This window comes from Mobula hypostoma, chromosome 14, assembly GCF_963921235.1.
Source record: "Mobula hypostoma chromosome 14, sMobHyp1.1, whole genome shotgun sequence".
NCBI classification, from domain to species: Eukaryota; Metazoa; Chordata; class Chondrichthyes; order Myliobatiformes; family Myliobatidae; genus Mobula; species Mobula hypostoma.
Window position 1 is genome coordinate 24,444,334 of NC_086110.1, and position 576,716 is coordinate 25,021,049.

At 41.4% G+C, this 576,716-nt stretch overlaps 6 protein-coding genes and 1 long non-coding RNA gene across 15 annotated transcripts; 4 read left to right on the forward strand and 3 right to left on the reverse strand.

Annotated features, from left to right (window-relative positions):
* Window positions 1-6,501: 6,501 nt before the first annotated feature.
* dus2 (dihydrouridine synthase 2) lies at window positions 6,502-157,640 on the reverse strand. Of its 8 annotated transcripts, XM_063066824.1 has the most exons (18): window positions 157,543-157,613; window positions 147,712-147,806; window positions 133,458-133,512; window positions 131,382-131,529; window positions 126,710-126,755; window positions 122,967-123,058; window positions 118,219-118,262; window positions 116,290-116,350; window positions 107,279-107,326; window positions 58,363-58,428; window positions 56,129-56,199; window positions 50,877-50,963; window positions 46,967-47,135; window positions 42,865-42,986; window positions 26,680-26,832; window positions 23,639-23,726; window positions 22,595-22,668; window positions 6,502-6,863 (listed from the first exon to the last, which is right to left on the reverse strand). In XM_063066824.1, the coding sequence occupies exons 4-18, from the start codon at window positions 131,508-131,510 to the stop codon at window positions 6,662-6,664; spliced, it is 1,452 nt and encodes a 483-aa protein (XP_062922894.1). In that variant the 5' UTR covers window positions 131,511-131,529; window positions 133,458-133,512; window positions 147,712-147,806; window positions 157,543-157,613; the 3' UTR covers window positions 6,502-6,661. The 8 variants fall into 8 exon arrangements, with proteins under 8 accessions (XP_062922894.1, XP_062922890.1, XP_062922895.1 ...); XM_063066820.1 differs by lacking the exon at window positions 147,712-147,806 and having other exon boundaries at window positions 157,543-157,640; XM_063066825.1 differs by lacking the exon at window positions 133,458-133,512.
* Window positions 157,634-160,983, forward strand: ddx28 (DEAD (Asp-Glu-Ala-Asp) box polypeptide 28). Its single transcript, XM_063066818.1, has one exon. It carries the CDS (start codon window positions 157,734-157,736, stop codon window positions 159,372-159,374), a length of 1,641 nt encoding a protein of 546 aa, XP_062922888.1. The 5' UTR covers window positions 157,634-157,733; the 3' UTR covers window positions 159,375-160,983.
* An 8,919-nt stretch (window positions 160,984-169,902) lies between these two features.
* galr1b (galanin receptor 1b) lies at window positions 169,903-199,882 on the reverse strand. Its single transcript, XM_063066828.1, has 3 exons — window positions 198,573-199,882; window positions 197,695-197,760; window positions 169,903-170,638 (listed from the first exon to the last, which is right to left on the reverse strand). Exons 1-3 carry the CDS (start codon window positions 199,230-199,232, stop codon window positions 170,321-170,323), a joined length of 1,044 nt encoding a protein of 347 aa, XP_062922898.1. The 5' UTR covers window positions 199,233-199,882; the 3' UTR covers window positions 169,903-170,320.
* A 42,550-nt stretch (window positions 199,883-242,432) lies between these two features.
* Window positions 242,433-253,855, forward strand: LOC134356159 (myosin-16-like). The gene is made up of 2 exons (XM_063066833.1): window positions 242,433-243,125; window positions 253,570-253,855. The coding sequence occupies exons 1-2, from the start codon at window positions 242,455-242,457 to the stop codon at window positions 253,787-253,789; spliced, it is 891 nt and encodes a 296-aa protein (XP_062922903.1). The 5' UTR covers window positions 242,433-242,454; the 3' UTR covers window positions 253,790-253,855.
* dpep2 (dipeptidase 2) lies at window positions 252,548-358,004 on the forward strand. Of its 2 annotated transcripts, none has more exons than XM_063066832.1 (14): window positions 252,548-252,622; window positions 287,325-287,498; window positions 297,602-297,864; window positions 304,746-305,046; window positions 306,132-306,335; window positions 311,769-311,895; window positions 316,653-316,782; window positions 316,892-317,033; window positions 322,465-322,534; window positions 340,639-340,815; window positions 346,294-346,378; window positions 347,779-347,854; window positions 347,934-348,069; window positions 353,938-358,004. In XM_063066832.1, the coding sequence occupies exons 5-14, from the start codon at window positions 306,202-306,204 to the stop codon at window positions 354,121-354,123; spliced, it is 1,263 nt and encodes a 420-aa protein (XP_062922902.1). In that variant the 5' UTR covers window positions 252,548-252,622; window positions 287,325-287,498; window positions 297,602-297,864; window positions 304,746-305,046; window positions 306,132-306,201; the 3' UTR covers window positions 354,124-358,004. The 2 variants fall into 2 exon arrangements, with proteins under 2 accessions (XP_062922902.1, XP_062922901.1); XM_063066831.1 differs by lacking the exon at window positions 252,548-252,622 and adding an exon at window positions 275,192-275,286.
* A 14,633-nt stretch (window positions 358,005-372,637) lies between these two features.
* Window positions 372,638-457,076, reverse strand: slc12a4 (solute carrier family 12 member 4). Its single transcript, XM_063066834.1, has 24 exons — window positions 456,862-457,076; window positions 437,031-437,125; window positions 432,928-433,059; window positions 428,419-428,565; window positions 425,331-425,385; window positions 424,516-424,646; window positions 422,628-422,869; window positions 420,746-420,954; window positions 417,914-418,078; window positions 404,743-404,841; window positions 403,334-403,391; window positions 400,315-400,489; window positions 398,415-398,533; window positions 396,684-396,782; window positions 396,202-396,321; window positions 394,334-394,438; window positions 393,183-393,351; window positions 391,244-391,439; window positions 389,752-389,921; window positions 387,901-388,032; window positions 387,703-387,810; window positions 385,207-385,394; window positions 382,690-382,823; window positions 372,638-373,713 (listed from the first exon to the last, which is right to left on the reverse strand). The coding sequence occupies exons 1-24, from the start codon at window positions 456,995-456,997 to the stop codon at window positions 373,622-373,624; spliced, it is 3,276 nt and encodes a 1,091-aa protein (XP_062922904.1). The 5' UTR covers window positions 456,998-457,076; the 3' UTR covers window positions 372,638-373,621.
* LOC134356162 (uncharacterized) lies at window positions 435,104-481,617 on the forward strand. The gene is made up of 3 exons (XR_010020290.1): window positions 435,104-435,130; window positions 470,176-470,322; window positions 481,156-481,617. It is a non-coding gene; the product is annotated as an uncharacterized LOC134356162 (long non-coding RNA).
* The last annotated feature ends 95,099 nt before the right edge of the window (window positions 481,618-576,716 follow it).

The following is a 576,716-nucleotide window of genomic DNA, read 5'->3' on the forward strand; positions in this document are numbered from 1 at the left end:
ATACACTGTGCCTCAGTGATTCTCAATGTGGCATTTTAGCATGATCACAGTAACACTTTACACAACAGAAATTGAACTCAGTTTTCACAAAGACTGCATTGTAGTTCCTTAAGGTTAAATAAATAGCTGCCTTGTGTTTGTCTCTGCTGCATATATTAGAGGCTAGTCTGGCGTTTATGCTCAGGACTGGACATTAAAGCTCTCTCGCACAGAATTCATTCTGCATCCATGACTCTGTCAGTGCTCCTCCCATATGAAGTTCAAAGTGGAAAAGTCCTGTGGAAAATGAATGGTGGGTAGCCATCAGCATTATTTCCTTGGTTTAAATGGAATTGAAGGTGTTACTTATACATAGACCTTACTCACGATGGGACAGATCTATGGAAATTTAGTGCCCCATATTCTCACACCTTTCCTCTGTCTCAGATGCTTATAGACAAGGTAGTTTCAAGTGTTTTGAGTGTACAAAGTGAGCCCAGGATGAAGGGGTGAAGATTTTCACCATCCAAGCTGAAAAGCTGTCAAACAATTCAATTAGTGCAGTCTTATCTAATTTTTTGGTAAATTAGCCTTGATTGAAAATTTCACAGAAAGAAATGAAGATCACGACAGATGTCTGTGATACAACATGGGTGACCACTGATGGGATTTATGTAATACAAGAAACCTTTCTAGCTAATGATAGAGAACACTTGGTGACTAAAATGTAGACTGTCCGATCACCAGCATTGATAATCCTTTCCTAAATGTCTTTGTATAGCATGTAGTTGGAGGAGAAATTAAGCATTGCATTTCATGCTGGTTGTATTTCATAGGTCCTCTTATATAAAAAAAGGCAACACCCTCTCCTCACCTCCCTATACCTCTGTCACATTCGTAGGATCTGTATCCTGGAATTTTGAGCTCCCTGGTCTTGTTCTTCTCTCAGCTGTGGTTCTGCTATGCCTTTCACATCTCAGACATCAGAGCCAAATCCATGGTCTGAATTCATCCACCTTACCTGTTAAGAGTGTGCACTGAAATAAATGTAGTTTAATTGGATACTCCTTTCTCTGACTTTACTGTGTCCCTGGTTATCCTGATTACCAGACTTGCTCTCACTGGATATTGCCTTATCCCATGACTTGCTCCTACTCAAAAGTCCCTAACCCTCTGAAGTAGAACTAGCAAATTTCCCTGCAAAGATATTGATCTCACTCTGCTTCAAGTGTAACTTGTCCACCTTATACAGGATGCTTGCACCCCAGAATTAATCTGGCCCATCATTCCATTTCTAATTCACTAGCATATGGCACTGGGAACAATTCAGAAATCCTCACCCAAGATTCTGCTTCCTGACTTTTACCCAACTCCCCACATTTGTTCTCAAGAGCCTCATGGTTTGTTCTACCTGAAACAAGAGAAAATCTGCAGATGCTGGAAATCCGAGCAACACACACAAAGTGCTGGAGGAACTCAGCGGGCCAGGCAGCATCTATCAAAAAAAGTGCAGTTGATGTTTTGGCCAAAACCCTTCTGCAGGACTGGAGAAAAAAGGCTGAGGAGTAGATTTGAGAGGTGTGGGGAGGGGAGGTGAAACTTGGAGGGGGAGGGATGATGCAAAGAGCTAGGAAGTTGATTGGTGAAGAAGACAGAAGACCATGGAAAAAAAAGGGGGTGGGGTTGGGGGAGGGGCACCAGAGGGAGGCAATGGGTGGGCAGGGAGACAACATGAGAGAGGGGCAAGGGGATGGGAAATGGTGGGGGGAGGGTGGAGGCATTACTGGAAATTTGAGAAAACGATGTTCATGCCATCAGGTTGGAGGTTGCCCAAATGGAATATAAGATGTTGTTCCTCCAACTTAAGTGTGGTCTTATCCCTATGGTGGAGGAGGCAATGTGTCATTTGTATCAACATGTACAACAACTCCTAGCAGTCCACCTTCACTCTTGAGAATTTTCTGCAACTACTTAGATCCATCCTTGACCCTGGCACTTGAGTGGCAACACACATCTTAGCATTTCTTCTGCGGTCACAGAATCTCCTGATGTCCATCTTAAAGGATGACAAATTCACCTTCTCCAGTCCAGATGCACAAATGTTCATCTGTGGGATTCTATTGAAAAACCTCTTCAATACCTATTCAAAATTGTCACATCTTTCTTAACATGTATTGAATCAAACTAATGTTTTAGGGTGATGTATGTTCTTCCTGCAGTTTGTATGATTTAATTTCTAAAGGCAAAGATATATTCTATTAAATGAACTGTTTTAACATAGCCCACCATCTTCAAAAAGTTTGTATCCACACTCCCTTTCAAACCATGGGATTAAAATTTTATTTACAAGATAATGTCATATAAATGTTCCAATTTTACTGGCATTTTGGAAGGTACATGGAACTGATGGATAAAGTAAAATTATTAAGTGGCTGTTATAAGACCATTAGAAAGTAACTTCTTAGGTTTAAGAGGGCCAACAAAAACAAAATCTGAGAATCCAAGTAGCCAGGCGACCTTAAAGATCTATTAAAAGGGTGCAGAGGTGAAAGTGCACCCGAAATAAAAAGTTGAACCACTTTTCAACATTTAATGAAGCCAGCACATTCTTCCTTGTTTTGCTAAACATTCACTTCTAAGATCCAAGTAGATTTTGTAATATACAAAAATAAACGTAATACTGACAACCACAAAACGAATGTCTAAAGTTTTAGATTATAAACATATCATCTTTTATCAAGATTAGCTTTTGTAAACAGGTAGTAATATCTCATGCAACATTTAAGAAATATGAAAACCGTAAGATCTGTGTAGCATAAAGATACACCTTTAAAATAGTGCATTCATTTTAACAGAATGCACTGCACAGCCCAGATCTGAGAGAATCACGAAAAAGCACTACTGGACCCACGATGGAAGGCAAAATTCTGAGGGCCATGATGTGATGCTGCAGGTAAACCTAGAACCTTGTTTGGTTTGGACGACTTTGAGGTGAATTTTCACAATGCATATTACACATGCACAACATCTCTTTACCCAATTAATCTGATCGTTTAAGTTTGTTCCTATCTCCATCACTGTATACCCCTTTCTGCCTGAGAGCAACTCCCAAGAGCAGGCTAAGTCTTTTGCTCCAATCAGCTCACCAGATCCTGGCTGTGTATACGGCCTCAGACTGCTTTCCGTGTCTTCTTGTCCTCTATACCTATATCCTTGTTGAGAGGTTGCCAGCGATCGACAGGTGTTCTTTATGGGTTAGGCTCACTATTGATGCACTATATTGGTGTTAATGATTGGAGCCTGCAAGTGGACGCCATCATGTGCTTTGAGGATTTTCGCAGGCTCCTTAGAAGCCTTTACAGCCTGTGCAAAGTGTGACTCTCACCCCTAGTCTGCTGCAGTACAAGACTATGGATTGCCCCTAATATTGGTATGAAAACATTGAGGTTAAGAGACTGAGTTCACAACAGAAAATTCTCAAAACTGACAAATTCCTGATGGAAACGGCATTAACATGGTTCAGACCAAGAAACAAGCAATGGGGCTTCACTCAATTAACAACCATTTAAATTCTAAACTTTGTCGGCTTTGATTTGATTCATATAATATTACATTGGTCATTCAAGTTAGCTGGCAGGTTGAATTGAATTGACTTTATTATTTACATCCTTCATATACATGAGGAGTAAAAATCTTTATGTTTTGTCTGTCTAAATGTGCAATTTATAGTAATTTATAATAAATAGTATGTGCAACAGGATAGTCAATATAACATAGAAATACAGTTGTCAGCATGAGTTAAGCAGTCTGTTGGTCCTGGCTTTTATACTGCGGTACTGTTTCCCAGATGGTAGCAGCTGGAACAGTTTGTGGTTGGGGTGACTCGGTACCCCAATGATCCTTCGGGCCCTTTTTACACACCTGTCTTTGTAAATGTTCTGGATAGTGGGAAGTTCACATCTACAGATGCCCTGGGCTATCCGCACCACTCTCTGCAGAGTCCTGCAATTGAGGGAAGTACAGTTCCCATACCAGGCAGTGATGCAGCCAGTCAGGATGCTCTCAATTGTGCCCTGTAAAAAGTTCTTAGGACTTAGGGGCCTACACCAAACTTCTTCAACCGTCTGAGGTGAAAGAGGCGCTGTTGTGCCTTTTTCACCACACAGCTGGTACGTACAGACCATGTGAAATCCTCGGTGATATTTTTGCCAAGGAACTTAAAGCTGTTCACCCTCTCAGCCCCAGATCCATTGATGTCAATAGGGGTTAGCCTGTCTCCATTCCTCCTGTAGTCCACAACCAGCTCCTCTGTTTTTGTGGCATTGAAGGAGAGGTTGTTTTCTTGACACCACTTATTTGAGATTACTCAGAGAGTGGTAGCTGTGTGGAACGAGCTTCCAGCAAGAGTGGTTGAGGCAGGTTCGATGTTGACGTTTAAAGTTAAATTGGACAGCTATATGGACAGGAAAGGAATGGAGGGTTATGGGCTGAGTGCAGGTCGGTGCGACTAGGTGAGAGTAAGAGTTTGGCATGGACTAGAAGGGCCGAGATGGCCTGTTTCTGTGCTGTAATTGTTATATTAGGCCAATCAGTGTAGTATCATCAGCAAACTTAATTAGTAGATTGGAGCTGTGGGTGGCAACACAGTCATGGGCATACAGAGAGTAAAGGAGGAGGCTTAGTACACAGTCCTGAGTTAACGGTCAGAGGGGCAGACTCTTACCACCTGCTGGTGATCTGACAGGAAGTCTGGGATCCAGCTGCACAAGGCAGGGTGAAGACTGAGGTCTCTGAGCTTCTTGTCGAGTCTGGAGGGAATTATGATGTTGAATGTTGAATGTTGAACTGTAGTCCAAGAACAGCATTCTCACGTAAGCATCCTTCCTCTCCAGAAGTGTAAGAATGGAGGTTCAGGGTCATGAGATGAGTTTGCAACTTAGTGCTGGAGTTGGGAGAGGTTGAGGTAATGACTGGCAGTAACTTTGTGGGGTTTGGAAGATTGGCACAGCATTTCTTTGATATCCCTGCATCTAAAATGAGCTTGTAGTACAGATTTCTTCTGTCACTCAAATGTATGGAAAAATGATATTTGTCAAGGTACTGGACTGCTGAACCTGAAGTGAAGCTGTATTCATCCCAATTCTGCTGAGTTCAGCTGTTAGAATTGACCCTTCCATGTGAACACAAACTCACAGCACTCACAAACCAGCCGGTTTAAAGATACGATGCTCTCAGCATACTTTAAATATGAAAAGCCGCTGATCTTTTTTTCCAACTCAAAATAGATGAATGCAAATTCAAAATTCTTGAGATGATGGTGGGGAGCTCCAGTTCACAGATTTTGCAGTTGGAGACCTATTCTTACAATATCACTGAGCCACAGTTCCTGTAGGTGTAGATAATAAGCTCATGGATTCCAGAAGAAAAAAAAATCAACTGAGCTGGAGAGAGTGATGTGGTGAATTATGAAAGCTCTCAAAGTACTACCTCTTATACCAAATGCCCTGTTAAGTTCTAAACTTAAAACTTAGAAGCTGACCTCTAGTTTGAGCATTGTCTCACAGACAGCACTGGAGTCCCACTGGAAAAAAAACATGACAAAAAGCACTTCCAGTTCATTCACGGACACCAACTGCTGAAATTCCAACAGGGCATCGCACACTTGCTATGAATTGAACAAATGCACTTTGTTCAATTTATAGCAAGTACCTAAATAATAAATTAACAACTGGATGAAGTAGCTCTCACTGCAGATGGGAGTCTGAATTAAATATGGCAAATCCATGCCATGAGATTAATGGAATTATTTGAAATGCACAGTGGCTTTATAGAGACGTGTATACTAGGGGTTACGAGAGAGAAGGAAGGGAGAGCATATGTGTATCAGAGGGAGAAAAAAAGAATAAAAATATATTAAAAAAATAAACAAAGAGAAGAAAAGGTAGAATTAGAAATGAAAAATGTCAATGAGATGGAAAAGCCAAATAAAATATACCTGGGATTTGACACACTGGGATAATGGTAGAACAGAAATATGCAAAGCATTCTCAGGAAAAGGTTCGCTTCTATACTTTTTTGGTAGACTCACTTTTTATTTATACAGAAATTTAGCGAAGAGGTTACTGAAATAGATATAAAGAAAATATACTTTAGAGAGCAGATAGAGTGATTTACATAAGAAGTGTTATTGATAATTCAGCTAATGGTAAAATTAAATGTTAAATAAATATTTCCAGGTCATAAGTGAAGCCATTGAATGACTGGTCCAGGCAGAACTAATGCCAATTAAACTGTGCACTCTGGCAGGGTTAGTGGTTTGGAAACACTATGCAGGTATTTGTGTAAGGCATAATCAAGTAGGAAAGAAAACAAACACTTTAGCCCTTGCAAAAAGCTCCTCTAACACACCAGAGTCCCTGTTGCTTTCGAGGCATGTGGCCACCATATTAAAATAACATTTCAGCAACTGTGGAGTTCATGGAGAATGATCACAAGAAAAATCAAGGCAGGAACACTGGCTGGTTAAACATGTATATATTTATATAATATGTACCCTTTAATGTATATAAATATAAATATATATGTACAACTTAAAAGTTATTTTATTAATGCATAAAACAACTTTTTAATTGCCATTCCACTTCAGAGAATTCCATCTTATCCAGTACAGCTGGAATGTCCGTTATAGCAAAGGGCTGCTTCTTTTATTGGTGTCAAGGGAGGAAGTGTCAGTCATTTCTGTGCAATTGGCAACTTCTACTTCATCTCTTTTTCGTTTGTTTTTGAGAGGGTTTTCCCCCTCACACAGTTTTCCTTCTGAGATCCCAAGAGATTGTAGGCACACAATAGCTGCTGATTGCTCCACTACCTTCTTTGTTTTATCCCTGAGAAACAAAAGAAGAGAAAGAACGAGTTTAATTGCAAGTTAAGAAATAGGAGCTTGAGTAGGTCACTCAGCACCTGAAAGTTTGTTCTGCCATCAGATAAGATTGTAGCTAATCTGAAAAAAGCAAATCCATTAACAGGTCTCACTGCAGACAAGTTAGGGAGATGGCTACCAGACATATTCCCTTAATTAACTCATGCTACTGGCTTCAAGGATAATTTTTATTTTGCATGGTGTTGCATGTTTGACAGGGAATACATCAATCTTTGAACACACATGGACTCAAGAACGGCATAAATATTATCCATAAGCTATCTGTTGGTCCATACTCCCCAGAAACACGTATGCAAGGAAGTCAGACACAGGTGAAATCAACATGAGTGACTCTTCCGGGTGAAGGATTTCTGGTCTGAAATGTTGACTGTGTCTCTTTTACATAGATACAGCCTGACTTGCTGAACGTGTCAAGCATTTTGTTTTTATTTTAAGTTTAATGTCAAATTCAGAAGATCTCACAATGGTGAAGAGATATTTTGTGGAAGTTCTGATACGGAAATCAATAGAGAAAGATAAAATGACAGCATTTCTTTTAAACATCATATAATTGGTCTGAAATCGATTCCAACTCAACTAAAAGCAGCTCATTTCTGAATATTTGACCATTTTTCTTAATAAAGTCCCTAATGACTGACAAAGTCAACATTTACACGACGGAAATTTAAATTCCAACATCAAGGAGCACAAATCTGTCTTTGTCACTGATGCTAAACTCTGTTTGGAGAGCTTTGGCTGTTGTTTGTATTTGGCTCACAACAGCTGGTTTCCATAAAGTTAATGCAACTGAATGCAGGGAAGTTGGTATAACTGCACATATATATCTGTTTTGCACTGGTGACTAATCCTAGGAAAAACTTGCATTGAAATGATGATCTTAACCTATTGTTAAATTAAATGCCATGGAATAAAAATATACCATAAGAAGGAAGTTTCCACGCAGACTGTTTGATTGCTTATACTTGATCAGTTGAACCCAATAAAAACCAACATAATCCCCTCATTAAAGTATGAAGAATAAATTAATTTATTGAGGGGCTATATTTACATAGAACTAAAGGGATCCGAAGTCATTAATAATCGAATGGTAATAAACAGTGACCTTGCAAAGCTTTCAAAATTAATCACACCTCTTAATAATCTATGGCAGAACCTGGATGAACAGGAGGACAGCATTTATGTTTGAGTTTTTAAAAATAATTATCTTCTGAAATTGAATGATAAATATTCACTTTCCCCTTGTAGCAGACAATAAAGGCAGAGAAAGTAAGCCAGAGTAAGTGAAAGCCCAGTTGTCTGTTGAAAGTGAATTTGTACCAAAGCCAGGAATAGAAACATAAGAAAACCTACAGCACAATACAGGCCCTAAGGCCCACAAAGTTGTGCCGAACATGTCCCTACCTTAGAAATTACTTGTGTTACCCATAGCCCTCTATTTTTCTAAGCTCCATGTACCTATCCAAAAGTCTCTTAAAAGACCCTATAGTATTCGCCTCCACCACCATTGCCAGCAGCCCATTCCACGCACTCACCACTCTCTGCGTAAAAAAACTTAACCCCCGACATTTCCTCTGTACCTACTCCCCAGCACCTTAAACTTGTGTCCTCTCGTGGCAACCATTTCAGCCCTGGGAAAAAGCCTCTTGACTATCCATACCATCAAAGCCTTATACACCTCTATCAGGTCACCTCTCATCCTCCGTCGCTCCAAGGAGAAAAGGCCATAACGCATGCTCCCCAGTCCAGGCAACATCCTTGTAAATCTCCTCTGCACCCTTTCTATAGCTTCCACATCCTTTGTGGAGTGAGGTGACCAGAACTGAGCACAGTACTCCAAATGGGGTCTGATCAGGGTCCTATATAGCTGCAACATTACCTCTCGGCTCCTAAATTTAATTCCACGATTGATGAAGGCCAATGCACAGTATGCCTTCTTATCCACAGAGTCAACCTGCTTTGAGCATCCTATGGACTCGGACCCCAAGATCCCTCTGATCCTCCACACTGCCAAGAGTCTTACCATTAATACTATATTCTGCCATCATATTTGACCTACCAAAATGAACCACTTTACACTTATCTGGGTTGAACTCCATCTACCACTTCTCAGCCCAGTTTTGCATCCTTTCAATGTCCCGCTGTAACTTCTGACAGCCCTCCACACTATCCACAACACCTCCAACCTTTGTGTCATCAGCAAACTTACTAACCCATCCCTCCACTTCCTCATCCAGGTCATTTATAAAAATCACGAAGAGTAAGGGTCCCAGGACAGATCCCTGAGGCACACCACTGGCCACCGACCTCCACGCAGAATATGACCCGTCTACATCCAATGTTTGCCTTTTGTGGGCAAGCCAATTCTGGATCCACAAAGCAATGTCCCCTTGGATCCCATGCCTCCTTACTTTCTCAATAAGCCTTGCATGGGGTACCTTATCAAATGCCTTGCTGAAATCCATATACACTACATCTACTGCTCTGCCTTCATCAATGTGTTTAGTCACATCCTCAAAAAATTCAATCACGCTCATAAGGCATGACCTGCCCTTGACAAAGCCATACTGACTATTCCTAATCATATTATACCTCTCCAAACATTCATAAATCCTGCTTCTCAGAATCTTCTCCATCAATTTACTAACTACTGAAGTAAGACTCACAGGTCTATAATCTCCTGTGCTATCTCTACTCCCTTTCTTGAATAAAGGAACAACATCCACAACCCTCCAATCGTCTGGAACCTCTCCTGTCCCCATTGATGATTCAAAGATCATCGCCAGAGGCTCAGCAATCTCCTGCCTCGCCTGCCACAGTAGCCTGGGGTACATCCCATCTGGTCCTGGCGACTTATCCAATTTGATGCTTTCCAAAAGATCCAGCACATCCTCTTTCATAATACTGTATCTACATGCTCAAGCTTTTCAGTCTGCTGCAAGATCCTTTTCCATAGTGAATACTGAAGTAAAGTATTCATTACCTCTGATATTTTCTCCAGTTCCATACACACTCTCTCACTGTCACATTTGATAGGTCCTATTCTTTCAGGTCTTATCCTCTTGCTCTTCACATACTTGTAGAATGCCCTTGGGGTTTTCCGTAATCCTGCCCACCAAGGCCTTCTCATGGCCTCTTCTGGCTCTCCTAATTTCCTTTCTTAGCTCCTTCCTGTTAGCCTTATAATGATTAATGGGTCAGAAAGAGATTAGAGAGATTTGAATGACAGGTCATTGCCTAGAAAATTAACATTTTAATCTTCTTGAATTTATATTTATTTTGCTTCACCAACTCCATTGCAGTTTTATTCCTTAAATTTTACGTAACTTTTACTGGAGAGATTCTTAGCCAACTAATTATTGCTACTATGTACTTAATTGCTGGGATGTGCCCACGTCACCACCCAGCAGAGGGCACAAAGGTTATGATCAATTAGTTAGGAGTATGCTATAAACCTGTGCTATACTTCTCTTGTTCATGATTGGTGACTGTTGAACTGTGAAACAAAATTACAGAATTACAGATACGTTTTAACAACACTAAAACAGATAAGTATAGAAAATTGCAGGAAAATTCAGCAGGTTAGGCAGCATTTGTGCAAAGAGATGCAGTTAATATCACTGGCATATATAATGAGATTTATTGTCTTGCAGCAGTACTATAAATTACAGTAAAATAATATAAAAACAAAATAAACAATAAGTGCAAACAATAGTGAGGTAGTGTATACGGGTTCATTGTCCATTCAAAAATATGATGGCAGAGGGAAAGAAACTATTCCTGAAAGGTTGACTGTTTGTTCAGGCCTCAGTACCTCCTCCTTGATGGTAGCAATGAGAAGAGGGCATGTCCTGGGTGCAGGAGGTCCTCAACGATGGATGGTGTCGCTATGAAGCATTGCCTTTTGAAGGTGTCCTCAATACTGAGGACTTTAGTGTCCATAATGAAGATGGCTGAGTTTACAACTTTCTGCAGCTTTTTTTGATCCTGTGCACTGGTCCCTCCATACCAGACGGTAATATAATCAGTTGGAATATTCTCCACTGTACATCTGCAGAAATTTGCCTGATATGACGAGTGTTTTCACCACTGTCTATTTTTATTTCTGATTTCTGGCATCTGTATTTCAATCTCAGATCAAGTTCCAGTTTAATTGTCATTCAACTTTAGATGAATACAACCAAATGAAACAATGTTATTCCAGGGCCAAGATACTAACAGTCAGATACAGCACAAGGCACATACAAGAAGGCAATAAAAATAGTCACACACAAAAAAATTTTAAAAAATGCATAATATAGTCCAAGACCCTGAGTGTCAGGTCCTGTAGATTGATAGTACATGGATGTTGTCAGCAAGAACAAGCTCGCAGCAGTCTGCACATGAATGTCATCGAGCTTGTTTTTCAGTCAGCGAACACTGGAAGGCAGCACCGATGCGAGGGTCCACACCCTAGCCCAGCATGGACTCCAGCACACCTGCTGCGCCTCTGCCACAGTCTCCTCCCCGGCTGGCTGCAACAGGCGGCCCTGTGGCACGTGAACCAGTATTCTACATTAACAATGTTCACCAGGGTCTTTGGATCACAAGAAAATCGCCTAACTCAATCACTCATTCCGGTCGTTAAGACTGCACAGTGTCTTCGTGTAGCAGGCGGCAACATGGTCTGCACCAAGTTCATCTCCTTCGCTATCGAGCAGCAGCTCGCCAGTGAGGCAGACCTGCAGTACTTGATGTTTTTAATAGCCAGCAGTGTCTTGTGATTGTAAAAAAAAAAGGCACAAAGGATGAACAATTGTACCTTCGGTTGGACCCGATGTGGCTGCTGCGACTAAGCGCACCGCCATCATCTTAGAAAAGATATGCTGGCATTGGAGACGGTCCAGAAGAGGTTCACAAGGATGATTCCAGGAACGTAAGGGTTATCATATGAGGAACGTTCTATGGCTCTGTGTCTGTACTTGCTGGAATTCAGAAGGATGAGGGGGATCTCATTGAAACCTTTTGAACATTGAAAGGCCTAGACAGAGTAGATGTGGAAAGGATGTTTCCCATGGTGGGAGAGTTTAGGACACAAGGGCACAGCGTCAGGACAGGGGGGAGCGCCCTTTCAAAACAGAGATGCAGAGAAATTTCTTTAGCCAAAGGGTGTTGTCACATGCAGCTGTGGAGGACAGGTCGTTGGGTGTATTTAAGGCAGAGATAGGTTCTTGATTGGACATGGCATCAAAGGTTATGGGGAGAAGGCCGGGAACTGGAGTTGAGGAGGAGAAGAAAAAAGGATCAGCCATGATTGAATGGCGGAGCAGACTCGATAGGCCAGATGGCCTAATTCTGTTCCTATGGTCTATATGGGAAGACAATAGATAAGAACCGAGAACCAAGAATACCAAAAATTTTGACAAAACCTACAATTAATCTGCATGCTAGAATCTATAGAAACACATTTCTCTACCCATATGAAAAATGGCCCAGCTTTATTTAAAAATATTTTCATGCTAATAGCTTTGGGCCGTATCCTTCTGAAAATAATCACATCCAGAATCATGGCAGCTTACAGCACTACAAGAGTTGAGCTGATGTCACACTGTTTCACACTCTTGCTGATATATGAGAGAAATGCCAGTCTTTGCTGGGAACTAGAGATAAGATCATTGGCTATGAACTTGGTTTGACTTCTAAAGAGACCTTTGTGCCCAGTGGCCATGGAAGGCCAACAGCAAAGATCTAGGCTGTGAAATCTCAGTACTATTACATCTGTCAGTTAGGGTAAAGATAGTGATTCCAGAACTTCTTCAAGGAAAAGGGTTTCCCTTCCTCCAACACTGATGTTGCTCTCACCTGCCAACTCCTCCATTTCCCAGATATCTGGCCTCACCCCATCTTCCGTCGCCTTAACAGAGATGGAGCTCCTCTTGTCCTTATTTACCACCGCAGGAGCTCCACATCCAGAACATCATTCTTCACAACTTCCACCATCTTCACCATAATCCTCCCCTCAAACACACCTTGACCTCCCTCCCACTCTTCACTTTCCGAAAGAATCGCTCTCACTGTGATTCTCTTGTCCATTCATCAATCCCCACTGATCTCCCTCCTGGCACTTAATCTCTGCAAGCGGAAGAAATGCCACACCTGCGCATTCACCTCACTCACCGCCATTCCAGGTCCCAAGCAGTTCTTCCAGGTGAGGCAACACTTGGCCTGCAAATCAGTTTGAGCTGTTTACTGTATCTGGTGCTCCAGTTGTGGTCTCTTCTGCATTGGTGAGATCCGATGTAGCTTAGGGGACCACTTTGTTGAGCACCTTCACTCCACCCACAACAAGCAGGATTTCCTTGTAGCCAACCACTTTAATTCCAATTGCCATTCTGAGATGTCTTTCCATGGTCTCCTTCACTGGCACGATGAGGTCACTTTCAGGTTGGAGGAGCGACACCTCATATTCCGCCTGGGTAGCCTCTAACTTGATGGTATGAGTATCGATTTCTCTAACTTACAGCAACTCTTCTTCCATTCCCCACTCTGGTTCCCCTCTTATCATTTCTCTTCTCATCTGCCTTTCATTTCACACTGGTGCCTGTCTTCATTCCCTTTCTCCCATAGTCAATTCTCCTCTCCTATCAGAGTCCTTCTTCAGCCCTTTGTCTTTTTCAGCTATCAACTCCCTCCTCCACCCATGCAGCTCCCTCACCTGGCTTCACTAATCACCTAGCTTTTACACCTTCCCCTTCCCCACCTTTTTATTCTGGATTCCTCCCCCTTCCTTTCCAGTCCTGATGAAGGATCTTGGGCTGAAACATCGACTGTTTATTCCTTTCCATAAATGCAGTCTAATCTGCTGAGTTCCTCCAGAATTTTGTACATGTTAGTCTGGATTTGCAGTATGCATAGGATCTTGTGTTTTTGAAAATCTTACCCATTTTCCAAAAGAAGATATGAAAATATCAAAGGGAACAAGACAATTTTTTTGTTAGTGCTTCAAGGTCTGTCTGCAGGCTGAATATTCCACTGTTTCATTCTGGAGCAATACCATATGCCCACATCCATTTCTTTCAATTCCAGCAGCTTCATCTTATTCTCCAAAAAAAAACTAGATGTGTCTTTCTACTAATCCTCTAACATTTGCTGCTTCCTAAATCCACATCCTCCTCTCAGGCATTTACTAATTTGACTAGTTAGCCAATTCCAGAATTATCTCAACCTACAATACAGGGCCAAACTCTCTTTTCTAATGGCCACAGACGCTGTGCATTTTCCTTCTCTCACTGACTGCAGCTGTAGACATGTTGACCCCACGATCTCTTGCTGTCTAAATTGATGAAGCCTCCAAACTGCCTCTCTTCCCAGTTTGAAAATTTCACTATGTGAGTCAGTTGAGGTTCTGCGTTCAGTACTTCCTCCACCTCCATTCTACATGGGTCCTAGTGGTACAACAGACAATAACTTTTACACTGATGACACTCAGTTCCATTTCTCCATCATGCTCATGGCTCTACGCTGTAAATGTTGTGTATACCATATTGAGGTTTAAACGGGCCACAGTTTTCTCCATTGTCATAAGCAGTACACCCTTGCCATGGATTTTATTTGTCTGTCCAGAAATGATCTCAAACTGTATTAGATCTTGCTATCTCGCTTGAACCTATGTTTTGGTTCCAATTTCATAATGTCAACATTTGAAAATACACTACTGTTATAACAGACAGTAAATCTAACTCACTTATGCCTCTTGTGCTCACTCATTTCAATTCTCTAACACCCCAAGTATGAAATCTTCATCTTCATTTAAACTTTTAGTGTTGATCATCCCTATCCGTAACCTACTCCAAAAGTACAAACCCTGTGCTGTAAATTCCATGCTTCTGTAGACTAGACCCAGTTTTTGTCTCAATTAGTCCATTCTCTTCTGATCACGATCCTTCTCACAAGAAGCTGGCACTCCATCAACAACATGTCAGGACCGCTCCTCAAGACTCTCTGGTTTGTAGCCTGTTTCATCAGCTAGAAGATCATCTGCCCCTCTCTCTGTTATTCCACTTCTGTCATGTCAGTATTTTTGTTATTGCACTGCAATCTTTGCCTTATTTAGCTGTTCTGATGCTATTTGTTGTATTTATTGTTGTACTTATTATTATCAAGTACCGGTGTCCCCCGCTTTTCGAACGTTCGCTTTACGAAACCTCACTGTTATGAAAGACCTACATTAGTTCCCTGTTTTTGCTAACAGAAGGTGTTTTCACTGTTACGAAAAAAGGCAGCGCGCCCCGAGCAGCAGCTCCTCCCCCAAATTCGAAACTGCATTCTAGCCGGCATTGCTTAAACACACATGCCTGTGAGCAGTCGTTTGCAAGATGAGTTCTAAGGTACTGTATCAGAAAAGCCTGAAACAGCTTGTAAGGATGTTACACTTAGCATAAAACTAGACATAATTAAGCATTTCGATTGTAGTGAACGAAGTACGGACAAAGTGAGTTTGGCTTGTGGAAGTTGATGAAGATTATGTTGAAGAGGTTTTGACATCCGATGACCAAGAACTGATAGATGAAGAGCTGATGCAATTGGAAGAGGAAAGGATAACAATCAAAACCAAATGTAGTAGCGAACAGACCGAAAGTGAAGTTGTCCAGGAACTGAACGTGAAGCAAATGCATGAGATTTTCGCTGCAATGATAAAGTACGACTTTAATTTTGAAAGGGTACGTCAGTTTAGGGCACATTTGCAGGATGGTTTGAGTGCTTACAAAGAACTGTATGATCTAAAAATGCGTGAGGCTAAGCAGTCAAGAAAGCCTTCCACATCAGCCACAGCAGACGACGAACCTCGACCTTCGACATCAAGGCAGGCAGTCATAGGAGAAGATGACCTGCCTGCCCTGATGGAAACAGACGACACCCCAGTGTCCCACCACCCCAACCCCCAGGCCGCGGACAGATACCGATTTGCGGAGAATGCAGTGGTAGCCGGGACGCACCCAGCACATCTTTAAGAAAAACAGCCAAAATAAACAAGCTAATTAATTAGGTGCTGCATGGCACGTAACCGTCGGCCCAGATCAGAGGCGATTACCGATTGCGTTGCCTCCTCTGATCTGGGCTGACATTTAAGTGCCGGGCCGCACCGAATTAATTAGCTTGTTTATTTTGGCTTTTTTAAAACAAAGATGTGCTGAGTGCGTTCCAGCTACTGCTGTACCGCTGCGTGCTTCGCAGATCGGTATCGGGTCGCTGCCCGGAGGGTGGGGGCGACTGCACCACCCCAGCCTCCGACGACTCAGCCTAACACACCATCATCAGTGTGCTCAATGTCTTCTTGATTCCCGTAAGTAATACTACACTGTACATACGTTATTTCTACTTTATATCGGCTGTGTATTTTTACGTGTTATTTGGTATGATTTGGCAGCTTCATAGCTTAAAGGTTACTGGAGAGCACCTGCGCCGTGCTTTTGCCGATGGCGCTTGTGTGAGACTTTCGCTACAGAGAACAGTGCGGCAATGATTATGGAAAAGTATTTCTACTTTATATAGGTTGTGTATTCATCATATCATTCCTGCTTTTACTATATGTTACTGTCATTTTAGGTTTTGTGGGTTATTTGGCATGATTTGGTAGGTTATTTTTGGGTCTGCGAACGCTCACAAATTTTTCCCATATAAATTAATGGTAATTGCTTCTTCGCTTTACGACATTCCGGCTTACGAACCGTTTCATAGGAACGCTCTACCTTTGGATGGCGGGGGAAACCTGTGTAATTACTCTGTGAATCTCATGCAAACAGCAAAGTTGTTTGCACCCAGGTATCTATGACAATAACAAACTAATCTCAGTTAACTAATTAATCTAAAACCAACATTTGTTTACCACTTCTGTTTAATGCTCTTCTTTTTGTAAAACAGACTTGGGTGCTTTACTTGATGCAATTTTCTATAAAATGGGAAGTGTTGTCTGTTTGATTAGGAGGCCCCCAAATCTGCAAACTGCAGAAAAATAATACTTCAGCTAATAGTTGATGCACATTTATCATTAGTTTTGTATTTCACACCCCATTAGTAAAACCATTTGTGTGCAACAGCACTCTTTTCATTTGTGTTGATGGAATCAGTTTCATGACATTTAATCAGTTAATGAAAATATGCCCTCACGAGTAAGCAGTGACGTCTTTAATTGTACATTTCAGGACAGCTTGTTCCTTAGCTATTAAACTCCTAAATGCCTCTGAGAATCCTTGGCATGTCTTCCCCTTCTCAGATATGGGAGATGATGAGAATTTGTGAGTGAAGTTGCTTTTAATCATGTTTTGGAACGTCTGGTAGAGTTTGCTCTAATGAATACCAGTCTGCTCCTATAAAGGACTTATTATCCTTAGAAAGAGGGAATATAGGATCGGAGGATGTAGAATCTTTGTGGGTTGAGCTAAGAAATTGTAAGACCCTGACGTGAGTTATATACAGGCCTCCAAAGAGTAGCCAGGATATGGGATATCAATTTCAAGAGGAAATAGAAAAGGCATGTGACTTTGCCCTTATTACAATAGACATCGGGGATCTCAATATGCAGGTAGATTGGGAAAATCAAGATTGGTGCTGAATCCTAAGAGAGAGAATTTGTAGAATGCCTACAAGATGGCTTTTTAGAACAGCTTGTGGGGAAAAGCAATCCTGGATTGCATGCTGTGCAATGAACTAGATTTGATAGGGAGCTTAAAGTAAAGAAACCCTTGGAAGGCAGTGATTATAATATGATAGAATTCACCTGCAGTTCAAATATTTCCATATTATAGTCATGTACAGGGAATTCAAAGTTCAAAGTAAATTTATTATCAAACTACATACATGTCACCATATACAAGGCCGAGATTCATTTTCTTGCAGGCATACTCAATAAATCGATGAAAGAATCAATGAAATATTGCACCAACTTGGGTGTTCAACCAGTGTGCAAAAGACACACACTGTGCAAATACAAAAATAAATAATAATACATAAGCAATAAATATTGAGAAACTGAGATGAAAAGTTCCAGAAAGTGAGTCCATAGGTTGTGGGAACATTCCAAAGATGGGGCTAAAGAGGTTCAGTGAAGTTATCCCCTTTGATTCAAGAGCTCAATGGTTGAGGGGTAATAACTGTTCCTGAAGCTGGTGATGTGAGACCTGAGGCCCCTGTACCTTCTTCCTGATGACAGCAGCAAGAAGAGAACATATCCTGGGTGGTGTGAGGTCCCTGACAATGAATATGGCTTTCATGAGACAACGTTTCATATTGACGTGCTCCATGGTGGGGAGGGCTTTACCTCTGATGGACTGCACCGTATCCATTACTCTTTGTAGGAATTTCCGTTCAGGGCATTGATCTGTCCATACCAGGCTGTGATGCAGCCAATCAATATACTCTCCACTACACATTTGTAGAAGTTTGTCAAAGTTTTAGATAACATGCTGAATCTTCACAAACTCCAAAGGAAGTAGAGGCACTGTCGTGCTTTCTTTGTAATTGCACTTATGGCTGGGCTCAAGACAGATCCTCCAAAATGATAACACTGAGGAATTTAAAGCTGCTGACCCTCTCCACCTCTGATCCTCTGATGAGGACTGGCTCACGGAGCTCTGGTTCCTCCTCCTGAATTCAATAATCAGCTCCTTGATCTTGCTGATCTTAAGTGAGAGGTTGTTGCTATGGCACCACTCAGCCAGATTTTCAGTCTCCCTCTTACATGCTGATTCGTCACCACCTTTGACTCGGCCTACTACAGTGGTGCTGTCCGCAAACTTGAATATGGCATTGGAGCTGTAAGTGTTGAAGCCTGCTTGAAGCAGGTGGGTGCCTCTGACTGTTGAAGCGAGTGGGAAAGATATCGGTGAACACTCCAGCCAGTTATCAGCACAGGTCTTCAGTATTTGGCCAGGTACCCTATCTGGGTCAGATGATTTCTGTGGGTTCACCCTCCTGCAGGATGCTCTCATGTCAGCCTCAGAGGCTGAATCCACAGGGTCGGGGCTGTGGGAGTTTGTGAAAGTGCCTCCAATACTTAGATGGTCAAAGTGAGAATAAAAGGCATTGGCAGGTAGTGATGGGGTAAAATTGCCATCAGTGCGATGAGTTGGCGTAATATTGGGTGCAAAATCAAAAAGTGTGATGAATACAGGACTGAAGGTGTTATATTTGAATGCACACAGTATAAGGAATAAGGCAGATGATCTTGTAGCGCAGTTAGAAATTGCCAGGTATGACACTGAGGGTATCACTGAATTGCGGCTGGAAGAAGATCACAGTTGGGATCTTAACATCCAAGGCTACACATTATATCGAAAGGACAGGCAGGTAGGCAGAGGAGTGGGGTGGCTCTGTTGATTAAAACTGAAATCAAATCCTTAGAAAGTGGTGACATAGGACTGGAAGAGTAGAGTTAAGAAACTGCAAGGGTAAAAAAAATCCCTGAAGTGAGTTATATACAGGCCTCTAAACAGTAGCTAGGATGTGAGATACAACTTTCAATGGGAGAATGAAATGGCATGTAAAAAGGGCAATTTACAATAGTCATGGGGGATTTTGATATGTAGGTAGATTGGGAAAATCAGATTGGTGCTGGACCCCAAAAGAGGGAATTTATAGAATGCCTACAAGATGGCTTTTTCGAGCAGCTTATGGTTGAGCCCACTAGGGAAAAGGCAATTCTAGATTGGGTGATGTGTAATGAACCAGATTTGGTGAGGGAGCTTAATGTAAAGGAACCCACAGAAGATGTGATATGATAGAATTCACCCTGCAGTTTGAGGAGAAAATAAGATCAGATATATCAGTATTATAGTGGAATAAAGGGAATTACAGAGGCATGAGAGAGGAGCTGGCCAAAGTTAATTGGAAAGGGATATTAGCAGGGATGACAGCAGAAAAGCAATGGTTAGTTTTCAGAAGGTGCAGGATAGATGTAACCGAAAAATGAAATAGTATTCTAAAGGGAGGAGGCTGACAAGGGAAGTCAAATACAGCATAAAAACAAAAGAAAGGGAAAAAAAACAATGGGAAGTTAGAGGATTGGGAAGTTTTAAGAAACCAGCAGAGGGCAACTAAAATAATGATAAGAGGAGAAAAGATAAAATATGAAGGTAAGCTAGCCAATAATATAAAAGAGGATACCAAAAGTATTTTCCAGATATATAAAAAGTAAAAGAGAGGCAAGAGTGGATATTGGACCACTCTTGTTGGAGAGGTAGTATTGGGTGAATCAGAGAAATAGGGGACGGATTTAATAAATATTTTGCATCAGTTTTCACTGTGGAAGACACTAGCTATATGCCAGAAACTCAAGAATGTTGTGGGGGAGGGCAGAAGTGAGTGTAGTTGCTATTACTAAGAAGAAGATGTTATGGCAGCTGCAAGCTCTGAAGGTAGATAAGTCACCTGGACCAGATGGACTAGACCCCAGGGATCAGAAAGAGTGGCTGAAAAGATTGTGGTGGCATTAGTAATGAACATTCAGGAATCACTAAATTCTGGAATGGTTCTGGAGGAATGGAAAAGTGCAAATGCCAATCCACTCTTTAAGAAGGGAGGGAGGGAGAAAAAAGAACATTATAGGCCAGTTAGCCTGACCTTAGTGGTTGAGAAGATGTTGTAGTCCATTCTAAGAAAATATAAGTACTGTCATGCCTCCTTTGTGATGATATTTATGTGCCGGTCCTCTGAAATGTTAACACCAAGGAACTTAAAGCTACTGATCCTCTCCACCTCTGATTTCTTAACTGACTCATGGACCCCCGGCTTTTCCTCCTTTCGTAGTAGATAATCAGCTCCTTGGTTTTACAGGCACTGAGTCAGAAGTTGTCGTTGTGGCACCGCTCAACCAGTGTTTGAATCTCCCTCCAGTATGCCGAATTGTCACTATCTTTTACTTGGCCATCAACACTGGTGTAGTCAGCAAATGTAAATATGGTATTGGAGTTATACTTAGCCACATGATCATAAGTATGAAACAAGAGGAGCAGAGGGCTCAGCACACAGCCCTTTGTCAGTGCTTAGGTCTGTCAGCGAAGAAATTGTGGATGAAATTTCACAGGGAGGTATTACGGCCAGGTCTTGCAGCTTAGTGATGAGTTAAGGAGATGATAGTGTTGAATGCTGAGCTGTAGTCAATGTAGAGCATCATGATGTATGAATCTTCATTATCCAGGTATTCCAGAGCTGAGTTAAGAGTCAAAGAAGCAGCATCTGCTGTTGATCTATTGTGAAAGGAGTCAAACTGAAGTAGATCTAAGTCGTTCCTTAGGCAGGAGTTAATATTCTTCATGACCAACCTTCACAAGCACCCTTCAGATGTAAGTGCAACTGAATGATAGTCATTGGGGCAGATTAACATGCTCTTCTTGGGCACTGTTACAATTGAAGCCTGCTTGAAGCAGGTGGATACCTCAGACTGCCGAAGTGAGAGGCTGATTAGGTCAGTAAACACTCCAGCCAGTTGATTAGCACAGGTCTTCCGTACTCATCCAGGTACACTGTCTGGGCCAGACGCTTTCTGTGGATTCACCCTCTTGAAGAATGGTCGCATATTGGCCTCAGAGACTGAAACCACAGAGTCATCAGGCGCTGTAGTTATCTCCATGTTCTGTCGGTCAAAGTGAACATAAGCAAAACTTTGTTGCCATTATGTTGCTTGGTTTTGCTTTGTAGGAAGTGATGGCATTCAGGCCCTACCACAGATTCAAGCATCTCACTCTGATTCAAGTTGAGGTCAGAATTGTTAAGATTTCACACATTAGATGGCCTTCTGGAGGTCATATTTCGACCTCTTGTATTTTCCTGGATTGCCAGACCTAAACGCCATTGACCTAGCCCTCAGCAGACTGTGAATCTCTTGTTTCATCTAGAGCTTTGTGTTGGGGAAGACTCTGAATGATTTTGAAGGGATACACACATCCATGTGTGTCTTTATAAAGTCTCTAACAACTGTTGAGTATGCATTCAGGTCTCCTGATGAATCCTTGAACATGGTCCAGTCTGCTGTCTTGAAGCAGTCCCGTAGTAGCTTCCCTGCTCCCTTTCTCTGTTGCCGTGCTCTTTAGCTTCTGTCAATATGCAGGTAGGAGGAGGACAACCAGGTATTCAGATTTCCTGAAATGCAAGTCTTTGGGTCCTATATTAGTGTCAATGGCCACTTTGGAACCAATGGAACCAAAACGGAAGCACATTCCTTCGTTTCTGAGGAACTTCCTCCAGGAGGCCATCTCCAAGCTGCCCTCTTTGGTGCTTTTAAAGCAAAACTTTTGTGATCGTTAGTTAACATGAATGGAAGAATAATTTCCAATTGCTTGCCATTGGGAGGTGCCTTGTAAAATATGTGGCTGAAGAATCAGATCTTACGAAGTATGCAGCTGAAATGGAATCTGTGCATTGTGAATGAAACGTTTCTGGAAAAAAAGCCTAGAACACTAAATAATTCTTACTCACAAGCAAATGACAGCTCTTTCCTGGCTCATCTTTTACATAATATACTAACTCAAGCTTCTACAAGATTTGTTTTTTTTTTATTCATAATCAGATAGTGTAATAAATCAAGATTTGACACATCTCACAAGTGGAGAACTCAAACTTGAATATACTTAGTTTAAGTTTAGTGCAGGAGAGTGAAAATTCAGTAAGACAGAGGATGTCTGATGTAAGACTGATGTCACTTACCAACAGGAGGATCTATACTTTTGGTCTGCCACTGTCACGACTGAATTAAATAATCTATCTGAAGCTCTTTGCACCTAGCACAGAGCAAAACATTGTTATATAATCTGCCCTAAATACTTTGAAAGTAGCACAAATTAAAACATCTTGTTTATCAAAAAAATCAAAACGCTGGGTTGCTTGTGTTCAAGTCCCACCATCTATGGTATTTTACTTTTGTTTCCAGTTAGATAGGCAGTGAGGGTGTTGGCACTAGTCACTAAACAAGGAATTTGGCTAAAAATTATCAAAGTGCTGAACACTCTCATGTCATCAAGCACTTCTGTGAAAAGGTTATGGATAATTTTTAAATTCACAGCCATGGAAAAATGACAGGAAAGGTCACTCCCACTAATTTTGAAGAAATATCTTGAGACTGAAATGTTAACTGTATCTTTCTCCATATGTTCTGCCATATTAAGTGTTTGTGGGTTTTTCTTTGTTTATATTTCAGATTTCCAGAATCTGCAGTACTTTGCTTTTAAATCAGTTTAGCTCTGTATTCTACCACTGAACTTTACACATCCGAAGAAATTTTACTTTTGTAAAAGGTATGGGATCTGACTTGGTATCCCAGTAAATATTGTGTAGTCGAGCAACCTACAAGCTATCCCACTGTAAACTATATGGTCTATTTGTGATTTGAGGCATCTTACTTAAAAAGAAACACTAATGGTCCAAATTTTGTGCGTGGTTGTGCTGTTTCTCATTGCAAAATACTCATTTTAGTATTTTTTTCAGCTTTTAAAGGACTTTTAAAAGGACTGCTAACTTTTAAAGGACTCACAACTTTTGTACCCAAGAGAAGTGTGGAACATATATCTACGGAAAAGTGGATGTGAAAAGTTAATCAACCATGAATAAACACAGCTATGTACAATATTCCAGATTTAGAAGAAGGGAATTAGTGTTTAAGAAAGCAGCATTCTTTTATTATATCAACACTAAAAGCATCTCTGTTTGTGTGAGAAAACATATTACAGTGTAAATTAATGGTTTAAAACTTACTGTCTCATACACTGGTTGGGGAAGCTTCTGTTTTCGACACCATTCAAGTAATATCATCTTGGGTGTGATTTGTGGTGGGTACTCTCGTCTGTAGGAAGAACACAAATTCAGCAGATGCTTCAAATGTAAATGAACAATTATTTTAATTTTAACTTATGATAAATTGCTGGGCTGATTTTAAAAAAGGTCCAAATATTTTTATTAACATACTCACTGAACAGGACAATTCATGGACATTAGATTTTGAAAACAGTGTAAAATGGATATCTGCACCAGTTTCTGGATAGTTTGCAATTACCTAATTTTGCATTCTTTGGCAAACTATTATAGCTACAATTCCCGTTACACTGGCTTTCAATCTGCCAAAGAGCTCCTGCTGCCAGTTGGAAAACACGAAGACTGGTGGAAAAATGGTTTGTGGATGACTGCCTCTGGCTGCAATTACTCCAACATTCCAGCAGCTAATTCACACTTATTTGTTTTGTATCATGTTCACTCAGGCTTTTCCTTCACAAACCTAACTATGCTAATTAATTTGATAAATACTTAATTCAAAAAGAAAGTAGTGCAACCTGCATTCAATGCAATACGATGGAATGACACTATAATCCATGCTGGATACAGCAGACAGTGGAAAAGATACCCCATTACCAGGACACAGAAGTGTGTGTATATTTCCCATTTTCACAGCTAATTAAGTCAGTACCTTTGACTCAGCCTTAAACCACACAGCATATGCACTTGGTTGGTGCCTCAGCAAGGAAACACAGTTCATTGCACAAATTCCGGAAACTACACTAACTTTGATGAGGAATCTATGTCTAAGGCTAAGTATTCCTTTGGCATTCTGCATTGATGCAGTTCATGGACTCTTTTGGATGAGAATAACATCCCCAGGATGTTGTCTTTTTATACCAATTCTTTCCAGTAGTTGTGGATTGGGACAAGGCACCCAGCATTATTTGAATTTAAGTGCTTCCTCGGCTGAAACACAGAGAGTCAGCGAAACAGGCTACACGTCTGTTTGCATGCTGCTATTCACAGGTGTAAATCTTTGTGTAAATTAATTGTTTGCCTGCGTGTTTGAGTTTTATGTGACTGTCTATTACTGTGTGTGTGTGTGTGCATTTATCCATATGTGTAGGAGAAAATTAGCTGCTAGGGAGTAATGTGGGAGTTTTTAGCTAAAATTAGTCAGGACATTTGTATAACAACTCATACACTACCAAGTAATCTGTGACACTGTGGGAGAACCTTTGTTAAATTAAATTTTTCATTCTAAACAAATATAACCATGAGTAGGCCTTCTCTATTAAAAAAAACTTGAAAGCAATTTATTTTCCTTTATCCTTTTTCCACCTGATTTATTCTTTCCATTATGGATGACAATTATAAAAGTAATTTTAAAATACTGCATTTCAAAAGTAAAAGACAGAAGGCTAACCAGCAACTTAAACGTCTTCTTCTCTTAACCGTGCCCAATGTGTAATCCCAGCATAAGTATATAAATATTTGGAAAAAAATGAAGAGGAAGTTAACAAAAGTAATCTAAATAATCTCAATTTACAGTATTCTGGGATTCAATGGTTCAAATCCAATAAGCACTTTCTTATGAGTCTTTTACAGGATTGGAACTGATCATCAGTATTTGCTTGTTCATGGATACAGTAGGTATGGAATATTCACCAGGTCAAAGAATTACATTATTTCACATATATCTGAAATATGATGTAAAATGTCTTTTTTTTATTCATCAGAAAGCCCTGATATTTGATAGCCAAGTGATGTTGTCTACTTGGATTTTCAGAAGGCTTTTTGACAAAGTGCTGCATGAGGCTGCTAAACAAGATAGGAACCCATGGTATTACAGGAAAGGTACTTGCATGGAAACAAGACTGCTGACAGGCAGAAGGCAAAGAGTGGCAATAAAGGGGAGGCTTTTCTGGCTGGCTGCCAGTGACTAATGTGTTTCCCAGCCATCGTATTGGGTGTGCTACTTTTCATGCTATATGTTAATGATCTGGATGACAGAACTGATGGCTTTGTAAGTGGAGGGGCAGTAGTACTGAGGAAGCAGATTTTGCAGAGTGACTTGAACAGGTGGGAGAGTGGGTAAGGAAGTGGCAGATGGAATAGCATATAGGGAAATGTATGGTCATAACACTTTGGGAAAAAGGAATAAAGACACAGATTGTTTTATAAATGGGAACATATCAGAGGTGCAGAGGGATGAGGGAGTCATACTGCAGGATTCCCTAAAGGTTAATCTGCAGGTTGTTTCAGTAGAAAGGAAGACACATGCAAGGTTAGTATTCACTTTGAGAGGATTAGAATATAAGAGCAAGAGCATAAAGCTGGGACTTCATAAGAATTTGCGGTATCATGAGCAGTTCCAGGCAGATATCTAAAGGTGAATGTGCTGATGTTGGAGAGGGTCCAGTGGAGGTTGATGAGAATGATCCCTGGGATGAAAGGGTTAACATATAAAAACCATTTCATGGCTCTGGGCCTGTACTCAATGGAGTTTAAAAGGATGGGCGGGGGGCACAGTAACCTACTGGATATTGAAAGATTAGACACAGTGGACATGGAGAGGATGTTTCCCACAGGGGAGAGTCCAGGACCAAAGGGCATCTCTTTAGAAGAGAGATGAGGAGGACAGATGGCTGTGGAGGCCAAGTCATTGGGTATGTTTAAAGTGGCATTTCATAGGTTGTCAAATGTTACAAAGAATAAAACTGGGCGGAATAATAAATCAGCCAGGATCGAACGATGGAGTAGACTTGATGGGCCAAATGGCCTAATTTTGATCCAATGTCTTATGGTCTTATAGACCCTTCAGTAAAGTAGGTTCACTTCTCTGACATCAGATTTTATATCACATTTGACTGGCACAGGAAATGCACTTCTTAAGTCACTAATGAAATTGCATTTTGAAAGTAAATGCAAAAATACCTTTTCTGAAAGTAAATGTACTTATATAAGATTCTTCAAAAAAATTACTATCACATTGTAATAAATGAAATATTTTGCAAGCTTACTTGTTGAACCTGACAGCCATCTGTATGGTGTCAGTGTATTCCATATCCTCGGGATGTTCCAAATTCCCTTCATCTCTTGACTTCAGCCGATCCCTCTTTGTCTCCAAGTCAGCCATAACTTCTTTGTAATAGTCAATCATTTCAAAAGCCTCACTGTATTAGAAATCATTCATAATCAGTGAATGGTGTTCAATATTAGTTACAAAAACCAGTTTCAACAAATTACACCACCAATATTCAATATGTTTTTCATTTTTATATGAATATGCTGTGAGAAGTACAGGGAAATCACATTTAAGCCAATGATCTGGAAGCTGCCCCACATCACACCAAAGATAAATTGCTGAGAATTTGAAGGCTTAACCAGACAGAAGTAATTTTGTGGCCATAACATGATTTCTTAATACCAGGTGTGCAATTCAATCCTTCATGTGTGGTGGGAAGCTCATTAGCAGAAGAAAAATGTGCTGGTGTGAAACTACCCCAAATAACATGAATAAAGTGCAACAACAGAAAGCAGACACCAGCATAGTGTTCAATTGTGTCAGTATGAAAAGCAACAGTTCTAATTTGTAGTTTAGGTATTACCCCTCTAACAACTAGCTTTTAAAGGGCTAACATTTCAGCAGCATTCTTTGTTAACACTGCTTACTTAACAGTCTGTTCAAACAAACACTGAACATCATTTGCAGCTTGAATCATTAACTCTTCTGCAATCAAAAAATGACCTCCCACGGGGATTTGAATACACTGAGCACTCCTTTTGCTGAATGGCACATAAAGGAATCATAGTGGGAGCAGGGAGGGAGGTGGCTAGTAGAGGATACAATAAAGTACTTTCTAAAATCTTGTCGAGTCAGAGTTTCCAGGGATTCATGCTCAGATCCACACTGCTCTGAAAAACTACGCATAGACAGGCTATGTTTCACCAAGACACTTCTTGGGTTCTGTGAGCTTTCGCAACCTCAAAGACAAACACAGGCACAGGCCTGGATCTTGTCCATGGTCACTCTTAGCTTCCTAACATCAGGATAATTCCAGGCTGTTGTTACTGATTTAAGTCACATTGCACTGTTGTTGCTTTAGGATAATCACCTAAAGGACATTTCATCTACTTTTCACACCGGTGGGCACTAAGATTTGCAAGAATTGTTAACCTCCCCAAAGAGCAGTAATTTATAAACAAAACACAAATTTCTTATGGAATTTTCAGACACCCTCCTGCCGAGAGTCCAGTCGTGGCTCCCTTCCACACAGACATTGCCTCCTGCGAGTATTGCTCTCCAGGGCAAAGTCTTGTCCAGGACCCTCTGACCCCATGGGAACATGGCTTGGCAGGAGAAGTGCAGGTGGACAAGTATGTGAAATTAAACAGGTTATAGAGAAATGTGGTGGAATGAGACTGATGGGAATGCTCTAACTCAGTTGACTGAATGGCCCACTGTGTTATAAGGAGACACGACAAGTTATCTGACTGACACTGGAATGTAAACTCAGATGAGTCATTTCTCAGATGTAACATAAAATCAAAGCCCACCTCCCAGTTTAGATTGCTGGTTAACTTGTATATTAAGGAACATTATCACCTCCAAAACAGACCACTGGGTCATGTGCGATTGCTATGCACAAACTGGCTACAAACTTTGTAATGATGCTGGATTTATAAGATCCAAAAACTGTAATGTGATACAGCTCATAATCATGTGTAAAGTTCAGAATTTTGATGTTTATTCAAGTTTTGGTCACTGGCAGGACAATTGGAAAGTTGTTTTAGTGCTGGCAATAAATGGAATGGAAATTAAAAAATGAGCAAATACAACTTGTTTTCAAGCAAAACTGAAACATAACACATTTGGGAAAGTGATTTACACATTTTTTTCAAAAATACTTAAAAGACTGGTGAACATCTTTTCCTCTTTTATGACATATCTAGTATACAAATATTGCTGTGTGTAAAATTCACACTTTCTTTGTGACATATTTAATAACAGCTTCCCCATCAGTGTGATATTCAATATTATTCCCTTGACATAAATGTGTTTGAATAGTATAACCAAACATCTTGTTCACATTTCCACTTTCTCTTTTGTAATTTTTTGGATATATTTTTAAGCCAGCATTTAATAGTGAAAAATATCTAAATATCTCAGATGGAAAGTCTGAATATAACATTGAAGTAAAAAGTGACTGCAGATAGTGACCAGTCAAGATCATGGCCTACAAATCTTGAGTCCAAGTTCCTAACTTCCTGAAAGTAGTCATGCAAGTAGATAAGAGTAGCAAAAAAAGGCATATGATATGCTTGCCTTTATTGGCTGGGGCGGTAAGCATAAGTATCAGCAAATTGCATTGCAGTTATACAAACTTTGGTTAGTCCACACTTTGACTATCGTGTATAGTTCTTATCACCTCATTACAGGAAGAATGTGGAGCCTTTGGAAAGGGAACAGAAGTGGCGTACCACAATGCTGCCTGGATGAGAGGGTATGAGCTTAAAAGGAGAAGTTGAACAGGATGGGTTGTTTTCCCTGGAGTTTTGCCGGATGAGAGAAGACCAGATAGAAGTTTATAATATTATGAGTGGCAGAGTCAGCCAGAATCTTTTTCCCCAGGGTAGAAATGTCAAATACTGGAGGACATGTATTTAAGGTGAGAGGGAGAAGATGTGTGGTGCACTTAAAAAAAAATTAAACAGGGTAATATGTGCCTGGATTAGATTGCCACAGCAATGGTGGAAGCAGATACAAAAGAGGTTTAGCAGAATTTGGCATTGTGTGCAGCCCAGACATCATAGGCCAAAAGGCCAGTTCCTGTGCTGTATTGTTTTGTGTTCTAATTGCCCCGTATGAGCTGCTTTTTTTGTATTCTCAGAGAGCATAGATTATATTGAGCTAGCTATAAGACGGAGATGAATTCCAAGCTCCGGAAGTGCTGGACTGACGTTGGATGGGTGGGATAGTCTGATAATATGCAGGAAATCTGCAAGTAAGTGCAGTTGACCTGTGAACAACTTCTATTAGTAGCTGGTTAACCAAGTCACTATATCAATGTACAGTGGTATGCAAAAGTTTGGGCACCCCGGTCAAAATTTCTGTTACTGTGAAGAGTTAAGTGAGTAGAAGATGAACTGATCTCCAAAAGTCATAAAGTTAAGGATGAAACATTCTTTTCAACATTTTAAGCAAGATAAGTGTATTATTTTTGTTTTGTATAATTTTAGAGTGATTAAAAGGAAAGGAGCACCATGCAAAAGTTTGGGCACCCCAAGAGATTTGAGCTCTCAGGTAACTTTTACCAAGGTGTCAGACCTTAATTAGCTTGTTAGGGTTATGGCTTGTTCACAGTCATCATTAGGAAAGGCCAGGTGATGCAAATTTCAAAGCTTTATAAATATCCTGACTCCTCAAACCTTGTCCCAACAATCAGCAGCCATGGGCTCCTCTAAGCAGCTGCCTAGCACTCTGAAAATTAAAATAAATGATGCCCACAATGCAGGAGAAGGCTATAAGAAGATAGCAAAGCGTTTTCAGGTAGCCATTTCCTCAGTTCGTAATGTAATTAAGAAATGGCAGTTAACAGGAACGGTGGAGGGCAAGTTGAGGTCTGGAAGACCAAGAAAACTTTCTGAGAGAACTGTTCGTAGGATTGCTAGAAAGGCAAATCAAAACCCCCGTTTGACGGCAAAAGACCTTCAGGAAGATTTAGCAGACTCTGGAGTGGTGGTGCACTGTTCTACTGTGCAGCGACACCTGCACAAATATGACCTTCATGGAAAACCTTTCTTGCATCCCCACCACAAAATTCAGCATCAGAAGTTTGCAAAGGAACATCTAAACAAGCCTGATGCATTTTGGAATCAAGTGTGGACTGATGAAGTTAAAATACAACTTTTTGGCCGCAATGAGCAAAGGTATGTTTGGAGAAAAAGAGGGTGCAGAATTTCATGAAAAGAACACCTCTCCAACTGTTAAGCACAGGGGTGGATCGATCATGCTTTGGGCTTGTGTTGCAGCCAGTGGCACCGGGAACATTTCACTGGTAGAGGGAAGAATGAATTCAATTAAATACCAGCAAATTCTGGAAGCAAACATCACACCGTCTGTAAATAAGCTAAAGATGAAAAGAGGATCACTTCTACAACAGGATAATGATCCTAAACACACCTCAAAATCCACAATGGACTATCTCAAGAGGTGCAAGCTGAAGGTTTTGCCATGGCCCTCACAGTCCCCCCACCTAAACATCATCGAAAAACTGTGGATAGACCTCAAAAGAGCAGTGCATGCAAGATGGTCCAAGAATCTCACAGAACTAGAAGCCTTTTGCAAGGGAGAATGTGTGAAAATCCCCCGAACAAGAACTGAAAGACTCTTAGCTGGCTACAGAAAACATTTACAAGCTGTGATACTTGCCAAAGGGAGTGTTACTAATGTGACAAGAATACACATACATAAGATGTTAGCTGTCCTGTGTGATCAGCAGTTGGTCTGCCACCTGTCTTCAAGAGAGAGATAAGGAACACAATGAAACAGCATCTGGAGATGTGTAATGAAGGGATGGGAGAGAGAGAGCTGTCTGGAGCGGCTCCCCCTTTGAACCCTGAACTGTTTGAAGTGATGGACAGGCGATACCCCAGCAGGGGGATAAAAAGGGACAGGTTCGCTAAGGCAGCACACACACGACACCCGAGGTAACGAGACCCTGGAAGTGGTGCGCCTCTCACGAGTCGGTGGGAAGTACCGGACCTTAAACGCACAGGGTGGAAAGGTACGATCAGCGGGAACCCGGGGTGTGTCCACCCTCGCTTGGGTGCCGGGTTCACTGCAGAGGATCGACCGCATCTGGAGGAGGGGTCACAGTCGGTGACCTTAGGTGACATCACCAAGGACCTGCCCGAAAGCTGCTTGTGAGCAATATCGCCGGTCTGTGAGTGGAAGCCGTGTCTGAATGATCAGTCGTTCCCGTTCTCTCTCTCCCTCCCCCCACGTTGTCCATCGCCATGGCAACGATTACTGCGAACTGAACTAAATTGCACTGAACTTTTGTGTCACTTTGAAATTTGGTCATTTACCCCTAGACAACGATAGAGCTTGATTGATGCTGTTATCTTAATTCTGTGCACATGTGTGTTTATCATTGCTGAACTGTTGCATTTATTCTCCTTTCGATTACTGTGTTGCTTGTTTCTTTAATAAAACTTTCTTAGTTCTAGTAATCCAGACTCCAACTGAGTGATCCATTTCTGCTGGTTTGGCAACCCAGTTACGGGGTACGTAACACTAAGTACTGACCATGCAGGGTGCCCAACTTTTGCTTCGGGCCCTTTTCCTTTTTTGTTATTTTGAAACTGTAAAAGGTGGAAATAAAAAAGTAATCTTGCGTAAAATATTAAAGAAATGTGTCATCTTTAACTTTATGCCTTTGGGAAATCAGGTAATCTTTTACTCACTTAGCTATTCACAGTAACAGAAATTTTGACCAGGGGTGCCCAAACATTTGCATGCCACTGTAATACATCCCAATTCCACTAAAAACAATAAATAGGAGCAGGAGCAGGCCACTTGGCCCTTAACCTATGCCTGCTATTCTAAGATCATGGCTGAACTTTCACTTCAGCGCTACTTTCCTATACTAACCTTCTCTCAGTTTATTCTGTCAACTGCAACTTGATGGTCATACTGGATAAAACCTCACTGCAAACCTCACTAAAACTGGGCTCTCTGGAAACCATGGCTGTCTGTTACTGACAAACACTCCAACATCTGTTAAGGTTTCCAGTGCACGTCATCAGCAAGTCAATGGCTTCCTCTATAAAATGTCTGGTTTTTGGATGTCCTGGGCCCCATTGACTATGTTCCTTACAGTATCATCAGCCACAATTTAACTAGGTCTCTCTCATCTCTAAACAGCCACCAGCTTGTGGGAATCTTGTGTCCATTCACATAAATATCTCACTGTGGTAACAGAGGAGCTTGCACATTGGTAGACCCAATGGCAAATATTACTGGGACTCTGTGGCTGTGGGAAACTGGGGAGGGTGCAAAGCAAAGCACTCATTGTTCTGTTAGGCATTATTGCTTACCCTCACCAACAGACCTAATTGATTAGGTGTATGGCTGTCAAGGCAGAACCTTGAAGGATCCTGAGGCAAAGACATCATCAACAATGGTAATTGACAGCACTGGTAAACCCTAGACAAATGGCTCCTTTTGCAGATCCTGTACCAGCTGCAAACTTCTGCCACTGTCTGATGCACCACCCTGAGATTTCTGAAGCATTACCGACCCAATATATGAAGAAACTTATCCCCTTTGGATGTGGCTTCCTGGCAGCTGCATCTCTATGATGATCCCCTTTTTCCTGCGGCACCGTACACTGGTGTGGATGATCAGCCAAGTTTCAAAGCCGCACAGTATCAGTAGCTCAGATCTCCCCAGTGTACACCACTTCCAGTTATTTGCAAAGTTTTCGAATGAGTCTCCAAAGTTTACAATGTTATCTCTCCTCAGGAGTTCTGTGTAGAAAGTCTTTCACAGAAGCAGTCAGTAAAGCTCCTGGTCATCAGCTTTCCATCAGACCAGTACTGTGCTCTCAACTTCTCACCTCAGGGGGTTTTAGGTAAACCACGATACTCACAGAGCTGCAACTTATGTCAATATCACTCTACTTGATATACTAACTTGATATACACACACACACACCCTAACCTAGTGTGGGGGTTGAGGCTGGCTTCTCAGCATTTCGATGCTCACTAACTTTAACCTATTCCCAAACTCACATAGTCCTGCCTCACAAATTGCAGCTCATAAGAGCTACTCCAACAGGATTAAGAACAAGACCTTTACTATACAGAAACATAGAAAACCTACAGCACAATACAGGCCCCTCGGCCTACAAAGTTGTGCTGAACATGTCCCTACCTTAGAAATTAGTAGGCTTACCCATAGCCCTCTATTTTACTAAGCTCCATGTACCTATACAAAAGTATCTTAAAAGACCCTATCGTATCCACCTCCATCACCATTGCTGGCAGCCCATTCCACGCACTCACCACTCTCTGAGTAAAAAACTTACCCCTGACATCTTCTCTGTACCTACTCCCCAGCACCTTAAACCTGTGTCCTCTTGTGGCAACCATTTCAGCCCTGGGAAAAAGCCTCTGACTATCCACACGATCAATGCCTCTCACCATCTTATACAACTCTATCAGGTCACCTCTCATCCTCCATCGCTCCAAGGAGAAAAGGCCGAGTTCACTCAACCTGTTTTCATAAGGAATGCTCCCCAATCCAGGCAACATCCTTGTAAATCTCCTCTGCACCCTTTCTATGGCTTCCACATCCTTCCTGGAGTGAGACGACCAGAACTGAGCACAGTACTCCAAGTGGGGTCTGACCAGGGTCCTATATAGTTGCAACATTACCTCTCGGCTCCTAAATTCAATTCCATGATTAATGAAGGCCAACATGTACACCGTATGGCTTCTTAACCACAGAATCAACCTGCGCAGCTGCTTTGAGCGTCCTATGGACTTGGACCCCCAGGGTCCCTCCGATCCTCTACACTGCCAAGAGTCTTACCATTAATACTATATTCTGCCATCATATTTGACCTACCAAAATGAACCACTTCACACTTATCTGGGTTGAACTCCATCTGCCACCTCCCAGCCCAGTTTTGCATCCTATCAATGTCCTGCTGTAACCTCTGACAGTCCTCCACACTATCCACAACACCTCCAACCTTTGTGTCATCAGCAAACTTACTAACCCATCACTCCACTTCCTCATCCAGGTCACTTATAAAAATCACGAAGAGTATGGGTCCCAGCATAGATCCCTGAGGCATACCACTGGTCACCGACCTCCTTGCAGAATATGACCCGTCTACAACCACTCTTTGCCTTCTGTGGGCAAGCCAGTTCTGGATCCACAAAGCAATGTCCCCTTGGATCCCATGCCTCCTTACTTTCTCAATAAGCCTTGCGTGGGGTACCTTATCAAATGCCTTGTTAAAATCCATATACACTATATCTACTGCTCTTCCTTCATCTTACCAAACACTGAAGTAAGACTCACTGGTCTATAATTTCCTGGGCTAACTCTACTCCCTTTCTTGAATAAGGGAACAACATCCGCAACCCTCCAATCCTCTGGAACCTCTCCCGTCCCCATTGATGATGCAAAGGTCATCGCCAGAGGCTCATCAATCTCCTCCCTCGCCTCTCACAGTAGCCTGCAGTACCTCTCATCTGGTCCCAGCAACTTACCTAACTTGATGCTTTCCAAAAGCTCCAGCACATCCTCTTTCTTAATATCTACATGCTTGAGCTTTTCAGTCTGCTGCAAGTCATCACTACAATCACCAAGATCCTTTCCCATAGTGAATACTGAAGTAAAGTATTCATAAGTACCTCTGCTATTTCCTCCGGTTCCATACACACTTTCCCACTGTCACACTTGATAGGTTCTATCCTTTCACATCTTATCCTCTTGCTCTTCATATACTTGTAGAATGCCTTGGGGTTTTCCTTAATCCTGCCCGCCAAGGCCTTCTCATGACCCCTTCTGGCTCTCCTAATTTCCTTCGTAAACTCCTTCCTGTTAGCCTTATAATCTTCTAATCCCTAACATTACCAAGCTCTCTGAACCTTTTGTAAGCTTTTCTTTTCTTCTTGACTAGATTTATTTCAGTCTTTGTACACCACGGTTCCTGTACCCTACCATAACTTCTCTGTCTCATTTGAACGTACCTATGCAGAACTCCACACAAATACCCTCAGACATTTGCCACATTTCTTCCGTGCTTTTCCCTGAGAACACCTGTTCCCAATTTAAGCTTCCAATTTGCTGCCTGATAGCCTCATAATTCCCCTTACTCCAATTAAAAGCTTTTCTAACTTGTCTGTTCCTATCTCTGTCCAATGGTATTGTAAAGGAGATAGAATTATGATCACTATCTCCAAAATGCTCTCCCATTGAGAGATCTGACACCTGACCAGGTTCATTTCCCAAGACCAAATCAAGTACAGTCTCTCCTCTTGTAGGCTTATCTACATATTTTGTCAAGAAACCTTCCTGAACACACCTAACAAACTCCACCCATCTAAACCCCTTGCTCTAGGGAGATGCTAATTGATAGTTGGGAAATTAAAATCTCCCATCACGACAACTCTGTTATTCTTACACCATTCTAGGATCTGCTCCTCGATATCCCTGTTACTATTGGGTGGTGTATAAAAAAACCCAGTAGAGTTATTGACCCCCTTCCTGTTCCTAACCTCCACCTACAGAGACTCCATAGACAATCCCTCCATGACATCCGCCTTTTCTGCAGCCGTGACACTATCTCAGATCAATAGTGCCACGTCCCCACCTCTTTTGCCTCCCTCCCTGTCCTTTCTGAAACATCTAAAACCTGGCACTTGAAATAACCATTCCTGTCCCTGAGCCTTTGAAGTCTCTGTAATAGCTACCACATCCTAGCTCCAAGTACTGATCCACGCTCTAAGCTCATCCGCTTTGTTCACAACACTCCTTGCGTTAAAATAGACACATCTCAAACCGTCGGTCTGAGCACGTCCCTTCTCTATCACCTGCCTCCCATCCTCCCTCACACACTGTCGCCAAGCTTTCTCTATTTGTGAGCCAACCGCCCTTTCCCCAGTCTCTTCAGTTTGGTTCCAACCTCCCATTAATTCTAGTTTAAACTCTCCCCAGTAGCCTTAGCAAACCTCCCCGCCAGGATATTGGTCCCCCTGGGATTCAAGTGCAACCCGTCCTTTCTGCACAGGTCACACTTGCCCCAAAAGCGGTCCCCAAGATCCAGAAATCTGAATCCCTGCCCCCTGCTCCAAACCCTCAGCCACACATTTATCCTCCACCTCATTCTATTCCTATTCTCACTGTCGCGTGGCACAGGCAGTAATCCCAAGATTACTACCTTTGCGGTCCTGCTTCTCAACTTCCTTCCTAATTCCCTGTAGTCTGTTTTCAGGACCTCTTCCTTTTCCTACCTATGTCATTGGTACCAACAGGTACCAGACCTCTGGCTGTTCTCCCTCCCACTGCAGGATATCTTGGACGCGATCTGAAACATCCCGGACCCTGGCACCTGGGAGGCAAACAACCATCTGAGTTTCTTTCCTGCGACCACTGAATTGCCTGCCTGACCCCCTAACTATAGAGTCCCCTATCACTACCACCTTTCTCTTCCTTCTCCTACCCTTCTGAGCCACAGGGCTGGACTCTGTGCCAGAGGCATGGCCACTGTTGCTTCCCCCAGGGAGGCTGTCCCCCGCCAACAGTACTCAAACAGGAGTACTTATTGTCAAGTGGTACAGCCACAGGGGTGCTCTCTAGTACCTGACTCTTCCCCTTCCCCCTCCTGACTGTGACCCACTTGTCTGTCTCCCGTGATCCCGGTGTGACCACTTGCCTATAACTCCTTTCTATCACCTCCTCTCTCTCCCTGACCAGACGAAGGTCATCAAGTTGCATCTCCAGTTCCCTAACGCAGTCCCTTAAGAGCTGCAACTCGACACACCGGGTGCAGATATGGCCATCCAGGAGGCTGGGAGATTCTAGGACACCCCACATCTGACACCGAGCACAGAAAACCAGCCTTACACACACACTACTTCCTATCCACAATTAACACAGGTAGTCCTACCCCGCCTCATTACCACCTAAGCCTGTTGAGCCAAAGCCCTATCACTCTGCTGCCACTCACTCTGTTGCCCGCTGGATATGTGATCATTAGTTTCTAGTCTCCACATTAAGTGCTGTGGCACCCACAGATTTACTTGTTTAAAAACAAATAATATCAACATGATAATCACAATAAAATGTACTGCATATTTTAAAATGTTCTGTTTTCCTCACAGCAGCAGTGCTGATTTTGAGGGTGTCTGCAATTGCACTAGAAAGTCACAGTTCTTCAAATAATACAAAGTTAGAAATTGTTTGAAAGTTTGTACATATATAAAAAAATTCTCATAAAGATTAAATCCAAATAAGATTTTTAAATAGCTAATAGGTAGTTATAGTAAACAAAATAAAATTAAGGCCATGAAATTGACAGTGGGATAGTGTGAGTTATGATAAAGCAAAGAGCAAGATTGCTTTGCAAGCTGACCAAGCTGACTTGTAATTTGCTGTCTGCACCATTAGATGGCAAGTGTGGTTCATCAACGTCAAAGATAAGCAGTTAGTACTCATTGCACAATTCTCTTGTTCACCCCCTCAACTGTGTTCTCCCATTCTCTCCCAGCTCTTCACTCTTACTGCAATGCCCACCACCCCCACAATACCAGCCTGGGTTCTGTTAGGTTTTACATGAGATCCTGAACTTATTGGGTGTGTTTCCACAGCCATTTTTTTCTGCTCCGCTTGGCCCAGAGGTGGGGGCAGGAACTTGTTGAGGTTGCCAGCTCTTCATTATGTTGTCACATGGAGATACAGCATAGAAATGGGTCCTTTGGTCCATAACTACTCCTACGTTAATCCCATTTTGGTTTATTCCCCTCAAATACTCAACTCCCACCCGCCCCTTATCAACACACTAGGGACAACTTACAGTAGCCAGTTACCCTACCTACTAACCTGCATGCCATTGCAATGTGAGGGGAATCTGGAGCACTTGGATTAATCCCATGCAAGTAGAGAAATCATGCAAATTGCACACAGGCAGATGCTGAATCTGAGTCTCAGGTACTGTGAGGAAGCACCTCCCTCAAATGCTCCACCTGCTGCCAATTATCTTGGGAAATCTGCTCTTAGATCCTGTGTTAAGTTAGTCCTGATATGGGATCTGCAAGTTAGTTCACTAGAATAAGGGTTGTGGAACTACAAGAAGAAAAATAAAAGGTAATTTTGAAAAAGGTCCTAGTCCCTCCCTGTCGTATATAATGAATAAACTCTTCTCGGGCCTCAGGCCAGATACAGGTATCGATTATAACCGATAGTTCCATGATACACTCTGCCATCTACTTTAGGGTGGTGCGTGGACATATCTAGACTGGTGGCATTTATACACCTGTATTCTGTGCCTCCTGATTGGTTAGTCCTCATTCAATCAGGTTTCCGCTTTCCCACCTTCCTTACAATTGAATTCCAGTTTTTACTTTGAGTGAGACCTCTGTCTTTGTTAAAATTCTTTTCCTATAGTTTTATTTTAATGGCTTCCTTTACCAGGCAGTCCCAAAAGCCATTGGCGTGGCATAGTAGTTTTGTGCCGTTGAAGTCAATCCTACGGCCACTGCGAATGCAATATTCTGCCACTGCCGATTTCTCCGAGTGACCCAAATGGATACACCTTCTGGGCTCCTTGATGCGGGTTTCCAGTGTGCATCCCATCTGGGCGATATATGCTACTCCACATTCACAGGGAATCCTGTAAACGTCAGCCGACTGGAGGCCCAGGTCATCTTTGACCTGCATAAGCCGTGTTTTGAGCTTCCTTATGAGTTTGTGGACGGTATTAATCCAGTATTTCTTCAGAATCCTGGTGATCCTTCCACAAACCAGGAAATATAGGGAAGACAGATGGTAGCAACTGCTTCCTCCTTGTTGTTAAGTTTCCTGGTTTTTCTGTCAGACCTTTTAAGGACCCGACTGATTTCCTTCACTTTGTAGTTATTCAACAGGAACATCATGCATAATTATCTGATTTCCTCGGGAAGACTCTCCGGGTCTCAAATCGTTTTTGCATTGCTAATCGAAGTAGAAAGAACCAGTCTACGTTGGAAGGTGTGATGGTGGCTGTTATTGTTGAGGTACAAGTCCGTGTGAGTGAGTTTCCGATAGACCCCATGTCCAAGGCTATCATGGTATTAGAATATCCAGGAACAGGAAGCAACCGTTCTTCTCCATCTCCATCGTAAATTGAATGTTTGGATGTATACTGTTCAGATGGTCGTGGAACTGTTGGAGTGTCTGGAGTCCATGAGGCCCCACTGCAAAGGTATCTGAAGAAGCATTTGAAGCCTAAGGGCAATGAAATCGGAATCCTCTCCTCAAAGTTTCACCTGCAGAGTTCTACAGTGTGATCCCATGGATTCGATTGTCAGGGTAACCTTCACTTTACTAAAGAAACCCGGTCTGCAAGCAGACATATGCAAGACATTTCTACCTCAGGCACTGGTACCACCAAGACTTTATGGGCTCCCTAAAATACACAAGGAGGGTCCCCCCTGAGGCCTTTCATCAGTGGAATAGCTTCTCTGACTCACTACCTCGCTAAGGATTTAACAACCATGCTGTCTCCCTTAATTGGTAATTCATGGCCAAGTACCAGAACAGAATCAGAACGGTTAAAGTTTGTTAGACACATTCGAGAATCACGAGCACAGACAATTCAGCTTCAAATTATCGCAAAGGCAAAAATTTACAAAAATAAAAATCAGATTGATAATGATGACAATGCATCTGAAATAAAGATTTTCATGGACAAAATCCTGCAGACAATTGTTTTAAGCTAGAATCTAGCTGTCTCGCAATGTCAAGAGGGAAGTCATGCAAAAAAGCAGTGAGGTTGGACAAGTATGAGGAAGGATCTTGCAACAGAATATCAACTTGTCATTTCTTTGAAAAAAGTTGACAGGTTTTTGGTTCTGCTCTTTCTATTTTATATTAGATTTCCAACATGTATCGTTGTTGTTTCCTTTTGCAAGTTCAGGCCTGTTTTCTGGCTGGACCTATTGATCGTGCTAACTGATCTACAGCACAATTAGCTGACTAAAAAAATGGCACAAGTAACATTGCAAGTTGCTGTTCTACTGTATCCAGCTGAAGATCAATGGGAGCAACTCCCTGCAGAGTTTGAGTTCGAATGAAAACTGGGTCTATTATTCGCCAAATGATGTGTAGTGATGGTGAGGGAAGTAAAATCCTGATATGGGGAAACCCAATTCTCCTCCTCCACATTCAATACTGATACTAGAACACTTCAGCATTAACTTCAGTTCATTTACAGATCAGTTTATTTAGACCAGTAAAAACAATTTGAATCTACAGACAATAACATCAAGACTAACAAAATTACCAATAAATATTATTTTTATTCATTAATTAGTTAACTATTTATCTGTTTCAGCATGATAACAGGACCTTTTGGCACCACCCAATTATACCAATACGACCAATTAACCCATGAACCCATATGTCTTTTTTGGGAATGTGGGAAGAAACCAGAGCACCCGGAGGAAACCCATGGGGCCATGGAGAGAACATAGAAACTCTTTACAGACAATTGCAGGAAATGAACTCGGATTGCTGGTGATGTAGTGGTGTTATTCTAATCACAATGCGACCATGCCACTGGCCAAATACAGCATCTGGATCAGAAGAATCAAAATCAGGTTTAATATCACCGGCATATGATGTGAAATTTGTTAACTTAGTGGCAGCAGTTCAATGCCATACAGGACAAATAGAGAAAAAAAATAAACAAATGAATTACAGTAAGTATATATATGTACAAACGTTTGTACATTAGTTAAATTTAAAAATAGTTGTGCCAGAACAGAAAACAATAATTATAAAAAAAAAGTGAAGTAGTGTTCATGGGTTTAATGTACATTCAGTAGTCGATGGCAGAGGGGAAGAAGTTGTTCCTGAATCGCTGTGTGTGTGCCTTCAGGCTTCTGTACCTCCTCCTTGATGGTAACGAGAAAAAGGTATGTCCTTGGTGATGGGAGTCCTTAATAATAGCTGCCACCTTTCTGAGGCACCGCTCCTTTTGATGTCTTGGGTACTACAGATGCGAGGACCCATGATGAAGCTCACTAATTTTATAACTTCCTGCACTTTCAACTGATAGCCTTATTACAAATGTAGAAGTTAATCATAATAAGTTAATTTGTATTTTACCTAGTTCAGCAAACTGGTGAATCTGATTACATGATCTTAGCTCAACTGTAAATGATTATGGTATCAGGAGAAATTTGAAGCACTATTAGCACATGTAATATAGGTTGATTTGGTGAGATGTCAGCATGCAACAGGAACTGACTAGCCAATTAACAAATGGTGTAAATGTTAACTCATTTGGATTTAATTTCCCAGTCAATTCCCATCTTAATGAACGGAAGGCCAACTAAACTATAGCTCTCAGTGTATGTTTTGTTACATATGGTAGCAGTTGAACGTGTCAGCTTTGAAAGATTGTGTTGGTTTCCCTATCAGATTGGTTACTTTCATAATAAGACTTTCAATCAAGGGCTTGATTTACTGCACATTAGATTTAAACAAGAACTAACTGTGTTTTAATGAAACCAAAGATTCTGTAACAGAACAAGCTACTTCTCAAAGAAAAAAAACGAGAAGTATAATGGAGTCAAAGCACATACAACATTCATGTTTCTCCTGTACATTCAAGTAGTGAGGGAAGAAATTCACAGCAGCCCATGGATCAAAAATAATTTAGAAGCAGAAGAAGAAATCATTTTAGAAGTAGAACTGTAGCACTCAAGAATGAAGGAAGGATGCATTTGTTTACACAAAAGGTAGGTGAGTTTGTGATTTGTGATTGACTGGACTTTTCAAAAATGAGGTCTAAAATCTTTTAGGTATAGGAATGGAGGGATGCTGAGTGATGACAAGTGTAAGTGATCAGCGTGGACTAAACAGCGACACTCATGCTTTGATGGTGAGGCCTCATTCTGGTGGCATTAATGTTGACCAGGAACTTAAATGGACCAGTGACATAAGAAATGTAGATTCTGTTAAAAGTCAAAGGGGAAGTATCTTGATTCACTTCCTGACACCCCAAGAACCCTTCCCTGATCCATGAGGCACGAATCAGGATTGTGATGGAATGCTGTCCAGCTGCATGGATAAAGATACCTCCAATAACCCTCAAGAAGCTTGCACCTTTTAGCAAAAAGCAGTCCACATGATCAGCACCCCATTTGTTACTCTGAAGTTCAGTCGCTGAGCCACCAGTGCATAATAGCCATATCAAACATCATCTTAAAAAAGTGTACTGCAATTGCTTGCCCAGGCTAATCTAACCGGACAAGTCCTCCCAAACTTCTACCCATGATTTTAAGTGCCATTTAATCCAAAGCAAATTAAGTCATTTTTTGGAGATCCATAACCTTCCTTTCACACATGCATAAACCATTCTTGGTTATCATAGATGTAGCATTTCCTCAATAGACTACAAGATGAATAATGTACTTACCAAATCTCTTCACTTGATTGTGCAGCATGCAACTTTTTTCCTTGAGCTGATTCTAATTTATCTCTCAACATTTGACAAAGACAGTATTTAGTATTTGAGTAATGGCTGTCATATCTAATTGCCTGCAGAATGGGAATAAATGGAAAAAAATCAGTGATTAAACCCATACTTCCTCAAAGGAATAAAAAGTGTAAATTTCCTCATAAATAAACCTTATCAATTGTTTCAAGTTGGTTCAAAATGTTGTAAAACTATATGTAACGTAGTGGTGCTAGAAAGTTTGTGAATCGTGTAAAATTTCCTCTATTTCTGCATAAATATGACTAGAATGTGATCAGACCATCATTTAAGTCCTAAAACTAGATAAAGAAAACCCAATTAAATAAATAACACAAAAAACATTATGGGAATGGCCACCAGGAGACCCCTCTTTTTCTGGCATACGGTTAAATCTTGGTTTCCAGACTCAGGGGATTCACACCTCTAGGGCACCGGAGATGCCAAGAAACTTGTGGCTGAAATTAACTTCTACCCCATTCAACATTATTCAGAATGGATGTCTTAAAACAGGAGAGGGTTCAAAGGAGATTCACAAAAATGATTCTAGGATTGAATGGCTTGTCATATGAAGAGTGTTTGATGGCTCTGGGCCTGTATTCATTAGATTTCAGAAGAATGAGGGGTGACTTGATTGAAACCTATCGAATGGTGAAAGACCTTGCTAGAGTGGATGTGGAGAGGATGTTTCCTATGGTGGGAGAGTCTAAGACCAGAGGACACAGCCTCAGAATAGAGAGGCGTCCTTTTAGAATAGAAACTAGGAGGAATTTCTTTAGCCAGAGTGGTGAACCTTTGGAATTCCTGTGGAGGCCAAGTCTTTATGTATATTTAAGGCAGAGGTCGACAGATTCTTGATTGGTCAGGCATAAGGGGATATGAGAAGAAGGCAGGATATTGGGGCTGAAAGGAAAATTGGATCAGCTATGATGAAATTGCAGAGCAGACTCGATGGACCAAATGGCCTAAATCTGCTCCTCTATTTTATGGTCTTACCCTACTCTGCTAATCGGCTATAAATAATGGATATTTAAACCTAGTGTAGAGAACAAGATGATTATAGTAAAGACTGCATGGTCAGCAATTGTTGGCAGAATACATGAATACATATATTTAACATAAAAAATAGCACAGAACTATACTGGGGTCAACACCGGAACAGGGTCTTTGGCCATTTAAACTAATCCCATCTAACTTCATCTGGTCTAAATCTCATCAATCACCTTAAATATCTATTTCCACCACCTCCCTTGGGAGCACATTCCTGGCATCCATCACTCTGTGCAAAAAAATAAAGTTGCCTCCTAAATCTTTTCTAAACCTTCCCTCTCTCACCATAAAGCTACGCCCTCTGGTACTAGACATTTACACTGTGGGGAAAAAAGACTGACCATCTATGCTATCCATAGCTCCGATCATTTCACATACTTCTAACAGGTCGCTCTTATAGAACAGTACAGCACAGTATAGGTCCTTCGACCCACAATGTTGTGTCGACCCTCAAACCCTGCCTCCCATATAATCCCCCACCTTAAATTCCTCCATATACCTTGTCTTAAATTTCACTAGTGTATCTGCCTCCACCACTGACTCAGGCAGTGCATTCCACGCACCAACCACTCTCTGAGTAAAAAACCTTCCTCTAATATCCCCCTTGAACTTCCCACCCCTTACCTTAAAGCCATGTCCTCTTGTATTGAGCAGTGGTGCCCTGGGGAAGAGGTGCTGGCTGACAACTCTATCTATTCCTCTTAATATCTTGTATACCTCTATCATGTCTCCCCTCATCCTCCTTCTCTCCAAAGAGGAAAGCCCCAGCTCCCTTAATCTCTGATCATAATGCATACTCTCTAAACCAGGCAGCATCCTGGTAAATTCTCCTCTGTACCCTTTCCAATGCTTCCACATCCTCCCTATAGTAAGGCGACCAGAACTGGACACAGTACTCCAAGTGTGGCCTAACCAAAGTTTTATAGAGCTGCATCATTACCTTGCGACTCTTAAACTCTATCCCTCGACTTATAAAAGCTAACACCCCACAAGCTTTCTTAACTACCCTATCTACCTGTGAGGCAACTTTCAGGGATCTCTGGACATGCATCCCCAGATCCCTCCGCTCCTCCACACTACCAAATATCCTGCCATTTACTTTGTACTCTGCCTTGGAGTTTGTCCTTCCAAAGTGTACCACCTCACACTTCTCCAGGTTGAACTCCATCTACCACTTCTCAGCCCACTTCTGCATCCTATCAATGTCTCTCAGCAATCTTCGACAACCCTCTACACTATCTACCACTAACCTTTGTGTCATCTGCAAACTTGCCAACCCACCCTTCTACCCCCACATCCAGGTCATTAATAAAAATCATGAAAAGTAGAGGTCCCAGAACCGATCCTTGTGGGACACCACTAGTCACAACCCTCCAATCCGAATGTACTCCCTCCACCACCATCCTCTTCCTTCTGCAGGCAAGCCAATTCTGAATCCACTTGGCCAAACTTCCCTGGATCCCATGCCTTCAAACTCTGAAACTCCTTATAAAACCCTCACACTGCCAAGGGTGGTAGTAGAGGCAGATACATTAGGGGTATTTAAGAAACTCTTGGATAGGCACTTGGATAAATGGAAGTCTTTGTGAGAAGGAACGGTTAGATTGATCTTAAGAGTAGTTTAAAAAAGCACAGCACTGTGGGTTGAAGGGCCTGTAATGTTCTGCAATGTTTTATATTCATTGTAATTGTCCGACATTTCCTTATAGCTAATACTCTGCAGGCACATACCTCCCTGTGTAAAAAGAAAGATTTCTTACAGATCTCCTTTAAATTTCCTTTCCTCATCTTAAATGTACGGCTTCTTACACTGGGCATTTCCACCTTGGAAAAGCTCTACCTACCCCATTTTTACAAACAAATTTTCTATCTTGGAAAATACTTCCAGAACATTTGATGATATATATTTGACAAGAGGCATAGAATGTCTGATGTGGAAATTATACATTGAACATTTCTTATATATGTCTGTCTGTTCAAATTAAACTATAAAGACTCTGAGTGGCAACGGATAAGTATTTGTGAAACACCAGGAGGGTGATATAATGTACCCTTTCCATGAGGATTTGTAGAACAGGAAATGCTGGAAATATTCAGATCAGGCCATATCAGTGGGAAGGGAAACAATTAATTTTCAGGTGGGCAATCCTTCATCTGAACTGGAAAGTAGACAAGAAGCTGCAGGCAAAGTGGGAGTGGGGATATGTCTATAGGGTAAAACTGGGGGGAACATGGGGATAGGATGTAATGGTTATCTGGTCAATGAGTGAAAAAGGAGCTGGTAGATGTTAATGTGTAGGGAGGGTTTGAAAGGATATGAGCTACACGCAGGCAAGTAACATCAGGAAGGAACGTTGACTGGCATGGATGTATTGGGCCAAAGGGCTTGCTTGTTTGCTGTTTAACTCCTATGATTCCAGAGGAGAGAACATAGACGAAAGAACATAAGCAAAAGAATGAGGAAGTTGCAAAATGGAAAGCTGGAGGACATGCCCAGCAGGTCATATCCTCTACTCTCAGACAGGAGACAAAGGAGGAGGAAATGAAAACAAGCTGAATTAATACTAAAGATGGATGACTGAAGGGTCTCCGAACTTAAATGTTGATTGTTGTCACAGAAGTGGCCTGCCCTGCTGTGTATTTCCAGCATTTTCTATTTTTGTTTTATATTTCCAGCATCTGCAGTTCTTCTTCTTTTAACCAAACGGATTTGGTATTGGTTTTATGACTACCTTCAAATTTACATTTCAAGAAAGACAAACTTAAAAAAAATCAAAGTATAATGAAGGGACAAGCTTATCATTGATCTTATTGTTCTTTTAAGATTTTGGGAATTGTTCTGTTTACTATTTGTATGTGGAATCACATATAGAGTACATTAAATTATTAATACATGCAATTGGTCCAGTTAAGAAGAAAATTACAAGCTCTGAGACTTTATTCCTTTCTTTCTACAGTTAACAACAGGCATATTACATTGCACCTAAATACTCACATATGTCAGATACTCTTTTAACACCTTTTCTGCTGGTAACAGTCCTTCTTTTCTGAATATGGAGGGATTCCACATGGCTGCCCGGGCTATCATCACTGAAGAGGCATTTGTAGCCCAGCGGAATGCTTCAATGCCTTCATAATCTTTGATAATCTCCTGAGATCCTCCACTGATAGGAAATGGAAAGTAATTTTAATATGGATGAAGTTAGATAAAAACTGTGCTTTTCTGACAAGACATACAATACTACAGAATAAATGGTTTTACTAATGTTTAAATGAGTTTAAAATTTTACTGTTTCCAGTGTTTCCGATGTGGCCTCCTCTACGTTGGTGAGATCTGATGTAGATCGAGGGACAGCTTTGTCGAGCACCTCTCATTCTTTTTGAAAAAGCGGAATTTCCCAGTGGTCAACCATTTTAATGTCAATTTCCATTCCCATTCCAACATCTCTGCCCATGGCTTCCTCGACTGCCATGATGAGGCCACTCTCAGGTTGCAGGAGCAACACCTCATATTCTGTCTGGGAAGCCTCCAACCTGATGGCATGAACATCAATTTCTCCAAATTCTGGCAACTTCTCCTCCTCCCCTCTCCAAAATCCCTCTTACCTCTTCTCTATTCACCTCTGCCTATCACCTCCCCTTGGTGCTCCTCCTCCTTCCCTTTCTCCCATGGTCCACCTTCCTCTCCTATCAAGATTCCTTCTCCATTTGGAACCTATGCTGAAGAACGCAGTGGAAGCCCAGTCTTGTTATTAACCAATCAGATTATAGATTCAGTAGAGTATTAATTACCAGGACATGAGGCTTGGCCAGTCACGGAGCAAGTGCTTTTGGAGATATGCCGTGAAGTATGGTAAATTACATAAGTGAAAAAGGCAATACATACCACAGTCATCTAAATCAGTACGTAGAGCTGAAATGCTTGTATGAGGCTATTTGGATGAAAAGTATATGAGTTGAAGAACTGACAGGATATTCTCATTTTGTTGACAGCTGAGATCCTGCACATCTTTTGGTGAAAACATTTACAGATGTGGAAAGATGTAACTATTGGAAACATTTCCTCGGCGACTGATTAAACACTAGTTCTGCACATCAATGATAGTAGGAGATAGGAGCTAAAATTAGATTGGTGCTGTCTTATAACAAGTCCTTGTAAGTTGCAAGGCATGTACTTGCTATGTTATAGTTTGGTTGGATGTCCTGTAAACTTTAGCTAAGTGGTGGCTGGCATCCATCTGTCTCGAAGGACAATGGGAGATGATCTTCATCATCACAAGCCGGGGTGGAAGGTTTTGGAGATCCTGAGACGCACAGTCATCAAGATCTCCCTCTCGGCCTCACAGTGTAGTCCAAAGGAAAGCTTACGTTTGGCACCAACTTGGCTGCAGGAGCTGCCAGAAGGTTGTTCAATGACGCGCTGTCACCTTAGGGGCTCTACTCCAGATTTTCCATCTGGGTTTACTCCCATAGCCTTCAACTCTCCTGAAGCTGCCCACAAGACGGTGGGGCTACTTGCTCATAGCTGGGGATCTGGTTAACGAACACGAAGGTGTGTCCACACATCAGTGGGCCTGCGTGCTACGTCTGCAGGGGCCAGGCCTCCACCCTGTCCTCTGTATTTCAGCCTGAGTCTGAAAGGATTTCAGTTTGTGTGTGTTGCCAGCGAGGAGGCACGACACAACCAATGATCTCACTTTAATGACTCTTCATCTTGTTATTTCATGTGCTTTCATTTCATGTTTATTTCTATTAGCATTTGTAGTTTGTTGTTCATTGATCCTGTTTACAGTTACTAATCTATAGATTTGCTAAGTATGCCCGCAGGAAAAAGAATCTTAGGGTTGTATGTAGTGATACGTATTGTATGTACTCTGATAATAAATTTTGCTTTGAAACTCTGAACTTTGAAATCCCATTCACTTCCATTTTCACTGTTCAAAACATGCTACCTTACATATTAAACAACACAAAAGATACAGTGTGTAATCACTTAAAAGATATTTTCATAGCATTTACTATTGTTTCAAATGGATAAAGGAATGAAATTTAACATATGTGATCTAAAGCAACACACAGAAAATGCTGGAGGAATTCAGCTGGTCAAACAGCAATTATAGAGAGGAATAAACGGTCAATGTTTTGGGTGATCTAAAGACTACTCTTTCAGCAGAGGAACTGGAGAAGCTTGTGGTTATTCACGTGGATGGAATTTTACTAGCATCTGGCTTTATGCAACCAAACTGTTAATAACGCCAAACACATGAATGCAGTAGAGTGGGATAAAACTCGTAGGACCGGGCCACTTTGTTACTCCCACTGTGAGTTAAGGACTTTTCCTGTATCCTCCAGTTGGACAATATTCTGGAATTGAAACTTATAATGGAGATTTGGGATCTGTGAATGAAAATAACAGATGGGAAGAAGTGAAAAAAATTAAATTAGATGTATAGAGAAATAGGGAAAAGGGGAAAAAAGAGCAGATTATGAGAGAGGAAGTGATGAAAGGAAGGTGAGAAAGAAAAATAACATTTCTTTGTCACATTAGAATTTACTGCATGCAGAAATTAAACAGTTTGAACTATTCATTCTCAGCACCAAAGATTAGAATTGTGTTAACAATTGCCATATCATTCAAGGTTTAGCTGAGTTGCTCAAAGTTTTTGTAAAATTAGCAGGGATGAGCCATCTTTTGTACAAGGGAAGTAACTAAGCAGCATAAAAATTTTCTGACATATTGCAGAAAATTGCAACTCACAGCATGCCTTCTCACCTAGCTGGCTAACATTAAGGAATATTTTGTGCCATGACATGGTCAGTGCTTTTCGCAGTATGATAGCCCAATTCTACTTGGTGCATCTTGTAGAGAGGCTGTGTAAATATAATTTTCGGAGAAAATTTGTCAAAATTAATTCCTTGAAAGGTTTGGAAAAAGTACAAAAATAAAACTGTGTTGTAATTTTACAGGAGAGCAAAAGTGTAAAATAAATTCACAGATTAAATTATAGAGCACAATACAACAAAGTCTCTGAAGAGGAACAGATTATTTTTAATAGACAAAGGAAGATAATTAAGTGCACCGTAAGATTAATGAGTCTCTCCTGACAGTAAAAGAATTTGAGGCCTGTCTTTTGCCTAGTTTTGAAGATAATACTGAAAATCATTCTAGACTACAAATAGCTTGGCAATTAGTTTCTGAAACAGTTACTCAAAATGGCTAATCTCAAATAGTCACCCCCAGTTTGATTTACATTTTCATAAGGGATGGGTTACATTAGGCAGGTTGCTTTCCTTAACAAATAGCTACCATCTGATTTGCGGGTATTGGCCTTTATGTCTCTTATGGCCAGGGGGGTGATCTTGCTCAAGTGGAAGGAGGCCACCCCGCCCACTCATGTTCAATGGCTATCTGATGTTATGTTGTGTCTTGATCTAGAGGAGATTCGTTGTTCGATTTCTGATTCTAAACATGATTCTCTAATGTTATGGGGACCCTTTCTGAATTATTTTCACAATCTTTGAACTGTTATTAAAGTACGGATCTGAGCCATTATTATTATATCATATGATAAGGTATTTTTCTTTCTCCTTGTTTTTTTACCAACCAGCTCATTTTGGTAGTGGGGGTAGATTTTTTTAATAATAAAATACAATTATTTTATGCTATTTCATTCCATAATTCAATTTTTTTTATACATGATTGATTTGGAATATAGGATACTGTGATCATATTACTGTGATTTAAATGTAATTCGTATTATTTACCTGTATCCTTATGAATTGTGTATTTGTATTCATGTAATTTATATAATATCAATAAAAATATTGAAAAGAAGAACAAATAGCTCTTGCTACACCCATGGAGTTAACTCTATATGCTTGGCTGGAAGATTTACCGTACTTACTTCGCTATTACTGGGATTGACACAGCTTCCGAGAGTGCTTTAATTACGTCACAGTGAACAGGATGCTGTGGCCTTTCCTCTTTCCTTCTGTTGAAAAGACAGATTAAGTGTTGCAACGTGTTTACAGAAGAAAGGCACAACACCTTTACGTACATTTCTCTTGGACCATTAACAATCAATGTCTCAGTTTCCTCCTGTGTAACTCCCACCTCCCCCGCATTTGTCTAGTTCTGGCTTCTTGCACATCCTTGATTTTTGGCATTGCAGCCACGCCTTTAAGCTTTCTTGTTCCCAGGCTCTGCCACTCCAACTTTAAAGTGCTCCACTGCCCTTCAAAACCCTATTAAAACTTCCCTTAGAGATTACCCAGCTTAAAATGTAATTCACTGTCAAATTCCATTTCATAATATTGTGTACCACTTTAGAATGAAAATCAAAGAATAAACTTGAATTTGAACTTGAGGATGTAGGAAACAAAAAATGCTGCAAACATTCAGCACATCTAGCAGTATCTGAGTAGAGAGAAATTTTTCAGCTGCAAGTCTCCTTATCACCACATTAGAATATTACTTCACCATAAAGGTACAATAAAAATGTAAATTGTTGCTGTCAAGAACACAGAGTCATTCTGGTATTTCTAGCTTATAAATTCAATAATAGGTCCATTTTACCTATACAGCATTTTACTAACCTGTTTGCAGCTTTCAAATACTAGTTAGCATTTCAAATTGATCAAGCTGGTATTTCCAAGAAGCTGGCAAGGTGGGAAAGTATAACAATGACAGGAGACCTGACATACCACACGTGCAACCATCAAACATCATCACTCTCCAAGTCACAGACCACGTGGAGTTGTTACCACTAGCTCATGAAACATCATCACCATAAACAGTCAAATGACGATAAGACCTCGGCCCTTCTCAGTGCAACCAGCAATGGCCAATAAATGTGGCCAGAGCAGGGTCATTCAAGCCCAAGACAATTTTTCTTTGGAGTACAGAGATGATTTATTAATGGGTTTTCAATTCTGATGTGTTTATGGTTGAATAAATAGGGAATGCTTTATTTGACTGTGAAGTGACTAACATATTACAGGTGTCCCCTGCTTTTTGAACGTTCGCTTTACGAAACCTCACTGTTACGAAAGACCTACATTAGTACTCTGTTTTTGCTTTCAGAAGGTTTTTTCACTGTTACGAAAAAAAATTCAGCGCGTGATAAAAGGCAGCGCGCGTCCCGAGCAGCTGCTCTCCCCTGGATTCGGAACGGCATTGCTTAAACACGAGCCTATGAGCAGCCGTTTGCAAGATGAGTTCTATGGTATCGGAAAAGCCTGAAAGAGCTTGTAAGGGTGTTACACTTACGGTAAAACTAGACATAATTAAGCGTTTTGATTGTGGTGAACGAAGTAGACAACGTGAGTTTGGCTTGTGGAAGCTGACGAAGATGATGTTGAAGAGGTTTTGGCATCCCATGACCAAGAACTGACAGATGAAGAGCTGATGCAATTGGAAGAAAAAAGAATAACAATCGAAACCGAATGAGTAACGATAAAGTACGACTTTAATTTTGAAAGGGTACGTCGGTTTAGGAGATATTTGTAGGATGGTTTGAGTCCTTAATAAAGAACTGTGTGATAGAAAAATGCGCGAGGCTCAGCAGTCAAACAAGCCTTCCACATCAGCCACAGCAGATGACGAACCTCGACCTTCGACATCGAGGCGGGCAGAGATAGGAGAAGCTGAGCTGCCTACCCTCATGGAAACAGACGACGAGATGACACCCCAGTGTCCCACCACCCCAACACCCAGGCCACGGACAGATACCAATTCGCGGAAAATGCAACGGTAGCTGGGACGCACACAGCACATCTTTAAGAAAAAAGCCGAAATAAACAAGCTAATTAATTAGGTGCCGCCGACACGTAATTGTCGGCCCAAATCAGTGCCGATGCACTGTAAAATGCGATTGTTTGCTTTGGCCATGCCCCACTGGAATCAATGACTTCTGTAGGGAAACTCAGAACAGAAAACTAAACTTGTTGTGCCTTTGAACATTTAGGATTGGATTATGCCATTGCATAAAAAGCAGACAGAAAGTCTGTAATAAACAATTATGATGATCCGGAGCTTTGTTATACTGCAATCTAGCAAAAACTGCAATACAGGTAAGGCAGAGACATTAGTGTCCCTTAAGTCTTTTGCATATGTTGATTCCTGCCCGAGCTACACTGACATTAATGGGGCAGCAGTGTGTTGTTGTGGCTAGTGCCTTTGCTTCACAACTCCACCTGTCTGGATTTGATCCTGACATTGAGTGCTGATGTGTGGAGGCGGCATTATGTTCCCTTCGACTGCCCAGTTTCCCCTAGGCAATACAGTTTCATTTCACACCCCAAAGAGTTGCTAATCATAGTTACTATGATTTACCCATGTCGTAGTTAAGTAAATGGGCATGAGGAAGAATGTTGAAGGACAACAGGAAATAAGACTTGGAGGGTGGGAGGGGAGGTTTGCTCTGTTGGGAACAGGCATGGATCTCATGAACCAAATTACTTCTGCATTGGATAAACTACAGAAGTTAATGAAGCTGTAAAAGTTAACAATTATTACAGCATTTTAAAAATAGTTTAAAAGAAACAAAATCTTATAACTAAAAAACTTAATTAAAACATTAATTAACTACTATTTTGCTTCTGCCCTTCACAGCTACTCTCCTTCACCAAAATAAGTTGGAAAACCGTCTAACCACACTTAGTCTGTGAATGCTGTACCATCCACTTAGTGGCTACTTTATGAGGTACCTCCTGTACTTAATAAAGTGGCCACTAAGTGTAATGTTCGTGGTTTTCTGCTGAGGCAGCACATCTACTTCAAGGTTCAGTGAGCTGTGTATTCAGAGATGCTCTTCTGCGCACCACTGTTGCAACACGTGGTTACTTATGTTACTGTCTCCATTCTGTCAGCTTGAACAAGCCTGCCAATTCTCTTCTGACCTCTTTCGCAAACAAGGTGTTTTCGCCCACAGAACTACTGCTCACTGGATGTTTTTTTTTCGTTTTTCACACCATTCTCTGTAAACTCTAGAGATAGTTGTGGGTGAAAATTCCAGGAGGTCAGCCGTTTCTGAGATACACAATCAGGCATCAACAAACATTCTAAGGTCAAAAGTCACTTAGATCACATTTCTTCCTCATTCTGATGTTTAGTCTGAATAACAACTGAACCTCTTGACCATGTTTGCATGCTTTATGAATTGAGTTGCGGCCACGTGATTGGCTATTTAGATATTTGCATTACAAGCAGGTGTAAAAGTGCCAGTGACAGTGGTGGAGGTGGATACGATAGGGTCTTTTAAGAGACTCCTGGATAGGTACATGGAGCTTAGAAAAATAGAGGGCTATGGGTAACCCTAGATAATTTCTAAGGTAAGGATATGTCTGGCACAGCTTTGCGGGCTGAAGGGCCTGTATTGTGCTGTAGGTTTTCTATGTTTCTATAATAAATTAGCCACTGAGTGTAATTCCTGTGTTGGACCATGAGACTTCCAGCTCATTTGCCTTACTTGTTACCAAAAATAACTTGTTTTTTGGTTATCCATTTTCTAACAATGGACATCTCTAATAAGAAACCTGCTCTTCTGTGTACCCTTCAGCTACTGTCATCATATTGTATCCCATTACTAAGCTGAAATGATTATAATTATGGAAAGTTTTGCTCAGCCAGAAAAAACCCCTTTGCATTTATCTTTGAATTCGTAACAAGGTGGGCATTAAATTGAGATTGCTATCAACTGGGGAAGATAAGGATTTTAAACTTCCTATTGTCCAACTAGGACAAACTAAGGAAACATAATTTTAGAAGCAAATTTAAGGAGGAGGAAACAAGGAAAAACAGGATTTGATACAACAGTCCCGACTGCAGAAAGTCAAGCAGGGACCAGGTTGAAGCAGTACTTATCTTGGTGTCAATACGTTAAATTGTGCTGCCAAGGTCCCCAGAATAGAGTGAAGGGATTAAAGTACAAAGTTTCTTTATGGGATCTAAAACCAAGATCCCCAGCTCAGAGCAGAAAAGGTGTGTACTCTTTTTGACTTGACTTAATCAACATTTTCAATTTACACAGCATAAAAATATTTCAGTTTTCCAGGAGAAGAAAATAGTAAGGAATAAATAAAAATTGGTATTGAGTATTTTAAAGTAGAAATGTTAATTAGGCTAGTGAGATCTCACTGAGCAGCCAGATGGGGCTTCAGATTGAAGTCTTAACCAGAAGGAAACACCTTGAAGGCTGCAGCCCTTCAACAGGATTAAACTGAAGTGGCAGTCGAGAGGATGTACTCAAATTCTACAGTGGAACTTGAACTTGCAACTTACTGATTCAGAGGGGCCATTACGACACTGAGATACCCTTCTCAAGTGTCAGAAGGAGCAGCTCCATGGTGAGCTCATGACCTCTATTTCCAGATTCCAGTTTATTTATCATGTTTACATCAAAACACACACTGAAATTTACAAGGACTTGAGAACCTGAGTTATAGGTTAGGACTTTATTCCCTAGAGAGTAGAAGAATGAGGGGAGATTCAGTAGAGGTACTGTATACAAAACTATGAAGGGTATAGATTAGGTAAATACGAGCACGCCTTTTCCACTGAGGTTGGGCAAGACTAGAACTAAAGGTGAAAAGTGAACTGTTTAAGGGGAACATGTAGGGGAATTGCTTCACTCAGAAGGTGATGACACTGTGGAATGAACTGCCAGAGGAAGTAGTGGATTCGGGTTCGATTTAAGAGAAATTTGGATAGGTACATGGATAGCGGGGGTATGGGAGTCTATGGTCCAGGTGCAGGTCAACGGGACTAAGCAGATTAATAGTTCAACATGGACTAGATGGCCTGAAGAGCCTGCTTCTGTGCTGTAGTGTTCCACGACTTCTTTGACTCTAAATGTGTTCTTTGTATTAACAACCAACAAGCCCAGGGTGAGCTGGGGGCAGCCCACAAGTGTTGCCACACATTCCGGCGCCAGTATACCACGTCCACAATGTTCGGCAGAACAATATAAAACATAGCAAAACTGAACACAAGTGACAATCCATCAATCGCAAACAATCTGCTTTCCTTCAGATCAACAATCTTTAAAGGTTCATCTTCAAGGGCTCAGGTGATGCCCTTCCCCTGAGCTACTCACATATCTCCTGCAACCCACTGTTAGCTGTCAAACAGAAGAGAGTGCCCAGACTTCAGCTTTACCTTCCATGGACCGCCACTGCTGCAACTCCTGTCCTTTCGATACGTTTTACAAGGTTAATGGTGTCTTCTAGCTAGAATTAAAAGCACACATTTAAACAAATCACAAGGTCAAGAGGGGAGCCCAAGTTTTACACTGATAATTCAGAGAGCAATCTCTTAACCAGAGAATGTCACCGTGAACAAGAAAAATTATTAGGGTAAAAGTTTGGTCATTTGGATGTAACGAAGTGTGCAGATTCATTGGATAGGAAGGACCTAATACAATGCTGTAATTTCCAAATAAATAATAAAACCTTCAGAAATAGGAACAGGAGGTTATCTGGCCCTTTGAGTTTGCTCCATTCATTAAGATCATGGCTGAGTTCCATTTTTCTTCATCATCCCCATACTCCTCATTTCCTTAATATCCAGGAATCTGTTACTCTCTGTTAAGAATAAACTCAAACACTGAGTCTCCACAGCCTCCAGGATAGAGAATTTCAAAACCTCACCACTTGCTGAGTGAAGGAACTTATTCTCGCCTTCATCCTAAACAGCCTGCATCTTCCTCAGCCGGGGAAGCCACCTCCTGTATGTGAAGAGCGAGCTGGGAAGAGTTTCTTTCAGAATGAACGAATGCAACTTGACTTCCCAGTGTGTTATGCAATGCCAATTACAGAGGGAAAAAAAGTTTCAGCTGGTAGGATATTGCTTTATTTGGCCAAATATTGTTTAAAAAAATAGCACCTGGTTTCCTTGGGTCCTGGGTGTGATTAAAATCTGAAATCTTGGATCTACAACCAAAACATGTGCAACACACGACAACCACTTTGAACATCTGGACCAGCAACCATTTACAATTTCAGTGCCTCTGCAGTTGCAAGAAAAAAGTGTGATTCAAGGCTCGCTATGAAACATTTGACTGTTCAGTGCCAACAGCACAGGGGGAGCAGTCATCTGAAAGCAGTTCTTAGATTTTCAACAAAAATAGTATGCAGAACTAGCTTGGAAGGTCCCAGAATAGCTAATTATTTATAACATCATGCAACTGGTGTAAAACTTCAAGGTTTTACCTTATTCCAAGGTGTCCTGAAGATGGTAAACAGATTCAAGGGCATATGGAATGAGGTTAAAGAGGAGAGGCCATATACTTCATAGAAAAGAGACACAAGAGACTGTAGATGCTGGAAACTGGAGCAAGGAACAATCTGCTGGAGGAACTCAGTGGGTTGAGCAGCATCTGTGGGGTGGAGAGAGAACCTCTTCTCTCCACTCTCAAGAGTTTCGACCCAAAACATCGACAATTTCTTTTCCTTAATAAATGCTACTCAGTCTGCTGAGTTCATTCATCAGGTTGTTTGCTACTCAGTAGAAAAGATCAACTCAAGGATTTTGTAATAAGAAACCATGCTCATATGTGCCAACTCTGCTACAGCAATTGATGATTGATCCCATTTTCTGTGCCCCTGTCACAACCTGATACATTTTCTGTATCTCATACTTATTTGGGTTTGATATGCCACACCAACATCTAGGAGAAAATTCTGTATGGTCTATCAACCTGCTTTAAGAGAAAAAAATCCTCGAGGCTCTCTGCTTACACACTATTGACAAATTTAAATTGATGAGGTTTGTCAAAATCCCATCAACCAATGCAGATAAACAACATTAAAATGTAAGTTTAGATGAAAAGGTGCCCCCACCCATTACCATTTTATGATTTTCCACAATGTGAAGCTGCATTATCAAGAAATGTGAGTTGAAAAAAAATTACTTTTTTCTCTCACATAAATTCCGTGATCATGAATTTTATTCCATATATTAAATTTTCAGGCAGTGAGCTGAGAATTCTAGAAGGGTGAATTTCATTTACCTGAACTACAGGGATCACATGTAATTGACTGAGTTGCTATATCACTTCAGAAGGCAGATAAAGGACCATAGGAATGAGATAGAAATCACACATGGCCAGATCTGGTGAGTTTGCAGGTTTTATAAATATTAATAATACAAATACAATTTGATACCAATGTGATAGCTTAACAGTCACTTTTAGTGGATCACATATTTGCAGATTTTAAAAAATGTTGAATTTAAGTTTGCATACACTGTATTGTCAGTACAAGTCTCTGGATTATGAATCCAGTTGTGATGAACCTATCAGTAACAATTTCTACCTATACAGAAACAGTAAAGAAGCTGTGACAATGAAAGTTATGAAGATCTAGAACATGAACAAATACTTGTACACTTACAGATGGTAAAATACGGATCTTGCATGTCACTGGTTTTGAGATTCCTTTAACTAAAGTGGAAAGGATCTAAAATGATGGGAGTAAAAAGTATGAAATTAGTATTCTTAGAAATGTTATTAAAAGCATCATCTCTGGATAACTTTAACAATAACGACCCTTAATTTTTGTTTACCTCCCCCACCTCCACCCCATCAAAGGCTTAAGTGCAGCCAGATGCATTGAACGTTTTTTTATAACATAAAGGAAAATCTTGTTTAAGGAGTCCATAAACCTCTGAGAATATTAAAAGTAACCTCTCACTAGGCATGACCTTCTGACTGTCCAAAAGCGGCTGCTTCTTACATTGAAGGAATCTCAGTAATTCAAACCTTGTGATTCTTCATAGCTCAAAAAAAATCACAGCACCAACCAAATTTAAGACAAAGAAAAACAAAACCAGAGCCTTCTCCACAGATTCATTACATCTCTTTAAATGTTATCAGTGACACTAACTGCAAAACACCAGTTAGGCTGCACTGGGAGGGTTTGGTTCCACACTGTATGAAGGATGTGGTTGTGCTCGAGAGAGTGTAGAGGATACTCACTAGGATGTTGCCTAGATTGGAAACGTTTAGTTATAGTGAGAAGTTGGAATGGCTGGGGTTGTTTTTCCGAGAGAGAAGGTTGAGGGGTGACCCAATAGAAATAAGTAAGATTAGGAGAGGCATAGAAAGGATAGATATTCAAGTTCTTTCTCCCCATGGTCAGGATATGAAACTCAAGATTATGTACGTTTAAGAGCAAAGTTTTAAATGGGATCTGAGGAGTAAGTTTTTTTTTACCCAGAGGGCAAGTGATCTGGAACCCTCACTGCCAGAGCAGATGGAAGAGTCAGACACAATCACTATGTTTAAGAGGCATTTAGATCTGCAAGGCATGGCAGGACACAGCTTAGACGTGGCGGGGTAAAAGGCCAGATTCTGTGTTCTACAACTCGATGACACTGCATTGTACATGTTAAGTATAAAGGAATTCTACAAGTCACAAACCATTGCACAGTAACTAGATTCAAGCCGAAAAATGAGTCAAGGTTTTTGTTACTATATTCTTGCTGAATTTCAGTCAGTAAGCTTTACCTGCAATAGCACACACCCTAATCTTATCACTAATCTTTTTATAAGGGTCTTTATCAAAAGTTTTCCGAAAACTAAAAAAAATTAAGTACTCAAAATTCATTGGATTTCCTTTAATTACTTAACCAACTGTTTCTTCAAAAATGGGTAAGTCAAGCAAGTCTGCTTTACAGATCTAGTAAGTTTGTAAAACAGGATTCCACTTCTGGAAGTACATAGCAATTTTATCTAATCCATTTAGTATTTTCTTATAATTAATATTTTAATAATAAGCATCCCATTACTTCATCTTTTATAACAGCATCGAGTACTTCCCCCAGTCCTGACATTAGGTTAACTAGTCTTTCTGTTTTCTTTCTCTCTCATTTCTAAAAAAATTAGGTTACAATTGTGATTATAACACCACTCCCATTCCAACATGTCCGACCAGGGCCTCCTCTTGCAGGGTGGAGGAACAACATCTCATATTTCATCTAGGTAGCCTCCAAGGTGATGGCATGAACATCGATTTCTCCTTCCTGTAATTTAAAAAAAAATCCCTCTTCCTTCCCTCTTCTATTCTCCATTCTGGCCTCTTACCTCTTCTTCTCCTGCCTACCACCTCCCCCTGATGCCCCTCCTTCTTACCTATCTCCCCAGGTCCACTCTCCTCTCCTATCAAATTACTTTTGCTCTAGCCCTTTACCTTTACCACTCACCTGGCTTCACCGATCACCCTCTAGCTAGTCCTCCTTTCCTTCCCCTCACTTTTTCTATTCTGGCATATTCCCTCTTCCCTCCCAGTCCTGAAGAAAGGGTCCCAGCTCAAAACATTGGCTGTTTATTCATTTTCATAGATGCTGCCTGACCTGCTGAGTTCCTCCAGCATTTCGTGTTACAATGATCATTCTCCAATAATGAAACTATTCCTTAAGTACAGATAAAGGAAAATGATAACCAATACATCCGCAATTTCCAAAGCTATCTCTGTTCTTACTCTGGGATGCAAATTATCAGCTTTCAATTTAATTAATTTCTACAACACTATTTTCTTACTTATACTAATTTCCTTTAGCTTCTCAACTTTATTAGTTTCTTGGTTCCCCACAGTGACTTATATTTCCTCTTCAATGAAAACAGAACAAATACATTTACTGTTCTGCAATTTCTTAATCCCTATTATGAATTCTCTTGTAATCTTTGATTTTTAAATATTTATCGAAGTTTTTACATTCCTCTCAGGGTTATCCCATACTGGATTTTTGCCTCTTAATCAATTTCTTTGTCCTTCTTTGCTGAAATCTAAACTGACCCAAATCTTCATGTTTGCTGCTTATAGGACTCATTTCTGTAGAAAATATTTTCCTGTATTTATTTTTATTGGCCTGATTCCTTATGTATTTTTATGCTAGGCTGGATGGTAAAGCTGTTGTAGCTCCTGGTGTGATCCTAAAGTGTTAGGCACTGCCTGTTCTGTTATTACCATTGCTAACGCATCTATTACTTGGCACGGGACCAAATCTGAGACTCTAACCTCTGACTGCATCACACAATGAACATGCTGTGCAGCTGACAGCCAGCTGGTTTGATCAGCCACACTACCAAGGGCTGTGGCTCCAGTCATCCTGATCTACTGACTGTGATCCTTGTGCATAACAGTTAAAGTCTGTGCAACAGTATGTATATTACAAACTGTAATCTCAAACTGAACGAGTGAGAAAACTCGTTGCTTTTCTGGCCTGAACCTCTTCTAAGGGCAACAGGGTATTAAATCCAGGCTGACAATTCACTGCACATCTGAGAGGGGAACGCAAAGTCAATATTAATTCTAATATCAACATTAGTTAAAAAGAAAATTATTTTTTCAACGTCAGATGCCCCAGAGTATAATAATTCAAATGAACTCCATGCTTGGACAGTGACTTCAGTGCCGGAGCAAAGTGGGAAGATCAGATTCAGGCCGAATCACGGCAGTGGAGTCCGGGCTCCAGAGCATACTGAGGCAATTGAACCCAATGCTGGATGTCGACTTAGGGACTAGGCCAGATTGAAAACGTCAGGATGTCAGGGCCTGAGGTGAGGGATGGGCCGGCCTCAGATTGCCACTCCACGACGTTTAGTTGGCTCTGCACTGAATTATGGGACTCTCTTGCCAACCAGTTCAGAACGCTATTTGCCTGCGGGTTTTTTTTTCTCTGCACATTTGACTGTCTTCCTTTTTTTTATATGGGTTCTTTTTTTTATGGATTCTTTTTTATTACAGGCATGATGTGGTATTTTTTCTCTCTGCACATTGGGTATTCGATGGTCTTTTTTAATATATGGCTTTTTTTTGGGTTTCTTTGTTTTGTGGCTGCTTGTTTAGGAGAAGAATCTCAGTAGGCTATGCAGTAGGGAAAATCTAGGCAGCTTCTAGAGTAGGTCATATGGTTGGCACAACACTGTGGGCCGAAGGGCCTGTAATGTGCTGTAAATTTCTATGTTGTATAATGTATATATACTTCGATAGTAAATGTACTTTGAACTTTGTCTCATTGCTGTTTGATTTGATTTGCTATGCACTGATACAGCTCTTACTCGGGCAACAACACATAGGAGGAGCATGGTTGCAGAGTCATATAGCAATGCAGGACTAATACAAGCCCTGCAGCTCAACATGGTGTCCAGTTAAGTAATGTTTATTTTTTTTCAGAATAAGAACATCGATCATCCCCAGGTATATTATTGGCATAAGCTCCCTTTCCCCCGAATAGTGACATGTACTGAGCCATGGGAACGCTCATGCTCAGGGCTCTGTAACCTTAAGCACACCATCTCAACCACAGTCTATTAAAGTCTCACTAGTGAAATTTTTCATTTGATCCAGCTTCAATAACATGGTTGAGCTCTAACCTTAAGAGCTTTGTTCTGGATTTTCAACAGAGGAAATTATTTCTCTCCATTATACTTAATTTGATCATACTTACCACCTTAATTAGAGACACTTTAATATTTTGGCCTGTGAGGACTGGTACTCAAATCTATGCAATATCCATATAATTAAACACTTTCTCCCAGAACCACCCATTGTAAGTTGAAGAACACAACTGTCTTTACATAAAGGTGGTCTTTTTTTTAAATACTTTATTTTCAAAATTTTCAAAAAAAAAACAATGAGATCAACAAAAACATACCAGCTCAGACATGTATAAAAAAGAAATAAGCAAAAAAAAAGACATAACATTAGAGGGATGCCTATTGTACAAAGTGTTCTAAAATACTAAACATTAAATCTCAAATGAGGGCCGTGAGATATCAGCTGGGGGGAAATTGCTCATCTGCCCCCGGCCTCGTCCAGGTAGGCAAGAAATGCCTACCTGGTCTTAATGCCAGGTTTTATCATTAATTGATGTTCATCATTATTTTCAACAGTAGGTGATGGTAAAGAGAGATTGGTGTAGAGCAGTACTTCTGAGGAAAGTAGAAACCACTGATTGGGAGCGGGACGTTCTTCTCATCCTCTCAGGAGCTCTGTGCTGTTCAGGTTATCTCCAGCTGCCATGCCCATCTACACTTTTCTTCCAATAAGCTTCTGGACACTTTGCCAGTTTCACTCATTTCATTCAGCCATCACAAGTTATCTCTTCTTAAATCCTCAAGTGCTTAAAGGCAATTTTCTCAATCAAAGGGTTTCAGAGATCTCTGTTACTTCTGCCTTGATTTGTCTATTATCCCCATCTCTTACTTCTTTCTTTCAACGTCTTCCTCAAAAACTGCCAATTTGAACCAGGCTCTTCATTATCTTCATAACTCTTCATTATCAACATTTAGCTTTCCTTCTTTCAGGTATTTGCTTTTATGTTCCCCCTCTAAAGTGCTCTAAAGTACCTTGTTTGGACCCCAAATCCCAAATGGTTCAGGCCCCAAAACTCCAAAGCCCAGAGCACTCTAAGTTCCATTACTCTTCCTTTCTGCAACCACCCAGCTCCATAAAGTCTCCAATTAGCCCAGGCTCCAACCTCCTAATTACCCTAGACCCTGGTGCCTCCAGTCAGCCCAGAGATAACCTCTTTTGCTCCTGACCGCCTGATTCACCATACCCATGATGGAGGACCCAGTCTCTATCAGTCCATCCCTACACCCAACTGTTTGCATAATTACAGAGGTTCTGATCGCACTTACAACTGCTGAAATTCCACCCCTGCTCCCAATCACTGATCCTCCTGAACCTGGCCTTGTCTCAGGTGCTACTTATTCATTTATGAACAAGAGTAAGTCTTCAGACATCACACTGAAATGGTCTTTAGCCTGCTGCTCCCTCAATCATCTAACACACCAATTAATGAACATTAGAGTTTCTACACCATGAGTCTTCAGCCTACGTTCCCTTTTACTAGCTTGGCATCTTTAACGGCTCTGATAAACTAATCATCATTCACAGCCAAGAAAAGAATAAACAGAATCGAAATCCTGTCAAACTGCGGCCCCTTTCAGTGAAGTCATTGCACACTTGTAAGTTTCAATTTACTCTATTTAAGCACAGATTAAAACATTCCACAGGTGTTTGGAAGTAAGCACCTTGGGCAGAAATATCCTTCAAGAACAGCAGGGCTCTTTTTCAAACCTTACCATACGTACATCATTGCATACCTGTCAGTTATCACCCAAGGAATTCAAACATCTGTAAAAACAGTCTGAGGGAAAAGCTTTCAGCTCCTCAGACAAAATGAAGTAAAGAGAAACTGGCAGGAGCTGAATCCTGCAAACACAATCAGCAAGTAAACAGAAGTTAGCACCAATGACTGCCATTAAGCAATGTTTCTTCTACGTGTATTTATTTATTCCACATGGTTATTCCTCCAGAATAAACTCCATTGCTGGGTGCTTGTGGCCCAACTTGTTTCCTCTCCTAGCACTGATTTTATTTCCAAGTATTTAACTTTAATATTAAAACTGTGCTGTTAAGGAGTTACAGTATAAGCCTTGAATAAATCCATGTTACTGATGGGATTCTGCTGAACATGATTGATAATACTTAATAGTAAGTAGCAGAAAAGATATCTATTGAAAGTCACAGTTATAATGCTCCTTGTTTTCTTCTGCTTTGCACTGTTCAGTTCATCTTTTGTATTCAATTGCGAAGTGCGTCAACAAGGATTCCTGAGACAACCTGTGGATCGAGAGGCCATACTGGATCCAGCACAAGTAAACGAACCTGGTCAGGTGACTAATCTCTTGATGGGTGAGCATCTCGGAGGCAGTGATCACGACTCCCTGACCTTTCGCATGGCCCTGGACAAGGATGGGAATAGATGATATAGGAAAGTATTTAATTGGGGCAGGGCTAATTATGACGGTATTAGGCAGAAACCCGAGGACATACATTGGGAACAGATGTTCTCAGGGAAGCGTACAGCAGAAATGTGGAAGTTGTTTAGGGAGGATTTCCATGGGGTTGTGGATAGGATTGTCCAAATGAGACAGGGAAAGGATGGTAGGGTGATACGGCTCACAAGAGAGGTAGAATATTTAGTTAAGAGGAAGAAGGAAGCATACTTAAGGTTAGGAAATGAAAATTAGACTGGATTTACAAGATAGCAAGCAAGGAACTTAAGAAGGGACTTAAAAATGTGCCAGAAGGGGACATGAGAAGGCCTTGGCAAGTAGGATTAAGGTAAACTCTAAGGTGTCTAGGAGGATGACTAAATTGAAGGTAGATCAGGGATAAAAGAGGAAATAGGTGTCTGGAGTTGGAGGAAGTAGGGGAGGTTCTCAATGAATATTTCTTTCAGGGGGCAGAGGGACAGGTGAATGTGGGGTCAGTGTAAAAGAGATTATTGTTCTGGACCATGTCAAGGTCGAGAAAGTGGCAGCCTTGGAGCTTCTGAAAAACATTAGATAAGTCCCCGGGGCCAAAAAGATGACCCGGGAGTTGACGGAAGTGATTGCTAGGTTGTTGACAATGATCTCTGCGTCCTCCCTGGACGCACTGGAGGATGGGAAATGTTATTCTATTGTTCATGAAAAGTAATAGGGATTATCCTAGGAGTTATAGACCACTGGGTCTTATGATAGTGGTTGGCCAACTAATGGAGAGGATTCTTAAGAGACAGGCTTTACGAGAAGCATTGTCTTATTAGGGATAGTCAGCATGGCTTTGTAAGGGGCAGGTTTTCAAAAAGGTGACAAAACAAATTGATGAAGTTAGAGCTGTGGATGTGGTGTATATGCATTTTAGTAAGGCATTTGACAGGATTCTCCATGGTAGGCTCACCAGTACATCATGAGGCATGGGATCCTGGGAAACTTGGCTGCATGGATTTAGAATTAGCTTGCCCACAGAAGGCACAGGGTGGTAGTAAATGGAATGCACTATGTCTGAAAGTTGGTGACTAGTGGCATTCTGCCAGGATACATTCTGGTACTCCTATTCTTTGTGATTTTTTTTTTATAAATGACTAGACTCAGGAAATGGTAAGGTGGGTTAGTAAGTTTGCAGATAATATGGAAGTTTATTGTGTTGTGGATATTGTAGAAGGTTGTTGTAGGTTATAACGAGATGTAGACAGCAAGCAGAGCTGGACAGATAAATGGCAGGTGGATTTCAATCTGGAAAAGTGTAAAGTGATACACTTTGGGAGATCTAACTTGAAGGCAGAGTACTAGGTTAACGGCAGGATTCTTAGCAGTGTGAAAGAACATAGGGACCTTGGGTGGTCCAAGTAAATGGATTGCTCAAAGTTGCTGTGCGTTGATAAAGTGGTTGAGAACGTGTTGGCCTTCGTTAGTTAGGTCCTTGAGTTCAAGAGCAATGAGGAAGCTTTTGAGAAGGTGTAGAGGAGATTTACCATGATTACAGAACACGTCTTTGGGGAAAAGGGTGAGCAAGCTCAGGATTTTCTCTTTGGAGTGAAGGAGAATGAGAGATTACTTGATATGAAAGGCATAGACAGAGTGGATGGATAACGCCTTTTTCTGAAGGCAGCAATGAGCCATATCAGAGGACATTTGTTTCAGGCGAGTGGAAGAAAATTTAGGGGGAGATGTCTTAGGTAGGTTGTTTTTCCAGAGTGGTAGGTGCCTGGAACACACTGCTGGCGGCGTGGTGCAAGTTGTGGATAGGGACATTTAAGAAACTCTTAGATAGGCACAGGGATGTAAGAAAATGGTGGGTTTTGGGTTGTGTCTGAGGGAAGGGTTAAACTGATCATGGAGTAGGTTTATATAGGTCAACACAACATCATGGGCCAAAAGACCCGTACAGTGCTGTTCTAAAAGTGTGCCTTGTTTTTTAACAGGATGATCAAGAATTTTTATAAATCAAAGGAAACAATTACCAAATGAACAAAGTGTTTTCTTTGATATTTTCAATGCCAACTGAAGGGCACAACACCAAGCAAATATGACTGACTTAACTTAAAGAACTAACTGAAGTTATTTTTGCTTTGTTTTACTTTTACCTACTTAATACAATATAGAAAGGGGCCATTTAGTCCATTGAGTCCATATCAGTTCTGGCTAAGCATTCAACAGTCCGCTTCATGCTCTCATTTCCCAAAACCCTTGTATCTTATTCTCTGTCACTTACCAATTCCTGTTTGATTCTTTTGCTGTTTGCCTACATTAAGAAGTAATTTTAGGGTTGCCAATTAACCTGCTGTTATATCATTGGGGCATTGGAGGAAACTAGAACAATTGACAGAAGCCCACATGGTCACAGGGAGAATGTACCAACTCCACAAATGGTGCAGCTGAAGTCACTCCCAGTCCCTGGAGGTTTCAGGCGGGCGTGCTAACTGTTGCATCACCCATACAAAAACAAGTTATAAATTTAGTAAAGCTATATATAGGCTTTTTCAACTTACTGCCTCCCACACATCATCAGGGATTCTCAACTTCAGAGAGATGGAACAATGAGCTAATAAAACTCTATGGCTCCAGTAATAAAACACTCTTGTAACAACACATTGCACAAATGGACAAAAACTCTCATAGTCCCATTTTGTGATCTTCTTTCTCTCTTGCCCTCCTCCAGCATATTCTTTTCATTTTCTCTGCCACCCTTCGGGTAGTTCCTCTCTATCTCTTCCCCCACTTTGAACTTATTGAATACGTATTCCTGTCATTGGGGAAATCCAGGACTAGGGACATTGCTTCTGCATAAGGAGTCATTCTTTTAGGGCAGAGGAAAGGAGGAATTTCTCCTCTCAGAAGGATACCAGACTCTGGAATTCTGTATACTAGAGAGCTGTGGAGGTAGAATAACATATTTAAGGCAGAGGTGGACAGACCTTTATTCTATGGCGGTAGCTAGGTTTATGAGGAAAGCTCAAAAAAGTGAAACCGAGGCCAAGTACTGATTAACTACAAACTTAATCGGTGACATTAGGCACCTTGGGCCTATGGCTAACTCCTGCTTCTACTTTCTTTTAATGTGTGATTTTTTTTCTAATGCTTGTTTGTGTGGCCCTCTCTCAACATCTGGCACTGTGTTTGACTGTCTGTCTGTCTATCTCTCCTACTGCTGGTTTTCCCCTTGCACAAGTACTTAACTGAGTGGAAACCCCAGACAATCAGACCAACACAGTGTAGATGTGTTAACTAAATGGAAGAAGGGGAGTACGAAACAATTTAAATCTCTTATTCTCATGTCTCTTTTTCCCTTTTCAAAGTGGCTGGGGTCCTGTTGGAGTCCATGATCTACAGCTATGTTCTTGTTCAAACTATGTTCTTCATTGGCGGTGGGTTCTCGCTTTCCGAATTTGCCAAGCAACCTGCATTGAGATCTCCAGCAGTGGCTTAGAAAACATGCACTTTTGGGGTGCAGTCCTGAGCACAACCCGATTCCTCGCCAATGTTGCCGATTCAAGGCCGCAGCTGTCAGAGGCCTCTGCACTCGAGTGATCTTCCTCTCCCTCTCCCCTCTCTTGTGAGAGTCTGTTGCCTGCAGATTGTAACATTGGAACAGTGAGGTGCTAGCCTCCTCTTTCACAGTGGTAGGAGCGAGATTTCTCTTTCCCTCGCTAGTGAGAGAAAGGGTCTGTTGAGGTGTTGAAATGTTGGAATTGGCAGTAGCTTTTGATGGGCACTAGGTCACGATCTCTGGATGCTTGCTACTGCTTGCATGATGGCTGGTGGGAAGTTGATGCTTTTGATGGAGCAAGATGGGAGGGAGAGAGGGGAGGGTCGACACTTCTGCTGCTGCTTGTGTCGGGGAGGGGGAGTTCGGGGTTCTGGGTCTTTCTGTCATTCATTCTTTGGGTATTTTTTCCCTCTCTGTTTCGTGGCATAAGGATTTCAGGTTGTATACTGTATACACTCTGATATTAAATTAGGGTTAGCCACAGAGTACAGGTGAACTAACGGAACGGAAACCCCGAGGTAATGAGGCACTACCTCAGCAAGACACCACGGGACGTGAAGAATCACTGTGTACTGCATGGAAGTTTCTCCCAGGTTGCAGGAGTGTTGCTTGGGATACCACAGGTTCCTCTTAAAAATAAGAGGAATAGAAATTATAATTCTGTTCTCGGTGCAGATTTACAAAAATAACAAATTTTCTCCTCTCATGACATCAAGACCTCCCCGTGAAGTACCTCTGAAGTTTAGTCAGTCTTGTAGGAAAATGAGGCAATGCATAAACATACGGTGAGGAAAGAATGATTTTCAGTCACACTATAACAAGACAGTAAGGCTCAAGGGAGTCCTTCACTGCCACGAAAACAACCTTTTGACATGTATGCCAAGCCCGCTGTTATGTATGCAATGCAAATCTAACCTTGCTAATGCGTTCCATTTCTCCTACCTACTTTCCACAGATTACTCAAGTGTGGTTAAAATGGCCAATGAACACATCATTTTATATGGAGGTCCCACCGGGAGACATACTTCTGAGTTGCTGATGGAAGCCAGCTCCTGCTTGTAAAAATACTTTACAAAAATCCCAACAGAAATAGCAACTCAACTGGTGATGACCTCCCTATGTTTGATTGTTAGTGATTAAATACACATCTCACAGGGTTACAGAGCACAGATGTATCTTAACTGCCTATTCATGTAATACACACAAAATGCTGGTGAACGCAGCAGGCCAGACAGCATCCATAGGAAGAAGCACAGTTCACGTTTCGGGCTGAGACCCTTTGTCAGGACTAACTAAAAGAAGAGATAATAAGTGATTTGAAAGTGTGAGGGGGAGGGGGAGATCTGAAATGATAGGAGAGGACAGGAGGGGGAGGGATGGAGCCAAGAGCTGGAAAGTTGATTGGCAAAAGGGATACAAGGCTAGAGAAGGGAGAGGATCATGGGACAGGAGGCCTAGGGGGAAAGAAAGGGAGAGGGAGTGCCAGAGGAAGATGGAGAGCAGGCAAGGAGTGATTGTGAGAGGGACAGAGAGAGAAAAGAGAGAGAGAGAAAAAAGGGAAAAAATAATAAATAAATAAGGGATGGGGTAAGAACGGGAGGAGGGACATTAACGGAAGTTAGAGAAGTCAATGTTCATGTCATCAAGTTGGAGGCTACCCAGACAGAATACAAGGTGTTGTTCCTATTCATGTACCAGTTACAGTTTGGTTCAGAGATAATAATGACCTAATTTTCAAGTAATACTGTGGCTCAGCAAGGATTTTTTTTCATCTTAATTAATCTCTTAATGTAGCACTTCAAGGATAACAATAATTCTAACCAGAATAATGAAGTCTAGTAACAAAAAATTTCAACCAAAAACACCATACAAAAGGATCACTCTGCCCTCTTGTGATAGCTCAGTGAATTGAAGGAGGAGTCAAGCGTTACAACCCAGACAAGTATGCTTATGCTCTCAGTTACATAACCATTGAAACCATTGATGAATGTGGGTGATTGTGTGATTCCTACCCTCCAATATGCTTCCAAGGTCCAAGCAAAATACTGAAAAGAGAAAACTAATGCTGCCTTTGGAAAACCTTCTAAATTCACTGAAAGGATTCACCACCTCGAGTTGGACTGTACCCGACCTCCTTTTAGATAATATCCTACATTCTGTTAATTCAGCTGGTCCAGCAGCTTATAGTTGCTCACAACAACCTTCTGCAATGTTTAGCAAGAGCATCCCCTTTAAGGAATGCCCCCTCAGAGATAAGAACTCTGAGGAACGTTAAGCCAATCAGAATAAAACTACTTTATTCTGTAGGTAAAAGTATCAAATTTTATAAAGCAAAAGTACATCCTAAAGTCCTGAGCACCAAAGACAAACAGCCTGTATTCTAATACTCAAAATATGTGTGGAGTTCACAACAAAGTCCAGCTATTTAAATGAATCTATAGTTTAAAATGCAAATTAAACAGGTATGATTTGGGGAAAAATATAAACACAGAGCTCTAGATAAAGAATTATGAATAAGCTATATGATACTGCGCTCCTAATACTTTCCTGGGGAAATTACCACATTATGTTCCCTGTAGATATCTGCAAATTAGGAGGATATCAACATTATATTATTATGCAATAAAAGAATATAATTTAATAGAAGCAGGCAAGTAGACAAGAAATTTCTAAGTGTAAATAGTGCAACGGACTTACCTGTTGACCATGAAGAATGCTACATATGATAAGAATGATATTTGAACACTAGTTAAGGAAGACTATTGTTGAACTAATGCAAGAGTTCCTACTATACAACCATAGCCCTGTCTCATACTTCTAGTAAGGATCAACTTATGTGAAGGCAAATAATTTGAACTTCATTCACTTCAGGAATATTACAGTTTCCTTTAAAATAATGATTCCTTCCTTCCTTCCTTGCACCCTTAACTCCTGGTGGAGTTGTTGGGGCACCGTCGTGACAAGCTTTGCACCAGTCTGTTCCATCTGTCGCGGTTATGTACCAGAGCCTGGGTCACCGCAAATGTTTTCCCTATCCATTCTTTAGCGTTGTCCATCCACCATTTCCTCTGTCTACCTCTCCTTCTTTTCTCCTCCACAGTTCCTTGTAGAACGGTCTTTGCAAGGCCACTGGATCTTGTTATGTGATCGTACCATCTCAGCTTTCTTTTCTTCACCGTTGTGAGAAGGTCTTCATGGGGGCCAATGTGGTGCTGGATGGTCTTGCGGACCTGCTGGTTTGTGATGTGGTCCAAGTATGAGATGCCCAAAATGTCGCGATAGCATCTCATTTCTAGTGCCTGTATCTTCCTCTGTAGCTCTGCTGTGAGGGTCCATGTCTCACATGCGTACAGGAAGATGGAGAATAACAATGCATGCAGGAGTCTGATCTTGTACTTCATAGTGATGTTGCTGTCCCTCCATATTGTCTTGAGTTTGGATAGTGCAGTCATTGTCTGTGCTGTTCTTGCCAGGACCTCTGGTCTTGATCCTTCATCACTGATGATTGCCCTCGGGTACTTGAACTGCTGCACTGTCTCAAGTTTATGACCATGGACTGAGATGTCTGTTGTGATGGCACCGTTGGCATTTCCCATGAGCTTGGTTTTCTTGGCACTTATTTCCATTCCAAACTTTGTGGAGGCTCTGTCAAGATGGCTGACCAGGTTGGCCAGTTTGTCCTCTTTTCCTGCAAGTCCATCAATGTCGTCAGCAAATCTTAGGTTTGTGATGTTCCTCCCTCCGATGTTGACTGTGCCTACATGATCTTCAAGGGCAAAAACCATGATTCTTTCCAGGAAGACACTGAAGAGAGTGGGGGAGAGGAGGCAGCCCTGACGGACTCCTACAGAGGTATGGAACCACTCCCCGATGGTGCCCTGAGCGAGTACTGCACTGGTTGCCTTGGTGTAAAGCTGATGGATTATATGAATCAGCTTCTGCCCCATGTTGAATTTCTTCATGGCGGTCCATAAGGCATCATGCCAGACTCTGTCAAACTCCTTCTTGAAGTCTATGAAGATGTGGTAAAACTCTCTCTGGTGCTGAAGGTGTTTCTTACAAAGGGTGCAGAGGTTGAAAATCTGCTCAGTAGTGCTTCTGCCCTTACAGAAGCCTGCTTGGTCCTCGGCAGTGATGTCTTCTGCCTGAGGTTTCAGTCTGCTCAAGATGATTCTGAGCATTACGTTGCTTACATGACTGATCAAACTGATGGTATGGTAATTCTGGCAAAGTTGGAGATTGCCTTTCTTGGGAAGCACAGTGATCAGCGACTGAGTCCAAGGTGTTGGCCATTCACCTGTCTGCCAGATCTTATTACAGATAGTGGTAAGTATGTCTATCGTGGCCTCTCCTCCATGCTTCAGCAGTTCAGCAGGGATGTTGTCAACTCCTGCTGACTTCCCGCACTTCAGTGATCGTATTGCAGCTTCAACGTCTTCACGCATGATTGGATAGTCATTCTCATTGGAAGATTCCTGCACATAGAGCACACTTGGATCCCCTTTGCTCTGGTAGTTGTACAGTTCTGAACAGTACTCTGTCCACCTTTCCATTATTTTCTTTCCTTCTGTGAGACTTTTGCCATTTTTGTCTTGGATGGTGTTCACTTTGGCTTGTTTTTCTTTGGTAAGATCTTTCACCAGTTGGAATGCCTTCTTTGTGTTGTTGTTGGAGAGGCTGTCTTCAATGTCTGCACATTGTTCAGCTATCCATCTTTGCTTTGCTTCCTTCATTTCCATCCTGACTTCCTTGTTGATTTTCCTGTATTCTGTTCTTCCCTCTGCTGTGTTTTTCATCTTTTTTAATTTCCTTCTTGCGTCACACATATCCAGTATCTTGTTAGTGACCCATGGTTTAGACTTGCAATGGCTTTGCCCCAGGATCTTGCTTGCTGTTTCTGTCATCACTGTGTTAATGTTATTTGTGGTGGTCTCCAGGTCTTCATCAAAGAGGAGTATTGATGCAAACTTCCCCCAACTGCTGCCTGAAATTCTTCAGAAGAATCGAAACAGGAGATCCGTGGCAGAGAGAACATCACAATCGCCACATGGAATGTAAGAACGCTGAACCAAGCAGGGAAACTCAAGGAACTCATGCATGCAATGGAAAGATACAAATGGCACCTCCTCAGGCTCTGTGAAGCCAGATGGAAGAATGCTGGAGAAGTGCAAACTGAAGAAGGACATGTACTCTATTATAGCGGAGAAGAGAATAGACATGAAAATGGCGTAGGGTTCCTAGTCAACAAATCCATCAAGAATGCAGTCCTAGAATGCCAACCAGTGTCAAGCAGGCTCATGACCATCCACCTGCGAGTAAAGCCATTCAACATCACAGTGGCACAAGTCCACGCCCCAACAACAGAATACGACGATGAACACATTGAAGAATTCTATAAGAAACTACAAGATGTCATCGACAAGGTGGACAAAAAAGATATTTTGATCATTCAGGGTGACTGGAATGCCAAGGTGGGCAGAGACACACAAGATGAGTGGGGGGATCTCACCGGCCCCTCATGCAATGCCACCTCCAAAGAGGGGGACTACGCCTGCTGGAATTTGCCAGTTATAACAACACGGTGCTGTCGAACACACTTGGAGAGCACAAAGCATCTCGAAGATGGACCTGGCATGCCCCCAGTGGTCAACATCACCAGATTAGCTACATCCTGGTGCAAAGACAGCATAAATCTGGTGTGAACAGATCGAAGACCAGAACATTCCTAGTACCAGACGTGGGTAGTGACCATAACCTTATCATGATGAACATCAGAGTGCGCTTGAGGAGAATCAACAAGCCAAAAAACAGCCAGCAGAGATTTGACCTTGAAAAACTGAAAATAATGATGAGGCCATTAAAATACAGTGCCTATAAAAAGTATTCACCCCCCCCCCCGGAAGTTTTCATGATTTATTGTTTTTACAGTAGATTTAATTTGGCTTTTTTGACACTGATCAACAGAAAAAGAATTTTTCCAAGTCAAAGCAAAAACAGATCTCTACAAAGTGATCTAAATTAATTACAAATATATTAAAAAGATAGCATAAGTATTCATCCCCTATAAGTATTCATTTTCTTTAATACAACATGCCAAATCATCACTGGTGCAGCCAGCTGGTTTTAGAAGTCATATAATTAGTCAAAAGGAGATCACTTGTGTGCAGTCAAGGTGTTTCAATTGACTGTAGTAAAAATACACCCGTATCTGGAAGGTCCAACTGCTGGTGAGTCAGTATCCTGGCAAAAACTTCACCAATAAGATAAAAGAACACCCCAAGTAACTCAGTGAAAAGGTTATTGAAAAGCACAAGTTAGGCAATGGATACAAGAAACTTTTCAAGTCACTGAATATCCCTTGGAGTACAGTTAAGTCAATCATCAAGAAATGGAAAGAATATGGCACAGCTGTAAACCTGCCTAGAGCAGGTTATCCTCAAAAACTGAGTGACAGTGCAAGAAGGGGACTGGTGTGGAAGTTGTCCTGTCCAAGACCGGAAGAAGCTGCAGAAGATCGTGAACATAGCCCAGCATATCACACAAACCAATCTTCCATCCTTGGACTCACTTTACACAGCACACTGTCGGAGCAGTGCTGCCAGGATAATCAAGGGCACGACCCACCCAGCGAACACACTGTTTGTCCCTCTTCCCTCTGAGAGAAGGCTCAGGAGCTTGAAGACTCGTATGGCCAGATTTGGGAACAGCTTCTTTCCAACTGTGATAAGACTGCTGAATGGATCCTGACCTGGATCTGGGCCATACCCTCCAAATATCCGGACCTGCCTCTCAGTTTTTTTGCACTACCTTACTTTCCCTTTTCTATTTTCTATTTATGATTTATAATTTAAAGTTTTACTATTTACTATCGATTTGTAATCCAGGGAGTGCAAAGCGCAGAATCAAATATCGCTGTGATGATTGTACGCTCTAGTATTAATTGTTTGGTGACAATAAAGTATAAAGTAGTGAGGGAGGCAACCAAGAGACCTATAACAACTCTGGAGGAGTTAGAAGCTTCATTGGCTGAGATGGGAGAGACTGTGCATACAACATCTGCTGCCCGGGTACTTCACCAGTTGCAGTTTTATGGGAGAGTAGCAAAAAGAAAGCCACTATTGAAAAAAGTCACATGTCTTGGGGTTAATTAAGAGGAGAAGATGGCGGCGCAATGGCAGCGCGCGCGGCCTTTCCAGTGATGAATATCTGTTATCTGTCAAGTAGGGGACCGTGCACAATTCTGATTTGACGGACAGACGTGAGAGTACAGAGGAACATCTGGAAAACTTCTGAAATGCCCGCTTTGCTGCCACTGCTATTGTGTGGTAACCGGAATCTCCGGAGCAGGAGGTCCCGAAATCCTCGGCTTTGATTGTTTCAGCGGCCGAGGCTAGGTCAAAGGCACTCAGCAGAAGATGGCGCTCGGGAGGCTGGTCAGAGGCTTGAAGTTTTTGGACGGATGGACTCAGTGTCGGCTGCTTCCAAGGCATCGACAAGTTGACGGTGCCTGGAGGTTTATGGCAGGGAGTTTCTCCCTTTTACCGCCTGCTATCGGGGACTCAGGAGTCGATCGACTCGGGGACTTTTGAGACTTTTTTTTACCGAGCCCATGGTTTGTTCTTCATCAAATTATGGTATTGTTTTGCACTGCTGTAACTATATGTTATAATTATGTGGTTCTGTCAGTGTTAGTCTTTGGTTTGTCTAGTTTTCTGTGATATCACTCCGGAAAAACATTGTATCATTTCTTAATGCATGTATGCATTTCTACATGACAATAAAAGAGGACTGAGTGTTCTCAGAATCTAGAAATATTGGCTAGAGTTTGCCATAAAGCATGTGGTAGACTCTGAAGTCTGCTGGAAGAAGGTTCTATGGTCTGATGAAACCAAAATTTAGCTTTTTGGCCATTAGATTAAATGTTATATTTGGTGTAAGCTGAACACTGCACATCATCAAAAACACAACATCCCTATTGTGATGCATGGTGGTGGCTGCATCATGCTGTGAGGATGCTTCACTGCAGCAGGCCCTGGAAGGCTTGTGAAGGTAGAGGGTAAAATGAATGCAGCAATGTACAGGGGTATCCTAGTGAAAACCTGATACAGTCTGCAAGAGAGCTGCGACTTGGGAGAAGATTTGTTTTCTAGCAAACCAATGACCCCAAGCATAAAGCCAAAGCTACACAGGAATGGCTTAAAAGCAACAAAGTTCATGCCCTGGAGTGGCCAAGTCAGAGTCCAGACCTCAATCCAATGAGAATTTGTGGCTGTTCACTCACGATCCCCATGCAACTTGACAGAGCTTGAGCAGTTTTATAAAAATGGAAAAATTGCAGTGTCCAGATATGCAAAGCTGATAAGAGGCCTATCCGCACAGACTCAAGGTTGCAATTGCTACCAAAGACATCTACTAAATACTGATTTGAAAGGGGTGAGTAATTATGCAATCAATTATTTTGTGTTTAATAATTGTAATAAATTTATACTAATTTGTAGAAATTTGTTTTCATTTTTGACACAAGTCTTTTTCTGTTGATCAGTGTCAAAAAAGCCAAATAAAATCCACTGTGATTCAATGTTGTAAAACAATAAAACATGAAAACTTCTGGGGGCCGGGGGATCAGTGAATACTTTTTTATAGGCACTGCATGTAGCTTGTGAACTATTGATTGATAATATGTAACCTTGGCCTTGGTTTGTGCAGTGACTTCAGAAGTCTAATCACTAAGTAACATTTACTATTGCTCTTTAAATAATTCATGGTCTTCATGTGATGTGCAGTAAGGTACACCATCTTCTGGAGACCACCAAGTGTGATTTGAGTGAAACTTTATCCACTTTGACTGAGCAAGTTCAATAATCCAATGAGATATCCGCCAAGTCAAATTAGACTGTAGTCTAAATTGCAGAATGATCATAAATCATGCTGATCTTCTCTGCTTTCTAGTTAAGCAGGAGGAGATTCATGTGTAGCCTGGACACATACAAGATATTGGCAATGCTTTGAAAAGCATGGGACAAGACACTGTCTACACCATAACGGGGCCAGATGCCAACAAAGCAGCATGGTAGTGTAACTCTGTTACATGCTCCAGCGACCCGGGTTCAATTCCACTGCTGTCTACACGGACTTTATGTGTTCTCCTTGTGGCTGCCTGCGTTTCTTCTGGGAGCTCCGGTTTCCAGAACATAGACTAGTACCACACAGGAACAGGCCCTTCGGCCCTCCAGGCTGTGCCAACCAACTAAAAAGCAAATCAAAACACCCAAACACTAATTCCCCCCTTCCGACACTATGTCCATATCCCTCCAGCTTCCTTGCATCTACGTGCCTATCCAAACGTCTCTTAAAACCTCCAGTGTATTTGCCTCTACTGCCATACCAGGCAGCGCATTTTAGGCACCCATGACTTTCTGAGTTTAAAAACCTACTCCCTTTCACCTTCAATGTATGCGCTCTGCTATTAGACATTTCAACCATGGGAAACAGATACACTCCATCCACTTATGCCTCTCGAAATCATATAAACCTCCATCAGATCTCCCCTCAGCCTCTGGCACTCCACAGAAAACAACCCAAGTTTACCCTGCCTCTTGTGATAACACATGCCCTCTAAACCAGGCAGCATCCTGGTAAATCTCTTCTGCTCTCTCTCCATAGCCTCAACATCCTTCCTATATTGGGGCAAACAGAACTGTATGCAAAACTCGAGATGTGGCCTAACCAGAGTTTTATAAAATTGCAACATAACCTCATAACTTTTCAACTCAATGATTCGACTAATAAAAGCACGCATTTCATGAAACTTCTTAATCACCTTATTGACCCGTGTAGCTATGTGCATGCAGCTATGAACTTGGATCCCAAGATCTCCCTGCTCAGCAACACTGTTAAGGATCTTGACGTTAACAGCAGACAGTCTCCTTGAATTTGCCCGCCAAGGTGCAAACCTCACATTTATCTGGGTTAAATTCCATTTGCCATTTCTCTGTCCATATTTGCAACTGAGCTATATTATGCTGTATTCTTTGTTTGTCTTCTACACTATCCACAACTCCACCAGTTCGTATCATCTGCAAACTTACTAACCCACCCATCTACATTTTCATCCAGGTTATTTATATATATCACAAACAGCAGAAGTTCCAGCACAGATTCCTGCGAAACACCACTAATTACAGACTTCCAGCTTGAATAAGTCCCTTCAACCATTACCCCGTCTTCTATGTGCAAGTCATTTCTGAATCCAAACAGCCAGTTTGCCACAGACTCCATGCACCTTAATTTTCTGTATTAGCCTCCCACGAGGGACTTTATCAAACGCTTTACTAAAATCCATGCAGTCAACATCCACTGCCTTACCCTCATCACTCTCTCTCATCACCTTGTCAAAAAATTCAATCAAATTGGTAAGGCATGACGTTCCATGCACAAAGCAATGCTTGCTCTCCCTAATTAGGCCATGGGTTTCCAAATGCTCATATCCTCACACATTCAAAAGACATATGGGTTAGAAGGTAAATTGGTCACGAGTATAAGTAGGCAGCACCGGCTCACTAGGCTGGAAGAGCTTCTTACCATGCTGTATCTCTCTAAATAAATATGCCATTTCAAATATCTGTCAGTTTGTTTACATAGAAAACCTACAGCACAATACAGGCCCTTCAGCCCACAATGTTGCGTCGAACATGCACTTATGTTAGAAATTACTTAGGGTTACCCATAGTTCTCTATCTTTCTAAGCTCCATGTATTTACCCAGGAGCCTCTTAAAAGACCCCATCGTATCTGCCTCCACCAACGTCATCGGCAGCCCATTCCACACACTCACCACACTCTAATTAATAAACTTACCCGTCATCTCCTCTGTACCTACTTCCAAGCACCTTAAAACCGTGCCCTCTGGTGTTAGCTATTTCAGCCCTGGGGAAAAGCCTCTGACTATCTACACGATCAATGCCTCTCATCATCTTGTACTCTGTCAGGTTACCTCTCATTCTACTTTGCTCCATGGAGAAAAGGCCAAGTTCACTCAACCTATTCTCATAAGGCATGCTCCCCAATCCAGGCAACATCCTTGTAAATCTCCTCTGCACTTTTTCTATGGTTTCCACATCCTTCCTGTAGTGAGGCGACCAAAATTGAGCAGAGTACTTCAAGTGGGGTCTGACCAGAGTCTTATATAGCTGCAACATTACCTTTCAGCTGTTAAACTCAATCCCATGGTTGATGAAGGCCAATGCACCATATGCCTTCTTAACCACAGTGTCAACCTGCGTAGCAGCTTTGAGTGTCCTATGGACTCGGACCCCAAGATCCCTCTGATCCTCCACACTGCCAAGAGTCTGGCCATTAAGCTATATTCTGCCATCATATTTGACCTACCAAAAGGAACTACCTTACACTTATCTGGATTGAACGCCATTTGTCACTTCTGAGCCCAGTTTTGCATTCTATCAATGTCCCGCTGTAACCTTTAACAGCCCTCCACACTATCCACAACATCCCCAACCTTTGTGTCATCAGCAAATTTACTAACCCATCGCTCCACTTCCTCATCCAGGACATTTATAAAAATCACAAAGAGTAGGGGTCCCAGAACCGATCCCTGAGGCACACCACTGGTCACCAGCCTTCATGCAGAATATGACCTGTCTACAACCACTCTTTGTCTTCTGTGGGCAAGCCAGTTCTGGATCCACAAAGCAATGTCCCCTTGGATCCCATGCCTCCTTACTTTCTCAATAAGCCTTGTATGGGGTACCTTATCAAATGCCTTGCTGAAATCCATATACACTACATCTACTGCTCTACCTTCATCAATGTGTTTAGTCACATCCTCAAAAAGTTCCATCAGGCTCGTAAGACATGACCTGCCTTTGACAAAGCCATGCTGACTATTCCTAACCATATTATGCCTCTCAAAATGTTCATAAATCCTGCCTCTCAGGATCTTCTCCATCAACTTACCAACCACTGAAGTAAGACTTACTGGTCTATAATTTCCTGTGCTATCTCTACTCCCTTTCTTGAATAAGGGAACAACATCCACAATTCTCCAATCCTCTGGAACCTCTCCCATCCTCATTGATGATGCAAAGATCATCGCCAGAATCTCAGCAATCTCCTCCCTCGCTTCCCACAGTAGCATGGGGTACATCTCATCCGGTCCCCGTGATTTAGCCAACTATCCAACTTGATGCTTTCCAAAAGCTCCCACATCCTCTTTCTTAATGTCTATATGCTCAAGCTTTTCAGTCTGCTGTAAGTCATCCCTACAATCGCCAAGGTCCTTTTCCGTAGTGAATACTGGAGCGAAGTATTCATTAAGTACCTCCTCTACCTCCTCCAGTTCCAGACACACTTTTCCACTGTCACAATTGATTGGTTCTATTCTCTCATGTTTTATCCTTTTGCTCTTCACATACTTGTAGAATGGGGTTTTCCTTAATCCTGCTCACCAAGGCCTTCTAATGGCCCCTTCTGGCTCTCCTAATTTCATTCTCAAGCTCCTTCCTGCTAGCCTTATAATTTTCTAGATCACTATCATTACCTAGTATTTTTGAACCATTTGTAAGCTTTTCTTTACCTCACTAGATTTTTCAACTGTCTTTGTACATCACGGTTCCTGTACCCTACCATCCTTTCCATCTCATTGGAATGTACCTTGCAGAATACCACACAAATATCACCTAAACATTTACCACATTTCTGCTGTACATTTCCCTGAGAACACCTGTTCCCAATTTATGCTTCCAAGTTCCTGCCTGATAGCTTCATATTTCCCCTTACTCCAATTAAATGCTTTCCAAACTGGTCTGATCCTATCCCTCTCCAATGCTATGGTAAAGGAGATAGAATTATGATCACTATCTCCAAAATGCTCTCCCACTGGGAGACCTGACACCTGACCAGGTTCATTTCCCAATACTAGATAAAGTACAGCCTCTCCTCTTGTAGGCTTATCTACATATTGTGTCAGGAAATCTTCCTGAACACACCTAACAAACTCCACCCCATCTAAACCCCTCACTCTAAGGAGATGTCAATCAATATTGGGGAAATTAAAATCCCCCAGCACGCCAACCCTGTTATTACTGCACTGTTCCAGAATCTGTCTCCCTATCTGCTCCTCGTTGTCCCTGTTACTACTGGGTGGTCTTTAAAAAAAACACCCAGTAGAGTTATTGACCTCTTTCTGTTTCTAACTTCCACCCACAGAGACTTAGTGGACAATCCCTCCATGACTTCCTCCTTTTCTGCAGCCGTGACACCATCTCTGATCAGCAGTGCCATGCCCCCATCTTTTTTGCCACCCTCCCTGTTCTTGCTGAAACATCTAAAGCCTGGCAGTCTAAGTAGCCATTCCTGCCCCTGAGCCATATAAGTCTCTGTAATGGCCACAACATCATAGCTCCAAGTACTGATCCACGCTCTAAGCTCATCTGCTTTGTTCATGATGCTTCTTGCATTAAAATAGACACATCTCAAGCACATCCCTTCTCTATCACCTGCCTATCCCCCCTTTCACACACCCTACAAGCTTTCTCTATTTGTAAGCCAACCACCCCTTCCTCCATCTCTTCAGGCAGCTCCCAACCCCCAGCAATTCTAATTTAAACTCTTCCCCAATAGCCTTAGCAAACTTCCCCGCCAGGATTTTGGTCCCCTTGGGATTCAAGTGCAACCTGTCCTTTTTGTACAGGTCATGCCTACCCCAAAAGAGGTCCCAATGATCCAGAAATTTGAATCCTTGCCCCCTGCTCCAATCTCTCAGCCACGCATTTATCCTCCACCTCACTCTATTCCTAAACTCACTGTCATGCGGCACAGGCAGTAATCCTGAGATTACTACCTTTGAGGTCCTGCTTCTCAGTTTCTTTCCAAGCTCCCCGTAGTCAGGACCTCCTCCCTCTTCCTACCTGTGTTGTTGGTACCAATATGTACCACGATCTCCGGCTGTTCACCTTCCCATCTGTGTTTCTTTCCTGCATCCACAGAATCGCCTGTCTGACCCCCGAACTATAGAATCCCCTCTCACTGCTGCTATCCTCTTCCATTTCCTACCCTACTCTGTGCCAGAGGTATGACCACTGTTGCTTCCCCCAGGTAGGCCCCCCCACCCCCAACAGTACTCAAATAGGAGTACTTATTCTTAAGGGGGACAGCCACTGGGGTACTCTCTAGTATCTGACACTTGCCCTTCCCTCGCTTGACTGTTACCCACTTATCTGTCTCCCGAGGCCCCGGTGTGAGTACTTGCCTTTAGCTCCTCTCTATCACCTCCTCACTTTCCCTGACCAGCCAAAGGTCATGGAGCTGCAGCTCCAGTTCCCTAATGCGGTCCCTAAGGAGCTGTAGCTTGATGCACCTGGTGCAGATATGGCCGTCTGGGAGGCTGGGGGTCTCCGGACATCCCACATCTGACACCCAATACGGAACACCAGCCTCACAGACATACTAACTATTCCCATTCTTCACAAGAAACTTATCTCGCCTTGACCCATTATCGCCGAAGCCCCTCTGCTCTGACTCCCTCTACTCTATCATCCGCTCCTCTGCGCCCGCTCTATAAAGCTGTCTTCTTTTTAAATCCTTCCCACCAGTCTAACTCGCTGACGTCCATGCGCTTGTGCAGTCGTGCCTCGATCAAACTGCTGAAGAAAAAACCTCTTCCAAAGATTGGTAGATTATTGGTAAACTATTCAGTATTATATTAAGTTTATTACAAAATTAGTCAAAACCCAATCCAAGACTTGGCATTCAGTATTTCTGCAGTTACTGTCTGCTTCTAAAGAGAAAACAAGTCAAGTTCAATTTCAAATTCAGTTATCAAGTGTGACAGTGGAAAAGTGTGTATGGAACCGGAGAAGATGACAGAGGTACTTAATGAATACTTTGATCCAGTGTTTACTATGGAAAATGATCTTGGCGATTGTAGGGATGACTTGCAGCGGACTGATATTAAGGAAAAAGATGTGCTGGAGCTTTTGGAAAGCATCAAGTTAGATAAGTCACTGGGACCGGACAGGATGTACCCCAGGCTACTGTGCGGAGCGAGGGAGGAGATTGCTGAGCCTCTGGCAATGATCTTTGCATCATCCACGAGGATGGGAAATTATAGACCAGTGAGTCTTACTTCAGTGGTTGGTAAGTTGATGAAGAAGATCCTGAGAGGCAGGATCTATGAACATCTGGACAGGCATAATATGATTAGGAAGTCAGCATGGAATACTAGCATGGGTTTGTCAAAGGCAGGTTGTGCCTTACGAGCCTGACTGAAATTTTTTGAGGATGTGACGAAACACATTGATGAAGGTACAGCAGTAGATGTAGTGTGTATAGATTTTAGCAAGGCAGTTGATAAGGTACCCCATGCAAGGGTTATTGAGAAAGTAAGGAGGCATGGGATCCAAGGGGACATTGCTTTGTGCATCCAGAACTGGCTTGCCCACAGAAGGCAAAGAATGGTTGTAGACGGGTCATATTCTGCATGGAGGCCGGTGACCAGTGGTGTGCCTCAGGGATCTGTCCTGGGACCTTTACTCTTTGTGATTTTTATAAATGTCCTGGATGAGGAAGTGGAGGGATGGGTTAGTAAATTTGCTGATGACACAAAGGTTGGGGATGTTGTGGATAGTGTGGAGGGCTGTCAGAGGTTACAGTGGGACATTGATAGGATGCAAAACTGGGCTGAGAAGTCACAGATGGCGTTCAACCCAGATAAGTATGAGGTGCAACACACATCAAAGTTGCTGGTGAATGCAGCAGGCCAGGCAGCATCTCTAGGAAGAGGTACAGTCGACGTTTCAGGCCGAGACCCTTCCTCAGGACTAACTGAAGGAAGAGCTAGTAAGAGATTTGAAAGTGGGAGGGGGAGGGGGAGATCCAAAATGATAGGAGAAGACAGGAGGGGGAGGGATGGAGCCAAGAGCTGGACAGGTGATTGGCAAAAGGGATGTGAGAGGATCATGGGACAGGAAGCCTAGGGAGAAGGAAAAGTGGGGGGGGGGGAAACCCAGAGGATGGGCAAGGGGTATAGTCAGAGGGACAGAGGGAGAAAAAGGAGATTGAGGGAAAGAATGTGTGTACATAAATAACGGATGGGGTACGAGGGAGAGGTGGGGCATTAGCAGAAGTTAGAGAAGTCAATGTTCATGCCATCAGGTTGGAGGCTACCCAGACGGAATATAAGGTGTTGTTCCTTCAACCTGAGTGTGGTACATTCTTTCACACATTCTTTCTCACACTCTCCTTTTTCTCCCTCTGTCCCTCTGACTATACCCCTTGCCCATCCTCTGGGTTTCCCACCCCCCCACTTTTCCTTCTCCCTGGGCCTCCTGTCCCATGATCCTCTCATATCCCTTTTCCCAATCACCTGTCCAGCTCTTGGTTCCATCCCTCCCCCTCCTGTCTTCTATCATTTTGGATCTCCTCCTCTCCCTTCCACTTTCAAATCTCTTACTAGCTATTCCTTCAGTTAGTCCTGACGAAGGGTCTCGGCCTGAAACGTCGACTGTACCTCTTCCTAGAGATGCTGCCTGGCCTGCTGCGTTCACCAGCAACTTTGATGTGTGTTGCTTGAATTTCCAGCATCTGCAGAATTCCTTGTGTTTAAGTATGAGGTGGTTCACTTTGGTAGGTCAAATATAATGGCACAGTATAGTATTAATGGTAAGACTCTTGGCAGTGTGGAGGATCAGAGGGAACTTGGGGTCCGAGTCCATAGGATACTCAAAGCTGCTGCGCAGGTTGACTGTGTGGTTAAGAAAGCATACAGTGTATTGGCCTTCATCAAGAGCCGAGAGGTAATGTTACAACTATACAAGACCCTGGTCAGACCTCAGTTGGAGTACTGTGCTCAGTTCTGGTCACCTCACTACAGGAAGGATGTGGAAACTATAGAAAGGGTGCAGAGGAGATTTACAAGGTTGTTGCCTGGATTCGTGAGCATGCCTTATGAGAATAGGTTGAGTGAACTTGGCCTTTTCTCCTTGGAGTGACGTAGAATGAGAGGTAACCTGATAGATGTATACAAGATTGTGAGAGGCATTGATCGTGTGGATAGTCAGAGGCTTTTTCCCAGGGCTGAAATAGCTAACACGAGAGGACACAGTTCTAAGGTGCTTGGAAGTAGGTACAGTGGAGATGTCAGGGGCAAGTTTTTTTTTTACGCAGAGAATGGTGAGTGCGTAGAATTGGCTGCTGGCGACGGTGGTGGAGGCAGAAATGATAGGGTCTTTTTAGAGGCTCCTGGATGGATACATGGAGTTTAGAGAAATAGAGTGCTATGGGTAAGCCTAAGTAGTTCTAAGGTAAGGGGATGTGCGGCACAGTTTTGTGGGCCAAGAGGCCTGTATTGTGCTGTAGGTTTTCTATGTTTCTATCTTTCATCCATACATCAATACAGCCAAACAAAACAACGTTACTCTGGGGCCAAATCACATTGCCAACAGCAAATAGCACACAACACATTGCCAACAGCAAAGAATACACTGCATATAGCACATAATGCAAATGCCATTTAGGGTTATGATTTCAGAAGAACATACAGTTAGAAAGTAAAAAATATATAGCCCAAATCACTGTGTGTTCTTCTACTGAGCAAACAGCAGAGGGCTGCACTGACGGAAAGGGCCAACCCCCAACCCAGAGTGGATTCAGCGTGGCAACACAGGCCTCTCCCATACCACTTCAGCGTCTCCTCCCCGGGCGACTGCAACAGGCAACCCTGTGATCTAGGCCTAGTCCTCACCACAGCGCAGGTAACACAGCTCCCCCCTCTGTTGGTCTCACCAATGAAGCAGTGAACTGGACTTATGGTGTTCTATGTTATCAATGTCCAACACGGTCTTGCAGTCCTGACAGAAACATCCAAGACAATCACTAACACCTTTTATTTTTGCATTGTTCACCATCCAACGGTACACATCCAGCCAAAGACATAACAGTACGCAATAAATCCAGCTCCATCTCTGCTGAGCAACTTGCTGATATAGTAGTCCTGGAGTACTTGGTATTCTTGATATCCAACAGGAACTTGCCATCATAAAAAAGTTGAGTAAATATGCCCCTGCTTGGACCCGAAGTAGCTGCTGCATCCTAGTGTGTTGCCATCTCACTGGAGGATTTCCATAGAGCATTATTGATGAGGCTAAATGCCAATTAATTGTGTTCACAGTACAAGAGCAAATGATAAAGTTGGGAAGGCAAGAAGTTTAAAAGTTGTAATAACGTTGTGCAGTTTTAAAATTATGAATCCCATAGTTTCCCATGGAAACAGGTGGCTGATGGCTTGCAAATGAAACCACAGTCATGGCAACAAAGCAAGTAGCAGACAGGCAAATTGTGTTCACTGGTACGCATAATCAAATTGCACAGTAAATTCATTCAAAGATGTTTATGTATTTAAATATAAAAGCTAAAAAAATCTTGGGTACCCAAATTTACCTAACATAAATAATTGCTTTTATTTATTCCTTTTTCCTCTTCTCTTAATGCAATTTTTCTGTCCCTCTCTTTTAAGATGCTTTCTGAACATGATTTAAACTCACTGTTATATGGTCTGCGGTCCCTCTAATTTCCCTGTTATCAGAAGCAGAGCCCAGTGGACAAAGAGCCTCCCTAGACTTGTGCGTTGATCCTAGGGATCTAGCCACTAATTATCCATTTCCTAAAACCCCTTAAATTCCTGTTTATGGAAAGTAAACGGGAAATAATTGACTTATTGCAGTGGTTCTGGGTGAATGCACAAAAGGAATCTGTCAGAGTCCTTTAAATCCTGGAGCCACTGTCTGTGTGTGTCTGTATGGGAAAAAATAAATGTATGTTTTATCCCTGATGATTTAGATGTGCTATACTTAGCACCAGTCTTTTCGTCGTCTTCTCCAAATGAAGATTGCTATTATTTGTGGTCTGGCATGGCGAAGCTGTCCATGGTCATTGAGACAGAATTTTTTTTTGTATGAGAAACAAAGTTGAAGAGAGAAACTAAATTGAAGTTCTAGGTAAATTGGCTGTCATTGGAAGAAATAAGGAAGCTTTAAGTTTCAGGAAAGTGGAGAAGGGGAGGCAAAAGGTAAGATTAGTGAGAAGGTGCAAATCAGAAAATACTGAATGACACAAGTGGTCGCAGAGTCCACTGTTACATGGAGAAGCAGTTTCATTGAAGCAGAAATAGTGGGCAGACCAGTTTCTGTGCTGCATATTCAGTGAATTCTAATGCTCTGTGTTACCTGAACCCGTATCTTTCTGATTTATAGGTGAACCTGTATTTGTACAGGTATCGTGATGGTACCTGAACCTGTACCTTTCTGATTTATAGGTACCTGTGCCACCAACTCAGTCACAATTGAAATCAAACCAACCAGCAGTAATTTGACTAGGGGAGGAAGGGGTATAGAGTTACAATTTCTCTATTTTTTCAGATTTCTAACCGTTCCAGCAGTAGAACACTGGAGCATCAGTGTGAATTTATGCTAAAAGGAACCTACAGCTTCTGTCCTGCATGTTCAGCAAGGTCTTGAATGACCTGTGTAAGATTCCTGTCATTATAAACTTCAAAGTAAATTTATTATCAAAGTACGTATATGTCACCACATACTACTGAGCAACACACATGAAAGTTGCTGGTGAACGCAGCAGGCCAGGCAGCATCTCTAGGAAGAGGTGCAGTTGACGTTTCAGGCCGGGACCCTTCGCCAGGACTAACTGAAGGAAGAGTGAGTAAGAGATTTGAAAGTTGGAGGGGGAAATCTCTTACTCACTCCTCCTTCAGTTAGTCCTGACGAAGGGTCTCGGCCTGAAACGTCGACTGCACCTCTTCCTAGAGATGCTGCCTGGCCTGCTGCATTCACCAGCAACTTTCATGTGTGTTGCTTGAATTTCCAGCATCTGCAGAATTCCTGTTGTTTACATACTACTGAGCTTCATTTTCTTGCAGGCATTGACAGTAGAACAAGGAAATATAGCAAAATCATTGAAAACTACGCACAAAGACTGACAAACATTATGCAAAAGACAAACTCTGCAAAAACTGAAAAAATTAATAAATACATAAATAACACTGAGAACACAGGTTGTAGAGTCCTTGAAAGTGAGTCCATTGATTGTGGAATCAGTTTAGTGCTGTGGTGAGTGACATTATTTATGTTGGTTCAGGAGCCTGATGGTTAATAACCATTTCTGAATCTGGTGGCATGGGACCTGACTCGTATAACTCCTCCTTGATGGCAGCAGTGAGAAGACAGCATGACCTAGATGGTGGAGGTCCTTGATGACGGATGCTGTTTTCTTGTGGCAGCGCTCCTTGTAGATTTGCTCAATGGTAAGGAGGGCTTTTTCTGTAATGGACTGGGCCGTATCTGCTATTTATTACTTTTCCTCTAACTCATAGCAATAAGTTGTTTGCTGCTTACATCCACAATCAAATTCTAATTTTCCCAGCAATTTTACTATAATTTCCTTGAAGTTTACTAAGGTTCAACATAATGCAAGTCATCACAGAACCTTTAGATCAGTCAAAGAAACATTAGTGAAATGTCTGGTTCAAATTCATTTTAATAAGAACTCAAGATAAAAATGTTCTTCTTAATGCCGGCACCATCATCTTCATTTCAACAGACAAAACAGTAATTGCTGTCAGCTTTAGTTAGGATATGGCAAGCGTTACATCAAAGCAACATTTATGTTCCTTTATCTTCAAAGTAGAGGATAGAAAGAAAATATTAGAAGCTAATCTTACTCTACATGATGATCAACACTATTTCATAGCCCAAAAATGGGAATATCAACTCTGACATAAAGAATGTGTGTCTATGAAATCTAAAATGTGAAAACACAGTGTTGTGTACAAGAACCTGGAGAAGCAGGTTATGCTTTGCAATTTTTAATTCTATGTTTCTGCACATTATTTGATTTTCCACTTCTGAATTCTTGAAACACCCTAATCTTAATCGTTTTGCCACTGATGTACCAACAATGCTAACATCCTCCTAAACACTAAAGTTCCCTCTCTACAGCTTTGTTTCTTCACTAATTTTCCCCCTTTAAGATCCTTCTTAAAGGATGCTAATCTGCCCTAAAACCTCCATAACATTCACGCTCCTATGAAAGCCTGGAGCTTTCTTGCTACACCAAGGCTACAAGTTTTGTTATCATCTTTTCTTAAGTACACTTAAACAATCCTGAATCCGTCATCCATTCCATCAGATTATAAAGAGATTCTTCTTTGCTTCCCTCATCATCTTACCAGGACAATTTACTTTCTTTTGTGTGTTCTATAATCTGAAACATATCAAGATTCCCATACATGGTGTACTGTTTGGTTGTTATAATTACTTGTTATTATTTACAATTTTCCATTTGAGTTCTGCTGGTGAAATCTCTTGCTTGCTGGTAATGGAACGTCAGTCTTTATTATGACAGACTGGAGCAGGTCATTTGATGTGCCCTCCTCCTTGCGAGTCAAAGGTCCAATTTCACCACAGCATTCTTCATGCAAGTGTTAAGTCTTCCCTATTCCTCATGTGTTCTCTTATACTTTGCTTGGCTAATTTTTCCTCACTACTTTTGCAATTTTTTCTCACCTCTTTTGCAAGCTAATTCTAAGTAGTACAAGTAAAAGCAAAACATTTTCTTTGGCTGAGTTACAATTCAATACAGTCATTACTATCATTTAGTTGAAGGAAGCAGCATATTAGATTAATATAGTGACTGAATGACACATTATCTCATTTTAATTGGGACAGTGACAAGAACACTTGGAGAAATCATTGCTGCTCTTTAAAGTGCAGCTACTTTTTTTTAACCACTGTAGCTGTTTAACATGTCAAGAAGCACCATAGTCAGTACTGCAATAAAGGGCCACTTGAATAACATTCAATTCACAGTGGGGGCAGATCCTCCAATAACCACTGAGCTGCCAGTTGCCAAACATAAAATTACATTGTTTCTTCCAGCAGGGCCCCAGGAAGTTTACTGCTGGGAGGCCAGATCCTAGCTCTTTGGTCTAGGCAAACAGTAGTGTAGAGTAGCTCCTCCATTGGTGCAGAAACTGGCTGTGCTTCCAGTAAAGCCTTGATGGGCAGTGATGTCAACCGTTGTTCACACCGAATATCTGAGTATTTCTTCAAGCTAGGAAACACGAGGGAGTATGCACTGCATCACTGGACTCATGAGGGCTACCTACCACTACAGCTGTAGAATCCACCATCTTATTTTTGGAAGTTCTGAGCTTCCCATCATTTGTGCTTAAAAGAACACGGACTTGAGTATTTTACTGTCTTAAGTAGATGATGGATTATTCTACTGGGTTGGTAACTTTATGACAAAAGCAAATCAGATTAGTAAATTGTGTTGGATAAATAAGGCAGGTTGAAATGAAGTTGATACTGCTAGCATATCCAGGCAAGAAAGGAACTTCCAGATGTAAAGACAGAAGCACAGGATGCCTATGTACAACATTAGCCATGAGTTCAAAACGTGCAACCTGTCACATCAACATCCATTTCTCCACTTGACATTGCAGGAGCCACTGACTGGATTGACTACAACAAACAATCTGCTGGAAGGGGACTGAGCAGCATCTGCGGGATGGAAAGGAGTTATCAATGGTTCAGTTGAAACCCTGCATCAGGACCTGATGTCAGTCTAAAACATCAGCAGTTCCTTTCCTCCCACTGGTTCTGCTTGACCAACAGTTCTTCCAGCTGACCGACTGTTACTCTAAATTCCAGCATCTGAAGTCTCTATGCCTTGACTGAACTGACAGATTAGATATCAAAGTGGTAGCTTGTGCAAGCCACTGAAAGAGCCAGAGGAATTCTGCTAGCCAAAGCATGGCATAATGTTCATGGGACTTTCTTTTCAGATTTTGTTTCAGCTTTTCAAAGTTGGATATAGAAAGCATGTTAGGGGGAATGGAATACTAAATAACCGTACGTAGATGTCATTGGTAATTGGCTCACTGAGGCTCTTTTCTGTAATAATTAAATAATAACATCAAATATCTAATGAGAAAAATGAGCCGATGAAAACATGGTAAAGTTACTCTGCATATTAACTAGCGTTCAGAACCTACATCTTTTATAAAACCCAAGATAAGGAGACTTGCACCTACATAGTGCCTCACAAACCTCAGAACATCCTAAGAGGCTTTGCAGCCACCTTAGTACTTATACTGAAGCACAGTCTGTTATAATAGATCAACCCATTTATGCATAAACAGCAATATAATAATGACCTGATGATCTGTTATTTAATTGATACACAACTGGAGCTGAACATTATACAGGTAAACTCCCCTGCTTCTAATTGAAAAGGTGCCATGGCATTTATTGCTAGAGCAGTGGTTCTCAAACTTTATTGGGTTACTGCCCCTTGGATTCCAGACCACGGTCCCAGTGCCCCCTCTCCCTTTTCACCTATTATATAAAAACTATAAAGCTACTACGATTTACAATGCAGAGTGAAAGAAAATAGGGAACTGCAAATTCAAAGCAATGACAAAAAATTGCAAAAATTATTCAAATCTATTTAAAGTTACAAATAAAATTATTTAATTACAGTAAAAACAATTTTCATCAACAATTTCGGAACATACATTAGTAGTTCAGCTATTCACTATTTTGCTTTTTCACCCTTCATGAGATGGATGAACTTAGTACCGTGATATCAGCTCCTCAACATTGGGCTACACCATGTCACTTAGACTGAAATTACTGAACGTGGGGATCTAAAACTCCTCCTGTTTCACTGCTTTGAAAGAAGTTAGCCGACTGCGCTGAAACCATGATCCACTAAATATGATGTTGGAAAGGTAATGAGGAACCTCTTGAGCTTTTGCCACAGTACACAATAGCATTCAGAGACTTCTTTCTGCAACCAGAAGTTTTGATATGTTTTTTCTAAACCTCAGCTTCAACTCAAAGTAATTTCATAGTGAAGTTAGTTCTTCCTCTATCCTTCCTGTTGTTTTGCATTCCAAGTGTTCAGGAATGGATTTATTACCTAATCTGGAATTTGGATGCTGGTGATAATAAACCTGATTCTGAGAAGATCCAGACATGTGCTTTATGCAGCTCACCCAGGTGGGCACAGTATACTTGAAGATCATCATCAGGTATTTTCTTTCTTTCTCTTCCAACTCAGACGGGCTTGGAAGCTGGAAAAGATCATGATAGCCAATGTTGCACCACCATCACCCAGGACAGGCCCTCTTCTCATTGCTACCATCAAGAAGGTGATACAGAAGCCTGAAGGCACACACTCAGCGATTCAGGAACAGCTTCTTCCTCTCTGCCGATTTCTGAATGAACACTGAACCCATGAATACTACCCTCACTACTTTTTATTAACTTTTGCACTATTTATTTCACATATATACAAATGTTTGTGTATATATATATATATTCTATAATTTGGTCTTTTTTCTATTATTGTTATTGCATTGTACTGGTGCCACAAAGTTCACAAATTTCATTGCATATGCCGGTGGTATTAAACTTGATTCTGAATCTGAAACATGATTAACTTGGGCAGAAATCTGGAGAGGACTGTGTTGACTTTGATAAGATTCACATCATATCCTTGCAAATGAAGACTGATTTCATTAAACTTCGTTACTAATTCTGACAAATATGCAATACCATGCCTAATATTCTTGAGTTGATTACTGAATCAAGCATTTGAGATTTCAAAGAATTTTATTAGTTTCAAAAAGCCCATGTGTCCCAGTTTCCTTTTGAGAGCTACCTAATTTCTGTGTGCAACAGCAAGTGTTCAAACTGTTCACCAATCTCATTACAAAGCTCTTGAAATAGTCAAGAATTGAGAACATGGGACTTGATTTTCTTTACAGCGATAACAGTATTGAGTGATCTATGCAGTGGATCACTTACTGTAAGTGTCTCATGATAAGATGTTGTCTGTGAATGTTGAGTGGCATCAGTGGGAGTGGTGACGGTTCCTGATGTTTACTGGGGTCACTGGGAGTGGTAACAGTTCCTGATGTTTACTGGGGTCAGTGGGAGTGGTGACAGTTCCTGATGTTTACTGGGGTCAGTGGGAGTGGTGACGGGTCCTGATGTTTACTAGGGTCAGTGGGAGTGGTGACGGGTCCTGATGTTTACTAGGGTCAGTGGGAGTGGTGACAGTTCCTGATGTTTACTGGGGTCAGTGGGAGTGGTGACGGGTCCCGATGTTTACTGGGGTCACTGGGAGTGGTGACGGGTCCTGATGTTTACTGGGGTCAGTGGGAGTGGTGACGGGTCCTGATGTTTACTGGGGTCACTGGGAGTGGTAACAGTTCCTGATGTTTACTGGGGTCACTGGGAGTGGTGACGGGTCCTGATGTTTACTAGGGTCAGTGGGAGTGCTGACAGTTCCTGATGTTTACTGGGGTCACTGGGAGTGGTAACAGTTCCTGATGTTTACTGGGGTCACTGGGAGTGGTAACAGTTCCTGATGTTTACTAGGGTCAGTGGGAGTGCCGACAGTTCCTGATGTTTACTGGGGTCACTGGGAGTGGTAACAGTTCCTGATGTTTACTGGGGTCACTGGGAGTGGTAACAGTTCCTGATGTTTACTAGGGTCAGTGGGAGTGCTGACAGTTCCTGATGTTTACTGGGGTCACTGGGAGTGGTAACAGTTCCTGATGTTTACTGGGGTCACTGGGAGTGGTAACAGTTCCTGATGTTTACTGGGGTCAGTGGGAGTGCTGACAGTTCCTGATGTTTACTGGGGTCACTGGGAGTGGTAACAGTTCCTGATGTTTACTGGGGTCACTGGGAGTGGTAACAGTTCCTGATGTTTACTGGGGTCACTGGGAGTGGTAACAGTTCCTGATGTTTACTAGGGTCAGTGGGAGTGCTGACAGTTCCTGATGTTTACTGGGGTCAGTGGGAGTGCTGACAGTTCCTGATGTTTACTAGGGTCAGTGGGAGTGGTGACGGGTCCTGATGTTTACTAGGGTCAGTGGGAGTGCTGACAGTTCCTGATGTTTACTGGGGTCAGTGGGAGTGGTGACGGGTCCTGATGTTTACTAGGGTCAGTGGGAGTGCTGACAGTTCCTGATGTTTACTAGGGTCAGTGGGAGTGCTGACAGTTCCTGATGTTTACTGGGGTCACTGGGAGTGGTGACAGTTCCTGATGTTTACTGGGGTCACTGGGAGTGGTAACAGTTCCTGATGTTTACTGGGGTCACTGGGAGTGGTGACGGGTCCTGATGTTTACTGGGGTCAGTGGGAGTGGTGACAGGTCCTGATGTTTACTGGGGTCAGTGGGAGTGGTGACAGGTCCTGATGTTTACTGGGGTCACTGGGAGTGGTAACAGTTCCTGATGTTTACTGGGGTCACTGGGAGTGGTGACGGGTCCTGATGTTTACTAGGGTCAGTGGGAGTGCTGACAGTTCCTGATGTTTACTGGGGTCACTGGGAGTGGTAACAGTTCCTGATGTTTTTCTGGAGGCATTACTCATCTTTCTGGAACCATTCCAGAATCTAGTGATTCCTGAGGACTAGAAAGTTGCAAATGTCACTCTTCTTTTCAAGAAGGAAGAGAAGAAGAAGAAAGGAAATTATAGACCAGTTAGCCTGATCTCAGTGTTCGGGAAAATGTTGGAGTCCATTATTAAGCATGAAGTTTTGGTGTATTTGGAGGCACATGATAAAATAGGCCAAAGTCAGTATGGTTTCTTTAAGGAAAAAATCTTGCCTGACAAATGCGTTGGAATTCTTTCAGGAAATAGGCCAGATAGACAAGAGTCAGTGGGTGATGTTTATTTGGATTTTCAGCCGGCCTTTGACAAGGTACTTGCACATGAGGCTGCTTAACAAGGTAAGAGTTTATGGTATTACCGGAAAGATACTAGCATGGATAGAAGATTAGTTGCCTGGCAGGTGGCAAAGAGTGGCAAAGGAAGCCCTGTCTGGGTTTGCTGCTAGTGATTAGTGGTGTTCCGCAGGGGTCAGTGTTGGGACCACTTTTTTCATGTTATATGTCATTGATTTGAAAGACGGAATTGATGGCTTTGGCCAAGTTTGTAGATGATATGAAGATAGTTGGAGGGACAGGTCATGTTGAGGAAGCAGGGAATTTGCAGAAGGACTTAGACTGATTAGGGAAATGGGCAAAAAAGTGGCGGAAGGAATACAGTGTTGGGAAATGTACAATAATGCATTTTGGTAAAAGGAGCAATAGTACATACAATGATCTAAATGGGGAGAAGGTTCAAATGTCAGAGGTGCAGAGGGACTTAGAGTCATCATGTAGGACTCCCAGAAGGTTTAATTTACAGGTTGAGTCCGTGGTAAAGAAGGCAAATGCAATTTATTGGCATTTATTTCAAGGGGAATAGAATATAAAAGCAAGGAGATAATACTGGCACTCGTCAAGCCACACTTGCAGTATGTCAGTGGTCTTGAGCCCCATATCTCAAAAAGAACATGTTGTCATTGGAGAGAGTCCAGAGGAGGTTCATGAGGATGATTCCGGGAATGAAGGGGTTAACCTATAAGGAGCATGCAGTTTTGGGCCTGTACTCACTGGAATTTAGAAAAATGCAGGTGGACCTCATTGAAACCTACCAAATGTTGAAAAGACTAGATAGGGTGGGTGTGGAGAGGATGTTTCCTATGATGGGGGTATCCAGAACCAGAGGGCACAGCCTCAAAATTATGGGGTGAACTTTTAGAACAGAAGTAAGGAGGCAGAGTTTTTTTTTTAGCCAGAGAGTAGTGAATCTGTAGAATGCTCTGCCACAGGCTGTGGTGGGGGCCAAGTCCGTGAGTACATTTAAGGCAGAAGTAGATAGTTCCCTGATCATCAGAGTATCAAGGGATATGTTGAGAAGGCAGGTGTATGGTGTTGAGTGGGATCTGGGATCAGCCATGATGGAATGGCACAGCAGACTTGATGGGCTGAATGGCCTAATTCTGCTCCTATGTCTTATGATCTTATGAACACAGTGAATGGTAAATATGTTTGGTACAGCTTTTTTCAAGAAAGCAATAAGCACACAGTGACATCCTGTCATTGATGGTGCCCCATCTGTTACACATCCAAGAATGTTGGTGAGCAGAATCTCCCCTCCCCCCACCTTCTAACTCTGACTCATCTTTTTTCTCCAGTCCTGCTGAAGTGTCTCAGACCGAAACGTTGACCGTACTCTTTTTTTTTCATAGATGCTGCCTGGCCTGCTGAGTTCCTGCAGCATTCTGTGTGTGCTTAGGTTTCCAGCATCTGCAGATTTTCTCGTTTGTGAGCAGAATGCCCTTCTCCTTAGAAAAATTTCTTAACAAACCGAAATATTGACTTCCCCCTTCATATCTGTTTCTAGTCCCCTTGCAAATAACAACTCTTGAGCTATGCTTTCATCTTTTAAGAAGCAAACATAACTGAAAAACAAAGCTTCATTGCCTGGCAAAGTTGACTCATCCAGCTGCAGAGTAAATTCTGCTGTTGCACAATGTGTCTTCCACATTCTCAGACATTTCATCTATTCATCTACGAACAGAGTTGTCACTGCACGGAATTGCTTTAATTATTTGTTCTGGTGACTTATACAAAATCATCTTAGAACCTCCCTTATTGCTGGAAGAATCTGTTCTTCTCCAATTATTAGGTTTTCCAGGTTTCGCAATGGGGAATGAAATGTTTGAAGCATTTGAAGACCATCACTGTTTTGTTGTGAAGTACTAGCAAACATATTTTGAAGTACTTTCCGTTTCTGAAGGTTTTCAAAAAGCGACAAAATAAGCCAAGTTCTTGTTTGTTTTATCTAAGTGTATTCTCTTAAATGTTCAAGGACAGCTTCATTGTTTCATTCCACACAATGGACACATGGGCCTGCTGTTGACTGCTTGGTGCTGGTATAAATCCATATTTCAGATATTCCACACTACACTGCCTCTATTTCTTTTTCCATTTGGTCTGCTTCTGCCATTTTTGTTATAGATTAAGGAGCACAGACAGTCACCTATTGTTGAAGTCCAACCTCAAGTGCTGTGATCAATAAAGGAGAAAGTTATGACATCATCATCATCATCATCATCGTTCAGACTCTTTACCTGAAGGTACATAAAGTGGGACAGTAAAATCTTGGTTGGGTCATGGGCTACAGAAATGCAGTCAAGAACATTCAAAAAGACAGATTCTGAACTTTACCCCATTGACTCCATACCCTAATTCACAGGAATTGTGTCACTGCGTAATTAAGAGTATGGGAATCATACTAACACTGTCCTATAGTAGTGAATGGCGATAATACGCAGGCCGGGCCTGGAAATAACACGATTTCTTCAGTCCAGATTTTTCATGATATGCCAAATACAGAAGGGTGCCTCATTGCTATTCAACAACTATGATGCGCTTCCAGCAAAGAGAATGGTGAGTTAGCAAGAGATGAGGTGATTACGTGATCATTGTAATCAATTATGAGGTACTGGGGATAAAATGCTGAAGTAATTCATTTCTTAAATTAACCTGTAATCTCTCAGCTGCCCCCACTGCCTCCTTTGGGAACTACTGCTCCTTTTAATGCCTCACCCTACAGTCGCCCGCTTACACAGCTGTTATCTCTTGCAGTTTGCAGGCACGAAACTAAACTTGTTCACTGGGTGAATAAGGGACAAAGTTGGCAATAAAGGAGGAGTGAAAATGGAAACTAGCCTCCAGCCATCGTTCTTCAATGGCACAGATTAGAATTATAACAGATACGTTTTAGCAGGGATAATACTAATTTGTATTCATTCTTTTCAGAAGATAATGAAATTAACTATTTTTGTGACAAAAAGGATTTGCAACAATTGTACTTTCTGAAAAATTCATTGTACCCCAATGTGTTCTGCAGCTGCTGTTTCTATTTAAAATTATATGTTTAATTTCAATAACCAAGTACAATCTCAAATGTAACTAAATCTCCCTAGGCAAAGGGCAATATTCTTTACTCAAGAATATATTTTCTTTTGATGCTTCATATATCTTAGTTGAAATTCAGCATTAGAAGTTAAAAAGAAACCTGAAATAACAATCAAGCTTGAACACAATATACTCTGTCAAGGTGTTATATCCACTTGCACAATAATTAAATACTTTCAAGGAATTAATCAGTGACTTAACTGTGGGTATTAAAACAACAATGCACTGCCACATTGGATTGGACCTAAAGCTGCTACTTTGTAATGTCACAAATAGCACAGTGGCCATTTTATTAGCTACAGGAGAGGAACCTTGTGTGGTTTTCTTTTGCTGCTGCCCAGGCACTTCCAGGTTCAATGTGTTGCACATTTGGAGGTACTCTCTGCATATCGTTGTTGTAACGTGGTTACTTGAGTTACTGTCACCTTCCTGTCAGCTTGAACCAGTCTAACCATTCTACTATAACCTCTCTCATTAACAAGGCATTTTCGCCCACAGAACTGCTCCACATTGGACATCTTTTGTTGTTTTTTTTAAAAAACACCATCCTCTGTAAACTCCAGAGACCGTTGTGCATGCAGATCCCAGAAGATCATGCAGTTTCTGAGATACTCAAACTACCCTGTCAGGCACCAACAATCATTCCATGGTCAAAATCACTTAAATCACATTTCTTCCCAATTCTGTTGTTGGGTCTGACAAACAACTGAACCTCTTGACCACATCTGCACACTTTTCTGCATTAAGACTTTTATGATAAAACCCAAAATACTATTAAAATAAGTAATGGAGAAAATGGCAGAAAGGTTTTAAAAATGTAGTTAAAGTTGCCCAGAAATCAAATGATACTGATAAAACAAGGCTGAATTAACAGTGCTTGTTGAGCCAATGATTATTTGTTCAAGTGTATCCACCACAAAATACAGACACACCCAAAGCTCAAGGTGGCACCGTAAAGGTCTGACATTTTCAAAGGCTTTCCCTTAGATACATTCAGGCAGAATGGAACAGAGGTCAGTGGGTGGAGAGGAGAGAACAGATGCTCAAAAATCTAGTGATGAAAAAGTCAGGAATCAAAAGCCAGGAAGAGGGACAATGGATGGAGGGAGTTCGGGATCAGAAGGTCTATCGATAGAAAATTGGGAAGAAGAGGAGAACAGCCTTTGAACTTTCGACATTTTCGTGCAATAGTGGAGGTTCGTGAGCTTGCAGATGGCGCTGAGAACAAGAGGAGCACTGTAAAACAGCTATCACATGATGAGCGCTTAACAGCTCCATAAGATGCGGGTTCTCAATGACAGATTCCACAGGCTGGGTGGGACTCCTGTGATAACATCGGAAATATTCAGCAAGTCAAGCAGAATCTGTGGGGAGACTGAATTAACTATCCATCAACTTGTATAGTCAAGATCACCAGTCTAAAATATTAACTCTTTTTCTCTCCCCGCAGATGCTGCCTGATCCACAGAGCATTTAGATCATAAGACATACATTCAGTCCACCTAGTCTGCTCTGCCATTCTACCAAGGCTGAATTTGTATTCCTCTCAACCCCATTCTCCTGTATTCTTCCCATAACTTGACACTCTTACTAAATAAAAACCTATCAACCTCTGCTTTAAATATACCCAATGACATGGCCTCCAAGTTTACAGAACTAGACTGTATACAGGGATTCATCCTTGGATCTGAATGAAAATGCCACAGCCATCACCAACTTGATCAAAATCCGCATGGGTGAAAGTGTCTTCAAGAAAATTCCGAGTGTTCCCAAGCCAAAAGTCCTGGATGAACTAAGAGATTCACAGTTCGTTGGGGGCTAGATCTATGGTGTTCAAGACCAGTAATCCACAATCCTACAAGAAATCCTGGCACAATCTATGGAAAGGCATTGTGAGAGCAAAAATGAAATCCTGTATGAAGTCAGAGATGCAATCGAATGTACAACGATTGCGGCAGGGTTTGCATGGCATTATTTCCTGTAAGGCAAAACCTAATGGCATAAATGGTAGTGATGTTTCATCCCCCTGATAAGTTCGACGGCTTTTATGCACGCTTTGAAAGGGAGAATAAAACTACAATTGTACAAATCCCCACAGCATCCGGTGACCCTGTGATCTCTGTCTTAGAGGCCAACAACAGAACATCCTTCATGAGGGTGAATACACACGAGGCATCAAACTCCGACGCTGTACTTGGCCAAGTATTGAAAATGTGTTGATCAACTGCCTGGAATTTTCAACCTCTCAGAGTTGCAGCCTGTGGGAATTCCACTTTCCATTCCAAAATCTCAATCCATGGCGTCCTCTACTGTCGTGATGAGGCCACACTCAGGTTGGAGGACCACCACCTTATATTCCATTTGGGTAGCCTCCAACCTGATGCCTGGAACATCAATTTCTCAAACTTCCAGTAATGCCCCCCAACCCACCCCCCCTCACCATTCCTCATCCCCCTTTCCCTCTCACTTTATCTCCTTGCTCGCCCATCGCCTTCCTCTGGTGCTCCTCCCCACTTTTCTTACTTCCACAGCATTCTGTCCTCTCCTATCAGACTCCCCCTTCTCCAGTCCTGTATCTCTTTCACCAATCAACCTCCCAAGTTCACTTACCACCTTGTGTTTCTCTCTCTCCCCCCCCATCTTTTAAATCTGCTCCTCATCTTTTTCTCTCCAGCCCTGCTGAAGGGTTTCGGCCCGAAACACTGACTGATGTACATTTTTTCCATAGATGCAGCCTGGTCTGCTGAGTTACATACACAGAACATAGAATAGTACAGGCCCTTCAGCCCACAGTGTTGTACTGACCCTCAAACCCTGCCTCTCATATTACCCCCCACCTTAAATTCCTCCATGTAACTATCTAGTAGTCTCTTAGACTTCACTAGTGTGTCTGCCTCCACCACTGACTCAGCCACTGCATTCCACGCACCAACCACTGTCTGAGCAAAAAACCTTCCTCTAATATCCCCCTGGAACTTCCCACCCCTTACCTCAAAGCCATGTCCTCTTGTATTGAGCAGTGGTGCCCTGGGGAAGAGGCGCTGGCTATCCACTCTATCTATTCCTCTTATTATCTGTACACCTCTATCATGTCTCCTCTCATCCTCCTTCTCTCCAAAGAGTAAAGCCCTAGCTCCCTTAATCTCTGATCATAATGCATACTCTCTAAACCAGGATCCTGGTAAATCTCCTCTGTACCCTTTCCAATGCTTCCACATCCTTCCTATAGTGAGGCAACCAGAACGGGACACAGTACTCCAAGTGTGGCCAAACCAGATTTTTATAGAGCTGCATCATTACATCGCGACTCTTAAACTCTGTCCCTCGACTTATGAAAGCTAACACCCCATAAGCTTTCTTAACTACCCTATCCACCTGTGAGGCAACTTTCGGGGATCTGCGGACATGTAACCCCAGATCCCTCTGCTCCTCCACACTACCAAGTATCCTGCCATTTACTTTGTACTCTGCCTTGGAGTTTGTCCTTCCAAAGTGTACCACCTCACACTTCTCCGGGTTGAACTCCATCTGCCACTTCTCAGCCCACTTCTGCATCCTATCAATGTCTCTCTGCAATCTTCAACAATCTTCTACACTATCTACAACACCACCAACCTTTGTGTCATCTGCAAACTTGCCAACCCACCCTTCTACCCCCACATCCAGGTCGTTAATAAAAATCACGAAAAGTAGAGGTCCCAGAACAGATCCTTGTGGGACACCACTAGTCACAATCCTCCAATCTGAATGTACTCCCTCCACCACGACCCTCTGCCTTCTGCAGGCAAGCCAATTCTGAATCCACCTGGCCAAACTTCCCTGGATCCCATGCCTTCTCACTTTCTGAATAAGCCTACTGTGTGGAACCCTGTCAAATGCCTTACTAAAGTCCATGTAGATCACATCCACTGCACTACCCTCATCTATATGCCTGGTCACCTCCTCAGAGAACTCTATCAGGCTTGTTAGACACGATCTTCACAAAGCCATGCTGACTGTCCCTGATCAGACCATGATTCTCTAAATGCCCAGAAATCCTATCTCTAAGAATCTTTTCCAACAGCTTTCCCAGCACAGACGTAAGGCTCACTGGTCTATAATTACCTGGACTATCCCTACTATCTTTTTTGAACAAGGGGACAACATTCGCCTCCCTCCAATCCTCCGCTACCATTCCTGTGGACAACAAGGACATAAAGATCTTAGCCAGAGGCTCAGCAATCTCTTCCCTCGCCTCGTGGAGCAGCCTGGGGAATATCCCGTCAGGCCCCGGGGACTTAGCCGTCCTAATGTATTTTAACAACTCCAACACCTCCTCTCCCTTAATATCAACATGCTTCAGAACATCAACCTCACTCATATTGTCCTCACCATCGTCAAGTTCCCTCCCATTGGTGAATACCGAAGAGAAGTATTCATGGAAGACCTCGCTCACTTCCACAGCCTCCAGGCACATCTTCCCACCTTTATCTCTAATCGGTCCTACCTTCACTCCTGTCATCCTTTTTTTCTTCACATAATTGAAGAATGCCTTGGGGTTTTCTTTTACCCTACTTGCCAAGGCCTTCTCAAGCCCCCTTCTTGCTCTTCTCAGCCCCTTCTTAAGCTCCTTTCTTGCTTTCCTATATTCTTCAATAGACCCATCTGATCCTTGCTTCCTAAACCTCATGTATGCTGCCTTCTTCCGCCTGACTAGATTTTCCACCTCACTTGTCACCCATGGTTCCTTCACCCTACCATTCTTTATCTTCCTCACTGGGACAAATTTATCCCTAACATCCTGCAAGAGATCTCTAAACATCGACCACATGTCCATAGTACATTTCTCTGCAAAAACATCATCCCAATTCACAACCGCAAGCTCTAGCCTTATAGCCTCATAAATTTGCCCTTCCCCAATTAAAAATTTTCCTGTCCTCTCTGATTCTATCCTTTTCCATGATAATGCTAAAGGCCAGGGAGCGGTGGTCACTGTCCCCCAGATGCTCACCCACTGAGAGATCTGTGACCTGACCCAGTTCATTACCTAGTACTAGATCTAGTATGGCATTCCCCCTAGTCGGCCTGTCCACATACTGTGACAGGAATCCGTCCTGGACACACTTAACAAACTCTGTCCCATCTAAACTCTTGGAACTAATCAGGTGCCAATCAATATTAGGGAAGTTGAAGTCATCCATGATAACAAACCTGTTATTTTTGCACCTTCCCAAAATCTGCTTCCCAATCTGCTCCTCTGTATCTCTGCTGCTACCAGGGGGCGTATAGAATACCCCTAATAAAGTAACTGCTCCTTTCCTGTTCCTGACTTCCACCCATACTGACTCAAAAGAGGATCCTGCTACATTACCCAACCTTTCTGCCGCTGTAATAGTATCCCTGACCAGTAATGCCACCCCTCCTCCCCTTTTTCCGCACTCTCTATCCCTTTTAAAGCACTGAAATCCAGGAATATTGAGAATCCATTCCTGCCCTGGTGCCAGCCAAGTCTCTGTAAAGGCCACCACCTCATAATTCCATGTATGTATCCAAGCTCTCCGTTCATCACCTTTGTTCCTGATGCTTCTTGCATTGAGGTACACACATTTCAGCCCTTCTACCTTACTACCTTTACACCATTTATTCTGCTTCTCTTTCCTCAAAGCCTCTCTGTATATTAGATCTGGCCGGCCTACTCCATGCACTTCTTTCACTGCTCTATCGGTCCGGGTCCCATCCCCATTGCAAATTAGTTTAAACCCTCCCGTACCATGCCAGCGAACCTACCTGCAAGGATATTGCTCCCCCTCGATTTCAGGTGCAACCCATCCAATCTGTACAGGTCCCACCTTCCCCAGAAGAGATCCCAATTATCCAAAAATCTAAAACCCTGCTCCCTGCACCAACTCCTCAGCCACGCATTCAACTGCCATCTCCTCCAATTGTTACCATCACTGTCACGTAGCACTGGCAGCAATCCTGAGAACGCCACCTTTGAGGTCCTGTTCTTCAGCCTTCTGTCTAGTTCCCGAAACTCACACTTCAGGACCTCATCCCTCTTCCTGCCTATGTCGTTGGTTCCTACATGTGTCACGACTTCTGGTTGCTTTCCCTCTCGTACCAGGATGTTGTGCACCCGGTCAGAGACATCCCGGACCCTGGCACCCAGGAGGCAACAAACCATGCGGGTGTCCTTCTCATGTCCACAAAATCTCCTGTCTGCTCCCCTGACTATAGAGTCTCCAATGACGACAGCTCTCCTCTTCTCCGTCCCACCCTTCTGCACCACCGGGTCAGACTCAGTGCCTCCAGCATTTTGTGTGTGTTGCTTGGACTTCCAGCATCTGCAGATTTTCCCTTGCCTGTGGTTTCCCACCTGCTTCAAAAGGGCAGTAAGCATACCAGTGCCCAAGCTGCCTCAATGCCTACTGCCTGGTAGCACTCTCATCTACTGTGATGAAGTGCTTTGAGAGATTGGCTATGGCTAATATTAACTCCTGCCTGAGCACAGACCTGGACCTGCTGCAGTTCACCTACGGTAACAAGTCTACAGCAGGTGCAATCTCACTGGCACTCTGGTCTGCTTTGGAGCACCTGACAATAGCAAAACATAAATTGAGCTGCTGTTTATCAATTATAATTCAACATTCAGCATCATCCCCTCAGTATAAACCAAAAGCTTCAAAACCTGCAGCTCTGTAATTGGACCCTCAACTTCATTATCACGAGACCAGTCAAAGCAGATCAGTGATAACATCTCCTCCTCGTTAACAGTCAAACCAGGCATACCTGAAGGACATGTGCTTAACCCATTGCTCCGATTTCTCTACACTTATGACTGTGTGACTAGGCAAAGCTCAGACTCCATTTTTAAATTCGCTTGTGACACCACTGTTGTTGGCAGCATCTCAGATGGCAGCGAGGGAGCATGCAGGAGAGAGGATGGCTGGTTGAATGGAGTCACAACAACAACCTCACAGTCAATGTCAGCAAGAACAAGGAATTAATTGTGGACTTCAGGAAGGGGAAATCAGAACACACACTAGATTTCATTGAGAGGCCAGCGGTGGAAAGGGTGAGCAGCTTCTGGTTATCACAATCTCAGAGTATCTATCTTGGGCCCAACATATTGATACAAGTACAAAGAAGGCAGGCCAACAACTCTACTTCTTAGGAGTTTGAAGAGCTTTGGTATGTCACCAAAGACTCTTTGCAAATGTCTATAGATGTATGGTGGACAGCATTTTGGCTGGTTGCACCAGCCTGGTACGAGGGTTCCAAATCACAGGATCGCAAGAGTAGGCAGAGGGTTGTAAACTCAGCCAGCTCGATCACAGGTACAACCCTCCTCACCCTCGGGAACACCTTTAGGAGGCTGTGCTTCAAGAAGGCAGATTCCATCACTGAGGACTCTCACGAACTACAGCAAGCTCCCTTCTCATTACTGCCATCAGGGAGTAAGTACAAGAGCTCGAAGATCCACCTTCAGAGATTTAGAAACAGTTTATCCCCTTTGCCAACAGATTTCTGAGCCGTCCATGAACCCATGGACCCTACTTCATTATCCCTTTCTTTGCATGACTTATTCTGCAATTTACAGCAATTTAATTTCTTTCTGCTTATACTGCTGCTGTAAGACAACAAATTTCACAACTTATGATAATAAACCAGATTCTGATCTTGCCAAGATTTTCTATGTTTGTTTAAGTGATTTTTTCAGGTTTGGCTAGCAGCTTAATCTAGGGGAAGACAGCCTCCGGCCCAGCCAAACTTGAGAAATCTTGTTTGGGTGGATGCTGCATGATGTGTTCCCCGTTACAAATCAGTACCACGAAATAACAAACAATACACAATATGCAATTAAATGATTGAGCTTTATAATTCTTAATTTGACTATGTGGTTTGTAAAGAAGCAAAAAAGGAATAGGGCCCATTCTCATGAAACAGTCTAATGTGCAACGTTGGAGCTCACTGTTCCATCCATTTGTTCCCCTCAACCTCCTCCAAGCGTCACCGACCCTCGGCCCCTCGTTCCAAGTCCACTCCGCCTGGCGGTCTACCAACTCTCCCCACTCGCGTCTTCTCTCTTCATCTCTCGCCGATGAAAGATCGCGAATCCCTTCCCTCAGACCCACAAGAAAGAACCAACATGCCTCTCATTGGATGGCACACATTCCAACCCCCCGTTATCTCTAGTCATAACCCAAACATTGCTGCTGCAGAGAAACCATTACATTAGCAGTGAAACATTACAGAGAGGCCATTACATTAACGGTGAAACCTTACAGAATCAGGTTTATTATCACCGGCGAGTGATGTGAAATTTGTTAACTTACAGCAGCAGTTCAATGAAATACGTAATCTAGCAGAGACAGAAAAAATAATAATAATTAAAATAAAACGTAATAATAAATAAAGTAAATCAATTATGTATATTGAATAATTATTCAAAAATGTGCAAAAACAGAAATACTGTATACTAAAAAAGTGAGGTAGTATCCAAAGCTTCAAAGTCCACTTAGGAATCGGATGGCAGAGGGGAAGAAGCTGTTCCTGAATTGCTCAGTGTGTGCCTTTAGGCTTCTGTATCTCCTACCTGATGGTAACAGTGAGAAAAGTGCATGCCCTGGGTGCTGGAGGTTTTTAATACAGCTCAATACGTAAGATTTCCAATAACTGTTATATTTTATTTTTGAATTTCTTTTTTAAATTAACCCTGAAGTAGGATTGGCCAGTTTTGTGTTGGCCTACTTGTCTCTGAACAAACCTTCCCTGCACAGGTATGCACATACAACTGAAAAGAACTAGATGCCACAGCACATATCGACACCTTTCTTTGCAGTATTATAAGTGGCGCTTGAAGGACCTTGTTGTCCACTTCATACAATACCAAGTCCCAATTCTGCTGTAGCATTGACTTTTCACAGATAATGTACCACTTGCTACAAAATAGCACAGTCAACATGGTCCAATTTCAAGGCATAGATTTCCTCGCTAAACTATAATAGTATTTATTAAATCATTTCAGTATTTGTTTCCAGATCAACAGTAAGCAATTTGTGGATAATTCATTGCATCTACTTACAGCTTCAATTTTGTCTGGATTGGATAACAGTGCCACTCCCATGCCACCCTGAATAAATACAAAGTAAGACAAGAAGATTAGTTGATGTTCAATTAAAAAAACTGCATCATATCATAAGCAAAGCATAGTAATATTCTTATTTCAAACCATAAAGTCTAGGTGCCCCAGCATGACCTTCTAAAGAAGCATTCCACTCCATTGATGTTCTTCCAGCATTTTCTGTGTGTTATTCTAAAGAAGTAGTTTGTGTTCCAGGAAATGGCCATAAAACAGAGAGAGTGCTTGAGTTTTGAGAATCAGATTATGAAGACTGAAAACTCCAATTCATTCTCTCCTGCACCATTGCTCCATTTTCTTAGTTATGCCATTATACACAAACTGTTCCTCCAGCTAGGAAGGTGTGCCGTCGATAACAGAAGCCTGATGATAAACCCTTACCATTCAACCAGTGTGTGGCCAGAAACTGGATATGCTCAATACCTTACCAGGGAAATCAGGAGCTCAGCAAAAGAGCAGGTCAAATCTGATTTTATGCTCCTACCACAGTGATATGTAGGGTTCACCAGCAATTCAGCCACAATTCTGCACAACACAGATCAAGATTATGATGTTCAGTAGTCACTTATTCTGTCTGCATTAGCTGCGTAATATAAATGAGCCGACTTCTCAATCATCCTGAGAAGTACACATAAGGTAGGGCTTGGAGCAGGGGGTTTGGGCTAAAGGTGACGAATTGAGGGTCAGAATTTTTACACTCAGCTCTATCGTGAAGTTGCATTCAACGTGCACTTAGCATTATACTGGTTATATCAAAGTTTAAAGTTCTGCTAAAATTCATTTGGTTGTCAATACCAAATTTTTCATCAACCAGCTCAATTCTTAATAGGCAGCAATGTAGAATACAATGTTTTGATATGCTCTTCATCAAAAATGTATTCCTTAAGGGACTTAATGGTTGTAAACTCTATTAGTTTGATTAAAAACGGGCATGCCACCAAAGAATCAGCTTTAGAGATAGGATCACCAAGATCTCTATCTTTCAATATCATTGTTCAAGATTACTGATAATGTATCATTGAATTGATTTCAAATTGTATTCTGAAGTCCTCCATAAAGTCACAGAGTACTACAGTACAGAAACATGTCCTTCTGCTTATCTAGTCAATGCCAACCTAGTTCCATCTACTGCACACAGACCATATCCCTCCCATCTATGTATCTATCCAATCTTCTCTTAAATGTTACCATCGAACTTGGATCTACCACTACCTCTGGCAGCTTGTTCCACATTCACACTACCCTCTGAGTGAGGAAGCCTCAGCTGAGTCGGAATCTCTCATTGTAGAGGCTGGTGAATCTCTGCATCTCTCAATCCCACAAGGTTGTGGTACACAGATTATTGTAGGTATTTAAAGAGGACATGGATACATGTTGAAGTACCAGGATCCTAACGGCTCTGGGAACTGGCACAAAGGGAGAGATGGGGCCAGTGACAGATCAGATGGGCTAGGCTTCAAGGGCTGAGTGGCCTACTCCTGCTCCTACGTAGCACCACCACATCCTTTCATGGAGTAATTCTGAAGCATATACATTGTAAAGATGTAAAAGCAATCACACACAGCAAGGCTCCACAGACACGAAAATGAAAACACACAATCAATCTATGTTTTAATTGTGGAGACCAGATCTGATTCAAGGCTTCAACCCAAAACACTGACAATTCCTTTCCCCCCAACAGATGCAACTCAACCCTCCTGAGCTCCCCTAGCAGAATCATGTTTATTATCACAGACATACAGTTACAAGAAAAAGCTTGTGAACCCTTTGCAATTACCTGGTTTTCCGCATTAATTACTCATAAAATGACCTGGTCTGATCTTCATCCAAGTCATAATTATAGACAAACACAATCTGCCTAAACTAATAATACACAAACAATAGTACTTTCCATGACTTTATTGAACACATTGTTTAATCATTCACAGTCCAGGCTGAAAAAAAACATGGGAGCCCTTGTATTTAATAACTGATAAAATCTCCTTTAGCAGCAATAACCTCCGCCAAACATTTCCTGTAGCTGCTGATCAGACTTGCACAAGAGCAGGGAGGATATTTTAGACCATTCCTCCATCCAAAACTGTTTCAGTTCATCAATATTTCAGGGATACTTTACATGAACAGCTCTCTTCGGGTCATGCCACAGCGTCTTAATTGGATTAAGGTCTAGACTCTGACTTGGCCATTCCAAAACATGAATTTTCTTCTTTTTAAGCCATTCTGTTGTTAATGTACTTGTGTTTCAGATTATTGTCTTGTTGCAACATCCAACTTCTATTAAGCTCCAGGTGGTGGACTACTACCCTGACATTCTCCTGTAAAATGTTTTGATACAACTTTGAATTCATTGTTCCCTCAATGACTGCAAGCTGTCCAGGCCCTGAGGTAGCACAGCAGCCCCAAACCATGATGCTCCTTCCACCATGCTTCACAGTGTCCTTTTTCCTCCAATGATAGTGGTGCACATTTCTGCCAAAAAGTTCAACTTCTGTTTCATCTGTCCACAGAACGTCGTCCCAGAAGCACTGTGGAATATCCAGGTGGTCTTTTGCAAACTTGAGACGTGCAGCGATGCTTTTTTTTGGAGAGCAGTGGGTTTATCCGTGAACATCATTCTTGTTCAGAGCTTTTCTTATAGTGGACACACGAACAGAGACCTGAACAAGTTCTAGAGATTTCTGCAGGTCTTTGCTGTTACCCTTGGGTTCTTTTTCACCTGCTTCAGCATTGCACCTTGTGTTCTTGATGTGATCACTCCAAGGGAGAGTAGCAACAGTACTAAATTTCCTCCATTTGAAGACAATTTCTCTTACTATGGACTGATGAACACTCAGGTCTTTAGAAATGCTTTTGTAGCCTTTTCCGGCTTCATGAATTTCTTCAATTCTTCTTCTACGGTCCTCTGATTGAGGACTGAGGCAAGGTGCACACAAACAGATCTTCCTTACTCTGTCAGTAACCTGACTTTGTATTTCTTAAAGGGCAGAGCACCTCTACAGCCCACAACTCCAATCTCATCTCATTGATTGGCACACCTGACTCCAAAGAGCTTTTGTGGAAGGCATTACCCCAGAGGTTCACAAATTGTTCAAATGATGTACTCAGCATTGACAAGAAGTACAATTGTTTATGTGTTATTAGTTTAGGCAGATTGTGTTTGTCTATTATTGTGACTTAGATGAAGATCAGACCACATTTCATCAGTAATTAATGCAGAAAGCCAGGTAACTGCCAAGGTCTCACAAACTTATTCTTGCAAATGTACGTTTGTACATCGTGAACTCTGCTGTCCAGTAGCAGCAGTACAGTGCGAGACACACAAGCCATCACAAGTTGCAATCAATCAACAAATAAATAAATAAATAGACGTATACTAACCAATTGCAGAGTAAATTATTGATAATTATTGATCTCGAAAATCTTTAAAACGTATCCACTAGCACCTGCCTTTTAAGTAAAAGAGAACAACTTCAGACCCTTCCTGAACAGTACAACTGGCAGAAATTTTAACCTGGGTTAGGACCTGAATCCGACTCATTGAATCTTGAGTAGCATTAAAGAATTGCAAAAACTACAAATGTGATTTTGTGTGTGAATCAGTTCCTCTTCAAATTTCCTAGTGTTACACAATCAGCTGAATCTGCTGAGATACCATCTTAAACAAATTGAAGCTTCAAACCAAGTTCTCCAGCGGGACATTCAAGTCACTGATATTTTTCTGTACAGTCAAAACAGAGTGAAGTTGTCATCTAGATTCACAGATTATTAGTGGATAATCCAGTGCAGAAGATTAAAGAAATTCAGAAGGTTACTGAACCAAACTCAGCAAGAATCATTGCAGTGAAACAGAAACTTCGAGCAGTATAACAAGGAGATAGTTCTAAATACTGTGTAAAGCTCAGACTTTGCTAATTCACTGTTCTTGATTAAAGGTTATACTAAAGTCACTGTAGTATAACATTTTCTCTTTTCCCTCATTTTTTACTACTGTGCACAAAAACTGTTAATTATTATTTAGCTTTGGTACTATTGCCTCAGTGGGTTTCAGACATACTAATAACACATTTCAGTCTGACTACTACAACCTGATGGGCTGGTTGATATGCAGAATCTCTTTCTGAAGGTCTTCAGAAAGTCTGCAAAGATGTAACTACAATTAACAGTACACGTGTTTTCTTCAGTCTGAGTCGTTATTAAAACAATCCTGATTTTATACAGTGGTAACCATTGTAGCAGAAGTGTTTGAATTACTTCACTCAAACCTAAAGTTCAAGTTTACTTGGACTTTTGATTGTCAGTTAATACACTTGACCCAATATAACAAATCAATTGGTAAATCTCTAACCTTACTGAAGGGATCAGGATGGAATGTAAACTTTTAAGAAAATTATATTTGCTACCAAAAGCACCAATATTCACAACATTTTGCAAAGAAAAATGCAGAAAGACTGCAAGCAAATGCGTCAATACTAAAATTTTTGTTGGATTAATGTAATACGCATTTTTCTGGTACAATGGCCTTTTATTTACCCTGACTTACACTTGCAAAAAGCAACATAATAACAGAATAAGTGACCTCCAATCGCAGTATATAATCATTTATAATCCAAGGAATACGGGTGTAAAATATAAAATTGTACAATACTTGAATTATAGAGAGTAGAATTAAAGTAGTGAATGTGATTTATAATGATTTACAACAGAATAATAATGAAGCCTTATTAGCACTGAATAAATTATATTAAAATTATAATTATCAAAAACAATGTGTATTTACAATCACTTTCAATCAACTTAGTCTTTAAGCTTACTTCAAATTTATAATTGTCTAATTGCATATTTTTAATTTTTTAGAACTGATTTTTTATTCTAATCACATTGTAAATGGGAGTAGCGATGGAACATTGAACGCACCTAGATTTAATTACCTGTCCTCCCCTTTGAAATAGTCATTTTTGTATCTCATGCATCTCAAGGCCAGTATTTATTGATTCATCAGCTGAGGGACAATGAGAGCTGGCAATCAGGAGGAGGGTTCTTTTTCCATGTTGACATGACATCAGGAGAGATCACTAGATCTGGAGTCAATGTTGATGACTCCAAGCAATACTTCCTCCTTCCAGTATACTATTGGGCCATCACTTCTGGTGAATCTGTTACACTGATGGGATAAGACATATTAAAGGATTGTGATGGACATTTTCTATCATGTATGATTCCATTAGTACAACTATGTCAAGCTGTTGGACAACTCTCCCAATTCAGATAATTTCCCCCAGATGTCTGAGAGGAGAATTTTGGACAGTTATCTAGGCTAGGAGCAAATTTTTCATGTCTTAATTTAGCACCTTTGTAATTGGCATGTGGTCTGTCTAGCTTTATACATTCTCTATTTAAACATAGCAGTAATGGTATAACTGTGGGCATTTAAGAACCAACCCCACTGGCTGGATCAAGAATCGTTCATAGGCCAGATTGGTTATGAAAGGCAGACTTGTTCCCCTGAACAATATTAATCAGCCAAACAGTTTTTGAGGACAACACTTGTCACTAATTCAAAGCTGTACATTTGCACCCTAAACATTTCATTTCCTCTTCTGAAAGATGAACCTAGAGGAGAGGAGGTCATTACTGAAATGTCAAGAGAAAAGATATATAAAGATTCTGACCAGTGCGTAAGATCATGTTTTTTTGCCATTACAGTGGAAAAATACACAGCTATTGATCACACAGAGGGGACCTGGTGCTTCCAACAACATTAATTACCAAGCTACCTACCAAAAATGACTCTATTGGAGGCAACTAAGTAAGATGGATCTGTCACAACAATCTGACAAGTATTTGATTGGCCAGGATTATAAAACATTGTTTGGACATTTATTTTGATGTACCTTCAATTTTATCAGCTCACCCTGAAGTTAGAATTAGATTTAGAATCAGATTTAATATCATGACATATGTCGTGAAATTTGTTGCTTTGTGGCAGCAGTAAAAAACTATAAATTACAATAAAAAGTATATATAAAAATAATTGAAATAAGTAGCGCTAAAAGAGAGGGAAAATATTGAGGAAGTATTCATGGTTGTTTTTGTCCATTCAGAAATTTGATGGAGGGGAAGAAACTGTTCCTGAAATGTTGAGTGTGTGTCTTCAGGCTCTTGTACCACCTCCTTGATGGTAGCAATGAGAAGAGGGCCTGTCCTAGGTGATGCTGGTCCTAAATGATAGATGCAGCCTTTTTGAGGCATCACCTGTTAAAGGTGTCTTGGATGCTGGGGAGGTTAGTGTCCACAATGGAGCTGCCTGAGTTTACAATTTTCTGCAGCTTGTTTCAATCCTGTGCAGTGGCTCCTCCATACCAGATGGTGATACAATCAGTTAGGATGCTCTCCATGGTACATCTGTGAAAATTTGTGACCGTCTTTGCTGACATTAATGAATTATAGCTGCTGTTCTGCGTTCTTTGTAATTGTATCAATATGTTGGACCCAGGATAGATCCTCAGGAGATGTTGACACCCATGAAGCTAAAACTGCTCATCTTTTCCACTTCCAATCCCTCTATGAGGACTGGTGTATGTTCCCTCAACTTACCCTTCCTGACGCCCACAATCAATTCCTTGGTCTTAGTGACGTTAAGTGCAAAGTTGTTGCTACAACCCACTCAACTAGCTGATCTCACTTTGATTGCCTCTTCATCACCATCTGAAATTCTGGCAACAACAGAGGTGGTGTTGGCAATTTTAGATGCCACTTGAACTGTGCCTAGCCACACGGTTGTGGATGTAGAGAGAGTAGAGCAGTAGGTTAAGCATGCATCCTTGAGGTGTGCCAGTGTTGACAGTCAGTGAGAAGTATATGTTATGGTCTCCCGGTGAGTAAGTCAAGGATCCAATTGCAGAAGAAGGTACAGAGGCTCAGGTTTTGGAGTTTTTTTGATTAAAACTGAGGGTATGATTGTGTTGAACACTGAGCTGTAGTCATTAAACAGCAGTCAGACATACTGTAAGTATTACTATTGTCCAGGTGATTCAAGGCCACGTGGACAGCCAGTGAAATAGGCAGGAGGAGAGATGGCAGCGCGACACAGCTCGCAGCAGCCCCTCCGATGGTGATATGTGTTATTTGTCAAGTAATTTGCCAACCCGACGTTGGCGTGTAACATCATTTACACCATTGGGCACAGGAGTACATTCAGCCAGAGACTCATTCCACTGGGATGTAGCACTGAGCATCATGGGAAGTCATTCCTGCCTGTGGCCATCATACTTTGCAGCTCCTCCCTTGGAGGGTTGGACACGCTGGGCCAATGGGCTGGTCCTGGACTTATTTTCGTCTGGCATGGTTTACATATTATTTGATTGTTTGTGGTTTTGTATTGCTATGTTTGTACTCTGTTCTTGGTTGGTGCAGCTGTAACGAAACTCAATTTCCCTCGGGATCAATAAAGTGTGTCTATCTATCCATCTAAGTAGGGTGCCGTGCACAATCCTGATTTGATGGGGACAGACGTGAGAGCACGGAGGAACATCTGGTGAAACTTTTGAAATGCCTGCTTCGCTGCTGTTGCTACTGTGTGATCCAGAATCTCCGGAGGGGAAGGCCCTGAGTCCTCGGCTCTGCTTGCTGCTCGGCGGCCGGGGAGGTGTTGAAGCGCTCGGCAGAGGATGGTGCTCAGTGCTCGGTGTCGGAGGGCTGGTCGGAGGCTCAAAGTTTTCGGACGGACTCAGAGTCCGCTGCGGTCCAGTGCTTCCAATGGTGCAGCATCGGCAAGTTTGTGGCACTTGGAGGTTCATGGCAGGGAGAGTTTCTCCCTTCTACCGTCTGCGTGAGATGATGAGGCTATCGGAACTTTGAGACTTTTTTTTACCGTGCCCATGGTCTGCTCTTTATCAAATTACGGTATTGCTTTGCACTGTTGTAACTATATGTTATAATTATGTGGTTTTGTCAGTTTTAGTCTTGGTTTGTCTTGTGTTTTTTGTGATATAATTCTGGAGGAACATTGTATCATTTTTTTAATATATGTATTTCTAAATGACAATAAACGAGGACTGAGTGTCCTCATAATCTAAAAAAATTGCCTAGATCTACACCGGATGCAATAAGCAAATTGCAATGGGTCCAGGTCCTCACTTAGACAGGAGTTGATTCTAGCCATGACCAATCTCTCAAAGCGCTTCATCACAGTGCCAATGAGCAATAGTTGTTGAGGCAGCTCATCCTGCACTCCTTGGGCACTGGTATGATTGTCATCCTTTTGAAGGAGGTGGGAACCTCTGACTGCAGCAGTTGAGAGATAGACCATCAGGGCCTGATGACTTGCGAGGGTTCACCCTCTTGAAAGATATTTTGATGTCAGTCTCCAAGACAGAGATCACAGGGTCACAGGATGCTGCAGGGATTTGCATAGATGTAGTTTTATTCTCCCTTCCAAAGCGTGAATAAAAGGTGTTAAGCTCATTTGGGAGTGAAGCATCACGGCCATTCATAACGTTAAGTTTTGCTTTGCAGGAAGTAATGGCCTTCAAACCCTGCCAGAATGTGTGCAACTGATTCCATCTCTAACCTCAAGTGGAATTGTGTTTTCACTCTTAAGATAGCTTTCTGAAAACTTAAGAAGTTTCTGACAACTAGAGAAATGAAGGGCGTGATCCAGCAAACACACCTGAGCTGCAGACCAATCTATGAAAATAACCTGGAATACACCCAAAATTATTCTCATTAGCAGTGAAGTAGGTATAATTTGTAGCTAATGCTGCCACCTTGGTTTCTTGTAGAAAATTAAATTGACAAACAATTTTAAAAAAAGGAACACATACTCAATTTGTTATGAAAATTGTTTCAGCATCTAGGGTACAAACTCAGATTCATATATTCCATTACATACAAGAGTTTTTTTTAAATCACAGAAAAATATTAATTATAATGGATGAAAGTAAAAGGCTAATTACCTTGGTTGAATACTCTTTAGGACAGCCCATATTTACATCAATACCAGCTACATCATTTTCCCTGTATGGAAGGTTAAAAACACATTTACAAAAATGAAAATCTGTGCAAAATACTCTGACAAATTTTGTAATTTCATTATTTTTATGTTCCTAACAATTTTTGATTACTTGTGATTGCAATGTGCAATGATTAACATGCGATTAAGTGCACACTAGACATAAGAATTCTGTTACAAGGCCAGCAGTTCACCAATGGATTGCAAATTATGAGGAAAAGGATATATTGATTTACCATAAGGCTATTTCCTACAACAGGTATTATATTGAAATATGTATTTTTTTAACCTTGGAAATTTTGAGAGCACGTAAGATATTTAACCCAAGATGTTGCTCAGAAGATTTGTAAAATACACATACCACAAACTCATTCACCGTTATATTGGCAAATGCATTGATCCTACTTACATTAACTATAAACCCACTGTCTCCCATTATCCTTCATTGTCTACCCCTCCCCATTACTTTCTTTGGGACCAAACTCACCCCAACGCCCTGGTTTGTTCATCCTCAATCACAGACCCCTTCCAGTGCCTTGACACTCTCTGCTGCAACTAAGATGTGCAATACTTGTCCCTACATCTCATCACCACCATCTAGGAATCTAAACAGCCTCTTCTAGGTCAGGCAAAGATTCACATACACATCCTCCACTGCATTCGCTGTTACAAAGCCAATAAACCACCATTTTTCTTTCATTCATGTGCCTATCTAGGAGCCTTTTATCTGTCCCTAATGTATCAGCCTCTACAACCACCCTGAAAGTGAATTCTAGGCATTTACCGTTCTCTGTTTAAAAAAAAACTATACCTCTGACATCTCCCTTAAACTTCCCTGCATTCACCTTAAAAGGATGTTTTCTGGTTGTGATCTCCTATGTCCTTCCCTATACTGATGAGTCCAAATGTAGACCAGGGTGGCTATTTTGTTGAATACTCATTCTTTGTCTGCAATAAACATCCTGACCACCTGATTTCATGCCATTCAACTCCCCTTCACATCCTCACACCAACCTGTCTGGCCATGGGTCTCTGAACCATCAAGGTGACACCAAACACAAATTAGATGAACAACATCTCATATTTCATCTTGGTACTCTACAAAATTGAATTTTCCAGTTTCAGATAGACCATATTTCCAGTTCCTTTCTTCCTCTTTTTGATACACCTATCTCGCCTAGTTCCCGTACCTCACCTGCTTCTACCTGCCTATCACCAACTCACGATACTTACTGAGTCTCTACTTCTGCACCCTTCTTCCCCCCCCCCCGCCCCCCCAACTCATTGATTCCACCTGCCCAGCATCTTTCCCTTATCTGGCTCCCTGTCACCTTCTGCTTTGGACTCCATGGGCCAATCATTTTTCTCTTCACTTAGTTCCACCAATCACCTGCCAGCCCCTTGCTTTTCTTCTTTACGCTGGCTATCTTCCCTCTACACTTTCAGTTCTGATACAGGATACCAACCCAAAAGATCCTCCACAGACAATGACTGACCAACTGAGTTCCTCCATCTGCTCTTTCTTATTGCTTTGTATGATACATAAAATTTACAACAATGGTAAGAATATCAATATATGTAGGAGTTTACTTCTTTACTTCTGCAGCTTTGACTCCATTTAATTTTATTCTGAAGTCATTGAAATGCATTAAAAATTAACCGCTTCATCAAAATATTCATGAGGAAACAGGACCATTTGTAGTTACCAAAAATAGTATTACCCTCTTCACCAATTACATGTTACATTTCTGATTTATTACACTAATCTTTCCAGCCCTCATAGTTTAATTCTTCCATGCCCACGATCATGCAACTGTTTTCTAAAAACCTTCTTAGAGCAAGATCATTAAGTACTGGTGGCTTCAAGACTTACACAAGCTGTGCAACTGTCAGTGCTCTCTGAGCATCAGCTGTCCCCTGCAATACAAAAATTGAAAATATAATTGCAAATATATTTGAAAGCTTTAGAGACATCAATGAGCTTTTATATAAATGTCCCAACTTTGCAAAAAGAGACAGCCATTGACCATGATGCCATCATATTTTTAGAAATACCGTTTCTAAGTTGTAAGCCCACCATTGAGAACATCTACCATAAACGCTGCCTAGGCAGGGCGAAAAGCATTATTAAAGATGCATCTCACCCAAACCATGGACTTTTCACTCTCCTCCCATCCAGTAGGCGCTACAGGAGCCTCCGCTCCCGCACCAGCAGGCACAGGAAGAGCTTCTTCCCTGAGGCTGTGACCCTGCTGAACCTCACATCACAGTGCTAAGCAGTATTGCACCCATATTGTACTGTCTCAGTACTTTCATATTTGTGTGCTGTAGCACTTACCTTATATTTGCAGTTATTTTGTAAATAACGTTATTGTTTGCATTTCTGCACAGATGCTAACTGCATTTCATTGGCTTTGTATCTGTACTCGGCACAATGACAATAAAGTTGAATCTAATCTAATCTAATCTAAACTGATAATAAATTTTGCAGAATTCATTTGATTAATTACTCACAATAGGACACATCCTATTTAAGCATTTAAAACCAATATGCTTTTGAGCAGCAGAGACTTCCAAAAAGTACTCTTGCCATTAAACAAAAATATTCTACAGCATGATGTTTATAGGTGACCAATGCTTCTCTCTTTACCTATATCTAAAGAAGTTACCAGCAGATTACTATTTCTGCAAGCTTTCCACACAAAAGTTAGCAGCTAAATTTCCTCAATTATACAGTAACTATACCTCCAAAAAGGATACTAAATAGACATCAAGGTCATAGGATACAACAGAATAAACAAAATATACATTTTGTGGCCACTTCATGATGTACACCAGCCAATTATATGGCAGCAACTGAATGTATAAAACCATGGAGACATAGTCAACAGGATCAGTTGTTGTTCAGACCAAACATCAGAATGGGGAAGAAATATAATCTAAGTGACTTTGACCATAGGACGACTGTTGGTGTCTGATGTAGTGGTTTGCGTATCTCAAACAATGCTGATCTCCTGGGATTTTTATGCTCAATAATCACTAGAGTTTACAGAAATTGGTGTGAAAAACAAAAAAAAATCCAGTGAGTGGTAGATCTGTTGGTGAAAATGCCTTGTTAATGAGAGGTCAGAGCTAATTAGTTTGACTGGTTCAAGTTGACAGGGAAGTGACAGTAACTCAAATAGCAATACAATACAACAGCAATGTGCAGAACAGCACCTCTGAATGCACAACACCTTGAATCTTGAAGTGGATGGGCTACAGCAGCAGAAGAACGCATTGGGTTCTACACCTGAAGCCAATGAAGTGGTCACTGAGTGTAAGCAGGTCTGCACACCTAAATTGGCTGTGCAATAAGATCAGGGTCGTCTTTTTACTAAAAAAAATAAATATTGTTTCCTCCATAAGGCATTCTACATTAAAAAACAAACAGTAAAGATGCATATATCAGGAATATCTTTATTGACTGCAGCTCGCCATTCAATACTATGATCCCCTCAAAACTAATCAGTAAGTTTCAAGACCTAGGTGTCAATACCTCCTTGTGCAATTGGATCTTTGATTTCCTCACTTGCAGACCAGTCAGCTTGGATTGGCAACAACATCTACTCCACAATCTCCATCAGCACAGGTACAACCCAAAGCTGTGTGCTTAGCTCCCTACTTCACACACTTTATACTTATGACTGTGTGGCTAAGCATAGCTTCAAAGACAAATTTAGGTTTGCTAAAGGCACAACTGTCATTGACAAAATCTAAGGTGGTGATGAATCAGCATATAGGAGGGAGACTGAAAGTCTGGCTGAGTGGTGCCACAACAACAAAGTCTCACTCAATGTCAGCAAGACCAAGGAGCTGATTATTAACTTCAGAAGGAGGAAACCAGAGGTCCATGAGCCAGTGCTTATCAGTTGATTAGAGGTGGAAAGGGTCAGGAACTTAAAATTCCTCAGTGTTATCATTTCAGAGGACCTGTCCTGGGTTGAGCACACAACTGCCAATACAAAGAAAGCATGGCAACACCTCTACTTTCTTAGAAGTTTGCAAAGATTCAGCATAACTTCTAAAACTTTAACAAACTTCTATAGATGTGTAGTGGAGAGTATATTGACTAGTTGCATCTTGGCATAGTATGGAAGCACCAATGCCCTTGAATGGAAAAGCCTACAAAAAGTAGTGGATACAGCCATCACAATAAAGTCCTTCCAACCATTCAACACAGTGCTGTTACCATCATTAAGAACCACCCCCCGCAACCCCAACCCCCACCCACATCCAGGCCATGCTCTCTTCTTGCTGCGGCTATCAGGAAGGAGGTACAGGAGCTGCAGGACCCATAGCACCAGGGTCAGGAACAGTCATTACCCCATAATCATCAGCCTCTTGAACTGGAGGGGATAATTTCACTCAACTCCATTCACCCCATCACTGAACTGTTCTCACAGCCTACAGACTCACTTTCAAGTACTCTTTTTCTCGTGTTCTTGATTATGCATTGCTTGTTTTTTTATTATTTCCTTCTTTTTGTATTTACACAATTTGTTGTCTTTTGCACATTAGTTGTTTGTTCATCCTGTTGGGTGTGGTCTTTTATTGATTCTATTGTGCTTCTTGTATTTACTGCAAATGCTCATAAGAAAATGAATCTCAGGGTTATACGTTGTTATATGTGTACTCTAATAATAAATTTACTTTGCACAAATTCAGCTGCTACGTACAACATGTTTTTGATCAGGAGTGCCACCTCTGCATTTCAACCTATTATATTATTTCTAAAATAGTCCTTGTAGAACTGTCACTTGAGATTTTATAGAGCTCTGCCCTTAATGAAAGTCACAGAGACAGATGTCCAATAACTGCGTTCATTCATTACTGGATGGTCTATTCATCTGTACAGGAATTGCACTGTAGACCAGGCTATCCAAACCAACTTCAAATGGACCCAAATATATGTGCCCTGGTTGCATATCAAAAAAAATAGTCTACAGGCTCATATGGACCAAAGCTGTGGAAGGTTATTCCGTGGGACACCAACCAAATAAACTCAGCAATCAGTCTTTTCTAGTGAGGATAACATAAGCATGGGAAAAAAAATGGGAGAAAAAGAATCATTCAATGATATCTACAGTACTGTGCAAAAGTCTTAAGCATGTAAAAAAATCCAATAAACCAAAGAAGCTTTCAAAAATAATTAAATAGGAAGTTTCTAAATATCAAAAAAAGTTACTATAAAGAGCCATAAACAGTGGAAAAGAAAGGTAACTACATCAAATCAATACTTACTGTGACCACCCTTTGCCTTTAAAACTGCATTAACTCTCTTGGGGACACTGTTGTGCAGTTTTATAACAAAATTGGCTGGTTGGTTGTTCCAAGCATCTTGAAGAACTTGCCACAGTTCTTCTGCAGACTTTAGCTGTCTTGCTCTCCAGGTAATCCCAGACAGCCTTGATGATGTTGAGATAAGGGCTCTGTGGAGGCCATACTACCTGTTGCAGAGCTCCCTGTTCTATTTTTTTGCTGAAGATTGTCCTCCATGACCTTGGCCATGTGGTTGGCATCACTGTCATGCCGAAGAATAAAGTTAGGACTAATCAGACCCCTCCCTAAAGGTATTGACTGATGGATGAGAATCTGTTTATACTTCTCAGCATTGAGGATTCCATTAATTCTGACATCACCAACTCAATTTGCAGATTTGTAGCCCCAAATCTGCAGGGAACATCTGTTGTGCTTCACTGTTAGCTGCAGACACTCAAACATATAGTTTCAGGGTTGCAAAATATATGCACGTTTGAAAGTGATGCTCCTAGGAACACCGCACATTCCCATTTTCTCCTTCCTCTTAGTTTTGTTATTAGCCTTCTGTTGTTGTTAGATTCTTCTGGGTTCCACGTGAAGCTCATGGCAGTTCTCCAAATAAACAACTGCAGTTTTCAGGGGTCCAAAATAAGTGCTCTATTGGAACCTTCCAAGGTTGGCCTGGTAGCCTTGCTACAGAGCCCACAAACTCGTTCAGATGAACAGAGATTATACAATAGACCAAGGGTACCCAATCCACGCCTGACAGGGGATAGCTGTACACATCAACTTTATTCAAAATTTATAATCCCATACTCAGATATGGCATGGCTCAGTAAGGTTTGAGTTTGGTTTCCTTTTGACACTCAAAGACCTCAATTATGAGTCTGTCAAAGTGAAAGGTAAGTTGCATTTTTAAAAAAATTGCATTTGCTGAAATGTTTTAAATTATTTAAAATGTTTTTGTGCCTTATGCAAATTCACTCCTAAGAAGTGTTTCGTAATCTGAACGCTTTTCCAAAATACTTGTTTTCATTTTTAATAGCTTTTAAATATTTCTGGTGGGTTAGGGACTCTGCAGTCTGTCAAAAGAACCCAGAGGAGTTTCATGAGTCCTAGCTTACCCAGATCACTGCTCAAGCCATCATCTCTCAACTCTAAGGCCATACAAGCTTGCAGAATCTCCTTCAGGGATCTGGATCAGGCAGATCCAGGGAAATGAGTGCGCATACAGGGAATGCCAGCAAAATTTATGCTATCAAATGAAAAGGTTCATTTTCTGGATGATGGTATTATTAAATAGGCAATTCATTCATTTACCATTTGGAAGACAACATGATTCTTTTCCCTTTCACAGGTCCGAAAAACAACTCTGTCGTCTGTTGCAACATAATCTATTGTGTCCAGGGCCTCTGAGAAACGCAAATAGAAAGAATGGTTTAGAAACAGGGATGCATGACAATCTGAAAATGTCTACGATTAGTAATATGTGGAAAAGAAAACAATAAACTGGCAACTTTGCAAATCAATTCAATCAGTATTTATTACAATTTAGACTTATTACAAGCTTGTAAAAAAGATCTTTAAAAATGTACCATAGAACTTGCATGGAGTCAGACTTCCATATAGCAGATGCTTTATTTTATTAGATGTCAAGATACTGAGACCACATTTCTACTATTAATTAGCACTCTGCACAAAAATGGCCAAATTTTAAACAGTGTAAAGTTAACATCCAAAATTACCCACACCTATATTTCTAATGTCTTACGTTAATTCAACTTGCAATGTATTTGCATCAGGTTCCAATCGTGGATCCAGTTTGAAGCTGTGAGATTCTACTGATTGTATTGGGTTTGCAAGTCTCCTTAAATTGTAAGCAACAGGAATTCTGCAGATGCTGGAAATTCGAGCAACACACATCAAAGTTGCTGGTGAACGCAGCAGGCCAGGCAGCATCTCTAGGAAGAGGCACAGTCGACGTTTCAGGCCAAGACCCTTCGTCAGGACTAACTGAAGGAAGAGTTAGTAAGAAATTTGAAAGTGGGAGGGGGAGGGGGAGATCCAAAATGATAGGAGAAGACAGGAGGGGGAGGGATGGAGCCAAGAGCTGGACAGGTGATTGGCAAAGGGGATATGAGAGGATCAAGGGACAGGAGGCCCAGGGAGAAAGACGGGGGGGGAGTGTGGTGGGGAGGAACCCAGAGGATGGGCAAGGGGTATAGTCAGAGGGACAGAGAGAGAAAAAGGAGAGTGAGAAAAAGAATGTGTGTATAAAAATAAATAACAGATGGGGTACGAGGGGGAGGTGGAGCATTAGTGGAAGTTAGAGAAGTCAATGTTCACGCCATCAGGTTGGAGGCTACCCAGATGGAATATAAGGTGTTGTTCCTTCAACCTGAGTGTGGCTTCATCTTTACAGTAGAGGAGGCCGTGGATAGACATGTCAGAATGGGAATGGGATGTGGAGTTAAAATGTGTGGCCACTGGGAGATCCTGCTTTCTCTGGCGGACAGAGCGTAACTCTCCCCCATTTCATGCACATCTGCTCTCACTCCATCCTCCCGCCACCCCACTAGGAATAGGGTTCCCCGGTCCTCACCTACCACACCTCCAGCCTCCGTGTCCAACATACTATTCTCCGTAACTTCCGCCACCTCCAACGGGATCCCACCACTAAGCACATCTTTCGCTCCCCCACTCTCTCTGCTTTCCGCAGGGATCGCTCCCTACGCGACTCCCTTGTCCATTCGTCCCCACCATCCCTCCCCACTGATCTCCCTCCTGGCACTTATCTGTGTAAGCGGAACAAGTGCTACGCATGCCCTTACACTTCCTCCCTTACCACCATTCAGGACCCCAGACAGTCCTTCCAGGTGAGGCGACACTTCACCTGAGTCGGTTGGGGTGATATACTGTATCCGATGCTCACGATGTGGCCTTCTACATATTGGCGAGACCCGACACAGACTGGGAGACCGCTTTGCTGAACACCTACACTCTGTCCGCCAGAGAAAGCAGGATCTCCCAGTGGCCACACATTTTAATTCCACATCCCATTCCCATTCTGACATGTCTATCCACGGCCTTCTCTACTGTAAAGATGAAGCCACACTCAGGTTGGAGGAGCAACACCTTATATTCCGCCTGGGTAGCCTCCAACCTGATGGCATGAACATTGACTTCTCTAACTTCCGCTATGCCCCACCTCCCCCTCGTACCCCATCCGTTATTTATTTTTATACACACATTCTTTCTCTCACTCTCCTTTTTCTCCCTCTGTACCTCTGACTATACCCCTTGCCCATCCTCTGGGTCCCCCCCACCCTGTCTTTCTCCCTGGGCCTCCTGTCCCTTGATCCTCTCATATCCCCTTTGCCAATCACCTGTCCAGCTCTTGGCTCCATCCCTCCCTCTCCTGTCTTCTCCTATCATTTTGGATCTTCCCCTCCCCCTCCCACTTTCAAATCTCTTACTAACTCTTCCTTCAGTTAGTCCTGACAAAGGGTCTCGGCCTGAAACGTCGACTGTACCTCTTCCTAGAGATGCTGCCTGGCCTGCTGCGTTCACCAGCAACTTTGATGTGTGCTCCTTAAATTGTACTCAGTTTCTAACGTGTATGCACAGGCATGCATTAAAACTTTGAATAGATAGAAGAGAACCGTCTTAAACCAGTCAATATTTTAAGTTAACAGTAATTTTAATCATTAAGTTTTTAAGTTTTAGTTTAAATTTGGGTAAATATATGAAATTTTTATTGCTGATAAATACATTGTCAGTTTTATTAATAAATGCCCCAGGTATCACTTAATTGCCTGAAATCTTTTATAGTGTCCATTTATACTGCATGATGAAGGTTTCATGTTTCAATAAAGCCAAAGCTTGTTACCTGAAGTTTCTCACCGCTAAAGAAATTTGGCCTGTCCCCTAAAACCCTCACTAATTTTTATAGATGCACCGTAGAAAGCATTCTTCTAGGGTGCATCACAACCTGGTATGGAAGTTGTCCTGTCCAAGACCGGAAGAAACTGCAGAAGATCGTGAACACAGCCCAGCACATCACACAAACTAATCTTCCGTCCTTGGACTCACTTTACACCGCACACAGTCAGAGCAGCGCTGCCAGGATAATCAAGGACACGACCCACCCAGCCAACACACTTTTCGTCCCTCTTCCCTCCGGGAGAAGGCTCAGGAGCTTGAAGACTTGTACAGCCAGATTTGGGAACAGCTTCTTTCCAATTATGATAAAACTGCTGAACGGATCCTGACCCGGATCTGGGCCGTACCCTCCAAATATCCAGACCTGCCTCTCGGTTTTTTTGCACTACCTTACTTTCCCTTTTCTATTTTCTATTTATGATTTATAATTTAAATTTTTAATATTTACTATTGATTTGTACTCCAGGGAGCGCGAAGCGCAGAATCAAATATCGCTGTGATGATTGTACGTTCTAGTATCAATTGTTTGGCGACAAAGTATAAAGTATTACAAGTGCTTTATCAGAGCTTGAAAAGCAAACTAATTAGCACAACTTAAACTGCCTCTGTAGACAAGTTCTCAGTTGAGGCACCTTACTTGCATCTTATTTTGAAAGCTGCCTTATTTTGGATAAAACCAAGTCCTCTTCAAAACCTGCTCAATTACAATATTTTTCCTGCTATTCAATGTCGAGGCTAATCGCTTTCAAACCTCTCAACGTGATGCGCTTTACCTTTAGCTCCTTATCCTATTCCATAGTTAAACTATATCTTATGATACTATGATCACAGTTTCCTTAATAATCACCCACTGACACTTGCTTCACCTGACTCCCAGAACCAGATTCAGTCGTGCCTCCCTGCCTTGCTGGGCTATAAACATTCTGATAAAATTTCCCTAGACACACATCAGAACAAATTTCCCTTCTGTGCCCTTCATATTATCCCAATCTATGCAGAATAGCTGATTATTATCACAGCTTGCTCAACTTTTTTTATTGCTCTCTTATTAAAATATCCATTTCTAAGAAAGGTGGAGGAAACAGAAGACATATCAAGGAAAAATTAGCTTGCCAACTCACCATTGACAACTCTCCTACACTGAATCATTTTCAAATCAATCAATTCCTATTTAAAAGTGGGGAAAAAGTGATTAAATTCAGTCTTGCTGCTATATTAATCATCGCCAAATTAGTTAATCAATTGAATAACAAAGCATATCAAAGGCACAGTTCAACCTTATTATTTTGCAAAATGTTACCATGATTTATATAAAGAGATTGAGCTGTCCGGTATTCTTTTTATGCGACAGTGCCAAACTGCAATTTTGCATCCCAATAGTTTTGCAAGCTGATTGTTCCAAATTTTAATCACCTTTCAAAAAGATTTTTAATGTTTTCCATTACAATGCAGCATTGAAAGCCACTATGAAAAGGTTTATTGTTGACTGTAGCCTTTTATAGACTTTGTTAACATCAGAACTGTGTTTAAAAGTAAAAACAGCAGGGCAAATATACTAGATTAACTACTGGTGGATAGAATCCTCATTCTATCCCAAAATCAATTTTCTCTTAAATAGAAGAGGAAAGCAATATTTGAAGAATAAATTCAAGGTACTGTCGATGCTGTAAATCTGAAATAAAGAAAATAAATACAATATGGACACATTTCAGAAGGTTTAACGTTTTATGTACTTTAAATATACTTTTAAATGAAATGTTTTAGAATCACAGAATTGTAGATTCAAAATTATATTTCTCTCCCAAGTTAATTAAGCCAAAATTTTGCATTATGAATGGGTTGCTGAAAGAATTCCCACCTTTCTTCAATATATGGTTATATTGTTATTGCAAAATAAATACATTGTGAATTTAGGTCTTTACAACAGCTTTAGGAACCCAGATTTGACCTTGACTTTGGGTGCTTCAGTTTCCTCCCACATATCAAAGACATTGGTTGGTTAATTTGTAAGCTTAAGTTACTGCTTGGTATCGGTAGGTGTCAAAAGAATCAACAGGGAGCTGATGATCATGTAAAATAAAGCAAGTTAAAGGATATATGTAACCAAGGAGGGGGATGGGTTACTTTTTCAGTGTCATAATAAGTAAGGTAGTCTGAACTTTGACTAGGTGCTTGAAGGTATATGACGATAGTTAATGTTCCAGCACAATACCACTTGTAAAATAAGCATTACATGTAACTGAACTGTGAATGACATTTAATAGACTATCTTACTTCATACACAAAAAATCCTGTCAACAAATATATTTTTCTTGTGGTCGTGATATTTTTCTTAGTGGCCTGAATAATGTGTGCTGGCTGTTTTGAACATTGGCTTATTTATAAAAGGTCAATAAGACTTCAATAATAAATAGGCATCATTCATATATCTGTGGAAAATTTTAACAATTACAAATTAATGGATTAAAATCAATGAGGGGCCAGCCCATTTGAATCGCTTCACTGTATCCTCTGCCTAACTCACTGAGATCCAGTATCATAGAAAGCGGTTAACATTACTAAACCGAAAGACTCCTGATTTGATTACCATAACAGAATTATTGAACATAATGTGCTCAGTTAAAAGTATAGTAATTTTTTTTGTGAGCAACCTACAGAAAGCCAGAGGAACTCAGTGGGTCAGGCAGTAGTCATAGAAGGAAACAGACAAGTGAACATTTTGGGTCAAGACCTTTCATTAGCATTAGGATTCATTTAGTGAGTATTGTAATGCAGCAAGAAATAATTTTTGCTCATGAAATTATTGCCAATAAAAAAGCAGAAAATGATCTAAATATTCAGCAGATCAGGCAGCACCTATGGAAGAGAGAAACGGAATTTCTGGTTGATTAATGGGGAGAAGTTTGAAATAAATGTGTAAAGATATAAAGAAAAGGGAAGTCCAAAGACCTGGAAGTTGAAAACATACAAACTTTACTTGCTTGACATGAAAACCATGGACTCCTTCACCTATTATATACCAAGCCCTTAGTGAACATATTCCAATATGAAGCACTAATATGAAAGTTCTGTATTTCCTCTGACTAAGAGGACTATTTGGACATTCAAATTTGTTCCAGCTCACAGAACAATGCCATTTCCCCGCCCTGTTTTCCCAGAGTATATTTTCCCCACACTCCCGTCAACTTGTCCCAGATTCAATCACTCAGCTACACACCAGCAACAATTTACAGCTTTACAGCAGCCAATTAACCTACTATGTGGGAAGAAACTGGAGTACCGAGGGAGATCTCCAGTGGAAATCATCTCTTTATGCAGGGCTCTTTCCCCTGTACATTGGGGATCCAGAATGGAAGGTGTTGCATAGGGCAGTACTGTGCAATCAGTTTTTAAGCAGGTTCGGACACCCCATCCACTTGTCTCTTCTGTGGCCGGGAGGAGTCAGTACCACTCTTATGTGGAGGGTGAGAGGTCGCAGCCACTCTATGAGTATCTGAAGGGGCTGCTGCTTAGGTTCTGGTTGCACTTCAGCCCTGCATCCCTTGTATAAGGGCACCCAGTACGGAAGGGGGTGGTGTCACAAGGACGACCTACTGGTGGGCTTGTTCCTGGGCCTGGCTAAGATGGCCATTTGTGTGTCTAGGTGGTGGAAAGTAGAGGGCTGTGCCAGGGGCAACTGCCTGCCCCTTTTCTGAGGATACGTTCGTGCTCAGCTGTCCTTGGAGAGGGAGCATATGGTCACAGTGGGTACAGTGGCTGATCTCTGGGAGTGGTTGGTTCCCCAGGGAATTTTCTGTTTTATAGACGGTAGTAATCATATTGTAATTTGAATTATTCACTGTCTTGTTAATACTTAATGTTTGTACTTTGTGTATTTATGTCAGTAAGCTATTATGTTTTTGTAAAAAAGTTCAAATTCCACTCAGCTCCCATGAACTGGGTTCAATCCTGACCCCAGGTACTGTCTGTGAGGTAGAAAATCCACTGACAGCACCGTTGTGGACAAAATCTACAATTTTTGCCTGTTCAAGTGTACAATCAGAGCATTTCTTCTGTTACACAATCAATAGCATTTTTTTGTCCCTTTAGGAAAATCTTGACCTTGCATTTAATCCATTCTTCTCATGCCCTGATTTATGCCCCAGTACCATAAATGCTTTGATATTTTTATCTAATCATTCACTCAGCTGCTCCCTTGAGTGAAAAGGAAAATATTTCTCCAACCAAACTTAACTTAATTCCTGGCTTCAAATACTTGAAGGCATATTTCTATGCTAGTCAGCTTATTTCTAATTTGAATTTGTAATTACATTCTCAAGTTTCTGCCTGAACCAAAATCCACAAAACAGAGACATAAGACATACCTTCCAACAAGGCTGCCAGAGACAACTAGGAAGAGGGAGAAACAAAACTGATTCAAGATGACTGAAATGGCATGGCTAAGTCAAAAAAAGTATCCAATTTGACCCATCACCTCTCCTATTTTCACTTCCATGAAAGATGGGAAAGTTAACAGAGTTGAAAGGGGATAAAATAAGGAGAAAGACAGAGAGATCAAGTGAGAGGAGGAGAATAAATAAAAAGGTGAGTGAAAGTGTGCAAGAAAGAGAAAAGGAAAGCAAGAGTAACCAACAATAAGGAAGTGTATAAATGGCTGAGGAAGAAGAAAATATATAAGAAATAACATGTTTATTAAATCAAAATAAATACATGGAGGGAAATAACTAATCAGTCAGCATCTGAAGGAAAAGATAATTCAGTTATCAATGTGGAACACATCAGTGCTAATGGAAGCAACTGCAGGGCTGCTGGTGGGAATAGCCTGAAGTTGCAAAAGCAAATGTTAAGTAAGACTAGTCACAACTCAACGCACATGGGAGTCATCACACTCTTTGTAAAAATCTCTTCCGGTTTAAATCTGTGTAAATCTCTTCTGGCTTAAGACATAGCAAGTCTGTTCCAGCAAGTCATAGATTTTGTTCTCCAAATGTGCCCAATTCAGTATGCACCAAAATGTAACGGTCAAAGTAAGTCTAGTACATTAGTTCCATGCTAATGGAGTATATTGTTCCATATCAAATCTGTAGTTTTTATATTTTGCGCCAGGACAGGAAGATTGGTGTTTTGTTTTAAAAGAAATCCCTGTGGCCAAAGCTTCATGAATCTAGTTTACTGTGCTGATTATAGCTTCCAAGGCTGTATTTTGCTCTCCTTAGAGGGTTTCTAATCAAATGTTCAGAAAAATCTATTCAATTAGACTAACTCACTGATCCAGACTTTTAGGCTAAGTTTTTTGATAGGGAATTTTGACAATGTTGTCAACATAAAGGCAAAGAAAGAAGATTAAAATCTGAAAACAGATCACTAGTAGAAATATATCCCGGCTCAAGCACCAGAACAGACAAGCCACAATCCTTCATGTGTTTCTGATGTAAATGTGGACTAAAGACCAAATGTCACAATCTTGCTTTTCCTTTGTAGAAGCTGGTCCGTTTTGCTTTTGCAGCATTTTTATAGTTTATTCTGTAAATGGCCAAGTGACATAAGGTCTTTGACAAGGAATATTCTCAGACTTTTCTACTGGTTTAGCATTTAACACAGACCCAAAACCACTCATCCATGGTTGTAAGTCACAGCTAAAATAACAACAGAGCGGAAAAAAGCATGACAAATATTTTTTGGAGGAATTTATACTATAAGCACATGACAAGTGCCACTGCTGTAAATACCCCCATATTACATTGCCAAACATACTTCCCCATTTCCAGGATTAATACAGGAGCTTTTCCTTACCTCACAGTAGACGATATCTGCTCCATAGTCGAGTGCCAGTAATCTCATTGGTAACGTGCCCACACGCACCATGGGGGCCAGAATCACCTTGTTTCTGTAGCAAAGCCTGCCAGCAGCTTGGTTAACCATTTTTCGTCCAATGGGCTGACTGGTGTGATGGGTGGGGGAAAGAACAGAAATAATTTTTTTTCCCCCTGAATGTGCCCCTGCAAGTCTACAAATTTTCAGCAACTACGAAAACCAGCATTCATGTGTCTCCTTTAAGGGAGGAGAAAGGTTAGGGAGGTGAGATCAGAGAGAGATGAAAAATGAGCCAAAGTTAATAGTGGGAGTAGGAGGAGGGTTAATAAAAATAGAGGATATTCAGAAAGGTCAGAATGCAGGAAGGAAATTCCAGAACTTAGCTGACAAGATTATAACAGTGGGATGAAGTGGGAGCCAGACATAAGTCAGGACAAACCTAAAGATTCTCAGACCAGAGGAAGTTACAGGAAATACAATGCCTTGTAAAACCTTAGAGATTGGAACAAGGAGCTTGTTCGGTCAACATGCAATGACATAACACCCTGAGATTTCTCTTAATGTCGAACTAATCACCAAAAGTGCCACATCCTTTCTTTTCCCAGCTCCAGCAAGTGTGATGGGGTATCAGAAACAAGATGGTTGGATGACTTATCTGTAAACAAGACAGATTTGTGCCTTGCTTCTAAGTTCATCCAAAAAGGGGGTTCCATTCTGTCAACAGAAAAGTTGGAGAACTGAGACAGTCAATAACCAATACAGATTACATCGGGCCACCTGTTGTTACACTCTTAGCTTGTCCTAATGTAAAATACCTTAACACAAGATGCTCTAACCTCTAAAGAAAAACAGTACCACAACATCCAGCCACAGACCTGAAAGCTGGAAGGATCTTATACTTTTTGCCTTACCTCATCTTGATCTCAAGAAATTAGTGGCAAATTAGAAAGCCACCTGAGTCACAAAAGACCAGAGAGTGGGGATTAAGAGCCAGCATACAAACTGACAACACAGAACTCAAGTTATATTCAGTAGTATTTAGTGGTGGACTGCAAGTACTGTTGTTCAGGTGACAACTAATTTCCATTTTCTCAAATATCTTAAAATTAGGGGACAGAAAATACAAGCAGTAAATTACAAAAACAGTCATCAGTTAGGTTGTTGTTTAAAATAATAAATTGGAAGATTTTAAAAAAAGTGCTTAATTGTGGAATCAAAAAAAAATCTCCTGATACTTGGGTAAGTCTAAAGCAGATTAATGAGGGAGGTATTTTGCACAGCAGTAGTGCCTGAAACACTCAACAGAAAGCACTTTATATTTAATTCCCTTAACAAATTATAAAATCTTACCATTGTGTTCAAAGTACTTCATGGACCTACTCCATCTCTAGCATCTTACAAACCTCAAGTTAATGTATTCTTCCAGTTCCAGACTCATGTATATACCCCGTTTGCTTTGTCGCTGTTGTGATGACCATTGGTTCATTACCCAAAAAAATTAGTTGCCCTTACTCTTACATAGTTTTAGGCACCCTAGATTTTTTTTAATATAAATTTTGTGTCAGATGCGTTTTTTTTAAATCTTTTGCATTAGTGTTAGTAGAAAAGAGCAAATTTTAGATTTCCAAATATGCATTTTCTAAAAAAAATAAATGTTACTGAGGTTTTTGTATTTCATTAAAGAAAGTAATATATTAAGTAACAGCAACACACACGAAATGCTGTTGGAACTCAGCAGGCCAGGCAGCATTTATGGCAAAATAGTACAGTCAACATCTAGGGCTGAGACCCTTTGCCAGGACGAAGGTTCTAGGCCCGAAATGTTAACTGTACTTTTTTCCATAGATGCTGCTTGCCCTGCTGAGTTCCTCTAACATTTTGTGTGTGTTGCTTGGATTTCCAGCATCTGCAGATTTTCTCATTTGTGATATTAAGTAATAGACCACTTTTCAAACTTGATTATACAGCCCAATGCTTAATCAGTTCTTACACCATGGCAAGAGTGAACATAGCAACAAGATACAAGGTGGCCATTCTACATCAGCAATGTCTCACCCAAGCAGAAGTTTCGCGGCCAACAGGAGTTTCAAGATGTGCTGTCCAAGTTCTTCTGAAGAAACACAAAGAAACAGGCAAGGTTGATGACCAGAAACTGGGTGCAGCAGTCAAGAGATACATCAAACTGACGTCCCTTCGAAATTGGAAGAAGTCCAGCACTACTGTCAGCTCTGAACTCTTAGAAACCATTGGAACTCAAATCCAACCCTCTACAGTCCAGACAGGTCTTGTCTGAAGTAGTCTTCATGGAAGAGCTGCTGCTAAGAAGCCATTCCTCCAAAGTGGAAACAAATCTGAGAGACTTGCTTATGCACAAAAATAGTAGGGCTGGGGCGCTGAACAATGGTAGCAAGTGGTCTGGACTGAAGTGTCAAAATTAAAAATTTTTGGCTCAAACAAGAGGCAGTTTGCCATTTGAAGAGCTGGACAGCGCTACATGGATGGGTGTCTGCAGCCAACAGTGAAGCTCAGTGGAGATTCCCTGCAGGTTTGGGCTGCATTTCTGCAAATTGATTTGGTGATCTGGTCAGAATTAATGGAATCCTCAATGCCGAGAACAACAAGCAGATTCTCATCCATCATGCAAGCACCTGATTGGTTCTAACTTCAATCTGCAGCAGGACAAGAACCCCAAACACACGGCCAAGGTCATAAACAACTATCTTCAGCGAAAACAAGAACAAGGAGTTCTGTAACAGATGGTACGACCTCCAGAGCCCTGATCTCAACATCATTGAGGCTGTCTGGGATTACCTGGAAAGAGAGAAGCAAGTAAGACAGCCAAAGCCTGCAGAAGAACTGTGGTAAGTTCTGCAAGATGCTTGGAATAACCTCCCAGACTACAGGTTTCCCCCGCCATCTGAAGGTAAAGCGTTCCAGTGAAACGGTTCGTAAGCCGAAATGTCGTAAAGTGAAGAAGCAATTACCATTTATTAATATGGGAAAAATTTTTGAGCATTTCCAGACCCAAAAAATAACCTACCAAATCATGCCAAATAACACATAAAATGTAAAATAACAGTAACATATAGTAAAAGCAGGAATGATATGATAAATACACAGCCTATATAAAGTAGAAATACTTTTTGCAATCATTGAAGTACTGTCTAGCGCAGCGAAAATCTCACGCATGTGCTCTCGGCAGAAGCACTGTCAGCGGAAGCACTCTCTCCAGTAACCTTTAAGCTATGAGGCTGCCAAATTGTACCAAATAACAAATCATACTAAATAACACAAAAATACACAGCCCATATAAAGTAGAAATATTTTTTGCAATCACTGAAGCACAGTCTAACACAGCGAAAATCTCACTCATGCACTTCCGGCGGAAGCACTCTCTCCAGTAGCCTTTAAGCTATGAGGCTGCCAAATCATACCAAATAACAAATCATACTAAATAACACAAAAATACACAACCTATATAAAGTAGAAATAATGTATGTACAGTGTAGTTTCACTTACCGGAATCAGGATGGTGTGTTACACTGAGTCGTCGGAAATTGGGGTGGTGGGAGGTATAGGAGACTGGGGTGTCATCTCATCATAGTCTATTTCCAATAGCGCGGCCAGGTCATCATCTTCTATGTCTGCCTGCCTCGATGTCGAAGGTCGAGGTTCGTCATCTGCTGTGGCTGATGTGCATTTTTGGATCATACAGTTCTTTGTAAGCACTCAAAACATCCTGCAAACCTGCCCTAATCCTACGTGCCCTTTCAGAATTAAAGTCATACTTTTCTGCAATCATTGCAGCGCTGTCAATCGCAGTGAAAATCTCACGCAACTACTTCGCGTTCAGTCCCTGGACGACTTCATTTTTGCTACTACGTTCAGTTTCGATTGTCATCCTTTCCTCTTGCAATTGCATCAGCTCTTCATCTGTCAATTCTTGGTCATGGGATGCCAAAACCTCTTCAACATCATCTTCCTCAACTTCCAGAAACCCATCCTCCTTAGCCAAGCTCACTATTGTCGTGTTTATTGTTGATGGTTCGAAGCCTTCAAAATCGTTCACTGCTTCGGGACATAGTTTCCTCCAAACTCCATTTCTCATCGAGACTGTTGGTGATTGCCAGTTTTATATTGTAGTCTTTCCAGATCTCTTGCAAAGATGCTTCGGAGTTACCCTCTCTGTCAATAGCACTTACAATAAAATGCATCACCTTTTGCGTATAGTAAGCCTTAATTGTGGCTATTAGGCCTTGGCCACACGGCTGCAGCAACAAAGTCATATTCGGCGGTAAGAACGCAACATGAGTGTTACTGCCATACGGTAATGGCACGTGGATCGAGGTTATTTTCTCTACAGTATTTTTCAACAAAAGGACTAAAGTATCTGCTCATGTACTCAGAAAAAAAGCACTTGGGTGTTCCAACTGCTTGGATGTGAACGGAACACAACGGGAAGTGTTTTCTTATCAACGCCTTTAAGTGCCCTCAGCTTTTCTGAATGGTACACTAGTAGAGGCTTAGTGGCGTTAATAATAGGCATTAGGGTAAACCTGTCCTTCGATGCCTTGTGTCCCTTAGCCTGCTTTTCTTCTTTCGAAATAAATGTCTTACACGGCAATTTTTTTGCACGCCGCCATTTTTCACGCGTTGGTTTTTTCGTAACAGTGAGGTTTTGTAAAGCGAACGTTCGAAAAGCGGGGGACACCTGTATTTTCTTATAAATCTGCACCACAGTACAGGTGTACCCCGCTTTTCAAACGTTCGCTTTACGAAACCTCACTGTTACGAAAGACCTACATTAGTACCCTGTTTTCGCTTTCAGAAGGTGTTTTCACTGTTACGGAAAAAAAATCAGCATGCGATAAAAAATCAGCGTGCGATAAAAGGCAGCGCGCACCCCGAGCAGCCGCTCTCCCTGGATTCAGAACGGCATTGCTTAAACACGAGCCTGTGAGCAGCCGTTTGCAAGTTGAGTTCTAGGGTATCAGAAAAGCCTGAAAGAGCTCGTAAGGGTGTTACACTTAGCGTAAAACTAGACATAATTAAGCGTTTTGATCGTGGTGAATGAAGTCAGGACAACGTGAGTTTGGCTTGTGGAAGTTGACGAACATGATGTTGAAGAGGTTTTGGCATCCCATGACCAAGAACTGACAGATGAAGAGCTGATACAGTTGGAAGAAAAAAGGATAACAATCGAAACCGAATGAGTAATGATAAAGTATGACTTTAATTTTGAAAGGGTACGTTGGTTTAGGGGATATTTGCAGGATGGTTTGAGTCCTTACAAAGAACTGCGTGATAGAAAAATGCGCGAGGCTCAGCAGTCAAGCAAGCCTTCCACATCAGCCACAGCAGACGACGAACCTCAACCTTCAAGGCGGGCAGAGATAGAAGAAGATGAGCTGCCTGTTCTAATGGAAACAGACGATGACAAGATGACACCCCAGTGTCCCACCACCCCAACCCCCAGGCCACAGACAGATACCGATTCGCGGAGAATGCAACAGTAGCCAGGAGGCACACAGCACATCTTTAAGAAAAAAGCCAAAATAAACATGCTAATTAATTAGGTGCCACCAACACGTAATTGTCGGCCCAGATCAAAGGCGATACAATCGGCAATCGCCTCTGATCTGGGCCGACAATTATGTGCCGGGCAGCACCTAATTAATTAGCTTGTTTATTTCGGCTTTTTTCTTAAAGAAGTGCTGTGAGCATCCCGGCTACTGCTGGACTTCTGCATGCTTCGTGGCAATGTATCGCTCAGCGGCCTGGAGGGTGGGGGCCACTGCACCAGCCAACCTGCGACGACTCAGTCTAACACACCATCATCAGTGTGCTCTGCACTGTCTTCCCAATTCCGGTAAGTGATACTACACTGTATGTACATTATTTCTACTTTATATAGGCTGTGTATTTTTACGTGTTATTTGGTATGATTTGGCAGCTTCATAGCTTAAAGGTTACTGGAGAGAGTGTTCTTGCCAACAGCGCGTGCGTGAGATTTTCTGCCAACGGCGCTCGCGTGAGATTTTCACTACGGAGAACAGTTCAGTAATGATTGTGGAAAAGTATTTCTACTTTATGTAGGCTGTGTATTTATCATATCATTCCTGCTTTTACTATATGTTACTGTTATTTTAGGTTTTATGTGTTATTTGGCATGATTTGGTAGGTTATTTTTGGGTTTGCGAACGCTCACAAAATTTTCCCATATAAATAAATGGTAATTGCTTCTTCGCTTTACGACATTTCGGCTTACGAACAGTTTCATAGGAACGCTCTACCTTCGGATGGCGGGGGAAACCCGTGTACCGAAAAGAATTGATGCAGATTTAAAGGCAAAGGATCTAAATACTGGTTTGATTTAGTTTTTTATTGTTTTCTGCTCTTTATAGTAATTTTTTTTTGATATTTAGAAATTTTTCATTTCATTATTTGTGAAAGCATCTTCACTTTACTGATTTTTTTTACAAATGCAAAAGACTTTTTCAGAGTGCTGTAAATTTGCAAGCAAGTTTTTATTTTCTGTGTAAGATACTGATGACTATATAGCCATACTGTTCCACAAAAGTGAGTGGCAAAAGTTCCTTCGGGTTAGCAGCCACTTGGCAAATGCCAATAAAAAGAAGTGAGCTTTAAGCACAGTAGCAATTGTGGGAGCAGCAATTGTTGGAGTGGGCCAGAGTTAAGAGTTGGGAGCTGAGGTTTTGGCACATGAGGCTGCAGTGAGGGGAGGTGGAGGCTTGGTTGAGTTTTCTTGTCACGTTTCTTTTTCTTTCTTTATTGGTGTCCAGCTAGAGTAGTGAGAATGGATCCCAAGTCAGCGGTGTGTTCCTCATGGAAGATGTGGGAGATCTGGGAGACCACCAATCTCTACATCTGCAAGAAATACATTTGGGTGCAGTTACCTACCAACCATGAACCAGAGCTGCAGCTGGATGATGTTTGGTTCATTTGGAAGAATGAGGAGGTGATAGATAAGAGCTACAGGGAAGTAGTCACACTTAAGTTGCAGGAGGCAAGTAGCTGGGTGACTGTCAGGAGAGGGAAAGGTAATGGGCAGATAGCACAGAGAACCCCTGTGGACATTCCTCTCAAGAACAAATATACTGCCTTGGATACTGTTGGGCAGGACAACCGAGCAGATGAAACCCACAGCAGTTAGGTCTCTTGCACTGAATCTAGCCCCGTGACTGCAAAGGAAGGGGGAAAAAGAGACAAGCAGCATTGGTTAGGAAAACAGGCAGCAAGATCTGTGGACAAAAATGGCACTCCCAGATGGTATGTTGCCTCCAAGGTGCCAGGGTTAGGGACAAATTAAAGTCCAAGCACTTTTAAGGGGAAGGGTGAGTAGCCAGAGGTTCTGGTCCACGTCAGTACCAATGGCTTAGTCAAGAAGGATGATGGGGTCCTGCAAAGTGAGTTCAGGGAGTTTGGTGCTAAGTTAAAGGATCTCCAGGGTAGTGATCTCAGGATTGCTACCCATGCCATTAGTTTGGCAAGAAATAGGAAGATAATGCCTAAAGAGATTGTGAAGAAAGGAGGGCTTCAGGTTTTTGGACCATTGGGTTCTCTTCCAGGGAAGATGGGACCTGTACAAATGGATGCCTTGCATGTGAACTGGAGACATATCAATACTCTTACGGGAAGGTTTGCTAGCACTGGGGCCTTGCGGGGTTTAAACTAGAGTTGCAGGGGATGAGAACCAGAGTGCTAGGGCAGTGGAGTGATTGTGGAGAAAGTAGATGTTAAGCCTACAAGCAAAAACAGGAACCGGAAGGTTGAGCATGGTGGGCCTGATGTTCTGAGTTAATGCACGGAGAATTGCAGGAGGGATAGATGAACTTAAAGCATGGATGAGCACGAGGGATTATGAAGTTGTAGCCATTAGCGAGACTTAGTTGTAAGAGGGCACAAATATCAGCTCAATGTTCCTGGGTTCTTTACTTTAGACATGATAGAGGGGAGGCATTAAAGGGGAGGGTGGCACTACTCATCAGGGGAAATATCACAACAGTGCTCAGAGAGGACATACTGGAGGGCTAGACTGCTGAGGCAATTTGGGCAAACCTGACAAACGTTAAAGGGATGACCATATTTGTGGAACTATATTATAGACCTCCCAATAGTCAATGGGATTCAGAGGGGCAAATTTGTAGAGATAGCAGCCAGTTGCAGGAAATATAAGGTTGTGATCGTTGTTAAATTATAAGTTGTCACATATTCACTGAGACGTCATACTGAATGAGATAAATGTGTTCAGGAAAGTTTCCTTCATAAATACTGCATATAGAAGTCCCAACTAGAGAGAGTGCAATATTGGATCTCTTCTTAGGAAATGAGATAGGACAGGTGACTGAAGTGTGTAAGGTAACTCTTTGGATCTAGTGATCATAATTTCATTTGTTTAAAAATAATTATGCAGAAGGGTCTTTTGGTTGATATTTAAAATTGAGAAATGTCAATTTTGACAACATCAGAAAGGATCTGGCAGGTGTAGATTGTAATAGGTTGCCTTCTGGTAAAATGTTGCCTGATAAGAGGGAGGCCTTCAGAAGTGAAGAATTTTTTTTTTCTTTTTTTTTAAAATAAAAACATTTTAACTTTCTATTCCGCCCCCCCCCCGTCTTTCTCCCTCAGAATTAAGAGTACAAAATTACTCCTGTTCATATTCCTGTTAGAATAACAGGTAAGACCCGTAGGTTTAAGGAATCTTGGTTTTTGGGGGATAGTGAGGATATGGTTAAGGCAGGAAAGGCAGCAAGGAACAAATGAAGTACTTGACGAGTATAAGAAATGCAAGGGAATACTTAAGAGGGAAAACAAGAGGGCTAAAAGAAGGCATGAGGTTGCTCTGGCGGACAAGGTGATGGAAAATCTTATTCTATAAATATATTATGAGCAAAAGGGACAGCAAGGGATAAAATGCATGCACTTGAAAATTAGCATGATCATCTATACATGGAGCCAAAAAAGATAGGGGAGACCTAAAATAGATATTTTGCATCTATATTTACTTAGGAGACAGATACCAAGTTGAATGAACTTGGGCAAAACAGTAGTGCACTCATGGACTGTAGACCGATTACAGAAAAGTAGGTGTTTGCTGCTTGAAGCAAATTAGGGTGGATAACTGCTCAGGGTCTTACAAGGTTTCCCTTGTACCCTGAGGGAGGCTAGTGCATAAATTGCACGGGCCCTGACAGAGGTATTTAAAATGTCCTCAGCCACAGGTGAGGTGGCAGAGCAGCAGAGGATAGCTAATGTTGTTCTGTTGTTCAAGAAAGGCTCTAAAAATAAGCTGGGAAAATATAGGCTGGTGAGCCTGATATCAATAGTAGGTAAATTATTGGAAAGCATTCTAAGGGACAGGATATATAACTATTTTGATAAACAAGCCCTGATTAGGGATAGTCAACATGGCTTTTGTGTGCGGTGGGCCATGTCTAAACAATCTTAGTGTTTTTGAGGAGGTTACCAGGAAAGATAATGAAGAAAAGGCAATGAATGTTGTCTACATGGTCATTAGCAAGGCCTTTGACAAGGCCCTGCATGGGAGGCTGGTCCATAAGGTTCAGTCACATGGCATTCAGGAAGTAGTAGTAGATTGGAATTGACATTGAAAGTAGGGGAATAGGAGCAAGAAAATCTTACTCCTTAAGTAGGAGAAGCCAGAGTGGTAGTAAATAGTTGCCTAACTGGAGGCCTGTAATTAGTGACGTGCCGCAAGGATCAGTGATAGGTCCAGTTTTGTTTGTCGTTCATATCAATGATGGGTATGATAACTTAATAAAAACTGGATCAGCACATTTGCAGTTGACACCAAGACTGAGGATATTGTGGACAGCAAAGAAGGTTATTAAAGCCTGTGGTGGGCTCTGGACCAGCTGGCAAAAAGGGCTGAAGAACAGCACATAGAATTTAATTCAGACAAGCGTGTCCGTCCTTCTGCAGCCTCTCTTCCTCAAAATTACCTGCCCCTTCCCCTATCTTCATATAGGCTGCAAATTTTGCAATGAAGTCATGAATTCCATCATTTAAATCTTTGACATATAACGTAAGAAAATCAGTCCCATCACAGACAACTGTGGAACACCACTAGTCACCAGCAGCCAAACAGAAAAGGCTCCCTTTATTCCCATTCTTTGCCTCCTGCCAATCAGCCACTGCTTTATCCATGCTAGAATCTTTCCTGTAATACCATGGGCTCGTAGCTTATTAAGCAGCCTCAACTGTGGCACCTTGTCAAGCGCCTTCTGAAAATCCAAGTACACAACATCAACTGACTCTCCCTTGTCTGTCCTGCTTGTTATTCTTTCAAAGAATTCCAACAGCTTTATCAGGCAAGGTCTTCCCTCGAGGAAACCATGCTGACTACGGCCTATTTTATCATGTGCCTCCAACTACCTTGAGACCTCATCCTTAATAATAGATTCCAACATCTTCACAACCACTGGCCTATAGTTTTCTTTCTTCTGCCTCTCTCCCTCCTTGAAGAGTGGAGTGATATTTGCAATTTTCCAGTCTTCCAGAACCATTCCAGAATCTAGTGATTCTTGAAAAATCATTACTAACGCCTCCACAGTCTCTTCAGCCATCTCTTTCAGAAACCTGGGGTATACACCATCTGGTCCAGATGACTGATCTAGCCTCAGACTTTTGTTTCCCAAAAACCTTCTCTCTTGTTATGGTAACTTCACACACTTCATGACCCCGACACCTGGAACTTCCACCATACTGCTCGTGTCTTCCACCATGAAGACTGATGCAAAATACTTTGTCCGCCATTTCCTTGTCACCGATTATTACTTCTCCAGCATCTTTTTCCAGCAGCCCAATATCCACTCTCGCCTCTCTTTTACACTTTATGTATCTGAAGAAACTTTTGGTATCCTTTCATATGCCATCTTTATCTTAATAACTTTTTACTTGCCTTCTGTTGTAATCTGAAAGCTTCCTAATGCTCTAACTTCCCACAAATATTTGCTCTATCATATGCCCTCTCTTTGGCTGTTCTGTTGGCTTTGACTTCTCTTGTTGTGTCATCTTCCCTTTGGAATGCTTCTTTCTCTTTGAGATGTATATATCCTGGGCTTTCCCATTGCTTCCAGAAATTCCAGCCATTGCTGCTCTGCCATCATCCCTGCCAGTGTTCTTTTCCAATCAATTCTGGCCAACTCCTCTCTCATGCCTCTGTAATTTTCTTTACTCCACTGTAATACTGATACATCTGACTTTAGCTTTTCCTTCTCAAATTTCAGGATGAATTTAATTATATTATGATCACTTGCCCCTAAAGGTTCTTTTACCTTAAGCTCTCTGATCAATTCTGGCTCACTGCACAACACCCAATCCAGAATTGCTGATCCCCTTGTGGGCTAAACCACGAGCTGCTCTAACAAGCCATCTCATAGGCACTCTAGAATTTCCCCTCCTGGAATCCAGCACCAATCTGATTCTGCCAATCTGCCTGCATATTAAAATTCCCCATGACTATTGCAACATTTTCTTTTTGGCATACATTTTCTATCTCCTGTTGTAATTTGTAGATCACATCTTTACCACAGTTTGGAGGTCTGTATATAACTCCCATCAGGATATATTGAGCCTTGTCATTTCCTAGCTCTATCCACAATGATTCAGCACCTTCCTGCTCTATGTCACCTCTTTCTAATGATCCGATTTCTCTTTTTACTCACAGAACAATGCCACCCCCTCTGCTTCCTGCCTGTTTTATTTGGTACTATGTGTATCCTTGGACATTAAGCTCCCAGCTGTAATCTTTCAGCCATGATTCAGTGATGCCTACAACATCGTACATGCTAATCTGTAACTGTGCTACAAGTTCATCTACTGTATTCCCTATACTGCGCGCATTCAAATATTACACCTCCAGTCCAGAATTCACCCTTTTCAATTTTGTCCACCTTTCATGTTGCAACTCATGTTTCACCAATGAGAGGGAACTTGATGATGGTGAGGACAATATGAGTGAGGTTGATGTTCTGCAGCATGCTGATATTAGGGGAGAGGAGGTGTTGGAGTTGTTAAAATACATTAGGACAGATAAGTCCCCAGGGCCTGACGGAATATTCCCCAGGCTGCTCCACGAGGTGAGAGAAGAGATTGCTGAGCCTCTGGCTAGGATCTTTATGTCCTCGTTGTCCACGGGAATGGTACTGGAGGATTGGAGGGAGGCAAATGTTGTTCCCTTGTTCAAAAAAGGTAGTAGGGATAGTCCGGGTAGTTATAGACCAGTGAGCCTTACGTCTGTGGTGGGAAAGCTGTTGGAAAAGATTCTTAGAGATAGGATCTATAGGCATTTACAGAATCATGGTCTGATCAGGGACAGTCAGCATGGCTTTGTGAAGGGCTGATCGTGTCTAACAAGCCTGTGGTTGGTGCGTGCAATACACTGCCTGAGTCAGATACACTAGTGAAGTTTAAGAGTCTACTAGACAGGTATATGGAGGAATCTAAGGTGGGGGCTTATATGGGAGGCAGGGTTTGAGGGTCGGCACAACATTGTGGGCTGAAGGGCCTGTACTGTGCTGTACTATTCTATGTTCTATGTTCATCCTGAGGAGAAGGTTAAGAGAAGTTTGGATAAGTACAAGGTTGGGGGGTGGGAATCAAATTAAAGCGGCTAGGTGTGAGGAGGTTAGTTCACAACAGAGGGATGGGAACCAGTGCAGAGAGACAGAGGGGTGTAAAGTGAGCGTAGAAGCAAAAAGTACAAAGGGGAAAAGTAAAAGTAAAAGTGGCAGGCCGACAAATCCAGGGCAAGCATTAAAAAGGGCTAAGAGAGTTGTAAAAGAGCGCCTGAAGGCTTTATGTGTCAATGCAAGGAGCATTCGTAATAAGGTGGATGAATTGAAAGTGCAGATTGTTATTAATGATTATGATATAGTTGGGATCACAGAGACATGGCTCCAGGGTGACCAGGGATGGGAGCTCAACGTTCAGGGATATTCAATATTCAGGAGGGATAGACATGAAGGAAGGGGAGGTGGGGTGGCGTTGCTGGTTAAAAAAGAGATTAACGCAATAGAAAGGAAGGACATAAGCCGGGAAGATGTGGAATCGATATGGGTAGAGCTGCGTAACACTAAGGGGCAGAAGACGCTGCTGGGAGTTGTGTACAGGCCACCTAACAGTAGTAGTGAGGTCGGAGATGGTATTAAACAGAAAATTAGAAATGTGTGCAATAAAGGAACAGCAGTTATAATGGGTGACTTCAATCTACATGTAGACTGGGTGAACCAAATTGGTAAAGGTGCTGAGGAAGAGGATTTCTTGGAATGTATGCGGGATGGTTTTTTGAACCAACATGTCGAGGAACCGACTAGAGAGCAGGCTATTCTGGACTGGGTTTTGAGCAATGAGGAAGGGTTAATTAGCGATCTTGTCGTGAGAGGCCCCTTGGGTAAGAGTGACCATAATATGGTGGAATTCTTCATTAACATGGAGAGTGACGTAGTTAATTCAGAAACAAAGGTTCTGAACTTAAAGAGGGGTAACTTTGAAGGTATGAGACATGAATTAGCTAAGATAGACTGGCAAATGACACTTCAAGGATTGACGGTGGATATGCAATGGCAGGCATTTAAAGGTTGCATGGATGAACTACAACAATTGTTCATCCCAGTTTGGCAAAAGAATAAATCAAGGAAGGTAGTGCACCCGTGGCTGACAAGAGAAATTAGGGATAGTATCAATTCCAAAGAAGTAGCATACAAATTAGCCAGAGAAAGTGGCTCACCTGAGGACTGGGAGAAATTCAGAGTTCAGCAGAGGAGGACAAAGGGCTTAATTAGGAAGGGGAAAAAAGATTATGAGAGAAAACTGGCAGAGAACATAAAAACGGACTGTAAAAGCTTTTATAGATATGTAAAAAGGAAAAGACTGATAAAGACAAATGTAGGTCCCCTGCAAACAGAAACAGGTGAATTGATTATGGGGAGCAAGGACATGGCAGACCAATTGAATAATTACTTTGGTTCTGTCTTCACTAAGGAGGACATAAATAATCTTCCAGAAATAGTAAGGGACAGAGGGTCCAGTGAGATGGAGGAACTGAGCGAAATACATGTTAGTAGGGAAGTGGTGTTAGGTAAATTGAAGGGATTGAAGGCAGATAAATCCCCAGGGCCAGATGGTCTGCATCCCAGAGTGCTTAAGGAAGTGGCCCAAGAAATAGTGGATGCATTAGTGATAATTTTTCAAAACTCGTTAGATTCTGGACTAGTTCCTGAGGATTGGAGGGTGGCTAATGTAACCCCACTTTTTAAAAAAGGAGGGAGAGAGAAACCGGGGAATTATAGGCCGGTTAGCCTAACGTCGGTGGTGGGGAAACTGCTGGAGTCAGTTATCAAGGATGTGATAACAGCACATTTGGAAAGCGGTGAAATGATCGGACAAAGTCAGCATGGATTTGTGAAAGGAAAATCATGTCTGACGAATCTCATAGAATTTTTTGAGGATGTAACTAGTAGAGTGGATAGGGGAGAACCAGTGGATGTGGTATATTTGGATTTTCAAAAGGCTTTTGACAAGGTCCCACACAGGAGATTAGTGTGCAAACTTAAAGCACATGGTATTGGGGGTAAGGTATTGGTGTGGGTGGAGAATTGGTTAGCAGACAGGAAGCAAAGAGTGGGAATAAACGGGACCTTTTCAGAATGGCAGGCGGTGACTAGTGGGGTACCGCAAGGCTCAGTGCTGGGACCCCAGTTGTTTACAATATATATTAATGACTTGGATGAGGGAATTAAATGCAGCATCTCCAAGTTTGCGGATGACACGAAGCTGGGTGGCAGTGTTAGCAGTGAGGAGGATGCTAAGAGGATGCAGGGTGACTTGGATAGGTTGGGTGAGTGGGCAAACTCATGGCAGATGCAATTTAATGTGGATAAATGTGAAGTTATCCACTTTGGTGGCAAAAATAGGAAAACAGATTATTATCTGAATGGTGGCCGATTAGGAAAAGGGGAGGTGCAACGAGACCTGGGTGTCATTATACACCAGTCATTGAAAGTGGGCATGCAGGTACAGCAGGCGGTGAAAAAGGCGAACGGTATGCTGGCATTTATAGCGAGAGGATTCGAGTACAGGAGCAGGGAGGTACTACTGCAGTTGTACAAGGCCTTGGTGAGACCACACCTGGAGTATTGTGTGCAGTTTTGGTCCCCTAATCTGAGGAAAGACATCCTTGCCATAGAGGGAGTACAAAGAAGGTTCACCAGATTGATTCCTGGGATGGCAGGTCTTTCATATGAAGAAAGACTGGATGAACTGGGCTTGTACTCGTTGGAATTTAGAAGATTGAGGGGGGATCTGATTGAAACGTATAAGATCCTAAAGGGATTGGACAGGCTAGATGCGGGAAGATTGTTCCCGATGTTGGGGAGGTCTAGAACGAGGGGTCACAGTTTGAGGATAGAGGGGAAGCCTTTTAGGACCGAGGTTAGGAAAAACTTCTTCACACAGAGAGTGGTGAATCTGTGGAATTCTCTGCCACAGCAAACTGTTGAGGCCAGTTCATTAGCTATGTTTAAAAGGAAGTTAGATATGGCCCTTGTGGCTACAGGGGTCACGGGGTATGGAGGGAAGGCTGGGTTCTGAGTTGGATGATCAGCCATGATCATAATAAATGGCGGTGCAGGCTCGAAGGGCCGAATGGCCTACTCCTGCACCTATTTTCTATGTTTCTATGTTTCTATGTTACATGGATGGGACGGAGGGGCATGGAAATTTATGGTTCAGGTGCAGGTCGATGGGACTGGGCAGAATAACAGTTTGGTGTGGACTAAATGGGCTGAAGGTCCTTTTCTGTGGGTGGTGCTCCATGACTCTATGCACTTTGATTTGACAGATAATCCAGGCAGGGCTATGTTGCCAAAAATTTTGCTGTAGTTTTACAGTATGACTCATCAACAAACAACGATAAAGATTATAAACTAAAGACTAAAATTCAATGCTGTCACTTTAAACCTAAATTTTCTGCATTAGGAAAAATAATTCTGAAGAGCTGAGATCGATGATTTCTGAAGTTGGCACCAGCTACCCCTCCTTGGTTACATTCTGCATCACTCATAGACTGCAGTAATATAACCCAAGGTGGAACTCTGTGCAGCATATCAACTACAAGCTGTCGGGAGCATCCAGTGCTATTTGTTTGCAAACTTGGCCTTTTAACTTCAGACTGATTATTGCTTGCAAGTTACATTAAGAAATGAAGACTGGCTCCCATTTATGGCCAGATGTTGTACAAAAAATATTGGTTTGAAATTTAACTTACTCAAAAACGGCTTGGATCTCTAGAGGTATCAGCTGCTATGTTAGAAAGGTGGGCTTGGCAAAAAGATCCCCTGGCCCTGGACAGTGAATATGATCCTAAAAAGGCAATAACCCAAAATGATAATATTTGCCAAACTTTGGATCAGAATGATCATAAAAATTATAATTCAAATATTAAATGTTGATGTTAATCATGTGATTATAAAAAGACAGACTGCAAACAAACTTCAGCATAAAAACACTAACTCCAGCACTAATACCATCAAAGCTGCAAATTTGAAACAGAACATAGAACAGGAGGATGTCCTTCAGCCCATGATGTCTGCACTGAACAGAATGCCAAATTAAACTAAATGTCTTCTGCCTGTACACCATCCATATTCCTCCATTACCTACATATTCATGTACCTGTCTAAAAGCCTCTTAAACACCACTGTCATATCTGCTTCTACTACTATTCCTGGAAGCCCATTCCAGGCACCTGCCACCCTCTATAAAAAGAATATGTTACAGCTGGGGACTTTATCCAGGACAACCTCAGAAAGGTGCTGCCAAAGTTATACCAACATGTCTCCTGCCCCACTAGAGGCCCGAATATACTTGACCACTGCCACACAGCAGTCAAGGATGCCTACCGTTCCATCCCACGACCTCACTTCGGAAAATCGGACCATCAGGCCGTACTCCTCCTCCCGGCTTACAAACAGAAACTGAAGCAGGAGGTCACGGTGTCAAAAGTAGTGTCGTGTTGGACGGAGGAAATGGTTGAGGTCCTCCGTGACTGCTTTGAATCGGTGGACTGGTTAGTATTCAAGGACTCGGGAGCTAACCTCGATGAGTATGCCTCAGCTGTCATGGACTTTATTTGGAAATGCATGGAGGACTGTGTGTCTCGCAAGACAATCCAGGTATTCCCTAACCGGAAACCTTGGATGAATTAGGAGGTCAAGTCCCTTTTAAAGGCTAGAGCTGCGGCTTTTAGGTCCAGGGATACTGGTTGCTACACAGGATCCAGGTGTGAACTCTGGAAAGCCATTAAGGGCGCCAAGAGGCAATATCGAGCCAAGTTGGAAGCCCAGGCTAACCAGAGGGATGCCAGTAGACTATGGCAGGATCTAATTGAGATCACTGGGCGCAAAGAAAAGGCTGGGAATATCAGTAACTGTGGCGCTTCTCTTCCTGACGAACTTAACGTATTCTATGCAAGATCTGAACAGAAGAGGAGCGTCCCGCTCCCTCCGGATGAACCGGACCTGGTGGCATCGAGATTCATCGTCACCGAGGAGGATGTTAGAAGGGCCTTCCTGAAGATAAATCCAAGGAAGGCGACGGGCCCAGATGGCGTCCCAGGACGGGTTCTCCGGGCCTGTGTAAGCGAGCTAGCTGGAGTGTTTGCTGAAATCTTCAACTGCTCCTTGCTTCAGTCTAAGATCCCCTTGTTTTTTAAGAAGGCAATGATAATCCCAGTGCCGAAGAAGAGCAAGGTGGCATACCAGAATGACTATCGACCTGTGGCTCTGACATCAATTGCTATGAAGTGCTTTGAGAGATTGGTTATGGCACACATCAACCACAGCCTACCAGTCAACATCGACGCTTTGCAGTTTGCCTACCCGAGCAACAGGTCAACGGCAGATGCCATCTCTCTGGCCCTACATTCCTCCTTAGAACACCTGGAGAATAAAGATGCATATGTAAGGCTCCTTTTCATTGACTACAGCTCTGCTTTTAATACCATCATTCCAAATAAACTGATTCCTAAGCTCCGGAACCTGGGCCTCAGCACTCAGATCTACAGCTGGATCTTCAGCTTCCTTAAAGACAGGACCCAGGCTGTAAAAATAGGGGACAATCACTCCTCTACAGTCACTCTGAGCACCGGTGCCTCACAAGGCTGTGTACTCAGCCCCCTGCTGTACTCACTGTACACCCATGATTGTGTAGCCAAGTTTCCATCAAACTCAATATATAAGTTTGCTGATGACATAACAATTGTAGGCCGTATCTTGGGTAACGATGAGTTTGAGTACAGAGGGGAAATTAAGAACCTGGTGACATGGTGCAAAGCCAATAACCTATCCCTCAACGTCAGCAAGACGAAGGAATTGGTTGTTAACTTCAGAAGGAGTAGCGGACCGCACGACCCAATTTACATCGGTGGTGCGCAAGTGGAACAGGTCAAAAGCTTTAAGTTCTTTGGGGTCAATATCATAAATGACTTGACTTGGTCCAACCAAGCAGAGTTTACTGCCAAGAAGGCCCACCAGCACCTTTACTTCCTGAGAAAACTAAAGAAATTTGGCCTGTCCCCTAAAACCCTCAAAATTTTTATAGATGCACCGTAGAAAGCATTCTTCTAGGGTGCATCACAACCTGGTATGGAAGCTGTCCTATCCAAGACCGAAAGAAGCTGCAGAAGATCGTGAACACGGCGCAGCACATCACACAAACCAATCTTCCATCCTTGGACTCACTTTACACCGCACGTTGTCAGAGCAGTGCTGCCAGGATAATCAAGGACATGACTCACCCAGCCAACACACTTTTCATCCCTCTTCCCTCCGGGAGAAGGCTCAGGAGCTTGAAGACTCATATGGCCAGATTTGGGAACAGCTTCTTTCCAAATGTGATAAGACTGCTGAACGGATCCTGACCCGGATCAGGGCCGTACCCTCCAAATATCCGGACCAGCCTCTCAGTTTTTTTGTACTACCTTACTTTCCATTTTTCTATTTTCTATTTATGATTTATAATTTAAATTTTAAATATTTACTAATTTTTTACTATTTTTTATATTGTTAATATTTAATATTTGTAATCCAGGGAGTGGGAAGTGCAGAATCAAATATTGCTGTGATGATTGTACGTTCTAGTATCAATTGTTTGGCAACAATAAAGTATAAAGTAAGATACGTCTCACTCATCTCCTTTAAATTTCTCCCTGTTACATTAAATCCATATTCTCTAGCACTTGGCATTTCTAATTAGGGAAAAAGATTCTGGCAGTCTACTGCCTCTCATAATTTATAAGCTTGTATCTGGTCTCCCCTCAGCCTCTGACGCTCCACTGTAAACACAAATTAATCCAACCTCCTCTTAAAGCTCTTCTCTAATCCATGCAGCATCCTAGTAAACCTCTTCTGCAGCTGTTTGCAAAGCCTCCACATCATCCGGTACCTAAGAAATATAAAGCAATATGCTTCAGTAACTACTACCTGGTGGCTCTGACATTTACCATCACGAAGGCTGTTTGGGGCACACATTAACTCCAGACCTCCAGACAATCTGACCTACTGCAATTCACCACTGCTGAAGCAGGTCCACAGTGAAGTCCATTTCTCTAGCTCTACACTCACATCGGAACATTTGGACAGTAAAGACGTCGATAATAGAAAGGGAAGTAGTGCACATGCTCCTGTTGACATCAATGGTGCTGAGAGCTTCAAGTTCCCTCTGCATTACCCTCCACACCACTATTTCATCATTTCACTGAGTCATAAAAAGCACCACATAGAAATAGGACCTACGGCCCACCATTTAAACTGCCTACATCCATCGAACTGCACCGGGACCAAAGCCCTCCATACCCCTACCATCCATATACCTATCCAAACTTCTCTTAAACATTGAAATCGAGCTCACATTCACCACTTGCACTAGCAGCTTGTTCCCCACTCTCTGAATTAAGATGTTTTCCCTCATATTTCCCTAAAACTTTTCACCTTTCACCCTTAATCCATGACCTCTAGTTGTAGTCCCATCCAACCTCCATGGAAAAATCCTCCTTCCATTTCCCCTATCTATACCACTCATAATTTTGTATACCTCTATTAAATCTCTGCTCAATCTTCTACATTCCAAGGAATAAAGTCCTAACCTATCCAATCTTTTCTTATAACTCAGGTCCTCCAGACTCAGCAACAACCTTGTAAATTTTCTCTGTACTCTTTCAACCTTGCTTACATCTTTCCTGCAGGTAGGTGAGTAAAACTGCACACAATATTCCAAATTAGGGCTCACCAATGTCTAAAACAACTTCAACATAACATCCCATCTCCTGTACTCAATACTTTGATTTATGAGGCTAATATGTCAAAAGCTTTCTTCATGACCCTATCTACCTGTGACACTACCTTCAATGAATTATGGACCTACATTCCTAGATCCCTTTGTCCTACAACACTCCTTAGTGTCCAACCATTCATTGTGTAAGATCTACCCTGGTTGGTCCTACTGAAGTGCACAGCTCGCACTTGTCTACCTTACATTCTATCTGCAATTTTTCAGCCAGTCCAGATCCCACTGCAAGCTCTGATAGTCTTCCTCACTGTCCACGCACAGATACTTCTGTGTCCAGCGTCACTTTATGGACATACAACCAATTAAGGTACAGTACACAAGCTATCTTGTATATTTCTGAACTGTGGTAATTTCTGGATTGCTGCCCGTGCCAAGCCAGTGAGGGTAGAAACAGGATGATTTGGCAAATTTGCTGGTGAACGCAGCAGGCCAGGAGGCATCTGTAGGAAGAGGTGCAGTCAACGTTTCAGGCCGAGACCCTTCATCAGGACTAACTGAAGGAAGAGTGAGTAAGGGATTTGAAAGTTGGATGGGGAGGGGGAGATCCAAAATGATAGGAGAAGACAGGAGGGGGAGGGATAGAGCCAAGAGCTGGACAGGTGATAGGCAAAAGGGGATACGAGAGGATCATGGGACAGGAGGTCCGGGAAGAAAGACGGCGGGGGGGGGTGACCCAGAGGATGGGCAAGAGGTATATTCAGAGGGACAGAGGGAGAAAAAGGAGAGTGAGAGAAAGAATGTGTGCATAAAAATAAGTAACAGATGGGGTACGAGGGGGAGGTGGGGCCTTAGCGGAAGATAGAGAAGTCGATGTTCATGCCATCAGGTTGGAGGCTACTCAGACGGAATATAAGGTGTTGTTCCTTCAACCTGAGTGTGGCTTCATCTTTACAGTAGAGGAGGCTGTGGATAGACATGTCAGAATGGGAATGGGATGTGGAATTAAAATGTGTGGCCACTGGGAGATCCTGCTTTCTCTGGCAGACAGAGCGTAGATGTTCAGCAAAGCGGTCTCCCAGTCTGCGTCGGGTCTCGCCAATATATAAAAGGCCACATCGGGAGCCCCGGACGCAGTATATCACCCCAGTCGACTCACAGGTGAAGTGTTGCCTCACCTGGAAGGACTGTTTGGGGCCCTGAATGGTGGTAAGGGAGGAAGTGTAAGGGCATGTGTAGCACTTGACACTCTCCCTAATAAGTCCCTGTCTATCCAAATGCTTGTAGATTCTGTCTCTTAGTACTCCCTCCAATAACTTACCTACTACCGACGTTAAACTCACCGGCCTATAATTTCCCAGATTACTTTTCGATCCTTTTTTAAACAACGGAACAACATGAGCCACTCTCCAATCCTCCGGCACCTCACCCGTAGAGAGCGACATTTTAAATATTTCTGCCAGGGCCCCTGCAATTTCAACAGGCAGCGAGTTTGCTGGTTGGCGGCCAGTGACGAGTGGTGTTCCACAGGGGTCACTATTAGGGCCACTTTATGCTGTATATCGATGATTTAGATGATGGAATAGACAGCTTTGTTGCCAAGTTTGCAGATGATACAAAGATTGATGGAGGGGCATGTAGTGTTAAGGAAACAGGTAGGGTGCAGAAGGACTTAGACAGATTAGGAGAATGGGCAAGAGTGGCAAATGAAATACGATGTTGGAAAATGAATGGTCATGCACTCTAGTGATAGAAATAAATGAGCAGACCATTTTATAAACAGGGAGAAATACCAAAAATCTAAGATGCAAAGGGACTTGGGAGCCCTTGAGCAGAACACCCTATAGGTTAACTTGCAAGTAGTCAGTGGTGAGGAAGACAAATGCAATGTTAGCATTCATTTCAAGAGGCCTAAAATACAAGAGCAGGGAAGTGATGCTGGTGATGCCTCACCTTGAATACTGTGAACAATTCTGATTTCCTCATCAAAGATGTGCTGGCATTGGAGAAGGTTCAGAGGAGGTTCACAAGGATGATTCGGGGAATGAAGGAGTTACCATACAAGGAACGTTTGATAGCTCTGGGTCCATATTAACTGGGATTTAGAAGGATGGGGGGGGGGGAATCTCATTGAAACCTTCCAAATGTTGAAAGGCCTAGACAGACTAGATGTGGAAAGGATGTTTCCTAGCCTCCCCCACCATAGGAAAAGATAGCACAGTCTCAGGATAGAGGGGTGTCCATTTAAAACAGAGATGCAAAGAAGTTTCTTTAGCCAAAGGGTGGTGAATTTGTGCAATTTATTACCACAGGCAGCTGTGGAGGCCAAGACTTTGGGTGTATTTAAGGCAGAGGTTGATAGGTTCTTGATTGGACATGTCAACAATTACAGGGAGAAGGCTGGGGAGTGGGACTGAGGAGGGGAAAAATGATCCACCATGATTGAATGCTAGAGTAGACTCAACAGGCCAAATGGCCTAATTCCGCTCCTATGTTTATGAGTTATCTTATGTATTTATATTTATTGTGTTTTTTATTAATGCTTATCTTATTGTGTTTCCTTTTGTGCTACATTGGATCTGAAGTATCAATTATTTCATTCTCCTTTACACTTGTCTACTGGAAATGCCATTAAACAATCTGGAAATCATATAAACAATAACAGATCAAGTCAAAGGGGTAGAATTGCACAAGAAAGATTAACCTTGGGGAAATATAAAAAGGAACAACAGAATCACCATCTCGAATCACCAATGATCGTACTCTTAAAATATCACAACAGCTTTTCAAGTCTGTAACTGAATTTTTATGTTAAAATTTAGTGGAACACAAGTTTGAACAGAAACGTATATAAAAATCAGAAAATGTCAAATTTACTCAGCATTCCAGGCAGCATCTGTCTGTTTTGTGGAGGTAAAAACTGACTTAATGTTTGAGATTCATGACCTTACATAAGATTGCACTTATAAAGCAAAAGTTAGATGCTAAAAATCCGGGGGGAAAAAATAGGAAATACAGTAGTAACACCTGAAGTGCTGGAGGAACTGAGTGGGTCAGACAGCATCTGTAGAGGGAATGCAGCATCTGCACAGTCTGAAGGTTCATGACCTGAAATATCAACTGTCCATTTCCCTCCACAAACACTGCCCGACCCATTCAGATCCTCCAGAACTTTGAGCATTGACGATGAGCTTTATGGATGATAGCAGAAGAGCAATGGCTGAGTTTCTGGGAGAAATTCAGAAGACACACAATTGATACAAAGAAGTAGTACTCTAAAGGCAGGATGACACAACCACGGCTAACAATAGAAGTCAAAAACAATATAAAAGCAAAAGAAAGGGCAAATAGCAGTGCAAAAAATTAGTGGGTAGTCAGAGGATCGGAAAGCTTTTAAAAATCAACAGAAGACAACTAAAAATGCCATAAGGGGGGAAAAGATTAAATATGAAGGCAAGTTAGCCAATAATATCAAAGAGGATACCAAACATTTTCTCAGATATATGAAGAGTAAAAGAGGGATGAGAGTAGATAATGGACTGCAGGAAAATGAAGATGGAGTTGTGGTAATGCAGGACAACGAAATGGTAGATGAACTAAATAAGTATTTTGCATCTGTCTTCACTGCAGAAGACACTAACATTATGCTGGATGTTCAAGAGTGTCAGGGGGCAGAAGTAAGTGCAATTGCTATTACTAGGAAGAAAGTGCTTGGGAAGCTGAAAGGTCCAAAGATGGATAAGTCACCTGAACACAAATTGACTACACCCCAGGGATCTGAAAGAGGTGGGTAGAGAGATCATGGAGGCACTGGTAATGATCTTTCAAGAATCACTAGATTCTGCCATGGTTCCGGAGGAATGAAAAATGGCAAATGATACTCCAGTCTTCAAAAAGGGAGGGAGGCAGAAGAAAAGAAAGTACAGGCAGTTAGTCTGATCTCAGTGGTTAGAAACATGTTGGAGTCAATTGTTAAGGATGAAGTCTCAGAGTATTTGGACGCACATGATAAAATAGGCCAAAGTGGTTTCCTCAAGGCCAAAATAGGCCAACATGGTTTCCTCAAGGAAAAATCTTGCCTGACAAATCTGTTGGAATTCTGTGAGGAAATAGCAAAGATCACTGACAGAGGAGAATCGGTAGTTGTTGTGCACTTGGATTTTCAGAAGGCCTTTGACAAGGTGCCACACATGAGGTTACTTTACAAGAGCGCATGGTATTACAGGAAAAATACTAGTATGGAAAGAGGATTGGCTGACTGGCAGGAGGCAGAGTGGGAATGAAGGGAGCCTTTTCTGGTTGGCTGCCAGTCATTAGTGGTGTCCTTCAGGTCAGTGTTAGGACCACTGATTTTTACGTCAATGATTTGGATGACAGAATTGATGGCTTTGTGGCCACATTTGCAGATGATATGAAAATAGTTGGAGACGCGGGTAATGTTGAGGAAATAGAGAAGCTGCAGAAAAATTTAGACAGATGAGGAGAATGGGCAAAGAAGTGGCAGAATACAGTGTCGGGAAGCGTACGGTCATATAGAGGAACAAAGCGTAGACTATTTCCGAAACAGGCAGAAAATTCAAAAATCCAAAGTGCAAATCAGCTTGTGAGACCCTATACAGAATTTCCTGAAGGTTAACTTGCAGGTTGGGTCGGCGCTGAGGAAGGCATATGCAATGTTAACATTCATTTTGTGAGGATTAAAATATAAAAGCAAGGATATAACGTTGAGGCTTTATAAAGCACTGCTGAGGCCTCACTTGGGGAGGATCGTGAGCAGTTTTGGCCCCTTATCTAATAAAAGATGAGCTAACATTGGAGAGGGTTCAAGGAGGTTCATGAGAACTATTCTGGGAATGAAAGGGTTATCGTATGAAGAGCATTTGATGGCTCTGGGCCTGCACTCACCAGAATTTAGAAGAATGAGGGGGGGAATCTCACTGAAACCAATCAAATGTTGAAAGGCTTAGATAGAGTGGATATGGAGAAGATGTTTCCTGTGGTGAGGGAATCCAGGACCAGAGGGCACAGTCTCAGAATAGAGGGACATCCATTTAGAACAGAGATTAGGAGGAATTTCTTCAGCCACGGGGTGGTGAACCTGTAGGATTTGTCAAGCGACCATGGAGGCCAGGTCATTGGGTGTATTGAAGGTGGAGGCTGACAGGTTCTTGATTAGTCAGGGCATGAAAGTTTACGGGGGGGGGGGGGAAGAAGGTAGAATGGGATTGAGAGGCAAAATGGATCAGCCATGAAGTGGCAGAACAGCCCCAATGGGCCAAATGGCCTAATTCTGCTCCTATCTCTTATGGTCTTTATCACCCTGAAAGTTGTTGGAATCTGGAATTTACCACCTGAGTTGGTGGTGGAGGCAGAAGCTCTCACAACATTCTGGCATATCTAGACAAGCATTTACATCCCCAAAGCGTCAACCTAAGTGTTGGAAAATGGAATTAGTATCCAAGTATGCACCTGTTTCTGAAGGGCCTGTTTCAGAACTATATGGCTCCATGACAGCAGTCTTTATGTAGCTTTTAGAGAGTTTATATGCCAGTGAAAATGGAGTGATGTTAAATTCAAGTACTGATTACAAAGCTAATAGCCATTTACTCCAATTCTTATTGTTCAACGCCACAGAAAACTGATTTGGTTTGATTAACTCCTAAAAACTTCCATATTCACAAGACCGAACACAGACCGACAGCATCGGATTTTCGGCACCAAGAGTTGCTGTGGGAAATGCGAGACACACAAACGCCGACTTTAAACCACGGGAGGAGGCAGCGCGTTGAAGGAGGTACGGAGAAGTGGCCCTCACCTGAATTTCGATCAGTGTAATCCCCAAACTCTTTCTGCGGGACGGGGAGCATCTGACGCGCACCAGATACACATGTGGACGGCGAGAGGTCACTTCCGCCCGATGATCACGTCGATTGCACGCGCCGTCATGTCCTTTGACGGAGATCGCGAGCGTTGCGGGGCCGCCGCGCGCCCACGGACCGAGCCGGTATGCTGGCGCTCGGGTGCAGGTGTTCGCGGACACGGGCGCTGCTGAGGGAGGGCCCCGGGGTGCGGTTCTCGGTCGGAGAAGCCGCCCAAGCGCCCGGCGACGACGACCGGCTGCCCGTCATTCGCATTCCTCAGAGGATGCGGCTGCAGGAGAAGTTGGGACGGCCAGGGAGCGAGGCAACGGCGGTCAGGCTGGCTAGGCCCGGGCGCCTGCTCATTGTGGGCAAGCGGCCTCAGCTGAACCAGCACGCCGGCCACACCTTCGGCAAGTTCGACCAGGTGCCCCTGGTCTCCAAGGGCTGGAAGCACAGGAAAGCGGCCGGGGATTATTTTGTCATCAACAACACCCGCACCCAGCCGCCCGTCCTGCCGGAGGAGGAGGCGGCCGAGGTCAGGGGAAAGGTGCGGAGCTTCAGTTCGCTAGGGCTGTGTCAGGAGCTTTTGGACGCCCTGAGCACGATGGGCATCTCCCGCCCCACCATGGTGCAGGCTCATACTATTGCGGCCCTGATGAGAAGGAATAACGTGCTGTGTGCCGCCGAAACCGGCAGCGGCAAGACTCTGAGCTACCTGCTGCCTTTAATGCACACCTTAATCTCCGACAGGGCCGAGACTGAGGCCGACTGTGACGGGCCGCGTGGACTGGTGCTCGTCCCGTCCCGGGAGCTGGCCGACCAGGTTCTGGAAGTGGCTCGATCACTGGCGAACAACCTGAACCTCAACGTGCACACGATTGGGGGAGGCCGTGGGATTGGCAGCGTGAAACTGATCTTATCCCAGGGACCGATCGACCTCCTGATATCCACACCTGGAATCCTGTGGAAGGCCTTGAAAAGAGACCTTGTCAGCCTTTTTGACTTGACCTACCTCGTACTGGATGAGGCGGACACTCTGTTTGATGAAAGCTTTGTGGGTTTACTGGAGGACATACTCCACCAGACTCAAATTGCTTCAAATGTCTCAGAAACGCATGGGGTGGAAAGAAAAGCTCAGTTGGTGGTGACTGGGGCGACATTCCCAGGTGGTGTGGGGAAACTTCTCAGCAAAGTCACTGATTTGGGCAGCATTGCCACCATAAAGAGCAAGGGGCTTCATTACCTTATGCCACATGTGAGGCAGAAATTTATGAAGGTGAAGCGGACTGATAAACTGTCTGACTTCCTACAAATGTTGAAGGAGCTGATTGCAGAAAAGCCTGGCATTGGAATTCTTGTGTTTTGCAACAGTGCAGCAACAGTTAATTGGCTTGGTTATGTTTTGGAGGACCATGCTATCAAACATGCCCGGCTGCAGGGAAATATGCAGGCTGAAAAGCGAAGTGGCATCTTTAGTACTTTTCAGCAGGGTCTGATAGATGTACTGCTTTGCACAGACATTGCATCCAGGGGATTGGACACTCAGAGGGTGGAAATTGTAATTAATTATGATTTCCCACCAACGCTGTGTGATTATATCCATCGAGCTGGGCGGGTGGGACGTGTTGGGAGCAAGGTTTTAGGTACTGTCATTAGTTTTGTTACACATCCCTGGGACGTTGAACTGGTGCAGAAAATTGAAACGTCAGCACGCCAGAAAGTGATGCTCCCTGGTTTGGAATCAAAAATCAGCAAATCTGAGAGTAAAAATGTACCAGATTTATGAAAATTAAGGTCTTTACACTGACAGATTCAAGTGATGACTGTACCAATGTTTGTAAGTTTGGTTTTTTGAAGTATGCTGCTTAAGTTGTTTATAAAAATAAACTGTAATTCTTGAAGGAGTTGAGGCAGTGCTTCACTTCAGAAAGTAAGAAAACATACTCTTTAAGAGCATAAGTCATGTCCTGAAGGTGCAATGCTTTTAAATAAGATGTTAATGATTGGAGTCGGGGTGGGGGTGGGGTGGTGTTGATACTGCCCTGTCAGTTGAGGCATAATCGGATCCATAACAATTTTAAAGATGATCAGAGACGTCTGCAGGTATCCTGATCAATATTGCCTTCCAGTATTGTCATTATCACATTGCCTTTTGAGTTAGTTTGTTGTGCATAAATTGGTTATAAAATATTTCGTGAAATATTAAAGCAAAAAAAGCTACTGTTTAAACAACTGTATTTTTTTCTCAATACTCGGTCAGATTAGTATCTTGGTACCGGGGTCAATGACCAGTGAACAAGTCGGTCAGAGGCAGAACCTGGATTCTGCATTCTGTTTCCAATACCTCACTATTGGAAACGTCCTCTCAGTCACCACTCTATTTAGGCCTTTTAATATTTGATATGTTTCAATTCTTTCCAGACTCCAACAAGTACAGGCCTAGAGCCATCAAATGCTCCTCATATGTTAACCCTTTCATTCCCGACGTTCTTCTAGTGAACCTCCTCTGGATCCTCTCCGGACACCAGCACATTCTTTCTTAGATTAGGGGCACAAAACTGCTCACAATACTCCATATGCGGTCTGACCAACGCCTTATAAAGCCTCAGCATTACATCCTTGCTTTTATATTCTAGGCTCAACCTGCGAGTTAACCTTTAGGGAATCCTCTACCTGGACTCCATTGACCCTTTGCACCTCTGATTTCTGAAATTGATCCTCATTCAGAAAATAGTCTACAACTTAATTCTTCCCTCAAAGTACATGACTGTACATTTCCCTACGTAATCTATAAGCAGCCCTGCATTATCAGAAGCCTTTTTAATAGGCCCATTAATTTTCTTTGGAGCTTTATTATTTGCACCCAAGTATTAAGCATTCCTGTTAATTTTAAAGATTGAGGTTAGCTTAATTTGTCACATGTACATTGAAACATATACAATACAAGCTCCTTACAGATAGTGGCAGGAATTGAACCCAGGTCAGTGATTGTTGGCACTGTAAGTGTAATAACTGCTACACTACTGCGTTGATGTTTAACAATCTGCCAACATTAGCTATTGCTTATTACATAATTACTTTTTTTGTACTTCAGTCCTGGTACAGCTGCATTTCATTTATTAAGCATTTTTATAAGTAATTTTTTAATTGCAGAAGCTGGTGTTTTGGAATAACTGTGAAAGCTTTTATCATCTGCCCCATTGTGGCTTGATGTAAAATGTTAATAAAGCTCCAGCCAGGTGCTTGTTTTGCCATGTTTAAAAACCTGCTATAAAAGCCAGTTGTATTTGGCTATGTTTGAGTTAAAGAGGAATTACAGAGTCTAAAAAATCAACTGTATTTACATTTATAAACCATAACAATTTTGTGTGGTACATTAAAATGTAGAATTTGCCAGTCCAAATCTGATGCTCCTCAGTCACCTCATTTGATCCGAAATGCCTGCACCTGATATTTGCTTCCTTTTTCTTTAACAAGGCCTCTTTAACATCCCTTTGCCAGAAAACAACCTATTCCAATCCATGCCTGGCAGATCCTTTCTGACACCATCACAAATGGCCTTTCTCCAATTTAGAATCTCAACCTGAGGACCAAAATATCCTTTTCTATGATTACCTTGAAACTAAGGCATTGTGATCACTAGATGCAAAGTGTTCCCCTACACAAACTTCTGTCACCTGGCCAGTCTTATTCCTTAATAGCTGATCAAGTATTGCTCACTGTCATGTTGGGCCATCTATGTACTGATTAAGGAAAATTTCCTGAATACATTTGACAAACTCTCTAGTCCATTTACAGTATGGGAGTCCCAGTCAATATGTGGAAAGTTAAAATCACCTACTATCACAACCTCATGTTTCTTGCAACAGTCCAGTCTGTGATCTCTACAAGTTTGTTCCTCTAAATCCTGCTGTTAGGTGGTCTGTAATGTAGCCCATTAATGTGGTCATACCTACCTTATTCTTCAGATTCACCCATAAAGACTCACTAGACAAGTTCTCCAGCCTGTCTTGACAGACGACTGCTGAGACTTTTTCCCTGACTAGTAACACCACCCCTCCTCCATTAATCCCTCCCACTCTAACATGCCTAAAACAACAGAACTCCAGAATATTGAGCTGTCATCAAAATTAGATTTTTCCTCAATTTATAACCTTAACTTTAGGACCTGTCCTATCCTCCATATTTATCTTGAAACTAATGGAACTATGGTCACTAGATCCAAAATGTTCCTCTATGGACACTTGTCACCTATCCTGTCTCAATCCCTAGGAGGGACCTCTTTCTAGTTGGAACCTCTAGGTATCATTTAAGAAAACTTACCTGAACACATTGACAAACTATCCCATTCAGTCCTTTTACAGTACGAGGTTTCCAGTCAAAATGTGGAAAGGTATAATCACATACCATCACAGCCTTATTTTTCTTGCAATTGTCTACTGTCTGTCTGTCTGTCTCGGTACCATACCTGATGCGGACTTTGCTGACCATGGTTTTCCATATAGATCTGTCCCTCGTTTTTTGGATGACTTCCATTTCCTCGATGTGTAGCTACCTGGCTATACTTTTGATGTACATAAGCCGAGGTCTTCCTCTAGGTTTACTCCCCTCAATCTTTCCAGAGAGTATGAGTTTTTCTAGTTCATCTTTCCGCATGATGTGTCCTAGGAATCTGAGTTGTCTTTCTCTTATTGTTGGTATGAGTGATCGAACTGCTTGGGCTCTTCTGAGAACTTAGTCATTTGATGTGTGTGTGGTCCATGATATTTTTAACATTCTCCTGTAAAACCATAATTCAGCTGCTTCTAGTCTCTCTTCCATTGCTGGAGAAATGGTCCAGCATTCACTTCCATAAGTCAGGATAGAATAAATGTAGCACTGCAGTATTCTGTTTTTAGTGTACGTGCTCATCTTTCTGTCTGATAATATGGTCTTCATTTTTTGGAAAGCTTCTTTTGCCATTATTATTCTGTATTTGATATCTGTGTCACACCTGCCATTACTTGTTATTAGGCTGCCAAGATATTTGAACTTGACTTGTTTGATGTTTGTATTTCCAATCTTGATCACACATTGTGGGATGTTTGTCTTTCTGGAAATGACCATGCTTTCTGTCTTCTTGGTGTTGATTGAGAGGCCTCTGCGATTACTTTCTGCTGCCACAATGGTGAGTAGTTCTTGAAGTTTTGTTTCTGAGTCAGCTATTAGTACGATGTCATCAGCATATCTGATGTTATTTATATTATGGCCTCCAATTGTGAATCCTTTGATACTTCTCAAGATACTTTCTGTATACAGGTTGAATAAGTCTGGCGAAAAGACACAACCTTGCCTGACTCCTCTCATGATATTCACATACTCACTCACTCCTCCTTCTATTCTGATGGATGCTGTCTACTCCCAGTATGTTTCTTAAGAAGCCTATATCTTTTCCATCTATGTCAAGATCTTGAAGTATTTCCAGAAGATCTTGCTGTCTGACTGTGTCAAAAGCTTTTGTATAGTCAATGAAACATAGGTAGATGTCTTTTTGTACCTGGATGGCTCGTTCACAGATCATCGGTAGCATGAAAATTGTATTTCTGGTTCCAGTGTTTTCCACAAAGCCGCATTGTTCTTTACTGATTTCTGGTTTTATACAGCGTCTTGCCCTCATCATGATTACTCTGAGAATAATTTTTGCCACATGGTTCATCAGACTTATTGTATGATGTAACTCACATTCTGTTGCTCACTCTTTCTTTGGAAGTGTGATGAACACTGATTACTTAAATCATTAGGTATCTCCCCATGATCATAGATTTCATTTGCTATTTCTGTAATTTTCTCTATTCCAAAATCTTCTAAGGCCAGTATCATTTCAACAGCGATGTTGTCTGGACCAGTTGCTCTGTTCTGTTTTGTTCTATTTACGGCTGCTCGAATTTCTGATTTTAAAATGCTAGGTCCTTCAAGATTCTTCATTATGTTCGGTTTTTCTCCTCTTTGGTCTTCAAAAAGTTCTTTTATATATTTTGTCCATCTGTTTAGGAATTCCTCTATTGTCTACTATCTCTACAAATTTGCTCCTCTAAATACCGCTGACTATTGGGTGATCCAGAATATAATCCCATTAATGTGGCCACCCCTTTTTAAATCCTCAATTCCACCCATATAGCCTCAGTAAACAAGCCCTCCAGTCTGTCCTGTCTAAGCCCTGCCGTGATAATTTTCCGGACTAGTAATGGCACAACATCTACCCCCCTCCTGTCTAAAACGATGGAACCTTGGAACATTGTGTAACAGTATTAAGAGGAATGGCGACAGTGGCTCGTGAATGTCTGGTGATTGATTTTTGGACAATCAAGTGGCCAGCTCAAAATATATGTGAATTCTTCAATAAGAATTGAGGGAAAAAAAGTTTAGCTTTATTCAAAAAAGGAAAAAAATCTGCATGACTGAATTTCAAGAGATAGGGAGGATAGCAGATAACTAGAATTTTAAAGGTATGGAAGCATAACAATCTTAACTAAAGATTGTTTTTATTCCCTCCTTCCTTTAAATATTTCTGTGGATAACCAGGTACTAGTTTTCTAGTAAGAGTTAGTTAATTTTTTTTTTGACTGGAAGAAATGAAGAGTGCTAGGATTCATTTATCAATTATCCCCGAAGTTTCTGTCTTCCTTTTGGTACTTCCTTGCGATGTTGCATGGACAATCTAATAATTTCTCATTCAGTGATAATGCACTGCCAATTGTGGTTCTGTTTGAGGGTGATATGTGATCAGTAAGCAAAATTAGAAAAAAAACTAAAGACGTCCAAAAACAAGTCTCATGCTGACCACACATTTTATCAATTTTGAAATTACTTACTACACCACATATTGCAGTTTTATGTAGACTTTTCAAGATGAACTGTAGTTTATTTTTCAGCAGAATTTTAATATTGAGTGTATGAGTAACATAATCATGAACAGTTTGGTAACTAACACCTAATGAATTAGACATATTTGAACAACATAAAAGACAGAATCACATGGAATTGTTCATTTGGAACACCAGGTAACTAATGCCACAAGAAAGTTTCAACAGTAACTGCTGAAGGTTTGCACAGAATACCTTTTTCCAAAAGACTTATAAGAAGAACCTTCAGTCCGAGCAAACTGTGAAGTCATTCCATATGCATGAATGAAATTTGGAAGGCCACACTGATTTTTTTATATCATTTTACAACAAAATACTGATAGATTGTTATGAATCCTTATGAATATTTCTAAGGTTAGGTGGCATTACTGCCACTAAAAATAGTAAACAATATTAATTTACATCGCTCAGACTTTTCCAGGAAGTCAAAATTATACATAATTAAAATGGCACCATTCGATTCAATTCCATCTCTTTACACTTTTCACATTTAACTATTATTTACAAATAGAGTTGCATTTTTAAATGTGGCTTTCTTTTATTCTGTTAACTTCACATGCAGGCTGTTCAGTTATTCATCAGATACAGAATGTTTCTGTTTGCAGCTACAAAAATATACCACATCATTAAGAAGATCTTACTCATGCTCAAAGACTTGGTTCATTGTTTTTTTTTCATTTCTGAATTGCATATTTCTGTCTCTGGTTTCTTTCAACAAACTTAAAAGATATATCGTTGATCTTTCTATATAGCACTTTGTAAGCATCCGTTAAATAGCTTAAACATTTTTGTCATGAAGGTTGCAAAATCTTAGAATTGGGCAATATTTGTGCAACTCAATTTAAATATTTGTGAATGGTGTCTTCAGATCAAGATTTCACTTCTGTATTTAACTTCATTACAATATAGTGATGTGCGCAAAGAATCACTGGATATTACAAATACACTGACAGCTAGGTTAACTGGGAAAATTACTGTTAATAAACTAGCTTTTGGAAAAAAGGCAGACTGTAAATTCAGAAAGTACAGTATGACACAATTTTACAATAAGACGAGCCAAATTCATTTTTACAAAACTACTCCTCTTTACAAAATATGAAATAGGTTCCTTTTCTTGGTATTGGAAGAATATAAAAGCACTATTAGTTCCATTGGGCTTTTGGGTTGATAGTAGTTGCAGTGCTAGACTTGCACATCAATTAGTGTTACAATTATGTATCAAAGTAAAAAGAATAGAGAAGTTAATATTTGGTTAGTACTTAAAATCTATCTCCCAATGCCATCAATCAAAACATTGTGACAGCAGTTTCTACTTCTATGATCAGCCAAATCAAACGGAGTGGAAAGCAAGAGACAAATGGTAAAGCATGTGGTTCATAATATAGTCTCCCGAATGGATCAAAATGTGGTTAATAATAGTACTGTGATTCATAGCTTTATATTTTTTAAATAACTGCCACATTCCCTCATGGTTTATAAATGAATGCAACTGTTATGGGAAGTTATATTAAAAAAAGAAGGGTCACATTAAAGAAACAATGTTGTCATTTTAAAGGATCACTGCAGTCACAGTTGGAAGTATAGATCTTCAAAATAAACATTTGGGAGTTGTGCTTATCTCTCCTGCTGGAATTTTCTCCAGCTCAAGTCTGTTTGTGTGGAAAGTGGAATGAAAGCCCTTTCTATTAGCACTGAGTTTGTAGACGTGCCCAGTGCTCATTGCAATGCCCTATAAACAAAAAACTACCTAAAAGTCTTGAATATACTCAGTGACAGAACATTCCTCCAGGGTAGAGTTTTACTATCCTCTGGGTGAAGAAACCTCTCATCTGTGTCCTGACTGGCTATCCAGACTGTGACCTGTGCTTCTAAGTTAAAGTGATGTCAAGCTTGCCCCTTGAGAAACTCTCACCCTACACCCTCTGGTTCTTCAATAAAGGCCCAACCTGTTCCCTCCCGTTACACATCAATTTGCATGGGTCCTAGCTATGTCTGTCTTTTTGTTGGCTATGTGGAACAGACTTTGTTCCAAGTCTATTCCAGCACAAACATCCTAACTGTTAAATTGACAATTGCAATGGTGCGACTTTGGGCACTTGTGCAGACCTCATCAATTTCATTACCTTTGCCATCAACAATTCCTCGCCCTCAAAGGCACCTGAAATACTATGAAAATGATAGCATAGGCATTGAAAACAATAAGGCATAGGTTTAAGATGAAGGTTAGGAACCTAGAGGGGATTGGCCCCAGGATGTTTCACCCAGAGTTTGGATGGAAGCTGGAGTGCACGGCTTGAGTAGATGGTGAAAGCAGGTACTCCTACAATATTTAAGTATTTACATGATCACTAGACTGAGACTAGACGGTTATTGGACAGGTGCTAAAAAGTGAGAATAGTATAAGTAGGTACTTCAAAGTATGTATACTATATACAAAATTAAGATTTGTCTCTATACACCCAGCCACAAAACAAAGCCCAGACAGGATAGGCTGAAGGGCGTGTTTCCATGTTGTATGACTCTGTAACTCTATGACAGAAATCTATAATCTGCTGCAGTTAGGGTTTCAGTTTTTCACTTGTGCCTGGAGGTCCTCCCTGTAGAAGTGACGGCCACCATGGAAATTCTAACTAAAGGTCATTCCTATTAGCAGTAGCTGATCTGTATCATAAACTGCAATTTGCTGCTTCCTGCACATTTAACATTTGATATCAGGCAATGGACAGCTATCTGCACAGTCAGTACTGATGATACTGAGTACTGAGTGACGCAAATACTAATAACAAGAGTACCAAGTGACTTTCAGGTTAAATATGACAGACTTTGTGGTTAATTTGCTCATGAGGAGATTGTTCACAGAATGATTGAGATGTTTTCTAGAGACCCTGCCTCTGAGCGATGAAGAAACAAATCAAAATGCATTGGGGGCACGCAGCCAGTTCTGACAAAACAAGGCATTCTTTTTTCAGCAGTCCAAAGTCATAGAGCTTTGCAGCCCGGAGAGAGGCCCTTCAGTCCAATTTGTTATTGCCATCCAAGCTGCCTATGTGAACTAGTCCCATTCCCTGCATTTAGTCCATCTCCCTTTAAACCTTCCCTACCCATCTAAATAGCTCATTTCATATACGCACCATCCTCAGTGTGGCAAAAGTTGCCCTTCAGATCCCTTTCAAAGCTGTCCCCTCTCACGTTAACGCCATGCCCTCTAGTTTTATACCTGAATATACTGAGGGGAAAAATCAGTGACCATTCATCTCCATTATGCCCCTCATAATTTTAGTAATCTCCTTGAGATTGTGCCTCAACCTCCAACACCCCAGGGAAAAATGTCCCAACCTTTCTCATCTCTCCTTATAGCTCAAGACCTCCAGTCCCAGCAAGATCCTTGTGAATATTTAATGCCCTCCTTCCAGCTTTCCCATAGTCTGGAAACCAGAACTGCTCCAAGTATTGTCTCACCAATATCTTGTATAGCCATATCATGACATCACGTTTTTGTACTCACTGGCTTGACTGATGAAGGTAAGCATGCCAGATGCCTTCTTCACCATCTATGTTTCTACTTTCAGAGGACTATCTATCTGTTCCACAAAACTGTCCAGGCCCTATCATTTACAAAGTAGGTAATACCCTGGCTAAACTCAATAAAGTATAATACCTTGCATTATCAGAGTTAAATTCCATTTGCCATTTTCTGGTCCACTTCCCAAGTTGGTGCAAATCCCTTTTTAAACTTAGGTAACCGTCATTACTGTTTACAATACCACCAGTTTTACTGTTGTCCACGAAGTTAGTAACCATGTTCACAATATTGTCATCCAAGTGTGAAATAATTGGAACCTACTGGTGAATGAGTTTCTTCAAAAATGAGTACTGATTCCTCCACATTAAATCTAACTTGTTTCTCATTTCCTGTGTTCTGACAAAGAGTCTTCTGTCTGAAAATGTAACCCTGTTTTGAAAATTTAACCCTAGTTCTTGTTCCAGCATCCTCTGCTTTAATTTAACTCCTCTATATTAGCTTTCAGGACATGGCTATAACTATATTATTGCACAGAGTGTTTAAAATTAGGAAAGGCAAAGATAGGGATGACTATAGCAGCCTTTTACCCAGCACAGCAGAGTTCAAAACTATGGGTCACATGTTTAAGATGAGAGGAAAACAATTTAAAAAGGACCTGAGGGGCAACTTATCTACATTTGAGGTTGGTGAGTATATGAATGAGGTGCCAAAGCATAATTTAAGAAGTACCTGGATGGGTATGTAGAGGGATATGGGCAGAAGGCAGGATGTTGGGACTAATTGGGTGGGCACAGTGGTTGGCGTGGAAACATTGGGCTGAAGGCCCTATATCTGTGCTGTATTGCTCTATGACTATGATCCTAATGAATCTTCCACATCTTTAGTCTAAGCCTACATAAGAGTGTTGGTTCACTGTTATTATTAATATTTTAATCACAAAATTATTTGTTGAGCTGACACAACTGGAGGAGTGCCAAAATCATTCTGTTTGAAGAGCAATCAACTTGAAGCAAAAGACCAGAAGGGAAAATTGTTGTCAGCACTTCCCATTTTCCAGACCTGGTAGTGCATGGAGGCCAGTGAGTACCTGTAGCGATATTGGATGATGCCAATGACAGGTCATTGCAATCAAGCCTGAGGCACCTTCCATTAGGTAACTGCCCCTGTAACTTTGGTCTAATAATCATCCCCACCCCTTTTCCTCACTGAGGGACCAATCATCTGTGTCACCTCACTGTCTAATACCCACAATTATTATAGGATCAAGCATCCCCTCATCACCTGTTTGACAGCCCCATCCTCAATATAATTTGTCTAGCTTCTAACCCCTGCAATTACCTGTCACAACTCCTACCTCTGTTCTCTCCCCCATCCTGTGAGACATTTCCTCCAAATCACTTGCTCTGCAATGAGGGAAATCACAAAGATAAGGTCTACTATACCATGCATCTTATCTTGGATCTTGTATGCGGTCGAATATCGGGGCAAGAAAACCTTAAGGCAAATTTGGCTTATGAGCTACAAATTCACTGTCGTTGCTCAAAGGCAAAGGTGGGAACATTAAACATGTTAATGAATTCTAACTCAAAAACTTAATGTCAAGCTTTGTCATCAGTTTTCATGTTTGACTGGAAGCTAAAATGAAATCAAACTGCACAGGGTCAATATAGAATCCAGTTTGCAATTCTGGAAGAATTCAGATTGAGACCTGTTTTATTACGCAGAATTGATAAGCTGAATGGCCTAATTTTGCTCCTGTGTCTTATGATCTGAATTAAAATGTGAGGACATGGTCATGCTGTTTAGGCACCTTCAAACAACAAACCTAAAATTGTGGTTTTAAATAGGAATACCACAAAATGCCACAATGACCGTTTGAAAGCCTACTATTCTAACACAACCATTCTATGCATCTGAAGTCTTTCATCTGTTTAGAATTCTCTTCAGTGCCAACTGTCTAACCTCATTGCATTTCTCCTATCTCTCAGAACTGCGAAGAACCGTTCATACCCACTTAACATATGAAGATTTTGCTCTTATTAACTGTGTGGTGGCTACCAAGTGAAATATTTAACCATCATCTGTTCACATTAGATCGTTTGAGGTTGGTGCAAATTTATCTATAAGGAAGCTGGTTTGCAGTCACAGCATTCTGACATCTGATCTGACATTGTTGTCATCATCATCACCAACATTTTCAGAATGTTTCGAATTCTAGATTCAATTAATGTGACTGTTTATTTCAACTAGAAGTGCGTACCTACAAGCTGTGAACTTAGCCAACATTCAGGTCTGAAGGCAATGCTTTCAAGCGTGTGCTTTTGAATCGTTTGCAGAAAAGTTTTCCATGCGAATCCTCACAACTTTTTTCTCAATGGCACGTGGGAAAAGGAAATTGCACACAAAGACCTGATGGCAGGATTTCTGAAAATTTTCTGAAAGGAACGCATATATTATGGGGTTCACACAGGAATACCCATACACCATGCAGTGGGAGAAAATTCTGAATGCTAACGATGCATCGGTTAGAGGGAAACTTCCAAATTGTACACACATGGTTATGATGTGGTCAGGCAACCAGGAAAGAAGAAATACAGCAACAACTAGCATGACCATCTGGGCAGTCTGTGGAGAGAGTAAAGAAGAAACGTAACTTATTTTCAAAGTTATTGCAATAAAGTACATACATTGAGATCTCAATTATAAAGTTCAGCTGTAATTACTCCTTTGCTCTGTATCATTTCCGTGTAGATTACCTCAACTGTTTTCATCATTCACATTGTATATGCTTTGATCCAGTTTTTAAAAGCTTTCAGAAAGTTTTTTGTTTTTTTCAAAAAGTTTTCACTTTAAGAGATAAAATGTTTGAAAATTACTTTATGCTGCTGTGGTTTATGTACATTAATATTTGGTGGGGTCTCTCTTACTTTAAAGACGTTATGTCTACCATGCTTGCAATTTAGTTGAAGACCATCACACAAATCAGGGCTATGTTTATCGAGCTCATTTGTGATTATTGTGAAAGCCACTTTTATTTTTAGATATATTTTTATTGTTTTTACATATACCCAGTTTATGGGCCAAATGCAGGCAAAAGGCACTTGCTCATTAAGACACCTTAGTCATCATGGATAAGTTGGGCCTTAAGATCTGCCTCTGTGCTGAATGACTCCAGTAGTCCACAAGTTAGAGATTCAGATTCCTTCACTGGAGGCCTGATTACCACTCACTCCACCTTGCAGACGGGCAGGAGAATGGATGTCCGCAGCACAATGGATCCTATGGGGCTGGGTAATGGAAAATTAGCACAGTTTCAGAAATGGTGCAGGGGGCAATATGGGATATGATCCACCCTACAGGACTGAAGGGTCTTGGCCCAAAATGTCAACTGTACTCTTCCACAGATGATGCCTGGCCTGCTGAGTTCCTCCAGCATTTTGTGTGTGTTGCTTGGATTTCCAGCATCTGCAGATTTACTCTTGTTTGTGACTCCCTTACAGAAGGAAAGTTCAACAGTTGAAAAGAGCACATGTTCTGCTCTGGAACTTCCAATCTATGCCTCCATTTGGTGCTATTTAATGAGCTCAAGAAATTAATTTAAACATTTTAAAATAAGTTAAAAGTGTATCTGGTGAAACATTCTTGTATCTTCTTTCTTAAAGACGTCTGATTAAATTATTTTTAATGTTTCTCGATGGTGATGCAACTAACCTGTCTGAAAAGGAAGTCAGAAAGAAAAAAAGATGATATAACGTCAGTTTGAAATAATTTAATGTGTAAAAGCAGATTTGGTAGTATTTACACATGCAGAGCCTTTGACATGTTCTGTAACACTGATTTGACTTGAATGCACCCTTGGACAAATATCCACAATAAGAAGCAATACACCATCAGATGTAAGTTGGGAACTTATTAAAAGGCACAGTCTGGTTTTACTTATCACTTTTACATAGGTTGAATGAATGAAAAGAGCTAAACAGCATGAACTTGGACAAAAAGTTTTTAATCCTCAAAAGATAAAAAATGAAAAAATAATCAGAAAACAGCTTTCATGAAGGGCAGGCAAGAGCCTGTGGTGAAAGGATTTTGCCTGGTTCGTGGGCTAAATTCAGTAATACTTCTCTCTCCAGTTCCATAGCAGAAGAAATAATGGCTAACTTGGTTGGTGGCATTATAACTGGTACCAAGCTTAATGCTCATCTATGCTGCAAAAAAAATGGACTGCTGGGAGAACTCAACAGGGTGAACAGGATCTGTCAGGAGAAAGGATTTGTCGATATTCAGGTTGAGGCCTGACATTGGCGCCTGATGCAAGGTGTTCAACTGAAATGTCAACAGTTCCTTTTTCCCAACAGATGTTGCTCGATTCACTAAGTCCCTCCTGGAGTTTGCTTTTGTTTGTTCCAGATTCTGGCATCTGCAGTATCTTGTATTCCTTATTCCTGCTGCCCCTTTATGGCACCATTAAGATCTTAATCAGATTATCAGAACTCTGTACTCAGCCCTTGCTCATTGCCTGTGATAGCTTGACCTGCCCTCTATGCAGTATGTGCAGCAAATGCTACAATGACAACACTAATGAAATATATGAGTCTGATAGGAAAGAAGGATAGGTAACTAAAGGTTACAGTTGTTTTTATACAGCTGTGGTATTATTCTGACACACAATTATATTGACTTTTAAATAACACCAAGACCTATATATTCCCCCTCATCTTTTATGTGGCCAAGAGCATTTGAGGGCGCCAGTTTAGGACCACATTTAGAACAAAATAGTTGGATAAACACATTCACTGCCTTAAATATTCACTCCATCCGTTACAGTGGTTGTAAAGAACACCATCCACAGAACGCACTGGAGCAGGTCTTTTCCACAGCATTTCCAAATCTTAAGAAAAGCAAGGCCATCAACTTTAAAATCACTAATTTGGTATATCTCCATCCTTCCAGTGTGCGGAAACAAAATCTTGGCAGTTCCTACCCAAACATTGTGCAAAAACCTTCCCCAGAATGGCAGTGGTCTAATAAGGTGGATCAACAGCATCACATTGAGAGCAATTTGCTGACTTCACAACAACTATCACATCTGCATTTATATTATTGTGTTATCAGCACTATTTCAGGTTTCCATGCCTGCACCAGCCTTTCTGATTGGTTAATAAAGGTTTTCACATATAATTAATTATACTAATCCCGCCCCCACACACACACACACACACACACACAGACAGACACAGACACAATTCGGGTTAACTTGAACTCTGTCTTGGCTCAACATTTCTTGGATTCCCTTGCTTTCAATGTCCCAGACGAGCTGGAGATCAAAATGTCCATATATCAGATCTCATGCACTGCCTGGAGCTGGTGGCAGAGCCTCGAGGCTCCTGGGAGTGGAGAAGGAGGAGTGTGGAAGGCTGGTAGGCTGACAGTAGCCTTGTCACTTAAATCAGCCCATCGACTCTGGGAAGAAGTAAGTGCAGTTTTACCAGAATCTTTAATTATTTGTTAACTTTGAACCATATTTAATGATTATGGAAACTGTCAGAAACGTATTAACTGATCTTTTGTAGCATCAAGCTGCCAGTGTTGTTCACTTCTTCACAGTTTGGGCCTTGAGGTGCCCAAGACCTGCTTGCTGTATTTATTCCCAGGATGGATGCCAGGTGTGAGAGCCCAGCTCACTTTGTATCCCTCAGTCAGCCCAGCTCGCTGGGTATCTGCCAGTCGGTCCAGCTCGCTGGCTATCCCTCAGCTGGGGTGCAGCTGTGTGGCGCAGTGATGAATCTGAACAATTGTGTGGTTCCTGCATTAACCTGCTCATTATAAGTATGTTAGTATAAAAAGCACAGTACGAACAGGGTAGAAAGTTCGATGACTAATGGAGGTGTGATGGAAAAGCTATCAGGACAAACTAACCACGATAAACAAACTCATCACAGTGCATATGCATTGTGACAGTTTAAATTGCCCAAAATTTGATTAATAGCTGTTCTGGGAAAATTAGATAATCCATACGCATTTCCGAGATTAAAATAGCAAGCCATCTAATTCAGCAATTGAACACGAGCCTGTGGTGGGTGTTATGTTGCTTCTGTTTAAACGTACCATGGGTTAACAGTAATGAATCATATTCTGGAAGAATTAGAGAACCTTTATTTACAGTAATAAACAAACACGTCTTAACCCAGCCACGTGCTGGAACATGCTGGCAATCCCACGCATGCTCAGTGCTCTGTCCAGTCATGTACTGGCACATCATTGCACGTGATATCACCACATCTTCCTTTTCTTAAAAAGAAAAACAATTAACAATGTTAATCAAAACACATCTGTATCAGATAACTGAAACTCTGAAGTTGGCTCTTTCTTAAAACCTTTGCGATTCTTTCTTAACACTGCTCCCTCCTCTGTTTGGACCATGTATGATCTGGTCTGTGTCCATGTGTTCCTTTTATCTTGTATACTCACGTTGTCTCCTTGTCCTTCAGACAAACGTCTCCTAGATCAGTCAACTCACGTTCCACTTCCATTTGTAATGAAATACGAATCTTCTTTTCTTCATCTAATTCTCTCATTAACTGTGTAATCTCTTTTTTATGCTGAGACTTCATCATTTCAATAATACTTCTCAATTCCTTCACTTGTGCTTTCACTTCTTCCTCATACTGTGCCCACTGTGAGCGTTCTTGCTCTGGACGGTGATGAAACTGAATCTCATATTCTCTCAGTGTCTCTCTCATTATCATTTGCATTGAAGCAACCTCCTCCTGCCATTGCTTTTTCACATCATCAATTGCATCCTGTTTGGTCGTCTCAGACACTGCAGCTACTGCTTTTATGTTCTCCATGTCAGCATTTGTCTCCATGGGCTGGACCTGCAGTCAAGTGACATCACCTTCTGCAGACTGTAATGCAACATTCTGTCGCTTCAGCTCTGTGTCACCATCCAAGACAAAAATTCCCTTCACCAAATTAAGTCTTTCACAGGCAGATAAACCCAGAATTGACTGTACATTTTTTGGCACGACCACAAATGAAAGCGTATGCACAATATTTTTGTGTGATACCTTTGCCACGCATGTTCCTTTAACTGGAATGTCTGCACCTGAATACCCAGTCACTTTTACATTTGTCTGATGTAACCTCGGTCTTGGCTTTAAAGCATCGATCTCAGATTCTGCAAGAACATTCACTTGCGCTCCAGTATCAAGTTTAAACAGAATATTGTTTTGATTCACTTGCAACGGAATAGTCCAGTAATTCTTACTTTGTTTATTTTCTCAAAGCACATCTATACAAAATTCCTCACGTTCATCTTCATGCACAGCATTTACTTGTTTCAATTTATTTTCCTTCTTTCTACTTTTACAACAGTGTGAAAAATGATTAATCTTACTGCAGCCATTGCAAATTTTACCATATGTGGGACTCTGATTTGGACGATGTTCCCGCGCACAGTGATCACGTGACTTTTTTTCTTTCCAATGCCGTTTTGTTCTCTGTCGGTTTCGTCAACGTATTATTTTATTTCTTGATGTATTCACGCTTTTTTACAGAGTTTACATTGCAGTTTTCGACAAAAAGCTCTTCAGCCTGCAACATCACAGTCTCAGAAGCTTTTACAAAATTTAAATCTTGCTCTCTCAACAGCCTTTCTCTCAGAGCATTTTCTCGAATGCCACAAACAAGTCTATCTTTAATGAGAGAGTTCGTGAGCAATCCAAACTCGCATGTTCTATTATGCTTTCTTAACTCAGTAACATACTGATCAATTGTTTCAGCAGCTCTCTGTGCACATGTGAAGAATTTATATCGCTCATACGTTAAATTACGCTTAGGTATACAAAATACTTCAAATCTGTCCATTATCGACTTTAAATTGAAATTATCTCCATCTTCAAAAACAAAATTATTATATACCTCTACTGTGTCATTCCGGATTACATGGAGCAAAAGCACAGCTTTGTTTTTTTCCGATTTTTCTTCATAATCGATCGCTGATAAGTACAGTTCAAACTGTTGCTTGAATATCCTCCAATTCACAGCCATATTGCCAGACGGCTGAAGTTTTGGTGGGGGTTGTAAACCTTCCATTTTACCGTTTACAGTTCGAAATTTTTTTCTTCCTCTCTTTTTTTCGATTATCTTCGATTCTCGATTCTCCCGTATTATTCTTCCAGAACCACTTCTGACACCATGTTTTGTTACTTCTGTTTAAATGTACCATGGGTTAACAGTAAAGAATCATATTCTGGAAGAATTAGAGAACTTTTATTTACAGTAATAAACAAACATGTCTTAACCCAGCCACGTGCTGGAATATTCTGGCAATCCCATGTATGCTCAGTGCTCTGTCCAATCATGTACTGGCACATCATTGCATGTGATATCACCACAGTGGGAATATAAGACATGTATGAAGAAGGTTTATCAGTCTGGACTTTATGGCCAGCTGTGAGGTGCTCAAACTCACTACAGATGTACAAATAAGAGCAATTTGGCTTGGCTCCGTCTAGATATTTCTTAAATATTTTATCTTCAATTATCAATCCAATTTATTTTGAAAACTGCAATTTTTGTACTTCCATCACACTCTCAGGCCTTGCACTCCATATCCAGACAAGCCGTTGAATTGCTCTTTGTGGTATCTCTACTGAAAGTCTCTATTTGAAAGTATCATTAAAACTGTGTCCTATGGTTCCCAACAATTTCACCAATGGGAACAATGCCTTCTTGTTCACATTGTAGAAAAACTCCAATAATCCAGCACCACTGGGTCTTTGGGAGTGCTGGATTAGCAAAATTTCATTTTATTGGATGTTATTTCCATCAATGCATCAACGCACTCTTATCTCACAATTTTTGTGCTTTACCCATTAATATAAAATTTCCAGTGAAACACGTGAGGGGAGTGGCAAATATAGCACTCTGGAGACCAGTTCTGGTTCTGAACTGACAAATATTCCTTACCAGGCACAGGAGCCCAACATTGGTTTCAACCTGTGGTCCTGATCCCAGCTCAGCCATAGTTTGGCTGCATTCCCTGCTTGCACTCTGGACCCTGGCTCATACTATGTATTAATGAGTGAGCCAGATGGAGGACCATCATCATTTCCAAAGCGCAAACACGAGGAAATCTGCAGTTGCTGGAAATTCAAGCCACACACATCAAAGTTGCTGGTGAACACAGCAGGCCAGGCAGCATCTCTAGGAAAAGGTACAGTCGACGTTTCGGACCGAGACCCTTCCAAAGCATTGGATTTCACATTATCATAGTTTCATTGTTTAATGATGATTTTGAACATTTCTGTCAAATCTCTTCTCAATTTTCTCGGCTCTAAGAGAAATTCCTAATTGTTCATGTTTATCCATAATACCAGCAAAATCTCTGGTGTATTCTCTTCATAACTTTCAAATACTTCCTATTGTGTGATACTTGGTAATGGAACTATTTCTTAATTGGAAATTTAGCATAATGTTCTAGTGTTGTTCATTATGTCTCTATTTCCAAAGCTCAGGATCTTGAACTTGTCTTAACAGCTGTCTAAAACTGTCTGCCACATTCAGAGATTTCTTGTAGTGCCTTTGGAATTATATTCTTCATATTACATTGCCTATCTCCATTTAGTGTTAAACTGATATCATATAATGAGATGAAAGGATTTACGAAAATAATTCCGGGAATGTAAGAGTTATCATATAAGGAGCATTTGATGGCTCTGGGCTTATATTCACAGGAGTTTAGAAGAATGTGGAAAGATCTCATGGAAATTTATTGAATGTTGAGGGCACAGCCTCAGAATAAAGGGACATCCATTTAGAATGAAGATAAGGCAGAATTTATTGGCCAGAATATGGTGAATCTGTGGAATTCCTTACCAGAGGCCGTCATGGAGGCCAGGACATTGTTTTTATTTAAGGCAGAGGTTGATAAGTTCTTGATTTATCAGGGCATGAAAGGTTATGGAGAGAAGTCGGGAGAAGGGGCTTGAAAGGAAAAATAAATCAGCCATTATGAAATGGTGGAGCAGACTCGATGGGCTGAATGGCCAAATTCTGCTCCGCTCTCTTATTGTCTTCTGGTAACCACTTATAACCTCCCAGCTTCTCATATCACTGCCATCCCCCATCCACTCACCTACCTTCCCCCTCACCTATCACCTGACATCTTATTCTGACATCTGTCCTCTTCCTTTCCAGTCATGCTGAAGATTTTCACTGGAATCATCAACTGTTTATTTCCCTCCATAGATGCTGCCTGACTTGCTGAATTTCTCCAGAATTTTGTGTGAGTTCATTCAGACTTCCAACATCTGCAGAATTATTGTCTTCTACTCATGCTAGTATCATGGGCTCTTAACTTGTTAAGCAGCCTCATGTGCAGCACCTTGTCAAAGGTCTTCTGAAAATCCAAGTACACAACATCCACTGATTCTCCTTTGTCTATCCTGCTTGTTATTTCCTCAAAGAATTCCAACAGATTTGTCAGGCAAGGTTTTCTTTTAAGGAAAGCATGCTCACTTTGGCCTATTTTATCATGTGCCTCCATGTACCTTGAGACCTCAAGTTTAACAATCAACTCCAACATCTTCCCAATCACTGAGGTCAGGCTAACTGGACTATAATTTCCTTTCTTCTACTTCCCATTCTTCTTGAACAGCCGAGAGAAATTTGCAAAGTTCCAGTTCTCTGGAACCCTGCCAGATCCTTGGACTGAAGAAGAGATGATTGTTTAAGAGGTATAAGGTACCTTCTTACCTTTTCTCTTCTCCTCCTCAGTCCTCATGAGCTGCCCATCACCTCCCTCTGGTTCCCCACCTCCTTCCTTTTATTTCATGGTCCACTGTCCTCTCTTATTAGATTCCTTATTCAGCTCTTTACCTGTTCTACCTATCAACTCTCAGATTGTCACATCATCCCCCTTGCCCACCTACCCATTTGCACCTCACCAGGTCTCACCGATCACCTGTCTCCTTGCCCTTCCAACCCACCACTTTCTTATCCTGGCTTCTGCCCTCTTCCTTTCCAATCCTAATGAAGGGTCACGGCCCAACACGAGTACGGTTTATACCCCTCCATAGATGTTGCCTGAATTGCTAAGTTCCTCGAGCATTTTGAGTGTGGTACTTCTCTTTCTCAGCGTTCCCCTGCAGTGTACTAATCATACAGGTAAAACCATTTTGTTGTGACCTTGCTGATGGCTTTGCCTTCCAACTGATTTTGGCATGGTCAGCTTTCCAGAGCTTGCTAGCTGTATCTGACCTATCTATGACCTGTTTATCCAAAGAAAATCATTATGCTGCATTTAGTACAGGTTCTGCCCAAAGTCCAGAGATCCCCTAACTTCTCTAACATGTGGGAAAGTTGTAACATATGTGCATGACATCTTGCTTTGGTCTCAAAATGACTGCAGCATGATTCATTCAGTACTTATTAGTCAGTAAGAATTCTTACCAGTTGATCTTGTGGTTAAGATTGCCATTAGGGAGGGAGGATTTAAATACAATAAAACTTCACTCAAATGTTATCAGATAATGGTTGACTTTATTTGCCATATGTACAAATAAAGAACATGTCCAAATAAATAAAGGAACAAAAAGTTTGCAAAGATTTGGCACGACACCTAAAACTTCAACAAATTTCTATCCAGTAGTTGCAACACAGCTTGTTATGGAAACACCAATGCCCTTGAATGAAAAATTCAACAAAAAGTGGAGGATACGGCCCAGTCCATAATGCGAAAAGCCCTCCCCACCATTGAGCTCATCCACACGGAGTCCTATCACAAAAATCAGCATCCATCATGAAGGATCACCACCACCCAGGCCATGCTCTCTTCTTGTTGGTGCCATCAGGAAAAATGTACAAGAGCCTTGGGACCCACACCATCAGGTTCAGGAACAGCCTCAAACATCAGGCTCCCGAACCAGAGGGAATGACTTCACCCAACTTCACTCACCCTATCAACCTATGGACTCTGTTCCCAGGATTCTTCATCTCATGTTATTGATGCTTATTGCTTAAGTATTTATTATTATCATTACATTTTTCATTTCTTTTGTATTTTCAGTTTGTACATTGGTTGTTGTTGTTGTTGTAAGGGGAGGGGAGCGTTGGGAATGGACCCAAATGCAAGACACAGACACTAAGTACTAGGAACAGGACTTGACTGGAGAACTAGAGTTAGGGACGGGACTGGATGCAGACAAGGAGTTGGGACAGGAACACAGACTAGGCTAGGGAAGCAGGACCTGGACAAGGGACTGGGAACAAGGAGCCTGGGCATGGACTCTGAGCCAGAGACTGGACAAGGACCCAGAACCTGGGTCTTGACTTGGGCTCGGACTCCAAAACTAGGGGAAGATGTGACGAGGCTTGGGTTCCTGGAGACCAGGCGAAGACGCGACGAGGCTTGGGTTCCTGGAGATGCGAGGGTACTTCAAGGCTTGGGTATGGACTCCGAGCCAGAGACTGGGCAAGGAACCAGAATCTGGGACTTGATGCGGGCTCGGACTCCAGAACTAGGTGAGGACAAGACGTGGCTCCAGGACAAGGAGTGGCAACAGGACTGGACGTGAGACTTCTGGACAGGACAAGGGAACCCCAGCACAGGATGAGGGAACCCTAGCACTGGGCTGGGCAAGGTACTCCTGGGCTGGGTGAGACACATGGACAAGATGAGAACACAAAGCCATGGCTTGGACAGGACAAGGTTCTTGGATCGTGGTTAGGACTGGACGAGACCCCGAAGACTTGACTTGGTTGAGGGAGAGACAGGAACACAGAGCCTTGGTCAAGGGAGAGACAGGAATATGGAACACAGAGCCAGGACCCCTCCTTGGAAACAGGACGTAGGGCTGGGACTCATTACACAGAATGCAGAATACTATGAGATGGTTCCCAACACTAGGTAGCGGCAAACGGCCGGACATACCTAGCAAAGGCGTGGACACAGAAGGTTCCCAACACTAGGTAGCGACAAATAGCCGGACCTACCTAGTGAAGGCGTGGACACAGAGGCAGTTCAAAACAATGATAGACAGTTCCTTATCATGCTCCAGCTATTGAACTAGACAGTGGTGCAGGCGAGGGTTACAGGCAAGGCGAGGGTTACAGGCAAGGCAAGGCAAGGTGAGGCAACAGAAGGAAGGGGAACAGAAGCAATTCAGGCAGGTGGTATGGACAGGAACAATCCAGAAGCCAGAGGCTTCTTCTTCTTCTTTTTTGTTTTATGGTGGTTGGCAACCAGTTTTTCAGTGCATTATCGCCACCTTCTAGACTTGTAGTGTTCCAACCAAATGTGTCCTGGAGTTCTCTACTTTAGACAATCTAGTTCAGCCTGCACTTCTCTATTAGCATCACTCTGTAGTTGCAATTCCTCGTGACTGCTTAATGCACTCATTAGATAATGCCGCAAACTGCTATTCTTCCCTAATTTTGTCACGTTTTCATGTAGTTGCATTACCTCAATTACATTGATTTCATCTATATCACTTGTAAGACTAAAACCATCTTGTTAAAGAATAGTAATTATCACATGTTATACTTTAAAAATTGCTGGTTTTCCAAGTCTATCTGCCTTTTCAGGTTTTCCATTTCTTGGATCGTAGCCTACAGTTGTTTACTGAGACCTCGAAGTTCTTCTTCATTTGCTTCCATGTTTTCATTTTATAATCTGAATGTAGATAATTCACTTTGCAACAAATTCCTTTTCCTTTTGTATCCTTGTAATAATTTCCTCCATTTTCCAATCTCTTTCCAACTCACAGTTGTTATTGCCGGGTACTTCTATTTGTTGTTGGAATTCTGCACATTTACCCTGGGCTTCAACCATAAAATCTGAGGATTTTCCTTAAGTTCTGAAACGTATTTCTTAAATTCTTGACCATTTGCGATAAATATACCGCCATTAAGATTCCATCTCCCCTGCCTGTGAACTGTTGGATCCTCCATTCAGCGTTTCTTTGACTTCTTCCTACCTAATCCCTTTAATACCAAGATACTTTTCTGCAGACTTGACGATAATTTTAATTTTCTCAGTTCTTTTGCTTGTTTGCGCTGAACAATTAATTGCATCCACCATAAAAAGTACGAAGTCCTTTCTACTCATTAATAGTCTATCCTTATTTTTTATATTACAGCCCTCACAATTCACCAGTTTATTATTCCCTGTATTTGTTTGCTTAACAGCCTTTTTCAGCAAATTCTTTCACTGCCTCTGCATAACTGATTCCTTAAGTTACTTTTACATATTGTATCTCAGCTGCCTTCTTGCTATAAATGCACCCTCAATAAGCTGCGTTTTGTTCCTCACCACAATTGCAGCATTTCAGCCTAGCTCCCGCTTCACATTTCCCATATTCATGTTCTCCAGCGCATCTCCCACATCTTCGCTTTCCTCTGCAGACCACCGCAATGTGCCTGAATTTCTGACATTTATAGCATCTTAAAGACAGTGGTATATATATTCTAACCACATAACACATATACCTTAAGTAAACGTTAGTTGGCAATCTCTCTTCATCAAAGTTAATCATTACTGATAAACTATCATACTCTTTCCCGTTTCTTGTAACTTTCAAACATTTGGCCTCAATAATTTTTGCTCCTTTTATGTTCTGCTTAATCTCATCCATAGTAACTTTTGTTGGTATCCCCGAAATAACTCCTCTAGTCCACTTTCTATTGTTGTGTATTGAGCATTGTACTTCTTTGCCATCTACTTTACTTAATCTTATCACTTTGCCTTGCTGAGCACTATCTCAACAAATCACTAATAGCAATCCATTTCGTAAAATCTTTGCTCCCTTAATCTCACCTATAATTTTGTAGAGCATCTTCGTCAAACGAATCGGGTTCCAATCACCAAAAGACACCCTGTCTTCACCTAGTTTTATAATTGCTTTAATCTCATCTTCTTTCCATTGTTTTGCTGTCTTGCTTTGATCATCCACTAACTCCTCAGAGTTTGATATCCCATACCTCTGCTTTCTTTTCTTCCTCTTTCCATTCCTTTCCTCTTTCCCACCAATCTCCATCTCTAGTTCACTTCCACTCTCGCCAAAAACTTCCTTCAACAGCTTGGCTCTTTCCTTCATGTTCTCTCTCTCCACCATTTTCTAGTCAGCCGTCTCGACCCACTCCCAGCTCACCTACCACCAGCCAGCCATCGGGTGTTCTACTTCACCTGAATATCCGCTGGAACCCAGCCAGAGGCTGAATCCTGAAGCTATTTATGAAGCCAGCACAAACGAGAATCAGCTGCCTCAACAGAAACTGGGGAAAACCAGAAAACCTGGAATAAGGAACCTGGACCAGATCATGAACGGGAAAGCAGATTTCAAGGACCGGACCATGACAGTCGTCCATTATGTTGAGTGTGATCTTTTATTGATTCTATTATGTTTCTTGGATTTACTGTGTATCATTGTAAGAAAATGAATCTCAGGGTTGTATATAGTGACACATATGTACTTTGATAATAAATGTACTTTGTATTTTGTACCTTTGTAAGTTGAAACATACAGCTAAGAGCTTGATTTGCGTCAATGACCAATCTGTCCAAACACGTGCTGGCACTGGCCCGCAAGTGTCACCATGCTTCTGGCATCAACATAGTAAGCCCACGACTTACTAAACCTTACTAATCCATATGTCTTTGGAATGTGGCATAAACTGGAGCACCTGGAGGAAACTCACATGGCCACGGGGAGAAAGTACAAACTCCTTATGGACAGCAGTGGGAAATGAACACCCATCGCTGATCACTGGTGTTGTAACAGGTTTATGCTAACCACTCCACCACTGTGCTGCCCTAAAATAAACAGAACCATCGTCAGACTCAATGAGATGTAAGTGTCCCAACTGCTGTTGCTGCGAAGAATAACTATTCTAATTCATAGAGAGAGCTCAGGCTCAAAGATGCCACACAAGTTGATAGATGGGTAAGAAGGCATATGATGTATTGCCTTTCATTAATCAGGGGATGGAGTTCAAGAGTGAGGTAGTGTTGTAGGTGTATACTCTGGTTGAACAACACTTGGAATACTGTGTTCAGTTCTGGCTGCCTCATTATAGGAAGGATGTGGAAGCTTTAGGGCATGCAGAGGAGTTTTACCAGGATGCCGCCTGGTTTGGAGACCATGTCTTATGAGGGTAGGTTGAGTGAGCTGGGGCTTTTCTCCTTGGAGCAAAAAGGGGGATGAGAGATGACTTGATGGAGAGTACAAAATGATAACAGGCATCTATCAAGTGAATAGCCAGAGACTTTCTCCAAGGTTGGAAATAGCTAGTACAAGGGGACATAAATTTAAGGTGATTGGAGGAAAGTATAGGGGGGATGTCAGACATAGTTTTTTTACACAGAGAGAGGAATGGCGGGTGTGGTGGTAGAAGCAGATACGTTACAGTCATATAAGAATCTCCTGCGGCTATTAACGCATGTGAACTTTCACAATTAATGCAATCTAATAATGAACATTGACAGCAATATTGCTATAGAATTATCAAATGAAGCAGCACTAATAAGCATTCTCATGGCATAATCAGTGGTCAGTTTATTACATATCTTCTGTATGTTCATGGTCTTCTGCAGCTGTAGTCCATCCACTTTAAGGTTCAATGTGTTGTGCCTTCAGAGAGCCTCTTCTGTACACCACCATTGTAGCGTGTGGTTATTTGAGCTACTGTCAGCTTGAACCAGTCTGGCCATTCTCTTCTGACCTCTCTCCAAGTAACATGATGTTTTTACCAATAGAACTGCCACTCACTGTATGTTTTTTGTTGTTTTTCACACCTTTCTCTAGAGACTGTTGTGTGTGAGATCAGCAGTTTCTGTGTCACTCAAACCACTTTGCCTGGCACCAACAATCATTCCACGGTCAAAGTCACTTAGATCACATTCCTTCCCTTTCTGATGTTTAGTCTGAACAACAACTGAGCCTCTTGACTATTTTTGCATGCTTTTATGCATTGAGTTGCTGCCACATGATTGCTGATTATACATGTGCATTAATGAGCGGGTGTACCTAATAATGTGGCCTCTAAGTGTAACTGACTGACTTCAGAATCACGCAGTTTCAATACGGTCATCTATTTAACTTACTGTCTTTTGGATCATCACTGAAATATTTTTCAGCAACTGTCTAATAGCCATGCTATTATGAAATTATTAGCAAAATTAATTCATGAAATTAATGGCAGATGAAATTTCCTATTTAAGTGAGATTGCCTTCGGAATTAGAATTTCATTCAATTATTTAAAATATATTTATGGGATGATCTCAATTGTTCTTGAGTTGGTGATGGGAAGCCACATTCTCCAACCATTCTAACCACAGTGATTTTGGTTGACATATTCCAGACTTCATATCCTGGAACATTGAAGGAACAGTGATATATTTCCAAGAGGGGATATACCGTATATGACAGAGGGAAACTGACTGTGCAAGTGATATATTATGCAAGGTTTTGGTTTTTGTACACACACACATCTGCAGCTCTTTCAGAATAACATGAGAAATAGGGAGGTTTGCTGTTGATTGATAGTCAATATCATTTAGTTACAGGCTGACATTTCATACTACTCAAGTGTCACAAAAAAAGCATCCTTCTGAAGGGTTTCAGCCTGAAACGTCGACTGTACTCTTTTCCTAGATGCTGCCTGGTTTGCTGAGTTCCTCCAGCATTTTGTGTGTGCTGCTCGGATCTCCAGTAGAAGATTGTCTAACTACCTACTCTTGCCATTCAAATGTAAAGCCATCACTGAATCCTTCACCATCATCAATCTGAAGGGTCAGTATTAACCAGAGAATTAGCTGAACTAGTCACTTAAACAACAGATTAAAGGCTAAGTAATCCCCCCTCAGAAGACACCGCAGACTCTTCCCATCTGGAATATCCTTTGCTTGCTTGGATGGTGTACCATTTAAGTAATACTCAAGAAGCTTCACACCATTAAAGACAAAGCAATCCACTCAACTGTGGCACTATTTATCACTATAATGTTAGCTCCCACCTTTGGTATGTGATGGTATGGTAGTCTACCATCACTGCAGGAATTGTATGTGTTTGGGACATAGAAGCAAGCAGGAAAAATTATTGTGGGCATGAGCCACCCTGCAAACTGCCTTTTCCAAAATTTCCCTTCTGCAAAACGCTATAGGGCTAATAAAAAAAACTTCATGCCTTCTTAAAAGTTTCTTCCCCCACATTATCTATTACCTCAGTCACTGTAAACACTTTAAAACACTTTTTATAATGCTGTTTATGTTCCAAATACATTCTGGTATTTATGTAGTAATGCACATTTAAATCCACATCTGTACTTTAACCTCGAACTTATTTTTATATAATTCATCATTCTTTATAATTACTGCTTGTTGTCTTGCATGTCACACCAATACACCACCGCAAATATCTAAAACATGTACATTTATATGGCGAATAAAGTTGATCCTTGATGAAAGCTGCAGTGCATACCATCTGCAAAACACACTGCAATTAATTGCCAAGACTACTCTGATATTATTTCCCAAAACTCAAATCTCATACTGGATTTGTTCATGAGTGATGGACCAACTTCAGTCAATATTCTGACAGTGAGTGCATATTTTTGCTTGTAACGAAAAGTTTTTGAAAAGGAGATATATAAAGCAGCTACAATGATTGTAGATTTTGGTTGGGTTGACCCTACTGTGATAAAGCAGAGATTGTCTGCAGTAAACTATGGGTAGAATGACTGAATAATGAGAAGGCTGAACCTTTCAGGCCGAGGTAGAAGCAAGGATAAGCTTTCATTCGTTACGGTGTCCCTATGGTAACCCTCTAGAATAACTCTCCAAGGGGATGCTAAGACTCTTCACGGGGGTGTTTGCATTGTTGGGTTTAGGATTGAAGGATGAACACCTGGTACCTTAAAACCAGAAAATCTAGGCATGTTGGTCATATACAGCAGCTCAACTAAGAGGCAAGCTCTAATCTTAAACCATCAATGTGCTATAGGAAACCTCAATAGAGATTAAGAAATGCAAATTTAGGGAAGCAAAGCCAATAGAAATATGGAGTCGAGCACTGGATATGGTCTGATGCTAATCTTATTATCCTACTACAACTGCTGCAGCCGAAGTGATACAGAATTATGTAGGTGCCTGGCCTTGCCTTGGATCATATCAGTAATATCAAAAGGGGTCTTTGGTGTTACTTGGATGATACAAGACTTCTACATTCTCTACTCCTGGCTTGTAACTTGGAAGGAAACTTCAGATTTGCTTCAGAGCATTGACACAACACAGGAAGTCAGCAATTCCCGTAATGAACATTTTCACATTTGGTGCAGAGGATGGGTTCCAGACTCTTGCTGCAGTATTTGGAGAGATCTTTAGATCTTGCTCTACTGCTATTGGTTATCAAAAGGAGGGTGGCCTCCAGCCAGTTATGGTGCTGCTTCACCACGAGGTACATTGAAATTCAGGGTGTACATCTGACAAGAAGATTGTAGCCACTGCACAAAGGCAAACAAGACCAAGCTTAAGCTTTCAAATTGCAAGGTGTGAACCATGACTGTTCTGTGTGAAGATCTACAGGCAAAATGCAGTGTTCACTAGATGGCCACAATTAATAATATTTCAAAACAACTTCACATTGACATAGGCACTCTTCAGGAAACCAGGTATTATCAGTTAGATCCATCAGGAAGAAAACTACGACTTCTGACAAAGGAAGAAATTACATGTGACCAAGAAAGATGGAATAGGAATTGCTACAGGACACGGTGTTGAGGATGATAGGGTAACATCAAAGGATACTTGTGACACTTGGCCTTCTCCTGAGGCAAAAGATTTGTTTACAATGTACTAAAGCCACCAAATTTCAGTTTCAAACATGAGCAAATCATATCTTTTAATGTGAGAGTAGACACTGATCATGATTCCTGGTTATATAGCTTCTGAAAAATAAATTAATATGGCTGAGATTCCTTGCATTTTGCTCTTACCATGAACTTTGTAGCACCAAATCATTCTTCTAAGATAGCTTTCGAACAAGGTGTCATGAAAACATTCCATCAGGCCACCGGCAACAACTTGTTTATTGCATCATTAGACATATCAATCTGAAAGGTATCTTCTTTACCCACAGTTATCCAAGTGTGTGGACTGTGAAGCCAGTCCTTGGAATGTTTCAGTGTCAAACTACAGCCTTATTTCCAAGGAAGGTTTACCATTCTAAGCAGAAAGGAGTTCCTTATATCAAAGATGGCAAAATATTGGAACCAAAGCATTCGAAGAAAGTGCTACTCTCGAGTGTCTGCCCTGATTTTGCACTGAAGTGGGAACACCTAATAATGCCCTCCACAGCAGCTGGAAAACCACAATGCAGGACAAAAGACTGGTTTATGGTCCACTCGATTAGTGAACCTAATTATCCCATTGCAAAGTGCCCAACGATAACAATAGCTAATCCCAAACCAAAAAAATGTTGCCAGCAAGGAGGGTAGAACAGAAACACAGTAAAACAAATGGCAAAGGCACTGTACCAATCACGATAGAATGTCGCTGTCTGGAGGAACCCAAACATCACGTGATGAAGGTCCGTCACTGATTACGGACGGCACATGGCGCACTCGGTAAAATGCTCATCCCCAGCAGTAATAGTGACTGGGTCTGAACCAGAGCTGCTGCATGGAGCTGTCTCATATAGAGGCAGCAGCAACCTGTCTGTCTGTCTGTGTCTTGTTTTATGGCGGTTGGCACCCAGCTTAATAGTGCATTACCGCCACCTTCTGCTCCGGAGTGTGCAATAGACGTACAGACATACATTCTAAATCCCCTCACCCAATCACTCACACACACATACCCTAACCTATACTTTATCCTCCCATCTTTGGCCATCCTAGTACCCTACTCCTGTTTATCCATCATATCCTATAAAAAACCCCTGTACCCCTTAAGAAAGCTAAAAATACCCTAACCTGTGCTCTCTCACCTATGCCCAGCAACCCTTTTAATGTGAATTCCTGTACCCCCAATTCCCTTAGTTTAATTCTCATCATCTCTCTCTGTATCCCATACTTCCTGCAACTCAGAACTACATGTTCTACTGAATCCTCTTCCTGACATTCCTCACACAATCCTGTCGGGTGTTTCCCTATCATTTTCAATGTTTTGTTTAATCCACAGTGTCCCAGCCTTAACCTAGTCCACACAGTTTCCTCTCTTCTGTATCCACTACCAACCCTAGTACCTGTAACACTTTTTTGTATTTGATATAAATGCCTCCCTTTCCCCTCCCTGTCCCATCTTTCTTGCCACATTTGGTTGATTTTTTTCCCAGATTACACACTTAACCTCTGCTTTACTGATACTAATGTGCATTTCTATGTTTTCTTTCTTTAACGCCTTCTTTGCCAACTCATCCACCCTCTCATTCCCCTTCACCCCTACATGTGCTGGAACCCATAGAAATTTTACCTGGCCTCCCTGATTCGCAATTCTTGCAACTAACTGAAGGACTTCATAAAGTACATTTTGCCAACTGTTTGTGTGAACAGACTTTAAACTTGCTCTAGCATATCTGAGCATATCAATGCTTTGACTTGTCTGGCTTTCTGCACCCATCGCAATGCAACCAACACTGCCAGAATCTCCACTGTAAACACCCCTAACTTATTAGATGTTCTTCTGCTGAGTCCAATTTCTTTTGCTGGTATAACCACCCCAAACCCTGTCACTCCTGTTTCGGGTTCCTTCGCATCATCCATATAAATGTGAGTATAATCACTATACTTTTCCATCACATGACAGTTAAATGCATTTACCAAATCAGTTTTATATTTTCCTTTCCTTTTTACCTCTAACAAATGCCAGTCTATGTCAGGCCATACAAGCTTCCATGCAGCTACAACCGGATAAACTACTGAAGGACTTATCCTTAGATCAAACACTCCACATTCTTTAGCAATATCATTCCCTACCCAACTAAAGGTATCCCTCTGAAACCTCCCATTTTCACAGCACTGCTGCAACACTCCTTTAGCAGGGTGAGAATCATTGTGCCCCCGCAAGTTAGCCCAGTAGTTTGCCATCAGCTGCATCCTTCCCAGTTGCAGCAGCAACCTGCACAGGTGTGCTGATGGTGGAGGATACCATCTTTAATTGGATAATTGAGTTAATTAGCTTTTGGTTGGTCTAGGGGGAGGGGCTTAGCGGTTATAAGCCTCAGGTTACCAAGGCTTTGGGGTTAGTTTTCTTTGGTGTTTAGCCTGAGGGTGGCTATATATATATATTGTTTTCTTCCCAGTTTTTGTCTTGTTTTGAGGTAAATAAAAACACCTCAATTTATTTTTGTGACTCAAGCCATCTGGTTATTTTTCTTAAACAATTGACCCACAATTTTTTGTGACACACCAGTGGACAAAGGCAAAAATTAGAGACATGGGTGAGGACATTAATTGTAATTGGACCACCTTGAAACAAGACAGCCCGCCTTCAATCAGGACAGTAGATTACAGATGAACAGGCAAAGCAAATAGATCGTAGAGCAGTACTCAGAGTTGTACTTCAAAACTTCTGTCAAAGCAAAGACAGTCAAGCAATACACATGGGAGAAAAGAGCTCGCAAGAAAAAAATAGCTACACCTACTCTTGAGTTCAGCAGATGCTATTGGGATTTTATTACACTGTGTTGGCTTCCATAAAGGAGATACTGCTCTGCCGCAGATTGAGGATGCAATCTAGGATACAAATTCATGGCCTTTGAGTGGGCACTCTACAGGAAATAACATAATGTGCTTCAATTCCCAACAGAAGGATGAAAAACTTCACCATGATGATGGCTGCCTGGCCTTCCTCTGCAGCAAGCAGATGTTGGCATCTGCTTGGGGATTCAATGCAGCGGTAATGTTAGTCATCAGATATTGAATTATTGGGTTTGCAGGTGTACAACTACAGTTGCCTACCGAGCCCTTATTGGAAAAGCCAGGCTTCAAACTCAGTTCAGAGCCCCACTTCATGCTCCTTGACAGTGCACAGCATCTGCCAAAGTACCGGGTAGTTCGTTGTGCCCACTTTTCAGCCATCTTCTGCAATCTCCCCTGTCAAAGTGTGGATTAGACTTCTCTACTGTGCAATGTATGCATGGCTTCTCCTACAGTGGGGGCATCTACTTTATCCTACCTTCCACACCTCTTATCACCAGTTACTGAGTAAATAACCATATAACTATATAACAATTACAGCATGGAAACAGGCCATCTTGGCCCTTCTAGTCCATGCCGAACTCTTACTCTCACCTGTCCCACCGACCTGCACTCAGCCCATAACCCTCCATTCCTTTCCTGTCCATCTATCTATCCAATTTAACTTTAAATGACAACATCGGACCTGCCTCAACTACTTCTGCTGGAAGCTCATTCCACACAGCTACCACTCTCTGAGTAAAGAAGTTCCCCCTCATGTTACCCCTAAACTTTTGCCCTTTAACTCTCAGCTCACATCCTCTTGTTTGAATCTCCCCTACTCGCAATGGAAAAAGCCTATCCACGTCAACCCTATCTATCCCCCTCATAACTTTAAATACCTCTGTCACTGACTTCTGACTTCTGAATAGATTCACTACCCTTCCAATAGTGTGTTAGTGTATTAGTGCAATGTGTTTGGTGAGACTCCTATCATGATTAAGTAATGTATGTGCGAATTTTGAGGCAAAGGTGTGCACCTTGTAGCGAGTTGTGAGAGTACAGACATTAACTACGAATCCATATTGATAGAGATTGTTGGACTGTGAGTGATGGAGGTGTGGAATGTCAAGCAGCATCCTAGGTTAGCTAAAATGCTTGGCATTTGAAGATGCATTCACAAACCTTACCCATATTCAAAGTTAATATTTTTTTTGGAGAACAATTTCCTGATCATTTGGAACTTGACTCCTGGTGTTGCCTGTCACAGCTATCTCCTCTCTCTTCCTTCACGCTGAGTTCTTGAAAGGTCACCCTGATCCCGTTTCAAAGAAAAACTTTACATTTCAACAATCTAGTCAAATTTCCTGGTCACCATTACAAAGACTTTTTTTTAAATCTAGTTATTTAAATGATCACAGATGTTGTGGTACAATACAGTCTAACGCCTCTGTAATGTTAATCCAGCCCTGAGTCCAGAATCCTAACCTTTACCCAGCCGTTGTACCACAGACAGTATTTTTATATGTTCTAGTGTCAGTCATTCACGAGATAAGTGCTTACTCCTAAAGGCTGATTTATACTTCTGCGTCAAGTCAATGCCATGGGTATGGCGTCACCGCAAACCCTATGCGGAGCCTACGGGGATCCCTACGCTGTAGCCTGATGCGCATCTCTCCCAAAATGTAACCACGTGTCGCGGCAACGCAGACCGCAACAACTGTGATTGGTCCGCCTGGTAGCATCGCATTTCCTCCTACGCTGCAATAGCTTCCCATTGGGCGACTGAAGGGCAGGGAAGGGACTCTGGCTGCATGGCTTTCCATAAAGCTTTACAGACCTCCGAAATTATGGAGGACAAATTTCGCTTTTATGAAAAAAGTCGCTCGCTTTAAATTTGTTTACCCCGAGAAAGACTACCATGACCATGAAGCCTTGCACGGGCAGGAGTGTGTGCATGCGCGACGTGCCTGACTTGCAGAGTGATGCAGACACACCAACGTACAAGTATAAAATGCTCACAACGCGCGTAGCCCACTTGCGTAGGTTACGGCGTCGATTTGACGCAGAAGTATAAGTCAGCCTTAAGGCAATAAGCAAATGGAATGCAGTTAACACAGGTACCATATGGTAAACATGCAAACAAGAGGGTAGTGTGAAGTTGTATTTCCTTTATCTGAGGCACTTGTTTGGAATAATAGTGACCATCATTTCCATTCTTGCTTTAGGAGAAGTTTAGCTCTCTTTAACCTTCATTTATTAGCTACTATATTTTGAAGTTTGTAACAATTTTCTCCTAGGTTAAGACCTAGTTCTCTGAAAGTTTCCAGTGTTATGATGACAGACCTCTTATTACTGGGTTCAACTCCCTCTTCCTCCCTTGGCACCAGTCTCACATTGTAAGGAAAAACGGAGAACAGAGGTCAGGAATTCTATATTTTCTACCCTCACATTTCTCACCAAACTCAACTGCATTCCTTCTGGACTGTGTGAATTTGAATGCTGCCAACATTTTAAGTATCTGCTTTTTACCTATTTTTATCCAATGTCTGAATGTCCTTTACTGCCTTTTGGCAACAATCTCTTCTTTAGTGGTTTCCAAAATAGCTTACTTTTATGTCATTAGTCACCCTCAATTTTCTTTTGACTAGCTTTTATTAGTACAGGAAATCCTGTGGCTATTTGGGTTATGGAAATACACTCCAAGAGAATTCACAAATCGCTACTCAAGAATTTGAGATACAGAGTAAAATTTGCTCTTGCAAAATTTATGCAAAAAATGTATATTTTCTAACTTGCACTTCTTGACATATGCAGATGTCGCGACCCCACAATGTAGATAATTAGAGTATAGATTTATAGCATAAGATTATTTGTTAGAAACCGTATAATCTTAATTTGGCTGCATTCACTAAATAACAAAGGACTGACACAAGTTACTTTATATAAAGAAAATATTGCATTTAACATACATTTTAACTGTTAAATTTACAAGTGAGGTCACTTTTATTTAAGTTAATTGGTGTTTCATAGCTTGTGTAGGTTAAATTTGAGAATTCTTTAACTGAGAGGTAAAGCTACTACTAATAATGAAGTTACATTTTTATGCCTCTTTCTATCCTCAGGATCTCCATTAAAGATTGACAGTCAGGAAAACAACTTTGAAGTTAAAAAAAAACAAAAACAAATGCAAGTGCATTAACAACATAAAATCCATTTTAGCAGGGTGAAGGATAAAATTTGGCCAAGTACCTATTCCCCTTGAATTATGTCATGAGAGGTTTTGCATCCATGTGGGAGAGTAGATATCTCTTTGATTTATTATCGAGAATCAGGACTTTCTAGAACTTGATCACCCATTTGGAGTTAAAATGGGATTTTTGAACTTTTCTACCCAAATGAATTGTGGTAATCTGTCATTGATTGCACTTAAAATAGATGTAATCTGATTTTTGGAATTGAGGAGTATGGGAATAGATAAAGAAAATGCTTCTGAAGTAGAAGTTCTGCCACGATTTTGTTGAAAGCTGCAGAAGTCTGCAGAGGCTGCATGGCTTTCTCCTGCTCATTTTCCTTCTGTAATTATGTACATATCCTTTACTCTCGTTGATCACTTTCTTATTTGCACCTTCTCAAGGCAGATCAACTGCAAATAACAAGATTTCACTACCCTCTCTATGCTGATGTCACTGCTTTTTGTCCTATTCCATCTCTCTCTTGGTCTCTGTTGATCACAGATATTTCCCTTATTCTCTCCTCTCCCATTCCTTCACTGTAACTTTTCCTAATTTCAAAAAAGGGTCACCAACTTGAAAACTTAGCTCTCTCCACATATGCTGTCTGTCCAACTCAGTATTTTCTCTCCATTGCTCATTTCCTTCCTACAGTTTTCTTCCAGAGATGGGTAGCTTCTGGAAAGTTGTACACCAAATAAACAAAGCTGCAACCCAAATGCTATCAGATGATTATCCTTAAAATTGTACAATCTTAAAGCAGCATTGATCTTAACAATCAATATAATGTAGGCACACACCACACAATTTGCATTTATTTCTTTAAAATATTCAGTATTTTTAATATCTTGAGCAATAATTGGTAACCGTTTGACTGTTTTCTGTTTTGATATGCAAGACTGATATCATGAAATAAAGTTTGGCAAGATGTATTTATTAAATTAAGATTAATGTTATAGTAAAAAGCTGATGTCTCTGCTTTTTGATTTCTTTATATGGGGATATTTCAGCTTCCCAATTATGTAATAACATTCTGTACTACCACGATGATTCTACAAACAACAACCTTTTCAATTTTGTTTCAAGTCTAGCTTCAATACTGCTTAACACTGATCAACTGACAAAGATGTGATTGTATTGAGCTCGCAGTTATGTAGATGATCCGCTTTTGCAGGAGGGAATATTCTATACAAATAGTCTGGAAGCAAAATGTTCCATGATATATTGACAAACTGCAAACATGAACTCTTCATTAGAATATCATTCCTTAGACATTCTTTCCCTGTGACATATTTCCAGTGTTAACTATCAGGTTATTTTGCATTTGAAAGGCCAATAAAAAAATAAAATATATTTCTGGATAACTGCTGTAAGATAATGGTTTGGAAATGCAAATCTTAAAAAGAATCATTTATATGTTGTATTATATTGAAAAACTGTTAAATGCAAATCAAGGTAAATGAATAGAATTAATGTTTGTGACTGATATTCATCAGAAAACTAGCCCATATTTACATTTCTTGGATGAAGCACACTCTGCTTCTGTCACTTGTAATAATAAGAACATAGTGAGGGTGAAAATGGAACTGAAGGGATTTAATATGGATGGAAATCAAAAATGACAAATAGGAAAGCTGTGGATTAAATAATAAAGGAATATAAAAATAAATAAGAACTGCTCTAAACACCTAATACATGATAGAAATCAAGTGACAAACCAATGCTCAAAACTAACTCATGGACAATAACAGTGACTTTTCCTCAGTACATAACAGCAAGACTGAAAATCTAGATTAGATTAGATTAGATTCAATGTCATTGTCATTGTGCCAAGTACAGATACAAAGCCAATGAAATGCAGTTAGCACCTAACCAGAGATGCAAAGAATAGTGTTATTTACAAAATAACTGCGAATAAAAAGTAAGTGCTACAGCACACAAATATAAAAGTACTGGGACAGTACAATATGGGTGCAATACTGCTTAGCGCTGTGATGTAAGGTTCAGCAGGGTCACAGACTCAGGGAAGAATAAAAAATATATCCTAACTACCAAGAATTTAATCCGATCTGCACTTTGTGTTTGTTACCACCACTGTCCTCTTCATGTACGCCATGGATATAGTAATGAACAAGGGACATACTGAGCTGCAGCTCTCTGCTGCAACAATCTGGTGAAGCAGAGTGACTTGCAAGCAGTGACTGGGGGCTTTCGCAGCTGATCCTGAGCATCCTCCACCGGGATGCCCTTGTGCCCTCTTAAGGTTCTTTGTTTTAAATGCCCTTCAACTGTTTCTAAATGATAATTAGAAATACGTAAAAGCAGTAGCAATGGATAGTAAAAATGTCACTTTACATACAAATTAAGTGATATTTAATTTAAAAAACAATAATGATTAAACAAAATACAATCCATTTACCTTTTCAATCCACTCATGTTTTGTAAGGAAGGTTGGTTTAACGCTTTAAGGTCATATCAGTAAGAAGCAAGTTAACTTGACTGAGCTCCAGCCCTAGATTCAGTGATAAGTCAGCAGTGGAATGAAGGGTTAGATGTACTATCATCTGATGTCCAGCTCATTCTTGACTTCCGCACTGCAATCTACAAAATTTAATGTTTAGGAACATGCTGACCTGCTCAATGTTTTGTCTGGTAGTTTTTTTTAACTACTGCCAGCTGGATGACTCAGGACTGAACTTCAGGATGATTCAAGACTTTAAGATTGAAGGGTGTGGGATGATTGATATTTAAATATGGAGAGCACATTTTATATTATATTTTATGGGGTGCATGTAAAATAACTAGAATCAACCATCAGTACACTACAGTGTGGGATGAACATATTTCATAGAGCTTGCAGTACAGAAACATATCACTTGTTCAGGGCAGTCTCTGTCAACAACATGCATGTAACCATATGAGCCCCCACATACTTTTTCACGTCTAACTTATTGGCATCTCTTTCATTCTCTCTAATATTGCTTTACAGCTTCCCTTTAATTACACTTGTGCCATATGTCTTAACTACTTTTTGTCGTATATATTAAGTTCTATGTTCTTACAGCACTTAGCATAAAGAAATTCATGAATTTCATAATAGATTAAATAATAACTATCTTATTTTATAGACAAATTTGCAGTATACCCCATATATTTTCTTGACATCTGTCCTCTCAAATCTCTTGCTAATTTTAAAGACAATCATTCTTTTATAAGAGAAAGAATTCATTATATAAAATACAAAATACAGTATATGAATAATATACTGTTTAATAAATATAAGATGGTTACATTATTCGGCGAAATAAAGTAAAGGGAAATAAGTATTTTGAAACCTCTGAAAGACAATTATTTGTTTTTATGGTCTAATAATACTGTGGAGGTAGCTCATCACATTCGTTATCAGTGGCTTAAAATCTAATAGAGTGCGTCAACTTTTGAATTCAGTTGTCCCCTGAAGAAAATGTTCAAAAAAAGTAGTGGGAATGATTTACAGGTACAGCACCGGGATGGAATTTGATTTTGCTTTCAACAAGCGATTAAAAGTGAATAGAGCTGAACCTGTTTTCGTAAGAAACTATTCCAATGCATCCGAAGCCACTGGTGATTTAGTTCCGTAAAGTTTATTTTGGAAACGGGGTAATTGATTCGGGGTTACAATAACATGGGTGGAGAGTGTCAGTGGAGTTGCCAGAAATAAATGGGTGAAAGTATAGAATGTGCCTGCCTGCTGGGACCGGCAAGGTTTCAGTCCCGAATGCAAGTCGCATTTTTACCTTTTTCTTGGATCGCTTTGATTTCTTCGACATGTTCTTCATCTTCTTATGGAGATGAAACAAGATCTGAATGGAGACACAACTGCGATGAAAGAACAGCTATGCGAAACGCCCCTTTGATTTACAATTACTGATAAAATAAAAGTAAGCAATTGCGTGTGTATATCTCAACGCAGTTAACTGCGGAGGTAAGCATCCAACTTCGCTAAATATTAAACGAATTAGAGAGGCACTTCCAATAATATGGCATAGAATTCTGAGCAGTTCCTGTCCGATAAGGGAACAATCCTAGCAACCAGGTTGTATGCACTCCCGGTACTATCAAAATATATCACACTTGATATAAACTTAATTAAACTGGACGTGCTGAAGTATTATACATTGACGAAGGAGCTCGGATCCGAAACGTTCACTGATTCTCTTTTTACGGACGTTAAGTAGCCTGCCGAGAGTTCCTCGCATTTTGTTTTACTTCAGATATCTAGCACCGTTAGTTTTTTAAAAAAAATCATGATCTCGGGTTTTGGGATTATACCATGATTTATTGGACTTCGAAACACACGCAATTAATTCTTTCTTTCAATAAGCAAGACTTCAGAGACTGGGTTATAATTCTCTATTCTACCGATTTTTAAATGAAACTGCTGTCTGGATTGTGAACAAAAACAAAAGGAAATCGGCTGAGGAAATCAGCGCTTCAAGCATTAGGGGGTCGATTTGTTAGTTGGTCCCGTTATCTTGCTTATCCTCACCTCTCCCTCCAACCCGTTCTCAGAGTAACTCCCGCGACTTGCTACTCTACCGGCACCGGGTTGTGATGAACTTTCCACCGACTCACGGCGTGGGTGGCTTGCCTTTTGGGGCAAGGCTCAAATTACCTTAGCATAGCAGAAGCAGATTAGCAGCAAAGGCAGCAGGTACCCGATGATCAGGATGCCCACGCTGTAGACCTGCTGCTGGATTTTGTTGTGCCATATTCCCCAGCAGAAGGATTTGTTCGGGGCTTCCGAATATTCCGAATACAGATTCTGGTGCTGAGCCACGGGCGCTGCAACCAGCAGCGAAAGCAGCCAAATCAGCGCCACTCCCGCCGAGGCGTTCCTCCTGTTCCGGATGCGCGGCCGTCGCTTGCAGTGCACCACAGCGATATACCTGTCCACCGACATGGCCACCATGGTGAAGATGCTCACCAGCATGGTCGCCGTCTTAAAATAGTGCACCGTCTTGCAAAGGAAGGCGCCAAATACCCACTCGGGGAGCGAGTAAATCGTGGCTTCGAAGGGCACACAGAACACCAGGAAGGAGAGGCTGGCAACACTGAGATTCAGGATGAAGGTGTTGGTTGTACTCTCCGAACTCCTCGATTTGGTCCGTCCCAGGACGATCAACACTAGGGTGTTCCCAACAACGCCGAGAAAGAATATCAAGCCAAAGACAATGGGCACTACCACCGCCTCTGCTCCGACCTGGAAGGTATCCGAGCTGGCGTTTCCCCGGGAAGCGTTGTTGCTGCTGGAGAACATGTTGTCCGTATCCATCCAGAGTGCAGAAAGGTGCGGCTTCGCCGTCTGGTCCCTGCCGTTACTCCGGTCGGGAGGCGCAGCTGAGTGGAATCACTGAATAACCAGACCGCGGCATAGTCGCAGCGAGTGACTGCTGCTCCCGACCCTGGGGCAGGAAGCGCAAGTGGAACTGACTCGCTGCCTCAGCCAGTATCTCCACCTCAGTCAGTATCTCCACCTCAGTCCTTCCGATCTCACCTTAACGACGCATAGCTGACAGCTACTGCCCAGCTCTGGTGATAAAACAGTCATTCTTCCATTCAGAACTGGAAGACAAATGTACACCCATTCTCCGGATATTAGCCAGCCCAATTACTTCCCCTCCCCTCCTTTGGAGTTCGGTGTTCCTCTGCAAACACAGATTAACCGCGATTACCTGTCAGAATCTGATTTTAAGAGCACTGGACGCGTGAAAACAAATTGTCAGCAATTTATAATTAAACCAAAGTGCCGGCGTAATTATTAGTACCCGTAGTCAATTAAGGCTATGTAATCACGAAGAGGATTCCCGTACAGTCCTTTTCTTGACCGGTACGTATACAATATTCGCAGATCGCTCTCTCGCTGAAACAGTTTCTGTTCGTGAGAGGGTCGCGCCCTGTCAAATCCTTCCTGTACAGTCAGAAACTCATTCCCAACGCACGAAGCAAACATGTTGAGGAGATGGTTGCCCTCCTCATTGCAAGGAGGACCCGTGGATGGATGCAAAGTGTCTTTTCAAGATTCAACCCGAGTACCAAGACGATTCTCTAATGTCCTGGCTGATCCCAAGAACATTCACGGAGAAGGACAGACAGTGTTGCTGCAATACCATCAGCTCTTCGGTCTACCCGGAACTCGCTGCTCCTGCAGTACAAGGAGATGTCGGTAAGGAGATGCCGAGGACTGGCCCACTCTGGTGTGCAGGACTGTGTGCTGAGGCTTGGCGGAGGTGACGCGAAGAGTCTGTGGGGAAGGACTGCAGTCCTAGACATCGCATGGTTGTGTCCCATGTGGAAGTCTATCAAAAAACTGTTTCTCACACATGTGGCAATGGTGCCGTGTAAATAAAAATGTGCTAACACTCCTAACGACACCAAAAGCTCCAGCAATTTTTTTTTACAGATGTACCGTGGGAGAACACACTGTGACTCGTGGCATCACCTGGTACTATACAGACTCCAATGCACAGGCTCAGAGAAAGCTGCGGAGGATTCGAGACTCAGTTAGCCTCATCGTGATCACTACCCTTCCCACCAATGAGGATACCTTCAACAGGCGATGCTTCAAAAGGGCGGCATCCATCATTAAGGACCCTCACCCTCCAGGACCTGTCCTCTTCTCATCACTAACCTCAGGGAGGAGGTACAGGAGCCTTAAGGATGCACTCTCACTCTTTTAGGAACAGATTCTTCCCTTCTGCTATCATAGTCCCGTGAGGACTATCTCACTATTTTACTCCCTGTAGCACTGTGTATGTATTTGTTTGTTTCTTTTTATTTCTTCATGTAACCTATAGTAATTTTTATGTATTACTCCATATCGCTGCCGCAAAACAACAAATTTCATGACATATGCCAGTGATAGTAAACTGGTGCTGAATGTATTGAACAAATGACATTGTGAATGTATAGACACTCCAAATGTAAAATGCCATGCTCTGTCTCTTCTTTTGTACATATACATATTTTCATGAAAAATGTTTGTTTTGAAATGAAAAGTTAGACCATACAACCATTAGATATAGGAGTAGAATTAGGCCATTTGGCCCATCGAGTGTGCTCCACCATTTCATCATGGCTGATCCATTTTGCCTCTCAGCCCCGGTCTCCTGCCTTCTCCCCATAGCCTTTCATGCCCTGACTAATCAATAATCTATTAAACTCTGCCTTGAATATACCCAATGACTTGGCTTCCATAGATGCCTGTGGTAATGAATTCCACAGACTCACCGCTCTCTGGCTAAATAAATTCCTCTTCATCTCCATTCAAAAAGGACACCCCTCTCTCTGAGGCTGTGTTCTCTGGTCTTAGACTCCCCCACCACAGGAAACACCTTTTCCACATCCACTCAATTCAGGCCTTTCAACATTCGATAGATTTCAATGAGGTCACCCCTCATTCTTCTGAATTCTACTTAGTAGAGACCCAGAGCCATCAAACACTTCATATGAGAAAACTCAATCCTGGAATCATTTTTGTGAACCTTCTTTGAACCCTCTCCAATGTCAGCACATCAGGGGCCCAAAACTTCTCAATACTCCAAGTGAGACCTCATCAGTGTTTTATAAAGCCTCAACATAACATTTTTGCTTTTATATCCTGGTCCTCTTGAAATGAATGCTAACACCCCATTTGCCTTCCACACCACTGACTCAGCCTGCAATTTAACCTTTAGAGAATCTTGCACAAGGATTCCCAAGTCCCTTTGCACCTCAGATTTTTGAAGTTTCTGAAATATGAACTGTTAAACATGATTTATATAACACCAACATTCATAATGGAAAGGAAATGGACTGTAAGTTGCTGGTAGCTCTTTAATTTAACATGCCCCAGTAACTTTAAAATTGCAAATTGAACATATGTCTTGTGAGAGTCCTGGGGAGATGTGAGAAACCAGGCCAATTGTCAGTAATCTGCCATTACTTTTAATTTCACAGGAGAGGAGACTGGTGCACCAAAACAAACATGGACCTGGACTTGGGGTACAAACAACACTTTGGTGATAACTGGTCTATGGCTCAGCAATCATTCTAACAAATGGCTCTGCCTACCGCTCATTTCAGATTACACTTCCAAGAAAGAAATTATAAATTTCAGAGTAAGATACCCCTACAGCCAAATGCTTCTGTATTGCCACTACCGTTAACTTATCCCAGCAACGTCATATATGTATTCCTAAATAAACGTTGAGAAACAGATATTATCATGTACAAGTCTCACAGCAAAACATTACATCATTGAACTTTGTCTGTAATGTTGACTCGAGTCATACAAAAAACTTTTTTTTCTTTTGATTAAGGATTCACTATCTATTTTTGTGTATCTTAGATCCTATGCACTTTCTTCAGTGCTGAACGTATATTTACAAAGAATGCTGCTTTAAATGGTGCAAGTGATATGGTCTCTGTGTGATTTCACAATTAGGCAGATTAAGAGGGATTTATACAGGCGGTTAGTCACGTATCCATCTAATAACTCTGTCAATGAAAGCTCCTTGAGAAGGATGGCCATTAGATCCACTCAGATTTCACCAAAACATCTATTTTTTTGTATTCCATTAGATCAAAACTCACGTTCACTCTGCTTACAGTCCATTTCAAATGCTGATCACTAAATGCATAAAGACTTTCCAAATGTCACTCCTGAAATGATTGTGTCCTGTTTTAATCCTGTGCTGCCTTGTCTCCCTCTCACACTTTAATGCGAAGTGTTCCAAATAAGCATTTTTCACCCAGTCTTCCAAGTTTCATGCATGGGTGTGGAAGGGAGGGGTTTGGGGTGCAATTGCTAAATTGCTGAGCCGGTAATCCTAAATTCTGGGCTAAAAGGTGCAGAATTCAGGTTTGAATACGACTTCTGTGCGGTTTATATTCAGCTAATAATCTGCCGGGGGTGGGGAGGAGGTGGGGCATGAACTAGCCTGTATTATGATGGCCACAAAAACCATAGCAAACTCACCGATGTCATTCAGGCAGGGAAGTAAATCTGCTGTCCTTAATTGCTGTAGCTTATGTAACCCCAGGCTTGTCACGTGCAGTTGATACTAGGATGCCCTAATAAGCCATTTAATTCTCAAGGGGCAATTCAGGGGGAAAAAAGCAGTACACAGGTAAATGCTGAAATTAGCAGCAAGGACCATGTTCTAAAAAATAAATACGTTAAAAAAATCCAAGCAAGTGGCTGTGTCTGCCTCAGGTTTTAGATTACATTTTCAGGAAAGGAGTTATCAACTTCAGACCATGATAAATGGATACTAATAGTTACATTGCAACAATTGATATCTTAGCATGTCTCTTCTTCTTCATGTGCCTTGCGTGTTACATGCTTGGACGATCATGGCTCTCCACATCGAACGATCCCTCGCGGTGTCAATGATATCTCGCACGCTTAGATCTGTTATCTCTTTCACATTATCCATATATTTTCTTCTTTGCCTTCTTCTTCTGTATTTCCCAGGCATACGGCCTTGTAATGTAAGGCATTCTATTTCTCCCTTTCTGATGACATGGCCCAGGAATTTAAGTTTCCTCTCATTTAATGTTCTCATTAAAGATCTTTTAGTATGGCCATGTTGGAGTACCATCTCATTAATTGCCCTATCTCTATATGATATTTTCAGCGTTCTTTTAAGAAAACACATTTCTGTTGCTTCTAAGTTCCCTTGGAGATCTGGTGTTATAGTCCATGTTTCGGAAGCATACAGCAAGATTGACCAAATGTAACATTTTAGTAGCCTAAGCCTTGTTGTCATAGAAATGTGCCTGTTGGTAAAAATGGGTTTCATTTTTTGGAAGTTGGTTTTGGCAACGGCAATTCTTCTTTTTTATTTCTACTTTACTTCAAGCATCTTGTGATATCAAGCTACCAAGGTAATTAAAGCTGAAGGTTTTCTTAATTTCTTAATTCCAGTAATTTTCTTGTGCATTTCTTTACTGTTGTTAACATGGCCTTCTACTTCATTACATTTTTGGGTCGGCCATTCTTCCTTTGCAATATTGCACAATTGTCTGGTCTGTCTGTCTAGCTCTCTTTATTGCACTTCATTATTCTTCACTAACCTTCTTTGTTCCATCAGATCTAGAATTTCTTTGGTTATCCACCCCTTGCTGGTGTGTTGGATTTCTTGTACTTGGATTATCTCCTCGGCTGATTGCTGTATAGCATATTTAAATCTGTCCCAAACAGGTGTTGTTTCGTTTTCATTGAGGTGTTCATCTACAGCTGTTTTGAATTGTTGCTGAAGTATGCTATCATTTTTAAGTTCTCCCAGCAGACACTTCTTTCCCTTTTTTTCCACGTTTCAGTTTAATTTTGTTTTAATGATAGCTATTACTGGACGGTGATCTGAACCACAGCCTGCTCCTGGGTAGGCTTTAGAATCTGTGATATTATTTCTATATTATGTCTTGGGTGGGAGAAACTATATAATTGCTATTGGCATTTCCTGATATTTAGTCAGGACCAACCACCCCATACACCCCAATATTAGCATGTAATACAGAATAAACAAAGCAACTCAGCTCCCCAAGCCAACACTCCCACTGGTCAAACAATACTTTAAGCATGGAGTATCATGGGTTCAGGAATTCCTGATGCATGCAGTAGCGTACGATAGTGGTTATGGTACTAAACCCACACCTTTGATCTACAGCATGAATTCAAACCCACTATAACCTTAAGCAGAAGTTAAATATAAACAATTAAATTGGATTTTTAAAAAGATATCCAGCCACCATAATAGTAGCTATGAAACTATTGGATTGTTGTAAAAATTTTATTTGGTTCACCATTGTCCTTCTGAGAAGGAAATCTATTGTTTTTGCTCGCTCTGATGAAATGGGAGTACAGACCCATCTATGTGCTTGGTTCTCATTTGTCCTTCACTTCAGGGGTAAATAGGTCAAATATGATGGCAGAATATAGTATTAATGGTAAGACTCCTGGCAGTGTGGAGGATCAGAGGGATCTTGGGGTGTGAGTCCATAGGACACTCAAAGCTGCTGCGCAGGTTGACTCTATGGTTAAGAAGGCACACGATGCAAACGGCCTTCATCAACCATGGGATTGAGTTTAAGAGCCAAGAGGTAATGTTACAGCTAGATGGGATCCTGGTGAGGCCCCACTTGGAGTACTGTGCTCAGTTCTGGTCACCACATTACAGGAAGGATGTGGAAACTATAGAAAGGGAATGGAGGAGATTTACAAGTATGTTGCCTGGATTGGGGAGCATGCCTTATCGGAATAGGTTGAGTGAACTCGGCCTTTTCTCCTTGGAGTGGCGGAGGATGAGAGGTGACCGGATAGAGGTGTATAAGATGACGAGAGTCATTGATCATGTGGATAGTCAGAGGCTTTTTCCTATAGCTGAAATGGTTGCCACAAGAGGGCACAGTAGAGGGCACAAGAGGGCACAGGTGCTTGAAGTAGGTACAGAGGAGATATCAGGGGTAAGTTTTTTTACGCAGAGAGTGGTGAATGCGTGGAATGGGCTGCTGACGACGGTGGTGGAGACGGATACAATAGAGTATTTTAATAGACTCCGGGACAGGTACATGAAGTTTAGAAAAAATAAAGGGCTATGGGTAACCCTAGGTAATTTCTAAGTAAGTGCATGTTCGGCACAGCTTTGTGGGCTGAAGGGCCTGTATTGTGCTGTAAGTTTTCTGTGCTTTTCTGTAAATAGAGATGAATATTAAATGTCAGTATTGTCAGTGATGGATACTGTTGTGAACAAATAATTAAAATATCCTCCAAAAGTCTTAGATTTTAACAGATACTTAAATTGAGACACCACACACGTTGTATATTTACGTGCATGGTCAAGCTGTAAACTAGAGGTTGCAAGTTTAAAGCTCACCAGTACAGTTATCATTCAGAATTCACTAAATTTATTCAATCACACAGGAACACAATAATGAATATTTCCAATCTGTTGTAGAGAAGCAAAACTCCTCACTGACAAGTGACAGGGAAGAAGCTCCAAAGACCTCATCTCCGGGAAGACATAAGATATAAGACTGTAGGACCATAAGATGTAGGAGCAGAAGTAGGCCATTCGGCCCATCGAGTCTGCTCTGCCATTCAATCATGGGCTGATCCAGTCATTCCCACTCCCCTGCCTTCTCCCCATACCTTTTGATGCACTGGCTAATCAAGAACCTATCTATCTCTGCATTAAATGCACCCAAAGACCTAGCTTCCACAGCCACTCATGGCAATGAATTCCACAGATTTACCACCCTCTGACTAAAGTAATTTTTCTGCATCTCTGTTCTAAATGGACGTCCTTCAATCCTGAAGTTGTACCCTCTTGTCCTAGAATCCCCTACCATGGGAAATAACTTTGCCATATCTAATCTGTTCAGGTCTTTTAATATTCAGAATATTTCAATGAGATCTCCCCTCATTCTCCTGAACTCCAGGGAATACAGCCTAAGAACTGTCAGACAATCTGCATACAGTAACCCTTTCACTCCTGGAATCATTCTCGTGAATCTTCTCTGAACCCTCTCCAATGTCAGTATATCCTTTTTAAAATGAGCCCAAAACTGCACACAATACTCCAAGTGTGGTCTCATGAGTGCCTTATAGACCCTCAACATCGCATCTCTGCTCTTATATTCTATACCTCCAGAAATGAATGACAACATTGCATTCGCCTTCTGCACCACCAACTCAACCTTTAGGGTATTCTACTCAACAACTCCCAAGTCCCTTTGCATCTCTGCATTTTGAATTCTCTCCCCAGCTAAATAATAGCCACAAATCCATTAATCCCATAGTCCAATTCATTGATATACATCATAAAAAGCAGCAGTCCCAACACCAACCCCTGTGGAACTCCACTGGTAACCAGCAGCCAGCCAGAATAGGATCCCTTTATTCCCACTGTATGTTTTCTGCCAATCAGCCAATGCTCCACCCATGCTAGTAACTTCCCTGTAATTCCATGGGCTCTTATCTTGCTAACCAGCCTCATGTGCAGCACCTTGTCAAAAGCCTTCTGAAAATCCAAGTACACCACAGCTACTGCATCTCCTTTGTCTACCCTACTTATAATTTCCCCCAAAAATTGCAGTAGATTAGTCAGGCAAGATTTTCCTTTCAGGAAACCATGCTGGCTTTGGCCTATCTTGTCATGTGCCTCCAGGTACTTTGTAATTTCATCCATAACAATCAATTCCAACAGCCACCCAACCACTGATGTCAGGCTAACAGGTCTATAGTTTTCTTTCTGCTGCCTCCCACCCTTCTTAAATAGTGGAGTAACATTTGCAATTTTCCAGTCATCTGGTACAATGCCAGAATCTATCGATTCTTGAAAGATCATTGTTAATGCCTCCACAATCTCTCCAGCTACTTCCTTCAGAACCCAAGGGTGCATTCCATCAGGTCCCGGAGATTTATTCACCCTCAGACCATTAAGCTTCCTGAGCACCTTCTCAGTCGTAATTTTCACTGCACATCCTTCAGTTCCCTGACACTCTTGAATGTGTGGTATACTTCAGATGTCTTCCACTGTGAAGACTGATGCAAAAGATGCATTCAGTTCCTCTGCCATCTCTGTGTCTTTCATTACAATATCTCCTGCATCACTTTCTATTGTCCTACATTTACCCTCAACTCTCTTTTACCCTTTATATACTTAAAAAAGCTTTTAGTATCTTCTTTGATATTAGTTGTCAGCTTCCTTTCATAATTCTTCTTTTTCTTCCTAATGACTTTCTTAGTTTCCTTCTGCAAGTTTTTAAAAGCTTCCCAGTCATCTATCTTTCCACTAGCTTTGGCTTCGCTTCCTTGTATGCCCTCTCTTTTGCTTTTACTTTGGCTCTGACTTCACTTATCAGCCATGGGTAGTATCCTTCTTCCATTTGAAAATTTCTTCTTATCTGGAATATACTGTATCTGTTTGCACTTCCCTCATTTTTCACAGAAATTCCAGACATTGCTTCTCTGCTGTCCTTCCTGCTAGTGTCCCTTTCCAGTCGACTTTGGCCAGTTCCCCTCTCATGTCATTGTAATTTCCTTTATTCCACTGAAATACCGACACCTTGGAATTTAGTTTCTCCTTCTCAAATTTCAGAGTGAACTCGATTATATTGTCAACACTGTTCCCTAAGGATTCCTTAACCTTAAGCTCTCTTATCACTTCCAGATCATTGCACAACACTTAATCCATCACAGCCAATCCCCTAGTGGGCTCAACAACAAGCTGTTCTAAAAAGCCATCCCTTAGACATTCTACAAATTCTCTCTCTTGAGGTCCAGTACTGGTTTTGCAATCCATTTTCATGTTAAAATCCCCAACAACTTTGCCCTTTTGACACGCCTTTTCTATCTCCTGCTGTAATTTGTAGTCCACATCCCAGTTGCTGTTTGGTGGCCTGTATACAACCGCCATTAGAGTCCTTTTACCCTTGCCATTTCTTAACTCAACCCACAGAGACTCCACACCTTCCAATCCTATGTTATTCCTTTCTAATGATTTAATATTATTTCCTATACACAGGGTCAACACCACCCCCTCTGCCTACTAACCTATCTTTCTGATACACTGTATATCCTTGGACGTTCCACTCCCAATGGCAGCCATCCTTTAGCCAAGTGTCAGAGATGGCCACAATCTGTAGCAGAATTTCAAGTTCGTCCATTTTATTTCTTATGCTGTGTGCATTCAAATATAACACTTTCAGTCCAGTATTTGTTGCTTTCTGTTGTAACTACACCATGTCTTTATTGCCCTGCAAATCATCCCACTGGCTGTGATTATACCTCATCTCCTGCCTGTCCTTTCTGTTGCACGCTATCTTTGATTTATTTCTGTTTCCCCCTTCCTCAGCCCTATCAATCTGGTTCCCATCGCCCTGCCAAATAGTTTAAACCCTCCCTAACAGCTCTATTAAACCTGCCTGCTAGGATATTGGACCCCTTTGGGTTCAGATGTAACCCATCCTTTTTGTACATGTTGTACCTCCCAGGGCCTTATCTACGGAAAATAGCGCCTATGGCAAGCACTGAAAGTGCACTCCTGTCCAATCATCTGACACCCATCTTTTGGATAACTTTACCATAATATCAGCTCAAAAATACAAGTCAAGCTCGTTAATCTTTTAATTAACAAATTATGGCACTACATGAAAATTGTAACTGCACCTTCCCTGCTTTCACTGATGCAAATTGGTCTATGATGAGATCAAAGTTAATTTTTTCAGTTTCTTCTCTTTCTACACTCAGCAGAGCAAGATCACAGAGTCTGCCTTGACTCACAGAGGCTCCCAAATATGAAAATATTAGTTTTAACTTGCTGAATGACCTCTCACAGCTGGCGATGGAAACTGCGATGGTTAACATGATCTGAATAGCAATGCAAAGATTGGGGAAGACGCTCTAATCTCCATACTGAACAATAAATTCAAGGAGCTCTTCAGGTCTTGATATTTTCATGTTGATCCGCCTTGATAGCAACATTCTGCAATCCAAAATTTCTTCATATAGCTGCTGTCCATCAACATCAGAGCGTACAATTCGCCCAAATTTTCACACTTCTTTAGGTCATTACTGTTGGCGCCGTAACACAATCCCTCAACATCGAGAAGGAACCCAAACTTGGCTTCAGCGTCGTGCAAATGAGCGAACCTTTCGTCCATTTCTCTGTGAAGACAGTTGAGTGTTCCCTTCATGACTCTTTCCATTTCCTCCTTACTTTATACTTATACTTTATACAATCGTTTGTACTTCATTGTCGCCAAACAATTGATACTAGAACGTTCAATCATCACAGCGATATTTGATTCTGCGCTTCCTGCTCCCTGGATTACAAATATTAAATATTAAAAATATTAAAAATAGTAAAAATTAGTAAATATTAAAAATTTAAATTATAAATCATAAGTAGAAAATAGAAAAATGGAAAGTGAGGTAGTGCAAAAAAAAACGGAGAGGCAGGTCAGGATATTTCGAGGATACAGCCCAGATCCGGGTCAGGATCCGTTCAACAGTCTTATCACAGTTGGAAAGAAGCTGTTCCCAAATCTGGCCGTATGAGTCTTCAAGCTCCTGAGCCTTCTCCCGGAGGGAAGAGGGACGAAAAGTGTGTTGGCTGGGTGGGTCATATCCTTGATTATCCTGGCAGCACTGCTCTGACAGCGTGCAGTGTAAAGTGAGTCCAAGGATGGAAGATTAGTTTGTGTGATGTGCTGCGCCGTGTTCACGATCTTCTGCAGCTTCTTTCGGTCTTGGACAGGACAACTTCCATACCAGGTTGTGATGCACCCTAGAAGAATGCTGTCTACGGTGCATCTATAAAAATTAGTGAGGGTTTTTGGGGACAGGCCAAATTTCTTTAGTTTTCTCAGGAAGTAAAGGCGCTGGTGGGCCTTCTTGGCAGTGAACTCTGCTTGGTTGGACCAAGTCAGGTCATTTGTGATATTGACCCCGAGGAACTTAAAGCTTTTGACCTGTTCCACTTGTGCACCACCGATGTAAATTCGGTCGTGGGGTCCGCTACTCCTTCTGAAGTCAACAAGCAATTCCTTCGTCTTGTTGATGTTGAGGGATAGATTATTGTCTTCGCACCATGCCACCAGGTTCTCAATTTCATCTCTGTACTCAAACTCATCATTACCCGAGATACGGCCTACAATTGTTATGTCATCAGCAAACTTATATATTGAGTTAAGTGAAACTTGGCTATACAATTATGTGTGTACAGTGAGTACAGCAGGGGGCTGAGTACACAGCCTTGTGGGGCACCGGTGCTCAGAGTGATTGTAGAGGAGAGCTCAGCTGTTAACCCAGCGTCTCTCGAGTTCTCATCAGCCATTCGTTTCTTTCGTCTCTGACATCTTTCAACTTCAATATGCCATTCTTGACAGAGACCGACCCCTTCTTCGAGTGACTCACTGACCAACACTGCTCTTTCATCATAAAAATGATCTCGGAGGGCTTTCAAATCCAGGGCAGCATCGTGGAAGTTCATGCTAGGATCCTGCAGCCTCCTTTGAATACAGTCAATGCGAATGAGTACTTTATTCCAAAATTCTAGCAAAGTCAGAAAATCATAACTCAACATGCAGCTGTATAGCTACCTTGCATCACTTCTTGTTTCACTGGACTTGTTTTCATTGTCTATCTTGTCCTGGAGAACTTGAAGTATCTCCTCAAGGTACTTGTTGACGGGCTTCACTGCTTCTGTCCTTGCACTCCACCTGGTTTTGGACTCCAACTTAACAACCACAGACATGGCGTTTTTGATTTTTTCCCAGTGCTGTGTTGAACGAGAGAAAAACGCGTAGAGAGCTTCAATGATTCCAAAAAACGTGACCATCATTGTATTCTGTTTGGCTGCATGTACACCCACCAAGTTGAATGAGTGATTGTTGCAATACACAAATACTGCCAGGTTGTTTTTCTCACTTATTCTTTGATGAACACCACTTCTGTGTCCAGCCATCACAGCAGCGTTGTCATAGCACTGTGACCGACAATCTTGTAGCTCCATTTCTTCCTTCTCTAGCTGTTTCAAGATGTCTCCAACCAAGCTGTCAGCATTCTTCTGGCTCACCTGGATAAAACCAAGGAAGGACTCTCTAACACAAACTGTTTTCCTCTCAAAATCAACTTCCACATTCCTCACTACTTCTGACATCTGCTCAGGAGTCGAGTCAAACATGAGACTGAGACCATAGTACTTGGCTTTATGAATGCTTCTCAGTAAACTCTGGTGAACAGTGGATGCCATCAAGTGGATGAATTCGTTCTGGACACCCAGTGAAAGATGAGACGTGGATCCAGGATGACTTTCCAAATGAGTGAGGTGTTCTTTTATGACAGGGTCAAAGATGGCCAGTAGTTTCAGTAAGCCAAGGAAATTTCCCACATTGGAGTCATTGTCTAGCTGAAATGACTCCCTGTGTCCTCGCAAAGCCAGGTTCTGAGTCACAAGGAATTTTATGCAGTGAAGGATTCTCGTCAAGATATCACACCACTTCTGCTTTTCCTTCTCAATCTGTGACTGAAATACCACATCAATAACTCCTCTGTGTCCAGCTAAATTCCTTACCATTTTTTTCCACTGTTTGAAGCATTCCCGATGATTCTTGGCATTTTCATGAACACTAATCCTTTCAGGTGCTTTCCACTGGTTGAATCCACTTTCCTGCTCCAATGAGGATTGATGGTCTGACCGGGAATAGAGAAGACAACAGATACAAAATGCAAACGTTTTAGAAGGGGAATAGACCAGCCATGAGCGAGTCACTTCCTCACCATTACCATTTCCCAATTTCCTCTTGAACCAAATTTTGTTCATTGAGCGGTTATTTGTTGGTAGGAAAGGCCCCTCACTGTTCTGGAAATACTTCGAACCCAGCTTTATTATTTCTGTTCTTGACGCGTGAGGCAGAAGTGCTTTTCCAGTATCCTTGTCGAACTTCAGAAGCCCAATGTCATGCTGTTCAATCACTTCTGGTATGACAGTTCGAGGCTCTTTGACACCATCCAGTTCACTAGGTTCAGTGTCGTCAGGTTCAATCTCGTCAGTTAAAATCTCATCAATAAACTCAACACCACCACCACCACCATCGTCTTCCCCTCCTGTCATGTCCATGTTCTCTGTGGCAGCCTCACTCTTAATCTCATCATACTCGGATTTACCTGACTTGACTTCCTCCTCGACTTGTGATGCATTTGTAGTTGATCCAGCTTTGGATTCTAACAAACTTGTAGCAGGTGTAGGCGACTCCATGGAACGTGTCGAACTACTTGTTCTGGGCTTTTCAAAAAAGAGCATGAAGACCTTGCTCGACTTCTTGGCTTCCTCCGCCTCCAACTTTCATCTCTTCTGTCCTTCGGCTCCACTTTCCTTCTTCTTCATGAAGAAACGTTTCCTGGTCTTCTTACACAATGCTCTGAAATAAGGCCATCCTAGTGCTTCTCTCCCATGATAATCAAAGGCAGATCATACACCTGAAGAAAATTATTTTTTCACTATCTGAGGATGGCTTGTCTGACTTTAATAGAAACTGCTCAGTGGCGCCCAGGGCACGTGCCATACCTGCCATACCTTAGATACGCCACTGGCACCTCCCCCAGAAGAGCCCCCAATGCTACAGGAACCTGAATCCCTGCCCGCCACACCAGTCTCTCAGCCACTCATTAATATGCCTGATCTTGCTACTCTTGTGCTGGAGGTTGCTATCCTGGAGGTTCTGCTTTTCAACTTCCTACCCAACTCCCTGAATTCTCTCTTCAGGACCTCCTCCCTTTTTCTACCAATGTCATTGGTACCAACTTGTACCAAGACTTCTGGCTGTTCACCCTCTCCCTTCAGAATACTCTGCACCCGATTCGAGATGTCCCATACCCTGGCACCTGGGAGGCAACTCACCATGTGGGTATCTCTATCAGGCTGACAGAACCTCCTGTCTGTTCCCTTCACTATGGAATCCCCTATGACTACCACATTCCTCATCTTCCTCTCTCCCTTCTGCACCACGGAACCAAGCTCTGTGCCAGAGACCCGATTGCCATGGTCGTCCTCTGTCAGGTCACCGCGCACCCCCCCGCCGCCCAATAGCATCCAAAGCGAGATAATGATTACTGAGGGGGATGGCCACAGGGGTGCTCTCTACTATCTGAGCTCTTCTCTTCCTGCACCTGACACACCCACTTGTCTAAATCCTGCAGCCTCGGGGTGACTAACTCGCTGTTGCTCCTATCTATCTCCTGCTCACTTTCCTTAACAAGCTGTAGGTCATCAAGCCACAGCTTCATATCCTTAACACGGTCTCTCAGTAGCTGCATCTTGGTGCACCTGGCGCAGATGTGACCATCTGGGAGACCGGAAGATTCCCGGGACTCCCACATCCGACACTCAGAACAAAGCACTAACCCTACAGACATGCTCTCTATTTCTCAAAAAATGCACGGAAAAAATGAAGTCCACTTACCCACTTACCTCGCCAGAGCCCGAACGAGCCAAAGCTCTACCATTCTGACTCAGAGCATTCCGTCAATGACTGCTCCGCTAGGTAGCGTCTTCCTGTCATTCCTGAACCTTCCCTGTTCGCCAACACACCATTGGTACATCAGCTACAGCTGAGTTCCAGTGAAGCTTTCCTTCTTTAAACTTTGCTCCCGGTCCTGTGCGCCACCTCCTCTCTCACAGCTCTCCAACTCACAATTGGTGCACCGGTTATGGCTAGATCTGGGGACAACTTGAAAGGCTGGCCCAGGGCTTTCATCCTCACACGATCCATGTCATGAAAAAGTAATTGTGGAAGTGTGAAGTCTGGATGGAAGCATACAGCGACAACATCTTCAAACAGATCAGAATCTAAATAATTTCCCTGCATTTATAGTGATAGCTTTTGAAGATTCCATTTTGCTGATCTTTTAAAATCCCAGACCAAACATCAAGGCAAGTTTTAGCATCAATTTGTGTCATCAGGACATAATGGTATACTGACACAGCTGGTAGAGATGTTAGCTCACAACTCCAGCATTCTGAGTCTGATCCTGGAATTCAATATCAAGATGAAGAAACATTTAAATTATGAAGAAATGAAGAATTATGAGGATTGTCAGAATCATTTTCTCATGGTAGGATATAGGCTTAAGGTGAGAACAATGAGTTCTGTAGGGGATTTGTGGAGAAACACAGAGAACGGCTAATATCTGGAACACACTGCCAGAAGAGGTGATGAACTTAGATACAATCACTACATTTAAGAGACATTTAGACAGGCATTTAAATAGGCAAGGTATAGAAGGAAATGCACCTAGTATGGGCAAATGGGATTAGTGTAGAAGGACTACATGGACATGGACTAACAAAGCACCTATCTCTGTGTTATGCAATTCCATGCTTCAATGACTAAAACTTTGTTCAGCTTGAGGTAAGTCACCAGGACCAGGTATCATGCATCCTAGGATTTAGAGGAAATAACAGGATAACATACACAAAACGCTGGAGGAACCCAGGAGATCAGGCAGCATGGGGAGGACTGATGACAGGCCTCGATTGTTTATTCCTCTCCATAAATCTTGCCTGACTTGCTGAGTTCCTCCAGCATCTGCAGAATCTCATGTGTTTAGGAAATAATAGGGCACTGACTATGATACTTCAGCATTCTTTAGATATGTAGCTCTAGGACCACATCCCTTGCACCATCAAACTTCAAGCCATGCCACTCAGGGACTTGTGCTAATATTAGCTTTGTGACTGTATGAGCTATCATAACTATATGTGCTGCGTGTGACTGTATGTACTGTGTTTTGCACCTTGGTCATGGAGGGACAATGTTTTGTTTAGCGATAAACATGTGCATGGTTGGACAATTAAGCATGAACTTGTACTTTATACAAGGATAGTGCCGGAAGCCTGGAGAGCAAGAACTCAAAAATAGAGAACGAACCATCAGCTTAGCAAGGTCAGGTCAGTCTATTTAACTTCAGTTGTGGGAAAATGTTTAGAAGTATTGTTTTGGGACAGGATTAATAGTCATGTGGAGAAAAATAGATCAGTTAGGCAAGCCAGCATATATTTTTTTCTGAGCAGATGAGTTAAGCAATTCAAGAGTATTTTGAAGTAATAACAAGAGTTGATTGGGTAATGTATTAATTTTGGTAAACAATGGATCTTCATTGATAAGATATCACATAAAATGTGTAAAAGGGACATTGAGAGCATGGATTTGAAATTATCTAAATTGCAGAAACCAGATAGTGGTTGTAAATATCTGTTTTTCAGACTGGAGGATGCATTTCTTTTTTAATCTACATTAAAGATCTGGATTTGGGGATGCAAGGCACAATTGCTTTAATTTCTACAGATGACGCAAAGTTTGGCAGTATTATGAACTATACAGGGGGTGGGAAACAACTGCAGCAGGATACAAAACAGACTGATAGAATGGGCAGATATATTGCAGAGGAAATTTAATATGGAGAAGCAGGAGGTGTTGCACTTAGATGGGCTCAGCAAGTTTCGCAGCATCAGTGGAGAGGAATGGGCAGCCGACATCTCAGGCTGAGGCCCTATAGTTTGAGAGAGAATGAACAAGTGCAAGTCTCTAGCGTTAGTTTAAAAAATGGAGAAATTAATGAGACTGATAATTTGATGAACTGTATTTCCTTTTTTTTTCTCAAATTCCCTTTAAATTTCTACCAACTATCTTAAATAGCTCATGTTGTTCCCTTGTTTTAAAAAAGCTCAAAAAGTAATCCGGGAAATTATAGGCCGGTAAGTTTGACGTCGGTAGTAGGTAAATTATTGGAAGGAGTACTAAGAGATAGGATCTACAAATATTTGGATAGACAGGGACTTATTAGGGAGAATCAACACAGCTTTGTGCATGGTAGGTCATGTTTAACAAATCTATTAGAGTTTTTCGAGGAGGTTACCAGGAAAGTGGATGTAGGGAAGGCAGGGGATGTTGTCTATATGGACTTCAGTAAGGCCTTTGATAAGGTCCCGCATGGAAGGTTAATTAGGAAGATTCAGTCACATGGTGAGGTAGTAAATTGGATTAGACATTGGCTCAGTGGGAGAAGCCAGAGAGTGGTAGTGGAGGATTGCTTCTCTGAGTGGAGGCCTGAGACTAGTGGTGTGCCACAGGGAGCAGTGCTGGGTCCGTTGTTATTTGTCATCTAGAGGGAGTACAAAGAAGGTTCACCAGATTGATTCCTGGGATGGCAGGACTTTCATCTGATGAAAGACTGGATCAACTAGGCTTATACTCGTTGGAATTTAGAAGATTGAAGGGGGGTCTTATTGAAACGTATAAAATTCTAAAGGGATTGGACAGGCTAGATGCAGGAAGATTGTTCCCAATGTTGGGGAAGTCCAGAACGAGGGGTCACGGTTTGAGGATAAAGGGGAAGCCTTTTAGGACCGAGATGAGGAAAAACTTCTTCACACAGAGAGTGGTGAATCTGTGGAATTCTCTGCCACAGGAAACAGTTGAGGCCAGTTCATTGGCTATATTTAAGAGGGAGTTAGATATGGCCCTTGTGGCTAAAGGGATCAGGGGGTATGGAGGGAAGGCTGGTACAGGGTTCTGAGTTGGATGATCAGCTATGATCATACTGATTGGCGGTGCAGGCTTGAAGGGCCGAATGGCCTACTCCTGCACCTGTTTTCTATGTTTCTATGTTTCTATCTATATCAATGATCTGGATGATAATGTGGTAAATTGGATCAGCAAATTTGCTGATGATACGAAGATTGGAGGTGTAGTGGACAGTGAGGAAGGTTTTCAAAGCTTGCAGAGAGATTTGGACCTGCTGGAAAAATAGGCTGAAAAATGGCAGACGGAGTTTGATACAGACAAGTATGAGGTATTGCACGTTGGAAGGACAAACCAAGGTAGAATATACAAGGTAAATGGTAGGACACCGAGGAGCACAGTAGAACAGAGGGATCTGGGAATACAGATACAAAATTCCCTAAAAGTGGCGTCACAGGTAGATAGGGTTGTAAAGAGAGCTTTTGGTACATTGACCTTTACAAATCAAAGTATTGAGTATAGGAGTTGTAATATTATGGTGTGGTTGTATAAGACATCGGCAAGGCCGAATTTGGAGTATTGTGTGCAGTTTTGGTCACCTAATTACAGGAAGGATATTAATAAAGTTGAAAGAGTGCAGAGAAGGTTTACAAGGCTGTTGCTGGGACTTGAAGAACTGAGTTACAGAGAAATGTTGAATAGGTTAGGACTTTATTCCCTGGAGTGTAGAAGAATGAGGGGAGATTTGATAGAGGTATATAAAATTATGATGGGTGTAGATAGAGTGAATGCAAGAAGGCTTTTTCCACTGAGGCTAGCGGAGGAAAAAACCAGAGGACATGGGTCAAGGGTGAAGGGGGAAAAGTTTAAAGGGAACATCGGGGGGGGGGGTTCTTCACACAGAGAGTGGTGGGAGTGTGGAATGAGCTGCCAGATTAAGTGGTAAATGCGGGCTCACTTTTAACATTTAAGAAAAACTTGGACAGGTACATGGATGAGAGGTGTATGGAGGGATATGGTCCAGGTGCAGGTCAGTGGGACTAGGCAGAAAAATGGTTCGGCACAGCCAAGAAGGGCCAAAAGGCCTGTTTCTGTGCTGTAATATTTCTATGGTTTCTATTAAAGTCTTCTAGTTTTTGATGATTTTGTGCCTTATCCCTTAAGAATGTTCTGGCATTAGAGAAGGTGCAGAGAAGGTTCATAAGAATGATCCCAGGAATAAAAAGGTTAACATATGGGGAGTATTTAATAGTTCTAGATCTGCACTTACTGGAGTTTAGAAGAATGAGGGGGGATCTCATTTAAATCTATGGAATATAGAATGGTTTAGAATGGGTGTGAAGGGGATATATCCTATAGTCTGGAGTCTAGGACCAGAGGGCACAACCTCAAAATACAGGAATGAGGAGGTATTTCATTGGTAAATCTGTGGAATTCATTACCACATATTGCTGTGGGGATCAAGTCATTGAGTATTTAAAGTGGAGGTTCATAGGTTCTCGATTAGTAAGGGTGTTGTTACCGACCGGGAGAAGGCAGGAGAATGAGGCTGAGAAGGATAATAAACCAGCCATGATGGAATGGCAGAGTATACTTGATGGGCTGAAGGGCTTAATTTTGCTCCTATGTCTTATGGATGTTGCAGAAGTTGATATTAATTCCATCAGTTCGGAGATGACCAAGATCAAATATGAGGTGTTGTTCCTCCAAATTCCATCTGGCCATAGAGGAAACTGGATAGATGTCAGTGTGGGAATGTGAAGTGAAATTAAAGTGCCTGTACAAAAAAGCTTACACCTCATTTGATTAAATTCCATTTGCCACTTCACTGCCCCATTAGGCTTTGGATATCAGTCTGCAGTGTACAGATTACAGGAGATCTAACAACGATAGTGACAAACCTTTCTGAGGTGTAAGATGTATTGGATAAATTCGGAAGTATTCAATAATCAAAATAAAATTAAAACTACACACAGGGGTGTTGAAAATACCAGTGCAAAATAATGAAAATATTTTGTCCTTTAAACAGTATTACGGAGATGCTCCCCTCTGTTCAGGCACACAGTTTATTTTGGAGACTTTTCGCAATGACGTAATTACTTAGCTTCTAATCCACCTTCATTTGTGGCCAAACTTACAGCTATCCGTGCACCCCATCCTATTAATGAAAATACTTAATTGAAGATGATTTTTTGATAAGTCAAGAGTTCACTTCTTATACATCAGGGTTCACTTTCTGGCAAGGGAAGCTCCCTTAAACACCCACAAGAATTTAGCATTAGTGGAGAAACAAATTGTGTGCTTACAGCAGGGCATCAAATGCCCAAGTGCATCGGGGATATTGGCACCACCAGGTAGAGGTGAGGGGTCTCCTATGTAGTAAGCTCTCTTTGGTCCCTTGTTCCAGCAGCATAGCCTGATTCGCTCTCTCTGTCTCCCTCCATCCCTCCATACCTTGATGGCTCTACGCACATGGGAGTCTCAGGTGGGCTCCAACTCAGCAGACAGACCCTCTGTTTGCAGCTTGGACTCCCTACCAAGCCCATCTCTCATCCGTTCTGTGTCACGGCCATGGAGAGACATCCCTTGGGGTCTGAGATGGTCAGACCGTAGACACAGCCTGCGCACATGATCATCAGAGAGCACTGTGAGTCCATCCAATTCCTCCTTATTGACTCACCCAACACTCCTCTCATCTGGAGTTACCCCTGGCTCTCCACTCATGACCCTCACTTTGCCTGGTCATCTCGGTCACTGCTGAGTCGAGGGCCCACCTGCGAGACCACCTGCCTGCACCCTCAATTGACTTCATCCCGTAAATCCATGGAGGTGGAGGAATCCCTTGACGTTACCAAATTCCTGCAGGAATACCAAGACTTAGACATTGCCTTCAGTAAAAAGGAAGCCATCACCCTGCCACATTACAGACGATATTGTTGCACGATCAACCTCCTCTTGGGCACCACCTCTTCCCAATGTCATCTGTTCTCCATCTCCCCTCCTGAGACCCAAGCCATGAATAACTCCCAGAAGGTTAATTTACAGGTTGAGTCTGTGGTAAAGCGGCAAGTGCAATGTTGACATTTATTTCAAGGGGAATAGAATATAAAAGCAAGGAGTTAATGATGAGCCTTTATGAGACACTAGTCAGGCTGCACTTGGAGTATTGTCAACAGTTTTGGGCCCCATATCTTAGAAAGGATGTGTTGTCATTGGAGATAGTTCAGAGGAGGTTCATGAAGATGATTCCAGGAATGAAGGGGTTAACATACGAGGAGTGTTTGGTAGCTTTGGGCCTGTGCTCACTGGAATTTAGAAAAATGTGTGGGTTGGGGGATCTCATTGAAACCTATCGAATGTTGAAAGGACTAGATAGGGTGGCCGTGGAGAGGATATTTCCTTTGGTGGGGGTATCCAGAACTAGAGACCATAGCCTCAAAATTCAGGGGTGACCCTTTAGAACAGAGGTAAGGAGAAATTTTTTTTTTTTTAGCCAGAGAATAGTAAGTCTGTGGAATGCTCTGACACAGACTTTGGTGGAGGCTAAGTCCGTGTGAATATTTAAGGCAGAAGTTGATCGTTTCCTGATTGATCAGGGCATCAAAGGATATGGCGAGAAGGCAGGTGTATGGGGTTGAGTGGGATCTAGGATCAGCCATGATGGAATGGTGGAACAGACTCGATGGGCTGAATGGCCTAATTCTAGTCTTATGGTCTTATGGTCCATCGCCAAAGTGCTACAGCATGGATCATTTGAACACCCCAGTCCCCAGCCGGTGAAGGGTTCTTCTTTGTCAAAAAGAAAAATGTGTGTCTCCATCCCTGCATCGACTACTATGGACTCAACAAAATTACCGTTAAGAACCTTTATCCTCTACCCTTAATGGACAGAGCATTCAAAACACTCTCCGGGGCCCAGATCTTCACCGAACTGGATCTACCTAACGTGTACAATATGATCTGCATGTACTAGGGTGGTGAGTTGAAGATGGCATTCATAACACCTACTGGTTATTATGAATACTTGGTGATGCCTTTCAAACTTTCCAACAGTTGAGCCATTTTCCAAGCCTTCATTCATGAGATCCTCAGAGACATGCTACATATGTATGTGTTTGTCTAACTCAACGACATCCTCCAAGGACTCCCAAGACCATGACTATCATGTTCATTCAGTCCTTCAGCACCTCCTCGAAAACCAACTGTACTGCAAGTTGGAGAAATGCCAGTTCCGCACACTAGTCATTTCCTTCCTGGGTTACATCCATTCACCCCAAGGCATAACCATGGACCCAGAGACAGCAGACCTGGTTCTCCAACATGTAGTTTGTCTCCATAGTTTCCCTCAGGACATTATGTCAGACAAGGTCCAGTAATTTGTTTCCCACTTCTGGTGAGCCTTCTGCTCCCTCCTCCGTATCTGAGTGAGCTTGTCCTTTGGCTATCATCTGCAGATCATCAGTCTGTTAGAAAAAGCCAATTAGCAAGTGAAGGATTTTCTGCTATGTTTCACCACCTCTAACCCTTCCACATGGAAGAGTTATCTGCTGTAGGCTGAACTGTCCCACAATCTACACACCTCCTCTGCCATGGGTATGTCACCCTTTGAAGTGCTTCATGGCCACCAACCCCACTGTTTGCTACAGAGAAGCCAGTGGAGGAGGTCCCATCAGCTAGGGCCTTGGTTCACAACTGACTGAAAGCTTGGAGGACACAAGGGGCCATCCTAGCTGCCAATCATGCCTACTGCTACCAGGCTAACCAATGGCAGTGCCCAGCCTGGCTATTCTGGCCTGGGAAGTGTGTCTATCTGTCCACCCAAGATTTGCCCCAGCGCATCGACTCCTGCAAGCTGTCACCGTGGTTCATCGGTCCCTTCAAGATTACCTATCACATCAATCCAGTCACTTCCCGTCTCCAGCTGTCACCATTCCTCAGGATCATAGCTACCTTCCACGTGTCCTGCCTCAAGACTGTTGTCCATGGAGCACTCAGCCCACCTGAGCCTGCACCTGCAGAGCCCAGGCTGCTGGAAGGTGGTCCCGTGTACATGGTTTGGCAGTTGGTTGATCCATGTTGTTGCAGATGGCGTGTGCAATAGCTGGCTGACTGGGAAAAGTATGGCTTGGAAAAGAGGTCTTGGTGCTGTCCAGTTTCATCTTGCATCCATCGCTCATCAAGGGGTTACACTATACCCATCCTGGGTGCTGGCCTTGGAGGGGGTGTCCTGTCAGGTCAGCACTGGCAGGCACTTTCCAGTCTCCATCCAGTTAACAGGAGTCACCTGCCACTCATTTCCAACACATCACCGGCAGCCTACTTAAACCCAGCTCTCAGCCACAGTCTTTGTTTGCCCATCGAACCAGCCAGCCTCAACTAGTTCGCCTAGCTTTCAGTTATCTTGTTGCTTTGTTGTGTTAAGTATCCATCCTCTCTTTTTTGTGGCCCCTTATGGTTTGTTATATTGCAGTTTATTTTTAAGGTTATCGCTCACAGCTTAATCACCTCCATTGATCTGTTTTCAGGTCAAGTTGACACCTGCTGTATTTTCAGTAGGATGAAACACTTTTAATGCAGCCTATTGATTTTTTTTGCCAAAGTTTCAAAAGCCAATTGGAGGACTTATGCCCCTTATCCCACCGCCCCCACCAAAATAATTAGAGGGATATACTTCATCATGATTGTTGAAGATAAAAAAATTGTTCATTCAAAATGGGAAACATGAGTCATTCCTCTTTTCAGTGTCAATAACAAGCTTTCTAAAGTGAGGGATCACTCGTGTTGCATGAAAACCAGAGCCAAGTTGGATATTGCTGGCAAACACACATGGATCTCATCAGCCTATGGCTATTTGTCTCAAAGTAGATCATGTGTGAAATCCAAGTTGCCGTTCTGTTATAACGTTTCTAAAATCCAACAATGATAATTTGCACTCAGTTTAATTTAGTGCTTTGTGTATCCATGATCACGTCATTCTACAGACGTGCAGCAGAGAGCAGCCTAACAATCTGCATCACCGACTGGTGTTGAAACTGCACTGTGACGGACAGGGAGACCGTCACAGGACAATAGCAAAACCGTCACTGGCAAGCCTATTCGCCATCAGGGACGTATATACAGAAAGGTGATGAAAATGGTCCAGTAAAATCACGAAGGATTCCACAAACCCTGCTTATGGATGATTTGTTTCACTCACATCGCGGAGGAGGCAATGTAGCATCCGTGCCAGGTGCAAAAACAGTTACATTCCTCAAGCAGCGAGGCTGCTCGACACCTTGTAATGTTGAACCAGGTTCACAGATCTAGCAAGTGAGACAGAAAGCACTCTTGGCGAATAGGTAATTAATCATTTATTTACAAACTGTAAAAATTCGACCAAATATTCATGTTCCCCAAGTTACAGACACTACAAAGCTGAATATTCAACAAACATAAGTACGTTCAACAAGCATACTTAGTTAAAAGCACGTGCTGAGCATACCTTGCCAATGGTCATGTGCATCCTTGCCTTAAACAAAGGAAGAGAGAGAGCAAGCATCTTTCACATGCTACTTTATATACCCAGGATATTTGAAACTGGACACCAGGAAGCTAATCAATGGAAGCTAATCAACAGCTGTAGTTTCTAAACTAACCGTCACAAATGAAGCGATTTTCAACAATCTGAATAAGGCATGGCCCCCACAGGACACCCCACCCCTTGAAAATTGTGAATGTGATGATCCAACCTTCAGACTAGTATGACTCTCCTGAACTCCCTAAGTTATACACAAACATAAAAGTACAATACCCAGTGCCCAGTACCCAGTACTGCAAACCCAATGGTCACCTCCCAGTGTACTACAGTAGTCCACTGGCCTCCATATGCCCCAACAGGCCACCAGCCTCACCCTGGAATGTAATAGCCAATGAGCTGATCTCCACACTTAATCTTATACAATGACTCTGAGGTATGATCAACCAGGTGAGTGATGTTCACAGACCCATCTGGAATGTAGGAGCAGCATTCTTGACCAGTAGCAGCACAAGTGCCACATTTCTTTGTGAGCCGGTAATCGAAGGTCATCAAAATCAGTTTCCAGGACAGTCTGGTCACATCATTCTGAGAAAGGCATTTGTTCAAAACCTCCTATGTAATGGCTCTCTTACCAACCAGCAGGGGCAAGGCGCTCATCCAGGGCACTGGGGTGGCATATGTACGGCACCACATACCAACTGCACCACCCTGTGGGAACCACGGGTAAGCCTAGGAACTGCATAGCCATTAAATGCCTTTCCGTGTCCAACAAGGGACCAGCTCCACAACACCATTTGGCATAGACACAGCCATCGCAGATACTTTTCCTGCTCATACTTGCCTTGCACCTTATGCCTGTACTCAACACACTACCAACACCGACATTCCCCGTCAGATGGGGAAATCACTTTAAGTATTAGGACTTCCAATTATACAAATGGTACATAGGGAGTATGGGGTGTATGGGTGTCAGGGAGGGGTAGCACCTCTGGTGGGGGAACATGTCGCAACCTTTTCAGGATGGTTAGTCCACCTTTGGTCCCCACCTGGCACTCAGCTCTCACCTGTGGCTCCCCGTAGCTGTTTGCATGTGACAGCGGCCACACCCTGGGCAACGGCTTTGACAAGCCGGCTAAACCAGGTGAGGGTAGCCAACGGGTCTCAAACCCTCAGTGAGATAGGGAGTTGTCTATCCCAGCATGTGAAGACAGACTCCGGCGGATTGAGCGGACGAGACCTATAGAAGGTCCAACGGTCAAGAAGGCGGTCTCTGCAAGCGTCGTGGAACGTGTAGAGCAGGACAAGACACAGAAGACGTCCTGGTCATCCACTGCGCCTAGTCCCATCTCCAGCCGTCTAGACTCTGTCTTGCCACTGGATCCAGATGGGAATTGGGAAGAGAGAGTGAGGCTGACGCTGTGCAACTCTCCCTCACTTAAATCCAAATCACGCGCTAGTCTCGACACCATCATAATGATGTCGAGGTCCTCATCGACGTCAACGATGGACGAACAACCAACATAGGGAAACACCAGCCCTTAAAGCACTTGCTCCACCAGGGCTGTTAAGGCTATTAAATCTCTTAAGGTTGTTATCATATTCTGCGGTCAAGCTTTGCTGGAATAAGCTAACCCCTCTCAGCTCCCCCAAAACAGAATACCAAAATCTAAGAAGCCAGATAATTTTCCCCAACGGCCTTTTCTTTGTCGTCAAAGGGATCGATATCAGTAGCATCCATTTCCCGATGTAGTAAGGAGTCCTCATACAGATTCAGCAATCTGACCCAGAGGTTCGGCGTGCAAGTTCAAACAACATCCACAGGAAAGTGTTACAGGACCTCCCATCATAAATCAGCATCCACCACTTCGCCGCTTTGTAATGCATGGAGATACAAATGTATTTGCTCCTGATTTGTCACTGGATAGTTAGAAAACACAAAAACAATACAACTACAAGAATTGTTCACCACATGCTCAATTCCCTCTGAAATGTGGGCATCTCATGTCCAAAATAAAATTGCCTAAATTACAAACAAATTTCAACTCAAATTTCATCTGGCCAGTATGAAATGGGTCATCCCTAAAACCAATTACGTGGGGAAACAAGTAAAACAAGTAACAGATTAAGACACAATAAATATATAATTGATTAAGAAAACAAGAAACAAAGTAACCGATTAGAGCACAGAACACACAGCACAAAGCCCAGGCTGTACTACTCTTCTTTAAAACTCTGCATGGAACTGAAAAAACTTAAAACAGACAATTAATTTCTCATAGAGAAACAACACACTAATCAGAAAGCAACTGAGAAGGAAAAAGCAATTGGGTGGAGCCCAGCACATTCACAATCTCTTAAAGGCAAGGTTCTCACACACACAGAGAGACAGAGAGAGAGACACACACACACACACACACACACACACACACACACACACACACACACAAAACAAGATGAGATGTGTGGCCATATCTCACACTTCTTTGCATTCAAATCATTCACACTCTGTTTACAGGGAAGAAGGATGCAGGTCGAATGACGCCCTCTCTATAACTGTGAGGCATTAACTAATCCACACCCACCCCCACCCCTGATTCCCAGTGTTGGCGAACATTAGCCAATATCCTTTGCATGGAACCCTGAATGGAATGCAAGAAAACTGGCAGAGGTCAAATGACCATAAGACCATAAGATATAGGAGCAGAATTAGACTGGAGAGGGGGTGACTGGAGGGGATTATGGCAGAACAGAGAGGTGGCTGAAATTTCTGGGAATATTTCACAAAGAGCAGGATAGATATGTCCCACAGAAGAAGAAGCTCTTGGGGCTAGGCAACTGTGGCTGACAAGAGAAGTTAAGGACCGCATAAAAGCCAAGGAAAGGGCATATAAAGTAGCAAAAGTGAGTGGGAAGTTAGATGATTAGGAAGCTCTTAAAATCCAACAAAAGGCAACTTAAAAAGCAATAAAAAGAGAAAAGATGAAATATAAGGACAAGCTAGCCGATAATATAAAGCAGGATACTAAAAGTTTGTCCAGTTATATAAAGAATAAAAGGAAGGTGAGAGGTGATATTGGACCACTGAAATATGATGCTGGTCAGGTAGTAATGGGGGACAAAGAAATGGGAGATGAACTTAATAAGTACTTTGCTTCAGTCTTTACTGTGGAAGACACTAACTATATGTCAGAGGTCCATAAGTGTCAGGGAGCAGGAGTGAGTGCCATTGCAATTACAAAGGAAAAAGTGCAAAGGAAGCTCAGAGGTCTTAAGGTGGATAAGTCACCTGGACAAGATGGATTACATCCAAGAGTCCTGAAAGATATTGCTGAAGAGACCCAAGATGCATTGGTCATGATCTTTCAAGAATCACTTGATTCAGGCATGGTCCCGGGGGACTGGAAAATTGCAAACGTCACTTCACTCTTTAATAAGGGAGGAAGACAAGAGAGAGGAAATTATAGGCCAGATAGCCTAGCATCTGTGGCTGGGAAAGTGTTGGAGTCAATTATTAAGGACAAGGTTTCAGGGTACTTGGGGACTAATGACAAAGTAGGTCAAAGTCAGCATGGTTTCTGCAAAGGGAAATCTTCCCTGACGGTTCTCTTAGAATCCTTTGAGGAAGTAACAAGCAAGGTAGACAAAGGAGAGGCAGTGGACACCATTTCCTTAAATTTTCAGAATGCATTTGATAAGGTGCCTCACATGAGGCTGCTTAACGAGATAAAATCCTATGGTGTTACAGGAAATATACTGGCATAGATAGAGGAATGGCTGACAGGCAGGAGGTAGCAAGTGGGAATAGAGGAAGCCTTTTCTGATTGGCTGCCAGTGATTAGTGGTGTTCCTCAGGGGTCAGTATTGGGACCGCTACTTTTCACATTGTCAGTGTGTCTTGGTCCGGTCCATGAAATCTGTATTCCGGTTCACGGTCCGGTCCATCGATCCTTGCTCCAGGTTTTTCTGTTTACCCTGTTTCTGTTCCTGTTGAGCATTAATTAAGGCAGCTGATGCCTGTTGGGGCTGGCTGCATAAATACCTCCAGAGACCAAGGTGAGGTGGCTGGATTGTTCTTGTCCTTACTCCTTGTATCCCTTCCTTTGCCTTTTGTTTCCTCGCCTGAAGCCCTGTCTTGTCTTGCTGGTAACTCTCGCCTCGCCTGAAGTTCTCATCTTGCCTTGTCTTGTCAGAAGCCTTGCCTTGTCTTGCTGGTAACTCTCGCCCCATCACGCCTGCAGTTTTGTCCTGGAGCCACCCTGTACCTAGCTCCCTTCCTGTTCCTTGCCCCCATCGGGTAAACCAGGCCGTCTCGCCATTACCTGCGGTTGGTTCTGTCTCTTCCTGTCCCATGCCTCCATTGGGTGGTGAACCGCGCCCTGCCCGGGAGATCTGCGCCCTGCCCTGCAGCCTCCTGCCTAACCTGAAGACTGCATCCTCCTGCCTAGCCTCAAGCCTGAAGACGGCAGCCTCCTGCCTTGCCTCAAGTCTCCTGCCTCCAGCCTCCAGCCTCGCCTCGCCTCAAGTCTCCTGCTGCCAGCCTCCAGCCTCGCCTCGCCTCAAGTCTCCTGCTGCCAGCCTCCAGCCTCGCCTCGCCTCAAGTCTCCTGCCTCCTGTCAAGCCTCGCCTCAAGTCTGTAAGACTCTAGCCTCGTCCTTGCCTAGTTCTGGGGTCCGAGCCAGAGGCAAGACCCAGGTACTGGGTGCTTGTCCAGTCTCTGGCTCGGAGTCCATCCTGCCTCCTACCAAGCCTCGCCTCTAGCCTCAAGCCTGAAGATTCCAGCCTCATCCTGCCTGCCTGCCAAGCCTCATCCTTGTCTAGTTCTGGGGTCTGAGCCAGAGGCAAGACCCAGGTACTGGGTCCTTGTCCAGTCTCTGGTTCGGAGTCCAAGCCCAGGCTCCTCGCTCTTTTGTCCAGTCCTGTTCCAGGTTCCTGGTTTTCCTGTCCATGTTCTTGCCATCGCCCTGTATCCTAGTCCTGTCCCTAGTACTTCAGTGTCTGTGTCTTGCACTTGGGTCCGTTCCCAAGCTACCTCTTCATGACACAGTGATTTAGATAATGGAGTTGATGGCTTTGTGGCAAAGTTTGCGGATCATATGAAGGTGGGTGGAGGGGTAGGTAGTGCTGAGGAAGCAATGCGACTGCAGCAGAACATAGACAAGTTGGAAGAATGGGCAAAAAAGTGGCAGATGGAATACAGTGTTGGGAAATGCATGATAATGCATTTTGGAAAAAGGAACAATAGTGCAGATTATTATCTAAATGGGAAGAAAATTCAAACATCAGAAATTCAGGGGGACTTAGGAGTCCTGTGCTAGACTCACAGAAGGTTAGTTGGCAGTTAAGTCAGAAGGCAAATGCAACTTTGGCATTTATTACAAGGGGAGTAGAATATAAAAACAAGGAGATTATGCTGAAGCGTTATAAGACACTAGCCAGGCAGTATTTGGAATATTGTCAACAGTTTTTGGCCCTTTGTCTCAGAAAGGATATGTTGTCATTGGAGACAGTCCAGATGAGGTTCATGAAGATGATTCCAGAAATGGAAGGTTTAACATATGAGAAGCATTTGGCAGCTTTGGGCCTGTATTCACTGGAATTTAGAAGAATGTGTGGGAATCCCATTGAAACCTATCAAGTGTTGAAAAGGCTAGATAAGGTTGATGTGGAGAGGATATTTCCTCTGGTAGAGAGCACAGACTCAAAATTAAGGGGCAACTTTTTAAAACAGGAGGAGTGTTTTTAGCCAAAGAGTGGTGAATCTGTGGAATACTTTGCCATAGACTGCCATGGAGGCCAAGTCCATGGGTATATTCAAAGCGGAAGTTGATAGATTTCTGATTGGTCAGGCCATCAAGGGATATGGTGAGAGGCCAGGTGTATGGGTTCGAACGGAATCCGGGATCAGCCATGACAAAATGGCGGAGTGGACTCGATGGGCTGAATGGCCTAATTCTGCTCCTATGTCTTATGGTCCAATTAAGCCATTTGGCCCATCAAGTGAGGTCTGCCATTTCATCATAGCTGATCCAATTTTCCTCTCAGCCTCAATTCCTGCCTTCTCCCTGTGTCCCTTCATGCTCTGATCTATCAACCTCTGCCTTAAATATACATAAAGATTTGGCCTCCACAGCTGCCGTGGCAAAGAATTTCATAGATTCACCACTCTCTGGCTAAAGACATTCCTCCTCATCTCTGATTTAAAAGGACACCCCTCTATTCTGAAGCTGTGACCTCTGGTCTTAGACTCTCCTATCATAGGAAACGTCCTTTGCAAATCCATTCTATCAAGGCCTTTCATTATTCAATAGGTTTCAATGAGGTCACCTTGCATTCTTGCATTCTTCTGATTTCTAGTGAGTACAGGCTCAGAGCCACCAAATTCTCTTCATATGACAAGCCTTTGAACCCTCTCCAATTTCAGCACATCCTTTCTAAGATAAGGAGCTCCAAGCTGCACACAATACACCAAGTGAGGCCTCACCAGTGCTTTGTGTAGTTTCAACATTACATCCTTGCTTCTATATTCTAGTCCTCTTGAAATGAATGCTAACATTGCATTTACCTTCTTCATCACAGACTCAACCTGCAAATTAATCTTTTGGGAATTCTGCACAAGGACATCTAAGTCTCTTTTCACCTCAGTATTTTGTATTTTCTCTCCATTTAGAAAATAGTCAACCTTTTTAATTTCTTCTACCAAAGCATGGCCGTACACTTCAAGACACTGTATTCCATCTGCCTCTTCTTTGCCCATTCTCCTAAACTGTCCAAGTCCTTCTATAGCTGTAGTACTTCCTTAAAACTACCTGCCCCATCCATGTATCTTCATATCGTCTGCAAACTTTGCCACGAAGCAATCAATTTCATCATCCAAATCATTGAAATATAACATTAAAAAATCAGTCCCAACACATACCCTTGTGGAACATCACTAGTCACCAGCAGCCAGCCAGAATAGGCTCCCTTTATTCCCACTCTTTTCCTCCTGCCCAGCACCTGCCTCTGGCTCTCCTTCCCGTTCTCTTTCTTCAATGGTCTACTGTCCTCTCCTATCAGATTCTACCTTCTCCAGCCCTCTATCTCATTCACCAATCAACCTCCCAGCTCTTCATTTCACCCCCCCCGCCTCTCCCAGTTTCACCGATCACCTGCCATCTTGTACTTCTTCCTCCCTTTCCCTGCACCTTTTTAGTCTAACTCCTTCCCCTTTCCTTCCCAGTCTTTATGAAGGGTCTTGGCCCGAAACGTCGACTGTTTACTCTTTTCCATGGACGCTGCCAGGGCCGCTGAGTTCCTCCAGCATTTTGTGTGTGTTGTTTTGGATTTCCAGCATCTGCTGATTTTCTTGTGGTTGCTTTCTGCCTTTTTTCGATTCTGATGAAGAGTCATCGATCTCAAATGTTGAGCGTCTCTCTTTCCACAACTGCCGCCTGAACTATTGAGCTTTCTGTTTATTCACTGTCAGTGGAGATCATCTTGAAGGGAAAGGATTTATTTTTATCAAAACACTATTTAGTTATGCTCTTGAAAACTCCCTGAATAATAGACAGTAAAGGTGTTGAAAAGGAGGAAAAGGGGACGATGTTTCAATGATATATGTGCAATATTTTGGACAAACTCTTCCTTCTGAAGAATAATAGCAAGAGTATATCATAAGGAAATGCTATATTTTTACTGTAAAAATTTTTGAAGGACCTGTAATACCAATGTAGCAAAGCTTTGTAATGGCCTTTGTTTCAGCACAAATGAGAAAAACACCATTGTTTTTTACTTCGTCATCCACCCATATTACCTGGCGACAGAGTATCTGAATACAGATCATCACTTCAAAGTCTTCAAAATGCATCATTGTATTGCAGTTTTGTAATAAAGATCTCTGTGTTGTGTAGTTTATGAATGTTTTTGCCAGGTGTTGTACTAATGTTAGTGGCTAGAGCAGTTACTAATTATCTTCATGAACTGCATTACTCATTTCTGATGGAAGATCACATTCACAATGTGGTTATCTCTAGACACAGGCATATAGTACGATTATATCTGTGAAAGTGCACACACTCTATTCTGTCTAATGCTACACCTTGTCGCAATCAAAATCTGTGCTCGCAGAGAAAGGACAAAATAAAACATTGTAATCACTTGGCAAATCAGATGAAATTTCTGGAAAGAAAAACAGCTAAAGTTCAGGGTCAAAAATTTCATTACTTTTGTTGTCAGTTTTGATGCTTCTCTCCCTTTCACATGACCCAGCTCTGATTAAACCATTTCTGAATGCTGCCATCTCCATCACAGAGCATAGGTCATCTCAGATTCCCATACTGAGCATCAGAAACCTAAAGCAGGGCTTCTCAACCTGTGGTCCATGGACCCCTCGATTAATGGTGAGGCTCCGTGACGTGAAGAACGTTGGGAAACCCTCCCCTAAAGACTCTTTGATAGAATCACAGAGTTATACAGCGGGAAAACGTGCCCTTCAGCACAACCTACACGTGAAAACTAAGATGTCTGTTTGAGCTAGTCTCATTTGCCTGTGTCTGGTCCATATCCCTCTAAACCTTTCATAGCCATGTACTTGTCAAAACAATTGTACCTACTTCTATAGCTTCTTCTGGCCGGTTATTTCAGATACCAACTACACTCTGTGTGAAAAACTTTCCCCTCAGAACCCTTTTATATCTCACCTTAAACCTACGCTCTCAAGTTTTTGATTCCTTTACACTCTTGGAAAAAGACTATGACCATCCCCTTTATTGACCCCCTCATAATTCTATAAACTTCCATAAGATCACCCCTCAACCTCCCATGCTCCAGGGAATAAAAAGTTCATGTCTCTCCAACCTCTCCTCAAGCTCTCATCTCAATAATAGCCTCGTGAATATTTTTCTGAACACTTTCCAGCTTAATGACATGTTACCTATAGCTTAGCAACCAGATCAGTACATAATAATCCAGGTATGTTCTCTTAGCTGAATAGACCTTCTTGGCTGGAGCCCTTCTTTTTCTGGCAGCTTATCCAATTCTTCAGATCTTGTTCTCCATTTCCATCTCTTTTCTATTATGTGGAAATTGGCCAACCAAAGGAAAGAGCTTAAAGGGTAACCAAGGAGTTGAACACAACATTGTTCAGTAATAACAAAATTTGCATCCGCACTCCAGTGAATGAACAGAGTTTAGACCATAAGACCATAAGGCATAGGAGCAGAAATTAGACCATTTGGCCCATCGAGTCTGCTCCACCATTCAATCATGGCTGATCCTTTTTTTACTCCTCCTCAACCCCATTTCCCGGCCTTCTCCCTGTAACCTTTGATGCCATGTCCAATCAAGAACCTATCATCTATATATATGAACACCCCTCTATTCTGAGGCTGTGCCCTCTTGTCCTAGACTCTCCCCACCATGAGAAACATTCTTTCCACATCTACTGTGTCTAGGCCTTTCAACATTCAAAAGGTTTCAATGAGAACCACCAAAGAACATTTTACTTGATGCAGAGGTTGGGGTTTGAGAGATAAGTAGTTCTTTCTGGTGGTAAATCCCAAGTTGCTCACATAAGGTTGGCTGGATCATTGCAACCATGGTTAGTGTTACAAGAATTGTTGCCACCAATAACCTTTTAGTACGTACTTCCAATATAGACTACACCTCATCCAATTTGCTAAGAAAATCTAAAAATGTTACTTCATCAGACTGTTCTGGGATAGTGAGTTTATCATATAAAAGAGAAGTTAAATTGCTCGGGCTTATACAACCTACAGCTTAGATGAAGGGTGATCCGATTGAAATGTGGAAAATATTTTTAGAGTCTCAACATCAGTAAATGTGGAGTTAGCATTTCCCTAGCTGGGGTTTTAGTACCAGCGTCACAGTCACAAAATAAGAACTTGACCATTTTGGGCAGAGATAAGAAAATAGTTCTTCACCCAGATTTTGGCAAATCTATGTCATTTCTCACCACAGCCGGCTGTGGAGGTTTAGTCACTCAGTATACTTAAGTCAGAGACTGAGAGATTCTTACATATTAAAGGAATCAAGGGCTCTTGGTGTAATTGATCTATCGTTCTGACTGCTGGACCCAAATGGACGCAACCAGCATGATCAAGGATGGTCCTGCGCACGTGGAAGCCTGACCAGTCACATTTGAACAACTCCTGGATCCCACTGGATCCCACCCAAGCCAAGGCCTAACTGGAGTGAAGGCCCGACCTGCGAGAGCACCCGATACTGTGACACGATGCCGAAACATGAAATAGGTGAAGGTCTTAACCTTGGGAGTGGCTGACATTGAGTCCTGAGACCTGACTCGATTGAAGATCACAAGGGGGTGGGAGGTGGGAAGAGTACTAAAAGCTCGTCCTGGTCTAATCATGTAGATACCATGGCTTTGAAAACACACCCATGCCTATTGTTGCTCAGAAGACTAAGGAAATTTGGCATGACTCCATTAATCTTCACCAATTTTTACAGGTACACTATAGAAAGCATCCTAACTGGATGCAACTGCTTGGTCCAAGACCATAATAAGTTGCAGAGAATTATGGGCACAACTTGGTTCATCACAAAAACCAGCTTCCCATCCATGGACTCTGCTTGCATCTCCTGCTGCCTCAGGAAAGCAGCCAACAAAACCAAAGAATGCCCCCCCCCACCCCAGACATTCTCTCTTCTTCTCCCTTCCACTGGGCAGAATTTACAAAATCTCAAAAACAAGTATGTATCTCTCGGCTCAAGGACAACCTTTATTCTTCTACTATAAGACTCTTGGTACGATAAAGATGAACTTTTGACCTCACAAGCTACCTCGTCTTGGCTCTTGCACCTTATTGTCTAACCGGACTGTGCTTCTTCTGTCACTGTACCCGTAACATCATACTCTGAATTTTAATACTGCTCTTCCTTTTGTACACCAGCTGGTGGCGTAGTGGCATCAAGGCCAGACTTCGGAGCGAAGGCTCCCGAGTTCAAATCCAGCCGGCTCCCTTGCACGCTTTCCATCCGTGCTCGGTTGAGCGTCGAGCTAGCAACTCGGCCTCGTAAAAATAAAAAAGCCAGCTTAAAAAAAAACGCCGTCACGACGGTGTCCCGATGACTCCACCTGGAGTTAAGGGCTATCTTCTTCTTCTTCCTTTTGTACTACCTCAATATACGTATGTTCTGAAATAAGCTGGATTTCATATAAAGCAAAATTTTCACTGTATCTCATGACAATAATAAACCTGTTTTCAATTACCCAGAGGTTGTTGCAGGATTGTCCTGCTGAGCTAAATGTTTAGCAATGATCTTTTTCAAGGGTAGATCAGGCATGGTGATCTGAAAGGTTTATCCCTGCTTCTGTTTTCCTTTGTTTTCTTTTATTATAATGTCAGATTGAGGTCAATTATAAAAATGTTTCTTCTGTTTTGAATTGAAATTAATATGTATCATTAATACATTAAACATTAAAGGAATACTCCTTACTGACTTTAGTCAAAATGTGGATGTTGTCAAACAGGAGACCATTTATATCCCATCTGTTCCCTCTCTTAAGAAAGAATATATCAGGTGCTGCCTTTTGCTTCCATCCATGACAGATCTTTCTGCCCTTGGAATAGAACACATACCAGGATCAGGATGGAAGAACCTGGAAGATTGGCTGAAGTTCTGAGAGAAGATTATGATGGATGTCTGCAGTCAGGTCAAGAACTCAAACTCTCATGCACTCCTACAGATGCTGCTAGACCTACTGAGTTCCTACAGCTTATTGTTTGCTATTTTGTTTTACTGATTGCTATTGGAAACAAAATATCTTTCTCTTATATTTTGACTGCTTTATTATAAATAATAGTTATGTATTGGTGAAAGTTCCACATTTTTGAAAATTACTTCAAAAAGAAACGCCTGCTCTTCTCAATTCAAATGCCTTAAGGAAAATAAGCTTATGTATCTAAATAAAATAAAATGTAATAGAATTTTGATTGATGTCAGTAAGGAGTATTCCTTTAATGTTAATGTATTAAACATGCATATTAATTTTAATTCAAAGGAAGAGCTTATTGTTTTTGGAATTAGCATTAATAAGACAAAAAAACATTCTATTTTATTGTGCTTGCTATAGAATATTAGTCATAGTGGACAGATGTTAATATTTACCTGAATTATGCTGGCTATTCAAAGCATAATACCTGTATTTGAACTGTAATTTTGAAATAGCATTGGTCTTTTGTAGATGTCATTCTACACATTTAAAAATGATCAAAGGATTCTGTGTGGGCATTGATGCTTATTTGGTTTTAACAGCAGGGAAAGTTTTTCAGTCACCTTTAGACAAAGACCATTTAATTCTTTGTTCAAAAATCAGCTTCTGCACCAGAGTCAATACTGCAGTTCTGCTGGTGTTACATTGAGCACCTTGGTGGATAGTTTTGCGCCCAGAGCTAGCCATACAAGGGCAGTAAAATCGAACCTGGGCGAGTTCTCCCTGAGTGAGAGTTAAATTTTATGGCTATGCGTGGATTTTTATTCATATTTGCTTTCATTCTGGTGCCAGGCAACAAACTATTGACTTTATTACATTCTGGATCAGCTGGAAGCTCCACAGTCTTGCTAAGTTCAGTGGAGAAAATTGCTGGAAAATTGAACCAGTAACAGGAGGATGACAAGTGGGGTGTAGCTTTGTGGGCGCATGACACAAGGCTAAACTGTTTACAGCCACGTTCAGCCAGAAATGCAGAGTGGGTGAGTCAGCCTGGCTTCCTCTGAGGTGCTCACTATCACAGAAGTCAGTCTTCAGCCAGTTCAATTTACATCAAGAAATGACTGAGCACAACGTAGGCTGTGCAACCAGACCAGGTCTAGCTATAATACTGAAGACCTGTGCTCCAGAACTTGCCATATCTCCAGCCAAGTTGTTCCAGTGCAGCTGCTACACTGGCATCATTTCACTACTTCAAGCAACACACATCAAAGTTGCTGGTGAACGCAGCAGGCCAGGCAGCATCTCTAGGAAGAGGTACAGTTGACGTTTCAGGCCGAGACCCTTCGTCAGGACTAACTGAAGGAAGAGTGAGTAAGAGATTTGAAAGGGGGAGGGGGAGGGGGAGATCCAAAATGATAGGAGAAGACAGGAGGGGGAGGGATGGAACCAAGAGCTGGACAGGTGATTGGCAAAAGGGATATGAGAGGATCATGGGACAGGAGGCCCATGGGAAAGACAAGGAGGCGGGGGGGGGGAACCCAGAGGATGGGCAAGGGGTATATTCAGAGGGACAGAGGGAGAAAAAAGAGAGTGAGAGAAAGAATGTGTGTATAAAAATAAGTAACAGATTCCCCTTCTTGCAATTCCTCCGTCTCCGCTGCATCTGCTCTCAGGATGAGGCTTTTCATTCTAGGACGAGGGAGATGTTTTCCTTTTTTAAAGAAAGAGGCTTCCCTTCCTCCACTATCAACTCTGCTCTTAAACGCATCTCCCCCATTTCACGTACATTTGCTCTCACTCCATCCTCCCGCCACCCCACTAGGAATAGGGTTCCCCTGGTCCTCACCTACCAGCCCACCAGCCTCCGGGTCCAACATATTATTATCCGTAACTTCCACCACCTCCAACGGGACCCCACCACTAAGCACATCTTTCCCTCCCCCCCCCTGCTTTCCGCAGGGATCGCTCCCTACACGACTCCCTTGTCCATTCGTCCCCCCATCCCTCCCCACTGATCTCCTTCCTGGCACTTATCCGTGTAAGCGGAACAAGTGCTACACATGCCCTTACACTTCCTCCCTTACCACCATTCAACGCTCCAAACAGTCCTTCCAGGTGAGGCAACATTTCACCTGTGAGTCGGCTGGGGTGATATACTGTGTCCGGTGCTCCCGATGTGGCCTTTTATATATTGGCGAGGCCCGACGCAGACTGGGAGACCGCTTTACTGAACACCTACGCTCTGTCTGCCAGAGAAAACAGGATCTCCCAGTGGCCACACATTTTAACTCCACATCCCATTCCCATTCTGACATGTCTATCCACGGCCTCCTTTACTGTAAAGATGAAGCCACACTCAGGTTGGAGGAACAACACCTTATATTCCGTCTGGGTAGCCTCCAACCTGATGGCATGAACATCGACTTCTCTAACTTCCGCTAATGCCCCACCTCCCCCTCGTACCCCATCTGTTACTTATTTTTATACACACATTCTTTCTCTCACTCTCCTTTTTCTCCCTCTGTCCCTCTGAATATACTCCTTGCCCATCCTCTGGGTTCCCCCCGCCTTGTCTTTCTTCCCGGACCTCCTGTCCCATGATCCTCTCGTATCCCTTTTGCCAATCACCTGTCCAGCTCTTGGCTCCATCCCTCCCCCTCCTGTCTTCTCCTATCATTTTGGATCTCCTCCTCCCCCTCCCACTTTCAAATCTCTTACTAGCTCTTCCTTCAGTTAGTCCTGACGAAGGGTCTTGGCCTGAAACGTCGACTGCACCTCTTCCTAGAGATGCTGCCTGGCCTGCTGCGTTCACCAGCAACTTTGATGTGTGTTGCAGCCACATAAATACCCTGGATACAACTGCTGGTCAGAGAAAACAAGATGACATCATTGTTCCCATTTTTTTTAAATAACAAGATACCACACACACTGTTAATGGCAGTGTTCAGAAATTCCTAGCTATTTGGGTAATTAGCTTGAGGATGAAGGTGGACCTTAAATTGATTAAATACATTCCTGAAACCCAGATTAAGCTTCATAAAATGGCTTTTATGAACTTCAGAATCTGTGGTAATTTAATGTATTATGTGTTTACAACTCTGCGCATCTGTCTTGTAGGAACTCTGAATAAAAGTTAAAAGATCTTCTTTATTTTAGTAGTTACCTACAATTTATATTTTTGATTTACCTTGCTTTTGCAGTTTCTTGATACATGAAGTATCATGTAACATCAAGTAACATCAAAGAAAATCATGAACAATACCAGATTCTCTAAACAGTGCTTTAAAAAGAAATTCATCTTACTGCATGCTAATGTTTTGGCAAAAGTATACAACAACCACTATCTTGCATTTGAAACACAGAAGCACATTGTTACATTCATGGGTATCCTATTATTTTTTTGAAATCATGTTTCTCTCAGTGACGTTCAGAATCGCAGTTGTGAGTAGTCAGTTATTTTAATGAATAATCTTGAGCTGACTGATTGCAAGCTGCTGTACAGCTTCAGAAATGATTTTGATTTTCAAAGTATTTCAGCATTATACTAAAACACATAGAATATTGAAAGCAAATGACATTAGAATAGAGTGAGGATTTAAGAAATTGCATCCTTTTCATCATGTATTGTAAGTTAACTAAAAGTAACTCACAAATCTTATGCATATTAAATATATTTTTCATGTGGCTGCCATAAGAAGGGTTTAGGAGCTCCAAACTGAGAACTCAGTGTAATGACAGTTTACAGCTGTTTCAGATTATTTATTATCAGACTTTTGTTTCAGATTTTCTATCTCAGCTGTATCCTGTCTTTGCGTCGGAATGCTTTCTGTCTTGCTTTCAGAAGCATGACATCCAGTAAGTAAAGGGAATTTAAAAATTATTAATTGTGTTTAGATGGAGACATAACGTAAAGATTTTTGCACCTCATGTAAGTATGTGAAGGATGTAAGAAATAAAGTCAATTCACGAAGCTTCCATGTGAATTGGCTTCAAATTTGAATATTGTTATTATGGTTGAGAAGGAAAGCAATAGTACTGGCCTAAAGATTTGTCTTTGTCTCCTGCATTTACCAGCCCCCTCTCCTTCCTAAACCATTAGTGGGGACATTATACTTCAGCTACTGAATAAATCATCCTCTGATTTAAGATGATCTTATTGCAAAGTTTAGCTGGGAAGTAACACTTACAAGGACAATCTCTCAATATGACCATCTCCCATGGTCTGACTTATCCCAAGTTCCTGACTCCAAGATGGCAAAGATGTGAACAACTACCATGGGTGCCGCGGCAGTATAGCAGTTAGCGTGACGCTATTACGGGTCAGGCCATCGGAGTTCAGAGTTCATTTCTGGTGTCATCTGTAGGAAAGTTTGTCCCTTCTTCCCATGTGCATATGGGTGTCCTCTGGGTGCTCTGCTTTCCCCCCACAGTCCAAACACCTACCCGTTAGTAAGTTAATTGGTCATTGTAAGTTTTCCTGTGATTAGGCTAGAGTTAAATTGCTGGGCGGCACGGTTCGGTAGGCCAGAAGGGCCTGTTCCACACTGTATCTCTAAAATTAAAGAAGTTAAAAAACTATGTTCAGTCTATATGATGCATTCAGCTTGGTTATCTATGTCAATTTTTTTTGAAAGTGTAAGTTGAATTAATTGAGATTGATCTGATATTTTCATAATCATTCAGTGTTTTAATTTTTAAAATTTTTGATAAAATCATGACTTAAAAATTGTTCTTATTTTATAAGAACAGAAGAAATAGGAGCAGGAGTAGGCTATCTGATCTGTTGAGCCTGCTCCGCCATTCAATAAGATTGTGGCTGATCTGGCCATGGACTCATCTCCACCTACCCCTTTTCCCCATAACCCTTAATTCCCCTGCTATGTAAAAATCTATCCAACCTTGTCTTAAACATATTTACTGAGGTAGCCTCCACTGCTTCATTGGACAGAGAATTCCACAGATTCACCACCCTCTGGGAAAAGCAGTTCCTCCTCATCTCCATCCTAAATCTACTCTCCCAAATCTTGAAGCTATGTCGCCTAGTTCTAGTCTCACCTATCAGTGGAAACAACTTTTGTGCCTCTATCTTATTTATCCCTTCCATAATTTTATATGTTTCTATAAGATCGATCGCCTCTCATTCTTCTGAATTCCAGTGAGTACAGTCCCAAGCAACTCAATCTCACCTCATAGTCTATGTAAGGGGGTTTCGACTTTTATGTTATTGCGGAGGCTAACTAAAATGGCGTCTTTATTATGTTAATGTGGGGAATGCGGCTTTGTTGTGTTAAACGTTGAGAAAGTTTGTGCTAGCAGCTTGTTTTGTTTAGAGGATGCTATTAACCAATTGGGATAGTTGTTATGGTTTTGGTGTATTTGAAGATACTGTATGCGCGGGGTTTTGGGGCAGAAGGCGGGAGAGCGAGACAGAGGATGGACGAGGTGCTGTGGTGTCCGCTAACAGGGTCGGACCCCGAGGAGGGCGTTCGGTGAGGAGACGGAGACGGACTCGTGTGGAGTGTCTGGTCAACCACCGTTGTTGGTCCCAGGCGGCCGGTCGAGGTGGTCCAAGGGGTCGCAGGGTGAAGAAGAAGGTCCTTGAGCTCCAACTGTTTTGTGCACGAAGAGATTGAACTTTGATAAGTGTGGCACCTTTTATTTTCCTTTTATATTTTATTCTCTCTTAATTATATAGTTCCAGTAATATCTACAAACTGTAAATCATTTAATTGCATCTGGTGTATTGCCTGTCATTTGGGCGGGGTGGGGTACCTCACACAGCATCCACACAAACTAGTACCCAGTTTGGCGGGGCCGAGGGCTATTGCGGTCTTTGTTCGAGTTCAGGCTGGCATTGACGAGTTGGAGGTGGCACTCGGGGCTGCCCATGCGGTTGGGAGAGAGAGGAAAGAGTGGTCTGATTTGGAGGTAGGGTCTGCGAATAAATGTTCTAGCTCTGGCAGGCTCCGCCTGGCACTTGGGATAGTGTCCACCCCAAGAGGGGCAGAGGCGTGCGAGACGTGGGCGGAGCGGATCTCTCAGTTGTTAGGTGAGTGGCAGTGCTCGGTGGAGGGAGAGCGACAGGGATTGGTTGAAAGTTTAAGTAGGCGGGCTGGTGACGGTGTTAGAGCTGTCAGGTTCACTTACACCGTAGAGACAGCTACCAGTTATCTGAAAGGGGGGAAAGTTTTCAGTGTATCTTCTCTGGCTAGGAGGGCGGCTAAATTGCTTGCAGTGCCAGGGGGATCATTTCAGGGGATCAGCCCCTCCTTCAGTTGTTCAGCTGATCAGAGAGATGTCGGGAAACTTAGTGGAGGCCCAGTGGGGGAACGGCTTGGGGTCTCTGGGGAAGCACGTTCCCAGCAATGTACCGATGAACTTCCAGAAGGAAAAGACCCTATTCCTGAAGGCTTAGAGGGACCACGCCCCAGGGTGTCGCTATGGATAGAGGGAAGCGATGCTAAAGCTATCCTCGACCCCGGCGCACAGATCAAGTTGTTGTACAGTTCGTTTTACAACCGGTGTCTGAAACATTTATCCTTGACAACCGCAAGGGCACCGGAGACTTTGGGTACTAGTGGCAGTAGTTATCCAGAAGACGACGATTGGTTAATGACCCTGGAGTTCATGGAGGCATTTTCTGGGCACCCAGCGTGTCGAGTTGCTTCTGAGGACGTGTGTAGCAGCCTTGAGCCAGTACCGAATTTAAACGAGACCCAGCGGTGGTACGGCTTGGGGAAAGTAGCTGAGGGTGAGACCCTCTTAGTAGATGCTCCGAACTACCACGAGGGAGGGGAGTTGACCGCTGAAGACACCTCAGTGAGAGAGAGGTCGTGGCAACTGGACCCTGGTGGCGTGGGAGATGAAGGCAGTGTGTGTGTGGATTATGTGATGTGGTTTAATGTGCTGCATCTGAGGAGTGGATGTTGCCAGATCCTGAGGAGTGCGGCTGTTGAGCCGAAGACGGCCGTTACTAGTTCCCTAGGATTCTTTCGATCCGAAAAGATGCCCAAGGGCATATCCGGAGCCCCTGCATCCTTCCCGCGGGGCATGAGGAAGACCATGGGGGAAGTGAAGGTGTGTGGAGTTTTGACGTATGTGGATGACCGCCTAGAGCTTGGATTCGCCTGGGGGGGGGGGGGCTATGAGGCGAGGCGAGTGGCTGAGCCCGGGCGATCGAAGCGAAGTGTCAAATGTGGAGGAGTTTTTGGCCGGAGGAGTTTGGTGCAATGTGAGGAAAATGACCCGACATACCAGTTGAACTTCCTGGTGTTGGGACAGACGGTGGTGGACCGGGGGATGGAAACCCAGGTCGTCAAACTAAATGAGACACAGGGAAGAGAGGGGATTTGCACCGCACTGCGGTCATGTACTGACGAATTAATCCAGCGAGAAGAAACAACGACCCACCTTCGAAGGGATCAGCAGAAACTCAAGACATCGATCCAGAACAGATTGGAAGACTTGCAAGTTGGGGAAGATCAAGGAAGTGTTCTGACTAAGGTCAACAGAAAACCGAGCGCCCAGGGAGGGGAGTTTGACTACACTCCCGAGGAGGTGAAGAAATGGAGGACAGATCTCGGGAAAGGGAGACGGACGCTTGAAAGGACACTGAAGATGACTATCGCGAGTTTAAATGAAGTGGAAAAGCTGAAAGTTGACCTGGAAGATGTCCTCAGGAAGAAACAACCGGAGGCTGAACATTCTTTAACTGCTGCTTTTCAGGTCAGGGTGGAAGAAGCTGGTGGGGTAACTGCGTCCCAGATTGAGATGGCCAGGAACCCTGAGTCAGAACTACTGAGGCTGTGGCGAGAGTTGAAGGAGTCCCCGAAGAAGCTGACATCTCGACTGCAGGAGGCTGAAGGGGTAGCCCCGGCTAAATGTTTCAGTTTGGAGAAACTCAAACAGCAGCTACCAATCGAGGGAATGAGGAAGGATACGGGTTCGAAGGATGATGTGCTGCACATATGGTACATAATGCCTTTCGCTAACTTCCCCGTGATTGAGGAAGAGACCTTCGGCCCTTCTCCCACTGAGTCAGGTGTAGTCGGGAGGGCTAACTGTGGGCAGTCTGAGTTAAGGCAGGATCAGGAAGGAGGAGAGGTGGGGTCCTGGACACGGGATAGGGGGCTCCGAGCTGTAGTGGTGGCCTGAGTGACAGAGGAGTTGGCAAGCAGGCCCGAGGTATCCCTAGTAGTGTCTGAGCCTTTTGGGTTTAGGTGAGGGGGTACGGAGGTCTCAGAGGGTTAAGAAGCTCCCAGATAGTTTGGCCTATGTAGCGCCCGTGGGACGGGAGTAAGGTCCACTGTTTGGGGAGCACTGTCACTGTGTGTATCTGTGTATGTGTGTGTTGTGTGTCTGCAGGACTGGTTGGCGAGTTATTTAGAAGTCATGAGGACATGACTTTATTTGGTGGGGGGAGAGTGTAAGGGGGTTTCGACTTTTATGTTATTGCGGAGGCTAATTAAAATGGCGTCTTTGTTATGTTAATGTGGGGAATGCGGCTTTGTTGTGTTAAACGTTGAGAAAGTTTGCGCAAACAGTTTGTTTTTGTTTAGAGTGTGATAAGAGGATGCTATTAACCAATTGGGATAGTTGTTATGGTTTTGGTGTATTTGAAGATACTGTATGCGCGGGGTTTTGGGGCAGAAGGCGGGAGAGCGAGACAGAGGATGGACAAGGTGCTGTCATATCCGCTAACGGGGTCGGACCCCGAGGAGGACGTTCGGCGAGGAGACGGAGCCGGACTCGTGTGGAGCGTCTGGTCGATCACCGTTGTTGGTCCCAGGCAGCCAGTCGAGGTGGTCCGAGGGGTCGCTGGGTGAAGACGAAGGTCCTTGAGCTCGAACTATTTTGTGCACGAAGAGATTGAACTTCGATAAGTGTGGCGCCTTTTATTTTCCTTTTATATTTTATTCTCTTAATTATATAGTTCCAGTAATATCTGTAAACTGTAAATCATTTAATTGCATCTGGTGTATTGTGTGTTATTTGGGTGGGGTGGGGTGGGGTGGGGTGGGGTACATCACACAACATCCACACAAACTAATTACCCAGTTTGGCGGGGCTAAGGGCTGTTTCCCCAGACGACAGCGAGCCAAGCGGCCCTAAGGGTGGCGGGGGGCTACATCTATATCCCTAATCTCTGGAATCAATCTGGTGAACCTCTTCTGCACTGCCTCCAAAGCCAGTATATCCTTCCTCAAGTATGGAGACCAGAACTGCACACAGTACTCCAGATACTGCCTCACCAGTACCCAATACTGTTGTAGCATAACCTCCCTGCTCTTAAATTCAATCCCTTAGCAATGAAGATCAACATTCCATTTGCCTTCTTGATAGCCTGCTGCACCTGCAAACCAACCTTTTGTGATTTTGCCAGACTTAAGTCCCTCTGCATAGCAGTATGCTGCAGTTTTTTACCATTTAAATAACAATCTGACCTTCCATTTTTTGTTCCAAAGTGGATGCCTTGCATTTACCAACATTGTACTCCACCTGCCAGACCCTTGCCCACTCACTTAACCTATCTATGTCACTCTGAAGACTCTCGGTATCTTCTGTACGTTTTACTTTTCCACTCAATTGAGTATCATCAGCAAACTCAGATATACCACACTTGGTCCTCTCTTCCAGATCATTAATGTATATTGTGAACAGCTGCGGGCCCAGCACCGACCCCTGTGACACACTGCTCACCACTGGCTGCCATTATAGCTTTGCATTTTTCTGAATCTTGATGATGTTCACATGTGATCAAAGTTCTTGAGAGCTTTTACACCTGGCAACATTTGGAGCCATTTGTGATGAGAGTTCAGTGCCGTGAGTAACGGTCACGTCTCGCTTTTGGAGAATACAAGATCCAGTGATGTGCACATTTAGACTGCTTTAATTGTAATAGAAACCATAGAACCATAGAAACTACAGCACAGAAACAGGCCTTTTGGCCCTTCTTGGCTGTGCCGAACCATTTTCTGCCTAGTCCCACTGACCTGCACACGGACCATATCCCTCCATACACCTCCCATCCATGTATCTGTCCAATTTATTGTTAAATGTGAAAAAAGAACCTGCATTTACCACCTCGTCTGGCAGCTCATTCCATACTCCTACCATTTTCTGTGTGAAGAAGCCCCCCCCAATGTTCCCTTTAGACTTTTCCCCCCTCACCCTTAACCCATGTCCTCTGGTTTTTTTCTCCCCTTGCCTCAGTGGAAAAAGCCTGCTTGCATTCACTCTATCTATACCCATCATAATTTTATATACCTCTATCAAATCTCCCCTCATTCTTCTACGCTCCAGGGAATAAAGTCCTAACCTATTCAACCTTTCTCTCTAACTGAGTTTCTCAAGTCCCGGCAACATCCTTGTAAACCTTCTCTGCACTCTTTCAACCTTATTTATATCCTTCCTGTAATTTGGTGACCAAAACTGAACACAATACTCCAGATTCGGCCTCACCAATGCCTTATACAACCTCATCATAACATTCCAGCTCTTATACTCAACACTTCGATTAATAAAGGCCAATGTACCAAAAGCTCTCTTCACGACCCTATCTACCTGTGATGCCACTTTTAGGGAATTTTGTAACTGTATTCCCAGATCCCTCTGTTCCACTGCACTCCTCAGTGCCTTACCATTAACCCTGTATGTTCTACCTTGGTTTGTCCTTCCAATGTGCAATACCTCACACTTGTCTGCATTAAACTCCATCTGCCATTTTTCAGCCCATTTTTCCAGCTGGTCCAAGTCCCTCTGCAGGCTCTGAAAACCTTCCTCGCTGTCTGCCTCACCTCCAATCTTTGTATCATCAGCAAATTTGCTGATCAAATTTACCACATTATCATCCAGATCATTGATATAGATGACAAATAACAATGGACCCAGCACTGATCCCTGTGGCACACCACTAGTCACAGGCCTCCACTCGGAGAAGCAATTCTCTACTACCACTCTTTGGCTTCTTCCATTGAGCCAATGTCTGATCCAATTTACCACCTCTCCATGTATACCTAGCGAATGAATTTTCCTAACTAACCTCCCATGTGGGACCTTGTCAAAGGCCTTACTGAAGTCCATGTAGACAATATCCACTGCCTTCTCTTCATCCACTTTCCTGGTAACCTCCTCGAAAAACTCCAATAGATTGGTCAAACATAACCTGCCACGCACAAAGCCATGTTGGCTCTCCCTAATAAGTCCCTGTCTATCCAAATGCTTGTCGATTCTGTCTCTTAGTACTCCCTCCAATAACTTACCTACTACCGACGTTAAACTTACCGGCCTATAATTTCCCGGATTACTTTTCGATCCTTTTTTAAACAACGGAACAACATAAGCCATTCTCCAATCCTCCGGCACCTCACCTGTAGACAGCGACATTTTAAATATTTCTGCCAGGGCCCCTGCAATTTCAACACCAGTCTCCTTCAAGGTCCGAGGGAACACCCTGTCAGGTCCCGGGGATTTATCCACTTTAATTTTCCTCAAGACAGCAAGGACCTCCTCCTTTTCAATCTGTACAGTTTCCATGATCTCGCTATTTGTTTCCCCTAATTTCATAGACTTCATGCCAGTTTCCTTAGTAAATACAGACGCAAAAAACCTATTTAAGATCTCCCCCATTTCCTTTGGTTCCGCACATAGGCGACCACGCTGATCTTCAAGAGGACCAATTTTATCCCTTACAATCCTTTTGCTCTTACTATACCTGTAAAAGCTCTTTGGATTATCCTTCACTTTGACTGCCAATGCAACCTCATGTCTTCTTTTAGCACTCCTGATTTCTTTCTTCAGTATTTTCTTGCACTTCTTATACTCCTCAAGCACCTTATTTACTCCCTGTTTCCTATACATGTCATACAACTCCTTCTTCTTCTTTATCAGGTTTGCAATATCCCTTGAGAACCAAGGTTCCTTATTCCTATTCGCTTTGCCTTTAATCCTGACAGGAACATACAAATTCTGCACTCTCAAAATTTCTCCTTTGAAGGCTTCCCACCTACTGATCACATCCTTGCCAGAGAACAACCTGTCCCAATCCACGCTTTTTAGATCCTTTCTCATTTCTTCAAATTTGGCCTTCTTTCAGTTAAGAACCTCAACCCTAGGACCAGATCTATCCTTGTCCATGATCAAGTTGAAACTAATGGTGTTATAATCACTGGAACCAAAGTGCTCCCCTACACAGACTTCTGTCACTTGTCCTAACTCATTTCCTAACAGAAGATCCAATATTGCATCCCCTCTAGTTGGTCCCTCTATATATTGATTTAGAAAACTTTCCTGAACACATTTTACAAACTCTAAACCATCTAGACCCCTGACAGTATGGGAGTCCCAATCAATATATGGAAAATTAAAATCCCCTACCACCACAACTTTATGTTTCCTGCGGTTGCCTGCTATCTCTCTGCAGATTTACTCCTCCAAGTCTCGTTGACTATTGGGTGGTCTGTAATACAATCCCACTGATGTGGCCATACCTTTCCTGTTTCTCAGCTCCACCCATAAGGACTCAGTAGACAAGCCCTCTAATCTGTCCGGCCTGAGTACTGCTGTAATATTTTCCCTAACAAGCAGTGCTACTCCCCCACCTTTCATTCCTCTGCCTCGATCACATCTGAAACATCGGAACCCTGGAATATTAAGCTGCCAGTCCTGCCCCTCCTGTAGCCAAGTTTCACTAATTGCTACAACGTCATAATTCCACATTTCAATCCATGCCCTCAACTCATCCGCCTTCCCCGCAATACTCCTAGCATCGAAATATACACCTCAGAAGATTTTTACCACCATTCACAACATTTCTATTAGCGGATTTCCTTGAACTTTTAACAACATTTATTTTCACCCCAGCCACACTGTCAGCTCTGGCACTCTGGTTCCCATCCCCCTGCAAATCTAGTTTAAAGCCTCCCCAATAGCACTAACAAACCTCCCTGAAAGGATATTGGTCCCCCTGTAGTTCAAGTGTAACCCGTCTCTCTTGTACAGGTCCCACCTGCCCCAGAAGAGGTCCCAATGATCCTGAAATCTGAAACCCTGTCCCCTACACCAGTTCCTCAGCCACTTGTTCATCCTCCAGAGCATTCTATTCCTACCCTCACTGGCATGTAGCACAGGTAGCAATCCTGAGATTACCACCCTCGAGGTCCTGCTTTTCTTTTTTTTTAAATTTTATTTTTATTTGGATAAGGAGTTCACAATTATCATGTACTTTTTTCACACATATAACCTTTTCCATTTTTTTATATGTATAAAACTACAATTATTTATACATTCTTAAGTACACATTGAGATGATATAAAAGGAAAATAAACATTTAAATAGATAATTATGTACTGTGGTAAATCTAACCTATTAGGCTAAGTAATGAAATTAGTTGTTAAGAAAAATGGTAATAATAGTTTCCATACAACCCTTCTGGACCACTTCCACTGGTCCAAAATGTTGCATACAAGCCTATATACCACCATTATAGGTGTTTATATCCCAATTTGTTCGTGCTTGTTCCTGCCCGCAGACATAATTATCCAATCCCTATGTACTTATTTACTTAATTTTTTCATTTTTTTTTATCCCTTTCCCAAATCTTTCCCTTTACTTGTGATAATTCTCTATTTTCCAAAAAAAACAACAAACATTTAGACTAGGGGTGCTTACGTTAGCAATATTACTGTGTTGATGAGAAGAGCAATATAAATCATTAGGAGAGTCATCTAAAGTCTGCTCGCATTGGGGTTATATATTCAATCCATTTATTCCAGATTTGATAAAATGTTTTTTTTTGAGTTCTCAGGGAGTAGGTCAACTTTTCCATTTTAAATATTTCCAAGATAATTTCGTACCAATCTTCTAATGTAGGTGGTATTGGATTTAGCCATTTTCTAGTGATTGATTTCTTACTTGCCGCTAAGAGGGCCTGCAGCAACTTTATATCTTCCTTCTGTTCAAGGAACAATACATGCCCCAAATAGAGCGTCTCAAAGTTCAGAGGTATCTGGGACCTAAGTACCTTAACTAATGTTCTATGAATACCTTCCCAAAATAGACTTAATTTAGGGCAATCCCAGAAAATATGAAAATGATTTGCCTCCTTGGAGCCGCACCTTCTCCAACACATCACATTTGTATCTTTATATTTTTCCTGATATGGGGTCTTGAAGTATCTTATAATGTTTTTCCAACAATGTTCTCTCCAAGTCAAAGAATTAGTCGAGGACCATTGAAAGCTGCAGATTTTCCCCCAAGCCTCCTCTGAAAGTACCAACCCCGCTTCTTTCTCCCACTTCTCTTTAATATACAGTGTATTTACATTTTTAGCATGGGAGAGTGCATTATATAGGCGAGAAACTGATTTACTAGGTATTAAACTGCAAGCCGAATTCAGAATCTTGAAAAATTCTAATTCTACTGTTGATAGGTCTGTATATCTACAACTCTGGTTAACATAGTTTCGTATTTGAAGGTACCTAAAAAAGTCATTATGTTCTAGGCCATGTTTGTCCTGCAGGATTTGGAAACTTTGTAATACTCTTTTATCTATAAATGAGAGGTAGGTTGTAAGACCTTTCTTTCTCCATAGCTCAAATCTTTTATCTCCTCTGTTGGGAAGGAATTCGGTATCATATGCACACCATCTAAAGAGTTTTAGCATGTTATTAATTCCACATGAATTAACCACCTTCTGCCATACTTTTAATGTAAGATTTATCCAAGCATTATTAAATTTTTCCAACTGGGCCATCAATCCTTTGTCAGCTATTGAGGCCTGAAGAGGAAAACTGTCAACTAATCCAAATTCTATTTCCTTCCATCTAGCCTTATATTCCCTATTACACCAATATAACAGAGGGGTTATCTGTGAGGCATAAAAATAATTTCTCAGGCAAGGAAGAACCATACCTCCTCTTTCCTTCCCTAACAGTAAGGTGTTATATCGAATTCTAGGTTTCCTTCCTTGCCAAATGAAGCGGGAAATCCATTTGTCCCATTCCCTGAATTGATTATCATCCACCTCCACTGGTAAAGTACGGAAAAGATATAATAACCGAGGAAGAATATTCATTTTTATAGTATTTATCCTTGAATTTAAACTTAAAAAGGGGATAAGATTCCATCTATGCATATCTGCTTTTATCTCTGAGATTAATGGCCCATAATTTACCTGTGACAGTGTTGAAAGATCCTTCGGCAGGGTTATTCCTAAATATTTTAATGATTTAGCTTCCCACTTAAGATCGTTTGTATCCTGCAATTTTTTGGATGGTGTATAATTTAGGGACATAACCTGCGTTTTCTTTACATTTATTTTATAACCTGATATTTTCCCAAAGTCATCCAACAGTGTAAACAATCCTATAAATGATTTTTCTGGTTCACTCAGATAGACCAAAACATCATCTGCGAATAATGCCACTTTCTGTTCAATCCCTGCCACCTTGATACCTTTTACGATTTCGCTCTGTCTTATTAGTTGGGCAAGTGGTTCAATATATAGCGCAAAAAGGAGAGGAGAAATTGGGCATCCCTGTCTAGTGCCTCTCTCTAAAATGAAGGAGTCAGAGAGGTCCCCATTTATCTTAATTCGGGCTGTTCGGCTGTCATACAGAGTCTGAATTACTTTAATAAACCTTTCTTGAAAGCCGAATCTTCCTAACACTCTGTATAGGAATGCCCAACTAACCGAATCAAAAGCTTTCTCAGCGTCCAATCCTACTACCATTGTCTCTGTCTCGTTCTTATTAACCTGTTCTAATATGTGCAGAGTTCTCCTTATGTTGTCCTGTGTTTGTCTTTGTTGAATAAATCCAGTCTGGTCTAAATGGATTAGGCCAGGTAAAAGCTTTTCCAATCTGCGCGCTAATATAGATGTAAATAGTTTGTAATCTAAATTAAGAACACTAATTGGCCGATAATTGCCACATTCTAGTTTATCTTTACCCTCTTTAGGAATAACTGAAATAATCGCTTCTCTCCAGGAAGGTGGAGTTTCTCCTCTCTGCAAGATCCAATTAAAGGTGTTAAGTAGTAATGGGGCTAACTGTGTCTTCAGGGACTTGTACCACTCTGAGGTCAACTTCCTACCAAGCTCTCTATACTCACTCTCCAGGACCTCCTCACTCTTCCTTGCTATGTCATTGGTACCGATGTGCACCACGACATCTGGCTGATCATCCTCCCACTTCAGAATGTCATGCAATCGATCAGAGTCATCCTTGACCCTGGCACCCGGGAGGCAACAAACCATCCTGGATTCTCTGTCACGACCACAGAACCTCCTATCTGCACCTCTAACTATTGAGTCCCCTATCACCACCGCTCTCTTCTTTTTCCCCCTCCCTTCTGCACTGCAGAGCCAGACTCAGTGCCAGAGATGCGGCTACTGCAGTTTGTCCCAGGTAAGTCATCCCCCCCAACAGTATCCAATGCGGTATACTTGGTGTTGAGGGGAATGGCCACAGGGGAACCCTGCTCAGCCTGCCCTTTCCTCTTCCCTCGCCTGACAGTGACCCAATTTCCTGTGCTCTGCTCCTTTGGCGTAACTACCTCCCTGTAGCTACTATCTATAATCTCCTCATTCTCCCGAATGATCCGCAGGTCATCCAGCTCCTGCTCCAGTTCCCTAACGTGGTTTGTTAGGAGCTGCAGCTGGATGACTCTTTAATAATTTTTAATAAGCCCCTTTATTTTTTTATTTCCTTTCTCTAATAACTGTCAAATAAAACCGAAATTAGTAAATACACTCTCTTTCTAAATGTATGTGGTGTATGATCTCTTATTTCTTGCTGATTGATAATTGTGTATGAGCAATATTTACAAGGCATTCGCTCAAATCGGGGTTCCATTAGTCAGAACATCCCAACTGCCCTGTTTGGTTGGACCCAAATCACATTGACTCCAGCCGTGTCTTGTTTATGAAAGGTGGCCTTCTCACTGCTGAGCCACACGGCTGTTAGCAGAGCCGGCTCACGAGCCAAGTTTGCACGTGAGCCTAGTGAGGGGGCTACAATATTTTGAAGCATCATTGACAAGATGGACAAAATTTCATTAGAACCTCTCAGACAGAAACAAGTGATCATTCTTGACAAAGTAGCACTGGGTCCATTAACTTCATCTCACCGGAAATACATTTACTGAGATCTGCCACCTATTGAAAGGCTATCAGCAGTCACCACCTTTAGAGCTGACACCGTGTAGGCTTCTTGCTTTTAAGCTGATTATCACTAGTTACAGAGATTTATTACGTGAATGACATTTTTAATCCGTCAATGAAACCCTTCTCATCTGTGAATGTAGTGTGATAATTTTAATGGTTTCATTCATTTTTGTGTAGCATTAAGGTCGTAATGCTTGTTCGTTGCAATTCACAGGAAATTAGAAGCTCTTTAAAAGAGCTAGTGTCACCTAAGCACGGACAAAATGCTGAAACTCAGGTCGGGCCACATCAATGCCGCAGCAGGTGAGGCTGATGCTGCCTGTCCTGCTGAGTTCCTCCAGCATATTAAGTGCGTTGCTTTGGATTTCCAGCATCTGCAGACTTTCTCATGTTTATTCGTGTCACCAAACCAGTTTGACATGTTAGATTTCAGTCACTGGCTCAGATTTACTATAAAGTAATATGTTGTTTAGAGTGACTGACTGCCAGATTTCATCCCAGGTGGTCCTCAGCAAGTTTCAGCCAATTATACCCTGTCAGACAACCATTATTGCTACTTGAAGCAGTCAATTAAGTTGAGTTAGAAGAGTAAAACAATTAAGTGGTTTATTTTACAGCATTCTTTGGTCTAATTTGCTTGCTCAGTGTAAGGTGTCACAATATATTAGGTTAATCTTTCAAGTAATATTTTACTGGTTCACAAATGTTCAAAAAAACTTTTATCTTGCATTATGAAAAATATTAAGATCATACTAACTTAAAAATAGTCTTTTCAGTTTTTTTTTGCCTTTGTGGCTCCACAGTTCAAAGCATGAACTAAATTCTATCAGAATCAATATTAGCTCAGGGCAAGGAATGAAGAAATTACCTCAATAACTGACTAATAGTCTGGAACATAGGTACAATAAAGAAGTAAGTTCCCCTGTAAGTACTTTCAGCTCTATACTCAAAACAAAGTTAAACATTTTACAATCTAATTCAAGTTTTTCCTATGATTGAATTGAAGTTTTTCAACCCAGCCTAGCCTGATCTAATCTTACACTTGGCTCACAATTACTTTCCATTTTATCAGCAAAGGCCTTGGAACCTGCTGAATAAAATAATACAACTAAGGAATGATGGGTAACTAAACAAACAATGGAATATCTGTGGAACCTGTGTTGTAAACTAGGATTGTTGGGTTGGAAAGTTTTAGTACATCTCCCAACATCAGAAGCACTGCTGAAGAAAGATCATGAATGTTTTTACAGGCACCTCAAGGCAATGTTCCTACAGAAAACCCAGCACCTAATAAAAGATGATGGATGGAGAGAACACAGGAGGGCAGCAAATCACTCAGAAAGGCCAAACACTCGAGGCCCCACCTCAGAACCAGGAATGGAGGTGAACCCATCAGGACCAGAGATAGTCAACTCCCACTGGAAGAAGCACTTCAAGACCTCCTCAACTGCAAGTCTGTCCTTGACGTAAGTACCATCGATGCCATCCCATGGAAATCTTTCTAGGCCAGCCTTACTGCTATTTCTGGCTGACAAGTATCCGAGAAGGCTATATATCAAGTAAGAGCCAAAAGGCCTTGGAGCAGATGACAGCTTCACTGAAATCCCAAACCTCAATGAAGAGCTTTGGTCATTTGGGAAAAGTGCATTTCATAATTGATGATATCAAGACCATTTTCAAATAAGGATTCAAGGCTATTAATGGTAATTAGAGAAACATTTTGCTGCTATCCACCAGAAGACACGTCACCATCAGGATCTTTCTTAACTTTCTCCTCTCAGTGGCTGAAGAGCTTCCCTCTGAATCACAGTGTGGATTTCATCTAAAGACACAAAGGACATGAACTTCATTGAGCAACAGCTCGAAAGAAGAGTCATCTGCCAATGGAACATACTTTTCTGATCACTGAAGTGGTCCAGGCGGAGTAGAGGTCCTCCTTAACCATGTCTGAATCCAAATCCAAAAGACTTAAATGCTGGCTGTATGCAAGTTACAAAGGGTCACTGGGAACATTGGAATTGAAAAATACATTTTTCCTTGTAAATTAAACTCCTAATCATCCTGATTAAAGCTTAATCAGGGAATAGGAGTGAACAAGAATTCGACAAGTTTATACGGATTCCATAGCATAGTTGTAATGAAGCTGGTGATTAGGTCACCATTGGTGAAAAGAAGGATTGGGGAAATATAAAAATGCCAGACTTAAAGGAATGGTGCACACAAAAGGCATGAAAACTGGCTGAGTTTTCTGACACAAATCACTCTTGACTGGGGGGGAGGGGTTGCAAATGTCATTGTGGACGTCACGTCTTGTAAAGCTGTTGTCTCATAGCTGCAGCGATCAGGGTTCAATCCTACTTTTGGTGTCCTCTCTGTGGGCATTGTATGTTCTCCCTGTGACCATATGTTAAAGGGCCTCCTTAAATTGCCTGTTAATGTGTGGATGAGTGGCAGAATCTGGGAGGTGGGGGAGGGAAGGAGTTGGTGGGAAATTTAGTGGAAAATGAGTTTGTTTTATGAGCCAGCGTACACTCAATGGATGGAAAACAACTTCCTTCAAAGTTGTGAGGAAACCTAGATACAGTTGTGTTCCACCCATTTTGGGCAGAAGTGGGTGTCCACTCAGTAGACAACTACTTCAATAAATAACCATCAACAAAGTACTCCCTGCGATAAATTAATGATAATAATGCTTAGGGTTCCATTTCCATATTGTGTTATGCAGAGAAAGAGGTCACTTTGGCTCTCTGAGTCAGCGCCAGCTCACAGAGGAAGTCCATCCTCCTATTATTTTCCGAAGATCTATTCTCTTCCATATTCCTATTAATCACCCTGTGTTCTACCGCTTACTTACACACCAGGATCAATGTTGTGGCCAATTAACAAAAAAAAGGGAAACACATATCTTTGGGATGCAGGAGGAAAATAGAACATCAAGGGAGGGAGGAGAAGATGACAGCGCCACACAGCGCGAGCGGCCGCTCCGAATTGATATTGTATTTGTGAACTAGGATGCCGTGCACAATCTTGATTTGATGGAGATAGCCATGAGAAGCACGGAGGAACACCTGGAGAAACTTCTGAAATGCCCACTTTGCTGCCGCTATTACTGTGCGATCGAGAATCTCCGGAGGGGAAGGCCCCAAATCCTCGGCTTTGCCTATTGCCTGTTGCCGGGGCCGGGGTTGAAGTGCTCGGCAGAGATGGTGCTCAGTGCTCAGTGTCGGAGAGCTGGTCGGAGGCTCGGAGCTTTCGGACGGACTCGGAGTCGGACTGTGGTCGGATGCTTCCAGGATGCTGCATCGGCAAGTTTGCGGCGCTGGAGGTTCACCGTCTGCGTGAGATGATGGGACTTTCGAGAGACTTTGAGACTTTTTACTGTGCCCATGGTCTGTTCTTTATCAAATTATGGTATTGCTTTGCACTGTTGTAACTATATATTATAATTATGTGGTTTTTGTTAGTTTTTAAGTGGGTTTGTCATGTGTTTCTGTGATATCATTCTGGAGAAATATTGTATCATTTCTTAATGCATGCTTTATTAAATGACAATAAAAGAGGACTGTGTGTCCTCATAATCTAATCTAAAAAAAAATCCACGCGGTCACAAGGAGGACATGAAAATCCACAGAGACAAGACTGAACCTAGATCTCTACCGGAAATGTTCCCCTGCACCACCCATTATCACTGTATGTCTATCCCAAGCTTTCACTTTTTCACTTCAGACCCTTTCTCTTCTTGGCTTTCAAATGGTTTAAATACACTTTTGCTCCTCTAGTGTCCGTCTGCGTGGAACATGCGCTTCATCTACATACACACTTTATCTTGCTTCCCATGCCAATTCTTCCTTTGAGGTCCAAATACTTGTGCTTCTCTTAGACTGGTTGAATAGATTCTCATCTGGAAGAAACTAGAGAATTTTTGCTGGTTGATACAATCAAGCAAATAAACAGTTTGTACTGAGGCTGCATGTGTCCCAAATATTAGAGTGGTAGCTTCAGTCATTGCTTTCTACTTGATGGTAGTAGCGATTCCTTTATATAAATTTCCACTTGGGCTTCAGTTTCACTGCTTTTCCCATCTCCAGTGACAAGTCTTTTCATTTTAGAGGTGAGGTAATGGCTGTGGTTTGCAGATGAAGTGCCACTCGAGGCTTAACAAAATACTTAGAGGAAATTGGATTGTGAGTCTTTTCACAAAGGCAATTCCATCCCTCCGGAAATGGATTAGCCACAACAATGCAATAGCAAAGTTTCTTGCATCAAGAAAGTGATCCTGATATTTCTTGTGCTCTAGAAGTTCTTCAGAAGTCAAGAATGAGTCATAAAACTTACTGCTTATGGCTGTTTATTAAGTGCTAACAGAGTGGAAAACAAACAAGAAAGAGGAGCCAAGAGAACAAAGAAAAAAAAGAGAGAAAAAAGGTAGTCTTGGTTGTCTGCTACCTAGACTAGAGGTAACCAAAATTCCTAGGATAACAAGTAACCTATAAAATAGACAGATTCTTGTTGTGTGACAACTGCTTCTGAAAACTAAGAATTTTCTAGAAAAATACAGAAACAAATGTGCCATATTTATTAGAAAATACACTGAATAATTACTTGTATTTAGGTGATCATATAAAAATAGAAGCAAGCATAGAAAATGAAGCTACAAGAAAGATAACAATTCAACACCCTAGTCTAACAGAAGCAAATAGGTTCACAAAGCTCCCCTTGGATTTTTGTCAATTTTATTAAACCTTTAGTGTTTAGATTGCTGTGCTTTATTTGCACTTATCTAGTGCTAACACAGTTCTGGATGTTTAATCCCTTTAAATCCAAATTCTTGCGCTTCCATTCACTTTCATTCCCCCCCTCGTGATCATGGCTCCAGCTGCATGCACTCCCCAATAAATGGCCCTTAAAACCTTGCTCTCTGATTTAACTTTAAGTGATCTGTCCTATTTCTTTCTTTGCCTTGGCACCATTTTGTGATTGTGCTTCTGGAAAGCACGAGTGACATTGTTTTGACTTCCTAACACTCAAGATCTTTGAGTTTTCTGCTGGCTATTGGATCCAATCTGGGACCTACAGACCATGTCAAATGTGGGGAAACTCAAAGCTGCTTCCATCTGACATTTCCTCTGCGCTTCCGTGTGCTCCTTACAAAAGGTCTCAAGTTTCTCAATCATTTCTTAAATGCTCCTCTTCCATTTTGAATGGTCATATGCTAGAGATTGCTGTGAAGTTTTGGGGATAATATAGATTTTTTTTCAGGGACATTTCAAGGATATTGTTGAACCTTCTCCTCTGTCTGTCTGGAAATCACTTGCTGCGACAGAGCGTTTGTTTCAGCATCTGACATCGAGCATCCAATATTGTATCAGAAGAAACTGAGTGTAATTAAGGCCACCCTGCTGGCAATATTAGCTTGAAAGACGATCAGACAGACATGGTTCATTAATCCTGCAGTGGATCTGTAGCATTTTACAGAGACAGCATCAACAGATCCCTCCAATGCTTTCAGTTCCCTTTAGTAGTTTGTCATAAACCTGCACGATAGAACGTGCTCTCTATACCAGCAACTTTGGCTTGAAGTTGAGATCTTATCCTTCAGATATCTCTTTCCTTGAATGGCAGTACACTGAATTTCATTATGGATGCCTACCTTCACCAAGAGGCGGATCCCACATTTTGGGAAATTCCAGGCTGTACATTAGAGGTTTCTGCATTACATTTGGTACTTATTTACCAGTTGTTTTTGGGATGTTACTAATTTTAATTCAGTAATGTGGGTCAGATAAAGGAACTTCAATGTATCACGAGAGATTTAGCTCATGCTTACAAAGCTGCAGTGAATGATGTTTATTAATTGTATATATACATCACTCACTGCAGCTTTTCAAAGCGCCCTTGTTTCTCAATGAATTTTTCAAAGATCTTGAGTGTTAGGAAGTCAGATTTTCAAAGCGCCTTTGAAAAATCATGTGCTGCATAACCTTCACAAAGATTGTTTTTTAAAGTGCTTATATCAAGTATGAAAGTTCTTCTAAATAAACACTTTATACTTTATTGTTGCCAAACAATTGATACTAGAACGTACAATCATCACAACGATATTTGATTCTGCGCTTACTGCTCCCTGGATTAAAAATCGATAGTAAATATTTAAAAAAATTTAAATTATAAATCATAAATAGCAAACAGAAAAATGGAAAGTAAGGTAGTGCAAAAAAAACCGAGAGGCAGGTACGGATATTTGGAGGGTACGGCCCAGATCTGGGTCAGGATAAGATGGCCAATTAAAATTTAAGAGAATCTACTTCTTTGAAGTGAAGCAAAGGTCCAAACTGAACCACATTTAACATTCAGAACTGAATTCCCATCATACAAAGCTAACAATTGTCAAATAGTGTGTTTCATAGGCACGAATGGGAAAGAACGAATGTTAAGTATGAATCCAAGCTGGCAGCAGAGTGGCTTAGAACTCATTTGATAACTCAAAGTAATCACCTTTGAACTTATAAGGGTGTTTTGTCAGAATTATGAAGGATATTTTGAAAGAGTCCTTTACAAAATAGCTTTGAATTAACTGACGAAGAGTCTCGGCCCGAAATGTCGACTGTACTGCTTCCTATAGACGCTGCCTGGCCTGCTGTGTTCCACCAGCATTTTGTGTGTGTTGCCTGAATTTCCAGCATCTGCAGATTTTCTCACGTTTGAATTAACATGTTCATTTTTCACCACTGTGCATCCACGGCATAAAAGCTTTGCACTAAATTGAGATCTTTACGCAGAAGTACATAAGAGGAACTAAAAACAGTAATTTAGCTCCAAACTTGGAGGAAGTGGAAGACTTTATCTGCCCTTCATTTTGTGGTAAACTGTGCTCAATTCTGCCAGCTGGTGGCTAAAGAAGAAAAGGGTCCCTTCCTCACTGAGTCTGTCTTAAGATAGTAAGAATTCAGCACAATGCACACATTCAGGAGTAAAAAGCACAAATTAATTTGTTAAAATTGAAAACATATGAAGAGAGTTTTTTATAGCCTTACTCCAGATTTCTTGACAGGAGTTCTGCACATCCTTTACCTTAAGTGGAAATGTCCATCTAAATGTCCTGAGAGATCATTTTACATCTCTCGTGATGCCTCTGATTTATTCGGTGATCAGTGCAGATCCCGAGATCTTAAGCTTTGAAAGTGCTCTGTTCTTTCATACTAACACTGCTTCCTGAGTGAGAAAGAAAATTAACAACTAACCAGGGCACAGGAAAAAGGAGATTAAAACACTACTGCAAAATGACATAATCAGAAAGACCAACATAAAGCTGCAGACAGAGATAAGAATACTTCCAAAAATAGATTACTTAATTTGTTTCATTGAAAAACACATTCAATATCTCTATTTGGTCTGCCTGTGAAAATTATCAAATTGCAAAAACTTGAAAGAGAGTGTTTTAGGAGCCAGGTGTCAGGTATGCAAATCTACAATATTTGCCTGCCTGATGAAACTGACTGGAAGTAACTGGGGCCTCGTTGCTGTGGATGTTATCTTGGGAGAGGGCATTGGTTTACTAATTAATGAATTTGGAAGGTTTGGCTTTGGTGGTATTTTTTCCAGCGCCTTGAGATGTGTGCTATAGGTGTTTCATGTCTCAGAAGCATAGAGCTAAGCTGAAGTCTTTGCTGCCCAACAGACTGAGAGCTTCATGCCAGATCTGAGTCCTTGATCTTTAAATACTGTTATTCACAACTGACCTAAGGTGTTGCGGTGAAGATAGTGGCAAATATCATCCTCAATGTCTGCCTTTTCTGAGGACAGAGTGGTACAGCTGGGCAGATTTTGAGACAATCTAGGTCTTGTCAATGTTAAGAGTAAGAGTTCTTTCACTTGCTTGTTCTGGTGAATGAATTAAACATGTCTTGAGGCTCAGTGTTGGAGTATGTACAAATATAGGGAGAGTCAACACGGCTTTATGCGTGGTAAGTCATGTTTGACCAATCTATTGGAGTTTTTCGGGGAGGTTTCCGGGAAAGTGGATGAAGGGAAGGTAGTGGATATTGTCTACATGGACTTCAGTAAGGCCTTTGACAAGGTCCCGCATGGGAGGTTAGTTAGGAAAATTCAGTCGCTAGGTATACATGGAGAGGTGGTAAATTGGATTAGACATTGGCTCAATGGAAGAAGTCAAAGAGTGGTAGTAGAGAATTGCTTCTCTGAGTGGAGGCCTGTGACTAGTGGTGTGCCACGGGGATCAGTGCTGGGTCCATTGTTATTTGTCATCTATATCAATGATCTGGATGATAATGTGGTAAATTTGATCAGCAAATTTGCTGATGATACAAAGATTGGAGGTGTAGTAGACAGCGAGGAAGGTTTTCAGAGCCTGCAGAGAGACTTGGACCAGCTGGAAAAATGGGCTGAAAAATGGCAGATGGAGTTTAATGCAGACAAGTGTGAGGTATTGCATGTTGGAAGGACAAACCAAGGTAGAACATACAGGGTTAATGGTAAGGCACTGAGGAGTGCAGTGGAACAGAGGGATCTGGGAATACAGTTACAAAATTCCCTAAAAGTGGCGTCACAGGTAGACAGGGTCATGAAGAGAGCTTTTGGTACATTGGCCTTTATTAATCGAAGTGTTGAGTATAAGAGCTGGAATGTTATGATGAGGTTGTATAAGGCCTTGGTGAGGTCGAATCTGGAGTATTGTGTTCAGTTTTGGTCACCAAATTACAGGAAGGATATAATTAAGGTTATAAGAGTGCAGAGAAGGTTTACAAGGATGTTGCCGGGACTTGAGAAACTCAGTTACAGAGAAAGGTTAAATAGTTTAGGACTTTATTCCCTGGAGCGTAGAAGAATGAGGGGAGATTTGATAGAGGCATATAAAATTATGATGGGTATAGATAGAGTGAATGCAAGCAGCCTTTTTCCACTGAGGCAAGGAGAGAAAAAACCAGAGGACATGGGTTAAGGGTGAGGGGGGAAAAGTTTAAAGGGAACATTAGTGGGGGCTTCTTCACACAGAGAGTGGTGGGAGTATGGAATGAGCTGCCAGACGAGGTGGTAAATGTGGGTTCTTTTTTAACATTTAAGAATAAATTGGACAGATACACGGATGGGAGGTGTATGGAGGGATATGGTCCATGTGCAGGTCAGTGGGACTAGGCAGAAAATGGTTCGGCACAGCCAAGAAGGGCCAAAAGGCCTGTTTCTGTGCTGTAGTTTCCATGGTTTTCTATGGTAAACATTAACTGTGCACCGCAGCTCCATCACTAAGGTGTGGTTAAGCTTGGTACTAGAGTAGGGTGACCATATGTTAAATAATTTCTCTTAGATCTGAAGATTAGATTCTGCGTAAGATGTGAAACAGTGAAGCCTTTTTTGACACTGATCTCCCTAACTTTACTGAGAATTGTTCTGCCTCATCTGACAGAAATGATCAGAGCTTGTGTGATACAGACCTATAAGTAATCAGAACCCTTCCCTTGTTCTCTCCCCTTCCAGATCCTCCCTCCAACCAGCTTTCACCCAAAGCCCTCCAAATTAAACTAACTGTGGATAGGAACCTCACAGGAAATTATGAATTAAAACTGGAGACTACTCAGGAAATGCATTTGTCATTTTTTAAACCTCACTTCTGTACACTCTAATCCTTCTGTTTACTCAGACGCAAAACTAAGGCAACAATGCAGGCGAAAGCTTCGAGACAGGCAGTTTTGTTTTTGAAGATTTATATGTCTCACCCTTTCCTGAAACATATTCCATAATTAGAGGTAGCTTCAGGTGTAACCCACACACAAATTAAACAACTCTGCAAGATGCAAAATAAACACCATCTCACTGAAGCAATAAAAACTTCACAAAACAGAGTCAGACGGGAAATTGCTTATAAGCTCTGCAGTGTCCAGTCTAACAGCTGGTACAAAGTAAAAGAACAACAGGAAAGCATTTCCAATTTAGAACAAGGAAAGAAGCATAAAATAAGAAATGGTCATTGTGCCAAATGTGTATCTCTACTTGATATTTGTTATCCTTGAAGAGAATGTTAATCGTCATTCAGATGCTCCCTCCCTTCCGATGAAGCAGCCAGAGATTCCCATTGTTCAATTTGCTGATTGGTTACCAACGTGACAACCGTGCTGGTAGTGGCATCTAGTTCTCATTGCAACCTTCATAATTCTGAGAAAGATTAACAAGGCACAGAGAGGGTGTTTTCTTAGGCCAGGAACCAAGTACTAGATGGCATGGTCTCCAAATAAGGAAATGACCAGGTAACAAGAAATTTTGTTACATAGACTATTGTAAATGTTTGGAATTCTCTGGAGATGTGGGTGCTTAGCCCATGAATATCTTAAAGACACAGGCTGATGGATGTTTGGGCGCGGATGCTTAGCAACTGGACTCAGCAGCTGCTGTGTGGGTATAGTGTTGCTGATTGGGTATTGGTGAGCCGGCTGTTGAGTTTGGATAATTGCAAAGAGCTTGGTTGGAAGAACAAGGCCTGAAGGCTGTGTTGAGCTTCAGCTGAGCAGTCCATGAAATCAAGAGCACTGATGTCAGAGTGGCTGCAGAACAGAGAATTAAACTGTTGGGTTCCCAGAATTTCGGTCATACTTACAGACTGAATAGGTGCGTCTCCCAACACATTGACCTAAGCTACATTTGACCTTGTAAGGAAGCAGAGTGGAAGGCAGAGTGAGCAACAACTCCACAGTCTGTGGGAGAGGAATGGGGAGCAGCGAGCAGGTCAAGTGTTCCTTTTGCACTTGCAGCAAAATTAGCCGTGCAGAGGGGAAGGATGGTGGAAGTACATTGGGTTTGACCAGTGTATGACGGAAGGAACAACCCCTTCAGAATGTTGAAACAGAAATGGAGGGACCATGTGTTCGATGCAAGAATGGGGAATGATCTCAGCGATCTTGGTCTATTTTTGGCTATGTTTCTCCTTCCATTTGATTGCCCTCGCCATTCCATCTTTCTTCCACACTATCTCTCAAAGTCAAAGTCAAAGTAAATTTATCATCAAAGTGCCTCCTTTCCGAAGACAGCAGTGAGGTGAGAGCGTGGCCTGGATGGTGGGGTCTTTGATGATGAATGCTGCTTTCTTGTGACAACGCTCCTTCTAATCTCATCAGTCCTTTCACAGTCTCATCACTTGCACTTATGTCTCTAGCTCTCTCTGTTTCTCACCTGAAACATTCACTGTTTTATTCTTAATAGAAGATGCCAGGCTGCAGTGTATTTCATATTAGTTTGTGTTTAGTTAGAGAGAAATCAGATAATACCCAGGACAAATACAGATTGTTAAAGGTATATTCTAATTGGCTAATTATATATTTTTTCACCATGGATATCTAGTCCTTATACACTTATAACCCCTACCAAGAAGGCCCTAAGGCTCTCTGCTTCTTTCTCAACGAAAGATCCAACCAGTTCCCCTCCAACTCCACACTCTTCTGTCTGGCAGAACTGGTTCTCACCCTCAACGATTTCTCCTTTAGCTCCTTCCACTTTCTCCAAACTCAAAGGGAAGCCATGTGCACATGAATGGGCTGCTACTATGGGCACATGAATGGGCCTCAACTATGCCTGCTTTTCATAGGCTATGTAGAACAATCCATGTTTCAAGCCTTCCCTGGTAATGCTTCCCAACTCTTCCTGTGCTACATTGATGACTGCATTGGTGCTGCTTCATGCAGCCATGCTGAGCTTGTTAATTTCATCTGCAGTTTCCACCCTGCCCTTAAATTCACTTGGTTCACTTCTGACACCTCTCTCACCTTTCTCAATCTCTGGAGACAAACTGAGACCAGACTTTTTTTATAAGCCTACTGATTCCCATGGCTATCTTGACTATACCTCTTTCCACTCTGTTCCCTGTAAAATTGCCATTCCCTGTTCTCAGTTCCTTCTTCTCAGTCGCATCTGTTCCCAGGATGAGGCTTTCCTTTCCAGGACATCAGAGATGTCCTTCTTCTTCAAAGAACGGGGTTTCTCTTCCTCCACGATTGATGCTGCCCTCACCCACATTTCCTCCATTACCCTGACCATCCATAATCATGCCACCATCCTGTGGCCCTAACAGGGATAGAGTTCCTGTGTCCTCAGCTACCACCCCATGTGCCTCTGCATCCAACACATCATTCACCGGAATTTCTTCCATCTTCAATGGAATCCTGCCACCAAACACATCTTTACCTCCCCCCCCCCACATCCACTCTTTGCTGCCCACAGGGGTCACACCTTCCATGATTCCCTTGTCAATTTGTCCACCCCCACGAATATCCCTCCTGGCACATACCCCTGCAAGTGACAGAAATGCTGCACCTGCCTATTCACCTCTTCCCTCACCTCCATTCAGCGGCCTAAACAATCCTTCCAGGTGAGTCAACACTTCACCTGTGAGCCTGTGGGGTCATCTGTTGTATCGGGTGCTCCTGATGTGGACCCTCTACATTGGTGAGACCTGACAAAAGTTGGGGGACCACTTTGTCGAGTACCTTCGCTCCAGCTGTCAAAAGCGGAACTTCCCAGTAGCCAACCATTTTAATTCCTCTCCCCATTTCTGGTCTGATCTGGCCTCTTTTTGCTATGATGAGGCAGCTCCCTGGGTGGAGGAATAACACCTCATGGTCTGTCTAGGTAGCCTCCAGCCTGATGGTATGAACATCAATTTTGCTTTCTGGTAATTTTTTTCTGTTCCCTTTCTCTCTTCTTCGATTCCTCATTCTGGCCTCTTACAGGACTTCTTCTCCTCACCTGCCTATCATCTTCCACCGGCACGCCTCCTTCTTCCCTTTCTCCAATGATCCACTCTTTTCTCCTATCGGATTCCTACTTCTCCAGCCCTTTATCTCTTTCACCCACCTGGCTTCACCTATTGCTTTCTAGCTTGCCGTCCTTCCCATCTTCCTACCTTTTTATTCTGGCTTCTCCCCCCTTCCTTTCTAGTCCCGAAGAAGGGTATCGGCCTGAAACGTCGACTATTTATTCACTTCCATAGATGCCGCCTGACCTTCTGAGTTCCTCCAGCATTTTGTGTGTGTTATTCTGGGTTTCCAGCATCTGCAGAATCTTTTGAGTTTATAATTATATATAATGTGGTGGAAAATGGGAAATGTTCACTTCAAGTAATCTGCCATCAGATTAGCACCCTACTAAATTCAGGAAATACATATATGTTGAATACTACTTTGCTGGGAAACCCACTACTAATTCTGGACATTCTGTTTTACTGGCACCAGCAATAACTGTGTTATTTTATCTCAGAGTCAGATTTCTTTTCAATTTCATTAAAGGTGAGGAGAATTGTGTTTTCTCTGTAAGCAACCATTAAGGTTTGATATCAGACTGTGTATTTTTAGTCTGGAATTATGGATCTGATCTTGCAGGCTCTGATTTTCCGCTTAAGGTAATAAATAGATGGGTAATTAGTGTCTCAGCTTTCGTGGTAATCTGACCACTGTCTCCTGCGGGTTCCAGAAGAACCTATTTAAAAACAGAAAGACCAAAACCACCGCGCGGAGAAAGAGGAAAAGAAACTCCCACTATGCAAACAGTACACCATTCTGAATCAGACTGAGTCCTTTGATCCACTCCCTGGAGCAGCCTTGTTCTCAGTTAATCACATTAGCAGTGCAAAAACACCATGAAACACGCTGAGACAACAGCCACCGGAGAGAGGATTGAACATCGTGGAAGAACGAGTGAAACCAGCCCAGCTCTTGCCTCCGCACTTGGGCTTTCCGGTCTACCTCGGCCAGCGTTTAAATTGTCTAAGCACTGAGTAGTGCCTCACTCTAGGACCTGAGGTACACAGCGACACACCCAAAGCCATTCTCAACCTCACCAAATCGGCTCGGCACTTGGTGTGATCCAACCTTGCACCTGGGTTAGGGGATGGGCATTGAAACTCTTCTGCAGTGATACCAACTCCGTCTGCGACTGCATCGGGAATTAACCTGATCTATACTGGCTAAGTCCAGGGAATCCCAACTATGATTTCTAGAATCCAGTCAGTTTATCTTATGAAAGAAATTGGTGACACCAAATGTGTAGAACAGTATCAAGATGGTCTAAATTCAAATATTACAGTACTATGCATAATTATGCAAGTGGTTGTATTTCCTTTCAAAACTATCCAGAAATATACAGATATCCACTTGTTCAGTGAAATCAATATCCTTTTGGAATATTTGTTAAGCTAAAATAAAAATCATAGATGAAGGGTCTATAATAGGAAAGTTCAAAATACAAAGTAAAATTTATTATTAGAGTACCTATACATCACCACATACAACCGTGAGATTCTTTTTCCTAAGGGCATACTTAACAAATTTATAGAACAGTAACTATAAATAGAATCAATCTACAACAAACTAAAAATGGAAATATAAATAAATAGCAATAAATAATGAGAGCATGAAATAACGAGATAAAGTGTCCTTAAAGTGAGACCACTGGTTGTGAGAACACCAAAAATAGAATAGTCATCCTCTTTTGTTCAAGAGCCAGATGGTTACAGATAGTAACTGTTCCTGAATTGTTCTTGAGGAGTGGTAGAACTTCAGTGAAAAGAGCATCTTTTGTTTTGCATCCTAAAGTCAGTAGCTTTTTCTAAGTTTGGCATATTTCTCTATGAGTGATTTAATGAGATATTGGCAGGATCTGCCTTTCAGAGTTAAAATGCACTCAAGGTGCTACTTATTTTCCAAGACACTGAAAGTTGACAAACTTGAAATGAGAAATGGCAGCTGTTTGAATTAACTTTCTTAACCAGAACTGGCATTTACACGAGACTGCCTGGACAAAGTCTGACGTATCCTGCATTAGTTTTGTCTCCTTCAGTATTGCTTTAAATCAAATAAGAAGGAAATTAATTTGCCTCCTTCTGAGGACTGGAAACTAATGGATCTATACTTTGTTTCATTTCGCTTTCCATTGAAGTCACTGAATTGTATAAATTGCGCGATAAGAAAATATTTGCCATATCAAGCCCTTTCTTTTTAAATCCTTACTACTTATTCTGCTTCCTAGAATTATGAAATTGAACTCCATATGTGTCCAGTTCTGGTTACCTCACTATAGGGAAAATGTGGAAGCTTTAGAGAGACTGCAGAGGAGGTTTTCCAGGATGCTGCCTGAATTAGAGAGCACGTCTTACAAGAAAAGGTTGAGCGAGCTAGGGCTTTTCTCTGTGGAGCGAAGGAGGAGAGGTGCCCTGATAGAGGTATATAAGGTGATAAAAGGTGGAAATAGCTAACACATAATGTTAACGTAATTGGAGGAAAGTATGTCAGAAGCAAGCTTTTCACACTGAGAGTGATGGGTGTGTGGAACGTGCTGATAGGGGTGGTTAAAGGCAGATATGTTAGATATATTTAAGAGACTCTTAGACACATGGACGAAAGAAAAAAATGGAGGGCTATCTATGCAGGAGAACAGTGTTAGATTGACCTTGGATTACATGAAAAGGTGAGCACAACATTGTGGACCACAGGGCCTGTACTGTGTTGTTCCCCTCTGCTATATGTTCTACGTGCCTGCGGTAAACATGGATAACAGGATGATAATGGGCTTATGTAATACAGGCTCATTAAAACAAGTCAGTTTTGAAAAGGATTGCAGCTGCTCAGCATCTTTCACAACAAGCTGAAGCATTTTGCACCAAAGTAAGTACTTATATAAAGTAGTCAGTCTTTTAGGAGCAAATCTTCTTAAATCAAGCCCAGAGGCAAGAACTGATGCCTGAATCCTCCCACACACCCACCTCCTGCCACACCACACTCCATCTGGACCAGCAGCAGAGGATCTTCCTTTCTTTTCAACTCTTTTTATTATCATTATTATCCAAAATTTACAAGAGTACATCGAAGTAAGCAACACTTAAAATATCTCAAGAAAAAAAACATTATTATAAAGATTGAAAAAGTTTTGGTGATCAAAAAAGAGAAAAGAAAACCCTACTAAGCAAGAAAAAAAGTGAGAAAAAAACCCCATTAGTTGTTCAACCCCAAAGCCATGCATCATACAAAAAGCTTCTAAAAATAAACATCAAACCACCAGCAGGAAAAAAAAATGTACCAAAAATTTACAATTAGATCCTGGAGGAAATCTATCAATTAACTCAAATGATAATAACCAGCAAATGAACCCCATCTTTTCTCAAAATCAAACATAGTTTCAAAGGTTCGACTTCTAATTTTCTCCAAACTAAGACATAGCATCACTTGAGAGAACCATTGTGACAAAGTGGGAGACGATGTATCCTTCCACTTCAACAAAATGGCCCTCCTAGCTATCAATGTAACAAATGCAATAACATGTTGGTCAGACAAAGAGATTCCATGGATATTTTGAGGAATTATTCCAAAAAGCACAGTTAATTTGTTAGGTTGTAAATTAGCAGAGGACCTTCCTTGTTGACCCTCTGCATCCAGGAGTCAGATTTAGCAAGAGATCAAGCCTTAGGGTGCTCGTACCCAGCCCACAGAGTTACTTGCCAGGCTTTGATGGGAAATGCTGGCATCTTTTATGAAGGGAGGTAACAATAGAACAGTAGAACATGGAGCAGACCAAATCAGATCATGAGACTGATCCGAGGGACTAATTAGTGAGTCCTGATAGTGTTGGATGCTGGCAATGAATTCCCTCTGGAAATTTAACCTCAGGGTAGTATACAGTGACATTTATATGTACTTTGATAATAACTATATTGATTTGATTTTTTTGCTTAGTGAAAGCAAGGGAAAGAACAACATGTATATATATCAGAAATTTGAAAATCTTGTAAGAGGGTTTTGTGATAAAAAACATTAAATGAGTTATTGAAAATGTCAAAATATTTAAGCCTTATTAAAACTTTAGCTTGTATTATTTTGTTTAAAAATCATTTACTGTGCTCTTTATACAGATGGAGAATTCCCAGTGATGTGAATGAGCCCTCCAATCATTTTACAGGTCCAAGCTGGCATAGAACTGGAGTGGTGATATCCCAGCATAATGTTGGGCTATCCCACCAAAACTTTCCTTGTTCCATTCTCCATGCCGTAATGCAACAAAAAGCAGAAATGGGATTTCAGAGCTGCAACAGTTCTGTTTTGAACTGCTGCCAACAGCCAGGAGGGTTTTCCCACGTTCGACAGTAAATGCAGCAGCCAATGTAACCCTACAGCTCTTGCAAATAGAAATATAAAAATGGTGTGTCAATTTGTTTACAGTTTATGAAAAAGGGAGAAATATTGGTCAGGAAACAGGGATAGTATCCACCCTTTCTCAGATTACTGCCTCGGCTATAGTGTAGAATTTGTGCTTCCTATTTTATGATAATACATTAGGTTTAAGTTACTTTATGTTTGTATGCTTATTGTCACATCTCCTGGACACTTGATCTGTTGGGACTGATCAACCCAGCCTGTTACACTTCCTATTTTCACACTTTTAGGAAATAACACTCACCTCCAGATGAATTAACTTACCGAATGTTCACTCGATTGCTGAAAATCTATAATCTGGTTAAATTGTCTTTGATATTTGTGTGATAGCAGGAGCCAACACTCTTATTTTGCTGCTAGAACAGACAAACAGAAGCTAATGCTAAACATGCCTCCAGTAACATCGGCACAGGGTTTATGCCCACTGGGACCAGAAAATCTACCAGGAATATCGTTAGTATTGAATTAGATGTTTGAGGGCTATTTATAACTTTACAGTCCATTTCTCTTTTTCATATTTTTGAAGTTCTATGTTCTCGGCCTTGATCTTCGATTTTCTAAGGCAATAGGAAAAAAAATTCCAGGTCCTGCCGAAGGGTCTCGACCTGAAACATCGACTTGACTATTTTCCCTGGATGCGGCCTGGCCTGAGGAGTTCCTCCAGTATTTTGTGTGTGTCTCTTGGATTTCCAGTATTTGCAGATTTTCTCTTGTTTGTGAAGACTTAGTGTTGGGTTTTAATACAACATTTTGATTCTGAAACAGAATTTAATTACTTCAGAACTAAATGGTAAAAAAAAGTCTCCAAAGTGGATCTTTTCCAACACGTAGTGACTTTGTTATTTATTAGTGATTTGGTAACTCAGTCACTTGGAATCACAGAACACAGGAGAGTTCATTCAGCCTATTCCACTGTGCTAACTCTGTGATATGTCATTTACATCAAATCAAATCAGTGAGGGCTGCAAGCGACATCACACTCTGGCACCAACACAGCATGCCCACAGCTCACTAACCCCAACCATAAATCTTTGCAAGGTGGGAGGGAACCCACATGGACACAGGGAGAATGTAAAAGCTCCTTACAGGCAGCCTGCCGGAATTGAACCCTGATCTTATAGCTGCTACTGTAAAGTACTACACTGGCTGCTATGCTAACACTATTAGCACAGAAATGCAAGGTTCAAAGTAATCTTATTATCAAAATACATATCAAATGCATTTGAGTTTGGACATCAAGAATGCTACAAGAGGTGCAGATATGATCTCCAAAAAGCCACCTCATGGGCGATATGTCGATGCCAGACTAGACTGGTTGATTCTGGCTCGACAGCTGTGGCAGGATTTGAATGCCTTAACCTCCCACAAAGTTAAATCTTGCGACATAGGGGAGAGCAGAGCTTCACTTCCAGATGAGCTCAATGCCTTCTACACTCACTTTGACCATCAGAACCATTGCGTACCCCCATTTCTCCCAATGATCCTTTGGTCTCAGTATCTGAAGATGAAGTGCGGGCTGCTTTCAAGAGAGTGAATCCAAGGAAAGCATCCGGTCCGGACGGTGTACCTGGCCGAATACTGAAGACCTGTGCTGACCAACTGGCTGGTGTGTTCATGGATATCTTCAACCTCTCACTCCAGCAGTGTGTGGTACCCACCTGCTTCAAGTTAGCTTCAATTGTACCAGTCCTATGAAGAGGGTGGTAACTTGTCTCAATGACTATCACCCAGTGACACTCACATCCACAGTGATGAAGTGTTTTGAGAGCCTGGTGTTGAAGCACATCAGCTCCTGTCTGAGTGGCGACTTGGAACGGCTCCAATTCACCCACAGAAGCAACAGATCTCCAGCAGATGCTATTTCATTGGCTCTTCACACAACTCTGGAACATCTGCACGGCAAAGACACCTGGATGTGTCATGGTCCGGTCCGTGAAGTCTGCATTCTGGTTCACGGACTGGTCCATCGATCCTTATTCCAGGTTTTACGGTTTTCCTTTGTTCTGTTGGTGCCTTAATTAAGGCACATGATTCTGATTTTGGGGCTGGCTACATGAACAGTTCCTGGGTTTAGCTTCAGTTGCTGGACTGTTCCCTTCCCTTCCCTTCTTGCCTTTGCCTTTGCCTGAAGCCTTGGCCTGAAGACGTGCCTGCAACCTTGCCTGTATCGCTGTCAGGTTCCACCACTGGAGCAAGACCGGAGCCTTGCTGTCTTTCGTTGCTTGGAACTGCCTCTTTGTGTCCATGCCTTCGTTAGGTAGGTCTGGCTGTTTGCCGCTTCCTAGTGTTGGGAACTGTCTCTGTGTCCATGCCTTCGCTAGGTAGGTCCGGCTGTTTGCTACTACCTAGTGTTGGGAACCATCTCATTGTGTTCAGCGTTCTATGTATGAGTCCCGGCCCTACGTCCTGTTCCCAAGGAGGCGTCCCAGCTCTGTGTTCTGCATTCCTGTCTCCAAAGACTAAGGCTCTGTGTTCTGCATTCCTGTCTCCCTAGACCAAGGCTCTGTTCTGTGTTCCTGTCTCCCAAGACCAAGGCTCTGTGTTCTGCGTTCCTGTCTCCCAAGACCAAGTCAAGGCTTTGGGTTCTCGTCCTGTCCATGTGCCTCATCCTGTGCAGGAGTTCCACGTCCAGTCCTGTAACCACGTCATGTCTTCGCCTAGTCTGGAGTCTGAGCCTGAGTCAAGACCCAGGTTCTGGGTCCATGCCCAGTCTCTGGCTTGGAGTCCATACCCAAGCCTTGAAGAACCCAAGCCATGTTCAGTCCTGTAGCCACGTCATGTCCTCACCTAGTTCTGGGATCCGAGTCCAAGTCAAGACCCAGGTTCTGGGTCCTTGTCCAGTCTCTGGCTCGGAGCCCATGCCCAGGCTCCTAGTTCCTTGTTCCTCATCCAGGTCCTGCTTTCCTAGTCTAGCCCTAGCCTAGGCCCTGTATCCTAGTCTCGTCCAGGGCCTGTATCTTGTCCACCGTTGTTTCTTCCCTACTTCCCTAGCTTTCTTAACACACCTAGTCCTGTTCCTAGTACTTCAGTGTCTGTGTCTTGCATTTGGGTCCGCTCCCAGTGCCCCCCTTATGACAAGATGCTCTTTATCTATTACAGCTTGGCACTTAATAATCAGTAAACTACAACTTCTGGGCATCAGTAACCCCTTGTGCAATTGGACCCTGGATTTCCTCACTTGCAGACCCCAGTCAGTTTGGATTGTCAAAAACATCTCCCCCACAATCTCCATCAGCACAGGAGCACCGCGGGTATATGTGCTTAGCCACTTGCTCTACTCGCATTACACCCATGACTGTGTGGCCAAGTACAGCTCCAACACCATATGCAACTTCGCTGACGTCACCACTGTTGTGGGATGTATCAAAGGTGGTGATGAATCAGCATACAGAAGAGAGATTGAAATTTGGCTGAGTGGTGTAATAATAACATCCTCTTACTCAATATCAATAAGACCAAGGAACTGATTGCAGGTTTTAGGAGAGGGAAACCAGAGGTCCATGAGCCAGTAATCATTGAAGGTTAAGAGATGGAGAGGGTCAATAACTTCAAATTCCTGGTGTCACTATCTCAGAGGACCTGACCTGGACCCATTGTATAAATATAATTGCAAAAAATGCACGACAGTGCCTTTACTTCCTCGGGAGTCTGTGGAGATTTGGCATGTTATCAAAAACTTTGGCAATCTTCTGTAGATGTGTGCTGACTGGCTGCATTACAGCCTGGTACGGGAACACCAATGCCTTTGACCAGAAAATCCTACAAAAGGTAGTGGATTTGGCCCAGTACATCACAGGGAAAACTTTCCCAACCATTGAGTACATCTACTTGAAACATTGCTTAGAAAAGTGGCATCCATCATCCAAGATCCTCAACACTCAGGCTGTGCTCTTTTCTCGCTGTTGCCATCAGGTAGAAGGTACAGGTGCCTCAGGGCTCACACCACCAGGTTCAAGAACAGTTACTACCATTCAACCATCCGGCTCTTGAACAAAAGGGGATAACTACACTCATTTATGGTCTTTTTTATCTTGTTATTTTATGCTCATTATTTATTGCTATTTATTTATATCTGCATTTGCACCATTTGTTGTTCATTGATCCTGTTTACAGTTACTGTTCTATAGATTTGCTAAGTATGCCCAGAGAAAAAGAATCTCAGGGTTGTATGTGGTGACATATATGTACTCTGATAACAAATTTTACTTTCAACTTTGAACTTTGTACTTTATATGCCACCGTATACTACCCTAAGATTAATTTTCTTGTGGGCATTCACAGTAAGTGCAAGTAAACACAATAGAATCAAAGAAAGTGCACATGACAAAGATGGTCAAACAATCAGTGTGCAAAAAACTACAAACTGTGCAAGTACAGAAAAGAGAAAAAATAATAAAAAGTAAGAAAGCAAGAAATATTGAGAAAGTGAATTGTAGAGTCCTTAAAAGATGATGTTAATGGTGAGGAGGATTGGCCAAGGTGATAGAAACATATTGATGGGCAGAACAATGGCAAGTAGAATTGCACCCCAGTCAATATGGGGTGATGGATTTTGAAATGTTTAATAAAGATAGGACATAGACCAGGAATGGTCAGGCTGAAGGTAGTATTGAGGAACAGAGGAACATTGATGTATGTCCAGGGATTCCTGAAGGCCACAGCAGAGGCCGTATGGAGATAAGGAAGGTTTGCCTTAATTCATCAGGGCATAGAAAATAAAAACAAAACAACAAACACAAAATGCTGGAGGAACTCAGCAGGTCAGGCAGCATCTTTGAAAAGATAGTCGACATTTCAGGCCGAGACTCTACTTCAGAACAATGATGTCATTGTAGCCAAATATTTTTTCTTTGCTTTTGTCACATATTCAATCCTATACTGAGTGTTACTATTGAATTTACTTCTGTCATCCTTTCAGCTCGTGATATCCTATTAAATATATTTTCTTAGGTTGTCTCAGGATGATGTTATTCTACTTAAGCAAGTGTTCCCTGATTGATGATCTTCCTCTCACTATAAGGTGTTTCTCTGTATTTTCTCTTTCAAACTCAGTGCTGACTTTGAGCACCTCTATCAAAATACTTCCTGACTTTCCTTGTCCAGGGAAAAATTCCAATGTCTCAATCCTCTGACATTCATAGTCCCACTTTTGAAAACAATCCTGAATCAATTCCAAAACTTCAAGTTCTTTCCAAAGTCATAGTGTTTAGAATGAATACCTTATTACAACTAAAGCATCACCAGTATCTTATAAGGATTTAGTGCAACTTCTTTGTCCTTGTGACTAAAAGATACAGGATACAGCTGTAGACATTGTGTGAACTTTGATCAACATAATAATTTGCACACATGGATGCAGAAGTGTTCGACATTGAAAACATGAAATTCTAAGCAGTTGCGATACATTTTTGTACTCTGAGGAACAGCCCTCAAAGTAGCACACATGCATCAAAAAGAAATCTGCAGTGCCTACGGTTTCTAGAAATGCTGCCTGAAGATGTGCTGTTGTTTTGTTAAGCACCCTGTTTTGTCTTAAATTGTTTGTGCTCTTGATTGTCATGAAGTTGCACTTATCCAGGCAAACGGGGAGTATTCCATTCCACTCTTCTCTTACTGTGGTTTGAAATGGTGGAAAGACCTCAGAGGTGAACCACATCACAGAATGCTGAACCTCTGACCAGATGTTGCAGCAGTCAATTAATGTGGCTGATCAATTTCATCTGCTGGCCCGTGGTGATTCCCAGGATCATGCTGGTGTGCAAGCTGGTGAGTGTCATGCTAATGATATTCATCAAGAGGTACTTGTGATCTGTCCAGACAGGGTGCTCACAGTGGCCATAGAGGTGTTGAAAGCCGTCTTCCACTCGTCCCCTTCTCTCATATGCAGCAGATTGTAAGCATTGTGCAGATCAATTTTGGAAAAAAATGTTTGCTCCCTGGAGATGTTTGAACGCAGACGCCAGCAGGGAAAGAGGGTAGCGGTTCTTCACAGAGATGTTCTTCAGGGGGCGATAATTGATGCAGGGGCAAAACTTGCCATCTTCCTTGCACATAAAAAAAGAAACCTGCTCTTACCAGTGAGGTTGATGGATGGGCCATGGTCAATGCCTCCTTGATGTATTCCTCCATGGCCACCATTTCAAGATGAGAGAGGGAAAAGAACCGGCCCTGGGGAGGTCTAGTGCCAGGTAGGAGGTCTATGGCGCAGTCATATGCGGACAGGGTGGTGGCTTTCCTTTTACTGAAGACCTCAAAGAGATCCGCATATTCAGCTGGACTCCCAGACAGGTCCATGTCCTTAGTGGACACAGGAGGGGACTCATAGAACGGAGCTTGAGCTGAACCAAGACAGGTAGACTTGAAGTGTTTTCAGAGACCAATCGATCTGTGGGTTATGTTGGGATGGCCAGTGGAGATCAAGCATCAGTGGCAATTCAGGTGAATCAACTAGACAGAAGGAAAGTTCTTCACTATGGTTGTCTCTGAGCACAAGTCGGAGGGGGTGGGTAGAAAGATAGACCTGGCCAGTACCCAGAGGTCGACTGCCCAACACCTTGACATTGATGTTTTCACTCAATTCCTGAGTCAGAACTCCCCATTTTTGAGATAGAGAGATATCCATGAGATTTCTGGCTGCACTGGAGTTGATAAATGCCTTAAGTTCATGGGCCTGAGACCTCCATGACAAGGAAGCTGCGAGCATTACACAGTTAGGGGGAGCTGACTGCAGAGAGAACCAACGCGTCAGGAGTTTCCTCCCTGCTGACGGGTATCCTATTTTACTGGACACTTGGGATATGCCGCCCAGAAATGACCGGGATTACCACAATAGAGGCAGGAACCTGTTCTCCTGTGTGCCCCTCTTGTTCCTCCTGAGAAAGGAGCATGCATCCCACTTGCGTAGGCTCTGCTGTGGACTGGGTGCTGGTTGACGAGGGAGTGGGGGAGGGGCCTAGGAAGCTTGAAACATTCTTTCCATGTGGCACTCAGATACCTGGTCGTCAACACGAATAGCCAGATTAATCAGGTCGTTCAGACCATCCTGCTCGTCACGGATGGCAATCCATACCAGACTCCTGTGTTGAGTCCCCACTGGAAGGCAGTGATGAGAGACCTCTCATTCCACCCCGTCTCTACTGCAAGCATTTGGAATTTGACTGCATAGGCCTTCACCGTACTTCGGCCTTGGTGTAAGTCCAGGAGCCAGTGGGCAGACTCCTGACCCTGTACTGGAAGGTCAAAAATCCTCCTTAACTTTACATTGATATGCTGGAATGATTGGGCTGCAGGCTATCCTTGCTCCCGTAAGGTGCTGAACAAGCAGAGTGGAGGTCCATCTAGAAGATTGACCATGTATGCCAGTTTTCGTGCATCATCACCAAAACGACCAAGCTGGGCTTGGAATGTCAGCTAGCATTGGGTAATAAAATTCCTGCAACCATCGAGATCACCAGAATATCTGCCTAGTGGTGGAATACTTGGTTCTTGCATGGGCGCGGGTGTCTGTGATGGTCGAAAAGCGGGGGTCAGTTCTGGACCCGGCATGGGAGTGGGAGCAATAGTGGCAAGGTTGTAGGGGCAGCAGAAAAGGAGGACCTGCGAGATGCTGGGAGTGGGACTGATGGGGCCAGAGGCTGCTGAACTGCTTTGGTGAGAATGTTAAGCTCTGTCAGCTGTCACTGGATGTCCACAGTGAGTTCGTGGACAGAAGCAGTGAGAGCAGAAATCACAGACACCTGACTCAGATTGTCTGCAGTGAGCTGTTGCACAGATGCTGCAGGGATGATAGCTGTTCCTCCAGATGAGACCGGGCTTGTCGGCATGAAATTGTCTGCCGCATTGCTTCAGTAACTTCACTGAGAACAGATTCCATTGCCTGTAGCTTGTCCCCTACCTGACCAATGAATCTCAGAGCCAAAGTCAGCTGCACTCTTTCTGCTGGGTCCATGTTTGTGTGGTCGAGACTTGCTGTCAGTTTGTTTGGATATGGCCCAAGTGCAGAGAGAGAGAGACACTGAAGTGGGCCGATAATTCACAGACTTTAATGTGGACAGTATTTTAAGGGAAAAAGAAAATAATAAATGTTAGGCCAAACAGGGCTGTTAACTAAAACTCTCAAATGGAAAACTGTATGCCAGCACCACGGATGAAAGAAATCTCTAAATATAAAATGAATACAGCTGGTCCTCTGCGTCAGTGGACTTGACAGTCCACTATTCTCAGGCAAGGCCGAATGCAAGCAGGTAGTGTAACATTTCTGTGCTTTTCTCAAGTCTCGACAAGTGCTGTAATGAAAAGAAAGGAGTTAAATACTACCATGATAGAATAATAATTATCTGACAAGTACATATTTACGAGCACAATTGCCGAATCTGATGTGTAGCTGAGTCTGTGGCTGTGACAAAGTAATACATTATGGGTTATATGTAAAAGTATGTAAATGGTATACATCATCACATCACCTCGTGGTACATGGGCACCTTGCCTAAAGTAAAAAATAAAGCTAGATTTATTTCGGACTCCCATTTTTTGCCCCCTTGTTATTAGTTTTTATGTTTTGGAGTTACAAAATGTAACAAATAATCTCACTTCAGATCAGCTGAAAGAAGTTAGACAAAGGAATTCAACAGAAACATTCTGGAGATGATTAGCTTCCAGCATCATTAACATCAGTCTTGGTGCTGGGAAGAATTCCAATGAAGGAAATGTTCTCTCCTTTGGTACCATTGACTTCAAAGGCTTCTGTCACAGGTGGCCTTCTTGTCAACAATTCCTGTTACTTAACCTCGGTTTTCACTCAGGACTGTAATGACCTCTGAATTATTTGGTGTGAGCAGGAGTCAGCATCAGCGACCAGTTTATCACTGAGTAAATGCTACCTATCAGTGCTGTTGACAATACCTTCCAGATTTTGTTGATGATAAATTATATTGATGGAGTACTAGCCAGATTCAATTATTCCTTTCATAATCGTTCAATGACAAATTTATAGTTTTGCATTTTTCTAATTTAGTTAAAAATCATACATGAAAAGATCATGCAGGAAAATATTTTCAAACTGTTTAATTCTCATTATTTAATATTGTCATTAATAAAATATAACATCAAAGCAATGTATGGTTAACTAATAAGTAACATGAGGTCCTCAGTCCTGTATGGCCAGAGTGAGGTGTAGGATACCTTCTGCATGGTTACTGATTTAAGATACTGATTGGCAATAAGTTAGTGATTTTGGCTGAGAAACAAAATTTCTTATCTCCCAGTCGCTAAGAATTCTAATCATCTGACTGCTCTCCCTCCACCCATGTTCATCAAATCACATTCCCTGCATAAGTTTGCACTTCTCAGATGACAAAGTTCCTATTACAGAAAGGTGCCGGAGAAAGACCAGAAACATCCCACCCACCCTGCTTCTGGACTGTTGGTCCCACTCTCATCAGGGAAATGGCAACACAGCATCCACACCAGGGCCACTAGGCTCAAAATCAGTTCCTTCTCCCAAGCTGTCAAGCTGATCCACACCTCCTGCCCACCACCACTACATGCACATCACCTAGAGTCACTTTATGTGCTGTTCATACAATCCGTTTATGTATATAAGAATTACTTGTACATTCTATTTTATAGGACTGTTTTTATAGTTAGCTCTACTGTGTTTTCTTTTGTCGTGTTCTTTATGCTTATTGTGTTTTTTTGTATGCTCATCAGATCCGGAGTAACAATCATTACATTCTCTTTTACACTCATGTACTGAAGAAAGACAAAAAACAACCTTGAATCTTGAATACTAAAATTTCCAACGTCAATTTCTTATTTTTCTAGTTCTGTTAAAAGGTCGGTGACTGGAAACATTAAATAATAGTGTGAATTTTCATAATTTAATATTTTTACTTTCAAATGATTATTAACACACTGCCTCTTGCCAGTGATAATAAACCTGATTCTGACTCTGACCCTCACATGGACATAGTATTGTTTTTAAATGCAAACAACAGGAATTCTGCAGATGCTGGAAATTCAAGCAACACACATCAAAGTTGCTGGTGAACGCAGCAGGCCAAGCAGCATCTATAGGAAGAGGCGCAGTCGACGTTTCAGGCCGAGACCCTTCGTCAGGACTAACCGAAGGAAGAGTGAGTAAGGGATTTGAAAGCTGGAGGGGGAGGGGGAGATGCAAAATGATAGGAGAAGACAGGAGGGGGAGGGATAGAGCCGAGAGCTGGACGGGTGATTGGCAAAAGGGGATACGAGAGGATCATGGGACAGGAGGTCCGGGAAGAAAGACGGGGGGGGGTGACCCAGAGGATGGGCAAGAGGTATATTCAGAGGGACAGAGGGAGAAAAAGGAGAGTGGGAGAAAGAATGTGTGCATAAAAAAGAGTAACAGATAGGGTACGAGGGGGAGGTGGGGCCTAGCGGAAGTTAGAGAAGTCAATGTTCATGCCATCAGGTTGGAGGCTACCCATACGGAATATAAGGTGTTGTTCCTCCAACCTGAGTGTGGCTTCATCTTTACAGTAGAGGAGGCCGTGGATAGACATGTCAGAATGGGAATGGGATGTGGAATTAAAATGTGTGGCCACTGGGAGATCCTGCTTTCTCTGGCGGACAGAGCGTAGATGTTCAGCAAAGCGGTCTCCCAGTCTGCGTGATGAACATTGACTTCTCTAACTTCCGCTAGGCCCCACCTCCCCCTCGTACCCCATCTGTTACTCTTTTTTATGCACACATTCTTTCTCTCACTCTCCTTTTCTCCCTCTGTCCCTCTGAATATACCTCTTGCCCATCCTCTGGGTCACCCCCCCCCCGTCTTTCTTCCCGGACCTCCTGTCCCATGATCCTCTCGTATCCCCTTTTGCCTATCACCTGTCCAGCTCTCGGCTCTATCCCTCCCCCTCCTGTCTTCTCCTATCATTTTGCATCTCCCCCTCCCCCTCCAGCTTTCAAATCCCTTACTCACTCTTCCTTCAGTTAGTCCTGACGAAGGGTCTCGGCCTGAAACGTCGACTGCGCCTCTTCCTATAGATGCTGCTTGGCCTGCTGCGTTCACCAGCAACTTTGATGTGTGTTGCTGACATAGTATTGTTCTTGTTTTCGGTTCCAAGAATTTCCTATGCAACATTATTCACCGGAAGGATTTCAAGAGCATGTTCATGTCGGACAGTGATATCCGAAAATGAAGAGGCAGAAATCACACATCCAGCCAACAGCGCAAGCTGAATCTGGGTGACAGCGAGAATATGTTTTTCTGTTGCTTATAAGCAAACAATGAACACTGAATAATTTAAAACTTTGGGAGGAACACAAGATCAGTAGGTATTTTGCAATATTTCTAGGGGATGATGTGGCCAACAAGCCCTACCATTTCAAAGGAAAAAAGGCAAATATGTAACAGGAGTGATGTGGTTCTGTTACACAAGCGGACAGATAAAACTTCACAGCTAGCCAATCTTGAAGCTAAAGAGACTGCAGAAAATTTGGGAGGAAATACATGTGTGTTAATTTCTGCCTCTTCATTTTCGGATATCACTGTCCGACATGAACATGCTCTTGAAATCCTTCCAGTGAATAGTGTTGCATAGGAAATTCTTGGAACCGAAAACAAGAACAATATTATGTCCACGTGAGGGTCAGAGTCAGAATCAGATTTATTATCACTGGCAAGTGTTGTGAAATTTGTTAACTTAGCGGCAGCAGTTCAATGCAATACATGATAATATAGAAAAAGATGGTGAGTTACAGTAAATATATATATTTATAAAATATATATATATTTACTGTAATTTAATTTAATTTAATTTATTTAATTTAACTATTTTATATATATTTATAAAAATATATATAAAATAGTCAAATTAAATAAATAGTGTAATAAAAGAAATAAAAAAGTAGTGAGGTAGTGTTCATGGGTTCAATGTCCGTTCAGAAATCCGATGGCAGAGGGGAAGGAGCTGTTCCTGAATCACTGAGTGTGTGCCTTCAGGCTCCTGTACCTCCTTCTTGATAGTAACAATGAGAAGAGGGCATGTCCTGGGTGATGGGGATCCTTAATAATGGACACGGCCTTTCTGAGGCACCGCTCTTTGAAGATGTCTTAGATACTACGGAGGCTGGTACCCACGATGGAGCTGACTAATTTTACAATTTTCTGCAGCTTACTTCGATCCCGTGCAGTACCCTCCACCGTACTAGAAGTGATGCAGCCAGTTAGAATGCTCTCCATGGTACAGTTGTAGAAATTTGCGAGTGTTTTTGGTGACATACCAAATCTCCTCAATCTCCTAATAAAATACAGCCACTGTCTTGCCCATTTTAATGCTGCATTGATATGTTGGATTGATAAGACCATAAGATATAGGAGCAGAAGCAGCTCATTTGGCCCATCGAGTCTGTTCCACCATTCAATCATGGGCTGAACTAATTCTTCCAGTCATCCCCACTCCCCTGCTTTCACCCCATACCCTCTGATGCCCTGGCTAATCAAAAACCTATCTATCCTTAAATACACCCAATGACTCGGCCTCCACAGCCGTTCATGGTGACAAACTCCACAGACTTACCACCCTCTGACTAAAGTAATTTCTCTGCATTTAATTCTAAAAGGATGTCCTTCAATCCTGAAGTCGTGCTCTCTTGTCCTAGAATCCCCTACCATGGGAAATAACTTTGCCATATCTAATCTGTTCAGGTCTTTTAACATTCAGAATGTTTCTATGAGATCCGCCCCCCCCCCACCCCATTCTCCTGAACTCTAGGATCCAGGTAAGGTCCTCAGAGATATTGACACCCAGAAACTTAAAATTGCTTGCTCTCTCCACTTCTGATTCCTCTTTGAGGACTGGTGTGTGTTCCCTTGTCTTACCCTTCCTAAAGTCCAGAATCAGCTCTTTGGTTTTACTGACGTTGTGTGCAAAGTTGTTCCTGCGGCACTGCTCAACTAGCTGATATATCTCACTCCTGTAAGCCTTCTTGTCACCGTCTGAGATTCTGTCAACAATGGTTGTATCTTCTGCAAATTTACAGATGATATTTGAGCTGTGGCGAGCCACACAGTCATGAGCGTAGAGAGAGTAGAGCAGTGGGCTAAGCACACATCTCTGAGGTGCACCAACATTAATTGTCAGCAAGGTGGAGAAGTTATCTCCAATCTGCACAGGTTTGATCTTCTGGTTAGGGAGTCGAGAATCCAATTGCAGAGAGAGGTACAGATGTTTGGTTCTAGAGCTGTAGTCAATGAGCAAGGTGCTTAACCGCAGATTGCTCTGCGATGACACTGGTGCCAAGCTGTATGGGTCCTAATGCCCTTCCCCTGGACAACATTGGTGGCGTGGAGAGGGGAGACTTGCAGCATGGGCAACTGCCGGTCTTCCATACAATCTTACCCAGGCCTGCACCCTGGAAACCTTCCAAAGCGCAAATCCATGATCTCACGAGACTAACGGATGCCTATCTTATCTTAAGTCAATGTGCAGCATCCTGACATAGGTATTTGTATTGTCCAGGTGATCCAAGGTATAATTGTTGCCTTTTGAAGCAGGTGGGAACTTCTGACTGTTGCAGTGAGAGATTGAAAATGTCTTTGAACACCCCACCAGTTGGGTGGCACAGGTTTTCAGAGCCCTACCAGGTACCCCAATGGGGCTTGTCGTCTTGCAAGGGTTCTCCCTCTTGAAAGTAAGCCTGATGTCGGCCTCTGAGACAGAGATCACAGGGTCACTGGATGCTGCAGGGATCCTCAGAGCTGTAGTTTCATTCTCCCTTTCAAGTGAGCATAAAAGGTGTTGAGCTTGTCTGGGAATGAAGCATCACTGCCATTCATGGTGCTGGGTTCTGCTTTGTAGGAAGTAATGGCCTGCAAACCCTGCCAGAGTTGATGTACATCCAATTCCACCTCCAACCTCATTCAGAATTGTTTCTTAGCTCTTGAAATAGCCCTCCACAATTTCTACCTAGTTTTCAAAAGAGATCTGTGTCGCCAGACATAAATGCCACAGATCTTGCCTTCAACAGATTACAAACCTCCTGGTTCATCCATGGCTTTTGATTTGGGTAAGTTCTCAAAGGCACACACTTACCCACACAGGTTTTATTGAAGTCAGTGACAGGTGTGGCGTACTCATCCTGAGTCATAGATGAATCCCTGAATACACCCCAGTCCACCGATTCAAAGCAGTCCTGTAAGCTCCCTGTGCCTCCATTGTCCATATCTTCTTGGTCCTCACTACAGGTGCTGCAGTCTTCAGTGTCTGCCTATATTCAGGTTATCAGACTTTCCAAAGTGTGGGCACTCTTGATTGTGGTGTAACAGTGGTCCAGTGGTCCTGTGCTAAACTGATGTAGCGTCTGGTACTACAAGGGATTTGTTGCTAATAATTATTTAGAGACTTTTTCATGCTGGCCTGGTTAAAATCTCCCAGGATGACAGGGAAGGCATCAGGATGTGCTGTTTCATGCCTGTTGATCATATTGCTCAGTTCCTCTAGAGCCTACTTGACATTGGCCTGAGGTGGAATGTATACTGCTACCAAAATGATCGCTGAAGTCTCTCACAGCAGGTAAAATGGACAACACTTGTTTGTGAGGTGTTCCCGGTCTGGTGACCAGGATGAGGTCAGCACCATGAGGACTTGATCCTGAAGCATACTTCACCTCCCCTGCTGTTGAAAGACTCAGGGGTCCTATCTTGGCAGTGTACTGTGAACCCCCCAAACTGAATCACTGTCTGGAACAGAAAGAGTTAACCAAGATTCCATGAAACAAAAGATGCAAGTAGTTCTAATGTTTCTCTGGTACAGCACCCCAGCTCTTGAGTTCTTCAATTGTATTTATCACAGACTGTATACTTGCCAGCAAGATAGCTGGTATTGGGCATTGAACGTCTTGTTTTCTTAAACAGACTTTTAGTCCAGTTTGGCAATCTCTCTTCCGTCATCTTAAAGGGGAAGTACGATCGGAGCCCGTTTGGGTTACATCAATTTTAAGTAGCATTAGGTTTTTTTAGTTGCACTGAAATGACCTTACTAACTGTACAGACCTTCGGTGTAGTTGTGGTTCTCAGCTGTAGCAGACTGAAACAGGAGTATTTGATGGTTTCCAATGGAGCTGCTTGCGTGGGTCACCTTCTTCAGTGGTGCCCTGGAAGTAAAAAGGGGATGAAAGCGGATTTGCCTATGGAAGGTCTGCCATATCCCTGCTGCCCTTTGACCTCATTAACAGTACACATCACAGTTTAGGAAGGTGGTGTTGGAGTAGGCTGGGCAAATAACTGCAGTGTATTTTATAGAAAATTAACACTGTGAAGGAGGAAATAAATGGTTAGGATGTTGGATAGGTTACTTATCAAGTGGATTGCTTTGTTCTGAATAATATTAACCATCCAGACAAGTGGGAAGTATTTCATTATGCTCAAGCCTTGTGCCTTGAAGATGGTGGAAGGCTTTGGGGTATAGGGGCTGGTGATTCAGTCACCCCAAGATACCCAGACTTGTCATTTGCTGAGGAGCTGAGAATAGAACTGAATACTGTGCAACTACTGACCTTATGATAGTGAAAGGAAGGTTATTGATAAAGTAGATTGATGATTGGGCCTTGGACACTGTCCCTAGAATCTTCTAGGGTTCTAGTAATGGGATTGACAACCACAACCACAACTATCTTCCTTTGTGTGAGCTATGGTCACGTGTTATGTACCAGTGGAGCGTTTCCCCCAAAATACCCATTTAATTTAATTTTATCAAGGCTGCTGATGTCAGTGGCAGCCCATTCAGCCCACCACTGAAATTCAGCACATTTGACAAAGGCAATAATAACTTGGCAGGGACATGGAAGGTACTGTGGGGTGGAGTTTTGGAATTGTGGCAGTGGGGTGGAGGAGAAGGCCAGGACTGTTGTTCTCATTGTTGTTGAATGACCTTTAGTGTTGATGGTGTTGGTGATAAGATGTCCGGTGCTTGGTGGAGATTGATGCTGGATAGGTGAAGCCCAGTGCTGGAGAGGGAAAGTGCGATGGCGAACTTTGCACAGAAGAGAACACAGGAAGATTTGAGGAGGTGAGGATTACTGTGTGTCTTGTTGGGCTTCGAAGAAATGTTTCTATTCTGCATGGACACAGTAGTGCTGTAAAGGCATCTAGCTCATGGATTCATGCATTCGCCCCTTTGTTTGGCTTCCTGACCAAATGGAGTTAAAATGGAATAACTATTAAAATAATGACTTACAGCATTAAAAATAATAATGAACAACCACTCACAAACAGGTCTGAATGGTAAGGTTACAGATGGTGTAACTTATCACCAGTGAACTGATCTCAACTAACTGTTTTTCCTTGGGACGTGCAATTCTGTCTCAAGCCCAGATGTTCACTGCTATGGAAATAATTCTGATTTCGTCCAACTTATAATATAGAGTGCTGCATCTGTAGTTTTTCAAAAATATTTAATTGAGCTCATCTGAAAGGAGAGAAGATTCTTTAATTCAGGGAATTGTAGCCAATAAAGTTGGATTGGGGTAGAATTCGCCTGCATGAATCTGGTCTATAATCTTGGAAGGACCTATTATAACAGGGGTAGGCAACTGACCCGCGAAGGTATTTTGACCGGCCCACGAGCGAATTTTCCTTATTCTGAGATTTCACGCGACCACACTGATGGATATGCATGGCGTCTTGTCACACTGGCCCCAGGTTCCGTTTTGTTCCAAACCAAACACCGATATATACAAATGACGGGAAGGCAGACTACCTTATTAACATGTATTAGATGCTCTCTGTGCACGCGCAGGTTTTCAGATGGGATCGTTCAAATTTGTAAACAGAAACAGCATCACTGTGTTTTAACAAGAAATCCATGTTAAATATCCAGATATTTACATGTGTTACGATACTTGTTGAATAACTCGCGTTTAGAAATAAAATCGAAGAAAAAAATTTCAATGGCAATGAATGCAAAACGCAGGAAGGTAGACACTGAGTGCCAAAATTTCCAAGACACTTAGACACGAGATTACTTTTCCATCGAGCAAGCTGGGAAACCAGTTTGTCTCATTTGCTTAGATTTTGCTGATTTTTGCTTGCATGCAAATGAGTTCAAGCTGTTTGCTATTCCATTTGATGTGGAAGTGGACACTGCATCAGAATTTTTTCAAATGGAATTGATTGAGATGCAGTGTGACGACATATTGAGATTGAAATTTCATTCTGAAGATGTGTCAGTGCTTGACTTCTATAGAAAATATATTTATCCAAGTGGGAAGTATCCTAACCTAGTGGACCATGCAAAAAAGATGGCATCATTGTTTGGCAGCACTTATCTGTGTGAGCAATTATTTTCAAAAATGAAGCACACCAGGAACCATTTGAGAACAAGATTGGCGATGCCCATCTGGATAATGTCTTGCTCTTGGCATCAACAAGTCTGACACTCAAAATTGAGAAGCTTTCAAGTAACAAACAGCATCAAGGTTCACATTGATTTATCGACTGTTTGCACTAAAATTTTCTTTTTTGTTATACTTAATTACCACCATTCAATGCATTATATTCATACATTTTGTTTTTAAAGATTCCTTGTGTCCTTTTAATAGATTCAAAAGATGCCTTGATTGAAATAAATTGTAACTACACTGAGTTCTTTGATTACTAATTGGCATCCTTGGTTAAGCACTAATGATTTTCTAGCATGCGTTATTCATTAATTTGAGGCAAAACATAACTAGATGTATTTAAATGGATGAATCCCATATTTCAAGCTTTTTATGGCATTTATCTGGCCCACCGTCTGCTCATTAATATGTGATCTGGCCCACAGAGGTAAAAAGGTTGTCGACCCCTGTATTGTAATGTGGAAAGGACTGGAAGGTCGAGAGCAGAATACATCATAATGAAGTGAATGTGCAAAGAGAGACAGGCAATACCTCTCCAAAAAGCACAGAGAAGACTGGTGCTCGGGGCTCTGCTTCCGTCTAAACACTTGGGATAGCAGGTGAGGAATAATCACATAAAAATGTGTTCCTAACTAAAAGTAAACCAGCAGCGTTAACATATCATGCTAAGACAAAAAAAGAATACCCACTTGGAGGTCTGTAATTACTGGGATCTGTGCTGCGACCTCTGCTGTTTGTAATGTATATGAATGACCTGGATGAAAATGTAGATGGATGTGTTTATAGATTTGCATATGTTACTAGGATTGGTGGAGTTGTGGATAGTATAGAAGATTGGTGAAGATATATACTGGTTGCAGATATGGGCAGAGAAATGGCAGATCGAGTTTAACCCAGATAAAAATGAGGTGTTGCACCCTGGTAGAACAAATGCAAGGAGATAGTACACTGTGAAGAGCACGGTCCTTAACAGAGTTGCTGAACAGAGAGATCTTAGGATCTAAAGTCATAGCACCTGGAAAGTGGCTACATGGGTTCATAAGGTGGTTAAGAAGGATTATGGAACACTTACTTTTATTAGTCGAGGCAATGAGTTCAAAAGTCAAGATGTTATGTTGCAAGTTTGTAAAACTCTGGTTAGGCCATATCTGGAGTATTGCATACAGTTCTGGTCGCCCCATTATAAGAAGGATGTCGAGGCTTTGGAGAGGGTGCAGAAGAGGTTTACCAGGATGCTGCCTGGTTTAGAGGGCATGTGCTATCACGAGAGGATGGATAAACTTGGGCTGTTTTCTCTGGAGCGTTGGAGGCTGAGAGGAGATCCGACAGAGGTTTATAAGATTATGAAAGGCATAGACAGAGTGGGCAGAGAGTATCTGTTTCCCAGGGTTGGAATGTCCAATACCAGGGGGCATGCATTGAAGTTGAGAGGGGTAGGTTCAAGGAGGATGAAGGGTATGTTTTTTTCACTCAGAAAGTGTTGGATGCCTGGAATGTTCTGTCTGGTATGGTGGTAGGGGCAAATACATTAGAGGCTTTTAAGAAATGTTTGGATAGGCACATGGATATAAGGAGGATGTAGAGATATGGGCATGGTGTAGGTAAGAGGGATTAGTGTTTGGGTGTTTTTGACTTGCTTTTTAGCTGATCCAGCACAACACTGTGGGCTGAATGGCCTGTTCCTGTACTGTATTGTTCCATGTCTATGAGGAAATAGCCGTTAGCAGTTGTAAAGATTCACCAGTGAATATATCCATGTGGGTTAAGATCTCCGGTCCTCATTTGATAAATCCTCATTCTTAACACCCAACTTCTACACATCCTTTTCCAAAAATAAGGAAAGGTGGAAATTTAAATTGGCTGTGTGTCTTGAAATGGTAAAGAAGATGAGGACATGAAATAGACAAAAATAAACGAGATGCGTACATTTCATCAAGTTCCCTTAAAAAGATTCTGATGCATGTTTCCTTTGTTGTGTATTCAACAAAAGCAGAGAAATATGTTCAGAAGAGTGAGTCACTAAGAGAAACAATACATTCCAGTGACAAGCATCTCTCAGTCTCTGATAATGGAGTTAATGTGTCTGTGGGTAATCATTCAAAGCTTCATCAGAAGTGGATTAAAACATCATTCTGAAAGTGAACAAGACTAATTTAACAGGTGCATCAATCAGCTTGATGGAAACACCAATTGTTGAGGCAGTGAGCAGAAATTACCTGTGTTACAATCAACAAATCTAATTCTTTCTGAGTCTGTCAATGTTGAAAGCTTTGCAATATATTGTGTATGCCCTTTCCTTATATTGATTACAGTATTCTTTTAAAGGAACTATTGTTCGAATAGGGCTTTGAGAAAAAAAAAGCAATAAAATTAAAGACCAATGTCAAGGTCAATAGTTTTTGATAGTGATGACAGTGATAAGTCATGAAGAGTTTCATCTTCGTTATTATGTGACGTGCTGTATGATGTGGGCAATCATGGTCTTCCGTCTTTCTTTAATTTGAAAATCTCTAAAAAGCTCTTCAAAACTATTTCTTCTATCAATTTTTTCCCATTACTGCAAGATGTTCGAGCTTCTCTTTCCTCTGTACATGACCCAGAAATTTCAGCTGTCGTTTCCTGATTGATTATATCAGCTTTCTTCATAGTGAGATAACAGAGAAGAAGTCATCACCCTGACACAGTGGTGTCAAGAAAACAACTTCTCCCCCAAAGTTGCAAAAGCAAAGGAGCTGATTGTGGACTACAGGAGGAATGGAGACAGGCTAACCCCTATTGACATCTGTGGATCTGGGGTTGAGAGGGTGAACAGCTTTAAGCTCCTCGGCATCCACATCACAGAGGACCTCACGTGGTTTGTACATACCGGCTGTGTGGTGAAAAAGGCGCAACAGCGCCTCTTTCACCTCAGACGGTTGAGGAAGTTTGGTATGGGCCCCAAATCTGAAGAACTTTCTACAGGGGCACAATTGAGAGCATCCTGACTGGCTGCATCACTGCCTGGTATGGGAACTGTACTTCCCTCAATCTCAGGACTCTGCAGAGAGTGGTGCGGACAGCCCAGAGCATCTGTAGATGTGAACTTCCCACTATTCAGGACATTTACAAAGTCAAGTGTGTAAAAAGGGCCCGAAGGATCATTGGGGACCCGAGTCACCCCGACCACAAACTGTTCCAGCTGCTACCATCCGGGAAATGGTAATGCAGCATAAAGGCCAGGACCAACAGGCTCTGGGACAGCTTCTTCCACCAGGCCATCAGACTGATTAATTCATGCTAATACAATTGTATTTCTATGTTATATTGACTATCCTGTTGTACATACTATTTATTATAAATTGCTATAAATTGCACATTGCACATTTAAGTGGAGATGTAACGTAAAGATTTTTACTCCTCATGTATATCAAGGATGTAAGTAATAAAGTCAGTTCAATTATTCCGGCCTTTTGTAACACTTGCTAATTTGTTACTCTGTCCTTTCACGATATCTTCATCATTCTTCTCAAAAACCACGTTTCTGCAGCTTTGAGTCTTCCCTTATTTTGCTTGGATATTGTCCACTATTCGTTTCCTTCTGTTAGTGTGGAATGAACGCAGCACCGTAACACTCTGAGTTTTGTACCCAGAGAAATTCTGTTATTCTTTAGTATCTTACTCAAACGCTCGAGCGTCAATTTAGCAATCCCAATTCTCCTTCTAATTTCAACATTAGCCCTACCATCAGATGTTATTGTGCTCCCTAAGTAATTGAACTTCCATGTTTGTTTAATTGTCTTGTTGCCCTCTTCCAGTTTGCATTTCTGTATTTTTCTTCTTTGTGACGCTTGGTCTTGCAATTGATGGTCAATCCTCTTTTTGAACTTTCTTTGATGACTTTGTCAAGTATTTCTTGGAGTTTCACTTTAGAAATACTATTAGCACTGTGTCATCTGCATAGCATAGGTTGAGTTTTATATTGTGATATTAAAAAATTGTAAGTGATATTTTCATTTTTGTTAAGCAGGTTTGTGGTTTCAGCTGCAATTCATTGACACCTTAACAGATGGATTATAAAACTATTCATGAGTTTTTATGGACATATGGAAATTTCATGTCTAGATAGAAACATAGAAAACCTACAGCACAATACAGGCCCTTCGGCCCTCAAAGTTGTGCCGAACATGTCCCTACCTTAGAAATTACTAGACTTCCCCATAGCCCTCTGTTTTTCTAAGCTCCATGTACCTATCCAAAAGTCTCTTAAAAGACCCTATCGTATCCGCCTCCACCACCATTGCTGGCAGCCCATTCCACGCACTCACCACTCTCTGAGTAAAAAACTTACCCCTGACATCTCCTCTGTACCTACTCCCCAGCACCTTAAACCTGTGTCCTCTTGTGGCAACCATTTCAGCCCTGGGAAAAAGCCTCTGACTATCCACACGATCAATGCCTCTCATCATCGTATACACCTCTATCAGGTCACCTCTCATCCTCCTTCACTCCAAGGAGAAAAGGCCGAGTTCATTCAACCTGTTTTCATAAGGAATGCTCCCCAATCCAGGCAACATCCTAGTAAATCTCCTCTGCACCCTTTCTATGGCTTCCACATCCTTCCTGTAGTGAGGTGACCAGAACTGAGCACAGTACTCCAAGTGGGGTCTGACCAGGGTCCTGTATAGCTGCAACATTACCTCTCGATAGAGTGGGTTAAACTTTCATCAGTTCTGTGATTTATAGTTTAACTCTTGTGAAGCACACAACTCACTTGAGACAAAACATCATTGACCACTGGCAGTGTCAGCACCCCCTTAATCTTTTATCTGTATCCTCACAATGACTCACTGATCTTCAGATTAACTGATTGACGTGAACAGATCTAGTACTGACCCACAAGAGACATGCTGGAATTTGAGAACATTTGCATGCGGAATTTTGCTTACAAAGCCTTTCCTCCCAACTAATTTTCTTTACTCCAGCCACTATCTCACCTCTCAGTTGCCAAATCTTCCAGAAGAGCACGTCCTGGTCCTGCAGTTCCCGAATTCAGATCTTTTAAGAAAAAAAAATCCCAGCACTTTGGGCAATTATCTGAGCTGTAACACCCATCCCCTCACCACCCCAGTGTTGCACAGACCATGGTAAGATGGTGAAAAACATGTTGAAGTAATTTTGGCTACTAGTGGAATGTACAAGAGTCAAAATGTCAGATGTGATGACAATAACATTTATTGATTAACACAACTTCGATCTCTATCCCATTGTAGTACTTCAAGTGCCACCTTGTCCTTTCAGTTGTCTTAAGTTAGCTGAAACCTATTAGTTGCAAGGGTTGAAAAGATTTTTATCAGAAGAGGGATATGTGCCTGGAGCAGATCAGAACATTTTAATTTTTTTGTCTCCACTTTAGCCTTTTTTTGGCTATCTAGTGTCTTGTTTTGTGGATCAGTTTGGCTGTAAGGGAGTTTGGCAAAAAGCTGGCACATAACTAAAGATAGTTCAGTCTGCTGAGAGGGTATCTAGTTTTGTAAGATGAAATAATGACATAAGTGACAGTCACGATGGACTAATAGTCAAAGGGGATATAGGGAATATACCTAATCATATGTTTCAATTTTCCTCTGCTACAAGTCGAATAGAACAAACTTTATTTTAATCTGGTGTGGATTATACAATAGCACTTCACAGCAACATTAAATACCAGAGGAACTCGGTGGGTCAGGAGCATATATAGAGAGGAATAAACAATTGATCTTTTGGGCCGAGACACTTCATCAGTCCCAAGGCATCGATTGTTCATTCCCCTCCATGATGCTGCCTGAACAGCTGAGCTCCTCCAGCGGTTTGTGTGTCTCAGTTTGGATTTCCAGCATCTGCAGGATCTCATGTGCTTATCACAACACAATTTGTGCTCTTGATATATATTAGTGTCCTGGGTGTATGGGGTGTCTAGGGAAGGGTAACATCTCTGGTGGGGGGGGGGCCTGCCACGCCCTTTTCAGGGCAGCTTGTCCACCTTTGGTCCCCACCTGGCGCTCAGCTCTCATCGGTGGCTCCAAGTAGCTGTAACACGCGCAGCGGCCACACCCCAGTGAACCAGGAGAGGGTAGCTGACGGGTCTTTGACCCTCGGTGAGGTAGGGGATCTGTCTATCCCAGCGTGTGAAGTCTGACCCTGGCAGATTGAGTGGAGGAGACCAATTAATGGTCCAACAATCAAGAAGGCAGGCCCAGCAGGCATTGTGGAGCGCTAAGAGCACGACAAGGCACTTAGACGCCCTGGTCATCCACTGTAGCAGGAGAAGTCTCCAGCCGTAACGGTTGTCCGTGCCACTGGATCAAGGTCTCTTCTGCTGAGTGAGTGGGATTGCCCCTGTGCAACGGCTGTTCCACTTAAAACTCCATCAGGCACAGGTTTCAACGTGTCTTCTTCGAATCTGAAGGACTACCAACAGTGCCCTGGGCTTGGACTAATTATTAACTGCTGCTTCTGTGCTTCCAGGTTAAATTGATTGGGTTTGTCTTAAAACACTTTGTGGATCAATGTTATCCTTTAATGTCCTCCAGTCCTCTGTCAGAACTCAAGTTAGGGTTGCCTTGCCTTTCGTCTTGCTAGAAATGTACCCTAAATACACATATATCCCCCTATTGGAGGTGGAAAGGGGATGTTTGGAGCACTGTTCGCCCTAAGCTGCACGGATGTGCAGCCACACAGTAACTGAAATGCTCCCATGCACATAGCCTTTGTTGCCACGCAGCTGGACTTTTCTTTTACATAATGTTTTATTAAGTGCTGCAGTTTTCAGGCCGTGTAAAAATTGCCTGCTCAGAGCAATGGTTGGTTTGTGCAGCTATATAAAAACACAGGAAACTTAGGTGTTATGTTTTGTAACTTCAAAACATTAAACTAATACAAAAGAAGGTGTGGGAGACTAAAAATGCTGGTCTAGTTTCATGTTTACTTTAAACAAGGCACACATGTATCACATGGTAGCATGATGATGTATGCAATTCACATATGATAAATCAACCAATATATACAAGATCACTCAATCATTACTTAGACATTAAATACACAACACTCCTTCTTGCTTAGCTATAAACTCCAACTCAATAGAGAATGTATATACACAGTATACTACATAGTGCAACTACTATATACAGACATCCCCAGCATAGTCAATTTTAAATTGTCCCACTTAGGCCTAAAGGCTTAATCACTGTGGAGGGTTTCTTACTCTTGTGGAATAACATCTTTCCTGGCAGGGGAGGTCACTCTGCTTTGCATGTTAGACTTATGGCTGTGAAACAATCACGGGTTCTGGGGCCTCCTCCATGATGGTTGCAGAAGTTGACTCTGAGACTGCAGGAAGTGGTTCTAACAGCTCTGGGCAACTTTGTTCTCCTTCCTTTTTCTTCTTCTAGGTTGTGCATCTTGATCTTGGGAATGTGCATTTAATTCACTGGAGTATTCTATTATTAATCCTTCTATTGCTCCCTTTATGATCTGATCTCTCCTGTTGGTTTCCTCATCCACAACATCATCGGACAAATCCACTGTTTTCGTATTTCCATTGACTCCTTTCTTTTTGGCCTTCCATTCATCCTGCTGGGCTTTGGTCTTTGTATCTATTTTTACAAGCTGCTTTCTATCTCCCACTTGAAGTTCATGCAATAACGTTAATGCTTGCAGAGTAGATTCTGGTTCTCTATACTTACAAAATCTGAGTGCTTGCGACTTTCCGGAAGCTCCTTGAACTCTCTTCCAGTTTAACAACCAAGCCACATTTCACAAGTAATGGCTTGATTAACTTATCAGAATATTTCTCAGATAGGTTGCCTACAAAAACTGTTATAGTCAGACCAATGCTTTCATCACATTCACAATTCCTCTGAGTAACACAGTCCTTCCATGATCCAATATGCTTTCCAACTAGAGGCACAGAGCTTGGCACCAACACCTGTTAGTCTTCTGTTGAGCAACACATCATGTTGTACAGCTTGGAGACAGTTGTGTCGTCATCCAGTACCTTTCCTAATTCGCTTTCAGTTGGCTTCATTGCGGGGGATATGGCATACAATTTGTGAATGGATCTCCAGTCAAGTTGCTGTTGTCTCTGCCAATCACATCCCCAAAATGTGGCCCTCCTGTTTGTCCCGTATACAAGCTCAATGTGGCTTGTTGGGTGTTGTATTTCACTGTCAGGAATGCCATTTCCACAGGAGTTATCTTTTCTCCAATATAAGTTCGTAGCTGGATATCTGCAGACTTCAGTTTAATATCTTTGAAATACCGTTCACTTGCTGCATGCTTGAGTGCTCGGTGGAGGGCGCTGATGCCTTTTTCCTGGTGGGGTGGAGGCGGGGGGTCATTGTCTTGCTGCTGCTTGTGCGTGGGAGGGAGAGTTGTGGGGGGGTTTGGGGTTCTAACGTTTAACTATCATTCATTCTTTGTGGCACTCCTCTGCTTTTGTGGATGTTTGCAAAGAAAAAGAATTTCAGGATGTGTATTGTATACATTTTTCTGACATTAAATGTACCTGTTGAAACTCATTTTGTAGAATGAGCCAAACCAGTGTCCAATTCCATTTTAATTAATTTGCTGTTCACTTCTGGTGTGAGCCATATTGCTTGTCTATTGTTAATTTTTACACTGTAATTCTTAAGACTACACTGTCCTGTGTCCTTCTCATCATCAGAGTTTTCATAAACAGCATTCAGATTAGTGCTCTGTGAAATTGAAACTTAACGTTTTAGCTTTTTCTCTTCCCTAAGCAGTTCATATATTTTTGTCTGCCTGACATACTCTTTTTAAGTATCCCACTTTGTTGCATTTTCTACAAGTTTTGCCTTTAAATCTGTATTGACCTCGTGCATGCGAGCCCCTGCCTCAACGGTAACACAATTTGTTTGGATTGGCCAGTTTCTGCTCCGTCGCTGCAATTTTATTCACACTAACTTTCATTCCTGACTGCAACTCAATTATGTCTCTGCCTGTGGTTTCCATTAAAACTGTGCTTTCAACTGCTGTTTTAAATGTCAGTTGTGCTTCAGTTAGGAGCTGTTTTTCAATGCTTTTAAGATTCCACAAACTAAACAACCTCTCAGTGCATCATTAAGCCCATTACTGAACTGACAGTGCTCAAACAGTCTTTCAAATCAGCCAAATAAGCTGAAATGAACTACCTAACCTTTTGATTCCACTTATGAAATGTAAAAATTCTACAATCAACAATGGTTCTAGTTCTAAATGTTCCTGCATTACATTCACAATATCAACAAAGTTTATTTCAGTTGGTTTGGCTGGAGCAGTTAAACTTCTAAGCAAATAGTATGTTTTTCCACTTGTGGCACACAGTATCTCTGGCACTTGCTTTTCATTTGCATGGAAATACTGCTCAATTCATTCATCTTCCATCCATCTACTGAATCCTGCTCACAGCACCAAATGTTACTGGGAAACAGGTTCACAGGTTTAATAAGTGAGACAGAAGACACTAATTACAAGTAAGCACATTAACCATTTATTTACAAACAAATAGTAAAGCAATTGACCAAACATCTAAGTCAAACAAATAATCATCTAAGCCTCCTTAAGTTACAAAAACTATGACACTCACCATTCAGTAACACTTCAAGCTTCAGGTACTTCATTTAGTATCTCCAAGTTACACAACTACAAAACTAAACATTTAAGAAACAGATACTTAGCTAATAGTGTGTGTGGGCCCTCCTGTATCTGCAGCATACTTTCCCAATGGTTCTTCAACATTGGCCTCATCCTCAATGTGAAGATGAGCCCCTGGAGACAAAGGAAAGAGAGCGAGTGTCTCGCACATGCCATTCCTATACCCTTGAGGTGCCTGGAAGTGGAAATCGGTGCCATGGCATGCTTGGTAACCAGTGGGGAAGAGTTGCTGTATCCCTCAAATAGGCCAGCAAACTATGGCATGGCTGAAGCACAGGTCGACTGGAAAGTAAATTAACCCTTCACGTTATATCCTCTTGGATTTGTTTTAAAACTATCTGATTGCCAATGTTATGTTTTGTAATTTTAAAAACTAATGGGAAGAAAAACATGGGAGCTTGGGAAAACATGTTTACTTCATTTTTACTTTAGTGAGGCACTCAAATATGACGTGGTGGTGTAACGACGTATGCTATTCATGTACTTCTTACATATAACCTATAATGGATGATGTAAACACACAACGAATGCTTAACCAAACAACATATTTACAATATTACTCGAATATTGCTGAAATGTTATATGCAAAACAGGTTGCTAACAAGATAAGCTTTAAGAGCGTGTTGTTGGAGTAAAAGGGATTCCTTGGTGGTGGCCTGGGTAAATGCAGATTTTCTGATTAAAACCCATTTCTGTATTGAGAGAATATGTTCAATGCAGTTCTCTTGTACAATTTCACAGAAGTTATCTTCAGTTTGTGGGGCAACATTTGAAGTCTTGTCCAGCAATCTCCACTCACTAGCATGTGAAGCACACTGAAGTTCATTTAACAAATTTGTGTGCTGCGAAGTATCCACCACAAGCAGTTTCCTCTCAATGGCAGAATGGCCAAGTTGGAATATGAAGTCTCCAAAAATACCCACAATTAGTATCAGTTCTTGGCAATGATTATATTACCATTTTACACCTGAAGTGATGCAAAAAAAGGCCATTCATTATTTCTCTATTCTTCTTGCTGTTAACCTACCTACAGATTTTTGGGATGTGAGAAGAAACTGGGGCACCTGGAAGAAACTTACAGGATCACAGAGAGAACGTGAAGATCCTGCATAGAAAGCACCCAAGGTCAGGATCAAATCTGGGTCCCAGGAGCAACAAGGCAGCAGCACCAATGATTGTACTATCATATCAGCCGCCATAATAGAGTGGCACCTTTCACAGCAAGTGTATGAAAATCTCTGGGAGAACACATTGACCAGAGGAAACGCAACAGTGGAAATAGCTGAAATATCAAAGGTAGTTGGGGAAAACTGATCTTCTTCAGTTCTGCAATTATCAGTCAAAAAGTTTGTCAGATTAAAATAGTCAGTGAGAAAGAAGAGAATTGCTAAGACATTTTACAGTGTGGATGGCGACTTTTCAGCTGGTGATCATCCATTCTGTTGTGACTTAAGTAAATAAACATCCCAAACAGTTTAAGAAGCAAACGTATGGCCAAGTACAGTGCACTGGAATATTTTTGATTTCACTAACAAATATTTGGTACAGGCATAATGGAATAACTGACTTCCAGATCTTATATAAACTATTATTTATGCTTTGATGCACTGGTTGCATGATGAGTGTATTTGCATGCAGTGAATCATCAAAGTGTTATTAACTTATTTAATAGACTTACAGTAGATTCACAAATAATGAATTAAAGCTCCAAATGTTGGAAATGGAAACAGCAAATGCTGGAAACACTGAGCAACATCTGTGGAGAGGAAAACAGAGACGATGCTCTCTCAGCAGAACTGAAAAGGAATTAATCCTCATTTAAATTGTAGAGTGGAAAGAACAAAATGGAATTCTGTTGTGGAGAAAAAAAAAGCAAGGCAAATTCTAAGGAAAGATATACAGTGTGTGTCAGAGATATAAGCTACTGGAAATACTGGAAAGATCTGATGAAGGATCTCTGAACTGAACCCTTAATTTCTCCTTCCACAGATGCTCCCCGACTTGCTGAGTGCTTACAGTATTTTCTGTTTTTAGTTCACAGCAGTTGTTTTCATTTTCGGTTTTGTTAGCTGCATCTTGTTTCATTGACTCTTATCATTGTAAGGCATACCAATGAATGATTTTCATATCCTTACAGGATCAGAAGTAGGAAACCATTGTTTTCAGTTTCCTTTAAGTAATTCTAGCCCATATCTGATTTGTACTTATTTATGGTTAAACTACATCAGGTGCATTTGATAATACTTCCACTTTTTATAGTGCTCAAACACTTTACAGGCATCCGAATGTTATATTTTCCTCAGTCCTGTAATCATATAGAGTCATGGAGCCATACGATATGGATCAGTCCAGCTGGTTTATGCCAACCAAGATTTTCATTTAAGCTAGCTCTATTTGCCCATGTTTGGCCCATATCTGTCCTAAGCTAGTTGTGTCATTGGACTGGTCAGGTGTCTCGGCCAGTTTGCAGAAGTTCTCCACAATTACGTAGCTGTTGTGCAATGCTGATTCATTCTTGAAAATTATATTGATCAGTATTTTTAATTCCAATAGTTTTATACTTTGTCATTTCAAATACTTGATAAAACAGTGTACAAAATTACTTCTCTTAAGAAAATAACACAGAGTCTTTAGGGAAATATTCAGAAAGGTAAGAATTGTAAATTAGGCTTCCAAACATTTTTTTGACAGAGATAAAGGAGCTGTGAATAATTTTTCAGGATGCATTTAATGTGACAAGTTTTTTCTGTTCTATCAAATGAATTATGTGATTGAGCAATTTGCAGCACTGGCAAATATTAGGTACCTTGGACAACTCTGGAAACTTGATGCCTTCCAACATTTTCTGTTCATTGTGGGTAATTGATAACGTTTGTGTGAGCGTGTCCAATGGTATTCAATGTACAGGATACAATTGCTGCGTATGTTTCAGACATACAACTTCCTTCAAGTGGGCGCATAATGTACCAAAGTAATTTTGCACCGACTTGCAGACTTGCACACACTTTCTCCAGCCAATCCCTGCTCCTCTTGCAGGCCAAATGCAAAATGGAAGAGTAGCAACTCATATTCTACCTGCGTTCTCTACAACCCAATAGCATTGAAATTCTCCAGCCTCGGGTAAACTGCTTCCCACTGTTTCTTTTTGTTGTTTTTCTGAGGTCCACCCACACACCAGCTTTCCCGCAACTCCCTCATTGCACCCCACCCTTCACCCTTCTCTTCGCCGCCAGACTCCATCTGTCAGTCAGGTCCCTCCTCTCATGAATCCACCTTGCCAGCTCTTAGAACATAGAATAGTACAGCACAGTACAGGCCCTTCGGCCCACAATGTTCTGCCGACCCTTAAACCCTGCCTCCCATATAACCCCCCCGCCCACCTTAAATTCCTCCATATACCTGTCTAGTAGTTTCCTAAATTTCACTAGTGTATCTGCCTCCACCACTGACTCAGGCAGTGCATTCCACGCACCAACCACTCTCTGAGTAAAAAACCTTCCTCTAATATCCCCCTGGAACTTCCCACCCCTTATCTTAAAGCCATGTCCTCTTGTATTGAGCAGTGGTGCCCTGGGGAAGAGGCACTGGCTGTCTACTCTATCTATTCCCCTTAATATCTTGTACACCGCTATCATGTCTCCTCTCATCCTCCTTCTCTCCAAAGAGTAAAGCCCTAGCTCTCTTAATCTCTTATCATAATCCATACTCTCTAAACCAGGCAGCATCCTGGTAAATCTCCTCTGTACCCTTTCCAATGCTTCCACACCCTTCCTATAGTGAAGCGACCAGAACTGGACACAGTACTCCAATTGTGGCCTAACCAGAGTTTTATAGAGCTGCATCATTACATTGCGACTCTTAAACTCTATCCCTCAACTTATGAAAGCGAACACCCCATAAGCTTTCTTAACTACCCTATCTACCTCTGAGGCAACTTTCAGGGATCTGTGGACATGTACTTCCAGATCCCTCTGCTCCTCCAACCCTACCAAGTATCCTGCCATTTACTTTGTACTCTGCCTTGGAGTTTGTCCTTCCAAAGTGTACCACCTCACACTTCTCCGGTTGAACTCCATCTGCCACTTCTCAGCCCACTTCTGCATCCTATCAATGTCTCTCTGCAATCTTCGACAATCTTCTACACTATTCACAACACCACCAACCTTTGTGTCATCTGCAAACTTGCCAACCCATCCTTCTACCCCCAAATCCAGGTTGTTAATAAAAATCACGAAAAGCAGAGGTCCCAGAACAGATCCTTGTGGGACACCACTAGTCACAACCCTCCAATCTGAATGTACTCCCTCCACCATGACCCTCTGCCTTCTGCAGGCAAGCCAATTCTGAATCCACGTAGCCAAACTTCCCTGGATTCCATGCCTTCTGACTTTCTGAATAAGCCTACTGTGTGGAACCTCGTCAAAAGCCTTACTAAAATCCATGTAGATCACATCCACTGCAGTACCCTCATCTATATGACTGGTCACCTCCTCAAAGAACTCTATCAGGCTTGTTAGACACGATCTGCCCTTCACAGAGCCTTGCTGACTGTCCCTGATCAGACCATGATTCTCTAAATGCCCAGAAATCCTATCTCTAAGAATCTTTTCCAACAGCTTTCCCACCACAGACGTAAGGCTCACTGGTCTGTAATTACCCAGACTATCTTTACTACCTTTTTTGAACAAAGGGACATCATTCGCCTCCCTCCAATCCTCCGGTACCAGTCCCATGGACAACGAGGACATAAAGATCCTAGCCAGAGGCTCAGCAATCTCTTCCCTTGCCTTGTGGAGCAGCCTGGGGAATATTCCGTCAGGCCCTGGGGACTTATCTGTCCTAATGTATTTTAACAACTCCAACACCTCCTCTCCCTTAATATCAACATGCTTCAGAACATCAATCTCACTCATATTGTCCTTGCCATCATCAAGTTCCCTCTCATTGGTGAATACCGAAGAGAAGTATTCATTGAGAAACTCACTCACTTCCACAGCCTCCAGGCGCATCTTCCCACCTTTATCTCTAATCAGTCCTACCTTCACTCCTGTCATCCTTTTGTTCTTCACATAATTGAAGAATGCCTTGGGGTTTTCTTTTACCCTACTCGTCATGCCTTCTCATGCCCCCTTCTTGCTCTCCTCAGCCCCTTCTTAGGGTGCTTTCCTGCTACCCTATATTCCTCAATAGACCTATCTGATCCTTGCTTCCTAAACCCCATGTATGCTGCCTTCTTCCACCTGACTAGATTTTCCACCTCACTCCTCACCCTTCACCCTACCATTCTTTATCTTCCTCACTGGGACAAATTTATCTCTAACATCCTGCAAGAGATCTCTAAACATCGACCACATGTCCATAGTACATTTCCCTGCAAAAACATCATCCCAATTCACACCCGCAAGTTCTAGCCTTATAGCCTCAAAAGTTGCCCTTCCCCAATTAAAAATTTTCCTGTCCTCTCTGATTTTATCCTTTTCCATGATAATGCTAAAGGCCAGGGAGCGGTGGTCACTGTCCCCCAGATGCTCACCCACTGAGAGATCTGTGACCTGACCCAGTTCGTTACCTAATACTAGATCTAGTATGGCATTCCCCCTAGTCGGCCAGTCAACATACTGTGACAGGAATCTGTCCTGGACACACTTAACAAACTCTGCCCCATCTAAACCCTTGGAACTAATCAGGTGCCAATCAATACTGGGGAAGTTAAAGTCACCCATGATAACAACCCTGTTATTTTTGCACCTTTCCAAAATCTGCCTTCCAATCTGCTCCTCAGTATCCCTGCTGCTACCAGGGGGCCTACAGAATACTCCCAATAGAGTAACTGCTCCCTTCCTCTTCCTGACTTCCACCCATACTGACTCAAAAGAGGATCCTGCTTCATTACCCATCCTTTCTGTAGCTGTAATGGTATCCCTGACCAGTAATGCCACCCCTCCTCCCTTCCCTCCCATCCCTTTTAAAGCACTAAAATCCAGGAATATTGAGAATCTATTCCTGCCCTGGTGCCAGCCAAGTCTCTGTAATGGCAACTACATCATAATTCCATGCATGTATCCAAGCTCTCAGTTCATCACCTTTGTTCCTGATGCTTCTTGCATTGAAGTACACGCACTTTAGCCCTTCTACCTTACTATCTTCACACCCTTTATTCTGCTTCTCTTTCCTCAAAGCTTCCCTATATGTTAGATCTGGTTTTACTCCATGGACTTCTTCCAATACTCCATTGCTCCTGGTCCCATCTCCCTTGTAAATTAGTTTAAACCCTCCTGTACCGTGCTAGCAAACCTACCTGCAAGGATATTGCTCCCCCTCGAGTTCAGGTGCAACCCATCCAATCTGTACAGGTCCCACCTTCCCCAGAAGAGATCCCAATTATCCAAAAATCTAAAACCCTGCTCCCTGCACCAACTCCTCAGCCACGCATTCAACTGCCACCTCCTCCAATTCTTACCATCACTGTCACGTAGCACTGGCAACAATCCTGAGGTCCTTTGAGGACCTTAGAGGTCCTGTTCCTCAGCCTTCTGCCTAGTTCCGGAAACTCACACTTCAGGACCTCATCCCTCTTCCTGCCTGTGTCGTTGGTACCAACATGTATCACGACTTCTGGTTGCTTTCTCTCTCATACCAGGATGTCGTGCACCCGGTCAGAGACATCCCAGACCCTGGCACCCGGGAGGCAACAAACCATGCGGGTGCCCCTCTCACGTCCACAAAATCTCCTGTCTGCTCCCCTGACTATAGAGTCCCCAATGACGACAGCTCTCCTTTTCTCCGTCCCACCCTTCTACACCACCGGGTCAGACTCAGTGCCAGATGCCCTGCCACCGTGGCTCACACCTGGTCGGTCGTCCCTGCCAACAGTTTCCAGGATGGTAAACTTATTATTCAGGGGAATGGCTACCGGGGTGCTCTGCACTACCTGTCTGCTCACCTTCGCTTTCCCCCCTCTGACTGTAACCCAATGACCTGCTTCCGACCCCTAGGAGTGACTACCTCCCTGTAGCTCTCATCTATAACTGCCTCATTCTCCCTTACGAGTCGAAGGTCATCCAGCTGCTGCTCCAGATTCCTTACACAGTCTTCCATATCGCCCAGCCGCATGCACTTCTGGCAGATGTGACTCTGCGGCTACCCCTCTCCTTCACCTCTTTGCATTGGCTATCTACCTAGTACGCTTTCAATCCCATCATCTGAAACATCTGATGTCTATCTCTCTCCCCAGAAGCTGCTTGACCAGATGGGTTTCTCCATCTCCAGCATCAGGTTTGTTTTTTTTTATATATAGGAACAGAGAGATGCAAGTTAGTTTTCAATAGAAAGGATGATGCAGGAGGGATTTCTGAACAGTCCATGCACAATTCTAGGTTATTGCTCTTTTGCACTATTTACTCATTTTTGTAACTGATTTTTGTAATGTTTTACACTGCACTGCTGCTGCAAACAATTCATTTCATACCATATGTCAGTGACAATAAATCAAATTCTGATCTATCCAACCTTCATAAATTCATGCTAATTTATGTGTGTCAGATATTTAAGATGCATTATCAATGGAGTGGGGGGTGGGTGGGATTGAAACACTAGAAAACCTGCAGATGCTGGAAATCCAAGCAACACACACACACAAATGCTGGAGGAATTCAGTAGGCCAGGCAGCATCCGTGGAAAAACAGTCAACGTTTTATATAATGAGGGATCTCCGACCGAAACACCGACTTTACCCTTTTCCACAGATACTGCACGGCCTGCTGAGTTCCTCCGGCATTTTGTGTGTTGCTTGAACAAAAAAAAAACTGCGTTGTTAGAAACATAGAAAACCTACAGCACAATACAGGCCTTTCGGCCCACAATGTGATGCAGAACACGTTCTTACTTTAGCAATTACTTAGGGTTACCCATAGCCCTTTATTTTTCTAGGTTCCATGTACCTATCCAGGAGTCTCTTAAAAGACCCTACTGTATCCGCCTCCACCACCGTTGCCGGCAGCCCATTCCACACAGTCACTACTCTCTGCGTAAAAACTTACCCCTGACACCTCCTCTGTACCTACTTCCAGGCACTTTTTGTTACCCTACGGCGGCAATCCAACTTTTGCTTTCGAAGATAAATTGATCTTTAAGCAAATAATTGGTTTACGCTTTCACGTTCTCATTCTTTCTGAAAGGTATCTCGCCGCCCAAAGCTTCGCTGTCTTCGACTAATTCTTGCACTGATAAGCGCTCAACCAGTTTCCGGAAAACTAGCCACTCTTGGGCGATTATTGCGGTCAGGCAATGAGATTGTGAGAGGTATCACGCTTAATGCTGCAAGCCAGCCTCTCCACCCACATGCACTCTCCGGCAGGTCCTAGGCTGGAGCGGCACCAGCGGAAGGAGAGAGGCAGCGTCCCCGCTCGGTACGGCGCCAGGTCTCAGACGGAAAGGAGCGGAGACTCGGAGTTGCAGAGGACAAGGTTAATGGCACAGGTACGTGAGGCAGGTTGGGCTACACGTCATTCCTGTCCGCCGGGGTCCCGTGTTCGTGGGAGGACGTTCAGCCTGTCTGATGAAAGTTGGGGAGTGTCGCGGATCAGCGTTGTCTTCATTCCTCACCGTCGGGGTAGCGCAAACTATTCTTAGTTCGGAGAAAAACTAATGATGATGACGACTGTAAAGTCTGGTGCAAACTGTGACAACTCAACTGCCTCACAGTACTCTTGCCTCTCAGCCAGAAGGCAGTGACTTTTCAAGACATATTCAGGAGACAGCAGCAGGAAATCTCGGCTGTCACTCCCGGCTAGTCCTGGTTCAATCGGACTTCACCGTCCTTTGAAGGAAACCTTAAAAACAAAGCCCTATTTGCGGTCTCAGACAGACCCCTAAACAATCCCCTGACGATGTTTCAAATAGAGAAAATGTGTAAGGTGTTATAGCATCCCCAGCCCGTCAGTTATTACCTCACAACTGACTCCGGTGTCGGGTGAATTTGTTACAAGTTATGTGCCCACTGTTTCCCTTGCAACAGCGACTGCACTTAAAACGTCCCCGGTTGCTGTAAGAGCTCAACGTGTACAGAGCGCGTATTTCACTTTTTAATTTTTTTTTCCTATGGATACGGACTTCTCGGAGGTAGTTCAGAGAAGTTCCGGTGCAATTTCAGCATTTTGCCATCAATTCTTTAGATGCATTGTTTTGTGAAACACGTCAGTGTCACTGAAGGAGCGAGCGATATTATTTTACAACACACATCAATGCAGCAGGCCAGGCAGCATCTCTAGGAAGAGGTACAGTCGACGTTTCGGGCCGAGACCCTTCGTCAGGACTAACTGAAGGAAGAGCTAGTAAGAGATTTGAAAGTGGGAGGGGGAGGGGGAGGGGGAGATCCGAAATGATAGGAGAAGACAGGAGGGGGAGGAAACGTCGACTGTACCTCTTTCTAGAGATGCTGCCTGGCCTGCTGCGTTCACCAGCAACTTCGATGTGTGTTGCTTGAATTTCCAGCATCTGCAGAATTCCTCGTATTTACGTTTTTAAATATTATTTTACATTTGTTTTTGCCTTCTTTTTAACAGACAACTTGGATTTAAAGAGGTAGTGTCTCTTTGTATTCTCCACTCCAAAATAAGGGACTTCATCAACACCATGGCTTTCTGGACATTATTTCATCCAAGTTTATGCCTGCTTTTGCTACTGTCCACCAGACCAGTGTCCACAAGAGAGGGGTCAGAAAAGGAACATGTGAAAGAAATAATGCGAGCAGCCCCGTTGATTGATGGGTATGTTGTCCATTGCACCTAACCTCCTTTTCCAATGTTCTGACGAGACCTCTGTTAATGTTCAGAGGTGAAAGGTGAAAAAAAAATTGGAAAAGTGCCGTGCAAAGGGATTGAACTAGAAGAATACACACTCAGAGTTAAGGACCAGCATCTTTCTGTGAGGGTGAAAGACAAAGATGACATGGGATTTTGTAAATTTAGTCAAGTAGAAAAAGGAAGTACATGTAATAGTCAGGAAGCTGAACAGGAACAAGGCCCCTCATGAATATAGAAAAAGGGAGGAAAGAACAAGGAATTAGCATGGTTAAAAAGAATCATGAAAATGCCATTGTTAAGTAGAATGAAGGGGAATCTCAAAACATTTAATATACATACTGAAAGCAAGGTGTTAGGTCAACAAAGAGCGGGTCCACTCAAGAATTAAGAATGGAATTTATGCCTGGAGCCAGAGGGGGAAGACTTTGCATTAGTACACACCAAAGAAAATTTATTTATTTACAGTGGATTCTCGATAATTGGGACTGAATGGAACATTTTGCCCTAATTAAGCAGCTGCCCCAATTAAACAAATTAGAACACTACCACAACTACTACAGTATTAGTATTTATTCTTGATAGTTATTGACAGAGGAATTCATCCAGTGGGCGCAAAGAACAAAATCAGCGCAGACACCTAGTGCAGATAATGGACAAAGTTGAGAAAATCTGCCGATGCTGCAAGTCCAAGCAACACACACAAAATACTGGAGGAACTCAGCAGGTCAGGCAGCATCTATGGAAAAGAATAAACTGTCACCGTTTCGGGCAGAGTCCCTTCATCAGGACTGGAAAAAAATGATGAGAAGTTAGAGCAAGAAGGTGGGGGTTGCTCAAACTTATCTTTCTTTCCAGTCTTGATGAAGGGTTTCGGCCTGAAGCTTTGACTGTTTATTCTATTCCATTGACCCTACCTGGCCTGCTGAGTTCCTCCAGCATTTTGTGTGTATTGCAGATAATGGACTGCCTTCATACAATGCTGTCAATGATTTCATTCTCCAAATCTTCATTTTCATTGTAACACTCAAGATGATTATTTATATCTTCAAACTCTTTATAGTTCCTAACTTGTTGAAGGAGTGAAATCATTTAATTTTCACTCCTGGCCATTTCTGACATCTCCAAGCCTCAATGTTCGAAACCGCAATGAGCTAACAGTTTGGAATTGTTTTGCTGCTCATTTCTCACCAACTATCAGTGACAAAAATCACTGCTTTTTGAACACAAACATACACAGCTACAATATTTTAAAACTGTTCACTTTAAGTACGAAGTAGATAGAATCTAAGGGCCACAAAGTGCACATGACGGATGCTAGTTAGAACCTTTCCAACAACCCGTTCCTGTCCGAATTAAGTGACATTGTGTCCCAAATAGATGAAGGGAATCCCTGCAATTTTCTTGATTAGTTTTTGTTCTTTAAGAGTTGTCCCAAACAAGCAACTGCCCTGATTAACCAATGGCCCAATTAACCAGAATCCACTGTGTTTATTTATTTAGAGATACCGTTCAGAACAGGCCCTTCTGGGCTAATGAGCCGTACTGCCCAGCAACACACCTATTTAACCCCAGCCTAATCACAAGACTATTTACATTGACCAATTAATCTACTAATTGAGATGTCTTTGAACTATGGGAGGGAACCGCGCAGTAACAGAGAGAATATACAGGCTTCTTACAGATGGCACTGGAACTGAATTCCAAGCTGCAACACTCCAAGCTACAATAGTGTTGTGCTAGCCACTATGCTACTGTGATGTCTTAAAAGACTAGAACAATGATAAGATCGGGGGATGTAGATGATCTATGTTCTAGGGTATGTTGATACTAAGAAGGAGGAGGTGTTGAGACTCATAGAAACAAACAAGGTGCAAATGGAGCAGCCATTGTAGGAGTGAGCAGTGTTAGAGTGGTCAGACTTTGGCTCAACAGGCTTAAGCGAGAACAGGTGAGGGCTCTAAGTAAGTTTCTGGTGATTTATCTTTGTCTTATAGTACATAGCCAGTGTAGTGAGAGTGGGTCTAGAGTTATTGGTGTGTTCTTTGTGTGAGATGTGGGAACTTTGGGAGTCCTCCAGTTTTCCTGAAAGCTACATTTGTATGAAGTGCTCCTTGGGGACCAGGATAAGGAACTGGAGCTGCAGCTGGATGACCTTTGGCTCATATGGGAGAATGAGAAAGTGATGAGTAGGAGCTTCAAGGAGGTCGTCACCCCTAGGTTACAGGAGGCTTGTTCTGAGTTTACAGTCAGGAAAAGGGAAGGGAGTAGGTAGCCAGTGCAGAGTAGTGTTGTGTCATTCCCCTCAATAATAAGTATTTCATTTTTTGGGGGGAGTCAGCCTACTGAGGGAAGCCACAGCGACTGATTCACAGGCACTGTGTCTGACTCTGTGGCTCAGAAGGGAAGAGGGGAGGAGTGCACTGGTGATAGGGGATTCCATGTAGTTAGACGAGTAGATAGGAGATTCTGTGGGCGTGAAAAAGACATCCATATAGTACATTGCCTCCCTGGTACCAGGGTCAGGGATGTCTCAGAGTCTACACTGTTCTAACAGGGGATGGTCAGTAGCTATATTGGTATCAACAACATAGATAGGAAAAGGGAGGAGGTCCTGAAGAGAGAATATAGGGAGCTAGGTAGAAAGCTGAAAAGCAGAACCTCAAGGGTACTGCAGCTGACATTTCTTGAGATCAAACAGTTGTTTTTGAATAAGATGTCTTTTGTTCATAAACGGGAGCCAATCTTCAGTTCCTAATGTAAATTGAAAGCAGTAATCATCTTGAAGTTGACAAAAACATAGCTTTGCAAGCAATCACTGTGTATAGCACAGGATGATCACCATAGAACAGGTCTTATTGCTGAAGACGTGCAGTATAAGACAAACATTTAGTTAATTGAGCATGTTTCAAAACAGACAACATTGGCTAAGTTTTTTAATTCAAGGAAACTTGCAGACCAGATAGTAATATCATTTACCATATCGATAACTGATCAATTAATAGATTGGAAGGTTTATGTACTCAGGGAAGTCAGCTTTACTGCATTAATTGTGGGTATCAAGGATCTGTGAATCCAAGGAACTTTTAGACAGTTTGTGTAAAAAGGGTATCTGAGGAAAATCATATCACCCAAGTGGCAAAGAAGCAATGTAAATGTAGTTCAGGTTTATTTGAAATGGTGTAAGGAACATCAAGGAGCATGAAAAAGGCATGGAGTGAAGTTCCTTTGCATTCGATTTCTGTGACAGATGACTGGTTTGTAATTTAATAAGATAGAAATCCTCTAAGTTTTAAAAGTGTGTTAAGAATGTTGTTTGGATTTAAATGTGTATCACTGAAAATAAATTAATTGTGTTTTAGACTATTTTGTTAGCTGGATGTATCTTATCCTTGGAAAGGAGGGGAAACCCATGAGTTAACCAGTGGGTATCGGCAGTTAAATTTGCTGTGGAGAATAACCAAGGAAGTGAACTAGCTTTTGGAAATTGGGTAGTTACAGAATAACCATCTCTCCTTGAGAGAGGATACCCATAGCTATCTAAATCAAATAGGGCTTAAAGTCTTTGTACGCATTTAGAGCTTGATGATCAGCAAACCCAATGCCATCACAGTAGATGGACTACATCTCAGGATTATCGAAGAGGCGGCTAAAGAGATACTTGAGGCATTAGCAATGGTCTTTCAAGAACCACTAGACCCTGGAATGGTTCTTGAGGACCAAAAAATTGCAAGTGTCACGCCACTCTTCAAGAAGGGAGGGAAGCAGAAGAGAGGAAATTATAGGCCAATTAGCCTGAGCTCAGTGGTTGGGAAGATATTGGTTTCCATTATTAAGGATGAGATTTCAGGGTACTTGGAGGCATATGATAAAATAGGCTGAAGTCAGTCCTTGAAGGGAAGTCTTGCTTGACAAGTCTTTTGGAATTTGTCAAGGAAATAACAAGCAGGATAGACAAACAAGAGTCAGTGGATGTTGTTGATAAGGTGCCACTCTTGAGGCTGCTTAACCAGATAAGAGCCCATGTATTACAGGAGAGATAATAGCATGGGTAGAAAGTTGGCCAATAAAGGCCACTCTTTGCCTCTTACCAGTTGGCCAACTTTCTGGTTAGCTGCTGGTGACTAGTCAGTGCTGGGACCACTTCTTTTCATGTTATATGTCAATGATTGGAATGACGGAGTGAATAGTTCCAAATAATATCAGAGAATGTATACAATATACAACCTGAAATTCTTGTTCTTCACAGATGTCCATGAGAACAGAGGAGTTCCCCGAAGTATGAGTGACAGTAAAAACTTTAGAGCCCCAAAACCCCCCTACTCCCCCCTCCTACACACGAGCAGCGGCAAAGCAATGACCCACCCCTGTCCCACTTACTTCAGCAAAAATAAAGTATCACCACCCTCCATCCACCAAGCAAACAATAGCAAGGCTTCCAAGAAAGACCATGATCTGCAGTACAACAAAAATTAATCGTTCAACCTGACAATTCGACATTACACTGGCTCTCTCTCTCCCCCCAAAAAAGGGACAGAGAGATGTTCCCCTTTCACAGCGAGAGGGGAGACCAACAAAGGCAAACAACTCGCTGATTAAGGTGTTAAAGATTGCCGTGATGTTTTTTATTTCTGAGCTCTCTGACTCCAGAGTCAGCAACAAACTCTCCCTCATCAACGGGAGAAAAGGAGAGCGTGTGCAATTCGTTGAGGACAGAGCCTCTGACAGCTGATCTGCTGTTCCCAATGTTTCGTTTTCTCCCATGCTATCTCAGTCGGTGGCATCGGCATAGAATCAGCTAGTCCCCAGGGTCGTGAAGCCTCAGAGCCCCAAAGGTGCGCTTGTCTTCTAGGTGGCGTCCTTGGGGTCGTGAACTCCTGGGAGTCGGTCCCACCGCCACAAAGAATCAAAGTTTAGAGGAAAATTAATTAGAGGAAGTTTCAGTGAATTAAATATTGGATGTCAGACAGGCATTGTGACAAATTTGTGATAGTAGTGGAGTAAAGAAAAATTGTGCTGATGCAGAGCTGGGTGTCATCCATGTATCCATAGAGTCTGACACTTCTCGAGTGATCTTGCCAAGTAACAATATGCAGCCCGAGAAAGAGGTGGGATGAAGGAATGATCCTCATATGGGCAGAGCGGGAAGAGCCATCATTACACCAGATTTTCCAGCTGAGATGCAACACATTGGAACCAGGCAAGATCAGTGAAAGTTAGTGGATGAGATCGCCATCTGTATAATATCACAGAGATAAAATAATGTATTGCTTAAGAAATAATTGATTGCCATGATGAGAGTTGATGGTGACAAAATAGTGGCAATTAATGTGGTTAAGCTAGAATCAAAGTGATTAAACTACCTCGAATGAGCTGACTATCATTTGTTATTGTCCATAGCCACAATGATTTAGCACTCCAGCTAAGAAAGTACTTTAGCAACAACCTGACTGCAGTTGATCTGAATACTCTGACCAAGACCCGTACAAATGTTAACAAATTGAAAGAAGGAAATGTGGGAGCTCAGGTATGTTTTCTCAGTTTTCTTTTCTGCTCTTCCTTTTCCCATTGCTTCCTCATCAAGAGTAGTCTGGGAGACTTTTCTGCAAATTAATGGAAAAATTTACCTATTTATTGAGCTACAGTGCAGTATAGGCCTGTCCAGCCCTTCGAGCTGCGCTGCCCAGCGAACTCTGATTTAATCCTAGCCTAATCACGGGACAATTTACAACATCCAATGAACCTACTGATTAGTACGTCTTTGGACTGTGGGAGGAAACCAGAGCACCCAGAGGAAACCCACACAGTCACTGGGAGAACGTACAAACTCCTTATGGACAGCTGTGGGATTTAAACCCTGGTTGCTGGTACTGTAAAGTGTTGTGCTAACCACTACACTACCATGCCGCTCTAGTTGAAATGACCAGGAGAGTATAGTGAATATTCATAATAAATGTTACCTTGATCATTTTGAAATGACAGGGTGCTTTGGTTTGATATGATAGCTTACAGCTATGGGTTGATTAAAATGAACACAATCTTGGAACAATGTGCAGCGGATTCTGCTTAACTGGGCCAATAGTTAATTGGGACAGCTGTTTATTTGGAACAACTCCTAAAGGGCAAAAACTAATTGAGAAAATAGCCGGCGTTCTCTTTGTTTACTCGAGACAACATGCTGTTCAGTTGGGACAAGAGACTGTTATCGAATAGATTCTAATTAGCGTTAGTCGTGTGCACTTGCGTGACTTTCAGGCACAACACTGCTTGCTACTCTGTGTTAGAGTGACCAATTTTTAAATAGCGTCACTTGTGTGTGCTTGTGTTCAAACAACAGTGATTTTTGTTAGTGATAGTTGGTGAATAATAAGTAGTAAGACAATTCAGAATTTTTAGCTCACTGCAGTTCCAAACATTCAGGCTTGGAGATGCCAGAAACAGCCAAGAGTGAAAATGAAACAATTTCACTACTTCAAGCAACACACATCAAAGTTGCTGGTGAATGCAGCAGGTCAGGCAGCATCTATAGGAAGAGGTACAGTCGACGTTTCAGGTCGAGACCCTTTGTCAGAACTAACTGAAGGAAGAGTTAGTAAGAGATTTGAAAGTGGGAGGGGGAGGGGGAGATCCAAAATGATAGGAGAAGACAGGAGGGGGAGGGATGGAGCCAAGAGCTGGACAGGTGATTGGCAAAAGGGATACGAGAGGATCATGGGACAGGAGGCCCAGAGAGAAGGAAAAAGGGGGAGGGGGGGAAACCAGAGGATGGGCAAGGGGTATAGTGAGAGGGACAGAGGGAGAAAAAGGAGAGAGAGAGAAAGAATGTGTGTATATAAATAGATAACAGATGGGATATGAGGGGGAGGTGGGGCATTAGTGGAAGTTAGAGAAGTCAATGATCATGCCATCAGGCTGGAGGCTACCCAGATGGACTATAAGGTGTTGTTCCTCCAACCTGAGTGTGGCTTCATCTTTACAGTAGAGGAGGCCGTGAATAGACATGTCAGAATGGGAGTGGGATGTGGAATTAAAATGTGTGGCCACTGGGAGATCCTGCTTTCTCTGGCCTATGCTCTGTCCGCCATGGGGAACGTAATCCTTGCTCGGCTTGGAGGTTATAATTTGATCACAGCAGTTGACAACTTTCACCGAATATTTCCACACTGAATTGCCGACACACTTTTCCTTGTCAAGGGTAAGGCAGTAGAAGTGATCTCAGAACTTTCTGTGGATGTAGACTCTGATTGAGAGACCTCTTCTCCCCACCTCTCTTCCTTCGCCCCTCTTCCCCTGCCTTTCAGCGAATTTCCTTGCATATATGTCAATCATTTTTATTTCTGCAGAGATGCTATTCCCCAAGGAAGGGAGCCACTCTATTACCCCCATCTGGAAACAATACATTGGAGCAGACACTATAAAGTTCAGGAAAAGTCCTCCATGCTGCTGAGCCATTTGCATTTATGACAGTAATTTAGGTAGAGTTGAACTTAAAAAGAACCGAGCTGACAGCAAATCATCGTTAGCTGGGTCGGCACAACAATGTGGGCTGAAGGGCCTGTACTGCGCTGTACTATTCTATATTCTAACTGCCAGTTACCTACTCAGTTGACTTACATTGCAAACATTGGTGGATTTTCCTTGCATGCATTGATGCCCTGAACTAGCATGATTTACCTGACAAGTGTTCATGAGCTGTGAAGGTGCCAGTGATTACTTTTTTATCAATTTATAAAGAAACTGAGCACAGTAAGTCATTCAGCATATTTTTGTTTTTAAGTCATCACTTTAAATCCAATTATTCATGTGAGGGTCTGGACACCATTTATAAAAATCCTTCATTTTTGTGTCATACCCATTTTCAGCAGCACAAAGTTTTTCATCCTTAAGTACACTATGATATGTATCTTAAAAGGAAAGGGAAGTTTATTAGCTTAAGTTATGCTGCCTCTTTACACTGACTCTTGGGATTTTTTTTTGTATCTGATCATGCGACTGAGTTATTCAAAATCTTAAACTAGCATATCATCAAGTGTAGTTTTGGTATAATTTCCCATTTGGTCTCAAAGTAGAAGTAACACGCATAAAATGCTGGAGGAACTCAGCAAGCCAGGCAGCATCTATGGAAAAAAAAAAGTACAGTCGATGTTTCTGGCCAAGACCCTTCTGCAGGACTCCAGCAGTGTTTGTTTTTAGTATCCACCTTGAGCTTTACTGAAAGATTTGTAGTGTCTTTGATATGGAAGGAAGAGAGGATGTAGGGGAGAGTTAAAGGTTGCTCCTGGTCATATTTCACATCACCTGGCAATCCAATCTGTAAAATTTCCTGGAGTGGGGAAGACCTTGGTGTGGATAGCAGGAGACAAAATACACAGACATATTTAGATGTTTAATCAGCTCATATTCAAGTCAATTATTCATATTAGTCTGAATCACTTGAGGTACTTAATGAATACTTTGCTTCAGTATTCACTACGGAAAAGGATCTTGGCGATGGTAGGGATGACTTGCAGTGGACTGAAAAGCTTGAGCATGTAGATATTAAGAAAGAGGATGTGCTGGAGCTTTTGGAAAGCATCAAGTTAGATAAGTCACTGGGACTGGATGGGATGTACCCCAGGCTACTGTGGGGAGCAAGGGAGGAGATTGCTGAGACTCTGGCGATGATCTTTGCATCATCAGTGAGGATAGGAGAGGTTCCGGAGGATTGGAGGGTTGCAGATGTTGTTCACTTATTCAAGAAAGGGAGTAGGGATATCCCAGGAAATTATAGGCCAGTGAGTCTTACTTCAGTGGTTGGTAAGTTGATGGAGACGATCCTGAGAGGCAGGATTTATGAATATTTGGAGAGTCATAATATGACTAGGAATAGCCAGCATGGTTTTGTCAAAGGCAGGTCATGCCTAATGAGCCTGATTGAATTTTTTGAGGATGTGTCTAAGCACAATGATGAAGGTAGAGCCGTAGATGTAGTGTATATGGATTTCAGCAAGGCATTTGATAAGGTACCCATGCAAGGCTTATTGAAAAAGTAAGGAGGCATGGGATCCAAGGGGGCATTGCTTTGTAGATCCAGAACTGGCTTGCCCACAGAAGGCAAAGAGTGGTTGTAGACAGGTCATATTCTGCATGGAGGCTGGTGACCAGTGGTGTGCCTCAGGGATCTGTTCTGGGACCCTTATTCTTTGTGATTTTTATAAATGACCTGGATGAGGAAGTGGAGGGATGGGTTAATAAATTTGCTGATGACACAAAGGTTGGGTCTGTTGTGGATAGTGTGGAGGGCTGTCAGAGGTTACAACAGGACATTGATAGGATGCAAAACTGGGCTGAGAAGTGGCAGATGGAGTTCAACCCAGATAAGTGTGAGGTGGTTCATTTTGGTAGGTCAAATACGATGGCAGAATAGTATTAATGGTAAGACTCTTGGCAGTGTGGAGAATCAGAGGGATCTTGGGGTCTGAGTTCTTAGGACACTCAAAGCTACTACGCAGGTTGACTCTGTGGTTAAGAAGGCATACGGTGCATTAGCCTTCATCAATCATGGGATTGAATTTAAGAGCCAAGAGGTAATGTTGCTGCTATATAGGACCCTGGTCAGACCCCACTTGGAGTACTGTGCTCAATTCTGGTCGCCTCACTATAGGAAGGACGTGGAAACCATAGAAAGGGTGCAGATGAGATTTACAAGGATGTTGCCTGGATTGTGGAGCATGCCTTATGAGAATAAGTTGAGTGAACTCGGCTTTTTCTCCTTGGAGCGACGTAGGATAAGAGGTAACTTTATAGAGGTGTACAAGATTGTGAGAGGCATTGATCGTGTGGATAGTCAGAGGCTTTTCCCCAGGGCTGAAATGGCTAGCACAAGAGAGCATAGTTTTAAGGTGCTTGGAAGTAGGTACAGAGGAGATGTCACGGGTAAGGTTTTTATGCAGAGAGTGGTGAGTGCGTGGAATGGGCTGCCGGCAGCAGTGGTGGAGGCGGAAATGATAGGGTCTTTTAAAAGCCTCCTGGATGGCTACATAGAGCTTAGAAAAATAGAGGGCTGTGGGTAAAGCCTAGGTAGTTCTAAGGTAGGGACATGTTTGGCACAGCTTTGTGGGCCAAAGGGCTTGTATTGTGCTGTATGTTTTCTATGTTTCTACAAGTGTACTCTTACAGGGAGCTTTCTTTTGCACACAGTAGAAAAATAAGTTCCACTTTTCTGTTGCTCTATGTTTGTTAATTGTGAACAGCATTCATGCAGTATATAAAATAACTACAATGAGGCATCATGTTCCTTTACAGTTGTGGTCTGCATATGTCCTATGCTCCTCCCAGAATAAGGATGCAGTTCGCTTAACCCTGGAACAAATCGATGTCATCAAACGGATGTGCAGGAAGTATCCAGAATTTGAATTTGTCACATCTTCAGAAGGTACCCGTTAGGATCATGTCAATGTGGCTCATGTGGATCTTTAACATTTCTGAATATATGCAAATGATGAAGAGTATTGATGTCAGCTTATTCTCTTGATTTAATCTAGCCTTGAACAACACTAAAAAGATAGCCTGTCTGATCAGTATTGAAGGAGGACACTCAATTGACAGCAGTTTGGCAACCTTAAGAATGTTTTATGAACTTGGAGTACGTTCGATGTCCTTGACCCACAATTGCCACACACCCTGGTAAATATGCAAAATATTTATGGGACGAGTTATAAGTTTTCTGAGTCTAAAGAATTATCAGCGTGAGGATCTGGAGCTGTACTATTGTACTCCTGTTTCAGAATTGTGCAATCTCAGAATTAAACGTGGTACCTTGCAGAATATAGGTGAAGCGCCTTCAACCAAAGGTACCTTGATTCATAATGAATGTGAATTCATTTCCATTTATTTGAAAGTTGATTTGAATAAATATTACTGTTAGTTTAGCGAGCTGATCATTTTAATGTTTCATGAACCAGAAAGGATAGCATGGAAGAAAGAGAGCAACTGCCCTGTATCTGGTATAACTCGTGAAACAAACTTGCTGATATTAAGTCATGATTAAATTGAACCCTATAGTCTCCAAAGTTATCACAGTCTCAACCCATTGACTTAAACTGCTTCTATTAATGCATAAAATTTAGCTATCTAAATCTGGAGACTGGCAACAATTGAACCATTTATTCTAACTCGTATTGTATTCCAAAAGCCAGTAATACATTATTGCTTGTTCAGAGGGTGTGTACTGGATGTTCTTCCTGATTAGGAGTGGATTAGTGAAATTAAATACTTGTGTTAAATTTCTCATCAGCATTAGTGAATTTAGGACTGCTGTCAGATTCCAGTTTTGCTGTTTGGTGCCTGAGGTATGGGCAAATGATGAGGATACGTGGAAACCTGTTAACTCTAAATGGGGATTGATTTACTGCCTAATTTACTTTTCACACATTAATGGAAACTAAACAAACCTTGTCCTGTACCTCTACCCGAGGGACCAATCACTGTTTTTAAGTTTTGGTACTTCTCCCCAAAGAAAGTCACATGGAATCATAAGGTGGTTGTTTTCACTTGCACTGAGGGTTGAAAGTGAATGAGATTTATTACTACCTACTTACATAATGTGAATTTTGTAGTTTTTTGGCAGCAGTGCAAAGATATACAGTAAAATCACTCTACAGTAAATTACAATAAATAAATAAATTAGTGCCCCCCCCCACCAAAAAAAAAGGAATAGTGAGGTAATTTTCATGGACCTTTCAGATATATGACGAAGGAGACACACTATCTGCTGGATTGGTACTTGGTTTTGGCCTGAATAAAAATCAAAATGGCATCCTGACCATAAAAATAAGTAGTTAATAGAGAAAAAGATTCTGCTGATGTTCTTGAAAGTAAAGACTGACAATTCATTCCAAACTCATAAAATCTCCATACTTAGCTAGATAATTTCCTTTTAATTAACAAATGGTGTTTCATGCATATTGGTAAGTCACTGTGTCAAGTGGCTGTGAGGCTGTAATAGTGTCCTAATCTTGCTAGATGTATCTCCAGGGCTATGCCAGATATGGACAAATTCGCCAGTTTCTTACATTCTTTTCCTTCTGGTTTATAAAGCACAAAACTGATCAACTCATTAACTACAAAAATAAATACTCTCCCTCACACTCCATATTAAAGTTGCCAATCAAACTATTGTGCTATATCTAAACAAAAACAGTGGCTGCTTGAAATCAGAATAAAAGCAGAATAAAGAGGACCTTCAGTGGTGAAAGCAAAAGAGTTAATGTTTCACACAATGAAATTACAACAGACAATAATTATATATGAGTCAGTAGCTTGACCAACCAATCATAATCTCTGACACCTCCCTCCTTTTTCTCAATCTCTCTGTCTCCATCTCTGGAAACAAACTGTCAGATATCTTTTATATACCCACTGTTTCCTACGATTATCTCGACTGTTGCTCTTCCCACCCTATCTCCTATAAAAATGCTGTTCCCTTTTCTCAGTTTCTTCACCTCTGCCACGTCTGTTTCCAGGACGTGGCTTTCTGTTCCAGGACATCAGAGATGTTCACCTTCCTTTAAAGAATGAGGTTTCTTTCCCTCCACTATTTATGCTGACCTCACCCGCATCTCCTCCATTTCCTGTACATCTATGCTCAACCTATCTTGGCACCTCTTAACCACCTCTTGTCCTTAACTACCGCCTCATCGGCCTCCACATCCAACACATTATCCTTCCCAACTTCTGCCATCTCTAAAGGGACCCTACCACTAAACATCTTTGCCTCCCCCCACCGCCCCTCCCCTCCCCGTTTTCCATAGGGATCACTCCCTCCACAATTCCCTGGTCCATTTGTCCCTCCCCAGTTGTATCCCTTCCAGCACTTCTCCCTGCAGAGTGCTACATTCACCTTCTCCCTCGCCTTCAGGGCCCCAAACAGCCCTTCTAGATGAGGTACCACTTCACCTCTGAACCTGCTCGGGTCATCTGTTGTGTCTGGTGCTCCGGATGTGGCCTTCTCCATATTGGCGAGACCTGTCGTGAATTGGGGGACCGGTTTGACGAGCATCTTTGCGCCATCTGCCGGGAAGTAGGACTTCCAGGTGGCCAAACATTTGAGTTCTGATTCCTATTCTCATTCTGACGTGTCACTCCACGGCCTCCTCTTGTGCCAAGATGAGGCCACCCACTGGGCGGACGAGTAGCACCTTATATTCTGTCTGACACTCTTCAACTGAATGGCATGAATATTGATTTCTCCTTCCAATTTAAAAAAAACTCTGCCTCACCTTTCCCTCTTCTTCTATTCCTGACTCTGACCTTTTACCTCTTCTCACCTGCCTATCACTCCCCCCTGGGTCCCCTCCTCCCCTTTTTCCATGGTCTACTCTCCTGTCCTATCAGCTTCCTCCTTCAGCCCTTGACCTTTCCACCCAGCTGGCTTCACCTGTCTCCTTCCTGGTAATCAATCTCAAATATTATTTCTACACTTTTGGAAGAGCACCTCTATTCAGTCTGCAAGGGTGACCCTGAGATTCTAGTTGTCCTATCACTTCAGTTCTCTATAGCATTCTCACACTTTCCTCTTTGCCCGTGGTCTCCAACATATCTCTACCAGTGACCAACATAAGTGTGAACTATAATTTTCATTTTCCATCTGGGCACATCACAACTCTTAAGCTTTAATGTTGTAGCCATTTCTGTTTTCTTTCTCTCTCCCTCTCTCCCTCTCTCCACAGATGTCGAATGTCAAAGTAAATTAATTATCAAAGTCATCTTGAGTTTAATTTCTCTTGCATACTCTTCCCTGTCTCTTGCATACTATAAGCCTACTGACTCTCACAGCTATCTGGACTATTCCTGTTCTCACCTTGTATCTTGTAAAAATGCCATCCCCTTCTCGCAATTCCTCCATCTCCACTGCATCTGCTCTCAGGATGAGGCTTTTCATTCCAGGACGAAGGAGATGTCCTCCTTTTTTAAAGAAAGGGCCTTCCCTTCCTCCACTATCAACTCTGCTCTTAAACGCATCTCCCCCGTTTCACGTACATCTGCTCTCACTCCATCCTCCCGCCACCCCACGAGGAATAGGGTTCCCCTGGTTCTCACCTACCACCCCACCAGCCTCGGGTCCAACATATAATTCTCCGTAACTTCCACCACCTCCAACGGGATCCCACCACTAAGCACATCTTTCCCTCCCCCACCCCCCGCTTTCCGCAGGGATCGCTCCCTACGCGACTCCCTTGTCCATTCGTTCCCCCCATCCCTCCCCACCGATCTCCCTCCTGGCACTTATCCTTGTAAATGGAACAAGTACTACGCATGCCCTTACACTTCCTCCCTCACTATCATTCAGGGCCCCAGACAATCCTTCCAGGTGAGGCGACACTTCATCTGTGAGTCGGCTGGGGTGATATACTGCGTCCGGTGCTCCCGATGCGGCCTTCTATATATTGGTGAGACCTGACGCAGACTGGGAGATCGTTTCGCTGAACACCTACGCTCTGTCTGCCAGAGAAAACAGGATCTCCCAGTGGCTACACATTTTAATTCCATGTCCCATTCCCATACTGGTATGTCTATCCACGGCCTCCTCTACTGTAAAGATGAAGCCACACTCAGGTTGGAGGAACAACACCTTATATTCCGTCTGGGTAGCCTCCAGCCTGATGGCATGAACATTGATTTCTCAAACTTCCGCTAATGCCCCACCTCCCCCTCGTACCCCATCCGTTATTTATTTATATACACACATTCTTTCTCTCACTCTCCTTTTTCTCCCTCTGCCCCTCTCACTATACCCCTTGCCCATCCTCTGGGTTCCCCCCCCCTTTTTCTTCTCCCTGGGCCTCCTGTCCCATGATCCTCTCATATCCCCTTTGCCAATCACCTGTCCAGCTCTTGGCTCCATCCCTCCCCCTCCTGTCTTCTCCTATCATTTTGGATCTTCCCCTCCCCCTCCAACTTTCAAATATCTTACTATCTCTTCCTTCAGTTAGTCCTGACGAAGGGTCTGGCCCGAAATGTCGACTGTACCTCTTCCTAGAGATGCTGCCTGGTCTGCTGCGTTCACCAGCAACTTTTATGTGTATTGCATGAGATTCATTTTCTTGCAGAATTTACAGGAAGGTAAAGAAATTTAATAGAATTTATGAAAAACTATACATAAAGACTGACAACCAATGTGCAAAAGAAGACAAATAGTGCAACTTAAAATTAAAAAAAGTGATTGTTCTTCTCCCTTCCAATTTTCTCTTTTTTTTCCCCCTTTCCTCATTCTAATTATCGTAATTTTCATCTTGACAAGCTTAGTCTGCACCCTACCACAGAGACCCCTTACTTACTCTTCACCTTCCTCTGTAAAGATTAAAACGTATTTGTTATTTCATTTTTCCATTTCTTATGGAGGATATTTGCCAACTCTTTTACTCTCTTCCTGGATGCTGTCCAAACCACTGATGGCTTCTAACAATGATTGCCATTTCAATGGACCATATAATGTAGGGAAATGTCCCATGACACTTCTCAGAAACACAAGGAAAAAGTGAGATCCCGGCATCCAAAGAAGGTTCTATAATGAGTGACTGAGAATTTGGCCAATGAGGTTGATAGATGAAGAGCCAAAGGGGTGAGGGAGTGGCTTTCGATGATAAAGGGGGAAATGTGGGTGTTTATGCACAAATCTAAGAAATTACAGTTTGGCTTATTGATTGCGAGAAGCTGAAAGACAACATAGCTGCAAATGTCTCCCTCTTTAACTTCACACAGGATGTCTGTGTCTTTAACTTCACGCATGTCTGACCATAAACAGGGAGGGCATTAAAGATTTTGATGCTCTTTATCTGAAACCTGATCTTAATACAATGGAACAGTGTTTAGGAATATATACAGTATGTATACTCATTGAAAAATCAGAATTCATCTCAGACGTGAAGGTGGAACTCTCTCTTTATAGTCTGCTTGAAATGCCTTAGAATATGTTGTTATGACTTCATGCATTTAATGCTAGATAGACAGATCGCCATATTTATTTTAGAAATATGCAGAAATCTTTCACGGTGTTGACTATATTTTAGATGTTAACTCTTAGTCTGAATTTAAAGCACAATATTTACTTTTTCAGGGCGAAAAGTGCAGTAATTAGTCGTGCTAACATTTATGACATAAACACGAATTTAACACAGTTTGGTCAGGTAAGATTTATGTTTTGAATAGACGTTTATGTTCTGGCATTCTTGAGCAGAGATGATTTCACTATTATATATTCCCCCCTGTGAGCAGCCCGTGTTAACTCCGGTACCCCCGTTTTGTAAGAGTCATAATATTTTCTGCATTCTGTATCAAGCAGTAAGGACGATATGCCAGAGGGAGGAAGTTCCCATTCCTGGCAATTATAAAACTAGATTGATTACACTGTGTATATTCTCCAATGCCATGCTCTTGTAAGGAAATCTATACATTAGACACATTTTGGAGAAAGGCAGGCAAATGATGTTGATTACGATGTATTTCAGTTACAGTGAAACTTGAATATCCTTGAGATTGTGTACTTTGGGGGGAGGGGGAGAAAAGGCCCACGCAGAGATATTATGAGATCCAGTTATTTGTTTTAGAGCTCTACAATCAGAGGGTGCTGAATTAATATTAAGTTCAAAGTTCAAGATACAAAATTCATTTCCAGAACACAAGTGTAAAGGAGAATGTAATACAGTAATTGTTTCTTTGGATTCAATGCAGCACATATAAAACAGAATAATAATTTATAAATGCAATAAATGTAAATACATAAGATAGCTTTACATCAATTGTATGTCCATAAAGTGACACTGGGCACAGGAGTGTTTGCTTGTAAAGTGACTGATAGGAAATGATAAAGTCGTGGTGGTGTGGAGGGGTGGTCAGTGGTAGAGATGCTGGTCAGCCTTACTGTTTGGGGAAAGTAACTGTTTTTGAGTCTGTAGGTCCTGGTGGATGCTACGTCATCTCCTCCTGATGGGAGTGGGACAAACAGTCCATGGGGGGGGGGGTGGGTTCCTTCATGATGTTACTGGCCCTTTTCTAGCACCTTTTTGTATAGATGGCCTTGAAGCCTGGTAGGCAGGTGCTGGCAATGCATTGAGCATTTAAAAGAATTATGTTGAAAACATTTATATTTAACCACCATAAACACAATGTGGTAATTGTAAGCAATGAATTGTAAAGAAATGAACACAATTGAAGGGGAGAGTGATTGGAATGATCTTTACTCTGATTAAACAGATGGATTGAAATTTATTTAATTCCTACAAGTTTTACACTTACGTGTTGTCTGTTTTTACTTCAAGTTCGTATGGAGAAACCCCTTCCTCCCTTCTCCAGTCCTCGTACTTCTTCCTCCTCTTCCCCCTTTCCCTCACCTACTTCATCTAACTTCTCACCTTTCTTTCCAGTCCTGCTGAAGGGTCTCGGCCCAAAACGTCTACTGCTTACTCTTTCCCATAGATGATTGTGCTCTGAGTTTGGTTAGTGCTTGTAAGCAAAGTTATCATTCTTAATCAAGGAACACTTAAACTTTAACTTCATTCATCATGATATAAAATTCTGGGCAGTTACTGTATAATTATACAGTAATAGTGTCTATTTACATTCATTAGCTTTCAGTACATTTAGTTATGAAAACAAGAAACACTCTGAGTGGAGCCAAAATATACAAGAGCCATCTATCCCACATGATGATATGCATTAATATTCCAAATCTTTCTGTTGTACTCACTCATAACTCATTATTCCTTGAATTGCTGAAAACTACTCGAACAGCAAACCCCTGGACTCAGCATTAAACCAGCTGTTTACTCTGCTTGAAGACTCCGTGCATGGTACAAGGTAAATGTCACAGCTCCTACTGTATGTCTATGATGAAGGGAAGTTGGTAGGGGGTGGCAACGGAGAGATTCTCCTTAAGTAACACCCAGAAGTAAGTACAGATAGATCACCTCGTTAAACACACTTACAAGTGTCCTAACCTAGTGTGTACCTGGCTCTTGGCATTGATTTGGGTGGTGTTGTTTTTGGACCCTTCGCCTCCCATTAACTTCAACACTTGTGGTACCGTTGTTATTTCATTACTAATAGATTCTAGAAGTTCCTTTAACTAATGTCAGGCCAGCTAGTCAGTAGTTCCCCACTCTTTTTCTTCTCTCTCCCCCCCCTCCCCCTCTCTCCCCCCCTCTCCCCCTCTCTCCCCCCCTCTCCCCCTCTCTCTCCCCCCCTCTCTCTCCCCCTCTCTCTCCCCCCTCTCTCTCCCCCTCTCTCTCCCCCCTCTCTCTCCCCCCTCTCTCCCCCCCTCTCTCTCCCCCCTCTCTCTCCCCTCTCTCTCCCCCTCTCCCTCTCCCCCCTCTCCCTCTCCCCCTCTCCCCCCTCTCCCTCTCCCCCCTCTCCCTCTCCCCCCCTCTCCCTCTCCCCCTCTCCCTCTCCCCCCTCTCCCTCTCCCCCCTCCCCCCCTCTCCCTCTCCCCCCCTCTCCCTCTCCCCCCCTCTCCCTCTCCCCCCCTCTCCCTCTCCCCCTCTCCCTCTCCCCCTCTCCCTCTCCCCCCTCTCCCTCTCCCCCCTCTCCCTCTCCCCCTCTCCCTCTCCCCCTCTCCCTCTCCCCCCCTCCCTCTCCCCCTCTCCTCCCGCCTCCTCTCCTCTCCCCCTCTCCCCCTCTCCTCTTCCCCTTCCCTTCCTCCCCCTCTCCCCCTCTCTCCCCCCAATGATTGTTCATTAGTTCAATCAATAGAGATTTAGTTGATGAATTTTCCTATATATTTTACCCTCTTACATGTAAGTGTCTCTGTAGCAACTTTATTACCCCTTCTGTTCTTCTATTCCATCTACACCTTACGTGAAAATGGTGTAACCAGGAAGTAGAGATGCCAGTCCTGTTTCACTGTAAGCTTTCGTTCATCAATCGGTTCCTTACAAGAATTGAGCACCACATTAAAACTGCCATGTTCCAGTGACCAATACTGTAATTTCGGTGAAACTGAAGTCTTGTCTTGCCCCACCCCACAACCTTTCCCTGAAAACTTGCGTCACTCTGTAGGTGCCTCAACTGTCCAAAAGGCGACAGCTGGAATTTATGATGACCTGAACCACCAGGTTCAATTTCCTGCTTTGCAAGATTGTCCCAGAAAGAGTGGTGTTTACGTGTTCCACTTTGTAAATGTTTCTTTGTGTTCCTTTCCGATTATTCATTATGTAGCACTGCAAGCAGCAAGTCAATATAAGTATAACATATTTTATGTTATTTCTCAGCCAGTATTTGAAGCATATTGAAATACTTGTAAAAAAGTTAGAGGTATTGGAATTTAAATGAATTAGAGTTTGTTCAAGTTTAATGGTCATTCAGCCACACACAGTATTAGAGCCAAACAAAATAGCATTTACCTGGAGCCAGGGTTCAATACACAGTACCAACTGTCACACACAGCGAACAACACACAGCATGTAAAATTATGATAGCAGAAAAACATAGTTACTAAATATATAAAAAAAGATAACAAATGCTAATAATACATACAATATTGCTTACAATTTTGTTCTGACGTAGACAAAGATCAGTTCTGTATTATAATCTAAAATACCTTATTTGGAAAAGTGTTGAGATTATTAAGGAGAACATTAAACTTTCTTCCATGAATGTTTGTGCTAAAATTAAACAACATTTGTACTTTTAGCCTGGAGTGAGGAAGCCACTGGTGTGATATATTGTCAAATCAGGTGCACTACCAATACTATATTAAGGAGGTAATGGGGAAGGATACAACTAGTGCTCGGATTTAGATTCTGAATTGGAGAAAGGCCAGTTTTGATGGCATCAGGAAGGACCTGGGAGGTGAGGATGGGTTCGGTTGTTTTCCGGGAAAGGGATGTGGGAGGCTCTTCAAAGTGAGATTTTGCAAGTACAGCGATTATAAGCTCCTGTAAGAATAAAAGCTAAGGCTAACAGGTTTAGGGAACCTTGGTTTTTGTGGGATATTGAGGCTCTGGTTATGGAGGAGGTAGTGCAGAACAGGTATAGGCAGGCAGGAACAAATGAGGCACTTGAGGAGTATAAGAAATGCAAGGATATTCAATATTCAGGAGGGATAGACATGAAGGAAGGGGAGGTGGGGTGGCGTTGCTGGTTAAAGAAGAGATTAACGCAATAGAAAGGAAGGACATAAGCCGGGAAGATGTGGAATCGATATGGGTAGAGCTGCGTAACACTAAGGGGCAGAAGACGCTGGTGGGAGTTGTGTACAGGCCACCTAACAGTAGTAGTGAGGTCGGAGATGGTATTAAACAGGAAATTAGAAATGTGTGCGATAAAGGAACAGCAGTTATAATGGGTGACTTCAATCTACATGTAGACTGGGTGAACCAAATTGGTAAAGGTGCTGAGGAAGAGGATTTCTTGGAATGTATGCGGGATGGTTTTTTGAACCAACATGTCGAGGAACCAACTAGAGAGCAGGCTATTCTGGACTGGGTTTTGAGCAATGAGGAAGGGTTAATTAGCGATCTTGTCGTGAGAGGCCCCTTGGGTAAGAGTGACCATAATATGGTGGAATTCTTCATTAACATGGAGAGTGACATAGTTAATTCAGAAACAAAGGTTCTGAACTTAAAGAGGGGTAACTTTGAAGGTATGAGACGTGAATTAGCTAAGATAGACTGGCAAATGACACTTAAAGGATTGACGGTGGATATGCAATGGCAAGCATTTAAAGGTTGCATGGATGAACTACAACAATTGTTCGTCCCAGTTTGGCAAAAGAATAAATCAAGGAAGGTAGTGCACCCGTGGCTGACAAGAGAAATTAGGGATAGTATCAATTCCAAAGAAGAAGCATACAAATTAGCCAGAGAAAGTGGCTCACCTGAGGACTGGGAGAAATTCAGAGTTCAGCAGAGGAGGACAAAGGGCTTAATTAGGAAGGGGAAAAAAGATTATGAGAGAAAACTGGCAGGGAACATAAAAACGGACTGTAAAAGCTTTTATAGATATGTAAAAAGGAAAAGACTGGTAAAGACAAACGTAGGTCCCCTGCAGACAGAAACAGGTGAATTGATTATGGGGAGCAAGGACATGGCAGACCAATTGAATAATTAATTTGGTTCTATCTTCACTAAGGAGGACATAAATAATCTTCCAAAAATAGTAAGGGACAGAGGGTCCAGTGAGATGGAGGAAGTGAGGGAAAGACATGTTAGTAGGGAAGTGGTATTAGGTAAATTGAAGGGATTGAAGGCAGATAAATCCCCAGGGCCAGATGGTCTGCATCCTAGAATGCTTAAGGAAGTAGCCCAAGAAATAGTGGATGCATTAGTGATAATTTTTCAAAACTCGTTAGATTCTGGGCTAGTTCCTGAGGATTGGAGGGTGGCTAATGTAACCCCACTTTTTAAAAAAGGAGGGAGAGAGAAACCGGGGAATTATAGACCGGTTAGCCTAACGTCAGTGGTGGGGAAACTGCTGGAGTCAGTTATCAAGGATGTGATAACAGCACATTTGGAAAGCGGTGAAATGATCGGACAAAGTCAGCATGGATTTGTGAAAGGAAAATCATGTCTGACGAATCTCATAGAATTTTTTGAGGATGTAACTAGTAGAGTGGATAGGGGAGAACCAGTGGATGTGGTATATTTGGATTTTCAAAAGGCTTTTGACAAGGTCCCACACAGGAGATTAGTGTGCAAACTTAAAGCACACGGTATTGGGGGTAAGGTATTGGTGTGGGTGGAGAATTGGTTAGCAGACAGGAAGCAAAGAGTGGGAATAAACGGGACCTTTTCAGAATGGCAGGCGATGACTAGTGGGGTACCGCAAGGCTCAGTGCTGGGACCCCAGTTGTTTAGAATATATATTAATGACTTGGATGAGGGAATTAAATGCAGCATCTCCAAGTTTGTGGATGACACGAAGCTGGGTGGCAGTGTTAGCAGTGAGGAGGATGCTAAGAGGATGCAGGGTGACTTGGATAGGTTGGGTGAGTGGGCAAATTCATGGCAGATGCAATTTAATGTGGATAAATGTGAAGTTATCCACTTTGGTGGCAAAAATAGGAAAACAGATTATTATCTGAATGGTGGCCGATTAGGAAAAGGGGAGGTGCAACGAGACCTGGGTGTCATTATACACCAGTCATTGAAAGTGGGCATGCAGGTACAGCAGGCGGTGAAAAAGGCAAATGGTATGCTGGCATTTATAGTGAGAGGATTCGAGTACAGGAGCAGGGAGGTACTACTGCAGTTGTACAAGGCCTTGGTGAGACCACACTTGGAGTATTGTGTGCAGTTTTGGTCCCCTAATCTGAGGAAAGACATCTTCGCCATAGAGGGAGTACAAAGAAGGTTCACCAGATTGATTCCTGGGATGGCAGGACTTTCATATGAAGAAAGACTGGATGAACTGGGCTTGTACTCGTTGGAATTTAGAAGATTGAGGGGGGATCTGATTGAAACGTATAAGATCCTAAAGGGATTGGACAGGCTAGATGCAGGAAGATTGTTCCCGATGTTGGGGAAGTCCAGAACGAGGGGCCACCGTTTGAGGATAGAGGGGAAGCCTTTTAGGACCGAGATTAGGAAAAACTTCTTCACACAGAGAGTGGTGAATCTGTGGAATTCTCTGCCACAGGAAACTGTTGAGGCCAGTTCATTGGCTATATTTAAGAGGGAGTTAGATATGGCCCTTGTGGCTACGGGGGTCAGGGGGTAAGGAGGGAAGGCTGGGGCGGGGTTCTGAGTTGGATGATCAGCCATGATCATAATAAATGGCGGTGCAGGCTCGAAGGGCCAAATGGCCTACTCCTGCACCTATTTTCTATGTTTCTAAGAGAACATTTAAGAGGGAAATCAGGAGGGCTTAAAGAAGGCATGAGGTTATCCTGGCAGGCAAAGTGGAGAAGAATCCCAAGGGCTTTTAAAGATAAATTAAGAGCAAAAGGATAGCAAGGGGCAAAAATGGTCCTCTGGAAGATCAGCTTAGTCATCTATGCATGGAGCCGAAAGAGATGGGGAAGATCTCAAATGGACTTTTTGAATCTGTATTTACTCAGGAGATGGACACAGAGTGGATAGAACTGAGGCAAAACAGTAGAGGGGTCATGGACCACATCTGATTACAGAAGATGAAGTGCTTGCAGCCTTGAGGGAAAGGAGAGTGGATAAGTCCCCAGTGCTGAGAAGGTGCCCTCGCAGGCCTTGTGGAAAGCTAGTGCAGAAATTTCATGGGCCCTGGCAGGGGTATTGAAAATAGCCTTAACCACAGGTGTCCTAACAGAGGTCTGCAAGATAGGTATTCTAAGGGGAAAAGGATATATAAGTATTTGATTAGACAGGGCCTGATTAGAAACAGGCAACATGGCTTTACGCATGGTAATGTAATGGCTCCGTCTGTCCAAGTAGACAATGGATGTGCCCGGTTTAGTTCCGAGGCGCAGACATGGGCGATGAATATTGAGATCCTGGGCTGCCCGGACATCAAGATCCCCCTCTTGGCCTCGTGGATGTGGTCCAAAGGAATGCGAAGCAGTACATTTGGCATCAGTTTGGCTGCGGGAGCTGCCGGGGGGGTGACGTGATGCGTCATCCAACCGCCTTAGGGGCTCCACTCCGGATTTGTGTAGGGTTTACTTCTTAGCCTGCTCTTCTCCTGAAGATACCCACAAGGCAGTGGGATCCATAACCCTGGATAGGGACCCATACTGGGTACTGTCAGCCAGAGCCAGCTGAGCCCGGGACTCGTGTAAGGCAGGGTCGTCACGCCCTGTGGTAGTGACCTATGGAGCCACGAGCCACTACCCACTACCCAACTTTGGTAAGTCATGTCTAATCTATTTCATAGTTTTTCAAGGAGTTTACAGGAAAGTAGATGAAGGGAAGGCAGTGGACATTGTCCACATGGACATTACCGAGGTCTTTGACGAAATCCCACATGGGAGGTTGGTCCAGAGGGTTCAGTCACTTGACATACAAATTGGATTCAATACCCACTTAGGACAAACCAGAGTCGCTCGTAGATGGTTGCCCGTCTGACTGGAGGTGTGCCATAGGGATCGGTGCTGGGTCTGTTGTTCTTGGGCATTTATGTCGATGATGTGGATGATAATGTGACAAACTGATCAGCAAATTTGCAGATGACACAAGGATTGGGGATATAGTGGACAGCGGGGAAGATCTTCAAAACTTACAGCGGGATCTGGACTAGCAGAAACAATGGGCTGAAAAACGGCAGATGGAACTTAATGCAGACATTTGTGAGGTGTTACACTTCAGAAGGACAAATCAGGGTAGGTCATTCACAGTGAACAATAGGACACTGAGGAGTGTGACAGAACGGAGAATTGGAGAATACAGATCCATAATTCCTTGTAAGTGGTGTCACAGGTAGATAGGATCATGAAGAGACCGTTTGGCACATTGGCCTTATAAATTAGAATATTGAGTACAGGAGTTGGGATGTTATGTTGAAGTCATACAAAACATTGGTGAGGCCAAATTTGAAATATTGTGTGCAGTTCTGATCATTTACCTACAGGAAAGATATCAGTAAGATTTACAAGGATGTTGCCAAGACTTGAGGAACTGGGTTATAGGAAAAGGTTGAATAGATTGAAAGTTTATTCCCTGAAGAGTAGGAGAAAGAGGCGAGATTGGATAGAGGTATACAAAATTATGAGGGGCAGGAGAAATCCTAATGCAAGCAGGATTTTTTCCGCTGAGGTTAGAGCTAGAGGTAATAGGTAAAAGGCAAGAGCTTCTTCACTCAGGAGGTGCCAGCAGAAGCAGTGGGTGCAATAGTTGAGAGAAGTGGATGGGAGGGGTACGGTTCAGATGTGGAATGACAGGCCTGGCAGAGTAACACTTCAGCATAACTTGGCTGCGGTGCTTGATGACTTCATGACCCCACGTTCAATACAAACCCGAGTGCAGTATCAGGATGAACTGTTCACACTGGTACACATCATTGTCGGCCATGTCATGCATGGTTTAAAGTGCTTTTCATTGAGAAGACCAAGAGACCAAGCTGCCTTTTGTGGCAGGAGCAGATTCAGCATAGATGCATGGATGAGGAAAACTACCAGCAGTGCCAAAGCAGAAAGGGTCTTCACAAGAGTGTGTTGTTTGGTAAGGTTAATGGCGGCAGCATACATTCTGACTGGCAAAGGAAGACTGAGTATAAACCAGAAACATGAACTAGCCCATCATCCTGTGCTCTACAACTTTATTAATTGTCATCTAGCCTAGATTTTGTAGGTAGAAAAAAAATATGCAAGCAGAACAAGTGCCAAACCTGCCCCTACACCTTCTCCCTCACTACCATTCAGGGCCTCAAACAGTCCTGCCAGGTGAGTCGACACTTCACTTGCGAGTCTGTTGGGGTCATCCACTGTATCTGGTGCTCCCAGTGTGGCCTTCTGTATATTGGTGAGACCTGATGTAGATTGGGAGACTGCTTTGCCAAGCACTTACACTCCATCCACCAGAAGAAGCAGGACCTCTCTCTAGCCACCCACTTCCATTCTACTTCCCATTCCCATTCTGACATGTCAGTCCATGGCCTCCTCTACTGCTGTGATGAGACCACACTCAGGGTGGAGGAACGGCACCTTATATTCCGTCTGGGTAGACTCCAACCTGATGGCATGAACATTGATTTCTTGAACTTCTGGTAATTGCCCCCCCCTTCCACCTCCCTCTGGTGCTCCTCCCCCTTTCCATTCTTTCATGGTCTTCTACCCTCTCCTATCAGATTCCCCCTTCTCCAGTCCTCTTATCTCTTTCACCTATCAGCATTCCAGCCCTTTACTTCACCCTTTCCCCACTCTTGGTTTCACCTATCGCCTACCAACTTTTCTTCCTTCCCTCCCCCCCAACTTCTTGATCTAACTTCTCATCTTTTTTCCTAGTCCTGATGAAGGGTCTTGGCCCAAAGTGTCGACTGTTCACTCGTTTTCATCGATGCTGCTTGGCCTGGTGAATGCCTCCAGCATTTGCTATGTGTTGCCTGGCTTTCCAGCACCTGCAGATTTCCTCATCTCAGAGCACAAGAACGACTGTATTATCTCAATAAGTGTTAGGCAGTTTTTTGGCTCCTAACAAAGCATTTTCATGGCTTGTTCATACCTGCTGATGCCCAACATCAACAATGTTTTAAGCAATAATGTGGTATTGAATGTTACCTTCCACATTTCAACTTCCATTGCGTATTATTAGCAGCTCATCTATCATGTTTATTTCCTGTTCTGTTAACAACCATGAAAGGTTTAATGTTGCTAAGTAGTTTTTTTTCACCTAAAGCAAGGTTGCTCCTTTTTAACTGTAAGCCCCAAGCCCCCATTTTACTGATTGTGTTCTTGGAATAGATTCAAAATATCGAGTTGGCCTGCTGCGTTCACCAGCAACTTTGATGTGTGTTGCTTGAATTTCCAGCATCTGCAGAATTCCTGTTGTTTGATTTAAACTGTTCCTTTTATGTAGAAGCTGTGAATGCCCGGTGATTTTATTGAGTCCAGTGAAGTTTTGAGAATTAATTACCTTTTTACAATAGAATATATCACATAAGTTTTAGTCCTGTTACGTACCCCGTAACTGGGTTGCCAAACCAGCAGAAATGGATCACTCAGTTGGAGTCTGGAGTACTAGAACTAAGAAAGTTTTATTACAGAAACAAGCAACACAGTAATCGAAAGGATAATAAATGCAACAGTTCAGTGATGATAAACACACATGTGCACAGAATTAAGATAACAGCATCAATCAAGCTCTATCGTTGTCTAGGGGTGAATGACCAATTTCAAAATGACTCAAAGTTCAGTTCGCAGTAATCGTTGCCATGGCGATGGACAAGGTGGGGGAAGAGAGACAGAATAGGAACAACTGATCATTCAGAACACTGCTTCACTCACAGACCAGCGGGATGGCTCACAGACCAGCGAGATGGCTCACAAACAGCTTTTGGGCAGGTCCTTGGTGATGTCACCTGAGGCCACCGACTGTGACCCCTCCTCCAGATGCGGTCGATCCTCTGCAGTGAACCCGGCACCCAGGCAAGGGCGGACACACACCGGGTTCCCGCTGATCGTACCTTTCCACCCTGGTCGTTGTCTGGCACTTCTCACCCACTCGTGAGAAGCGTACCGCTTCCAGGGTCTCGTTACCTCGGGTGGCGTGTGTGTCTGTCTTAGCGAACCTGTCCCTTTTTATCCCCCTGCTGGGGTATCGCCTGTCCATCACTTCAAACAGTTCAGGGTTCAAAGGGGGGAGCCGCTCCAGACAGCTCTTCCTCCCACATCCCTTCATTACACATCTCCAGACGCTGCTCCATTGTTCCTTATCTCTCCTTCCCCTGAGGGCAGGTGGCAGACCAACTGCTGATGCCACTGATGCTAGCCCAGGCCAGCAAACATCTTAATTTTATGTGTATTCTCGTAACAGTCCTCATAAAGTAATTTCCTGATCTCTTTCATCTCAGAATGTCCATAAAAATAGCAATTGTCAAAAATATACTTGGTACTGACTCAGAATTTCCGATTTTGAATTATTTTCCTTTGCCCCACCTTTCATATTTGAAACTCAGAATGGTTCATAATTGCTGAAATTGGGAAATGGAGGATCTGGGAGAACAGTTACAACAGTAACTTGCATTTCCCATGAAGGTGACATTGAAAGATGAATTGATCCTGCATAAGAAACATCAGGGTAAAAACCCCTCAGTGACTGTATGCACAAAATAGACAGTTGACTCAGTGATGTCTGCTGGACCCAGTTTCCAGAATTTTCTTCTACTGCATTTAATAAATGTCTGTCCTGATTGTCTTTTCTTCAGCTTCCAGCAGTAAGATCAGTTATGGTAAATATCTACTTGCATCAAGATGAATGGTAGATAATGCAATGTTATTTTTCAGTTCTCAGCTTAATTCATTATCTACCATAAGCAATCTACATTTACTGCGCAGTCTGTGGCAGCACAAAGAGAGAAAAAATTAACTCACTATCCAACTACAGTTACACCTTGTTGTTAAATGCACAGATTATATCTTGTGTAATTAATGTACAATGTAGTAAAAGATATGTTTTCAACAACGTGAAAGTAAAACTTTCTGACAGAAGTTTATAAAATTATGAAAGATAGATAGGGTAGACTATCAGAATCTCTCACACAGGTTAGAAATATCAAGTACTTGACGACATGTATTTAAGGTGAGTGGGGGAAAGTTTAAAGGAGATTAGTGAAGTCAATTTTTTTACATGGAGAGTAATAGATTCCTGGAAAAGGCTGCTGGGGTAGTGATGAAGGGTGATTTTTTAATTAGGATAACTTTTCTGCCCCGGGCTAGATTTTCAAGAAAAAAATAGTCTTTACAAAAACAGATACTTTTGTTTTAAAAGTTATGTAATAGTAACTCTAAACTTTTTCAATATGCTTCATAAACAATATTTTGTTAATTTTGAAGTGAGTTAAAATCTTGAATGTGCCAGAATTTCCCTACCCAGACTGTCTTCAAAATGAAGTAAAATATCAAAGTTATGAAATATTTAGTTTATATTTTCTCAAAAGAGCTTTCAAAACACATGTCAAATTCGTGTGGGTTATTTTTTATACAATTTGTACATTTTTTTTATGGCAAAGAACCATAGTCCCCAACACATGTCATTACCAACATGCAACACATTTCAGGTTTTTTCAAACAAGTGCTTATGTGGTTGCCATCGAAATGAGAAGTGACAGGGGAGCTTGTAGCTGCCGTGGCAGAAGACTGATATTTTGATGTCAAAATATGAGTGATTTAAAGATTTGTACCTCCTGATCAGAGAGTATGTTTATTATGGGTTACCAAATGAGTTACTATTTGAGTGTTTTATCTGAGAAATGAATAACTTCACTTTGTTTCTGTATATTTAACTTACATTTGTAAGCTAGCTATCCAGTTGAGTTAGTAAGTATGAGACTTAGCCAACTGTTTTGTTAAAAAGTGAGAAATGTCATTACCATCACATCTTTAACATCACACAACTAGTGGTGTTGTCAAAATCATCAGCAGACAAATCAAAAAATACAGAGATACAATTAAAGAAGACCCAGTGAAATATCAGCAGTACCTTGAAAGACAGAGATACAAGAAGAGAAGGGAGGCAGGAAAACTTAAAATATCTCATAGTTACCAAAGCACAAACAGAGACCGAAGAGGTGACAGCGGAGAGTTAATCAAAGTAACAGAAGGGCTGCTGATAAGGAAAGTCAGGCAGTACAAAGTTTTAAAGCAGGGAATACCCTGCCAGGATCCCCAGTGGGCCAGCAACAAGAATCGAATGACCTCCATCTTCCTGAGGCTTCACCTATGCGCTGATGGAGACTATAAAAAAGTACTTTCAATTTCAAGTGTTGCTTTTTTTCAGAGTTGTTGAGATTTATGTGAATGTTTTATAAGTTTTACTGATTTAGAAAGAAGTGTGTAGAGGGTTGAGTAAATATTTTGTCAGTGTTTAAAAAAAGTGTTCTTTCCTATGGACAGTTGAAAAATAATGATCTCTCTAATCTGTTTGAATCATGAATTGCTGCTTATACCAGATTTGGGAAGTAGGCAGACACTTTGTAAGCATTATTGTTTTTTTTAACAAGATTAGACAATGCCTAGTTTGGCTGGGCTGCCTATGTTCGTGTTTCATGTGGATGTTTTGAACAAAGTTCTTTTAAGTAATTTTGATAAATAGTGCACACTACGAGGAAGTGATTTTATTTGTAAGTGTTGCTTCTTCTAATTGGACAGATGTTTTGTCAGAGTTAATGTTAAACTAAAACCATTGTTTGTCAATGTCGAAACTATTACCATTACAGTGCATATTTTGATGGGAAATAAAGTTTTGTCTAGTAATATGGGTCTGAACTCATTTCCTGGAGTCAAGTGCTTTGATGCAAAAATTTGCATTCTGTCAAAAAGGGTTAAAGTTCCAATAGTCAAATTAATAAACAAATGTTTTGTTGTTTAGCCAAAAAATATATTGACACACTTAAGAAAATGTGTCTCAAAAATATATTTTGACTGCATTTAAAAATGAGTTTAAACAAATTTAGTAAAGGGCATGGTTTTTATTTGCAGGATTGACTTTGAAATCTTTGTTTGTCATTTCATTTTAAATTAAATTCAGTTGATAGTGTGATGGTAATGACACTCATCCATGAAACCTCTGCAAAACGCCTCAAAAGATAAAAGTTCTCTTAAAGGATGATCAATGCCAAGATCTGGTCTTCACTCCAGAGCCTAAAATAAAAGTTATAACATAAGCAAAACAGAGTTTCAAGAAATTTCTTCTTTTTCAGAATTTCCAGTAGTCAAAAGTGCTCCTAATTGGAGAATCATGAGATGCAGATACAGTGGCATTTAAGAGGCTTTTAGATAGAGACACAATATGCAAGGAATGGAAGGATATAAATCATGTACAGGCAGAAGAGAGTCAGTTTAATCTGGCTTTGTGTTTGGTGCAGATGTCATAGAGTCCTGTTCCTGTGCTGTGCTGTGCTGTACTGTACTGTTCTGAAACAGGCAAATAAAATGGCATTCTCTTGAAAAAAAGGCTAGGCTGAACCAGCTTGAACAACAAATAATGGAAGGCTTTATTAACAAAAGAAAATCTGTAGATGTTGGAAATCCAAGCTCCTCACACACAAAATGCTGGAGGAACTCAGTAGGAAAAGAGTACAGTCAATGTTTTGGGCCGAAACCATTTGGCAGGAAGACTTTATTAAGTGCTATCAAAAAAAAAAACAATTTTCTGATGAGTATTCATCTTGACTACAATAAAAATCATCTTAGACAAGGCTGACGTAAATGCACACCATTAGTATGATGCAGATTTGAATATATTTGTGTCAGGAAAGTCTTCCTCCTGCATTGGAGTAGAAGGTGAGCTGCTTTCACTCCAGTTTTGTGGATGTTGAGACTCTGCTACTGGTGGGTCGGAAGGTGCTTGGGGAGGCTGCCAGCTGGGTTGTTGAGAGACCATGTCCATGTCTGCTGTTTATACTGAGCTTCTCTGTTCCCAACCATCAAGCTCTCAGTGCCAATCGTGCTCCTTCTCACTCTGAGCAGCCATGGACTATGGTTTGGTTGGGTTGTTGTATATTTTCAAGGAGACTCCAAAGGAAGTAACCCTAATTTCAGCAAATTGATTTAAGTCCTCATTCAGACCAGTACTCCTTGACCTCTGAACTAGTTGTGTGCAAGTAGCCATCATTTCCAAAAATTGATTTAGTTTATGGTACAATCAGCTCCTCACCCAGGTCAATTCCCTTTGATCTCAGTCTAGTTGTGTTTGGGAGATTGGTTGCATTTCAGTTATGCTTTTAATGAACTAATAATGGTACTGAGAGATGTAGAAACAACTCGATTCCTCCTGACATTCATCACGATCTAGTGATGCTGTATCATTGTTTGGGTTTTAATGTTGGACATTTTCTTGGATTCAGCATCATTAGTCAATCAATGCTGCCAATAATCAAACCCTACTAACAATTAGCTAGGTTCCAGCTACGTGAACAAGCTGGTGCTCTGCAGTTAATCCATTTGAATTGATCTGATGAGCCAGACTTTGAGAAGATAATCCCTCACTGCCTGTAGTCGTGAGGGTTACGATGAAAAACGTAATACAATAAACAAAGTACATTTTTATAGCAGTCTCACATTTCATTCGATCACGGGACAATGTACTGATGGTCTGAGGCCTGAATTTCCTCACAGTCGTACTAAGGACATGCTCAGCAGAACAGGATGTGGTTAGAAGGGGTTGGTTATCGGGCCCAGCTAAGGAGAAGCTGATGATGTTGAATCCAAGAAATTGCTTGTTACTTGCACCCCAATCCTAACCTGCTCACCTGGACAAGCATGTACCATTTGCAAAAAAGGCGGGAAATCAGCCAGGACAGAGGAAATGCTTTATGATCTTGTTCCACAACAGAATGCCCTGTAAGCTTAACAAAGGGGATTGGAAAATGGGGGATTCTCACCAGAGAGATGGATGAACCTAGTGACACCAGGTCAGTGCGAGCTTGTAATGACCAGTTTACGCAATGATTACAATTTAGAAAACCGATGAGTCTGAAAAATCAATCATTTGGTAAAACTTGTTTGTAATTCACTCATAAATATTTCAAAATGCAGGGTATTTAAAAATAATCTCATTACGGTAATGATATTCCAACTTCTGCTTTATTCACACACATATATTGGACGTTGATTAAAGTTGCCCTCTTTGTTGTACTGGTATCTCGAAACCTCATAGAGCTCTGTGATGCTAGTAGATGTTGGACTCCAGGGATCTGGCTGAACCAGCACCCGGCAAGAGATCAGATATCAGAAAAGGGGGAGCTGTCACTACAGAGATGGCTGTCTCTTTGTGGGAAACTTTCTTCAAAGTCAGGAGCAACTGCTGTTGCTTTTTTGCTAACTACCATTATACATTATTGACATTATTCAATTTTTAACAACGTTATCATAATTGTAAAATTGAAAATCATTTAGGCTTTGCTGATTCTAATAGTTAAATTCTCACACCTAGCTCTACACTAGATGACAATACACCTGTTTCCTTTCTCTTGAAATGTGGTGTTGTGGTCTGACATTATGAAGTACCTTCAATTTAACACCCATTTCCATTGTATTTTCCTGCATTCCAATGAAGTTTATGGTTCTCAGCAGCAATGCAGTTCCAGGTAAAAAACTTGTACTCAATATCATAAATATGTAAGTTACCCAGAACTTGGGGAGCAGGCTGCCACACAAAAGTTCGGGAAGACACGGTAGGAACTCTTGAACCACTGACGATATGGCAACACGGCTGCGTGGAGAGGATCAACCTTCTGTGATGTACTGAAACAAGCAAATGACGTCGTAGATCGAGAGAGAAGAGAAAATTTCCAATTACAAAGCACTTTTCACAATTTGTCCAGGAAGACTACTTTGAAGTGATACTGATGCATAATCACTGCTGTAATATGGAGAACAGAGCAATCGATTTCTCAGGAGACACTATGGATTATCTGTAATAATGAGCATGTGTTTGGTTTGATGGCTGTAGTCACAGCCTCAGCAGGAATACGATCACAGTGTAAGCTCACATCATTTGCCAATATCACTGCCAAGTTTAAGTGTAATTTACAGGACACATATAAAACTGTCATTTGCTACTTCAAATTTGTGAAGTTAGGATGGAGCCAAAAGTAGATATGATGCAGAGGTTGCTACGTGTGCTTCTGATTTAATACGTTTAGAAGTGGTCAGTATAGAGAATAAATATTTGTTGATGCATGTTTCAACCCTTGGCATTTGCTGACAAGTTCACTTTAATGAGTTTAAAAGCCAGCTTTACATCCTACACAGTTTGATAATAATAGGCAGACAGCATGGAAATGGGTTGGTGATTACTGTCAATAAACTTTGGTGAATATGTTGCTGTAAATTGACTTTATACACAAAATGTCGCTTACCATATGTGAGAATGCAAAGTGAAAAAAACTCAGAGGCTCTGTACCCTACCTGGATCTCCCTGAAGAGCAAAGGTTCACAGGTTTGGATTTCCCAAGACATTATGCATTGGGAAAAAAAAGAAGTAGGGAAGGTATGCTTCAATTTATAAAATGTTGGTCAAGCCTTGGCTGGAGTACTGCATTCAGTTCTGGTCGTAAAGGTACAGGAAGCATGTGATTGCACTGGGGAGGGTTCGAAGGAGATTTAGCAAGACTTTGCCTGGGCTGGAATAGTTCAGTTATGAGGAGAAACTGGAGAAGGTAGGTTTTCTAGTTCACCTTGAGCCTTCTTAATGTTAAGTAAGCATGTAAGAGGTGCCTAGATGAATGCTTGAATGCTTAAACATATAGGACTCCTGATCAAGTGCTGAGTGATGGGGTTAATATAAAAGGGTGCCCACTAGTTGGTCTGGATGAGTTCTTCCAAATGGTGTATATGCTGTACGGTTCTGTGCTGTACAATTCTATGATTTGACAGAATTTATACATAAGTATCCTTCACCCACTATTTTTCCCTGGGAAATTTAATCTCTTGTTTTGGGGAGGTTGCTATGGTTTGTTTCCTTTGCTCATTAGACAGTTTCTGAATAAATTGATTTTGTCTGTGTGCAGCTCCAATTCACTGGCTGTTGCACACCTGTCAAGAAGTACTCTGAATATTAAAACAGTGCTAACGAGGTTTATTTTCAGTAATGTACTTCAATTCCCTTCAGTCTAAGCTCCAGTAAGAACGTGAATAACCAAAACATGGAATTTCTCATTGAATTTCTAGGAGGTGGTACTGGAGATGAATCGACTGGGGATGATAATAGATCTTTCCCACACTGCCACAGACACAGCAGAGATGGTCCTAAAGGTTTCCCAGGCTCCGGTCATATTCAGTCATTCATCAGCCTATGCCATCTGCAAGCATCCCCGGAATGTTCCAGATAAGCTTCTTCACTTGATCGTAAGTGCTTTTAACTCAACTCTACAAAAATGACTTTGCTAATGCCTTAGAGTGTACAAAATTACAAATTGCTGATCTGTGATATAGCCTTTTGGCAGTGGATCTTCACTAGAAAAATCAGAGGAAACTCATTGATATAAGCTGGGAAATTCCCTCAGGCATATCCTGCTGTATCTTTGTAACATGGCACTTCCCAGATTTCATATTCCATATTTTGTAATGACATTGAAAGAAACCATTTGGCTGATTGGATCTGTCAACTCTGAGAGCCTTCCCACTAAACCCACGCTGACATTTATTTACCTGTAACCACTTCTCTCTCAATGTTCATTTACCACCCCTGATTCTCTTACCACCATCTGCTCTAGTTGACAACTTGCTGAACAATCGGCTCGCTGTTGGGATATAGGAAGGAAATCCATGTTGTCAGACAGCACTAGAAGCCAGGAGTGGATCTGAGTCACTGGAGTTGGAAGCATCTGCACTACCCGCTGCACCACTGTGTATCTCTATTGATCCCTGTAGGATTTTATGACATTTTACTTCAGTATTAGATTTAAGCCTTCTGTTTATAATAAGAGCGTGTCAGTGTGTTATTCTTTAAACATTGCCAAGTCCAAAAAGGAATAAAAGTATTTCTTCATTTTCTGTTTTCCCTTGGAGCAAGGTCCCAATCATAGATGTGTCAGCAGAAGGAAGATTTCAAATAGAGGCTGATTGATGCTGCAAAATAATGAAAGGGAGCCTAGTCTGCCTTCGTGCCTCATTCATTGATACACTAAGGAAACTATTGTGAGAGTGTTCGATATAGGAAGCAAGGGATACAGGATTAGTACAGGAAAGTGATGCTGGCATAAAAGGCCAGCCATGATATTGAATGGTAGAACAGGTATGAGGGGTCAAATGGCCTCTTCCTACTTCCATTTCGTCAGCTCATTCTCTGAGTTAGGATGATGCAAGAAGCTCTGAAGGTGAGATGTAAAATAAAAGAAGCTTTAAAAGTGAGAATCTAATGAGACACAGACTAGAAATGAGACTTTGGATGCTATGTGGTCCAGCTTTAACTCTAATGGGAGTAATTAGCACTGGAAATCATTTCAGTGTGAAATTATGACAGAAGATGAATTGGATCTGTCACTTGCATGAGCTATTTGAGCTAGTGCACCTGATATTCCAAGCGTTGCTGCGCACCAAATTTATCACCACTATTCACAGAGCATCCATTTCTATCCTTATTAATTAACAGCTAAAGCTGCTCCTTTGTTGAAAAGTTCAATGAGAACAGGTTGGTTATTCTGTTTGCTATTTAAAGGGACTTTCTCCGGACATCCACGACAGGTGACAGAATTGAGTAAAGGCACTCAAGCATCTTCCAAAGACTTAAGAGTGTACTACATCTCAGAGATGGTGTCTTTTTCCTGGTATTTACTTGCTGTGTTTCTCAAATCTGTCAGTCTTGACACTACTGGTAGCACTCCATGACTGGACCTGCCACGATGGTTGTTTACGGTGAGTCTGGAGCCTCAGGTCAAGAGGCATACCAGTAAGAAAAAATTCAGAGCTGCCACATCATACTGGACCTCCCTGAAGAATAATGTATTCACAGATTTAGGTTTCCCAAGACTTTATCACTGAAGTTAGTTGATATTCTACAGGAAATTTTTAGCCACACTCTCCTTTCTGGGATTTCAAAGCCAAATTGACTCTCAGCCTTGTCATCACATGATCTAAAGTAGACCACAGGAGCTCATTGCCATGCCTTACAATTTGTTGCTACTTGTTAGAGTCATCGAGAAGTACAGCACTGAAGCAGGTACTTTGGCCCTGCTAGTCCATGCCTAGATGGGCCAAAGGGCCTGTTTCTGTGCTGTATATCTCTGTGACTCTAACAGGTAGCAGCATACTGAGAGACAAACTGTTGCAGTAGAGAATAACCCAGATCTTAACCTGAGAAGGAATCGTTGCATTTACTTTGGTCTCTGTGAGGAACAGGCAGCAACAAAGGCAGTGAGACTGCCCAATACCATTGCTTCCTATTAGTGCACTCGTGTGGCCAAAGAGTTTCCCTTCATAGTCTAGGGGCTTTTAAGAACATGGAAGGTTCTCTACCCTCAGGGTGCAGGTAGCAATGAATCAGAAGTATTTGTTTCCAGGAAGCATACATGACTCCTTCATCCTGAGGAGTTCACATTGTTAGATATTTCCAGCTGCCAGCTCTGCCTGTAAGGATAGATGTTGGGGTACAAAAGCTACCCACAAACTTGCTGGCTCTTCACAACAGTGCCCACTCCAGCCACACCATCAACATAGATACAACGATTGCCTGGAGTGGAAAACATCAAAACTTCATTGCCTATTGTCGAAGTTCGTGTACACCAATGAGATGTTGAGAGTTCATCATCATTGGAGGCAGGCTGCACAACCTTACCAGTTGAAGGTAGCACTGGTGCAGCAGGGAGAAGGTGCAGGAAGGCCTTGAGGCCAAGTTTGGCCTTGCTCATCTTCCAGAGCCTTACCCTCCAGTGGAGGCTGGCATTCAGCATGCACAGGGTAAGAGGATTATTCATGTAAGGAACCTGCAGAAGAAAGTTCTCCATTGGAAAACCAAGTTGTGTCCACAAAGCCATTAGAGCAATGAGTAATCAGCAGAAAAGCTGCATGAAACAGAAGTCCTCATATCCTGCATGTAGGATTGCATTGAGTACAACACTGAAATGAATGACTCACTGATTCCATTACATACGTATATGGCTTGATACAACTTCTCTATGTTTCCTGATGAGAGATGCCTTGCAGAAGCAACTATGACCTCTAGTCAATATCTACTTTCTTCTGATCAGTTCCTCTCTTCAGGTCTAAACATTGATCAAGATCATGAAGCCTTTGGACTGCTACTCTACATCAATAAAGTTTAATTAAGTGTTGTTGTTCCAGGAAATGTGAATAATGCATTCACATTTTGATCAGTTTGGTATTGAGTGACACTTTGATGGGCTAATATTTTAAGCCCGTAAAGTCTTCAGTCACCCAGCCATGAGTAATTGACTCCAGGAATGAGGCAATATTAATTTTATGTCATTGCAACAATTAACCATTTTAAGTTACACAATGGAGCTCAATAAATAATGTACCATCTACAATTGACACTGATCAATGTAGTGATGGCACACTCCCTTGAACAAGCCATAATTTCTTATTAGTTCTACCTGACCTAATCCTGATGTTTTCAATCCCCCAACCTAAAGGGTTGTTCCTAAAGAAGGGGCAACATAGAGCAGATGTTTCATTTCAGCAAAATAACTTGGCACATTTTTCCACCTCACCTTGAAGTCCCTCCCTCCTATTCGGGGAGCAGGACAAATAGGAGATAAGAATCATGAGAAAGTACTCAACTTGCCTTGAGAGTTACACACAAATATTGGAAGAACAAAGTGACCGCTATGACATAAGTTAAGTATTTCAGACTAGAGCTCAGCTATAATTAAGGAGGTAGCATCATTCAATGTTCAGTTTCAAACAAGGTTTAGCTTCAGTATATTCAAATGAAATGCTAGACATTAACCTGTCTAGGAGAGGATAGGCAGTGATGCCAGCAGCTGCTACACCTTTGTAACTTAGCTTGGCACATTGAGTTTGCACTCAGGCAGCTGAAATGCATCCTATTTTCAGTAATTAAGATGCATTTCAGCAGCCCAGGTGCATTCAGAGTACTTTATGAAAACACCAAATCAATAATACCTTAATCAAAACTTATTACACTGTCTTAATACCTGTAGCCCCCTGGTAAACCTCAGGCTCGCTCAGCTCACTTTCATCTAGGGAGAGCAGCCTTCAGCCCCGCCAAACTGGGTAATCAAGTTTGTGTGGATGCTGTGTGATGTACCCCACCCCACCAAATAACAGACAATACACCATATGCGATTAAATGATTACACTTTATAGATATTACTGGAACTATATAATTAATAGAGATAAAATGTAAAAGGAAAGTAAAAGGCGCCAAACTTATCAAAGTTCAACCACTTCGTGCACAACAGTTGAAGCTCAATGAACAGAGTCTTCTTTCCACCATTCGATCCCCTCCGACCACCTTGACCCGCCGCCTGGGACCAACCACGGTGGTCGACCGGACACTCCACACGAGTCTGGCTTCGTCCTCTCTCCTCGCCGAAGCCCCTGGGCCTCGGACTCCCGCTCACGGTCCATCCCGTCAGCCAGCTTACAGCATCGTGTTTCCTCTCTCTGTCCCCATCGCATCTTCTGCCCCAAAGCCCGCGATAAACAATAGCTTACAGATACACAAGAAAGAATAACATCTATCCCAATTGGTTCGTTCTCTCTCTTATCAATAATATAACCCAAACAAGCAGAGAGAGAGAGAGAGAACTTACATCTCAGTTAATATAACAAAGAAGCCATTTTGATTAGCCTATGCAGTAACATAAAAGAAGAAACCCCTTACATACCCTAGTATCTCACTTCACAGGCAGTTGATCATAGCAATATGTCACAGTGAGGCATGAGGGGCAGTGAAAACCAAAGGAGGTTGAATACTGAAATGAAACAGCTGCTCTGGAATTACAGTTTGGCTGGAGAAAGTTGCTCCCTCTTACTGAGTTGGTAAAGATGAATTTGAAGATGCACAGGAATCCCTTACATTGAAAAAAATCCTTTTTTGGGACCCCATTCCAAATAGTCTCTGAAGTATATATTGGTGAACTGTGTGCTTTTAAGGCCATCCCAACACACTTCAAAATGGATTTTGTTCAGCTTCATGAATTTTTTTTTTGAGAGGGGCACAATTACATTTTCGTACTAAATGCAACTATATTCTGATGCTCTAAAATTGAGTGCAGTCCAATTTCAATAATATTGCATCAGTTATGACTCACATTTAGACTAGACCAGAGCTGGATAGCTGATAAGGATGGTAGCTTTCCTCCCTGAAGATTATTTTATAGTTATCATTAACAAGAATTATCATAGTGTCACTTTCCTGATTATTCACTGAATTTAATGTGTAGATGTATGTTTAAGAGTATATTTATAGTGGTGTCTAAGTTGCCCTGATGTATCTGTGAGATTGTGAGATTTTCCCTGTGCTATTGCTCTGTGCAGCAGTTTCTAACTGCTCTGTCACTGGAGTAGCTGTGGCATAATGTTAGTGTGCCTGGCTGTCATGGGGAGAATGCCTTTAAAGGCAATTCTGAGTGCAGTACTGCAAAATGCTCTCAGATGTATTTAAGTGTGCCTGGTCATGTTCAGGAACACAGCTTTTATTTTAGGACACCTTTCTGGACGTTATCCATCCCAATGTACTTCAAAATGAATTTTATCCAGATTCATGTTTCTTTCGAGGGGGGACAGAATTTGCTGTTCTTGCTAAATGCAACCGTGTGCTGATGCTCCAAAATTGAGTGCAATCTGGTTTCGACGCCTACACAATTAGTGCAGCTGTGATCTACTTCTACTTTTCAGAAAGAGAAAGAAGGTCTCGTGATGGTGAACTTTTACCCTGGTTTTGTGGCCTGTCAGGAGCTGGCAAACATTTCTCTAGTTGCAGGTACAGGATTTAAACAAGCATGTTTGTTTAAGGAAATGGTCTTATGCTCTTCAGTTCTTTTATTTGGCTTTATCGATTGATTTCTTTCACCGGGGGTGGGAGGATGGGGGTACACTTCTTGATGTCTCAATATTTATCTAAATTAACAATTGCACCTCATAATTAAATGATTTTCTATATGTCCACTAACAAAAGGTTTTGAAGCTAACGATAGTTGAGAAATGTGGGGGAAAGCTGTGCTTGAATCTCAGGATGGCAGTGCTACACTACTCCTGCCACTGAAACGTAGCTCTAGTGACCTAGGTACAAACCTGACCTCAGGCACTGCCTCCGACAAATTCCTACCTTCTCCCTGTACCTGCACCAATTTCCTGGGTGACTTGGTCTTCTCCCACATGGCAAAGTTGTGCTGCTAAGCAGGCTGATCGGTTATTGTAAAATACTTCTAGTGTAGGTGGGTGATAACAGGGTCAGTAAGGTGTTGAGAGAGAGAAATAAAATAGATTACAGGGAATGCCAGCATAGATTTGCAGGACTCAATGGCCTCCTTCTATAATTCAATGAATTATATATAGTTTACATTTAAGAGTTAAATTAAAGTCATGAACAGAACATTCATCATTGCTAAATTATTTTCGAAAGTGTCTTTATCAAGCAAATATGGTCAAGAAGATGTCATATTTGGAGTGAAAAGCTCAGAGGAACGCACAGAGGTTCTAGGATATGACCATAATAAGTAAATGTTGCTACTAGAGTATTGCAATATACGTGCAGTGAACTTTAATCAGTCAGTGTAATTAGCATTTGGGGAGCTTCTGTTCTACAAGTGAATCTGAAAACCTTGTCATGGTACCTGTCGAGGCTCAGATGAAAGATAAATAAAGGAAAGTTAGGTAAATATTTCAAAAGGATATGTGTTTAAGGATGTGATATGATGGAAGTCCGAGGAAATTGGTTTAGTGGCTTTAGAAGAATCAACTTCTGAAATGGGTGGAATGGGTTTAATGGTGTCCAGCCATGCTTCTGAATATCTCAGTCAGTTTGTACATGTAAACCAATAGAGCAGGTGAAAAACCTGAAACTTGTACACTCAACCACTGACATTCTGTTTTTTTAAAAAAAGTAATTTTTGACAATATTGAACAAAACCTTTAAATTTTGAGACATTAAAGAGTGTTGATGCTGGAAACTGGAGCAAAAATCAAACTGCTGGAGTACTGGAGGTCTTGATCTAAACATCAACAGTCTCCTCCCCACCCCCACACAGACGCTGATCAACTCTCTGAGTTCCTCCAGCAGATTGCTTTCTGCTCGTCAAATTTTGAAGATTTTTGAGCATATAACTGGAGTACTGAACTTCTTATCAAGGTCTATGTTGCATCTTGCTGCTGCTGTTACAGATCACTTTGACCACATCAAGAAGATCGCTGGATATCAGTCGGTTGGAATAGGGGGGGACTATGATGGTGCTTCCGGGTTTGTATGCTGCAGAACTCCAACAGTTAATTCTTTTGTTATGTTGCCAAACACTTCCTGACATTATGGTGGATTGCAGTTTTCCTCAGGGTCTCGAAGATGTGTCAAAATATCCTGCACTCATAGAAGAATTGCTGAAGCGGAACTGGCTGGAAAAAGAATTGAAAGCTGTATTGCGAAATAACTTTCTCCGTGTTTTCCAGAGAGTTGAAGAGGTAAGAAGGCTGTATGTGTGAGATTGGGGGGAGGGGGAGGAAGCTTTGAAAGTCTGCTTACACCATGCAGGATAATGAGAATGCTGCAGTACAGGAACCAGAAGAATAACCGTGACCAACAATCTCTGCCACAACCTGTATATCATCTTTTTCGATGAAGATGAGATAAGGGTGACGAAGGAACACCAGCAGAATGTGGGGGTGTGGGGAGATGGTTGGGAGTAGAGGCCTGGCTAAGGAATCAGCTTGGTAAGTCTGTTGTTCTTTGGAAGGAAGGAAACTCAAATTTTGCACTGGGTTTTGGAGGTGAGTTATTGGGATCAGGGTTTGGTTTTGGGGGTAGGTTGGAGCTGGTTTAGGTCTGGGCAGACAGTTTATTAGGAGTTGGGTTTAGAGTGTTTCTATATAAGTTTGTGTAGGGTCAATGTTGGGGTTAGCTTTGGGTGTGTGAGGTTTGGGAAATGGGGCAGTTAGTTTTGTGTGGTTGGGTTTGGTCAGGGTTGGGACACAGTTTTGTGTGCTCAGGTTTAGGTGATGAGGTTTGGCGAATTGAATTTGGGGCGGTCATTTGGAGGGGCTGGTTTAGACAAAAGGGTATTGGAAGAGTCGGGTTTGGGGCAAATGGAAGGTTGGGATTAGGAGGAGTGAGGACAGGTAAGACAAAGGTTGGGCCTATGAATGGCAGGGATGGGGGTGGCCTCTTTCCTGAGTCCTAATCGCCACCCGTTGGGAATTGCTGCCACCAGATATCACAGAAGGCAGGTATCCAGCTGGTATTTCAGATCAACACATACAAAATGCCAGAGGAACTCAGCAGATCCGGCCGCATCTATGAAAATGAATAAACAATCAGTGTTTCAGGCCAAGACCTTTCATCAGGACTGGAAAGGAAGGGGAAAGATGTCAGAAGAGGAAGGTGGGGGGAGGGGAAGGAGGACATGCTAGAAGATGATAAGTGAAGCCAGGTGGGTGGGAAAGGTGAAAGACTGGAGTAAAATGTACTTCAAATGTATTCCTGATGAGCTTGACTGTAGTTGATAGAGATTCAAGATTCAAGTACATTTATTATCAAAGATGTATAAATTATACAACCTTGAGATTTACTTGCTCAGAGCTGGCCACAAAGCAAGAAACCCAAAAGAACCCATTTTAAAGAAAGAAAAGAATAAAAATAAAAGACCAACACTTGATGTGCAAGAGAAAAAAAATACAGATCATGCAAACAATTGAAGTGAACAACAGCATTCCGAACCAAAAATGAGTCCTCAGATCCAAACCCTGCAGCAGTCTGGAGTAGGCCCAGAGCCTTGCTTATCATTTCATCATATTACTGGGCATGGAGCACAGTAGATGGGGCAGTCTTTATAGTCTCAGTGCCATGGAGATGTCTATTGTGGTGAAATAGTGAAATATGTTTTTGTCCCAGACCGACACCCTGTCTTTTCAGTCTATCTGAGTCGGTGTTTAAATTAACCAAATAACATAACAGCAAAGGGGCTGGACACTCTGGAGCAAGGAGTGAACATTGTGGAGAATGAGCAAAACCAGCTCTCGCCTCCAGTCTGGCCCGGGGTTTAAATTGTCTAAACAGCGCATTGTACCTGGCACTACGACCCAGGCACCGTTGCCTTGAAGGGCCCTGGGCCTAGTCCACACTGCCCAGTGACTCGCTCTGAGCCCAGATGTGGTCACCCAGCCTGAAGCTGCTTTCAAGCTCTTCAAATCAGCTCTGCACCCAGGCGATCCAACCTCACACGTGAGCCAGTTGTACAAGCATCAAAATCGAATCTCCTCTGCCTGGGCCTCGACTCCTCTTTAGGCACCCAGAGCCCTCCAGCCTAGTTCCCAGGCCTGCTGTACAGGCATCGGAATTTCATCTGCATCAATTCATCCCCTTGTCATTGCTTGTCCCTTCACTGTTTGCGGTGATAATTTAATACAATTTATCTCAGGAAAGGTATTTTTAGTGATGTTTTTAGTTGGCTTTCTTAGCTTTTTGACTACCAGGAAGCTATCGCACATGTTTGGTTGCGCCATCTTCACTGGAAGTAAACTGGATTGTGCTGTAAAGTCAGTAGGTAAGTTCCTCAATAGATAACTGACAAAACAGGACAAGTATAATGGTTCAAACAGCTACTAAAGGTTTCCAAACAAATGATCTTTACTTTCCAAATTAAAGGCATATGCAAAGTTTTCAAGCAAAAATTGTTTCTCTCATCTGACACTGGATCACAAAACTAAACCTATTTGAATGTATTTGCATAGCAACTCGTGTTAGAGAAATAAAACCTTGCATGAAAACCAAAGAGAAATGCCATTGTTTAAATGTGGAGCTCAGTACTGTAGGACATTGTGAAAGTAAATTGCTTCAAAGCCTTCAGCAAGGAACCCGAGGGGTACACATAAGGGAAAAAAAAATCTTCTGCTGACAATAACATAGAGGGAAGTAAATTAGCCCAACTGACTCCATGCCAGGGGAGCATTTTCAGCAGTCCCATTTCCCAGTAGACGTAGAACTTATTCTCTTTGAGAAAGTCTGCAGATGCAGGAAATCCAAAGCAACACACACATTGCTGGAGGAACTCAGCAGGCCAGCAGTGATGAAGGGTCTCAGCCTGAAACGTCAACTGTTTATTCTTTTCCATAAATACTGCCTGACCTGCTGAGTTCCTCCAGCATTTTGTGTGTGCTGCAAAGAATAATTTGTTGTTCAAAATATGTTATTTGATAATTTAACTCTGGCTACTATTGTCCAAAGAACTTCCTCGCCTCAAACTGAACTGTGCAAACTTCTATGTCTTTTTTAAACATTGGAAACTCCAGAATGAGATTTAAAGTAGGGCTACAGCTATGCCATTGAGCTATGAACAGAGACCAATGCATAGAGTAGTGTACAAATATCAAAGGGCAGAAATCAGAAAAACAGGGCATAAAAGATGTTGGGTCAGGAGTAGAGGTTGTACCTTGCAGTCTTCAGTGAGCGGGGAACCTACCCCCTACCCAGGCACAGAATTCATGTAGGGGAAGAGAGAAGAGCCAAATATGGGAATGAAGTGTTTCAATTTTTTCTGAAATTAAAAGGTTGACAGTATTTTCTTCAGACTGGGATTTGTTCCAAATAAAAAATCCATTTTTCATGGTGATTTCTGTCACTTACCAGCTGATTGTTTAGATTGTTCAATGCCAAAGTTTGCATCCAACAATATTTTCTATTAGTGTTTTCTTGGAATATCTTAAAATATGGTGGCCATTACAATCATAAACATATGTGTTGTGTTGAATTACTTTGTATAGCCGGTCAGAGCATTACATGCAATCCATCTTTTTAAATGAACTGGAAGCGGAACATATTCAGTATTATTCAGTGTGAGCAGTTTTGGGCCCCTTATGTTAGAAAGGATGAGCTGAAGCTGGAGAGGGTTCAAAGGAGGTTCATGAAAATGATTGAATGGCGACATATGTCTTGTCTTGTCCATTCTGCACCAACCGCCACCTCTGGGCTATAAACGTGCAGGAGCAATGTGTGGTTAAGTGCCTTGCTCAAGGACACAACACGCTGCCTCAGCTGAGGCCCGAACTCGCGACCTGCAGATCACTAGTCCAACGCCTTAACCACTTGGCCATGCGCCAACACTATGAAGAGCGCTTGATGGCTCTAGGCCTATATTCACTAGAATTCCGAAGAATGAGGGGTGACCTCATTGAAACCTATCGAATGGTGAAAAGCCTTGATAGAAAGGATGTGAAGAGGATGTTTCCTATGGTGGGAGAGTCTAAGACCAGAGGACACAGCCTCAGAATAGAGGGGCATCCTTTTAGAACGGAGATGAGAAGCAATTTCTTGAGCCAGAGAGTGGTGAGTCTGTGCAATTCTTTGCCGCAGGCAGCTGTGGAGACCAAGTCTTTATGTATATTTAAGGTGAAGGTTGATAGATTTTTGATTAGTCAGGGTATCAAGTGTTACAGGGAGAAGGCAGGAGATTGGGGCCCAGGGGAGGATTAGATCAGCCATGATGAAATGGCGGAGCAGACTTGATGGGCCAAATAGCCTAATTCTGCTCCTATATCTTATGGTCTAAACCAGAAAACTAACATAACATTATCACTTATTGGAATGGGAATTAAATACAAAGGTAAGGTTATGCTTCAGTCATGCAAGGCATTGGTGAGACTACTAGAGTATTACACACTGCAATGATCGTCTTGTTAAAGGAAAGCATTAATGTGTTGGAAGCAGTGAAGTGAAGGTTTACCAGACTAATACCTGGAATTGATGAGTCATCCTTGGAAGCCAAGCTAGAAAGATTAGGCTTGTATCTCATGGGATTTGGTGCACTGAGAAGTAGATTGATTGAAAACCATCTTGACAGGATGGCTGGATACTCTTGTGAGAGGATCTAGCACTAGGGGTCACATTGAAAATATGCACTCAAGCAGTGGGTCTTGAATCTTTGGGACATTCTTCCCTAAAGGACAGTGGAAATAAAGCCTTTGAACCTTTTTAAGGCAGAGATCCTTGATAAGCAAGGGAATGAAGGATACAGAGGGTAGGTGGGAATGCAGTTATAACAGAGCAGCCATAGTGATATCAAACTAAGGAACCAGGATGCCTACTCCTGCTCTAGAACATATGTTCAAATTGACACGGGATGTAGAAGGGTGAGTTCAGCATGATTATTTGACATTTGAGTGGTTAAAATTTTGAAATCAGTGAAAAAGGTGGATTAGTTTATCAATGAATACACTACATTCTTAATATGCTGCTGGATCATTTAAAAAAAGAAATATTTCATGTAATATCCAGATAACCAGGACAAATCTAGACAAAGATATCAGAATTTTCATGTCTTTTGTCTCCACTGTCCCTTAACATTAATTTTCTTTGTGCCAGGAAATTTTGTTTGTGTCTGGATTCTTCAGAATCAAAGCCTCACCTTTCTCACATAATAACCAATATTACAACCAAAGTCTTCAGGCACACGAATGTTTGTGACAATTGATGGCCAAGATACTCTGAGCTCAATGTTTCCAAGAAAACACTTAATGGAAATATATTTTAAGTGAATGTTGAAACTGCAAAGCTTTAGTAAGCAAAACTTCGCATTTCCCGCAGCTAATGAACTGAGACATTGTCATTTGCTCTTCTGAAACTTTCTGAAGTGTAATGAATCATCTGAAAGCCTTACTGCCAGTTCTACTGCACTCAGCAAAAAGCAAACTACTGGAGAAACTCAGCACGTGGAGCGGCATCTGTGGATGCAGAACAGTAGTTGTTGTTTCAGGTCAAAGCCCTTCATCATGACTCAGAATGTAAAGCGGAGGTTGCCAGAGTAAGGAGGGAAGGGACAGGGTAGGGCAGGAGGTTATGCCGACTATCAGGCATCCATTTACACTAATTCCATTTTGTACTCCCCATCTTCCCTTAAGGTCCCACTAGATTCCACCACTCATTCACACTATAGGGATGATTTACAGTGGCCAGTTAATCTACCAACCCCACATCTTTGGGATGTGGATGGAAACTGAGAACAAGCAGATAGTCTTCAGTTTATCATTTTATCTGAGGTAAGTTGTGCTTCACTCTGTCATGGTCTGTTAGGACTAAACTGTAGCCTTCATGCTTGCAGTGTAGCTTGACCATAAGACTTTCAGACCGCAAAGGTTAGAGTCTAGAAATAGGTGTGAGGGATTAAGTTGGACTGAACAAAAAATATGTCCCTCCATTACCAGAATATGGTGAGAAGACGATTGACTTTGAGGGGAAAGCACTTCTGTGATTTGGCTGGTAATAAATTCATCAGGTGTTTATGCATTTAGGTAGCTTCAAGAACAGCTTGATTATTGAAAGACATAACTTATTTTAAACAGGTTAAAGAGGATCTGAAGAAGTTGCCACCCAGTGAAAAGGAAATTCCCTACGAGGAAGTTAAGAATCCTTGTCGCTTGAATCTCAGGAATCCTTTCCCATCTCAAAACGGGTCAAAAAGCAAAATAATGGACACTACTTTCATCACCCTATCGGCCATTATTGTCACCACCATTTGCACCATCTGAACTGAACAGTGAATCCAATCAAAGATTCTTGGCAATAAAGCACTTCCAAATGTTTCTGTGGAGAAGTGAAATAAACATAAACTTATTACAGTCAGAAGTAGAGAGGGATAAATCAGTCCCTAACTAAAATAGATGTCTCAAATTCATTAATTTCTGATTCCCACAACAAAATGAGAATATTGAAAAACTCAACAAATCTCTTCCTTTTACTTTATCCTGGTGGTTTTCTGACAAAAGGATGCTTAGTAAGTGGGAGGCCTTCAAAAGTGATATTTTGAGAGTACACTTTGTATGTTTTTGTTAGAATAAAAGGCAAGAAACATAAGGTTGCAATAGTAGGTGATCTTAACTTTCCATATATTGATTGGGACTCCCATACTGCAAAAGGGCTGGTTGGGAACGAGTTTGTCAAATGTGTTCAGGAAAGTTTCCTTAATCAGTATATAGAAGTTTCAATTAGAGGGAGTGTGATACTAGATCTCCTATTAGGGAATGAGACGGGACAGGTGATAGAAGTTTGTGTAGGGGAACAATTTGTATCCACTGCCATTAGTTTCAAGGTAGTTATGGAAAAGAATAGTACTGGTCCTTGCACTGAGATTCTAAAATGACAGCACAGAGTTTGTATTTTCCTGCCAGATTAAAAAGCAAGGATAGCAGGTTTTGGGAACCTTGGTTTTCAAGAGCATTTGAGGCCCTGGTTAAGAAAGAGAAGGAGGTGCATCGCAGGTATAGGCAGGCAGGAGCAAACGAGGTCCTTAAGGAGTATGAGAAATACAAGAGAACACCTAAGGATATCTGGAGGGTTAAAAGAAGATATGAACTTTCTCTTTCAGACAAGGTGAAGGCTCAATGTGGTAATCTGTGCATGGAGGGAGAACGTAAATGAATATTTTGAATCTGTATTTATTCAGAATGTGTAGATGTATGGCAATGCAGCAGCCATGTCATAGACTCTATGCAGGTTACAGAGGAGGAGGTGTTTGCTGCCTTGTGGCAAATTTGGGTGGATAAATCCCCAGGGCCCAACAAGGTGTTCCACTGAATGCTGTGCGAGGCTAGTGCTGAAATTGCAGTGGCCCCAGCAGAGGTATTTAAAACATCCTTACCCATGGGTGAGGTGCCAGAGGAGAGGAGGATACGTAGTTAATGCTGTTCTGTTGTTTAAGAACATCTCTATGAATAACTTGAAATTGTAGGCCGTTGAGCATGACATCAGTTGTGGGAAAGTCATTGGAAGGTATTCTATGGTACTGGATATCCAAGTATTTGGATAGACAGATACTGATTCGGGATAATCAACATGACTTTGTGCATGCTACAGTAAGTTGTGTCTAACCAATCTTAGAGAGTTTTTGAGGAAATTAGCATGAAAGCTGATGAAGGCAAGGCAGTAGATGTTGTCTACATGGACTTTAGCAAGGTCTTTGACAAGGTCCCACATGGGAGTTTGATCAAGAAGGTTCATTTGCTTGGCTGAAATTGGATTAGATATTGGCTTTGTGGAAGAAGCCAGAGAGTGGTTGTAGATGGTTGCCTCTCTGGAGGCTTGTGACTACTGGAGTGCCACAGGGATTGGTGCTGGGTCTGTTGTTGTTTGTCATCTACAACAACAATCTGGATGATAATGTGGTTAACTGGATCAGCAAATTTGCAGATGACACCAAGATTGGGGATGTAGTGGACAGTGAGGAAGACTATCAAAACTTGCGGCAGAATCTGGTCCAGCTGGCGAAATGGGTTGAAAAACGACAGGTGGAATTTAATGTAGACAAGTGTGAAGTGTTGCACTTTGAGAGGACAAACCAGGGTGGGTTTTACACAGTGAGCGGTAGAATACTGAGGAGTGTGGTAGAACAGAGGGGTCTGGGAGTGCAGGTGGAGTCACAAGTAGAGAGTTGTAAAGAAAGTTTTTGGTATATTAGCCTTCATAAATCAATGTATTGAATGCAAGAGTTGGGATATTATTGTTATTGAAATTACATAAGACATTGGTGAGGCTTAATTTGGAGCACTGTGTTCAGTTTTAGCCACATACCTATAGGAAAGGTGTAAATAAGATTGAAAGAGTACATAGAAAATTTACAAGGATGTTGCTAGAAATTAAGGACCTCAGATGTAGGGAAAAGTTGAATAGGTGAGGACTTTGTACCCTAGAACATAGGAGATTGAGGAAAGATTTGACAGAGGTATTCAAAATTATAGACAGGGTAAGTGCAAACAAGCTTTTTCCACTGACGTTGGGTGAGAGTAGAACTAGAGGTCATACATAAGGGTGAAAGGTGGGATGTTTAAGGGGAACTTGAGGGGAAACTTCTTTACTCAGAGGGTGTTGAGAGCGTGGAATGACTTGTTAGCTCAAGAGGTGGATGCAGTGTCGATTTCAAGATTTAGAACATAGAATAGTACAGCACAGTACAGGCCCTTCGGCCCACAATGTTGTGCCGACCCTCAAACCCTGCCTCCCATATAAGCCCCCACCTTAAATTCCTCCATATACCTGTCTAGTAGTCTCTTAAACTTCACTAGTGTATCTGCCTCCACCACTGACTCAGGCAGTGCATTCCACGCACCAACCACTCTCTGAGTAAAAAACCTTCCTCTAATATCCCCCTTGAACTTCCCACTCCTTACCTTAAAGCCATGTCCTCTTGTATCGAGCAGTGGTGCCCTGGGGAAGAGGCGCTGGCTATCCACTCTATCTATTCCTCTTATTATCTTGTACACCTCTATCATGTCTCCTCTCATCCTCCTTCTCTCCAAAGAGTAAAGCCCTAGCTCCCTTAATCTCTGATCATAATGCATACTTTCTAAACCAGGCAGCATCCTGGTAAATCTCCTTTGTACCCTTTCCAATGCTTCCACATTCTTCCTATAGTGAGGTGACCAGAACTGGACACAGTACTCCAAGTGTGGCCTAACCAGAGTTTTATAGAGTTGCATCATTACATCGCGACTCTTAAACTCTATCCCTCAACTTATGAAAGCTAACACCCCATAAGCTTTCTTAACTACCCTATCCACCTGTGAGGCAAATTTCAGGGATCTGTGGAAACGTACCGCTAGATCCCTCTGCTCCTCCACACTACCAAGTATCCTGCCATTTACTTTGTACTCTGCCGTGGAGTTTGTCCTTCCAAAGTGTACCACCTCACACTTCTCTGGGTTGAACTCCATCTGCCACTTCTCAGCCCACTCCTGCATCCTATCAATGTCTCTCTGCAATCTTTGATAATCCTCTACACTATCTACAACACCACCAACCTTTGTGTCATCTGCAAACTTGCCAACCCACCCTTCTACCCCCACATGCAGGTCGTTAATAAAAATCATGAAAAGTAGAGGTCCTAGAACAGATCCTTGTGGGACACCACTAGACACAATCCTCCAATTTGAATGTACTCCCTCCACCACCACCCTCTGCCGTCTGCAGGCAAGCCAATTCTGAATCCACCTGGCCAAACTTCCCTGGATCCCATGCCTTCTAACTTTCTGAATAAGCCTACTGTGTGGAACCTTGTCAAATGCCTTACTAAAATCCATATAGATCACATCCACTGCACTACCCTCATCTATATGCCTGGTCACCTCCTCAGAGAACTCTATCAGGCTTGTTAGACACGATCTGCCCTTCACAATGCCATGCTGACTGTCCCTGATCAGACCAAGAGAAATTTGAGTAAGTACATGAATGGGAGGGGAATGGAAGGCACTGGTGCAGTGCAAACCAGTGGAAGTAGGCAGAATAATAATCCGGTATGGATTAGATGGGTTGAAGAATTTCTGTGCCGTAGTGCTCTATGACACTGTATTTAATTTTTGCTGAGCTGTTAAACTGGATACACTTATTATGTAAATCACTTTAACATGAGAGGGGTATTGGGGGGGGTCGATGTTCTTATTGTTTTTGTGTGGGGGAGGGGAGGTTTGGGTGCTGATGTTCTTGTTTCACTTTTGTTAGTTTTATGTGCGGGGGAGGGAGGAGTTTCTATTGTGCCTTAAGGTAATACAACCCAGCTGGTCCAGGCACACTACAGCACTCTCCCAAATAGCCCAGTTGCCTGCATTCTGACAAAACTCCCCAACCTTCTCCCCTTCATGTACCTGGCCAAGTGTCTCTTTAAGTATTGCAACCATACGTGCCTCGGTCACTTCCTCTGGCAACTCATACCAGTTCTTCACTGTTCCATTCTGGTGAACTAGTCTTAGTTGAAAATAACCATTTTAAAATGGGTATTGACTTTCACTTTATAAATCTTGCTGACTCAAAAAAAAGGTATCTTTTTAAAGTTTTGATAAATGGATATTTTTATTTTTTAACTGAAAGTATGGTTCTTTATTGAAAGTTGTGGATATGTTAGTTGATTAAACATTAAATTATACAAAAATATGTAAATTAATTTTGCATTTCAATATTAGCAAAGTAATTTTAATACCACCATCTTTAAACAATATTCAACTTTACATGAATGGTATTTTGATTTAGGGAACTTGTTTTGTTTTGTTCATTTTCTTAATAGCAGTAGAAAAGTGAATGTTAAAATATTATTTTGGTGAATTTCACTGTTGATCAATAAAAAATGATTAACTGTTACAGATATTCTGTTGTTTCATTTTTAACATACAGTAATTCACAAATGTGCCTGAACCAATTTTTCTCTTCTTAGGAAGTTATCAGTTTCTATTTCAATTTGCACTACAGGTCCTTTAAGGTATAAGAAAAAAAATCTGCATGAACAATACTGTTTCAGTACTTCATCTCTGTGACATTTGCAGAGGGGAGAAACAATGCAATAAAATACTTGGGTATCTAATAGTAGCAACATGACAGAACCAGCAATAAATAAATATTAATTTAAAATCTGTATTCTTTGTTGCCCTAGAAAAAGAATCACTGAGATTTTCTTTTATACCTTTTCTCTGTATCCCAGCTACTTGCTGCTTGGCATTGACGCTGTTTTCCTAGAATAATACCAATCCATGAAAAGAGGTAAACCGCAAAATGATGAAATAAAATAAAATTGATCTGCTATTTCTAACATAAGACATGATAAAAGAAATCCAACAATGGATATCATAGAGTCGTAGAAGACTACAGCACAGAAACAAACCCTTTGGCCCATCTAGTCCATGCTGAACCATTAATCTGCCTAGTCCCATTGACTTGGATCATAGCCCTCCATGTACCTGTCCAAATTTCTCTTAAACGTTGAAATCGATCCCACATGCACTGGCAACTCCCTCTGCACTTTCAGCATTCTCCGTGTGAAGAAGTTCCCCCTCATGTTCCTTTTAAACATTTCACCTTTAACCCATGAACTCTAGTTGTAATCTCACCCAATCTCAGTGGAAAAAGCCCGCTTGGATTTACTCCTCGTAATTGTGTATACCTCTCTCAAATCTCCCCTCAACTTTCTACTTTCCAGGGAATAAAGACCTAACCTATTTAACCTTTCCATATAACTCAGACCATCAAGTCCTAGAAACATCCTTGTAATTTTTCTCTGACAACTTCAAAGTCCTGGCAACGTGATCTTTTGAAAGTGGGCTACATGTTTGCATTCAAACAATATTTTCAAATAATCCTACAGAATGCATGCAGTGTGTGATCTCATTTGCTGCTTCTCCTTGAAAACTTTGCATATATGATATTCACATTGCATGAAGAATTTTAATTGTGATTAATTCTAGATCATCCCCAATATGTTAATACTCCACAATTAAATTTTACCATCTATTGGATATTGAAAGGCATAAATAGAGTGGATGTGGAGAGGATGTTTTCTATATTGGGAGAGTCTAGGACCAGAGGGCGCAGCCTCAGAGTAGAAGGACGTCCCTTTAGAACAGAAATGAGGAGGAATTTGTTTAGCCAGAGGATGGGATCCATTTGTGAGATTCATTGCCACAGATGGCTATGGAGGCCAAATCATTGAGTATATTTAAAGCAGAGAATGATAGATCCTTGATTAGTAAGGGAGGGAGAAGGTAGGAGTGGAGGGTTGAGAGGGTTAATAAATCAGCTATAATGAAATGGCAGAGTATACTCGCTGAGCTGAATGGTCTAATTCTGCTCCTATGTCTTATGGTCTTATCTCAAAACATTAATAATGTCACTTCATACAGTACTTAGAATAAGAAAATGCTTCATGGCTTGCCATCTTTACTGGTTCTCCCTTACCTATTCTACTAGTTACCTACTCAAAAATAAACTTCATGTTAGCTTTGTTTAATCCTACTGATAGTTTTGAAGTGCTTCAGTATCATGACTCTTATGTTATACTCTAGCTTTTTTCAATACTATGATGTTAGGCTAACTGGTCACTGGTTCTCTGTTTTCTCTCTCCCTCTCTTTTTAAATAGTGGTGCTACATTTGCTATCTTCCAATCTGCAGGAACTTTTCCATAATCTATAGAATTTTGGAAGACGACAACCAGTGCACCACTGTTTCCACAGCTGTCTTTTGTTGTGCCCAGCATCACAGATTATGAAACTGTAGGGATTCCCCAGCTGTCAATATAATTTCTCAATTGTTACTCATTTAATCATGGCAACTTCCTTTAATTTATCTATTGCATTAGATTCTTACGCCCCTGGCACTTCTGTGAACATTTGTGATCTCTTCCATGAGGACAGAAGCAATGTATTTGTTGAAATTACTGGCATTTCCTTGTCCTCATTATAAAGATACCCATTTATAATTAGAAATGAAATACATTCACCTTCACTAATCTTTTTACATACTAGTTCAAGATTTTAATATATACTTTTAAATTCCTCTCATATTCCATTTTTTGTTCCCTTAATTAATCTTTCCTTTTCGCTGAATTCTGCTACTCTTCAAGCATGCTATTATTTTCTGGGAACTTTACAGGTCTCCTTTCTGGACCTAATGTTATGCTTCATTTGATAGCTTGTGCTGTTCTTTGCATAGGAGAGGAATGGGTAACAGCTGACATTTATGAACAAATTTAGCAATGTGCACCAAAGTGCAGCAACATGTTATCCACTATGTCGGCTTTTAATAAAGCTCCCCATTCTAGCTGTGTTACTTCTATACTTTCATGGTTTTCTTTGTTTACTTTCAAGACCTTAGCTTTGGATGAACTAATGAAGAATTCTTTCATGTTACAGCCCTTCTAAAGGACTTTGTGTAAGATCCTCAACTAGCTATTTATCATTGCACAAAAACAGATCTGAAAATAGCCTTCTCCCTACCTGGTTCCCAGTATATTAATCTTGAAACCATCTCATACATCTTTCATTTTTCACCCTATTACTTCTAATTTGACCTTCAGTCTATATGTGTACAGTCCCCCATGATTATTGTTATCCCTGTTACACTTGCATCTTTCATTGTCATAATTATTCATTGCCCAATATTGCAGCTATTATTTAAGTGTAGTTGTGATATTGGGCAATGCATAAATAAGGGTTATTTATTTGGTTACCTTTAAACAACTTCTCCCAATGTTTTCTGCCCTTTGCTATTATTTAGCTCGATCCAAATTTATTCAAATTGTACATAATAGTTTGTCAAATCAAGATCAGTTACCAAATCTCTTCCTCTGTTAATAACTTTACATTTTTACCAAATACCCTTGTAGCCATGTCTTTGTGATGGCAGATAAATCATACTCATTTCCTTCTATTTGTACTATTAATTTAGCCACATTATTCTGAGTGCTGTCAGCATTTAGGTACAGCACTTAAAATTCTGGCTTTTTAAAATGTTTCCATATACCGACCCCACTTGCCTTTGTCCATATTATTTATTTCACTTCCTAACTTTCTAATTTCTCCTTCTTGTTTTGTATCCCTCCTTCCTGGTTTAGCCTCGAGGTTCCCTTCTTCTGCTGAATGAGTTTAAACTGGCCCAGAAGCACAAACAAGTTCACCTGCAAAAATATCGGTCCCAGTCTTGCTGAGGTGCAATCAAAACACGTTCCAATGCCTTGGAAATCTAAAGGTCTCATTCCTGTACCATCTCTTCACTCAAACATTCATCCAATCAATTCCCCTGTTTTCAGACCTATTACCAAGGGCTATATTGTCACCTTTGAGGTCTTGTGCTTTAGCATTGTTGTTAGCTGCCTATACTCTGGCAAGCAGGTCCTCACCACCTCCTCTGCCTATGTCAATGGTGCTGATATTGGTCTGGACTCTGGCTGTTCGTCCTCCCCTTTCGGGAGGCTTTGCAACTGTTCTGTGACCCCATTGACCCTGTCGCCAGGGAGATGAAATATCGTCCTGGTGTTATGTCCACAGCCACAGAACCAACTTTCCTTATACAATGGAGCATCTGTGCTCGTTCAGCTTAGTTGTCGAACAGCATCTGTTTCATTGCTTCCTTAATGCATTTAATGAAAAAGAAATACTTTTAAAGTAGACAAGTACCATCACTATTTATAACCATTTGACTTTAAATTACACCATTTTGAAGTTTACCTTGTATTTTTAGCAAAGGCCACCATGGCTACATTTGTATAATGAACAAGCTCTCAAATCATGTCTTGCGTATGTAGTTGATTTAAAGATGCATGTTTATAATAGATCAGTAACTTTCACCCCACTGCACTGAACCTCCTTCAATTTGATTCCAAGCTCCAGCTTTCTTTTTCTAACAAAATCATCTGCAATCCTGATGCAGATTCATGCCTGATCCCAGATCTGGTGGACTCATCACGCCTGCCCTCCCTCAAAGCCAGATCGGTCCTACACCTAAGTGTAAGTCAGATAACTGTGACGATTTTCATATTTTTCATGCCACATTCTGGAGGAGACATTGGATTGCACATAATTGGTGGCATCCGTTAGTCTCACGAGACCATGGATCTACGCCTGGAAAGTTCCAGGTTACAGGCCTGGGCAAGGTTGTATGGAAGCCTGCCAGTTACTCATGCAGCAAGTCTCCCCTCTCCATGACACCGATGTTGTTCAAGGGAAGGGCAAGGGCCGATACAGCTTGGCACCAGTGTCGTCGCAGGAGTTGCCAGAACGAGGCTGAAGGCAACGTCGGACTGCCTTAGGGACTCCAGCACCAGATTTGTCCTCAGGGTTTACTTCCGAAGCCTTTCCCATGAGTGGGTATGGCCGCAAGGCAGCGGAGGTTTGAAATCAGAGTTTTCCCTCTCTTAGACGGACTGCCTTCCCAGGCTGATGAGCTCCTCTACCCGAAGCACTGGTTTTAAGGTGCCAGGACCTGCATTCGCCCCATCTCCTGTCAGTAGAAACAGTTCCGCTAAGCCACACGAGAAGGCCAGGAGTTGGACTGGTTGTTAGAGGCGCATGCCGTGAGGAGCACTTTTAGGTAGTGGGAGCTTGTCCCCACTACCACTCCTCGGCTTGACAACCTTGGAACCTGAACATAATTAGGCACTTGGCAAAGCCCAATAAAAAGAAGTTAGGTTTAAGTGGAGCGGCCATTGTATGAATGGACCAGTGTTGGTGTGGGGAGTTGAGACTTCAGCTAATTGAGGCTCAGGAGAAGCACAGGCCGTAGGTAGATTGTTTTTCATTGTTTATTCTTTCTTTATTTCTTATTGCACATCTAGAGCAGTGGGGATGCCAAACAGGATATTGGAATGTTCTGCTTGCGGGATGTGGGAAGGTAGGGAGACCTCCAGTGTCCCTGATGACTACACCTGCAAGAAGTGCATCCAGCTGCAGCTTCTAACGGACCGTGTTAATGAGTTGGAGCTGGAGCTGGATGAACCCAGATCATTTGGGAGGATGAGCAGTTGATAGACAGGACATGCAGGGAAGTAGTTACACCCAAGATGCACGACACAGGTAAATGGGTGATTGTCAGGAGGGGAAAAGGGAATAGGCAGCCAACGCAGAGTACGTTCCTTAACAAGAGGAATACTGCTTTGGATACTGTTGGGAGGAACGGTCTAGCAGAAGAAAGCTACAGCGGTCAGGTCTCCAGCACTACGTTTGGCTCTGTGGCTCGGAAGGAAAGGTGGGGGGAAGAAGAGGTGAGCAATAGTGATGGGGGATCCATTGGTAGGGGGGATCAGAAAGGATGAGAAAGAGATTCCTGGATGGTTTGATGAGGGCCAGGACATCTTGGATCGAGTCCACGGCATTCCTAAGTGGGAGGGTGAGCAGAAGGAGGTTGAGGATTGGTACCAATGACATGCTGGGAGGGTGACAAGGTCCTGCTAAGTGAGATCACAGAGTTCAGGACAGGAGCTCCATGGTTGTGATCTCAGAATTGATACTCGTGCCACGTACTAGTGAGGCCAGAAGGAGGAAGATGATACAGTTTAACATGTGGCTAAGGAGCTGGTGCAGGAGAGAGCACTTAAGATTTTTGGATCATTGGGCTCTCTTCTAGGGAATGTGGGACCTGTACAGATTTGTAAGGGGATGAGAACCAGAGTGCCAGAACAGATAGTGGAATGGTTGTAGACAAAGATATTGTTAAGCCCTGGTTATGCATATATTTCAAAGGAAGGAGAACTGCAGGAAAGACAGATGAGCTTAGCGCATGGATCAGACATGGAATTATGATGATGATGTGGTAAACTGGATCAGCAAATTTGTGGATGACACCAAGATTGGAGGTGTAGTGGATAGTAAGGAAGACTATCAAAGCTTGCTGAAGGATCTGAACCAGCGGGTGAAATGGGCTGAAAAATGGCAGATGGAAATTAATGCAGATAAGTGTGAGGTATTCCACTTTGGGAGAACCAGTTAGGGTAGGTCATACATGGACAGCAGTAGGACACTGAAGAGTGCAATAGAACAGAGGGATCTGGGAATACAGGTCTATAATTTCTTGAAAGTGGTATCACAGGAAGATAGGGTCATAAAGAAAGCTTTTGGTGCATTGCTTTCATAAATCAATGTATTGAGTATAGGAGTTGGGATGTTATGTTGAAATTGTACAAGACATTGCTGACGTCTTATTTGGAGTACTGTGTGCAGTTTCAGTTACCTACCTAGAGGAAAAATGTAAATAAGATTGAAAGAGTGCACAGAAAATTTACAAGGATATTCCTGGGACTTGAGGACCTGTGTTATAGGGAAAGATTGAATGGGTTAGGACTTTATTCCTTGGAATATAGAAGACTGAGAAGAGATTTGATAGAAGTATACAAAATTATGAGGGGTATAGATAGGGTAAACATAAGCAAACTTTTTTTCACTGAGGCAAGGAGAGAAAAAAACCAGAGGACTTGGGTTAAGGGTGAAAGGTAAAAGGGGAACTTCTTCACAGAGGGTGGTGATAGTGTGGAGCTGCCAATGCAAGTGGTGGATGCAGTGACAATTTCAACATTTAGGAGCAAGTTGGATAGTACTTGGGTGGGAGGGGTATGATGGTCTGTGTTCTGAATGCAGATTGATGTGACTAAGCAAATTAATGGTTCAGCATGGATTAGATAGGCTGAAAGGTCCGTTTCTGGGCTGCCATATTCTATGACTCTATACCCCTTTGTTGATTCTATATATTACTGCCCATTTTTGTGATAGGTTAGGCTGTACGTGTGTATTCATCACCAGTTGTACCAACTACCAACATAATGGTAGGAAGTTCATTAATGACGTAGCCAGAGGTGATTGGGCTGAGGACATTGCCTATGGGACAACTCAGAGATATGTAATGATTAACCTTCAACAACAAAAGATATTTTTCTTTACTGCTGATGTGATTCCAGCAAGTGGGTGTTTTCCTTTTGACCCGTTTTGTTTTACCATACTTCCTCATGTCAAGGGCAGTCATTTTCACCTAATTTCTGTAAATAAGCTTTTTGTTCCTTATTTGGACCTAAGGTTATGGCTAATTAAAGAACGATCAGAAAAAGAAGTTGTACATTTCACAATCTTGGGTATCTTATTATATTTCACAATCAGTTTAACACTTATTATACAGTTAGATGGAGAATTTGAATACAGTAAGTTTCTATGAATAGAAACGAGAGACAAGGTATAGCAAAGAATGAGAACCTGGGTTCTCAAAGAATGAGAACCTCTAGTGTCTGAAGTTATGCATCAGCATCTGGAATTGTCCATTCATGCTCAGTGAGGAGACTAAATTCTGACCTTGTCTCTCTCACCAGTAACTTACACATAGATCTAAGCTGTTCCCTCCAACCTCTGGTGAAAGTCAGGGGATATTTCCAACTAAAGCTCAAGATGACATTTTTTACCAAACTTTCGTAATGACGGTCTCTTTCCCCTTGAATATTTCTTCTGCCAATTGACATTACATGTACATTTTGTTTTCATAAATTTCATATCATCCATCTTCTCAGGAGACACATCCTTGCCAACCTTCATTGTTTCACAATATCATTGCAATAAACCATCTTCAATGTTCTAACTTGATTTTTAATACCCGACCTACTTCATGCTCCTTTGCCTAATCATAGCTTTCCCGTCAAAACCTCAGCTAGATGATAGTAGATCAATTCTTTCTTTTCTAGTGTGAGATATAGTCTTGGCACGTTGTTCCTGGAGCCACGTTGTCGTTTTCTGTTAGGAAGGAAATTAGCAATCTAACTGATGAAAGCACATGTTGATGCAATTTCTGTCTATTTCCCCTTTTCCTGCTCAGGGTTTACTGTTGATATGTTGTTTTCTATTTAAAGCTGAAGGAGAATTTAACATTTAAAATCTAAATTAGAAAGAGGCATTATCTATTTTATCCATTTTCCATAAGGCAATAAATGTAAAATAGATCCAGAGAAATACATATCTAAATACGAATTGCAAGGACATCAGTGAGTTTAACAACTAATTTTGATTAAGTAACTATTTCTTTCAAATTAAAATGTTAAAGGCACAATTTTAACACAAGAACTGGACAGTTTGAATTCAGGTGAAATTTTGCAACCTACAACTAAATGCTCACATATCGTATATCAATTTGGACATGCCCCACCAACTGAAACACAGGGAGAGATACAAGGCTCAGAAAGAGGCCATTCAGTCCATCTTGTTCATTCCAGCCAAAAAAGCTACTAAGACTAATCACAGCTCTCAGCCTGCATTCATCCAGAGACATATTAAAAAAATGAGGGGATTCTCCCTTAAGCACACTGTAAGGCAGTAAATGCTAGACCTCTCCTAGAAAAAATTCTAGGCCCCTCCTCATGTGGTCCTAGGTTCTTGTGTAGTTGCAGGGTTTGGTACAGAGTTAAATCTTATTTCCAAGACCCATCTCCTTCCTAATCTTCTTTTCCCCCCACCAATGAGTCGGTTCCATTGTGTCAAGTTTGTCTAGGTCCAACCCATGTTAGTCGCCCTTTGTCATATTGGTGGCCACTGTGTACATTGCACTTTACCATTCAATCATTGTGTAGTGACTTCACTGAGCCAAGCAGGTGCCCCTTTTTCGATGATGAAGGAGGAGGCTACTGTGGTTCTGTGTTATGGATTAGACCATTGCGCTTATGGACTGTGGACTTTTCAGACTCATGGTTTTTATATTCTGCTCTTCTCACCTGTTCCTTCCTGTTTTGTTGTGCGAAGGGGGAAGTTTAGGGGTTGATATTCTTGTTGTGTAGTGTTATTGTTTTGTGTGAGTTTAAGGGGTCTTTGGGAGGGTCAAAGTTCTTGTTCCGTTTTGTGCGGGGGGAGGTGGATTTGGGAGTTGATGGTCAGGATGCTGTCTATTTTGTGCAGGGGGGCGTGAGGGTGGGTTTGGCCTTTCTCTCTTTCATATTCTTTCTTCGTTTCATGACTATCTGGAGAAGAAGAATCTCAGAGTTGTATTTGGATACATACTTTGATAATAAATGAGCCTTTGAACCTTTAGGAGCTCCTGACAGTTCACATCACTATCACATTTTCCCTGTGGAACTGGTTTCAAGATGAGGCCTCTTGAATTAGATATTTCTTAATCATATCCTAAGCTCCTGTTATGTCATAAAGTCATACAGCACAGGACAGACCTTTCGGCCCAGCTGGTCCATGTAGACTAAGATGCCCTTCAAACTAGTCCCATATCCCTCTGAACCTTTCTTAAGAAGAAGAAGAAGAATATCTTTATGGTCATTGTTGTGGAGCAATGAAACACAGTTTAGCAGCTCAATGTTTTGCCGCATGACAAAGAATATATACATAAAATAAACCCTAAAACCTCAGGAGTGCAGTCCAAAATTAATAATATATGGATGGGGGGGGGGGGGGGTAGGACTATTGCACACCTGCCATTCCTGGAAGTGTGATGCATTTAGCTGCTGCCATGTGTTTATTTCACAAAGTCTTCTTTGCTACAGATGGCTTCTCGAAACAAATCCCAAATTAGAATCTTGCAATCAAACAACCCTGGAAATACTCTGTTTCTTTGAAAATCCATCAGTCTCCTTGTTTATATTTACTTACCGAATTTGGAGATTATCCATTCCCCAGATGTCTGTACAGACTTGCCTGCACCTATTTTGTTATAATTGTCTCAACATTTTGGCTATGGCACATTTAGCATGCCTCAAAAGCCTTGCAGAGCTTTGATCTGACCATATAAATATCTCTTGTATACTGTATGTACTTAAATATGTACCTAAAGTTATTTCATCCTCAGCCTTCTTCATTTCAAGCCCACCTGACCTTTCCATCCATGGCAACTTCTTCCAAAACCTTCTTTGAACTCTTTTTGTGTTATTTATGGGATGACCAGAACTGCTATAGCTGCGAGTTTATGAATCATATACATTTTGTCTTGGCCAATAAAAGAAGACTCTCTGTATGCCTGATTAAGCACCATGCCTATCTGCATTAATCTCTCAGTTACCTGTGGACATCCCACATTGTTTTATTTTCTCATAGCTTCTACTCATAATGTGTTCTCTTGCCTTATTTGTCCTCGTTGGATATATTTTATCTTTTCCAGACTGAAATCTGTACTACTTTCAAGCCCACTTAATCTGTTGACACCATCCTGAAATCTGTGCTATTATTTATTACTTTCAACCTAATTTTTATTTTGGGTTATTCACAAATGTCCTAATCATGCTGCAACAAAGTTCTCTGAAATATGTCAAAAAAATACTTAAAGAACCCAGTACTGCACCCCATGGATTCCAATTACTAACAATCATTTGGCCACCAAAATTTCCATCCTTCAGCCTTTCTCCTACAGAGGCAATTTTGGTTAGAATGGAGTCAGAGAGGCCCTTGGTCACACAGAGTCTATGCAGACTATCAAGCACCTTTATTTTATACTAGTCCTACACCGATGTATTTTTGTCTCTCCACATTCGGATTAGCTCCTCCCAGATTCTACCACTTATCATCACCTCTCACAGACAAATAAAAAATGGATACTAAGGGCTGACCTTGTTCATTATCCCCAGACGCAGTAAGAACGAAATAAATTGGGGGTGTAGTCAGATAATATTGCAGCTTCATCCTCACTTCCAGTTTTGCTTTACACTGCCATTCAGCTTTGCTTTCCTGGCCATCCGAAAGAAAAAAATAACTAAGGAAATGATGTGATGAAGGGCGTCAAAGGACAATTGTACAGGTTGTCATCAAAGAGTTAGAATGGAAACAGGGCCTTTAGCCTTACTCATCCATGCAGAGCACTTGGTCCCATTTGTTTGCATTTGGTTCACATCTCTCTAAACATTCCTTATCTCTGCAACTATCCAAATGTTGTAGTTGTACCCATTCCATCACTTCCTCTGGCAGCTCAGTCCACGCATCCACCACACTGTGTGAAAAATTTGTCCTTGAGGACCCCTTTAAAAATAAAAATCCTCTCTCACTTTAAACCTAGTTTTATACTCCCCTAGTCTGAGGAAAAAGATTGTGACCTCTGACCTTATCGATCTGTAAATCAGAATGTGCACACCGGCGTAGCGTAAGGTGTGAAAGACGTACTCTATGTGCAAGACGATGTCATCTTGCACTATTTCATTTCTGATGCTTGGTCTAAACCATGATTATCACTGCTCTGATGACAATACCCAATGTCTCCTGTGTGGGGAGAAGCTGATGTAGTCACTGCGCATTATGCTAGTTTGCTACTGCGGTGATGTACATGTTATTTTGAATGGTTGGAAGTACAGGTACAAGTCCTGGGGCAAAACTATTTGTGTTAAGCAACATACAGTAGATTCTGGTTAATTGGGGCAACTGCTTATTTGGGACAATACTTAAAGATCAAAAACTAATTGAGAAAGTAGCTGGATTTCTCTTTGTTTATATGGGACACAATGCCACTTAATTGGGGCAAGAGACTTTTAGCAAACAGTTTCTAACTAGCATCAGATTCATGCACTACACCTTGCTTAGAGTGAACAGATTTTAAATAGTGTCACTTGCTTGTGTTCAAAAAGCAGTGATTCATGTCACTGATACTGGGTGTGAAATAAGCAGCAAGACAATTCAGAACTGTTTTTGCTTACTGTGACTTCAAGTGTTCAGGCTTGGAGATGCCCGTGATGCAGGAGATTGTGGAAAGAATTGGAAATGCTTCTTTGTTGACTTTATGCGCCAGTCTAAAAAGCGAGCAGAGCCTGTCAGGTCTTGTCTGCCAAGTGGGAGATTGCTTGGGTTAAAAATAATTAGGGTTATTTAGCAAGAGCCAATAGTTAGGTTTAAGCAGAGTGGCCTTTATGTGAGTCGGCTAGTGTTAGAGCGGTCAGACTTTGGCTCAGCGGGCTTGGTTGAGAACAGGCACAGCTAGAACTTAAGTTTGAGAAGTCAGAAGCATAACAAGTATAGGCAGGGTGGGAGCTCAGGCAGTGGAATGATCCTCCTGTGAGATGTGGGATTTCAGTGTACCTAACGATCTCCCTGATGACGACATCTGCAGGAAATGCACCCAACTTCAGCTCCTGACTGACAAAGTCAAGGAATTGGTGATGGAGCTCAATGGACTATCCAAGAGGCTGAAAACTTCATAGACGAGTCTTTTACTGAGATGGTCACATCCAGAATGCAAGCTTCAGATAATAGACGGGTGACCACTAGGGGAAGTAAGGTGAGTAAGCAAGGTTCCCCTGTGGCCGTTCCCCTCAAGCAACAAGTACATCCCTTTGAATACTGCTCAGGAGGCGAACTTATCAGGGCACAGCAGCACTGGCTAATGGAGCAGTAATCAACACAAAAAGCTGAATTAGAATCGGTGGGTGTGGGTCATCATGTTTGCAGGGCTAATTTAAGCTGTACTTTAAGTAATTAAAATTAACAAGTTACTTTAAAAATACAATTGAACATGAGTTCAGTTGCATGTGGTTTTAACTGATCTAAGCAGCTTTGGGCCAGCTGGTGGTGTAGTGGCATCAGCACTTGACTTCAAGGCAGATGGTCCTGAGTTCAAACCCAGCTGGGTCCCAACCTGGGCAGCAGCAGTTATCTGCGTGGAAGAAAGGCCTGGCAATCTTCTTCTGCATCTTGCCATGAAGACCCTATGGTCTAATGAACAACAACAAATGCAGCTTTATATGATAATAAAAATACTGTTAGTACTGATCACACTGAAAGGTTAGAATAAAAACAAGACACAGTATACACACAAATGCAAGACAACATTCAAAAAATAAATATCAAGCAGTAATAAATCAAGGCAACCGGACTTGCTGTGTTGTCTAGAAGATGACTCATCTGAGAGGCTTCTTCAATTCTGATCCTTGTTGGGTAGTTTTCCAGCTTATAAACTCTGTGAGTGTTGGCGCATGGCCAAGTGGTTAAGGTGTTCGTCTAGTGATCTGAAGGTTGCTAGTTCGAGCCTTGGCTGAGGCAGCGTGTTGTGTCCTTGAGCAAGGTACTTAACCACACATTGCTCTGCGACGACACTGGTGCCAAGCTGCATGGGTCCTAATGGACAACATCGGTGGCGTGGAGAGGGGAGACTTGCAGCATGGGCAACTGCCGGTCTTCCATACAACTTTGCCCAGGCTTGCGCCCTGGAAACCTTCCAAAGTGCAAATCCATGGTCTCATGAGACTAACGGATGCCTATATAAAAACTCTGTGAGTTGTTTAAAGGTATAGCAATCACATGAGGATTGTCAAGAGATGTACAGATAATGAGAGGGTTATTAGTCTTATCTTTCCATGAATGGAGGTGTGAACTATTGAGGAGACGCTGGGGTAGAGATGTTAGGACTGCATTATAAGTAGCTGATAGGTGGTGTCGTACCCCACCTCCTCCGTTCAGGGATGTGTTTTCCAGTTTGACAAAGATGGCTTCTTTAACCTCCTGTCTTCCCTGTCCAAAATGTGCACATTGTTATTATCAAAGGAGTGTCCATTGTCCTTTAGGTGTAGGTATACAGCCGAGTCTTCATCGACCAAGTTACGCCAGGGCCGCTAAATCAGCTTTCCTGAACTGAGTTGTAAACACCACTACCATGCCAGACTTCCAGCTATAAAGCATTGCAAATACCAAGCATATTTCAGCATACAGCGGTATGAAGAGCCTAAACATAAAATCGTAATTAAGTTGCTCAGAACTCTCTTATCCACATTTACTGCATGGTTTGTAAATTTTAACTGACGTGTGGGCTAGCTGTCTACCAAGGCAAAATTTTAATATAGAAATATAGACTTGCTTTATACAGTACTTTATTGAGAAAAATAACATTTTTGATGACTATTTACTTTTAATATGATAAACAAAAGCACATTATAGTAATAGAACAGCTCCAAAAAATTAGGATAATTTTACAGCTGATAAGCGTATTGTGAAATTTTAAACTAAACATTTAGCAGCTCCTTTACTTGTGCAATTACAAGCTTCCATCTCCAGCACACCAACTGCAGACTCTGCATGCCTGGGTGCAGCATACTCAATAAGTACAGTCCACCAACTGATGGTCCTAATTATATTCTGCAGGAAAAGACAGCACTTTCTATCTTGGACAACAATGAAAATTAATAAATACTAAAATAAATAAATTTGTCTTTGCCATAAACAGCATCCCAACCTTGGAAGATATAGCTAGGCAGTTTGGATCCCATTACTTCATAATTAGCATCTACTATGCAAAAGACTTGAAAGTTATTTGATAACAAACCTGTTAAAATATTTTAAAATCCACATTATGTAATACAGAGAGTGTGGCATTGGAGACACCACTGCAATATGTGACCACCAGCTGTGTCATTGTGTACAACGTTTTGGGACTGCAATACAGTTAAACTACCACTGCAGCTAATTTATATAAATTTAGACTTAGCTGAAATATAAAAGCAGTGCAAAGCTCAATACTGACACATCAGACATCTATTCCAAAGCCAAACTGCAATCGTATTTTAGAAAAGGTATTCAGTACTGTATACCTTTTAACTAGGGTACTCCTTTCATATTTTAATCGACTATTACACCGTAGCATTGTTTATTCAAATTGCAATCAGCAGCTCTGAACTCTGATATTAGACATTGTTAATAAAGCTTCAATTGACACGGGACTTGGAATATGACCAACGAGATTTTGTCTGAAGTCTGACCAATAAAAAAAAATGTTCATCAAAAGACACAGTTTTTGGAATGTTTTCTGTGGTCATGTTTCCATACTGGTTGAGAAAGTAGTCATGTTCAAGAATAAATAGTGATAACTTCGCAGCCACCACCACGTACCAACAATACTCTCTCCAGACCTTCTGTAAGTACCTCCAGGAATTCCATGTCTAAAATTAGTATGTCAAGGAGATTAAAAATGCAATCTATTTTAAAGGGTCTTCTAGAGTTGTCCTTTAAGTTGTGCTTAAAGGCTACATGAATGCTTTCAGAATCTCTAATCCGGATTAAAGGCAAATTACATTCGACTAAATTGATTATAGAGCTTTTATGAGGCTGAAATCAGATGAAGACAATCTAATTGATGGAGGCTGAAATCAGATGATGACAATTTAATTGATGGGATTGTAAACCTTCAAAAGGTGTTTCATAAAATACCAACTATAATTATGTTAGAAAAATTGAAGCCCATGGGATAAAAAGGTTAATAGCAGCCAAGTACAAAATTAATTAAGGAAGAAAAAACACCTTTGGATGAATGTCTGTAGTTGTGTTTTCCTGTGTTTATTACATGGACTACTGTGGTTTTGATATGTGTTACAACCAGTACATACCGGTATATCAGATTTGAAATCATAGTGAATGAGGGAAGATACTAACATCAAGCAAGCAAATATAAATATTCTGATGGAACAAGCAACACATGCCTTTTGTCATTCATTACTGAAAACAGCAGTGTTTTCAGAGTGGATTCGGAGCAAGAAGGCTGCGAGTGAACGGCTGATTTTCGGAGCGAGGGCAGTTTTTATCACTCGGGGTAAGAGAAAGGCAAGACTGTGCAGGCACGTGACATCAGCCAGTAGAGTGCGAAAGGTTTAAAAAGAACGCCATATCCAGCGGGCAGCGTAGTGAGAGGCAGCAGAGTGATAGGGCTCTGGCTCGATGGGCTTAGGTGGTTACTGAATGAAGCGAGGTAGGTTTACCAGTGTTATTTGCGGAAAGGAGGAAGTATGTGTGTGAGGCCAGTTTTCTGTGCTCGGTGTCAGATGTGGGAGGTCCTGGAATCTCCCAGCCTCCCAGACGGCCATATCTGCACCAGGTATGTCAAGTTAGGGAACTGGAGATGCAGCTTGATGACCTTTGTCTGGTCAGGGAGAGCGAGGAGGTGATAGAAAGGAGGTGGTCACACTGGGGCCATGGGAGACAGACAGGTGGGTCACAGTCAGGAGGGGGAAGGAGAAGAGTCAGGTACTAGAGAGCACCCCTGTGGCTGTACCCCTTGACAGTAAGTACTCCTGTTTGAGTACTGTTGGGGGAGGGGGGACAGCTTATCTGGGGGAAGCGACAGTGGCCGTGTCTCTAGCACAGAGTCCGGCCCTGTGGCTCAGAAGGGTAGGGAAAGGAAGAGGATGGCAGCAGTGATAGGAGACTCTATAGTTAGGGGGTCAGACAGGCGATTCTGTAGACGCAGGAAAGAAACTCGGATGGTAGTTTGCCTCCCAGGTGCCAGGGTCCGGGATGTTTCAGATTGCGTCCAAGATATCCTGCGGTGAGAGGGAGAACAGCCAGAGGTCTTGGTACATACTGGTACCAATGACATAGATAGGAAAAGGGAAGTGGTCCTGAAAAAAAGAGTACAGGGAGTTAGGAAGGACCGTAAAGGTAGTAAGCTCAGGATTACTGTCTGTGCCAGGCGACAGTGAGAATAGGAATAGAATGAGGTGGAGGATAAATGCATGGCTGAGAGATTGGAGCAGGGGGCAGGGATTCAGATTTCTGGATCATTGGGGCCTCTTTTTGGACAGGTGTGCCCTGTATAAAAAGGACGGGTTGCTCTTGAATCCCAGGGGGACCAACATCCTGGTGGGGAGGTTTGCTAAGGTTACTGGGGAGAGTTTAAACTAGAATTGTTGGGGGGTGGGAACCGAACTGAAGAGACTGGGGAAGAGGAGGTTGGCTCACAAATGGAGAAAGCTTGTAGACAGTGTGAGAGGGAGGATAGGCAGGTGATAGAAAAGGGATGTGCTCAGATTAAAGGTTTGAGATGCGTCTATTTTAACGCAAGGAGTGTTGTGAACAAAGTAGATGAGCTTAGAGCGTGGATCAGTACTTGGAGATATGATGTGGTGGCCATTACGGAAATTTGGATGGCTCAGGGACAGGAATGGTTACTTCAAGTGCCAGGCTTTAGATGTCTCAGAAAGGACAGGGAGGGAGGCAAAAGAGGTGGGGGCGTGGCACTGTTGATCAGAGATAGTGTCATGGCTGCAGAAAAGGCAGACGCCATGGAGGGATTGTCTATGGAGTCTCTACGGGTGGAGGTTAGAAACAGGAAAGGGTCAATAGGGTCAATAACTTTACTGGGTGTTTTTTATAGGCCGTCCAATAGTAACAGGGATATTGAGGAGCAGATAGGGATACAGATCCTGGAAATGAGTAATGGGAGATTTTAATTTCCCAAATATCGATTGGCATCTCCCTAGAGCAACGGGTTTAAATGGGGTGGAGTTTGTTAGGTGTGTTCAGGAAGGTTTCTTGACACAATATGTAGATATGCCCACAAGAGAAGAGGCTGTACTTGATTTGGTATTGGGAAATGAATCTGGTCAGGTGTCAAATCTCTCAGTGGGAGAGCATTTTGGAGATAGTGATCATAATTCTATCTCCTTTACAATACCACTGGAGAGAGGTAGGAACAGACAAGTTAGAAAAGCGTTTAATTGGAGTAAGGGGAATTATGAGGCTATCAGGCAGGAAATTAGAAGCTTAAATTGGAAACGGATGTTCTTAGGGAAAAGTACAGAAGAAATGTGGCAAATGTTCAGGGGATATTTGTGTGGAGTTCTACATTGGTACGTTCCAATGAGACAGGGAAGTTATGGTAGTGTACAGGGACTGTGGTCTACAAAGACTAATAAATCTAGTCAAGGAGAAAAGGTTCAGAGAGCTAGGTAATGTTAGAGATCTAGAAGATTATAAGGCTAATAGGAAGGAGCTTAAGAAGGAAATTAGCACAGCCAGAAGAGGCCATGAGAAGGCCTTGGCGAGAAGGATTAAGGGAAACACCAAGGCACTCTACAAGTGTGTGAAGAGCAAGAGGATAAGACGTGAAAGAATTAGAACTATCAAGTGTGACAGTGGGAAAGTATTTATGGAACCGGAGGAAATAGCAGAGGTACTTAATAAATACTTTACTTCAGTATTCACTATGGAAAGGGATCTTGGTGATTGTAGTGATGACTTACAGCAGATTGAAAAGCTTGAGCATGTAGATATTAAGAAAGAGGATGTGCTGGAGATTTTGGAAAGCATCAAGTTGGATAAGTCACCGGGACTGGATGAGATGGCTACTGTGGGAGGCGAGGGAGGAGATTGCTGAGCATCTGGTGATGATCTTTGCATCATCAATGGGGACGGGAGAGGTTCCAGAGGATTGAAGATGTTGCTCCTTTATTCAAGAAAGGGAGTAGAGATGGCCCAGGAAATTATAGACCAGTGAGTCTTACCTCAGTGGTTGGTAAGTTGATGGAAAAGATCCTGAGAGGCAGTATTTATGAACGTTTGGAGAGGTATAATATGATTAGGAATAGTCAGCGTGGCTTTGTCAAGGGCAGGTTGTGCCTTATGAGCCTGATTGAATTTTTTGAGGATGTGACTAAACACATTGATGAAGGAAGAGCAGTAGATGTAGTGTATATGGATTTCAGCAAGGCATTTGATAAGGTACCCCATGCAAGGCTTATTGAGAAAGTAAGGAGGCATGGGATCCAAGGGGACATTGCTTTGTAGATCCAGAACTGGCTTGCCCACAGAAGGCAAAGAGTTGTTGCAGACAGGTCATATTGTGCATGGAGGTCGGTCACCAGTGGAATGCCTCAGGGATCTGTTCTGGGACCCTTACTTTTTGTGATTTTTATAAATGACCTGGATGAGGAAGTGGAGGGATGGGTTAGTAAATTTGCTGATGAGACAAAGGTTGGAGGTGTTGTGGATAGTGTGGAGGGCTGTCAGAGGTTACAGCGGGACATTGATAGGATGCAAAACTGGGCTGAGAAGTGGCAGATGGAGTTCAACCCAGATAAGTGTGAAGTGGTTCATTTTGGTAGTTCAAATATGATGGCAGAATATAGTATTAATAGTAAGACTCTTGGCAGTGTGGAGGATCAGAGGGATCTTGGGGTCCGAGTCCATAAGACACTCAAGTCCTGACGAAGGGTCTCGGCCTGAAACGTCGACTGCGCCTCTTCCTATAGATGCTGCCTGGCCTGCTGCGTTCACCAGCAACTTTGATGTATGACGCAGGTTGTCTCTGTGGTTAAGAAGGCGTATGGTGTATTAGCCTTCTATCAATCGTAGAATTTAATTTAGGAACCGATAGGTAATGTTGCAGCTATATAGGACCCTGGTCGGACCCCACGTGGAGTACTGTGCTCAGTTCTGGTCGCCTCACTACAGGAAGGATATGGAAGCCATAGAAAGGGTGCAGAGGAGATTTACAAGGATGTTGCCTGGATTGGGGAGCATGCCTTATGAGAATAGGTGGAGTGAGCTCAGCCTTTTCTCCTTGGAGCGACAGAGAATGAGAGGTGACCTGATAGAGGTGTATAAGTTGATGAGAGGCATTGATCATGTGGATCGTCAGAGGCTTTTTCCCCAGGGCTGAAATGATTGCCACAAGAGGACACAGGTTTAAGGTGCTGGGGAGTAGGTAGAGAGGAAATGTCAGGGGTAAGTTTTTTACTCAGAGTGGTGAGTGTGTGAAGTGGGCTGCTGGCAACGGTGGTGGAGGCGGATGCAATAGGGTCTTTTAAGAGACTTTTGGATAGGTACATTGAGCTTAGAAAAATAGAGGGCTATGGGTAAGCCTAGTAATTTCCAAGGTAGGGGCATGTTCCACACAACCTTGTGGGCCTGTATTGTGCTGTAGGTTTTCTATGATTCTATGAAAATGCATGCAAAGTGGCACAATTTTAAAGGAGAGCCTAACAGGAGAGGGACTTGTGGGTCTTGAAAGTAGGAAAGATTAATAGAGAAAATAAAACTATGGTTGGCAAAAAGTTTTTAGTAAGTCCAAGGGGACAATGACAATTAGGTGCTTTATTCAAAGAAAATGAAATATGACAAAGGCATATAATTTAAATGGTTTCAACAGGAAATTACACAGCTGGGGAGGTGAGAACTGAAACATGAACTGTAAGGTTAAAGTAGATGTGACCAGAATATGACATTGCCACTGGCTGGTTGGGAAAATGGCCTACATTTGTGCTACACTACTGAATAATGTAGAAAAGGAAGGCTTTGCCAAAGGGCATGATGGGTATAAGGTGACAACATTTTATGTTTTAAGGAGGTATCAAGCAGATCCAGGTAGATGGGTTTTAGGGAGATATCAAGAATTCAGTGCAGGAAATATTAGTGAATATGGAGAAGTCTTGCATAATTCTGCAGAACATGGAACTGTACAGCAAAGTACCACAATGTTGTAATGGCATTTTAAGCTACTCCAAGATCGATCTAATCCAACCCCCCCCCCCACATAGCCCTCTATTTTTCTTTTATCCAAGTGCCCATCTAAGAGTCCCTTAAATGTCCCTAATGAATGTTGTTCTACCACCATCCCTGACAGTGCATTCCATACTCCTAACACTCAGGTTAAAAAAACTACCTCTCACATCCACCCTATAATTTATACATTCACCTTAAAAGTATGTCCACTTGTGTTAGCCATTTCTGCCCTGGGAGAAAGCTGCTGACTGTCCACTCTATCTATGTTTCTTAATACCTTATGCACCTCTATCAAGTCAGCTGTCATCCTTCTTTATTCAAAAGAGAAAAACCCAAGTTCACTCAACCTTTACTCGTAAGATAGGTTCTCTATTCCAGGCAGCATCTGGTAAGTCTCCTCTGCAGCCTCTCTAAAGTTTTCACATCTTTCCTAAAATGAGGTGACCAGAACTGAATACAATATTCCAAGTGTGGTCTAACCAGAAATTTATACAGCTGTAACATTATGTCATGGCTCTTGAACTCAATCCACTGTCTAATGAAGGTCAACAGATCATATTCCTTCTTAGCCACCCAATCTCCTTGCCTGTAACTTTGAGGGATCTATGGACGTGCACCCCAAAATTCTTCCGACCTCCATACTAAGATTCCAGCCATTAACTTTGTACTCTGCCTTCAGGTTTAACCTTCCAAAGTGTATCACCTCCCACTTTTCCAAACTGAACTCCATCTGCCATTTCTCAGCCTAACTCTGTATTATGTCCATGTTCCACGACCTTTGTGTCATCTGCAAATTTACTAATTTACCCTTCCACTTCTTCATCTAATAATTACAAAGAGCATGGGACCTAGAACACATCCTTGTGGAACACCACTAATCTAATACACTCCATATACTACCACCCTCTGCTTTCAGTGGACAAGCCAATTCTGGTTCAATGCAACCAACTTTCCTGAACCCCATGCCTACTGACTTTCTCAATGAGCCAACCATGGGAAACACTGTTCAACACCTTACAATAACCCATATACATCACATCCACCACTCTACCTTCATCAATTTGTCACTTCCTTGAAAATGTCAATCAGTCTGGTAAGACATAACCTGCCCCGCACAAAACAATGCTGACTATTCCCAATCAGACTATGCACCTACAAATGCTTGTAAATTCTGTCTCTATGAACTCACTCCAATAGTTTTCCCAGCATTGTTATAAGACACACTGGTCTATAATTCCCAGGGTTATCATTATCATCTTCTTGATTAAAGGAATAACATTTGGCACCCTCCAATCTTCTGGCACTACTCGTTTGGTGTCTAAGGACACAAAGATCATTGTCAACAGTGCAGCAATCTCTTCCCTTGCTTTCTGTGGGTTATATCCCATCAACACCTGGGGTTTTAGCTATTCTAATATTTTTCAAAAGTCCCGACACATCCTCTTTCTTATTATCGACATGTTACAGCACATTTGTCTATTCTACAATGACCTCACATTTGTCATGGTCCCTCTCACTGGTGAATACTAAAGCAATGTATTCATTAAGGATCCCCCACCTCCTATGATTTCAAGCACATAAGCACGTTTCCTCTTTTACCTCTGATCGGTCCTATTCTCAATCTCGTAATCCTCCCATTCTTCACATACATATAGAGCACCTTGTGGTTTTCCTTAAAGCTTACTCACCGGGCCTTTTTCATGTCCCCTTCTAGCTCTCCTAAGTGCATTCTTAAATGCCCTCCTGGCTGCCTTGTAACTTTCAAGAATGTGGTCTGATCTTTGTTTCTTAAACTTTAAGTATGCTTCCTTCTTCCTCTTGACTAAATGTTCCACCTCTCTTGTCAATCATGGTTCCTTTACCCTACTATTCATTCCTTGCCTCAATAGGATAAACCGTCCTGAACCCCACAGAAATGTCCCTAAACAATTTCTGTATTTCCCTTGTACATTTCCCTCAGAACATCTGTTCCAATTTACGATCCCAAGTTCCTGCTTAATAGCATCAAAATTAGCCCTCTCCTAATTAATTCTTTCTCAAAGCATCTGATCCTATCCTTGTCCAAGGCTCTGCTGAAGGTCAGGGAGTTGTGTCACTGTCATTGAAATCTCACCCACTGACAAAATGGTCATCTGACTAGGTTCATTGCCCAGTACAGCCTCTCCTCTAGTCTGCCTGTTCGCACATAGTGTCAAGAATCCTTCCTGGCTATATCTAACAAATTCTGCCCTATCTAAGCTTCTTGCACTACACAGAGGAATAGAGCTTAGCAAGATGGAAAACCGCAGGGTTGAAGAAGATTATAGAAACTCAGAATGGGGGTCCCATCACCAGAATTAGATGCCTAGATGATATCTTAAAATTTGAGATGCTTGATGAATATTTCAGAACAGGTAAGACAAAAAAAATAGATTTTGGTGAAAATAACTCACATAGTGTGAAAAATGGGAGAACATGGAAGAGTCTAGAAATTACATTAGATTGGAGTAAGTAAGTCATTACACCAAGCAGCTCTCAGAAGTTCAATTGTAAAGTTGAGCCTGATCTTGGATATAGTAATTGTAGCCTTGTTCAGTCCATAAAGAGTCAGGGAGTACTAATGGGTCCATCAAGAGCATGCGGTGAGAGCCAAAGTTGAGCCTCAATTTCTCAATGTTTAGCTCAAATGGCTTCATCCATTATTGGACATTAGACAAGCTTTCAACAACAGACTCCGGATATTAAGGGCAGAAATGATGACATGATAGAGATAAATGTTGTTAGCAGTGAAAAAGATTAGACCTCAAAGACAGTTCCTCAGCAGACTTGGTGTGGTATGCTATGTATTTACCACAGAGTAATGAGGGCTATTGAAAAGGGAAGGGTGCCATGACAGAAATGTGATTGCAGGGTTTCAAATGTGGAGCTCTAAGATGGGGACTGAAGATAACAATACTGATGCGGAAAACAACTACGTGACAAGAACAGTTAATTAAGACTAAATGAAATGCTGTTTCAAAGAATGTGCACATGATACTATGCATAGCCACAGTATTCATTATTGACAATGGGTGGGCATGGCTGAGGGGATGAGATCTGGACTAAAAGTTAAAAACCAAACCTGCCTGCTTACTTGCTTGAATCAGGTAAATTAAAATATGTTTACCCTTCATATATTAAATTAAAGCTTACATTATCTAATCAACTCACTGAAATGCTGGAAACCCTCAGCAAGTTAGACATTGCCTGTGATGGGAGAAGATCAAGAAGGTTCAAGCTGATGACTTTGGCTTCCAACTGCTGCTGCCTGACCTGCTGAGAAGTCCCAGCATTTTCTGTTGTGCAGGATTCCAGTAAATATTTCTGTTCTGTACAGTAAATTAAACAGTCAGGCAGTGCAAAATTTCAGGGTCTGCTCAATCAAATCAGATGCCAAATTAAATACCTAGCATTTATTTAGATGTGTATATTCAAAGGTGTATATGTAATTTTAAGATAAGGAACAGAATTGAGAATATACAGTTCAACAGAAAATCTTTGTTATGACCATGTATCTCTATTGGTAAACATTGAATATCAAGATCAACTGAAATATCACCAGGGCTGTCTTTTTGCCAAATATTCTTGCTAGAATTTACTGGAAAATACTTGACAAAGGATACAGTTTTCATCTCCATCTTGATTTTTTGGTGGTCCAGGCATGTTAAGCAAAACTAGTTTGGAATCATGGGATCTATTTACGATGACTTCATTCAGCTTCACCGCTGTGTGCATTCTCCTTACATTGGACTGGTCTCTGAAAAAGATGAGCAACGTCCTTGTTGAATACATTAAAAAAGAAACATATAGACTAAGTACAGATTGTGTTGGGTTCTGTGCCAAAACATACTTAGCTTTAGTTGTCATGTCTATAGAGAGCCATCACATCTGCTAATCCATTGTTCAACTCATCCCAAAATTCCATACCAGTGTGTGGAGTTGCAGACGCTGATAAGGAGCTGGAGGTCAGATGGGCATTCATCTACCTTCCTGCTCTGCAGCTAGATTCACCCCAAGCCATGGACATGCTGCAGAAAGTGACTTGATGGGAGGAGCATCTGACCCTCATCTTTATGGCAAGAACGTTGGGCATGAAAAGGGTGACCCATTCATGTAGATCATCCTGCCTGAGTATAACCAAATCACGCAGGTAACGACATTATTAAGATTTCACTTTATTGTTTGCTTTTACAGGTGACCCCTGCATTCTAGCAGTTTGGGCAACAAAAATTTTCCCTTAACAACTCACTACCAACACTCTGAGATAGAGAATACAGATCTGCTTTTGCAGAATTTGTGTCAATATTTGTTGTTTCAATTCATATTTTTGATGCATTGCTACTTTGCATTATGGAATATTGGGATACAGATGGATTTCCAGCTAGTCTAGGTTAAACTCCCCAGTAATGTGAGAGTTGGCTGCAATGTTTTCTGATACTTTCAATATTATATAGACACAAAATATTGTATGATTACATTCAGTTTATTAGCCTAGATGAATGGATTCTTTGCATTAAAGGAGAAAGTGGAAAGATCTGCGTACCAGAGTATTATTTTTCCCTAACTCAGATGTCTTCAGTCAGCAAGTGAATGAAGACCAGAAAAACACGGGGAAGATTTTCCTAAGAAATACTCCTAGTGGTTCAGTAAGTTCAGGACAGGACTCCTGTGTCTGGGTTGGAGTCATTAAATTTCTGACAGTGCTTGCTGGTATTTTGCTGACTGAGTCCAGAAATACAGCACTAACTTCCTGCAACTCTTCAACATTAATGGAAGGAAATCTACTTTCAAATTTGCAAGGAAACAAAGACTTCATTCATTTTAATGAAGAATAATAACTGGAAGGGAGAAATTAAAGTTGAAATAACTTGAATTTCTATGAATGGATCAACTCTTAAAGTTTAAGTTTTTGAAAGCAAATTTTAAAAAACTAAAAAATTAAGAACTTGATTAACTTTTAATGCATTTAATGTTTCCCAACTGTCAGAGACTTACAAAAATTCACTTTTCCAGATTTAAATTGACAGCAATCAACTTTTATTCAGCAACTTGCTAAGGAAATTCGGTCTGATTTGATTCAACAATATAATTACTTTAAACAAAAACAACAGGAATTCTGCAGATGCTGGAAATTCAAGCAACACACATCAAAGTTGCTGGTGAATGCAGCAGGCCAGGCAGCATCTATAGGAAGAGGCGCAGTCGACGTTTCAGGCCGAGACCCTTCGTCAGGACTAACTGAAGGAAGAGTGAGTAAGGGATTTGAAAGCTGGAGGGGGAGGGGGACATCCAAAATGATAGGAGAAGACAGGAGGGGGAGGGATGGAGCCGAGAGCTGGACAGGTGATAGGCAGAAGGGGATACGAGAGGATCATGGGACAGGAGGTCCGGGAAGAAAGACGGGAGGGGGGGTGACCCAGAGGATGGGCAAGAGGTATATTCAGAGGGACAGAGGGAGAAAAAGGAGAGTGAGAGAAAGAATGTGTGCATAAAAAAGAGTAACAGATGGGGTACGAGGGGGAGGTAGGGCCTAGCGGAAGTTAGAGAAGTCAATGTTCATGCCATCAGGTTGGAGGCTACCCATACGGAATATAAGGTGTTGTTCCTCCAACCTGAGTGTGGCTTCATCTTTACAGTAGAGGAGGCCGTGGATAGACATGTCAGAATGGGAATGGGATGTGGAATTAAAATGTGTGGCCACTGGGAGATCCTGCTTTCTCTGGCGGACAGAGCGTAGATGTTCAGCGAAGCGGTCTCCCAGTCTGCGTCGGGTCTCACCAATATATAAAAGGCCACATCGGGAGCACCGGACGCAGTATATCAGCCCAGTCGACTCACAGGTGAAGTGATGCCTCACCTGGAAGGACTGTTTGGGGCCCTGAATGGTGGTAAGGGAGGAAGTGTAAGGGCATGTGTAGCACTTGTTCCGCTTACACGGATAAGTGCCAGGAGGGAGATCAGTGGGGATATTTAGATGTTGATGTTAGGTTTCTGAATGCCAACACAAAGTTCTAAGTATACTTCCAGGCAAAGAAATGCATCAATAACAGTAAGTACCAATTCCATTAAAAAAGAGGAAACTCTTCTATGGTTATGTTATTCATAGAAAGCTTGCTTCCTCTGAGACATTTGACACTTACGGTTTAATACTGATTAATTCTCTGAAACTGTTTGGGGTGGCAGCGCCACTTCGGTTTCTTTCAGATTCACACTTTTCTTTTGTCCAGGTCATCTGTACCTTCTCAGGATAAATGTGCATCTCTTCCTCCTCATCCATGTACACGTGAATTGGATGGATTAATGAATTTCTATCCTTTATTAACTGAGCCTAGAAGAAATTAGTGTGGGACTTTTAAAGACTGAACGATAGCATTAGCATTTTTTAAATAAAGAATATATTCCAAAAATAGTTACCATAAGACAATTTACAATTGGGTGCATTATCTGCTATATCACTGGTATTAAGATTCCTGCATATTGCCAAAGTGCAGTGGCAGTGTGTTTGTGCCCTTGAGCAAGACACGTAATCACACATTGCTCTAGTCTGTGCGAGGAGTGGCGCCCCACACAGACTTCCAATCTGCGCCTTGAAAGGCATGAAAATGCCCGACACAGGCCTCTCATGGTCTGAGTCGACATTCCCTCCCCCTCTCCATATTGCCAAAGGGGTAAAATGCAGAAGAAATGTTAAGTAGTCATGCCTGTCTTAAGAATTTAATACTATATTTATACTAAATTTATATTATAAAGTTCTACACAAGATTGCCTTCCTGATGTAGGAATATAATTTCAAATCCCTTCCACCTACTGCATTCCTTAGTGTGAATGACTCTTACTTCTGTGGTGCTAACAGCATACATTAGATTAAGGCTTCTGGTTTCTGAGATATAAATCTAATCTTGTTTTCAGAATCTTGTAATAAATACAAAAACAAAAACACTTTACCTATGGTGAAAACAATATTGGAGCACTGGTTGGAAATGACCTTGGGTTTTTTTTCTATCAACAGCTTTGGATCTGGGGTTCAGAGGGTAAACAGCTTCAAGTTCCTCGGCATCCACATCACTAAAGACCTCATGTGGTCTGTACATACCAGCTGAGTGGTGAAAAAGGCACAACAGCGCCTCTTTCACCTCAGACGGTTGAGGAAGTTTGGTATGGGCTCCCAAATACTAAGAACTTTCTACAGGAGCACAGTTGAGAGCATCCTGACTGGCTGCATCACTGCCTGGTATGGGAACTGTACCTTCCTTAGTTGCAGGACCCTGCAGAGAGTGGGGCTGTCTGTCGTTGTGAACTTCCCATGATTCAGGATATTTACAAGGACAGGTGTGTAAAAAGGGCCCGTAGATCACTGGGGGCCCAAACCATCCCAACAACAATCTATTCCAGCTGCCACCATCTGGGAAACAGTAACGCAGCATAAAAGCCACGACCAACAGGCTTCTTCTACCAGGCCATCAGACTGATGAACTCACACTGACTTGAGTGTACTCTATATTACATTGACCATTCTATTTATTATAAATTACTATGATTGCACATTGCACATTTAGATGGAGACATAACGTAAAGATTTTTACTCCTCATGTATGTGAAGGATGTAAGAGATAAAGTCAATTCAATACTGACAAAGAAACAATTGCCTTTCTGTGGGATACCCTGGGTCTAATGCTAGCAAACTAAATCCTTGAAGGTGTCAATGTTCCTACAAGTTTGAAATAGTGTGTGAAATTGAGTTTTAGGTTTGTAAATGAGTTTTTAAGTGAGCAATAGGCTACAGGGAAGTGATTGCATTCAGCTTCAACCCCAACCACCCACTGAAACTGGGAACACAATGTGAGCTCTGCAGGTTGCAAAACTTCCTGTTATCTGCTTCAGATAGAAATTTGTATGTTCCTGAAGGCGAACTCAGTTGCTCCATCCTCCCAACAAGTGTCACTAACACAGTAATGTTCAATTTTGCGTTGCCGGTTGGCATTTAAAAGCAGAAGGAACTTGTGATCTTCAACACCTATTTTAATCAGATGTTTAACCTGTCCAGGAATTCACTGCATCCAAATGATAAAGTTACCCTTTTCATTCTAGAATTGCCAAAACCTAATGGGACATTATCTGTGAGATTCTCCTCCGATGTAAAAGTATCAATAATTGCAATCTGAATTGGACAAAGTCCATTGCAGAATCTTAAATCACTTACATAAACTAATGAAATGAACAAAATACAAATTGATACTATGAACATGGCTGAGGTTCAGGAATGCGTAATTTTAAGTCACATCAAATCAAACATAGCCTTGAAGTCTAAATAGGTATGCTTTTGGAAAATAATTTTAGTCAGTCTTGCATGTTGAAGCAGTTAGAGGATAATACATAAGAGTTTACCAGGTACAGAACATGATATGATGGGAGATGAACTATTTTAGTAAATGATGCAGGAATAAGATTGAGACGATTAACAAAAATGCATTTGAAGAGTCTATTCAGTAAGCAGCTTGAAAAAGTTAAAATCTATGCTGAGACCTAGTTACAACATCACTTCTTTCTGTTAAATTAATCTACCAGGGCAATTAATCACACTTTCCGAGACCAAGATATATAGATGAGCGTGATTATTAAAAATTACTGCCATTTACCTCTCTTTCCCTCTCAGTCTTGGACAACCGCATCTGCCTTAACATTTGTGACCGCTGTTCCATCATGAGAGTCCTTTCATATGTGTAAGCTGAAATATCACTGCCATGCTGAGGGTAAGAATTGGATATTATTGTAAGAATAAACAGTCCCTTAATAAAAGCTTCACTTTGTTGTGTCCTAACAGGTTTGCTCCTCACCATTTCAACAACTTCAACTTCTGCTTCAATCCGCAGGTGATAAAGAAAAATTGCAAGGTCCTTCTTCATTTGAATACTATTGTCATCCATTTGGGCTACTGTGAAAATGCGCATTTTGCATTTCTTCCAGACCTGCACAGAATTACAACTCGAGATCAATATATATTTTGGCGAGCCAGCAAATAAAAGCCCAAACAATTAAAAATAAATGTACAATGAGCCCCATTTCCATTAATTGCCCTAAATTCAGACCCCAGAAAAATGTAACTTTTATTCCCATGTAACTTTCATTGGAAAGTGCTCATTGCTGGCACATGTATGGCACAAATATTACTTGTCACTTAGCAACGTGAATCTGATTTTCAGCAAGGTACAGAGTCTCTCTGTTTGATGTTAATTTGTGAGTCAGATATACATAAGAGATTCTGAAGATATTGGGAATCTAGATCAACACTCAAAATGCTGGAAGAACTCAGCAAGTCAGATAGCATCTATGGAGGGAATAAACAGGACTGGAAAGGAATGGGGAGAAGCCAGAATAAGGTGGTGGAGGGAGGGGAAGGATTACAAGCTGGCAAGTAATAGATGAAGTCAGGGGATTGGAAAGGTGGGTGTGTGTGGGAGGGGTGATGAGGTGAAAACCTGGGAGGTGATAGGTGGAAAAGGTAACAACTAAAGAAGGAACCTGATGTCAGCAAAGTGGACCATGGGAGAAAGGGAAGGAAGAGGGGAGGCCAATGGACAATTTTGAGAAGTCAATGTTCATGCTGTCAGCTTGGAGGCTACCCAGATGGAATATTAAGTGTTGCTCCTCCAACCTGAGAGTGGCCTCATTGTTGCAGTAGAGGAGGGCATGGACTGACATGTTGGAAAAGGAAGAAATGTTTTGAAGAGGAAGAAATATCAACAGAAACAAAAGAGATTGTCACTGGCTTCCGAAAGGAGGGGTGTGCACATGCTCCTGCAGTGTTGAGATTGAGACTGTTGAGAGCTTCAGGTTCTTAGCCTGTCCTAGTCCAACCGTATTATTGTCATGGCCAAGAAAGCCCACCAATGCCTCTATTTCCTCAGGAGTAGGAAGAAAATTGGCATGTCCTTGTTGACTCTTACCAGTTTTTATCAATGCACCATATAAAGTATTGTGTATGGATGTATCACGATTTAGTACAGAAAATGCTCTGCACATGACCACAGAAAACTGCAGAGAGTTGTAGACAGAGCACGGGACTCACATCTCACAAACCAGCCTCCCCTTTATAGACTCAATCTATACTTCTCGATGCCTCTGTAAAGCGGCCAGCACCATCACAGACCCCAGCTACTCCACTCTCTTCTCCCCCTTCCCATTGGACAGAAGATACAAAAACCTAAAGGAATGTCCCACAAGGCTCAAGGACAGCTTCAGCCTCTCTGTTATCAGACTCCTGGATGGACCTCTTGTAAAACAGGATGGACTCTTGGCCTCATAATCTACCTTAAGATCTTGTAGTTCATTGTTTACTTGCACTGCACTTTTTTGGTAGCTTTCCCACTTCTCTTGCTTTATAATTGTTTTACTTTGTTCTTGCTCAATGTAGTGATTCTGATCTGCATAAACAGTATATAAGATAAGCTTTTCACTTACCTTATAATGTGACAATAATAAACTAAAACCAGTATCAAGTTGGTTCATCATGATTGAAAAACTGGCACACTTCTCAGTAAATGTCAAAAGCCCAAGCTGGAAAAATACATTACTATAGGATTACAGAGCCTGTCACTTCAAAAAATCTACATAATGTACCATTCAGGCTGCAACCTTTCATCTATGAATCTATACCAGATATTCATAAATTAGTCTATATTTTATACCTTGTGTTGACGGAGAAGAAATGGAAGAAGCATCAACATGCCTCCATCATGCACAATCCACCAAACATCAATGTAACCTTCAGTAAAGCGTTCATGGTTACTTGGGAACAAGGAAACGTTTTTTGGCACCAATAGAGCAAGGTGACCTGCTGTGGTGACTCTTACTGTGTCTGTTAAAAAAGAAATACTGTTAATAATCGATGTTTTCTCATTAACAAATTAAAAAATAGCCAATTAGCATCAGAAATATATTGTTTTTGCTCATGAAAAGTATGTTGCCACTGCTGTAACAAAATTTTGTGGGGTATGCCCAATACATTTAAGCTGAGTTCCAGGAAAGACAATGATCAACACCACAACATCACAAGACTAAAAATACCAACTGACATTAAAATATGAATTAATTTGATAAGCAATACCTTAAACCTGTGGTTCCCAATTTTTTTATGCCATAGAAAAATATTAAGTAAGGGGTCTATGGACACAGGTTGGGAACAACTGCTTTCAACTAACATCTAGTGTATAACTATTTTGTTCTATACAGTTGTCAAATCTAGCCACAATAAGTGATAATAGTAAGAAATTGCATCACAGATGTGTTAAGCTAAAATTGGCTACTTAGATTCAAAACACAATAGACTTCAAAAAGGCTTCATATGTCTATGTCTGGGATGCACAAATCATATTCCCATCTAGTTAGTAAGCAAACATCAACTTTTCAATGAGCTGGAAGTTACATGTTTTTGATACAGTCACTGAAAACTGCCAGCTGCAGTCAAAGTGGTTAAGCTAGAAGTGTTTTAATTGGTTTCATGTTTGTTAATGTGCAACTCTAATAATTCATGAGCTAAGCTGATTCTTTTTGATGCAGTTAGCATGGGTCTCAAAATAATGCAAAATATTTTTTCTTTGCAACTTTGAAGACCCTCCCCTGCCAAAGGACTACATTGAGAGTGCCGACTTACCATAGGGATTGAAACATCAATTCTTAGTAGCTTTACTGAGAGGGTGGGCAATGAGCTATCTCCTTCCTTTTGCATCAGATACAGACTTGCATATGCTCTAGTTTTCTAGTCAGGAAGTGGTGTTGCATTTAGTTGTTATTACTATTCATCTGATGGTTGGGTAAGTACTATGGCTCACAAATGCAATGGTGCCATCTGCCCACTAAAAGGGCACGGCAAGAAACAACATTATCGGCACATTGAAGAGCTGCGACTTTGCCATCAGCATGGGGTGCAGTATGCATCAACCTGCGGAAGTGTGACAGAATCCACAGGTTCATCATTGGATGGAAAGTGCCCCTCATTACAGGTGCACACTAGTTGGGAGTCATAGGTGGACATCCAAGCAGATGATCTAACTCTTACTTCCAAGGATAGAAGGTGATTTACAAACTAGTGATAAAAGTAACCACAAATTAAAAAGAATATCTTATTTCAGATGATATCAAACGTACAACGTAAAGACAGAAGATGCTAATAATCATTACCTATGAATGTTTTCCAAGCTCTGGGATCTTCACTCTGCCTCCAGCCATAAGGCCAACCCATGACCACTGTATTATGCTTCATTCCACCAAGTCCACACGACTGAATTAAATGAGCAATGCCCTCTCGAATCTTGCAAGAAACCACAACCTGGCAAAATCCTTTAACCTTTTCAATTGCCATCATGTTTTTGATTGTCTAAAGTGAAAAGTATATGTGATTCAAAGTGTAAGTATATTTGAACTTTTATATAAGTACAATGTTAAATTGCTCCATTGATATTTCATCAACTTGTCACAATTACCAGTTCTATTTTTGAATTGTTAATAAACAAATTATATGATTTTGGGCATTTAAAAAAATGGACTGCTTAGCTACACATTGTATTAATGATAGAAAGGATTGTCAAAACTGCAAAATGTTGAGAATTTTAGCACAAATTTTTTAAAAAAACAGAGCATACAAGAACATTTCAAGGAATCATAGGTGATTACTGGATTAAAAAAACTTGATTATTTGAGTTTCTAAAATTCCTATTTTCTGCAGTAACGAGTCCATTTTCTAAGTAGTGTGCACAATGTATCATTTGAGAGACACTTTTTAATGAGTCAGAGACATTTTAATGTTGATCTATCTGCCTACCCGTTCCCGGGGTTTCACAACTGGCCATTATTCGGCATGCCAAGAGTATGGCCTGAAAGCTTCGCTCGCCTTCAGAGGTCCAAGATTTCGTAGCTCTAGAGACGAGGGGGATCAGAGGTCGATGTCCAGGCAAGAGATCGGTGTGTCGTGGGAGTTGGAAGATCTAAGGCTGTGTGCCCAGATACCCGAGATCTTCAGACACAAAGCTCGGAAAAAGCGATGCAACGGACTTTTAACATTGTAAACCAACGAGTTGTTTGTTATGTCTCCCCTCTCGCTGTGAAACAGAGACATCTCTTCCTCCCTTATTAGGGAGAGAGAGAGAGCCTATGGTATGTTGAACCAGGTGAACGAGTAGTCTTTGGAGTGTGGCAAATCTGTATCTTTGCTCATCAAAGTTGCTGGTGAACGCAACAGGCCAGGCAGCATCTCTAGGAAGAGGTCTCAGCCTGAAACGTTGACTGTACCTCTTCCTACAGATGCTGCCTGGCCTGCTGTGCTCACTAGCAACTTTGATGTGTGTTGCTTGAATTTCCAGCATCTGCAGTATTCCTCGTGTCTGTGTCTTTGCTGTTGCTTTGCTCATGCTTGAGTGCTCGGTTGCGGGTGCTGATTGTTTTTTGCTGGTGTGGGGAAGGGAGATCATTGCTTGCTGCCGCTTATGCACATGAGGGAGGGGAGCTGGGGGGGAGAAGTTGGGGTTCTAACATTTAACTGTCATTCATTCTTTGAGGGCACTCCTCTGTTTTTCATGGATGGTTGTGAAGAAAAAGCATTTCAGGATGTATATTGTATACATTTGTCTGACATTAAATGTGCCTTGGAAACCTTGCTGACCCTCTCCAGATACATTACATTAATAGATTAACAAAAGTGTAGATGTACTTTTTTTACTCGCATTTATTAAACCATCATCAAATAAAAAGAACTCTGAAGGAAAGAAAAGCATGCTCTCTGTACCAACTTCCTAGGGAACTGTAAAGCACAAATTTAGTGCTACCATCAAATATCAGATTGCCATTTTTGTTTAGTACAATGATGCCATGCTATATTCAGCCTCTGTGCCTTACTAATGAATGCTTGAAAATAAAGGTCTTTTCCAGCTTACTAACACTTAACTTCTATACATATGAAAGAACACTTCAGAAACCAGTGGTAGGATATTTGCTGGCTCCTGCAAGTTTGCAGGAAATGGTTCATAACTGCACTTCAACCTTGCAAACTATGCTGTGATGTGGGGGTGGCCTAAATTTTTCACTTTGATAATATAAGTTGAAGGATTATAAAATCTTGTGATACCTGTTCAGCAGCTTGTGCTTCTCCATAATTTTCCAAGAAATTGCCTTGAATGATTGAACCAACAATTGTAAGACCTTTGCCAGCTTTTAACTGGGAAGCAAATGTTAGCAACCTCGGATGCTTCACATGAAGATCCTCATCAAGTTTCAACATAACTAATAGCTGAGGCCTAGGAAAGAAACAATTGTTAAATTAGCAGAGGCATTCAACGTTAGTAATAAAAATACTGAGCTCTCCCAGAGCTAAATTAATCAGACAGATGAAGAGCAATGGAATAAGATCTAAGAAAAACAATCTTTAATTTTTAAGAAATCTCCATCCAAACTAAAAAAAAAGGCCATAGTCTTCATTTGTTATTTAATCAATAATCATAACAGTCTTAACTCAGCAAGACAGCAGACCTTCATACAGAATAAAATTAAATAAATCCAAGTAATAAAATTCCTTTGGAGTGGGGACCATGTGGTAGAATGAAGTGTGGAAGCAGTGGGGAAAGTGGGGAGGGGGTGAATGCCTGAGGGAGCATAAGATTGCTACCAGTGAGATACATTTAAAGATGCTGCAAAACTGCAGGGTAATTATACTTAAGACTACTAATCAAGGCAAGTATAAAATATGCCTTAAGAACAAGGCATGTCTTAGAAAGGAGGAGATGCAGCAAGAGGAATTGGGTGTGGATTCTATCAATAGTATATATTTTGCAGGGGAAGGGACAGGACTTTGCTTTTACAGGAATTGTTAAATGCCTACATGCAAGAAACTTGTAAAGAAGATATCTTTGTAGAGATTTTTTTAAAAACAAGTTCAATGTCAGTCAAACACCCACAGCTTTATAAGCAATTATGCACCAAAGAGGAACTGATGACAAATCTGTGGATTCACCCTAAACACAGAAGTTGGCATGCAACAAAGAATGGTGTAAAATAATGTTAGAGCTTCAGACAGAACAATCATTCTTGACTAAATACATTTTCAGATTTGGAAATAAGTTTTGTCATGTTTGAATGTAAATCATTCACTTTGCTATGATGTGACCTTTATAAAAGTAAGCTTCTAGCATCTTTTTAACAATGATCATCACACAATGCAGATCATTTTATATTGTGTGACCTCCATTCCAGTTTTACATTATGGAATTGTAATTGCTTTACCGCCAGTTCTTAGTGTGAGGAGGACCTTCTTCCAATCTCAGTAATGCATAACGAGCTGCACTTAGGGACAGACCACGGATGCCATCACCCCACTCTTTCTCGGCACTGTGGAAAGACAGTTAATAAAGATGGTCATATTATTCAATGTTGGTTAAAATACTTGGCAGAGTAATGAACTGGCATTTATATTATGCTTTATAATCAATTTTTAACTGGATATATCTCTTAAAATATTTGCTATGGCACTGAGCTCCCAAGATGCCCTTGAAACAGAAAATCTACCTTGGTTCAGCACAAAACTAGTAAATGCAGGTAGGCAAAAAAAGTTACATTGGGCAACTTGCAAAGTCTCTTTTCCAAAAGTAACCAGTTAATGTTTCTGAGAAACCAAATTGATCACTATTACCTGATGAATCAAAGCTTTAAGTCCACATGGGACAACAGTGACATGTTTCCTCCTTGAGGTCAGAAGTCTATCGTCACTACAGAGAGCACTGGAAATGTCCAGCAATATGTAAATATCTCTAATCTATAATATAAAAAAATAGTCCAAGGTGGAAGTCCTGCCCAGCCTCCATATGCCTGGAATCACTTTTCTAGGATTTGAATTATTCTCTACTGACGTTTCATTTTCTCAAATGGAAATTACTCTACCCTCTCTTCACTAACATTGTGGGGATGGAACTGGACTCTCTGACTGTGGTGTCTGAAAAGAGGATGCTGTCCAAGTTGCATGCCATCTTGGACAATGTCTCCTATCCACTACATAATGTACTGGTTGGGCACAGGAGTACATTCAGCCAGAGACTCATTCCACCGAGATGCAACACTGAGCATCATAGGAAGTCATTTCTGCCTGTGGCCATCAAACTTTACAACCCCCCCCCTTGGAAGGTCAGACACCCTGAGCCAATAGGCTGGTCCTGGTATAATTTACATATTATTATTAAATTATTTATGGTTTTATCTTGCTATATTTATACTCTATTCTTGGTTGGTGCAACTGTAACGAAACCCAATTTCCCTTGGGATCAATAAAGCGTGACTATGACCATCACACAGTGACTGTAGTGGGCAGTGAGTAGTGTAGAAACACAGAAGTTAATTCTGAATGCTGATTTCTGTGTGAATTTCAACCCAATATATTTAGTTATTTATTTTTGTGACTGACTATTACCACAATAAATTTTTCCTATAACGTAACCTCTATCATGAGGTTCTGGCTGGGAGACAGCAATTTTAAAAATGATTTACTTCATCCGTGATTGACATCAGAAACTAATTGAAGAGGACAACCAACCCAAGATTCAATGTCATGGCATTTCAAGGGTAACCTTATTTTTTCCACAAAATACAACATTTAGCCATGTGGGAAACTAGTACAAATAATTTTAGACTTTTAACAGGTATTCTATGTGTTGATTTTACTTTAATTCTGTAACAATGCAAGTGGTAGTGACGATCTTGCTGACATGAATTCATTAAATTTGATTATTTTATCTTTGCTATTAATGGGGAATGAGCTTTTTCACCATTTTGGAATAGAAATAATAAGTAGAAATTAGATAATTTGAAACAGAAATGCCTGAGAAAAAGCAGAATTTTAAGAATGTTTTAGGAAATATGTTGTGGTACCAGAAATAGCCCAAATTACCCACAGTACAGTTTCTAGCATGCAGTAATAATACAGCAGAGTAGTAATTCAGCAAATTCTGGGCCTCTATTGTTATGTTGAAGTTCCTGAAACAAATTGTATCTCGGAGTCTTTAAAGTTTTAAGACTTTTTAGAAAAAAAGAGCAGAGAAATAATTTTGAGAAATCAAAGAACCTGAGCATCAAGTAATCAGGAAAACTCCTTTAATACTTACCCCTGGTACTCAATATATTTGTAAATCATTCCTGCAATGACCATGGCCACAAGAGCATAATACCACGAAGAAATGAACATTAATGCAAGACACATGCTCATTCCTAAAAAAGACAAAGCCCTACAAGAAAAAAAAAGATAATAAATTAAAATAAAGCTTTACCCAGATTTACATTTTATAGGGCTTTAAGAAAACTATTTTAAAGATTTAAAAAAATTAAGTATTAAGTATTCATGGTGCTATGATCAAAGGAAAATAACTAAAATCACTCTAATTCACTTTCACTCATAATTTAAATGCATACAATTACCCAAGATCCGTAGACTTATGGTAATGAAATACAATTTCAAATGTTACAAATCACACCGATCTGCAACTTATTCTGCTGCCAATTAAAGTATTCTAGATTAAACATAAACAAACTAATAACCTTTCACAAGAATAAAAGTGAATAGTTATTATTGATGGATTTAGCACCTTACCAATGATAATATTTAAACCTGGGACGCCAGTTGGGTGTTCGTAGAAGCGTCTGAACTGCACAGGCCAGATTAACAAACAAATAACACATTAAGAAAAACCTGCAAAACATGAATGGAAAGATCACTTTTTAAAAAAAATTTCTAAAGATCAAAAAAGATGCTGGAAATTGTTGGTTTAAATTGTCCCCTTTTCCTTACATATTCACTTATCAAATGGTGTTGATGGTGGTGGGGGACAAATAGTCATTCATGAAAGGAAACTGGGATCTTGTCCAGCAACTACAATTTTTTCACACAATATCACACAACTCAATTATTGAAAATTACTTTTATTCTGATTGTATATTACATACTTTTAGTGTTCAAATGAAATTTATGTAAATGGACAAAAAGGTCAGAATAGATGGGCAGCATGAACGTATTAGGCGTTTCTGTGTCGTGCAACTCATTAAACTATTTCCCCTCTCTTTAAATTTCTTCCCTCCAGCAACAGTCACCCCAACCCCAAACTTCTCAATATACTGTGTCTATCAATCTACTTGCACTTCTCAGCATCTTTTGATCATTACTAAAATTCACAAATTGGTGAAGTATTTTCTAAAAGAGAACAAGCAGTAGGAACATGAGCAACAGTGTATGAGCCAGAACCTGAGTCAGGAATCTTTTAACAAACATTGTATTCCTAACATGTATAAAGAATTTCAAAATGCCAAGTGCAAACAGAAAAAAAGAGAATAAATTGTGACAAAGTTCTAATCATTCACTGTTAGGACAGGAAGTGATCAAATTTTAAGTTTGCAATATTGCACTGTCTCAGTGATATTCATTTTATCCTTAATGGGTGAAATGAAATATGATAGAGATCCATCTGGACATTTTCTCCTGCAGTCACTAAGACAACTTTAACATCCTAATTGCCTTTCTGTCAAGGAAATCCTTAAAATAACCACCAAATGAAGATTACTGAAAGATAGACTTTGCTTTTAGTTGGCTAATGACAACTTTTTGCCATATTTCTTTTACATATTATCATTTTACAAGCTTTTCAGAATATCAAATTCTACACAATATTCATGCTTCAACTCTGCAATTTAACTTAATATCATTCTGACTTCCTACAAGAAATTTACCAATCTAAAAAGGAAAAAAAACCTTGAAACAAAGGCTGATGAAATGCACAGCTCAGCCAATCTAAATCTTTTGAACAATTTAAAACATGTAGCTGTACTTCTGATTTTCACAATTTTGATTGCAGGAAGAGAGATTTGCATTAGCAATAAAACCAAAGCAATTACTGATGTAAAATCAGTAAGAATGCTTTAAAAATGATTAGGAGACTTGACTTAATGTTGATGCAAAATGTATTAGACCAAAATTAAGTAATCAAAAGGTGAGAACAGAAAGCTCTTTCTCTTCACATTGACAAGATTTATCTGTTAAATATTTAGGGGCAACTTGAAATACAAAGAAAGCCAATTTTAGGGTCCTATCCTTATATTTATTCACTATAATGTAAATACTTCACTTTGATACATTCAGTGAGCACTGTAAGGTTTCCTGAAAATGGTCAAGTTAATACATTTTTCTCCTTTGGAAAAAATAACAAATACAGAAAAAAATGTAAAAGGGATGTGGAAGAAAATGTTAAATGAGAAGTTATACAAGGGATGTAGAAATGAGTGAAACTGATGACATTGAAAGATGAAATCACTGATTGAGATATCCACTTACATTGAAAGAATGGGAGCCACCATGTCAAGTGAAGCAATGAGTATTCCAAATTCTGCAATGATGGCTGTCAAAAGAAGAGCCCAGGTTGGTTCTCCATTGACTTTTCCATTGCCAAATACCTGCAATATTAAAAATATTGTCAATCTTCTCATTCTAAATCATAAGCATAAAGTTGCATTAATATTTCTGATTCAGTTCATCAGCTCAGCAATGAAATTGTTAAGTCAAAAGGTAAATTGACACTGGTTGAGGGAAGTGAATAACAAAATAAAGGAACAATTCATCTCTAATGCTATGGAACACTGCAAACTCTTTTGATGCTTAACACAAATTATACATGAATATTCTTAAGAAGTTTCATTATTTTGCTTTTTTTTATTCACTGGCAAAATGTTGATGTACGAGAAAGAAACCTAAAGTCAATAAAAAAGGCAAACCTGGACTTAAAACTTAAAAAAAAAGCTTTTGTTCAGCACCATTAGTAACAACATTTTAGTTCCTAATCATTCAGTGCAATGACATAATTGCTTTGAGGCAATATTTATTTTCACAACTGCTAATTAATACATAAAGGAAAATAAGTTCAAAGGTCCAATTTAATGTCAGAGAAGTGTATACAATATACATCCTGAAATGCTTTTTCTTTGCAAACATCCACAAAAACAGAGAAGTGCCCCAAAGAACGAATGACAGATAAACGTAGGAAACCCAAAGTCGCCCCCCCCGCCCCCCAGCAGTTATCCCAAAGACTTCGCATTTCATCCGGAATACCACATACCACAGATTCTCTCTCTCCCTAATAAGGGAGAAAAAGATGTCTCCGTTTTTCACTGGCGAGTGGGGAGACATAACAAACAACTTGCTGGCTTACGATGTTAAAAGTCCGTTACGTCGCTTTTTCCCAGCTCTGTTTTTATGCCATTTATGACCAGATTACTTTCTCTGACCTGGCTATTTACAGTGTTTCTTCTAAACATTGTTTAATAGTGGACTAGCAGCAGATGGTAAACCAGGAAAAGTTCCTTTGTGTTTGTCCCAATGCCTTGAGACCTCAGGAGTTCTGCAGTAGGTGTGCGGACTTTCAGTATTACTCCAAATGAACAATACTCCCCTGTACTATCCCTTCATTTGGTCTATTTTATTGGTGTGTATTACTTTCAGATATTGAGGGGGACAATCATGGCATGTTGTAAGACTATAAGCCCATAAGATATAGGAGCAGAACTAGACCCTTTGGTCCATCGAGTCTGCTCTGCCATTTTATCATGGCTGATCCAATTTTGCTCTCAGCCCCAATCTCCTGCCTTCTCTCTGGAATTCCTTCATGCCTGGACCAATCAAGGATCTATCAACCTCTGCCTTAAATATAAAGGTACATTAGCAACTAAAAGATACAGAATGGGTCATTGGCAAATATAATGATAAAGCAGATGAGAATCGAAACAGTCTGCAATGCTTTTTTTCATATAAATTTGTAAAGGTAGCTAATTAAGTCATCATTACATCAAATTGATTATGTGAATAAGGGTTAAGCAGTCAATAAATGGAAGGTGAAATCAGTTATCCCTTCCCATCAGTTTTATACAATATACCAAAGATTAACTTGATGATTTAAGAAAAATCTACCTGGTTATACAGGTTAATTTTTTAACTATTTGAATATATTTGGGATTAAGTACAAATGAACCAGCATGAATAGAAAAATAGATTGGGATTTGCAAAAAATCATTCAAGTTGGCAACCATAACAGATTTGAAAGTTTTCATTAATAACTAAGCACAAAGAACAGGTATACAGTACTAATCAGCAGAATCATTTTCAAAGAATACATCTGGGAAGTTCCGGAAAGGAAGGTGTCTAATCAGAATACGTTACTAATATATATGCATATGCTACTAACCCTCAAGAAAGGGATGATATTGTCTTTAGCTATTGCTTGCAATAACCGTGGAGCTCCAGTTAAACTCTGCAAACCAGCTCCACATGTTGAGAAAAAGGAACCTATCACAATAACCCAGGGAGAGGGCCAGGCTAGAGTTCCGACTACCAGATTTTTCCTCACTGCATCACCATACCTGGACAGGAAAGTGAAAGATAAAATATAAATGATGATATCCAACTGAAAAGTGTAAAACTATCCATAGCATTCAAAGTACGTATATTAGAACAATAGAATTATTACACAAAACAAAAGGTTTAGGAAAAGTTGGCACAATTTATTGACCCACAATTTTCTGAAGTAAGTCAAGTTACTGAGTTGGAAGAGCTAGACTATGCTGTACTTCATTGTAAATTGGTAAAAATGTATTTGTATAATAGCACATTAATGGGAGGTATGGCATCTAAGGACAAATAAACAGAGAAAGCAGAAGTGTTTCTCTTTAGACAGGCAGACTGAAGTTATGTGAAACTAGTTTCACAACTGGAAACAATTTGACAACATATTCAGTGGGGTATTTAAGTTTACATGTGAGATATTTTTAAATTAAGTTTACTCTTTTGCAGCTTGTTCAGAATGTTAGATACACCAGCAAAGAAACAAAAACGTTCAAATGATAGGAAAGGCAGGAGTGGTGATTTGAAAGAGACTGGATCAAACCATAATAATCCAATCAATGAAGTCCCAAAGCCATGGAATTCCATTCCTGAAGCTTTTAACTGCCTGAAAATCTTAATGGCAAGATTAACAGTTTTTCCATCACCATATTCACAAGTCATTGTTTTCAGTGATAAGCTTGGTAAGTTTAATTATAGGATCTTTTATGGATATGAATCAAAGCTTATAATTTCACATTTACATTTCTTATATATGAGGTACAATAATTTAGAATAATTATAATTTAGAAATTATGTTATTTTCCAACTGTCATTTTAAAATGCTTCTATCAGTAATTTTTGAATAGGCTTTCTAAAATGCTTCATTTATTTCAATCTGTGTTCTAATTTTATTAATGAAGCCATGTAAATAAGCAACAGGACTCCTCCTCCTTTCTAAAAGGAGTCCAAACTATTGTTATTATTAACTATTGTTAATAATTCATTAAGCAATGATAATCTCTGCTCAAAATTACTATGGTATGCAAGAGAATTTATTAGAAGATTATTGCCAATTGGGGCACACTGTCTCAAAAAGGTTTGCCATCATTGCTCTATAACAGGAGTTGCCAACCTTTTTTATGCTATGGACCAATACCATTAAACAAGGAGTCCATGGACCCCAGGTTAGGAACCTGTGCTCTATAACTTAGTCAACAAATTGTACGCCATACTTCAACATTAAAGCTTCAAGTATTATTGCACTGACTTGCAAGATCAAAAAGTATTCTTTAAAATCTTGAAGTCATGTAATTTTAACATCAAATATTTTTGGTCTCTTTCAATGCATCAAAGTTACTTTCAATGAGATATTGAGATTAAGAAGCTGAGGTGTGTTCTAAATATGTACATTAAAACAATGGCAATCAGATAGAATGGATACAAAACGATTGCTGTCTGTTCCTTTTCAAAATTGCAACCAAGTCAATTAAGGATAAAAATCAGGAGAGACTGTCATACCAACATTTATCAAAAGATGGATGCCTGAACAATTTGTGAATGCTCATAAATTAATTATTTCAAAACCAAAACTGGTAATTTTTTTTTAATAGCTGAGAGCATCAATGGATATGCGTTAAAGAGAGATAAATGAAGCCTGGATCACCCATGGTCTGGTTGATTAGTAAAATAGGTCAGGAGGTCTGATGGTCTCCTAACTGATATCATTAACCCCACTTAAGGCCACACATATTATAAACTGAGAGATAAGACAGCATCTGTTTGTTGACCTGGATTTCTTGCTGACAAGGATTTTTTGCTGTATTGTGCCCAAGAATAAAAACTCTGTCAATATCTTTGAAAGGCGAGAGGTGAGAGAACAAACATCACAGAGGCTCCATAATGGTTAGTTTGTTGATATAACAGATGGCATTACCTACAGCAGTGGGTAATGGCACAGATGAAGAAGAAAACCTGCCACCAGTGATTTTATGATAAACAGGATCAAAAACTACAGGAAGTGCATCAGTCATATAAACTGTTGTGATATTGGACTAAGGACATAACATTATTATTATATGCAGGGCACAGGTGTTACCCTGCATTTATCTTTCTGAGCCTGTATACTGTGCTCTCACTTGATGCTTGTAGGCAGGGACTAATTTGCAATTCACATGGTTGGAAAGGGAATTGAACCCTTCAATGCAAATTCAAATATCTGTGTCGAAGACCACCAACAAAACAGATGGAGATGGTTGGATGTAGGACATTGGCTGAAGGAACACCCATACTACCAGTTCGGGTGGAGATGATTGGCTTTCACTACCATCTTTCTTGATGCCAGGAAACAGACACCCTCAACTCTCAAGGGATTCAGTTCCATCAGGGCCCCTTAATGTCACAAATACTTTGATATCACTCTCACCTCAGGTAAATCTCTCATCAGAGGCCAAGGCTGGGATGAGAAGTTGGGGTAAGTGGACTGGTGAACACAAACTCAGTATTTTTGTGCAAAAAAGGAACAAAGGATCAAAATTTTACAAAATATTTGGGTAATGGTCTATCCATCAGATCAAACAACCAACAAATTAGTGTATATTTGTAGCTTGGGATTGGCTAGGAAAGATCTAGTACTGTGGGGACAGACTAATAAGGAAAATGGGCACAATGTACACATTTCCTCCATGCACAGAGATAAATTAAATTACAACTTTGGTTTTAATTAACAATATTATTTTTCAAGGTATGATAGTTATCAATATTTATACTTTAAGAAAAGATTAATGATTAAGTACAAATAATTTTATTGGTAAACAATAAATACAATGGACAAATCAAATATATTTTGAACTGAGGTGTTTAGTTTTTAAAATGATAGAACTTACTTATCACAAAGCACAACACCTTCAATGCAGGCTCCAAATAATATCACACTACTCAAGTCTGATCAACAGTCAAGAAAAGTCCATATAGACATAGACAATAAGACAGGAGCAGAATTAGGTCATTCAATTCATTGAGCCAGTCCTGTCACTTGATTCAAATTTATATACTGCTGAAAAAAGTACTTAGTTAATAAACAGAGTGGATTTTACAAGCTAACATCATGATTTGGAATATTAAAATCATTATTCCAAACCTCAAGAGTACAAAGTTCATAATTTTTTAAGTATCGTACATCTTCTCCAATTAACTGCAGGTGTGGTTTGTACAAACGTTCTTCCATTTTCAACCAAGAAATCTAAACAGGAATGGTATGTCAGCTGTGCTGGTATTTTGCAGAATTTGGTAAAAATCTTATTAACAATTGAATTGAATCATGTACTGTATTATAGATTTCTGGACACCAGGCCTTTTCTGGGAAAAAAAGAAACCAGGTAGACTTCTTCAAACAATATTGTTTAATAATGTTTAGAATAGCCACCTCTTCTCAAAAGCAGAGAATTCAAGCAAATTAAAGCGTTCAGAAATTAAACTACAATGAATGACAAAACTGGCAGGAATTGATTACTGTTTCCAGGCCTGGAATGAAAATATTCCTTTAGTTGATTAAGGAAGCAGATAAAGTGAATCCCAACGGCACTTTAAAATCCAAACTCTAAACCAAAGAATGCCAACATAAACTTAAGAAAATAGGACATGCAGATTAGACTTCCCAGCAGACAAAGAAAGGATTGGTTTTATATGGTGCCTACTGCAGTATGCATAAATGCTAGAACAGTTAATTAATTGCCTTTTTAAAAAAAAGTCACTGCAGTAACACTACTGTAGCAGATACAACATCCAATTTCGTCTAAGAATCCAACAAAAAGCAATGTGTCATTTACCCAGTTATTAAAATATTTTGGAAGTCAAATTCCAACTACAATTAGGGAGATCTATTGCTATTCATTAAAATAATGATACCTGGCAAGTGCATAATTCCTTTAGAACTTAACTGATGTGCCAGCTTAGATAGTGTATTTGAGTATTTGGAATCAACTTGAACTTTAGAATCAGCTGACCTAAAGGAGAGAATAGCACTAACTGAGCCACAGTGAAAATTCAAAGGGAACAAATGGATAATTACATTTAATAATAGTACTGGCAATTAATTAAAATAAATCAAGTCAGGACCTCTCTTCTCTTTAATTGTCAATACATCACCTGAGAGATAATAAACAGAGAAAAGCAAACAAACTGCTTCATACTGCATGGAATTATTAAAACTGCTCGAAACACCAACTCAGATTTTAAATTTAGAGATAAGTTGCAAAATATGCTGCAGTATTTTCAATTAAATAAAAAAGGATACAAATCAGTGATGTTGTAGCAATAGCAAAGATTGTACCAACAGGAATAGATTTCTGTGCATCCTTCAGATCTCCTGATCTATTGGAACCAGCCATGATACCTAACACATAGAAGCAGAAAATGGATATTATAGTGACAATGAAATCTAAATTCTGGTTATAAATACAACTTATACTTCACATAAACTAATAGATAAAATGAGTAGAACATTGAATGTGGCAGAAAAGATTAGAAATTGCATGTAAATCTGCAGGTACAGCTTTTAATTTTTATTAGGTAGAGAACAAGTATACAACTTACCTAGCAGCACTATGATGATTCTATTCTTATCACACATCAAATTAAAATACACCACATGACCTAGGGACAGCCTTCATTTACAGTAAAAATGTATTTCCAAAACCAACTGTATTTCCTACTTGCAAATTTCTACAGATGTGCTGTGGAGAGTATTCTAACTGCCTGGCATGGAGGTGCCATTGCACAGGATAAAGTTGTAAACTCAGCCAGCTCCATCATGGGCACTATCCTCCCAGGCACCCAGGACACATTCAAAAGGTGATGCCTCAAAAAGGAGGCATCCATCATTAAATACTCCCATCACTCAAGACATGCCTCTTCTCATTGCTACCATCGAGGTGGTACAGGAGCCTGACGTCACATACTCAACATTTCAGGAACAACTTCTTCCCCTTCACCACAGGTTTCTGAATGGACATGAACATTACCTCAATATTTTTTCCCTCACTTTTTGTACTACATATTTAATTTATTTTTTAAAATATTCTTCTTATTGTAATTTATATTCTTTATTATTGTACAGTATATTGCTGCAGCAAAACAACAAATTTCATGACATATGCCAGTGATATCAAACATGAATCTTACCTATTGTAGAATTACTACAATAAACCAAATGTTTCTAAAATGCCACAGTTTCATTAGGAACGTCACATGGAGCATCACCAATCTTTTCCAATGAACTGGAAATGCCTGGACTGTTGCTTTTCAGAAAGGCAAGTTTTTGCTTTAAGTGATTGTAAAAATACAGTTTCAAGGGGTAATACCTAGTGAATTAACAATTGGTACGCGGGGAAGAACTGGATGTATGGAATGTGGTTGTGAATTGGGATGGGATTTGGTAAAGAAGGTGAACGAGGAATTGATGGCTATTAAGTTGAGAACATAATCATTTTTTAAACAAAGTAAAAGAAATAAAGCTGAGAGTAGTTGAGTAAAAGTCAGGGCAGATAACTTTAGTTCATTTGAATGCACTTCCTGAACCATGTGTGACATTCAGGATATTGTTTGCATCTTGGACAACCACACAAGCAGTAAAGCCTGATTTATACCTCTGCGTACGGGCTATGCCGTAGGCCTGATTTATACTTCTGCGTAGCTCTACGCCGTAGTGAGCATGCGTTGTTGTGTCTGCGTTGCTCTGCAATTCACTGCCAAAGCGCTAGTTGGCGGTGGGGCTTCTATGCCACTGTGTTGAGTTTCTTCGCGAGTGAGAGACATGGATGAGGAAACGCATTTCAAATATCTTCAGATGTCGGTAGGTAGATTTGACGATTTGGTTCATCATCTCCAACCATTTATCTCACATCAGTGTACAGACATGGCGGAGAAAAGCAACCAGAAATGCGTAGGAGGAAATGCGATGCTACCAAGCGGACCAATCACAGTTGTTGCGGTCTGTGTCGCCGCGACGTGTGAGTTACTTTTTTAGGGAGGTGCACGTCACCCTACAGCATAGGGTATGGTGTAGGGTACGCAGTACCTACGGCGTAGATTTGACGCAGAAGCATATCAGGCGCATCAACCATCACCTGAAATCTGCATTTCAGACCTTGAGCAGCAGATGGCACCATTGCATTTGTGAGGCTAAGTGCTCAATGATCAGCATACTTCAAGAGGAGGTTACTTCATTACCTGCCGGAAGGGCAAAGGTTTCATGTAGGATGGGATGGATGATAAAGGAGTTTCAAGTGCATCATACTCTCACTTAAATCCATTGAACAAAATCTTTCAAATGTTGGTCACAAATAATAATAACCAAGAAAGGTCAGTCAAAAGTTTTATTGAAAAGAAAGGTGACAAAGAGATTAGATATCCCATTTCTGGGGCAAGGAAGAGATACATTCAGCAAAGACGGGGAATACTAGAGATTGCAGTATCTATTCAAAGAATAGAAGGCATTAGTCAGAGACCTTTGGGTTGATCAACAGTTCCGGCAAACAAAAAATCCACCTTTCTTGACTGAAAAAATCAGTTAGAAAAACAGTTTTAATATTAAGTAGAAAAATTAGCATGGAACTGAATTAGTTGAGATGGTTTGTAATTCACTGCATGAGAAGTGGTAAAAGGCAAAACCTCTCACCACAAGAGGTAAAAGCATGAACATACTTCATAAACAGTTTATTCCCATGGCAACTCAAGCGCAAGGTATTCCTATTGTACTATGCATTTCTCAACCTCTCTGCCACTTGAAAGTGGACTTCTTTTCTCTTTCTCAGTTCTGACTTACGATTTTCAATCCACAAAGGTTATCTTTTTTCAGGTACCAGATACTGCCTCACATGCTGAACGTTCTCATCATTTTCCTACTTTTTTTTAGAAGACCTCCAGCAGTTTGTTTTGATTTTGATAGTTCCATTCTTGGTTGATATAGATGCAATCAGTCATCCACAAGCTGTTTTATTTATTATTGTACTTGCACTATACATATATTCCAAAAAGTCATAAAGAAGTGTTTAAATTTTAAATCCTAATCGGAAGAGTCAGTTCAAATCTGGTTCAGAAATGGAACAGAACACCGACATTTATCCATTGGGCAATGTTAAATAAAGAACATGAGTGAATGAAAATGATAATTATAAAATTAGTACTATTTAAATACGACTGTCCATACATAACTTTTATTTGCACAGACGAGTGTTTAATGTTCTAAGTATAGCAAAGGTTCACTGAACAACTTCCATATACCTGTGTTTAATTTCATAGCAAAAAACATGCTATATATAAAGATTATGCACATATATGTTTTGCACATTATTTCGTATTTTGGGAGTTACTGCAGCTCCCAAAAACATACAGCAATTTGACACAAAAGTTCTATGCGAGTATGAAAATTATGATATGGGAAGGACTTCCGGGTCATCAAGGGAATGGCGGCGTAAGGAAAAGGTCTCTCGACAAAAAAGAAGGTAAACTGCCCCAAAATCGAATTTAGACAAATACTTAATATTGCATAACTATATTAATAAAAGGGGCAAGGATGATGTCTAAGAACAAGAATAAAAAGTCCGCTTCGAAGGCTGATAAACATAAAGAGATGCAGCAAGGCGACGGGCCTAGCTCCCCCACGGCAAGCCAGGACGGAGATAATGAGGGGGAAATCGGTGACTCTGTCTTTGATTCTCGGAGAGATTCGCGAGTTCCGACAAGATAACAGCAAACAGCTGGAAGATATTAAAGGAGAAATAGTAAAAACTAACTCGCGGATAGATGAAGCCGAAGCGAGGATTGTTGGAATTGAAGAGAAGCTACAAAACGCCGAGGAAGTGATAGCAGAAATGCTGAAGCTACAAGACCAGCTCCAGTGGAAACTAATAGATCAAGAAGGCCGCTCGAGAAGGGAAAATGTGAGGATCTACGGAGTTCCCGAAGGAACCGAAGGTAAACCCGGATTGATGATTCCCTTCGTGGAGAAGCTGCTTAGAGAGAACCTTGATATACCGGCCGCAAAAGACCTACAGATAGAAAGGGCTCACCGCGCGTTGGCACCACAGCCTCCGGCAGGCGCCCAGCCCAGATCGATTCTGATCAGATTTCTCAGTTACAGAACGAAGGAAGAGGTGCTTAAAAGAGCATGGCAAAAGAAAGGTTTCATGTGGAACAACTGCAAAATCAGTTTAGACCACGACTACGCACCGGGGATTCTTGCCAGACGGAAGGAATATACGGAAACACAGAGAGTCCTGAAGGAAAACAACATCAGATTCCAGATCCTGTATCCAGCTCGGCTGAGAGTCTTTTACGACGAAGGGACAAAAACTTACGCTACGGTGGAGGAGGCAACGTTGGACCTGGCGGACCGGGGACTACCTATTAAAGTTATCACCCAACCGGAGTCGCTACTGGAGAGGATTCGGCAGAAGTCGTGGCAGTTAGTGGGGCGAGGACGCTCCACTCGAACCAGAGTGTCAAACTACAAGGAAAAGCTGCAAATATTCAGACGCGAATGTACAGAGAATACAGATTAATTAAGAGAAGTGACTGAAAAGAGTAAATCGGACTTAAAAGTAAAATGAAAACTGGTAACTGAAAATAAACTAGGCGGAATAACTTGAATGATAGCAATATGGTCGAGATATAAATAGGAGAAAATTCTCTATGATTATTCAAACTGCTGAGGGCCCTCTAACACACGGTGAAGATAGAGGTTATCCCTCTGAACTGAGGCGGGTCGGTGTTCAGGCCTCACTGTGGGAAGTCGGGAAAAATTTTCAAATGTTATACGTTCAGAAATGTCTAGGGTGTGGTTATATGTCTTGGTTTACTGTTGAGAAGGGATTGCTTACTGTTTGGTTAGAAAAGGAGAGTGCTTTTTTTCTACTAGAGAAAAATGCAAACTGAATTGGTAAAAATAATTTCCTATAATGTTAATGGGGTTTTGAATCCAATTAAAAGAAATAAGATTATGTCTAAATTGAAAAAAGAGAGGGCACAAATAGCTTTCCTCCAGGAAACACATATGAGCCAATCTGAACATGGAAAATTAAAAAGAATGGGCTTTAAGCATATATTTTATTCATCATATAAACTGAGTCACAAAAGAGGGGTAGTTACTTTAATATCAAGTACTCTTAATTATGAACATATTTCAGAGACTAGAGACAAAGAAGGACGGTTTGTAAAAATCACAGGAAGAATAGAAGGTACAGAAATAACATTGCTGAATGTTTATGCTCCTCCAGGTAGTGAATGGTCATTTTATAGACACATTTTTGACCTAATGGTCAGTTCTCGAGTGGTAGTAATTTGTGGAGGGGATTTTAATATTAGATTAAATCCTATATTAGATTCTTCAAGAATAGTTACTCAGAATAAACCTCTGACTCGGAAAGTGAATTCATTGATGGAGGAGTTGGGAATTATAGATGTCTGGAGGGAATTACACCCTACTAGTAAAGATTATACATATTACTCTTCCCCTCATTCAGCCTATTCAAGGATAGACTATTTCTTTATCTTTAATACAGATAGACTCAGGATAAAAAACTGTAATATTGCAACAATTGATCTGTCGGATCATAGCCCAGTCTCTATGTCTCTAATCCTGGAAAGGAAAATGAGGAAAACACTATGGAGGCTAAACTCACATATACTTAATAACCCAAAAGTAATGGAGAGATTAAGGGGAGAAATCAAAGAATATCTAGACCTTAATGACACGGGAGAAACATCACCAGTGATTTTATGGGATACATTGAAAGCTGTACTGAGAGGGAAAATTATTTCCATTACTACTCACATGAAAAAAATCAATGCACAAAAATTAGCAGTTCAAGGAAAATTAAAACAACTTCAAGTTGTAGATAGCAACAAAAGTAATTCAAATCGAAAACAGGAAATTAGGAAATTGCAAAGTGAAATTGATGATATTTATACGTTGGAAACTCAAAGAAATTTTCTTTACCTGAGACAAAAGAATTATGAAGTAGGAGGTAAATCAGCTAGATTATTAGCATATAAATTACGAAAACAACAAGCAGACAATACAATTCATAAAATAAAGAATCCAAAGACAAAGCTTGTGGAGAGTACAATAGGGAAAATTCAAGAGAGTTTTGAAACATATTATCGAGAGCTGTACTTCCAACCCCGGGCCCCCAATGAGCCCTATATAGACAGTGTATTGAATTTTTTAGATCTACCTAAACTTACAGATTTACAAAATGAAAGTTTATTAGAACCAGTAACTGTCAAAGAACTGAACGTGGCCATCTCTAGGTTAAAGGCTGGAAAGTCCCCGGGTTCTGATGGGTTTACCTCAGAGTGGTACAAGTCCCTGAAGACACAGTTAGCCCCATTACTACTTAACACCTTTAATTGGATCTTGCAGCGAGGAGAAACTCCACCTTCCTGGAGAGAAGCGATTATTTCAGTTATTCCTAAAGAGGGTAAAGATAAACTAGAATGTGGCAATTATCAGCCAATTAGTGTTCTTAATTTAGATTACAAACTATTTACATCTATATTAGCGCGCAGATTGGAAAAGCTTTTACCTGGCCTAATCCATTTAGACCAGACTGGATTTATTCAACAAAGACAAACACAGGACAACATAAGGAGAACTCTGCACATCTTAGAACAGGTTAATAAGAACGAGACAGGGACAATGGTAGTAGGATTGGACGCTGAGAAAGCTTTTGATTCGGTTAGTTGGGCATTCCTATACAGAGTGTTAGGAAGATTCGGCTTTCAAGAAAGGTTTATTAAAGTAATTCAGACTCTATGTGACAGCCCTACAGCCTGAATTAAGATAAATGGGGACCTCTCTGACTCCTTCATTTTAGAGAGAGGCACTAGACAGGGATGCCTAATTTCTCCGCTCCTTTTCGCGCTATATATTGAACCGCTTACCCAACTAATAAGACAGAGCGAAATCGTAAAAGGTATCAAGGTGGCAGGGATTGAACAGAAAGTGGCGTTATTCGCAGATGATGTTTTGGTCTATCTGAGTGAACCAGAAAAATCATTTATAGGATTGTTTACACTGTTGGATGACTTTGGGAAAATATCAGGTTATAAAATAAATGTAAAGAAAACGCAGGTTATGTCCCTAAATTATACACCATCCAAAAAATTGCAGGATACATACGATCTTAAGTGGGAAGCTAAATCATTAAAATATTTAGGAATAACCCTGCCGAAGGATCTTTCAACACTGTCACAGGTAAATTATGGGCCATTAATCTCAGAGATAAAAGCAGATATGCATAGATGGAATCTTATCCCCTTTTTAAGTTTAAATTCAAGGATAAATACTATGAAAATGAATAATCTTCCTCGGTTATTATATCTTTTCCGTACTTTACCAGTGGAGGTGGATGATAATCAATTCAGGGAATGGGACAAATGGATTTCCCGCTTCATTTGGCAAGGAAGGAAACCTAGAATTCGATATAACACCTTACAGTTAGGGAAGGAAGGAGGAGGTATGGTTCTTCCTTGCCTGAGAAATTATTTTTATGCCTCACAGATAACCCCTCTGTTATATTGGTGTAATAGGGAATATAAGGCTAGATGGAAGGAAATAGAATTTGGATTAGTTGACAGTTTTCCTCTTCAGGCCTCAATAGCTGACAAAGGATTGATGGCCAAGTTGGAAAAATTTAATAATGCTTGGATAAATCTTACACTAAAAGTATGGCAGAAGGTGGTTAATTCATGTGGAATTAATAACATGTTAAAACTCTTTAGGTGGTGTGCATATGATACCGAATTCCTTCCCAACAGAGGAGATAAAAGATTTGAGCTATGGATAAAGAAAGGTCTTACAACCTACCTCTCATTTATAGATAAAAGAGTATTACAAAGTTTCCAAATCCTGCAGGACAAACATGGCCTAGAACATAATGACTTTTTTAGGTACCTTCAAATACGAAACTATGTTAACCAGAGTTGCAGATATACAGACCTATCAACAGTAGAATTAGAATTTTTCAAGATTCTGAATTTGGCTTGCAGTTCAATACCTAGTAAATCAGTTTTTCGATTATATAATGCACTCTCCCATGCTAAAAATGTAAATACACTGTATATTAAAGAGAAGTGGGAGAAAGAAGCGGAGTTGGTACTTTCAGAGGAGGCTTGGGGGAAAATCTGCAGCTTTCAATGGTCCTCGACTAATTCTTTGACTTGGAGAGAACATTGTTGGAAAAACATTATAAGATACTTCAAGACCCCATATCAGGAAAAATATAAAGATACAAATGTGATGTGTTGGAGAAGGTGCGGCTCCAAGGAGGCAAATCATTTTCATATTTTCTGGGATTGCCCTAAATTAAGTCTATTTTGGGAAGGTATTCATAGAATATTAGTTAAGGTATTTAGGTCCCAGATACCTCTGAACTTTGAGATGCTCTATTTGGGGCATGTATTGTTCCTTGAACAGAAGGAAGGTATAAAGTTGCTGCAGGCCCTCTTAGCGGCAAGTAAGAAATCAATCACTAGAAAATGGCTAAATACAATACCACCTACATTAGAAGATTGGTACGAAATTATCTTGGAAATATTTAAAATGGAAAAGTTGACTTACTCCCTGAGAGCTCAAAAAGAAACATTTTATCAAATCTGGAATAAATGGATTGAATATATAACCCCAATGCGAGCAGACTTTAGATGACTCTCCTAATGATTTATATTGCTCTTCTCATCAACACAGTAATATTGCTAACGTAAGCACCCCTAGTCTAAATGTTTGTTTCTTTTTTTGGAAAATAGAGAATTAACACAAGTAAAGGGAAAGATTTGGGAAAGGGATAAAAAAAATGAAAAAATTAAGTAAATAAGTACATAGGGATTGGATAATTATGTCTGCGGGCAGGAACAAGCACGAACAAATTGGGATATAAACACCTACAATGGTTGGTATATAGGCTTGTATGCAACATTTTGGACCAGTGGAAATGGTCCAGAAGGGTTGTATGGAAACTATTATTACCATTTTTCTTAACAACTAATTTCATTACTTAGCCTAATAGGTTAGATTTACCACAGTACATAATTATCTATTTAAATGTTTATTTTCCTTTTATATCATCTCAATGTGTACTTAAGAATGTATAAATAATTGTAGTTTTATACATATAAAAAATGGAAAAGGTTATATGTGTGAAAAAAGTACATGATAATTGTGAATTCCTTATCCAAATAAAAATAAAATTAAAAAAAAAAAGAAAATTATGATATGAGTAACTGGCAGATTTGCAAGGACATTGAGTTAATAACCATAAAACTCCAGGAATTATGGTGAGACTAAATACAAAAATAATGAAAGGTAGGGAAATACAGTGGGGAAAAAAGGTAATCACTCAATAAATATTTTGACCATAAAACCATAAGATATAGGAGCAGAATTACACCATTTAGCCCATCAAGTCTGCTCCACCATTTCATCATGGTTGATCCAATTTTCCTCTCAGGCCCAATCTACTGTCTTCTCCCCGTATCCCTTCATGCCTTGACCAAACAAGAATCCATCAACCTCTGCCTTAAATTATACATAAAGACTTAGCCTCCACGGCTCCCTGTGGCGAAGAATTCCACAGACTCGCCACTCTCTGGCTAAAGAAATTCCTCATCTCTGTTCTAAACAGACGCTCCTCTACTCTGAGACTGTGTCCTCTGCTCTTAGACTCTCCCATCACAGGAAACAGCCACTCTATCATGGTCTTTCACCATTTGATAGATTTCAATGAAGTCACCCTCACTCCTCTGAATTCCACTGAATGCAGGCCCAGAGCCAATTAATGCTCTTCATATGACAAGCCATTCAATACTGGAATCATTTTTGTGATCCTCCTTTGAACCCTCTCCAGTTTCAGCACATCCTTTCTAAGATAAGGGTCCCAGAACTACTCACAATACTCTGTGAGGCCTCATCAGTGCTTTATAAAGTCTCAACATTACATCCTTGCTTTTACATTCTAGTTCTCTTAAAATGAATGCTAACATCACACTTGCCTTCCTCACCATAGACTCAAGCTGCAAATGAACCTTTCGGGAATCCTGCACAATGCCTACCAAGTCCCTTTGCCCTGCTGTATTTTGTATTTTCTTTACAGTTAGAAAATAGTCAACCCTTTCATTTCTTCTACCACAGGTCATGACCATACACTTTCTGATACTGTATTCATGTGCCATTTCTTTGCCTATTCTCCTAATCTGTCTAAGTCCTTCTGTGGCCTCTCTACTTCCTCAAAATTATCTGCCTCTCCACCTATCTTCATATCGTCTGCAAACTTTGCAACTAAGCCATCAACAAAATCATTGACATATAATGTAAAAAGAATTGGTTCTAACAAAGATCCCTGTGGAACACCACTAGTCACATGCAGTCAGCCACTCTTTGCCTCCTGCCAATCAGCCACTGCTTTATCCATGTTAACATCTTTCCTGCAATAACATGGGCTCATAGCTTGTTAAGCAGCCTCATGTGTGGTACCTTGTCAAAGTCCTTCTGAATATTCAAGTACACAACATCCTCTGATTCTTCTGGCCTATCCAGCTTATTTCTTCAAAGAATTCCAACAGACTTGTCAGGCAAGATTTACCCTTGAGGAAACTGCACTGACTATGACCGATTTTATCATGGGCCTCCATGTACCCCAAAACCGCATCCTTAACAATTTACTCCAACATCTTCCCAGCCACTGAGGTCAGACAAACTGGCCCATGCTTTCCTTTCTTCTGCCTCTTTCCCTTCTTGAAGAGTGGAGTGACATTTGCAATTCTCCAGTCTTCAGAACCATTCCAGAATCTAGTGATTCTTGAAGTATCATTACTAATGGCTCCATGATCTTTTCAGCCACTCCTTTCTGGGGTGTATAACATCTGGTCCAAGTGACTTATCCACCTTCAGACCTTTCAGTTTCCCAAGAACTTTCTCTCTCGTTATGGTAACTTCACACACTTCATGCCCCCTGACACTTGGAATCTCCACCCGACTGCTAGTGTCTTTCACCATGAAGACTGATGCAAAATACTTATTCAGTTCATCTGCTATTTCATTGTCCCCCACTAATATCTCTCTAGCATTGTTTTCTCTTTCTCTTCTACCCTTCATGTTTTTGAAGAAGTTTTTTAAAAAATATTATTGCCTGGCTTACTTTCATATTCCATCTTAAGCTTCTCAGTGACTTTTTTAGTTGCCTTCTGTTGGTTTTTAAAAGCTTCCTAATCTTCTAACTTCCCACTAATTTTTTTTTCTCTATTATATGCCCTCTCTTTGGCTTTTATGTTGGCTTTGAATTCTCTTGTTAGCCAAAGTTGTGCCATCTTTCCTTTCGAATAATTATTCCTCTTTGGGATGTACATATTCTATGCCTTCCGAATTACATCCAGAAGTTACAGCCGTTGCTATTCTCTGTCATCCGTGCCAGTGTCCTTTTCCAATCAATTCTGGCCAACTCCTCACTCATGCCTCTGTGATTTCCTTTACTCCACTGTAATACTGATACATTTGACTTTAGCTTCTCCTTTTCAAATTTCTGGGTGAATTCGATCATATTACGATCACTTGCCCCTAAGGATTTTTTTTACCTTAATCTCTCTAATCAATTCTGGTTCATTGCACAACACCCAGTCTAGAATAGCTGATCTTCTAGTGGGTTCAATTACAAGCTGTTCTAAAAAGCCATCTCGTAGGTGCTCTCAAAATTCCCAATCTACACGCCTACTAAGGTCCCCCATGGCTATTGTAACTTTGCCCTTTTGGTATGTATTTTCTGTTGTAATTTGTAGGCCACATCCTTACTACTGTTTGCGGGTCTGTATACAACTCCCATCAGGGTCTTTTTATGCTTGTAGTTCCTTACCTCTATCCACAATGATTATCACCTTCCAACCCTACGTTACCTCTTTCTAATGATTTGATTTCATTTTTTACCAACCGAGTAATGCCACTCCTTCTGCCTTCCTGCCTATCCCTTCGAAACAACGTGTATCCTTGGACATTAAGCTTCCAGCTATAATTTTTCCGTGATACAGTAATTCCTGTATCATTTTTTTTAAGAAAGAGGCACCAAAATAACATCCTGCACAATGCTAATACGATTTATGATGCCCCACTGAAATTGCAATCTTCGAATGTGAGGTTTCTAAAGCTGGATTTGGACAAAATTCAAAGGACAAATGATACATTTCCAAGTTAGGATGGTGTGTAATTTGGAGGAGGGCCTGCAGGTTGGGGTATTCCCATGCAACTTCCACTCAGGTCAGAATTTGGGACATGCTGGTGGAGTAGCCTGGGTTAGTAAATTTAGTACATTTCAGGATGGTACACATATTAAACATCATGCACTTGTGGTGAAGAGAATGTTCAGAATTGATAAGCTGCCAATCTAAGAATTGCTTTTTACAGGATGTGTTGAGTTCCAAGTTGCTGGCATTGAACTCATCAAGGCAAGTGTACATTTGAATATTCCTTTTTGTAGACAGTGTAAATGTCGTTGGCTGTGAGGTGGTCAGTATACCTAGTCTCCAGCTTGCTTGTGGGCTGTGAGTTTCTTGTCTATGGTGACACAAAGGATAATGATAGTGGGGGACTTGGCAATGATAATGCCATTGAATGTGAAGAACAGGTGGGTAGACTCTCTGATTGCAGAAGGTCATTGCCTGGCATCTATGGCATGGATGCAACTTTCCACAGAGGTATCCATGCCTGCATGCTGTCTGGATTATATTGCATGAAGACAAAGCCCGCTTTACTGTGAATCAAACTGAACATTCTGAAACAGTGACTATCCCTACTTCTGGCCTTATGATGGAAAGAAGGGCACTGATGAAGTAGTTACAGAAGATTGGCGCAAACAGACTGCCCTGAGGAACTCTTGCCATGATGTTCTGGAGCTATGATGATTGACCTCCAACAACAACAAAGTATGACTGTATCCACTGATTCCCATTGACTATTTTAATGGAGCTCCTTAATGCCACATTGTGTCAAATAATACATGAGGTCAAGGGCCATCACTCTCATTTCACGTCTGGCAGGTCTTTGGATAATGTCTGGAGCGACGCTGTGATGAGCTCTGTGGTCCTGGTTAAATCCAAATTGGCCACCAACAAACAGGTTGTTCAAAAGTGAGTAGCTTTTGTCTATGGCACCTTCCACCACTTTCCTAATGCTGAAAGTAAGCTGAGTGATAAATACCCAGATTGATACCCATATCAAGGGCTGTAGATATATGAAAAAACAAAGCTGTTTTAGAAATCTATCAACCTCTTCCCCTCACAGAACAACATGTGTAGTGGTGCAAACATTTTCATCAAGTTAGAACAAGTTAGGACAAGAGTTAGCTCCCGGCATAAAAAACGTGGTGTACATTTTATCAGACATTCTTAATTACAAATACTTTGCAGTAATTCACTTTACTCACCAGTCACTGAAGGAAAGAAAATCCCAACCAACATGGTAAAGGTAGTAGTGATGTCTGCAAAAACATACACAGCCAGATTTTTCCTTGATCCAGCAGCTTCAACAGATGACAAAGACCGCTTTTCAAGCACCTCCCCTTTGCTCATGTAGTTGCTCCATAGATTTTCTATGTTAAAATCAAAAACAGTGAATGCAAGAACCATAGATTAAAAATAAGTACATAAACAAATAGAGTTCATAAGGTGATGTTAATATTTTTAATTTAAATTGTTCAACTTGGAACTTTTGAATGAGGGTTTACACAGAACTATAATTTTGAATATACTGTTTAAAGGTACATTTAGCACTTTTAGTATTATAAGCAAACACAAGGATCATTGCCAATACTATTGAAATTAACACTTGAAAATATTCAGCTAGCACAGCAGTGGAGATAGTGAAGCTGCTGCTTCACACTATGGTGACCCAGGTCCAAATCTAACCCTGCGCACTGCATGGAGTGTGCATGTGTCCACATGGCTACTTGGTTTCCTTCCACATCACAAACACATGAAGATTGATATGCTCACTGACCACTGTAGACTGCTTCTTGTATATTGGGTAACAGAATCTGGGAGGGGTTTGGGGGATGTAGTAAACATTGATTATTGGGAAGCCGAGTGTTTGAACGGATTGTTCTGTGAGTTGGCAAAGAGTTGATGGGCTGAAATTGTCTGCTTCTATGCCATAGGGACAGACTATTAACTGATTTTGCAATGGAAATAATCTGCTATTGATGCAGTTGTTAGAAAATATTCAATGTTGGCACTTGAGAACTTTTATCATAAAGCATTCTTCCGGCATGATTTACATCATAACATGAATAGACAGAATAACAAACACGTGCAAGTCCCTTTTTGTTAGCTACACATGTCAGTTGGCTTCAGTACAAAGGCCCCTAGTATATACTGTGGGAAAATTAAGTCAAAAATAAGCCTGGATGTATGTTGGAATCTTGAAGATTTGCAAAATATGGGCCAGAGCCTCTCAAACAAATGGAACAGAGGCACAGTGGTAAAACATTTATGGAAGCTTAACTTGAAAGTGGCATGGCCTTGTGCATACAAACCAAACCAAAACCACTCAAGAAATAAATCTGTTTCCTTGCATATATTTCTTTGAATATTAAACAATGCGTTACACTTTCAGCAATGTGATACTATCATTTATCAAAAGACCAAAGCCTGAATGTTACTTGACATTGTTGACATATGTATAACTTTACTTATATGGCTATAGAATGCATTAAGATTCAAGGAGGAAGCATGTGACCAGAAGGAAACACTTAACAGATTGGTCCAGGTTTATGCCGGTTTAAATCATCTAAACTGGGCTACACTAAACAACAAAATCAACCCCTACAAAATGAGTGCCTTCTGCAAATTAGAAGCTTGGAATTACACAATTGAGTGTAGTTTAATAATTCAAAGTTCAAAGTAAATTTATTGTTAAAGTACACATATGTCACAATATACTACCACGAGATTAATTTTCTTGTGGGCATTCACAGCAGATAGAAAGAAATGTAATAGAATCAAAAACAGCACACGACTGAGATGGACAAACAACTAATGTGCAAAAGACAAAAAAACGATGTAAATACAAAAAGAAAACAAATAAATAAATAAATATTGAGAACGTGAGTTGCAGAGTCCTTAAAAGTGAGTCCATAGGTTGTGCAATCAGTTCAGTGTTGGGGTGATTGAAGTTCTAAAGTCTGATGGTTGAGGGATAATGACTGTACCAATTGGGACGTGAACAATATCTCATATCCAACTAAATCAATTCTTCACATTTTCACTGAGGTTCAAAAATTGTGCCCCAACTCTTTACATTCTCCATTTAGTGGATTAGATTAAGTCACTGTACAGAATTCAACCTCTTGTCAGAGTGAACAACTGATTCATGCAGATGTGAAAGATTTTGATTATCTTCTGAGAACGTTAGCAATACACACAAAATGCTGGAGGAACTCAGCAGGCCAGGTATCATCTATGGAGAAGAGTAAACAGTCAATGTTTTGAGTCGAAATCCTTCATCAGGATTCTGAGAAATGTTAACTGTCTCTCTCCAATAAAAATTTTTAACAAAACATGCATAACATATGTAATTAAATATGCTAAACTGATGAAGTAAAATTAATATAGATGAAAATGGAGATATCCCTGAAAAAACACTCTACTTTTGAATAATTTGTATTTTAACATTATTGGGGGTCTTTTAAAACAATCCAGCCATTTTCCAGTTTTGTTGATCTACAGAAGCTAGTTTCTTACAATTTATACTTTGCTCTACTTAGTGACTTAAAGACAAGTGAATAAGCAAGAAGATCTTTATGATGGCCCATGTGAATAGAGGGTTTGGATTTCCATGTATAATTAGCCTGAAGCTACGTACATTGGATTAACAATGGTAAGTGTTACAAGATAAAGAGAAACCTAGAACTAAATCACTTTTAAAAAGGTGTAAGTTGATTGAGAAAATCTGCTGATGCTGGAGATCCAAAGATGCTGGAGGAACTCACCTATTGCAATCAATTGACGTTTCAGGCCAAGACCGCTTCGGCCTGAAACATCAACTGTTTACTCTTTTCCACAGATGCTAACTGGCCTGCTGAATTCCTCCAGCGTTTTGTGTGTATTACTCTGCAAGATTACTGATGCCAGTAACAATACTTCTGCAAGACTTTAATTTGGACGACATTTGCACCATTTCAAATACACAGTTAATAAATTATTTCATTTGGCTAAATAGTTACATAAAATGTAGGTTTCATGTTCAGTTTTGTACAAACCTTTTAATACACCACTTGCCACTCCTGGAATTCCTTGGATTTCTGTGACATTATTTCGAACAAAATATTCATCGCAACTATCCGTGACATTGCTAGTGCAGAACATGTCCCACAGTTTGGTGGTCACAACGGTGTTGTTTTCAATTGTGGTTTTGGCACAAACATCGAACAGATTTCTGGAGAGAGTTCGATTTCCCAACATGCAAATTCTAAAAACAAGGGGTTTTTTTAAACTTCACATTCCTAGGTTAATTAAAACTCGCTTAGTGCTAGTTACACAATAGTGCTGAATGTGTGTAACAAAAAGGACTGGTAATAACAAATATCTCAATAAACTCAAAAGATCCTAATCTCCCCTTGAAGGATACCACTGAGTTGGCTTCCACCAAGCTTTCAGGCAGTGCATTCCAATCACAGTTCACTGTGAAATTCCCTCACCCATCACTCACTCAACCCCAGTTTCTTTGAGTATTATCCCACATCTGACCCTAAGGCTACCAACAGTCCTGCCAATGGAAACATGTTCCTTTTTATTTATTCCAGAAAAACTATTCATTATGTCAAACCTCTTCAAAACATTCTTTTATACTTGTAGCAACTCCAGCTTGTGACAAAACAATATTTTTACTTAAATCCGGGAAGGTGAACAGCAGATTTAATTACATGCACATAAATTAACAAGATGGAGATTATAGGCCAAATAAAAACAGAGGCTCCTCCTGTAGAACGGTGTCAAAAATAAATTCCACATGGCCTACCCATTGCTTATAAAGTTTTTATAGTTCACTTGTTTTAATGCTCTATTAATTTATTCATTCAAAAACAAATCCAAAGATGCTTTTGTATCAGCCTTCTTAACTCATGTTTGCCTTTTCAAAGATTTGCAGTCACTATTTCAGGGTCTATTTTTCCTGCACCCGATCATTTACTTCACAAACATTCTCTGTTTCAAAATGAATCACACCATAACTCCAAATTAAATTGCACCGGCATTTGTCCTTCTATTTCATCAGCAGGTCTTTGTTCTGCACAAGTCTGCTACTACAATCTCCATTTTAGATTTATGTTATGGAAGTGTACAAGATGAAACCATTTGGCCTATCAAGATCATGGGAGGAGTTTCAAAGAGTAATTCATTAGTTCCATTGCTACACACTGCTCCCATTGTCTGCAATTTTTCATTCTTTGAGCATCAATTCTAGTTCTACTTAAAAAATACATTTGAATTGATACTTGCCATACCTTATCAAAAAAAAATTATATTCCAAATTCTCACCATTGTTGGTAAACTATTTTTTGACATGTCACCTCTAGTTCTTTTGCACATCCAAGTTCCATGCAGTGTGCTTACGTAGGGCATGTACCTTTAGGTTATTAATAATTTACAAAAGCAGCCTCATCCCAGGACGGAATAAAGGCAAACTGACATCCTGACTTTAGGTAGTATCTGTGTGAAGTTCACACATTGCCCTCAAGGCGACATGGAATTTTGCTGGATACTCCAGATTCTTCTCACATCTACTATAAATGACCAAATAAACAATAAAAGGATTCAAAAGAGTTGTTAACTGTTGTTGCTGAGAGAATATGCTGCAGAACTATAAAGAATTAGCTGTGCTGAGAATCAGTGAGGATCTTATCGACTAAGTGGCTTCCATCTGTGTAGTAATAGGCAAGTAAAAGCTCTACTGCTTAGCTGCTTCCAATCTTAATCACCTACCACAGACTCTGCTCAGCCACGCTGGTCTGGGGTCAGGAAGTTGGGAAGGAAGGTGGTGGTTAGGTAAATAAGTTAACCGTGACTCTACCCACTAGCCTTTTTTAAAAATACAACTGTGTCTTTCTTATCAAACACATATTGTAAAACAAATATTTTACTTACTTAAATTCTGGAGGATGAACAGCAGATTTAATGACACCCACATAAATGGACAAGATGGATAATATCACACAGGCCAAAAATAAAGATGCAAACTTATTAACATATTTGACACCAATGAAAACGACCAGGCACATGAAAGTGAGGAAAATTGTTCCATAGACTCTCATGTTATTAAGCAGAGCAGTGGTTTCTTCATGCGGTTCAACATGCTTAAATATTGCTGCTTTGGGTGCAATGTAGGCCTGCAAAATAAAATGAACCAACAGAATTAAGACAAGTAGCACTAACAATGCAGCAAAAACAAAAAGGTAAAAACAAAATTAATTGAGCGTATAACAGGTTAAGAGAATGGACTGAGCTTGTATCGACCATTGCTGAACTGAGTATCCCAGCTTTAAAAAAAACAGCCACTCTTGCACAGCATTAGGGAAAGGATATTTTGCAAATCTGTACTGCGTGTTCTTCTTTGCTATGTGAATGCTCCAGGCATGGTAAGAAAAAAAAATGCCCTTTGGTATTTCTTTTGTTCTAGACCAAACAGACAAGAAGTAAAACATCTAATAGTGCACATAGGATTAACTGTGATTGCTCCAAGTTTTAACCTCAGGATGGCGGAAATAAAAGGGCAAAAGGGAGACGAGGAGGTCGACACCACAGCATTCATTGTTGATTCCAGAGCACCACCACCTCCTCATGCAACAAAATTACTTTGACATATGAATGCAGAGTTTAAATTTAATATAATTTAGGTTGACATTCTGTATGCGATACATGAAAACACTGCAGAAAAATCTCAGTAGGGAGAATAGCACTTTTCTCAATCCACCCAGTGATTCATGTTGCATTTATTTCAGCTGATATTTCATACAAAATACATGTGGAATGGAAACCAGTGATTAAGTTACTGGACAAGCATTTAATAGCCTTGATGAACAAAGCAAATCTCTTCAATTCAGCCACGTACACTGAGATGGATTCCCCCTCCTTGATTCCACTTATGAAACCTTAAGCATTCTGCAATTGACAATGGTTTCATTTCTAAATGTTCTGCGTTACTCTCATGATACCAGCAAAGCTTATTTGGCTGCTTTGGTTGGAGCAGTCAACTTTCTAAGCAAACTACATGCTTTTCCACCAATTGCACGCAACAAAACTGGCACTTGTTTCCCACTGGCTGTTCCATTTGTTTCAAAATACTGCTCAATCTGTTCAGTATATAATAGCCAGTTATCTTCTGTGCGATCAAATGTCTCTATTTTACGGATGTAGCCATCCATTTTTTGCTATTTTTTACAGTTTATTATCACCCAATATTGTTTATTAATTCGGGAATTTTGTCCGTTTTCTGTCTTTTTCTTTCAACTCAACCATCTTTCTCCTATTCCAAAGAGATGTAATGTGCTTTTTAAAAAATGTTTATATATCTTCCCTCTTGCGAAGAAGAAAAAAAATGTCCCGCTGCTTATCTACAGGTAGGTTTGTTGTCTCGGGTTAGTTTTAAAACTTTCTGTCATCACTGTCATGTTTTGTAATTCCAAATCATAAACAGTTATTTTGCTTTTCCAAAACATATTATGGAAACTGAGTCTGCCTAATAAATGTCTTTTTTTAATGTATTCACACAGCAATGATTGGAACAGGTCTGATTAATAAAGCAGATTGTAAAATCAAAATAATAATCTTATAAAAGGCCATAAACCATAGGAGCAGAATTAGGCTATTTGGCCCATCAAGTCTGTTTTACTATTTCATCATGGCTGATCTATTTTTCCTCTCAGCCACAATCTCCTGGCTTCTCATAAAACAGCACTTTGTTTCTTTGCAAATGGAGCTTGAAACAGTTTTTGGAGTTTTAATAAACCTTTGAAAGCTATCACTAGATACTCACCAGTAGAATTTCTATGGCACCAAGTATGTACATGGCTCCTGCAAAAGTTGTTCCAAGATAGAAACAAAGGCCCACAGCACCCCCGAACTCAGGACCGAGTGACCTTGAAATCATGAAATAAGAACCACCAGCTGCAACGAAAGCACGAATGAAAGGAAAACAAAGTGTTATTCATCAAATCCGAACATGGTGAAAGCAGGGCCGGCTGGTGGCGCAATGATATCGGTGCCAGACCCGGGAGCGGAGGTTCTCAGGTTCGAAACCAGTCCGGTCCGCTCCCAAGTGAGCTTTCCATCCGTGCCGGGTTGAGTGTCGAGATTGCAACTCGACCTCGTAAAATAAAGGGAAAATACTTCAAAAATGTCTGTGTGAGGAGTGGTGTGTCACACGGTCTCTCTCTCTCTTGCTCCGTGCCTTGTATAAGCCAGGAAAAAGACATCATCATAGACGCACGGACAAACACGCACAGACTTGCACGCATGCAGGCACATGCAAAAAAAAGAACATGGTGAAAGCAAACTTTAAAAGGTGGGATCTTGGACTGAATGCAGCAAATTTCTACCTCTCTGTGATCTTGTAAAACTTAGAAATAACCATTTCAGGAGACAAAGTGGAAGCCAGTTAGTCTTAAAGTGACGAATATGTACATTTTAAGGGATAACTGTTAAAATTAATGGTATACAAATGATAAGTTTCAGTGAATTTATGTAGAACACCATTTAAGGAACAATGGCTAAGCATGAACACAATAAAATAAAACAAAACCCGGAAGTATACACTCGGTTCCCTAAATCCCTCATTAGAGAACTTGTTACCTGGTACAACTCCATTTGTTGCTATGGCACTCATTGATATGGCTGTTAACATAGTCTGAAAAACAGAAGATTTAAACTTTACAAAATGTCTTTTCAATTTTTTTTGCCCCTGAATTTAAGCAATAAAAATATCAATAAAAAATGTTAAATAATTTTATATGTATCAATAAATGAAAACCTTTATATTCTACCTTTGTAAAGGTATTTACAGATTACAAAGAATTTCAACTGTGAAGATGGAACAACTCCACTCCCTGAAGCACTGGAATAGTTGTAACTAGGTGTTACTACCATCAACATCAACTGGTTATCATTTATTTAAACACTGTCATTTTAAATAGTGAGAGAAGTTATACCGATTTGACCATCAAGATCCATGTTTAGACATTTAAATTGAATACTGAGAGGCCAGCATTTTGCACAACTAAGGTAACCTCTCTTAACCCAAATGAAAATTGGGATAAACGAATCAAATTTAATTGTGTAAATGTAGATCTCCTGAAATGCAGTTTCAACAAACCTTAGTATAAAAATGGTTAATGCAGATTATGCAGGACACTCTGAGGTGAAATTGACAAGGACACAATGTAATCTGAGGAAAATGTGTCTTTTCATAACAGGATGCTGTTGTCAATTACTGAGTAACTGACCTGTAAAAATATTTGCACATAACTAGCCTGTGCTACTAAACTAGTCCAGCAAAAAATGAATTCATAGCTGATTAAATAGGGTTCTGAAAAAAAAAGTAAGAAATACACTTTCCATTATACTCATCAAATCTATACTTTTATGCTCCTGCCTTTTTAAAAAATTATTTATTTAATTTATTGAGACACAGTGTGGAGTAGGCCATTCTGGCTCTTTGAACCGTACCTCACAGCAACCCACCAACTTAACACTAGCCTAATCATGAGACAATTTACAATCACCAATTAACCTACCAACCGGCATGTATCTGGAAACCAAAGCACCCAGAGAAAACCTACGCAGTCATTTGGAGAACGTACAAACTCCATACAGACAGTGGCGAGAATTGAGCCCGGGTCACTGATACTGTAAAGCGTTGAGCTAACCACTATGCTACCGTGCCACCTTTTATATGTTGTTCTCGATTATTTGGTTACTTAGAGGAAAGCTCAATGATAATGAAGGTGTGCAATCGATTATGAAACCACAATTTGGAAACTTCAGTGCAGTACCAAAAGTATAGGCTTTACATGAATCGAGGAATTCTACTACAAAAAAATGGTTAAAAGTTGTACAGAATCCTGGGCTTTATATAAAAAAACAGTATAAATTACAAGGGAAAGGAAATCATGATGTACTACAATATTGGTTTGGCCATAGGAGTATCCAGTCTGGTTACATTTTAGGAAATAAATATTAACAACATGTAAATATGTAAATTTTTAAAAAAATTAACATGTGCATGAGATTTACCAGTGATGAAGGACCTTGTGGATAAATGGAGAGGCTGGGGTTTTTCTCCTTACAAAACTGGAAGATACAGGCAAAATAGCTAAAGGGGAATTGTTCTTATTAGTGGAGTGGATCAAAAACTAGAGAACACAGATGACAAGCAAAAGAACCAAAGCTGACAAGAGGAAATTTTATTTTTAAATCTGGAAATGCATCTACTGTATCCCGTGCTCCCAGTGCGGCCTCCTCTACATCGGTGAAACCCGACGCAGACTGGGGGACCGCTTCGTCGAGCACCTCTGCTCCGTCTGCCACAACAGACAGGATCTCCCAGTAGCCACCCACTTCAACTCTGCTTCCCACTCCCATTCAGATATGTCCATACATGGCCTCCTCTACTGCCATGATGAGGCTAAACTCAGGTTGGAGGAGCAACACCTCATATACCGTCTAGGTAGTCTCCAGCCCCTTGGTATGAACATAGAATTCTCCAACTTCCGGTAATTCTCTCCCCCTCCCTTCCCCTATCCCTATGTCACTCTGCCCCCTCCGGCTGCCTATCACCTCCTGCATGGTTCTGCCTCCTTCTACTACCCATTGTGTTTTCCCCTATTCTTTCTTCACCTTTCCTGCCTATCACCTCCCGGCTTCCCCTCCCCCACCCCTTTATCTTTCCCCTTACTGGTTTTTCACCTGGAACCTACCAGTCTTCTCCTTCCCACCCTCCCCCCACCTTTATAGGGCCTCTGCCCCTTCCCTCTACAGTTCTGACGAAGGGTTCCGGTCCGAAACGTTGACCGATCTTTTCCACAGATGCTGCCCGACCTGCTGAGTTCCTCCAGCGTGTTGTGAGTGTTGCTTTGACCCCAGCATCTGCAGATTATTTTGTGCTTAGGGGAAGTTATAGATGAGTATTCAATTGTAGTTTTCAAACAGGAGTGGATGAATTCTTGAAATGAAAGTATTTTCAAAGTTATAAGATGATAGTGGGAGAGTTACCACTACAGTTTCTCCTTTGGGTTCTATACTCTCTTTCATAAGCTATACAGTGTACTATCCCATACTGACATGAAGTCCACTTGGGGAGTTGGCTGGCTTATATAGGATCAGTCAAAAGATTATTTGGGGCTGAGGTTAATGAAGGTGGTTGGAAGAGATCAGTGGAATTGATATTATAGATGTGGACCAGAAGCAAGAGTACCAAATTCCATTAAAATTCATTTGTTTCAGGAGTTATGACTGTTCCTCAGAATAATCTAATTTCCCCATAATGCTTCAAGAGAAACACTGAACAAGATATTATCTCATTTGGTGCAAAATTATCCTAGAAATTCCAGCATACAAGTAAATACTACACATTTGCTAATATTAAAATTACCCAGAATATTGATCCTATTAATTTGCTGCACAGAATCCAATCAAAACTAAGGAATTACTTTAAATGATCTAGTCCCTTACTTTCTAAACTGTGAATTCTCATCAACATCTAAATAAGCTGTTTTGCAAGCACAATATTTGCATATTAAGAAAATCTCAGGAGAGAGATTATAGGTTTTGAGCCTCGTTATAAAATTGAGAGAAAAATACAAATTCCTTGTGCAAAAAATATTTTGGGTGAGAAATTTTCAAAAGATAGAACTAATCAAATGGTTAACAATTTGGTACTTACACAGCAGCAACACATGAACACCATACAAAACGATTGCAAGACCCCTGCAATTCCAACAAGCCATGTCAAACGTAAAAATAGTATGACTCCAAAGATATTCTGTAGACAAGGCAGATACACTCCCATAAGAGTGCCCATACTTGGAGTCTAAAAAAAATGAAATAAAATAGCTATTAGTATTTTCATTTGAAACTATAAGCCACATCACAGAGATCACAGATAGAGTGATCATCACAATAGGCTCTTGGTTCACCATGTCTGTACTGACCACCGAGCACATATTTGCACTGACCTTGTATTATTCTTCATATGTTCCATTAGACCATAAGATATAGGAGCTGAATTAGGCCATTTGGCCCATTGAGTCTGATCTGTCATTTCATCATGGCTGATCCATTTCCCTCTCAGCACCAATTTCCTGCCTTCTCCCCATATCCCTTCTGCCCTGACCAATCAACATCTGCTTTAAATATGTGTAAATTTAAATATATTTAAATATTTAAAATATAATAATATAATAATACAAATATTTAAATATATGTAAAGACGGCCTCCACAGCTGTCTGGGACAATAAATTCCACAGATTTCCACAGAGGATGTGGAAATATCCTCTCCACATCCATTCTATTGAGACCTTGCAACATTCGATAGATTTCATTGAGATCCCACTGAGAGATTTCATTGAGATTCCACAGATTCACCACTCGTTTACTAAAGAAATTCCTCCTCATCTCCATTCTAAATGGACAGCCCTCTAATCTGAGTCTGTGTCCTCTAGTCCTAGACTCACCCAGGAAAAGAAATATCCTCTCCACATCCATTCTATTGAGACCTTGCAACATTCGATAGATTTCATTGAGATCCCACTACCCCCCATTCTTCTGAATTCCAGTGAGTATAGGCCCAGAGCCATCAAACACTCCTTATAATCCTTTCAATCCCAGAATCATTTTCATAAACCTCCTTTGTCCCTCTCCAATGTCAGCACATCCTTGCTTAGACAAGGGGCCCAAAACTGCTCACAATACTCCAAGTGAGGCCTCACTAGTGTCATATAAAGCCTTAACATTACATCCATTACTTTTATATTCTAGCCCTCTTGAAATAAATGCTAACATTGCATTTGGCTTCCTCACCACCAACTCAACCTGCAAATTAACCTTTAGGGAATCCAACGTGAGGATTCCCAAATACCTTAGCACCACAGATTTTTGAATTTTCTCTCCATTTAGAATATAGTCTACACTTTTATTTCTTCAACCAAATTGCATGGCTTTACACTTCCTCACACTATATTCCACCCAACACTTCCTTGCCCATTGACCAAATCTGTGTAAGTCCTTCTGTGGCCTCTCTGCTTCCTCAACACTACCTGCCTTTCCACCTATCTTCACATCATCCTCAAACTTGGCCACAAAGCCATCAAATCCATCATCTAAATCAGTGACATACAACGCCTTTCAGAACTCTGGGTTGTAGACCATCTGGTCCAGGTGATTGGTCTACCTTCAGACCTATCAGTTTCCCAAGTACAGTATCTTCTCCCTAGTAATGGTAACTTCACTCACTTCTGGCCCCGACACTCTTGAACTTCCAGCATACTTCTAGTGTCTTCCACATTGAAGACCGCTGCAAAATATTTATTCAGTTCATCCGCCATTTCCTTGTCCCCCAATACTGCTTCTCCAGCAACATTTTCCACGGTTCCAAAATCTGCTCTCGCCTCTCTTTTACACTTTATATATCTGAAGAAACCTCTGGTATCCTCTTTAATACTATTTGCTAACTTACCTTCGTATTCCATCTTTTCTTGTTTATGATATTTTCTAGTTGTCTTCTTTTGGTTTTTAAAAATTTCCCAATCCTCTAACTTCCCAAGAATTTTTGCACTATTATATGCCCTTTCTTTTACTTTTATCTTGGTTTTGACTTCCAATGTTAGCCACGGTTGCATCATCCTGTCTTTAGAATACGTCTTTGCAATATATCCATCTTGCACCTCCCAAATTGCTTCCAGAAACTCCAGCCTTTGCTGCCGTCAACCCTGCTAATGTCCCCTTCCAATCAGCTTTGGTCAACTCCTCTCTCATGCCTCTATAATTCTCTTTACTCCACTGTAATACTGCTACTACTTTGACTTCAGCTTCTCCCTTTCAAACTGTAGGCTGAATTCTATCATATTATGATCATTGCCCTTTCCTTAAGAGTTCATTTAAAGCTCTTTAATCAATCTCAGTTCATTGCACAAAACCCAATCCAGAGTAGCCAATCCTCTAGTGAGCTCAACCATAAGCTGCTCTAAAAAGCCATCTTGGAGGCAACCTACAAATCCCTCTTCTTGGGACCCAGCCTGGTTTTTCTAATCTACCTGCATATTGAAGTCTTCCATGACTCTTGTAACATTGCCCATTTGATGTGCATTTTTCATCTTCTGTTGTAATTTGTAGCCCACATATTTGTTACTGTTCAGATGTCTGCATACAACTCCCATCAGGGTCATTTTACCTTTGCAGCTTCTTAGCTCTACCCACAGCAGTTCTACACCTTCTGATCCTAGGTCACTTCTTTCTAACGATTTGATTTCATTTTTTTTTACCAATGGAGTCACCCCACCCTCTCTGCCTACCAGCCTGTCATTTTGATACAATGTGTATCCTTGGATGTTAAGCTTCCAGCTATAATCTTTCAACCGCGATTCAGTGATGCCCACGATATCACGCATGCTAATCTCTAACTGTGCTCCAAGTTCACAAGTTCCCATTAACTTCATCCAGATTCTACTACTCATCACACACTAGGAGCAACTTAAAGTGTTAAATTAAAATATCTACCTGCCTGCCTTTGAGGATTCGCAAGTGGTCACAGGGAAAATGTACAAACTTCACGCAGTCAGCACTGATTGTGGGTTGCTAGAGTTGTGAGGCTTCACAAATTATTTACTTGTCCATACATCTTAATGAATGATTATGAAAATATTTTTGCATTATTTTTCACAATCTGACAATGCCCCAAAGCACACAACAACCAATGAAATATTTCCGAAATTTCTTCAGCATTGTAACAATTTCATAGTGAACATAGTCAAAGAGCAAGTGCGAAAGGTATCTGAGTGTCCAGATATATTTCATACTTTCTCTTTGAATTGTTCACCAGACTAGAAAAAAACATCAATTCTAGATGCACTGGACACAAATTTGGGAATGACAATTCCGATAGGCTAAATGCAGAGGAAGGATGAGACAACAAAAAGAAAGTTAAACCTTATCATCTATGCATATGACAGTTTTGTTGAAAACCAAAGTTTACTTATATCTTTGCAGACATTTTGACTAATGGTACCAGCACAAGCACAGTCTATGCTGATGACATTTGCAATGCCTTCTGCGTCCTTCACAGATAAATTAGGCACTTTTCCTTCATGTCTCACTTATCTTTCCTGTATGCCAACTGTCAAAATTCCAGGAATTCTACCAATAAATGTAGTGGTCATGCCAGACGTGATTAGTAAATAGACAACTTCACACAAGTTGACTAACCTCTACTTTGGGATATGCAGAAGTCACCAGGTCTTCATCATTATTGCTGAATAAGTACCTACTTTGAAAGTTACTGGTTCAGGACACCGTAACTAATCACTTTAGATGCACTGCCCAATGTATTATCTAATGGAATGAGAGCAAAAATTTGTGCACCTCAAGTACAAGCTCATTTTGCAAACTGAAGGCAGTCAACTGGAAGATGAACTCTCCCTGGGCATACTTTAGGGAAGCTCGATGTCAAAAGCTTTTCTCTAGTTCTGTGGGAGGGACTTATTCTCACTATGCTTCTGCCTAATGTGATGTCATTTACAGACTCAATTGTATTGCATGACTCTCTGCTATTTAGAACAAGGCAACAAGATGAGTTATTAACTTCGAACTTACTGCATAATCACTCAAAGAGTTGAACTGCATGTGCATGTAATGAGAGCTATATAACACATCTCCTTCTACCTTAGGCCACAAATTTATCAATCACCCCTGCTGTGGACACTTTCTGGAGGTCCAAGATCCGTATACACCACGACTGCTGGACTAAGTGTGTAAATGTAGGAAGAGACTATGTTGAAAAATAAATGTGCTAGGTTTTCTAAAATTGACTCCTTCTACCTTAGGCCACGAACTTATCAATCACCCCTCGTATGTGCTATTTGAATTTTCCCTTTGCTGGTAAATACATTAACAATCTAAAATATTAATTTTGTTTGCCAAGGATGCTGCCTGTGCAGTATCGAATGATTTCATTATCATGGTAAATTTCAAGCAATCACAGTATTTAAGATTTCCCTCCATAATATGCTGAAAACCATCTAAAATAATTGATTTTAGTGTTTTGGTTGAATGACACAATGATGAATCAATTCATTTAGAGAATTGTCAAAGGCTGGATGCAAAATAATTACACTGAATAATGATTACTGTTAAAAAAAAAGATACAGATCAATAAAATGTTAGTGGAGGTGTAATTACCTTGGTTGTTTTTTTCTTTGAACTCTCTGCACCGTCTGCTTCCTCATGCTCCTTTGCTCCCTGAGTAATGTTTGTGTAATTAGCTAATCTGCTGAGTAGTGATGATACCTTTGGTCGGATGTCCAATTCCTCCTGGAAAAGAGGTAGGGAAAATGTGCACCAGTTATTAAACAACCATAAAACAATTATTCGTCAAGTTATAAATATTCAGTTTAAGTATTTTTGATATAACACAATTTATACTTTGGACACAGATAGGTTGACTCCATGAACCAAAAGCCCTCTTCCTACTTTCTGAGAATGGAATTTACAAAGCTATTTTTCACTGTAAAGAATAGGATGGTACAAATACACGGTGCAGAATGGTGGCAATTTTTCCAAGTCTTTCTGATTTCCAGGAACCCTTTTGTAACTTGAGAAATGGCTGTACACAATCTGCACTCTCTCATATACATTGTTAACTGACCTACTGACATGGGGATCGCCTGGGATTATTTTCTTAAATGGAGTAAGGGTGTAAGCAATCCTTCATCAATGCCTTTCCAGACCTGACCTTTATTGGTATTGGTTTTGTTAATGTGCCATCTGCTGAGATACAGTGTAAATCTTTTGTTTTGTGTGCCATCCAGACAGATCATGTCTTACGTAACTATATCGAGATAGTAAGAAGAAAATAGAATACAAAATACAGGGTTGCGGTTACAGAGAAAATGCAGTGCAGGTTAAAAAATAAAGTGCATGGGCCACAACAAGGCAGATTTGAAGATCAAGGGTTCATCTTTTACCATATGAGAGATCCGTTTGAAGGATAGAAGCTGTCCTCAAGTCTGGTGGTTTATGCACTCAGGCTTTTCTTTCTTCTCTCCGACAGGAGAGGTGAAAAAAGCCCAAGTTTTTCTGTAATAATTCATTAAGTAGCATAGTGTAGAATAAGGTTACTACTTTGCTTTTCTGGTAATAGAAATGCAGATGCAATCAGCTAAAATAAATCAAAGTTCTTCATTATCATAAGAACCAAGTGCATCCTACTCCCTTTGGTTAGTCATTAATAGTACATCACCGATGCTGCATTGTGGTAGATTTATAAGATGTCATTAAAATCAGAATCAGAATCAGGTTCATTATCACTGGCATATGTCATGAAATCTGTTATTTTGCGGTAGTAGTACATTGCAATACATAATAATAAATAACTATAAATTACACGAAATAAAAAGAAAAATAAATTAAATATCCAGTGCAAAAAAAAAGAGGGACTGAGGAAGTATACACGGGTACATTGTCCATTCAGAAATCTGGTGGCAGAGGGGAAGTAGCTGTTCCTGAAACATCGAGTGTGTGTCTTCAGACTCCTGTACCACCTCCTTGATAGTAGCAATGAAAAATAGGCATATCCTGGATGATGGGGGTCCTTAATGAAAGTGTTCTGGATGCTGGGGGAGGCTAGTGCCCACCATAGAACTGGCTGAGTTTAAAATTTCCTGCAGCTTTTTCTGATCCTATGCAGTGGCCCCTCTTTACTAGACGGTGACACAACCAATTAGAATCCTCTCAATGGTACATTGGTAGAAATTTTCAAGCTTCTTTGGCGACATACCTCGTCAAGTTCTAAAGAAATATAGTAACTGTCGTGCCTCTTTATTCTCTGTTACTATCGATGGTGAGGATGTGGATGTGATGAGGACTTACAAGTACCTGGGGGTGCACCTGGATGACAGACTTGAGTGGAGCACCAACACAGAGGCTGTGTACAAGAAGGGCCAGAGTCACCTTTACTTCCTGAGGAGACTGAGGTCCTTTGGAGTATGCAGGCCACTCCCTCACATGTTCTACCTGTCGGTTGTTGCCAGTACAATCTTCTATGCAGTGGTGTGCTGGGGCAATGGCATCAACACGGGTGATGTCAACAGGCTCAATAAACTGATTAGAAAGGCTAGCTCTGTTGTAGGAGTTAAACTGGACTCGCTGGAGGCTGCGGTAGAACAAAGTACCCTACAGAAAATCCTGGCAAACCTGGACAATGTTTTTCACCCTCTGCATGCCAGATTGGCTGAACAGAGGAGCTTTTCAGTAACAGGCTAAGACAACTGCGCTGCTCCAAAGAACACTATATGAGGTCATTCTTACCCTCGGCCATTACGCCCTATAATGAGCCAACCTATAGCCGGAGAAGTGATGACCCTCTCCTGTTAGACTGTTTGAGGTAACTTATTTTTTATTCTTTCTTCTCTTCTAATGTTTGCATATATGTGCACTTGTAATGCTACTGTGAATGTGTAATTTCCTTTGGGATCAATAAAGTATTTACCTATCTATCTAATTGCATCAGTTTGTTGGGCCCAGGATAGATCCTCGGAGATGTTGACACCCAGGAACTTGAAACTGCTCACTCTTTTCACTCCTGATCCCTCGATGAGGACTGGGGTGTGTTCCCTCGACTTTCCCTTCCTGAAGTCCGTAATCAATTCCTTGGACTTACTGACGTTGAGTGCAAGGTTAATGCTGTGACATCATTCAATCAGCTGATCTATCTCGCTCCTGTATGCCTCCTCGTCATCATCTGTGATGGTGTATGAGCTGTGACTGGCCACAAAATGATGGGTGCAGAGAGAGTAGAGCAGTGGGCTAAACATGCATCCTTGAGGTGCGCCAGTGTTGATTATCAGTTTGGAGGAGATGTTATTTCTGATTCCACAGACTATTGTCTCCCTGTCAAGGATCCAGTTGCAGAAGGAGGTACAGAAGCTTAGGTTTTAGAACTTGTTGATTTGAATTGAGCATATGATGGTGCTGAATGCTGAGCTGTAGTCAATAAACAGCAGCCTGACATAGGTATTACTCTTGTCCATGTGATGCAAGGGCAAGTGGAGAGCCAGTAAGATTGCATCTGCTACTATAAACCTATTGTGGTGACAGGCAAATTGCAGTGCATCCAGGTCCTTGTTTAGGCAGGAGTTGATTCCCGTCGTGACCATCCTCCCAAAGCTCTTCATCACAATAAATGAGTGTGATAATTGTTGAGGCAGCTCACCCTGCTTTACTTGGTACTGGTATGATTGTTGCCCTTTTGAAGCAGGTGTAAACCTCCAAATACAACAATGAGAGTTTGAAGATGTCCTTGAACATTCCCGCCAGTTGGTTGGCACAGGTTTCCATTGCCGTACTAGATAGACCATCAGGGCCTTACGAGTTGTGAGGGTTAACCTTCAGGGTTGTTTATAATGACATTTTTTTTTGAACTTTTGAGCAACTTCAATGAAAGTATGCAAAATCCAACTGCCACCAAAAGTGTCCCATTTGGGGAGGTTGGCACAGATCTGCTGGTATTTTTGTTTTATCCATTACGGTATTTAACAGAGCAAAACCTGGCTTCAGTGGTTCGAGTAGGAAATCTGCCCTCTGAATGCAGATTTCGCAGAACACTGACGCATTCATTTTCATGCTGGGAAAAAAAAGTACTGAAAAATGAGGTTATAGTATTTCCATTTTTAAACGATTGAGTTTCCATTATTATTTGTAACTTTTTTTATACAAGTACAAATGAGCTTGTCTTAATGTTTCTATTTGTTTACAAAAATGCAAATGATTTTCATTACAAATGAACGTTTTAAAAATCATTTACACAGGACATAGTCAAAGGCTGGAAGAAGTTAGTAATAAATCCAGAACAGCATTAGGTTTGCAGGAAACTTTGATGCTGCACAGGGCTTGGCTATTTTGGATTTGGGTGGTGTCAGTTAGTGTTGACATGGGCAGCCTAGAAAAATAAATTATGTGATTGTGCCCTCTTTTGGCTGCAGGCTGCCTTCAGCACATCCTTAGGTTGTATTGGTTATAAAGGTTATATTGGTTGGTAATGCAAAGGGCACATTTCACAGTATCTTTGATGTACATGTGATAAATAAATACATTTGAATCTGATTTACTTAGTACAGCAGCTTGATGCTGGCAGCAAGTTAGGTTTCCAGTGAAAAAGGCTGATTATACAAAGGTGATCTGTTTAGAACTGAGAATTATATCAAATAGCATTAATATGCTTCTATCTTAAATTCAGAAAGGAGAATTTTGAATGCTTAGCAAGTTATTGCATTGAAAGAGCTTACCTCAAATAAGGCCAGGTTTCTATCATAATATTCGTGTCCTCTTGAAGTGTCAGCGTTGTTAAGGAAAGGACTATCTTCTTTGTGGTATCCATGACCTAAAAAAGATTTTGTAATGCACATCAATGAAGAACAATTTAAAAGCAACTGTGGCTGTAGATTCCACTATTGCTGCACATTATGTATTAAAGTTTGACTGGTTTCATTTTCTGGTTTCAGGTAGGTAGATAGAAAATAGATCAAAGCATGAGTACACCTTACTGAGGTATAGGATAGAAAGGGGGTCTGCTCACACCTAAGAAACTCAACCTCAACTGCAGCATACTCTGGTTTTACAGTCAAAGCTTTCCAACTTAGCGGTTATCAGAAATATTTCAAACAATAAGTAATATAGCTAGTGAATAAGTCTCCAATTTAAAAGGTGGGAGGAAAAACAAATAAATAGCAACAAGTTGAGGGGACACAATAAAAACTGAAATGGCTACCTAACCATCTAATTCACTGGAGAGAAACTAAAGTAAGATGAAACTCAGCTTCCTCATGCAGTGTGAAGAACAATTCTCTGAAGTGGCATGACCTACTAAATCAATAATTATAGAGGTTTTATGGAAATTAAAGGGGAGACTAGGAGAATATAATTAGCATGGTAGGAAAAGAGAGAATAACCACAGGGAAGAAGTAACTAAAGAGATCAGCTGAATCTTTGCAGCAAAGGTCCATGAAATATGGTTGACAGCCAATGAAGAAGGGCTTAAGGTGAAAGACAACATCAGCTGCATGGAAGAGTTATCATTTTGATACTCCAATTCAAAGATGATCTTAAAAATATTCGTAAAAGGCTACTAATCGGAAATCTCTATGGATTTTTATACCTTTTTATTATATTTGAAATGCCCATGAAGCTTTGTCTATTCTGACTATTAATTAGATCCTCTCTTTTACTGCTAGTCAAAGGAGAGGACTGCTTATATTCGGGAGCAGAGGAGAGTGGGGCAGAGTTAATATATTCCAAAACTCAACTTGGAGCTTCTGAAATGTCATCACATCCAAGCACACTTGATTAAAATAGATGGAAATTAGAATAAAATAGCTGGACAATTCTCAAATCACTGAGCAAGAATCATTCTAACAAAAGTATGAACAATATATTGTTATTGAAATGATTATTTGTTTGAAAGGATTGAAAAAAGCTGCAGAGAGTTGTTAAACTAATCAGCTGCATCTTGGGTACTAGCCTCTGTAGTATGGAAGATATCTTCAAGGACTAGTGCCTCTGAACAAGACTGTCCATTATTAAGGACCTACATCACCCAGGACATGCCCTCTTCTCATTGTTACTGTCAGGAAGGAGGTACAGAAGCCTATTTGATGTACACACACACACATATATATATATATAGATACACACACAAACATATTTTACATATTTACTAATTGATTTATTTCTCTATATCATCATGTATCGCAATGTGTTGCTGTCTCTAAGTTAACAAATTTCATGACATATACCGATGATATTAAACCTGATTCTGATTCTTAAAAGGAAAAAGAAACTATGACTAATCTATTCCAATCCTTACTCAGGCTAGGTCTTTTTATTAGAAACCATCGAAAAACTACAGCACAGAAACAGGCCTTTTGGCTCTTCTTGGCTGTGCCGAACCATTTTCTGCCTAGTCCCACTGACCTGCACATGGACCATATCCCTCCATACACCTCCCATCCATGTATCTGTCCAATTTATTCTTAAATGTTAAAAAAGAACCCGCACTTACCACCTCTTCTGGCAGCTCATTCAACACTCCCACCACTCTCTGTGTGAAGAAGCCCCTCCTAATGTTCCCTTTAAACTTAACCCTTAACCCATGTCCTCTGGTTTTTTTCTCCCTTTGCCTCAGTGGAAAAAGCCTGCTTGCATTCACTCTATCTATACCCATCATAATTTTATATACCTCTATCAAATCTCCCCTCATTCTTCTACACTCCAGGGAATAAAGTCCTAACCTATTCAACCTTTCTCTGTAACTGAGTTTCTCAAGTCCCAGCAACATCCTTGTAAACCTTCGCTACACTCTTTCAACCTTATTTATATCCTTCCTGTAATTTGGTGACCAAAACTGAACACAATACTCCAGATTCGGCCTCACCAATGCCTTATACAACCTCATCATAACATTCCAGTTCTTATACTCAATACTTTGATTAATAAAGGCCAATGTACCAAAAGCTCTCTTTATGACCCTATCTACCTGTGACGCCACTTTTAGGGAATTTTGTATCTGTATTCCCAGATCCCTCTGTTCCACTGCACTCCTCAGTGCCTTACCATTTACCCTGTATGTTCTACCTTGGTTTGTCCTTCCAAAGTGCAATACCTCACACTTGTCTGTATTAAACTCCATCTGCCATTTTTCAGCCCATTTTTCTAGCTGGTCCAAATCCCTCTGCAAGCTTTGAAACCCTTCCTCACTGTCCACTACACCTCCAATCTTTGTATCATCTGCAAATTTGCTGATCCAATTTACCACATAATCATCTAGATCATTGATGTAGATGACAAATAACAATGGACCCAGTACTGATCCCTGTGGCACACCACTAGTCACAGGCCTCCACTCTGAGAAGCAGTTCTCTACTACTACTCTTTGGCTTCTTCCACTGAGCCAATGTCTAATCCAATTTACCACCCCTCCATGTATACCTAGCGACTGAATTTTCCTAACTAACCTCCCATGCGGGACCTTGTCAAAGGCCTTACTGAAGTCCATGTAGACAACATCCACTGCCTTCCCTTCATCCATTTTCCTGGTAATCTCCTTGAAAAACTCCAGTAGGTTGTTCAAACATGACCTACCACGCACAAAGCCATGTAGACTCTCCCTAATAAGTCCCTGTCTATCCAAATGCTTGTAGATTCTGTCTCTTAGTACTCCCTCCAATAACTTATCCACTATCGACGTCAAACTTATCGGCCTATAATTTCCCGGATTACTTTTCGATCCTTTTTTAAACAACGGAACAACATGAGCCGTTCTCCAATCCTCCGGCACCTCACCCATAGACACCAACATTTTAAATATATCTGCCAGGGTCCCTGCGATTTCAACACTAGTCTCCTTCAAGGTCCGAGGGAATACCCTGTCAGGTCCTGGGGATTTATCCACTTTAATTTGCCTCAAGATAGCAAGCACCTCCTCCTTTTCAATCTGTACAGTTTCCATGATCTCACTACTTGTTTCCCTTAATTCCATAGACTTAATGCCAGTTTCCTTAGTAAGTACAGACGCAAAAAACCCATTTAAGATCTCCCCCATTTCTTTTGGTTCCACACATAGCCGACCACGCTGATTTTCAAGAGGACCAATTTTATCCCTTACAATCTTTTTACTCTTAATATACCTGCAAAAGATTATCCTTCACTTTGACTGCCAAGGCAACCTCATGTCTTCTTTTAGCCCTCCTGATTTCCTTCTTAAGTATTTTCTTGCACTTTTTATACTCCTCAAGCACCTTATTTACTCCCTGTTTCCTATACATGTCATACAACTCCCTCTTCTTCTTTATCAGAGTTGCAATATCCCTTGAGAATCAAGGTTCCTTATTCCTATTCACTTTGCCTTTAATCCTGACAGGAACATACAAACTCCGCACTCTCAAAATTTCTCCTTTGAAGGCTTCCCACCTACCGATCACATCCTTGCCAGAGAACAACCTGTCCCAATCCACGCTTTTTAGATCCTTTCTCATTTCTTCAAATTTGGCCTTCTTCCAGTTCAGAACCTCAACCCTAGGACCAGATCTATCCTTGTCCATGATCAAGTTGAAACTAATGGTGTTATGATCACTGGAACCAAAGTGTTCCCCTACACACACTTCCGTCACTTGTCCGAACTCATTTCCTAACAGGAGATCCAATATTGCATCCCCTCTAGTTGGTACCTCTATATATTGATTTAGAAAACTTTCCTGAACACATTTTACAAACTCTAAACCATCTAGACCCCTAACGGTATGGGAGTCCCAATCTATATGTGGAAAATTAAAATCCTCTACCACCACAACTTTATGTTTCCTGCAGTTGCCTGCTAACTCTCTGCAGATTTGCTCCTCCAATTCTCGCTGACTATTGGGTGGTCTATAATACAACCCCACTAATGTGGCCATACCTTTCCTGTTTCTCAGCTCCACCCATAAGGACTCAGTAGACAAGCCCTCTAACCTGTCCTGCCTGAGCACTGCTGTAACATTTTCCCTGACAAGCAATGCTACCCCCCGACCTTTCATTCCTCTGCCTCGATCACATCTGAAACATCGGAACCCTGGAATATTAAGCTGCCAGTCCTACCCCTCCTGTAGCCAAGTTTCACTAATTGCTATAACGTCATAATTCCACGTGTCAATCCACGCCCTCAACTCGTCTGCCTTCCCCGCAATACTCCTAGCATTGAAATATACACACCTCAGAAGATTTTTACCACCACTCACAATCTTTCTATTTGCGGCTTTGCTTGAACTACTAACATCATTTATTTTCACCCGAGCCACACTGTCAGCTCTGGCATTCTGGTTCCCATCCCCCTGCAAATCTAGTTTAAAACCTCCCCAATAGCACTACCAAACCTCCCTGAAAGGACATTGGTCCCCTTGTAGTTCAAGTTTAACCTGTCTCTCTTGTACAGGTCCCACCTGCCCCAGAAGAGGTCCCAATGATCCTGAAATCTGAAACCCTGCCCCCTACACCAGTTTCTCAGCCACTTGTTCATCCTCCAGAGCATCCTATTCTTACCCTCATTGGCATGTAGCACAGGTAGCAATCCTGAGATTACCACCCTCGAGGTCCTGCTTTTCAATTTTCTACCAAGCTCTCTATACTCACTCTCCAGGACCTCCTCACTCTTCCTTGCTATGTCATTGGTACCGATGTGCACCATGACATCTGGCTGATCACCCTCCCACTTCGGAATGTCACTTCAGAATATTATTCTTTGAATCATAGGAGAATGAGGGGTAACCTTATGGAGTATTTAAACTTATGAGAGGCAATAGATAAGGTGGATGGCAACATAATTTTCCCTAGGGCAGGGAAGTCCAAAGCTTAGGGCAAATAGTAGGTTTAGCTTGAGAGGAGAAAGATACAAGGGGCATGGGGGCAACTTTTTCCTCACACAAAGAGAGGTGAGTATATGGAATGAGCTGCTAGCGAAAGTTCAGGCAGGTACAATAGTACCATTTAAGTGGCACTTGGACAAGTACACGGAAGGGCTGGGCTTGGAGGAATAAGGGCTGAAAGCAGGAAACTGGGAAGAGTTGGGTGGGCACCATGTTTGGCTTGAACCTGTTGAGCGAAAGAGCGAAATGCTGTATTGCTCTATGATTCCGTGATTATGACTCTAATAGAAAAAAGCACATACTAAATAGAATTCCGAACTCCATATTAAATCTAACTAGGATCCACATATTTCTAGAGATTTTCCAGCAATTCAGCAAAATTTGTGCAATGAACATTGCAAGAGTCTAGTGGGCACACTGTAGACAGAGAAAGATATTCATAAACATTCTCTTCCAGTTTTGGCATCTGGTAACCTCCAGAATGAGCTCTTAAAGCAACTGTAGGGAGCACAGACTGTCAGCTCTGTTTGGAAAAGATTTTAGCTGCAATGGTCTTGCCAAACATTGGGATGTCATCCAGGGACCTACTCCAGAAAAAGCAGACTTTGTGAGCTGGTGACTGGAGAGCTTGGGTTGCTTACAATCGGCTGAGACCTAGGCCAATCTTGTTTAAGTGGAAGCAAGAGAATAAAATAGGGCTATGTTTTTCTCTGATTCATGAACTTTATGAAATCGGTGCATGAAAAGATAAACTGATTTGCTTAATTATGTAAAAATGGGTCCTATTTTATACAGATATCACTCATCACTTTCCATTTAATTCCAAAGTGTTTGATATTGCAGTTTTCTGAAAGCAAAAATAATAACAGCATTCATCAAAAACTAGGCACTAAGAGATCCGATAACATTTTTGCAGATTACCAAAAGGAGAGGTCTTTAACATATCAATTTTGAAAGAGAAACAACGGATGGGTTAATTTCATGGAACGATTTGATTTGCCAATCAAGCAACAGAGTGGCACAGTTAAGAGCACTTGACAATTTCACTTTGCAGCAGACCAAAGCTTGGCGGCAACTTGTTTCAAGCTTTCACATCTTAAAAAGTCTTAATTAAAAATCAGTAAATAGGTGCTGCTAAATAATTGCATCATTTAAGAATTATTCCAAGCAATCAGTAAATTGATTTACATTAAATGCTGTTTTCCCATATCCACATGGTGTCAACATGCTTTGAAAGTAAAGGTAACTTTGTAAAAGTAGTCACCCTTGCATTTGAGGTCTATTTTGGTATCATTTGAACATCGGAGATCCCATAAATAGCAACAAAATGAATGACTAGTTAAGCCTGATTTGTTACGGTAGGTTGAATAAACGTTGGGCAGGCAGGGAACCAGAGATAAAAACTTTGGATTCTGAAGTCATTATAACACCAGTGCTATTGTCAGACTAGCTAAATTGGGTAAGAACAACGTTTCAAACTGGAACAAGTTCAGAGATCACTACAACCTTATTTGATATTCTGGAAATTTGAAGTGAACTTAAAATTTGCTATTTAAATAAAGTTTATCAAAATTTTTGGTGTCAAATTAAAATGAGAACTGTTATAAATCTGAACTTCAATTTCCCAACCATTGTTCAAAGTTTTGGATGGCAAAAATGTTCTAGAATCCATCTCCTGAAACTTTAGCTGCTAAGAAATGGTATTAATCTGGTGGGGCAAGCATCAAAAGAACTGAATTCAAAACTCACTTCACTGGTATTCAAATCAAAAAGAAAAACAAATGCCTGTTTTGCACCTGACCACAGTTTTAGAAGTTTTATAATTTAAAGATTCTTCTTAAAACACATTCTGGCCAGGTTTACCTGTTCTATTAGGTATTTCTGGTAACTGCAGTGTTTTGCAATTGTATCTCAGTTTTAAAAGTTTCTACCCCTTCTCCCCCACCCCCACCCCATCAAACTGACCTCATTCATCTATGAACTTCATGGACACTTTGTGACTTGGACAACTCATATCCTTATGACAAACATTCCCTTGTTTTCTCCAGCCTTGTCCCTTCCCTGAAATTTTAAACCCACTTGTTTCCTCACTTCTCCAGTTCCAATGAAGGGTCATTAGCATTACAGGTTAACTGTTTTTCTCTTTTCAATGATTCCATCTGATTTATTGAATCCATCTAGTACTTTGTTACTTATAGCAATACGCATTTTCTTCTGCCCCAGCTTTTCTCTATAAACCTGTAAGAAACTCACCAGAAAACTACTGGTGTTACAGTAACTAAAGTTAATTTAAAAGTTAATATATTCTCATCTTTCTCTCACCAAAGCAATTAAAGTAGTTTACTTGGATTCATCAGTATTTAAAATACAAGACAAATAGCAGTATAGCCTGTGCAGTTGTAATTTCCCAGTCATACAGTGAGTGGAGTCTGTACTAAATCGTCAGAGTATTCCATCTGTTGTATTCCTTCTTCCTCCTAGTCCTGTAAATTATTTTTCAAGTGTCTAACCAATTCCTTTTGAAAGCCCAAAAGTTTCTAAAACTTCAGCCAACTGTTGACCAAGTAATTAAATGTCAAGTGGGCAATAAATGTTACATTGCACCAATATTGTTTTCTAGACAGAATTTGTCATTTTACAGAGTTGGCATCAACTTATACTTTTCATAAATAACTTTGTACGAAGGGACTCCTGCTGCTGAAAGCAATGCAAATTACTGCATGATAAACCAGGCGTTGGTTGATCATCATTTCAATTGCAATTGTAAGCATCAATTTATGATACTAAAGAAATCCCAGGTGACAATCATTTAAATGTTTATTATATCAGGGAAATGAAAGGGGGAACGTTGAGTCAGACCATGAGAGGCCTGCGTCGGGCATTTTCATGCCTTACAAGGCACTGATTGGAAGTCTGTGTGGGGTGCCATTCCTCGCACAGACACTAGAGCAATGTGTGGTTAAGTGCCTTGCTCAAGGACACAAACACACTGCCACAGCTGAGGCTCGAACTAGCGACCTTCAGATCACTAGACCAACGCCTTAATCACTTGGCCACGTGCCCAACACAGTGAAATGAAAAACATATGTTATCACACCACCATTATACAAGCTGAGAGCCAAACTGTTGAAGGAGCTACATGCCAGTCATTTAGGTGTTGTCAAAATGAAAGCATTGGCTTGAAGCATTGTCTGGTGGCCTGGGATAGATCAGCAGATGGAGCAGTTTGACATCACTGTTTGGAATAACAACCTGTCCAGAAGAAATGTATCTACAGCTGTCAAAACCACTTCCTACATTCCCAGATTCAAATCCTACAACCACCATGGAGGAGACCGCCCCCCTCCTCCAAACTCGAGATTGTTTCACAGCTTCACAGCCACAAGAACAGTAAACCGGTCAGGAAAGATGATATCCCACAAGACTAAGAAAATCTCCACAGCAATTAAATCTTTAGACCTAAATGGGTGAATTTAAAATTTACTATGCTGTGGATGCCTAGATAGTAGTTGTATTATATGGTTTACAATGTATATAATTGAGATACATTCTATAATGAGTTGGAGTTTATAGCTAAGCAGGGAGGAGTGTAGTGTACTTAATATTTCAGTAATATTTGAGTAACATTGTAAGTTAAAAGGCATCCGTTAGTCTTGCGAGGCCACGGATCTGCTCCTGGAAAGTCTTCACTTTCCAGGGCGCAGGCCTGGGCAAGGTTGTACGGAAGACCAGCCCATGCTGCAAGTCTCCCCTCTCCACAACAGCAATGTTGTCCAAGGGAAGGGCATTAGGACCCATACAGCTTGGCACCAGTGTCGTCGCAAAGCAATGTGTGCCTTGCTCAAGGACACAACACGTTGCCTCGGCTAGGGCTCAAACTCACGACCCTCAGGCCGCTAGTCCAATGCCTTAGGCACTTGGCCACGTGCCCATTGTAAATAGATGATTTGATTAAGCACAATTTGTTGCTGGCATAATTTATCGCAGGTTGTCTGTAAAAGTACATAAATGGCATACATACATCGTGCCACCATATCATAATTGCGCTCCTCACTAAGAGTAAAAACTAAATTTACATGCATCTCTCAGGCTCCCTTGTTTTTCTTTTGATTAGTTTTACGTTTTAGAGTTATAAAGCATAACAGTGGAGAAAAGGAAGTTTTCCACGAATCTGAGCCAATCAACTACAGTTGGAGTGCAATGAGATGTTCGAGTTAAAAAAATCACAGCGCTTGTTCTTCGTAAGGGAAGAGAAAATGAACAAGTGAACAAAATTCATGGGTTCATAAACAGTGAGCACCGGAGATAATAATAAATAAGAAAAAAAATGGGTGGCTACATCAGAAAGATAGATGTATTTGCTTGCACAAGAGATAACTGGAATACGTACTGTATACTGAGTGAATTGAACAGTATTTTTGAAGCAGCATGTCTTCTTCGGAAGGGAAGAGGAGGTTGAGTTAAAAAAAGGCAAAAATGGAATCCCGCACTAATATGATTTTCCCAGTGAACCTGCATATTGAAATTCCTCATGGCTATTGCAACATTACCCTTTTGGCATGCATTTTTTATCTCCCATTGTAACTTGTGGACTACATCCTTACTACTGTTTGGTGGTGGAGCAGGGGTGGTCTGTATATAACTCCCATCAGGGACTTTTTACCCTCGAGGTCCTTAGCTCTATCCACAATGATTCAACACCTTCTGATCCCATGTCACCTCTTTCTAATGATTTAATTTTATTTTTTACCAATGGAGTCACACCACCCCCTCTGCCTTCCTGCCTATCCTTTCAATACAATGTGTATCATTGGATGTTAAGCTCCCAGCTATAATCTTCTTTTAGCCATGATTCAGTGATGTCTACAACATCATGCTTGCTATTCTGTGCTACAAGTTCATCAACCTTATTCTGTACACTGTGCACATTCAAAAATAACACCTCTAGTACTGTATTCACCTTTTTTTGATTTTGTCCGCCTTTTACATTGCAACTCATTTTGTTAACTGCAATTTTGCCCGATCATCAGGTTCTCTTTGCTAAGAGTCACACTACACATTGCCTCTGTTTGTAAACCAACTACCTCATCTTCAACACCATCACTCCGGTTCCCATCCCCCTGCCAAATTAGTTTAAACCCACCCACACAACTCAATGAAGGTTGCCTACAAGGATATGGGTCATACCTACTCCAGAAGAGATCCCAATGATCCAGAAATCTGAACCTCTGCACCAGCTCCTCAGCCATGCCAAATCATCCTATTCTTATCCACACTGGTACATGGCACAGATAGTAATCCAAGGATTACCACCCTGGAGTTCCTGTTTATCAGCTTTCTACCTGGCTCCCCAAAAATCACTCTTCAGGACCTCCTCACTTTGTCTACCTATGTCACTAGTGCCAATATATACCAAAACTTCCGGCTGCTCAACCTCGCCCTTGAGAATGCTATGGACACGATCTGAGACATCCAGATCTTGGCACCAGGAAGGCAACATACCATCCGGGTATCTCTATTGTGCCAACAGACCCTCGTCTCTGTTCCTCTGAATAAGGAATCTCCTATCAACACTGCAGTCCTCTTCACAGACTGATAGCGCATATAAAATCCTGATCATGAAAAAGACTTGAAGGTTGCGAATTTCACAATTACAGCCTTGGCAGACAGTGGTTCAAATTTACAGGCCACAAATCACAAGTGAGCAGGACATTTATTATTAGATTTGGGCATCTAATCTGGCAGAACAAACATTTATTACCCATCTCCAATTATCCTTGAAAGTGGTATATAACCATTAGCTTGAAATGGAAAACTTTTTCCATTGAAGATAACCCCACAGTGTTGTTGGGAAAGTGTTGCAAGATTTGGATCCAATGAAGAACTTGGGAAAGGAACCTACATGTATGGGTTGGCATATGGACAGCAAAGTTTTACAGAATTTTGAATAATAAAGCACAAAAATGTCATGACCAACTGTAAACGCACGCCTTCAATAAGACAAAGTATGAACACAATAGGAGCTGTATTAGGATAACCGAACCCTCATCTCTACCCCATTGTAGAATGTTCCATGTCTCAACTTCTCTCATGTCCTTTTCCCCACAATCTTCAGTAGCAGGATCTTTCAGAAACTGAGATATTTCCACTATAAATACCTCCAATGATCTGCACCACATATCTCTTGAGAAGAAAACTCCAGTAACTCACCAGCTTCAGCAAGAAGAAATTCCCACACAACTCAGCTTAAATTTACCTTTTCTTATAGTCCTGTCTTCTTGAGGTTCTCTCACTGGTGGAAACATCTCAACATCCTCTCTATTGAACTTTTCAGTTTTACGTATATTTTAATAAGATCCCCCTTCATTCCAAGGAAGGATAATGCACAGTAATCACTGAAATAGAATCAGTTATTCAGTAGGGGTTTTCACTGTAAGGGCAGAAGCACACCAAAGAACGTCAAACAGAGAAATGGAGAAAGGTTAAGTGTGGATTGGGAGAGGCTAACATTTAGGGAACAGAGATAATGAGGGAGATGGATAGTGGGGCAATCGTTTTGAAGTAAACAGCAAACTAGAGTATTTTTGAAAGTATGAAGTTGGCAGAATTGGAAGAGAGTAAGAATGTAGTAGGGAGATAGAAACTGTCTACAACATCAGCAAACATATAATGGAAATGGGATTATGGGCAAGACAGAAGAAGCCTTATGGGCAAGATGCCCTGAAGAGATATAACAGAGAAAGTAGAGAAAAGCGCACATAGAAGGAAACCTTCATGAAAGCCTAGATGGGGCGGTGGGGGGGTCTATGTAAGTAATGGGAAATCAAACTGAATTAACTGGTATCAACCTTAGATATAATCCTAAATCATAAACACCTCTCAATTTCGGAGAGGTGTGTGAACGGGTGCAGGGGAGAGAATTTTAAGGAGCAAGTTGATAGAGCAAAAATCAAGTAGGAGATAACCTTGGATTTCAGGGCAACACCAACAACAGTGCAATTTTGGCACAGGAGTGCTTGATGCATTCCAACCACATCTGATAATGGACTAAAGTAATTACAGTATACATCACTCAATCCACAAAGCAAAGCTGGAGACTGAACTGTAAACCTAACCTCAGCGAAATTTTCAGTCAAAATACATCGTATAAATTGCTCCTCAAGCAACCCACTGAGCACTTTCCTCACTCTTAATAAAACATCTTAAACATTCTTTTCCATTCTTTCCCAAGTTCTTATCCAGTTCTAAAAATGATCCAAGAACCCCAGAAATTTTGAGTTTAATAGCAATCAATCTGGTCCAGAATTTGTATTCCACTTATTCACTTGTGCGGGTCCAATAAATTGAGTATGGAGAGTTGATTACAGTAGCTGTGGAAAGCATAGTTGACAAAAGTTGTCAACAATGGATGGTCATAGCAGATTTGTAGATAGGCACAGTCCCCCAGAAGTAATATCAAATTAAATGGTATTAAAATAATAGTTCATAACATATTTATATTCATAGGTGCTGCTAATTGTTCACAACAAAAAACATACAATTTCTATATGCCTCTGAAATAAATGCCAATAAAATCTACATCTCCTTCCCCTCACCCCAAGAATTGCTTCAATTTCTGCTCCTATACAGGTAGCCAATTAGGATGATCTGTAAGCTACATTCTCTCAGAGCTCTCGGGACTACTATGGTGTATGATTATTCATTTTGATACCTGGTACATTTTTTATTTTCAACATTTCTTTTGGATGATACTTTTATAAGCTTTTCCACTGACTTCATATCAGGAAAATGGAAAAACAAGTCAAACAGTTGCAATGCAAAGATAGTATTCTTTCTGGTAAACTTAAAATGTTGTTTGAAATAAATAGATGCAAAAATCATGCATCAGTGAATTATTATATTGTAATCAACACCTGCACTCTAGACACATGGATAATTTAGATCTGTCACATTTTTTGAATCATTTACTTTTCCATGAAATCGAATTGAACTTGGATTATCTTCCCTAAAACATTTTCCATGCATTTAAAAACACAGGCATCACGACTTCTGGTTAAGTACCAATTAATCCTTTACTCAGACACTTAACATGATATGGTTGACTAGCTTGTCAGTATTCAGAGAAAAGGATACCCTCACTATCATGTTGGAAAACACTTAACCTATACTAGTCCGTTAAAATGGCCAGTTCAACAAAACAGCTACGGATGTGTTCTCCTTCAGAGGCAACTAAGGCTTCGGATCAAGTATACAAATGGCAGACTGAGCTAGATTGGCTGTGCCCAGACATGACAGAAAAAATATCCTGCTCTAAACTAAGACAATACAATGATTTTATTTTAGCATATGATTAAATCCTTGTCTTGGATACAAGCATTCTCATCATAGATGTTTGTGCTTGTCCCTGTAGCTCCACTCCAGGTATAAACATTTTATTTGTTCTACTAATGCTGTAAATCAGTACAGTACACATCTGCCCACTTCTATAAAATTAAAATCATTAATTAATTGGTGCTCTGCAAAACACACATATAAATTAGCTACAGTGATTACATTGTAAAAGAATACACTTCAAAAGTAGATCATTGACTGAAAATGAAAAATCTTTCCAAGAGCCGGTGTAGATAGCAAAGTATTATACAAAAGTTAAATTCTTTTACTTTATTGCTCTGCATGTTATATTTGTAGTTCATTGGTCAAATTTTACAGAATTTCACTTTGTCCCTGTTAACATGGACTATATTTGGAGAATTTGGAAAAAGATATACATTCACAGAGACTTAAATTTAGTTCTGACGTCAAGATGCTACTGTTACTTAGTCAGCAGGATCAGGGCAGTTTGAATGAATTTCTATTAATAGATATAACTAAGCTGCATTAAATACGGAACATAGTTACAGCAGACAGAATAGATTTACAACAGAATAGCACTTCAACCTCTTATTTGTTGGAATCAAAGACAGAACTCTGGTCCCTTACTCAACCACATCAGAAATCAGACAAGTATCTTTTCTACCAAAGAAGGCACATTCTACAGTGGTTAGTGTGACAAAGACGAGTGTTACCCAATTCAGTATGCTTTGAAAGTAACTGCAGTTATTGTACAAATAAAGCAAACACATTGGGGCCTGGCAGAATTTCATGAATGTTGCATATCTTCTGATAACATTGACTTCCAATTTCTTCATGCCTTTCCCAATTTTTAGCACTATCACACAGGATAAACTAACATATGTCTTAATTCATGCTCTGCCTTTGGCAACCTTAAAATAATTAACACATAAAAGCCTACAAGACCACGATCCAAGAAAAATGGGAAAATTTTGAAACTAACCTAATTATAAACATCACGTGCTGTGCTCATGCATTTTATAACCATATAACAATTACAGCATGGAAACAGGCCATCTCAGCCCTTCTAGTCCGTGCCAAACTCTTACTCTCACCTAGTCCCACCGACCTGCACTCAGCCCATAACCCTCCATTCCTTTCCTGTGCATATATCTATCCAATTTAACTTTAAACGACAACATCGAACCTGCCTCAACCACTTCTGCTGGAAGCTCATTCCATACAGCCACCACTCTCTGAGTAAAGAAGTTCCCCCTCATGTTACCCCTAAACTTCTGCCCTTTAACTCTCAACTTATGTCCTCTTGCATAACTCATAACTCATGTCATCTTTTATGAAGATTCACTCTTTTAACAAACCACCCACAACCAATATTCAATCTATTATCCAGCAGATGAAGATGTTGTACATTTATGTACACAGCAAAGATGGAGCACAGCTTCGGCAATAATAGCCCATACTAGTTTTAAACAAAATACAATAGAAGGAATGTAACTTGCAATGATTTTTTTACCTTCTATAAAGAAAATAGAAAAGCAAATAATGTTAATACTTAACTTTGCATCAATAATTCAATATTTAAAATTAATTTAAAAAGTATGAATTTTTTTTAAAGTAAAAAATTCTCTCCAAACAGAATTAGGGGTGGCTGAACTCTAGGAAATTACAGGAGTTCCATCCTTATTCAAAAGCAAGGAACACAGTTAAACCCAGCAACTACGGGCTCAACAATTAAACCACGGCAATGAGAAAAATTTGAAAAGCAATGGTCAGGGTCAGAAACAGCAAACCTCTAACCAAGACTAACCAAAGAAATACTGCATGGATGTATAAAAGGAGTTTGTGTCTAACTAACTTGATAGTTTTTTAAATGAAGTAACAATGAGGGTCAATGTGGGTCAATGTGGTTGATGTGCATATATGGATGTATATTTGAACAAAATTGGCCTGTCATCAAGATTGAAGGCCAAAGAAGGGTCTGTAGCCATAAAGCCATGATAAAACCATAATACATAGGGGCAGAATTAGGCTATTTGGATAGAGTCTGCTTTGCTATTAAATTATGGCTGATTTTATTTTCCTCATCCCCTGTCTTTTCCCCATCACCTTTGATACATTTGCTAATCAAGAACCTATCAACCTCCTTTTTAAATATATCCAATGACTTGGCCTCCACAGCAATCAGTAGCAATGAATTCCACAGATTCACCACTCTCTAGCTAAAGCAATTCTCTCTCGTCTCTGTAATAAAGGCAAGTCCTTCTATTCTGATGCTGTGCACTCTGGTCCTAGACTCTCCCATATTGGAAACCTCCTCTCCACATCCACTCTGTCTAGGCCTTTCAATATTTGATATGTTTCTTCTTCTAATCTCTAGTGAGTACAGGCCCAGAGACATAAACCACGCCTCATATATTCTTTCATTCCCGATCATTTGCATAATACTTCAAATGTTGTCTGACCAATACTTTATAAAGTCTCTCATTACATCCTCGCTTTTATATTCTAGACCTCATAAAACGAATGATAACATTGCATTTGCCTTCCTTAACACTGACTCAACCTGTAAGTTAACCTTCAGGGAATCCTGCACAAGCACTCGCAAGTCCCTTTGCACCTCTGATTTTTGAATATACTCCCCACTTAGAAACTAGCCTTCACCTCATTTCTTCTACCAATACATTTCCCTACTTTATCAGATTTCTCAGTTTAGAAAATAGTCTACGCCTTTATTCCTTCTGCAGCCCCTCTGCTTCCTCAACACTACTTGCCCCTCCACCTATCTTTGTATTATCTACAAATCTGCCCATAAAGCCATCAATTCCATCATCCAGATCATTAACATAACTTTAAAAATAGCAGACCCAACACCAACCCCTGCAGAACACCACTAATCACCAGCTGCCAACCAGAAAAGGCCCCCCTTTATTACCACTCTTTGCTTCCTGCCAGTCAGCCAATCTTTAATGCCACTACATTGCTAGTGTCTTTCGTGTAATACCATGGGCTCTTATCCTGTTTAGCTGCCTTATGTGTGGCACCTTGTCAAAGGCCTTCTTAAACTCCAAGTAATCAGCATCCACTGACACTCCTTTGTCTACCCTGCCTGTTCTTTCCTCAAAGAATATCAACAGATTTGACAGGCAAATTTTCCCTGAAAGAAACCATGCAGACATCAGCCTATTTTATTTATGTGGCTCCAAGTATCATGAAACTTCATCCTTAATAATGGACTTCAATATCTTGCCAACCACTTAAATCAGGCTAACTGGTCTATCATTTTCTCCCTTTTGCCTCCCCCTCTTCTTAAGGAGTAGGGCAATATTTGCAATTTTTTTAGTGCACTGGAACCATTCCAGAATCTAGCATTTTTTTGTGAGATCACTACTAATATCTCTACAATCTCTTCAGCAACCTCATTCAAAACCTTGGGATATAGTCTATCTGGTACAGGTGACTTATCTACCTTCAGACCTTTCAGCTTCCCAAAAATCTTCTCCTTAGTAATAGTGACTACACTCACTTATGCTCCCTGATATTCTTAAATTTCTGGCAGGTTGCTGGTGTCTTCCACAGTGAAGACCGACACAAAATACTTACTCAGTTCATCTGCCATTTCTCTGTTCCCCATTACTACCTCTCCAGCACCATTTTACAGAGGTCCAATGCCCACTTTTGCCTTTTTTACTCTTCATATATCTGCAAAAGCTTCTGGTATCCCCTTTTATATTATTGCCCAGCTTACCTTCACGCTTCATCATTTCTCTTATTGTTTTTAGTTTCCTTCTGTTAGTCTTTAAAGGCATCCCAATCCTAAGATTTACCATTAACTTTTGCCTTTCCTTTTGTTTTTGTGCTGTCTTTTACTTCCTTTGTCAGGCACCGTTGCCTCATCATCCCTTTAGGATGCTGCTTCTTCTTTAGATTTAGCATATCCAGCGTTTTCTGAATTACTTCCAGAAACTCCCACAATTTACTGTTCTACCATCATCCCTGCTAGTGTTCCCTTCCAATCATCTTTGGCCAGCTCCTCCCTCAAGCCTCTTTAGCTCCCTTTACTCTACTGTAATACCTGTTCATCTATTTTTAGCTTCTGCCTCTCAAACTGCAGGGTGAAATCTTATCGTTTTATGATCATTGCCTCCTAAGAGTTCCATTACCTAAAGCTCCCTAATCAAATCTGGTTCATTACACAGCACCCAACCCAGCAATGCCTTTCCCCTGTTGGCTCAAATACAAGCTGCTCAAAAAAGTCACTGTGTAGACATTCTACTAATTCCTTCTCTTGGGATCCAGCACCGAATTGATTTCCCCATTTTACAGGCAAATTGGAATCCCTTGACCATCCTAACATTGTCCTTTTTATATTCATTTTCCATCTCCCATTGTAATTGGCATCCCACATCCTAGCTTCTGTTCTGAGGCATGTATACAATTCCTATCAGGGCGTTTTTAACCTTGCTGTTTCTTAACTCAGTCCATAGAATTTTACATCTTCTGATTTTACATCACTTCTTTCTAAGGATTTGAATTCATTTATTACCAACATAGCCACCCCACTTCTGCCCACCTGTCCATTCTTTTGATATAATATGTATCCTTAGATGTTAAGCTCCAGCTGCACTCTTCTTTCAATCACAACTCTGTGGTGCCCACATTATTCTTGTTAATTTCTAACTTAGTTACATTTAACTTATTTCATTAACTGTGTGCAAATATAACAAGTTCAGTCCTATTTTCATCGTCCTTCTTTGAAATTTTATTTCCATGTTGTCTGAAGTTAAATTATTAGCCCTTACTAAACTTTTTATTCTGGAGTTAGCCATCCAAGTAACAGGAACCAGAGTAACAGTGAAAGTTTCTTTTCGGGCTTGAGAAGAATTGTACAGTTAAGTTCCCCAGAAGTATAAGAGCCATTAGTTTTCTTAATGTGGTATTAAAGTACAGAGTGTAAAGCATTCATATTTCATGATGGTAAGACATGGAGGCACAGCAAACTACAAACACTATTAAAGACTTCAAGGAGATATAGAAAGACTAAAATAATTGAGTGATAGGTGCCAGATGCTAGATGAAATTTAATGCTGAAAAATGTGAAATATTCCTTTTGTTGGGAAGAATGAGAGATGAGAAATAGAATATAAAAGGGCAAAATTCTAAAGAGGGTAAAAGAACAGAGATCTGGGGTATATGCATAGTTTATGCATAGTACAGCAGGCAAATAAATTGTTTGGAAAAAAACATACAGGACTTTGATAAATAGAATCATAGTGTACAAGAGCAATGAAGTCATGATGAACCTTTACAAAATACTGATCAGCCACAACTTGTCTACTACGACCAATTCTCTGAGACACAATTAATGCTTTAGAGAGGGTACAAAAGAGATTTCCTCGAAGTGGTCCAGGAGTGAAAGGTATCAATTATGCAGACAGATTGGAGAAGCTGGAAGGATGTGGGGAGATCTGATACAGATATATAAAATCATGAGGGCATCAATGGAGTAGATAGAGAGAAACTGTGATGGATAGGTCAAAGAACAAGCAAAAAAGTATTTAAGAGAATGGCAAAATAACAAATGAATAATGAGAAATATTTTTTAAAATATAAAAAGGGTCAGGAAGCTATAGCCAGACTTAGACACTGAAGCAAATTCAACTGCAGCTTTCAAAAGGAAGATGGATGAGTAACCAACAGGAAATCATTTGCAGGGTTATGGGAGATGGGAGAAGAATGGGAGCAGCTACATTGTTCTTGCATAAAACCCGTAATAACTTGACAAGATGAATGGCTGTAACCACTGATTCTGCGATTCCATTAATTAAGCTTTCAAAAATGGATCCAACATCTGTTCAACCTTAAAAACAGGCAAACAGAAAAATCAAAAATGCACAATCTCTGGCCACCAATACGAGTTTTTTTCCTTTAAGCATAAAGAAACAATCTATATGAAAGTAACTGTCTACTTGTGGAAATAGTTAAAACAAATAATTTTGTCTATCAACTGACTTTGTTTAATCTAAGATTCCATCTCAATTTGCTGTTTCAAATTTCACTAGGATTATAAAGAAGCTCATCATGACCTCACCCTTGTACCAGGTCTGCATTTACTGCAAGCTACATGTTAAAACAGATCCTTGAATACATAAAATCTATTTAAAAAATTAGGATACCAATGCCTTGTTCATGAAAGAAATCATAAGTTAGGATATTTGATCAATACTGTGTTTAAAGACAGTTTGGAGTTGAGGGCGGGGGCGGGGGAGCGGGAGAATCAGGCTAGAATATAAAAGGGAGGAAGAGAGAGAGAAAAAGAGAGAGAAAGAAAGAGAGCAGCAGCTGAAGAGATTTTCAGAAAGTTTTCACAACTTACCATCAGAGCTGACTGTATCGTTTGGATCTCGTGAACAATGCCTGGCCTCTCTGTAATCAACCCAAGTCAGTCCTTCCAAGCTATCATAATCTGAGGTATGCTGTTCTTCTACTGGCACCACAGTAAATTGATGCATTTTTCACAGTCCGGCTGTCTATTCTTTCTATCCGAGCTGAACAGCGAGGGCTTCTTTGCTAAGATTGCATTCCAACACTATGTGGTCACTTCCTCTGGGAGGAAATAACTGTAGTCTGGAACTCCACCCAGAGCTAGAGCTGCAAATCTCAGTAAACTGCTCTCAAGTTGTGTACAAGTATCCTCATCTTTGCCCTCTGCCCCACCCAACTGCCAATGCTACCTTCTAAGCTCGGAGAATAAAAAGAAAAGGTAGAATGGCAAGTACTCTTTTGGCATTTAAACTTTTGACCAAAAAAATCAAACTGCTAATCCCCTTAAATAGCTAAACATTAACATTTAACATAAACCCTAAAGCATCTAGTGCCTAATTAATAGAAAAATACTTTGATTTACCTGAAATGAATGACTTGCATATGCAATTTTGTTTTCCTTACTGTAACAATTGTTTTATTTAACAGCCTATTGACAATACAGGTTGAGCACCCCGGTCTGAAATTACAAAATTCAAAAAGCTCCAAAATCCAAAGTGTTTTAAGGTACTGAAATAACATCAAAATGGAAAATTCCACAAGGTGCTGGGAAAGTCACCAGGTACTGCGCAGGTCTCTGGACACTACAAACAGTTGTGAGAAGTGACTTGATTCTGATGGGTTTACCTCAGAGTGGTACAAGTCCCTGAAGACACGGTTAGCCCCATTACTACTTAACACCTTTAATTGGATCTTGCAGAGAGGAGAAACTCCACCTTCCTGGAGAGAAGTGATTATTTCAGTTATTCCTAAAGAGGGTAAAGATAAACTAGAATGTGGCAATTATCAGCCAATTAGTGTTCTTAATTTAGATTACAAACTATTTACATCTATATTGGTGCGCAGATTGGAAAAGCTTTTACCTGGCCTAATCCATTTAGACCAGACTGGATTTATTCAACAAAGACAAACACAGGACAACATAAGGAGAACTCTGCACATATTAGAACAGGTTAATAAGAACGAGACTGAGACAATGGTAGTAGGATTGGACGCTGAGAAAGCTTTTGATTCGGTTAGTTGGGCATTCCTATACAGAGTGTTAGGAAGATTCGGCTTTCAAGAAAAGTTTATTAAAGTAATTCAGACTCTATATGACAGCCCTACAGCCCGAATTAAGATAAATGGGGACCTCTCTGATTCCTTCATCTTAGAGAGAGGCACTAGACAGGGATGCCCAATTTCTCCTCTCCTTTTTGCGCTATATATTGAACCGCTTGCCCAACTAATAAGACAGAGCGAAATCGTAAAAGGTATCAAGGTGGCAGGGATTGAACAGAAAGTGGCGTTATTCGCAGATGATGTTTTGGTCTATCTGAGTGAACCAGAAAAATCATTTATAGGATTGTTTACACTGTTGGATGACTTTGGGAAAATATCAGGTTATAAAATAAATGTAAGAAAACGCAGGTTATGTCCCTAAATTATACACCATCCAAAAAATTGCAGGATACATACGATCTTAAGTGGGAAGCTAAATCATTAAAATATTTAGGAATAACCCTGCCAATGGATCTTTCAACACTGTCACAGGTAAATTATGGGCCATTAATCTCAGAGATAAAAGCAGATATGCGTAGATGGAATCTTATCCCCTTTTGAAGTTTAAATTCAAGGATAAATACTATAAAAATGAATAATCTTCCTCGGTTATTGTATCTTTTCCGTACTTTACCGGTGGAGGTGGATGATAATCAATTCAGGGAATGGGACAAATGGATTTCCCACTTCATTTGGTAAGGAAAGAAACCTAGAATTCGATATAACACCTTACAGTTAGGGAAGGAAGGAGGAAGTATGGTTCTTCCTTGCCTGAGAAATTATTTTTATGCCTCACAGATAACCCCTCTGTTATATTGGTGTAATAGGGAATATAAGGCTAGATGGAAGGAAATAGAATTTGGATTAGTTGACAGTTTTCCTCTACAGGCCTCAATAGCTGACAAAGGATTGATGGCCCAGTTGGAAAAATTTAAAAACAGTTGGATAAATCTTACATTAAAAGTATGGCAGAAGGTGGTTAATTCATGTCGAATTAATAACATGTTAAAACTCTTTAGATGGTGTGCATATGAATCCGAATTCCTTCCCAACAGAGGAGATAAAAGATTTGAGCTATGAATAAAGAAAGGTCTTACAACCTATCTCTCATTTATAGATAGAAGAGTATTACAGAGTTTCCAAATCCTGCAGGACAAACATGGCCTAGAACACAATGACTTGTTTTAGGTACCTTCAAGTACGAAACTATGTTAACCAGAGTTGTAGATATACAGACCTATCAACAGTAGAATTAGAATTTTTCAAGATTCTGAATTTGGCTTGCAGTTCAATACCTAGTAAATCAGTTTTTCGATTATATAATGCACTCTCCCATGCTAAAAATGTAAATACACTGTATATTAAAGAGAAGTGGGAGAAAGAAGTGGGGTTGGTACTTTCAGAGGAGGCTTGGGGGAAAATCTGCAGCTTTCAATGGTCCTCGACTAATTCTTTGACTTGGAGAGAACATTGTTGGAAAAACATTATAAGATACTTCAAGACCCCATATCAGGAAAAATATAAAGATACAAACGTGACGTGTTGGAGAAGGTGCGGCTCCAAGGAGGCAAATCATTTTCATATTTTCTGGGATTGCCCTAAATTAAGTCTATATTGGGAAGGTATTCATAGAACATTAGTTAAGGTACTTAGGTCCCAGATACCTCTGAACTTTGAGACGCTCTATTTGGGGCATGTATTGTTTCTTGAACAGAAGGAAGATATAAAGTTGCTGCAGGCCCTCTTAGCGGCAAGTAAGAAATCAATCACTAGAAAATGGCTAAATCCAATACCACCTACATTAGAAGATTGGCACGAAATTATCTTGGAAATATTTAAAATGGAAAAGTTGACTTACTCCCTGAGAATTCAAAAAGAAAAATTTTATCAAATCTGGAATAAATGGATTGAATATATAACCCAATGCGAGCAGACTTTAGATGACTCTCCTAATGACTTATACTGCTCTTCTCATCAACACAGTAATATTGCTAACGTAAGCACCCCTAGTCTAAATGTCTTTTTTTTTGTTTTCTTTTGGAAAATAGAGAATTAACACAAGTAAAGGGAAAGATTTGGGAAAGAGATAAAAAATGAAAAAATTAAGTAAATAAGTACATAGGGATTGGATAATTATGTCTGCCGGCAGGAGCAAGCATGAACAAATTAGGATATAAACACCTGCAATGGTTGTTACATAGGCTTACATACAACATTTTGGACCAGTGGAAATGGTCCAGAAGAGTTATATTAAACTATTATTACTATTTTTCTTAATAACTGATACCATTACTTAGCCTAATAGATTAGAATTACCACAGTACATAATTATCTATTTAAGTGTCTAATTTCCTTTTATATCATCTCAATGTGTACTTAAGAATGTATAAATAATTATAGTTTTATACATATAAAAAATGGAAAAGGTTATATGTGTGAAAAAAGTACATGATATTTGTGAATTCCTTATCCAAATAAAAATAAAATTAAAAAAAGAGAAGTGACTTGAACAATATAATTAACATATGTTAATGAAAAATAAAAAAAACACAGCATAAAGCCAAAAATTAAGATGTTGATCGTGTATTGAAAGAGTGGATTCGTCAGCATCAGTGTGAATACATGTATGCTGATCATGAAACAAGCAAAGATTTAGCACGATAAGCTGAAAAATTGAAGGAAATTGTGAATATTTAGCAGGCTCGTTGTAGAAATTTAAGGACAGGCATGTCATTAATTTTTTTAAAAGATTTGTAATGGTAAAGAATTTGCTGACCACGAAGTAGCAGAGAAATTCATTGATAAGTTTGCCAGGAGCATTGCTTATGAAAATCTAATATGCTGAACGGCTGTACTAGTACATATGTGTGATGAAGTTCAAAGTTCAAAGCAAATTTATTATCAAAGTACATATATGTCATCATATACTACACTGACATTAATTTCTTGCAGGCATACTCAATAAATATTTTGATAATAACTATAACGGAGTCAATGAAAGACGGCACCAACTTGGGCATTCAACCAGTGTGCAAAAGACAACAAACTACAAATACAAAAGAAAGAAATAATAATAATAATAAATAAGCAATAAATATCAAATCAGGAGATGAAGAGGTCCTTGAAAGTGAGCCCATTGGTTGTGGGAACATTTCAGTGTCGGGGCAAGTGAAGTTGAGTGAAGTCACCCCCTCTGATACAAGAGGGGTAGTAACTGTTCGTAAACCTGGTTGTGTGAGAGTCCAAGGCTCCGGTACCTTCTTGCTGATGGCAGCAGCAAGAAAAGGGCATGTCCTGATTGGTGGGGGTCCCTGATGATAATGCTACTTTCCTGCAACAATGTTTCATGTAGATGTGCTCAATGATGGTGAGGGCTTTACACGTGATGGACTGGACTGTATCCATTACTTTTTGTAGGATTTTCTGTTCAAGGGCATTGGTGTATCCATACAAGGCCGTCATGCAGCCAGTCAATATACTCTCCATTACACAGCTATAGAGGTCTGTCTATGTTTTATGTGTCATGCCAAATCTTTGCAAACTCCTAAGGAAATTGAGGCACTGCTGTGCTTTCCTTGTAATTGCACTTATGTTCTGGGTCCAGGACAGGTCCTCAAAAGAATAACACCTTAAAGTTGCTAACCTTTTCCACCCCTGACGAGGACTGGGGCATGGCCCTCTGATTACCTTCTCCTGAAGTCAATAATCAGCTCCTTGGTCTTGCTGACGTTGAGTAAGAGGTTGTTATTATGGCACCACTCAGCCAGATTTTCAATCTCCCTCCTATATTCTGATTCATCACCAGCTTTGATTTGGCCGATAACTGAGATGTCGTCAGCAAACTTGAATATGGCATTGGAGCTGTGCTTAGCCACACAATCGTAAGTGTAAAGCGAGTAGAGCAGGGGACTAAACACCCAGCCTTGTGGTGCACCTGTGCTGATGGAGATCGTGGAGGAGATGTTGTTGCCAATCCGAGACCAACCACAGTGGTCTGCAAGTGAGGAAATCGAGGATGCAATTGCACAAGGAGGTATTGAGACCAAGGTCTTGAAGTTTATTAGTTAGTTTAAAGGCAATGATGGTATTGAATGCTGAGCTATAGTCAATAAAGAGCATCCTGACAGCATCGTTGCTGTCCAGCTGTTCCAGCGTTAAATGAAGAGTCAATGAGATGGCATCTGCTGTGGACCTGTTGCTCTGGTAGGCAAATTGATCTGGATCTAAGTCACTTCTCAGGAAGATGATGATATGTTTTGTCACCAACCTCTCAAACACTGCATCACTTCATTGCAAGTGTAAGACCAAAACTGCTTACCAGTAGCACATAAATTCAGAGCTGGGAACGCCAAACAGCCACTGACCTGGGTGGGTGACTGAGATAGTGGTAGCCTACCTTTCTGATGGTTCAATGTACACATTATTATTTCATGCACAAAATTATTAAAAATATTATATAAAACTACCTTCAGGATATATGTATAAACTGTATATGTAATGTAAATGGATTTCATGTTCAGACTTGGATCCCACCTCCAAGGTATCTCATTTTATTGATGCAAATATTCCAAACTCAAAAAAAAATGAAGTCGAAACACTTCCAGCAAGTGGCGGATGCTTTGGATCTTTAAGGTTCTTCTGGTGACTGAATGGGTTTCTCCCAAGCATTCTATTTTCCTCCCACATAGTAAAAACATGCTAACTGGCAAGTTAGTTGGCTGCTATAAATTGCCCCTAGTGTAAGTGGATGGAAGGAGAACTGAAAGGAACTGATAGGCATAGGAGAGGAAATAGATTAAAGAGAAACAATAGTTCACTTGTCAATTCTTGGCTCATTTTCCCAACTCATCAAGATCACGTAATCTACGATGGTAGATTATTATTAACACCACCAATTAATTTTGTGTCACCCACAAACTTATTAATCAAGCCTCGTGTATTTGCATCCAAATTATTTAGAGAAGTAAAAATACAGGGGTCCAAAATTGACCACTGTAGCACACTAGTCACTGGCCAGCATTCTAAAAAAAATTAACCTTCAACACACCACTCTCTGGTTCCTGACTCCAAACTAATTTTGAATCTACTTAACAAGCTCTCTCTGGATTCCATGAGACCTAACCTTTCAGACCAGTCTACCATGAGGGACTTTGTCGAGGGTCTTGCTCAAGTCCGATAGGCAACATCCACTGCCCCACCCTCATCTATCTTATGGACTACCTCCAGAAGAAGACTTTAAAAGGCTCATCAAACGTGACTTTCCATTCACAAAGCCATGCTGGCTCCTTCTAATTAGACAGTCTATCCAAATACTTGCAATCCTAACCCATTGAATTCCCTTCAGTAATTTCCCCATTACAGATATCAGGGTGACCAGCCTGTAGTTCTCTCATATACCTTTGCTACCGTTCTTAAAAAAATAGAATGATATTAACCATCTGTCATATTACGATGGAGCAAATATCTGCTCAAGGGCTTCTACTATCTGTTCTCTAGCACCCCCATCCTACTCCACAAAGTTCAAGGGTGCACTCAGGCCATGGGATTTATTCACTTTAATGCACTGGAAGGCTACAAACACCTTGTGCCTGGTAATAAATATGTCCTCCGAAACATTTTCACTTGTTTCCCTCAACTCTTCAGTAGTCTTAGTCTTCACCAAATTTCTTTGCTGGGGAACAATGTGCTTGACCTTATGGACCATCTCTCTAATAGTGAATATTGGGTTTGGGACAGCCATTTTATTGTCAGTTCAATAGTTCCTACATGATACTCCCTATAGTTCCAATCACATTGCATTGATAAAGTATGCTTAGTAGTTAATATCCCTTGTTTATCTTACCATCCTGCTTCAGTTCATTCGCTCCAAGCCTCACACAAATTTTACCAGCTTTACTGTATATTCTATTATCCCACGGATTCCTTGGATGGCTTATTTTTACTCTGCTCTTCATGAATGTGGGCATATTTAAAATTCTGATGTTTGCAACTTAATCCACAATTATCCATCATCCCTGTGTTTCCTGATCTACACTAGCGTTCATTTGAGCAATTCTGCAATTTTAATGCTCTTATCCTTGTCCTTGTAAGCTTTCATTTATGATATTTGTTCAGAGGAAGTAATCATGATAGCTGTGGGAATTTGTGAACTTGTACTAGATGTTTATTGCCTGCCTATCTTGAGATTTAGAAACTCAGTGACTCAATGCAAAACATATCCAGGTGCAGTCTGTAATAGTGACCATAATCCAGTAATATGTCATGTAAAAGTACAACTTAAAAAAAAGCAGAAACCTGAACAATCCCCCTTGACTACTCGCAATTAATTAAAGAAGGAAACTTAAGACAAAAATTTACAATTGAAGTAAGTGGTTTTTGAAGAGAATGCAAAGAATATCATGGCTGAAACGAATATCTAATGAGGATGTCATGAACAGAGCAAGCAAAAAAATAATGTATGAGATCATGAAAAGGCAACGTAACTTCATTGGACATGTGATTAGGAAAGAGGAGTTAAAATGCATGGTAATTATGGGAAAGTTTGAAGGGAAGAAAGGAAGAGGAAGGCAAAGACAAATGATGATGGAGACAGCAGCCAGAGAACTGGAAATGAATACCAATGAATTGATCCACTTGACCCGAAACAGGAGTGTGTCGGCCATGGCAGTCAAAGCTCAAACTGGGCACGGCACCTGATGATGATGATCTTGAGATGGACGCAGAGTAGTGCTGAAAGGGAAGGGTCAGTGTTGGATCCTGATTAGTAATTTTGAATGACTTTGGTTCAGCTACGTTTGAGAATAATAGTCAATAGTTGCAAAAGATTTTTGTGTGACTGATTGAATTTCAGCCATACTGTCTTAGTTTTAGAAGCACCTACAATAACTTAGCTGTATTCTTTGTAATTAAAGTAAAACAACATATTTATGACACAATGCACCTTGGGTTCTGCTAAAGATGCATTAGGGAATAAATAAAGTAAATCTTGAGTCTCGAGTCATGATACCTCCCATACCCATTCATCAATAGGTATAAACTAGAACTTGTATACAAAAATGCTCTTATGCAGGAGCATTCCAGTTAAAAATTATCTTTTTAACATCACAACTTAAGTAATCACTGATTAAATATTTACGAAGCTTAGCTTTATCACCTACTAACGTAAAAGGATGGAATGTATCAAGGCAATGATATATCATTAAGTACAAAGGAAATGCAAACCAGTTTCTTCTTGCCTACAAAGATTAACTGGAATTATGCAAACATGCACAAACGTCAAAGCTGAGAGGTAACAAATACTCAAAATATTTTTCAAAGAGCTGAACAGATGTTAGTGGACTGTCAGCAATTTAAATTTAAATCTTGTGATTCATTACAGTGGTCTTAAGAAATCTGTTTTACCAAAATAAAATTCAACTTTCAGGGTTTACAGTCTGGGGGCAGAGTTTACTTTTCTAAATGGTATACTAGTTTCTCTCAGTTGCAGAACCTTTAAGCATATGGTTTGCATACTTTAATTCTGCGTTCACCAGCAACTTTTATGTGTTGCTTGAAATTCCAGCATCTGCAGATTTCCTTGTTTGTGTTTACATACTTCACTTTTTTTGTTCATATTGTTTGTGCCATGAATCACAATCCAGCAACTGTAATTAATGAGCATATAGAAAAAGATAATGATACAACACAATCTCATTAAATAAAAGCACCATGATATTGTATTAATTTATTTTGTTACATCCATTTTTCAAATTATGAACAGTATTTTTGAAATAAGTTTAAAGTAGATTAGCTACAATATTCCAAATGAAAAGCCACATTTGACAAATATGCAAATAAAATTTAAAACAAAGTTAAATACAATTTTGAACCTGGGGTAGGTGCTTCACGATTTAATACACTTTACGAGGGGTGATTGATAAGTTCGCGGCCTAAGGTGGAAGGAGTCAATCTTAGAAAACCTAGCATATTTATTTTTCAACATAGTCTCCTCCTACATTTACACACTTAGTCCGGCAGTCATGGAGCATACGGATCCTTTCTTTGTAGCAGTCGGCGTCTTGGACCTCCAGAAAGTGGTCCACAGCAGAGATGATTGATTAGTTCATGGCCTAAGGTAGAAGGAGATGAGTTATTAACTTCAAACTTTCTGCGTAATCACTCAAAGAGTTGAACTGCATGTGCATGTAATGAGAGCTGTATAACTCATCTCCTTCTACCTTAGGCCACGAACTTATCAATCACCCCTACTGTGGACCACTTTCTGGAGGTCCAAGATGCCGACTTCTACAAAGAAGGGATCCGTATGCTCCACGATCGCTGGACTAAGTGTGTAAATGTAGGAGGAGACTATGTTGAAAAATAAATGTGCTAGGTTTTCTAAAATTGATTCCTTCTACCTTAGGCCACAAATTTATCAATCACCCCTCGTATTTTCTAGGCAGCAGAATTATTCCAAAGGGAAGAAATAAACTTGTCATTTATTTTATTTAAAAGTACAATGCTTAACATGCCCTTCCAGCCCAACGAGCCACATTGCCCAGCAACTCTCCTATTTAACCCTAGCCTAATTAAAGAGCTATGCTGATTCTTCAGTATAAAGCCATGTCTCTGCATATTGCTATTCCTGGATATTTATCAAACCACACCCTCCCACATAACATTCAAATTAGAATGTCACCGCATACATGATCGATAGACGAAACCTACATTGCTCTCAACTGTCTAGACTTCCGTGTCACTAGAGATAAATGGTAACCAATCATTCACATGTTGCTCATTCTAGAATGAGGATTATTCTGATTTTGATTCCTTTCTAGTTCTAGTTTCTTTGTCACAGGAATGATCAGTCGGCACCTGCTTTGCCATTATATCCCCACTCACCCCACCCCATTTATTCTTGTTGCTAAGACTGCTCACATAAATAATCCATTTTTTCTTCCTTTACTGCAAATTATCTTCTAAAACCATCTCAGCCACTTGTCTGTTCTCATCTTGAATGGGCACAAGGAACTTGTAGAATTAAGCTGCTACAACTGCTCCTTTGGGTCCACTAGTTTCCTCCAAAATTATCCTTATTTTCACTCACTCAAAATCTTTTCACCTCCCATGATCTCTTCAAACTTACCAGACACACAGGCCTCAAACTGTCTTGGAGAATGGCCAATTGATAGCATAAGAAAGGATCTGGCATGTGTGGCTTGGGACAGGCTGTTTGCTAGCAAAGATGTACTTGACAAGTGGGAGGACATCAAAAGTTAAATTTTGAGAGTACAAAGCTTATATGTGCCTTTCAGAATAAAAGGCAAGGATAACAGGTTGAGGGAACCTTGATTTTCAAGAGATATTGAGGCAGGTATAGACAGGTAGGAACAAATGAGGGACTTAAAGGCTAGAAGAAATGCAAGAGAACATTTAAGAAAGAAATCAGGAGTGCTCAAAGAAGGAATAAGGTTGCTCTAGCAGACAAGGTGAAGGAGAATTCTAAGGGCTTCTACAGATATGTTAAGAGCAAAAGGATTGCAAGAGACAAAATTGGTCCTCTGGAAGATCAGATTGGTAATCTATGCATGGAGCCAAAAGAGATGAGGAGATCTTAAATGGAATTTTTGTATCTGTATTTACTTGGAAGATGGACACAGAATCAATAGAAGTGAGGCAAAACAGCAGCAAGATCATGGACCCTATACAGATTCAGACAAGGATGTGTTTGCTGTCTTAAGGCAAATTAGGCTGGATAAATTCCCAGGGCCTGACAAGGTGTTCCCTAGCAGATATATTTAAATTATCCTCAGGGACAGTTGAGGTACCGGAGGAGTGGAGGATAGTTAATGTTGTTCCGCAGTTTAAGAAAGGCTCTGAGAATTAACCAGGAAGTTATAGGCCAGTGAGCCTAACATAAGTAGGGGGAAAGTTATTGGAAGATACTCTTAGGCACTGTATACATGAGTATTTGGATAGACAGGACTGTCAGCATGGCTTTTTGTGTGATAACTCATGTTTAATCCATCTTATAGAGTTTCTCGAGGAAGTTATCAGTAAAGTTGATGAAGACAAGGCAATGGATGTCATCTATATGGACTTTAGCAAGGCATTTGACAAGTTCCTGTATGGGAGGGTGGTCAAGAAGGTTCAGTCACTTGGCATTCAAGATGAGGTAGTAAATTGGATTAGACATTGGCTTTGTGGGAGAAGCCAGAGTGGTAATAGATGATTGCCTCTCTGACTGGGAGCCTGTGACTAGTGGAGTGTTGCAGGGATCGGAGCTGAGTCCGTTGTTGTTATCTATATCAACAATCCGGATGATTAAGTGGTTAACTGGATCAGCAAATTTGCAGATGACACCAAGATTGGGGATGTAGTGGAGAGCGAAGAAGGTTATCAAAGCTTGCAGCAGGATTTGGAGCAGCTGGTGAAATGGACTGAAAAATGGCAGATGGAATTTAATGCAATGTTGCACTTTGAGAGGACCAGCCAGGGTAGTTCTTGCACAGTGAGCAGTAGAGTACTGAGGAGTGCAGTAGAACAAAGGGATCTGGGAATACAGGTCCATAATTCATTGAAAGTGCTGTCACAAATAGATAGGGTCATAAAGAAAGCTTTTGGCATATTGGCCTTCATAGATCAAAGTATTGAGTACAGGGGATGGGATGTTACGTTGAATTGTATAAGTGCTGGTGAAGCATAATTTGGAGTATTGTGTGCAGTTTTGGTCACCTACCTACAGGAAAGAGGTAAAGAAGATTGAAAGAATACAGAGAAAATTTACAAGGATACTGCCAGGACTAGAGGACCTGAATTATAAGGAAAGATTGAGTAAGTTAGAACTTTGTTTCACTAGAATGTAGAATGTTGCGAGGAGATTTGAGAGGTATACAAAATTATGAGGGATATAGATAGGGTAAATGCAAGCAGGCTTTTACCACTGAGGTTGGGTGAGACTACAACTAGAGGTCATGAATTAGGGGTGAAAGGTGAAAGGTTTGAGGGGAACATGAGAGAAACTTTTTCACTCAGATGGTGGTGAGAGTATGGAACAAGTTGCCAGCACAGGTGGTGGATGTGACTTCGATTTCAACATTTAAGAGAAGTTTAGCTAGGTACATGGAAAGGAGGGGCATGGAGGAATATGGTCTGGGTGCAGGTTAATAGGCCTAGGCAGTTTAAATGGTTTTGCATGGATTAGGTGGGTCAAAGGACCTGGTTCTGTATTGTAGTTTTCTACTACTCTAAATCCTTCAACTATATTCCTACTGAACTGCTGAGGATGACATCAAAGTTGCAGACAAAGATAGGAACCAGCTTCTTGTCTAGTTTCACATCAAATTTTTAACCAGTCCTCCTCTTGAACTTGCATCCCCTGCTTCAGATTCAAACCCAAAGAAAGATGAAACCTTATTTAAGCTATAAATTGAGAAGTACCCAAATTCATCCAACTTGGAAACACATTGGTGTTCACCACTTGATCACGCAGACAAGGGCTGCAGCATGCAGCAAGTGTATCAGTGGCTCATCCTTCAACAGAAGCTAATGCAGAACCAACTGCACAGCCCTCACCTGCTGCACCAGGCTATGGTGATAAATCACCACTGGATAATAGTGTCAGGGAGATGGTGAGTCTGGTCAGAGAAGCCCTGAGGCAGAGTCAATCTGAATGTGGATAAGACATCCAGAGAGTGGTGGAAAATCTGGGGAGGGTAGCAAGGAAACTGGAGAAGCAGTAACAATATATTACAGAACACAGAGAGACACACGGTGCAAAAAAACATCTGTAGTCTCCAGGAAAATGAGCCAAGGCCTATTGACACTTCAGCAGAATTAGACCCAGATACAGCTGCAAATTCAGGGCCAGCACCTTGGATTACTGGTTGTAGCACACCCACAACAGAGAATGGCAGGCAGTCAGCTGAGCATCTATTAAATGTAGCTACTTCCCCATACACTCTAAAGACATGTTCTGGAACATCAGAAGTTACCAGAAGCAGAGCCGATGGATTTGTCACAGAATCAATGGGGGGGGGGTCTGCTTACCCTTGCCAACTCTTATTGACTGTGATCATATTCCCAATCCAAAGTTACCTTAGTGAACTCTGTCCTTTTCTTGACTCAGATTTGATGGAACTCCATGCCCAGAAGATGTCAAATCAAATCAACACAGTGGGAAGGGGTATAATACAATGAAAAAGATGTCAAGTTGGAGGACGCATTAAGGAGGCACAATTCACTCCAGAGATACCTCATACAATCATCATTCTGGGTGAGTACTGCATCACTGGTCTGCTCATTAGACATTACCATGTCATTAAGGACAATATTTTCAAAGCGAGAATGGTTAAAGACTGTGCAGTTTAGATTGTTTCATGACTAGTCTCGGAAACTGTCCATTCCTTTGCCAAAGACATAATGGAATGATCATTTGACTTCCAGTTTCAGAAAATTAAGTTTGACATCATGGTTGTCAGACAGGGAGTGTTCTGCCTGTAGAGGCACTGTTCATTGAGTAGAAACATCATTTCCTGTTCATAAGCTTTTTTCTTTTTACATCATTTCCTGCTCTGGTTCATTCGGATTTCAAATTGAAGCACACACAGTAGAAAGACAACTATTTCCATTCAATCGTTAATTTGCCTTTGAAACAGCAATATCTTTTCATAACGTTTTCTCATTAAATACCCTGAAAGAAAGCTTAACCACTTTTGAGAAGGTGTTTAACTCCCTGCCTGGCTTTGTATGCAACACGCTGCGAGGTCAGTAGAGTGGTAGAAACAGAATTAGTGCCTTCAGACAGGTTGATACTTGAGAAAGAATTTGCAGAGCTATTTAAAAAAAAAAGAAAGAATGGAATGGATGGGATTGCTCTACTTTATGGGCTGAATTGGACAGAAAAATTACATGATTTTGTAAATGCATTTCAATAGTTTTTGCTGTAGTCCTCCAATTATCAATAAATTTCAGGTATTTTCTTTAACAGCATAACAACATTGCAGAATTTCATTGGAACATAATTTTACCTGTGGTAAAATCAGCTTAGATTTAAAAGGTTTCACAATCTTGAAAAGAACATAGCTGAGTAAAAGCAAACATGCAGAGGTAGGAGATTTTTTCAGATAAATTTTAAATGCCTTGGAAGCATCAATAATGTTGTGTATTTAATGTATCAGTAATATTTGAGTGATATTGTAAATATATTGTTTGAGCAAGCATTCTTTGTTGCTTAAATAATTTATTATGGTTATATGTACGAAGTACGTGAATGGCATATGTCATCACACTACCACATGATACATACAAGCCTCGCTTAAAGTAAAAAAAAACTAAGTTAGACTCATATTTCTGGCTTTCTTGTTTTCCCTTTGTTACGAGAATACACATAAAATTAAGATGTTTGCTGGCCTGGGCTAGCATCAGTAGTTGGTCTGCCACCTGCCCTCAGGGGAAGGAGAGATAAGGAACAATGGAGCAGCGTCTGGAGATGTGTAATGAAGGGACGTGGGGGAGAGAGAGCTGTCTGGAGCGGCTCCCCCCTTTGAACCCTGAACTGTTTGAAGTGATGGACAGGCGATACCCCAGCAGGGGGATAAAAAGGGACAGGTTCGCTAAGACAGACACACACGCCACCCGAGGTAACGAGACCCTGGAAGCGGTGCTCCTCTCACGAGTGGGTGAGAAGTGCCAGACAACGACAAGGGTGGAAAGGTACGATCAGCGGGAACCCGGTGTGTGTCCGCCCTTGCCTGGGTGCCGGGTTCACTGCAGAGGATCGACCGCATCTGGAGGAGGGGTCACAGTCGGTGACCTCAGGTGACATCACCAAGGACCCGCCCAAATGCTGTTTGTGAGCCATCTCGCTGGTCTGTGAGTGAAGCCGTTCTGAATGATCAGTTGTTCCTATTCTATGTCTCTCTTCCCCCACCTTGTCCATCGCCATGGTAACGATTACTGCGAACTGAACTACTAACTGGACTGAACTTTGAGTCATTTTGAAATTGGTCATTTACCCCTAGACAACGATAGAGCTTGATTGATGCTGTTATCTTAATTCTGTGCACATGTGTGGTTATCATTGTTGAATTGTTGCATTTATTATCCTTTCGATTACTGTGTTGCTTGTTTCTTTAATAAAACTTTCTTAGTTCTAGTACTCCAGACTCCAACTGAGTGATCCATTTCTGCTGGTTTGGCAACCCAGTTACGGGGTACGTAACACCTTCAATTAATTTTATGTTCTGGAGTTACAAAACATAACAGTGGCGATGAGGAAGTTTTAAACGAAACCTGTTGAAGTGCAGCGAGATGTTTGTGTTAATAAAAGCGCAGCAAGAAATGGTCGGGTAAAAAAAAATGCACACCACGATGCACAGCTTCGAAGTTTAACTGACCCAACCAAACCAGCTGAAATGGGCTCTGCTGAAAGTAAAGCAGGAATATTTAGAGCCAAAACCATTGTTGATTGCAGAACGCTTTAGAATTCATAAGGGGAATTAGAAGGGAGTGTATTTCAGCGTACATGACTGAATTGAAGAAATTGTCTGAGCATTGTCAATTCAGAGATGGACTTAATGATGCACTGAGAGGTTGTTTAGTTTGCTGAATCTTAGAAGGAAGCATTCAAAAATGGTTCCTAACTGAAGCATAAGATACATTTAAAAGAACAATTGAAATAACTGCAATAATGGAAGCAACAGACAGAGATGCAATTGAGTTGTAGTCAGGAATGAAAGTGAGCATGAACAAAATTGCAACATCTGAACAGAAACCAACCCGGCCAAACAAATTGTGTTACTGTTGTGGCAGGGGCTCATATACATCAGACCAATCAATGCATGTTTAGAGGCGAAATTTGCAGAAAAAGCAACAAAGAGCATGTTGCTAGACAAAAAGAAATGGACTGCTGAGAGAAGAGAAAAAGCTTAAAAATCAAGTTGCAATTTCATAAACAGGACTAATCTGCATGCCGTTAATGAAAAAATCTGATCATGAGAGTGACACAGAACTGTATAGCCTTTAGATTTACAGTGTGAAAATTAACAACAGACAAGCAATATGGCTTACATCCAAGGCAAATGGCAAATTAATTAAAATGGAATTGGACACTGGTTTGGCTGTTTCAGTTATTTCACAAAATGAGTTCGCACAGCATTTCAAAGATACTGAACTGAAGCCTGCAGATATTCAACTAAGAACTTATACTGGAGAAAAGATAACTCCTGTGGGAATGAAATTTGTAACAGTGAAATACAACAGCCAACAAGCCACATTGTGGTAATGTGGTATGTGGTAAAAACTGGAGGGCTAGCATTGTGGGGATGCAAGTGTCTGAGACAACTACAGTTTGATTAGAGATCCAGTCACCACTTGCATGCCACATCCCCTGCAACAGGGTCAAAAGAAAGTGAATTAAGAAAGGCACTGGATGATGCCACATCTGATCTGTCTCTACGCTGTACAACATGTACCATGTAGCTGCCTGCCTCTGTGCCTCTGGTTGGAAAGCATACTGGACTAAAGAAGAACCATGTTGCCCAGAGGAAACATGAAAGTGACAAAAGCAATCGTCCAACTACAATAGTTTTTGTAGGTAGCACATATATAAAAGCCTCAGACAGTTACTTGTAAAATGTGGCTTCATTTTAGGCTGGAAGAGAATTCAAGGAGCTTCAGGAAAGTTGCAAGCATTTGGCTTTTGTGAGGATAAAGAACCAGAATCTATTCTGTGTGCATTAAAATTATTGGATGAACCTTAAGTGGGAGGCAAACACCTGCGTGTAAAAGTAGATGCAAAGACTGGAGCCCAACTGGGTGAATGGAAGGCCAAAAATAAAGGAGTCAATGGAAATGTGGAAAAAGGGTATTCGTCAGATGATGTTGTGGATGAGGAAACCAAGAAGAGATTCAGATTGTAAAACAAGCAATAGAAGGATTAATCAGAGAATACTCCAATCAACTAAACAAACCTTCCCAAAATCAAGATGCACAAACTAGAAGAGGGAAAAGAAGAAAGGTGCCCAGAATGGTCAGAACCACTTCCTGCAGTCTCAGAGTCACTCCTACAACCATCATGGAGGAAGCCCCAGAACCGGAGATTGCTTACACAGCCATAAGTCTCACCTGCCATGCAGAGTGACCTCCCTTGCCAGGAAAGATGTTAATCCACAAAAGTAAGAAATCCTCCACAGTGATTAAATCTTTAGGCCTGAATGATTGATGTATCCTCTTTCATGTGGATTGGCGCTGAGGGAGCATTCCATTAATTCATGTAGTCTCGTTCATTTATGATTTGTTGCGGTAGCCAATTTCTCAGCAGATGGTACTGGTTCCCCAACCATTGGCATGAAACCCGTTAATCCAGGCGACATCCGAACCGAAATGACTTCTTGATTTTGTTCTTGTCACTCTCATCTGGAGGTTTTCTGGGCAGAAATAGCGTAAGCATGAGGCCTCCAGCCCAAAACCCCTACTGGGCCACCACCACCGGGATCTGAACCCCAGACCCCGACGCTGTGAAGCTCCAAGCACCAACTACTGGTAGACAAAGCAGTTATGTGAGATTCCAAGACCAGGCAAACCAACCTAAGCACAGCCTGGATCGGCTACCAGAAAACATGCAGCTCAATGCCCCACACATGAATCCTGGAATGCCTGTCTCTGTACAAGGTCAATAAGACACTAACGACCGTCATCAAAAACTCAATGGGCCATGGGCAGACAATGCTAGAAGTAAACTCAAAGCCAATAGCACAAGTGACCATCAGATGTGGAATATACCAGGGTGATGCACTATCCCCACTGCCGTTCTGCAAAGGCTTGAACCCCCTCAGACAGATCATCTCGTAAGAGTGGATATGGATACAGGTTCAAGAGTGGAGTGACCATCAGCCACCCCCTGTACATGGATGACATCAAGCTGTATGCTAGAAATGAAAGAGACATTGACTCACTAATCCACTTGACAAGGTGTGTACAGGGAGATATCGGGATATCACTTGGACTGGAAAAGTACAGCCAGATGGTTGTGAAAAGAGGCAAACTCATCAAGACTGATGGAGTCGAGTTACCTGAAGGCCACATACCAGATGTACAGGACAGCTACAAATACCTGGGGATCTTGCAGGCGTATAGAAGCCAAGACGAGGACACAAAGAAGGCTGCAACATCCAAGTTCATCCAAAGAGTGAGACAGATGCTAAAAATCCAACTGAATGGGAAGAACAAGATAAGAGCCATCAACATATTTGTTCTACCAGTCATCTAATACCCAGCTGCAATAGTGTGCTGGCCAAGGAACGAACTGGAAGCCACTGACATCAAGACCCAGAGTCTACCAACATTACATGGAGGATTCTATCCGAAGTCCAACATCGAGCGACTATAAACTCACTGAAATAAAGGAGGATAGGGACTTGGAAGTGTCAAGACCACAGTCCTAGAAGAAATGTGAAACATCCATGAGTATGTCAGGAAGTTGGCCCCTAAGTTATGACCTGCTGGGAGAATACCTCAGACAACAGACAAGGGATATGGAAATGGATGTGGGTGAAACAGAACCAAACGACCAAAGGCCATGGCAGGACAAGCCACTGGACACGATGGACCATCGCCAGATATCAGAGGTGGCTGGCATAAGAAAGTCCTACCAATGGCTGGAAACGGCAGGGCTGAGGGATAACACAGAGGTGCTGCTCATGGCTGCACAAGAAAAGGTGCTGAGCACAAGAGCAATAAAAGCAGGGGTCTATCACACCAGACAGGACCCAAGATGCTGACTGTGTACGAGGGAGAGGGAGGGGGAGGGGGAGGGGGAGAGAGAGAGAGAGAGAGAGAGAGAGAGAGAGAGAGAGAGAATGTGTAGTTATATATAAACTAAGTTAGACTTACATTACCAGCTCTCTTGTTTTTTTTCCTTTCAATTAATTTTGTGGTTTGGAGTTACAAAACACAACAGATAATAGGAAGTGTGCATTATTTAGCCCTTTGGACCTGATTAATCATCCAGAACAATCAGAACTGATTATAATGTTTAGGATCCTGTTGCACTTTCTCTCTATATCCCTGATCCATTTGGCACAGGAAAATAAGTATATTCACCTCTTTCCTGAATATATTCAAACCATTGCTTTCACTGCATCTGTGTAAATAATTCCACAGGTTCATTGCCCTTGAATTCTCTTGATTTTGGTTCTAAATGGCATATCTGAGGCATGACTATCAGTTCAGAACTTTACAGCCATTTGAAACATTTTCCCTGTATCTTGTCATCTTACATTTTTAAAAATTGCTTCCAATGAAATTCCTATTCATTTATGCACTATTGAAAATGGGCCTAACATATCAATTACAAACAAGAGAAAATCGCAGATGGTGGAAATCAAAGCAATACATGGAAAATGCAATTGACGTTTTCAGCCGAAACCTTTTGGCCCAAAATGTCAAATTTACTTCTTCTATAGATGCTGCCTGGCCTACTGACTTCCTCCAGCATTTTGTGTATTTGCTAACCTATAAATCCTCCATTCATGAGTCAGTCCAAGCATCAGCAGCAGCCCAATAAACACTTATGGAACTGCCTCCACAGCAAGAATATCCTTCCGCAAATAAAGAACAATTGTACACAAAATCCAGATGTATCTAACCAAGACTGCATACAGATGCAGCAAGATGTCCATGCTTCTACACAAATCTTCCTGCAATGAAGGTCAACGTCTTCCTAACTATTTGCTGTATCTCAACACTTGTATTTAGTAACTGGTATACAAGCATATTTTTGTTGCACCTTCCCTTTTCCACAAATTTATCAACATTCAGTCGTCTTGCAGATTTAGAAAGAAAGTGGATAAACTCTTACTTATCCTCATCAAGCTTCGTCTGCCATGCATACATCCATTAACACAACTGGTCTAAATCACCTATCTGTATCCTCCTCATTCTTCACACTCTCCATAAACTCCATCCAACCACATCGTGGACCCCAAAATTGTGATGTCTGAAAATTTACAGATGCTACATTTTGTTCCCTCATTGAAATCATTGATATATAGTGAACAGCTAGAGCCCAAGTCCTGATCCCTGAGGCAAACCACTGCCTGCTACTTGGGAAAAGAATTGATACACAATAAAACTCTGATAATCTGCTTTCTGACCACTGTCCGTTGGAATAAATGATTTTCTACTGAATCTAGAAGGTACTGTTCATGTAACTACCACAACTTTTGCTCTGGACTATGCACGCGCAGTTCCTAAATATACTGCCCGACTTGCTCTTTCCCATGATGGTGAATACTGATACCAGTAACATCAATTTGCCTATCGCACCAACAGGTCAACAGAGGACGCTATCTCCATGACACTTCACTCTGCCCTGACCCACCTGGACAGCCCCAACCCTTACGTCAGAATGCTGTTCATTGACTTTAGTTTGGCATTCAATACTGTGATCTTCTCCAAGCTGATCGCCAATCTTCGCCAGCTTGGTATCAGCTCATCCCTCTGCAACTGGACCTTGGACTTTCTGACTAACAGAACCCAATCAGTTAAGTTAGACAACCTCTCCTCCTCCACTCGCACCCTGAACACTGACGTGCCTCAAGGCTGTGTGCTGAGTCCTCTTCTGTACTCCCTTTTCACCTATGACTGTGTTCCTGTACATGGTTCTAACTCCATAATCAAGTTCACAGATGACACCACAGTTGTTGGCCTGATCAGAGGGGATGACGAGATGGCCTACAGGGATGAGGCCCAGCACCTGGCTGCATGGTGTGCTGACAACCTGGCCCTTAACACCCAGAAGACCAAGGAGATCATTGTGGACTTCAGGCATGCTGGGAGCCACACTCACATCCCCATCTACATCAATGAAGCTGTAGTGGAGCATGTACCAAGCTTCAAATTCCTTGGTGTCCACATTTCCGAGGATCTCACCTGGTCCCTGAACTCCTCCATCCTGGTCAAAAAGGCGCAACTGTGCCTTTATTTCCTGCAGAGCATCAAGAAAGCTCACCTCCGTCCCAGAATACTGACGGACTTTTACCGCTGTACCATTGAGAGCATACTCATCAAATGCATCTCAGTGTGGTATGGCAATTGTCCAGTATCAGACTGCAAAGCACTGCAGTGTGTGGTGAAAACTGCCTAGCGGATTATTGGCACCCAATTGTCCACCATTGAGAACATCTACCACAAACGCTGCTAGGCAGGGCGAAAAGCATTATCAAGGATGCATCTCACCCTAACCATGGACTTTTTACTCTCCTCCCATCCAGTAGGTGCTACAGGAGCCTCTGCTCCCACACCAGCAGGCACAGGAAGAGCTTCTTCCCTGAGGCTGTGACTCTGCTGAACCTCATATCACAGCGCTAAGCAGTATTGCACCCATATTGTACTGTCTCAGTACTTATATATTTGTGTGCTGTAGCACTTACTTTTTATTCGCAGTTATTTTGTAAATAACACTATTCTTTGCATTTCTGGCCAGATGCTAACTGCATTTCATTGGCTTTATATCTGTACCTAGCACAATGACAATAAAGTTGAATTTAATCTAATCTAATCTAATCTAAATAGTGTTGCACTTCTCAGCAAAATTTAGTTGTAGCCCTCTGCTGTTAATTTCCTGAACTTGATAACGTTTCCTCAGAAACAATTCTACGACATCGTTTCTTTTAAATTAAAACGATGAAAATTTAAAAGTTTAATATATCTTTAGTAGAATATTAACTTGAAATTTGATCAGAGTAGAGGCAAAAACAATTCTTTACTGAAATTAGTCATTAGAAAATGAGCAACACACAATATTAATATTGGCTTTATCTCTATATTTAATTGAAAACACAAATAATCTATAAATGGTATATCACCACCAATGCGCAGCTTCCCCATTCCTCCTCCCTCCCTTATCATTGAATTCTTTTTCTGACCAACTTCAGTTTAAAAAGCTGGTTAGGTCAAAATCAATGATAATCCATTTTAACTCAGGGTATGGTATTTGCAGAAAATGACAAAACTGTCAGGACCAACCTCCATTACATTGAAAGTGACAATAACTCACCTCTGCACTTGATAGTAACTTATGTTAGTGATAGATAGCAAGGTACTTCGATCAACAATTTGAAATGAATCATAACTTATTATGCACTATTCCTTGCCATAAAAAAGTGAAAATGTTATACCTTGTTGAATGAGGTATGAGCAAGTTATCAAGTCACCTTTAACTAAAATGAAGAAATTTGTGATCTCTTAAAATTAATTTGATGTGTGGGGTTTAATCACCCAAGTAATAAAAACAGAAAATATTAGATATTCAAGAGATTAGACACCATCAGTGAAGTGAGAAGCAATGTTAATATTTCAGGATGACGACTTTCCTTAAAAATTGGTAAAGTGAGAATTTGGCCTCGTTTTAAGTTGTAAAGGGGACGTAGAAGGAATCTAAATGTCATAGATACTATCTGAGAGAGGGTGATGAATAATTGTTAATCACAGTAGTTAGGTTGGAAGGATTGCAAATTGAGAGAGATAGATGGCAGTAGTTGTTGGAGAAGAAAAAATACTGGAACCATGAGGTGCAGTACTGATGGGTATTTGAAATAAAAGAGAATGCTATAAATGTTCAGCAAGTCAGGTAGTATCTGTGAAAAGAGAAAAACTGAATTAATATCACAGATGGATGACTTTACATTGCAACAGGCTAGTTCTGACAAAAACAGTAAAGACTGGCCATCTGAAATTGATTTCAAAATTGAATCTGGGGCTGCAATATGCCCAGATAATGACAAGTCGTAGAGCATGGAGATATGCCCTTTGATCTACTGGGTCTAGTTGGGCATTTAGAATGTATCTACATGAATCACAGTTTCCAGCACTCCACCCATAGCATTTCAATTACTCATCTAAATATATAATTTAACATATTCTCCACCAAATCCTTGTGAAATGTGTTCCAGGTTTCTCCTCTGGTTGATCAAAAGTTCTTCCTCTAATCCTACTAAAACTTTTAGCCCTTCCAGTAACCTGTACCCTCAGGTCATACAGTAGATATTTTAAGGAGAAATGTTTCTCTCTGTCTACATTATCTTGTTTAGAGTTTTGTATATTTCTGGTGATGCTGTAATCTGTCTCAGAGGCTGATATCAGAATATCCTACATGAAGGCTAACCTTCACAAGGCATCAAGATTGTAATGGTGTAGATGGTAGGGCACTGAAAATCTGTGCCAATCAACTGGCGAGAGTGTCCAAGGACACCTACTGTCAGAGGTTCCCATCTGCTTCAAAAGGGTGACAATCATACCAGTGCTCAAGAAGAGCAGGAAGAGCTGCCTCAAGGACTGTCTCCCAGGTGTAGTCACATCTACTGTGTGCTTCGAGAAGTTGGTCATGGCCAGGATCAACTCCTGCCTAAACCAGGACCTGGATCCGCATAAATTTGCCTATTGCCACAATAGGGCTGCAGATTATGTAATCTCACAGGCTTTCTACTTGGTCTTGGATCATCTGGGCAATAGCAATATCTAAATCATGCTGCTATTCATTGATAGCAGCACATTTTTCACTATCATACCTTTAATACTAATCACCAAGCTCCGAAACCTGGGCCTTTGTACCTCCCTCTGCAACTGGATCCTCAACATGCTCACCGGAAGTGTGGTTCATAAATAATATCTCCACCTCACTGACAATCAACACTGGCGCACCACAAGCATGTGTGCTTAGCCCACTGCTCTACTCTCCTAGACCCATGACTAAGTGGCGAGGCACTGCTCAAATGCCATCTATAAATTTGCTGACGACACAACTATTATTGACAGAATTTCAGATGGTAGCATCAATCATTAAGGACCCCCATCACCTAGGACATGCCCTCAATGTTACCATCAAGGAGGTGGTACAAGATCCTGAAGGCACACACTCAACACTTTAGTAACAGCTTCTTCCCCACTGCCATAAGATTTCTAAATGGACAAGGAACCCATTTATCTTTGCTGTTGAGGCCATGAGGGGTGGAGCAAAGTGATAATGGCGCTAAATGGTGACTCCTTTGCTTGCATCTTTGAAAACAGCTCTATTTCCATCTTTAATATTTCTATTTTTCCCTTTCAGGGTTCTTTTGAAGACCCTGACCTGGAGTTACACGCTGATTATGGTTCTTTGCGGGTATGAGACCCGCTCTCGGGGTTTCATAACTGGCCTTCGTTCGACACGCCAAGGGCTCAGCCTAAAAGTTCAGCTCGACTTTGGAGGCCTCGGATCTCGGGGCTCTGGAGACAGGTGAATCGAAGGTCGGTGTCATGGCAGGAGATCCGTGTGTCATTGGGGGAGTTGAAATATCTATGGCTGTGTGCCCAGAGACCTGAGATCTTTGGGCACAAAGCTTGAAAAAAGCGATGCAACGGACTTTTAACATCGTAAACCAACAAGTTGTTTGTTATGTCTCCCCTCTTGCTGTGAAACGGAGACATCTCTTTCTCCCTTATTAGGGAGAGAGAGAGAGCCTGTGGTATGTCGAATACCGGGTGAAGCGCAAAATCTTTGGGGTAACTGCAAGTCTGTGTCTTTGCTGTTGCTTTGTTCACACTTGAGTGCTCGGTGGCAGGTGCTGATGCTTTTTTTTGCCAGTCGGGGGAGGGGGGGTTGTTGCTTGCTGCCGCTTACACACCGGAGGGGGTGAGTTGGGGGGTGGACTTTGGGGTTCTAACATTTAACTGTTCTTCATTCTTTGGGGCACTCCTCTGTTTTTGTGGATAGTTGTGAAGAAAAAGCATTTCAGGATGTATATCGTATACATTTCTCTGACATTAAATGTACCTTTGAAACCTCTCTTTTTCACTATTATCTTATCGGAATTTGCAATTTACTATGTATTGCAATGAACATCTGTCACAAAACAAAATATTTCATGACATATTAAACCTGATTTTGATTCTGACCTTAAACTTCAATGTTTTTTGGTCCAGAGAAAGCAAATACAGCCTAATAAAATATAGCCGCTCTGATCCTTCTATGAGGACTGGTGTGTGTTCCTTCGTCTTACCCTTTCTGAAGTCCACAAGCAGTACTGATGTTGAGTGCAAAGTTGTCGCGGCAGCGTTACTCAACTAGCTGATATATCTCGCTCCTGTACACCTGTACCGTTTGAAATTCTGCCAACAATAGTTGTGTTCTTGGGACCAATGAAAATCAATCTCTTGTTATAGTTGAATTGCTTGATCCCAAGATCCCAGTCAACACCTCGGTGAATATTCTTGTGCAATTTTATCCTTTGTACACTCTGATGACTAGAACTACAACACAGTATTCTGGATGTGGTCAATAGAATATAGCATAACCTGCCTGTTCTAATATTGTATACCCTGTCTAACAAAGGCAAGAATACCACATATTTTCTTAAGCATTTTATCACTTATATTGCTGCCTTTAGGGTTTCTTGGCCTATGTACCAACATCACCCTGTTCCTCAGCATTCTCAAGGGTTGTACAATTTATTGTGCATATCCTGGCCTTATCATTCCTCTCAAAATGCATCCTCTCACATTCTTCAAAATTAACTTCCATCTGCCTTTTCTCTGCCACCTTAACAACTCATCAGTAGCCGAAGACTACTCTCCTCACTACCCCAACACACCAGTTTTCACGTTCTCTACAAACATAGGTCAAACTTCCAACAGCAACACACAAAGGAGATTTGTAGTGGAGAGTATATTGACAGTCTGGTATGGAAAAATCAATGCCTTTGAACGAAAATTTTTCCAAAAATTAATGTATACGGACTAGTCCACTATGGGTAAAGCCTTCCAAACCATTAAGCACATCTACGTGAAATGCTGTTGCGGGAAACTTGCATCCATAATCAGGGACCCCCATCATCTAGGACATGCTCTCCTCTCGCTGCTGCCATTAGGACTCACACCACCAGGTTCTGAAACAGTTATTATCCCTCAACCATCGGGCTCTTGAACCAAAGGGGATAACTTCACTCAACTCACTTGCTTCATCATTGAAATGTTCCCACGATCAACAGACACTTTCAAGGACCCTTCATCTCACTCGATCTTTATTGCTTATTTATTTATTTTTATTTCATCATTTTGTATTTGCACAGTCTGTTGTCCTCAACACTGTGGTTGAATGCCTTAGTTGGGTGGTCTTTCATTGATTCTGTTATGGTATTACTCTGTAGATTTATTGAGTACGCCTACAAGAAAATTAATCTCAGAGTTGTACATGGTGACATACATGTCCTCTGATAATAAACTTTACATTGATTTTGATATTTTGATACTTTGACTGTCTCCAATTTTCATACCTAATCCAGGTTACCTTTTCCCCATCTCTTTATTCAAACCTTAATGTTCCTCAACTTTCAAGGTTCTTCAGAGCTGTTGACTGTGACTTTCCCCACAACTGAAGAATGTCTACCTTGAACTCTTGTAGCTATATTTCTGAAGGCTTCACATTGATTCACCCTCTGTTGACTGGATTGATTTAGCTATATGCTGCCAGATTTACTTGCAGGTAAATGTTTCTAAGCCATTTGGCACTCTGACTTATTGCATTGCAATGAGCCTCAACCTTCATCCCCTTCCGCGTTCCCCCCCACCCCCATCCTGCCGCCATCCCCGCTCTCAAATGCAGAATCTCAACTTCTAGGCTAATCCTGGCCTTCTTGTAACAACCTTGAACTAAGAGTTAAGATCACAGTCTCAGTGATCTCCCACTGATACTCCCATAGAGATTAGACCCACTACTGACCCCTTTCAGATATGACCATCTACAGTATGTACTGACTTAAAAAAACTCTTCTCGAAGTACTTGAAAAATTCTGCATCTAAGCCTCTCATGATAAGCTATTAAGTTAATATAGGAGAGTTGAAATGCCCTATTATTTTTGCACAGCTGATTTGTGATTTGTCCACATATCTACTCCTGGGTCTCTCATTGACTATAGGAGACCTGTAACACACTCACAAAAGAGCGGTTATTCCTTTCTTGGTTCTTACGCCCAGTAATGGACTCCTTCCTTAATTTTGCAACACCTCTTTCTCATTTTAAAGATCATAAATCACATACATAGTAGAATTAGGACATTCAACTCATTGAGTCTGCTCCGCCATTCCATCAGGGCTGATTTATTATCCCTTTCAACCCCATTCTCCTGCCTTTTCCCTTTGATATCTTTATGACTCAAGAACCCATCAACCTCTGCTTTAAATATACTCAATGATTTGGCCTCTACAGCCATCTGTGGCAGTGATTTCTACAGATTTATCACCCTCCTTGTTTCTGGTTCTAAAGGGATGCCCTTTTACCCTGAGGCAATGCCCTCTCATACATCCCACCCTGTAAAAACTCATTTCAGGGAGGTAGCACCATCAATTTGCGGGAGACTTCCGGGAAAGGTGGGATGTCTGCAATAAAGTAGCTCCTTATCAGCTGGCCAGCTAGTCTAAATAACATTAGCTATGCTAATGAACGAATGACACCTGTCAAACTCACCTCAACACGTCCTTTACAGTCTTAACCCACCATGGGCAATAGAAAAGTCACTGTTGCAAACAGTGCAGCGAGCAACACTGTCATTATTTTGGCCCCTATTAGGCAGGGGTACACTTTAGGGTAGTCTGGGGTGACGTACGTTTATATATTTTTTGGAACACTCTGCCATGGCGCGCTCTCTCTCTCTCCTGGTCGCTTGCTTGCTCTCGCTCTTCCTCGCGCACGCGCTCTCTCTCTTGCTTTCCCTCACTCGCTCTCAAAAAATTGATTTCTGTGATATTGTATATAATTTGCGGGCATCAGGGAGCCATTATTCATATGCGGGAATCTCCCGGAACTTCCGGGAGAGGTGGGATGTCTGCCCTCTGGTCCTAGACTCTCCACTACTGGAAACAACCTTTCAACTCTATGTAGGCCTTTCAGTCATATTTTCAACAAACAAAATATCTTCTTCCTTTAAAGATGTCATTCAAACATCCTTCAAAGATCTCGTTCAAATATCCTTCAGACCAGACATGAAATACAGATATAATAATTGAAAACATGCTTAAAAACTATACTGCAATAGTTTTACTTCAATATAATAAATCTGTTGAGAAATTTCTGAAGTCCAAATACCTGAACCTACAAAAGAAACAAAATAGCCATTGCCTGAGCAGAGAATGTGTAAATTAAATAGTTTACATTTTTAGATTGTAAGCTTTCAAACAAAAATATTTCTGTAAGATTATAACACCATAAGCAAAGATAATTAAGAACAATTTAAACTACAAAATGTACTAATTGGAGTTATAATTGCATATAACTAGTTTATTATATACTCAGCTCTTTTGGTCAATTTCATTCTCTTTAAGAGCACCAGGCAACAAGACAATCAAAGCAGAATAAACTCTGGAAAATATCCAGCACAAATGGCTGTCATAGGGTCAGATGTATAGGGAGTTCAGATAATGAACAGCTATTGGACACACTTGGCCCATGTGTTAGACTGATGTGAACGAAACGGCAGAAAATACAGCCCCCTTCAAGATCATAGCATGTCCAAAACAAGAGGCATTTTAATCAAATCACTTATGCAGACAAACACAAAGGACAGGATAGATAGAGCAGGTACATATAACCTTAAAACATAATAGGATGGATTTTCCTGCTCAGTCATTTGCTTATTCAAGCATTTGAGCAGACATTCAGCTCAGTTTCAGCAAAGTACAGCATCAGCTTCAGAAAATATGAATCCTAAATTAATATTGCTAGCAACACTGTATCCTATTAAACGAAGTAGTTTAAAGAATCATTGATAAGCATCATCAACTTTGAACCAGGCTATGTTAAATTAGATTAGGGAACACAATATTGAGCATACAAAGCAAACTAGAGACAGAAAGACCAGAAATGGAAAGACAAAGATTTTTTAAAAGATTAACATATCAGGCAATAATTAGGTACTGATGAAATGACACTTAAAAGCATCAGAACCAAATAACTGGTTTAGTTGAAATAAAGATGGTCACGTTAATAAATTGGAATGGTAAATCAGAAAGCAAAATGCCATCTTTAGAATATCAGGACAGAAGGAAGCTTTTCAGATTATAATTTTCCAATATCAATGTTAAACTGCACACAAGATGGCCAGAAATTGGTTTAATTTTGCATACTAAATAACTATAAGCACTATTGGCTTAATATGCTGTGAAGTTATCCATTTTAAGCAACGTGGGCTGATGCCAAAAAATGACCAGGTCACCATTCTCTTTCAAAGCAACACAGTGAACTCTTTTAACGTTATTCAAGGAGTTTCAGTGTAACATTCCGCCAAGTGATGGGTATCGTACAGGGAATACTGTACAATACTAATTTAATGCTCAAGCCTCTGGAGGGGAGTCTGAATTTTCAACTGACTGGTGCTCTCAAGTGCAAGGTTGGTACCCAAGCGAAAAGTCAGTATATTTGCTGACATAAATATGCCTAAAAGAGCCCACCTGATACACTGGAGTTGATAGAGGTGGAGGTCTCAGCTCTTTCAATTTCTTCTCCAAAATTACAGGAATATTCTTTCTTTTCCTCATGGGCTTCCCCTTCCTTCCCACTTTTGTGTTTGCCTTTAATGAAGGTGATAATAAACCTGCCCCTCGACATTCTGTCCCCAAACTGCATCTGGAACCAAAGTTGATATTTAACTTAAACTCCGAGCACCGAATAGTTAACACCCCGTTCCTCTATTATCTCTCGTCTACCAGTTATTCCCGCCCCTCTGTTCCGACGTCAGTTACACCTCCCGTTACCATTAGCAACAGAAGACGCTCGAAATCCGCCTACTAATACTGGTTATGCGCATGCGCGCCTACAGCAAGCCATTCCAGGCGTTCTGGTCCGTTCAAAAAGTTGGACTACAACTCCCGGCATGCAACAGGGCACAACTGCGCTGATCGCCATTGGCTGCGCAGTGCCAGGAAGGACATTTGAACTATCAAAGTGCATGCCATGGTGATAGCTTAGTGATACATCTGCAGTTTACCTTGGATCTAAATCATTATCATCTGTATATCACACGTTTGTGGGTTTGAAATGTTAGCAGCTGTCTTTGGTTTTTAAAATGATTATACTTTAAAATTATAAAAACATTTAATTACAGTAGAAAAAAATACTTATTTTTTGCCATATCTAATTCACAAGAATACAAATTATCAAAAACTTAAAAACATTCTTGTATTTGTTGCTTGTTACTGAAATGAATGGAATATTTGAAACTGAGTCTAATCTTTCCTAGCACTGTCCAGCACCCAGATATTTCAACATAACAGCTGTCATTGAAAAGTATGGCACAGAAACAGGCCCTTTGGCCCATCTAGTCCTTGCCAAATCATTTAAACTGCCTACTCTCGTTGACCTGCACCGGGGCCATTGGCCACCCTAATCCTATCATCCATGTACCTTTCCGAACTTCTGTTAAATGTTGAAATTGAGTTCGTATGCACCCCTTACGCTGACGGATCGTTCTACACTCTCATGACCATCCTAGTGAAGAAGTTTCTCCTCATGTTCCCCTTAAACATTTCACCTTTAACCCTTAATCCATGAGCTCTAGTTGGAGTCCCGCCCAAACTCAGTGGAAAAAAGCCTGTTTGCATTTACCCTGTCTATACCGCTCATAATTTTGCATACCTCTATCAAAACTCCTCTGAATCTTCCATGTTCCAAGGAATAAAGTTCTAACCTATTCAATATTTCCACAGAACAGGTCCTCCAGATCCGGCGAAAGCCTTGTAAAATTTTCGGTACTATTTCAGCCTTATTTGCATCTGACCTGTAGATTGGTGATCAAAACCGCACACAATAGTCCAGACTTGGCCTCAACAATGTCTTATACAACTTCAACATTATTATGTCAGTACAATGACATATGAAGTAAATAAAGACACACTGTAGAAGTTAATATGCATACTCACTTAGCAGAGAGAGCAACAAATCAATGTGCATGTGTAAGTTATCAGTCAATGGTTAGTGCTAAGGGGAATCATTGCACTAAAAGAAATAGATCCATACATTACACTCCCCCTTTAGAGTAATGTAACATAAAACTGTAAGAGTAACAAAACATTCAATTTCACTTGAACAAATGATATTCAAATAAACATGCTTTGACAAGAACAGTGTTTGGTTCATTCATTTTCTTCTTAAATAACAGTCCATAACCAATTTCAATTTACTAAAGACCCAGTCTTTTAGGTGGCCCTCTGTTTCCTTCTGGATAGCACGTCTGGACCTGTGGAGTGGAATCAGATTTGAGAGGTGTCTTCTCAAAGTCAGTTTTCTCTGTTGCAAGTGTCATGTTGCTGTTAGTGACATGATCATCACTGACAAGTAAATCCTGTGGATTGAATGTGTCCATCTTGTTGAACGCAGACAACCCAGATGTGATCTTTGGCTGCGAATCCAGTATTTGGTCCACACGACATCTCCATATCTGATCTCCAACATCCACTGTGTACATCAGTGTTCTAGTTCTTATAGCCGTTCTACCGGGTCACCACTCGTCTTCTCAGTATTCATGAGCTACGATATATTGTCGAACGTCAAAACTCCTTGCTGATTCACTTGGGAACTATTTATTCTGCACTTCTCTCCGTAGATCTGGTTTCAGGAGCTCTATGTGAGATCTCAGGTTCCCGCTCATGAACAGCATTGCAAATGTTTGATTTGTTGTTACTTAAACAGAGTTCCGATATACAAAAAGGAAGTTGTCTACTTTGTGCTGTAGAGAAATGGCCTCCTTTTACATAGCTTTAATAGATTTCTTGAAGGTCTGGACAAGAAATCGGCAGGGGGAGGAGACAGCAGCACGCCACGCGCACGCTGCCCCCCCCAGTGAAAATGATATCGTATCTGTTAAATAGAGGCCGTGGACAATTCTGATTTGATGGAGACAGACGTGAAAGCACAGAGGAACATCTGGAGAAATTTCTGAAATGCCAGTTCGCTGCCGTTGTTACTGCGCAATCGAGAAATCTTCCGGAGACAAGGCCCCAAAATCCCCAGCTTTGCCTGCTGCTGGTGACCGAGATTGAGGTCAAATCGTTCAGATAGAGATGGTGCTCAGTACTCAGTGTCGGAGGGCTGATCGGAGCTCGAATTTTTCAGACGACTCAGAGTCGGACTGTGGTTGGGCATGGCAGGGAGAGTTTTTCTTCCTTCTCCCGTCTGCGTGAGATGTGGGACATTTGAGAAACTTTGAACTTTTTACTGTGCTCATGGACTGTTCTTCATCAAGTTATGGTATTGTTGCACTGTTGTAACTATATGTTCTAATTATGTGGTTTTGTTAGTTTTTCAGTCTTGGTTTGTCCTGTGTTTTGTGGTATCACATCAGAGGAAATATTGTATCATTTCTTAATGCATGCATTACCAAATGACAATAAAAGAGGACTGCGTGTCTTCATAATCTAAACCTTTCAGCTAACCCATTCATTGCTGGGTGGTGAGGAGCTGACTTGAAATGTTTGATGCCATTTTTCTTCTTGAATAGTCTGAACTCTTCTGACATGTATTATGGTCCATTGTCACTCACAATCTGTTTGGATAAGCCATTTCTGGAAAAGATAGTCCTCGGAGTGGAGACAGTCTTTGCTGAGGTGGTTGACTTCATTGGTATAACCTCCAGCCACTTTGAATGAGCATCCACAGTGATCAGAAACATGGAGTCCATGAATGGCCCAGCAAACTCAATATACACTCTTTGCCATGGTGAAGAAGGCCACTCCCATGGGAGTAAACATGCCTGTGGAGTCCACTTTGAAAGTTGTGGCACCTGAAACAGCTTTTGATCAAGTTTTCAATCTGGCTATCTATTCCCAGCCACCCCATGTAGCTCCAGGAAAGACTCCTCATTTTGACTGTACCCTGGTGTCCTTCATGCAGATTCCCTAACACCCTGGAGCGCCGATTAGAAGGAACCACAGCTCGAGATCCACACTTCAGGGTTTTTTGACATACAGACAGTTGGTCTCGTCTCACTGAGAACTCTGGAAACATAAGATTACCATGAGCTGGCCATCCCAGTATGGTGATTTTAAAAACGCAAACACGAGGAAATCTGCAGATGCTGGAATTTCAAGCAACACACATAAAAGTTGCTGGCCCTGATGAAGGGTCTCGGCCCGAAACGTCGACTGTACCTCTTCCTAGAGATGCTGCCAGGTCTGCTGCGTTCACCAGCAACTTTTATGTGTTATGGTGATTTTATAAACTTTTGTCAATTTTGGATCATTCCTTGTTTCTCTTTGTATTTCAGAATTTGTTACTGGCTGCTGGTTCACTAATGCTCTGTGGAACCCTTCTGCTGGGTCAGAGAGTGAAGAGTTTTCTTCTTTAGTTGTCAACAGCGGAAGGACAAGCTGTCAGTGTTGCTGTGTTGTTTGGTACCCTTGAACTCTATGTCATAAGAGTGGGCACCCAGGAAAAGTGCCCAACATTACAACTGAGTAGCAGGCATCACTGGGATTCCCTTCCTGGGATTGACAATGGACCCAAGGGGCTGGTGGTCTGTCACTAGAGTAAACTTTTGATTGTAGAGATGGTGATGGAACCTCTTTATTTCCCTTACTAGACTAAGGGCTTCTCGGCTGATCTGTGCGTAGCTGCATTCTTCACTCAACAGTGAAGCGGATACAATTGTATGTTCCGATCCATCTTTCATAGTAAGTGAGAAAACAGCTCCAATGCCACAAGGGGATGCATCACATGCCAGTCTGACGGGCATTGATGGGTCATAATGGGTGAGTAGTTCATCTGTTGTTATTAGTCTCCTTGTTTTCTTGGATACTCTTTCACATCTTTCTGACCATTCCCACTTTGCTCCTGTCTGCAACAGTGCGTTCGATGGATGCAATACTACGGCAAGCTTTGGGAGGCCCAAATACAACCTGAGTTGTGACAAATCTTCTGATTTGGGTGCCTGTAGCACTGCTTCAATCTTCTCTTGTGGCTTATGTAAGCCATGCTTGTCAATGACATGTCCACTATATGAGATTTCATTCTTGAAAAACTCACATTTCTCTCTCTTTGTGCACAGACCATGCTTACTCAGCCTGGTAAGCACTTTACAAAGGTTCTGGAGGTGGTCTTCATCATTTTTACCGGTCACAATGATGTCATCAAGGTAACATTGTGCCCTGGGATATCTTGGAGCACTTGGTCCATTGGTCTTTGCCAAATTGCTGGAGCTGATGTGACTCTGAAGACGAGATGATTATACTGGAACAGTTCCTTGTGAGTGTTGATTGTGAGAAAATTCCTGCTTGGCTCCTTGATCTCCATTTGTAGATAGGCTTGAGAGAAGTCAATCTTTGAAAACCCCTCTCCGCCTGCCAAAGATGTAAAAATGTCTTCATTTCATGGCAGGGAATACTGCACAGTATGCAGCACCAAGGTTCTTCAACTCTTTGAAGTCTCCGCCTTCCCTTTCTTGATCACCAGAACAATGGGCATGGCCCAATCACTCCACTCAGCCTTGGAGAGAATGCCAGATGCCTCCAAGCTCTGAAGTTCAGCATTCAGTTCAGGACGCAGTGCGTTAGGTACTGGATAGGCGTTACAAAATCTTGCTGTTTCTGCTTCATCCAGTTCAATTCTGGCCTTCATTACTTTGAGTTTACCAATCACCTTCTCGTTAGCATTAAGCAGCTGTGACAGTCTCTGGTTAGTGCTACCATTTGGGCTGTTGATGACAGATTGAGAGTTTTGATTGTGTGCCAGTCTAGTTGGATTTTTCTCAACCATTCATGTCCGAAAAATGCTGGCCTTCCACTTTTCAATATACAAAGCACTAACTGCTGTGTTTAGCCTCTGTACTCCACATTCACTTTCAGTTTGCCTTTGGAGACACTTTTTTAACTGTGTAGCTCTATAGCATCACCAAGATCTTTTCTAATAGTAGCTTAGAAAACAGTCTGTTGTAATCAGCCTCTGAAATTATAGACAAAGCTGGCCTTGTATCCAGCTCCATTTTTAGTTTTACACCAGACACGTGTTGTGATCCATATGATTTTGTGATCTGCTTCACTAATGCTCTGCAGTTCTAGGCATGACAGCTCATGTTTGTCAGACTCTGTGTTGTTTGATTTAGTTTCATATTCAGTCACTTTATGCATTTGTTTCGTTTTGTGTTTAAAACTTCTCACTCCGTGTGTTTTTACTCTTCGGTTGAGCTATTTTTCAGACTTGCAAACTTTTTTTTGTCTGATCTTGTCTGTGACACTTTCCTCAAACTTTTTCTTTGAACCAACAGTCATTGGCATCATTGGAACATTTGCCACATCGATAACATTTTTGGCTCTTTGCACCATTCAGGGACACTTTGCATATTTCACATTCTAAACTCTTTTTCTGTAGTTCTGATACATTTTTTGCTGCTGTCTCCATTGATGTCGCAATGGTCACCGCCCATTCTAAGGTTAGGTCTCACTCTGATAGTAGTCTCATTTGAGTGTTTTGACTATATAGGTCACATACAAGCCTGTCCCTTAATGCATCAGAAAGCCTATGTCCAAAGACACAATTTTGGAAAAGTTTGTGCAGTTCTGTAATGTATTCAGAAATGCTTTCATCCTTTGACTCATTCCCTTTGTGAAATCTATATCTCTCAGCTATTACTAGAGGTTTTGGGCTCAAATGATTTTGTAATATTTCAACAATTTTGGCAAATGCCTTGCTTGCTGGCTTTTCAGAATTTACTATGTTGCATAAGAGACTGTATGTTTTAGCACTCAAATTCCCAGATCCCTTTGTTCTACCGCATTCCTCAGTGCCGTACCAATCACTGTGTAAGACCTAACCTGGTTGGTCCTACCAAAGAGCAACACCTCACACTTGTCTGCATTGAATTCCATCTGCAATTTATCAGCCCAATTTTCCAGCTGGTACAGATCCCACTGCAAGCTCTGATAGTCTTCCTCACTGTCCACTACACCCCTAATCTCGATGTCACCTGCAAATATGCTGATCCAGTTAAATACATTATTATCCAGGTCATTGATAAACAACAACAGACCCAGAACCTATCCCTGCCCTCCAGTCAGAGAGACAACCATCTACTACCACTCTCTGGCTTCTCCCACAAAGTCGATGTCTAATCCAATTTATTACCTCATCTTAAATGCTGAGTGACTGAACCTTCTTGACCAACTTTCCGTGTGGGACCTTGTCAAATGTCTTGCCTTGTCCATGTAGACAAAATCCGCTGCCTTGCCTTCATCAGCTTTCTTGGTAACTTCCTTGAAAAGCTCTGTAAGATTGACTAGACACGACCGACCACACACAAAGCCATGCTGACTTTTCTTCGTCAGTCTGTGTTTTTCCAAATACTCACATATCCAGTCCATTTGCATACTTTCTAATAATTTTCCCTCTATTGATGTCAGGCTCACTGGCCTATAATTTTTATTTTTAGAGCCTTTTTAAACAGCAGAAACATAGGCTATCTTCCAATCCTCTGGTAACTGTCCTGTTGCTAAGGATAATTTAAATATCTCTGCTAGGGCCCCAGCAATTTCTGTACTTGCCTCCCGCAGGATCCAAGAGAACTCCTTGTCAGGCCCTGTGGATTTATCCACCCTAATTTGCCTCAAGACAGCAAACACCTCATCCTCTGTAATCTGTATAGGGTCCATGACCTTGCTGCTGCCTCACTTCTATAGACTCTGTGTCCATCTCCTGAGTAAATATAGATGCAAAAAATCCATTTAAGATCTCCTCCATCTCTTTTGGCTCCATGGTTGGATTACCATTTTGATCTTCTGGAGGACCAGTTTTATCCCTTGCAATACTTTTTCTCTCAGCATATCTATAGAATTCCCTAGGATTCTCCTTCACCTTTTGTGGTAGGCAACTTCATGTCTTTTTGTAGCTCTCCTAATTTCTTTCTTATGTGTTCACTTGCATTTTCTGTGCTTCATAAGCACCCCATTTGTTCTTACCTGCCTATACCTGCAAAGCACTTCCTTTTTTTCCTTAATGAGGGCCTCAATATTTCTTGAAAACCATGGTTCCCTGCACCTGTTATCTTTATATTTTATTCTGACATGCTCATACAAACTTTGTATTCTCAGAATTTCATTTCTGAAGGCTTTGCCAGAAAACATCCTGCCCCGATTCACACTTGCTAGATCCTATCTGACACCATCAAATTTGGCCTTTCTCCAATCTAGAATCTCAACTTGTAGACCAGGCCTATTTTTTGCATATTTACTTTGAAACTAATGGCATTGTGATCACTAGATGCAAAATGTTCACTTACACAAACTTCTGCCTCCTGCCCTGTCTTATTCCCTAAGCAGATCAAGTTCCGCACACTCTCACGTTGGGACTTCTACTAAGTACTGATTAAGAAAACTTCCCCGACACATTTGATGAACTCTATCCCATCTAGTCCTTTTACAATATGGGATTCCTAGTCAATACATGGAAAGTTAAAATCACCTACGACAACAACCTTATGTTTCGTGAACCAATCCGCGATTTCTCGACAAGTTTGTTCACCTAAATCCTTTGGACTGTTTGCTGGTCTGTAATATAGCCCCATTAATGTGGTCTTATATTCTTATTCCGCAGTTCCACACGTAACACCTCACTAGATGAGTTCTCCAGTCTTTCCTGACTGAACACTGCCGTGAAACTTCCCTTGACTAGTAATAACACCCTTCCCCTTTTAATCCCCCCCCGCTCTGTCACATCTAAAGCAATGGAACCCCAGAATATTGAGCCACCAGTTCCACCTCTCCTACAACCAAGTCTCACTGATGGCGACAATATCATAATTCCAGGTGTTGACCCATGCCCTGAGCTCAACTGCCTTTTCAATGATACTTCTAGCATTGAAATATGCAGATCAGGACATTAGTTGCACCATGCTCAAACTTTCAATTCCTGACTTTAATCTGAAGTCTTAACATCTGTCTCCACAGCTTCATCTGTCTCCACAACCTCTCCACAAACTCTTCTGGCTCTCTGGTTTCTATCCCCTGTAATTCTTAGTTTAAATCCACCCCCACCCATGCAAATTAAAAGTTTGACACTTCTGTGATGAACCATGAGAAATCCTAGGGATGTTAATCACTCTAAAGCCAGATTTAGGCTTATCTGAATTGTCATATGATCACTTTATCTGTGAATTTTCTAACTGAATTATGTCAGTCTTACGAAAACTTCATGAACATCCTATAATCTTTGCTATAACTTCCATGTTGGTTGCAGACCACAGATTGAAAACTACAACTTCAAATCACAGTTCAAAAGCATGTTTTCATTTCATTTATGTTTTCATCCGTTTTATAACCCAATATAGTTTATGTGATAAAAATAACAACTACAAGAAGAAAGAGCAACCAGTTAATGATCACAAGTAGAAAAGACAGGGTACAAACCTACATTCCCACTTTATCAATATTTTAATAGTGTTCATTAATGTTAACATAGATTAATAATAATGATAACTTATTTCATATAAATGATGTTCAAAATGCTGTACAATGTGATAGAGTGAAAACATAAAAATAAAACAAAAAAATGATGTGAGTTAAAAGCAAGGTTAAATAAATAGATTTTGAGCTGGCATTTAAAGGTGGCGGCTGAGTCTGCATCCCTTATAGTTTTAGGAATGGGTTTCTACAGTTTAGGAGCGTAGGTAAAAAAATCTGACCTGCCTGTTTTCTTTTGAGAGAGATTGTTTAAATTTAAGTGAATCTGATGGAAGAATGCCTGGGAGCTTGAGCAGGATTATAAAACAAAAGCAATTCTGTGATGTACTCCAGGTTCTGAATATTGAGAGCTTTAAAATCAGTTTTAAAAGATACAGGAAGCCAATGCATAGCAGTTAGGATGGAAGTGATTTGCTCCCTCATCCTGATTTTAGTTAAAAGTCTAGCAGCGCCGTACTGAACGAGTTGAAGTTTTTCAGTAGATTGCTTCGGAAGGCTAGTCAATAATGCATTGCAGTAATCTACTCGATTTGATATACGGGTGTGAATTAGTTTTTCAGCAACCTTGCTTAAGTGTAGAAATGCTGCTCTCGTCACTTTCTTTATGTGGGAATTAAAATTCAAATCTGATTCTAAAAGACTTGCGGTTTTATCTTTGTTTGTTTTTAGGGAATTATTGCTCATCTATTTGTTTGTTGTAGCCATACCAGGAGACAGACAAGATAGGGTGTTATCGCCATCAGGCTTGACCAAGATATACAAATGTGAGTCATCTGCATTACTATGGAAATCAAGTTTATACTCTCCAATGATGTCTCCTGCGGAAAGCATCTCCTCCTACAGAAGAGTAGGAGACCAAGGCAATTTCCCTGAGTACATCATCTCTTAGAAAAATGGTCTTCTTGACAGACGAAACATTTTCTCTCTGAGATAGCAAAATCAATTAAGGGTGCTACCAGAGAGGGAAACCCAATTCTCAAGGCACTCTAGGAGAATGTTGTGGTCATTTGTGTCGAATTTAATTTTAATCATTTAATCATAGACAGATCATATCAGACACTTCAATCCAATTCTCATAGAAATATCAGTCAATATTCCATGGAGTAATTTCATCAGCATTTAAGTGCATGTAATATTTTGGCCTTCATCTCAATGGGACTGGAGCACAAATGGGTGGATATTATTCCACTGTCATATAAAGCTCTGGACTGGCCACACCTGGACTAATGTCCTCATTCTAAGCCTTGTACGATGGAAAGTTTAGAACAGCACAGATTAACGTAACAGAAACTGGAATCAAAAAGATTAAGCTACAAGAGAGAATATTGAACAGGCTTGTTTTTTTCTAGAGTATGCAAGATCAAAAGGTGATTTCTGATGCCGAAATTTGAAGTGATTTTGGGCAGGGAGAGTGCGCAATATATGAGATGTCATATGCATCTACCAATTTTTTTCAGAATGAATACATTACATCCAATTCACAAGGCAATATTTGTTCACTTTTGGAGATTAATGGAAGGAGCATTTATTCCTCTTCTGTTAATATGTGATTTTATCCTTCTGGTTCTTTCATTACTAGTGAATGTGATATTAAAGTAATGGCAATACTGTACTTTTCTTATGATCTGCTGTAACCTTTCTATTTCTGGTTAGTGACCGATCCCTCTTTCTTACCATAGTTGCTGTTTTCATCTCACTGGTATATAAATATAGATGAAAGTATCGATGCTGTGACTTTATTTTGAAGTGTGAATTAAAGTTAACGTTTCCAGTCTAGGGTTTGTGGCTACCTTAGAAGTTGCAGTAAAGATTACTGAAGGTCCATGAGTCTTCCATAAAATTGATGTGATGTACACTCACTGGCCTCTTTATTAGATACAGCAGTAGAATCTGGTGTGGTCTTCTGCTGCTGAAGCCATCCACTTCAAGGTTCAATGTGATGTGCATTTAGAGATGCTCTTCTGTACACCACTTTGGTAATGCTTTTGAGTTATCGTTACCTGCCTGTCAGGTACAACAATCATTCATAGTAGCCATGGTCATAGTTATAGTCATACTTTATTGATCCCGGGGGAAATTTGTTTTTGTAACAGCTGCACCATAAATAATTAAATAGTAATAAAACCATAAATAGTTAAATAGTAATATGTAAATTATGCCAGGAAATAAGTCCAGGACAAGCCTATTGGCTCAGGGTGTCTGACCTTCCAAGGGAGGAGTTGCAAGGTTTGATGGCCACAGGCAGGAATGACTTCCTATGACGCTCTGTGTTGCATCTCGGTGGAATGAGTCTCTGGCTGAATGTACTCCTGTGCCCAACCAGTACATTATGTAGTGGATGGGAGACATTGTCCAAGATGGCATGCAACTTGGACAGCATCCTCTTTTCAGACACCACCATCAGAGAGTCCAGTTCCATCCCCACAACATCACTGGCCTTACGAATGAATTTGTTGATTTTGTTAGTGTCTGCTACCCTCAGCCTACTGCCCCAGCACACAACAGCAAACATGTTAGCACTGGCCACCACAGACTCGTAGAACATCCTTAGCATCGTCCGGCAGATGTTAAAGGACCTCAGTCTCCTCAGGAAATAGAGATGGTCAAATTCCACAGTCAAAGTCACTTAGATGACATTTCTTCCCCATTCTGATGTTTTGGTCTGAACAACAAATGAACACCTTGACCACGTCTGCTTGCTTTCATGCATTGAGTTGCTTCCACATGATTGGCTGATTAGATATTTGCATTAACAAACAGGTTACAGGTGTACCTAATAAAGTGGCCACAGAGTTCACAGACAAAGTAAAAACATTCCCAGCCTTGGAGCAGTTAGCATCCTGGAATTCCTGGATTTAAAGGAATGGCTTGTAACGTGATCAGGAATTTATGGGTTGGTGTGAGTTTCATTGAGAGTGAAGAAGTGCGGTTTTCATTTAAAACAGTTGTGAGCTACCGAGATAATGAGTATATTTGAATGATTTAGTTAAATCCATTGAAGAGAATATCAGGAGTTTAATTCACTCATGAGCGCATGGCCAAATTTTGCTCTAACCCCATCTACAAGATGATAGCACGTTCGTGAGCAGCATCTCAAATAACAATGACAGGAAGGAGATAGCTTCGTGACATGGTGTCATGACCATAATCTTTCCCTCAATGTCAACAAAGCAAAAGAGCTAGTCATTGCTTCAGAAGAGGAGACAGCATGCATTTTCCTGTCTATATCAACAGTGTTGAGGTTGTAAGGGTTGAGAGCTCCAGGTTCCTAGATGTGGGCCTGTCCTGGTCCAGCCATATTGATGTCACGGCCAAGAATCCTCAGCAACACCATTTACTTCCTCTGAATGCTAAAGACATTTGGCAGATCCCCGTTGACTCTTACCAATCTTTATTGATGCACCATAGAAAGCGTTCTATCAGAGTGCAAACAGATTATCCCTGAACATGACTGCGAGGAACTGCAGGGAGTTGTGGACACAGCTCAGCTCATCATAGGACCCAGCTTTCCCTCTATGGACTCAGTCTATACCTTTCTCTTCCCCAAAAAAGCAGCCAGAATAATTAAAGACTCCAGTCATCCCGGACATTCTCACTTCTCTGCTCTCCCACTGGGCCAAAAATATGAAAGTCTGAAAGTACGTACCACCAGGGTCAGGGATAACTACTACCCCACTGTTATCAGACTCTTGAATGAACCTCTTATATGATAAGATGGACTCTTACCCTCACAATCTACCTCATTATGATCTTCCACTTCATTGTTCACCTGCACTGCACTTTTTGGGTAACTGTTACACTTTATTCTGACTGCTATTCTTAACCTTTTACCTGCTCAATACACTGTACAAAGATTTGGTTTGTATAAACAATATGTAAGGCAAGCTTTTTCACTGTAGTTTGGTATAGATGACGATAATAAACCGATACCAATACCTGTAATTTCTTGTACTGTGAACTCTTGACCTCACCAGAGTCATCGAACATCGGTCTATGCATTTTCACTTGTTCAGAGAAAATCCAAATTGTTAACACTCTCCGCAATAATGATTATGAAGAAACACTAGATGTGATTCGGGAACAAATTACCTCTGTAGTTTTTAATTGAAGGGTGCTGAATCACCAAGCATGGTTTTAAAAGGGAATGGAGGCAGGGAGGTGGCCATGGGCTGGAAAATGACAGTTTATAGAGTCTAGGAAAATATTTTATTCCCATTGCTCTGCTTGAGAAAGGTATTGCAGTTACTTAATTCCTTAGTTTAAAGTTACACTATTTTTTATTAAATACAGTAACTTCAATGAATTATTTGCAAGAAGGTCCATGACCACTAGATGGCACCAAGTACTAATCTATTTTTAATGTATCTGGATTGGAAATAACTGAAATACTTCTATAATATTGGATATGAACATACAGTATATATCTGGAAAATTATTTTTAGCATTTAAGCTTCCTTTTGTTGGAGCTTTTTTTTTTGCTTTCCATCATTTCCTTTAATTTTATGCATTGTAAGAGACCAAAAGTCAGCCGAACAGTGCAAACCTGAGCAATATGCTGGAGAGAAATGTATTTGGACTTTCATCTTAGCCATCCCTCCCACCCGAAACTTGCCCATCCCTCCTCCCCAGCCAAACCCTGTTTATGATAAAATGCATTACGGTGTGTTGGCTTATAATGTTTTTTTCCAGCTTGGAATCTGGAATTCATTACCGAATGAACTGTTATTTTAAAATGGATATATCCCACAAGATCTCTTTTTGATCATAGTCAGAAACACGCATCCTGGAAGGTAAAGGGAATATAATTTCTTGCGTGCGTTTGGACCTCTGTGACATTTATAGCTAATGGAAAGCTAGAAATTCTTTAATGTAACTTCAGTGGAAAACATAGAACAATACAGCAGCAGGACGTGGCTTTGCTGAACTAATAAACTAGTGATTAAATACCTAACTAAACGAATCCCATCTGCCTTAACAAGACCATTTCTCCCCATTCTCTGACTATTCATGAGTCGATCAAGCATCTGCCTCTGTTGTCCCCACCACCACCCCTGGCAGCTCATTCCCACTCTCTGGGTAAAAAACTTTCTCCATACATCTCTCTTTTGGATTTATCCCCTCTCACCTTAAACACTTGCCCTCCGCTATTAAACATTCTGACCTGGGTGGAAGGTTACTCCTGTCTACTCTATCAATGCCTCTCATAATCTTATGAACTTCTATCAGGTCTCCCTTTTGCCTCTGTCACTCCAGAGAGAGCAAGCCACATTTCTACAACCTGTCCTCTAATCCAGGCAGGATCCTCTCCAAAGTCTCTACATCCTTCCCACAATGGGGCAACCTGTATTGAATGCAATCCTGCAGATGCAGGCTAACTGGAGTTTTATTGAAAAGTGCTGTGCTGTTCAAAATCAGAGTTGAAGATCAAGTTGCACCCATTTCTGGTGCCTTTGCCTGTGTCAGATAACCCACCTTCTCATTTTCCAGTGAAATACTCATTCTCCACAAATAATATCATCAATAGTGCAATGCCCAACATTTATCTGCTCTCAGATTTTCAACCTCACTGTTCTCTAAAATGAGACTTTGTGCTCATAAAACCCCCAGTATTTCTAATTTCACTTTTTCTGAAACTGTTCAAATTAAAAGACAAGCACTCAAACCTCTTTCTTTGTCCATATGGAGTTCTTGGCCCTTCTGTAGCTGAATCCGGACTTGTGTGCCCAGACTGCTTTGAACCTAGAGGTCAATGCCAACATTACCCTCTGCTTCCTGGCCTCAGGATTATTTCTGGTTACCACCACTTCTGATCTCTGCGACATCTCATAGTTCGCTGCTCCCTGCTGCATCGGGGAGGTCACCTGAGCTCCATAATCATGAACAGTAAACATTGTTCACTTTTCCTCAGTCCCACAAGCAAAGCACACATGGGGAACCCTGAGCATAGCAGTCATCTTCAATACCCAGGCACTCACACTCATCAAATCAGGTCATGTTACTTCTTGCAGGATTATCTGTGGTTTTGACAGGATTCCTCCACAAACCATTCTTTGCCAGCCTGTTCAGGTTCGTCTGACGCCCTTCCGGGAGCTTTCTCATTCCCCTGTTCCATCATAGCACTAAACATTCAATTAACAACAACACTCCTCTACAGCTGGAAACTTGTCGCATGTATTGTGCTTCCTTAAGAGTTGCCTCTCAAGGTTGCAGCTGAAGGACGAAGAGCTGGAAAACAGTTCAACACAACAGTGCCGTCCAGTACCAGCACTGTTAGACGGGACATCCCAAGAAAGCCATTCTCTGAATCTCACAATTGAAGATTATGATCCTTATGGAACGTTCACAAGTAGTTTTAAGGTGACATCCTAACATAGTTTTAGCGGCAGTAAAAATGTAATAATGCAAGCTGCAGGCTAGTATCTGAGGAGGTGTTACACTTCGATCCTAGCGATTACAGAGAAGGACAAGTGTATATTATGGAGACTGCTGATACTGGAATCTGCAGCATTAAGCAAACTTCTGGAGGACGTTAGGTCAGACAGCATCTGTGGAGCAGAGCGATGGTCAGCTTTCAGTTTGAGATTCTGCATCGTGACTGTGAGCGCAGCGGGACGATGGAGAGCATAAAGAGGGGAGAGAGAGGGGTGAGCCTCTGTCACCTCTGTACTCTTGGTCCTGATGAAATGCCAATCACTCCTCTGACTATACAGATGCTGCCTGACCTGCTGTGGTCCTCAAAGTATCTAGTATAGTTGGTGAGGTTGGCAGGTGCTGGTTATCTTTCCGGGGCAATTATTGTCATAAATTCTGATCACTAGGATTCATTTTCAGTGCTTCCAAATGTGCTCAAAGCAGTAGCTTATTTCTAGCTTGGGTTTATTTTGAAACATAATGAAAATTGAAATTATTAACAAAGAAGTAACATTGTACTCGTATTGGGGGGAGTATGCACTTCCTGCTTGTGAGTTATCTTTCATTAACAATGCTGTCCTTAATTTTAAATAAATAAAATAGTAAGGCAACCGTTAGTCTTGCAAGACCATGGATCTGCACCTGGAAAGTTTTCATTCTCCAGGGCGCAGGCCTGGGCAAGGTTGTATGGAAGACCAGCAGTTACCCATGCTGCAAGTCTCCCCTGTCCATGACACTGATGTTGTCTAAGGGAAGGGCAAGGGCTGATACAGCTTTTCACCAGTGTCATCGCAGAGCACTGTGTGGTTAAGTGCCTTGCTCAAGGACACAACGCGCTGCCTCAGCTGGGGCTCGAACTCACGACCTTCAGGTCGCTAGTCGAATGCCTTAACCACTTGGCCATGTGCCCACAAATAAATAAAATATTCATTTAAATTATATAGTTGCAAGATCTTCTGTTATTTTCTACTGTGTGAAAGCTGGAGTCCCTACTTCTCCTTCCCAAGATTCAAAATTCAATTTAATGTCATTTCCAGTACACAAGTGTAAAGGAAAACCAAATAATTGTTACTCCAGATCCTATGCAGCACAATAAGATAAAGAGCACAATACTAATTAAAAACACAATAAATATAAATTTGCTTGAATGCATACGTAGATTGTTTGTATGTCCATAAAGTGACACTAGGCACAGGAGTGTTGGGGGTGTGCAGAAATGGGTTAGTGGGTGGAGGTTTGATCAGCCTTACAGCATGGGGAGAGTAACTGTTTTTAAGTCTGGTGGTCCTGCCATGAATGCAACATAGCCTCCTCACTAATGTGAGTGGGACAAATAGTCTTATTCATTAATATGTACTTAAAGTGACATTTCACAATAGCATTCAGTGATGTCAGTACCATGGTAATCCAAGGCTTTGAAGGATTAAAGAAAGCTCTTGTATATGACTATGTACTGAACTTCACCCACTTCAGATTCAACAGCTTATTTCCTATAAAAGCTATTAATTGCTTCAGACGAACCCTACAAAGACATTACTATGCAAGTGCGTCAATGAAAATAAATTAGTACAGCTTCAGACAAGTTAGAGAGAAAAGATAAAAGTACTGCCTTCATTCTTGATATGAAATATAGAATAATCACTGTAGGGGAACGCATTCCAAAGGTACATGTAATCTCTCACTGGGATTTTGCCAATGAATATGTAAGTCATTACCATTTTGAAAATAGGCCAATTCCAATTGTGAATACTTCAGGAAGAGATATTCCAAATTATTCATTGTTATGCTTACAATCTATCAACTTGAACGTTTTGGTTTTGATGCTGTAGAAGCTCACAAGGGATCAAAAATTACTACCCCGCCCCCCACCAACGCCTCCCCTATCTTTCCAGGGACTTCATGTTAAATTCTCATGAGGTTCACTTTCCCCATTGGGCCGTTCCCCTCCACAGACAATGCATGCAATTGTCCATGTTATACCAGCAACATGCACAAAATCCTTGTTTGCACAGGGGTCAGAAATGTAAATCCTCAATTGCAATTAGATTCTGTAACAATGAGGTAATTTTCTGAAGACTTCATGTGGAATCATTTTAATTTGGTGAACAAATTTCAGGACAATGTGTTTCTGTATTTTTAAGGTAAGTAATGCACAAATTATTTACTGGTAACTAAGTAGAGAATGTTTTACATAAGGAGATACTGAATTGGGCTTGATTTGGAAAATGTATAGCTCAGACAGTTGATGGTTGGGTTGAGTTGTTCTCTGATCTTTGCAACTCACTTGCAAACATTTTATCACCACATGAGGAAACATCATCAGTGCGCTGTTAATTGAAGTGTACCTTCTGAAATGCTTCATATACTTATCGATCAGCTGATTGGTTATCATTATGGAAAGACAATTGTGATGTAGGGAGGAAATTTCGTCAGTGATTGGTTGAGTGGCAAACTTTGTGTGTTGTGGGCTGAATTGGGCCTGAGTTAATCGGCAGATTTAATTTCAGCTCTAGAATAACCTTTTATCATTTTCTTCATGTGACCTCAACCAATGTTACAAACTATGAATATACTCAATGGTAGGGTTGCCAACTGTCCCGTACTAGCTGGGACATCCTGTATAATGGGCTAAATTGGTTTGTCCCATATGGGACCACCCTTGTCCTGTATTTCCCCTGCTAAGGTAGAGCGTTCCCATGAAACGGTTTGTAAGCCGAAATGGCGTAAAGCGAAGAATCAATTACCATTAATTTATATGGGAAAAATTTTTGAGCGTTCCCAGACCCAAAAATTAACCTACCAAATCATACCAATAACACGTAAAACCTAAAATAACACTAACATATAGTAAAAGCAGGAATGATATGATAAATACACAACCTGTATAGAGGAGAAATAATGTATGTACAGTGTAGGTTCACTCAGACTGAATCGGGAAGATTGCCAAAACCGATTTGTAGAAAAAAAACAACACGTACATGCATGCGCACGTCACGTATGTGCACATCACACATGCGCACACAGGTGCCCGCGCAAGGCTTCATGGTCATGGTAGTCTTTCTCGGGGTAAGCACAAGTGTCCCGTATTTGACTGCTACTTTGGTCCCTTACTTGGGAGTGAGAAAGTTGGCAGCCCTACTCAACGGTTACAACTTGTGCCCTGCATCGTATGTAACTATAAGCGTAATTCTGATACAGAGGCTTTATCGTGTGCTCTCGATTTATGCTTCTGTATTGTGTGTGAGGGGGAGCATTATGCCGGCAGAAATGCCATTTTATAGACAGTTATTTAATTATTGGTCAACTTAATTTGGATATTTATATTTGTTCTGTTTCTCTGGGGTCCTCATGTCCCTCAAATAGATGGAAAATCTATTCATCCAGACCGGCATTTGCAACATCCCGGTAACTGATGATCTTGTCATCTCTATGGGATCTTGCTGTGTGCAATTGGGCTGCTGTATTACAAGGGTGATACAGAAAACTTTATCAACTGAGAAGTGCTTTGGAGAATTCTGAGATTGTGAGAGATTCTATTCCATTTTACAGTTTTCTAAACGTAGAATTGGTAGATAAATATAAATGGAAAACAGGAATGCTAGAAATACTCAGCAGGTCAGACTGCATCTGTGAAGAAAGAAACAGGGCAAACATTTAATTCAATTGTGTTCAATGCTGACCCTCTTTTCCTATTGGTGGAAAGTGGTCTTCTGCTTGTCTTTCCACTGAGGGGGGGTGGAGTGAGAGGACATGATAGTGTAGCAGGTTTTTGTGATTTTTATTAACGACCTGGATGTGGGGTTAGAAGGGTGGGTTGGCAAGTTTGCAGATGACACAAAGGTTGGTGGTGTTGTAGATAGTGTAGAGGATTGTCAAAGATTGCAGAGAGACATTGATAGGATGCAGAAGTGGGCTGAGAAGTGGCAGATGGAGTTCAACCCGGAGAAGTGTGAGGTGGTACACTTTGGAAGGACAAACTCCAAGGCAGAGTACAAAGTAAATGGCAGGATATTTGGTAGTGTGGAGGAGAAGAGGGATCTGGGGGTACATGTCCACAGATCCCTGAAAGTTGCCTCACAGGTGGATAGGGTAGTTAAGAAAGCTTATGGGGTATTAGCTTTCATAAGTCGAGGGATAGAGTTTAAGAGTCGCGATGTAATGATGCAGCTCTATAAAACTCTGGTTAGGCCACACTTGGAGTACTGTGTCCAGTTCTGGTCGCCTCACTATAGGAAGGGTGTGGAAGCATTGGAAAGGATACAGAGGAGATTTACCAGAATGCTGCCTGGTTTAGAAAGTATGCATTATGATCAGAGATTAAGGGAGCTAGGGCTTTACTCTTTGGAGAGAAGGAGGATGAGAGGAGACATGATAGAGGTGTACAAGATAATAAGAGGAATAGATAGAGTGGATAGCCAGCACCTCTTCCCCAGGGCACCACTGCTCAATACAAGAGGACATGGCTTTAAGGTAAGGGGTCAGAAGTTCAAGGGGGATATTAGAGGAAGGTTTTTTACTCAGAGAGCGGTTGGTGCGTGGAATGCACTACCTGATTCAGTGGTGGAGGCAGATACACTAGTGAAGTTTAAGAGACTACTAGACAGGTATATGGAGGAATTTAAGGTGGGGGCTTATATGGGAGGTGGGATTTAAGGGTCTGCACAACATTGTGGGCCGAAGGGCCTGTACTGTGCTGTACTATTCTATGTTCTATGTTTGTGCGTTGCTGTTACTGCACTAGGTGGAAGATTGGGGTTCGATTCCCACCACTGTTTGTCTGGAGTTTGCACATTTTCTCCTTGACCCCGTGGGTTTCCTCCGGCTGCTCTGGTTTCCTTCCAGATTCCAAAGACGTACTGCTTAGGGTCAATGAGTTAGGGGCATGCTACGTTGGTGCCAGAAGCACGGCAGGCTGCTCATTGCATTCCACGCAGATTCTACTTGACGCAAGTGATGCATTTCACTGTATGTTTTGATGTGGATCTGACAAACAAAGCTGTTTTTTTTTCTTTATCTGATGCCTTACAAGGGAGTTGTGGGAATAAAGATATGGTGGTAATTATATGATATAATTCGGAGAAGGAAGTCTGAAAATCGGAGCGGGAGTGCAGAGGAAGCCTTTTTTGAATGTTTCCGTTTTTTTCATTGACGTTGAGAGAGGCAGGACTGCGCAGGCGTGCGACGTCGGGGAGTGAAGCATGGAAGATTTAAAAGGAGCAGAGCCTCATACAGCAGGCAGCGTAGTTTGTGGGTGACAGAGTGAGCCGGGAGCAGAGTGAAGGCTTAAGGGCTTTGGCTAAATGGGCTTAGGCAGAAACAGGCGAGGCGAAGAGGGTTTGGTTATTCTTTTTTTTCACTGTTATTTGAAGAGAGGGGGAAATATGAGTGTGAGGGCAGCTTGTTGTTCTCAGTGCCGGATGTGGGAGGTAGTGGAGTCTCCCAGCCTCCCGGACATTCACATCTGTGCCAGGTGCGTCGAGATGCACCTCCTAAGAGACCGCATTGGGAAACTGGAGCTGCAGCTTGATGACCTTCGTCTGGTCAGGGAGAATGAGGAGTTGATAGAGAGAAGTTACAGGCAGGTGGTCACACCGGAGCCACGGGAGGCAGACGAGTGGGTCAGGGTTAGGAGGGGGAATAGGAAGAATAAAGTAATAGAGAGTATCCCTGTGGCTTTAGCTGTGCCACTTGACAATAAGTACTCCTGTCTGAGTACTGTTTGGGGCGGGGGGGACAGCATACCTGGGGGAAGCAACACTGGTCGTGCCTCCGGTACAGAGTCCAGCCCTGTAGTTAAGAAGGGTAGGGAACGGAAGAGGAGGGTGGTAGTAATAGGGGACTCAATAGTTAAGGGGTCAGATAGACAATTCTGTCGACGAAGTCCAGAGACCCGGATGGTAGTTTGCCTCCCTGGTGCCAGGGTCTGGGATGTTTCTGATCGCATCCAAGAGATCCTGAAGTGGGAGGGAGAGGAGCCAGGGGTCCTGGTACATATAGGTACCAATGACATAGGTTGGAATAGGGGAGAGGTCCTGAAAGAAGAATATAGGGATTTAGAAAGGGAGTTGAGAAAAAGGACCGCAAAGGTAGTAATCTCAGGATTACTTCCTGTGCTACACGACAGTGAGAGTAGGAATGCAATGAAATGTAGGATAAATGCGTGTCTGAGGGATTGGAGCAGGAGGTAGGGATTCATGTTTTTGGATCATTCGGATCACTATTGGCACAGGGGTGACCTGTACAAAGGGGACGGGTTGCACTTGAATCGTAGGGGGATGAATATCCTGGTGGGGGGATTTGCGAGGGCTACTGAGGTGACTTTAAACTAGAATGGTTGGGGGGAGGGAATCAAATTAAGGAGACTAGGAGTGGGGAGGTTGATGTAGGGGAAAAGGAAGAAAAAGATAACAACGTTTGCTCCATTAAGGATAAACAGAGAGTGGGAGGTGGAGAGTTTCTTAAATGCATCTATTTTAATGCTAGGAGCTTTGTAAGAAAGGTGGATGGGTTTAGAGCATGGATTGATACCTGGAAATATGATGTTGTAGCTATTAATGAAACGTGATTGCAGGAGGGGTGTGATTTGCAACTAAATATTCCAGGATTTCGTTGCTTCAGGTGTGATAGAATCGGAGGGGCAAGAGGGGGAGGTGTTGCACTGCTTGTCAGAGAAAATATAACAGTGGTGCTCTGGCAGGATAGATTAGAGGACTCGTCTAGGGAGGCTATTTGGGTGGAATTGAGGAATAGGAAAGGTGTTGTGATGCTTATAGGGGTGTATTATAGACCACCTAATGGGGCCTGAGAACTGGAGGAGCAAATTTGTAAGGAGATAGCAGATATTTGTATTAAGCACAAGGTTGTGATTGTGGGAGATTTTAATTTTCCAGACATAGACTGGGAAGCCCATCCTGTAAAAGGGCTGGATGGTTTGGAGTTTGTCAAATGTGTACAGGATAGTTCTTTGCAGCAATACATAGACGTACCAACTAGAGAAGGGGCGGTGTTGGATCTCCTGTTAGGGAATGAGATAGGACAGGTGACAGAGGTATGTGTTGGGGAGCACTTTGGGTCAAGTGATCACAATACCATTAGTTTCAGTGTAATTATGGAGAAGGATAGGACTGGACCAAGGATTGAGATTTTTGATTGGAGAAAGGCTAACTTTGAGGAGAGGTGAAAGGATTTAGAAGGAGTGGATTGGGACAGTTTGTTTTATGGGAAGGATGTAATAGAGAAATGGAGGTCATTTAAAGGTGAAATTTTGAGGGTACAGAATCTTTATGTTCCTGTTAGGTTGAAAGGAAAGGTTGGAAGTTTGAGAGAGCCATGGTTTTCAAGGGATATTGGAAACTTGGTTCGGAAAAAGAGAGGGATCTTCAATAAATATAGGCAGCTTGGAGTTAATGAGGTGCTCGAGGAATATAAAGAATGTAAAAAGAATCTTAAGAAAGAAATTAGAAAAGCTAAAAGAAGATACGAGGCTGCTTTGGCAAGTAAGGTGAAAATAAATCCAAAGGGTTTCTACAGTTATATTAGTGGCAAAAGGATAGTGAGGGATAAAATTGGTCCCTTGGAGAATCAGAGTGGACGGCTATGTGCGGAGCCAAAAGAGATGGGGGAGATTTTGAACGATTTCTTTTCTTCGGTATTCACTAAGGAGAAGGATTTTGAATTGTGTAAGGTAAAGGAAACAAGAAGGGTAGTTATGGAAAGTATGACGATTAAAGAAGAGGAAGTACTGGTGCTTTTAAGGAATATAAAAGTGGATAGGTCTCTGGGTCCGGACAAGATATTCCCTGGAACCTTGAGGGAAGTTAGTGTGGAAATAGCAGGGGCTCTAACAGAAATATTTCAAATGTCATTAGAAACGGGGATGGTGCCGGAGGATTGGTGTATTGCTCATGTGGTTCCATTGTTTAAAAAGAGTTCTAAGAGTAAACCTGGCAATTATCGGCCAGTCAGTGGTGGGGAAATTGATGGAGAATATTCTTAGAGATGGTATATATAATTATCTGGATAGACAGAGTCTGATTAGGAACAGTCAACATGGATTTGTGCGTGAAAGGTCATGTTTGACAAATCTTATTGAATTTTTTGATGAGGTTACTAAGAAAGTTGACGAGAGTAAAGTGGTGGATGTTGTCTATATGGACTTCAGTAAGGCCTTTGACAAGGTTCCACACGGAAGGTTAGTTAGGAAGGTTTAATCGTTAGGCATTAATATGGAAGTAGTAAAATGGATTCAGCAGTGGTAGATGGGAGACGCCAGAGAGTAGTGGTGGATAACTGTGTGTCAGATTGGAGGACAGTGTGTAGCGGTGTGCCTCAGGGATCTGTACTGGGTCCAATGTTGTTTGTCACATATATTAATGATCTGGATGATGGGGTGGTAAATTGGATTACTAAGTATGCAGATGATACTAAGATAGCTGGCATTGTGGATAATGAGATAGGTTTGCAGAGAGACTTAGGACAGTTAGAAGAGTGGGCTGAAAGATGGCAGATGGAGTTTAATGCTGAAAAATGTGAGGTGCTACATTTTGGTAGGACTAATTAAAATAGGACATACATGGTAAATGGTAGGGCATTGAAAAATGCTGTAGAACTGAGGGATCTAGGAATAATGGTGCATAGTTCCCTGAAGGTGGAATCTCATGTGGATAGGGTGGTGAAGAAAGCTTTTGGTATGCTGGCCTTTATTAATCAGAGCACTGAGTATAGGAGTTGGGATGTAATGTTGAAATTGTATAGGACATTGGTAAGGCCAAATTTGGAGTGTTGTGTACAGTTCTGGTCACTGAATTATAGGAAAGATGTCAATGAAATTGAGAGAGTACAGAGGAGGTTTACTAAAATGTTCCCTGGGTTTCATCTCCTAAGTTACAGAGAAAGGTTGAACAAGTTAGGTCTTTATTCTTTGGAGCGTAGAAGGTTGAGGGGGGACTTGATAGAGGTGTTTAAAATTATGAAGGGGATTGATAGAGTTGACGTGGATAGGCTTTTTCCATTGAGAGTGGGGAAGATTAAAACAAGAGGACATGAGTTGAGAGTTAAAGGACAAAAGTTTAGGGGTAACATGAGGGGGAACTTCTTTACTCAGAGAGTGGTAGCTGTGTGGAACGAGCTTCCAGCAGAAGTGGTTGAGGCAGGTTCGATGTTGTCATTTAAAATTAAATTGGATACATATATGGACAGGAAAGGAATGGAGGGTTATGGGCTGAGTGCAGGTCAGTGGGACTAGGTGAGAGTAAGAGTTCAGCACAGACTAGAAGGGCCAAGATGGCCTGTTTCTGTGCTGTAATTGTTATATAGTTATATATGTTTGCCCCAAGGAATACTGAGAGCACAGCCCCTCTGAGTAATGGGTGCATCATTTGACATTAGAAATATTGATGCCCAGCTTACATTTTAAACAATTAAAAACTTTCTACCATCTAACACCAGGATGTGAGACACATTTTCCTCTTTAACAGGCAAAGGCGTTACATTCAATTTTCATTATATTATACAAGAGACACAACAAAGCATTGACCTTTTTATCAACAGCAACGAACAAGTTTTTATATTTTTACAGTCATGATCCTCTAATACTTATCAAACAGTAAAGAGGCAGCTAAATCAATATAATTGTTGAACCATCCATTATCGCAGTTGCAAAGAGTGTAATATTTATGCAGGATAACACAATGATAACTGAAACAAAGAAAATTGCTATTACTAAGCATGGACTGATTTGTTCATTGTTATTGTGTGATTGTACACAGGAGATGGTGGGAGGACCCCCTGTCAAATTAATTACTCAATTTGTGTTTGTGACATTCTGATAAATAATTTTTGATAGTGCAGATCTCCCAACAGGCAGGTATGGCATAAATAACTCCACCAGGTGACAGCATTTACCACCACAGTTGTCCCATTGCCTGCCTCCTGTCAAAGAGTCAGTTTCACTGAAGTCACAATCAGAATTTAATACTTAAAACTTTAATAAACAATTGATGTTTGATGAATATTTTCAATAACTAGCTATTGGTTATAATTAGCCACTTCTAAGGTATTTGGTGGCCAGCCGATAGAAGTTGAAATTAAACATTCTGTTCCTACCAAATGCAGGATTGTTATTAAACATCAGTCAGAAAGAAATGAGAAGATTTACAGTATATACAGTGGTCAGCCCTAACACAGTTGATAGTCATATAAACAAGATAAAGATCAAAGGAGCATTCAGAGCAAACTCTACTTATCATGGGAAGATCGGGCTACAAATTGTATTAATGTTAAAGGTGTTGACGTTAATTTTATTTATGATGTTTAATATATCATCAGTTGAAACACAGTTGCAGAAAGATAAAAGTTTTTTTTATTTATAATTTGTCTGGGATCCAGGGGAGAAGTTGCAATGAGAATTTGTTACCTGCTCTTTTTATTTAATTATATTTTTATTGATTTCTCTTCACATTGGTGGTCTCCAAGGTCATTTCAGAGAGGAGTGAAGTGTCAACCACATGGGTGGATCTGGAGTCAAATGTAGGCAAGACAGGTAAGGATGGGGAAGCATTGGTAGAAGACATTTTGGGCCACAAGATGGTTATTGCAATAGGTCATGTTAGATTAGATTAGATTATGAGAACACTCAGTCCTCTTTTATTGTCATTTAGAAATGCATACATGCATTAAGAAATGATACAATGTTTTTCCGGAGTGATATCACAGAAAACAGGACAAACCAAAGACTAACCCTGACAGAACCACATAATTATAGCATATAGTTACAGCAGTGCAAAGCAATACCATAATTTGATGATGAAGAACAAACCACGGGCACGGTAAAAAATGTCCCAAAGTATCCGAGTCGATCGACTCCCGAGTCCCCGATAGCAGGCGGCAAAAGGGAGAAACTCCCTGCCATAAACCTCCAGGCACCGTCAACATGCCGATGCCTTGGAAGCAGCTGACCACAGCTGGCACTGATTCTGTCCGTCCAAAAACTTCGAGCCTCTGACCAGCCCCTCTGATACAGCCTCCCGAGCGCCATCCTCTGCCGAGCGCCTTCGACCTCGCCCCGGCCGCTGAAACACGCAAAGCCGAGGATTCATGTGGTATACGTTAAGGGTTTAAACACTCATGTAACAGGGATAAAACCGCAATCAAGGGCAACTTTAACTAACTTAGCTATTGGATAAATTAATTAAATTTATTGTACTAAAGAGAATGAATTCCTGGAATGTCTTTGGGATTTTTATTGGAACAGTATATTTGGCAACCAAATCAGAAAATGGCTATTTTTGATTTTGATTTGTGCCATGAGAAAGGTCTTTGGGAAAGTAATGATTCAATAGGCTCTTCATCTCAAGTTCTTAATATTTATTGGTTATTTATTTATTATTATTACTTAGTTTGCTTTTCTTTTCTTTTTTTGTGCTTGCACAGTTTGTTGTCTTTTGCATATTGTTTGTTTGTCCGTCCTGCTGTGCGTGGTTTTTCATTGATTCCATTGTGTTTCATTGTACTTACTGTGAATGCCCACAAGAAAATGAATATTGGAGTTGTTTATATTGACATAAAGGTACCTTGATAATAAATTTACTTCGAGCTTTGAACTTTAAGCTTTGGAATTTTACACTGCATTTGAAAATGGTGAAAGGGATATAGTTCATTATGAAACCAGGGTCTTGAATCTAAACAAAGGACGTTATGAAAGAATGGCAAGAGAGTTGGCTGCTGTTACTGGGGAGAGTGTGGTGTTGAACAGACTAATAATAACACTTGAACAAATTACGTACAAGTTGCAAAGGAAACACATTTTTAAAACCCAAAGGAAAAGTGATGCATCCAAGGCTGTCAAGAGGAATAAAAGTTAATTCTAAATCAAAGCAAGAAGTTGATAAAGTTGCCAGAAATAACAATCAACCTGAGATTTGGATGCAGTCTGGGGTCATCAACGGAGGACCAGAAAATTAATAATGAAAGACAAGATGGAAAATGAGACTAAACCGGTAGAAATGAAAAAACAATGGACTGTAAAGCTTTTTATTGGGATATAAAAAGGAGAAGGTTAGAGAGGGCAAATCATAAATATATGTGTTGCTTTAGAGAGGGCAAATAAGGGCAGGCTCCTTATACACAGTGATTGGAGAATCTATAATGGAAAATAAAACCGACGAATTAAACAATTACTTTGCATTTGCCTTCATGGAGGAAGCTCACAAGCCTGCCAGATATATTTGTGAATCAGGGGGAGGAATAACTAAGTATTAATCAAGAATCAGTACAAGAGAAGTTGGTGAGTTTGAAAGCTGATTACTTGCCAGGGGCATGATTTACAGCTGAGAAATTTGAGGAGTTGCCTGTAGAAATAGTGGGCACTGTTTGTCATCTTTCATGGTTCTATAAGCTTTGGGCATGTTCTCAAAGATTGAAAGGTAGCAAATGTGACTCTGAACTTAAGAGCAGAGGGAAACTACTAACCTGGTCATGCACAGGTAGGAAAATGTGGGAAGTTATGATGAAGGATGCCATTACAGTACACCTTGAAAGGAATAACAGGATTGAGCAGAATCAGTCTGGTACCGTGGAAGGTAAATCATGTATGATTAATCAAAGGGGGTTCTTTGAGGATATGGTTTGTAAAATAGATAAGAGAGGATGATTAGTGGATGTGGTACATAAGACTTTTGAGAAAGTCCCACACAGGAGTTGGAGATAATATACCAAACATGAATTGAACATAAAACCAAAAGTGGGAATCAACAGATCCCTCTCAGGCTGGTCAGGACCTGGGCCCCAGCTATTTGCAAACCATATCAACAATTTAGCCGAGGGGATCAATATTATATTTATAAATTTGTTGATGATACTAAACAGGACAGGATTGCATGTAGTAAAGAGGCTTCAGGGAATAGGACAAGCTGGGTGAGTGGTGAAAACATTGTAGGTGGGAAAGTCCCCTTCTCTCTTTTTACATTTCCCAGCTCTCCTCTTACGCTTTTCCTTCTCTTCACGTGCCTATTGTCTTCCTCTGGTGACCTTCCTCCTTCCCTTTCTTCCATTATCTCTCTTCTCCTATCAAATTCCTTCTTCTTCAGGTCATTACCTCTTCCACCTATCATCTCCCAGCTTCTTACTTCAACCCCCACCTCCACCCACCCACCTTACCTCTCGCCTGGTCTCACCTGTCACCTGCCAGTGTGCACCCCTTCCCCTCCCCCTACCTTTTTATTCTGGCTGCTTCCCCCTTCCTTTCCAGCCCTGAGGAAGGGGCCCGGTCCGAAACATCCACTATTTATTCCTCTCTACGGATACTGCCTGACTCGCCGAGTTCCTCCAGCGTTTTCTGTGTGTTACATGGTGTAGAAAACTGTGAGCATAACAGAAAGGTGAAATATTTGTTAACTGATGAGAGGCTGGGTGGTCTTCCTCTTCAAAGGACCCGAGTGTATTCTATATGAGCTGCTGAAGGCCAACATGCAGCAGGGAAAATGGAACAGTTTAACCACAGGAGTAAAGCTGTCGCAATATAATTGTGTATGACCTTAATGAGATTGCATTTGCAGTATCACGTACAGCTTTATGTAACTAACTGAAGGCTGTACTTTCCACCTATAGAGTGCAGTGAAGTCTGACTAGGCTGGTTCCAGAGTCTGTGGACTAATCTATCAAAGGGTTACAGACCCGAAACGTTAACTGTTCCTCTTTCTGTGGGGACTGCCTGACCCCTGAGTGTTCCATAATATTTTTTTTGTTCCGGGCAAATGCAATTCACTTGTGATTGGAGACTGAGAGGGCTACAATTTCTGTAATTTAGCATAAGAGAAGATCTCATCAAGACCTACTGAGCTGTTAAAGGTTCAATTCACAGTTACCAGAGGGACAGGGTAACAGAGTAGGGTATGCTGGTTAGGATGGTGTCAGGCCTGCTCCCACGGACACCTCCCAGCCTGCACATACAGGCACCTCGCAATCTCCACCCAGTTGATAGGATGCACCTGCAGTCTATTTAACCCCTATCCTCATTCACAGTCCTTGTTCACCCTTCGAACCAGCCGGCCTCAACCTAGCATTCACTCTCCCTGCCTAAAGTTCACCTTGTTGTGTTCAGTTTCTCTTCTCTCTTGTTTTGTGGAGCCTTGTGGGTCTCATTTTCCAGTCTATTATTACAGCTATTGTCTGCTGATAGCTCATCTCTGCTGCTCTGATTTTGGGGTCAAGCCTCGTCTGCATCTCCTGACAGAATGAGTGAACCGACGACTGACCCAGCCAGCTGTGCTCACCTGAAGGAAGTCACCCAGCAACACCAGCTCACGATCCAGAAGCAGCAGGAATCCACTGTCCGCCACTCTCATCCAGCTCTCCACCCCGGAGGAGCAACTCCATACCAATCAGCCTCCTCCCGCTGAGCCCTGGATTCCTGTGCCTCAACACTCTGATGGATCTCCGACTCAATTCTACAACTTCCTGTCCCAGTGCGTCTTAAACTTTACGCTCCAGCCGTCAACGTATTCTATGGACTGGGCCAAGACTGCCTTCCTCATCTCTCTCTTGACAGGGTGAGCTCTGATCTGAGCCACTGCTAACTGGGGCAATAGAGCTACCATTTGCAATAAATATGTTGTTTGTTGTAACAAATATGCAGAGATGTTCCTGGTTTTTGACCATCTGGGAAGAGGAAAGGATGCAGTGGATCTGATATTTCACCCGTTCCAAGGCTCACGCTCTGTGCTGGATTGCACCATGAAATTCAGGACCCTCTCCACAGACTGTGGCTGGAATGCGAAAGTGCTTCTGGCCAATTACCATCACGGCTCCTTGGAGTGCTTAATAGATGCCCAATAGCCTTCAAAGCTTCATCATTCTGACTCTCCAAATTGACAAGCGTCTTTTAAAAAAAATTATTGAGATACAGCGTGGAGTAGGCCCTTTCAGTCCTTTGAGCTATGACACTCAGCAATCCTCCGATTTAATCCTAGCCTAATCACGGGAGAGTTCACAATGACTAATTAACTTACTAACCAGTGCATCTCTGGACTGTTGGAGGAAACTGGAGCACCCGGAGGAAACCCACGTGGTCATGGGAAGAACGTGCAAACTCCTTACAGGCAATGGCGGGAATTGAACCTGTATTGCTTGTACTGTAAAGTGCTGTGCTAACCACTATGCTACTGTGCTGCCCCTCATGGAATGACCCTCCAGATCATCAGCCAGACCCCCAGATCTGTTCCCAGAACCATTTCAGGCTGCAGGGCCCTCAAAGCCAATTCCACTAGACTCCATGTAGATAGTGAAAGCTCCTTTAACTCTCCTCCCCTGCCCCCGAGCACGAGCGTTGGTAGAGAAACAACTTGCAAGCTTACTGTGGAGCAGCTGACCACCAACGCAACAAATGCCCACTGGGTTTGGGAAACAACGTCTCCAGGTAGAGATGAAGGGCTTTCCCCAGCACCATAGCTGATCTCACTCTCTTTGTCCTCCTCCACATTGTTGGCTCTACATGCACAGGAGGCTGCGGTGGATTCCGGCACAGCAGACAAATATCTGGACCGGACTCTGTGTGTGCAAGTTGGACTCGCTACTGAACCTGCCCGTCACACCTTCAACATCATGGCCATTGGCTGACTTCCCTTGTGGCCTGGAATGGTCAGAGCATGCACAAGGCCTATGCACATCAGCATCAGAGAACACAAGAAAGTCTGTCCAATTCCCCCTTATCGACTCACCCAACACTCCTCTTGTCTTGGGTTGCCCCTAGCTCTCCACTCACAACCCTCACTTTGCCTGCTCATTGCTGAGATAGAGACCACAACTTGGCCATTACCGTCAATAAAAGGGATGCCAACACCCTGCCACCACTCAAACCACACAACTGCACGATTGACTTCCTTCTGAGTTCCAGAGGTCATCTGTTCTCCCCCTCTCCTCTTGAGACCCAAGCCACAATTGACTACATTGCCAAACGCTACAGCACAGCTTCATTTGTCCATCCTGGTCCCTAGCCGGTGCAGGATTCTTCTTTGTCAAAAAGAAAGGTGGGGGGACTCTGTCCATGCATTGACTCAACAGAATCACTATTAAGAACTGCTACCCTCTCCCCTTGAGGGACAGCCCATTAAACAAAACTCTGTGGGGCCCAGGTCTTCACCAAACTGGATCTCCGGAATGCGTAGAAACTGAATCACATACTCCAGGAGGATGAGTGGAAAACAGCGTTCATAACACCCACTGGCTACTACGAATACTTGGTGATGCTGCTAGAAACCACTTTTTAAAAAAAAAAATACTGTTTATAAGATTCGAGCTTGTTTACAAACTAATGTATTTTTCCAGTATGTGGTGCATGAAGCATGGATTTGTGAAAGGAATATCATGTCTGACGAATCTCATAGAATTTTTTGAGGATGTAACTAGTAGAGTGGATAGGGGAGAACCAGTGGATGTGGTATATTTGGATTTTCAAAAGGCTTTTGACAAGGTCCCACACAGGAGATTAGTGTGCAAACTTAAAGCACACGGTATTGGGGGTAAAGTATTGATGTGGATGGAGAATTGGTTAGCAGACAGGAAGCAAACTTGGATAGGTTAGGTCAGCGGTCCCCAACCATCGGGCCACGGACCGGTACCGGGCTGCCAGGCATGCGCTACCGGGCCGCGAGGAAACGGTATGATTTGGCGATAGGAGTCAGCTGCACCTTTCTTCATTCCCTGTCACGCCCACTGTTGAGCTTGAACACATGCGAGCTCATTACGCATGCGTCATCCATGTCAGAGCGGGAAGGAGATCGAATCCTCGAACTTGCAAATGACGGCGGGCTAAAAAGTATGCTTGACATAACATCTCTGCTGGCGTTCCGGATCAAAGTCAAGGCTAAATATCCTGAGATAGCCACGAAAGCACTGAAAACGTTGCTTCCATTTCCAACATATCCCTGCAGTGAATGCAACGAAAACTGAATTGTGGTGTAGACTGGACATAAAGAACCCATTCGAGTATCGCTGTCTCCCATCTCTCATCACCGCTCGATGGCACCGTCTTGTTGCAGGAAAACAAGTATTCAGCCCTGGGCTCCCACTGATTCAGCGATGTTGGTGCGTTGCAATGGTTTTATATGTTCATATGAGGAAAATATGCTCTGTGTGTTTAATATCCAAACGTTATTTAAAATGTTATGATACTATTGACTTATAAGTGACTTATATAATCATATAACAATTACAGCACGGAAACAGGACATCTCTGCCCTTCTAGTCCGTGCCAAATGCTACTCTCACCTCGTCCCACCGACCTGCACTCAGCCCATAACCCTCCATTCCTTTCCTGTCCATATAGCTGTCCAGTTTAACTTTAAAAATAATATCGAACCTGCCTCTATCACTTCTACTGGAAGTTTGTTCAACACATACTTCAAGCTCCCCTGTCCTCCTCTGATAATTGACTTATCGCTATATTCATGCGAGGAAAATATGAGTTATGTGTTTAATATTAAATTCGTTAGATAAACCCTTTTAGAAATGAAATTGAGTGTATTGGCCACTTATCACCTATATTCCAGTCGTGATTAACACCCCGGCCCCCCCCCCCCCACCGAACAGAATCGCCAAAAACGATTTGCAGAAAGGAAATCGGCAGGTGCACGCATGCGCACTGGTGCCTGCGCAAGGCTTCCTGGTCATTGTAGTCTTTCTTGGGGTAAACACAATGTATTTGACTGCTACTCTTGTCCGTTGGCAACCATTACCGCCCCCCCTCCCCCCACCGGTCAGCTGGTCCGCAAGAATATTGTCAATATGAAGCCGGTCCGCAGTGCAAAAAAGGTTGGGGACCCCTGGGTTAGGTGAGTGGGCAAATTCATGGCAGATGCAATTTAATGTGGATAAATGTGAGGTTATCCAGTTTGGTGGCAAAAATAGGAAAACAGATTATTATCTGAATGGTGGCCGATTAGGAAAAGGGGAGGTGCAACGAGACCTGGGTGTCATTATACACCAGTCATTGAAAGTGGGCATGCAGGTACAGCAGGCGGTGAAAAAGGCGAATGGTATGCTGGCATTCATAGCAAGAGGATTGGAGTACAGGAGCAGGGAGGTACTACTGCAGTTGTACAAGGCCTTGGTGAGACCACACCTGGAGTATTGTGTGCAGTTTTGGTCCCCTAATCTGAGGAAAGACATTCTTGTCATAGCGGGAGTACAAAGAAGGTTCACCAGATTGAATTCCTGGGATGGCAGGACTCTCATATGATGAAAGACTGGATCAACTAGGCTTATACTCACTGGAATCTAGAAGATTAAGGGGGAGATCTTATTGAAACGTATAAAATTCTAAAGGGATTGGACAGGCTAGATGCAGGAAGATTGTTCCCGATGTTGGGGAAGTCCAGAACGAGGGGTCACAGTTTGAGGATAAAGGGGAAGCCTTTTAGGACCAAGATGAGGAAAAACTTCTTCACACAGAGAGTGGTGAATCTGTGGAATTCTCTGCCACAGGAAACAGTTGAGGCCAGTTCATTGGCTATATTTAAGAGGGAGTTAGATATGGCACTTGTGGCTAAAGGGATCAGCGGGTATGGAGAGAAGGCAGGTACAGGGTTCTGAGTTGGATGATCAGCCATGATCATACTGAATGGCGATGCAGGCTTGAAGGGCTGAATGGCCTACTCCTGCACCTATTTTCTATGTTTCTATGTTTCTATCAAGCACACTCACTGGCAAAAAGCGATATAGCAACTAAACTGACGGTTTATCACCTTAAACGCAAACAACAGGAATTCTGCAGATGCTGGAAATTCAAGCAACATACATCAAAGTTGCTGGTGAATGCAGCAGGCCAAGCAGCATCTATAGGAAGAGGCGCAGTCGACGTTTCAGGCCGAGACCCTTCGTCAGGACTGAAGGGTCCTGACGAAGGGTCTCGGCCTGAAACGTCGACTGCGCCTCTTCCTATAGATGCTGCTTGGCCTGCTGCGTTCACCAGCAACTTTGATGTATGTTGGTTTATCACCTTTCTCACTTTTCATTGGCCATGTATTAGCCACGTATTGAGCTCAAGAGACACTTCACAACTGCTCCCATTCTCTGCCATCCAAACCATTTGGACCATCTGTGACAGAGGTGGACACATCTGATATGGGCACTGGGGCCTCCTCTGCTAGCAACAACTGTACAGGAAGACATGTCCCTCTCGTTGCATAAATTTAACCCTACACAGTGCTGTTATGAAGTAGGAGATAGGGAGCTACTCGCTATTAAATAGACCTTCAAGGATTTGAGATACCGGCTGATGGGAAACACCGAGCCGTTCATGATCTGGACTGACCACCAGAAACTCATATCCATACAAATGATCTGCCAGCTCAGCCCACATCAGGCTTGCTGGACCCTCTTCTTAGAACAGGTCAAATTCACCATTCAACCTTTTTCCAAGAACATAAAGGCAGACATCCTGTCACTAACAGTTCAACCCAGCTGCCCCTCTGCCCCTTAGTCCAAGCTCCTAGATCCTGGCCCCCCCCCTCCCCCCGCCATTGTCTAGGACCTTGAGAACCAGGTCTTCTTGGCCCTATAGCACGAGCCTGCTCCAGCCAGCATACTTGACAACTGCACGTATGTGCCAGCAGCTGGGAACTCTAGCACACTCCAGTGGGCCAACTGCTCACCCTTCTCCAGGCATTCTGGCACATGACGAACTTTGTACTTACTGTGACACCATTTCTGGTGGCCCAGCATGATCGCAGATGTACGTTAGTTCATCATTGCCAGCCCTTAGTGCGCTCAGTCCAATTCCTCCAACCAGCAGTCCTCTGGGCTCTTGTGGCTCCTGTTGGTTCCTCAGTGTCTGTGATCCCACATCGCCACGGACTTATCATGGGTTTGCCACTTTCTGATGGGCTCATGGTGATCAAGACAGTTGCAGACTGGTTCCCCAAGGCCGCCCAGTTCATTGCCCTCTGCAAGTTTCCATCAGCCGCTACGATGATAGTCTGGGTTCTCTAACATGTAGTTTGGTTCCATGTCTTCCCACAGGACATTGTGTCAAGCTGGGGCCCACACTTTGTCTCCCATTTCTGGTGAGCCTTCTGCTCCTCTGCACCTCAGTGACTTTTTCCTCTGGCTATCATCCAGAGATCAGCGGTCAGTCAGAAAGAACCAAGCAGCAAGCAGAGACATTTCTGTGATGCTTCGTCACACAGGTGAGAGAAGAAAGTATCTCTGAACACCCTACACGTCGAATCTTGAAGTGGATGGCTACAGCTTTAGAAGACCATAAGCATACACTCAGTATCCATTTTATTGGGTACAGGAGATGCTTAATAACGTGGTCACTGAGTATATTTACTGGCTAATTTCACATGTGCTATGGAATAAGCAACCTGACTTTCAGGTGTCTTCCTGAAAAAAATGGGCTTTTGTCATTCTGTCAAAGTTTGTCATTCTGAACACGTTTGCAGATTCATTTGAAATTGTTTTGAGACTATACTTATATGACTTTTTTCCCTAGTGGTTAAGTTGTGGGAAAGATATTAGAGAGGGATGCGGCCTTACGAAGAAAATATCCATGTAGGGATAAAAGAATGTGATGTTAACTATGTGCCTGTATTGAGTTTAATTCTGGCGATAGAAAATTATGAACACTGTTTCTGGAGGAAGTGAAGATATACTCATAAAGGAAAAACTCTGCTGATTGAGAATGAGCCCTCAAATGAAGCTTCATTTGCTACGCTGTAAAAGAGAGTTGCAAGCTGGACCTGCACTGGAAATACCTGCTGGATTCTTTTACCATTAAGTAAAATCCACAAAGACAGATGGACGCCTTCGGTAACCATTGCAGCCAAAATATACCAGCGGTGAGAGATTGCAGAGGAATTTTATTTACATTAGCCAATGGTTATTCATACTGCATCCCACATAAATGTAGCTGTAAAGATTTCCATTAATGTCTGCAATTTTTGTAACAAAAGCTAATCGCAAGAATTACAATTGCACGTTAAAGGGACTTGACTATTTCATTGTTGAGTTTGGGGGAGATCAGCAATGGAATGAGTATTTGCTGGATATGGATGATGATGGAGAATAATTCTGTGGATCATATTATAAGTCTTATAAACTCATGTATTTTGACATTTTATCCTTTCATAATGATCACCACTGCCAAGATTTATTACAGTACTTTCACATCATTATCTTACCAATTCATTTCAAAAGAAAGACCATCAAGAAAACTTTAACTTTGAATAGTTTGGCTCAAAATTTGATAGTTCTTTCCCCATTGATGAATTTTGGCAATAGATTAACATGGGTTGTAATTGGCCAGAAGCAGAAAAGCATTCGATGGCCAACCGATTCATCGTCATTTATCTTGCCTTCCTGCAAATGAGGCCACTGTAGACTACCATTTCATCACCTAATGCATGAGAACAGTTGGGGGAGGGGGGAGGGTGGAGAAGGACAAAGGTTTCTGGGTGTTATCCAGCATTGTCCCTATAATTTACCTGGATCATGAGGAGAACCCCAAGAGTAAACCCTGGAGTGGCAGTGACAAAGCCCAAAATGTCAGAACTACGAGACCTGGTCGTGAATTCCTCACTTTTCTATTTGGTCTACAGCATGCCATCTATCTTAAAAAAAGCTTCACTGGAGGTCATCTTCCTTATTCTGCTCTGGGTGGTAATGTTTTACAGATCCAATTGAATCATTTCTTGATTTTTTTTCCCACTGCACTAATAAGCATCCCTCTGGGATAAGCAATCCTACTGGGAACCCACCTACCTGCCTAAATTATCCCGACTTTAAAAGTGGGTAAAACTCTTCCTCAAATGGGAAAAATCCTGCTCTTAAATATTGGGCAAACTTGATACTCAGGAAACATTTCAATATGATTTGATTGCCAAGTTTGGGTGTTATGTTTTAGAAAAGAAAAAAAGTATGACTTAATGCTGAAAGTTTTTTAGTGGACCACACACAGGTCAGGCAGTATCTATAGGGGGAATAAGCTATCGATGTTTCAGGCCAATTCTGGTTAGTAGAAGTATATACCTCAGAATTTCATTTGTTTCCTTCAGAAAATTGACACCATTAATTTTAACCATTCTGCACTGCATCAGCTGCAAGATACATGAATGAATCATGGTTAGCCTTATTAGATCAACTATAAAGTATGTCCAAGAAACCTTCCTGGGCCACAACATTTGAAGCTACCATCATGATACGAATGAACGACTTTTAATGATGGTCATCTGAATGCCTCACCCAAAGTTGCCCACCGAAAGGTGTTTAACATGGAAGAGTTCTGAATTATCAGCTGAGGGAGAATGGCAGGTGATAATCAGGAAGTGTTTCCTTTCCCGCATCTGGCTAGATCCCATGAAGCCTTATAGCATTGATAGCAAAGGTTTTTTGAACATCCACCTCCCTACTAAACAGCACTGCACTGGCCGCTTGGTGTCTCCCCTGCCTCTGGGATGGAGGAGACTGCCTGGCTAGCCTGTGGATGGCCATGGTGGCATTCATGCCTCAGGATCCTTAGTCACTTGAAAATTATTGATGGTCTTTATTAAAAAGGGGCTTCTTCTAGATGCAATTTTTAAGTTGAATAACAGCTGAATGTGAGAAGAAGCTACCTCAACTTGCTGAATCACAGGCTGGAGAACTGCATTTTAAAATCACTTAAATCAGGCCAACCTTTTTTATGCCATGGACCAATACTATTAAGCAAAGGATCTGTTGATCCCAGGTTGGGAACCCCCGACTTAAAACTAAATTTGTTGGTCAATGAAAGTAGCCAGTGAAGTATTCAGCATCACGGAATGTGGAACAGATTTCATAGAAACATAGAAATACAGAAAACCTACAGCGCAACACAGGCCCTTCGGCCCACGGAGTTGTGCCAAACATGTCCTACCTTAGAAGTTACTAGGCTTACCTATAGCCCTCTATTTTACTAAGCTTCATGTACCTATCTAAAGTTCTCTTAAAAGACCCTATCGTATTCGCCTCCACCACCGTTGCCGGCAGCCCATTCATTGCACTCACCACTCTCTGAGTAAAAAACTTACCCCTTGACATCTCCTCTGTACCTACTCCCCAGCACCTTAAACCTGTGTCCTCTTGTGGCAACCATTTCAGCCCTGGGAAAAAGCCTCTGACTATCCACACAGTTCCTTCTGCATTTTATCTTTCAACAAGAAATTCCGTGGAACAGTTATAATTCTTGGTGTCAAATCTTGCAAAAGCGACCTTTAAACTATGTCTGAGTAAGAAAAAGAAGACTGTGAGTGGATTGAAAGGAAGAGAAAACTTTGGCCTGTAGTATGAAATAATAAATGGTTCTAATTTCATGATAGCGTGTGCTTTGTATAACTGAGCACCCCGTGGATTGTGATACTAGACCTATTTTACAGGTCAATTTTGTTCCTGTGGCATTATCCCTCTTTCTTTAGTAGCCTCATACACAAAATAAGTTAAAAATTTGTTTATCTTATTAGAACAGAACACTGTGATCAGATTCTGTGAGAAAACACATTAAGTTGCTCATTGCTATTAATTAAAGAGAAATCATAGTGAACATTAGGCTCACAATAAAGTGATTGATTTATTTGGTAACTCAAGCAGTAGTATTCCTTGATATGTTAAGAGATATGTCCCAGAGCTAGAATTACACATTATGTAGTAAAGTTACTCATGTCTTTTGACACTTTGGCATAAACAACACTTTCAAATCCAGTATGCAGCCTAATATCCTCTACAAAAGTAAAAGTGATCTTTTCCATGTTATACTTTCATTATTCAGTTGTGACTCACTTTGAACCTTTGCCCCATGTGTTAAGTTTCTTGGAAAACAAAAATAAATTGGCTTGATCTGAACCCTGCTTTTGACAACGCTGTCCATCTTCCTAAGTAAACAGCCTAATTGATGTTCCATTTTGCAGGAATCCTCAGATGTAAAATAAAATGTAATGAAAATTCTTCATTGCCTGACCTAATCTTCGGCCGAATGCCATGTGGTGTGTGTGGTGTGTGCGGTAGGGGGAGGGGTCCAGATCCTTGTTCATGAGTTCAGCTGAAAGTTTCAAGGGTAGATAAAGATTGCCAGCAGGTGTGTAGTCCAAGCCTCTTTATACACATTTCTTTGGAAAGATGATCACTTGCTTACTTAGAGGGAAAGGAGATAGCTTTCTGACAGTTGTTCTATAAAGTGGTGGTACTGTACAAGAAAGCTATAGAAGGATATGGGTAAATGTGGGGAAATGGACAGGTTCAAGGAGACAAGTTAGTCAGCATGGATGAGTTAGACTGAAGGGGCTGTGTCTTCGCAGTATAACTCTATGACTATATACAAACCTAGAACTGCTACGGTCTCAGCAAAATCTTTGTTAAATGTATATGGTAATTTTTTTCGGAGTCAAATTAAGTGAGTGACTTTTGACTGTTCACCATTTAAAAGGAAGTAAGACCTGCATTTATATAGCCCCTATCATTCCTCTTCACCACCCTGAAACATTGGCTGTACTCTTTTCCATAGATGCTGCTTGGCCTGCTGAGTTCCTCCAGCATTTTGTGTGTGTTATAAGTCACACTTACGTGTGATGGAAAATTGTAATTCCATCATCTCCTGTCAAGATCCATAAATCCCACCACTGAAGGAACTTTATTCCTTGTAGAGAGTTTTTCAGCTAAAGATTAATTAAATCCAGAAAATGTTTAAATCAAGGGAGCTCTTAGTCATAGGGCCTTAATAAAACTGTCCATGAAATCATTGCCAAATGGCTGGTAGTAGTTATCACACACAGTCGTCAGCTTTCCAACATGCAGTCCAAAGGGTCAATAAAAGGCATTCCATCAGTTCTGAGCTGAGCTTTGGTTCACTTTTGAGCTATATGTGAAACCACAGAAATGGAATAATTCCCACAATTTTGTAGAATATTGGCACAGATTTGGGGATTATCTTCGTTAGTTGTCCTGTCATCAAGTAGTAAAACTCCTTTACAAATGTCACCATTCTCCTGATGGATACTGCTTTGGGAAGTTTCTACAGTGTATGGAAAATGCCGAAGGAAGAAAGGTAGCTTACCTTCCTTAATTATACCTTTGTATATTCTTTTATCATTCCTATGTAAACAATGGGCTGAAATTTGAATTCTATGAGTGTAGGCAATCCACTCTGGTACAATTGTTTTGTTTAATAATTTGATTATTATAACTGTCCAAAAATCATGAATCCCTGCACTTTACTTCATATTTTTAGCATAGTCCCCTGATTTTTATTAAGCACAACTAACTTGACATCAGTATGCAAACATGGCATTACCTCTCTACTATATCTGGACTTGAATTGCAATTTCTGACTGAGTACGCATATTCTGTCAGAGCCAAACTAACAGGACACGTGAGCTGATGAGAATAGACCTTTTCATATGAATAGCTGGGCCATTAACCTCAAACAGTCAGATCAAGAAATAAATCTTATAATCCCTCCACGTATTTCATAACGTTTCCTTCATTATATTTAATAGTTGGCAGTCTTCCTATGTCGCCTCTCCTAATTCTGTAGCTGCTTCACATTAGATGGAATGCTAAGTTCAATAATTACAGAGGTGGGAGATGAAGAGGTAATGTGGGTGATAAACTATGTTTTTGTTAAAACGACAAATAACAGTAGGCAAGGAAAATTTAAATAAAAAGGCTCAACAGATTTATACTTTGGTTTGAATTATGTGGAGCCATCTGAAAGACAAAGCAGTTGAAGTACACTTGTGGATGAAAGCCCAATTATACTCGGGCCTTGGATTTGCTTACAGTTTACCTGGAATTTGGAAGGAGAGCATAATACCATTGCACCTCCCCTGAGAAATCTTTTTTGAGGGATTTACTTAGGCAGCATTCTCTGATAATGATTTTGGTAATGTTTGCTGTCAAGTTCCACATATTCTAGAGTTGTGGAATTTTAATGAAAACAATACTTTCTCTTTTTTAGAGAAGAAAAACTTGTTTCTAGAAGAAATACCAAATATGTTGTCTCATTTTGTGTCATTTACTTCTCCCGAAAGCCTAAGCCTTTATTCTTTGCCACATCATTCCCTCCTCACTCTCCCATATTTAACATCAGCATAGCTGGGTTTCCTGCTTTCAACTGTAGCCTTGATTTTGTAGACTTGACTTTCTTGCACTCATGTTGAAGGTATTGAAATAGTTTGCTGTATGACTCATCTTGCTGGCCTTGACTTGCTGCCCTTGATCACTGCCCACCCAGACATGCATATTCCAGGAGTTGGGACATGGGTATGTTGCAGTTTTAAAAGACATTGGTGAGTCTGCACTTGGAATATTTTGTATAGGCTTGGCCGTCCTATTATAGAAGAGCCATCATTAAACGGGAAAGATTGAGAAAAGATTAATGAGGATTCTGTAAGACTCAGGCCTGAATTATAGGGGAAGGTTGGCCAGGTAGGACTCTATTCATAGAAACATAGAAACATAGAAAATAGGTGCAGGAGTAGGCCATTCGGCCCTTCGAGCCTCCACCGCCATTTATTATGATCATGGCTGATCATCCAACTCAGAACCCCGCCCCAGCCTTCCCTCCATACCCCCTGACCCCCATAGCCACAAAGGCCGTATCTAACTCACTCTTAAATATAGCCAATGAACTGGCCTCAACTGTTTCCTGTGGCAGAGAATTCCACAGATTCACCACTCTCTGTGTGAAGAAGTTTTTCATAATCTCGGTCCTAAAAGGCTTCCCCTTTATCCTCAAACTGTGACCCCTCGTTCTGGACTTCCCCAACATCGGGAACAATCTTCCTGCATCTAGCCTGTCCAATCCCTTTAGGATTTTGTACGTTTCAATCAGATCCCCCCTCAATCTTCTAAATTCCAATGAGTACAAGCCCAGTTCATCCAGTCTTTCTTCATATGAAAGTCCTGCCATCCCAGGAATCAATCTGGTGAACCTTTTTTGTACACCCTCTATGGCAAGGATGTCTTTCCTCAGATTAGGGGACCAAAACTGCATACAATACTCCAGGTGTGGTCTCACCAAGGCCTTGTACAACTGCAGTAGTACCTCCCTGCTCCTGTACTCGAATCCTCTCGCTATAAATGCCAGCATACCATTCGCCTTTTTCACCGCCTGCTGTACCTGCATGCCCACTTTCAATGACTGGTGTATAATGACACCCAGGTCTCGTTGCACCTCCCCTTTTCCTAATCAGCCACCATTCAGATAATATCTGTTTTCCTATTTTTGCCACCAAAGTGGATAACTTCACATTTATCCACATTAAATTGCATCTGCCATGAATTTGCCCACTCACCCAACCTATCCAAGTCAACCTGCATCCTCTTAGCATCCTCCTCACAGCTAACACTGCCACCCAGCTTCGTGTCATCCGCAAACTTGGAGATGCTGCATTTAATTCCCTCATCCAAGTCATTAATATATATTGTAAACAACTGGGGTCCCAGCACTGAGCCTTGCGGTACCCCACTAGTTACTGCCTGCCATTCTGAAAAGGTCCCGTTTATTCCCACTCTTTGCTTCCTGTCTGCTAACCAATTCTCCATCCACATCAATACCTTACCCCCAATACCGTGTGCTTTAAGTTTGCACACTAATCTCCTGTGTGGGACCTTGTCAAAAGCCTTTTGAAAATCCAAATATACCACATCCACTGGTTCTCCCCTATCCACTCTACTAGTTACATCCTCAAAAAATTCTATGAGATTCGTCAGACATGATTTTCCTTTCACAAATCCATGCTGACTTTGTCCGATGATTTCACCGCTTTCCAAATGAGCTGTTATCAAACCTTTGATAACTGACTCCAGCAGTTTCCCCACCACCGACGTTAGGCTAACCGGTCTATAATTCCCCGGTTTCTCTCTCCCTCCTTTTTTAAAAAGCGGGGTTACATTAGCTACCCTCCAATCCTCAGGAACTAGTCCAGAATCTAACGTTCTATTCCTTAGAATGTGCTTGATTGAGGGGTGACCTTACTTCATTTTATCTATTTAGAGTTACAGCACGGCAGAAGGCCCTTCCGGCCCAATGAACCCACACCGCCTAATTACACTCATGCATCCAATTAATCCTCTTTGGAATGTGGGAGGAATCCAGAGCATCCAGAGGAAATTCACACAGTCACGAGGAGAATGGACAGATTGTCGCAGACAGCAGTGGGATTGAACACGAGTCGCTGGTGCTGTAATAACCTTATGCTAACCATTACATTACCATGCGATCCAACGACGCATAACATCGTGAGGGGAATAGGTAGTGCCAATAGGGTGAAAATCCACAGGGCATAGGTTTAAGGTGAGAGATGAAAGAATTAGGAGGGGCCTGAGGGCAACATTTTCAGGCAGAGGGTAGTGTAATGAGCTGGTTGACACAGGTAAAATAACCTGCACAAATGTCCAAGCAATACTGGACACTTGTTGGCACATGGCCAAGTGGTTAAGGCGTTCATCTAGTGATTTAAAGGTCGCTAGTTCGAGCCTTGGCTGAGGCAGCATGTGTGTCCTTGAGCGAGGCACTTAATCACACATTGCTCTGCGACGACACCAGTGCCAAGCTGTATGGGTCCTAATGCTCTTCCCTTGGACAACATCGGTGGTGTAGAGAGGGGGAGACTTGCAGCATGGGCAACTGCTGGTCTTCCATACAACCTTGCCCAGGCCTGCGCCCTGGAAACCTTCCAAGGCTCAAATCCATGGTCTCACAAGACTAACGGATGCCTGTAACTGGACTTTGAATGGCTGATTGCAGATGTTTCTTTAGAGAACAGGTAGCTACAGGTTTATGCAGTTTGGTCATAGGGTTATCTAATGCAGCTGTCTTTACCCAGTTAGTTTCTACAGCTTTTGTGTGGAATACTTCTGAAGATATGGAACGATAACAGTTCCTTGAAGGACACAATGCCAGCAATGGTGGTGGAGGCGGATACGATAGGATCTTTTAAAAGACTCCTGGATAACTACATGGAGCTTAGAAAAATAGAGGACTATGGGTAACCCTAGGTAATTTCTAAGGTAAGGACATGTTCGGCACAACTTTGTGGGCCGAGGTGCCTGTATTGTGCTGTAGGTTTTTTATGTTTCTATGTTTCTAAAGCCTCTGGGATATTTCATTAAATAATGAAATAGTTTATTTTTAATTGTACATGATTTATACAAGAAATTCCTCATGCCTTCATACTTGATTTATTTTAGTTGTGTAAAATTCTGATAGATTTGCTACACAGAGAAAACATGAAGTACTAACATTTGGAAATATGGATTCCCGTCACACCTTGGCTCCCTGTGTAGGAAGGCAATTTTATATTTACATTTGGACTTGACACTGAAGCATGAGATTTCTGTAACATAGAAACACATTTCTGTCCACACTGTTCAACTGCAAAGTTCATCCTCACGCATTGTTGATATGAGGTTGGACACTGCAAAGTTTTAGCTATTAAACCAGCATTTTCTCTAGCGCCGATTAGTACATCTTGCTATAGACAGCATCTGTGACATTCATACAGAGGACCCAGCTTTATTTCAGGACAGTGCTATCTTACTTCTTCCTGGATGCAGCTGGTATTTTTGCAGCTGATCCTTTAGCACTGAATACCACATGTTCCTTGTATCATAGGCTTAAAGGCACCTAGCCTCTTTTAGTGCTTCCTTCCTCGCTGGAATGCACTGGATGTAAGGGGTAGCAAATGGGTTACATGTGCAAGATATAAATATTGTGGAATGTGCATATTTAATTCAGCTTCTGAAATTTGATTCCATTGTCCGGTCCATTTAAGCAAAATCAAATGTATATCCCAGAAAAGGCCATAATTCAAGGAAATTCTACCTCTCTTGCTATCCGATAAAGCCACAATAATGGGAACAACATTCCTTTAGGAGTTATTACTTACTTGAGTTCTCACTTGCTGTGCTGTGCTTGTCTGAAAGGCACAATGTGTATCCGTTGTCTTTGCTGAATCACAAAAGCCAGACCTCCTGTAAGAAAGTTACAGTACAATGCAATGACCTTGTTGCCGCTACTTTTTCTACAATCATACAATCGACCTTGTAAGCACATATAATCTGTTTTAGTTTTTTATGAATTTAACCTGGAAGATAAATGAGCTGCACTGGGAATGAATTTACCTGAGGTGGTTACTTTTAGCTTGCATAAATCAAGGTCATCATTTAGCTCTTTTATGGAAAGTAGTACGTCCTTGGATTGAAGAGTCAACTGGGTAAAGTGAAAAACTATTCAGCATAAATAAAAGCACATTTCCTAAACAATGAGTTGATTATTACCCACCCTTACCTTGAAATTGAATATTCCTAACTACATTCAAATGAGCAGAGTTACACTAAATAGGCAGCCATGGTTGGCATAACCAGGAGGGGCCAGGTATGAAGTGTTGTTTGCCATTCAGTCATGGTTGGCATAACCAGGAGAGGTCAAGTATGAAGTGATTTTGGCCTTTCAGTTCATCTATGGTTGGCATAAACAGGAGGGTCCATGTATGAAGTGTTGTTTGCCATTCAGTCATGGTTGGCATAAACCGGAGGGTCCATGTATGAAGTGTTGTTGGTCTTTCAATCATGGTTGGCATAAAAAGGAGGAGCCAAGTATGAAGTGTTGTTGGCTGTTCAATCATGGTTGACATAAACAGGAGGGGCCAGGTATGAAGTGTTTTTGGCCTTTCACTTTACAAATTTATGTAAGTCTTTGGACTCACTGGTAGGTCCAGGGATGAGGCAAAATGTCAGATGCATCCAGAATATCCAGCTAGCTACTGGCACATCCCAGCCCTATGAATCTGCTATTAGTACAACACATTTGTTTCAGAAAGCAAGAACGTCCTTGACTATCCTTCGACCATGGTTCCCCTCACGTCCAGAAAGGGATCTAACCGTATAAATTCATATAAATCGAATGGTTACTTGCTGAAATCCTTCAAAACCAAGTGAGAGGTTTATTAAAAAAAATTTCTGTAGAAACCGGGCTAAAACAACAGATTAAATCTTCTATTAACAATGTACTCTGATACATTGCAGTATTGTGAGTCCGATTCACTGGTTCATCAGTGAGACCGATGGCGGGGGAGCTGCGTTGCCTTGGCTGTTGCACGGACAAAGCCCATATGCCTTGGGACCACTTGTTGCAGCTGCTGGCGAAAGAGGCACCGGAGCTAGCTTTGTGCTGCTGGATTCCATATTGGGTTGGGGGCTCACTCCTCCCTTCGGTGCTGGCCTCCAGTGTTCACACCCAGGAAGACAAGCTGAACTGTGTTAGTCTGCAGCTGTACTTGTACCAGATGAGAAACTGCTTCGTCTTTGTTTTTCAGAAACATGGTCACAGGACAACATCCATACACTATCAATCTACAGGCCACGACAGTCAGGGACTTGGGTGATATTTTTATTTTGTTTTATATATATAGAATATATTAATATATTAGAGAATATAATGCTGTTTCATTTGGCTCTATTCCTGTGTATGATGAATGACAATTGAACTTAAATTTGAACTTGAACTTTAACTTGCGTAATGTATTGACATGCTAGTATTATATCCACTTTTAATCCATAAAATCATTATAACATTCAGTGATATAATTCAATTTGCCCTCCAAGTAATATGTGGTCTTCTGCTGCTGTACCCCATCCACTTCAAGGTTTGATGTGTTGTCCATTCAGAGATGCTCTTCTGCACACCGCTGTTGACAGTCACCTTCCTGTCAGCTTGAACCAGTCTGGCCATTCTCCTCTGACCTCCCTCATGAACGTTGTATTTTAGCCCACAGAACTGCCACCCACTGTATGTTTTTTTTTGTTTTTCGCATGATTCTCTGTAAACTCTAGAGACTGCTGTGTATAAAAATCCGCAGAGATCAACAGTTTCTGAGATCCTGAAAGCACCCCATCTGGCACCAACAATCATTCGATGGTCAAAATCACTTAGATCACTTTTCTTCCCCATTTCGATATTTTGCCTGAAATCCAAATGAAAATTTTAACCACATCTATGTGCAGTGGGCTGCTGCCACATGATTGGCAGATTAGATATTTGCATGAATGAGCAGGAGTACAGATGTACCTAATAAAGTGGCCACAGAGTGTACTTTGCCTTCTATTTAAGACAGATCACTATAGTCCAAAATCTGTGCTGCAGAACACAGTAATTATTTACTTCCACGCTTCACACCTGATTTTCCCTTGCCTGGATGACCAAAACTAAGGATCATAACTCCAAAACGGTTACAAATGGGTCTGATTGAAAATTCACACAAAACACCCTTTGAGAATGGTTAAAAAGTGGAATTTGATACTGTAAGGAGAATTGAGGTGAACGGCATAAATACATGTCAAGGAATGATCAATCTAGGAGGAAAGGGTTAGCACAGTAGTGTAGAAATTAGTTCATCACTTTACAGCACCAGCCCCCGACCCCCAATCAAGGTTCAATTCCCGCCCCTGCCCCTGCCTGTAAGGTGTTTGTACATTCTCCTCAAGATGCTCCAGTTTCCTCCCACATTTCCAAAGATGCACAGTTAAGGTTAGTGAGTTAAGGGCTTGCTCTGTTGATGACAGAAGCATGGTGACACATACAGACTGCCTAGCACAACCCTCGCTAATTTGATTAAAAACAAGTGACGCATTTCACTGCATTTTTCGAAGTATGTGTGAGAAATAAAGCTAATCTTAAAAAAAAGAGAATCTTTAATATTTAGAAATAGATATGTTACGTTGATACAGTGGGGTGGAAAGTGGTGACAGAGGCCTAACAAGCAGCAAAGGAGGTAACTGTGCTGTGTAATTCTATATATTCGTGCATGACATTTCAGAGATTCACATCAAACTGGCTTAAATATAATTTAAAAGTGATCTGCATTTATGGATTTTTGTTATAAACTTAACTGCCAAAGGCTACTTATTGGATAAATTATGGCAGCTATTAAGTAAGTTGAAATATATTTTATTTGAGGGAATGAAAGAGTCTACAGTTTGTTCAATAAAGTAGCTTCTGGCAACACATTTTCTGTCATGGTTTTAACTCATCATCCACTTAAATTAGTTAAGGTGGTTGCTGTGAGTAAGAAAACAATTAATATTTTTATTTAATCTTAACTGAAATTTATTGAGAATATTTCTAATAGCAGCCTGTATGATAAAAAATGAGAGGAGTTTCTACCTTATTTGGAAGTTTTACTCAAAAGCAAACAGTAATATTGGTGAATACACTAAAATAGATGTGTGTTTTAATCTATTTCAGTTATATAAAGTTGGATAGATTATCCTGCCTTGTTAAGAAGCAAGTTATATTGCCTTTCTGAAATCAGAACCTTTATATCAGAGTCATAGAGTCATAGAAAAGTACAGCACAGAAACAGGCCCTTTGACCTATCTAGTTCATGCCGAACTACTTAAATTTCCTACACCCATTCACCTGCACCGAGACCATAGCCCTCCACAACTCTCCCATCCATATACCTTTCCAAACTTCTCTTAAACATTGAAATCAAGCTCATATGCAACACTTGTCCTGATGGCTCGTTCCACACGCTTGACCCTCTGAGTGAAAAAGTTTCTCCGCACGTTCCCTTTAAACTTTTCACCTTTCACCCTTAACCTATGACCTCGGCTTGTAGTCCTACTCAAACTCGGAGGAAAAGCCTGCTTGCATTTACCCAATTATTCTCCCCTCATAATTTTATACACCTCCATCAAATTTCCTCTCAATCTTTTAAGCTGCAAGGAATCAAGTCCTAATCTACCTAATCTTGCCTTATAACTCAGGTTCTCCAGACTCAGCAACATCCTTGTAATTTTTTTCTGTATTCTTTCAACCTTATTTACATCTTTCCTGTAGGCAGGTGACCAAAACTCCACACAATACTCCAAATTAGGCCTCACCAACATCTTATACAACGTCAACATAACAGCCTAACTCCTGTACTCAATACTTTGATCTATGATGGCCAACGTGCCAAAAGCATTATTAATGACCCTTTCTCCCTGTGACACCATTTTCAATGAATTATGGGCTTATATTCCCAGATCCCTTGCTTCTACAGCATTCCTCAGTGCCCTACCATTCACTGTGTACGACCTACCCTGGTTGGTCCTGTCAAAGTGCACACCTCACTTGTCTGCCTTAAATTTCAACTGCCATTCTCAGCCCATTTTTCCAGCTAGTCTAGATCCTGCTGCAAGATTAGATAGTCTTCCTCACCCGCCACTACATCACCGATCTTGGTGTCATATGCAAGTTTGCTAATCCAGTTAACCACATTATCATCCAGATCATTGATATAAATGACAAACAACAAAGAGAGAAGTAGTAGATAGTTAGAAGACTGGTGCAACATTTGAAAACTAACAGAAGGCGACTAAAAGGCCATAAGGAGACAAAAGATGAAGTATGAAGTTAAGCTAGTCAATAATATAAAAGAGGATAAAGAGGATAATTCAAGCACATTAATATGCAACACATTTATCTGAGATTTCTGTTTTCACTGTTTTAGCAACAGTATAATTTCTTTCCAAAATAAATGAGTTAATTTTGCCACTGAAAAACAAGCAAAGCGATATCTCCACAGCGTAATTTCGAAACTTCAAGAGTTTCCTGATGGTTGGAGAGTTATCGAATGGGTGTAATCTGTATTTGTGCAGCAAGAGATTCAATCATCTCTGCCGGTTTTCTATTTTAAATTAGAAAATAATATTGAGAAAAGAGAAAAATATCTTTCAACTGCTGATTTTGACATGTTGGAAATCACTTAGTTAGATGAAAATATATTACCACATTAGACAGGAAATGCTATAATTTAGAGCAACAGATTGGACAGGAAATGCTATAATTTAGAGCAACAGATTGAACAGGAAATGCTATAATTTAGAGCAACACACTAAAAGCTGGAAGAGCTCATTGGGACAGGCAGCATCTATGGGGGGGAAATGCAGAGTCAACATTTGGGGTTGACAACTTTAATCTCAACCCAAAGCCTCAACTGTTCAATTCCCTCCACAAATAGTGCTTGGCCTATTAATTTCCATTAGACCATAAAATCATAAGATACAGGAGCAGAATTAGGCCATTTGGCCCATTGAGTCTGTTCCACCATTTCTTCATGGCTGATCCATTTTTCCTCTCAGCCCCAGTATCTTTTCATGCCCTGACCAATCAAGAATCTATCAATCTCTGTCTTAAATATACATAAAGACCTGGTCTTCACAGCCACCTGTGGCAAAGAATTCCACAGATTCACCACTCTCTCGCTAAAGAAATTCCTCCTCATCTCCATTCTAAAAGAACATTCATCTATTCTGAGGCTGTGGCCTCTGGTCCTAGACTCTTTCCCTATAAGTACCATCCTCCCCACATCCACTGTATCAAGGCCTTTTAACATTCAATAGGTTTCAGTTAGTTCACCCCTCATTCTTCTGAATTCTAGTGAATACAGGCTTGGAGCCATCAAACTCTCTTCATATGACAAACCTTTTAATCCCGGAATCATTTTCGTGAACCTCCTTTAACCCACTCCAGTTTTAGCAAATAAGGGGCCCAAAAATGTTCGCAATACTCCAAGTGAAGCCTTACCAGTGCTTTATAAAGTCTCAAAATTATACCCTTGCTTTTATATTCCAGTCCTCTTGAAAGAAATGCCAACCTCTCATTTGCCTTCCTCACAGATTCAACTTGCAAATTAGTCTATAGGGAATCCTGCACGAGGACTCTCAAGTCTCTTTTTAACTCAGTTTTTTTCTATTTTCTCTCCATTTAGAAAATAGTCAACTATTTCATTTCTTCTCCCAAGGTGCATGGCCACAAACTTCCTGACACTGTATTCCACCTGCCATTTGTTAACCCATTCTCCTAATCTGCCTAAGTCCTTCTGTAGCCTCCCTATTTCCTCAAAACTACCTGACCCTCCACATGTCTTAATATCATCTGAAAACTTTGCAACAAAACCATCTATTCCATCATCCAAATCATTAACACAAAACATAAAAAGAATCGGTCCCCACAGAGACCACTGTGGAACATCACTAGTCACTGTCAGCCAAACAGAAAAGACTCCCTTTATTCCCACTCTTTGCTTCCTGCCAATCAGCCACGTATCCATGCCAGAATTTTTCTTGAAACACTATAGGCTCTTAACTTGTTAAGCAGCCTCATGTGTGGCACCTTGTCAAAGGCCTTCTGAAAATCAAAGTATACAGCATCAACCAATTCTCTTTTGTCTATTCATGCTTGTTACTTCTTCAAAGAATTCCAACAGATTTGTCAGACAGAATATTCCCTCAAGGAAACCATGCTGACTATGACTTATTTTGTCATGTGCCTCCAAGTACCTCAAAACCAAGTCCTTAATAATTGACTCCAACATCTTCCCCACCACTGAGGTCAGACTAACTGGCCTATAATTTCCTTTCTTCTGCTTCTCTCCCTTTTTGAAGAGTGGAGTGACACTTGCAATTTTCCAGTCTTCTGGAACCATTCCAGAATGTAGTGATTCTTGAAAGATTGTTACTAATGCCTCCACAATTTTTTCAGCCACCTCTTTCAGAACTCTGGGGTGTACACCATCTGGTCCAGGTTGCCATTTGTGATGAAATGGTTTGGAATTTTAAAAAATGTTAAACTGTTTCAATTGGTGAGTACCTTCATATGCTATTTTGCTTTTACTGTCAGTTTTGTTTTCAGTAATCTCCATAGTCAAATCTAAAGTTCAGACAGGGAACAGGATCCTGAGACATCACATGCTTTTTTTTTTGTTATTTGAAATAAGTTTCTTTCAGTAAAATTGGTAAAAAAAAAAGCTTCAGGTAACAACTAATTTTTAAAAGAAATGCCATACAAATGTGTTTCTGAAGAACCATATTGAACATAAAGATATCCAGTATAAATAAACTTATTTTGGAAAAAATACATTAAGATGTCCTTTCCAATTCCAAAGATTTGATTTATTCCTGTACAACGTTGATTTAGTCATGGTAACAGATGGGATTTTGATCTTGTGCTGAGATGCTTCAGTCTTCTATTCTCAGTATCTTTTTTCACCTGACATGCTAAATTATGGATAAAAGAGCAATAGAGCAGATTCTGGGCTTCTTGCTACTGAAATTCGTTAATCTGACATTTTCATCCTGATTCTTGAACCAGTAAAAATTAAACCAGATTTCATTCAGATCTTTATTCACCCAATTTACATCAGTGGTGCGCAAGTGGAACAGGTCAAAAGCTTTAAGTTCCTTGGGGTCAATATCACAAATGACCTGACTTGGTCCAACCAAGCAGAGTTCACTGCCAAGAAGGCCCAGCAGCACCTTTACTTCCTTAGAAAACTAAAGAAATTTGGCCTGTCCCCTAAAATCCTCACTAATTTTTATAGATGCACCGTAGAAAGCATTCTTCTAGGGTGCATCAGAACCTGGTATGGAAGTTGTCCTGTCCAAGACTGGAAGAAGCTGCAGAAGATTGTGAACGCGGTGCAGCACATCACACAAACCAATCTTCCGTCCATGGACTCACTTTACACCGCATGCTGTTGGAGCAGTGCTGCCAGGATAATCAAGGACACGACCCACCCAGCCAACACACTTTTCATCCCTCTTCCTTCTGGGAGAAGGTTCAGGAGCTTGAAGACTTGTACGGCCAGATATGGGAACAGCTTCTTTCTAACTGTGATAAGACTGCTGAACAGATCCTGACCCGGAGATCCGGGCTGTACCCTCCAAATATCTGAACCTGTCTCTCAGTTTTTTTGCACCACCTCACTTCCCATTTTTCTATTTTCTATTTACGATTTATAATTTAAATTTTTAATATTTACTAATTTTAACTATTTTAAATATTTTTAATATTTAATATTTGTAATCCAGGGAGTGTGAGGCGCAGAATCAAATATCGCTGTGATGATTGTACGTTCTAGTACCAATTGTTTGGCAACAATAAAGTATAAATATAAAGTATAAAGTATATTCTAGAATAGAGGAAACACAAGAGACTGCAGATCTAAATAGAAAGTTATACTTGCTGTACTCACTAAGGTTTTGTCATAAGGGGGCGCTGGGAGCGGACCCAAATGCAAGGCACAGACACTGAAGTATTAGGAACAGGACTAGGTGTGTCAAGCAAGTGAGGGAAGCAGCGAAGAAACAACGCTGGACAAGACACAGGCCCTGGACGAGGCTAGGGTACAAGGCCTGGGCTAGGACTAGACTAGGAAAGCGGGGCCTGGACAAGGAACTAGGAATTTGGAACCTGGACAAGGACTCCGAGCTAGAGACTGGACAGCGACCTGGAACCTGGGTCTTGACTTGGGCTCGGACCCCAGATCCAGGTGAGGATAAGACGTGGCTACAGGGCGAGGAGTGGCAACAGGACTGGATGTGAGACTCCTGGACAGGATGAGGGAACCCCAGCACTGGGCTGGGAGAGGCACATGGACAGGATGAGAACACGAAGCCTTGACTTGGTCGAGGGAGAACAGGAACGCAGAGATTTGGTCAAGGGAGAGCAGGAACGCAGAGCCTTGGTCGAGGGAGAACAGGAACGCAGAGCCTTGGTCAAGGGAGAGCAGGAATGCAGAGCCTTAATCGAGGGAGAACAGGAACACAGAACACAAAGCCTTGGTAATCTTGGGAGAAAGGAAGAACACGGAACACAGAGCCTTGGTAATCTTGGGAGACAGGAACATGGATCACAGAGCTGGAACCCCTCCTTGGGAACAGGACATAGGGCCAGGACTCATACACAGAATGTTGAACACGACCAGATGGTTTTCAACACAGGGTAGTTGCAAATGGCCAGACCTACCTAGCGAAGGCGAGGACACAAAGAGACAGTTCCTTACCTAGACACAGCAAGGCCCCAATCTTGCCCTGGCTGTTGAACCTGACGGCGTTACAGCTGAGGACTCAGGCGAAGGTAGCAGGCGAGGGTAGCGGGTGAGGCTTCAGGCGAAGGCTACAGAAAGAAGGGGAAGGGAAGGGAAGGGAAGGGAACAGTCCAGCCCAAAATGAGAATCATGGGCCACAATTAGGGCACACAACAGGACAAGGGAAAACCGGAAAACCTGGAATAAGGATCGATGGACCAGACTGTGAACCGGAATGCGGACGTCACGGATCGGACCATGACAGGTTTACTTTACTTTATACTTTATTGTCGCCAAACAATTAGTACTAGAATGTACAATCATCACAGCGATATTTGATTCTGTGCTTTGTACTCCCTGGATTACAAATATTAATTATTAAAAATATTAAAAATACAAACTGTAGTTAAAATTAGTAAATATTAAAAATATTAGAAGGATGATGGGAGATCTCATTGAGGTCCATTGAACATTGAGAGTCCTAGATAGAGTGGATATGGACAGGATGTTTCCTATAGTGGGGGAGCCTAGGACAAGAGGGCACAATCTCAAAATACAAGGATGACTCGTTAGAACAGAGATGAGGTGGAATTTCTTTAGATGAGGTGGTGATGTGGAATTTATTGTCACAGATGATTGTAGAGGCCACAGCAAAGGGTATATTTAAAACATGGATTAACAGGTTCTTAATTAGTAAAGATGCCAAAGGTTATGGGGAGAAGGCAGGAGAATGGGGTTGAGAGGGATAATAAATCAGCTATGTTGAAATGGCAGAGCTGACTCGATGGGCTGAATAGTACAATTTTGCTCCTGCGTTCTGTGGATTATGATCTAATCTGCAGCAACTCAAAATGCTGGAGGAAATGAATGGGCCAAGCAGCATTTATGAAGGGAATTGAACAATTGATATTTTGGGTTGAGATTTAAGTTGTCAACCACCATAGATGCTGCCTGTCGCAATGAGTTCCACCAGCTTTTTGTGTGTTACTCTAAATTATAGCCTTTCCTGTTTAATAAGGTAATATATTTGCATCTAACTGACTTCCAACATATCAGAATCAGCAGTTGAAAAATATTTTTCTCTTTTCTCAATATTATTTTCAAATTTAAAATAGAAAGCAGGGTGAGATGATTGAACCCTTTGCTGCACAAATACAGATTATACCCATTTGGTAACACTCTAACCATCAAGAAAGTCTAAGTTTTGAAATTGCACTATGAAGATATCGCTTTGCTTGCTTTTTACTGGCAATATTAACTCATTTATTTTGGAAAGAAATAACACCATTGTTAAAACAGTGAAGACAGAAATCTGAGATAAATGTGTTGTATATTAATATACTTGCACGACACATAGTAATTACCAGAAACTGTACATGGGAAGCATTACTTGTTTTCACTAGTAGCAATCAAGATTGCCTCCATTAGTAGTAATCTTCCTTTCGAGTCAAAGTATTAGTTCATTCCCCATTCCAGAGAATTCATTTTAAAAATCCAACCTTGCACTGAGTAAGTGCTGCACTGAGGAAGTGATATATGCTCTTCAGATGTTAAGCAGAAGCCTTGACTGATTTGTCAGGTGGGTATGAAGCCTGCCCAACCTCCATAACCCAACCAATGATAACTTTCATCACCATAAGACCATAAGACATAGGAGCAGAATTGGGCCATCTGGTCCATCGAGTCTGCTCCGCCATTGAATCATGGCTGATCCATTTTTTTTTCTTCTCCTCAATCCCCGTTCCCGGCCTTCTCTCCATAACCTTTGATGCCATGTCCAATAAAGAACCTATCGACTTCTGCCTTAAATACACCCAACGACCTGGCCTCCACAGCTGCATGTGGCAACAAATTCCATAAATTCACCACCCTTTGGCTAAAGGAATTTCTCTGCATCTCTGTTTTGAAAGGATGCCCCTCTATCCTGAGGTTGTGCCCTCTTGTCCTAGACTCTCCCACCATGGGAAACATCCTTTCCACATCTGCTCTGTCTAGGCCTTTCAATATTCAAAAGGTTTAAATTTTAGATCCCCTCCTCATCTTTCTATATTCCAGTGAAGTACAGACCCAGAGCTATCAAACGTTCATCATATGATAACCCTTTCATTCCTGGAATCATCCTTGTGAACCTCCTCTGGCAATGTCAGGACATCTGTTCTAAGATGAAGGGCCTAAAACTGTTCACTGTACTCAAGATGAGGCCTCACCAGTGCCTTATGAAGCCTCAGCGTCACATCCCTGCTCCTGTATTCTAGACCTCTTGAAATGAATGCTAACAAGACATTTGGCTTCCTCACTACTGACTCAACCTGCAAGTTAATCTTTAGGGTGTTCTGCACAAGGACTCCCAAGTCTCTCTGCATCTCAGATTTCTGGATTTTCTCCCCGTTAAGAAAATAGCACATTTATTTCTACTAACAAAGTGCATGACCATGCATTGTCCAACATTGAATTTCATTTGCTACTTTCTTGCCTGTTCTTCTAATCTTTCCAAGTCCTTCTGCATCCTACCTGTTTCCTCAACACTACCTGCCCCTTCACCAATATTCGCATCATCCGCAAATTTGACAACAAAGCCATATATTCCATCATTTAAGTCATTTATTTACAGCATAAAAAAAAGTGGTCCCAACACTGACCCCTGCAGAACACCACTAGTCACTGGCAGCCAACCAGAAAAGGAACCTTTTATTCCCACTCGCTGCCTCCTACCAATCAGCCAATGCACTAACCATGTTAGTAACTTTTTTGTAATAGCAATGGGCTCTTAACTTGGTAAACAGCCTCATGTGTGGCACTTTGTCAAAGGCCTTCTGTAGTCCAAATTCTATAGTCCAGTGGCATCCACTGCATCCCTTTTATCTATCCTCCTCAAAGAATCCCAACAGGTTTGTCATAGGATTTTCCCTGAAGGAAACCATGCTGACTTTGTACTATTTTTTCCTGTGTCACCAAGTACTTCATCACCTCATCCTTAACAGTTGACTCTAACATCTTCCCAACCACTGAGGTCAGGCTAACTGGTCCATAATTTCTTTTCTGCTGTTTCCTCCTTTCTTAAAGAGTGGGGTGATATTTTCCAGTCCTCTGGCACCATGCCAGGGTCCAATGATTTCTGAAAGATAATTTCTAATGCCACCACAATCTCTAATCCTAACTCTTTCAGAACCCTAGGGTGCAATTCATCTGGTCTTGGCGACTTATGTACCTTTAGATCTTCCAGCTTTTTGAGTGCTTTCTCTCTTGTAGTCGTAATTGCACCCACTTCTCTTCCTTCACACACGACAACATCATAACTCATGCTTATGCAGGAGGTGCTTTGCCAAGATGATAATATGTAAGCTAAGTCTAGTGTGAATACCAGCATTTTACCATTTGCTTACAGGATGCATTTATTGTCCACTTTTAATTCTAATGGGAGCCACCTTCTTGAGCCACCGCAATCAGCCCAGAGCAGGGGTGGTGAATCTTATAGAGTATGTACCCAAACTGACAATAATCTAAAAAGTTTTCTTGCTTGCCATGGTACAAACTTTTGTAATTTTGAGCAGAGATTATCATTGATTAGTGAGTCACTAATAATAATAATAATGAGATGTGGGATTTCATGGTACCTGGCACTCTCCCTGATAACTACATCTGCAGTACGTGCACTTATATTCAGCTCCTGACTGACAAGGTCAAGGAACTGAAACTGAAGCTGGATGCTCTCAGGACCATCGGGGAGGCTGAAAACCTCATAGATGCAGCTTTTACTGTGGAGTGCAGGCTTCAGATAGTGACTACCAGCTCTGAAGCTCAGTAGGGAAAGGTGAAGTCAGGCAGGGAGATGGTGACAGGAGACTCCATAGTCAGGGGAATGGACAGGAGATTCCGTGGCTGAGAAAGTGGCCCCAGAATGGTGTGTCACTTCCCAGGTGCTAGGGTCGAGGATGTCTTAGAACAGAACAGCTGCAGAATATTGTCAAGGGCGAGGGTCAACAGCCAGAGGTCGTGGTGCACATTGTCACGAATAACATAGTAGAAAGGTGGAAGAGGTCCTGCACAGAGGGTTTAGGGAGTTAAGAAAGAGGTTGAAGAGCAGGCCCACTGAAGTATTAATCTCTGGAATACTCCCAGTGCCATGTGCTAGTCAGGGCAGGAATGGGATGGTAGTACAGATGAATGAGTGGCTAAGGAAGCAGTAGAGGGGCAGGTTTTCAGTGTCTTGGATCATTGGAACATCTTCTGGGGCAGGAGTGACCTGTATAAGAGGGACAGGTTGCACCTAAACTGGAGAGGAACCAATATCCTGGCTGGGAGGTCCATTAGTGCTACTCAGGAAGATTAAACTAGTTTGTCAGGGGGATAGGAAGCCAGAGATCAAGTCAGAAAGTGGAGGGATGCAGAAGAAACTAGATGTCAATGACACAATGGGGGGTATTGGGAATGGACCCAAGTGCAAGACACAGACACTGAAGTACTAGGTACAGGTCTTGACTAGAGTAGGGATGCGACAGGATACAGACAAGGAGCAGGGACAAGAATGCAGACTTGGGCAAGGACATGGACTAGGCAGGGAACCTGGACAAGGAACCATGAACTAGGAACCTGGGCTTGGGAAAGCGGGACCAGGACTAGGAACCATGAACTAGGAGCCTGTGCTTGGACTCTGAGCCAGAGACTGGACAAGGACCCAGAACCAGGGTCTTGACTCGGGCTCGGACCACAGAACCAGGCAAGGACATGACATGGCTACAGGACAGGATGTGGCTGGGGTCTAGAGGCCTGAGGCTCCAGGCTGGGGTCTTGAGGCCTGAGGATCCAGGCTGGGGTCTTGAGGCCTGAGGATCCAGGCTGGGGTCTTGTCTTGGAATGTGGAGGCTGATAACTCAGAGGCTGGAGCTTGGAGACAGACTGTGAACTGTACATTAACATAGAGCTGGGACTTATCCTCCGAAAAGCAGGGACTCACCTTTAACACGACACTAACATGAGACTGGACAGTACATAGACATAGAGCCGGGACTTTCCTTAGACAAGCTGGGACTCAACTTTATCTCCACATCAAGGTGGAACAGATCCATCCATCAGGTAACGGCAGAACGGCCAGACTTACCCAACAGAGGCAAAGACAAGACAAGACAGATGTCCCCGCAGGGCAATGGCAGAATGGCCTGACTTACCCCATGGAGGCGAGGACAAGACAAGACAGATCCACCTGCAGGGCAATGACAGAACGGCCTGACTTACCCCATGGAGGCGAGGACAAGAAGAGACAAACACTGAAGAACGACAGACAGTTCCATCTCTGCATCAGTGTTGCTCTGAGTCGCAGTTATGGCCAGCAACCTCCGCTGGCGATGGAAACAGCCGGATCCCTACCTAGCTTGGAGTGGCTGACAGCCACTCAGCTGGCCCGGGAAACGGCCGAATCCATACCAAGACAGCTCTGACTACTGACAGCAAGGCTCCATGAAGTGATGGTTCTCCAATGTGGCCTAAAGATGGCAAGTGGCTGCTCTAGCCTTCCACCAGCAGGTTGCTCCCTGGGGATCTTGACAAGATGAACCAGCAGCACACACTCGACCCCAAGGACACTTATATTCCAAGCCCCAAGATGGGGATCAGGTGCCTATGATTAACCCAACCGAAACAAGGGACAGCTGGAAGACTCAGAGTCCTGAGTCCACGGACCAGACTGTGAGCCGGAATGCGGACTTCACGGACCGGACCATGACAGTCAAGGTTAGTTAAAACCAGCACGGAAAGTAATAGATATCACAGGACAGATAGTTTGGGCATTTTTAATGCTAGTTCTATTATAGGTGGAACACCCTAGTTAAGATTTTACTGCTAATGTGTAGGGTAGTTCATTTAATAACTTTCTGTAGAAGCAGTGTGTTCTGCCAGTGGTGTTTGGATTGCCGTTAAAGATAGGGGGTTGTGATGTTCAGCCTAGGAATGTTGAGGCAGCCAATTAGGATGGTGGAATTGAGAGAAGGTTCTAGAGAAAGCTGGGTGGAGAGGTTTTGCGATGGACACTGGGGTAAGTCAAGTTCTTTTCAGTGGGAGATGGAGAGAGAAGAAGCTCGAGAGAACCGGCCATAGGATTCGATCCAACTGGAATGCGTGATCCGATGGAGTCCAAGATGGGAAGTTCTACCAGTGATCAGTGAATAGGAGTTGGTGCCATGAGTTAAATGGACACATCCAGCTTTTGGAAGATCTGAGCTCCAGCCTTGTGCACATTTGATTGTTTTGTTTTTCTCTTTCTTCTTTAATAATGATTCGATTAAATTGACATTCATAAATACACCTTTTTATATTTGTAGGCAGTGTACGATCTGTTATTTCTTACCGACAGTGATTGCAAGTGAGTAGTATTTACACAGTATTCACTCAGATTGGGGTGCAGGTGGTGGAAACTTCCCGACTTTCTGATTTTGGTAGGACCCCTGTCATACTGACCCTAAATGCATGAAGTATGAGAAAGGTGGTTTTCTCAGCATTAAGCCCAGTGGCTGTTAGCGAGGGGTTAATGAGTCGTATTTCTATGGATGCCCGGTAAAAAAGTGTTTCATGGGTAAAAGTGATGAACTTAGAGCATGGATCAGTACATGAAACTACATTGTTGTGACCATTACAGAGTCTTGGTTGAGAGAGGGACAGGAATAGATGTTTAATATCCCAGGGTTTCCATGTTTTAGAAAGGATAGCGAGGGAGGTAAAACAGGGAGTGGGGGGTTGCACTTCTGATCAGGTACAATATCACAGGGGCACTCAGAGGGGACATAATGGAAGGCTTTTCCACTGAGTCTATATAGGTAAAACTTGAACACTATGAAGGGAGCAATCGCTCTGATGGGATTGTACTACAGACCCCCAGTAGCCACCAGGACAGTGAGGGAAAGATATGCAGGCAGATTAAGGACAGGTGTAAAAACAATAGGGTTGTTATTGTGGGGGAATTCTACTTCCCTAATATAAATTGGAACCTTCTTAGTGCAAAGGGTTTAGATGGGGCAGAATTTGTTAGGTGCATCCAGGAGAGATACTTAAATTAATATGTAGATAGTCCAACAAGAGGTGGGGTTGTACTGGGTCTGGTGGTGAGTAATAAGCCAAGTGATTGACCTTTCAATGGGTGAGCAGTTAGGGAATAGTGACCACAACTTCTTCAGTTTTAAGACAGATATAGATAAGGATAAACATGAAACTTGCGGGAGAGTATTAAATTGGAGCAGGGCAAATTACAAGAGCATTAGTCAGGAATTAGGGAGAGTTAATTGAGTGCACTGTTTTTGGGCAAGTTCACATATGACATGTGGAGGGTGTAAAGACCAAGTGCATAGACTATAGGACAGGTACATTCTAGTTAGAAGAAAGAACAAGGATGGCAAGGTAAAAGAATCTTGGATAGCGAGGGAGGTGATGAATTTAGTCAAGAACAAGAGTAACTAAAGCTTAGGAAGCTAGAATCAAACAAAGCCATGGAGGATTAAAAAGAAACCAGAAAAGAACTCAAGAAGGGAATTAGGAAAGCCAGGAGGGGCCGTGATAAGTCCATGGCAAGGAAGATTAAATAAAATTCCAAGGCATACTATACATACATCAGGAGCAAGCGTATAACTAGGGAAAGGGAAAACGAGGGATAACATAGATGACCAGCAAAGAATACAGCAGCATATAGATCATTCGTAGATACAGGCAGAGAAATGAATGATGGAATTCAACCTAGAGAAATGTGAGGTGTTGTACTTGGTAGGTCAAATTTAATGAGACAGTGTTGATGAGCAGAGGGATCTTGGGATCCAAGTTCAGAGCTCCCTGAAAGTGCCTATGCAGCTTGATAGGATGGTTAAGAAGGCATATGGCATGCTTGCCTTTATTAATCGAAGCACTGTTCAAAAGTTACAGCTTTCTAAAACTCTAGTTATGCCACCTCTGGAGTAATGCATGCAGTTCTGGTCACCCTATTATAGGAAGGATTAGATTAGATTATGAGAACACGCAGTCCTCTTTTATTGACATTTAATAATGCATGCATTAAGAAATGATACAATGTTTCTCCAGAATGATATCACAGAAGCGTGATAAACCGACTGAAAAACTGACAAAACCCACATAATTATAACATATAGTTACAACAAAGCAAAGCAATACCATAATTTGATAAAGAACAGACCATGGGCACAGTAAAAAGTCTCAAAGCCTCTCAAAAGTCCCATCATCTCGCGCAGACGGTGAACCTCCAGTGCCGCAAACTTGCCGATGCAGCATCCTGGAAGCGTCTGACCACAGTCCGACTCCGAATCCATCCGAAAACTCCGAGCCTCCGACCAGCTCTCTGACACTGAGCACCAAGCACCATCTCTGCCGAGCGCTTTGACCCCGGCCCGGCAACAGGCAATAGGCAATGCCGAGGATTTGGGGCCTTCCCCTCCGGAGATTCTTGATCGCACAGTAGCAGCAGCGGTGAAGCGGGCATTTCAGAAGTTTCTCCAGGTGTTCCTCTGTGCTTCTCACAGCTGTCTCTATCAAATCAGGATTGTTCACGACATCCTAGTTAACACATACGATGTCATTTGGAACGGACGCAGATGCTGTGTCGCGTCGCCATCTTCTCCTCTCTCCTTCATGACTTTGGATGTCAAGACTTTGTAAAGAGTACAGAAGAGGTTTACCAGGATGCTGCCTGGATTAGAGGGCATGTGCTATAATGAGAGGTTGGACACACTTAAGTTGTTTCTTTGGAGTGGCAGAAGCTGAGGGGAGATCTGATAGAGGTTTATAAGATTATGAGAGGCACAGATAAAGTAGACAGGGTGTATCCTTTTCCCAGGGTAGATATGTCTAATACCAGACTGCAAGCATTCAAGGTGAGAGAGGGTCATTTTAAAGGAGATGTGAAAGGCAAGTTTTTTTTTTACACAGAGGGGTGGGTGCATGAAATGCACTGCCTTGGGTAGTGATAGTGGCAGATACATTAATGGCTTTTAAGAGACATTTAGATAAGCACTTGAAAGTGAGGGAAATCAAGGGATATGGACATTGTGTAGGCAGAAAGGATTAGTTTAGTTGGCAATTTGATAGCTAATTTATTTGGTTTGGCACATCATTGTGGGCCGAATGGCCTGTTCCTGTACTGTACTCTTCTATCTTCTATGTTCTAATAATTATGGACTTTTTTAAGGAAAACAGAATGAAATTCTTGCTTACTTTTGTGTATTCACTATTTTACTATTAATAAAAGTGTAATAATTACAGATTGAAATAAATAAGCATTTTAGAAAGCCTGTTCAAAACTTATCCTTTAAAAAGACAATTGAAAAATGTTCATGGAGGCTCTAAACTACATGCAGTATTTATCGTTATTATCACTGAACATCCAATTTTTCTCAGAAACGACAGAAGAAAAATATAGGTGGAGTGAAGCCAGTGCCAACTGGCCCAACCACTTACGGTCCAAATACTGATGTGCACGTCAGGTCTGCGAGGATTTCAAAGCATATCATCCAACACCACATGTTCTCACTAGTGTCTAGCTGGCACCAAGCTGGCTGCGATGTTTCCTGTGAAAACATTTCACTGCTCTCAGGTCCCAAAATTGTCATTCACAGTTTCATTTGGCAGTAAAGATAATAAGACCGTAAGACCATAACACACAGGAGCAACATTAGGCCATTCGGCCAGTTGAGTCTGCTTGGCCATTCTGTCATGGCTGATTATTATCTCTCTCAACCCCATCCTCCCACCTTCTCCCTATATCCTTTGACACCATTACTAATCAAGAGCCTATTAATCTCTGCTTTAAAAATGCCCAATGACTTGGCTTCCACAGCTGCCTGTAGCAATAAATTCAATAGATTCACCATCCTTTTGCTGAAGAGATTATTTAAATCATTGTGTATCTTTTTATTATAGCTGGGGTTTAAAGAATCAAAGGTGGCACTGCTTCCCAACAAAATATTTGTGTGCCATCTTGGGCGCACATGCCATAGATTTGCTATCACTGGACTAGAGTGTTGTATCATAAGGTTTAACAAGATTAAAATACAGCAATGATGACCGAACAGTATTATGTCTCCGGGGCAATATTGTTTGTTTCATGGAAGGAAACTTGTAGGATTTGGAGTTTCCATTACCTTGCTTTATTGGCCGAGTTGGTAGGGGCAACTAGCTTGGGATATATTTTCAGAACTTGTATGCAGTAACCCACCAGTCACAAGCATCATCACAGATATTCAAAAGTGTGTTTCAGAAAGATATGTTAGACCATCCACCACCAATAAGTATATGGGAAGAGGTGTACACAGCAAGAGCAAAGCTGGCAGTAGAGGGCAACTGGATCCACTGTATGGCAAAGCAGTAGTTCTTCTACTTGGCATGACTTCAGCTGAGAGTTAATGGAAAGCAAAAGAGCTTCATGGCATCTTTGCAATCTGGAATGAAGAGCATTCAGTGGTTTGATGGAAAATATGCAGCATTACACTTTTAGCATCACCAGAGCATTGATGCAGAGTGTGAGCCCAACTATTCTCATTTACAAAGGGACTTGTAAATGCTAAGGCAAGGTGTAAGCATCATCCAAAGTTTGGGATGCCTATTTGTCTCAGTACAATTCAAAAATCTATATGTTCTAGAGTAACTGTTGTAGCACAGGCTAAATTTACACACAGCATACTTTACAAGAAAAAATAAATCCTCGTAATGGTAGCAGGAACAGTTCAGAAAATTGAAACAGTACTTTCTAAAGATCCTAGCCCTTATTAGGATGTCATTTCCCCTTGCATTCTTATACCATTTTGTTTTAATTATCTTCCTTTCTCTCCTCAGGAATTTTGTATCACAAAATTGATCTTGATTTCTCTTATTTCATGCTGCTTTAAAAATTCTTGCCTGTTTCACTGTGTACCCCATGACCTCTCAGGAAGTGTTGACTTTCCCTTCATGGTTGCCAGGCTTCCTAGCTCCTTCCCCACAATGCAATAGGCCAGTCCCATTCTTCTGACTGCACCTGGCAGGAGAGGGAAAGGTTTGCTATGTCCACATTGACAGTTTACAATCAATTTCCTCGCTGATAATTCAGCATGGATTAAAAAAAGCATTATTTTCAGTGTTAAGATAGGAAACTGAGAATATTGTGATAATTCATTCACTATGTCACATATTTAAAACTGTTTTATATAAATGGTAATACTTCAAAAAATAAAACAGTGAGTCCCTTCAGGCCCTCTGGACATTAATCTTTTCCTCTTGAGTGAACAATATATCTGATTCTTAACCTCATTTCAAAGGAGCAAAACCAATCCAGCTAGATCTAATTAGATATTTACTCCAAAATTTTAATTATTTTTCTGACAGAGGAAGCCAGGGTTCCAGTTATGCAGCTTAAAATCTTTGTGATTAACAGCAGTCCCTTCCTCTGATTGATATATTGCATCAAATCTGAACCTCTTGTAATGGGCTCGTTGCATGATTTCTTTTCTCTCTGAGTGAAGAAGTGCATAACTCAGCTGAGCACAGCAGTTGGTGGCTTTGCTGCTGAAAGCTATAATTTGGAGCACAAATCTATGAAGCCCTGACAGTCAACATTTAAGTTTTCTAGCTAAATGAACTAGAAAATGAGGCTAACGGAGATTTAGCAAGTATGTGTGGTTAGGGTGTTAGCTACCTTAATGAGGTAGTTCATTTTCAATTCTTGTACGATATACAACACCCAGAGTCACTTTGACCATCAAAACATGGAGGGACCATCATGAACCACATTCCCCGATGATCCTATGATTTCAGTCTCTGAAGGTGACGTCCAAGCACCCTTCAGGAGGGTGAAACCACATAAAGCATCCAAACCAGACAGGATACCTGGCAAAGTACTAAAGACCTGTGCTGATCAACTAGCTAGTGTGTTCACTGAGATCTTTAACCTCTCGCTTTGGCAGCGTGTAGTACCCAGCTGCTTCAAGCAGGCTTCAATTATACCGGTGCCCTAGAAGAGTGTGGTGACTTGCCCCAATGGCAGTGGCCCAGTAGCACTTACATCCACAGTAATGAAATGCTTTGAGAGATTGGTTATGAAGCATATCAACTCCTGCTTGAGAAGCAACTTAGAGACACTTCAATTTGCTGATTATTGACTTTAGCAGAAGGAAATCGGAGGCCCCTGAGTCAGTCCTCATCGGAGTATTAGATGTGGAGAGGGTTAGCAACTTTAAATTCCTATGTGTTGTTATTTCAGAGGACCTGTCCAGGTCCCAGCACATAAGTGCAATTATGAAGGACGCATGGTAGCGTCTCTACTTCCATGGAAGTTTGCAAAGGTTCAGCATAACTTCTAAAACTTAACAAACTTCTATAGATGTGTAGTGGAGAGTATATTGACTGGTTGCATCGCAGCCTGGTATGGAAATAGCGATGCCCTTGAATGGAAAATCCTACAAAAAGTAATGGATATGGCCCAGTCCATCAAGGGTAAAGCTCTCCCTACCTTCTGAGCATATCTACATGAAGCATTGTTGCAGGAAAGCAACATCTATCAATAGTGACCCCACCACCCAGGATATGCTCCCTTCTTTCATCAGGAAGTAGGTAGGGGAACCTCAGGACTCACACCACCAGGTTCAAAATAGTTATTACCTCTCAACCATCAGAGTGTTGAACCAAAGGGGGTAACTTCATTCAGCTTTACTTACTCCATTACGGAAATGTTCCCACAACCAACGGACTCACATTCAAAGACTCTTCATCTCATGTTCCTGATATTTATTGCATATTTATTATTATTATTTCTTCTTTTTGTATTTGCAGTTTGTTGTCTTCTGTGCACTGGTTGAATGCTGTAGTTAGATGGTCTTTCATTGATTCTGTTATGGTTAGACATGGAACAGCACAGGAACAAGCCATTCAGCCTATAGTATTGTGCCAAACCAAAGGTTCAAATGTTCACTTATTATCAAAGTATACAACTCTGAAATTCTTCTTCTCCAGATAGCCACGAAACCAAAAAAGAAGAAAATGGCAGCACAATCAACAACTCCCCAAATCCTTCCTCCCTGCACAAGAAAACCCCCAAAAAATGGAACAGGCACATTGGCCCCCAAATCCCTCTCCCTACACACAAAAAATAAGAAAGCATAGGAGAAAACACCATAAGTCTGAACTAAAGTCTATAGTCCAAGTCCATATCCAAAACATAAAAAACCTGGGTACATTCTCTAGTTACAGCAGCAGTCGCTCCTCTCTCTGATAGAAGAGTGATCCTCAACAATCAAAAGGCAGTCTTCTCTCCCCGTAGCAGAGCAGTCAAAAGGCAGGCAGCTCTCACTTACCTTTCATGTTTGCCTCGATGTTTCAATCACCCTCGTGGCTTTAATTGGCAAACAATGGAAGCTTTAATCAGCAAAATGGGGTTGTACATCGGCTCGCGCCACATCACACAATCTTCTCACCATGAGATTTGTGCATGCTGCCACTGCCCCCCTCCCCCCAGAATCCTCTCAGAGACTGCAGGGCACTGAAACATGAAAACAATCTCCAAACTGCAAACCATGGGCTCCAACAGTTTCAGAATCACATTCAAGATGAAAAAAACAAACATAAAAGATATAAAAGGAGTGAATTATATGGTTCCATGATCTATCCAGAAAATGTCAATTGAAGGAGTGCTGTATGTAGGCGCCAGCTTGACCAGAACTAGCTAAAAGGTAAATAGAAGACAAAACAGAATTTAATTCCTCCTACCTACACAATGGCCATATCCCTGCATCTTCCTCATATTCATGTTCCTATCTAAATGTCTCTTAAAAGCCTCTAACGTATTTACTTCTACCACCATACCAAGCAGCACATTTCAGGCATCCACCACTCTCTGATTAAAAAACTCATTCCTCATATCCCCTCTCACCTTCAAAGCATTTCCTCTGGTATTAGACATTTCAAGCATGGGAAAAAGATACTTCCTGTCTCCCTATGCCTCTCATAATCTTGTAAGCCTCTATCAGATCTCTCCTCAGTCTCCGTTGCGTGAAAAAAAAAATCTCAAGTCTGTCCAATCTCTCAGGATAGCACATGCCTTCCAAACCAGGCAACATCCTGGTAATCCTCTTCTGCACCCTCTCCAAAACCTCAACACCCTTCCTACAGTGGGGTGACCAGAACTGTATACAATACTCCAGCTGTGGCCTAATCAGAGTTTTATAAAGTTGCAACATAATGTCTTGATATTTGAACTCAGTGCCTCAACTAATGAGAGCAAGAATTCCATAATCTTTTTAACCATCCCATCAATCTGTGTTGCCACTTTCATGAGCTGTAGTATAAAGTATAAACTTGGGCTCCAAGATCTCCCTGCTCAGCAACGCTGTTAAGTGTCTTGCCCTTACTGTTTCCTTGCATTTGCCCTGCCAAGGTGCAACATTTCTCATATCTGGGTTAAATTCCATCTGCCATTCCTCTGCCCACATCTGCATCTTTCCCAATCTTCTACAGTATCCACAACCCCACCAGTCTTGGTAGATCCACAAACCAACTCACCCATCCGTCTACATTTTCATCCAGGTTATTTTATAGATTTATTGAGTATGCCCACAAGAAAATGAATCCACGTGTGGTATATGGTGACATATATGTACTTTGATAATAAAATAAACTTTTGAACTTTTTAATACACGCATTATTTAAAACTCTCATAAGGGAATCAGAGCTTATTAGGGATTTATTCAGCTTTCTCTATTTTTCAGGTTTTCAAGATTTACTGCTAAATGCAAAAAAAAAATTTCTCATGTTCCCTATGTAAAAGATTAACTAAAGAAGTACAATGCATTTTGAGCTAGTTGATTTCTCAAAAAGGAAACTGTGTTAAATTTTTAGTAACACATATAAATCAACAACCCAAGTGAGATTTAATTTGGGCATGAAATAAAGGTTAATGATGCTTAGGTAACTTTAATATGAATTGACAATGTTAAAGAACGTATGTGTGGGTTAACAATCATACTATATTTGAGAGGTGCCTCAGCCATTGGCATCACTAGAAATAACATGAGTCAAGCAGCATCTGTGGAGGAAATGGATGGATGACATTTCGGTCCAAGACCCTTCATCAGATTAGATGGTCTTGATTTGAAACATTGACTACCTAGTTGAAGACCCTTGATCCAAATCATTGGCTGTGCATTTCCCTCGACAGATGCTGTTTGGTGCACTGAGTTGCTCCAACAGTTCTTTTTTTTTGCACCAGATTCCAGCATCCACAGTCTCTTGTGTCTACATTGGCAATTACACTACGGTTTATTAAAATTTTGCTCAATTGCATAGAATATGACTGGACAGGAATCCACTGTTATCTCCTAAATATTTTCTGTGTCTTCTTCCATGAAACAGACACAAAATTTTGTTTAGCTTATCACATTCAAATTTATTGCCATTTCAGCTTTGTACACATATACTGCCAAATGAAACAGTGTTCCTCTGGACCAAGGTGCACAACACAGTACATATAACTTACAAAACATACTAAGTCATGTTACCACAAAGAAATTGATAAATAATGTCAGTTACACCACAAGTTGAAAAATAAACAGTATACATTACTGGCGCTTCATATGTGGTGAGATGGCAGGGGGTTCAATAGTCTCCACAGCCTGGGGAAAGAAGCTGGTTCCCATCCTAATAGTCCTTGTCCTAATGCTACGGTCCCTCCTGCCCGATGATAGGAGGTCAAAAAGATTGTGGGACAGATAGGAGGGATCATTGACAATGCTAAGGGCCCTATGTATGCAGTTCTTCTGCTAAGTATCTGAGGTGGGTGTAAGAGAAACTCTGATGATCCTCTCAGCAGCCCTCTCAATCTTTTGTGGAGTGTTACAATCAGATATCTCGCATTTCCCGCTGTAGACAGTGAAGCAGCTGGCCAGGGCACTCTCAATGGTGTTCCTAGAAAAATTTGATAGGAATGGGGGGTGAGGAGAGAGTGAGCTTCCCTCGCCTCCACCTCCTCAGGAAGTGGAGATGGCCATGGACTCATCCCCACCTACCTGCCTTTTCCCCATAACCCTTAATTCCCCTACTATGCAAAATTCCCTTACTATATCCTAACATTCCTGAGAATTTCACTTCTCACTTCCCCTCTTGTAGCACACGTGTTGTTGACTTCTGATTTATGACAGTCATACCAACAAATATTCCCTTTGAATTTGTGTGTCTGTGTTAATTTCTCTCCTGGAGGAGACTGAGCAGGTTTTCATTGACTAGAGATCAAGTGGGCATAGGTAGATACTCAGAAAGGGAATCTGAAAACTTCATTCCCTTATCCACTGTAAACACGAGGAATTCTGCAGATGCTGGAAATTCAAGCAACACACAATTGCTGGTGAATGCAGCAGGCCAGGCAGCATCTCTAGGAAGAGGTACAGTCGAAGTTTCGGGCCGAGACCCTTCGTCACCCCCAGGTGTGTAGAAGATACATAGTACCTTACTAGCCAGCAGAAATTTGCCCTGACTACAGTAATGCACGCTGTTACATATAGTAACAGGTATGGATGCAGCAGGGGAAAACAGAAACAATGTGACCAAATAGTTTTAGTATAGATTAGTAAACTGGTAGTATGGACAGGGTGGGACCTGTCCTAGGTAATATGACTCTGTGTCTATGTTATATAACAAGGTGTGTCAGATATGTGTGCCCAGCTTTCTTCATGTACTTTCACTCTAATTGCATGGATCAGCTGCAATAAGCACTATCAATGCTGCAAGGTCCTGATCATTTTTCCAATCGGTTTTATATTGCAATTTAGTTCCACAGCACATAACAAACATGCACTTTACAACTGAATTTGCCTTCTGTAAAACTGTGATAATGCATCTGACACAACAATTACATAGGATTTAAGACTATAAGACCATAAGTCTATACTATATCGGAGCAGAATTAGGTCATTTGGCCCATTGAGTCTGCTCAGCCATTTTATCATGGCTGATCCAATTTTTCTGTCAGCCCCAATCTCCTACCTTCTCCCTGTATCCCTTCATGCACCGACCAATCAAGAATCTATCAACCTGTGCCTTAAATATACATACAGACTTGGCCTCCACAGCTCTATTCTGAGGTTGTGTCCTTTGGTCTTGGACTCTCCCACCATAGGAAACATCCTCTCCGCATCCACTCTATCAAGGCCTTTCACCATTCGATTGATTTCAATGAGATCACTCCTCATTCTTGAATTCCATTGAATGCAGGCCCAGATTCATCAAATGCTCTTTATATGACAAGTCATTCAATCCTGGAACCATTTTCATGAACCTCCTTTGAACCCCACAGATTAACCTTTAGGGAATCCTGCACAAAGACTCCCAAGGTCCCTTTGCACCTCAGTTTTTTTTTGTATTTTCTCTCCTTTTAGAAAGTAGTCAGCCCTCTCATTTCTTCTATGAGACTACATGACCATACACTTCCCAACAGTGTATTCCATCTGCCATTTATTTGTCCATTCTTCTAATCTGTCTAAGCCCTTCTGTAACCTCTCTACTTCCTCAAAACTACCTACCCCTCCACCTGTGTTCATATCATCTGCAAACTCCAGGACAAAGTTATCATTCCATCATCCAAGTCATTGATATATAACATAAAAGAATCAGTCCCAACACAGACCCCTGTGGAACACCACTAGCGGCCAGTCAGAAAATGTTCCCTTTACTCCCACTCTATGTCTCTTGCCAATGAGCCACTGCTTTATCTATGCCAGAATCTTTTCTGTAAATGGGCTTGTAGCTTGCCAGGCAGCCTCATGCTGACCATGGCCTATTTTGTCATGTGCTTCCAAGTACCCTGAGACCTCATCCTTAATAATTGACTCCAACATGTTCCCAACCACTGAGGTCAGACTGACCGGCATATAGTTTCCTTTCTTTTGCCACTCTCTTTTCTTGAAGAGTGGAGTAACATTTGCAATTTCCCAATATTCCGGAATCATTCCAGAATCTAGTGATCATTGAAAGATCATTACCAATGCCTCCACGATCTCTTCAGCCACCTCTTTCGAAACTCTGCTGTGTACACCATATGGCCCTGTTGACTTATCTACCTTCAGACCTTTCAGTTTCTCAAGAATCGTCTTCCTAGTAATGGTAACTCCACACACTTCATGACCCCTGACACCTGGAACTTCCACCATACTGCTAGTGTCTTCCACCATGAAGACTGATGCAAAAACATTACTCACAAGGTTGAAATCCAGAAGAGTTTTGTAATGAAAATCATTTCTCCTTAAAACAACATACAGACGACTCTATGGCAAATACTGTTAAACCAGGAAACCTCTTATCAAAGCACATTCCTTAAATAAAATTAGTGATGAACTATATACAGATTAATATAAATACCTCAGAAAACGTGATACATTGCCCTCTGTCTACATTTCATTTCCCCTAAGGAATCTTTGACATAAACCTCAGTGACAAACCCAATAGAAACCAAATGGATGAACAACTAGAATTGTCCAAATCGCTTAACAGTCCTAGAACCATTCAAACTCTGCTAATCAAGCTTGTTTTTGAGTAGCGAACCGGGAACATGTTAAAACAGTACTTAAAATATATCTCAAGGTCTATTGTGTCAAAACCCAATCCTCAGTAAATCCTGCTGGCACTTGTGTTGTGACAAACTATAATGCTGATCCTGTACCTCTTCCAGACTTTGTTGAACATAGCACCAAAACTTTCCCAGATGTTTTGTTAACATACAATCACAAACAAGAGAAAATCTGCAGATGCTGGAAATCCAAGCAACACACACAAAATGCTGGAGGAGCTCAGCAGGCCAGGCAGCATCTATGACTCCTCAGAGTCATCTTTTTTCCTCCTGTCTTGCTGAAGGGACTCAGCCCAAAACATGACTACACTTTTCCACAGACGCTGTCTGGCCTGCTGAGTTTCTCCAGCCTTCTGTGTGTGCTGCTTCTTAATATACAAGATACAAGATGGTTTCACTGAGCTCCATATGGAGTTTTTAAGCTGAGATTCGGGGCTGCAGTGGGCAGGTTGGTTTATTGAACTTTGTGTCTTGGTAGTTGAAAGCAGAGAGCCCAAATTTGGGAATGAAAGGTCTGAAGGTAGACGACTGTAGGATTAGAAATGATAATGAAGATAGGGAAGATTTACTCAGTAGAGGGACCTAAAATAAGGCGTCACTATTTTTAAATGTACTTAATTTGAATAGTATGACATTGGCTCCATTGAGATCTACCTAGGTCATAAGAAGACTTTATTTTATTATACACTTTTTGCTTTTTCTTGGCTACTTCTGAAAATGTAACCATGTTTCAGAGCTTGACTTCCATCCATTGTTGTTTGCTTACATCACTGTTTTCTTCTACCTATCTGCACAATTCAAACCTTAACCTGTCTTTTCTGCTTGAATACTCCTGAAGCTACTATTTATTTTTAGCATTTTTGGACTGAAATAAGAAAAATTACAATTTCAAACTCTCATGTGATATCATGATGATGGTGCAGTTTATTGTGCGTCAAGTATTGTTATTTATTTAGCAGAGGATTCAGCACATGACTATCTGAATGTTGGTAGATTCTTAAATAATAATAGGTTTTTAATAAATGGATGTGATCAAATAGTTTCTAATTCAACATTTCAAATCAGCAGTGACAGCTGAGTTCCTCAGGCAAATACATAGATGCCACTGACCATTCCCACAAGATGAATTACTCATTACCATCTGTTTATCTGCTTATAAAAGGTCTCTGCTCCAAGCAATAGAAACCTCTAATTTACAAAGATTGATCATTTTGCTTGCAGGCTGTTATTTACCAAGTTTCTTGGCTCATCTTTTCCTTTTGTAATTTCATCTTCAGCTAATTTGGGGTATTTCTGCAATTAGATGGTCATGTGAACCTCTGCCTGCCATTTTCCTTTTCAGTCAGATTATGCCATTAAGTGCTTTGTGTCAAATGTTGTTTGAAATTTGGCTTATTTCTAAGAAAAGCAGACTGCACTGATAAGCAAATGACAAAAGAAATCACCCAGAGAACCGTGACAGATGAGAGTAAATGCTTGCTAAGTAGATGGCCCTGAGACACCATAAGTCAGTTACAAGGCTACATCAACATTGCCGATCTGTTAGTAAACAAAACATGACTGATACGATCTTGATAAACCAAAATATGTCCTGAACTTAAAACATAGTTACAGACTATTCTTTCAATTCTTGAAATGTTTCACCCACTTTTTGGCATTACCAACAGGATCACAGCTTGGAATTTTAAACTTCATACTGCCATCAGGTCACTCTTTAACCTCCTTTACCCCAGGGAAAACAAGCTTACCCTTTCCAATCTTTCCCCATTACTATCTCATTAAATCTTATTAAAACTCTATTTGCTGGCATTGGGTGAATCCTACCCAAATGATATCAAATTCCCCTTACTATCTTGTACCCATTAGACACTCGGAGCTTTGGACTGAACATAGAATACAGTAGAAGAAAAGGCCATTGGGTCCACAATGTTGTGTTGAACTAATTGAACTAGTACCTAACTAAACTACTCCCTTCTGCCTACACAAGGTCCAGATCCTTCCATTCGCAGGATGATGACACACTTCTACCACTTACACTTGGCTTCTCAATTTCTCTGAGGAACAAATTGGAGGTTCTCCATGATATCCTGATTGTTCCTTCTTCATTCTGAGCAAAGTTGGATCGGGGTTCCCATGAGCTAGTGGGAATGCAATGTATTCTTAAAGGGCTTTAGAGAACAGCATTGGAATATTTCTTATATCTGCCTGGTGAGCATTTACTATCGCAGAAGTCAGAGCAATGTTTCAGGAGTTTGGAACTGAGCAAACACAGGTAGTACAGAAGGAGTCAGACCATCATCCAGGAACAGAAGGCTTGATAAAGCATAATAGCATAGGGACATTTAGTGATTTTTAAAAAAGAAAATCATGTTTGACAAATCTATTTCTTGATGCTATAAGCAGAAGAATACATTAAAGCCACTGGAAATCATGTATTTAAATTCGCAGTAGACCTTCAATGAGGTCCCACACAAGAGGTTATTAGGCAAAATGGGATCAGGTATAATGTATTAGCGTGGATTAAGGATTGGCTAATGGACATGAAACAACGGGAATGAATTAGTAAATTTTGGTTTGCGAATTTGTGACTATTTTATTGGCACAGAAACTGACATTAGGGCCTCAACTGTACATAATGTAAGGCAATCACTTGAACGAGAGGAGCAACTTTAATAGATTGAGCTTTGCTGATGGCTAAAAGCTAGGTGGCAGTATGCACTTTGAGGAGAATGCGGAGAAAGTTCAGGGACATATGAAGAGGATAATTAGAATCATAGAGTCATAGCAAAGTACAGCACAGAAACAGGCCCTTTGGCCCATCTAGACTGTGCCAAACCATTTAAACTGCCGACTCCTATTGACCTACACTGGGACCATAGCCCTCCATACCCCTACCATCCATGTAACTAACCGAATTTCTCTTAAATGTTGAAATCGAGCTCACATGCACCACTTGCACTGGCAGCTTATTCTACACTCTCATAGCCCTCTGATTGAAGAAGTTTCCCCTCATGCTCCCCTTAAACTTTTCACCTTTCACTCTTAACCAGGACCTCTAGTCATGGAGGAAGATCATGGAGAGGGAATATAATGTAGCAAAATATGAGTTCTTTCACTTTCATAGACACAAAAAAAGCAAAAATTCAGTTTATTTTTTAAATAGAGAGAGAATTGTTGGTGATTACATTAGCCAATTTTCTGTTGTTCTGATTGTTAAGGGCTCTGCTGCCATATTGAAGGTGTTGATGAATTTCACCACTGATGTTTCTCTTCACTGAGAGGAAGCCCCATGATGGGGAAGAAGATATGTCCCATCATGGGTGTTTATCACCATTGGGAAAGGCTTTTGTGGGATCCAAAATTGCCATGCATTATGGTTAGTTCCTCTTTTTTTTTAATTTTCCTGGAGTTCGTGCAAGGTGAAGGTCATAAACATTGAATCTTTAAAATAAGCATGGTGATTTTCCTTGAGCAATAGCAAGACACTGGTGATGATCTTCTCTGTGGCAGTCACTGGGAGGCCCATCTGTAACTGGATCCGTGTCTTTTCTTTAAGGTGGTCACAATAATATTATCTCCGGCAAGACTTCTCTTTCAAGACGCGGTGGTTAGGAGGGAAACCTGTGGCTGAAGCTAATCTCAGACCAGTTTAGAACTTCAACAAGAATACTATCTGAGACAATCTATAGCAGTGAATTTCAAAGCACTCTGATGGCCCGAGCTGGTGGTTGGTTTTGCTTCAGCACTGGAAAGCATCCTTTCTTAACTTCGGAACTTACTTTACAAGAATGTGTCAAACTCAATGTAAAGAATGCTAGTGTGGAAGTCACGTTCTGCTGTTGTGTTCATTTTCATGGAAGGTTGTAAAGGATTTATATTGTCAAGCTGCTTGCTTCAGAGAGATTTCTCAGGTATCGCAGATCAATTCAAGATTGTTTAATGTCATTTCCAGTACATGTGTAAACAAAAATAAAATAATTGTTACTCCAGATGCAACACAGCACAAAAAAACACTTTAACATAAAGAACACATTAGTAAAAAACATAATAAATATAAATACATAAAATAGTTTATATACACAGATTGATTGTATGTCCATAAAGTGATGCCAGGCACAGGAGTGTTTGTAAATAAGGAGACTCTGACAGGAAATAATAAGTAATGGCGGTGGTGTGGTGAGGCGGATTACTGGCTGGAGGTGTTGATCAGCCCTACTGTTTGGGAAAAGTAACTGTTTTTGAGTCCGGTGGTCCTCGCATGGACACTACATGGGTAACCGCCTCCCTATCTGGAGTGCAATGAACAGCTGAATGTCTTTATTTTTGTATCAGTACAAACTATTTTCCTTTGTTGTTTTTTTTAAATTGAGACTGGTAGCTCATATGATGGAGAAGACAGGTGGTTTGTTTTTCCTCTATACAAGTCGATCAACTTCTCTGGTGATCTTTAAGTACTTCCAATTCCTCAGGATCATTGCAGATTGCGAAATGTTTGGCCAATTTGTAAATAGTGAAGTGGCAAATACTCACAGACTAAATGACAAAATGTAAAAGCTGAAACTAATGCCTGTTTCATTGGGCAAAGGTTATAGACTGATTCCTTCACACATTGGTAATGTTGAACACTGGAAGTCTGATTCTCTGCTTCAGTGGTGAGACTAATGGTGTGGGAACTGTGTTGCCTTAGCTGTTGTGTGGACTAGACCTCGGGGTCATCTGTTACGGTCACCGAAGAAGGGGATGCCGGAAATGGCTGTGTGCTGCTGGGCTCTGTGCTGTGCTGGAGGCTGGTCCCACCCATTGGTGCTGCCCTCCGATGTTCGCCTGGTGGAAGGCAAGCTGGATTGCTTCATCTGCAGCTGCACAGTGTGACATGAGGAACTGTTGCAGGCTGTTCTTACAGAAACATGGCTCCAGGACAACATCCATGTGCCATCAATCTACAGGCTATGACACTCTGGGACTTAAGGTATATTATTATATTTTAAATGTTTTTATAACTCTGTTTTTCTGCTTCATAATTATATATGCTATATGTGTTGTGTACTGTGTATGACTGTTGGTTCTGGTTTTTGCGCCTCGGCCCAGAGGGTCAATGTTTTGTTTGGCGGTATTCATGGGCTGAATACAGCTGAACTTAAACTTGAAATTGATTACTGCTAGTCTCCTCAAAGTAAGAGGAGACATTGCTTATTATTCTTTGTTTCTCCTAACAGAGAACTATCAGAATGTTTTGACTCAGAATTAATCTCATGGAAAATAAAAGTCACAGTAAAGTGCCCCAGTGTTTATGAGAAGTCTGCTCTGTTATAAAAGCGATGTGGAGATCTGTTTGAAGTTCAGCCTGACATCCTGGAACTTTTTGAGATAAGCGAGTAGATTGCTTCATTTTTAAAAGAACTATGACAAATCATATTGCTTTTTATCTCAAAGTGATCTTCCTCTTTCTGTGAATGTTTGGCTTAAGTTAATTTTAGAGCACTTCCAACCGAGTTCTGAATGGCATAATATCTAATGTACAGTCCATCACTTTCATTTGTTGTATAAATCCATCTCATTCAGTCTCATATTAGACTGCAATGTAAAGAAATATCATTACTTTGAAGTTATTTTCCATCTTGACAGGAAGGGAAGTTAATAAAGTTCAATAAAAACAGCAACAACCTATTTTATAAACCTTGGTAAATTAGTTTGGTACAGAGCAGTGATGGTGAGTTGGAGCCAAGTATCAGTGGCAGGCATGCAAACAGATGTAGTGTCTTCAAATTATATTGCTGAGAAGTGACACACAATCAGAAATAATAGATGACCAAAGATGGGCCTCTGGAGAACCAAATGTAGTTGCTTGAGAGTGATAAGAGATCATTGCAGATAATCTACCAGCTATCGTTCTAGTGCTGGACAACAGAGGGGTTGTATTGGAGAAGAATTGAGAGGTGAATTGTAGCAAGGGCAGCAGATTGAGAAAAATATGGAAGAATGGATCACCACAGTCAAGATTATAAAGGATATCATGTGATTTTGATATGATCTCTTTCAATATGTGACAGGACCAGAAGCCAGAACGAAGGATTTCAGACAAAGATTCATATGAAGAATGGTATTGGTTTAAGAGATAACAAAATCTTCAAAGTCATTGGATAGGTAAAAGAATGTGGAAATATAATGGTACTCATTGAGAATAGAGAGACAACAGTGATGTCATCAATAATTAAAGGACCAGGAAAGAAAATTGGATGGTTACATTCTGCTCAAAATAGGAACAATGAAAAAGTAGTTGAACCTCATACTTGGAGAGAACCTAGAGGCAGGCCGTATACCGGAAATTGGAGAAAGAGGAGATCTTAGAAATTTGATGTGGTTTGTCAAGCAGAAATAGAAATAGAGATAGAGTGGTTCTAACCTTCAAGCCAAATCTGGCCAGGGGAAAGTTAAACTAGCTTTTTGCCATAAGCATTTGAAGACAATACTACTTAAGGGATCACAAATAAGAGTTATACTACAGAAAATGACTATGATTATGATTTTAATGAGGAAAAAGGCATTAAAGATAGTGATGAGAATGTGCAGATGATTGGCAGCTGCAGAAATGGGCATGATCATTAATGACCCAGGTTCAAAGTGGTTGAAAGTTTAAATGTGTATTAATAAGTGATTTGATGGAGAAATGTTTTTCATGAAAAAGACTCAGAAAAAAGGTAGACATGGGATGGAACGAGAAAGTGGGTGGAGAGAAATAAAGGGAATGATTAGAATTTGCAATATCTGTGTTGCTTAAAATCAGATTTGCAAAGCCAGGTGAATGTGCAAAACCACAATGAGAATGGCAAAAGAACTGATAGGGAGAGATTTAAGGAGGAAAGCAGAGGCAGCAATTATCCTCAACAGGCTCATGGATATTAGGGTTCTTGTTCATAAGGAAATGTACTATCTGGAACAAATCATAGGAAGGGGCAGTGATGACTGTTTCACCTAGTTGTTAGAGTCAAAGCTAGTAGATTGTGCAGGAGGTTGACAAAGTTATTTCACTGCAAGTGTCTGGGATGTGGATGGGGAGATGGGGGGAGGGCAGCTGTAAGACAGAGAGAGAATGTCTTGAAGAATTGTGGTTGCTGCCCTCTCAGGGGCAATGGCCACTGCCCCGAGATGGTGGTGGGTGCAAGGGAGGCAGGGAGGGAGGGACTATCCGGATGGAGGTGAGCCAGGATGGGAGAACGGAAAAGATGATGAAAGGCAAAGGGCTGGGCCTTTAGGAGTACAGTATTCAGAAGCCGGAAAAAAAGGAAGTAGAGTGATACAGAGGTAAAGAGGAGAGATGAATGGAACCAGATGATAGGCTTTGGTAGTAGCCTGTAGCACAAGAAGCCACCTGGTGAGGCTATATGCTAGAACTGTGTAGCTGCTTTTGAGTGCAGAGTGAATAGAGAGGACCAAATACTTCTAAACGATAAAAGATAATTGAGGTGGCTGCTTCCAGTTATGGACTGAGGACAAGGAACAGAGATGAGCAGAGAAATTCCCAGTGATGAACAAAAATCTACAAAAATAAAGATAATTTCTTCAGCAGCTACTTAAGTAAAACACTTCTGATATGTCCCTGTTAATTAATTTTAAACACCAGTGGTTAAGAAATAGAAAAATCTAATCAGTATAATTGTAGTGAAAAGTTGCTGTTCAAATCAGTTTTTACATTAGCTAGTGAGATAGTGCTCCCAGGTGGATCAGAAGTAATGGTGTACAACTTTCAACAACTTTCTCATAGATCGAGACTGCAAAAGCTGCAGTTCTCAGGATGTGCTTGCATTGAGGTTGTTTATTGTATTGAATTCAGAATCGTTCAATATAGAATTCAGAAATCAGAGGTGCACAGGACTTTGAGCCCTAGTGCAGGATTTCCTAAAGGTTAACTTGCAGATTGAGCCATTACAAGGAAGGCAAATACAATTTTAACATTAATTTTGAAAAGACAATATAAAATGTAAGAATATAAGACTATATCAGGGAAGGGGCTACACAGCATCCATGCCAGGACCACCAGAATCAAAAGCTGTTACTTCCTCCAAGCTGCCTGGCAGATTCACACCTCCCCCATCTACCCACCCCACTACAACCCCCAATCAGCTGTGGAAGCCAAGTCAATGGGTATCTTTAAAGTGGAGGTTGATAGGTTCTTGAGTAGTAAGGATGTCAAAGGTTACATGGAGAAGACAGGAGAGGGAAAATAAATCTGCCTTGATTGAAAGGTGGAGCATACTCGATGGGTTGAATCACCTAATTCTTATGGTGTGTCTTATGGTCTTTTGATGGAAGTGATCACAAACAACCGACTATTATTATGCAAACATAACCATGTACTTCAAGAAAGAAAAAAAAATAAAGAACCGCAAATGCTGAAAGTCTGAAATAAAACTGAGGATGTTCGAAAGTCTAAAACAAGAGAAAATCTGAAGATGCTGGAAACCTGAGGTAAATTGGGAAACTGCTTCACCGAGCATCTATGCTCCATCCACCAGAACAAGCGGGGTCTCCCAGTGGCCACCCATTTTAATTCCACTTCTCATTCCCAATCCGATATGTCCATCCATGGCCCCCTCTGCTGTTGTATGAGGCCACACTAAGGCTGGAGGAACAGCACCTTATATTCCGTTTGGGTAGCCTCCAACCTGATTGGCATTAACATTGATTTCTCAAACTTCCGGTAATGCCCCCCAACCCCCACACCCTTCACCATTTCCCATCTCCTTCTCCCTCTCTCACCTTATCTCCTTGCCTGCCCGTCGCCTCCCACTGGTTCTCCTCCCTCCGGTTCTCCTCCTTCCATTTTCTTTCTTCCTTGGCCTTCTGTACCTTTCACCAACCAACTTCCCAGCTCTTTACTTCATCCCTCCCCCTCCGGGTTTCACCTATCACCTAGTGTTTCTCTCTCCCCTCCACCCCCCACCACCTTTTAAATCTACTCCTCAGATTTTTTTCTTCAGTCCTATGGAAGAACTTTGGTCTGAAACATCGACTGTACTTTTTTTCCCCATAGATGCTGCCTGGCCTGCTGAGTTCCTTCAGCATTTTGTGTGTGTTGGAAATTCTCATCTGGTCAGGCAGCACCTGAGGGGTGATGTTGTCAGATCTGTATACCTCTATGCACAGATGTTGTCCGACTTACTGTGTATTTTAAATTACAAAACCAGCTTAACTAGCCAGATCTGCAAGGTCCCAGGCACCATTTAGCCAAACAAGCACAGCCAAAATAAATGGGCAAACAGTGCAACCTCATCAAAGGCACAGTCCAGCCTTACACAACATGCTCACAGATGCCATGTCAGAACAGATCTGCTATCTGACTAGAATTATTTAAACCCAGCAAGAATTTGAAATTTATTTTCTTGCCATTAGGTTTGAAAATGTTTTCACCAAAGTCTGAAGCAATTTTCTTGATCATATCTCCTAAGAAGTAAATTTTATTTATTGGCTGAAACTTTTGATCTCTTTTGCTGGTATAAGACATCTTAATATAGATACGACAAGAATAAATTCTTTATCTTTAGCTTTTCCTCCTCTGTTACAAAGAAGGTGTAGATTTCTGATGTGCATTCAACCATTTTTGAAAGATCACTTTGAGCAGACAGACCCACTAATGGTCCTATCCTTCTAGTATTAGATTAGAGCCTTAACTTAACACATACAGTACTTAGAGTACATCAAATTTGTTTTCTTGTTTGAACCTTTGCTGCTATTTCAAGCCACTGATGATAGTTGTGGGTCACGGCATGCAATAAATAAGATTATGAGAGACTCTGAAACAAACACAAAATTAAACCTACACTGTTTTGAAGGTGGATATTTTTGTGACATTCTGCCAAAGTTAACATCACAGTTCTGCATCACTTCAACAGCTGCTGCCAGTTTCAACAAAAGTATGAAATATTGCTTCTCACAAAAATGCTGTCTTCTGAGATCACATATTAAATAGTAGGCTAGCCAGGTTAACTGGGCAGTTAATGTTGTAGCACTCAGAAAATACTTGAGTTCTTAAGAGGAATTTTGATCCAACCAATTTATAAGACACGGTATACTGGAGGGACTGTCAGATACCAAAGTTAGTTTAGTACTGCTGTTAGAGCAAGCAAAGCTATCAATTAAATTGATGTCCAAACTCAAGTGAAGAGTTCACCTTTGCTGAGAATTTGGGATAGAAATAACCATGAGGGTATTGCCTATAAAGGCATCTGACAGCAGGCACTGGCATCCAGAGCTAAACAACGAAGCTGGATGATTAAATGTTTTCTGATGCTTCACTTTTACAATCTCCAGCCCAGAGATTTGCCACAAAGACACCTGGAGAGGAGTAGAGTTGAGATGCATACAGAATCTCTATCGAATGAGCAGGTCATAAAATAATTAGACCTTGCAATGGAAAATCAACCTAACAGTGCAATAGGTCTCAAATTCTCTGACACTAAGAACCTCCTTGACAATAAAAATTAGTAAGTGACCAACCTCGTTCCTTCAGATGTGAATTATTGTTGAATATTTTCAAAAATTATTTGTACACAGTTTGATATTGAATTAATTATTCTGGTTTACTGCTCTACCCCTGGCTGATACATAACTAGATAAGAATTCTTCGATGTAAATTGTTAAGGAGATTGAAATAAAACGACCTGTTCTTTGAATCCAAGTTACAGAGCCCTTGTTGAGGACACCATAATGTTCTAATGCAAAAGCCAATGAAAAGTTTAGGAATAATAAACAACTCTGCTGTTTACTGTTACGTACCCTGTAACTGGGTTGCCAAACCAGCAGAAATGGATCACTCAGTTGGAGTCTGGATTACTAGAACTAAGAAAGTTTTATTAAAGAAACAAGCAACACAGTAATCGAAAGGATAATAAATGCAACAGTTCAGCAATGATAAACACACATGTGCACAGAATTAAGATAACAGCATCAATCAAGCTCTATCGTTGTTTAGGGGTAAATGACCAATTTCAAAGTGACACAAAAGTCCAGTTCGATTTAGTTCAGTTCGCAGTAATCGTTGCCATGGCGATGGACAACGTGGGAGGAGGGAGAGAGAGAGAACGAGAACGACTGATCATTCAGACACGGCTTCACTCACAGACCGGCGATATTGCTCATAAGCAGCTTTCGGGCGGGTCCTTTGTGATGTCACCTGAGGTCACCGACTGTGACCCCTCCTCCAGATGCGGTCGATCCTCTGCAGTGAAGCCGGAACCCAAGCAAGGGTGGACACACACCGGGTTCCCGCTGATCGTACCTTTCCACCCTGTGCGTTTAAGGTCCGATACTTCCCACCGACTCGTGAGAGGCGCACCGCTTCCAGGGTCTCGTTACCTCGGGTGTCGTGTGTCCTGCCTTAGCGAACCTGTCCCTTTTTATCCCCCTGCTGGGGTATCGCCTGTCCATCACTTCAAACAGTTCAGGGTTCAAAGAGGGAGCTGCTCCAGACAGCTCTCTCTCCCGTCCCTTCATTACAAATCTCCAGATGCTGCTTCATTGTTCCTTATCTCTCCTTCCCCTGAGGACAGGTGGCAGACCAACTGCTGATGCCACTGATGCTAACCCAGGCCAGCAAACATCTTAATTTTATGTGTATTCTCGTCACATTACCAATGACTCCAAAATCTCAACCAGTATCATCAAATTAAGGGATCTAGCATGAAGATAGTAGAATTTTCATTACCAGTACTTAGAGCCAATACAAACCAACAGAAACTAGTTGACTGGTTCTGAGCCACTTTGACATGAACATGATGTTAAACATCAAAAAGTGGTTTGATAGACAATATGTTAGAGAAATGGGATTGCTCTGTGAACTGGCATAGACTTGATCAGTTGAAAGTGGTCTTCTTCTCTGTCATTATGAAATATGGAGTTTACTGGGATCAATGAAAGTTTGCACAAGGCACAGAGGGAACACACAAGTAGTAATACTGTATCTTAACTCAGTACTTTTGCTGATGACACCATGGTTGTAGGCCAAACCAAAGGTGGAGATGAATCAGTATATTGGAGGGAGATTGAAAATCTGGCTGAGTGGTGCCATAACAACAACCTCTTACTCAGTGTCAGCAAGATCAAGGAGCTGATTATTGATTTCAGGAAGAGGAAGCCAAAAGTCCATGAGCCAGTCCTCTTTGGAGGATCAGGGGTGCAGTGGTTAAGTGGATTTAAATCCCTCAGTGTTACCATTTCAGAGGACCCGTCCTGGGCCCAGCACGTAAGTACAATTATGAAGAAAGCACGGCAGCATGTCTACTTCCTTAGGAGTTTGCAAAGATATGGCATGACATCTCAAACTTTGACAAACTCCTATAGGTGTGTGGTGGAGAGAATATTGACTGGCTGCATCACAGACTGGTATGGAAATACCAATGCCCTTGAATGGAAAATCCTACAAAAAGTAGTGGATATGGCCCAGTCCATCATGGGTAAAGCCCTCCCCACCATTTAGCACATCTAAGTGAAACACTGTCGCAGGAAAGCAGCATCCATCATCACAGACTACAATTACCAGGTCATGCTCTCTTAATGCTGCTGCCTTCAGGAAGAAGGTACAGGAGCCTCAGATCTTAGACCACCAGGTTCAGGGACAGTTACTATCCCTCAACCATCAGGCTCCTGAATTTGAGGGGATAACGTCACTCAATTTCATTTGCTCCATCACTGAACTGTTCCCACAACAAATGGACTCATTTTCAAGGATTCTTCATCTCACGTTCTCAATATTTATTACTTAATTACTATTATTTCTTTTATTTCTTTCTGTATTTACGCAGCTTGTTGTCTTTTGCACGCTGGTTGTCTGTCCTGCTGGTGCAGCCTTTCAATCACTCTACTATGGTTGTTCGATTTATTGAGTCTGCCCACAAGAAAATGAATCTCAGGGTTGTATATGGTAACATATACGTACTTTGATAATAAATTTGCTTTGAACTTTAACTTTAATCTTTGCCTGAAATTCAATGTTGCACACTGTCAGGCACTGATGCATGCTGCAATGATGGTGCAGGAAAATTAGCAGACCCGCTGTCTTTAAATGCATTCCCACATAGATTAGTTTACCTTGGGAGAGCTGTGTTGAATGTGGAGAACCCTGAGTCTGTACAAACAGTTTTCAAGCCCACAAACTGCAAGGAAATGCTCTACATTGTGCTTGCAAAATTATTTGTGCAAGATTGGTTTAGTGTCATCAGTGCCAAGGAGGACAAAGTGAAGAAAAACATATCAAGTTAGGGTTACTGTAAGAGAGTCGGTCAGTTGAGTTTGATTGTGTGGTTACTGAGTAGTTAATGAAGAAAGGGTGGAGAGACCATTTCCTCCCACAAAAACCTGAGACCAACAATAGCAACTGTGTCAAAGGCAGGGATGCAACGTCAGGACTGTTTAGTAACCACACAGGGAGGGGAAAATATCTGCAAAAGTTTATCCAAAATAAAATAGTTTTTCTTTTCCCCTGTGGCTACATATTAGGGTTTCCTGTTACTCACCACTCAGGAATATAACATTTCATGAGCATGACCACTTCAGAATCATGCTCTGATAAGAAGTTTACAGTGAGAAGGAAACCATTCATTCCAGGGAAAGCAAAATCTTTTACGTTCATCCAAAAGGGCATGCATTGCTTTAACATTCAGCGTGAAAGCTAAAACAGTTCAGTACTCCTCCAGTACTCCGGTAGAGTGCCAGCCTTGACTTTCTGTCAGGTTGTTACGGCAGCATTTGCTCCTAGAATCCTTTGGATTTTGAGTAGGAATTCTATCGCATGGGCCATAGCTGATATTGCAGGGAAGTCATGAAATAGCAGTGCCTGAAAGTGCCACATTTTGGAAGAAGTTCCTTTACTTGCTCACACTGCTGGCACAGTTATTCTGAGGCACTCTGATGCTGAAGAACTGGACTGGCGGCCCGGAGGCAGCCTGGCCTGGCATTAGAGGCCCGTCTGTGTGTGTGAGGGGGTGAGTGGGTGGGAGGGTGGGAAAGGTGCTTGCTTTGCTGCTGTTGTTATTGTTGTTGCTCCATGTGTTATTCTACTGAACCTTGTGGGCGTGCTACCTTGGCACCAGAATGCGTAGCAACACTTGTGGGCTGCCCCAGAACATCCTTGGGTGTGTTGGTTGTTAACGCAAGCACTGCATTTCACTGCATGTTTCAATATACATGGGATAATAAATCAGAATCCAAACCTGAACCTAAATTCCAAAATTTCATTGCATAACAGGGTATCATTTAACCTAAGGTGGAAATCAGCAGTTGGAGAAGAATTCAGTACTGTTCAGGAAAGGACGAAGTCTCTTTGCACTGCTCCTAATTCTCTACAGCTTATAAACCATTCTGTTCTATTCTGTGTGTTTTTTTCAAGCCTGAAGTGATGAGCAATATCTGCTACCATTTTTTCCCCTTGACTATCCATTAATTGAAGATGCAAGTTTCTGTCCTATCTGAAGTAGTTACATCCCTAACCTTTGAGACCCCTAGTTACATTCGGCGGGTTTATCAGCTCAACATTTCAAGTCACCTTCAACCCTTGATCAACCACTCTCCTAAACAAGTCAATGTAAGTCACTATGCTGTATGACTCTGTGATTACTTCATAGATCAGTGAGGTAAACTAACGATAAGTGTTTAAAGGTGGTATTACTCAGAATCTGTGTGATTGCTCTAGGAGATTGGGGTAGAGGATGGTGAGATTTACACTGCATTTGCTGAACAACAGATACAGGAGGTAGTCAGGGAGAGCATTATGAAGATGTTTTTATGGATGGCTCTGCATGACTGAACTCCACAACCTTCTTTGCTCTCTAGCAAAACACAAAAAATGCTGGAAGAACTCAGCAGGTCGGGCAGCATCTGTGGAAGTGAATAAGCAGTCAACGTTATTGTTACAACCACAGATTCGTCTGCTCAGCAGATGTGGCAATTGCGCGCGTGAATATGCACGTTTCAGCTAATTATTGTGATGGTATTTAACTCCATTCTTTTCGTTGTAGCATTTGTTGAGACTTGCGCAAAGCACGGCAACATTTAGCTGCCTGCTTGCATTCGGCTTTGCCTGAGAAATTGGACTGTCCAGTCAACTGGCCCTGAAGACTAGTGGTATTTGTTTTGTATTTAGTTATTCCTTTTAGCCGCAGTGTTGGCTTCATTTCCCATTTGAGAGTAATAGTTAACGGCTCTGTTTAGACTAAGTTTATTGTTTTCCTTTCCCTCTACCTCTGTTTGCATTGAAGTCTGTGGACTATTGAACTGCTCCAACATCTCTCTCTGTCTCTCGGCACTTGGGCCATATCCAAATGTACTGACAGTTTTGAGCCGAAACCCTTCCTCAGGACTGAGAAGGAAGGAGAAGATTGCCAGAATAAAAAGGTGGGATGAAGGGAAGGAGGCTAGATGAAAGGTGACGGGTGAAGCCAGGTGGATGGGAAAGGTAAAGGGCTGGAGAAAAGGAATCTGATAGGAGAGGAAAATGGACCATAGGAGAAAGGGAAGGAGAGGGGCCCCAGGGGCAAGTGACAGGCTGGCGAGAAGCGGCAAAAGGCCAGAGTGGGGAAAAGAGGAAGAGGGGGAAGGGATTTTTTTAACTGGGAGGAGAAATCAATATTCATGCCATCAGATTGGAATATAAGGTTTTTTTTCCTGCACACTCATCTTGGCCACCCGTTGCCTCCCTGCCCTGAAGGGGAAGGGTGGGTGGGGGGAGCTGAGAACAGAAGTCTGGGAAAAAGAGTAGGTATGAGAGATGTGGCAGATCAAGGGAGGGTGTGCAAATATTGATGGAGCCCCCACTCAGATTTCCTCCATTCCCTACATTGATGTTCTTATCCCCTTTCTCCAAACAGAACAGAGACAGAGTTCTGTTGGTTTTCTCTTCTCACCTCCCCCCCCCCAGCATCTGCATGCAGCACATCATCCTTCATTAGCTGCCACCACCAGCCACATCTTCTCCTCCTCACCCCTTTCCTCCCACTGCAGGAACCACTCTCTCTTTGATTTTTCTCTCTACCAACCTCTTCCTGTCCCCTGGCACTTTAATTGGCCACCCTATGAGGTGTAACGCTTGTTCCTACACCTCAACCCAAACCACCATCCAGGGACCAAAATGATGTCTCCAAGTAAATTATGGGTTTCACATGAACCTCCTCCAATCTTGTCTAGTGCACTCAGTTCTCCTGATGCACTCTCCTTCGCATCGATGAGATCAACCACAGACCAGGAGAGTGGTCTGAGCTCTGACCACCATCTCCCTCCTGTCACTTCAACACTCTGTCCATAGAGCTGTTTACCCTCTACCTTTCGCACTGTCAGTGTGAGGTCCGACACAAACTAAAATATTCTTCCTGGTAGTCTGTAACACAATGCTATAACAATTGAATTTTGTAATTTCAGCTAACTGTTGCCTTCTTTATTCCATTCTCTCTTTCCTTCCAACCTTCCTCTGCCCCTCCTATTTTGTTCTCTTCCCATACCCCTCCTCCAGCCTCTCATTGCCTCCCTCTCCTGTTTCCTTCTGCCTATTTCCCACACAATTCCCCCAATGGATATCCTTTCCCCTCAAGTTCCTTCTGTCCTTCACCTCTCCCTTAATGGTTGCCATTATCGATGTCTTTACATCACTGTTAGCCATTGTGTTTCCGCTTCTCACCCTCCACCCTCTGTCTCCACCTTCACCCTTACCTCACCTACCTGGCTCTATCTGCCTTTTTTTCCCTTCAGTTTTCTGCCTCCACCTCTTGCCCACCTGCCTTCCAAGTCCAACTCTACCCCCACCACCTTCACCCCTTCTCATTCCACCTAACTCCTGTCTTATTTCCCCACACCCCCCAATCCAATTTATACTGGCTGTCTTTCCTCTCCATACTCAGTCTTGACCTGAAATATTGACCTGCTCCCCGCCTCCACAAAAGCTACTTGACTCACTGAGCTCCTACAGATTCCAGTATCTGCCGGCTTTTACGTCCGTTTTCCAAAGAGCCCAGTTGCACGTGCACCCCAGAACAATATGACTTTATTTTCTAAGCAGGGTGCTAACAGAATCATTCTTGTGTGTCAAAAGTGGAAACGGCATCAATAGTGCAAATGTAATCATGACAGGAAGTTCCTGGTTGTATTTTCAATACTGTGTGATTCAATCCAGAAGTTACTGCAAACATACTCCAGGAACACTTGTGGTGCTGAAGCTCACAAAGATTTCTGGGCAGGCATAGTTCTGCCTTCATTTGTAAAACATAGCTTTGCAACTCATTCCCTGGAAGTGAGCAGTAGCCAAGCCTTCAGAAGAGCTATACGTTGGGAGTGAGGTTGGGAAGGAAGGATATCAAAAAGCAAGTCGATACATTGATG

What these genes read in the sequence shown, in the direction of transcription:
- galr1b (XM_063066828.1), bottom strand. Translation starts at nt 199,232, where the DNA reads ATGGATACGGACAACATGTTCTCCAGCAGCAACAACGCTTCCCGGGGA. An exon ending in TCTGCTTCTGCTATGCTAAG is followed by an intron (nt 197,761 to 198,572) that starts GTAATTTGAGCC and finishes GTCTCCATTCAG; the next exon opens with ATCTTGTTTCATCTCCATAA. An exon ending in CAAAGCGATCCAAGAAAAAG is followed by an intron (nt 170,639 to 197,694) that starts GTAAAAATGCGA and finishes CTCTCTCCACAG; the next exon opens with ACTGCCCAGATGGTCATGCT.
- LOC134356159 (XM_063066833.1), top strand. Translation starts at nt 242,455, where the DNA reads ATGGAAACCCAGGTCGTCAAACTAAATGAGACACAGGGAAGAGAGGGG. An exon ending in GATGATGTGCTGCACATATG is followed by an intron (nt 243,126 to 253,569) that starts GTACATAATGCC and finishes ATGTTTTTACAG; the next exon opens with GCACCTCAAGGCAATGTTCC.
- slc12a4 (XM_063066834.1), bottom strand. Translation starts at nt 456,997, where the DNA reads ATGCATCAATTTACTGTGGTGCCAGTAGAAGAACAGCATACCTCAGAT. An exon ending in GTGCCATAGAAATTCTACTG is followed by an intron (nt 422,870 to 424,515) that starts GTGAGTATCTAG and finishes TTTATTTTGCAG; the next exon opens with GCCTACATTGCACCCAAAGC. An exon ending in AAATATATTGAGTACCAGGG is followed by an intron (nt 394,439 to 396,201) that starts GTAAGTATTAAA and finishes GTCTTTCCACAG; the next exon opens with TGCCGAGAAAGAGTGGGGTG.
- dus2 (XM_063066819.1), bottom strand. Translation starts at nt 157,594, where the DNA reads ATGCTCCCCGTCCCGCAGAAAGAGTTTGGGGATTACACTGATCGAAAT. An exon ending in GTGTAGGAGAGTTGTCAATG is followed by an intron (nt 123,059 to 126,709) that starts GTGAGTTGGCAA and finishes TGCGTTTCTCAG; the next exon opens with AGGCCCTGGACACAATAGAT. An exon ending in CTGACAGTTGCACAGCTTGT is followed by an intron (nt 116,351 to 118,218) that starts GTAAGTCTTGAA and finishes CCTTCCATACAG; the next exon opens with GGAAAATGATGTAGCTGGTA.
- dpep2 (XM_063066832.1), top strand. Translation starts at nt 306,202, where the DNA reads ATGGCTTTCTGGACATTATTTCATCCAAGTTTATGCCTGCTTTTGCTA. An exon ending in GCAGCCCCGTTGATTGATGG is followed by an intron (nt 306,336 to 311,768) that starts GTATGTTGTCCA and finishes TATTGTCCATAG; the next exon opens with CCACAATGATTTAGCACTCC. An exon ending in TTTTCCAGAGAGTTGAAGAG is followed by an intron (nt 348,070 to 353,937) that starts GTAAGAAGGCTG and finishes TATTTTAAACAG; the next exon opens with GTTAAAGAGGATCTGAAGAA.
- ddx28 (XM_063066818.1), top strand. Translation starts at nt 157,734, where the DNA reads ATGCTGGCGCTCGGGTGCAGGTGTTCGCGGACACGGGCGCTGCTGAGG.